Source organism: Ambystoma mexicanum, chromosome 9, assembly GCF_040938575.1.
Source record: "Ambystoma mexicanum isolate Mex_15411 chromosome 9, UKY_AmexF1_1, whole genome shotgun sequence".
Lineage (NCBI taxonomy): Eukaryota > Metazoa > Chordata > Amphibia > Caudata > Ambystomatidae > Ambystoma > Ambystoma mexicanum.
Genome location: NC_090931.1, coordinates 664,864,459 through 665,441,174, shown reverse-complemented (window position 1 = coordinate 665,441,174; position 576,716 = coordinate 664,864,459). Strand labels below are relative to the sequence as shown.

Sequence of the window (576,716 nt, the reverse complement as noted above, 5' to 3'; positions counted from 1 at the left end):
AGAAACTGGCCAGCTGCATCCTGTGGCCTTTTGGTCAAAAGAATTCTCACCCCCAGAAATTAATTACGCTATCACAGACAAAGAACTCCTAGCCATCAAGTCCGCTTTCAAGGCGTGGCGACACTATCTTCTGGGAGCTAGACACACCATTACAGTGATCACAGACCACCGGAACCTGCAATATCTCAAAACAGCCAAGGCCCAGTCTTCACGCCAGTTACGGCGGGCCCTCTTCTTCGCCGAATATGACTACGTGATCACCTTTTGACCAGGGGTCAAGAACGGGAAAGCTGACTACTTATCTCGAATGGGGATCGATGAAACGGTGTATACAACTCCAGACCCGGTACCCATCATACCTGAAGACATACTCTTGGGTATCGCAACAACTTTATCACAAGCCGAATTACGAAACAAAATTCGACAGTCAATGAACCGGGATGCTTTCCTCACATGGCAAACTCAAGGAGAACAATATTGCATCAAGGATCAGTTACCTTATTTTAGGGACCGGCTATATGTACCCGAGAAGGAGTTACAACAGCATATCATTTCAGGTTATCATGACTCTCTGATTGAAGGACACCCTGGAATCGCTAAAACTTTAGCTAAGGTGAAAAATAACTTTTGGTGGCCTACCTGGCGTAAGGACATTGTCCAGTATGTTCAGTCCTGCGGCGTCTGTGCACAAAATAAATCGCAGAAACCATCGGGTCTCCTACAACCACTGGACATCCCTCCCGCTCCATGGCACACTCTTTCCCTCGACTTTATCACTGATCTGCCACCGAGTCAAGGCTTTTACACCATTCTTGTAGTCGTGGATTTGTTCTCAAAGATGGCACATTTTATTCCTCTCAAGGGCCTCCCGGACGCATCCACCCTAGCAGAAGTATTTCTGGAAAACATTGTCAAGCTGCGTGGCTTTCCATCAGTTCTGGTCTCCGATCGAGGCAGCCAATTTGTATCCAACTTTTGGAGAAAATGTTGTGCAATGGCACAGATTGACGTCCGGCTATCCACTAGTCACCACCCCCAGACAGACGGCCAAACCGAGAGTACCAACCAGACCCTCGAGCAGTATTTACGGTGCATGCTGCACCATGAATTGAGAGATTGGAAGGACTTACTGTGGATAGCCGAGTACGCATATAACGACCCCGTACATTCTACCATGGGCCAAACACCTTTTTACACCTTGTATGGCAGACATCCACATACATCAGAACTTGACCTTCCTGCCAGCTTGGAAATGCCTGCAATAAAGACTCTTCATACAACCATCACTCAGGCGTTCAGAAAGGCGAAGGAACATCTTATTCATGCTAAAGAAAAACAAAAGCACTTCGCCAACCAGCGTCGGAAAAAGGCCCCAGGCTATCAAGTAGGAGACCAGGTTTGGTTAGCCGCCAAATACATACCCATCAAAGGGACCCGGACCTTCCGTCCTCGATATTTGGGACCCTATACCATCAAGGCAATTATCAACCCAGCAGCCATCAAATTGGACTTACCACCTAATCTACAAATCCATCTGGTATTCCATGTGTCCCTCTTAAAATCAATGCAACCCGGTACACGAATCAAGACACCACCTCAACCTATACTAATAGATGGAGAACCAGAATACAAAGTCAAGGGCATGCTGGACTCTAAGTACTCTAGAGCCAAGTTGTACTATCTCGTCGACTGGAAGGGAGTTGGGCCTCAAGATAGATCCTGGGAACCCAGTAAGAACATCCATGCACCACGTCTGATCAAGACGTTTCATCAGAACTTCCCAACTAAACCTGGACCAGGCAGGAGACACACCTTGGAAGGGGCCTTGGGGGGGGGGGGGGGGAAGAGTGCTGTCACGACCCTCAGCCCTGATCCCCACTGGCAAGCCCATTGGCCAGGTGGAATCCGAGCTTGGATCGCTAATAAGGCCCGACATCCACTCCTCAGGCCCTCTTGGGGCCAGTCCTGGCACCTTTGGCGCCAGACTCATAGGTAAGGAAAGACATCTGCTTGAGGAACTACTTTATTTAGGCTTTCAGCCAACATGGAGGCATCCACATAGCTTGATTCCTAGAACCAAGCTATGCGGTCTAGTGTTTTAAACCACACCCGAACAAGACAACACGCTTTGCGTTACTTTGCTTCTAGCAACGTGACGCTCGCCGTGTCCAGCTTTCTCACGAGCCTGGCGAATTCCGGACCTGCAGAAAAACCAAGAACATCGTTAGCCGCAGAATCTTACCTGCATTCATCATCCTTCACTGCTCGCAGCTCCTGGGCAGCTCTGTTGGAGGAGTTCACTGCCCTGATCAAAGGACCTGAGAAAAGGAGAAAGACATCATTTAAGGAGGTAGTGGAGACATTACAACCACAAAGCGCTTAAAGACTTACCTGGTTGGTTGCTTTTCGGCCGGCATAGCTCCGGAACTCCATCTGCACCGGGAACTCACTGCGACCTACGAAAAAGAGAAAAGCACAGGTCAGTGAGGACAAGACATCGCTGCGCTACGCAAAGCGCCTCCTTACCGCATCATAGCGCTATAGCGCGCCATCATCTACTGGTGAGAACAAGCCTACCCAGTTCTCCAAGCGGACACTTCGCGCTCCCAGAGAGATAAAAAGACATTTAGAACAGAGAAAAGGCATGCAAGAATAACAACGCCATCAATCGCAATAAGACCTACCTGAAAGACACTACAAGGGCCGCAGTCAGTGAAGTAACTGGACCGCCCGTGCCCACAAAAGACAACGCGCCCCTGCCCAGAGAGCAGGATGGAGAGCCCACTGATTCCGACAACCAGGTGAGAAGAGAACCTGGAGGGGCTGGAAGCACAAGGGAGGTGGGGGAAAACTTACCTTGGTCGCCCAGTTCTAATATAGTCTTAATTTCCAGGCGGAATCCCATCGACACCGAGAACCACGCCAGGGAATCATTGAGAAGGGCACCAACGACCAACTGGCTGGGTGGTGTCCCCGTGGATACCAGGTGAGCGTAACAAGTTTTGCGATGAGGTTAAAATGAATGAGAGAATAAAGATTCTTTGATTAATAAATGTACTCACTGAATTAGACATGCGAGAGATTGTATATCAGTGATCAGGGAGGAAATTTTGGATGCTTTCACAAGAAAACCGCGCAAATGCAATGCTTAGCACAATAGAACTTACAATGGGCATCTGGCAGGGGGTATGCCCGGCATAGACCTTTATAACTGTTCCCCCATCCTGTTCAAGCATTCAACAGAGATGCAACTTTTAATGGTCTATGTTGCAAGAACAACCTATTGTTAATAAGAAATTAAATGGAGAAAAGCAGCCTACCTTACTCCTAAACGTATTTCTAGATTTGCTTCCAACTTGACAACCTTATGCTGGTCTTGTAAAGAATGTACGGCTGATTTTAAACACTATTTTTTTTTTACTGTAAATTTGTTTTTTCATTCTGGGAAAGAATTTGGATAACTCTACAAAAAATGTTTAATTTGACAGCACAACTCAATCTTGACAATCTAATTATTGGATTGCATAGTTACTCTGATTTAACTAATATTTCCTCTCCCAGGTTATTTCACCTAATTGTCTTCATTGGTTTTCATCTAATGTCTTCTAAATGTAAATGTTTTGATCTTTTATCTTATGCTACTTGGTGGAATTATATATAATACATTCACAGAATAGAAAAGGGTTGCGCCACTTCTCTAATTGACGTACGTAAATATAATCAAAAGTGGAGTCCACTGATCGAATATCTTAATGCCTCCTCAGCAGTGTCCTTTTAATTTTGTTGCCTCAGTTTATTTTGTCTGTTCTTCCTTCTCCTATTGTGTCTTGTATTGTCCTGTCTGTTTTGTTCTCTTTTGTGTTTTTGTAGTCCTCTCAGATATATATTTCTCATATATTGCCTAAATAAATTCTGATGTTAGAGTTTTGCAAGGAACTTTTAGTGCATCTCTACATTTATTGTAACCTTGATGCACTACATTGTGCCTTTTAATTGTGAACAACTTAAATTTGTATCTTGGACTATTGGTTAGCAAGTATTATAATGGTTAATTGTTGATGATTATATCCTGTATTTATCCATTACAAAGCCTAATAAAAATTACTAAACAAAATAAAATGTAGAAAAGCTACTTTGTTTGACTCAAACAGTTGACTGCGATGGTGATTTGGTACAGAATACAATGTTAAATGCAACTTCTTCCCAGAACTAACATCCATCTCTTTCTGGCCAGGAGGACCCAGTAAGCTCTGCTTCCAATTCCACTACACTCAATCAGAACATTGTAACAGAGCACTCTAATTGTAAAAAAGAAAAAAAAACTTGAATTTAGTTTGCTGTCATGGAACTTTGCAGAGTTGTCAACTAAAATAGATCTTGATTGACAAGAGTTTATTAATTCTAAAATCATGTTTCCCAATTCCAAGGGCCGTGGACTTCAATTAACTAATTCAAATATGGCTATAAGAGTTTTATAGTCATGGCTGAGGAGAAGAGAGAGTCTGTGGGGGCTTGTTGATTTGGGTAGCTCACAAAATTAAAAGACCCATTTCTTCTATCGACAGAGGTAATCCTGATTTACAAATGCTTGAATGGGCCTATAACCCCAATATTGTACTATATATTGCTAATATCTATTTAAGGCCAAAGGAAAAATTATGTAATGTCTTAATTGATTTATTGAATACATCAGAAGGAAAAATAAACAATATATTTTAAAGAAGTTAATTTTATCCTTGTGGGAGATTTAAATTTGTATATTGTGTGAGAAAATGTAAGTTCGTGTATGAAGAAATTGATGAAACCTGAAACATACAAGGAGTTTTAATATAATAGACAGTAGTGCCGCTATCTAAACGGAAAGTTACCATGACTCTTATTCTTACTCCCAGAAGAACGATTCCTTATTTCAACTAATTCTACAAGTAATGTTGTGTTGGTTACCTCTTGAATAACAGTACAAGTGGCTAATACAATATCAAGTAATAAAACCCGAGTGGCGTATGAGGCTATTCTTCCTATATTTGAGCAAAGGTTTTGAACTGGCAAACCTTTCTTTTTTAACCAGATGAAATGGGGAAGTTACTAAGTTGAACCGTAAAACCGTTTTTACTACTAGTCTCACAGCCATACTAAAAGATAATGCATGCTCTGATAGCTTGTTTGATCATTAATGCTGATCTTGTAAAACTAGACTTCTAACCGCATTGAAGTTTGGATATACAAGAGATAGTGACAAAATTATATTGATACTTAATGATGCAAGCTTCTTATAGCAAAAACGAAAAAAAAAGCAAGAGAATAATAGGTGGAATACTTTGAAAAGTGTCTGTGCCAACAATCCCTCAACCATGGACTGACCACTATCTAATAAATTTCACTGCCACACTTGACTTCCTCAGCCCTAAAATTATCAAAATGATACCACCACTGCCCACTAGAAGTAAAAAAGACATTACTACAGAAAAACACATCCCCCTCCTCCTGCCTACTATCAATGGCCTGGAGAACAATACTGACCCAGACACCCTAGTAGACACCTTTAATAAAGCTATGTCTCATGCACTAGATACTATTGCACCACCCAAACTACGCAAAGCTAAACAAGAAGCCCACCTTAATGCTTGGTTCACACCCCAACTTAAGGACCTTAGAAAGCAGAAACGAAAACTCCAAACTATCTAGCGCAATTCGCCTACTGACGACAACAAAGTTAACTTAACCTAATACACCAAATATTACAAGACAGAAATTATCAATACAAAAAAAAATGTATTCAATGACAGAATTACTAATGCCAAATCTAACACCAAGGAACTTTTTTGCCATCCTCCGGAAAATGGAATCCCCCATCCAACCAACTGACACGGTCCCCAAGGACAAGATATGGTGCACTAACATACAGAACGCCCTATCGAATAAAATTTCCACCCTCCAGCTTAAAATAACTAATAAAAACGATGCCCTCTCTCCTACTGATCAACAAGCGCCTCTAGTGACTGAACCTAATACTATCCCCCCTTTTAGCTTCAAACCTATCTCCATCATCGACACTGAAAAGGTTATCCTCTCACTGAAGCCTTCCAACTGTAAGGGCGACAGTTGCCCAGCTCAAATAATAAAGGACGCAGCCAGATATTTAGCCCTGTTTATCTAGAAGCTCATTAACTCCTCTTTCAAATCCAACACAGTGCCAGCTAACCTAAAAGAATCCTGGGTCCTCCCCCTTCTTAAGAAACAAACCCTTGATCCATCCATCCCAACTAATTATAGGCCTATCACCACTGTACCTTTCCTACTAAAAATCATCAATAGAGTAGCCTATCTCCAATTTCAAGATTACTTAGAAGCTAACCATCTACTAGGCTCTCGCCAATCGGGCTTCCGCCCTCTCCATGGCACTGAAACAGCCTTGATAGATCTTAAAACTAAAATTCAGGAATTCAAGGATAGTGGGGAAAACAGCGCTGCTACTCCTACTGGACTTGTCAGCAGCTTTTGATTTGGTGGATCATGCAGTTTTATGCAACCACCTCAAGCTCGCTGCCAATTTCACAGGGGAAGCTATAACATGGGTCCAATTCTTTCTAGCCAACCGGACCATGAGTCTTTTCCACCCCTACCTGTGCCGATCCCATCCAAATTACATGTGGAGTCCCACAGGGCTCCTGTGTCTCACCCACTATGTACAACATTTTCACCAAGCCATTGTTAGACAAGTTGGACAGACTGGGTGTCACCTACACAAATTATGCAGATGACACCCAGATCCTCCTACCCCTTTCGGGCAACTATGAAGTGGACCTGGCCTTGGTGAATAAAATATACATCCTCATTCAGGCATGAATGGCCACCCATGGCCTCTGCTTGAACGACGATAAAACTGAAATCCTGCTCCTCGGATCAGACCATAACCGAACTAAACTCACCCCAGACTATGCCTCATTTAACATCGACAATAATACTATTAAGGTTATGCGAGAGGTTAAAACTCTAGGTTTTTACCTCGACTCAGCTCTCACCCTTAAAAAGCAAGTGAACTCCCTTGCCTCTACAACCACTTACACGTGTAAACTCATCCGTGCTGCCAGACCATTCCTGTCCAGTGCCAGCTGCCTCACCTTGGTCAATGCCCTTGTCATGTCCAGACTGGACTATTGCAACGCCCTATACTCCGGTGCAAATAAGTCGGTCATTGACAAACTCCAGAGATTACAAAATAATGCCCTAAGAGCAGCTTTGAATATCCCACGTAGAGAGCATACCTCCAAATACCGGACTGAGGCCCACTGGCTAAAGATAAAGGACAGAATCCTCCTTAAAACTATTTCTCTCACATCCAAATGCCTCAACAATCAAGCACCCCCCTACCTAGCTGAAAGAATCAACTGGAGACCCTCAAACCGACTGATGAGATCTGCCAACACCTTCCTACTTGAAGTCCCGAGATTCAAATTTACCACAGCGGGTGGATCTAGCTTCCCTGTTAGAGCTGCACAATCATGGAACATACTCCCACCTGACCTCAGACGCCCATTACCCTACACTAGATTTAGATGTAACGCTCTCAAATGGCTGCACAACAATGATATGTAACGATATTCACCCTTATTTAGCTGATCATGCTATACATATGTTAAGACGGTATTCTTCTATGCTTACCCATCTTCATCCTATATGTACTGTATCACTTGTATCATTTTTTGTAAGTTACCTCTGTTTTGTAATAACCTGTGTCAGGCACTGTAACTAAGTTTCGAGTCTACTTGTATTGTTGCGCCCAGCTGCCCAAGGGCTTGGAGCGCATTATCAAATAAATAAACAAACAAACAAGGACATGTGCTCCTTTTGGTCCATAGTCGCTATGGGTTTGGCATATTGTTAGTGAGTTTTACTTTAGTCCACCTGTGGTAGGACTGCAGAAGACTCACTTGTAGATGTACAGGACTCCAATTCATAGGTGTGGCCTGAACTACCCAAAAGGTTTGGTAGCGATGGTTGAGCAGACAGGTTTAATCTAGGAGGGAGGAAAGCTTTAGTTGAGTACAAAGACGTTTGAGTATACTTAAAGTCAAGGAAACACAAACTGTAGTTATATAAAAAATAGTAGACCTTTAGATGAGAAACGGGTAAGTATTGAGTAGAATTAGGTTACCAAATCAACCAACATTTACTAAATAGCAATACCTGCAAGTTAGATTGTGTAGGCCTAAACTTTAGAAGTCCAACCCTGTCTGAGGAATGAGAGTCTCAAAAGTCAGATGGAGGCACTTGGGGACCAGTGACCTGTGGACGGCAGAACAAAGGAAGGCAGATGCTGTCAAATTCACAGATGATGCTTTTCGTGGCAAGTAAGTAATGAAATTGGATTCAAAGGATTCAGGGGGGCTAGGTAGGCCACCTCAAGGATTTCTGCCTCTAGGTAATGTCCTTAGGCACGGGAGAACAAGGTTGGGTCGTCCACCCAAACGGGACCCAAGAAGCTCAAGAGGAGTGAACAGCAGCACAAAAACTGCCTAGGTCAGTTCACAGGAGTAAGACAATGCCTTCTTTGATGAAGAACAGCGATGTCACCCGTGGGTCCCCAAGGTGAGACTACAACAGATCTGGTTCGGGTCTCTGGCCTTGGTGGCTGGAGGAAGAACTTTTGGCAGGAGCAGGCAGTCAGACTCGGTCACAGGGATGCCCATCAGACTATCTACACAGCACTTGGTTGTGGAGGCTCGGCACAGGCTTTGTAGCAGCGACGGTTGTCACCCGGCAGGCTTTTTTTCTTTTCTCGGTCTACGACTTAGCTGAGGGTACTTCTGTGATGGGGATGGAGTCTCTATAGGCCCCAACAGATGGCCGCACATTTGCAGCCAGTACCCTGTGCTTGAGACTATGAACCGCAGTACCAGAGGTCCGAGAGAATTCGAATATTGCATGCCATGAAGGTTGCAGCTGGTCAGGGGATGGCTCAAACTGTAGCTGTCGCGACACTGGTTAGGCTCACTAGTTCAAGGGAGGACGTCGTCCGGTCTGGTACTTCCCTGTCGCACAGAGGAAAGGGCTGGAGCTACAGCAGTCACTCAGTTGGCTTTGGAGGTGGCTGCAGGCATCCTTCTTTCTTCTTCTGAATGGTTCCAGTGGTCGACTCATGCTTCAGCATCAAAAGACCCTTGCCTTTTATGCAGGAACCCAGCTAATCAGCATGTATGCTACATTCGAACTTTAGGTGGTGGCTGTCCACTTGGGCAACCAGTCAGAACTGGATCCAAACAGACACACTAAAGGGCAAAGACCTGAGGGGTTTCAGTGACCTACCAGGTTCCTGTCCTCCCAGACAAACTTGTGCCTTCGAGCGGGCTTCCCAATAGGTGCCGGGCAATGACGAAGGAATGAGCGGAACTTCCCCATCCCCCCCCCCCAACCCAGGTCGGCAGAAGAAGGTTCAAGAAAGGACAAGTTGCGAGTTGGCGAACAAAGATGACGGGCACAGTTTTGGAACAAGGGTGTCCCATGTGTCCTTACCACAGCTGCGAACATAGCCTTCGATGTAAGTTTGACAAAATCGGTAGAAAATTATCCACTGCCACCAGCCACTCGGTTAGACTTGTCACTGTAGTTAGAAAGTTACAAGAGAAGTGAGAAAAGTGATACTGTGTCTCCTCAGCACTCCACATACTGTGGTGTATGCGGAGCTCACAAAAGAAAAGCATAGGTAGGATAAAACATTTCCCCCATATCCTGGTAACCTAAAGCTAGCACAGAAAAATAAAGGAAAAACAAAGAGGTAAGCTCAAGGAGCTTCCAGCAACACTGCACAGACGGTGCTGTGTGCTGCAATAGTAAAATACAGAGATGCCATAAAAAGATGGAGGAAAGCATACTCCATCAAAAATAACCAAAAGGGTTCCCAGAGTCACAGAAAAAGAAAGAGTGTGAGAAAAAGGATTCCCACTCAGTCAGGAGAGACAGACAAAAATCAAAATAGTCCAGAAAACAATGCTGCAGAACTCACCCAAGTGAGAATTACACACAAGATGAACATTCTACCAAACACGTATGAACCAATAACTTAAGAAACACATATCGGATGGATAATATTCACTGCTTGTGTTCGGACTAATGGCATGAGCTCGGGCGTTTTTTGAGCTTGAGAGAGGCACGAGGCAAGGCTGTCCACTGTCGCCGATTTTATTTGTGATCGCCATGGAATTGCTGGCTGTGAGGATATGAGATGAGGATAGAATTGAGGGTGTACGCTATGGTGCAGCCTACCAGAAAGTTTGGTTACATGCAGATGACATGTTGTTGGTGGTTCAGAATGTGGAGAGCTCCATTCCGGTGCTGATTGAGTTGATCGGTGTGTTCAACAGGGTTTCCATATACAAGATCAATTGGGCCAAGTTGGAAGCGCTGCCGGCATCAACCGCTTGCACTGTTTTGAAGATGAGGAACTTTCCATTTAAGTGGTGTCCGAGTAGAATGAGATACCTTGAGATTTGGGGGAGAGTGAATGCCATCAAAATGACATCAACACCACGTATCGATTATGTGCTTAGTGTGCTTCCCCTGGACGTTAAAAAGGGCTATTGGAAGAAAATTGAGAGTTTAATCCAGTCTTTTCTCTGGGAGAACAAACAGCCACGCCTCGGATTGTGTAAATTGCAGCTGCCCCAAGACTGTGGGGGTTTGGGAGTTCCGGATTTTGAAAATTATCATTTGGCCTTTGGAGCCAGGCATCTGGTTCCATTTATTGAAAATTCGGAGGATGTCTGGATGCTGGCGGAATCAAGTCGTTCTACTCCGTTGCCGCCTAGGGCCATGCTGTCCACGGTGGATGGAACTGGGTATCAGTCATTTCCGCCGACAAAATTCCTGAGAACTTGTTGGAGGGCACTATGGAAGAAGAGTAAGCGCAAGGTATGTGGTAATGATTTCATCCCGATCTGGTTGAATCCAGGAATATTGCTGAATGGGAGGCCGCTATTGTGGTTGAACTGGCTCCTGAGTGGTGTACTATGGCTGAGTGATCTGATAGAAGACGGCAAAGGATCAGCTATAGAAGACTTGCACAAATTAAAGTTCTCAGAGACTGTACAATGGGAGAATACAGGAAATTGAGAAGTTTACTGCGGAACCAAGGAACAGTTAATGGCGGTGGTTGGCAGTTATGGCTGCCTGAAGATCAGGCAAAAGGTGGTTTGGCGTCCAAGGTGTATAGGACTCTGGGCCAACAGTATACGCCGGCAGAGGGATTATTATCTAGGTGGTCTGAGATCCTTGGCTCTGATATGACTGTGGAGAGATGGAGGTTTCTTTGTAAAAACGTGACCCTTACTTCCGTTAGTCTAGGTGAGCAATGCCGACAAATCAAAATTCTTAATAGTGTTTTGGACTCCCCAAAGACTACATGTGAGAGGGATGATTGACTCAGAGGCTTGTTGGAGGTGTAAGCATGAAGTTGGCTCCTTTGAGCACTTGATCTGGGATTGTTATGAACTGAGGACATTTTGGAGGAATGTTACTGAGAAGATTAATAAGGTTCTATTGTTGCAAGAGGATTTTGATTACAATACTATCATCTTGGGTGAAGATGATAAAGTGGAAGAACTCGCGTATCCACAGAAATGCTGGTTTTTCAGGGCTGCAAATTCAGCGAAAAAATCGTTTTGAGAAAATGGAAATGTGATGAGAGGCCGACCTGCTCGGAATGGGTGGAGGACTTGAGGCAGGTTGCCAGGATGGAGAAGGTTATCCTTCGCAGAAACAAAAAAATGAAATTGTTTGATCAAATGTGGGGTGGATTTTTGGAAGGCATGTAATAAGTTGGTCTGTTTTACATTTTTAATTTGGTGAAGGTTGGGGATGGTAGTGGGGGTGTAGATTATTTGCGATGAATTCTTCAGTTACAATGCTGATAAGCTTGATGTTCTTTAAGTTTTCTGTAAACTTCAATAAAATTAATTTAAAAAAAAAGAAACACATATCCCGAGTGACATGTGGGAATCACATTTCTCAAAATTGTATGTTAAACAGTTACTTCACAGAAATGATGCACAGGTTTGAGACACTACGATACTATTATCCCTCAATTAAAGTTTACTATGCCAGACATAGGATAGGCTATGAATGCAAAAACAAAGCTCCAGGCTTCGATGGTCTCTGCACTGAATTATTTCAGTCAGAAGCATTTATTTGGGTTCCTTTTTTTATATAACTATTTAATGATATTAAAACCAAAGAACAAATTCAATTCTCAAGGGACGATGCTAAAATAATTCCAGTTTTACATAAGGGCGATCGAAATGTTGCATCCAATTATCACCCCATCTCACTCACTGACATGTCCAGCCTTCAAGTGGTATTCGGTCCTGGCATTAGCACTATTGATGAAGCCTTTTGTTTCTTCTTGCTTCAGCAAAAATGTGTAACATTATTTGGCCAGTCTCTGTATGATTTTTGTTGACTTGCGCACTGCATTTGATGCAGTTCCAAGGCAGGAGCTGTGGAAGTGCCTAGGTGCCCTGGGTACACCGATCCATCTGCTATCAACTAGAGCAAACTCACATCAAGATAATTATGCACTGGTGAGATTCGGACATGGGGGAGGAAGCACACCTAGATTCACAGTTACCAGAGTCATTGGACTAATCTTGGCCCACTCCTGTTATGCTTGTACATTAATGCAATAACCAGTTTACTTTGCAATTCCAGCATGGATTCACCACAGATTGGCGGAGAGTAGAGCTGTGTTCTGCTTTTTGATGATGATGCAGTATTATTAGGTCTTCAGAATGCTCTCCGTGTATTTGATAATTCCAGTAAAATGGGCTTGGAGATTAACATCACCAAAAGTAAGTACTTAATTTGATCGACAAAGAAGTGAGGGGAATTAATATACGTCTGTCTAAGGGATTCCCCACTAGAAAGTGGATCACTGCAAATATCTCGGAGAATGCATTGATGAAAAGGGTTTGTGGCAGAAACAAATCAAAAGTGTTATCGCTTTTAAGATATGGTAGTGCAGTAAATAGGTTCTCAAAACAGTATGGTGGGAAAGCTGTTGTACAATCCCTAGAAGTTTTACCAGCCAACTGGGTCCCTCCCTCCAAGATCATCATATCCTTTGTTTTGTAATACATGGGACATAATTGTCTCTTTTCTGTGCTCTTCTCCATTTGTACACTTTCCAACATGGACCTACCATTTTAAATGTCTTCTCTCTCCTTGTCCCGATCTACATGTATGAGAACCCTGCAAAAGGGCCAACTTAAAAACTGTGCCCTCCATTTCCTTTCTGCATGGCAATTTTGAGGAGTTATGCAGAAATATAGCAGAGTTCCTGCTGGGTCTTGCACTGTTTCATGAATACATGTCTCCTTAACCGTGCTATAAGCAATGGGTTCACCTGTTCATATCCTTATGGCTGCTTTGCGATGTATTGAATGGTCTTGTGTTCACAGTAGGGTAGAGTTATTGAAGGGGTGGGAGAAGATGTTCAAAGAAGCCATCATAATGGTGACCCACCAGTGCCGACTAAATGAATATCTTAAAGTATGTAGAGTTGCCGAGAGTGTCCTTTACCAGTGCGTTGACTGCTATGTCAGAGTACTTGTTTTAAACACCTTCCATGGTGAAGCTCTTTGATACTGAGTGGGTCGTGACGTATGTCTGTTTTCCAATTTGATGCACCAGACACCTATAAAAGGGAGCATAGTTAATTCGGCAGGCACAGGAAGGCAATCGGGGACAGGGAGGCCTCTATCAACTCCACGGATACTCACACACACCTCCCACCACGCTGACTCTCTGCTCAGCGCCCAGAACCCTAGAAAGCAGCTATCTCCCACAAATAATTCTGCCTAGCTGCACACAATTATACACCACTGTACACACCAACAACCTTTAAAATGCAGCACAATAAATTTGGACAAACTGCACACAATTATATTCCACCTTACATGCTGCAACAACATTTAGAATGCAGCTATCCCCCACAATAAATTCGGCCTAGCTGCACACATGCTACCTGTCTCACATACCCCGCACACTATTTCCAGCATTAGAATACACCTATCCACAGGGGGCGCTTGAGAGCCCGATCAAAATGGCGGCAGGGTGATCAAGCCCCGGTGAAGACTGGTGAATCAACGGCAAAATAGACTGCACTTCCCGCGTGGTTTGTGAACCCTCAACTACGTATGGCAAGATCATGAGATGAGGAACAACAAGCATGTCTCCCTGCTTGAAATACTGAAAGTAAGGACTGGCTGACACAGAAGCGACATGACGGCCCACGCAGACTGGGAGGTGATTGAATCTCCTGAGCGTGCTGGAGGGATGGAAATAGACCGAACCCATGTATCATTGAATGCCCTGGAACAGTGGTGCTTCCTGATGCCTGCAACATGTAACCAGTGAACAGGACTACAAAGCGGGCCAGTGACTGCAGCAGCATTAAAGGAAAATAGCTACCCAGTACCTCGCCCCGCAACAGATTGGATTACAGCAAGAATGGGGGATGCGACAATAACAATGCCAACCAAAGGGGTCATGCCCGCCTGCTGAGCCAACCACCAAGCATCGCGGATCACACACCTGTGCTGCACCACTCGCCAGAGCGCGAGGCAGCAAAAAACAGATGGAAGCCTGCCTGCCCCCATAACCGGACACTGCCCAACTGCCACAATGGTCCCCAGACCACTTTCACAATAGGGAGCCAAGACTGATTCGTAACGCCCCAGAGTGCTGGATTGCACACAATGTGCCTATTATCCCACAGACACCAGCCCTATCTACACGGCATGGTCCCCCTGTAACTAGCCATGGGGTAGAGATCCGTAACCGCTCCTGCGGACGGCAATAATAAATAGACTGCTTATGATATATGCCATAGGAATGCGGTGAACTGGCCACCCTGAACACTAACAAATGTAAACTCAGGCTCTATCCCTGCCACGAAACACGATGCAGGGGAGGCAGAAGGCACACCCATTGAAATCAACACAACAAATACTGGGCTACATTTAATGAACTGGGACCGGCCACAGTGTGCTAATACCAGCCCCCCAGCAACTATCCACCCGAGTGGCATGGCAAAACCCTCACTGGAGGGCAACATTAGCAGAGACCTTGACCTAAGCTCAGAAGAAAAAAGTATGCCGCCCTTCACGCCATCAACTGAAGATGGATGTCCAAAATCATCTGCAAGCAATCCTCACTGAAATTAGGGCTATTGGCCAAAGACCCCAAGAGACTAATCCCAGTTCAGGAAATCAAAGTGATATACAGGATGTACAGACTCGCCTGAATGTCCAAGCAGCACGCACTACGGACAATGAACAACGTATCACTGCACTCGAAGACATTAGCGCAGTGGCCATTGCAGAACTTGGTAGTTTGATAAGAGTTTCAGCGCCTCAAGTCTAAAGTTGAGGACCAGGAGAAGCGCTCTCGGCGCAACAGCCTCCGCCTCATTGGTTTACCTGAACAGGTGGAGGGATCGGACCTTGATGCATACACTTATCGCTTCTTTCAAGAACATCTGCACATTCAAGGACCTATGTGATCGAAAGAATACACAGAGCCCCCATTCCAAGAAAGGTGGCAGGAGACCGACCACATCCCATCACTATGCGCCTCCTCAATTTCCAACACAAGGTGACCATCCGGCACACCTACCGAACACCAGGTACAATCTGTGGTGAAGGGGCAGATGTTCAACGATTACTCCGCCGAAATGTCTCGACGGAGAAAGAGATTTAGCCCCTTATTCGAGGCACTACAAGGCTCGAATCATAAATACTACTTAAAATTCTCAACCATTTGGTGCACCCACTTGGACAAAAAATGGCACTCCTTCGATGACCGAGAGGAAGCATGGCGCCTCTTCTGACAGCACAAGATAGTTTCCACTGACTTTCCCGCCGAAACGTAAGACGAAGGACCCACCAACCGTGCAGAATCTTCACAATGGCACCAACAACAGTAATCGAAGGGCAAAAGGCTGCAATCCGGCAGGTGACCAACTGGACCCGGCTGTAAATACACTCGACATCTGACCTGAAAGACTCTAACCCACAATATTCCTCTATCAGCAACCTCAATATACGATTCACCTATCACTTTATCCAACCCCCCCTGACTCAGATCATGATATACCCAATCGCAATTGTCTTACAACATCAGGGGCAGGATATGATGTCGGCACCTTTGCCATCAAGCAAACAAATTCCATTTGCGCGGACAATTCATCGATACCCTGCCCACCACCTTGGACCATCCCCTCCCCAAACCTCATTTGAGTTTTCTGAGGTACAGGTGATGCCGTGTAGGCTCACCGGCATGCTAGGGGCGTGGATGAGATGACCATTATCTCTCCTACCCCTCCCTGTGCATGTGCTTACACAATGTAGTATTGGGATACTGTTTGAGTGTCCCAATGTTTGTGTTACGGTTTTCATGTTTGAAGTTCTGCTTGATATATTAGTGATTCTTTTTACACACATGTATGCAACAAAACACTTCAGTATAACTTCACCACCCAACGCATGAACCTGTCCACGTACATGTTATGGCTACGAAGAGATTTCTGATCTAGGCTTAGTGACCTTTAATGTATACGGGATGGAACACCCTATTAAAAGACGTTGAGTACTCCATCTACGGGACTTAGAGTGACATTGCATTCCTCCAGGAAACGCACCTTGACATGTGTGAATAGGGGACATTATGTTGTGGGTGGGTCGGGACAACTGCACACTCCACATCAGGGAAAAAGAGGGGTGTCAATTCAAATCCATAAATGCATCCCATTCCACACCCTCCACTCTATGGCGGATAAAGAAGGGAGATATGTCCTGCTTCATGGCCACGTCCAACAACAACCCCTGACCCTCTTAAACATCCATGTGCCTACTACAGATAAACCTTCCTTCTTTACACATACATTCGCAAACTGCGCACATCATATGGGAAACCTTACCATCATTGGGGGCGATGGGAACACGACAACTGATTCGACGCTGCACAGACCGGATGCACTCCTGTCACAACCCTCAGCCTCACACAAACGCACATCCCTACAAACTCTCATGACGGAACTGGGACTAGTAGACTCATGGCGAGCCCTACATCCAGAACGTCAGGACTATACATTCTATTCAAACTGCCATAAATCCTACTCCAGACTAGATTTCTGGATTACCCGTGTGACTGCCCTATCATACATCTATCAATGTACGATACTCCCCACGTTGGTGTCGGACCATGCACCGGTACTTCCCACATAAAACTCACACGAACCCCACAAAATAGACTGTTGTGACGCCTAAATCTGAGAGCGCTGGACTACCTAGACTTTCTCGAACATCTTGGTGCGGACACAGACTTATATTGGCAGACCAATTTGACTCCAGAATACTCCACGAACACCTGCCGGGACACTTACAAGGCCTTCCTCAGAGGGCAATGTATTTCTAGATGGGCCCACAAACTGAAGGGATGGAGGGAACGAGGGACCCAGATTAACGCTGACATATTGCACAACGAAACCCAACATAAACGCACCCAAAATCCCCATGTATACGCCCAATTAAGAGTGTAGTGCAAACAAATCTCCACTCAGCGAGCGCAAAAGTAATTTACCAGTTGGTCATAGGCCTATTATCAAGACGGCAACCGACCCCTTTATCTGATGGCCCTTGCCCTTCGCACCAAACAAACCTTGCAAAATGACTCTATTAACGAATGAAGACGATATAAATAAAAGATTCGCAGAGTATTATGGCGAACTATATGCAAGCCCTGACCCAATATCACTGAACCGGATAGACTCCTCTCTCGCAGACCTCCGACTACGAACAATCAATGACACAGTTACACCCTATGCATTACCCACCGAGCATTGCACAAGACCGGCCCAACGTACCTACAAGAGAAGATTAAACCCTACCTCCCATCACACACCCTAAGATAAAGCACTGCCCTCTTACTAGTCATTCCAACCTTCAATTCAGCCAGGATTGGAAGATCCGCCTTCTCAACCTTGGCTCCAACTCTGTCGAACTCGCTCCCACCACACATTCGACACAACCAAGACTAAATGGCCTTTCCATAAAACTGATTAAGACCATCTAGGCCTGCTGACACCCTGCAACACCATGGACCACAACTTCAATGACATCACACTGGAAAGTTATCGCAACCTGCAGACAAATGTTCGAGGAGATACCGAGCAATGACACCACTGAAAGTGACTAATAAGTCACCAAGACAGAATTCGGCGCTATATATGACTGCTGACTACCCGCTTCCTGAGTCTACTACACATGCCTAGCTGCCTCGTGTGCCATCTCCCTCTGAGCGCAGCTATCACGAAATGCGTGAATGTAATCCGGAACAGTGGGCTCATAAGAATAAAACATTCACTGCAGACACTCACTTCTCCTATCACTATGTTCACTCTCTACTCTATACCAACACACAATAGAGCGCAGCTACACCCCTCGATCAATTTCGATTTAGCTGCTCACATACGAACAATACTCCATGAACACCTCAACATCCTGTTAGAACGCAGGAATACCCCACGAAACAAATCGGCCTAGCTGCACACATAAGCGTCCTACACAGGCCTACTGCCGCCAGAATACAGTCTCGGAGACTAACAAGCAGACTGCACACATTCAACTGATCGCTCAATACCACCACACCTAATGTTAGGATGCAGCTACAATCAGATAATCGCATCAGCTGCTCACATATTGAGTGCACCCAAGCACCCTATGAAACCCTACTCTCTCGACTGACTTGGACTACGGTCCCCGAGGGTTTCAACCCACAAGCGCTTTGAGGTCATACCAATGATATATAGAGCGCTATATAAATGCCAAATAACATGACAAAAAACGTTGATTTGGGAAAGCCGATTACGGCTGCAGAGATGACCCGAGCCAAAGGATCCCTGTCGGCGGGTAAGGCGTTCAGACCGGATGGACTACCCATTGACCGATTCAAAGCATTGGTGGACTGCCGCTCCCCATTGCTTGAAACAGTACTGGTCGTTTACCGAGATCAATGATGGCGGCCAACATAATTGTCTTTCACAAGAAGGGCCGTGACCCAGAGGATTGCGGATCCTACCTGCTGAGCTTGTTGATCAACGCAGACACCAAAATACTGGCCAAATGTCTAGCACAGTAAGTAGACAACGTGAGGCGTCTACTACACGTCTTAGCCGGATGAGGAGACCCGGACGAAATAATACTAACAATCGACACTGAAAAAGTGTTCAACAAAGTCCGATGGGACTTCTTATTCTGGGTGCTGACGGTATACGGCTTTCCAACAGCGCTCCTTGGGCTGATACAGCTACTATGTACAAACCCCACAGCCTTGGTGACCACCAATGGTATCTCAAATCTGTTCGACCTATACTCTGGCACCAGGCAACAATGCCCCCTCTCCCACTTTTGTATGCACTCTCAATCAAACCGCTTGCAGAAAAACTTGGCACCAACCCAGATTGGACCAGTGTAATGTGGGGGGATGAGGAGCATTGGGTCTCTCTTTATGCAGACAGTCTCCTGATATATGAAATCGGAGGTCCTCCCACTTACTCGACATTCCATGGGACCCGGGCGGGGTCGCCCTCCCCCTTCGCCTCCAGCTACAGTCTTTCAAATATCTTGGGGTTTACATTACCCAATCTATTCACGAAATCTCAGAACTGAATGACCCACCGACCCTCACAGAGATCAGAACTGACCTAGGTAGATGGAATACACTTCTATTGTCCCTGGTAGGCCACATCAATGCCTTTAAAAGGAATCATACACAAATATTGCCCTCATTTATGTGCCCCTGCAGTCACTGCAACTTTGGGGGCACACAAAATACTGACTCCCATTACTGCACCCAAGCAGAGCGGGGAGTCCGCAGCTCTCCTTGGGCACAGTAACAGGAGTCCGAGGTTTGGGGGGGTGTGCCCCGCTTACCATTGTGGTAAGCGAGGGACAAGAAAGTAAAAAAAATAAAGCATCCTGCAGCGTCAGTTCTGACCCACGTAAGTGGGAGTAACTGACGCCGCAGGGTTAGCAGGGAATTGGCGGCACACACAGAAGTGTGCGCTGCAAAGGTAAGTGAGGTGGGGGGCTCGGTTAAGGGAATGCGGGCCGGGGGGTGCGTATAAAGTGATCTATTTGATCACTGCGCCGCACCGTAATTGGCGTCGAGATTTTCGTCAGTGCAATTACGGGCGGCACAGTGATCACATAGATTCCCTTCAAGATTAACTCTCTACCCAAACTCATATCTGGCATGATTCTACTTTGCGCTCCATCGTGGCAAATGTACAGAGACTTGGATACACAGCTCACCAAATTTATCTGGAGGGGAAAAAAGCCAAGACTTCGACTGGAAGTACTACAGGCGATCAAAAATTATGGCAGAGTATTGGAACCAGCCTGGCAGACATACTACCAGTCGGCCCAAATATGCTGGGCCAAATGTTGGCTTGATACAACGGATACATTGAGCTGGAGTTCTGTGGAGTTATATCTGCTTGCGCCAAATTCCCCGGTGGAAATTCTGGCTATACCACTGAACAAACTGCCTAGCCATTTTAGGACTCACCCACTGGTAGGCCCAACACTGACACAATGGCACAGGATGAAAAAACTCCTGGGCTCGGACACTCGGGCGGCCATGGCATGGATCAGCATACAGGCAATCCTCTCGATTGGTCTACACCACACACTACAAGACACCAAGACTCTGACTGGTGAGAGATTAGTGTGAGGTACATGTATGACGGGGACACACCCATCGGCTTCCAAGAAGCTAGCCAAATACTGTGACTACAGCACACAGAGTGGCTTCAATTCTACACCTAACTCGCTGTAATCCACTCTAACACAACTAGGCAGATGCTACAGACAAACCCGACAAGAGATGGAACAGAACGTTACTGAGTTCCAGTGGCTGCGCTCATTGTACACCATATGTACCCCTAACAATACCAAACGTAATCAAACGCTTGCAACACAATGGTCTAACGATCTGAACATCCTAGTGGACGTAGGAGATATCTGATATCTTCGATAATATACCCGCAACATCACACAATATTCGTAATAGGGAGATTCAGTTTAAACTGATCCAAAGACTATATTACACGCCCAGCAAACTGTATAGGATGGGTCTTGCGCAATCATCCACGTGCCTGGTGACAGTGCAGAGAATTAAGCACAATGGGCCATATACTATGGACGTGCCCAGAGATCGGGGCATACTAGTGAGTGGTTCATACACACGCCACCCAGGCTCCCAGAGCCATAGTAGAACTGTCTCTCGGCCCAATGCTATTTGGCTCAGGTGGAGAAGACTTGCATACTGACCCTATGGGTAGGAAACTGGTACACATAGTACTCTTCTCAGCCCATAAACTCCAGATCACCCACTGGAGAGCAGACAAGCCCCCACCAAACGTACCTGGTTAACCCTGATTACCAAAATCTGCTCGATTGAATGCTCCGTCCTTAGACGGTGGGGCAGGACTGGGAAGGCAGGGCACTGATGGATACATATACCTGACTGGACACAGTTACCGAGATGTGTAATGGGTCCTTATAAGACAGTACAGCCTGTATAATGCAAATACATTCATAGCAAATCTGTGCAGACCCTCACGTTACCCGCTGGAAAAGCTTCTGTTATACTGGATGCAAACTAAAGCTGATTGAGCTTTGATTATGCACGAATTGCAACATGATCATACAACATGTGTGAATTTTTGGGGTGGGGGTCGGAACATAATATTTCAAGATGTTTATTGGGGAAGATTTGAGGGTAGGGGGGGAGGGGAGGATAGGAATTTGGAAACCAGCATTACTTATGCCCCACCTGTGTTCTGGGCTTGATGGGTGTACAATTCTGTCTATTTTATGCTTTGCAAATACCAAATAAAAAGAGTTTTTAAAAAAAAGAATGCAGCTATCCACCACGAAAAATTCAGTCTAGCTGCACACATACAGAGTGCACACATGCACGATTTACTGCTCTGACTGTCTCCACTTACCTGGACTCCGGTCCCTGATGGCATTCAACGTACAGCGTGTTGAGACCATACCAATGGTGAAAGGCGGTATACAAATGCCCATTAACATCCCATTTGGGGCCTTGGTATTTATGAATGCTCAGTTCCAGTGTGGCAGACACAGTTCTCCATGAATGCAGAGAATGGTTTTAACTTGGAGCTTTTAAGCATTTCCTGCTGTCAATTTTATTTAAAGTTATTTAAACTCAGTCTTTGGGGCAAAATGTACTTCAAGCCCAATATTGGTACTGAAATGGTTTAGTTTGTGACACTATCCCTACCTTTGTCGAATTATGTCTCTCAGGTGCGCAGCTAACGGTGTACCACAAGTGTGCTCTTTTCATAACCATGGTAGAACTATAACAAATGTGAAGCGAGAAAATGAACTGTTCCTGCACCTCTGTGTCAAATCATGCAGTCTTCATTTGCCTTTAATTCTCCCCAGAGATCCCCCAAAGACTCATGGGGAAAGACTGAGGAGATGGGACTGTTCCAACTGAGAATAGCATGAATCTTTCTTTGCTTTTGTCACCAGGAAGAAAACCGGTATGTTCTTCTACATTTTCATGCACATAGTCTTGACTCATTCTCGACTGTTGACGCTGTGGTTTCGCTTCATTCTCCATTTCTTTGGGTAAGGTTAATCTGATCCCCACTGACTCCCTGTTATTGGTTTGACAAGTTTACATCTTTCTTTCTGTTCCATCTCCCTTTTCCCAGAAGACTTTGGATGAATTACTATAACTGAGGGTAGAAGGGTAGGTTCAGTATAACATAATAGAATTTCAATGTTACATATTCGTTATGCATTCCCATCTCCTACTCTAATCTCTACACCTGACTAACATCTTTTTATTTCTATATTACACAAGCATTGAGCCTTTAATTCAAACATCCATACTCCTCATTTTACACAAGTTCGTTTTCATTCAAGGGTCATTTCATTGGCAGGAGGAACTGATTCCTTAATCCGTTTAAGAGCATTTCGGGGATGACAGATCTTCAGCTGGTTCACGTGGACCCAGCGTTCCTCTGTCTGTTCCCCTTTTTGTATTTGAACTTTGTAGGTAACGGGAGAGGTCTCATCTGAGATCTTTTAAAGGCCTGTGCCAAGATTGGAGGAATTTGCACTTATTGATTCCTTTGGAAATTATAGAGGTAAACTTGATCACCTATCTCATACTCCTTCTTGGAGGTCTTCAGGTCGTAATAGGTTTTCAAACTTATTGCAGCCTTCTTAAAGTTCCTTTGGGCATATGAAAAATTATGTTGGAGATACTTCCGTACATTTTCACATATTCATGAGTGGTAGAAGCATTGCTCAGCGTCTACCTTTGTTAGGTGCAACAGATGTTGTGGCAAGAGCATTTTTCTGCCAGTCATACGTTCAAACAGGGGCATCTTAGTTGCAGAAGTAGGAGAATACCTCGGTGCCATGAGGACTTGTGGTAATCGCATGTCCCAACTGAGTTGACAGTGACAGTGCACCAAAAGTGTCTTCCAAATTCCACTATAGTTTTATTATATTGCTTTGCCACCCTTCCACACTGGATGCTGGGTGGTAGGCGATATCTAACTTCCTTTTGATGCCTACCATTTCGCACATCTTAGTCATTACCTCACTTGTGAAATGACTACCCCGATCAGACTCAATCTTTTGAGGCGGCCAAAACAAGAAAAGATGTGTCAAAAAAGGCAGCATGCACTCCTCTTCAGAAAGAACATGGCACAATAACCTGTTCTGAGCTGAGAGTTTGCAGCACACACCTTTTGCTCAGATGGGAAATATCCATTTGAATATCAGTCTTTGTCCCACCCACATGAAAAGATGTGGTTGATCCATAACATAACTGCAATCCCCAACTTACGATTCAGCTGGGGAGACATTCTATCCACTTGGTGAAAAGACATATATTTGTTTCGGTATGCAAACGAGTCACTGGAGCAATAAAGTTGAACTGAAGATCTGACCATGGTAATATTATTCCTCTTTTGTAGACCAGCCTGGTGAGTGGGATAACTCGATTGGAATCGAGCACATACCAGAAATCTTTTTAAATATAGTTTTTGGTTGTGATGCATGTGTGCATCATGGGTATAATTTAGCACTACAAAAAGGTCTGAGAGCCCAGCTACCGAGAACGTACATGGCTATATAACCTGCACTATGGGTAGGTGCTCACTTGGGAGGGTCTAGACCATGTTTTAGTTTGCACACTTATTTAAATTAAAACCTGGGGTTTCATCCCAAGTAACCAAGTGTAATCAAAATGTGGACCACTTGCTTTACTGTGCCTTAGAGAAGCCAGCCTTCACCACACTGAGAATACCCAAAAAGGCTAAACGTGTGTCGCGGGTTGTTTTTGGTACTCTTTTTCAGAAGAGAATTGCCTAGCATTTTGGATCTTGGCTGCCCTTGTGGGTGGGACCAGACTGATATGCAAATGGCTATTTCTCCCTTGTGAAGGGTGCAGTGAGCTAAAACATGATTGTAGACCCTCTTGAGTGGAAGAAATTTCATAGAACAGGGTATTTGACCCAGGGTCCTTCTCAGTAGAGGGGCACCCACAATCTTGCTTAAATAATTTAGGATTATGCTTCGAAATGAATTAGGTACCACCCACCGATCATTACCAGATTGGGGTTTCCTAACCAGAAATCCGTCTGGAATTTTGAAAATTTTGAGATTTTATTAAGACACGAAAATCTTGCTTTCCCTCGGTCTGGTTCAGAAGAGTCTTCTAAGTATTTGTAAAAGTTTCCAATTATTGGGTCTTCTTTCGGTGCAGTTACTAGGTCTTGATCTGGAGCACCTATCCTCCATTGGAGTAGAAAGCTTGTTTGGATTGTGATGAAGTTACTGCTATTATTTGCATTTCTCCAAGGAGATAGAGCCACATTACAAGTATGGTGGTAAGTGGTAAAATTGGGGTTATTCCATTACCACAAACTTTACCACTACGCCAAATTATGACCACCCCATAATGTTGGTAATTCCTATGGCGGAATTACCTCTGGTAGAATTACCACCAGCGCGAAGTCCTCCAATCCTCAGAGGAATCAGCGTCTGGGCTAATTCTGCAGCCGGAATTACAGCCAAAAAAAGAAAACCCAATTCTGCCTAAATACAAGACCAAAATCAGTGAAAATACCTCAAAAGATTGGAGGAAATTCTACCAAAATCACAGCACAGTTACCTCCACCAAAGGGGTGGAGGTAAATGCATACGGGTGTTACCAATCAAGCCACAGGTGCACCAGAACCACTCATGAGGAGTACACAAGGGACACGCTGACCCCAAACGCACATCCAGCCACAAGTCGATGTCAACCATCGGCTCCACAACCTGCTACCCTACACCCAGCATGCTGGACCACAGCAGGAAAGGAGACTGACAACACAAATGGGCAGGGGAGTTATGCTGCAGAGGGCACCCATAACATGCATCCAGCCATCCCCATGGACACTGACGGATAGCCAGTCAATGACCCTATACTGATTGGACCGTCCCACCATCACCAAACTGCACACCCTGACACATGCAGAACTGCAAAGTGCCATTGCCATCAGAACTCCCGCCCCCCCCCTGCAGAAGCTTGTGGCACTCTTACGCTTCAGTGGCATGGGTGGATACAAAAACACAGTTGGGACGCTACATGGGATGTCAGAGCCTACCTGCCCCAAAGTGCAGGATCAAGTCCTGGATGCGCCCATGAGGCATGCCCATCTGCACATCCCCATGCACACCACCCAGGCGCATCTGCATGCAGCAAAGGTAAGTCTCAACAACATTACCCATTGCCCAAATACCACGGCGGAATTGGATTGTATTGGTATGTTCGGAGACGTGGGGAAGGGAGATCCAAGCTACTGCATCCTGACATATTATTTCAGAGCACTTCTTTCTTTCCTTGAAAACCATCACACACCCTTTTTGTATTAGTTGTAAGGTTTGGCAATAGGTTTCTTGGTATAGGCCCTTTTTATTTGACACGACGCCACAAGGACTTCCTTATTTTCATTTGATGGTCAACTCTTGCTCCCATCTTAGATTTAGGTTTAGATTAGGTGTTTTGTCAACCTGCATTCAGTTTACACCCTTGAACTGTGATCATTTGTGTCTGTCTTTACTGTTGCCACCATGAGTTCCTTACATGTCACAATGGCAGGGTGCCTTCTTTTGGGTGGCACGCTGCTGCTTCGTGCCCTATCCTGTCCAGTTTTGCTGGGGGCACCTGATGGTGCTGGTGTGGTTGACGGTGCGGGCTGATCAGATGCCTCCTGGGTGTCCTGAGTGCCTGTTTGGAGACATTGAAATGTGCATGAATACATTGGCTTAGTTTTGCATAGCAAGTCAACATTAACTGTCACTTGTATTTTGTCCTCAAAGTGTATTGCGCCGGCAGGGGGTGGTGAGTCGTTTTTTTTTTTTTTTTTATTTGTTTATTGGTTTAATAACCTGAGGTAACAAAAAAAGATATCATTAGAGATTGGTCAAGCATATCAAGGTAATAACCATTACCTTACCCCACCCTCCCCCCACCCCGAGACCACGGTTAGTTCACTGTTCCTCTCGAGTCCGTGCCCGGGTCTGGGCAACCCTCTCCACTAAGCTCACTATCATTCACCTCAGGGTGGAGCAAGGGCACGGCAGGGCCACCCAACGGTGTAGTTCCTCGCTGGAATCTAGTCTCTGCACATGGATAGCCGTTTCCCATGCCGCGGTTTCAGCTGTAATCCACTTCGTAAGGTCTCTCCACCATATGGACATATGTGGACCTCTGGGGCTTTTCCACCCCATGGCAATACGTCTTTTGACCGTTATGTATATAAGATCTGTGAGCTTGGTTAGGGGTTTGTTCTTCCTGTTTCGCCTATATCTGCCCAGGATACAGACCGTAGGCTTGTCCACCTCAACTTCGATGTCTGGCCCGGCCACTCTGTCCTTCACTTGTGACCAGAACTCCCTGATCACTGGGCAGCCCCAGAACATGTGAGTCATTCCTGCCCTGGGCTCACTGCATTTGGGGCATAATTGGGTTCCAGCACCTGTGAATCTTGATATGGCTTCAGGTGTGAGGTATGCTCTATTGGTGATGTACAGCTGGATAAGCTGCAAGCGGGCGTTTCTGGAAACTTTCTTATGGTAGTGGGTTATATCACCCCAAACTTTGTCTTAAAAAAACAAGGCCCAGTTCAGTTTCCCACTTACTCCTGCATTTAAGGTCGCCCCTGGGGGGGGAGGGGTCGTTAAACTGGCAGTGTTGGGGTAGCAGCCGTTGTATCAAGGCGTCCATGTGGTTGGTGTGGGGTGACTTGCATGCCCACTTACTCCACACCAGGGCATGATTGTCACACTGGGTACCTGTGCACAAGTACATCGGGACCTTTGTATGCATGTAGTGCTGTCAGCTTATTGGGTGATAATGAGTACTGTGAGGGTTATGTCGACTTGATGTCAGTCATCGTGTTGATGTGTGGTATGTTGCAGTTGCTGGGCTTGTAGGACTGACACACCTCTCCAGTGATGTTCAAGGTTGGACATATACGCGGTCATTGCTGTGATGACTGCATCAGTCGCCAGTGTGCGGGCAAGGGGTAGTTGTGTAGTGCATTGTGGATGTGCATTGTCTTTCCATCTTGCTGTGCCATGGTGGTGCTTTGCTGTCTTATACCTTCCCCATACTGCTTTGTTGACCTGTATAGGGTGTCATGGTTTCAGTGACTCATGTAATTGTGGCCTACTGTGTTACATGGATGCTTTATGCATTGTTGCGGTTGCTGTTATATGCATGCATGGCAGTCACTTCATTTGTGTGTGCCTACATGGTACGACACCTATGAGGGGGGGCCTCTTACCCTCATTCACTGAGGTACTCACCCTGGCTGCCGGCTCCAATTTCTGCAGTGCCTACGCCATCGATGCCAGCCACATGCAAAATCCTGCTCACCATCTCCTCACAGGGTGCGAGTTGAAGGGGTTTCATGCTGCTGCCACCAGTGACTGGCCGTATCCCTTCAGAGGGTGGAGATTAGACTCCTCACCCTGGCCTTTAGATTATTCTGTTTTTTTTCATTTCATCTGCCTCCCGTTGCACATACCCCGCGGCCATCACATTGTCCCTAATTTCGCCCCATATGGTGTTCTTCCTCTGCTGACTGTTTTTCTGGTGTTGCAACGCATATAGCTCTTTCGAGTGGGCCACCACCTGCTTAGCAAGTACAGTCAGTTTGTTCTCAGTGAATTTGAGCTTCTTAAGCCGCATATCGGAGACCCTGCTCTTCCCCTTTCCTTCTGACATGGTTTTGGTGGTTTTTGTGTTTGCATAGCACTCCTGTCGTGATATCCAAAAGATTGAGATTTCCACAATGGCTGCCGGGGTGCTTCCTTTTATAGCAGTGACATTTTTCCGCTGGTGGAATTTCTGTCTGTGGAAATTCCACCAGCCTATATGGCGGTAACAGTAATTCCACAGATTTGTGGTGGGAACTCTGCCACATCCACACCTTTTGGCAGTAATTCCACTCAGCAGAATTGCCGTTACAGCCAATGCAGTGCGCACGCTCCCACCAGGATGGTATACAGCGGTAATTCTTCTGCGTGCCACGGCGGTAACAGTAATACTGCCGATTCCTGGGCCAACTCATAATGAGGCCCATAATCCATGATAATGTATTCCACTCAGATTGCTCCAGTTTTGGCTTATTGATGAGCTAAATTGTTTCCTGTTTTATCCTTCAACCTTCAACTTTTCAGAGCCCTTTTTTTCTTCCAGAATAAAGTCATGTTGTTTGACATCACTAAATCATCAATTAACCTCGAGTTTTAGGGGTTTGTTGTTTGCACAAAGGATACCTCTGGCTTTCCATTTACAGGACTGTTTCTGGCATGCGATTAGCCACTATTGAAAGGGAGAAGGGACTACATGTACTGTACCCCGTTTCTCGACTTGAGAAAAAATACAAGAAAAAAAATGTCCACCAGGGATCGGGCTAAAGGGGCATGTAGTGCCTCCCCCCTTTCCATGGTGGTAATTTTGTTTGTTTACATTGCCCGCCATGGAAAGTCAGAAGGGACGACCAAAGCTGCTAAATTGCCTGGAGAGTTGAAACGCTTGGAGCCCATAAATCAGCTTGACAAATATTTATTCAGACCCTAAATGCGACGGCTCTTGGCTCCGCCCACTTTTCACTACAAATATAAAGGTGCCGGGCTTCCTGGGATCAGGGAGACGACCAAAGCTGCTGAATTGCCTAGAGAGTTGAAACGCTACACTTGGAGCCCATAAATCAGCTTGACAAATATTTTATTCAGAACCTGAACACGACGGCTCTTGGCTCTGCCCACTTTTCACTACAAGTATAAAAGCGCCAGGCTATTACCCTTGTGGTGTTAAGCCTGCAAGGTGAAAAGGGCGCAAATCAGCTGTTAAGCTGTTGGGCGTGGGGACCTGGTCTTGCTACACTCTGATAATCTCACCATCTTGGGCTCACACCTAAACCTCTCCTGGTCAGCAGAATCAGTTCAACACTTGGAATAAACACTGAAGTGGGTGAGATCATACTTCTTTATATTGTGAGGCTGACAGAAGTAACACCATCACAGCAAATCATCGATTTACTCAGGAAGTAACATTTTGCAGGCTGGGGGCGGGGGGGTGAGACAGACTCTGGCGGCTCCTCGGGCTGTCGGGCGTTCCTCGCCCTGTTAACATTTACTTACTTTTGTGGTGGAAAATAGCATTAGTCCTTATTAATGTACGCTTTGGTTTTGTGGATAATCTATAGTTAGTGGATAAGGCGGGGGGCTGCGAGGATTTCTCTCCCTCCTTATTTACAAACGACCTGAATAACAGACTTTTAATCTTTGATTGGATATTTATCAATTTGCATGGCACTGGCGACCCTTTTTTATTGAGGCATGTTTAGCGGATTATTGTCCTTCCTTTTTTTTAAATTTCTTTTTTAGGAGTTTTGATCAAGCAACTTTTGGATTGCCCTTTCCATTATTCTTGACTTTGGGAAAGTAACATCTTGCGCGTTACCACATATTACATTTAGCTATCAGCTCACCTGAAGAAGGCCCATAAATTGAAGTTGAATAAAAATGCAAGGAAGAAGGGCGATACAGAAAATTCCCGGCCCTCTAAAGCTTATTCTTTGGCACAGAAAGATAAGGGCAATAAGAAAAATACTGTCTTAGAGCAGCCCCAAATCTCAGACTTCTTGACAAGTCGATCTGGTTAAAGACTTCTCCAGGGGAAATATTATTCCTACGCCTGGGAACAGTTCAAGGATTGACAACAATTCTGTGCCATTATTTCCGCCGTCGCTCAATGGGCCTCCAAGTAGGCTCTTTACCCTGCCAGTTAGAGAAAAGTACTGAAGCAACCAGTAGTATGAATAATATTATTGGTACTAACTTATCTATGACACCCGATTTAGAAAAAATAGCACAGGAGGATATTGTTTCTCTGAATGAGGATGAGATAAGTGACGCTTGGAATGATTCTGAATTAATGGAGGGCAATTCTATTTCCATGAGGGGGGAAATGGAGTCACTAATTGTTACAGTTGCTATACTTCTAGGAATTTGTACAAGGTTGATAAATGAACAACAAATCATGAAGGACCTGGTAACTGCGGTTAATGAAAACACCAAAGACCTGCTAATTGTGATCCCTGTTGAGTGGCAAAAATGAAAAAATTGTATATGATCAAAAGGGCTCTAATGATGGAATAAGGGGTGATTAGAGTGAACTCTGCCTACTGGTCAATGAGGAAAAGGTCAAACTGAGCCATAATGCAGCAGGTATCGCAGCTAACATTGACATAGAGATGGTGCCACCAAGTGGGAATGTGGAGAAAATTGTTATTGAGAAGCTGGTCCAACAGTCTCAAGGTCACAGGCGCAGATTGCACCGCAAAAGAAATTATAAGAAAGGTCTAAAAATAACCATGGTAAAACGGTCAAAGCTAGAAAGAAAAACTCAATCAGAAAGAACAGGCTAGTTTTAGCAGAAACCACACTCAATGATATATTATGTATAGAAATTGCAAATAGGTTTGAATTAAATTAAAAGAGTGTGGCGAAGGATAGTATCGCTAATAAAAACTTACCTAAGGCAAAAATGTTGAATAACTGGCTGAATGGCAATAACAAAATGCCTACTAATGAGGAAACTATAGACCCCCGGTTAAAGGCTAACATTCTAGATGTTGAAGAAAATGGTGAACCAGCTGATCCCATTCCTCAGGCGGAAAATAAGGAATCAATAGTGAGATACTTAGATATCCTGGCTAATCCAGAAAGGGGAAGGCTTAAACTTGGAGATAGGGAGATTTATGATATGGAAATGGAAAGATTAGCCATGAGCAGAAATAGCAGGAGCAACGAGCAGATCATCGAGGAAACATGTGGAGATAAAATTACTGTCAATAAATAGAGGCAAAAGTATAAAAATTATAGAGAAAAATCCTACTGAGGATAGCCCTTACTTAAATAGAGAATGGTTGCTGGAATGCTTTGGGAGAATACCACATTTGCATAGTATAAAATCATCTGATATAGAAAGAGTTATATTACCGAAGGTAGGTAGCTGGAAAAATTGGGCAATTGTTCAGTTCGTCACAGCCGTAATTGTTGAATTACTCAGAGTATATTCAGGAGATATCTGGAACAACGAATATGAAATTGTACTGTGTAATAAATTAGAATTTCCTAGCAATACCAAACAATGTTTGATGGAAGGTAATACTCCACCTATTACCAGCTTAGGTAAACCTACTAAACCTATGACATGGATTCCTAACAAATTATAGATTGGAAAATTGAATAGAGGTACCCGTTATTATGGTAATTTCATGGAATAGCAGAGGCTTCCGCTCTATTTTACAGAAAGAAAGTGCGCTTCTATTAAAGAGTAGCAATATATTTGCACTCCAAGAAACATGGGTCCTCAGAGCAATAGTGATGGATGGCTACAATATTTTAATGAAGCCAGCATTAGCTGGGGATAGGGGGAGACCTATTTTGGGGGGTGGGGGGATCTATGCATTGGTGTGAAATCCTCTTTTAATATCAGGAATTATGAGCTATCCAATCCCTCTAACTGGATATTGTGTGCTATTATTGAAAAAATTATCTCGGGGGAAAGATCTACTACTCATTATTAATGTGTATTCTAGGCCAGGAGGGGAGGATTTTGAGAGTATAGAAAAAATCATCAGACACACAATTAACGGTTGGAAGGAGGAATCTCCCTATGGGCATGTAATGTTAGTGGGCGACTTAAATAGTTATTGTGATGTGGCCTTGGCAAAAACAGCGGATTGGACTGAAAAATGCGGCATCTATGATGCCATTCCTCCTACGAAAATTGGGAATTTGGGTTCTAAAACAATGCCACAAATCAATAATGGTATTGCTTGGCTGAATTTACTTCAGTACTGGGACTTAAATTTTGTAGATCTTAATAGGGGCCCCAAATACGATACATGGAGCAATGGATCTGTGAGTTGGATTACATGTTTATAGACCATGGATTGGAAAGCAGAATAAGGAGGTTTGAGCATGTCCCTACTCTTCTAAGCGATCATAGTGTGTTAAAATGTCCCTTAGGTCATAGGGTAAGTGAGGGGACTGCTGGAGAAAGCTTAAACATACAAATTAATGGGGCTTCAAATCGTATATGCTGGACGGAAGAAAAGTTTAAATAAATTTGATGAGCTGTTTGATTATTTACCTATAGCAGGCCAGGAGATTATTTTAAATGGTATTAAGGTGATTGGGGATCTTTTAAATATGGTGATGAAACCAAATAGCAGAATCACACTGTCTCAATTGAAGTGAAACAAACTAAAGAGACACAAAAATCTTTGATGGTCAGATCCAAGAAAAGAAAATGCTATTGAAGATGGATATAAACAAAATTAAAAAAGATGTGGGCATTCAGATCCTGCGAACAATATATATAAACATTGGATTAGGGCGCATAAGAGCTGTAGACAAAATGCTAATTGGAAAATGATCCTGTCCTTATGTCGTACACATGATTCTAAAAAGTTTTGGTACCTGTATAGACAATATCTCACTAAGGAAACTGACACTGATGTTAATACCATATCTTTGGATCTATGGATTAAGCATATTAACGACCTGTATTTTGTAGAAAATTTGCCGGATGTACGGCACGAAATGGAGTCGTCTGGAGAGGACAGACTCTTTCCGTTCAATTTGCGTAACATCCTGGCTGATGTAAGCGTCCAGGGCTCCTGGCCCGGATAAATTAGCTAACATTGTGATTAAGTGAAACCCTTTGAAATGGGATAGGAAAATGTTACTTTTGTTCACTCAAATTTTAAAAAGTTGAGAAATTCCAGCTAGCTGGAGAGAAGCTCTATTTATCTCCATCTTTAAAAAGGGGAATAGAAATTGCCCCAACAATTATCGCTTATTAGCGATGACTGACTCCAGCTGTAAGATCTTCTGCTCACTTTTACTGACTATTATTAATAGTTGGATCAAAGATAACAAGCTCTTATCTCCCTACCAAACCGGTTTTAGAGCGGGCTTTAGTACCTTGGATAATATGATAACTCTGAATTTCATCCTTGGAGAAACTAGTAAAAATAAAGAGTCAAGACTCTGTCTGCTTCATAGATTTCTCCAGAGCCTTTTATTGTATGAACAGGGATAGGCTATGATGCTATGGAGTAAGTTAGCTGGCTGGAATATGAATCCGTTGCTATTACATCTTTTGCGGGCGATGTATAGACACGGTTTATAGTTATAATTTCGACAACAAAAATGTCGAAAGTCAATTTCGAAAAAAAAATGTCGAAAAAAAAGTCGACTTTTTTTTTCAATGCATTTTTTTTTTAAATGGGGGGGTTCCCCCCAACCCCCTTTTTTAATTTTTTTTTTAATTTTTCCTTTTTTTAACTCCCGAACCCCTAAAATAAATATAGAATTAAAAAAAACGAAAGTCGACATTTTTTTGTCGACATTTTTGTCTGTCGAAATTTTTTTTTCGAAATTATGACTGCCCACCTATAGACACATCTGTTACCATCTGTCTGAATAAGGGCATCACTCAATCCTCTCCTATATCCACTAATCTGGGTTTAAAACAGGGATGTGCCACCTCTCCTGTGTTATATAACTTATATGTAGCTGATATGGGAGAGAGATTTAATAATGTAAGACATTTTCCACCACAAATTGAGGGGTTTCACATCTGCTCGTTGTCCTATGCAGACGATACTGTGCTGATGGACAGGACGCCGATCTGTCTGCAGAGGTCACTGGACGAACTTCAAAGGTATGTGGCAGAAAACAACCTTTAGATAAATGCCGGGAAAACTAAAATTATGATCTTTGGGGGAAGTAATGGCAAGTGTAAGAAATCGAAATATCAATGGAAAATTGATACACATACCATTGAAATTGTAGAGGCATACCCATATTTGGGCATGCCTATCTGTGAAAAACCTACCCCTAAATATTATCAGGAGATGATAGCAGATAAAGTCTCTAGGAAATGGAACGTGATTAGATCATAACTTTCTACTAAAAGGTGGTTACTCAGTTGAAGGCCTACTAGAAATTTACAAACGTTGCATAGTCCCGGGTGCTCTGTATGCCCTGGAATCTTTATCTTCTAGATTCTTGGTGGATCTGGACAAAATAGAAGGTAAATTGTGGAGACCAGCACTGAGACTTCCCGGAGCTACTACGATTGCTACAATTAGATGCGAACTGGACCATTATTGAAGATAAATTGCTGCAAGCTTTATATAAGAATGCTATCACAAAAGGAAGATGGTCTGTTGAAATTGCTTTGTAGTAGTATGAATAATAATAATTGTTTCATGAAAGATCTATTACATACGTCAACTAGCTTCCTAAAAGAAGTTAATCTTAAGCTCCCAGGTGAAATTGTTGAGACAGCCCACCTTATTAAAATTTTGAAAAAGAAAGCTATACAGTGGGACGTGTAATGATCTATATTCCCTTGGAAATAGGAAACGGTTTACGGAATATAGCCTACAAGGATTGGAAGCTTCTAAGCCTAGAAGCTATATTTTTAAAGTTGCAGCTATGGAACTGTCCAGGTTTATTATGTTACTAATATTTAACCTTCTTCCATGTTTTGAGTATGTGGGAGGATGGACCGGCATACCAGGAGAGAAAAGGATCTGCAGGATGTGTAAAGAGAAGGTGGAAACCATTAGACACCTGCTGACAAATTGAAACAAATTATCAGAGCTATACTATAAGGGGTATAAGGATCTGACCTGTGATTCTAGGATAGCAACTGATCAGTTCTAGTCAAGCATCTATATGGCCTCTTCTTTGATGCATGTTGGTGGCCTAATTCATATGGAAAGAGATTGTTAAAAAATGGGAGGCTGTAACCGCTAATTGAACAGCCACACCTTTGAATACGTAGCGAGGAAGGAGGCTTAGATGCTCAATTTGATCAGATGTGTAATTTATCAGATGTGCAATTTATTTTGGTGCTGGAATGCCTCAATGTCTTTTAATGTCTTTTTAATGTTTTTAATGCCTCTTACTTCAGGATTAGAATATATTTATGTGATGGGCTTGCTGACTATATAAAATGAATTTGTATTTGTATAATCTTGTCATATGATCAATTTATATCACAATTTATATGTTTAAATTATAATGCATTTGTAAAGATTGAATTTGTATAAGTGTTTAAGGTTTTTATCAACCAATTACACTATAAATAAAAAAGAAGGGATTACATGTAGTCCCTTTTCCCTTTCCATGTTGGCCATTTTCTTTGTTTATTTATTTTTCTATTTATTTCAATGGCCACCATGGAAAGGGAGAAGGGACTACATGCCCCTTCAGCCCAATCACTGGTGGCCATTTTTTGCTTTTTTTTCTCGAGTCAAGAAACGGGTTTAGAAATAAACGCTATTAATACCCTGGTACAACGTGCCGGGGTACTAATGGCAATAGAACCTTTGTAGGAGGGCATTACCGGTCTGGTAATGCCTGGGGCATGAGTTAAAGCCCACGCTTCGCCTGGGCTTGTAACTGATGCCCCAGGGCATTACCAATTCCTCTCCTCTGTTTCTATTTAAGTAGATGTTCAATGCCCATACCGTTGCCACATGGAATTTTCACATCCATTAAATTTGATCTCAATGGACAAAGTTTCTGCTTGTGTAATAGATCACTTTGTTAACCTGGTCATGCTTCTGATACAAGACTGTAGTTAAACAGGTGTCAGGATTTCTGTTTCCAGGAAACATTCCTTAATTTCTATGGGATAAGCCAAGCATGGAGTCTGGGATAGGCTTCTTTTCAGTTGTTTCACAGCCTCAGTTTCAGATTCATCCCACCTCCACTTGATCCCTGCCTTCTAAAGATGAACCAAGTCTAATTCTCTATGGTTTTCAACTGTAATTAGTCTAACCTAAGAGACTTTGTAATTCATATATATTTCTGGGGTTCTTCAATTTCAGTAGAGCCTCAATCTTCTTTTTCGGGCACTTTAAACCCTTGCTGCAATTTCATGGGCATGGGAAATGTACTTTAGTTTGGCCCCCCTCTGCTTTCTGAAGGGATAATTTTACACCTGGATTTGATAGTTGTGTCAACACATGGTCGGATCAGGACCAGGTGTTCTGCCACAGTTTTACTTTTGATTAATAGGTGATCTAAATAGACCAAATTCCCTCTTACCACATGGTCGGACATGGCTTAGTGTAGGAATATATGAAACTCATTTCCAATATGAATATACCCAAAGGGAGTTGTAGTCCAAGCGTATTGCGCCCAATTGTAGAGGCAAGTTTATATTGGTGTTCAGAGTCCAATACCCATTAGTCAAATTGAGGGCAGTATATACTTTAGAAACCTGGATCTGTGCAAGGTCCTGATGAAGATAAGAAGAGGCCACTGTGACATGTCTACCTTCTAATTCAATCCCCTTAGATCTGAGAGAGTCTCCATTGTCTATTGGATTTCAATATTACGACCACTGGAATATTAAAGGTACTGTAGATTGGTTGAATAATCCAACTGGATTCCAAGTTTTTTGATGATCTCTGCGAGTGATTCCATGGTTGCTAGAGGAAACATGCATTGTCTTACAAATATTGGCACCATATTAGGTTCGATATGTATGGTTGTATAAAGAAGGGACGGATCTCCCTACCATTTCATAGTTAACATCCTTCACTCGATAGGGGTACAGCGAGTACACCATAAAATACCCCCCTTGTCGGGTATAATGATTTTCTGGCCTTTCACTATTAGTATTGTTATAAGTGTTCCAGAATGGGACCACTGGTCTAGTCGGGGCCCCCGTAGCCTCCACAGTGCGGGTGCAGGGGGGCTGCCACACACCAGGTCTGGGGGCTCCAGCCCAGTCCTCACCCATAAGGGTGAAGGCTTGGCTGGGGCTTGCAGCGTGAGGTGGCACTCAGTATGGGTTCGAGCTGACCGTAACATTTGGCATGTGTCGCATGCCATGTTCAGCTCCAACCCCTTCTCCTCTGGCTTCCTCGCAGCTCATATACAGGAACCAGGGAGCTGTTTGTGAGCAGCACGGAGGAGCCAAGGTTGGCCTGGAGTGATGGACCGAAGCTGGAATAACAGGTAAGAAGTTTTATTTTTTTAAATTTTAAATGTGATATGTATTTTGCATGTGTGTAGTGCATGTCAGAATATGTGTGTGCTATGCGTCAGTGAGTGGTGGGTGAATGAGAAGAAGTGTGATATTGCGTGTTTAAATGTCCTGGTTGGGTGCCTATGTAGATAATGCAGTCAGAGGGGATTTAAGAGAAGGTGTATGAGCGAGTGACTGTTGGGTGAATGAGTAGGAATGTTATACTGTGTTTTTGAATGTTCTGTGAGTGTGACTGGTGGGGGAATGAGAAGAAATGTGATTAGTGTGTATTTGAATGTTCTTGGTGGGTGTGTGCCTGTGTGGAGGATGCAGTATGAGTGATGTGAGAGAAGGTTTATGGGTGAGAGACTAGAAGTTGAATAAGTAGGAATGTTATAGTGTGTGTTTGAATGTTCTGGACGGGTGCCTGTGTAGGTAATGCAGTGCGAGTGAATGCGAGAGAAGGTGTATTGGTCAGTGAGTGGTGGGTGAATGAGTAGGCATGTCATAGTGTGTGTGAATGTTCTGGGTGGGTGGGTGGGTGCATGCCTGTGTGGTGAAGGCATTGTGAATGAATTTGAGAGATGTAGTATAGGTGAGTGATCAGTGGGTGAAAGAGGATGTGTGTATGCTTAAGACTGGGGATCACTAGAGCCTTTTTGACACATCCTTTATTGACTCTGCATGTTTTACTGGTATTTTCGGGCAAAGCCAAGTTCACGTGTCATTGCCTGACTAGACTGGCATTTTAGCGCACCCAGTCTAGCCATTGCTTACTGTGGCATGACATTTATTACTCGGCATCTTTGATAAAGCAAGCAAGATAAGTAGTATTGCCTCGCTAGACTGACGTTTTGGTGTAGCGGCCTGTCAATTTCTTATTGTAGCATGACTTTTTATTTATTTATTTTTACATTTATAGCAGCGTACAAAAACCAGAGGCATTTAGGTGCTAGTTAAAGTATAAGTGTGATAGCAGAGTCCATAAAGTGCAGGACCATGCGTAAAAGGTCACAGCATAAAAGTAGACCGTGACAGTGCATACCAGGAAGACATCTATCATGAAGCAAGCGTGATAAGTGTTTTTGAGTCTAGACTGGCTTGCATTGGAACAAGTTTGGACATTTGTTGTGATATGTCACTTTTAATGGCCAAACCAACGGGAGTATGTTCTGACATAGGAGTACTGGCATCTATTGGCAGAGCCAGCTTTGTGCCTAGTGCCAGTAATGATACTATAAAAAACATCTAAAAGCGAACATCAGAATGTTCTTATATGGGAATACTAGCATATGTTGGTGGAGCCAGCATGGAAATGTATGGGCACAGCCAGATTGAAAATGTTTTTTTGGCATATATTGCAGGGACCAGCATGACAATGCATTAGGAAATGCAACTGCGCACTTTTGGTGACTTTCATCTATTGTACTATTTTAGTTACCCTACATCCTAAAGAAAACGGTTGCAAACTGTCTGGCCTTTTGCCCAAATTTTCACAGAAGTGTGCTGCGTAATGGACCATTTTAACCCATTATTCAAAACATTTTCTCTGGGGAGGGGTCAAGAATCCCCCCGACTGTCCCAAACCCATTTTCGTTAGTTCACATACTTGTGGCAAATATTTACACCCTCCAATAAAACAACTCACCTGCCACCATTGGTGGCTGGTATATTTGGGGACCAGGCACCGCCCCTTCTTGCTACGCTAGGTGAAATATTTAAGCTTTGATTAAAAAACATATTTACTTCTTTCACTTGGAGTAGTGCATGCCCCTGCAGCGGCATAATCATCATGAACATTGCACAGGCGTGGTGGTCCGGGCCGCCGGAGGTGTGGCATGCCCTGTGCTTTAAGGAGCTTGGGAGGTGGGGGCGGCCTCAGCATGGCTCGCAGGGCGGCCCCCAAAGTTTATGCTTCACCGCTGGAGCTATGACCCAATCAGCAGCCCAATATGTGATAGAGATATGGGGATATGGCACCCCCAACCTTTGGAGAGAAGGGAATCCCAACATTTTAAAAATGTACTCCCTAGAAGTACACCAAATGTCACTCTCCAATTAGAATTTGGGACCCACAGTATTGTTTATGGGGCAGAGCGTTGACCGTTGCTCCTTTTGTAAAAGCTATGGACTAGAGTGTGTCTGGAACTATACAGAGAGGCATGCAGGGACCCCTTGTCCTAAAATGGCACCAGAACTCTCCCTCAGTGTAAGTATATTTCGTAAATTAGCCATTGATCTGGACCTAGGTGACCTCTGGAATATTATCCAGACAACTGAAGAGGTGTGCCTTGCATCAAGACTGGTTATCAAGAGAGCTTGCGAAGAATGTCTTTACTCTTTTAATATGGCCATTGTTCCTGGTACTGGTATAGTGAACAGATACCAGCAGAATTAGACCCGTTTAGGTCAAGAATTGGACCTATCATCAATAGGGCATAGCGGCGCCTGTGTACTAGATTTAAAACTTCAGCCACAACTCTGCCCCTAGGGCGTTTCATGTGCAAATGGAAACATTAACGAACTGATAAGTGCAATTTTTATCTTACAATCCGTGATGATATGTCCCATTCCATCCACCCCCTTTATGCATCATTGCAGAGGAAATACCTTCTTCCTCTGCAGAGATTAGCCAATATCAAGCTGTTGACCACGCTCTATCCTTTAGCTTCCAAACTCTATTGAACCATCATTGTGGGGGAATCTCACAATTCCTAAAAAGAGCGTGGGGACTGAGAAGAGCAGGACAGAACTGGACATTTTTTTCCTCAGAGTAGTAGAGCAGGATAAGATTAAGAGAAAATGATGTCAATGAACTTGTTTTACTTAGGAGGAAATGTATTGTTTTAAATGTTTTCTCAAGTAACATTTATATGAATTATTCTATTGCCTGGTTGAAACATGTTATTACATGTTTTTCTTTTAGATAATGCATTCTTATCTATTGAATACAATTTTGTTGTTATATGTGATTTTATGGCATTGTACCGAAATAAAGCTGTTTTGACTGACTGTACCATCTTTCTGTGGTTTCCATTTGGGACTTTTGAAGTGCGTTGAATGTCAAGTAATGGACTCTCCGAGTGTCATGCATGGTAGACACATTACCTCTGGACCTGGAACACCGCCTTCACACAGAACGGGTTATGCTCATAGAACTGCTAAGCCTTTCTATTCTAAATGGAGGTTGTTTGACATCTTGCCTGGAAAACGACGTTTGCATTATTCACGTCGTTGAATTCACGTGATTCAGGGTAGTCGCGTGTATTACTGCATTACGTTCATAAGCAGCGTGGAGATGTCACTCCCTGCTTCTGATTGAACCAACATGGCGTTTGGTAGCTGAAACCTTGATCTGCGTCCTCGCATCTCTTCAGTTACATCTTTGGCTTACCCCTGCATGTTACTTCCATACGCGAATCCCTGGAGCTGCATTCAAGAAGTTGCAGCAGCTTATCCTGTTCACGTGTATCTTTCTACACGCTACCTTCGGCAGCCGTCCATTTCCTTCACACGTGAGTTCTGGCAGTCCTGTCTGCGTGTACTTCAGTTGCATGTATAAACACACACGGGTTCCTGATATCTTCACGTGCTGCTTTCCTCACTGCGTGTAAGTTTGTCGCATGTAAAACCCCACACGGTTTCTTGAACTCTTCAAGCACGGCTGTCCTGGCTGCGTGTACTTTGTCGCGCGTAAAAACACACGTGGATGTCTGAATTCTTCACGTGCTGCTTTCCTGGCTGTGTGTAAGTTTGTTGCGTGTAAAATCTCACGCGGTTTCCTGAACTCTTCAAGTGCGGCTGTCCTGGCTGCATGTACTTTAGTGCGTGTAAAAACACACGCTGGTTCTTTAACATTTAACGTGCGGCTTTCCTGGCTGCGTGGAAATTGGTCGCATGTAAAACTGCACGCAGTTTTCTGAACTCTTTAAACATGCAATTCAACACAAGTGGTGCTTCGCTTTGGATTTAATCCCTGCACCTGTGATGAGATAACAGGTGGACTTCAATTAATGATTTCTGTTCTACGTGGGAAAAGAAGTTTTGCCAACAACTGTTTATTTGAAGGTGATTGTGCACAGTACTTTGGACGCTATCCTGTGGTGCACCAACCCGGTATCTAGCGTGAGCCTCGTGCTGTTCGGGATAAGTTTCCCTTACTAACCTTCCCTCCTTTTGTCGTTTCAATTCCTGGATTTCTTCAGAGACTTTAGCGGAGCCTCCAGTTCTGCAGGTTAGTGTTGTACTAGGTTATTGCTGTGCTATTAGCAAGAGTTTAAGTTGGGACACTTTCTCATTCTACTTTATTGTATCCTAGGCTGACTTCCAATGATGTTCCCATTCCCTTTCCAGTGATCCCTCTCTCTGCCTGTTTTATTAGTCAGAGAGTTGTATCATTTGGAAGGTCTATTTTTGACTTCACTACTGTCAAACCGTGTGATTCATCAAGGATCCGGAAGAGCCCTACCAATTGTATCCTTTATGGTTACCTGTATCCTTTTTTCATAAGATACTTGGGTGATTTATGACACCGAGACCATTGGTTTCTCCATTGCTCCTTCATTTGTGTGATCACTTGAGCGGTTACAAAGGGGGGCTGGGCTTGCTTTCTCTTGGGCTTCATGTGCCACACAACCACCTGATCATCAGGGAAAATGGTTTCTTTGGCATGGTGCTTGGCAATCAATCAGATGTTTCTCTTCTGGCTGGTTTTTACAAACTGGTTTATCAGAACCTCCACTTCTAAAAGTAGCCCCTTATTTCTTGTTCACATAAGGAGAATTACTCCTAGACCAGAGCATTTTCAGCATCCTGAGCAGCATCTTCCAAAACTTGTACAGAGACAGAGTGGCAGATTTGACAACATTGTTTTGCTTCTCTAAAATTTCAGGACCTTCCCTCGTCCTTTTCAGTTTAGTTTTTGGGAAGCCAAGATCACTGAAAAAACTAATTTATCTGACACTTGAACTATTATAGGTTTAACAAGTGACCTGGAGGTGAGTATAACGATCCCCTAAGATGGCCACTGATATACGCAACCCATAAAGCGAGAGTGGGCAATTGAACCCATAGAGGCCTGCATTTGAGGCTCCCCCTCTTCCTATATGTGTTGACCACGTGATGCAGTCTGTCATGGTGCCAGAGCAGGATAGATAATGTGGGTGGCTGCAGCATTCTGCCATCTGATTCGGAGAGCCCCACCTCTGTACTGATGTATGCAGGGCAGAGAATCTGGGGTCAACTCTGTGCCCCTCAAGGGGCCTGGTGCCTGTTCCAGATCGAAGGTGCTTCTTTTGCTTGATATTGGACATGTGAGCTGGCACAGTAAAGCTCCTGTCCGGAAGAGCCATGATTGAGGCGCTGATGAATGGCAACTCTTGATAGAGTGAATGCCATCAGACGAAAGATGCAGACTTTAGCTCTCATAAGTAGTTTGAGTGTTGGGTGTTCCCAGAGGGTTACTACATGGCATAGCCAAGAGGTTAGTCCATTCTCACTATGTTCTGCCACTTGGCATGGGGTGGAAAAGAGTCACATACGCACTGATAAGAAAGTGGGGCTAGTGAAGTATTTTTACTGTCCTGTGGAAGAGCAACCGAAAGTGCAATCGAAAGTGTTTGGACCACTGTGCAGTCGAAAGTGGGTTCCAGATTTTTGCAGAAGCTTCGGAGAAGGACTGTTTTTTAAACTTTGTTTATTATAAATGGGAGTGATTCAAAGGTTAGACTACTCAGCCAACTTCTTCAATGTATTTTACCACTGAATAAAGGCTTAGATATGTGAATCTAAGGTTGGAGATTTAGACCTCTCGCGCATGGACTAGCGGAAGCCCAGGTTCTGACCATAATGGAAGTTACCTATTAATTAATACAGCAGTTTTTTTGTCTCAGACGTGAAGCGGTTCCTGTCTAATAGCTGATATATAGGAGCAGAAATCATATGCTAATTCCCAGTGCTCCAAATAAGATTTTGAGGTGGGAGTTTTTTTACTCCCTATTTTTAAAATTTGAGCATCAATGCGATTTCAAAGAAGTGAAAATGAGTTTTGTCCTCCACAAAAGAATAAAACTTATTTGAAAATCCAGACAATGCATCAAAAAAACTGTACGGAAATCTGTATGCAGCAGCGGTACACATGACAGAATAGCAGGTCTCTCTCAAATTAGCAGATAAATCATAGTGGTCAGTAGAACATACACCCTTTCACAAATTGAGCAGATGAGCATTAACACCATGAGCTTCCCCTGCATGTAAAAAACAGGTACAATGGCAACACAAGCTACTTAACGCTTCCCTCACAGAGAACGGAGTCAATCAATCGGACTTCCCTCAGACAACCAGAAAATGCAGATTGGCAACAGCAATGCAAGCTTCCATCATGTAAAACGGGTGGAAAGGATCTGTACAAGTTAAGCAAGGGTAGAAGATACCTACACTGAGAACATATATGGAAAGGGTCTATAGAGCAGGTGCTTAATATGCTTATGGAATGCACACTCCCCTCCTAATATAGAAAAAGATGTGCCATGAGCCTGAGAAGATCATTCTTTCCTCGCATGTAACAGGAACGTCATGGGTCTCAACAGTACAAGATGACCACAGTGAAGTCAGTCACAGCAGTAGAGGGTCGACTTCATAGAGAAGAAACTGCATGGGTTGGAGCATGCAAACATCCCCACACTGCATAGGCAAATGAAGGGCCTAACAAAATGCAAGCTACACTCTCATAGAATGGGAACAGCATAGACTTGGCAGTCCAAAACCACCTCACTAAGAGCTTGCCCAGCAAAGGGATAAGTGATCCAAGCTCTCCTCACTTACAATAGAAATAGCATAACAGCAGTGGTAGCACCACACACGTAGAAAGGTAACAGTTAATTGCCTCTGCAGTGCAAACTCTTCTCAGATAGAACTAATATAGCATTGATAGCGGCATAGGCTAACTCAGCTTCCGTAATCAGAAAAACTCCACACAGTAGGAATTTAGTAAACCGTATTTAGAAGGCATTCAACATAAGAACAACAAATAATTTGTGCAAATCACTCAATATGCCTTTTGTTTTTCCTCTACAAACGTCTGCACATTTGAACTCTTCCGAATATATTTTAATGTTTCACACAAACAGACCCAGCCACTTGCGCAGTAAAGCAAACATGACTTGTATTATGCGTTTTGAAGTTTGATGGCAGAATGGCCTGTTGATGATTAAGGAAAGTCCTCATTTACTGGAACGAGTAGTGCTTAATGGTTTGCCAGTGGTGTGATACAATAGCGCAGAGAGGCCAGTGATGAATACTAAAATCTACATATAATCTCATGGTCAAATGTTGGCTGTCCGAGTTAGCCGTATGTTCTTCTGAATTCAGTAAACTTAATCAACTGAGCTAATAATAATCGCAATGCTTAGAAGCTGGAGGTATCCTGCAAGAAGTGATGCATACAAAATTAAACACCTATCTGGATTACCACTACAGAGACATGTTTTGCGGAGTTTCTATTTCATTTGCAAATGCAGCCAAGTCATTGTTCTTTTGTAACAGTGCTTACACTGGCTGGAGAGTCCGATTTGTAATGTTTAAGTATAGTTTTGAAGATTTGAGAGGCACTGACCCCTATTATTGGAGTAATGACAATCACTCGCCCTTGAGCAAGGGCCCTGCTTGTGCTGACAATATATAGTACCATTTACCACATTGACTCAAAGCTAAGGTTTAATGGGTTGACAGACTCTTTTGTGCCCCAGATAAACTGTAAGGGTGTGGAGTATTTTACACACTGTGTTAACAAAATTTAATTCTAAGAGTAAACATTATTTGCCTCAGCAAGAGTGTAAATGGTATGCTACAAGCAACCAGAACTTTACTTGACTTAAAAATTAATACAACACATAACCAAAATAGTTGTGTAGCAAAGATGTCTTACTATAAAAAAATGATTACATTTGTGGAAAATGTTTTCCCACACATTAAAGTGTTGAACACACCACATAGATGCAACTTTATGATAAATGCACACAACACAGGAAGAGAAGCAACACATTTTTATTGAAAGCATACTCAAATTGTAACTAAGGTGTCCATCTTATTACTGCAACAATCCTAAAATGCTAGGAAAATAAATATGCATGCAAAATTCCCCTCTCCTCCAGACACAAAACACAGCGACAGTTGAACAGAAAGAAACCATTTCTCATCTCACTGTGTCCTCTAACAAGCTTGGAGTACACCACTCGGAGAAAGATGTCTGAACTGCTCCTTCGTGGCCTTCAGTTTCATCCATGCTGATAGGAATCGAAGCATGTGCTCTGGTTTCGGTCAAGACACCTGCCCTTTGCTGCTAACTGGTGCGTAAATGGTACGCATAGAAAGAAAAATGTGTCATATTTGCAAGACTTGAATACGTAAAAAGGAGCCTGCTCATTCCTTTTAATAGATAACCTTGGGTATTTACCCATTTTAATTGCTTTGTCTATGTGGGTGGTTATGAACATACTCATTGCTCAGAAATTACTGTTACTAAGTGGACAGAGGAAGTGTAGTGTTATGCAAAGCTGTAGCTGAACATCTCGAGCTGTGCATGGATGGCTGAGCAGAGTTCAAGATAATAATGGGCCCTTCAGAAGTTAGAATTTGGTTCAATTATAAAGGCATTGTTATTTTTGGGGCATAATCCTAATCGAATTTGCTTGTGAGCCTGTGTCACAGATGGCATAAGGAAAGTTTACCAGGGGGGGCCTGGGTCTGTCCCATCATTCCTTGGTGGTTTATGGGGTCAGCTTGTGTATGCAGGTGTCCTGCGATGATTCTGAGCAGCCCCGCTCTGTTTCCCTGAATGTTGCATAGGGCCATGGCTCTCTTTCCCTTGCTTGGCAACTTGCCATTGTCCTGGCTATGCTCTGGTCTATTCGGCACTGCGGCTGCCCCTGCTGTCCTACAGTACAGGTATGCATGGTAAGCAGTTGATCCTGGTGTTTGGAGTTTCTCCATTTCCTTCCATTTTGGTGATCTCTGCCAATGAAAGAAACACTGGCGATCACTTTGGCAATGAAGTATGGCATGAGAGAAAGGTTTACTAAAAGATATAAACTGGTATAAGGGTAAGTGTTTGGGTCCCTCCCAAATGCCTTGCCCCTCAAAGCCAGGACTGCCTCTGGACTGCTGTGTGGCAAGCCTCTTCCCTCCCCCTTCTTGATATACTCTCTCTAATTTACAGCTATTGCACAGATTATGTAGCCTGGTGTTCCATAAATGAGTCGGAAGGTGTGTTGGTGGTGATCTTAGTTGCAAATGGCTTCAATAGTTGAACCAGTAATCCTTAAGTTTCTGGAGTACTTGCACAGCATGTGGGGTAAGATAGACAACATTAAATCTCTTTCACAATTCCCATGAGTAGGTAGATGCTACATGGGAGCAGGCTTGGTGGTTTGTAATCGGGTCTATGAAAGAGTATCTCCACCTAAGATGTTATGAGCAAACCCTGGGCTACTCCTGTAAAGAAATATGTATGCAAGCTCCGGGCGCGTGGCTTGGACGGCCATGCTGTAGGAGGTGAGCCTCAGCAGCTCCTGCGACATCCTAGAGCAGATCCGTCCAAGCTGGCATAATCCACCAAAAGAGGTGGCAATACCCAGAGAACAACCTGGGGGACCGCTGAGGCGAATTGGAGGAAGGACAGTGAGGAAAACTGCTGCGGACTCTGCTGCCAAATCCAAGATGGCGGGTGTGCGACGAGGAGCCCACGAGGAAAGCAGCAAGGCTACTGTGGGCCACCGTGTGGCAGGGGCAGGACAGACCTGCGCTGATGAGACCGGGCGGCGCGGCCCCCTGGGGACCGGTGCGGAGGGCACGACCTTGCCAACAACGAACCCAGCGCCGCGGATGAGGTGCAGGACGGGGAGAGGACGAGCCCTGGAAGAAGCTTTGGACTCCTGACCGGAGCATTTTGCGCCCCGGCGGCAATCCTGTCTGGAGGACTCCTGGCAGGGGGCACAGCAGAGAGCGGAGATTTGTGCCCGCCCCCTCCCTCTGGTGTGTGGATCCCGATCGGGAGGCCCGGCGGGTGCCGAGGATGGAGAGGCGGCGCCGCGGGGTGATTACACTGTGAGAGGGACCCAGGAGAGCTCCGAGGAGCGGAACATCCCCATCCTTCACAAGGCGTCTGCAGGAGCCGGATCAGGACGAGCAGACAGTGAGAAACCAGTGGTGCACCGGCGAGATCTTTGAGACGACGGAGGAGGCACAGACATGGATGGACCAGCAAGGCATCCCGCAAGAAAGACCCAGAAATGCTAACAATAATGAGAATCGGCCCGAAGAACAATAGAAGGGAGTCAATCAAGGGAAGACAGTTCCGACACCATAGACGCTATGCAAGCCAGCATACATATAACTAATGGAGCAACGAGGTTCGAGATTCCCGCAGATGGTGACGAGACACGCAACCCCAAGACTTTTGATAGTTAGGATGCCAGTTTCAAGGCATCACGCTGCCGCGAGCCGGTCCCACCTTGGTGGGCCCAGCAAGAGAAGCAGCGAGGCCCGAGCAGGGGGAGGGAGGCTGGGCGCTTGGTTAATAGTTAAGGTTAGTGAGTGGATAGGTAGGAAGAATGAAGGCACATGTGGGGAAGGAAGCACCAGGCAACAGGAACAAAGCGCAAATGGCAGGCGAAAGCACACATCCCCCGATGAAGGCTACCAGAGCAGCACAACAAGGCGGCAAACCCGCAACAAAGCTATACAAGTGAGATACAGCATGTATAAGAGAGGAGAACCCCACCCCATGCGAGAGCACGCAGAAGAGGAAGGAACAAGAATGCCGACCGACAGATATAAGCAGACAGGCAGGCTTATGATGAAGAGGAGGCCACAAGACAACGCAACCCAATGGGCCAAGTCAAAGTGGTCATAGCCACCTGGAATGTTAGGGGGCTAAATGCGTACATTAAGAGACTGAGGATTTACGCCTGGCTGAACAGGGCAAAAGAGAACATTGCCATGCTACAAGAAGCACATCTGATGGCGGAGAAGCAAACTAAGATAACTAAGAAATGGGGAGGTCAAATGTACAGCTCAACATTCTCGAACTATGCTAGGGGTGTCCTAACGTGGATAGCCCCGGCAGTCCCCTTCAAACTAACAAGACAAGAAAAGGACAGCGAAGGCAGAATGCTGATTGTACACAGATTATTGGAGAACAAAGAGGTGTGCCTGATCAATTCGTATGCACCTAATCACGATGCGGCAGAGTTCTTCAGGGCGATCACACCCCGGCTAGCCCCCTACAGGGGAGCGATGCTCATATGGGCAGGAGATTTTAACTGCACGCTGAACCCGCAGTTGGATAGGTCCGACAACAAGCAGAAGAAACCGGCCCTGCCGGCCAGGGCCCTACAAAAAACCCTGGACCAACTGGAGCTGGATGATGTCTGGAGAAAGGCACACGCCTACACCAGGGGATATACCCACTATAGCGCCCCACACGGCACACACACCCGCATAGATTACCTATTTACGGGAAGGGAGTCCCTTGGGGAATTCACAGGGATACATATAAAAGCAAGGACATTATCCGACCACTTCTCTATCGTGGCAATGTGGACATAGACGTACAGAGAAGCCCCTATACCCACCTGGAGACTGAGGGGGGAGGCACTGCTAGATGAGGTCTTACAGGAATACATTAGAGAGAAGATAGAGGACTACTTTGAACATAATGAGGCGAGCGTAGACCGCTCCTGCACCGTCTGGGAAGCCTTCAAGGTGGTGGTCAGAGGAGCGGCAATAGGGAAGGTGGGCGGACTTCAGGGCGCCATTCAGGCTGAGCTACGAGAAAAAGAGTAAGAAATAGAACGAGCAGAAGCACAAGCAGGGGAGAGAGGGGAAGAACCAGAGGAGCTCACAGTGCTTCGATTGCAGTGTTGCGCAATCTGTGAAAGACTAGGTAGCTTAGACTATGGGAAATATATACAGAGGCTGCACGCAGAAGGGGATAAACCTGGTAGGCTCCTGGCCTGTCTTAGCAAACAGGAGAACAGGCACAAACCAATAACCACGATTATAGATAAGCAAGGAGAGGAAGTGAGGACCCAGGAGGAGATTAATGGAGTGTTCTCGCGGTTCTATGAGGAACTGTACTCCAAGAAACAGACAGCGGAAGCAAGTGACATAATCGATGCCTTAAAGGAAATCCCCCTCCCCAAGCTATCGGAGGAGCAAGCGCAGACACTGAATGCGCCCCTCACGTTAGATGAGCTGACCGCCGTAATAGCGGACCTGCCAACAGGCAAATCCCCGGGACCGGATGGGCTACCCAGGGAATTCTATAAGAAATACAAAGACATCTTGGCCCGCAACTTCTAGAGATGTTTCAGGAGGCATATGAGAAGGGTGGGTTGCCACACAGCCTATCGGATTCGGTCATTATACCCATATTGAAACCGGGGAGGTCGCCTCTGCAGTGTGGCTCCTACAGACCGATTTCTCTGATCAATCAGGACTCTAAAATCCTGACTGCAGCCCTAGCTAATCGACTTAAGCGGGTAATATCCACACTGGTACACCCCGACCAGACGGGATATGTACCAGGTAGAAACATGACATGGAATCTGCGCAGACTCCATCACGTTATAGAAAGCACGAACCAGAGACAAGAAGACTGCCTGGTGGCGTCCCTTGACGTAGTCAAAGCATTCGATTCAGTGAACTGGGAGTGGCTTCAGGGGACAATGGCCCACTTTGGGATAGGCAAGGGGTATCTCCGCTGGATACAGCTTCTTTATAAAGACCCTAGAGCAAGGGTGAAAACGGGTAGGCACATATCAGAGCAATGGAAGATTGGTAGGGGCACAAAGCAGGGATGCACGCTTTCCCTGATGTTATATATACTGGCCTTAGAGCCATTCGCAGTTTTTTAAGAGCAGAGTACGGGAATGCAGGAATAGAAATAGACTTGGTGGTACATCTAATCTCGATATATGCAGATGACATGCTCCTCTATGTCAGGAACCAGAGGGAAAGTGTGCCAGACCTACTAAAAGCATTGGGGGCATTTGCCAGATTGTCGGGTGTTACGATTAACAAGGAAAAATCCTTGCTCTTCCCACTGGCGAGACTGAGGATAGCCACCCCTGACCAGCTGCCGAGTCTGGGACTCACATTGACACCCACCACTTTCCGCTACCTGGGGGTCAATATATACCACAACACCACAGTAACACACACAGCTAATACACAGGCAGCACTAGCCAAGATAGAAAAAAACTATGAAGTTCTAGAAGACACTCCCATTGGGGATGATGGGGAGAGCGGTGCTGTTAAGATGACGGTCCTCCCCCGTCTACTGTACTACTTCACCAACATCCCGTACAACATCCCCAGGTCCTTCTTTAAAAGGCTACACGCAATAGCAAGAGAGTTCCTATGGGGCGGGGGGAGGAACAGGATAGCGCTGAACACACTGCAGAGAGATTACGAGTGGGGAGGAATTAGACTCCCAGACTTCGAACGCTACTACCTGGCAGGGCAACTCCAGTTCGTTGTAAAATGGATGGGAGATGACATGTCCATAGATGCACTGCTTTTTCAGCCAGCAAAACAACGCTATTACCTGAGAGAACTCCCATGGATTGATAAAACCCTAGCCAAACTACTCCCTGCCATGGTCCAGCTGGGCCTGACCCTGTGGTGGAGAGCCTGGAAGATGCAAGGAGTACAGGACACATACTCCGGACAAATTCCCCTATCGGGGCTAGTTGACGCACACAAGGTTTCCTTGGCTGCCTATCGCGCGCAGTGGGAAGACACGGGAGTGGCACAGACCGGGGGATCCATGGAAGGATGGGCAGTGGGTGGATTTTCAGACCTTAATGGAAGAACAGGGCATACACAGTGGCCAATTCCTAATGTACAACTGCTTGCTTCAGAGGATAAAGAGGAGGTGGAGGACATTGCCAGGGGATGGTGAGGGAGTCATGGACGTATGGCACGATGTGTCAGAGGGTGGTCAACGATATCCAGGCTTTACGAACAGCTCCTGCACAGCAACAACGAGAGGGAGCTGCATGTAAGAGCCAAATGGGAGGAGGAACTCCACAGGCCCTTCACGGACGAGGAATGGAGCAGGACACTTCCGTATGCTAAAAAAGTTTCCAGGAACGCGAGATTCAAACAAATGCAGCTGCACCTCACACATAGGGCATATCTCACGCCTAAGAGAATGTCACATATGGGAAGAGATGGGATCCGGTGCTGCCCGCGTTGTGCTACAGAAGAGGCAGATATAATACATATGTTCTGGTCCTGCCTGGCTCTATTTAATTTTTGGAACACTGTAAGGACGAGAGTAGAGGCAGGCGGGATCCAGATGCAAGCTTGGTCGCTGGAGTCTTACCTCCTGGGACTGTTTCCTAGGAAATTAAAGGACTTAATGTGTATCCTGGTGAAACGTCGCATAGCAACGATGTGGAACTCGAACACAGGGCCATCAGTAGAAATGTGGTGGGCAGACCTGAGAAAGTGGACAAGAACGGAAACATCAGTGTGGACCAGGGCGGCGCAGAGGGGTTAGGGGGAGAGTGGGGCCAAACTACTCTCTTGTCCAGGACCTGTTCCGCATTACAGATGGGTAGGACACGACAGGCCCTACGGGCCAGTGGAGGATTGAACCCCCGGCGGCAAAGGCAGTGAAGGAACTTGCTGGGGGACGAGGGCTGTATGAAGCCAAGCGGAGAAGCCAGAGGGGATTATGCACTAAATACTGTGGACAGACAAGCGGAGAGCAGTGCCGCCGCGCCAAGGAGGCAGATGATGGATTGCAGACTTCAACACATAGTGCCAGTTGTTAAGTAGTGTTTGATGTGGTTGTTGTTTGTTTGTTAAGTGTTTTATTAATAAAGATTTTTTTTTAAAGTATGCAAGCAGAGAAAGCATTTCTATCACATGCAGAAATAATCACAAATCCAGTGGATTGGCTTAATCACTTTAAGAAGTATCTCCGTTACTTAGGTTCACACACTGTTCCCTATATAGGTAAGTATGCCAGACCCATGAACCACCTCATTCTCCTGCTCATGTGCATGTGGTCCTTTGAAAGAGGCATACTGTATGGCAGTCTTATCCAATGCTTAACAGGGGTGTATCAAAATGGCTTTTAAGTCTCTCCTCTTAGTATCCCTCTTATTGCTCCCTTTCTCCTATTTGATAATACAACTGTCTAAGTATTGTAAAGGTCATCAAGTAATAACAGTTTAGTGCCTTTGACGCTGCAGCCCTCGTCTCCACCTTTGAGCAATGGAGCCCCTATATGACCCTCCAGGGATGTACTGGCCTACAGGGAACTTTGGCGATTTCCCAGTAGGCCTCTGCACCCTGGGCCTCTTTTGTGTGGTTACCCATTTTACTTACTAATGTTCTTGCGGGAGAACCCCTCACCCCCACCCTGCCGCCCCCACCAAACCCTTCTTTTATATATTTTTTTATTTTTTTAAACTCTTTATTTCACATTTTCAACAAGTTACAATAAACAACAGAATGAACATCCTAGGTCATTGAATTGCAAAATACATAACAGTGGAAAACAAAATAAAACAGAAGTCCAAACCATATATCTGTATTCCACCAAATGAAACTTAAGACTAACCTAAAACAACGCCAGATGCATCAAACAAATGACAACAGACAAGTAGGACCACACAAAACAACCACATAAACAACACAAATCCCCTCCCCAAATATTAATGTTAATAAACCAATGCACTCCACTCCAGAACCTAATCGAGCATCATCCATAAAGGTCAACAAAGCTCCCCCACATTTCTTCATAAAGGGTTTCCTTGTTTTGTTTACAATATATCGCTTTCTCAAATCTGGATAAAATCCTAACATCTAAAATCCATTCCTCCACCATCGGCTTCTTCCGTGTCTTCCAGACACTCAACACCTGTTTAGCCGCCACCAACAAAACTTTGATTACCTCACACGATATCACCCAACTCGCATCCCATCCACCCCTGTACAATAATAGGACCGCTAAGGGATTGCATGGATAAACAATGTCCCAAATTTGATCAACCCTGTCAATAACCTCCCTCCAAAAACTCACCACTCGTTCACAATACCACAACATATGTATCAAAGTACCTTGTTCTTTCCCACAACCCCAACAACGATCATCACCAACTAATCCCAATTTACACATACTTTATGGGGTCCAATATATTCTGCCCAATATCCTTTGATGTATATAGCGTAATTGCAAATCTACTTTGGCAGTCGTTGGCACTCTCCAAACCTTTTCCCACTCCCTCGGCGTAAGTTCTCTGCCCAACTCCTCTGTCCATGACAACCTCAGCTTGTCCCACGAATCCAACCATTGCCCATCAGGTTGCATAAACTGCATAAAAGTAGATACTTTTTGGAGTCCAATTTGCAAAATATTAAAATTCTACGGATCTTCAAAAATGGAGCGCCCAACATGTCTCTCCGTTCTCATAGTAGAGTTACCAAAATATTATACCTTCTTAATTCTCTGTTCCTCAACCCAAATTTCTCAACTAAACTTGCAAAAGGCACTACACCTGCAGCACTCCACACATCACCAATAGTCAAAACACCCCTCTGAACCCAACTTTTCCAATTCAGTACCTTATTATTAAACTGTAGACCAGGATTATGCCAAAGGGAAGCCTCTTCATAAAGATAAAGACCTTGTTCAGTTCCCACTATCCATGACGACAGAGCTTCTTTAGTGGGCAAAACCGACTTCAAACACTGCACCTTCTTAGGCAATTTCCCAAAAGAAAATAAACATTTAATATCATAAGGCAAAAACCGCTGTCTCTCAATTTGTACCTACCACGGCACCTTGTTCAGAACTTCATCAGTGTAATCAGACACTTTCTTTAACAAAAAAACACTACCATAATTTTTTAACACCGGGTACCCAAAACCCCCATCTTTAACTTTCCGGACCATAGTATACCTGGGAATCCTGGCCCTCTTCCCAAATCCCCACAAAAAATCCTGAAATAACCTGTCTATACGTGCAAACGCTCCCTTTGTAAAATGCACAGGCAGAGATTGAACAACATACCGAACCTTTGGCAGTAACAACATTTTGATAGCATTAACTTTACCCCAAAGAGTCAGATTGACACGTCCCCATCTCATAATATCCTGTCTAAGCACCTCAATGATTTTATCCACATTGTAACTTACCAGCTTTCTAAAATGTTGAGTAATATAGATACCCAGATATTTCACACTAGAATATTCCCATCTACAATGCCACCTCAGCAGATTCTCACATCCATGTGAAGCCGTCACCGGAAACACAACCGTTTTATCCCAATTGATCCGATACCCAGATAGCTTACCCACTTCCTCAAAGACCTCCTTCAATACATTACCCCTTACAACAGGATCATCCAAGATGACCACAACATCATCTGCATAAACCAGAGCTTTGATTTCCACATCTCCAAAAGCAAACCCTCTGATACACCTCATCTGACGATATAAGCTAACAAGGGCTCCAATACTAAATTAAATAACAGTGGCGACAAAGGGCAACCCTGGTGTGTGCCTCTAAACAACGGAAATGACATAGAGAACCCCTCATTCACCCACACCTTTTCCGATATGCCATTCTGAAGTGCTTGAATAGCTTTAATAAAGAGAGGACCAAGACCTAATTTCGACAGTGTATAATTCAGGAAGCCCCAATTCACCCTATCAAAGGCCTTCTCTGCGCCTAAAAAGATCAACAAAATATCCTTTATCTCTGAGTCTGGCTAACTCAATGTCTAACAGTGTTTGAATATTATCATATCCATATCTTCTCACCATGAATCCCGTCTGAGAGCGCTCCACTAACTCACCCATATATTTTTCGAGCCTCACCGTCAGTATTTTGGTAAAGATTTTGAGATCTACATTAAGCAAGGAGATAGGTCGATAATTACTGCACCTAGTTGCATCCTTTCCAAGTTTTGGGATCTCCATGATGATTGCCTCCTTCATAGAATCACACAACCTCCCTTCATTCAAAAAAACAGTTATATAATTCACATAAAACCGGTGACAACACTTCCCCATATTTTTGATAAAATTCCACTGTCAAACCATCCATCCCCGGAGATTTACCTTTATTCATTCCCTCAATTACCGACAAAACCTGTAGCATGGTAATCAGGGCTTCCATACAACATCTACATTCTTCATAAAGTACAGGAAGGACAATTTTCCCAAAACACCTATCAAAATTATCCATTTGCGGAGCAATGTCTTCCGTATACAATTTAGCATAAAATGAACGAAAACATTCACCAATTTTATCTTTCTTAAACTCCATGGGCCTCATTACACGGAAGGCGGTAACCATGGCGCTATTAGCGCCATGGTTGCTGCCGGTATTTTACTGAGTCCGCCATGGTCAATGGCGAAATTACCGCCCCATTCCAAGGTGTGCGGGGGTGGTAATTCCCCATTCACCATGGCACTTCCCCATTCCCATTTTTGCCCCCATAGGGCTCAATGGGAATGGGGAAGGCGGTAATTATGGTACCGCAAATTGCAGTACCGTAATTACCTTCAGAGTCCCTGTCACGATGCCTGCCCCCGGGAAACCAGGTTTGGCCCAGCTACCCTGGAAGCAGGCATCATGCCATTTAATGCAAGCCCATGAACCCCAATTAGGGGCTATTTGGGTGCAGTCCTGGCGCCTATGGCGCCAGGCTCATGGTCAAGGACTTACCTGAAGCAGACCATGCTGCTAACTTACCTGAGGCAGACCATGCTGCCAGTGACCAGAAGTCAAATGAGGCCTAGGAGGGACTATTTTTCCCTAGGAACAATTTTTTTACTCGGGTGGGGCCGCGGAAGGATACTTACCTGGAACTACTTCCAAGGCTATTTAAACCACGCCCTGACAGCAACCCATGCTTCGTGTTATTCTGCACCTGCAGCGTAACGCTCACAGTGCCTGCATCAGCTTCCAGTCTTCAGCCACGCCCGCCTGGATGTCGGAGCTCCTGAAAACTTGAAAGAAAGCAGAGGGAAGGTTAGAACCGGAGTTTTTACCTGCAATCCTTACCTGAATCCTGAATCTTCTTGGCTCTGACCTAGAAGGAAGGAATCATCAGACGCGCGCCGCTTCGCATCCTGCAGCGCCGCGCGGGAACTCACCTGAAGCAATCCTCCGCATTCCATCGCGCTTTTCAGCATCCAGCGCCCGCTCTCCAACACCTGTGGAAATAAAGACAATAAGGTGAGCTAGGGAGCATTCCCAGACAATAAAGGCAATCCCCAGGACTTACCTGATACCACAGGGGGTACTTACCTCATCTCAGGTCGGCGCAGCCTCCACAGCTTCTCCGCCGTACCCCGGCCCCAAAGGGGAAACAAAAGCAACACAAAAGCGCAAGTAGGGGAAAACCGAATTCCGCTACAGACTTACCTGGTTACTGCCTGAGGCCACAATCACCAGAACCTCCACCGATTCAGCGCCTGCAAAAGGAAAGGGTCAGAGGTTAGACCAGGTCCTCATTATCGAACTGAACAGAATCCATAAACACTTGCCTGCATCTTACTGGTTGCCACTTGGAACTCTTCTCAAGAACTATTAAGGCAACCTAGGGAATTTGGACAGAGTGAAGGCCAGACGTTTTTGAACTCTTTTTCAAACTATTTCCTTACGGAGTCAATACCGTTCTGCAACTCTCCAACATCCCACACCAGTGAAGTAACTGGTCATCTACGCGCCCCTGTGCTCGAGGCAGGATGGAGAGCTCATCTTTCCAAACTATCAGGTGAGAACATAGCAAGAGTTCGGAAGTAATTTGTGGGAAGAGATTGCAGGAGTGGGGGAAGGTGGGGTTGGCGCCCAGTCCCTGCAGGTGGCTAATTCCCTTTTCTCCATTACAGAAGAATATTCATACGGGCAAAACAAGCTAAGCTGGGTGGTCCGGTCCAGTCCATCATTTCGGCGCCCCGTGTGTCGCTGGAAGAGGTAACAACAGCCCAGTTCAGACCGACGCCCCGGTGGACACCAGGTGAGCGTAACAGTCCCTTTGCGGGTCCCGTACTAAACGGCTGGTAAAACCAGCCGTTAAGGTAGGGTCCCACAAAGGGACCTCGTAGTAAGGCGGTAAGGGATTACCGGTACCCTTACCGGTAATCCCTTACCGCCATCCGTGTAATGAGCCCCCATGTTTCCAGATGCATCAACAATTTTTTGAATATACACCCTCTCTGAATAACTCTTCAATCTATTTGTTAATAACTTCCCCGCCTTTTCCCCTTGCTCCCAGTACTTTTGCTTCATGTAATACAAACCCCTCTCAACTTGTGAGTTCACCTCATTTTTCAGTAATTCCTTAACATCAAATATCCTAAGCCTAATATTCTCCTCTCTGGATAAAGCATATTTTCTTTGCACATCTCCCAATTCTTTTTCAAGTTCTTCCAATCTGGCTTCTCCCACCCTACGCATTCTCGCAGTCCAGTTCATCAGTTCCCCTCTAACCGAGGCCTTGAAAGCATCCCACACCACCATAGTGTCTGCCGTTGCAACATTCACCTCAAAGAAATGTGGTATAAAACCCATTAATGCATCAGTAGCATCTTTATCATTTAACACACAAGGTTTCAACCTCCATCTGCTAGATGTCTGCCTCTCAGCAGCTAACCTCAGCATAGCCATAACCATTGAGTGGTCTGAAATATGCTGCTCCCCCATAGACACCTCTTTTACCTTCTCAATTAACCTATCTGATACTAACAAGTAATCAACCCTAGAATAAGAATTATGTACCGGTGAGAAAAACAAGTATTCCCCCCCCCCCCATGAAAAGTCCTCCATACATCAACCAAATCATATACTCCCAAAAAATCTCGAAAATCTCTACTTGGCTTCTGTCCGGTAAATTTACACGTGGAGGACCTATCCATTTTGAAGTCAATCACACAATTAAAATCCCCCCCAAAACAACCATTTCACCTCCCATATCACCAAGCATCGCCTTCAGTGAATCAAAAAAGTCCCCTCCTCCCGCACATGGGCCATATATGGATCCAACTGTTATCAACATACCCTCATATTTAAGATCAATTAATATTACACGCCCCTCATCATCCATACTCACTTTTTCAATACATGCATCCAAACCCTTCCTCAATAAGATTCCAACACCCCAGGAGTTGGAGGAGTAGCAATACAAGAAAACCTTTGTATATCTTGAATTAGTCAGAGGATCACCAGTACCATCAATTAGATGTGTTTCTTGCAAAACAGCCACATCAATCTTCTCCCCCCAAAGTTTAGACAGCACCTTCCTCTTTCTCATGCATTTCAACCCTTTCACATTCCAAGTACACACTGAAACAAGCCCCCTCAGAACACACTAATACACTCTATATACTTACAAGCACCCACAGTTTCCCAATCATTTACCATCTTCCATTTGAGCACAGTGATAAATGCCAAAACCTTCTTATAAAGTCGAGCAGCATATGTATCATCCCCCCCCACACCACACATACAACAAAAGACAACATACACACATACAAAACAGTATCGATTGTATGAAACCCAATAGATCCTGGGTTTTAACAAAACACCATTATATACATAACCTATTCCAACTATCTCCCCCAGAATCCTATGACTAACATTTACCATTAAAATATCATCCTCAAATAACCTTAATAAATGAGTCCATTTGCCAACCCCCGACCCAAAGTACCCAGAGTAATCTAAAAGCATAAATAAATACAAACATGCCCTCACAGAATTTTTAGTTCCCCCTTTCTTGAAAAATAAGCACCACACATTTCCACCAAACAGCTTCTCAATGGTAAAGTACAAAGGTTGTAATGAGATGCATTATGCATATCAATCACACCTGCCCTCCTTGTCTCACCCTGCCTCTTTTAAACTATTAGCCGAGCATAAAACCTCAAAGAAAAATTAGGCAAGAGAAAAAGTAATTTGGTGACTGCTAACAGACAATTTCCATCAACTGGCAATGCTTTTCGCACTCTTATAGGCTCTTTGGGACGGACACAGCTATGACAGACGGAATCGTGAAGTGCTGAAACTTGCTTCACCTGACACATAAGGACATTGTAAGTAAATGAACGGAACAATAATAATAGATAAGCCATTCAATCTTAAAGCTACCCGACATATTGTGACGGCCTGGAGAGAGTTTGCAGGTCTTTCAAGATGTGCGGCGATCCCCCCAAACGCAGTTCACAGCAATGGTCAGAAAAAAACAACTAATCGATCATAAAAGCTACAAACAAAAATACCAATAGTGAGCTTTCACTTTAGCATGTTAGAATTGAGAAATGGGCAAACAAACATGTAAACTTTGGCAGAACATATGGTAAATTGAAAAACACTTTTCACAGAATTGTGCCATTACAAACACCCTCATGCTCACAGGGATAACCTAAAACTGTCTTCATTTGGTGAATGGGCAGTCCACATGTCATTTAGAATATGTCCATGCATGATCATAAATACAAGAACTGCGGTCATGGCCAACAAGAACCGAGTTGGAAGCAGAAATGTGCCTACAGTTTATAAATCCTCTAATTGCTTTTTGATGTATGCATATGGAAGACGTACACACCTCGCCCTTACATAGAACCAGCAGTGCTTCATCCATTCTATGAACCCGCCTGAACTAGAATAGACCGCCCCCATTAAAATGCACTATTGTTGTAATGCAATATCAATATATGTCTGCTGTATGAGCACAGCCATAGTAAAGAGCGTTTTTGCCGAGCTTGATTCTACGTATACAGGGTGCTGCATGTTTTCCAGATGTTCGCCACCTCAACCAAATGATCCACTGGGGGAGGTCAGGACACATCAGACGCGTATCTCAAACTGCTACTGCCAACATGCCCGCCAATGGAATCGGATTGTCACTTCAGGAAATGTTCAAAATATCACCGGATCAGTCTCACCTTTTCAAACTCCTGTAAGCACTCAAACGGCAGGAGAATGCCCACATAAGCCAGTTCAGCTCGTGTACAGCAGTCAAAAATCAGTTCTCCATGACTGCATCGCCGGCGCGTATTAAGAAAAGTTATTCCTCACCTCCAGTAGGTCCACAGTTTAATATGGGGCCACTTTGAAAAACATTTGCAGGGCTGAAAGGGCCTATATGAAACTCTGGAGATGTCCCGGCGGGCCTCTGCATCATAGGCCTCTTTTATGTGGTTACCTATTTTAGGTCCACATTTTTTCATGGGAAAGAGGTTGAGTTTGTTCACACTGTGTAATATGGGATCACTTTGAAAAACATTTCCATTACCTCTTTTGGTTCCCAGCCCACCCCTTGGTGTGTGATACCAATACAGATGCTTGAATGCATTCCAAGACATGGAAGAGTCTATGCAGCCCGGCAAATCCAGTCTACCACGGCATTATCAGCAGAGGTGTATGCTGCCTGGAGTCTGTGCAGGTTGGGCGCTTTAAGGTATCCATCTGAGTTCCGGCCCCTGTCCTAGATGGCCTAGCCCTAATCTGAAGGCTCAGAATATGGTGATATATACCGGCTCCTCTTTCCCAGAAACCTAACCCCAATTCACATAGGGTTCACCTTCGCAGGAGTGCCTATCTTAAAAGGACATTGGGAATAGGGGATCTTTATATCTAATAGACACCTTAGGCAGCTGAGGGTGGTAGGGTTCCTCTCCATGCTGGGCCCTGCAGATTCAGTGGGATGCTTACAGAAATGGCACGTCGTAAGAAGCCACACCCAATTCAGAAAATTCAGACTGCGCAACAAATGCTGTGGAGTCCGATTTGGAAATTGGGATCCTTGTGGGGAAGTTCTTGACAAGTCCTTACTACAGATTTCAGAAAAAGAAATGAGGTAGAAGAATTGTTGCAGGGTACTGTACACCAGGAGATTACGGTGAACTCATGACTTATCAATATCTTCAGTGAATGCCCCAGTGCACATAGCTGCACACCGAGCAAGGCTGATAAGGTGCCATTGGTAAGTGGAGTGGAGAGAGATATGGGGGGCTTCCATCTGGAGTTCAAATATCCACCGAGCCTTATCCAGGATCGGTAAGCCGCTAGCCACACTAGCAGGTGCAAATTGCATACTCAAACCAGGAAATTGGGGAACCAATGGGAGAACACTTCAGAAAGAGCATGCAAACAGCGGCAGGTTGGCCTTCAGGGAACTATGTTGGTTTTCTGGCCGCCTCTGTACTATGGGCCTCTTTTATGTGACTACCCTGGTGTTCTGCTCCTCTACCCCTGTCTCCCATGCACCACATCCCCTTCCTTCCATTTGTCCTCAGCTCACACATTTCTTTGATGTAAAGCAATTGTTATAGATCTTCCAGTTAAGGGAATATTTATATATGCTGTTTCAAGACTTTTGAACTTTGTATGTTGAAGTTCTGTGGTTTGTTTTAATCTGGTATTGAACTTGCTTGTGGAAAGTTTATTCTGGAACTATAAAACAAATATACAAATAAAATAGTGAGACAAGAGGAGTTAGCATTTCTCTGGGAGCTAAACGGACACAAGAACGTGTCACATAAGATCCAGACTCCAGGGCTACAGCAGGGAACCCTGAATTTGGATTACAGGTGCAGAGAAAGAAGCATTTAGTGCAGTGCCCCAACTTGACAGGCAGGCCTAGCTGCTGAAGCTTAGTGCTGGAAGGACTGAGAAACTTAGAGGGACGGATACTTATTACCAGTGAAAGGATCACTATAGCCCTTGATTGTGCGAAGGGCACTATATCCCTTATAAGCGATGGAGGCAATGCTTTGTTGGATTTCTCACTGGCATTCACCATGGCGCACCGTGAGGCCCAGCTTTATGTTCTGGCTGTGCCCATATGTATTGTTGGTGTTGTTCTGCAGTGGTTTTATTTCTTTCTGTCTGGCAGATTTCAAGCTGTCCAGTTGGGTTCCTCTGGGTCATCACCTATGTGTGTTGCAGTGAGCTTGAGTGGTGCATCCTGTCACCCATGATTTGCAATCTACATATGACCTGCTGGATATCTCAAATCCACCATCATGTGTAAGACATGCAACTCTATCTTCAGGTGACATCGGATGGTGAGGATACCACATGGGGCATTGCTTTTGGTGATGGAGGTATGGATGGCTTCAGTCCATTTAAAATCTAATTATTCTTAAAAAGAGTTTTTGCTCTTTGGTTCAGAGAAGCTGATTAAACAAATACAACCTTGGCTACCCCTCCTAGCTAATGGCTCAATGGTTCCATCCCACACCTGAATCTGCAAAATCGTTGGTATTTCTTTTAGACACCAAATTATCCATGTAGTTACATGCTGCAAAAAAACTTGGTTTGGCCAGATATCAGAATTCGTTGCTTTGTCGGACGAGGTCTTCTTCGTGCTAATTTATTTGTACGGTAGTCTAGGCATTGGTTTATAGTAGGGGTAACAAACTACTGGCTGGGGTCCCAAGGGTTGCTCTTCGACCTTTTAAAGGCTGCTTTTCATAAGGTTGACCACCTTATTGTTGCGGCCAGGAAATGTGATCACATTTAACCAATCCTGGCTTCCTTGTATTGGCCCCCTTTTGAGGCAAGCATACTCCAAGCTTGGATACCTTGTCTGTATGGTGGAGTATTTACAGCATCCTCCATATATGGCTGCCAAACTACATCTTTGTGGGACAACCATGCCTCTGTATTTCAAGCCGCAAGTTTGCCTTGCTACCAACGAGTTTATAAAATCATGCTCTGAGGCAAGCTTGTCTGGTTCAGGGTTCTGGAATCGTTTTTCTCGATCCTTGTATTTGGCTTGGCCTCTTTTGGTAGTTGAACGCCCGTTAAAATATTTCATAAATAGTGTGTTTTGCATTAATTTGGTCAGACTTTGATGGTTGTAATGGCTTAATGTATGTTTTTTGTATTGTTTTTTTTCCTTCTTTCCTTTGTACCTTGGTGATGGGGTTCACATTGTCACCCATCATTATTGCGTGTTATTGTTTTAACCTGATGCCACAGTGCTCCACAATTTTTTTGGGATAAAGGTAATACTTAAAAAAATATATATATATTCAGTAAAAAAACATTGTTAAAAGGGACGTTATTGTTAAATTGCGCTACTAAAAACCTATGAAATGCAGTAAAAATTGTTTGTTAAACAGACCTTATGGTTCCATGTAAAACTGAAAAACCCTTGAAATTCGCCAGTTATGGTAAGCTAAGCAACCATAACTCGCGCCACCACCGTGCACTGCAAAGACTAACACCCAGGACATCAAAGATGACATCACAAATGTCATTGATGACATCACTGATGACATCACATGTGCATTTACTTTTCATGAAAACCCTGTACAAGGGATTCTGATTATAATGTTGACAGAAAAAGTGTCAAGGATCATTGGAATAGATAGCTTGAGCTATGTAGTGCATTAGGCAATATATTGATATACATAGCATTCTATTATGAAGTTCTTTACAGTATACTAAGCTACTCATGTATAAATATAAGCATTGTTTGCAGCATACATAATGGAGGTGCAATAATCATAATCTTACCATGTTAAATAGTGAAATGATCAATACTTTCTTAGTAGTGTTTTGTGTACTGTGCAACATGTAATAAGTAGCTAATAAAACCAATTACTACATAATTTCATTATTACATACAAAACGCAAAGACAACAACATATACAAATCTGAGTATATATAGAGAAAGTAAAGTATGCAAAAAACAATATAACAAACAATTTTTACTGAATTTCATAGGTTAGTCAACATCTGACTTCATTGCACACCTTCCAGAGAATGCCACATGACCAGATGCTGGCGCACAGCATGGTGACGTGTCCGAGAACCCGTACGCACTTCACAATAAGATCTGTGCTTCGTAGACAGTGTGGAACTACATTTTCTACTGATGTAGAAACTTGCGCATTTCCCTTGCACAACTCCAACACCTATTCATACTCGGCCATTAACAATCTCGTACACAGTACATACTTTTAGCAAAACTGCTATTTAGCTTAAAATGACATTAGCTAAGGCCATCCCTTCTTCCCAAAGAGACACCACCACTGCTGTAATCAAGGAGCATGATAAACACTGCGCCCTACCTTAGAAGTAACACACGCGCAACATTTCCCGTCCACCTGCCCCTCAATATTAGTGTTTGGTGCCTCTTCCCTCAGTTCCCTCCCCACCTTTCGTTCTTAGCTCTCCTGCCAAAAAAAAGCCATCCAAAAACAAAATAAATGTTCCTTTAGGAACCACCTTTCACAGTTAAAAAATAGAACTAAAAAAAACTGCATAGACTCCATCTACTTTATATTTCTCAGTAAAGTACATAGACGCAATAAGATTTTCCAACATTTCCATTTGCATTTTATGTTATGCTAATGGGAATATTGTGGCGTTCATCCTCCGTTCCAGGCACTGGAACAGTGGATGACGGCCCAGCAGCCCAAGTTATCAGCCCAATCGAAGCGAGAGTGGATAACAAAGTCTCTGGTCTCTGGACCATTATCCCCCATTCTAGCCTCTGAAATGATGGATGAAGGCCATTAGCAGCCTAGGTTTCCAAAGCGGTAACCTGTGCTACTAAAAAAGTGGATTTTTTGTCCTATACCGGGACGCCTTTGGCGTCCCAGTTTAGGAAGGAAAATCCTTTTCCAAGATGGCCACCAAGCAGGGTCGTTGCTAGGGGGGGGGGCTAAGGGGGCTATAGCCCCTGATCTTTTGGTTGTAGCCCCGGATAGAATCTCAGGATCTACAGCCAAAAGACTAGCTAGCCCCCAGTCCCAACAGTTCTGACATCAGTGTAGCCCCGGGTCTTTTCCAGACCTAGCAACTCCCCTGCCACCAAGGAAAGGGAAGGCGGCAGTTCCATACAGAGCCCCTCTTCGCTTTCCATGGCAGTCTGCAAAAGGCAAAAACAAAACCCTGTGACCATATTACCACAAGCACATTTTTCTTCCCTTTCTTTTTTTTTTAAATTCCATTTTTATTGTTTTTTTCGAGGCAACAAAGAGCTTATTCAAAACATAAACTTTGGGCACATACCCGTAACAATTCCAGCAAAAAGCCATAGATCTCTAATGTATTCACCCACCCTCCCCCCAAACCCATTTTCTCGGGACACAGGATCCGCTTGTCCATGATTATCCTCTTTGGGCAGCGCCGACAGGGCTTATGACCATCAGTGTTTAATCGACTCCCCTTAGCCAGGTGCAATGTGTTCTATGCTGAGGCCGGTTTCGGGCCGGGTCGAAGGCCCACGTTGCCCTCCGGGCGTGTCTTCCGTGTTGACAAACACCTCTGTGAATTGCAGCCAGTCGATCTCTATCTGCGCACTTGAGCCCTGTATCGCAGCCGTTAGTCTATCCATAAAGTAGATATCCTTGGCCACTGCCACCCATTCGTTCCTCGTAGGAAGGGCTGCTCTCTTCCATGTCCTAGCCCACGCGGCTCTGGCTGCCAACAGTAGTGAGTGTGTCAGATCAGGGAGTTACTCCCAGTGTTCATCCCTTTGCTGTAATCCAAATATTAGCAGAATTGGGTCTTGTGGGTAAACCCCCTCCCCCGCCTCCTTGAGCCAGCTAAGCACTTCCGACCAGTAAGCTTGGACTTTTTTACATGACCACATGTGCCAATAGTTGGCTTTTTCCCCACATCTGTGACAACACACAGGAACAACATCCGGGAACATCCTAGAGAGGGTGATCGGGTCATACTGCCACCTATGGAGAAGTTTGATGGCATGGGTCTTGTATTGGCATGAGATCGATGTCTTGAATGCCCTGCTACAGATTCGCCCCCAGAGACCATCCCCGATAGGACAGCCCAGGTCCCTTTCCCCATTTCCTTCTAAGGCTTTTGGTTGTTCCCTCCCGGGGGGTCAAGAGTGCTCCATAAAGGAGGGAGATGAGCCCTTTCATTTCTGTGTGGGAATCTAGGATTGTTTCGACCGGGGCAAGCTTTCTTTGTATGCATGGCTTTAGCCTCGGCTTCATAAGAATTCCCTTGAGTCAAAGGTACAGGAGCGGGGAGAGTCTGCCAATTCCCAGTGCCTCCTCGAGCTCCTGGATAGTTATGAAAGTGTCCTCCCTCACCAGCTGGCCGACCCTACTAAGTCCTGCGTCGAACCAGGACTGCTAATGTTCATGGCCTGGGATTTCCTCTAGCACTGGCGTGGACCAGATGTGGCTCAGTGGCGAAGACCATGTGGTCACTTTCTCCCTATTTCCCTTCCCTGCTAGTGATTTCCACATTGTTCCTAGTATTGGGTGGTCCCTAATTCTTTTTGGGAGCTTTTGCAATGGGACCCATAACCATTCGCCTACTGTGACTGGGCGTAGGTCAACGTTTTTGAGGTAGACCCATTGTTTGTTGGGGTCCTCTCTGAGGTGAGGGGCTAGCGCCCTGCGTTATGCCGCTCTGTGGTAGGTATGCAAATCTGGGAGGGCGACCCCCCCCCTCTTTCTTTGGGGAGGGTGAGGGTCTCGTATCCTATTCTGGGTCTCTTGCCCTGCCATATGAATTTCGTTATGCGCTTCTTGGCTTCTCTGAGGTACGTTTCTGGAGCCTCCAGAGGGAGCATCTGGAAGACATGCAACACCCTGGGGAGCAGATTCATTTTTATGGCATTTATTCTTCCCATCCATGAGATGTGCCCCTCCCCCCAGCCCTCCATGTGCCTGAATAGCTTATCGAACAGTGGGGGGTAGTTTGCCTGGCTCAAATCCTCATTGGGTCTAACAATATTCATCCCCAGGTATTTTATTCCATCCGTGCAGATTTGGAGGCCCAGGGGGGTCAGTTCTGCCACATTTCTATCCGTGTCTGGTGCAAAGGGAAAAATCATTGACTTGCCTATAGCCCGAGAAGCAACCAAACAGTTCAATAACCTGCAAGGCGGCTGGGACAGACATAGTGGGCTCCCTCAGATGCAGCAACATATCATCTGCATAAAGGCCGAGTTTGAAGGTACGGTCTCTCACGTCTATACCCCTTACCATCGGAGAACCTCTGAGGTATTCTGCGAGTATCTCCATGGTCATGGCGAAGAGGAGCGGGGAGAGGGGACAGCCCTGCCTCGTCCCTCTTTGGAGGCTAAAGATACGTGACAGGTGCCCATTAACCGTGACTCTAGCTGATGGGGATATATATAAGGGCTTGATGGCTTGCCTGATCCTCATTCCGAAGCCCAACTTCTCGAGTACCCCATGCAAGAACCCCCAGTCCACCCGGTCGAACTGCTTTTTCGGCATCAATGGACACCAGGACCGGGTTCTCCCCCCTCAGTGCTGCCTCCCTCATGACATGCAGAGTTTTACATAGGGTGTTCGCCCCCTGCCTCCCTTGTATAAAGCCCACCTGGTCAGAGTGGATTAACCCCGGCATATGGCCCTCCAGCCTCGTGGCGATGATCCTGGTGAATAGTTTTGCATCCACGTTCAGGAGCGAGATTGGTCTGTATGACCGGCAGTCTGCCGGATGCTTCCCTTCCTTCGTAATCACCGTGATTAGTGCTTTGCCAAAGGACGGGGGTGCCCTCCCTGTTGTCATTATGTTAGAGAATAGACCTACTAGGAACCCCACCAGTTCACCCGAGAAGCCTGCAGTAAACCCGTCCTCCCCTGGGGCCCTGCCCAGCTTCTGGCCCGATATTGCTTTTAGCACCTTCTCCTCTGTTATCGGAGCATCTAGGGCTGAAGCTTCTGGGGTTCCAAGGACTGGGAGGGTGACCCCACTAAGATATGCCTCGAGTGCTTCCTTCTCTACCTCCCCTACCCTCCAGTACAGGGTCCCATATAAGCTGGCAAATTCCTCTGCTATGCCTTCCGGGTCAGATCTTTCCCCCTCTTCACCACTCGCAATTCTTGCCACCCATCTGTCTGCCCTCAGGCCACGAAGTTTAGCTGCCAGCATGGCATCGGCCGTGTCCCCTTTTTCATATCTCTGACGCAGGTGTTGAAGTCCTTCTACAATTTTACCCATCTACAGTTCCCTCAGTTCTTGTCTCTTCCCTCTCGCTATGCCCAGATCCCTCTCCTTCTCTTTCTCCTCTTTCCCTTCCAACCTTTCCAGAGTAAGTATCTCTGACCTCAACCTGTGGGCCAGGAGGGTCCTAAGCCTCTTTCTGGAGGCCCCTTCACTAATCAGCCTACCCCTCCAGGTTGCCTTCGCTTGCTCCCATACAGTTTCCCAGTTCACTTCCCCAGTATCGTTTAACTCCAAATATTCTCTGATCGCCGTTGTCATCTCCTCCTTAAAAACTGCATCCCTTAGTAGGAAATCGTTACATCTCCATAGGGATTCCCTGGGTTTCAGGCCTGATAGGCTGATGTCTGACCAGACCAGGTCGTGGTCAGACCAGCTGACCGGGCGGATCTCACAGGCGTCTATTCTTCTCATGTACTGGTGCTCCGTGAATACATAATCTATTCTCGTCCTGGTGCCATGGACTGCGGAATAGAAGGTATATCCCTTTCCAATTGGGTGTAGCTCCCTCCAAATGTCCACCAACCCCTGCTCCCACGTTAGGTCCCAGAACCCCCGATGCGGTCGACCCCCTCTACTGCCTGTGGGGATGATCTTCCCACTATGGTCTAACTCCCGGTCCGCCCACATATTGAAATCCCCACCCAGGAGAAGGAGCCCTTCCGCTTTGGCCATCACCTCTTCCAAGGCTTCTTGAATGAATTCCATCTGACCCACGTTGGGGCAATATATGGCTGCTAATGTGATTCTGGAGTTATGCAACTTACCCGACACCACCATGCCTCTCCCATCCTCCCTTCCCCACTGGGTTACCTCTGTTAATTTTTGGTTCCTGTGAAGTAAGATACCAACTCCACCTCTCTTTGTATGGCCGGACGCCCAAAAGGTCTGGCCCACATGCGATCCTGGGATGACCCTCTCCTCCCCCCTCACTGTTCTGGTCTCTTCCACAAAAAGAACATCTACTCCCGCGTTCTTCATTTCCCTCCCCAGAAGAGAGCGCTTTGTTGGGGAGTTAAGCCCCTTGACATTGAGGGAGCCTATCTTGAGTGTCTCGACCCAGCCCTTTCTCTCATTGTCTGCCATTGATTCTTTGCCTCGTGTTTATTATGTTCCCGGTCCTGTAGGGGCTGCCCTGTTCCCTCTTGAAGCTGGATAAATACTGAGCCCGAGAACCCCTAACCCCAACTCCCTCCCACCCCCCCCTCCCTTCTCCCTCCCCTGTTCATGACGCCTGCCAACGGGCAAGCCACCAGGGTGAAAGCTTGACCATACACCGCAGATCTCTTGTTAGAATCTGAGTCCCCGGCCGGGGTTGCTTAACTACTGTCCTTGCACTCCCTGATAATTTGTCTGTATTTTCCTAGTCCTCTTCAGCCTCCAACGTCGGGGTGTTTGGTTTCTTGAATTTTCTTCTGCCCTTTTTCTTCTTAGTGGACCAGGGGCCCTCCGGTTCTCTCCCGATTTCTGACGATGCCAGGGTGCCCACCCTGTTTCCCTCCTCCGGGGCGTCTCCCATAAGCACTTGCAGCACTTGCGAGGCTTCTTTGCCGCCGATCACTCTGTAGCCTACCCGTGCTCGTTCAAAGGATAGGGCGAATGGGAAGGATCACCTATATCTTATGTCTTGGCTGGTGAGCCACTGGGTGAGCGGACGGCACTCTCTTCTGTGGGTGAGCGTGAGGGTTGATAGATCTTGGTAGATCCTGATTGTATCCCCTTCAAAGATGAAGCTCTCTAGCCTTTTTTCCTTCTCCAAAACCTCAATTTTCTCTCTATAGCGGAGGAAGCGCACTACGATGGTCCTTGGGCCTCCCCCAGCGCCCCCCTCCACCTCGATGCGCTCTTTCAAGCTGGACTTCCTTGCCCCCCTCCAACGTGAAGAGTTGGTTTATCAAACCTTGGACTTTACTCCCCACGTCGGCCGCTGTCTGCCGTCTCTCCTGGGTCACGCCCAAAATGCGCAAATTCTTTCAGCACTCTGTTTTCTAAGTCATCCATCTTCAAAATTATGTCCTCCTCTCTTATTTCTAGGTCTGTTAGCCTCGCCTCGTATTTCATATCCAGCAGGTCTGTCTGGGGGTGGTTATTTTCCATCCCTTCCATTTTTTCCTCCAGGGTATCCACTCTCCCCCTGAGATCTACTATTGAGGCCTGTATATCCGTGCAAATTGCTTTGATCTCCTGGAGGATGTCCTTGAGATCGTCCTTGGTAAGTGCTGCGGAGGGGAGGACGCTGCCTGCGGGCATGGTGGCTCTGGGGGCGTTACTCGAGGCTGTTTGTAGCCGGCAAAAGCGTTGGAGAGAGGAGATTGCCCTAGAGGCTGGGGTCTGCTCCAGGATTGTGTTCTTTTGATGGCCCTGGGGGTGGTGCCGCTATCAGGATTCCCCTGTGTGAGCCCCAATGTTCAACTCAGCCACCCGGTCCTACTTTGTTTCCGGGGTACTGTGTTCCTGGTTGCCGGGCTTGGTGTTAGCCTGAGGCCCTGTGGGGGTTACAATGCTTGGGGCTGGGGCCTGCTTTTCAAGTTAGGCCTCTGTTACAAGGTCTGGGGGAGGCGCAGCGTTTATCACGAGGCCGAGGCCTCCCTGTCCCTCTTTCTGGCTGAACTGGTCACCAGGATACAGTCCTGGAGGGGTCAAGAGGGAAGAGGGGGAGGAGGGGGGGTCGACCCTCACCACTGTGTCCTCACCATTCAGCTTCCCCCCCACAGCCTCCTCACCTCCTCTTGGTCGCTGTCTCTGGGTTGGGCCCTGCCGGGTGACCACTGCAGCCTGGTGTGCATCAATAGTGCCCGCGGGGCTGGTGCTCAGGGTTTGGGCTCCTCCGTGGGTGCTGCAGAGTGCAGGTCTCCGGTGGGGCTTCCACGCTCAGGGGATGGGTCGGGAGGCCCCTGCCACCATTCGAAGCGGCAGCTCCTGAAATCCTGCGGGGCGCTCCCCTCCACTCCCCCGCTCCGGTGTGCTGGTAAACGTTGGGGGCCCGGGCGATGCTCCTCTCAGCCCACGGGCCCGTGCGGCGCCTCGTCCTGGCAGGGACCACGTAGGAAGGTCCCCTGCCCAAGGCTGATGTGCTCTGCAGATGCGGGGTGGGGGGGAAATGGGGGGACCCCGACCCTTTGGGCCTCTGGCGCATGGGGCTAACTTCCTCCGGGGTCCCAGGCACGCACCAGGCTCTGCGGCGTCCTCCCAACAGCCCACCCTGGGGCCGCGCCCCGGTGGGTCCGTGGGCACACTCTTTGATTGGGGCCAACTGCACGGGGTGCAGGTCCTCCTCTTCTGCGGCACTCAGTACTCCTGGCCGGGGACTGAAAAATCGCACTAGGCCCTGCGGTGCTGGTGGAGCACGGGCCTTACACGTGCGACATGCTCCGCGCCCCCTGGTGGTCCCCTTTTTCTTCCCTTTCAAATCTATCCTAATTTCGAATAACTTTACCACAAAGCCAGTCCCAGGTGGACATGGCCACTTTAATCCTATGTTTTGTCCCTTCTGGTCATGGCCAGTAGCCACATTGTCCAGATCATGACCTTATACCATGACCCTGACATTCTGGCCACTGCCCATGGCTACAGCCTACCCCTCAGTCACTAAAGCTAGAAAACACTGCCACATTTGCAAAACCATGCTTTTCGATCGTTGCCAATGAGCCTTACGCAAAATTGCTGGAAATCCACCCACGTTTTATTTTTTCAAAACTGTCAAAAGAATGCACAAATGATTTGTCACATAAGGTGTTCACAAAATCCCAACAAACTTTGTAAACTCATTCGAAATCACGTCAGAAATATTCCACCCATTGTGTGTGGTCATTATGGGGAGGTGAAGTACTCAGGGGGGTTTTGGGGGAGGGGGGAGGGGAGGTCAAGAGGGATGGGAGGGAAGGGGTAATAGTTGAATAGTTTGATTCAAGTTGTTAATCGATATGGGGAGATTGCTGAGGGGTTTGGGGGGGGGAGTTTGTGAGAACTGTTTTGGTAAAATGTCAATAAAGAGAGTTAAAGAAATATTCCACCCATCAGCATTACCCCTCACCTCCCCAAACATTATTTCGTAAGTTTCACAAGTGCAACGCTCAGAAAATATTATTGTCCCGAGGGTTCGACCATGTATTTTTGTACATAGGTTGATCTATCGCAAACATTTCCAATTCACCTTACCTCATTTTTCCTCTTTTAGAAACATACAAAATATGGCAGCAGGGCGCATCCATCTATCTATTCTTATCCATTGCTGCATCTGCCTAAGGTAAAGTGCCCTGACATCACTTAATCATATGCCCCGCCCCTGACCCTCACATAACCAACCCTACTGATATTTAACACCTTTCTCGATGACGTTCCTCTTCAGCGTAGCCAAATGCGCCCATAATCACCTACGTGCCGTTACGCAGAGCCCGAAAATCAACACATATCGACTAACAACATAGCACGTCAAAATTCAAAATATTAAACCGGTCTTTAAAAGAAAACAATAACACTGTACAATTTGTAAAAGTACTTTTATTTCACAATAAACTATTCCCATATTCAATCAAATTGCAAATTTGTTTCTTTGCTTGTGATCAAAAATGTTAATCGTGAGGCACACGACGTTCTTTTCCCATACGCAAAGTGTTCGTTTTCGATAAATGAACCGCTTGGGTTGCAGAGTGAATTCCAGGGCGTTTGCATAAACATGAGCCTAGACCATCATAAAAGATGTTATGTTACTCCTAAGCGCTAGTGCAGCGTATGGGCACATAGGCCCTGGGCGTTCGTCCCACAAAACAGTCACAGTGATCCAGCCGTTGACGACTACGTGCACCTGGCGAATGAAGAAGCCATCAGTTGGCATCTGGAATCCATGGCAATCGCACTAAGTGTTACGCTCACCTGGCTCCCACAGGGGCATCGATCTGAACTGGACAGCTGCGGTCTACACCAATGTGACGCGTAGTGCCGAGATGGACTGGACTGGCTCACCTAGCTTCGTTTGCTTGGCCCGTAGGAATATTCTTCTGCAAATGGAGAAAGGGAATTAAGCACCCGTAGAGTTGAGCGTTAACCCCCCCCCCACTCCCGCTGTTCTCCCCACTGATCACCTTTGATGTCCCCTCTAATAGTCTCACCTGATGGTTTGGAAAGATGAGCTCTCCATCCTGCATTGAGCGCAGGGGCGCGTAGATAACCAGTTGCTTAACTGGCTCGAAGGAATTGGTGAGTTCCAGAACAATATTGACTCTGAGATTCCCGGCAAGACGCCGTAAGTATGTAGTTCGTAAGAGTTCAAATGTCTGACTTTCACTCTTGTCCGATTCCTTGCAGGTTGCAGCTTGACCCTAGCGAAGAGTTCCTAGTGGCAACCGGTAATATTGAGGTAAGGTTTTGTAACATCCAACACAGTTCGATAAAATAATTTCATTATGTAACCGCTTGCTTTCGCCCTTACTTAGGCGCTGAGAGAAAGTATGAAGTCTCGGGGAATAATGCCTCCGGCGGTAAAATCAGGTAAGTCTATTGTGGTGAGGAGGTTTCCCCTTGTTTGTCCCTTTGTTTCACCTTGCTGTCCTTTTGTTTCCCCTTAGGGGCTGGGGTTCGGCGAAGATACAGTGGAAGCTGCGCCGACCCGTGAAGAGGAATAGTACCCCCGGTGGTAAAATCAGGTAAGTCTATGGGGGGTAACTAATATTGCCTCTGTGTATTCCCTTGGCTCACCTTGCTGTTCTTGTCTTCCCCTTAGGTGCCGGAGTGCGTGGGGAACATGCAGAAGGATGTGGTGGAATGTGAAGATGCTGCGAAGGCCAGTGAGTTCAGTGCGGCGCTGCAGCAGGCAAGGCGACGCGCATAAAATAACTTCTTTCTTCCAGCTCGAAGGCGCGATGGATCAGGAATTCAGGTAAGGATCAAAGGTATTGTTCTCCTTCTTTCTTCTTTTTTCTAGGAGCTCCAGACTCGAGGCGGGCGTGGCAGAAGACTGGATGCAGACTTGCAGGCACGGTGAGCATTACGCTGCTGGATGCAGAATAACGCGAAGCATGTGCTGCTCTTCGGGCGTGGTTTAAATAGCCTCCAAAGTAGTCCCAGGTAAGTATTCCTCCACAGCCCCACCCGAGTAAAAAATAGTCCCTAGGTAAAGTAGTCCCCTCCAAGCCTCTTTTGGCTTGGAGCTCTTGCAGCATGGTCTGCATCAGGTAAGTTTGCAGCATGGTCTGCATCAGGTAAGTTTTAATCTATGAGCCTGGCGCCTATGGCGCTAGGACTGACTCTCCATATGAGCCTGGCGCCATAGACGCCAGGACTGCACCCAAATAGCCCCCAGCAGGGGTTGTTGGGCTTGCTTGGGATAACTTGATGCCTGCTTCCGGGGTTGCTGGACTTGGTCTGGGTCCCCGGGGGTAGGCATCATGACATCAAGGCAGCATGTAGCTATTTGGAAAACATAACAGAAAATATCTATCAGAACCCAACCTTTATTACAATACATCTATTGATTTTTTAATTCGGCATACAGTTTAAAATAACGATTAGCACACACATCAAAGAAGCTCAAAAAAGACAAAAAGAACGTGGAAACTGATACAAAACTCGATATGGTCATACATGACATTTTAAAGAAATATTAGCGTTGAACCTGGGTGAATCTAGTGATATTCTACATACACCTAAATTCTGCACTCCCCATAACCACATAAAAAAGACAACCACACAGAAAGATCGTACTTCAGTTACATTGCCAAAATTAATGTTCAGATAATAATAAATTAAAGCGCGTTCTGGTGTGCAGTCGTCAAAAGCAAACATATGATATTCACCGTCTCCATTCTCTTCGCGTAACTCAGACCGCAATGCTCAATGCGCTCGCACCAAAGAATCTTCACGAACTGATTTTACATGTTCCTTACAAACTTTTAGAATACATAACCTTATCAAATGTTCCTTATTCCAAAACTCCTCTCACTGCATTCTTACTGAATATTCCCTTCCCCTCAAGGTCAAAAAACAATTGATCCTTATAGTTTCTGTCCCATGCGTGGGCTTCCTTAGCTCGCAACCAAAAAATCAAAGCTGGTGACCTTCACTCAGAATCTAAATACATTCTCACTTTGCAACAACACGGCTCAACACAGTCATGAGAACTCGTACTTGCAAAAGCGTGCAGAGCAGCTGTTTCCATCAAACACTGCAGGTGGCTGCCTCAGATGCCAAACTCTAGGGGGCGCCAGTCTGACTCCAATATTATTTTAAATACATTGTAACACACACATTAGTCCTTCGCCTGTACTGTACGCACATTATATTGAGGAACACCTCCAAATGTACGGTATGACTTTCGTGAAAAAAAACACCACTTTTCAACCCTCACCTTCTGAGACAGTATTTGATAAGTTTAACAACTGCAATGGAGTTTTTTTTAAATATTTTTTTGATGCGATGTCCGCGGACACCAAAACACGAATGAAAGATGGCGGGCGCATCGGAACAATCTGACGCACTTCACGCTCTTCACCATCCAATGAGCGAACGCGTCACATGTCCGCGGACATGACGCGCCCGATTAGCCAATCGTTATCTTGTCCGCGGAGCGAACAGGGAAGTGTGTCCGCAGAGCGGACATAGCTATCACTAATTTTTGAGACCTACTTTTTGATCGTTTAAAAAAAAAACTACTGGACGGATTTTCACCAAATTTGCAAAAGCACGCTTTCGGGACCAAACCGCTGCTCCTGCCGCAAATTTGCTGAAAATCCATCCAGCAGTTTGATCTGTAGCCGTGCGCAAAGTTTTTCCCCCATTCAGTCTATGGGGAAAAAAAAAATGTTGGGACCCCCCTATAACTTTTCTCCCCCTGGACCAAACCTCACCAAACTTTGGAAAAGAATTCAGAGTGGGCCATGTACTTTTTTTTGCAAAGTTTGGTGAGGATTCGTCCAGGGGGAGCGAAGTTTTAAGCCGCCCAAAAGTGCTCTTCCTGTGGAAACACCAAATCAATAAACATGTAGAGCCTCCAAGAGTGGTCCAAATCGATATACATGTAGAGCCTCCAAGAGGCCCTGTGCTGTAGAGAAATTAATCCGCATTTGTGTCTGACTACCATGTTTAGGATTGATTTAGACAGGCCTAGTGTCTCCTTCTGAATGATGCCCTTTAGGGTGTTCAAGTACAAACCCAAATCTGCCAATGCCATGTTCAAGCTGTAAAGAATGATCAGTTGCACTTTAGCCAGCTAATATCAAATGAGTGAAAGGAGCAAATATTTACACAAACTGTTTAATCTTTTTAGCTGGGAGATCAGTGGGCGTGACCTCTTAATGATGGTTTCCACTCAGACATAGAACCACAATTTGTTAAGTTGTAGTCTAAGTATTGGATGAAGAGTACTCTTTCCATCCTCTGCTCTCCCACCTTCCAGCACATAATCTTGGGTTTAATTTTATTTTGAGAAGATTACTATTTTCTTTTTGTTCCCATTCACTTGGATATTGTTATCATGGGCATTTTGATAAAACCGGTTAAGCTTCCTCTGCAGGCCAATAGACGTCTGATCAAAAATATCAGATCATAGGCAAAAGCTAACCAATTGAGCTTTAAGTTCCATAACTTGACCGGATAAAAAGTACTGGTTGACCAGTGACTGTCAATATCAGGAATATAAGCATTAAATTGGGCACGTGCCAAGAAGCAGCCCTGCTTCAGGCTTACATGCGTCTTTACTGGCTCAGACACCATACCCTCCCTTGTCAGCCCCACTTTAATGCTGGTGTTGTTGTGCAATGCTGCTAGCAGTTGTATTCATTTCAGCAGCACCCCCCAAGCCAACAATGTGTTCCAAAGTATTTCTCGATTGATCGTGCCAAAGGCACTGCTCATGTCTATAGATGCCATGAAAATTGTTCCAGTGGAGTCTTTTTTCACAGCAGCATGAAGATGTGACATGATAGTTGCATTAAGGGCGGTGCCCATGCAGGTTCTGAAGCCCACGTGGAAATGGGTGATAATTCCTAGATAAGCCAGACAGTTGTTTAGGTCTCTCAGTAGGAGAGACACAACAATTTTACTTGCCGCATCCAGGTGGGCTATTGGCCTATAATTGTTGGGCTCAGAGGTGTCACCTTTTTTGAGTATAGGCAGAATGATTGACTCGCGCCATGTGAGAGGCAAACTATGGGTGGTAAAGATGGATTTAAACACCACTTCTAGGCACCAGTCCAGAGTTGAGGATCACTCTTGATGACAAATGGGGCCAAACCATCAGGGCCTGGTGCCCGAGACGCCTTGGCCTGGAGATAGGCCATAAAATATACTCTACATTCCAGGGGCAAATACCAGGAACCACTGGCCCAGTGGTCCTGTGATCCAAGTGCACATCCCTGTGAGGTGTAGTGCATTAAGCTGAATATTAATCAATCCAAGTCTGTTCTGGGATGGGACTTGCAATTGACACTTGAAAACCACCCACCTTGTTGTTAGTAAGTGCCCAAAACTCATCGGTGCTGCTATTTTTCAGTTTTACTAAAATAGACTGACTGTTGTTATTGTGCATTTGGGTCTTTAATGGCTGTAGTTTTCATATCGCTGCAAAATAAGCTTCTTTGTGCGCTGCAATGCTTCAGGCAGAGAGTGATCATGTTTGAGCGCTCATAAATATTTAGATTTAGATGCATGTGACCCTGTTTGCCTCTATAACCCACTTTTGCAAAGTTTTGAAACCCCTCCAGGTCAAAATGTTGTTGTGCAATCGTCTCGCGTAGCATTAGAAAGTTCTTATCCATAAAAAAAATGTGTTGACTGGGATGCCCTTAACAAATTGGTGTGGTCAGAAAGATAATTTAGGCCATCTCTGGATTTTGCAAACATTTAATCAGGACCAATCTTGCACTGGCTCTTTTTTTGAAGACATCAATGGTAATTTGCTGGCTTGTTTAGGAGTCGATCCTGAGGCCCCTTGATGTTTGTGTTGTAGTTTAGCAAATTTTAATGATTCCTTTGTCAGTGCCGAAGCAGTGAGAAAATTCCGAACCTCCTTGCGTCCCTCAAGCTCATTTAAATCAAACGCAGGAGTTCTTGAGGTGAGCCGCTCATCCAGAATTAGCCGGGCGGCAATGTTGGAATAAAAGTAGCAGACAGAGCGATCTATACCCTCGTCTGGAAAGGCCACATAATCAATGTCACAAGTGTTCAGTGCATGTAGTGCAGGAATAGCTTGATATTTTTCCAGCAATTTATCCCTGTTCAATCTCAAATCACCATTTATGTCAGTTATGTTTACCCAACTAACGGTTTTTGTGAGTTGGCAATTTTGCTTCGTTTGTTCAGATCGCTAGGAATTGAGATGCATGGCTGGAGCTCCTGTGTCAACTGTAATGCCCCCTGGCCGCTGTACAAAATCATTCTGAGGTTGATTGGCAGATGTAGTTGCCAAGAGCACCTGTAGAGTTGGTCATAGCAGGACCATCCACCGTAGGAATGTCGGGGCTATTTTCCATAAACTGTAAGGGTTCAGAAACATCAACGCTTGTCGATCTTAAAAAGGTAGTAATTTTGCTCTAGTGTCCTTTTTTGCCAACTGACCATCTGTCGCTGGACCTTTCGTGTTCTATAGACCCCTTGTAGCCATGGTCTCGTTACCCAGTGTTACCTGCGAATTAAGGTCGATTACCTCCCCCTCTGTCGGTAACGAATGTAAAAACTTGAGAGATAATTTCCGTTTGTTGGACAATGGTAGATATCTTCTCTTGGCCTGGTTTTTTTGTTTAGGAATTCTTGTGGACCCACCCAACAAGGAATCTTGTAAGCAGTCCGCTGTCCCCTCATTCGCTTGGCCATCCTCAACTCTTGGGATGTCAAGCACGGGTGATGCTCTCAGGCCTGTATAACAGTCCACTAATGTTGATGGACTGTTAGGTGTTTGGATGATGGTAATAGGTAGTTGAGTTGATGGGGACGCATCTGCAATCAGTGAATTAATCATGTTAAGATCAAGAACCAGAAATTTGGGTTGATTTTCCAACAACATGCCCTTAGATTTTGTAGCATGGTCCAACGAAAGCTGTACTTTATGGTCTGTAGCTGTAATTTTTGCAGCATTATCTTGTACAAAATCCTTCATATTTGCATACAATCTTAGCAAGAATTCAAGAACCAAATGCATAGCCGAGATGGAAACCAGCCCAAGGGAATCGACGTTTGGTAGTATAGTATGTTAGAATCGCGCTTCATTTGAGTGTTCCATGGGTTGAAGAAGTCAAACTTATGAAATGCTTTTAGGTAGGATTTCCTTATTGGAATTTGTGCGTCCCACCCCAAAAGACGATCCTGTTCTTGATTGACAGCCTGATGTAGGGTATTGTTAGGGGAACAGTGCAACCGAGACCTATTGCCTAGGTCACCTATTTCCCTACAGACGTAGAAAGGACTACTCCAAAACAATTTAAATGTGCTGATCTGTCTTTGTACTAATGTCCGCCCTAGTCACCGACATAGCTACAGCAGAAGAGTGCAGGGTTGTAGCATCTGTCTCAGCTGTTACTAGCTTGGTCCTGTTGGCAGAGCTGCTTTTGCCATCCAAGTTGTTTCCCTGAGGAGCGACAGTGGGTACCAAAACTTGTTTTAGTGGGCAAGGGGTTGGATTAGCGGTTGCCGGATCTTTGGAAGATGTTAGAGAGGTGTTCATTGTCTCACATACTGGTGTGAGCACTGATATTGTTTGGCAACGTGGCTTCAATTCAGTGTCGTAAATTTTGCTTGTTTGGATTATTTTGTTTTAAGGACCCCCCACCCCCTTGAACAAGCAGATCAATGTTTGCAGAAACCGGCAAAGGCGGTTTTTCGATACAATCAAGAATCAGATCATTAGGCGTTTGCTCCGTAAAGATGCAGCTATGACCTTTCCGTGGCAAATGTGTTTTAAATATGGCAAAGCACACAGGAGTAACCAAGCAAAGAGATCAATTAAGGAAAGTGATTGAGGGAGCCAAGTAAATTGCAGTTTGCCGCTTCAAACCAGGCTCAAATACATAAGGATCACGGTTTTACAGAGGCTTTACACAGTTGAAGCCCAAACGAGAGTACCAGTGAGTAGCTGTGAGCTGAACGTACTCTGAGCTGGGCCTCCCCTGGGACAACTCTTCCGCTGACTCGCCGCTCCGCCACACCACAACACTGCGCGCTCTGCAATTGTTGGATGTTTTGAAGGAAATGCACATCCCACTGGGGAAACAGCGTAGAAAGACTGCAAACTGCAGGACGCTCACTGGTGTATTTCCAGCAAACAAAAGGCAATGCCTCAGTAACACTAACACTCAGCACTATTTAATAACCAGATTATTATTACAAGATGCAGCTTTCCGGGTTCTGGAACTCCTGCACTACGTGATCTGTCTTCTTTGCCTGGAAAATGCTTTTGGGGCATGAGATGGATTTGTGCCAAAGATGAACCTTATGTATTGCCCATTACCACACTCTTCTCCTTTACTATCATTTTGCAGACATGCAAGACCACTCAGAACAGCTTTGACAGAATCCCACATTATGTTCACATTGGTATTTGACTGACTGACAATATTTAATGCACAGCAACTATTACAGATTAGCTCCCTTCATCCCGGGAGGCTTCTGAGAAATGTCCACTAAAGGCAGAGGGGCCAGGTTTGCAATGTTTATACTTCAATCAAGCAAATGCATACCTCTCTTTCATAAGAAAAGTAATCTTGATGGGTACCGGGTGCAAGACTTGTGTTTTGTAGATGAGAACTCTTTTCCGTTGGTGCTTAAATGTCTCGGGGATGGGGAGACCCAGGTTTTAGATTCACATGTGGCAATGTGAACCGAGGGTAAATGAAGAGGGGTAAATATTGGCTGTAGTATTTACATGTTTAATCAATTATGCAGATTTAATTACTTACCCATAGCAGACATAAAAACCTGATATTCTTCAACAAGTGTGGTAATTGTCTTAATATGGTTGTAGAACAGTAGCTGTTCTCATTGCCCTGTTTTTGGCTTCTTGAGAATATTGTCCTGACCACTCTAACAACCACACTGGACAATAGGTGTCTGCAGTAGTCATTAGTAGGGCATGTGGCTGACTGTGATGTGCCACCAGTAACCATTAGCAAGGCTTGTGAATGACTATACTATGTTCCCAGAAGGCATTAGCAAAGCATGTGACTGACTCTACCGTGGCCATAATGTACATATGAGGTTTCCTCACATTATTTTCACTGAATGCAACTTTGCGGAATTTCTTAGGCCGATCTTACCACAGAAAAAGCAGGGGAAGACCCATTGACTCCCACTATCTCTCCCCCACCTCTATATAAGAAATCGAAACACACAATCTGTAGTTTTGTGGTTAGAAAAGGGGCGGGAGAATAATCAGGCAAAAAATATTCGGCAAAGTTCTAGTCGGGTAAAGTGAGGAATACCATCATGGATCTATGCATAACTGCTTATGTGAGTTTGCACACCAAGGCAGAAATATCCTGCTTTACTTACAGACCATTCCACCTCCAAGCAGCCCCCATGATAGTGTTTGAGTCACAGCTCCTGTTGTTTGGGTGCCTTAGAGTGCAGCTGTTTGCAATTTGAGGCGTGGTAGAAGCTGTTCAGTTTCAGCAATCTACCTGTGCTTGTTTTGCCCTAGCCGTTTATGACAATTGGCCTCATTACGAGTCAGTCGGTCCCGAAAGAACGATGGTGGTAAATACTCCATCACCGTTCTTTCCGGACCGTCTGATCTCAAGTTCTGCAGGCGGGAGGTGTCACTCCCGCCAGGTCTGACCTGGCGGGTTTAACACCACCCGCCTGCAGGCGGACGTGGAAACACTGGCACCATTACAGCATGGTGCCGGTGTTTCCACTTCCTCATTCCCATGGAGTCCCATTGGACTCCATGGGAATGGGGATTTATTGAATTCCGCCTCTGGAATTACCGGGTCACTGGGGTTGTAATGCCCCGTGATTCCGGGAATCAAGGAGGCGGAATGGTAATACGAGTCCGGCGGTAACCTGCTGGTTTTTCCGGCTCGGTTCCCGCTGGTCTCGTAATGAGGCCCAATGTCTGCATGTATTTGACAGCCTTGGAGGAGTGTACATGAATGCCCTACCTTGCACCTGAAGCACACTTGGGAGTGCTGTGTGGCTGGATTCACCACAATTTTAAATATGCATTTGAAGTATTCGTTCCGCCCAGAGCAATGATGCATCATATACCACGCTAAAAGTGACTTCACGAAATATGCTGTCGATTGTTGGGTCATTTTATTGTGCACTACGTTTTTATATATTAACAAAAATTGTTTCTATCCCCAGGAGTGTACCGGAAGTATTTCAGTTCTGTACAGAAAGAGGGCAGTATAGTATTAACAAGGATGCAGAGCAGCGCTTACACTCTACAGGTCCATACGTGCTGTGCATCACATTACGGTAAAATGAATTGCAGGATTTTCAAAGGGCTCTTCAAACAGTCCTCTCATGAAAAAGTAATTTGTTTCTTTTTCCCTTAAGGGGACGAAGGTATACCCAAACCGGAGAGCATTTCATTGGTGCATGGAAAGGGTGTTACCAATGCAGGCAAGACTGGCCCCGACCTTCCTACTCTTCCGAAAGGACCTCAAAACAGTACTCGTCAAAGAACATCTCGTCAATCACTACACTCAACCTTAAAGGATAGTTCCAGGACTTTTTTTTTATTGTCCCTACGGTTCGGCCATGTGTTTTTAAGCATAAATCGGTAGATCGTAGAAAACTTTCCTATGGACCTTACCCGACTTTTCGTCCATTAACGCACTCGAAATCAGCCGCCGTTTTGTGATAATCCTATCATTTCCCCCCATCGACCTGGTTCACCTGCGTTTGCGGCACTAAATCATATCCCCCGCCCCTGAAACAGACTATCAAAACATTCATATTCCCCGCCTCTATCCGTGACGTGACTGTGCTGCGTAGGCAAACGCGCCCAGGCGTCTTCTACGCGACTCCACACAGAACCCGGAAACCAACACAGATCAGCTCACAACACAACGCGCCACAATTCGGAATATGAAACTGTACTTTTAAATCAAACCGCAAGATTGTAAATTTGGTAAAGTACATTTATTTGACAACAAATGTTTAGAGAATATTCAGCGATTTGCATTTTTATTTGCTCACGTTCCAAAAAGTTCGTTTTGAGGCACGCGATGTTCCTTTGCTGTACATAGGGTCTTAGATCATCTCACAATACAGCCCCTGAGCCTGACATCAGCAGACGCGTACCGCCCATTTCCCAACGCCAAAGCACGTTTCGTGTCAACAATCGCTGCGCCTCAGCTAATGAAGTGTCGCCATGGAAATGGCAGGACGCCTCTTTCCTCAATAAGTATAAACACACCGTTTCACAACACACAGCAGCAGATTTTCGATTCCATTACTCTCTCTGTGTTACTTTGAGTATTCTGTGACTCGTTTCTGTGCTCTGGTCAGCTACCTTCACCGCTTCTAGGCCTTGTGAAGACCTGTACCATCTCTGTAAATTATTTTACTTTCTTTACCACACAATGGCTACAATAATGCCGTATATGTACGAGCCCGAGTACACCGAGGAGGAACTACTGGAAAGGCAAGCACGCGAAAACGATGGGGATTCGGACGGCAGTTGGGAGGACCAGTCAACGGATGAAGAGCCTGGACCATGTCGCATGGACGGCGTCTCCACCTGGTGCACGTGCAATCGGTGCGAGCTAATGCCACCTGAGGAGGAGAACTGCTGCTGCCGTGAAAATTCCGGGTGCTTGGCCTACATTTCGGAAGGCGAGCCAAGTCCGCAATGCATCACCGAGCTGCCAGAGTTCAGGGAAGCCTGCCTCTCAAGGACCGTGTTGAGGATGATGATTATGCACGAACTTCGCGGCACTGTTCGTCCGCGTAATCCGAGTAACGAGTAAGTATACTCTGGTTGTGATGTCAGTGATGCCACTACTATTTCATGGTCGTCTCCCACATATAAAATTACATCTACATATCATTCGAACGCATGTAAATTGGTTCCATATTGTGCATTTTCTAGATAGAATTTTTTTCAAAGCAGAATGACATTTTTTACCTGAATCGACATTGATAAGAAAGTTTTGTCATTTTAATACAGTTTGCATCTTTCTTTTTCACAGGTGGTACAGGCTGGTGGCCTATCGTTGCTTCACTTGGTGGCTTCACGGGAGGCTCGGACACCGCGTTCGGAGAGTAATACCTTCCTGTGCGGTACTTGCCATTAGACAACATTTCCCCAGCGACAGTGGACAATACCGCGGATTTTCCCTGGATGTGATGCAACCGGAACTTTACAATGTGTAATGTTTATTATTTATGTTCAATTGAAATTAAGATCTAAAATAAAATATTTTAACAATGGTTGTTTTGATTTTTTAAATGAATCTAGTGTCTCCATTGAATAGTCTTCCTGTGCCTTGTCTGCACGACCACCGCCCCAATCCACCCCCCGCCCTATCAAAGGCAGTTCGCACCGGGGTACTTGCGCTGGCAAGTGGAGCTGTCAGGGAGCGATAAAGGCCAAGAGGTGCCAAAGACCATGTACACTTCAAAGTGGTCTATAGAGCATGGGTTGTTCCCATGTCTACCTCCAGACCCCGTGTCTCCTGCCAAGCATCCCCTCTCACGCTGGACGCCCCCCTGCAATCCACATAAGTGTGTCTCCATTCACGAGTCTTCCTGTGTCTTGTCTGCACGACCACCGCCCCAATCCACCCCCCGCCCTATCAAAGGCAGTTCGCACCGGGGTACTTGCGCTGGCAAGTGGAGCTGTCAGGGAGCGATAAAGGCCAAGAGGTGCCAAAGACCATGTACACTTCAAAGTGGTCTATAGAGCATGGGTTGTTGTTCCCATGTCTACCTCCAGACCCCGTGTCTCCTGCCAAGCATCCCCCCTCACGCTGGACGCCCCCCTGCAAACGGCATAATGCCACGACATATACACGTCATTCATTCACAAACACACCCCTGTTTCGAATTCTTTATAACCCACTTCATATTTCTAATGAGAACTTCTTTGCGCTTTGCTAGTCAACCCGTGAAGGTGCTGGTTATCTGCTCTTCGTCTCTGTGAACTTCCGTGACCACTTCGAGCAAACTCGTCAGTTTGCAACCTGTGAACTGCTCCCTGTTCTACGACAAGAAACTACTCTGATCCCTGCATCTAACTGTTTGTTCGTCAAGGTAAGGCCATGTACCATAATCATTTTGCGTACAATTTTTAAATTTATATCTATTTGCTAGTAGTCATCAAATTGCATTCATGTTTTCTTTTCGTTCAAGACAGTACATGCAAGGAACTAGTCACATGTTCTGAGTTTAGTCAAATTATTTTTCTATTTTTTTAAAGTTATTCAAATACTTATCCGCATGTGAATAACGTGTATAGTTCCAAGAACCAAAACGAACCTTGCATTGAACCTTTTATGTGTCATTTAATTTTTTAACACATTGGTATTCATAGAGAATTGTTGATCTTTACTTTTCAGAACTTTCCACAATGCCTGCCTGTTCCATTGGCGGTTGCCCTTCGAAGACCCATAATAAATCTGAAGGTACTATAATGCATGTTTTCCCTAAGACAATAGATCAGATAAGAGAATGGGTCCGATATTGCGGATATCCACCGTCTGAGCTTGAAAGTAGAGTCCTAGAAGTCTTTGCGGACAAGAGGGGTGATCGATACCGCATCTGCAGCAGGCACTTTAGCTCAGACATGTACTCCACATCATTGCTAATAAAGAAGAAAACACCGCGAGCGACGCGAAAATTGCTCTCAACCGCTATTCCCACTCTATTCGTCCACATCCCTCCACTGGTGAGTCAAGTTTACGGATTTAGCTCTCGGCCTTGCGGTAGTGTGTAGCATTAGCTAACAATAATTTCCCCATTTATGTATCCACTCAATATGAAGGCGGAAGATTCTCCATCCGTGTCGTTATTGCAGTCATCAGCCACTTCAAGCGCCTATCGGGTAATCTTACTTATCTATTCTGCCACTGACTTGTTTTAGGCATGTAAATCAATAGTTTTAATTTATCGTGTAATTATTTTACCTAATGGTACACCCTAGTACTCGTCCTCTAGTCTTTGTTTTCAGTTATAATTATTGTTATCCAAAATAATGCAAGTACTGTCTTTCAGGGAGATGCTGAGGAGTCCAACGCATTGACGACAACCGTTGATGTCACTCAGATGCTCGAGGTACGTTTCCGGACAGTTCCATCGATGGAGATCATCAGATCTTGCATTCTTGTAGCGTGATTGTTACACACAATGTTTCTTTCGTTTTTAGCCATTGATATGTCCTTCTGTCGTCGCCCTCCTATGTGTCTTCTTTTTTCAATATTGTGTTCATTACTAATGAAAGTCCTATGTTTCAGGGAGTCGATGGAGCATTAGTCCAAGAAGAAGGGGGAGCATGCAGTTACGGGTCGGCGCAACAGCTTGCAGAAGTGTGCACCGCAGTTACAGCGTCCCTTGATGATCTTATGCATTTCGAGGTATGGATACTGACAGTTCGATCAAGCGAGATCATATGACGTGATTACATCCGCTATACTTCCTTCTTTATTAACGCAAGTACTATGTTTCAGGGAGATGACGGAGCTTCTTCTACAAGAACATCACCCCTAGTAGTTGATGCAGATCTCTGGGTGGTGACACTTCCAACGATCGAGCAAATCGAATCATATTTAGATATCCATTATTTATTTTAGACAACTGATCATTTGTGCAGGTCTATTTAGATGAGCCGTTGACGCCTGCACAAAGTTTATGTTCTTTTTAACAAAATAGAAAACCATACTAATGCAATTACTGTGTTTCAGGGAGTTGCTGAAGCGTCATCTTCAACAATATCATCAATGGAAGTCTATGCGGAGCCCGAGGTATGGATCTTGACAGTTCCATCTAACTAGATCAACAATGCGTGAATAATTGTCGTTTGAATGTTCTACACAATGCGTTCATTCGTGTTTTGCTATTGAGATGTACGTGGGTATTGGTCCCCAAGTACATTTTGTGTTTTCAATATTATTATACATACTAATGAAAGTTCTATGTTTCAGGGAGTCGATGGAGCGTCAGTGCGTGATGGATGTGCTTATCATGAAAATATAGTCGTTGCAGCGCAAGAGGAAGTGGAGACATGCACACACGAGTCGGAGCAACAGCGTCCAGATGTTGAAGTTCGAGGCAAGAAAGTTTCAAAGAAAAGAAAGCAAAAGGTTAGTGTCCTGGTCACTATATTATGTTGTTTTTCACTGTTAATAGTTCAATACTGTAAGTTGTGTTTAAACTGAACATCCCTTTTCCAATCTGTCCTCTAGTTGCGAGTGGGTGTACGAACTAGATCTACACAGACAGTGAAGCGAACGAGAGATGTTGCTTGTCAAACCTTTTGGCAGGGACTTGAGACTGGAGATGCATTGTGCCAATGGGAAGAATATGAAGTGATTGACAACGGAGCTATACCACCACCAGCCATTGATAGTGAATGTCCTCCTGGTAGTTCGGATGCAGTCGGAGATCAATTCACAGAATCCACACCCGCAAAAACTAAGACCGCGAGAAAGTTGAAGAAATTGTTTTATTCTCCCATCGCCGGAGAAGGAACAGATGTTGCAATGGAAGAGAATGAAATGGACGACAATGAAACACCATCAATATCACTGAACATAGCGGAAGACGATATCAGAGATTGTACCTTTAATGTGAGTGACATGTCCTCAACGTTACAGGCCAAACCAGCTGGGATGCAGAGTGACAGTATAAGGAAAGAGGCCAAATTCATTGTATTCGATAGTTGTTTGATTGATATTATTATTAAGATGAAATGTGGGCATTCGGTTGGTGGGGAAGTATGTGGGGAGCCATTGATTAATGTGACTCGTGCAATTCGAGGCACTAACCTTAAAATACATGCCACATGTACACAATATCATCCGTTCTCATGGTCTGCACAACCCATGCTGGGGCAACTGCCAGCAGGCAATCTACTTTGTGCAGCGGCCGCACTTTTTAGTGGTTCAAGTTTTAAAAAGTTAGTCTTTCTTTCAGTTTGTGGGAATCCATTTCATTGCGAAAACTCAGTTCTACAAATACCAAACCGATTATCTATTTCCAGCCATTAGCGAAGCTTGGAGAATGGAAAAAATGTCTATTGAAAGTACATTCGCGGGCAAACGGTTCAGGCTAGCCGGTGATGGACAGTGCGACAGCCCAGGATTTTCAGCCAAGTACTGCACCTACCACTTTCAGGACATGGAAAGTAAGAAAATTGTGAGTTCGGTGGTCGTGCAGGTGTCACAAAGTACATCCTCAGTGGCCATGGAGAAAGTTGGTTTTGTAGCATCATTGCAAGAACTACAATCGCGGGGAATGGTGATCGACCTGATAGCCACGGACAGACACGTTTCAATTGCCAAGACAATGAGAGAAGAGTACAAAAATATAAATCACCAATTTGACGTATGGCATCTTGCAAAAACAATCAATAAAAAAATGTCGGCTGCAGGTAAAAAAAAAGATATGCAAGGTATTTCACAGTGGTCCAAGTCAATCAGCAACCATCTTTGGTGGAGCTCAAAAACATGTGAAGGGTCGTTGGAAATTCTACTGGAAAAATGGCGGTCAGTAATGCTACACTGTAGCAACGTTCACCGCTGGACCACAAACCAACATTTCCACAATTGTGAACATGGCCATTTGTCCACAGAGGAGGCACGGAAGAAGAAGTGGTTGATTCCTTCATCACCCACTCACAAAGCCATTGAAAAGATTGTATTTGATAAAACTATAACAAGAGATTCGAGGGGACTCACGGAATTCTGCCACACAGGAGATTTGGAGGTGTTCCACAATATGTGCCTAAAGTACAGGCCAAAACGATTGCATTTTGGCATGGAGGGCATGATAAATCGGACTCTTCTAGCGGTCTTGGCACATAACCATAATGTTGGCCGTCAACAAAGTAGGACGACCGGAACTTTAGGGACGCTTCGCTACAATAAGGCCTTCACTAAAAGAAGTAAACAATGGGTGATCAAACCAGTGTTTGAGGATATGCAATATGAGTTTATTGAGAGACTTATTGTTGATGTCCTAGATAGGCACATACATGGAGTTGTGAACGAACCTGTGCAGGGGACAACTGCATTGCCACCCAACATTGCCTCTGTTCCATGTCCACCTAAAGCAGAGCTCATTGAGAAATACACATCACGGTTTAAATGATTGTAATTTGATTGTCTGTTCTCTCGAGTCTCCTCATGTTGCAGGCCCATTGAATATGTGTATCTATGTAATGTGTAAATAAAAGTGATTGCTCAGTGTACATGCAATGTGTCTCTCCACCCTTGCCCCTCCCTTCACCGTGCAGTAGTGAGAACCACCCGGGTGACACCTGTGACTTTGCTCTCGAGTCTCCTCATGTTGCAGGCCCATTGAATATGTGTAGCTATGTATTGTGTAAATAAAAGTGATTGCTCAGTGTACATGCAATGTGTCTCTCCACCCTTGCCCCTCCCTTCACCGTGCAGTAGTGAGAACCACCCGGGTGTCACCTGTGACTTTGCTCTGGAGTCTCCTCATGTCGCAGGCCCATTGAATATGTGTAGCTATGTATTGTGTAAATAAAAGTGATTGCTCAGTGTACATGCAATGTGTCTATCCAACCTTGTTCATTTGCGCATTAAATTAAAGCAAACAGTAATATAAATCATTTTTCAAAAAATATAGAATGTCTCCGTATTTATGGTTCTCTGGGGCTGCAAAGCACGCAGACAAAATGCAAAGATGGAGTGTAAATGTCAAGTCCTGTGAGATGGCCTTACACTGAATGTAGCTAACTAGGAATGTGTGCTTGTTCAAAGTGAAGGTCAGCTGCTTTGATTTTTTGCTCGGGTGCCGGAATGGCCCACGACTCAGTATAAGGTTCTATTGTTATTTGACCTTGACAGGCCGGGACCATCCCGAAAGACTTCTTTTTGGGGGTGTGGTGCAATAACGTAAGAAACGATAATTAATAAAATTTCAGAAACGATAGCCATTTAATGTTCGTTCATTAGAAGAAATAACGTCGGCATAGAAGGAGTGGTATTTCGGGGCTGCCCTACGCACAGACACAATGGAAAATGCAAATATAATGTAAGTAACTCTTTAGATGAGTTTATACCGCAATTTAATTACTATACAGTAGCTTTAAAGACGGGTTAAGTTGTACTTGTTCGTTCTATGTGGCATATTGTTTTGTACCGCGCATCTTGAGGAGAACCATCTCCTTTTACGGAAGCACCTCAAAACCTTCCTCTTTGCTTCTGCTTTCTTTCTCCCTCTCCCCTGCTACAACTGGTCCACTGTCTGCGACCTCGGTCCTGGGCCCTTCCACTCTCCACCTGCACTGCCTCCCTGTCAACCCCTGCACTGGGGGACTGTCTCAGTATCCTACAGCCCCCCCTTCCCAGCACTTGTTCTGCACTTACCTTGCACTCGCCACCAGCTGGCCCTATGTATTTATTATTTTATGCTACTTACCTTGTACTCCACTTCCCCCCTCCCCTTGCACTTTTACCTTCCCCCTACCCCTGCACTTGCGCGATCTGAATGACACCTGGCCTAGTAGGATCGTTGTCTGTCTTCTCCTTGTTCCCCCCCCCTCCCTGCCTCGCCACGCCTTGAAACACTTGTGTATAGGCGCGTTGCAAATGCCATATTATATCATATCAGTGACGAAGTGGTCCACTGGCGCTCAGGCGGCTCTGAAAAAGGCGGAGGAGAGGGGGTGGGTTACTGGAAATGACGTATAATACCCAGTTGCACTGTCCTAGCTATGAAATAATTTCCCGACCTAATATATAAAATGAATAATTTTAATAAAGATCTGATGGTGAGACTAATTTCATTTTTTATGTTTTTAAAACAGGTACATCCTTCATTATTGTCTGTGTCACGAGTACCAGACACCGGCGGATGGCTTTTACAAACGCCAGTTGCTTCTCCGCGTGAACAACGTTACCACCCTGACCATTTTATGGGACGATCGCCAAGTACAAGTATGTTCTTACGCGGTACTAATGGCTAGATGCAACATACATACCGTTGTGGTGGCCTAGTGCCTCATTGTTGGAACAGCCATGCGATTATCAGTGCGACCGAAGAGCTTATTTTATCGTAAACCAACACCCTGTGTACTGCACACGAACATCGCTTGCCTCAAGACGAACTATTTTGGATCGAGAGCAAAGAAAAATGCAAATCGCTGAATATTCTCTAAACATTTGATGTCCAATAAATGTACTTTGCCAAATGTACAATCTTGCCGTTTGCTTTTAAACCACAGTTTCATATTCCGAATTGTGGCGCTGTATTGTGAGATGATCTAAGACCCTGTGTACAGCAAAGGAACATTGCGTGCCTCAAAACGAACTTTTTGGAACGTGAGCAAATAAAAATGCAAATCGCTGAATATTCTCTAAACATTTGATGTCAAATAAATGTACTTTACCAAATTTACAATCTTGCGGTTTGATTTAAAAGTACAGTTTTTCATATTCCGAATTGTGGCGCGCTGTGTTGTGAGCTGATCTGTGTTGGTTTCCGGGTTCTGTGTGGAGTCGCGTAGAAGACGCCTGGGCGCGTTTGCCTACGCAGCACAGTCACGTCACGGATAGAGGCGGGGAATATGAATGTTTTGATAAAGTCTGTTTCAGGGGCGGGAGATATGATTTAGTGCCGCAAACGCAGGTGAGCCAGGTCGATGGGGGGAAATGATAGGATTATCACAAAATGGCGGCTGATTTCGAGTGCGTTAATGGACGAAAAGTCGGGTAAGGTCCATAGGAAAGTTTTCTACGATCTACCGATTTATGCTTAAAAACACATGGCCGAACCGTAGGGACAATAAAAAAAAAGTCCCGGAACTATCCTTTAATTCTCCCTCTCTGGAGTTCCTCTGCTTCTCCTATCCATCTCAGCTCCTCTGCTACCCATGGACCTTTGTAAACCGTTTGCATCCCTTGTGTACAACGCTGTGTTGCTTCCAAGCTAGCTTTGAGACGCATAAATCCTATACTAACTGTAGCGAGTTGGCCTGCCATACAACTAGGTGGGGATACAAAGTGTGGCGGTCCAGAAGGAGTCTGACACACTGAAAACATTTTTAGGACTGTTATTAAATGAACAAAAAAGGCCTAACTCTCCCAATTGCTATGGGGATGTTCCCTAACTTCCAAAATTAAGATTAAGGGTGCTTGTCCGTCGTTAAAGTCCAAAGTAAATGTACTCTGTCCAAACCCTACTTTTAACTAATAACTAGATCACACTAGAATGTTCAGCTTCTTGAAACTCCCCTTTAGCCAGACTTTGTGGGTGTCTTTTATGGGTTTTTCCATGAAAACAAAATTCTTGAAATTGTGAAAAAGTGGGTAAAAGTCAATAAAGAAGGTTTCTCCAGTTTATTTGATTTTCTCTCATAAGACTCTGTGGCTCTTTATATAGGTTAAAGGGTTTGTTCGCCATGAGGCTATGGAACCATCTTGTATTATTCGTACATCCTATTTGGTGGTGATCTTTTAATCTTCTCCTCCTCGCTTCAGCTCCTCTGCACTTTTTAAGTTTCATGCTGTCTCTGATAGGGCGTTCTGAACCCCTTTTAGTTGATTAGCTCAACAACTCTTGTGGCCTCTCCAAAAGCTTGTACTCTGAGTTTCTCAGGTTTCCTTAACAGTTGTTCACACTTAATTCAATTGGTTTCTTAAAGTCTCTCACAGAGCACTGCCAGTGCTTGTCAACCGTTATATACAACAACTCTCTTGGCGCCTCCCAAGTCTTACATTTTGGATTTCTCAAGTTCCCATAACCAATATTATAACTTTCAGCTCATTCAGTCGCAGTTGCCTCCCCCTTTCCGGAACCACCCGGGTACCTTCTCTTGGGTTGGGCTGGTTACACAAGGCTTGGCATCTGGATATGGCGGCTTTGCCTTCTCTCGTTCTATGTTTTTTCGAGCCTGTCTTTCACTCTGTCTCAGCGTCTATTCTCTTCGGTAGGCTCTGCACATGTCAGCAGGTGGGAGGTTTCGTTCCTCCATATTTTACTGGTATTTGCGTTGTTTAGAGAACCCTGGGCTCACTGCGGCGTGGTCACGACACCAAGTGGGAGGGTCTCTGTGACTCTGTTCCGGCAGCGGTTGCTTCACTGCTTGCTACACCAGGCTTCTAGCGTTCTCCTTGGGTGTTCCCTAGCTTTCACGCTGCCGCTGGCTACGCGGCTTCAAGGCACTCTGCCCCTCAAGGACGTACCTACGTCAGAGGTCCTCCGCTGCGTAAGGTTCTCTCTCCTTGATTCAAAGTTTCTTTTGGGGTTTTGTACGTCATGCAAGACCAAAGGGATATGCCTTTCCTCTGACTATGGCATTCAGGCGAGATCCAGCATTACCTGAAACCAAAGAAATTAAGTAAATGTCACTACTTGGTGGATTCAGAACAGAAGTATTCAAAACACAAGTAAGAATGGTTTTTCCAATTCCCATATCTGCAGATAATATTCTCTGGAACAGGAGTTCCTTATTGGAATGGGAGTCCTTCTCCCCAAGAGTGGAGTCACTTCCAGTGAGGTCCCACTTGCCCAGACTCCTAACAGGGTCTTGCTTAGCTTGCTCGCTTCCATAGCCTCAAAGGTGAAAGGTAGCCCAACTTACATGGGTACCCATAATCACGCTCGCACTAGAATGAATGCTCACCTCTAGGGAAGCAAGGCCAAGTGTCTTATCTTGCAAGGATAACAAATGTAATCTTTTAGAGAAAAGAGGATGGGGCAAATAACTCTGCTCCCTGAACGGCCTTCTGTCCCTCTTCAGTTCCAAGCTCCTCCAGACTGATGTCAGGCAGGAGCTTTTATACTCTTAGCTTGCAGCAGTGGCATCTCTGGATATGGGAATGGCTCCATCTAAAAGTGTCCTTCTTCCCTACAAGGGATGCTCCGGTCTTCCTTCCTCCATGCCCGGCAATGTCTGTTTTAGGACATGCTACTTCAACATATTGCTAGCCTATGCAAGAATATGCTGCAGCTTCATTTTTCATGATTTTGTTACTCATGAATATTTATATGTAAACACATTTTCCCGTCACGCTCTCCTTACTTCACTCATTACACTCATATTTTTATCTGGTCCAGTAATTCCCCTTAAAACCTTTTTTTTTCCATAACTCTATATGTAGTGAATTGAGCATGTACAATCCCTATTCTTAGTCTGCATGGGCTTTTGACAGACAGCAGACACCTGATGAGCCACTTTGTGTGCTGTGCCAGAACTTGGCCCCAGTGATGCAACACGGCATGCTTTGCGATCCATTTTTAGCACAGGCCACATTCCTCCCGGCAGAGAGCTTGCCTGTACCGTGCTTTGAGATTTTTTAAACTAAATAGGATTTGACATTTACAAATGTATTCAACTAATGGTTATTTGCACCTTATATTTAAAGAACTGCCTTCCTTTAAAGCCCCTCTTCCCCCCCCCCCCTGGTCTCTTGTAGTGCCTGGAAGCAAGCAGAAGTCTTAGCTAATTCTAAAGCGCTTGGGAATGAAGGAAGGCGCTAGCCCCTTCCCAACAAAGGGAGTGGATCTCTTTGCGAAGAAAGGACGAATACACTTGATTCATCACAAAAGCCACTACGGACTGGGTTGGTCTGGCCGCTACCTGATGTGTCTCTCAAAGGGTGGTGATAAGAAGGGATCTTGCAGGCTCATTATACCCCTTGAGACATTGTAGATCTCTCCCCAAGAAAACCCTCAAGCTGTAGTACTCCCAGCTATTGGAGTACATGGTAGAGGGTTGGAACAGCCCAGAAAGGGAATAGATAACCTCTAATCGAGAGGTGAATCATGGGTGTGTTTAATGCAAGTTCAATAAACTCACAAGAGTAAGAATTCGAGACCAGAATGCATGAGCCAGAGTCAAACCTACTGCAAGGGTGCGGATCGCCAAGTTATGGCAAAGTGGGGGACCCTCAGACCCATACTGTGGCGATAGACACGATTGAAAATTGTATTTCTTACCAACCCAAATGGAGTTCCCGGAAAGATCCAAACACCTGCATCTTCGTGCAGTTTTTTGGCAGGTGGTCTGCAAATGGAAAAGCCAATGAGAAGCGGCAAACCACCTCTGTTTGAGGGAATAAAGACCTGTGTTGTGACTACTGTGAGATTAAAGGTCCAGAAGGACCCTGGTGGGAAGTCCGAACCCAAGGACCAGGAGGAAGGTCTTGGAGATCCAGGAGGGCCCAATAGTGAAGCCTGAACCCAAGGTCTAGGAGGGAGAAGTAGTGAAGCCTGAACCAAAGGTCCACACGGGACCAGTTATAAAGATTGAAGCTAAAGTCTAGGGGGGGGGCCTGTCCTGAAATCCTGAGAAAGATGCAGTCTGGAGAATAAAAAGTGCATCTCTTAACTGGTCTTGGGAGAGAGACTCCATGGGAATATGTTTATTATTAGGGTAGGGGAGCCAGAAGGCTAAGGACCTACAAAGATTAGGTTGCACTTTTCCGGTATATTTTTTTTTTTTGTAGACTTTGATGTCTGAGAAACAGCAAAGACTTTTAGATTTGGAGTCTGGAACTTTGATTTAGAATACCAGCCTGCTAATATACACCTTCCTGAAGCACATTTCACTTTGATCGATCCTTGACACTGTTTTTACTAGAAAACCCATCATCATAGTTTGATAATCTTTCATGTATAGACCTTATAGGCATTTAAACATCCCTTTCCTTCTGTGAAACATGACAGTAAACACCATCTTTGTAACTATCCTAATTTGGTGTCAATCATGTCTTTGCTCAGCTTATCAAAATACATATAAGGGTGTATGTTTTTGAGGGTTGCGGAGGAAGACGTTTTAGCTTTGGGACTAGGGCGCTTCGGGTGTCCGGAGCTCGGATTTGTGTGTTCCACGTTGGCAAATTTGCACATTTATATATTGTACCTACGTTTTTTTCCGTGCAGTCCATGTATTTGTCAAACCACTGCGAAGTGGCCGAAGCACAGTATAAGACATATTAAAAACAAAAAACAAAATTGGGCCCTTCCACTGTGAGCAATTGTAGATTCCTAAATACCACATTGGACAGGAGAGCTTTTCAAGGTTCTAGCAGTAGAAGCACCTTTGTGAGGAGGCCTAGTGCTATGGCTTAACTTCAATCTATGCGGGTTAGTACCAACGTTTGAAAAATATGCTGAAAAAGCAATGTATTGGGGAAAACGAGTGGATCTCGATTTTGAGGTAGGAGTACTTTATTTCCTAGTTTTTGAAGTTGGGGGAAAGAAATGGTATTTCCAGGGAGTAACACATTAATTTTCATTGTCAACAGGGTATTTTCATGCATCTAAATGTTATGTTACATTATTTGGCATTTATATAGCGCTCTATATATCATTAATATGACCTCAAAGCGCGTGTGGGTTGAACGCCCTCAGGGACCGCAGTCCAAGTCAGTCAAGAGAGTAGCGTCATAGAGTGCTTGGGTGCACTAAATATGCGAGCAGCTGATGTGATTGCTTGATGGTAGCTGCATCCTAGCCTTATGTGTGTTGGTATTAAGAGATCATTTGAATGTGTATAACCTGGTGGTTGGTCTCCGAGACTGCATTCTGGTGGCATTAGGCCTGTGTAGGACGCTTCTATGTGCGGCTAGGCTGATTTGCTTTGTGGGGTGTATCTACGTTCTAGCAGGATGATGAGGTGCTCATGGAGTTTGTTCCTATGTGAGCAGCTAGGCCGAAATTGATCGGAGTGTAGCTCCGCTCTAATGTGTGTTGGTGTAGAGAGTAAGCGTAGTGATAGGAGAGGTGAGTGTCTGGAATGGATGTTTTATTCTTACAAGCCCACTGTTCTGGATTACATTAACATGCTTCACGATAGCTGCATTCAGTGGGAGATGGGAAAGCGGGTAGATAGGCAAGTGTGGTGGACTCACAAAGCCACTAATTAGTGGTCCCAACGCTATGGTTGTCATCAATGGTCACTGTTTTCTGATTCTGTCTTGGTGACTTGTTAGTCGCTTTCAGTAGTGTCATTGTTTGGTATCTTCTCGAACATTTGTCCGCAGGTTGTATTTACATTCCAATGTGATGTTATTGAAGTCGTGGTCCATGCTGTTGTAGTGTTTTAGCGGCCCTAGATGGTCTTAATCATGTTTACGGAAAGAGACAGGTTTTTAGAGCTTTGTGGAAGCCATGTAGTCTTGGGTGTTTCGAATGTGTGGGGGGAGTGAGTTCCACAGTCTCAGAGCCAAGGTTGAGAAAGTGGATCCTCCAATCCTGGCTGAATTGGAAGTTGGAATCACTAGTAAGAGGGAAGTGCTTGATCTTAGGGTGCGTGACGGGAGGAAGGGTTTAATCTTCTCTTGTAGGTACGTTGGGCCGGTCTTGTGCACTTCTCTGTGTGTAATGCAAAGGGTTTTGAAGGTGGCCCTTCGTCCTACAGAGAGCCAGAGGAGGGTGCAGAGGGCGGGTGAGATGTGGTCTCTGTGTCCCAGGGCGAGAAGGAGTTTGGCAGCAGCGTTTTGCATTCTTGGAGTTTTAAGTTGATATGCCGGAGCTCCCAGGTATAAGGAGTTGGCATAATCTACTCTCGACATAACAATGAACATGAACAGCGGAGAGTCGGTTGGGGTAGGAGAGGTAATGGAAAATGCATCTAAGTTTGAGGTGGAAGTGACAGGATTTTGATACATTCTTGATGTGACAAGAGCGAGTTGGATGTGAGTGGTTGTGGGAGAAGGGCAGTATTGCTGCACACCATGATTTCAGTTTTATCTGGGTTCAGAGGATGTGGTTTTTTTGTCTTCCGTAGGTCAATATCATTAAGGCAAGCTTCAAGGTTGGGTGTGGTTGGGAATTCTCAGGATAATTTGGGTATCATCAGCGTAGTTGTAACAGGAGAGGTTGTGTGCAGGGATGATTCTTGCAAGCGTGGTCAGATAGAGGTTAAACAGGAGAGGCAGGCGCCTTGGGGTACTCCAGTGTTCACAGTGCGAACAGTTGAGACAAAAGTGGAGAGGAAAGCGATTTGTTTCCTGTTGCTGAGGAAGGCAGCAATCCACTTGAGTGCCCGAGCCACGGATTCCTAGGGAGTCGAGGCAGTCAAGTAGGATAGAATGGTTAACGGTGTCAAAGGCTGGTGACAGGTCAAGGAGAATCAGCGCTGCGCAACCCTCGGAGTCTGCCGAGACATTGAGATCCTCCCAGATGGAGATCAGAATGGTTTCTGTTCCATGGCACGGCCTGAAGCCTGATTGCGCAGGGTCGAGTAGTTTGTTGGATTCTACGAAGCAGTTGAGCTGGGAGTATGCAGCCCGATCAATGAGTTTTGCGAGAAATCTGGTGTTGGAGATCGGTCTGTAATTCTTAAGGTCAAGGGGGGTCGAGGGATGCCTTTTTTAGAAGGGGTTTGACATGTGCTATTTTAAAAGCCTCTGGAAAGGTGCCAGAGGTGAGGGAGTCGTTCAGTATGGACCTTGCATGTTCTCCTGCAAAAGTAGAGGAGAATATTTTTGGAGGAGTGGAGAGTTTGGTGTTAAGGGTTGCCGTCCTGTAAAGTACAGTGTTGTAGAAAGGGAATCGCATTGTGTTTGCGTGGGGGTGGTTTGGGTAGAGGCGCAAGTAGGTTTCTCAAATTCAGAGATTATCTTGTGGAGTTCTTTGATGCTGCTGCCATAGTTCAGAATTAGTTCATGGTAATTGGTCTTTTCGGCTTTTCAGATCTCGGATTTGTAGTTACAGGGATGGTGGGTGGACATAGATCTGCTGAGGGTGGTTTTGGATGCTCGCCATTTGCGCTTAAGAGAGTTATTTTGACTTTTGAAAGTCTTCAGGTGGGGTGTGAACCATTTAGGCGATGGTCCTTTGCGTGAGGCTGCGGGGCGTGAGGCGGTGAGAGGAATTAGTGATTCTTTAAGCCAGGAGTCAAAGGATCCGATGGTTATGGGTCTACCACAGGTCAGCGTCGCTGGTGGACGGAGTAGAAGGGCTTCGTCTAGGTCTGGAAGTACTTTGACTTTGTTCCAGCATTTGAGATCAAAAGTGAGGGCAGGGGGAGCCATGGGAGAAGGGCCTGGTGTGTGGATAGAGAAAGGGATGGCAGAGTGGTCTGTCCAGATGAGCGGTTTGGGACTGGATATATGTCAGGACTGGCTTGCTGGAATCCGCAGGAGCTGAGGCCGATCCCACAGACCCTCACCAGGAGTTCCCGTCTCAACCCTATGTTCACAGCTGAGTCGAGAACCCCAAGGAAGGGAAAGGGGTAGTGGAGAAAATAATAAACGAGATGGAGCAGACTATCAATTCTCTGGCTCGACTCTGGTATCTGTAGTGAAAACAAATAGGCCTGGTTACATGTATGCTGTAGAGAACACATGCATTTTAGTACAACTGTATTTACAACTCATTACCTGCTCTGCCTCCGCTTTTTGCTTAGAGGCGTGATATTGTCACGTTGAATATTCCCTGAGTTGTGACTGTAGGGTATCCTCAGAAAAGACTGATCATTGTACTATCAAAATATTTTGCTCAAAAACTATTGAGTTCATTAGCTTTGTTTTCTAGCACTATTTCCAATTGATCATTTTCTGCATTTCTCTTCTCTCTCTTAATTGCTCCTTAAATAATGCCTTTTTGAACTCAGAAAATAAATGAGGGACTTGTATTTTTGAGCTTCTATAACTGTCAATGTAGTCCTTTCTTCTGCTATGAATTCTGAAATGTTTATGTTGCAACAACAGTAAAACTCAACACTTGCTGCAGTTCCCTACTAAAGCTCACCGTGTTGTCTCCATGACTGTAAGGTATTGAATGTTGAATGTTCTATTTCATTCAAGAGCACGAAATGCCTTGTACTCTGCTTCGATCTCCAGGAAATGACACGCACGTTGTTACTACCCGCGCTTATAAACCGAAAGTCACTCTGCGTTTTTTTGGTCACGCGCTTCGTTTCAACGTTTGCCTGTGTGTAACCCTTTCACCATGCGTCAACCGATTTAAACACGCACATTGACTGTGAAGCTTCTGTGATACGTTTCACCTTTGCTCGCGCTATTTAATTCACTGCGCATGGAAGTACGAAAACGTGCGACACCTCCCCACGCTATATTTACAAATGATCTTGCGCCGGAATCAGGCAATTAGTCCCTCGCCTTTGATAATGCTACTTTTAAATACGATCTTGCGCTCGAAACAAAAGCTTTCCTTCACACACGTCTGAACCTTGCAGGTTAGTTTGGAAACAACATTGTTCTGAACTGAGTGACTTCCACAAAAGCGTTCAGCAATAAAATAGCATACGTAGGCTATGCTTTCTGTGGTTACTGACTGAGAAAGTACTATTGAATCAATCACTACAGTTATAACTCGCGCTGCCTCCACAACTGCTACCTGAAAGAAGGCTTTTGGCTGCATATACTTATGAAAGCTTTTACATAAACTTATTTACAGTTCAACAGATCTTCTGTTGATACATTACTTCTATTTCAGACTACTTCAATTAAACATGCTGAGTTTCACTTCTAATAACTTCTGAAAGGAATGATAACTTTTAACTTTAAAATGAAACTCTCCCACCTGTGATCTTCTAGGCAAGGACTTTCTCTGCTACCTATCATCTTCTTGATTGAATTCTCTGGACTCTGGAAAAGATCTTAAATTAAGGAGCTGTAAATTACATAGCCTGTCTCAATTTCTCTGGATGAAAGGCAGTTAAAAGAACCCTGTACTCCAGCCAAGTACCCAGGCCATTGTTCTCCCTACCAATCAGATAAGCCCAGCTTTCCTCCATCTTAAGTTGGGAAACCTGGAAGGTTTATTCTTAAAGAAACAGCCTCCAATACTAAAAACCACTAAAGGCATAGTCCAACTACCAGCCCACCTACTCCGGACAGCCCTGACAGTACCCCCTCCACAAAGCCCTGTCCCAGGGCCTGGCTTGGTAGGAAACCTATGAAATTTCCTCACCAAACGAGGTGCATGCAGGTGCTAAAGATCGCATCAATGGTGTGACCACCAGAGTGAGTTGGACCAGTGGTATGTCAGGAGAGGTTGAGTGCATCTAGACTAGTCGACCAGAGGATGGGTCATGGGGTTGTTGGTTGGGCATATCGAAACAGATATTGAAATCTCCCAATAGTGTGAGAGTTGGGCAATTTACCTGATGGTAGCTATTGAGTCACAGAGATTGTTGGCGAAATGTCTGTCTTATCCACGGGGTCTGTATGTGAGTAGGATACTGTGAATGAGTGTTGATGGTAGTGAGAGTTTTACTAGAAGGGATTTGCAGGTAGCGTTGCATGCCTGGGATTCGGCGAGTGAGATGGAGAAATTAGGTTTTTAGAGGATTGCCACCCCGCCACCTCTAGAAGGTCTGTTGTGAGCGATAAGGGAGTAGCCAGGGGGGAAAGGCCATGTGCGCGACTGGGGCGAAATCGGCAGAGATCCAAGTTTCAGTGATAAAAATGAGGTCAGGATCGTCAGCGGATAGGAGGTCAAAGATACTGGGCCTCATTACACGGTAGGTGATAAGGGTTTACCGGTATTTTACCGGTAAACCCTTACCGCCTTACTACGAGGTCCCTTTGCGGGTTGGTACATTAACGCATGCTTTTAGCAGGCGTTAAAAAACGAACCCGCAAAGGGACCGGGGTGCTAATTACGGTACCGCAATTTGCGGTACCGTAATTAGCACCTTCCCCATTCCCATTATGCCCTATGGGGCAAAAATGGGAATGGGGAAGGGCAATGGAGGAAGGAGGAATTACCGCCTTCCCAACCTTGGAATAGGGCGGTAATTCACCTTTCCTCCAAGGCGGTACCGGTAAATTACCGGCATGAACCATGGCGCTAATAGCGCCATGGTTTACCGCCTACCGTGTAATGAGGCCCACTGTGTCTGTTTCTCATCACGGAGCGGGCATTGAAAAGGAGGCATGTGACTGCATGGGGAAAGGTGATTTTCATGACACTCGTCGCGGGGTGTGCTCGGTGGACGTGTGCCCAATGAGATAGAAAGTGTGGTAGGATTAGTCAGTGTGGTTGAGCCAGACTGAGGGGGGCCGGGAGGTTGGAGGATCTGAGTGCATCTACTATTCGAGGGTTGGGTGAGTGGGTTAAGTTGCTGGTGTGCGGGAAGAGAAGGTGGGCGGTGGTAGGTATGCGTGGGACATGGTGGGAATGATTAGGGGGAGGGTGGTGAGTGGTGCATGTGTGGTGTGGGGGGTTAGGTGAGATTTTTGTGGTTCAAGTCTAGAAGGCGATAGGGGTATAGGCGTACAGATTGAGAAGTCGAGAGCCAGGGGGTGCAGATGGGGAGGAGAGCGACTGATGGTAGGGGTGGGAAAGGATGTGAGGTTGGAACGATGGATCTGTGGTGTGTTATGGAGTTGAGGGAGAGGGCTGGTCACCCTTTTGTGGGTTTATCTGCCAGAGGGGTGTAAGAGAGGGTAGGAGGATCACAGGGCGAAGCGGATGAGGCAACTGTTTTAGAAAGGGCGAGGCGTGCTACTTTCAGGGAAGGGAAAGGGTATGAAGGGGGAAGTCTGTGGGTGGGGGTCGAGTAGGAGCTGAGGGAACGGGAGAGGGTGGAATGGGGAGTAGGGTCTGAGTGTATCGTAGGTGAGGATCCAGGGGTGGCAGGCTGTGCAGAGTTTGCAGGCTGCGGTTGTCCTCGAGAGATGCAGTCAAGGGGTCACCAGGTTTTCGAGGGAGAGGTGTCAGGATTGAGGGAGTGTGGGACTGAGATAGGGGGCGTGGATGGGGAGTGTGTCGGTGGAGGGATGACAATGTTGGGGAGACGTGGAGCTTTGCAAGAGTGGATGTGCGGCTGTCAAAGGAGGATTGGCAGTGGCAAAGAGGGCTGAGGTGGGGGTATTGTTCTGGGGGAGGAGTTCCTTAGTGAGCGTAGAGAATCTGCATCAGTGGTGTGTGTCTCATGATGTTTGGAGCGCCAGAGAGCTCCTCTGGCTTGAGAGTTTGAGATCGTGTGGGATGTGTTGGCAGGGAGTAGGGGGTCGCTCTGAATATATGTGATGGGGTCGAGGGAGGACGATATATTCAGGTGGGCTGCAGTGAGTGAGTGGGTTTAGGGTTTTCGGCGTGCGGTGGTTGGGATGCCAGAGCGCTCCTCTGGTCATAGAGTTAGAGGCGGAAAGATGATTGGGTGGTGGGCGAGGGAGGTCAGAGTGTATCAGTGTCCGGGGGCAAGGAACGTGGGTGTCGACGAGATGTGGGATATAAGGGGGGGTTCATGAAGTTAGGTGCTAGAGCGGAGGTTATCCGCTGAGGGGGGAGAGTTCATTATGGTGCAGAAGGGACCGGGATAATTGGTGGCGAGGTGAGAGGACAGCGGGCAAGTGTGCGGCATCCGCAGCAGGACTTCTCTGAAGCGGCATCGGCCGCATGTGCAGAGGAGGCATGTCCTCCATTCAAGAGGAACCACTGGTGGCCTGTTTTGCGGCTGCAGACTTGTTTCTTTCTCCCCCCCTCTCGAGGAGCTGAGCAGGGCCAGGGAAGGAGAGCGATGTCGACCGTGAGGCCAAGGGGCCCAGGGGCATCGCCTGCGGCATCCGCTGCGGACGTGAAGGGGTGTGGCCGCAGGAATGCAGATGCCTGCCATCCGCCTCACTGCTGCTGTGGTTTCCCCCAAGAGGGGCGAGGCTGCGACCAACAGGTGAGTGGCGTTGGCCGCATAAAAACAAAACCAGGGTGAGCCGCATCGGCCGGGAAAAGAAAAGGGGGCGGGCCTAAATGTGCCAGGCCCACGGCAGAGTAAAGAGAGTCTGGATCGGCCTGCGGTCCCCGGAAGAGGAGCACCCCATGCAGGGGTAAGGTATGTCAGTGCCCATACGCCCCCACAGTCAAATATACACAGAATAGGTGGCAAGGACACCACAGGGGATGCAACCTAACGTACATGAAGAGTAGCGGCTCCGCACAGGAGTGTTTGTGCGCCCTAGTGTCAGTGGGTGACTCCCATCAGGGCCATCATGAGTACGGAGGACGATGACGCCCAGGGGTCTTTCCAACAAAATGGACAACTCGCCCCATTACGGATCTTTGACGTGGTGGGAGCACCAACCAGCCTGGGCCCTCGCTGGGCGGCATGTCGAAAACCTGGAACTATACTTTGAAGCCGTAGAGGTCAAGGACAAAGCAAAACGACCAAGCCTCCTATATTCAGCCGGCCCCGCAGTCCAAAGACTGTTTAAAACATTGCGGCCCAGAGACCCATCATACGAGGCAGCTATACAAGCCCTGAATGCGTACTTCATGCCCATGGTAAACAGGGACTACGAGAGATTCAGAATGCGCAGACTAGAAGAAGGGGAGAGCCTGGACACCTTCCACGGGAGACTTCGGGGCATTGCACTGTCGTGTGCTCTGGGAAACACTGAGGAAGATGAAGTGAGAGCACAAATAATATACGGGTGCGGCTCCATCAAGCTGCGCAGGCAAGTTCTCAGGGAACCTGGGCTGAGTCTGGACATCATTTTGGAGGTGGGCCGGGCCCAAGAGCTGGCAGCGGTGCGTGCCTCGGTCATGGACAACTCGAGGCAGTTCATCAAGCTCGAAGAGCCCTTCCAGTGAGTTAAGCTGGAGAAGGCGTGCGCGATAGGCCGATGGCAAGGCGGCAGAAGGGGGAATGGCAGCCAAAAGAGGTAGGTAACATGTGCCCCCAGAGTAGATGGGACCTGCTGCACGCCAATGAGTGTCCTGCAAAAGGGCACACATGCGGGAGGTGCGGGAAAGATGGACACTGCAAGGGTGTGCCTCACACCAGCACTCAAGGAGGAAGCAAGGCAAAGACAAACATCGGGAAGGAAGCCACCCAAGAACGATGTGGTCCATGTAGCGGAGAGCCAGGTGCATCAGTACATGCTTGAGGATGAGGAGGACGAAGAGGATGTATTCTTCCTATCATGGGGCGGCACCCATGGCCAACGACAGCCCGGGTGAAGGAGGTCTGCTAGGAAAGGACTTGTCCCGCCAGGACAGTTTGACCCTGGGATACAATGAGCAGACTACAAGGAGGCATTCGGGGAGGGGTGCCAAAATGTTCAGTATGAGTTATCGTTAATTACAAATGGTGCGGACTGGAAGACACCAAACATGTTGGCGGCTACCAAGCCTGTGTTAAATGTTAATGTTGTTTGTTTTGTTATAGTAAAGGAGGGATGTAATGTAGTAGCCCTTTAAGAGGGGTGTGGTCAGTAGACACGGGTTATCACTGCGTCACCAGGTTAATAAAAGGGGCCGCTGCAGGCACGTGCGGCACTGCAGTGGAAACCCAGTTAGTGGCAACTCCTGGCTCCTGTGGTCCTTGTGTCTGTCTTTACTGCCATGTGATCACGGCCCTGTAGTCTGCCTGGGCCTGTGTGACCACAGTGCCCAGGCGTTGTGTGCTGGGTGCCCCCAGTGTCTCATCCACAGCGGGTGATCCCGCACCCTGAGGGTGATCCCTCGTGTGTCCTGCACAGCGTGCCCGCTGTACACCCAGGTGATCCTGGTATCCTGTTTCCTGCTCCGGTGCCCGGAGCACCCCATTACACCCGTCACAGTCACCACTTGATGTCCACACATGCGCCCATCCACCGTCTGCTGACACCCCACAGCCGAATGCCAATGCACCCTACCAAACATGCTTACATCGATATAACTTACAGCGCCAGTGTTATATCAGTGGTATTGTTTTGCTATGTAAATACCATGGGGTGATGGGCTGTTCTCATGTTACAAAGGAGGGGGCGCAGGTGGTGGGGGACAGATGATCCCCCGCCACACACTAAACAACATAGCAATTCTCCAGCAGCACTGGTGCGTGCAAAGTTTTACAATGTTTAGATGCACCACAAGGAGCATTTTATGACTGGTCGTTTTGCACTTTTTATTTGGATGATAAATGTTTATTGCACATTTTATTGCATAGGTCAGAGGGGAACAACGTGATAGGATTTATTTGAACAAGCTTGAGCTCTGGGTATAGGAGAGGTTTACCAAAGGCTGCACAGAGTTTCCAACCAAACAGAGCTAGATGGGTGAACCCTTTTAGGACATCTTATTTTGATTGCTACAGACTTGAGGAGGGCAGTGGCAGTAAAGCACTAGATCAAACGAAAGAAAAGTAATGAACACGTTCTATATAGGAACACAATGGTAACAAGTAAATGAGCGGGTTACTCACCGGTAATCTTCACCGCTCCTAATCCTGCTCTTCCCCATCACAGTATTTGCACCTTACTGTTGTGTATGCCTCATGTCACCGCGTTGCGGGACGTGAGGCGCATTAAATAAAAGCTCTGCCCCCGCAGGAGGGGAGCAGTTCCGGGCAAGCCACAGTGTGTCTCTTTTCAATCGTGCTCCGCAGCAAGGCCTCGGCCCGCAGAGTGCCACGTGTGTTCTCCCTCACCGGCGCACCGGCGGGAGAAGCCATTACACTGGCGACGAGGAAACCAACCATGACACACCACGTGCGTGTGCCTCTACAATAAGCCCTCGACACGGACAACATTTTTGGAAACACGTTGTGGGGCCCATCCCCCACCGAAAAGAAAAAAGAAAAGATTTTTGTTTTCTTCAACAAAAAAAAAAGGAAGACAACTTTCTTTCTCTCCCTTACAAGAACACCACCATTGACGCATACCTGAGGCCACTGCATATTTGGAGCCCATGGTTAGATCCAGCCAACAGACCTCCAGGCAGTCCAGGTAACGCAGCACCACCAGCCACAATCCATCCCCCTGAGGTGAGGAAATTTCGGCGCACGCTCTCCGCTACAGACCTCATCTCGGCACACCATGGCGACAGGCCTATCTACATCCAGGCCTGGCACGCCATCGAGGATTGCAGCCAACCTAACGCCCACAGCACCATCCCCGCGACAGCAAGGGGGTACCACGATGGCATTCAGACCTTTTGACCCATACACAGACCCCTCATCTGTGGGCCCCCGATGGCTGCTGTGGGTCCAGAAGTTTGAAATGGCCATGGACTGCAAAGACGTCACAACACCCAGGAAAATTAGGTCACACCTCCTACTCAACGTGGGTGACGAAGTCCTGCGCATCTTCAACTCGCTCGTCATCGGAGATGGTTTAGACGTCTACCAGCTAGCAAAGGACGCTCTTGCATCCCATTTCATGCCTCAACTAAACCCAGACTACGAGACATTCATTTTCTACACCACCATCCAGCTAGAAGAGGAAACACGAGACTCAGAAAACTCGCGCTCTCATGTGAGTTTGACAACGTCGAAAAAGGGATCAGACGCCAAGTCATCAACAGAATGCACTCGGAAAAACTACGCAGGATGGTGTTGAGCGAAAAGGGCATCTCACTGGCCAGAATCCTTGAATATGGACGTCGGAGGGAACTATAACACGCAAGGGCGGCACACATGAGCACCACCCTGCAGAAGCTCCAGCTAACACCGACGGCAGCGACGATAGCGCAAATTGCCAGCCGCCAACAGTCAAGAGAAGACTCCAGCCATGCAAACGATCCATCTCGGTGGCAATCAAGGATCCCAGGGCCCGCCGAATGTGCTGGTGTGGAGGCGTACGTCATGGAAGGCTAAACTGTCCAGCACAGGGAACCAAGTGCAGTGCATGTGGCCGGAAGGACCACTACGCAAGAGCCTGCAGATCGTCGGGAGCCGCACAACGCCCCCCGCCCCAACAAGAAAAAGGGGCCCAGAGAAAAAAGAAACAGGCCAATGCCCGCCGTGTCGAGACGGCCAACTCATCCACCGACGAAGAAGGTGATGGTGACGGTGTCACAACAAAAGAGACAGATAGTGGACAACCGAGAAGAGGGAGGAAAGTCTACCTAGTCTCAGCTCTTGACCAGAGAGGCACAAAGTCGACAAAAAAGCAAAGAAGACAGAAATGCCTAGTGGCCATTCAAGGCCAAGAGCCTCTAATGACAAGCGACACCGGGGCATCAGTGAACGTCATGCCGGCTACCATGTTCATAAAAATACACCCCCCCCAGTCCTAAAGAAAACAGACACGCTTCTATTCGCCTAGGGGTGCGAAACTCCATTACCAGTGGTAGGACCTTTTCAGACAACTCTCAGCAGAGATGACCGAAAACTATAATCCAAGGTGTATGTCGTCGAGGCGGGCATCGAGTGCCTGCTGAGTGGTGATGCAGCGGAAGATCTAGAGTTGATACGTTTTGTCTGCAACATCACAGACCAATCGGACGTTGCCAGCCTCCTTGACAAGCACCCAGGCCTCCTCAAAGGTATCGGATGCCTGAAAGGCAAACTCATCAAACTCCATATCGACTAATCAGTGCAGCCCCGAGCTGTGCGCCACAGACCGACACCTTTTCACATGGGAGACCTAGTGAAAAAGGAGCTACGTGAACTTGAGAAAGCTGGTATCATAGAGGTCGTCACTGGGCCAACACTGTGGGTTTCACCCATGGTGGTGACTAAGAAGCCAAAACAACCGGCGAAGGTGAGGATCTGCATCGTCATGTGCCTCCCCAATGCACCCATCAAGCGGGAACGCCACATCACCCCCACACTGGACGAAATCATCACAGACCTCACTGTATCAACGGTGTTCTCCAAGATTGACCTCAATGCTGGGTACCATCAGCTAAAACTGCATCGGGACTCGAGGTACATTACGACGTTGTCCACGCACCTGGGTCTGCACCGATACAAAAGACTGAGCTTCGGCATATCATCAGCGGCCGAAGTCTTTCAGCAAGCCATCCAGGAAGTGATACAGGGCCTCCCGGGAGTACTCAGTGTCAGTGATGACACTCTCATCCACGCCAGTGACAAACAAGCACACATGCGTCGCCTCGAGATGGTACTTAGCAGGCTGGAGGCCGCAGGGTTAACCATTCACCGGGTAAGTGTGAGTTCATGAAGGATGAAATCATCTTCTTTGGATATGTGTTTAACGGCACAGGAGTCTCAGCCGACCCACAAAAAGTCACGGACATCAAGGAAGCCTCACCCCGAACAACACCTACTGAAGTATGCAGCTTCTTGAGGATGGCGACATACTGCGGGAGATTCATCCCCAACCTGGCAACGATGTCCGAGCCACTCAGGGAACTCACGAAATCGAACATTAAAGGGGCCTGGGGCCCCAAGTGTCAAGAGGCTTTCAAGCAGATCAAGACGTCCCTATCTGCTGACACCACAATGGCGTACTACGACCCCACATTGTCAACAGAACTATATGTTGACTCCAGCCCCATCGGCCTCGGGAAAATCCTAGTCCAAGTGGCCCCGACAGGCGAGACCAAGCCGATTGCCTACACGTCCCGTGTTTTGACTGCCACTGAACAAAGGTACTCCCACATTGAGAAAGAAGCCATTGCGGTACTGTGGGGCTGCCGCCACTTTCACATATACCTGTATAGACGGAAATTCAAAGCATACACGGACCACAAGCCTCTCATCCCCATATTCACAGGATCCTCCTCACACCCCCCGGCGAGGATAGCGAAATGGTTGCTACACATGCAACAGTACGAATTTGAACTGACATACCAACCCGGCATTAGCAACCCCGCAGACTTCCTATCCAGACACCCGAGAGCGGTCACGCCAAGGGAAGTGAATGTGGCAGAAGAAACTGAGGAACACATCTGCCAGTTCGTACACATGATGAAACCCAGAGCGATCAGCATCGAGGACATCATGCAAGCTACCCAGGCTGACCCTTGCTGCGACCTTGTCAAAGACTCCATCATCTCCGGCGAATGGAAATCGTTTCTGCGGAACATACACCATCGCACGCCCGAAGCCAGAGACTTCCTCACAGGCATATTCCCGGTACGACAAGACCTGTCCGTCACCAAGGAAGGCCTCATACTAAGAGGAGCTCGATCATCATACCCGCAGGGCTCCAAGACAGAGTCATTGCCCTGGCTCACGAAAGTCACCAAGGTATGGTCAGGACCAAAGCCAGGCTCAGACACCGAGTATGGTTCCCGCACATCGACACCAAGGTGGAACAACTCATAACAGCATGCCTACCGTGTCAGATCACAAGCGCACCACCGAATCCTGAACCCATACAAGCAGCAGAACGGGGGTCATCAAGAAGGGACGCGATAAGCGTTGACTTCTGCACGGTCCAGGAAGGCACATACCTGTTGGTAGCAATCGACGACTACTCAAGATATCCCGAGGTGGAAATCGTGTCATCCACCTCTGCAGACATGGTGATGCAGGCTCTGGAGAAGATCTTCGCCACCCATGACCTACCTCGCCGCATCTGGAGCGACAACGGGCCACCCTTCCAAGGGGCGGAAATCAAGAAATACCTGGATGATCTGAAAATTCAATATCACCACATCATGCCGAGATGGCCCCAAGCCAACAGAGACGTGGAGAGGTTCATGCGTACCCTCAACAAGGTGCTATACCTATCCCTGGCGCACTCTAGCCCCTAGAGGGTGGACCTGTATCGATTCCTAAGGAACTACAGAGTGACACCCAACAGCACCATGGGGTTACCACCGGCAGATGTCATGTATGGGACAGTGATAAAATCATCCATTCGACACCACCCAAGCCGGGGCACAGATGCCTACAATAGTGAGCACACTCACCAAAGAAGGATCACAGCGCATGAGCACCAAGAGACATGTAAAGGAATCCAGACACCAAGTCAGTGATCAAGTGTTAGTGAAGAGGAACCCCTCAAACGAAACTGGACACCCAATATGACGTGGCCCCCTGGACCATAACTCAAAGGCAAGGAACCATGATAACGGCCACACGAGGGCAACGACAGATCACCAGGAACGCATCATGGTTCGAGGGAGTGCCACGACAAATGTGGACTGATGGGGACCAGCAGCCCTCGGAGGAGGCAGGTCACCGCTGGAAGATGAGCACCAACAACCCGAGGAGGAGTTGACCGAGGAGCACGAGACAGACGCACTGCTAGAGGAACCGAGGGAGGCGTCTCCAAGTAAGGCAGGTGAGCCGCAACAGAGCACGATCGGGGGGACAGCCCCTAGATGTGGGCACTACACCCTAAGATCTGCACCGAGAGCCCCAGAAAAGTTAAGAGACTATGGCCCTCATTAGAACTCCGGCGGAAAACCACGGTGCTATTAGCACCATGGTCGATGCCGGAGTCCGCCATGGCGGAATGGGGAATTACCACCCCATTCCAAGGTTGGCGGGGTGGTAATTCCCCCTGCCACCATGGCCCTTCCCCATTCCCATTTTTGCCCCATAGGGCATAATGGGAACGGGGAAGGCGGTAAGTACGGTACCACAAATTGCGGTACCGTACTTACCACGAGAGTATCCCTCAATTTCCTGGTGCGTGGTCTAGACCAGCTGTTAAAGTAGGGGCCCGCAAAGGGACCTCGTAATCAGGCGTTAAGGGTTTAACGGAGCCGACACCTTTTACAGCGCCGTTAACCCCTTAACGCCAGGGTCCTAATGAGGGCCTATGAGTGGTAGGACTATTACGTGCGCTGGACTAGAATGCACAGTAGAGTTTAGTTGAATCAGTTGGACATGATTGTAGTTAGTGTTTTAAGTTATTGGGAAAAAGGAGGAATGTTGTGTACGCCTCACGACACCGCGTTGCGGGACGTGAGGCGCGTTAAATAAAAGCCCCGCCTCTGCAGGAGGGGAGCAGTTCCGGGCAAGCGGCAAGCCACAGTGTGTCTCTTTTCATTCGTGCTCCGCAGCAAGGCCTCGGCCCGCGGAGCCCCACGTGCGTTCTCCCTCGCCGGCGCACCCGCGGGAGAAGCCATTACACTTACCTCTTCCGCTGCAGTCGAAAACGCCCATGATGTGATAGCGTGTACTTCATGGACAGGTTGTAGGGGCTGGGAGTGTTATGCTCCCAGTGCAGAGGGGTGGATAATGGATTCCTGAAGTTGAGCCTGGGACCTTCCAAGAAAGTACCGGGACGAGGAAGAGGTATGTAGAGGTAATGTTTAGTGCTTAATCCTGTTTCTATGCTGCCAGACGAAAGAAAAGCATTTGTCCAGGATGCCAACACTTTTTGATCAGTCTCCAGGTTCCCCACCTGATGGCATACATGCAGTTTGCAGGTATTAGCAATCACAGCACTGCATTACAAACACAAACCACCATAATTTGGAAGAACATGTATATATTTTGAATTTTTCTTGAGGAGAGTGCTACACAGCTAGTGTAAGGCTCATTAGAAAACAAAACTCATATCTTGGGAAAAGAAACAAAAAATCGCTCTTCCAGCCAAACTGCGCCGTGCAGGGAGGAGGCCAGTGATTGGCTTGGCGCTGAAGAGAGGCGTTAGAATGGAGTTCATTAAGGGAGGCTAACTGCAGGCCGCTTCTGATGCGCCACCATGTGTCAATTGTCCTGCGAAACCATTTTGTAAAGTTGGCCACCCACCCTTTTTTAACAGCTAAATAAAACGGGTTTACTTACACCAGTTGAATGGTTGAGGCATATTTGATGTGCCTTGAGCATTGCCATGTTGTACTATTTCTCCTCCTGGTCTCCCACCGCTAGTGACGCAACTGACTGGCAGGGATTATTTGTGCACTGCTTCTTTAAGGCGTGTGCTTCGCGTCGCTAATATCGCAGTGTAATTTGGTGGGGTAGCCATGGTGACAATAAGAAGCCAGGCTGGGTTCTCACAGCCTGCTCTGCGGGCAGAAAGCCGGACCGTCAGACGCTGCCCGCAGAGACGGAAGGGCCCCGCACTTTCGACTTGCTGCCGCACTTTCGACTTGCTGGAGGGCCCCGTCCCACCCTCTCGTCCCTTCAGGGTCTGCATGTTCCTCAAAACTCTCCCTGCGGCTACTAGAGGGCGCTGCAACATCCATGTCTGACTCCTGCACTGCCCGTGCAGCTCAGTAGAAGCCTTCCGGTGGAGGGATTGACGGCAGGAGTACACACCTGATGGACCCCGCAGGGCAGAAATCGATTCTGTGAGTACCAGACCGTTGGTATATTTATTACCAATAATCCTGTGAGTCCAACCATTTCTTTTTTTTTTTAGTGTGTGTGTTCGTTTGTGGTCCCTTATTTGAAATCTCTCAAAATGAATTCTGCTGTGCCCCGTGCTGTGTTTTTATAAGTCCCGCACTGTTTTTTTGTGACAATAGGAAAGACTAGACATTGTATGAATAACTTTACATATTAACAGTATATTCAAACTGCAGCAGTGTAAATGCACAGTGACGTTCATTGTTATCCTGGGAGTTTACTGAATTAGTTCAGTGTTATCGTGGCGAGTAAAACTGCCGAAATTATCTGTGCAAGCAACCATTCCCCCACGTCGCTCTGTTACTTTTGAAGGGTCCTCACGACATGGATAGAAACTTCTATCTACCCTTTGATAATGTTTTTTTTGGTGATTTATTTAAGTGCATACAGTTGAATAAACAACTTTTTACACTAGCTTTCCAGCAGAATACAATGATGCAGATGTAATATATAAAAGAGAAAAAGAATGATTGATATTATTTAAAATACGTCATCAACAAGTCAATACACTTATTTCTATTAAAACAATGAACACAAGTCATATCAAAACCTAAAACAAAAAAACGCATCAAATGTGCAATCACAAAAACCATTACAGAGGTTCACTGGAAATGTCCACAGCCCTCAATAGTCAAGTATCTTTAGCTTCTGGGAGAATAGCACTAGCTCTAAGCCAAACATGATGGGCCGCAGAGGCCAGCAAGTACGATTCTGCTGCAAAGAGCGAGCTCTAAAATTAGTCCCTTTCAGACTTCTTCAACTATACATATGCCTTGTCATAGTAATCTCATAAAACAGGGTAATGTGTCAATATATGCTGGGCAGTTTTGATTTGTTTGCCACAGAGGTTCCTCTAGCAGGATGCCCCGCCAAGCTCCCCTATTGGCATAAACGGTAATCCTGGTAATCGTTGTGTTCGGTCTCATATTAGTTTCCAGTATGAGACATAATGAGACCGCACACAATGTTACACAACATAATGCAAACACCCCAGTATCTAATAATTTAATTCCATCGATGCACTTGCTCCATTTGCAATAAAGATTCTGTTATAATTATGTGACAGAATTTATACTCCACAGTACACCACAGTGAAATATTGGAAAATCTTGTGTCACATGTCCTCTTGTAATAACAAGGCTCTCAATCTTGTCGAGCAACAAGTTGTAGTAGGAGAGACATTGTAAATAAATCTGTGGTGATATTGGAGCAATTTGAACCGTTGTGCTCTATGGTTGGCTCACCCGTCATTTATTTGTCTCGAAAACAAGCAAAACTGAAAAAACTATTAGCTGACAAAATTCAAACTATGTCCTGTACAGAGGAAGTTCAAATCCCGCCGTACACAACCGCTCAACTCTACGGCTACTTTTGTGAGCGATCTTAAACGCAATACTAGGCGTTCACGGAAAAGAGCTACCTGACAAAGAAAGACAAAAGAAGTTAAGACCGGTATCCTTACTAGTTGGCTTCTACAAGAGAATAAAGCTAATGTGACCAACGAGAGCCCTCAGAACGGTGATAGGAGTAATTCCTTCTCAAGTGACACTGATAGCTCAATGGATAGTTCTTGTAACCATCATCGACCTGATAAAAATAAGGCTGCGGTGGCAAGGAACCATGTTGCTACTGTGCCTAATCACCCCGTTGGTTGAAGTTGATGCAAGAGTGGTGACATTAAATGAAAAATCTGAGCATAAAACCAAGAACCCTTTTAATAGATCCACAATTGTGTTGCTGTTCTCGAAGGTCCCAGCTTGGCATAATCTTAAATCTTGTGATTTCGAGTTTGTTGAACCACTGATGAGGAACTTTGGAGCAATTACACTTGTTCACTGCGTCTTACCTTCAACGGCAGCACTGATATGTTCTCAAGGAGAGTCATTGGACTTTCTGGGTTATGATTTGGACTATGTGATTCCTCAAGCTAATGATTCTAAAGTGTGTGAAAATTGTATGAAAGGTAAATCTGTAGCCAAGCCAGTGTGGGAAAGCAAATCGCTTACTGAGCGCCAAGTGGGTATTCGCTGGTTGCAGCAACTGGTGGACCAAAGGCAGAAATTACAACCATGAGCATGCTTGGTTACCTCCTGGAACACTCGGGGGAATTCACATTTCATTAACCTGGGAAAGTCTTTTTATGTGATTGTTGATAACCCCATATTTCGGTTACAGGAAACCTGGTTGGTGAATAATTTTCATGTGGTACTCATGTTTTGTTCCAGCATAATGTGCTCAAGGGTCCTAAGGGTAGACCATATGTGGGACTCATTTTGGGGGTTAGCCATGATTTTCATGCTGTTGAGGTTACGCCTTCCTCATATAATGAAAATGTACATGCAGCTGAAGTTTATGTAAAGAATGAGGTGGATCCTTATAAAATATTAATAACTAATATATACGATCCTCCCAGTGGAGAACATACTGATAGAAGCTTTGACACCATTGATGAGCTTTTGACCAGACGGCTCTTGAAAGATCATAATACAAAGATTATATTAAGCGGTGACCTCAATGCGCAATGTGGAATCATGCACATGCCTGCTTGCTATCCCCTCTTAGCAGAAACAAATGTGTTGATCAATTCAAAGACTAATGCACATGGCATTAAATGGAAGAACTTTCTGCGTGAGTGGGGTTTTAGCTCACTGAATGGTAGAACTCCCAGTGACAATCCGTGTAAGTGTACCTGGGTTAGTGGCAATAACCCAGCTACACTAGATTACCTATGGGGTAACTCTGAAGTTCTGGACCTCATTTGTGATTTTGAGGTACTGAACATTGGTCTGAGTGACCACTCTTTTTGATAAAGGCCAATTTAAATCTTCCATCAACTAGAATGAGCGTGTGTGGCACTAAAAACATTTCCACTAATTGTGGTGGAACTCGAAAAAAATTGGGATGTCACCAAATTTAGAAAAATGACCGGGAGAATTTTGCCTTTGCTTGAGGCTTTAAATACAGAATCCGCTATCATGAGTGGCAATGAAATTGAGAGTTCTATCAAAGCAATTGCATTTGAAGTAGTAACATTGTATGGAGTTTCACTTATTGGCTCATGTAAAGTTTCGGAACGGGAGTATGGGGAGCTGTTAGCGACCAAACGGGCATATATGAAAGATCTACGCAGCTTTGAAAAAAACAGAATCTTCCTTTGTCTGAATTTAAAGTAACGAAAAAGAAATTGACCAACGAATATCGCAATTGTTGCAAACGTAGAAGACACGCAAAACGACAACAAAATGATACCTCAGCAGTATGGAGGATGTTAAATAAGGCCAGAACCGGCTTGCTTTAATCGACTCTGAATCCATTGGGGGAGAACACATGGGTGTCTTATATAACGCAAACCCTGATGAGACTTTTGAGGTTTCTAATAAATGTGTTAACATCATAATGTGGCCCATAAAATTCTCCATCAAGAGTATATCCAAAATAATTGTGCATCTAAAGAATTCCCGAGCTCCGGGCCCCAAAGGCCTTGCCTCTATAGTTATTAAACAGGATCCCCAAATATGGGCTGAATTGATCTTCATTTTGTGCAGGAGAGTATGCAAAGAACAACGTATTCCTACTTCATGGAATACAGCCATACCCATACCTTTGTTTAAATCCAGAGACAGGAAAATGCCTCAAAATTACAGCCAATTGTCTATATTGGATTCTACCAGCAAAGTGTTTGCAGCGATTGTGTTAGAACACTTGCTGTGTTGGTTTAAGGCAGAATCGCTGTTGCACCCTTTTCAATTTGGGTTTAGAGCAGGGACTAGTACCTCCTACAATATTCGCCTATTGGACGCAATTATAACAAGAGCCAAACAGCATGGTCATCCTCCTGTCTGGACATTAAGGCCGCGTTTGACAGTGGTAACCGTATACAACTGTGGGAAATTTTGGCAAAACTGAACTGTCCTAACTGGTTACTTGACATTGATTAAATTGCACAGTAACAATAGCATTCTTATCCGTCTTGACAACGTTTTATTATCCCAACCAGTCATGGTTAATAAAGGGGTAAAGCTAGGATGCCTGTTAGCGGCTCATTTATTTAATCTATATTTAGCCGATTTGATTCATCGCCTGTCATCTAAGGCAAACTGTCCAGCTAAATTTGAAGATCTATTGGTCTCTGCGCTCTTGTACGCTGATGATCTTGTCATCATTGATAACACGTACAGTGGCATGAAATCCATGCTTGAAGAGTTGGGCTGTTTTGCCAAAGAACACTGTTTGACAATTTAATTTTAAAAAGACCCAAATAATGTTGGTTGCACCCAGGAAAACTGCCGATGAAATTGTCCTGAGGAACACTTGAATATACAGATAATTACAATTTACTTGCGGTCCTGCTTTATGGCAGGAGTGGGTATAACTCGCTGACCGTCTAAAAAATCTGACGTGCAAAGCAAATTACAATGCTTGTGAAAGGATTTGCTAATAAGTATGCAGGATACTCTGAAAGGGATCCTAACACTCTGTAGGCAATGGTTCACCCTGACTATAGCATATGGATTGGAAGCAATATCTATGGTAAACTTTCTTTGGTTGGACCGAATGGAGGCATATTTCTGACATAATGTCTTGGCCTTGCCTCCAACTTGCCCAATCCAGTACATTAGAATCCAGCTTGGTCTCCAATCCTTGAGATCAATTGTACTGCAACAGCGGTGCCTATTGTACCTCAAAGCCATTTGCCATCCTGAAAGACCTTTTTCACAATATTGGTACGAAAGTAATCCTACTTGATAAAAGGATCCTGGTTATGATAAATCTTGCCATTTGGTGTTCAAGGAACTTGATTGGGTTATTGAGCGTAGTCGATGCGGTAGCTTTGAATTTGTTAAACATGCCTTTGTCCAAGACGAAACGCAAAGGTTGGGAAAGCAATTTTCAACCAATGAGTGAACTTCACAACTATGGTTTTTTGGAGGGCACGATATATACTTACCTAAGCCCCCAATTTGATCTAATTTGTTGTCCTGATCCACTTGTTTGTAGATTTAGGCCCCTCATGAGTACAAATCAACTTCCAGTGAAAGCAACGCATGGTACGCAATGGAAATTATCCATAAATGATCGATACTGTTGAATGTGTAAGTTGGAGAATAATCTTGAAACTGTGAGGCATTTGTTGACTGGCTGTCCTAAAAGTATCAGTATCTGGTCAATTATGAGCGCTATGTCCATGAAGTGTCGATACAGTCTGATAATTTTTGGAATTGGTGTTTGAACTCTCAGACCGAATCAATGCATATTGCCTTATTGAGTTTGGTCCGCTGTACCTTCATCAATGGAAATTGGTAATTGAATGAATAACTTGGTAAATAGTGAAGAAGTGGATGAGTGAGAATGCTATGAAGATATACCATGGTAGTTGAGACCAAGTTTTATGAAGTTCGAAGAATTGATGAACTTTAGAGTGTAAAGTGATTGGATTGTTCTATAAGGAAAATGTAAATTGTGAAATGACCATTTTCATCCCTATGAAATGTCTTCTTATTGATAATTATGTCTTTTATGTAATAAATTGTAATAGTTCTGTGAACTAAAAAACGACTAAATAAAAAAAAAGGTAATAAATCAAGGCATAAATACATAATAAAACGAATCAGTGTGGGAAGCCGCCATTTAATTAAATACTGCCTCAGACCCAGGAGGAATCTCCCCTTATGTGTATACTGAATATATTTTCGCCTTTTCCCCAGAGAAGCTACTGTTCACAGACGGTCACACTCACGATTCCTTATGTCAAGTTTAGCCAAGAAGATGGGCACCTCCTTGTTCGGAAAAGCATTGTTAAAGAGCTATTCTGTCAGCGGGCAAGTTCCACACTCTCCAAATCACCAAATCATGCGCTGCGAGAGTAACGTTCAGCATGAGCCGTGGCAGAGAACAGCAAAGAAGGGCAGCTGCCCTCCCTAAACCTCATTTTGATGCGTAGTTTGCAGACTACAGTCGACCAGATAGACAGGAGTGATTGGAGGCCTAATTCCATTCTTAAAACTTGACTGGTACTTGGCCCGGCAGGCCCAGTGAAGATCGTAATATTTTGGCTACTAAATTGGGAAGCCAACTGATAGCCCTTGTAGGAAAAACCGCTAAGGCATATAGGATCCCTGGAACAATTGCCGTCCTATAGGTCAGGAGCTTTGCCTTTGTTTGATAATAAAAAAAAGACCCCACTCCTACTACTCAGCTTTTCTTCTGCCATGTGTACTAGACAGGAACGTGGAGAACTTGCCCAGCCGGTCCTAATTCTACACAAAATATTATCTGGCACCAATGGCCTTATTAACACGTATGCACGTTATTATTCCACATCTCAAAGAGGCAGAAAAATAAGCATGAAAGCCAGCTAGCAGAGCTTTCTAAGTAAGCCATCTGCTCGCTTTACCTGTCATCCATTTTATGATTTGAGGGCCTTCCCAGGGCTTGGGCGGTGTCATGTGGAGTTGACAAGTGGCACACCATGTGATGGTATCAGTAAAAGGGGCGCCGGCTGCCAATGCGCCAGTAAGAGTTCTTAGGAGCTGCACCAGCTCCGACTCACAGACAGAGGGCCTCCACCACACGACCCTGTCTACTGGATGCGGGCCTCCCTGGCATTCTAAAGCTGTGTCCCAGAGTATGTGTGGCACACTTAAAGGGGACACAAGAAGTCAAACTACCAACTGCACCTCCTCAGAGGTATTCTTCCTTTCCTCTCCTTCCCCCCGAAGCTTACTGTCTCTTGAGCTCTGGTTCTCTCAAGGCTTGACTATTGCAATAGCCTCTTTCTAAATCTGCCTGCTTCTACTCTCCGCTCTCTGCAACTCATCCAGAACAGGAGTGCAAGACTTGTCCTAGACCCTAAGCTCTGGGATCGTATCTCTCCAGCCCTAAAATCTCTTCATTGGCTCCCAGTGGCTGCAAGGAATAAATTCAAGACCCTTTGCATTGGCCACAAGGCATTCTGGGGCCTGGGTCCAAAATACCTTAAACTCTCCCTCCGTAAATATCTTCCCACTCAAGCTCTCCACTCCTCCAACTCCTTCAGGTTCAGTTGCTTCTCCAAGCAACGAGTTGGTGGTAGATCTCTTTCCTCGGCTGGGGCCTCCCTCCGGAACAGCCTCCCTGCCACTCTAAATCTTGAGGAGAACCATCTGCAGTTCCGGAAGCACCGCAAGACCTTCCTCTTTGCTTCTGCCTTCGCTCTTCCTCTCCCTTGCTGATCTGACTGCTTCGGTATCCTGCACTTGGTTACCCTCTGACTTCGGGCCCAGGTCCCTGCCGACCCATCCACTCACCCGCACTGCCTCCTGGCAACCCTTGCACTTGGGTCTGTATCTGTAACCCTACAGTCCCCTTACCTGCACTTATCAGAAACCCCTTGTCTGCACGTTAAACCCGGCACTTGCCTCCCTGCTAGCTGCACTACCAGTTGTTGTTTTTATCCCTTGCTTAGCACTTTCCACTTCTCCCCTCAGCCCCTGCACTTTCCCACTTCCCTCTCCCCTGCACTTGCAAGTTCTCAATGTCACTGGGCCTAGTAAGATCGTTGTTTTGTCCTCTCGTGCCTTGTCGCGCTCTGAAACACTTGTGTATGAGCGCAATGCAAATGAAATGTATCATAATTAAGTTCCCCCACGTACAATGTCCAGTGCCCATGGGCTGAATTGTAAATATGTGAAATTGTTGTGTGTGTAATGTCCAATGCCCCGATGGCTGAGTTCAAATGTATGTGGCAGTGTCTCCCAGCAAGGACTGATCATCAGCATGTGCAGTGATTTGTTTATGTAATGTTGATGGATGATGTTGCTCTGATCATTTTCCCTTGGCATGGCATGTTATGACGCAAGGCCCTTCCCAGGGCTTGTGCGGTGTGAAGTGAAGGTGACCCGTGGCACGCCATGTAATGGTATGAATAAAAGGGGCAAACAGCTACCCGTGCGTCAGTCAATGCTACCAGACTCCTGCCTGGAGTGTGTTCTTTGAGCTGCGACAGCGCCACCTCAAAGGCAGAGGGCCTCCACCACACAGCCCACTGAATGCTGGCCGCCCCGGCATTCAGTCAGTGGGACACTGACAATCGTTGCGGTGCACTTGGGTGGGTCCTGTACTGGGCCGTGCACAGTCCCAATAACACTGTTGCTGGTCCGCCGGCAACCCAACAATCCATAATCTCGGTTATCTAGCCCCAACACATTATCTGGCACTTTATTAGCACAAACGGTACTATCACCAGCAATGACAGATGCCATGCGCTAGGCCGTTCCGCTTAATGGAATGCTGGGTAATGGTTCTCTGCTGTATCTCTGAAATTGATTATTGGAACTGATGGGTGACTGGCAGGCTGAGGTCTGAGGTCTGTTTCTCCGAGTGCCTAGAGGCTATGTTAATTGATTGCTAAGGGAAAAAAGCTCCCCTCACTCATTTTCTTTCTTCCAGCCGACTAAGGTCTGGGTACTCTTGACTGGGTACAGTACGCCTCTCCATTGACAAGCCTAAGTGCTCTACTACAGTGGTGATTTGGCATAGTATAAAATTATATTAATATAACACAACATTTAATCAGGCCATAGAAGTGTGTGGTTATCTGCTGTAAGTTACAAGCAGGGATGCAGTGTGTGCTCTGGAAAAACCATTGTCTGAGCACGGACACGCGTGTGCGCAGAAGAAAGGTAGACATGTAGGTGTGCTGTGGTGTTGCCCCAGCGTTACTTTTGTTAGACCAATGCAACTATGTGGCTCTGTTTGTTTTTTGCAAGCTATTCAGGCTGTGGGTGAGAATGAGTGGTTACCATGAGGGAGGCAAGAGAGTGCACAAAGTAGGCACACTCGATGATTTCTCTCTTCTGAATCTGGTTCTCCTGGCTCAGGCGTCTGCAACAGGATCCCTCACTATTGACTATGCTGGCTAAGGCTGATGGGAGATGTAGGCTGAAACGCCCAGAGAGCTGGAGGTTGCAGACCCATTTCATAGTCCTAGACTAAGTAGAACTAGGAGGCATTGTTCTTCTTTACACAAATCTCCATCCTTCTTGGAGTGCAGGGTCTGAGCCACTATGAGAAAAACTCAGAAATATGCTTTGGGGATTAAGGGAAGAAAACAGTCAGGCGAAGGCACACATCTTCCTCTTCATCCTGCAGAGAGCCAGACTCCTCATCTTAGACTGAGAAGCTGGAGGATGAGACAAAAGCAAACTATCTAGACAGCAAATTCTTGAAATTTGTTGGCAGAGATGACTTGGAACTGTATTGTTATGTTTTAGCACTTGCATGTGTTGGATGCTGTGTGCTTTGCTATGCCAGTGTAATTGTTAACATGAGAACCAAATTTGGCATGTGGCTCAGTCAGCTAATGTGGGGGTGCTGCAAGGCGAAGGGAGCAGTAAAATTATATGTACATTTCTAGCTCTAGACCAACTGAATGCTTTTAAGGGCTCTACAATTACAGGCTAGACAGTCCATGACTTGCCTATATCGTAAAATTACATTTTAAATGGTACATTACATTTACTATTGCATTACATAGGGGTTGCATTAGGTACACATGAATTTATGTATAATTGTATACTGCTATAATGGTATTTGATTACACTTGATGTTACAGCTTTGTATACATCCATTCCACATAACCTTGGATTGGAAACAATGGACTTCAGCTTTAGAACCTTTTCAGCTTCTCACTACACACGTGCAATTGCTCAAAAACTTTCTGGAGTTCACTTTAACACACAACCAGTTAATTTTCAATGGCGATTACTACTCCCAGATTAAGGGTATTGCCACGGGGGCAAAATATGCCCCTTCTTTGGCAAACTTGTTCATGGCTTACTTCGAAGACAAATGCATTTTCACTAATAACCCTTTCAAACATCACATTATTACCTGGAAAAGGTATATTGATGATGTTTTAGCTATCTGGGAAGGAAGTAAGGAAGACTTTGAAACCTTTATTCTCTACCTTAACGATAATACCTTTGGCAACAGCACACATGTATGCAGAGGAAATACTGTTCCTGGATTTACAAATCAACATTGTGTCGAACACTATTCAGACCTGTATGTACACATAGAAAGGCCACTGCAGTCAACTCTGTTCTCCATGCTACCAGCAGCCATAGACAAAGTGTTATTCGAAACATACCAAGGGGTGAATTCCTCAGATCCAAAAGAAATTGGAGTCAAGAGGCTGTACATAATACAGAATGTAAGCTGATTGGAAACAGATTTCTGGAAAGAGGGTACTCTAAAAAACTTATCAAGCAAACTACTGAATCTTTGAAAACGGTAAATAGAACCAAGCTATTGGAAGACAAGGCTAAATTGGATCAAACCACCTATGCTACAAATGTTAGTTTTATTACTAAATATTCACAAAACAGTAAATTATTGTACTATATACTACAAAAACACTGGCACATGCTTCTGTCAGACCCAGACCTGTCTCCTTATCTTTCAGAGCGACCTAATATTGTATTTATGAAAGCTACTACTTTCAGGAACCGAGTCCCTCCTTTCTCAAACCTGAACCAATCAGACAGGATAATTGGCTCACTGCAACCAGTCAGCCTGTTGGTTTTCACAAATGTGGCTCATGTAATTTCTGCCAGTATGCATTGTCCCCTACCAAGGAATTTTTCTGCTATCGTGGCCTGAAAATTACAATTCGAGATTTTATCAACTGTCGATCTAAATATGTCATTTATGGTATCCAGTGTGTTTGTAAGAGAATGTACATTGGTAGTACAATCCGGGAGGTACGCTTCCGGATACGCGAACACCTGAGCAACCTCAACACCCAAGATATTCGACTACCGCTAGCCTCCCACTGGCAAAAGTATCACCAACTGGATGATGTCAAAGACATCACATTTTTTGGACTCAAACAGATAAAACCACATCTGAGAGGTGGTGACAGAGAGCTGATGCTACGACAACAGGAAGCCAGACTAATATGTAAATTACGCTGTCTTTCACTTGGCTTAACCCAGGAGCATGAGCTTAACGTCTTTCTATGAACACCAAGTATAATTTCCTGTATGTTGAAATATGGAAACCAGCTAAACTAATATATGTATCTATGGCTATTTCAGGAACACATACTGAGTACTTAGGATGTCTATCCAAAACTTCTGCAGCCAATTTAGTCTAAGCACAATATTTATGATTGACATTTTCTGTTCAATCAGATATTTTATATATCTTTTCCAACTACTTCCCATTGTTTTTAAAAAAAAATGTAGGAGTAACATTGGGATAAATACACACCCGCATGGTTTAAATGTGGTGAACAGTGGTGCTTTAAATACTAAGAAAGTGAAAATGTTTGGGTGTAACAAGCTTGTCATATGGAGACAGCAGCTTCGTGGTTCTAGTGAGAAGGCCTCTTACGACCTTAGGCATTGCATGAACTTGTTGCGTCCAAGCAGGATTGCTTTTATAATCTTTCCAATAAATTTGTGCTTACTCGCCCTGTTGGACGGGCGGACCCTTTCTACTAAAATAAATTGTTTCCATTTAATCGCGACACTTTCTGTATAAATAAAGCAGGCATGTATAAAATAAATCGTATCCATTTAATCACGACACGTCCTGTATAAATAAAGCAGGCATGTAGCTTTACACAAAGTATTTTTTAAAATGTGCAAAATTAATGTATCAACACTTGGATGTACTAATGCGCATCGCTATTTTAGCCATATGGATTGTAACACTTTGATAATATTAGGAATATCATCACACCATACACCCCTCCTCTCGGAGCCGCCAATGCATTTCCGGACAACTACTAGGTTGCCTAGCAACGCGAGTCACGTGCGGAGTCACCTGACAGGAGACTTGCACTCGTTGCCTGGCTACGAACATTGCCTGCCGATGCAGTCTCACTGCCTGACGGCGTTCGCCATTGTGCGTGTCATTTTCGAAAATCTGCCGGTAAGTGCTCAGCACATATAATCGTATCGCATACAATCCTAGCCTGTTAAGCGTGTATGTTGCTAAATTGAACAAGGGAACGAAAAGAACATTTCCAGGTTTTTATATTTACTCTTGTAGATTACGGCCACTTAATTCAAGAGGGAAACCTGCCTCAATACCCCTGTACCATTGAAGCGGACTGCTGAATACTGTTCAGGTAAAGCCCAAAATCATGTAAACTTCCATTAATACTTTGAGGGAATTACCAATTTATATTTTGCCAATCAGGATTAAAATCCAGGTCTCTTTCATTTTCAGCCGCAATCAATTCAATAGAAAACCTTGAGCCTAAAAGAGCTGTCTAGCACTTCGTGCTATAAACTAGCAGCAACAAGATATACCACAATCCACTAGTTCCATAGGTAATTAAAACTTGACTTACCTTCCTACTTCAACCAAGAACTGCTGTACTCCTAATGACAAACAGAATTACAAACAGAATTACTGGAAGAGTATTGTTATGATTTTTACGTGGCTAAAAGTAATTATCAGCCATGTTTTGACTAGCCTAAAGTGCAATTTTTCGGTATGCTATGTTGCTGAACTTAGTTTGAGTAGCGAAAAATTGAGAACCATCTAACAAAATTCTTTCATTCTTTTGTCTTTGTCTGTTTTCCCCATCCCCCTCTCCGGGTTTTTTGTCTCCCAGCCCCCCACCCTAGGAAAAAGAAATCTCCAATTGTTCTAAACAAAGCAAATGACGACTATTTTTTGTAATATAATTTGTTCTTATGTCACTTGGTTCTACGCCCTGAGGACGACCTTTGTTTAGGTCGAAACACGTGTTGGTGGGTCGTTGTGCTTTTTATATTGGCATGTCATTGTGCGCTTTATACTTTCCAAATTTGGAATGTTGAACCTCATTCTAAAACTCTTCTGGAATACACATTGTACACCTGTATGAATGCTAATACAGAAAAAAGTATAGTACCAAGCTGAATGAAACAATAATACAGAAGTGCATATATATATATATATACTTACCTTGACTCAAGCCTGGATTTTTTCACCAACCCTTTTTTCAGACAACTTACTATGAACCATTTTAATGATTAAATGTACAAAGATGACAGGATGATAGAGCGCAGTCTGTGAGGTCAGTACTTTCATCTACACATACTTATGGGAAGGTTTAATGTTAAATGGAAGTTGTTGTAGAGCCAGGTTTCTGTGATGGAGCAATTGGGTTTCTCTTGGCTGATTATGTTGTAGATATGGTGATGATTCTTGTAACCGATCCGGTATTGATTAATATGCAGTGGTAGATTTGTGCAGTACAATTCTTGGTTGGTGTGGGTATCCGAACAGCGCATTTAACAAGAGTGTGGGGTGAGATATTAAAATGGCTAGAGCCGAGGGGCACTAGAGGCGTGTTGTGGGAAGCAAGGTAAAGATGGAAGGAACCTTAGTCTGGAGATACATACTTGCACTTGGAAGCTTCGCAGTGGAAGGAGGAGTCGGGATAAATGTGCCATCGAACTAGACATGGGGTTGATTTAGTTAGTAAGCATAATGTGTGGATGGGATTTAGGTTTGTAGTGTTGATGAACTTGGAGCAAGAGGAGGTAGATTAGTGTGGGGCAGCAACAGGAAATGTCTGGCAATTATGATTGAGTGGGTGAGTAGTAGGGTGGAGGTGGAGGGGAAGCTGGGAAAGGGAGAATCAGGATGAGTATACTGTGCTTATATGAAAGGAGTAAAAATTATTGGAATGGGAAAAGATGAGCAAGTGGGGAAGTGTTGAGTAGCTGGGGATGGTTTACTTTGCACTTGGTGGGAGACTGGTGTAGGCGGGCATAATAAAAGAATTTTCTGCCTTGTACCTTTCCCAAAACCCCACCTGTACCACTCTCCGGCATCCCTTCTCATGCTGGGTCCTGTGATCACCCGTGGTGTGCCACATTGGGGCTATAGGTAGTCTAGGAAAGATGATGGGTTCACAGATACCCAAAAGCCATTTAAAAAAAAAAAAACAAGGATGGACAGACATAGGTATATCGGTGTACAGTCTCTTTAGTAATCGGGTGGTAGAGATATAGTTCTAGTTAGCCCAAGTACACCAGCAGTTTTATGTTTTTTATCAAAAGGATAGTCCCAATACACAATTTATTACAGGGCCTGCGGCAGCAGCCCTGTAGTTATGGTTAAGTTGCTTAACCCATAGGAAGAGCACATTTTGGGCGGTTTATAACTTTACCCCCCACTGGACGAATCCGCACCAAACTTTGCAAAAGACATATATAGCCCCCTTGAATTTATTCTGCAAAGTTTGGTGAGGTTTTTTCCAGGGGGGCAACGTTATAGGGGGGGGGGGGTCCCAAAATGTGTGGTTTCTCCCACAGATGCAGTGGAAACAAAATGTTGCTCATGCCTACATCCCTAACTGCTGGACGGATGTGCAACAAATTTGCGGCAGGAGCAGCGGCTTGGTCCCGAAAGCATGCTTTTGTAGATTTGGTGTAAATCGGTCGCTTAGTTTTCTTTGAAACTGCCAAAAAGTAGTTAAGAATTAGTGATATCAGGGTTAAGTCTACGGACTCACTTCGCTGTTCGGTCTGCGGACGGGCCTCCGATTGGTCCAGGGGCTGTCGTGATGTCCACGGACATCGGACGCCCCTGCCGATTGGTCAATAAGAAACATGAGGTGTGTCATATATTTTGGGAAATGCCCGCCATGTTGGATTCTCAGACAGCGGCTGGTGTCTGTGAACATTGCGGTAAAAACATTAAACACAACATTGCACTGGGGGCGCTGTTGAGCAGCCTAGAAAATGGCTGCCTAGCTTCAGAGCTCCGTGCAGGATCGACACAAATCCTGCTTCAACAGCGGTTTGCTTTATCGTTAGCTAACTGATCTCGCCACAGTGTGTAGCGGACACTTTGGGGTGTGTCTGCCCCCAATCCTGGGGAGAATCGGAGCCTCGGCGCCTTGCCGCGACTGGCGATCTCCAGACCGTGGGTGAGGCCTTGCCGCTGGCCTACCACATCTGAACTGCTTGGGATCCCTGCGCCGGAGCCACGGCTGCCGGCTCGACCCACCTCCCTGCCATCCTGCGTGATCGCCGTAGTAATCACCTCCAGCTCTCTCCCTCAGGTGAGTGGTGAGGAGAGACCGGGCCCTGCCGGTGCTGTGGCTGAGGAGTGGCGCCCCGATGCCGACGCGGCCCCGGACCTGACAGCCCGACTGGGATTGCGGGCTCGACCATTATGGCGCCCGCTGCGAAGTGGCACCCCGCACCTGGAGCGGAGCTGTGACTGAAGCGGCGGACCACCCATCCGGATCAGCCAACCCCAGGGCTTCAACGGACCCTCATCGCACACTCATTACCCCTGGGGACAAACTACACACCGCTCGGCCGCCCTGATATACCGTGGCTGAGCCCTCCCCAACCAGCATCGCTGAGTCCTGTGGTCGCTTTTCTAGGCTCCTGACAGAGGCTGGCTTGCCGTCAACGCAGGTGAGTTGCTGGGGGGGGAGGACTGCTCGCTCCTGGGTGCCCCAGCCCCTGATGGTGCCGGACTTGCACCGGTCCTTGTTGCTCCCTCCGGCGACTCCTCTGGTCCCCTTGCCAGGTTGCGCAGTGCCCTCAATCCATACACCGGCTACTGTGCTAACCTCGGCCGGCCTTGCCGGGCTGCTACGATTGGTCCTCCCACCTCCCATGCCATGACTGCCGCAGCTGCGTGATCTGGCCCACAAGTGGAATCTCCCTTGGCCTGGGATCTCCCAGACTTTCTATACACTGCTATCTCCATACACCTGCTGAACTCAATTGCTCCTTGTGCACCTATGAGAGACTGTCTGGACGCCCACCTACTGCACATCTCAGTGATCACGTGAGCTGGCTGCACATATATATTATTTTCGCTATTAACTAACTAAGGAATTTCTTATATAGCGCAATCACTCACCCAAAGGTCTCAGGGAGCTTACATGAACGAATACAAACGCATAACGCTAAGAATGCCAGAAAGGAGAGGAGAGTAGCCCCCATGGGTCATGGCGACTAACAAGTTCTGAGGGGTAGCCAGTGAACTTACGGCACCAGGTGGGGGATTTAAGCATCAAAAAGAAAGGTCTTAAGACGTTTTCTGAATTGTTGCAGTGTCGTGGACTGTTTAAGATGAAGAGGGATTGTGTTCCAGTTCTTAGGGCCCCAGGCCACAAAACTTGCTTCACCCCGTTTCTTCAAGAGGGTACGTGGTTGCGCTAATAGCAGAAGACTGTTTGAGCGTAGCGTACGCTTAGGAAGCGCTATCTGGAGCCTGGGTTTCAGATATTCCGGGGCTTTGCCTGAGAGGCATTTAAAGACTATTACTAATCCTTTGAATTTGAGCCGCTGCTCAATGGGGAGCCAGTGTAACTTTTTGCGGTGCTCTGTAATATGAGTTTGACGACTTAGGCCACATACAGCTCGAACAGCTCCATTCTGTATAGTTTGGAGGCTCTTAATATTTCTTTTTGAGGTGCCTATCAGGAGGCTATCGCAGTAGTCTATCTTGGTATTGACTATGGCTGCTTCAATGGATGCTCTATTGGCTTCGGACAAATATGGTCTTATTTGCCATAGGAGATGTGTGAAGAAGCTGCATGATGACTTGAGGTAAGATTCATGCTTCTGAAAGGTCATATAAGTATCAAAGTAAACTCCCAGTATCCCAGTAAACCACCTGCTCCACGCACACCTCTGCGGCCTGTCTCACTCATAACTTTCCCCACCTTGCGATTGATCTGCCACACTAAAGCTCCTACCTGTACATTGCCTGCCAGTCCAAGAAGCTGCATCGCTGTTGTCCTCCCCAACTTCCATCCCAGTCCCTCATCACCTCCTGCAGTACTTGCTGGGTGCCAACTGTCCTGGGCTGAGCTACTATCCTTCGTAAAAAAAAAAAAAAAAACAATCTCGACCAACGCGATCTGAACAACCTCAGACCTATAACAAACTGCAATTTCATCCTTAAAATCATGGATAAGATCGTCACCATGCAGCTCCAGGCACACGTGGAGGAATCAAACTCCCTCCAACCACAACAGTCGGGCTTCCGCCCTGCTCATAGCACTGAGACGGCCATGTTAGACCTACAGACCAAAATGCTCAGAATTATCGACAAGAGTAGGACAGGTCTCCTCATCCTACTCGACCTCAGCGCCACATTTGACCTCCTCGACCACAACCTACTTCAGAACGCACTAAAAAAGACCACCAACTGCTCTGATGAAGCCATCAGCTGGATAATGTATTTCCTAAAAAATAGGATATCTAGGGTGCACTGGGGGGACAAGTTCTCCTTGGAAAAAGAAATCCTTTGTGGAGTCCCCCAAGGGGCTAGCATGTCACCACTGCTATTTAACCTCTACTTGAGGTACCTATGCCTTGTTCTCGACCTTATCAACGCCTATTTCACAAACTATGCTGACAACACGCAGCTGGTGTTTGAACTAAGTGGCGACTATCTGAAAGCTAGTGAGCAACTAACCATGATATATAACAACGTTGAACAATGGATGGACTCCCATTGGATGTGCCTCAACGGGAAAAAAACGGAGCTCATGATATTCGGCTCATCCTCAGCCCGAGCAAAGCTATCTCCCTCCTACACATCCTTCCAGATTAAAGATACACCCATACCGGTCCTAGGTAAGGTTAAAAACCTTGGCATGCTGCTGGAAGCATCTCTGGGGGCAGACGCCCAAGTACAGTACATAAAAAAAAAAAACCTGTGCTTACCATCTCCGACTAATAAAAGCTATCAGACCCTTTATAACAGAGGACAACTGCGCGACCATAGCAAGAGCTACCATCATGTCGCGCCTTGACTATGGCAACGCCCTAGTCCTGGGTGCCTCCAAGCAGTGTCTACAAAGCTACCAAGTTGTACAGAACAACGCAGTAAGAATTGTCAAGCTCAAATCTAGAACCGAGCATATCAGCAGCTCCAGAAGGGAGCTCCATTGGCTGAAAATCGAAGCCCGGTAGCAATTCAAGTCCTTAACCATTGTACATAGATGTATTTATGGAAAAGCACCAACCTACCTTAAAACGAGGATTAAACCATATGTTCCAAATAGAACAATGAGATCGTCCCAACTTGGTAAAATCGCAGCGGCCCCACACAAACTCAAAAGTGGCTTAGGCAGAGCCTTTCTGACACTTGCAGCCAGTCTCTGGAATAGTCTTCCGGATCATTCAAGATTGGAAACCAACTACACCCGTTTTCGCAAACTGGTAAAAACCCACATCTTCGGGGGGCGTGGCTTGGAGCCATCGCGGACGGCATGGCTTCCTAAGAGCTCATGCCTGGCCCAATGCGCCGCACTGCACATCTTCGCTCCAAGATCCCGATTAAATTCACAAACTGCACAGATCATGTCGGAAGCCTTCCTGAGGGTATCGCTTGAAGGACGACTTCAGCCGTGCCTGATTTAGCATGGTTTCATCCTCTTTCTCGGACCGGGACCCGATCGAGGCCAAATGGCCGCCACACCGCGAGGCATTCGCTTCTAGGGTGAGGGCGAATGACCTGAGCACATCTCTGGCCGCCGAAGAATCTCAGCATACTTTCCTACCCAGCAGCATCGCCCAGAGAAAAGAAGGCATATATAAGTGAATCCGCGTCCAGCAATATAAACAGCGCCAGACCTGCCGGCATCATCGGATCGGAGTTCCGCCCGCCTGAGGGGCAGCCGGGTACAAGCCAACCGCCACGGGCAGTGGAGTCTTACCGGCCCGCCGCCCCTGAACTCCTTACTTCCGCTGCTGCTTCCCGGCGCTCTGTGCCGTGCCCGGCGAGCCGCTCACCGCAGGAGCTGATCGCGGGTGGCCTGCATGTCACCTTTCCTCCCGCGCCTGGCGGCGGCACTGCGCCCTGGTCCCGGCCATCCGGCTGGAATCCACCGGTGGGATTGGTGCGGGATCTGCATCCCCGAGCCCGCCAAGTCCAGAGAGATCCTCTGCGCGGCCAGCCGGAGGACACGGCCTCTCTCGCAGCTGTCTGCCTGCGGGGGCAGGTGCCGGCGGGCCCCATCCCAACAGAGCTGGTCCGTTGGATCGAGGGCCTTTTGGAATTCCGAGTGGACTTGGATCCCGCGGGGGTCCGCTCTTGACCCCGCGGTGTGAGGTGAGTTTGGGGGGGGGGAAGAGAGGGTTTTGCTTTGCCCAGAAGGGGGCCATAGTAGCGCCATCCACAAGCGTTCCTCTCCCACCCTCCGCTCCCCCGCACCGAGAGACTCTTACACCCGCCTGGCCTGGAACCTCGCTGGTGGCGCCTTCTCCCACCTAACCCTTCTAGGACCGGACTATCCCGGACCAACAGCAACCTATCCTCCAGATCTCCCGGCTACAACGAAACCCCAGGAGTGGGCTCCCCTCCTCACTGCCCTGAGTCCCCTGAGTCCCCTTGTCAAAAATCACAATAAAAAGAGATCCAGAGGGTCGCTTTCTCCTACTCAAAGGCCTGTTCAAAGAACTCCCCATCACAATAGTCACAGTCTACGGGCATAACACGTCCCAAGCCAGTTACATCGCGAACCTAATCCCGACAATTTTAGCTTTTCAAGTTGGGCACCTCATCATCGGCGGTGACTTTAACTCCATGCCAAATCCACAATTGGACAAACTCTTCCCCTCCACTAACGCAGACTACACACAAGCCCTATCCTTAGCCAAACTGCTCAGAGAAACTGAGACGGTCGACGCATGGAGAATATTCAATGGCACTTCGAGAGATTACACCCATTACTCCAATGTGCATAGAGGATACTCACAAATAGACTTGGTCCTTATATCCGGAATACTGTACCCATGCTTAAACACTGCCGGTATCCATACCTGCATGATTTCGGACCACGCCCCAGTTTCAATTAATCTAGCCATATCGGGCCAAAAAACCCCGACACAGAGGTATTGGAAGCTGAATGACTCCCTACTTCTAGATGATAGTATCAGATCCGAAGTGGAAACCACAATATCCAACTACTTCAAAGAAAATACCACGGAAAACTCCCCTATCAGCATCATTTGGGACGCAATGAAAACGGTAGTCAGAGGCTCCCTGATAAGAGCAGGGGCGGAAGAGAAGAGAGTATCAACCATTGCAACAACCAAACTGGAATCAGAAGTAAATCAACTAGAAAATGAACTAAAGGCAAGATGCTCCAGAAAGACGGAAAGGTCCCTGAGGAAAGCTAAAATAGCTTTAGAAATGCACTGTGCCGACCGAACTGCCAAATCCCTAGCATTTACCAGACAATTCTACTACAGTAAAGGAAACAAAGCGAGTCTTAGCACAGAAACTAAAAAAGATTCACAGCCAAAACAACATTCTCAAGCTGCGGGCTGAAGATGGGAAACTACACTACTCTGAGGCAGAGAAAATTGAGGAATTGGTTAGGCACCATAAATCTGTAATGTCTGGTGACCCCACAGTGCTAGATACCTTGCCTGAATACTTGAAAGACTTGGCTCCCCAAAACTCAACACAGCTAGAAGCCCTAGAAGACCCCATTGATGCCGAAGAAGTCATCAAAGCTATCAAATCTCTCAAATCCACTGCGCCTGGGCCAGATGGCTTCTCTGCAAACTTCTACAAAAAATATTCCAGAATCTTAGCACCTCAAATGGCAGCCTTGTTTAACTCCTTCTTAGCTGCAAAATCAGTCAGGGAATCCATGGCTGAGTCACTTACAATCCTACTTCACAAGCCGGGAAAGGATCCTAAATCACCTGACTCTTACCGCCTGATTTCGCTTATGAACAATGACGGCAAAATCTTCTCCAAAGTATTATCCAGGAGACTAGGCCTGATTCTCCCATCTATAATCAAACTGGATTTATCCCGGGAAGAGGCACTCACGACAACATCAGGAGGACAATAAACATAATTGAAAGCGCCCACAAACTGAAGATTGGAATGGCTGTTATCTCGCTGGATGCCCACAAAGCCTTTGATCGCGTGGACTGAGGATACATTCGAGCAGTTCTCGAGCATTTCGGCTTTGGTCCTAATTTAATTACATGGGTAATGGCCAACTATCAAGCTCCCAAAACACAACTGCGGGTTAACGGCACTGGGTCAGAAAGGATACGCACATCCAGGGGCACCAGACAAGGATGCCCACTCTCACCTCTCATTTTCGCCCTGTCTATGGAACCCTTTGCGGCTAAAATTAGGCAAAACAATAGCAAAATAGGGCTAATGGTGGGCAGTCAAGAATACAAAATCGCATTGTATGCAGATGATGTTCTAATTACAGCATCTAACCTAGCATTATCACTAGAAGCACTTTGGGCAGAAATTAAAGCTTTTGGCACCCTGTCAGGGTTCAAAGTAAATCTAGCCAAATCCGCTGCCTTCACCATTAATATCTCCTCACAAGAAAAAGATTTGTTGGCCCCTCTAACACTAATTCCATGGGCGTCAGGACCAATCGAATACCTCGGGGTACACATCACAAAAGACCCACTACGCCTATACTCCAGTAACATCCCTCGACTAATAAGTGACCTCCAAAACGATCTTAAAAGGTGGAAACGGCATGAAATCTCATGGTTTGGGAGAATAACGGCCTTTAAAATTAACTTAATCCCCAGGTGGCTATACTATTGTTCAGCCTTACCAATCCAGATCCCGGGTCCTGCTCTAAAAACCCTTCAGAAGAAAATAATAGAATTTGTCTGGGGGGGGGGGGAAGGCCTTGAATCGGCAAACGTATTATGCTGAGGGGAAAAGCACAGGGAGGGCTGGGAGTACCCGATCTGGCCAGATACACGTTAGCCGCCCAATTATCGCACGCATTCTCCTGGGTGCAAGAGATAGACCCCCCCCCCGAAGTGGACACTATTCGAAGAAGCTTTGTCCCTGATTGCACCCCCTAACTTACCACATTTACCAAACATAAAGCCACATACGCACAACGGTCCCCTCCTATCCACACTAACAACAGTACAATGCTGGAAAATGGCAGCCCGTAAATGGGGCACTCGTGGGTCGCTTGGTCGCCTGCCTCCAATTTGGAACAATCCCGACTTCTCGCCAGGGAATCTCCCGTCCGGTTTTCAGGCCTGGATAGAGGGAGGGCTAAGCACAACTAGTGAATTCTTAGAAGAGGGGGCCCCCATCTCGTTTGAGAGATGCAAAACAAAATTCGGGGTGGGGGAACGCGAAAGATTTCGATATACTCAAATTAGACAATGGATGTCCCATAGAGGAATCTGAGAAAACTGCTCCAGAGATCTGACCGCGTTGGAGCTCTCATTAACGTCTCCAACTAATATAGGTAGGATCTCTTCCCTCTACCGTCTACTGGATAAGGCAGACCCGGGGAAAAAAGAAAGATATATGCTAGAGTGGGAAAAGGACCTGGGTCGAGAGATTGAAGTTGAAGAGTGTGGGAAAATATGGGCAAGGTTGCACAAAAGCTCCCAGTGCATTTCAAATAGGGAGGGGGGATATAAACTTTGTTATAGGTACTATATCACCCCAGCTCAAATCCACAGAGCCATCCCGAAGATCTCCGGTACCTGTTGGCGTGGGTGCCCGGCCCCTGGCACACTGTTCCATATGGTCTGGGAATGCCCAAAAGCGGAGATATATTGGAAAGAAATATTAAAGCATATTAAAGAAATCTCCGGTCTTGCAATACCTTGGAACCCAGGAATCATTCTGCTGGGGGCGTGGCTAACCGCCATGTAGGAGAGATGTGTTCGGTGCAGCTCCGTGCGATACGTTTAACGATCCGCCGCCAACTACTGCATTTTTCGACTACAAACATCTGAAAACCGCACACAAGCCGTGCGAAAGCCTGATCCGCCCGCTGTCGAAGTTTGGAGGCCCTGCGTCCCTCCGTTGGCCCGCAACGTCGAAAAGAAAAGAACGCCATGCGGACACAGAAAATGGCGGCCATTGTGAGTCCCGGCCCGACGCTGTAAGCAGAGCGCTGCGACTGACCCCGAGGGAGCTCGCCGAGGATCTAGGCACCCGACCAACGGTGATCTGAAGAGGGCCGCCTGCACCCGCGGGGCCCGGACCTGCACGCCCGAGCCCCAGGCCGTCGGAGGGGGAGTCGGAACGGCCTCGGAGGAAAGCGGTGGCCTCCGCTGGGATCCGCACTCCCGGAACCACAAAGGAAAGCGGTAAGGAGTCGGAGGGGGGGAGCGCCTGGCGCGGCCCTTACTACACTCCCACTGGACCCGAGGCAGGGGCCTCGAAGCCAAACTGTACCCAGCCACCCTGCCAAGCAGCTGAGGCGCCCACACTCCGCTGACATTGCCCGGTGGGCCGATGACCCACATCTCATTGGCACCCTGAGCAAGGCTTGAGGAAAACCAGCGCACGAACACGTCCACCGGGAGACAGGCCCCTTGGAGCGTGAAAGCTTCCCCCCACACTAGCCGGCAGAACCGGCCCCGACGACACACGCAGGACTACCCATTCCGGGCATCCCTCGCACGACAGCAGACCATCGGTACAACCAGAGGCTACAGACCGCACAGTGCCTGCCGAGGACTGGGGGGCCTCGCGGCGGGGACATGACCACCAAGGGCGCCCGAAGCAAACACCGTCAAACCACCATGGAGTCCTTCGCGGCTGCCGGAGCGACTGGGCCCGAGGCGGCTCCCGCCCCTGGAGAGGCGCCAAGCGCCGAGACGCCTGAGCAGGCCAACTCGCAGCTACTAGAGGCCATCATGATCCTTCAGAAGACCATGGAGAACAAAATAGACGCGGTCGCCATTGACCTGAACTTACTGCGGCAGGATGTGCGCTCCATCGCCAGCAGAACGGACGCCCTGGAGATCCAAGTTCGAGACCACACTGAATCCAAAACACAGCTTTTAAAGGAAGTGGACATTTTGGCGCAAAAGGTGAAGAACCTGGAAGACAGGGCCGATGAGGCCGAAGGTCGGGCCCGCAGAAATAACATTAGAATCATCGGCCTGCCCGAGGGCAACGACCCCACTAATTACATCGAGGACCTCCTCATACATGAAATTGGAGCCGGAAAACTGTCACAGGGCTTCACCATAGAAAGAGCCCACCGCTCCCTAGCCAGGCGGCCGCCTCCGGGGAACCCACCCAGACCTATAATAGCCAAAGTCCTCAATTACAAGGACAGGGAAACCATCTTGGCCTTCTCCAGAATGGGTGGCTCTATACAGAGGGACGCTGCAAAGATCGCAATATACCCCAATTACACCCTGCAGGTTCAAAGGAGTAGGGCCCAGTTCCACCACACCAAAGCCAGACTCAAGAACGCAGGCCTGCGCTATTTACTCCTCTACCCGGCTAGACTGAAAGTCCTGCGCAACAACAAGGCACACTTATTCGATACCCCCGCAGAGGCCTGCGAATGGATGGACAGAGAACAGATCCCAGACATTGAACTGAAGCAACGCAGGCCCTAGCCGCCCGCAGCGATGGTCCCTTCCTCACTTCTCATGGGCAGCACCCACCAATCACACAGCAACACGCCAGCAAAGGCGGTGACACCGATGGTACCGGAGCGGTGCCAGACACGGCGTACCTCTTGATAATATCCCCAGAGGCAACCCCTCCCCTACCCCCAGACTAGTTTGGGTGAGTTCACCCGCCCGTAGGGCACCGGGAGACCCAGGTCCGATGGGGCAGAAACGGGAAAGTCAGAGCAAGGGTAACCTCGCTAGACGTGTTGTGTTTAAAGTTAAGTTAGACGTTATTATTCATGGGGGTCAGAACCCCAAGTTGGGATTTCAGTTTAAGTTCTCCACACGCCAGACCGGGACCACGCGCAACGGAATCGCCACCAGGCTGACCAAGTTTGTTAAAAACCTCAACCTCAGGCTGCCCACAGCCCCACGGCCACATCCAGACTATGGCTGACAAGATCAGAGTCATGTCCTGGAACGTCAGGGGACTAAATAGCTACATCAAACAGCGCCGCATCCACGCCTACATGAAACGCCACAGAGTTGGAATCGCCATCCTTCAGGAGACCCACCTAAGCGCCCCCAAGCTAGCAGCGCTGGCCAAAGTCTGGAGAGGTACCCTGGTGGGCTCCTCGTACTCCACATACTCCAGAGGAGTCTTGATATGGATTGCCCCCTCCGTCCCTGTCTCGCTGACCCACACCAAAACGGACAATGAAGGCAGAATGGCCCTGGTACAGGGCACCATAGAAGGGCGCGATATACGCCTGATCTGCACCTACGCCCCGAATCATGATGCAACTGTCGTCTTCCGCTCGCTGTACACCCGGCTGTCCCCGAGTAACGAATGCATAACAATATGGGGAGGCGATAACAACTGCACCTTAGACCCTCGCATAGACAGATCGGATAGTAAGCATGGCGACCCCTCCCCACCCGCCAGAATACTGAACGCCCTCATGCAGCAATACGCCCTGAAAGACCTGTGGAGAGCACAAAACCCCGAAACCAGAGGCTACTCCTTTTACTCCCCCCCCCCACATAAGGTTCACACCAGAATAGACTGTTTGTTCGTTAGTGAAGAGCATGCTGCCAGATTTGAGGACACGCAGTACCTGGCCAGAGTGCTATCGGACCACTCCCCCCTGATGACCTCATGGGCGATCACAGCCCCTAGACCCCCCATCCCGACATGGAAACTGAGAAGCGAAGCGCTACTAGACAAAGCCTTTAACGAACAAATCAGGGAGGGCACCACACACTACTTGCAAACCAACATTGATAGTGTCCAACACATAAGTACAGCATGGGAAGCCTATAAAGTGGTAACAAGGGGGGAAATGATAGCCGCCGCTGGAGGGGCCCTAAAACTCATCACGTCCCAACTAGCGCACACCGAAGCCGAACTCCAAGCCCTCGAAGCAACACCATCCCCTGACCCTGCCCATACGCACAAATTGATCGAACTCAAACAAACATGCCTGACACACTGGGAGACACTGGGGAAACTAAGCTATACCAAATACACTGAAAGGAACCACGCCCTAGGCGATAAACCCGGGAAACTACTCGCGTGGCTTTACAAGCGGGAAACTCCCAGGCACCCCATCTGCTCTATCCGTAACATAGATGGCCTGACCTTCCACACGCAAGTGGGGATCAATGCAGCGTTCAAGGAATAATATCAAACCCTCTATTCCGATCCCGCCCCGCCCCCAGACTCCGCAATTGAAGATGTCCTGGACATCATCAGGCCCCCTTACCTGGAAGACCACCTGGCAGATCCCCTCGGAAGCCCCGTCACCCCAGACGAGGTCATGGCCACCATCAGATCACTACCCTCTTGGAAAATGCCGGGACCAGACGGTCTCCCAGGCGAATTTTATAAAGCCTACGAGGACATACTAGCCCCCCTATTGTCCAAAGTATACAAAGAGGCGTACGAAAAAGGCCACCTCCCCGACTCCATGGCTGAAGCCACCATCATCCCTTTACTCAAACCCGACAAAGATAGCACTGACTGCGGCTCGTATCGTCCCTTGTCCATGCTAAACGTAGATAACAAAATCCTCACAGCACTACTGGCCAGAAGGCTTCAAGCAGCCATCCCACACCTCATACACCAGGATCAAACGGGTTACGTGCAGGGCCGTTCCATCTCAGAGAACCTGCGCAGGCTGCATCACGTCATACACAGCACAAATAGCATACCTCGCAAATACGCAGTTGCGTCCCTCGATGCCTCTAAGGCCTTTGATTCGGTCCGATGGAAATGGCTCTACGCTGCCCTATCCAAGATGGGGATCGGTCCGGCTTTCATGAATTGGGTCAAACTCATCTACACCAATCCCACCGCCACAGTGCGAACCAATAACACCTTTTCAGAAAAATGGAGCCTGGCCAGAGGCACCCGGCAAGGGTGCCCCCTATCCCCTTTGCTCTACATTTTAGCGATCGAACCAGTGGCGGCATACCTCAGGCAGGAGTACGGAACGGGGGTATAATGATAAATGGAGTGAACCACCTCGTTTCCATGTACGCGGACGACATGCTCCTCTACTTAAAAGATCCCGAACACATCCTCCCCTACATTCTTGAAACCCTAGATGGGTTCCACAGATGCACCGGGATCCAGATCAATCACAGTAAGTCTTGCCTATTCCCCCTGGCTGCCCTTAGCGAGACCAAGAAAGAACACCTCCCCCCTCTAGCCCTCAAATGGGAACCCACCACATTCAAATACCTGGGCGTTATGATCCACCGCGACCCCGTAGCCGAACACGCACTAAACACCGGCAGGGCAAAGGAGGGCCTGGCTAAATCAATTGACTTCTGGTGCAAGCTGCCCCTCTCGATGGCTGGTAGGGCGGGACTCCTTAAAATGGTGGCACTCCCGCGCCTCCTACACTTCTTCACCAATGTCCCTTACAATATCCCGCAACATTTCTTCAGAGACTTGAATAAACTTTGTAGGAAACTTCTATGGCGGGAAGGAAGGCACAGAGTCGCCCTAGACATAACACAGAGACCGTACGATAAAGGAGGCCTAAAAACCCCCAACTTTGAGCTCTACTATATAGCAGCCCAGCTCAGGCACGTGATTCAGTGGATGGCTGATGACGCCTCAACGGACACACGCCTCTTACAGCCCCCAGACGCACCCTGGTTGCTCAGGGACCTTCTCTGGATCAAACCAGCGCCAAAAACGCATAATACACACCTAATCCGCCTGGGCACCCAGATCTGGAATCGGGCCTGCAAATCGGTCAAGCTGACCGACCCTTACACCCCACAAATCCCAATAGCTGCCATTATGTCCACCAGACCAGAGGACCGAAAGGCGATCCGGAACATATGGGAACCCTCTGGTATCACCACCCTGGGTGACCTGGTGGATGACCAGGGCATCCACACATTTCCTGAGCTGCATGAGTTGACAGGGGTCCCGCTGGGTCAGTTCCTTCTACACGGGGCGGTGTTGGAAAAGCTTAAGAAGAGATGGCCAGATGCAGAATCCCTCTGCACCGGGCACGAGGCCATCGAAAACTTGCTGAGCGTTGCAGAAGTGGGGCACGAAACCTCGAGGCTCTATGAGATCCTAATTGACAACACCACACATAACGAACTCAAATGTAAAGGCAAATGGGAATCTGAACTAAACACGCAGTTTGGAGACACGGAATGGGAAACCATAACACATTACCACAAAAGAGTTTCTAGGAATGCCCGATTCCAGCTTATTCAATTCTACATCATCCACAGAGCCTACCTTACCCCAGCTGTCATTTCAAGATTCAGCGGCACCAGTGTAGTGACGTGCCCCAAGTGCCAAGAACCCGCAGCCACACTGACCCACATGTTCTGGGCCTGCCCGGCCATACAGACCTTCTGGTCCCAAATTCAAGCTAGGGTAGCAGAAGAGGACATAACACTGGGTGTGCAGTCCCCCAGGGCCTGCATATTGGGCTCATACCTGCGAGGCAAAAAGAACAAGCCCCTTAACCGACTCAAGGATTTAATGTACATCCTGGCAAAAAGACGTATCGCCATGGCCTGGATTCGCCCCAGAGCCCCTAGACTCATAACATGGTGTGAAGACCTCCGTAGATGGACTGTGGCCGAAACCGGGGCCTGGGAGCTGGCGCACCGACAACAAAAAATTGGCGACTCTGAGGACCTTTTGCAAGGGATAGCCCTCACAGCAGCTCTGTTCCGCCCTAAAGAGGACAGCTCCTCAGGCGAGGACCTGGACAGCCCAGGCTCACCTTAGCGCAAACAGTAGACAGCCCAACGTCCCGGTCTGGGTTTGCATTGGGGGGGAGGGAAGGGGGTGGGTTACTATTGACACATAACTGATTACTATGTTGATGATTCTGGTTGTATTGTATTTTGAAAAAACAATAAATATATTTTTTTTAAAAAAGGAATCATTCTGCTGGGCGGGACAGGAAACAGCACATTTCCAATCTCTGGCCAAATCCCCCGCCTTTGCACGCATCTTCTCCTTGCAGCAAAAATCACGATGGCCCGACTATGGAAACACGAAAGTGGCCCTTCCACAGCTCTATGGTGGTCTAAATGCTGGGACATAGCAGTCGCTGAAAAAATTACTGCAATAAGATCGGGCTCCTTGTGCAGAACCATAAACACATGGGACCCATTCATGGACTACGCAGCTAAATTCCCAGCTCTCACCATGAGACCTCCACTCACCAGATGGCTTCAATGTTCCCCACTTTATTAGACACTCAAACCCCTGACACAGCTCCTCAGGACTAGTTCCTGTCTCCACCAACCTAGAGTACAGACTATAGACATGGTCGTAAGAATACATTCAATCATCTGGTCCATCAAAGACTGCAATAGCGTGGCGGTCTCCTGTCGATGTTGTAATGAATAACTTGATAGTTTGCTGCATTTGTTCTACTGAATTATAAAACCCAATAAAATATTATTGTGAAAAAAAAAAACACATCTTCAAATAAATTGCCCCCCAGTCTATCCCCAGCCAGAGTAAACTTATGTAGCCGTCCCGTCCTCATTGTATGATTCCTGTTACTGTTTGTCCTTCGTGTCCGTGTTTCTGCGCCCCGAGGCTTGCGAGCTACTGGCGCAACTATTCCCCAGGCCTGTCATTGCTAGAATTGTCAACTATAGGGACAGGGATCTTATCCTCAGTTTATCGCGGGAAAAGGGTGACCTGCGCCTTGGCTCTCACACGATCAGGATCTTCCCCCGACTTCTCTGTAGGAGTGCAGCAGGAGAGGCGCCAGTTTCCTGGAGTCAAAAAACTGTTAAGCAATCGGAATATCTCCTACGCAATATTGTTTCTGGCACGACTTAAGTTTACCTTTAGGGAAAAACTATACTTTCTCACTGTCCCTGACGAAGCAGTGAAGTTCATAGAGGCACAGATATCGCTCCACAATCCAGCAGAGGACCTCATGGAAAACGACTGAGTAATTGCTTGACTGTCTCCGTATCACTCATGTTTGTCCATTGGTATCCGTTCATGATTGGGGATGATAGTAATATCGGCCATACTGGCTCTCCATAGCATATATGTACAGTTGGTTGAGTTGTGGCACACCTTGCCACTCAGTTCTGCTGTGTCACTTCCTGATTAATACTCTGTTTGGTTTATATGACACAAGCTGAGGCTTCCACCTGTGGCCAAGCCACTTGTTCTTATACTTTTGGGACTGATAGACTACTTTTACTTATGCTTTATTGTCGCTCTCCGTTAATGCATATGCTGTTGAGATGAAACTGTGTGAGAGCGATGTACACCGCCGACACATGTACCACTTGGGTACCTCATTGCTCCTGTTTAGTTGACTGCACGACAGCAGCGCACCCCACTGCAGTCGCAATGGTCACTCTAGGGGGGGTCTTTGATTGCTGGCCCCTGTTGGGCCTACAGAGCGGCTGGACCGAGTTGCGAGGCGGAGGGTTCCGCTGACGTCTGGTTGGGAGGAATCGTTGGTAATTGTGGGAGGGGGCTGGATAGGGGCACTGCCAGTTGTTTGGTGGTGAGGGGGGGATGTGTTTGGGTAGACTATATAAAGAAATGGCAGGGGTGGAACAACATTTCACGTCATGAAAGAACTACACAATGGCAATCATTCTAGTTGGAGATGCATACTTCCAAACTGCAAATACACGCGAAGATATAAAAGCCGAGATGTACCGTAGAACAATGAAATGCCCTCTACTATAATGTCCTGGAATATCCGGGGGTTGAGTAACTACACCAAGACACGCAAAATCGTGGCCCATGCCCATAGACACGGTAGTAAGACACTTATGCTGCAAGAAACGCACTCTCGGGGTCGCCTGGCAAAGAGCATTGCACCATCATGGGGACCCAACAGATGCTATACATCTTACTCCACACAGGCCAGAGTAGTGCCGACACTGATTCATAAATCTATTAAATTCATACTCCACAGGAGCTATATACAGCCTGAAGGCAGGTATGTTGTTTTATACTGCATAATAGTGAGCTGGGAGTACCTTCTTGTAAACTCCTATGGGCCCAATGTAGATACCCCAGATTTCGTTGATACTATCGCCTCTATACTATTGGGCTATGTGGGAATTCAGATCATCTGGGGGAGGTGACATGAACCTGATACTAGAAACCAGCTTGGATAGGACAGGAACTGCATCCAGGAACTTGTCATGCGCAGCACGCAGATTACACATGCACAGCGCAACACTCGACATCTGGGACGCTTGGAGGGCTCTCCACCCTCAACTGCGTGAATATACCTATTATTCCTCTGTTCACAGTAGCTCCTCAGAATAGATCTTTTCTTGGTATCCATTGACATGATGGGTAGGGTTGAGGGGGCACAGATACTCGCCCATACATTATCTGACCGGAATGCCCGTGCCGACTTTTAGCACATGGCGCTTCAAGTCCTTTGCCCTCCTGGATGTAGTATTTAAAGCTGACATATTAGCGGATATTGAGACTTTTTTTAATGCAATTCCCTTCAAGCTACCACCGCAGGTGTCCGCTGGGATGCTTTTAAAGCATATATCGGAGGGATGTCCATATCGAGGGAGGCGGGTGTACTAAACACTTTAAGAAATGACATCAGACGGTCTGAATCTGGGTTACGAGAGCTGGAGCAGGACTGCTCGATGGCAGCCGACCCTGCCAAACTTGCACAAATCAGCGAGGAACTCAAGACATTTTAGACGCACGCCACGAGAGAAGTTCGATACTTTAGCCACCCACAAGCTGCATGGAAGTATGGGGAGGGTGAAAGACCCGGGAAAACACTAGCAAATCTAACAAGAGGGGAATGGGCCCCAGCCCAGATTGCTTCCGTCAAGGACAAGCAAGGCGTTCCATGATGGTCAGACCGGTGTCCAGTCAATTGGTCGACAGCAAACTGGTCGACTGCAATTTGGTCGACACCATTTGGTCGAATGCCAAATGGTCGAATATTTTTTTTTTTTTATATATGTGTTTTGTGGGTTTTCGTGTGGGGGGTGTCTCTGGTGCGGTGCGTAAGAAATGGTCAGATATGGCGCTTCCATATGAAAGTGGGGTTTCCCAGCCCCTGACCTAACACTCTATTGGATAGCTGCACAGGCCCAATACGCCACTTGCTGGTACACTAGCTCTCGGACTAACCCACACGTCAAGCTGGAAACTCTGGCAGCACTGGAGTTAACATAATGACCCTCGTACTTCATCGGCACTACGTGCCAGATTCCCCCCTCGACCCAGTCAGAACTACCCTGCTTGCCTGGGACCGACTACTGAACGCGACTGGGGAATCCCACCCCTACTACAAATGGCCTCCCGTGTCAGAGTTCCCTGAGCTGAAACCCGCACACGACACAGCCTTGGCCTGACATTGGGGGACTCTAGGCTATCAAGCGTTAACAGATTTCTATCCCGATGGGAGGTTCATCGATCCACAGACATGGAAGCAGGGCCATTCAGGGTCTGCACTTGAGAAGCTACAATACTATAGGCTTTCGCGCTGCATTCCGCACCAGATGGCCCACCTTTCCTGATGAGCCCTCCGACACCCCAGAGGTTGCATACATTGCTAACTCGAGCGGTGCCTGTGGCATTGTCTCCTCTCTGTACAAAATGTTATTGGCGGTCACCCCAGCCCAGCCTTCCAAGGCATGCACCGAATGGGCGGACAAATTGGGCCTTGAGATCTCTGACCAATTATGGAAAAAGATGTGTTCACACACTAACAGAGTATCCCTCAATTTCCGTTACCGAGCTATGCAGTATAAATTACTGAACGGGCTGTATTACACTCCTCTCACAATCTCTACGTTTGCCCGCACCACCACACATTCCTGCGCTCGCTGCAAGGCGGAGAACGCAGACATCTACACATGTTCTGGACATGTCATAAGCTGGGGGATTTATGGAATAGTATCCTGACGGCACTCACTGATGTCACTAGTGCTGAAATTGATCCTAATCCACTCGGAGTTTTGTTTGGGGTGTGGAATACTGATGACACTAGACGCATGGCTAAATTCCTAAATATAAGCTGCATGGTAGCCAAGAAATGTGTACTTCAGGGTTGGAAGAATTTCTCCCCACCCCGACCTTTCAGAAGTGGCTTAACGCACTTTCCTGGTCCCGGAATTGCAGAGAAGAATACCTCACTATGCTCCCTACTCACTCTCGCCCCACGAACATATGGTCTGCTTTCAACAGTTACCTTAACAGTCAGGAGGAGAGTACATCTGAAAGTGACAACCCCCCCACTCCCGGTCCCGAATGTCATAGTGCCCCATAATTTACTAGCCTCCAGTTGTTGATGTACTATGCTCCCTGTAGACGCATTGCGTCCTCCGTGTGTATTGATTGTATCGATTACTCTGACATGTGTTTGTTGTAAACCTCTGCCAATAATAATTTTTAAAAAACACAACATTGCACTCGTCAAACTAATGAAACCATCTCTGGGGAGGTGAGGGGTGATGTGGATGGGATGGGATATGGACATAAAAAAACAGAAAACTGGCGGTTTTTCATCCCCGAGGTCTGCGAACAATTCGGGGACAGCCCTGTGATGTTTGCAAACATCTCAGATGTTCGGGGGCATCCATACATATTTTTGCATTATAGGGTTGGTGAAAAGCAGTTTTTGGATGGTGTATAACTTTGGCGCCACTCAATGAAACTGTATGAAATTTTTTGATATCATTCTATAGGTGACCTGGAATGGTTGTACAAAGCCTGGTGCTGTTCTTCCAAGAGGGAACACAATTAGAGGGGGGGGGTCCCAAAATATTTAAAATTGGACTTAACAAGAGATGCCAGAGATGTTCCTGTAAATTCTTTTGAGTTCTAACAAAGGTTTCAGAGAGAGGATGTAAACCATAGGAGTCAAAGGACCGCCCTGTCTAGTTCCTCTTCATAAAGGAAAGAAGGATGAGGATTGGCCATTTATACAAATGGACTATTTGGGACATGAATAAACAAGTTTAATAAGGGAGATGAAATTTTCACCACAGCCATGTCAACAGAGGGATTGAAACATGAAATCCCAGTTAACCCAATCAAATGCTTTCTCTGCATCAAGCTAAATAGCTGCTTAGCCCTGCTTATCTTTTTTTATCCTATGAAACAACATGGAGTGCATCAAGTAGTAATCTTGCGTTTGCAGATATGTTCTTGCCGTTGACATGGGGTTTAACCAGAGTAGGTAGAGAAGATTCAATTCTGTTCGTAAGAACCTTGGCAAAGATCTTGCTTTCAACGTTGATGAGCGAGATTGGCCTGTAATTATTGGGAAGAGCAAGATGTTTATCAGCTTTGGGGAATAGGTTGAGTAAAGCCTCGGAAAAGGAGCCAGAAGAGGAATTCTGCGAGTCAAAATAGGAGTATAACGATTTGAGTCTACGGTAAGGGAGCAGGCAAAACTATCCGAAAATTCAGTAGAAAAACCATCTGTGCCAGGGGCTTTCCCTTTACCCAGCCCTTTAATGGCACGAGTGATTTCATGAAATGTGATATCACCATTCAAATGAGTAAGATCAGTCTGTGGATATGAATGTGTCATGATGCCTACCCCCAGGCATCCGGATCGAGTCCATCAGCCCCGGGAGCAGGCATCCAGATACTCATTAAAACCCCAACAGCCCCGGCTGGGGGCTGTTTGGATTCAGTCCTGGCACCTTAGGCGCCAGGCTCATAGACTTTACTTACCTTATGCAGACAATGCTGCAAATGAGTCCAAGCCAACGTGAGGCCTGGATGGGACTATTTTATTACAGGGACTATTTTTTAATCGGGTGTGGTTCTGGGGAACTTCTTACCTGGGACTACTTTGCAGGCTATTTAAACCGCGCCCCAACAGCAGCTCATGCTTCGTGTTATTCTGCATCCAGCAGCGTAACGATAACCGTGTCTGCAAGTCAGCATCCAGCCTTCTGCCACGCCCGCCTCAAATCCGGAGCTCCTAGACAAAAGGAAAAGAAAGGAGAAGAGATTAGATCACGGACATTATTTGATTCCTTACCTGATTCCGGACCCAGCACATCTCCGAGCCTGGAAAGGACATTATTTCAGCATGCGTTGCTTCGCCAGCAGCAGCGCCGCGTTATACTCACCAGTCCACCGCATCTTTCAACTCGGCGCTACCTCCATCATTTTCTTCGTCGAAACCCAGCACCTGGGGGGGAAAACAAAAGGAATAAGAAGGTGAGCCGAGAAAACCGACAAAGACCATCTCTTTGCCACCATAGGCTTACCTGCTTTACCACCGGAGGTATTATCCTTTAATTCGCTGCATCTTTCTATGCCGCACCTATAAAGGGAGAGAAAACAGCAAGTTAAACTCATGCAACTTTTACCGGACAGTGTTTGGTAATACAGACTCTTACCTGAACGCCATCAGCTGCCTCCAGGCAATATTCTTTTGGACCCAGCTGCAACCTAACGAGGAAATGGAACAAGAGTGAACATCGGACATATTGAACTCTTTGAACTTTATAGATACTGGAGTCAATATTCCTTCGGAACTTCTCCAGTACCTTCAAACCAGTGAAGTAACTGGTATCTACGCGCCCCTGCATGCCATGCAGGATGGAGAGCTCATCATTTAAAAACATACAGTGAGGTTACCAAGAGGGGATATCAGAGGTGATTAGTGGGGAGAACGAGAACAGTTGGGGGGGGGGGGACATCACTAAAGTCCACGGGTGGCTAAATCCCTTTCTCCACTTGCAGGAGAATACTTCTACGAGTCCAGCAGACAAGATTAGGCGGGCCAGTCCAAACTGTCATCTCTTCACTACGCATCACGTTGGTGGAGACCGCAGCTGTCCGGGTCCGATCGACGCCCCTGTGGGAACCAGGTGAGCATAACAAAATGTCTATTGCTATTACTAAGAAAGGAGTCAATGTTAGCCATAGGTCAGAGGAGAATTGCTTGAAACATCAGGATGTGTGGGTGGTGCCAGATTTGTCTTTGATGTGTGAGATAAATGTTTTTTCCTTCTTGGTCTAAAGGTAAGCGGCAACCGATTTGCCAGCTTTATTGGAGGTCTGGTAAATCTTGGTTTTATATTTTAATAGAGTCCCAGAAGCCATCTCTGTAAGCTGATTATTAGTTAGAAAAAATAAGGCCAGGACTAAGCAGAGGTTTGTATCAGAGGGGGCTAGATAGAACTGTTTTTCAGCATCAGAAAGTTGGAGTTATAAGTAATCGAGATATTTTTTTATGCTGTTTCTTTTTCCTACCAGAGTAGGCAATTATGTGACCTCTGAGCGCAGCTTTAAAGGCATCCCAGTTAGTGACCACTGAGGTGTCACAATCACGATTTTCGGCAAAATACTGTTGTTGGAATAATTGAATGGACTGGATAAACTGCTGATCCTGCAGCAGACAGTTATTGAATCTCCACCTGCAAGACGTTTTTTTTTAATGTCGGCGAAATTAAAGGAAGTGCTAACTGGGGCCTGATCGGAAATTATGATATTAGAAATAGTGGAATCAATAATGGCACCTGTGAGGGATTTAGATGAGGTGTAATCCATGCGTGAGAGTGTGTCATGGGGAGGTGAGTGAAACGTATACTCTATTTGAGTCTGATGAGAGAGCCTCCATGTGTCAACCAGGTTGGTTTCAGTGAGACAACGCAGAAAGTATTTGAGTGCTAGAGTGCTTTTGAACATACACATAGATTTCCTATCTAAAAAGTGATCCAGTACCTGGTTGACATCACCACACATAATAAGGTTAGTGAGACCGGAGTTGAGAAAAATGTGCTTCATGGAAACCCAAAAATCTGGGTCAGGTAGGGCAGGGCCCTAAATGTTCATAATGAAAACAAGATCCGACCCAATTAAAAGTTTGACCCATGCCCAGTGCCATTAGTGTCCGCATCCTGGCACAACATTTTAAATGGCAGTTTTTTATTAAGTATAGCAACTCCATTTTTCTTACCCACTGCAGGACTAGCATTACCATCTTTTAACCAAAAGGATTTAAGTTTCATCCCTTCCGCAATTGATAGGAGAGTTTCATGTATGCACGCCACTGATGACTTAAGTTTGGTGAGGTATAATATTGTCATTTAATTGGATTATTGCACCCTTTATGTTCCAAGTCATGCATTTAAAGACCATAGCGGCAGATCGACCAAGTTATGAGCAACATATAGAACAGTAAGTAACAAAAAGAAAATTTGCAAACCAGAAGAATGTGTGCAATTCTTAAACCACCTGAATCAATGATGCATAGTCAAGAAAAGGATGATGCCAAACATAGAAGGAAATCACAAGAGGATGGAGGGATAGGGAGGGGAAGTCTGACCAAAAAACTGCATACTTTGAAAAATAAATTTGGAAAAAAACACAAATATGCATCAAAACATACAACGCTCAAAATTATCGGGCTGGGATGTGGTGAGGGAAAAGGAGAAAAAGCAATGGGAGTTGGTGACACCTAGAGAGCCGTCAAAAAGCAAAAGACGAACCACAGCAGGAGACCGACCCCACAACTGCTCCCGACCCACCAACCTTATAGCACAAAATTCAATGACCGCAATATATACAACTCCAGCAAGTGAACTGCCAACAGTATCAAGTTTCGGAAGAGGTGGAGGAATTCAAGGGTAGCGACATGTCCATGCCTTCAGACTTGATGGAGCGAATAAAGGACTACAGGTCAGCGGGATCATCAAAATAGCTGTTTATCCCTCATGAGTGACTTTGAAGGAGAAAGGATGGTATAATCCACATCTCACATTAAGCTGTTTCAAAGCAGGGCAGAAAGATGACCTTTATTTTCTACTTTGAGCAGTAATCTTCGCCACATCCTGTGAAATATGAAGTTTGCTTCTATGCCAACTGAGGGCGTTCTTCTCCTTGACCTTTGAAATTATGAGTTGAAGCTGAGCATATTCAAGTAGGTAAAAGATGAGTTTACAAGGAGGGTGGTGAGAGGAAGTGGGATTTCTCACAGAGCCAATGTGAGAAATGTCCTTCTGGCGCGCTGAATGTTAAATGATGAATCTAGCGGTAGGTGAAGCAAGGCAGGCAGCATCGTCTGTAGAAGCGCAATGGGGTCAGACCCTTCACATCCTTCTGGCAAGCCAAAGACGTGCAGATTATTGCGCCTTCTCCTGTTTTCCAACTCCTCGTTATGTTTCTGGCGATCCTTCACCGTTTTTTCTAGCAGCACAACCCTTGGAGAGACATCCTCGACAGAGCCAACCCTCCTCTCCATTTCATTCATTCTGTCTTCAGAACCCTTCCACCTATCATCCAATTGCTGCCATTTCTGATTTGTAGTTTCAATGAAAGTCTTTAATGCTCTTATCTCTTGCAAAATAGCTTAAATGGCAGGGTCAGCAGGGGAGAGCGGTTGAGGTGAGTCACTCTTTGGCCTTTTCAGGTTGGCCGAGGAAGGGGTTGATTTGTTATTGATAATTGGAATTTTTTGATTGCCCTTGCCAGTGGCCATAATAGCAAGCAGTACGAGGTAAGTATCTGAAGCAGAGGAAAAAAGGCTGCCAAAAATACACAAGGCCACATTGAAATATAGGAGAACCGGAATGCAGCCGAAACAATGACCATAAGTTGCAAGACTGAAGATAACTTTGAATAATACAAGCTATTAGTAGAGTCAATTAAGTTTTCCTTATATAGGTATGCGGACCCAGCCATGCACAGGACACAGTTAGGATTTACACAGCAGCAGATAACAAAACCCAAAGTATGTGAAAAATCCTTAAATAACAAATAGAGGAGAGGTTTAGCCTCTATACTCCAGGTTACGTTCACAATGAGTATTATAAACTGTTGGGAGTGTGCGCACCAAAAATGCAAAGGACAGCCTCAAGGGTAGACGAGAGTCAAGAGAAACGGGAGAAATCTGCCAAAAACATTGAATTGAGGAAGAACTTGGCTGAAGTTTATAATTTAACCAGCGTTGATGAAGTTGTTATTATAGCACATTTGGTGGCGCTGTGTATCCGAGAAGGGCCGAACTAGCCCGTTGTATCCCGAACAACGCCAGATGTTAGCTCATGAGAGGCTGCCATTGTCGGGAGCAGCAGGCGCTCAGAGAGCGAGGTCGACAGAGCTCTCTGAAGAACACACGCAGGACCAGCAAGACTCTGGTGGAAATCGGCTTCCACCCAGCGACAGTCAGGAGGTAAGTAATTGTAGCAGAAAAGGACAGGTAAGTGAGGAAATGCTGATTTAATTATGAAGGTGGGTCAGAGCAGCAGTATCAGGCGGCCATCGTCCACGGTGCCAAGCCACGCCCCCGGTTTAGCAATTTAATGTAGTCTCAATCTGCTTAAAGCATTTTCAGCGTGTGGCGAGAGACTGAGGATTCTTTGCAATAGGAGGCTTGGCATTAGCTCAATAAATACCACCTTTCGTCCAATGATGAATGCATGGGTGTCTGCTCTCAAACTAGGCTTGGAGAGTGGATTGAGTCAGTTTTCGAGGACCTGACAGGCTCCTTCAATCGCTCCTTCCAACTGGGATTATTGTGTGGAAATGTCTGTGGTGACCAGGACTTCCAGTTCTGACACAGAAAGCACCCGGTTGACAGGCACACAATGAGCCAGTAACTAATGCACTGCACCACCACTCCTGAGGATTGACTGTTTGTGCTGGTAGTAACAGCGCCAGAAAGCCCCCACCGCCAGGGGAGAAAATGGTTAGGGGTGGATAGTTCAGGGGAGTTGGTGAAACCAATTAGTGTTCAGCCCCAAACATGTAGTTAGCAATATCGTGACAATACTAAAAACAACCAGGAATTATTCACAATGGGTTTAGTCCCCTTCATTTTGCAAAAGAGTTGCCTTGTTGGTATTAACAGCAGCTTCTCATTAAATGCTTAGCTCTGTGTCCTGAGGCATGTTCATCAGGCTTCCTTTGTAGTAGCTAAGACTCTGTTCTCTCTGATCTGCCGCTCGGGCTTGCCTTTGTCGCTAAGACTCTTCGTTGCCTTTCATAGGCTTTTGTTTTTTCTGGCTTTGAAGTAAATGGGGGTACAATGAGCTTTCACATATACCCCATAGACATGATGCAACCCAAACACTTTATTTTCAACGCTGCCACTGCTTTAGCTTTGGATCAGACAAACTATAAGATTCAATTGCACTAATCTGCTTACCTGCACAAGACAGGAAACGTGTGGCCGTGCATCGCCCCCCCCACCCATAAGCCACCTGCGCAGCGACAAAATAAGTAGAAAGTACTTATCTCGTTTTGCTAGCATGGCTAGGTTAGATGCAGTGATACCCCGGAATTTTGCCCCGGCACAGCACATGCCCTAATGTGTCTCTGCACAAAAGTGCAGAGATGGTGCCCTGCTGTCGCCTGTGTTCTGAGACCAAACAGCAAGCCAGGGCTTGTCTCAGGCTTATGGGCTTAACTTCCAAATTGGTAGCTGCTCCAGGTTGATGAATGATGTAGTTCCTTCCTGTGCATGTTCTCACTGTTCTGTTATTTTCCCTACCCTCACCCCACAGAGCTGTAAAGGTTTCCCTGACCCCACATTGCACGGCCATGCATGCAAGTACTCTGGAGCCCCAGGCCGGAGGCCATCTTGCTGAGGTGCAATGAGGGCTGAAACGGCAGCGTGCCTGCGACCAAGCCTCTTCTGCTCAGAAGGGGTTGGCAGGCCAAGTCCTCTATGGGATATCCAGCCACAGCCAGCCAGCTCATTTATCGGCTACCATTTCAGGGTGCTCACGGTTATTTCTGTGTCTGGTGTGCCTAGCACCGGCACATCTCAGAGAAAACTTGCACCCTCGGACTCGAACCTGTAACAAGAATTCGAACTTCAACAGCGTGCAGCACAAAGGACTTATAAACATACAGATATCTGAACCCAAAGCAGTGACTTGTGGAAATCGTTGCCTCGTCCCAAATATGTACAGGTTATATTTCTTCTGAGTAAAGTCTACGCCTCCCTTAGTGAGGGTATACTCCCAGCATCCTAAAAACAGGACTTTTATGCCCACTCCTGAAAAAATGCACTCTTGATTTGGAAGAAGCAAACTACCGGCCAATCACGATCCTTCTGTTTTATCATTCAAAGTCATCAAGAAGAAATGTGCTAAAAAACTACTTACAAAACTTGAGCAACTCCTGCTCCAGTATTACCGATCTGGGTTGCAGCCCAAATGCAGCACTGAACGCCACCATCAATGTGGTCAACGGCTCTCTTCAAATAATTGATAAAGGGGACTTGCGCCTGCTAGTCCTTCTGGACTACTCGTCTGCAACTACTCGCCGTCCTTGCACACAGGATGCGCTTCTCTAGCACCATCCTGAAATGGTTTGAATCGTACCTATGTGGCAGACACCAGGCTCTTTAGATAGTCTCCCTTAGGTTTGAACACTGCCCCGTTACTGTGACATCCCTCAGAGTTCCATTCTCTCCCTGGTCTTTATCCTCTCTATGGAATCGCTGGGCTCTCTTCGGCAACTCCAACATTGTGATACATCAGTATGCAGACAAGGCCCACAAGATATTGTTCTCCTTCACTCATGCCTTGAAGCCATTCAAATTGGATGGCAAGTGTCTACTTAACCCCAACAAACCCGACTTTGTACTGCTGGGCCAACCCCTCCAAGCAGGAACCCACTCAAAGGTGACTTGATGAAATGCGCTTCAACTCTCCACTCGCTCACTCAGCAAAATTCCTAGGCTTCCTTGGGGATAGCAATATATTGTTCCAGCAACACATCATGAAAATGGCTCAAACAGCTTGATATATTTTCTCTGCATGTTCAAGCCCTTCCTCCTGCCACATGACTTTCGAGCAGTGGTGCAGGCCATATTGAGTTTGCATATCAATGAGGGGGTCATACCCTCCATACAGCACTCCTAGCTACTAGCCTCACCACCCCCCCTCAAAGTGTCACACCATGCTGTGGCTCACCTCTTCACCGCATAACCCCCAGCTTGCATGAATTACACTGTCTCGACAACCTGGCTAGGATCTGGTTCAAAACCGCGTGCTTTATCTACCCACCCTGGAACACTGGCCTTTCCGACGCCCAAACTAAAAGCATCTGGAAGCACACGGTCATCTTGCAGTAAGACCATCACCAGACTGGAAAGTAGACTGGCTAGCAAGGGGAAATCTAAGAAAAAGTCCTTTTTAGTATGCTGCTGTCTTGTGGAACTCTATCCCGGTGCATCTCATCACTTGCTCCAGAAAAATAAATTGGGAATCTGTCACTATATATTTTTTTGTAATGAACAAACTCTATTTTTAAAAGTCCTTGCTCAGGACACTGTCATCCATGAATAAGCAACATATGTTGGTTTTCCCTGTATGGGAACTCTTCCAAGCCATAACCAAACCTAAGATTTCAACAACACATTGTTAAAAAGGCTCGGTACCAGATCTCTCCACTCTGTAAGCGCAAGCCCTTCCACCCAACCCAGGATTTCAGAAGCGTTTTTCGTGCTTCCTTAAATTGCCATTTCAGCTGACCTAACATGGCAGATTCATGAAAAGATGGCTGCTTACCCCACATGGCATGCTTTCAAATTATTTGCTGTATCTCGAGTTCAGTATGCACTAGCTGAGAGGGTAAAAAGCATATTATTCTACAGACTATATCGCATCATCTGTTTCTACTCACTACATTTTATCCTAACATAGACTCTTTTTAATATACTTTTACGGGCTACAAGTGTTGGTCGCACAGACACCTGTTGTGTGCCAAGAGAGAGAGGAAGTGTTTCCTTCACCTGCTCCTGTTGAGCAACAATGCAAAAATATACACCCTCACAATATCGTGTCATTTTTAAAGCACTTTGATCATGCTAAATTTTCTTTTCGTCGTTTTGCTCTAATCAGTCTGAATAGTTTCTTCACACATTGTAAGGCCATGACAAATAATACAAACATTGTAAGATGCCATACAGAAAAACTAAATGACAGCGGTTTCCATGCTAGTAAAACCTATGTGCTCATGAAAGAAAATACCAGTGCGATTAACTAGGTAGCGGTAAAACCCCATTGTGCTTTTTCATGCAAAGTCTGTGCTTCAGACAACTACGCCTGTGCTTCATTGATAAGAGCTCTGTTTATTTTACACATCTTTGTGGTCATTAAGACAACTTCAAGTATTTCATCAGAGCTACTGATTCCGAATGCTTCCAGCAATGTGGACCCCTTTCTCCCAGACATAAGTTACTATGCCCCTTCTGGCCGCTCATAAATAACATTCTACCTGGAGCCTGCTTGCAGTGTCTGTGGTCACCACATCACTTTTAGGTGCAATGGTGATGTTCTTGTCATTAATCTTACTATCAGTAAAACCTGACACTATATTTTATTATCAATCTGTACTTCACTCTGGGGGATATTAATGGACAGTTGTCTAGCCACTCGTCATGCTCAGATAATGAGTAACTACACAAGTATGTATTATCTCCTCTCACAACCATCACCTGTCACTAATCTGCCAGACAGTTTACCTACCTTGACTGTTGAGGAGCGGTAACGCCATTATGAGGATGTATTATCCTGCCACGTCCCTAAGTGCCTGATTGTTGTCTCAAGCTCTCCTTTTTCCTCCCACATCTTCATCTCTACTGTCCCTTTTAGTACCTTTTAAAGGTGCAGCCTCTTGTGGTGTCAGTTCAACATGTGCACATTCCAATCTAGGTGGATTCAGGTAAAGTTTGCCGGGATCGATGGAATACAGCAGGTGACCAACAGAGAACTCAATATAAACTAAGAGTTAAACACAAACAAATAGATTTCCCTACAAGCAAAGTAATCTTCAAGCTATCGGTCAACTTAAAAAGGCTCTTTTTAATCAATTCAAGTAATGTTAAGCACAATTAGTTAAGAGCACAATCATTCTAAAAATGAGTTTTAGAAAAATAAACAAAGGTTCACACGGCACCCCACCATACAATTGCAGTCAGTGCCCATCAGAATATAAAGAAATGTCTCCTGGCATCCCCATGAACAAAGTTCTACTACTCTAAGGATCATAAAAAATATGTAGGACGTTGAATATTCTGTCCACCATCTGGAGATTGCTTTCATATGACCTGGAGTGTGGATGAACATATAAAGAATGAAAGTCTCCTGAGGGGGGGTGACAAAAATATGGATCCCAAAGAAGCCACAGGATGAAGGAGATTGAAGAGGAGAAGGTAGTGAGGACTCTACCAGAGGGGGGAATGTAGAGCAGGTAGACACGTTATCCATGGCTCGCGCCCCCTCACCTCCATCATATTGGAACAGCAGGAGAAGAGCCTTATGTGGGACACCAGGTATTATCCCAATGCCGCATTGGGTGTATGAGCGACGATATGCACTTGGGCAACCATACCGAATGTACCCTCACACTGAAAGGATGTCGACACGCACCATTGGACATCATGGAGCTATAAGTGAAATTTGACGAGGGCTGAATGACGTCATGAAGGAGGCATTCAACGCACCGAAACAATATAAAAATACTCAAGACCAAAGATATAACTGAAGTAACTTGAGAAAGATGTAATTAAAGATGAAGAAATCATATACACAAAGAAGAGTAACCTGCTGACTAATAAGTGTATATACACAGAAACGCAAGATCGATAAGACCTATAGAGGCTTGCTGCAGAAGAAAACATAACGTGGCTAAATCGCCCATGATGAAAAGATGGATGTCAAGACTATTATTAAAACCGATCTGTCAGATAGCACAGCACAGCAAGTAGAGCGCTCGCTTTGACATCAGTGTAGAGTCTGCTGACACAGGTTCGAATCCCGGCATGGCCAAACTCAGCCTTTCATCCTTCCGAGGTTGATGAATGAGCACCACACACGTGGGTAATAAGCGGCGCCCAGATACCTGAGCGTTTGTAGCGCTATATAAATGCAAATTATTATTAATAAAGCTACCTTAGAGCTAGACCAGGGTTGCAGAGTCAGGAGAGATTGGAAAAACAGCTTCATGTGAGAAATAAAGAGGAATCTATTTCAAGGAATAATTGCAATGCACAAGAGGAGTCAATCGGATAAGCCACATACGCAAGACATATTTCTCTTACATTAATGAAAGAAGAAAACATCTGCAAGAGCCAAGTATTGGACAATTAAGGATGTTCAAAGCCTATTCAAGGTGGAGTGAGTAAGTCTCCAGAGGCCAAGAGGAGTAATAACAACCAGTATAATTGAATCACATAGCGGTAAATAAAAGGTCAAAATTGACAAATTTGCGGCCTCCTCACACGTGATTCTGAAGTCAAAAACAAGGGTTATTCATTAAGCTTCAGGTGTAGATAATGGTGTGCCTACACTCCCTTAAAAGTCCCAGTACAGAGATCAGGCTGCAAGGTCAACTGCAAACGAGAAGCCTTGCCTTGGGGCCGGACTGATGAGAGACGATGGGTTAATTGGAAAAGTGGGGAGTAGTCTGATGCTACTCTAAGCACCTGTGGTCCATTCTGCTTACATGCTGCTAACAAGCTGAAAGTCCACGGTTGGGAAGTCCATGATTGGGAAGGCATGCCAACCGATCAGAGGGTCTACGAAGCAATATGCTTTACAATGTTGAATAGGCCAACCCGCTGCCATATTCTCCGCTATAATCAGTATTATATATTTGGAGGTGGTTCGAGGCATGCCTAACTGATAAGAGGCAGCCAATGGTGTCATTAACACTTATGCACACTATAGATATATATGTTCCCTTAATCAATCCCTCCCTTCAATAGGTTTTACAAGTTGCCACATAGGAGGATGTCCTAAATGACATACATTGAGGTGTAAAACCTCTGTATAAACAGGTTTGTGTGCGCGTGTGTGCACTACAGCCTGTTCGCCAGATTACCTTACTTTATTTCATGTTGATAATAAAGTAGTACTTTGCCATATTCTTTGAGTCTGGCCGGTTATTTGGGTTTGAGATCTTTATTGGTAATTCCATCTAGCACATGAGACGCTTCAAGGTGCCAGAGCACAATTCCGTGGTATCTTCTGCCCCCCCCGGAAGCGCTCTTCAATCTGTCATCATCTTCCATGGTGCCCCCGGACCAGGAGGGAAAGAAGCTTGATGCGGTGGGCAAGCGCATCATTTACACCGCAGCTTCCACCGTCAAGGCTGCCAATGCCCTGGCCATCCTGTCTCGCTACGACAGGGAGCTCTGGTATAAGCTTGGGCCCATTTTAGACTTTATGCTGGAGTACAAGATGCTCAAGGCTCTGGCCCTGTTCCAAGAAGTTGAGGTGGCCTCGGACCATACCATCACAGTGACACTGGGCATTGCGGATTCCGGGTTCCACCAGAGGGGCAATAGGGTGGCTCTCCAACACCAAGGCTGGCTGAAGGCCACTAACTTCAGGGTGGACGTCTGGTCCAAAGTAGTGCACATGCCCTTTGATGGGGACAATCTGTTTGGCAAGACTGTGCACAAGTCACTCCAGACAATTAGGACAGATACTGAGAACGTACTCTCTGGGGACGCTGCAGCAGAGGAGGTCGTTGTCTTTTCGGTCCTTGAGAGGGAAGTCCAGCAGGTCCTACAAGGGGTATACACCACCTATCGTCAGCCCTCCCGTTCCACAGCCCGAGAAGGGCTGTTCACAGGCCTACAGTAGCGGAAGACAGTGTCATCGTCGTCTACAGGCCAGGACGCAGACTCCATCAGTCCTGAACTGGCCGTGGGTCCGGGCTCCCACTTTCGCACTCCAATGGGCTGTCGGCTAGCGAACTTTGTCTTCAAATGGAATACCATAACAACAGACAAATGGGTGCTGGGCGTTCTTCATCAGGGGAACACCCTGGAATTCCAACAAAGGTGTCCTTGCATTCCTCCTGTGGCGTGTAAAAATAATTACACTTGGGAGCCACCAGGGGGCGCCGAGATGAGCTGAAGCTTCTCGGCGGTTCTCCTCCCCAGGGCGGCCTTTTTCCGAAATTGGGCCCCCCAGCCCCTTCGTAGCCGTGTGAGGACCCCCCCTTGGGCTGGCATGTAGCTTCGTGAGCAGGTTGAGCGAACGCCGGTGACGGGAGGTGCCGGGGGCGAGGAGTTCGGATCCTCCGGAGCGCTGTGCCGAGGGAGGCTAGGAGTCCTTCCCCGCCGAAGAGAACCGCGCGGCGCTGTCTCGCTGGCGGTGGGGGAGGGGCGGAGGCGCCCGCGCCCGGATCGGAGCCCTCGTGCGGCCTTGCTGCGGACAGGTGGCCCCCCGCTGGCGGCGTCCGTTGTGTGGCGGTTCCCGCGGGAGGGAGCCGTGGGCTCTCCCCTGAAGAGAAGAGAGTGCGGCAGCTCTGGGGGAGTGAGCTGCGGACTGGACTTTGCCTGCCGGAGTCCCGGGAGGAGCGGTGAGAGGCCGCGGAGCCTGCTTGGGGCACGGAGCGTGAAGCTGCCATCCCGAGGCGGGCCCCAGCAGAGGACCAGTGGGGAATGGAATGACTGGCTTGTGGAAGTGGGCCAGGAAGGTACCAAGCGGCCCAGTGACGGAGGCGGCGCCTCTTCCCCCCCCTCAACGGCTGCCTCCGGTACGGTGACCTGAGAGGGGTGGCGCTGGGTGCCGGAGTGCAGATTGAGTCCGCTTGGCTTGGTTCTGCGAGAGAGGGGTCTGCACCTTGCCTGGAGTGTGGCAGAGGAGTCGCGGGACGTGTGAGGCCTGATGAGGGGAAAAGAGGTGTGGTGATCAGGCCCCCCACGTTCCCCGTTGGAATTGCTGGCTGGGAGCTGGCAGCAGGGATGGTCCGGGAAGGGTGGTGAATGGACCCATAAACTGTTGCTGGCTGGAGGTCGCAGCGAGGAGGGAATCTACGCCGTTGTAGCAGCAGCGTCAGAAAGCACTGTGGAGCTTGGGGCCCCCACCTGGGTCCCGACGGTGTTTGTCTCTCTCTTGTGAAGTGCTGGAAGCAGGGGGGGGAGGAGTGGATTTTGCTTGCTGATTGAAGGGGAGCTCCGACTCCGATTCTGCTCTCTTCCCTACGCTTCAGGGGCAGCTACGTGGTCTCTGGATGTGCTGTGGGGGGCGCTCTCTTGGAGCTCGGTCGGGGCTCCCGTGCCCGGTGAGTGCTCCTCGTATGGTGAACTTGTCGGAACGCCGGCCTAGGGGAAGTTTGGAGTGCGGATGCAGGGAGTGAGGGCTCTCCAGCGATTCCGGAAGTCTCCCCAGGACTCAGAAGTGGTCATCAGTATGCAGGTCTCCGGCCAAAAAGAAGATGTAGATACCCAGGATATGGGCCGCAGTATGGCAGCTCTCCTCGAGGAGATCCGGGGGTTCAGGGCAGACATAGGGAAGAGACTTGACTCCCTGGATAAGAAGGTGGACGATGTGGAAGATAGGGTTCAGGCCCTCGAAGCCAATCAGTCCTCTGTGGATATCCTTGAGACCCAGTTTGACCTGCGGCTGGCGGAGCTTGAGAGAAAGGAGGAAAAGATTGCCCTCAAGCTTGACGACTTGGAAAATCGAGAGAGAGCTCTAATTTGAGGTTCCTCAACTTACCGGAGCAGGAGGGAGAGACGCAGGTTGACCTGGAGCGAAAGGTCAAAGAAGTTATAAGTCTTGTTCTTGAAAGGGAGATTACTACGGATCCTGCCATTGACAGAGCTCACAGAGCAGGAGGTCGGGTGGGAGGCCCTCGCTCCGTTCTAGTGAAGTTCCACTATTATAGAGAGAAAACTAAGATATTGGAACTTGCTCGCAAAAAAAGTGTGATTGAGTGGAATGGTGCCAAAATCTCCATTTATCAGGATCTTTCTGCACTCACTTTGGCGCGACGGAGACTCTGTGGACCATTAACGAGGTGGTTACAAGCGAAGGGAGTGCGGTATAGATGGGGGCACCCATTCTCTCTCACCTTCGAACTCGATGGAGAGAGACATGTGCTTACCTCGGAGTCTGACATCAGGAGAGCAATGGCAGAGCTATTGAGTGACTCTCTTCAGGAGCAGGTCAAGTTGGATGGTGGTCCCACTGAGTGTCCCCGTGGGGACTCACCGGCATCCCTGGGACGGCGGCGCGTCCGGGGGCATAGGAAATACAGGAAGATAGCGCCCCCGTCCCCGGGGCAAGTGCCGGCCTAACTGGAAGGGGGAGCCTCTGCTGTCCTCTGACTGCGTTTGTGCTTGTATTGGGTTGAGTATGGTTGGTTGGTCGCCGGTCTCTAAGCGGGATCGCTTCTTGCTCTGGCTGGTGGAGGGGGGAAGCCGGATACGTCCTTTGGGTCTGGGGGGGGCCCGGAAACTGTTGTGTTCTGTGTGTGGTTGTTCACCCTGATGGAGGCGAGCCTTGGTGGTCTGGAAGATTGACTGTAGGTAGATGCAGTCCTTTCAGACGCTCGGAAGTTGGGTGGGGGTTGAGGGGGGAGGTTTTGTGAGGCATAAGGGGGAGTTAAGAGCTACTATGAATATTGGGTTCAACACATATGTTTTGCTTCTTCTTTGGGGGTCTCCATGGTTGGGGGGGGTGCTTGCGTGTGGCTTTCCGTCTGCCCTTATTAATGATGTTTTTTACTCTCTTTCTGTGGGGTCTCTAAATGTGCGGGGTCTGAACTCCCCGACCAAGAGGTCGCTGGTGCTCAGAGAGTTCCGGCGGTTGAAGTTGCACTTTCTCTTTGTACAGGAGTCCCATTGGGTTAAGGGGAGAGAACCCGCTCTCAAATCTAGGGCTATTCAATACCTATTTCGATCATCATATGGGGTGAAAAGAAGGTGGGTTGTGCTCATGGTTTCCCCAGATGCGCAGTTTTCTCCAAAAGCGCATAAAGTGGATCCAGAGGGCCGTTTTATTATGGTCAAGGGGGAGATAAGGGGTAGGTTGTTCACCTTGGTGGGAGTTTACGGTCCGAACGAGGGTCAGGATGCGTTTTGGCAGGGGATGAGCAGGAAAATCGGGGATTTCGCAGAGGGTGCAATCATTGTAGGGGGGGATTTTAATATGGTGATGCAGTCGGATAAAGACAGGAAATCCTCAAACCCATGTCCTGATCTTAGATCCCAGAGGAAGATGGCAGAGTCTTTCGGGAGGTAAATATGGACCTACATCTCTTAGATGCCCACCCTGATGTTGGTAACCGTGATCCTCTATTTACCTATTACTCCTCAGTTCATCAGTCATTCTCTAGGATTGACTATGTGCTAGTTGATTCCGTAGTCCCTGAATATATCTCTGACTTCAAGGTGGAGTCCATCCCATGGTCCGATCATGATATGATCTGTGTTAGTTTAGGGATTCCCCCAAGGGTCGGGAGCAGTTCGCGTTGGATATGTAATGACTCGCTCCTGCAGGATAGGGCGCTAAGGCAGTCCCTGCTAGACTCGATAGTCGAGTTCTTCACCTTAAACGACAATGGAGAGGTGGGGATTGGAGGGGTGTGGGATGCATTTAAAGCTACGATCAGAGGCGTTTTGATGGAAATGGGAGCTAGGAGGAAGAGGGAGAGGGCGAGGGAAGAGAGTAAACTGAGGGAGCAGATTCTGGATATTCAGCCAGGGGGGAAGCTGAAGACGCAAATAGATCCGGACAAGTGGGCTAGGCTTCAACAGCTGAGAGCCAAACTGTCTGCCTTGCTCGTGGGGAAGACGGAGAAGAAGCTTGTGTTGCTAAAACAACGATATATGGAAAAGGCGGACAGGATATTGGCTTGGAGACTCAGGGCACTCCGTAACAATCGATGAGTCAAATCCATATCTGGTCCGGGGGGTGTAAGGTGGCTGGGGGATGACCAGATTGCTGAGCAATTCAAGTCATATTATGAAACCCTTTATACCTCTGAATATTCTGGTGATGGGTCAGATATTGATCGGTTCTTTGGGTCTCTCCCCATCCCCTGTCTGCCGTTGGAACGCTCGGCATCTTTGGAACTCCCGATATCGCCCCAAGAGGTTGTTGAGGCTATCGCGTCCTTGAAGAGCGGAACTGCGCCGGAAGACGACGGATTCACCGTCCGCTTTTATAAGACCTTTCGCTCCACATTGGCGCCGCATTTGTCTAAGGTGTATAATTTGGCCCTGGAAACGGGGTCTCTGCCTCCCTCTATGATGTCGGCTCTCATTGTGGTCATCCCGAAGGAGGGGAGGGATCCCTCCTTATGTCAATCTTATAGGCCTATTTCGCTTTTAAATGTTGACGTCAAGCTATTGGCCAGGATCTTGGCGAACAGGCTGTCTAGGCTGATTCCCTCTTTGGTTCACGGGGACCAGGTGGGCTTCATTCCAGGGCGGCAGGGATCTGACAATGTGCGGAAAACGCTGGATTTAATATATGAAGTGTCCAAGAATGAGTCTGAGGCTTATCTCCTTTCGTTAGACTCTGAAAAGGCCTTTGACCGCGTTGAATGGTCTTACATGATGAAGGTGCTTCGAAAGATGGGTATTGGGGATTGGTTCTGTGGATGGGTCTCTGCACTATATAATGCTCCATCTGCACGGGTTCTGGTCAATGGCTTCGCGTCCCCGAGCTTTTCACTCTTTAGAGGAACTCGCCAGGGCTGCCCTCTTTCTCCTCTTTTGTATGCTCTGGCTATGGAGCCCTTTGCCATTGCGGTCAGGCGGGAAGAGGCGATTACAGGTGTACGATGTGGGGAGCACAAATTTAAGCTGTCTCTCTTTGCAGACGACATCCTAGTTTATCTAACTGGGATTAACGACTCCCTGCCCCGGTTGTTAGAGTTGATAGGTGGATTTGGACAGTTCTCTGGTCTTAAAATTAATGTCTCTAAATCATGTATTATGCCCATGGGAGACCGGGACGTGGATATTGAGGGTAGAGTGGAGGTGTTCGGGCTGCGTATAGAGAAAATTAGTACCAGGTATCTTGGGGTGGTAATTCCGAGGGACCTAAGAAGGGTGTTTGAGCTGAACTTTCCGCCGTTGATGGCCAAGGTTGGTTCCGACCTGGATAGGTGGGCCCCACTGACGCTTTCTTGGTTTGGTCGAATATGAATGTGCTGCCTAGGCTGCTCTATCTCTTCTCCTCTCTGCCTTGTGCTATCCCGGATTCCTTCTTTCTCTCGCTTCGGGCGAGAATTCTGCGTTTTGTATGGGGCGGTAAGAGGGCTCGAATAAAGTTGAGTACTCTAACACTTCCTAAGGCGTTCGGGGGATTTGGTCTTCCCGACTTTAAGCTGTACTACAAAGCGGCCCAGTTGCGAATCATGTTAGAGCATCTGCGAGAGGACCTTAGGACATATTGGTCTTTTATTGAAGATGTGCATGTTCACCCCCACAAGGTTAGGGACTTGCTCTGGGCCCTTCCTCGCGCCCTACCAGTGGTAGCCCGGTCCCACCCAATTCTAGCGGTCCTGTGGCGATTGTGGGGACCTGGTGGGGATAACAAATTGTTGTCATCATGGCCTTCTCCCTTGTCTTCCCTGTGGGGACCTCCACTGGATCTGGGGGCTAGGGGGTTCCGTGGGACGCAGATGTGGTCTGACCAGGGGCTGGAGAGGGCTGCGCAGCTTTTTGACCAGGGAGGCTTTATTGAATTTCCCCAGCTGTTGGAGCTGCTTCCGGAGAGGCCTCCTTCCATTTTTGACTTTCTGCGACTCAAGGGCATTCTCACGCAAGCAAAGTGGGTGGCCTCCCTTTCTCGTAAGCTGACCGCCTTCGAAAAGATTTTTGTGGAGGCCAGCTCCAGGAAGGGATCCCTGTCGAAAATCTATAATGTGTTAATTACGGCGGACTTGGAGGGGAGACAGGCGTTCAGGAGTGTGTGGGAAGAGAGAATTGGCACGGCATTGGAGGAGCGGGATTGGGACTCCGTGCTTCGAGCCGTCTTTAAGGGGAGGCTTTATACGGCAGCAATGGAGCACAACTTCAAAATGCTCCACTCTTGGCACCATTCGCCCGCTTCTTTGTCGAAAATGTTTCCCGGTGTCTCCCCTAAATGTCCCCGATGTGCGGGTAAAGGAACTTGGTTCCATATGTGGTGGGAGTGTCCGGTCATCCAGGTCTACTGGGCAGAGTTACTAAGTTGGATTAAAGATATCCTGGGAAACTGCCCTGCCCTTCATCCCATGGAGATTTTACTTAGTGCCCCTGGGCCTGGGTGTGAGGGGGGACCCTTCCCCAGGGTAGTCAGTGCGATGTTGAGGGCAGGAAGAATGGCCCTGGCCCAGAGGTGGAAAGGATCTCAGGGCCCAACGAAGTCTGATTGGTTTCATAAACTGATAACAATTTTCACTTATGAGAAGCTTGCAGCTATTGTACATGATGACATGCCTTCCTTTTTGCAGGATTGGACTGTAGTGCTCTTGAATACAGACTGTGCTGCATTGAATCTCTGAGATCTGGGCCATGTGTGGAGTTGGACAATGGGGGGAGGGTGGATGCGGTTCGGCTGCTGAATAAAAGCTCCAGCAGGGTGAGTTTTGTCGGGGATCTTGCAGAGAGAGCTAATCGGTCAGACGGCCAGTAATTGTACAGAGTTGTGTTCCCAGCCTGGAGATGCCTCTTCTTCTTTTGTTTGTGAACCCTGTGTAGCTCATTGTTTTGGGGGGTGGGTTGGGGGTTCGGGGGGAGGAGGGTTGGGGTGTTTTTTATGGTTTGGTTTAGACTGGTGGTTGAGTTGAGTATCTATCGCCATTGTTAATGAATAAATCCAATAAATACAAAGTGAAAAAAAAAAATTACACTTGGCCCAACGGCTGCAGGAGGTTCAGGCCATGCTAAGAAAGGGGGTGATGGAACCCGTCCCTCAGCACCTCGGGGGCTCCAGACTGTACTACAGATATTTTCTGGTATGAAAAATGTCAGGAGGAGGGGCGGCCAATCCTGGACTTAAGGCGCCTCAACAAGTATTTGAAATTCCAAAAGTTCTGGATGGTCACGCTGCAGCACGTGTTCAACCAGATGGAAGAGAAGGATTTCCTGGCAACCTTGGACCTGGAGGATGCCTACTTTCACATCCCCTTTTATCCAAAGCATTGAAAGTTCCAGGGATTGCACTATCACTTCAAGGTCTTAAACTTTGGCCTTGAATCAGTACCAGGGATGTTGATGAAGTGCTTGGCTCCAGTGGCAAAGCATTTACGACCCAAGAGCATCCACATTCATCCTTCTCCTGACGACTGGCTCACCCACTCCCATGCACTGGCAATCCAGCACACTTTGGAGACCATTCGACTTCTGACGGAGCTTGGATTCTCCAACTATCCGAAGCCCTGCGTGGAGCCATTGCAGAACGTTCTGTTCCTGGGTGCCTGTCTCCACACCATTGCATGCGTAGCTACACCCTTGGAGAGGGTGACGGCTATCCTGGGGAAGGTGCACCACCTGTTGTTGGCGCAATCCATGACAGTGCGAGGCATCAAGTCGCTGTTGGACATGAGATCCTCCTGCATCCACCTCATTCCATTTTGCAGGCTCCAGATGAGACCTCTTCAAGAGTTCCTGGATGTGCAGTGGCTGCAGGTCAGACTCTTGGAAGGACAAGAGCGCCCTCGACCAGGAGTTCCGACAAGCTCTACGATGGTGTGGAGTGCTCCCACATCTGACGCAAGGAGCTCCTTTTCAGATCCCACTGTACCAGTCCATGGTCACCGAGCCTCACTAGAACGTTGGGGGTCCCACACCGGGCAGTCACACGCCAGAGGCCTCTGGCTCCCGGGGTAAAAGACCTTCACATCAATGTCCTGGAACTCCGGGCAGTCTTCTGGGGCCTCAAATCATTCCTGCCTCAATTGCGGGAGAAGGTTTAGAAGATCCTCCTGCATCCACCTCATTCCATTTTGCAGGCTCCAGATGAGACCTCTTCAAGAGTTCCTGGATATGCAGTGGCTGCAGGTCACAGACTCTTGGAAGGACAAGAGCGCCCTCAACCAGGAGTTCCGACAAGCTCTACGATGGTGTGGAGTGCTCCCACATCTGACACAAGTAGCTCCTTTTCAGATCCCACTGTACCAGTCCATGGTCACCGAGCCTCACTAGAACGTTGGGGGTCCCACACCGGGCAGTCACACACCAGAGGCCTCTGGCTCCCGGGGTAAAAGACCTTCACATCAATGTCCTGGAACTCCGGGCAGTCTTCTGGGGCCTCAAATCATTCCTGCCTCAACTGCGGGAGAAGGTTTAGAGGATCTATATAGAAAACACCATCACCATGTTCTACATCTGGAAGCAGGGCGGGACAAGCTCCCCGGCGTCCTCCCTGGAAGATCAGTCCATGTGGCACTGGGCCATTCTTCAGGACATGTTCCTTGTCCCATTTCACCTGGCAGGCACCAAGAACACCATTGCAGACTCGCTCAGCAGGGAGCTGCGGTCCTGCCACAAGTGGGAGCTTCATCAGGATCAAGTATCCTTTCTCTTCAGCAAGTGGGGTCAATCCCAAATCGACCTCTTGAGCGACAGCGGCCAACTCCAAGTGCCAGAGGTCCGCCAGCAGGTTCCCTCAGCCGAGGAGTCTGGGGGACGCCTTCTCATTCCTGTGGGAGGGGCTCTTCCTGTACGCCTTCCCTTCGATCCTGCTCCTGCTACGTGTGATCAACACACTCGGACAGTGTCATTGCAGGATGATACGCATCACTCCGGCACGGCCCCAGCAGATCTGGTACCCGGACCTGCTTCATCTGTCAGTGGCTCCGTCCATCCGGGTGGCTCCACTTCCCGATCTTCTCTACAGAGAAAATGGAACAATACTGTACCACGACCCAGCATCGCTGAGCCTCACGGCCTGGCTCCTGCAGCGCTAGAGTTTGGACATTATTCCCTGCCGCTGGAATGCAAGAAGATCCTGGCCAAGACCAGAGCTTCGTCTACGTTGTCATGCTACAGGCACAAGCGGAAAAAAACTCGGTGTGGTCCAGGACTCAGAAGATTGCGCCGCTGCGATTCACAGTTCTGCAGCTCCTTGCGTATATGCTCATAATATTAAAGTAAAACTAAAATCCTGGTAGCCAAAATGTAGGTATTAACACTTTTAAGAGGATATAGTGCCAGCAGAAGACTGTTACCGTGACATGAAGAATAAAGCAGTGCAGCTACTGCCCTATCAATAGAAGAGCTGGCCTACAGAGGAGGGCCCAGACTGTCATAGATTTCACCCTAGCAGCCTACCAGATGCTTGTTACCAAGACCCCTTAACCCGTCCCTACAACGACCACACACTCCCCCTTCAAACCTACGCCCACCAACCCTGCCTCCCAAGTGGTGATTTCCCACTGTACTGTTTTCCTATTCCCAGCACTGAGCTGGCTTATTGGAATGCCTTTTTCTGCACCTAGGAGGCAGCACTGGAATTGATTTAATTAATGTATTATTTATCATTCATGGAGGTCTAGGTAGAGGTCTTTTTCCAAGGAAAAATGGAGAGGCCTAGTTTATGGCACTTGTTAGCTGGTGATCCCATTCACTTCGGGATCAGTGGACCAGGCCAGGCTGGCAGCCTGGGAGGAAAAGGAGGATAAGCAAGGTTTGTTAAGGTTGGATCTCCAGATGTCTTGCACTACAACTCTCATCAGCCCTGTCAGCATAGTCAATGGTGAGGGTTCATGGGAGTCTTAGTCCAAAACATCTGTAGAGACGCAGGTTGCAGACCCAGAGTCTAGCTGAATATTCCTGTTAATGCCGAACACTCACTAAAACTAAGTCACCTCCATGGGACCGATGACTGCAAAACCTTTAAGCGATCTGTGTAGCACAGCTGCCCAATGAGGAAATCCTTTCCCCCAGGTTGGGGCAGCTCATCACAACCTCCCAGATGTTCACTGAAATAGTGTGAAATCCTGCGATCATCGTACATGCAGGTGCAGGGTAAGGTCGAGGGTGAGCAGTTGTTGGTGCTCATATTTCTGACTTCGGGATTGTTACTCGTGGGATATATTTGGTTCATGATTTAAAAAACGTTTTGGGTGGCTTCTGGCTCTTCCCCTTTAGGATTGCATTACTGTTTTGGTTTGCATGATTTCTTTCTCATCTCTTTCGGGGGGGGTTTTAAGTCCAGTTGCTAGAGGTGCTAGAGTTTTGCTTGCTTTTTTATACAGTTTCTCTGTTACAGGGGCGACGGGGGAGGCAGAGTGCCATGGTACCATTGGATGTGGAAATATATAAATTAAAAGGGACTTGCAGGGTGCATCACTTAACTTAAACCTGGTGTAATTCTGGTTGGGTTGCAGGGTGATGTGTCCGCACCAATGTCCCTAGGTTTCACCTTGTCGCCCTCAGAATGTTAGTGTTTCCTGTGCCCCTCAATAAGCGGGCACATCCTCGTAGGGGGGGGGAATGAGGATCTGCCATGAGTTGGGTCAGGATCAGTGTATGTATTGGCCACTGTGTAACGGACTCGTCCAAACTACGATACACATCTAGTGGAAGGGGCAGCTGATGGACTGCATACGTAATCTCTTAGGTGGATCGGTGGAGTCTCTTGCATGGGTCATTGGCCTGTGGAAAAGCAATGCATGTCTTGGAAACAGTTGTCATTTCGCAAAGCTTTGGTGATCACGTCAACAAGAATACTCCTATATCTGCAGGGTAGCAGTTTTGGATTGTGTCCCCTGGCTGGAGCAATTTCCTCCACTTTACCTCCAGAAAATGGGGAATTGTCAGCAGATTTACCACTGGCAGTACCACTGGCAGTAATTCCTCCGAACCCCAATGGATACCCACGCATAACACCTTCTCGGAATCGGAAGGATCCAAGGCGAGTCCTGAGGCGGTAATGCGTCAGTAACCGTATTCGAGTTTTGGTAATTTCACCATGCTCTTGATGAAGTCCTGTATCTTTTTATGTATTCTAGACCTGCATTTCACTTGACTCTTGAAGCAGTAGACTATGTGGTACTTTAGCCATATCAGTTTACTTGCCTTTCCAAGGATACAGTTTCATCTACACATTGGACAGATTTAATCAGACGGGCAGACCCCGCCGCATTATGGTACTTGGAAATTGAAGGGCTCACATCACCTTCAATTGGGACAATAAGCACCATTTTTCTGTTTAGCAATGATTAATCTGTCCCAATTCAAGCACCACCACACTGTAACAATTGACCATGTATGTGCTTGTTCTTTTTTTGTTTGTTAGTGTTTTTTTAGTTTTTTAGTGATGCAATTTGTTGGCACTGATGAAACTGCTCTCGCAGAGCATCACTTGCAACACCTTGATGTTTTATCCTGCCCTACATATTTATATTGACAAAAACAGCAAAAGTATTCTATTGATTGGTTATTTTGAAGTTGTTTAGTCCTTTATCCAAGTGAGGTCACAGTGTGAGATGGTGCTTTTAAGAAACCTGCTATAATTTATCAGCACATTGCCAAATTTTAATAACCACTGCCCATCCCATTAGCACAATCGGATTGCGGTCAATAACGTGCTGATTTAGACCACAAGCGCACTCATTTTAACTTGATATTTGCATATCTTGCAGTCAAGGACTATAAGTTAGGAACTGCTGTTATCCAAAGTGGCAATGGCCATTCCATTGTCTACAACTCTATTGCTGTATTGCCATCAACTCAAAAGGTAATAAGACGGTGCTTAATGGAAAAGAGCAGTTATCACGATCTCCCTGCACACAGTTGGACCTGCCCTTTCGCATGGCCAGCAATGAAGGGGAGTTAGAGAAGAGCAGGGTGACTTTGTGTAGGGACAGTGGTCTGCATGGAAGACATGAACAGTGCAGGGAAAACGCAGGGCCCGATGTATCTTGCTCTGTCAGTGCTCTGGCACTTCACTGCTGTCATGCTGATAAGCACTTTACCTCTCCAACATGGACCACTAAAGGGTGTGTTCGGTGACTGACCGTGATCACAAAAAAGCGATATACAGAATGTTTTATTAACACATGAGTTCAAGTTCGGCTCAATGTAAAAAACTAGTAGAGCACGAAATTAACTAAAAGTTGTCATGATGGTTCTTGTCCAGGGAGGGATACTACTTCTGGACAATTTAGCTCGAGAAAGTGACTCTCGGTGAAGGAAAAAGTGTTCAGAGAAAAGTTTTCCTAGTCTGAGGAGCTCTCCAGGCTGCTTAACACCTTTACCAGTTTACAGATAGTCTGGGGCTCCGGGATCTCTGGAGTAAGGCCAGGCAATGATGCGCATGAAACCGATATGTTTTGCGTAACTCCTTTTATTGAAGGTACTGTAAGTAAGGGTTGAATCAAAAGCCTACAGGGTCTTTGGGTGCAAACTACAAACGATAACGGGGAATGTCTGTAGTGCAACGTGATGGGATGCAGAAACACAGTGAGATCTACTCTAGGTGTGTAATGGCTTTGGCATGTAGTGTCCCAGAGAAAGTTCTAGCCCTATCTTTTAAGTTCTTGCCCCTCCTTGGGACACTTTATGCTACAAAATGAAATGTAGAAATGAAGAGGCCAACGGAAAGTCTTCAAACCTTGGGGGTCATTACAACTTTGCTGGTGCAGAATTAACGTGGCAGTATTATCGTATACCAGCACGTTTTTCGCACTGGCAAAGTATGAGTTTGCCGTGGGGTGGAGGAATTACCTCCAGCTAACAGCCACAGGTAATTCCAATACCCTACCAGCAAAAATTGCCGGTATTACCAGCACTGGTATAACCAGCACCGGTATTACTGGTGCCGGTAATACAGGCAAATCCCCTATGGAGTCCTATGGGACTCAGTGGAATGGGGATTTCCCACCCTTACTGGCACTCATAATCCAGCTGTAATTCCGCCAGATTGAGTGTCGGTAACAGTATTACCATTTGCCTGTATCCTGGTGGATTTTCCCGGCAGGATACCTTCAAAGTTGTAATGATCCTGCTTGTCTTAATAGTCCTCACCCTCAGGATAAGGCTGCCCTATGCTTCAACACAAAATATTCCAATGTTTGGCCAACACACAAGTTCCATAGACAGTCTACAAATGTCCAACCCTAAGCTATCGAAACCAAAAAAAACACTTTTTTCTTTCTGAGAAGGCTCTTCCAAGTGCACTCTATGGACATTTGTCTTTCCTCCGCTTTCACAGGTTCTCTGAGGAATCGCAGGTATCTGGGTTCTGTGGTTAGTTGTATAATGTTCTATGATTCCTTGAATCAGGAACAGGGTGGGGGGGGGGCTAATGTAGCCGTCCTATAAGCGGCCACCAGGGATGATTTTCTTACCAAGCCCTAGTCAGCCTTGCTTAAGTCTTCTAGCTATGGAGACAATTGCCCTGATACCCTTGATCTTAAGTAGGAACCAGTAGCACCTGTATGATATAGCATTTGTAACACACCTATACACAAGTGTTTCAAGGTGCGACGAGGCAAGGGAGGGGAACAAAGGGCGGACAGACAGCGATCCTACTAGGCCAGGTGTCCTTCAGATTGCGCAAGTGTGTGGGAAGGGGGCTGGGAAAGTGCAGTACATGGGAATAGATAATAACAATAGGTAAGTAATGGCCAGCATGTGTCAAGTGCATGGATAAGTGCAGACATCAGGTGTCGAGGGCTGGTAGGGGGACTGTAGGGATACAAAAACAGTTCCCAAGTGCGGGGGTTGCCAGGTGGCAGTGCAGGTGTGTGACGCCGGCGGGGCAGTGACCTGGGCCCGAGATCAGAGGGTGTCCAGGTAGCCAGTGCAGTTCTGGTTACAGCCAGGAGGTCAGCAGAGGAGAGAGGAGGAGAAAAAGCAGAAGCAAAGAGAAAGGTTTTGAGGGCTTCCGGAACCAGACATGGTTCTCCTCAAATTTAAGGGAGACAGGGAGGCTGCGCCAGAGGGAGGCACCAGCCGAAGAAAGCGATCTACCACAAACTAGTTGCTTGGAGAAGCGACTGACCCTGAGGGAGCTGGAGGCGGATGAGCGAAGAGTTCGAGAAGGAAGATATTTAGGAAGAGAGAGTCTCGAAGTCCTGTTCTGGATAAGTTGCAGAGGGCGGAGAGTAGAAGCAGGCAGATTTAGAAAGAGGCTATTGCAATAGTCCAGCCTAGAGAGAACCAGAGCTCTGGAGACCGTAAACCTCTGGGCGAAGGAGAGGAAAGGAAGAATACCTCTGAGGAGGTGCAGTTAGTAGTGTGACTTCTTAGAGACGTCAGAGATGTCAGGAGAAGGAGAGTGTGGCGTCGAAGATGACCCCGAGGCTTTTAGCCTTGCAGGTGGGAGCAGGAAGAGGGCCAAAGAGGCAGGCTAGAGAGATACAGGAAAGGTGGGAGCGGGTGTGCCGATGAGGAGAATCTCAGTCTTACTGGCATTAAGGCAGAGGTCATTGGCCGCACACCACTCCTGGATAGGAGACAGTCCGAGATGAGGTAAGTAGAGGAGGAGGCCGAGGGGAGCCTGAAAATGAGCTGGGTGTCATCCGCATAGCACTGAAAGTTGGGGGCAGAGAGCGGCGATGTGGTGGCCAAGGAGTGCCAGGTATTGGTTGAACAGCCAGGGAGAGAGCTTGGACCCTTTTAGTGCCTTTTCCGGTACTGAGCCTTAATAAGGTAGATGCCCTAAGTGATCCCACTACTTTCTTCCTCTGGGAGGCACACTTTGGGTAGTGGCCCTAGCGGCCTGCCACCCTCATACAAAAGGATGGATAGTTCTTGCTCCTCTTAGTGTAGGCCTCTAAGGGGTTCCTGAACTCTTCTTTTCACAGTTCTTCTTGTTTTCCATCCTGGATTTCAGCTCTGGGCTTGAAGCCTGTGGCTAGACTATGCAAGTGGGCACTGGGCTGGCTTACCTCCTTCCTAACCGATTGCTCTTCCAAAGTCATATTGGGTTCCTTCTCCTCCCCTACTTCCTCCTCCACCTGTAGCGTCCCCCAGGGCTCCATTCATTCACCTTGGCTCTTTCACAACTACCGTACACTGCTTGCATGCCTCATTTCAGCTTTCTCCCCTAATTTCCAGTGCTATGTGGATGACCCACAACTCTTCAAACTTCCTACAGACGCCCTTGCACCCTCTTTCATCCCTGACTCCCTCTGTGCCATCCAGGTCTGGTGTACTTCTAATGATCTCTGCCTCAATGCCTGCCAGTAAAACTGAGATCCTCCCTATTGGGACCCCTGCACCCTACTTCTCCCCTTCTCTCTGACCTTCCTGCATGGTTCCTCCCCCTGCTTCCTCCTCTGAAGCCAGGAATCTGAGTCCTCTTCGACTCCTCTCTCTCTCTCTCTCTCTCTCTCTCCCCTTCCTCCCTCATACACAGGACATTGACAAGCAGTCCCACTTTCAGCTCTTCCTTATGAAAGGAATTCTACCTGGCCTCACCTTCCCCCAGGGACTCAATGTTACCCGGGCTCTGGTTCTATCCAGGCTTGACTATTACAACATCCTCCTCCTTAATCTACCATCGTCCCCTCAGCAACCCCTCCAGTTTATCCAGAATAGAGCAGCAGGACTTAGCCTTGGTCTCAAGCCCAGGGTCTGCATCTCGCCTGCCCTACAAAGTCTCCACTGGCTCTCGATCGCAGTGCGGATTAAATTCAAATCCCTATACATCCACAAGTACAGGATCACTCAATCTGCAACTCTTTCTGACCAAATACTCCCCCTCTAGACACCTATGTTCCTCTGGCACCAACTCCTTGTGTATAAAACGGTTTGCGAAACAGAGTAGGTGGTTGTTCACTTTCCTCAGTGGACTCCCTTCTTTGGAATAGCCTCCCCCTTCCCCTTCCTCTTTCTCTTGAGCAGGACCTCCTCAAGTTTCGGAAAAGCCTCAACCTTCCTCTTCTCCTCTTCCTTTACTCCCTCTCTCCCCTGCTAATCGCACAGTAGCTTGACTGAAGTGCAGGGCCCTTATGCCTCCTCAGGCCCTGACCTCCCATTTCTTATTATATCAGCTGCTGTCCATCCTCTGCACTTGCTTCGGCTCACCCTCCCCTTGGAGGTTGCCCTTATCCTTTCTTCATAGCACTTCACCAGCTGCTAATCATGAGCACTGAAGCACCTATCCCATACCACTCTCCCCTCTGCACTTTCACGTTCTCAACACCAAGGCATAGTTTGGTTTATTTAATTAACTTCATTATTTATTTTTGTTGTAATTACATTTTCTATGATCCCCTGTCCCCTTCCTATTGCCCAGTATTTGCTTCCTGTGTAAGCGCCTAACAAGTGAATAATAAATAAAATGAGTGGGGGCCTAGAAGGAAGGATTGTCGCAAAGGATGACAGGAGGCTGCCCTAAAATCTGGACTATATTGTCACTATGCGACTCGTTTTCTTCCTTTCTCCCATGGTTCTTATTCTTGAGCCACTTGTCTCAATCTGTCTTTCCCAGTGTCTCGCATCAAGTCCAGTGCATCCACCACACCTAGGTATACCACTTTGTATCTTTGGGTCACCCACCTCTCCTTAATGATATTCAATTCCTTCTCCACACTTGCCCCTATCACCTTCTTCTTCACTATCTTGATGTTACATAACATTTCCCCTTAACTTCTTTCTATCACCTTCTCCTCCACCTTCCCAAAGTTTGTCAACTCCTGCAAATACTTCCATCAACTGTGCATCTCTTTCCTCTGCCTCTGCTTCTTGCACCAGCCGTCTACTGTTGAACAATCATGACCCTCTACCTCTCCACTACCTTTCCCACTGTGTGCACCTTGTGAGACAGGCATGGTATCAATAGAGGCACAGACTCAAAGGTGTTTGTTTTAAAACCTTTATTTACTAAGGTTCCTGGGTTGGTGCAATGCCTGACTGCCCCTAACTCTAAAGGGATGGTTCCCCTAACTGATGTTTCTAATGGCTGTCACTGTCTAATAGTCCAAAATAAAAGTCCACCTGTGTTTAAACCTATGCTAGCACTCACTCTTTACACAAATGTGATAGGAAGTCTTTTAAAAATGAAAATGGTGGTTCAACAGAAAATTGGAATCCAAAGTTGGTTTCAGGTGGTCTTCTCACCAGGTGCAGTTTGGTCAATTTCACAAAAATGAGGTCAATCAAAAAGAGATGTTCGTAAGACCTTCGCCACAGAGCCTTTACAGGGGTGTCAAATACCTTCAGTGTCTTTGGGTTCCTTGTGGTTCCCTTCCCCAACCTTCAACTTGTTCAACTTCCAAACACCACACACACAGTTCCTTTTTAAGCTTCTCAGGGTTCCCTTCCCCAAGCTTCAATCCTTTCAACACTACAGAAACAATAAGTCTCCAACTTGGTTGTGCTCCCTTCCTCAAGCTCGGTTCTTTCAGTTTCAAACACCAGTTCAACTTGTCAGGATGTTGTAGATGGGAGGCCAAATCTAACTACAGCCCCCCACACGATCCTCTACACGAAGGCAGAGAAACAACAGATGTGCCTCACTTCTAGGCTCATCACCACGAAATTCGATGTATCGCAGGTGTGAGAAACGCTATTCACTCAGACAACCATTTAGACCATAACCAATCGATGACTTGGACGATTTGGAAATAACATCAATCGAGCAAGTCAACTGACTGTAAAGTCAGAAATCAATGACTTCATCACTGACATCACAACGTAGCTGCATTATACATGAAGTATATATTCATCCATTCATGAATTTACACGAACATACATTAGTTCATTGCATATAGGCACAAAGCACATGCTTATGACCCATGTAGCTAAGAGGAGAGATACATGTACATATCGTTGTGTTCATATCTTTCACTTAAGCTGCAAGATACAAAGAGTTCATATATTTAGCTTACACATGCTTGACTGCTATTAACATGGAGATGTCATAGGGAATGATATAGAAGCTATAGGTCTCTGAAATGGATGGCAAAGGATAGACCGGTTTCAAGAACATGGAAAGGCTGACACGGTCGCCACAGGCAGAAGCGAGCAGAAACAAGGCACTCAGCCAAGGACAAGTGGAGATGGAAAAGTTCCAGTTACCAAGACAATAAGACACCTGTAGAAAGTCAGGCTAAATTCCTTAAGCGAGAGGGCTTCATTTCGTGGCCTCAGCACACGTGACCTAGCTGAACAAGACCATGCCCATTCAAACAAGGTGCACTAGGAGAGCCATTCCCATCGAACCAAGGGAGAAGAAGTTACAAGTGTTCCTTCTGGATGTTCAACTGAATGCACTCTTACAGGCTTGGGTGATCAGAAAATGACAACATTAGGGAGCACTTTGCACCTCCATGTTCATTCCCATTGCCTTATAAAGATACACTCAGCCTGGTAACTGTCCAGAGTCCCAGGGATAGGAGGACACATTTTGACCAATCCAGATTCTCCTTTCATGGGGGGATTGCAAGGGCCAATGGACTCTCTGCAACCCTGCCAAATTGTAGATTTTATACTAGTAGGGGTGGTCCTAGAAGGGGCTCCTAGAACTGGCCATCCAATCGTAGTACTAACCTATGCATTCTCTATATCTAACCTGCTCAAACTGACCAATTCAATTGGCTGATAGCTGTGGAGAATATTTGTTTTTGTGGTGTGATCCCTGTCATTTTTGTTCTGCTAATAAAAGACAGTAAAACTTTGCCCCATGGCCGAGTCTCCCGTTCTTGTGGCTGGGAGTCGTTGATGGGCCAGAGTGTTCTCTGCCAATAATCGGGCGACTGCTAGAGGGTCCCGGCCATGCTATACAATGTACCCATATAGTTTCTCTCACATGCAATCCTTTTAATGCGGTAGAATCCAAAGCTTTCTAAAATGCCAGGTTCTTTTCTCTTCCTAAGCGCGCCCATTCTGACCCTTTGCCCTCTTTATTTCTTAGACTTGCTTTGTACTTTTTATCTTCAGGTGCTTCCTGAACCCCTCTCATCTATCTGTGTTCCTCTCACTTTGTCGTGCACACTTACACTGTCTTTGTCTTTCTCTGTCTTCCTTTTCACTTTGTCATGCACACTTGCACCTTCCTTTCCTTTACTTTCTTGGTGTTGTGCCTCTTGCACGCTCACCCCCTTCTGCCATGCACACTTGCACACTTCTTTCACTCTTCCGTGCACACCTGCACTTGTTTCCTTCTTTCTGGGTCGTTTGCACCATTTTCTTTCACTCAGGATTTAGCTTTTTACTTCTGCACCGCTGTTGTGCCTTTTCCTTCTTTATGTGCCACTAGCATGCTTTCTTCTTCTTTCCTCTTTCACTGTTCCTTCTTTCTTCCATTCTATTTCTTCAAACTGTCCTTCTCGCTTTCCGCTCTGTGCTGCTATACAAATCTTTTCTTCATTTCCCGCTCCAGTCGCCCGCACTCTCTCGAGTTCCTCTCTCTCATGCGAAACTCACTGGGTAGCGTAGCGCTGGCGAGCGCTCTCTCCTGGAGGCTTTGGGCCGAGGTCAGGGTCTCACCACCTGCCCCTAACACACCCTTGTGTCTAGCACATGGCCCAAGGGAGCGAGCAATTACACAGACACCGCCAGCAGTATACCGGCTGCCTCGCTCCGGCTCTCTGAAGACACGACTACCTAGCCACTGAGCCAGCGTCGCAGCACGCCACTCTCCTCCGGATTCTTCTTTCTGCAGCTGCCAGCTCGTTGGCTTCTCTCGTTCAGTATGCCTCCCCAGCTCGCTCACTTACTTGTGTGAATCCACACATTTTATAGTTCCTAGTGGACTCAAGGGGAATCAGGTGTGAATGATTCAGGCAGAGTGTCTGACTCTGCCTAACTCTATTAGTGCGACACTTCAATGGTAGTTGGTAATAGTAGGCCTTTCCCTGTCTTCCCATGTTACCTATAGGGGAAATCTTCCTTGCTCTCGATCGCCTCTTCCTCGTCCCAGTACTGGTTGAAAATGGTGAGGGGAGTCGAGGCAAGATGGCAATTGATATTTACAGGCTATATTATCACAAGGTGATTGGTAAAGGATAGAGAGGGGATACCCAAGCCCTGGTTTTGCATGCAAAAGGTTATTGCCTCTTTCTATCAAATGACTCTCTGTTACGCACCCGGACATGCGAGCACAGGTCTGTATAACATTTCCCATGATTTAAACTAGAGAAAGACAAAGAAGTGATGGTATTGAGGTTATGTCTTTGTCTTACCTTTCTTTCCCCTTTTCTGGGGTTTGTTTTGAGATGACCTGTTTTGTCTCTCTTGGGTTAGCAACAATGGGACCTGCATAACCCATAAAGGCTTCTGGGATCTCTTCACGTATCGTCCTGTTGGAATACCGTGCCTCTCCTAGGGTACTCTACTGAGTGCAACCCCGGAATCCCCTAACCAGGTGATCCTCCCAGGCTTGTCCAGCCCCAGGGCTGGGATCCAAAAGTGATGACCCTCCCCATGCCACCTGAATAGAGGATTCCCGGGGTCTACATAGGAGAATACCCCTAGGTTTCTCACAACCTTCTTTCTCCCAGTCTTCCTTTTCTCCTCTGCCCTTTGGGCCAGCCTTCTCCCAACCTCTTTGGCTTTTTCTCTCTCCAGCACCCTGGGCCTTGCTCTTGCCGGGCCATCTCACTGGGTTTGTCATCACCTCCAGGGCCTACCCGCCCCCAGACTCCTGGTCATCCCCTTCAGCCTCCCATCTCCTCCTTACCCCAGCCTTCTATACCTCTGTTCCAGCCTCTTATCTCCAGCATCGCCCATGGTCACCCCAACCCTCAGAGCCTGTCATGGAATTTGTAACGCACTGAATCCTACCTGATGTCTGCTGTGCCGGCATGTGAGGGTGGTGGAGGCCGGTAATGGAAGCTGCCATGAAAGTACACTGCCATCACAGTGGATCTCTATGGACACCACCTGCTATTATTACATGCTAAAAATAAGTGGGACTGTGTAGGGTTCTTTGCATCTCTGCCGGCTTTAGAATACTGATACGGGCGGAGATGCATTTGGATACTCTGTGCAGAGCACCGTAGAGCAGAATTTCCACTGCTCCGTGTAGGGAGTCGAAATCACAAGGGTTTGGATGTGGCAAAACCAGTGGTAACATGGTTTCAATGGGGTTTCGCAGCTGCAGCAACCTCAGGAAAAAGAGAGTGCAAGTGATCTGATTTTTAGATTACATCTTGCGATGTAACAATGTTTGATGAACCACACAGTGTGTAATGGCTTGTTCTAAACAGAAGTTAGCCAAGTGAGTCAGCTGATGCCAGAAAATACTGTAATGACTATTCTACAGGGCATAGTGCCTAATCACAACTTTGGTGGTAATCTGCAGCAATTTCCACCAAGCGGAAATAGCGTTACTGCTAGTTCATGCAGCAGTATTAGCACTGCATCACAACCTCGCGTGAATTCGCCCCCAACTCTGGCGGTAACGATATTAGTGCCTGGCATAAACTGCACCGAAATATGGGTTGCAGGCACAGAACCACGGCTAATGGCGCTGCCGCCAGTAATCCTGGTGCTGTTAGCACCGGCGGAAATTGCGTCATCGCAGGAACGGGAAGCATTGTGGCACCCATTTTGAAAAACATAATCCATCAAATATCACTTCCTGCAGCCATCTGGTCCTGGAAAGAAGCAAGACTGTCTCAGGAGAGCATTAGAGGCAAGGTGGCAGAACATTGCTTGCACAAATCCCAATTTAGTGAGAGGGAGCTGGTGGTCCTCCCAGATGAGGTAATTGCCCACTGTGAGGAACTTTATGGCAATCGGCAGCGGAAGACCACTGGGCAGCGCATGACAGCCATCTCGAATGCCATCTGCCAGAAGGTAACAGTAGTGGCAAGTTTACTCCGTAATGGAGAGGACTGCCGCAAGTGGTGGAACGACCTGAGGGTCAGGGTGTAGGAACTGCTGTCCCAACACCACTAGGAGTCCCTGTCGGCTGGAGGAGGCACTTTGGAGCCACTGGTCCTCACCGCCTGGGAGGAGAAATGCAGTACTTTGCTTGACATCGAAGGGACAGAGGGAGTCAGCAGTGTGGAGGCGGGTGCCAGCAGCCAGGAGGCAGGAGGTGAGTCAACCCCCAACCCCCCACACAAGTGTTTGCAGAAATGACAGCCCAGCATAAAATGCCCCAATGGACAGGGACACATGTCAGCAGACCCAGAAGCTGGGCATTTCAACAGGGCAGAGTGATGGGGTGGCACATCAGCCACCCTCCATAGCAGCCATGGGACAGGGCACCAAGAGCACCCCTGTGTGTCACAGCAGCGGGAAGGGGTGGCAAATGACCCAAACAAATGCAATGCTCATCACACCCCTACTGGCACATTCTGTGCCAGCGGGATTGAGGTGCGTTAGCGACCACAACACTGTGCAGTAGTCACACCAGCATGTTGCTGGCATAGTTGGCCTGCCCCATGTTGGCATGGCAGACAAGCCACAACGAATCACAAGTTCCCCACACCGACCTGTGCTTAGCCTGCCAATCAATGTGCACCACAGTGCAGCCTTGCTGGCTTTACAGCAGGGACCCATAGAGCCATGACAGTGCTGTGAACTAAGCCACCACCCCCTCCATGTGAGTGCCACCCAGGAGGGGATGTCTGGACAAGAAGGACCAAAAGCATGCATGCCAGACGTCAGCTGCTCCAGCATGTACACCCTGCCCTCCCCACACACAGGCCAAAGACCAACTAGCCATGTGTCCCCCCACTCGTTGCTACAAGTAACCCAATGATGCTGGGCCCACATGCAATCTGCCCTAACCAACCATGCCCATTTGCACATGTGTGGGGTCCCACTCTGTACCATAGCAAATGTGTCTTGCATGCCGCCACACATGGGGCACCATACCTGACAACATTTCCTATGTCCCCTACAGGCACTCGCGCATCGCCAGAGGCATCAGAGGAGGACAGCATTGCAGGCCCTTCTGGGAGCGGCGCATCCAGGCCCTCAAGGTCTGACACCACCACCAACCCTCCCCCCGCAAAGGCCCATTCAAGCTACACTGAGGCGGATGTCCCACCGTGTAACACCGCAACACAGCAGGGCCAAGTCAACGCCCACACCACAGGCTACCAGGAGCAGTGCAAGGCACACTGCACCCACACCTGCAGCTGGAGGCACAGACACTGAGGCCACACCTGCTGGCAGTGTGACTGAGGAGTCACAGGAGGACACCAGCTTGGTGTCACTACCTGCCGAACGGCCACACTCTCCGGAGAGCCCTCCATGCCGCCAGCGTCCACACTCCCTGGAGAGCCCTCCATGCTGCCAGCGTGCACAGTCACCTGAGACTGACTTCAATAAACCCTCATATGGCTCCCCTGAATACAGCCCAGGGCCAGTGCACAGACCCTCACCCACACAGCACACACCAACACGTAGCATGCTGTTACAGAGGCTTGAGGGCATGGAGCGCAGACAGCGGAGATGGATGCAATTGGCCACACGCACCGTGAACACTTTTAAGCCATTAGGGACATCATTCAGGATTGTGTGGGCCATCGCGCGGAACAGGGACGAGACAAGAGCCAGCACGGCTGCCCTGACACTGTATGCCCAGAAGGTCAGGAACATGACTGAAGGCGTCTCTGCACTGGCAGAAGCCATCCGGCATAGCACATAGGTGCAACGCCAACAAAACCTGGGACAGGCTCCGTCCCTTCCACTTCAACCAGACCCACATAGGGGTCCCAAAAGGGCATGCTGAGGCGTCAGTCACAGCTCCTTCTGTGCCCAAAATCATTGGGGGGGGAGATGCCACGGTTGTGGAGGACTCAGTGATTGCAATGAGTGGCCATGCTGTGGAGTTGGTGGTGGGAGGGGGGGATAGTGTGATGGAGAGTTGGTGGTGGGAGGGGGGATAGTGTGATGGAGAGTTGGTGGTGGGAGGGGGGATAGTAGCGGCACTCAATTGCATAAAAACCATTGAACTTAATCAATGCAAGGACATTCCAGATTGTGTCATTGTCATGTTTATTGATTGAGGTGGTGGCATACAGTTGTGCATGGCTTGTGCCATGTGAATGTGTCAAAAGAAACTGTCTATCAGTCCCTGACGTGCCAAACTCCCACCCCTCACGTCATCTCTGGCAATGCGTGCAATTTGCCTCAGCTACAGGCACTGCATCCTCAACCTCTGGTGGTGGCATGCCCACGTCAGGGGGTAGTGGAATTGTGTTCAGGCAGATATTGTGCAGCATGGCACACACAAGCACAATTGTACCCACTTTCTCTGGAGCATAAATCAGGGCTCCAGGGGTACGGTTGAGGCTGTGGAAACGTGCCTTCAGGAGACAAAGGGTACGCTCGATGCGCATAGGTGTCCTGCTGTGAGCTTGGTTGTAGGCAGTGTACTGCAGTGTTTGTGGATCACACACAGGGGTCTTTAGCCAGGGCAGCTGTGGGTATCCGAGTCACTTGCATGGGGGAGGCACAGGCATTAGACATGGTGTAAGGTGTGGGGCTGGACTTACACTATATCAGGCCAATGCACTACTTGTGCATGCACATGGACCTTCATTTCACGGCACGTGTTTATCTGTGAATGCAGTGTCACTTGTGTCATGCATTGTTTGTGCTTCACATGCACCCTGTTCCCTTGCAGCATATTTTACGTAAGGTGTCTGTTGGTGACATGTGCAGCAGACATGGGGAATGTCATGTGGCAGTGTATTTCCACTGTGCATATGGCATCCTGGGTTCCCCGGGCATCTGGTGCCAAGGGGTGGGCATTGTGGGCTGACCTGCACATAGATGCATGGCCCTGGTACTGGCAGGGTTGTTGTGAGGCAATGTGGCCATTAGTCAGCATTGATTTGGTAAGTGCATGTTGCATTTTGGTACTTGTAGTCATGTGGGGTGTATATGGTTGCTACTGTATATGTACAACTGCTTCTCCATGCAGGTAAGCCTGACATGTGCATGCTCCCAGGCCTTTTCTGTGACGATGGTGCGGGAGGTGGTGAAGTACAGATTTCGCAATCGCTTGTAATGCCTTCCTTTGTGTAATCCTTTCCATCCCCCAACCCCCATTTGGGCATATAATTTGCAGCTCATGTGTGTTAGCTTTTCTACTCGCCCACTATCCAGGTCTGTTGTCCTCTGTGCCTCTCCATGTACCCTGACAGTGTGCTGTTCCATAAGACCATGGCATCGTGGGTGGAACCAGGGTAGTGGGCACAGCAGTGGGTGATGTACAGGTTTGGGTTGCAGGTCACCTGCAAATTCAGGGAGTGGTAGTGTTTGCGGTTTCGGTACACTGCTTCATGGGCCTCGGGGGCCACCAGCGCAACATGGGTACAGTCCAGGGCAGCAATCACATTTGGCCAATGCCATAGAACTGTGCCTGGGCTGGGGTGGTAGGCAGTGAGACGTGGTGTTGCACTTGCCGCAGGAGGGCTTCAAGCACCTGGCCCTACACTGCGCAGAATGTGGGCTGTGCCATGCCGTGCATCAATGGCCACAGAGTGCTAGAAGGTGCCAGTTCCAGGAAATTGTAGGTCAGACACTAGCCTCAGCAGTGGGAGCACAGCTGTCCGGATGTTGATCCTGCTTCCTATTTCTTCCTGTATTGTGGTGAGCAGCTCTGTTATGGTCTCCCTGTTGTGGCAGTACAGGGTGGCAATCTGGCTGTCAGTGAGGGTCCAGGGTGAGAGCCTAACCCTGGGGATCAGTGCAAGTTTTGCTTGGGCTCTCCTCCTCCTCCTCAACACCCAGTACTCCCTGTGCCCTGACCTGGTTGTCATACCTCTCTACTTCCAGGTGCAGGATGAGCAGCTGCCAGTCCCAGCTCACAGTGGCTAGTGGCAGCATGGTGTTGGAAACAGTGTTTACAGTAGGGGAGTGCCTTATGTAGCCCTCTCGGGTGGATTGGGATCACCTGTGGCTTATTTTCAGGCACCTGTGTTCATTTACCTCCAGCTGGAAGTAACTGCACTGTGTTTTCGGTGGTATTCGTGCCGGTTTTCGGCACTAAGCGCGCCGGACACGGACTTGTGATGCAGCTGTGTTTGTGCCTCGTGTGGCTGGGTGTAATAGCACTGACTGCTTTTACAGTCCGTGGTATTTGCGCCAGCTCATGATCTGGTGGAGCAGAATTTCGTTACCATCGCTTTCAAGGGTTACCACCCGACTTGTGATGAGGCCCATAAACGTGAGACAGATTCCCTTTATTCTCATTATGCGCCCTTGATGTGGGCTCGGATGCATCACTTGATTGGTGGGCATTCTTCTCATAGACTGCCTCGTAGAGTGGCCAGCATTAAAAAAAGTACATTTCCCACAGAAACCATGTTTTTATGACAACCTTTATTTTGGGTATTTTGGCTGTGGTTCTCACTTTTCTGACGTGTAAGAGATTTCAGAGAAGAAAATCATGACTTTATTGACATTGTCTTCTTTTTTTCTAAACCCACTACAGATGCCAGGAGCTGAAAGGGGATAGCAGCAAAATGGGACGCTTATCACCTTTGCCATTCTCAAAGACTCCGCCATGTAGCTGCTGGCAGGCAGGCAGGTTTCCAAGGGGCGGCTTTTCGAAGCCCAAATCATGCCCACCTTTGAGACAACGGTAAGGAAGGTACCTTTTAGTGACTGCTTATCTTTCCACTCCTTTGGCAGGCAAGCAGTTTGTGGGACTTGAGGATGCACGCAGAATTAGGTGTTTGGGTTCCAGCATACATTTTAAATGTGAACTAGAGGAATTGTTGAATAGAATTACCAGTGGTGGTTTTCGGGGTGTTGGCAATGGGATTACTGTTGGCATTTCAGTGGATTGTGGGTGGGTTGATGTGGAACCTGCTGTACTTGAGCCCCGTCCCAAACCTTGCTGTTGTTTCCAGACCCTTTATCCGCTGAGTGTCAAAGCAGCATAACGTTGTGTAACTCTTTGATAATTTACTTTGTTACAGTACACTGTGATATGTCCTCCATCTCTACAGTAGTGACTGAACCTTGAAGACTGTAGTGGCCTTCTGTATATTGGATCCTGAAGGGGTTAGGAGGTGTGGGGGCACATTAGGCTCCCATGCCCAGTAATATAACTGATATTCTCTTTCTCTACATTTCGTGACAGTGACTCTTCCTCGATCAGGCGTGGACAACGCAGTCTTTTTAGGAGAAATCTTTAGGTTTTTGTTATCAGTTCTTCAGCAGTTTCTTTAGCAACAATACTTTGTACCTCATAACTTTACCTGCTCCTTCCCTGCCAAACTCTCAGCTCTTCCGCTCACTCACATACCCTCTCTCCGACCGCATTCTTCATCCACGGTCTTCACTTGCCTATTTCTTTTAGCATCCATCATGCACCTTGACTTTGCTCTCTTCCCCCTTGTACTCCACTTTTCTGCTCCCTTTTTCCTCGTAGCCTTCAGCCATATCTCAGTTTAGCTTCTACTTTAGTCTTCCTCTTCCCTTTAACCTCCTCTCTTCCTGCACTCCTTAAACCTTATGCTTCTGTTCTTCCAGGCTCCCGAACCTCCTCTATTCCCCTCCCTGACCTCTTGCTCCTCTCATCTCCCATACCTCATCTCACTCTTTCACTTGTTTCCTGGAATGCACAAGCCCTCTGCAACAAATATAACTACATAATTGACCAGTTTGACTCTTAAGAGCCACAACTTTCATTTCTTGCTATCACAGGAAACAGGATCTCCAGTCATGACCCTGCTGCACTAGTAGCTTCAACACTCTCTCTGCTACCATCTCCCACTTTCCCCATATCTGTTCAGAAAGGCAGCAGTGTGGGGTTCCTTATCAATAAGGACCTCATCACTGCTCTCCTATCCCCGTTTGACATCACCCCTTCCTCATTTAAATATGTCAGTACGCAACTCCTCCTTTTTATTCCTCTCACTGTTCTGGCTCTCTTTCGACTCCATGGTCCTCTCCATGCCTTCTTTCCAGACATGAATCTTCTGCTCAAGTCACTTCCACTGGCATCCCCATTGTCATGCTGCAGGACTTTAATCTTCCCTAGTTATCAGCAGCCACCTGCCTTGAACTTAAATCTCTTGCATCTGCCCACTACCTCTACTCCCTTCCCAACCAGCCTAACCACTCTACTGGGAACTCTCTTGATCATGTCATCTCTCTACTGCACTCTTCGTCCCTGACCTCTCATTTGACCCCTCTCTTTCTGATCACTCCATTATTCAGTTTAATGTCTCAGTCCCCATTGGCGACAAGGAATTATGAGACTGACCAAGTGGTGCCATGATGGTTGCTATTGACTTTTATTTAACATAAAAAATAAACCTGTCTGTCTTTAACTCTAATGGGGTTTCCCTACCTAAATCAAATAAACTCATAAACTCGGGTGCTCGTCAGGAAGTCTGTGCAAGTCCAAATCAAAAGGCACTTTCCCAGTCAAAATGTCTCCTACCCTATCCCTGTTACTACAATACATCATATAAAGTTCTGCTTGTGTTGCACTATAAGCCAGGAGAATGACTCCCTTCTCTGGGATGTAAAGTTCACCAGAGATTCTCAGGTTGTTCAAAATAAAAGTTCCACAAAAGATCCTGTTTATGAAAAGCAAACAAAACCGTTCTACAGGATCCTTTTTGGGCTAGGAGAATGCCTTAACTTTCTTTATGTTCTTTATTCTGTCCCCACTGGGACGACAAAGAGGCTCCCTGAGTCCCTCTCGACTCTTCAGCACCACATTTGTGGAACTGCCCAGAGAATTGTGTTACAAAATGGTTCACTACTCCATTGACTTCTTTACTGTTTACAATCTAGCATTTTCCCAGCCACCTCCCGGACTGTTCCTGTTACCTTCTCCTGAGGAACTCTTCACCCGTTTTGCTAGGGGTTGCGGGTCCACTTTCTCTACTTCCACTTCTTTCTCTGCACTTTTTCAACTGCCGCCTTCTCTCCCCAGGTACTGCCGGCGGTTTTGGCGTAGTTGTCGGACCTCAAGTTCCAACCATGACAGGTCACGCCAACACGTCTCTTGTCCTGTCCACATATTCGCCTACCTGGCTCTGTTGTAGGTTACGGTAGGTCTCGGCACTGTTGTCGGACCCGATGGTCCACCCACTACAGGTCACGCCACCACTTCTTCGTCCCTCCAGGTGCACTAAGCTGGTTCCCAACCAACTCGCAAGATGATCCTTGGGCATCCCGCCGCTTCTCTCTAAAGCTTTGCATACTGTGTCTTGCTGCAGTCTCCCAAAACCCATGTCCAGTCTTACGGGCTTCGCTGAGGCTGCTTCGGTCGCCGGGTTCTCCTTCTGGACGTATCACAGCTTTCTGCATGCCAGAACGGCATGGGCCATCGCCGGACGGTCAGAGCATGACAAAGAACACAGTCCTTCTTTGCTGTTCAGTTTAAATAGCAGGGCCGGCCCAGAGTAATGTCAGTCCAACTGACAGCAGCTGATCGAGCCTTTGCCCTGCTCGATTGTAGCATTCTCAAGCTCGTCCCCGTCCCTGTATCTATGATATCAGGATGGTTTGACATTTCACAATTACACATAGTGCACCACCAGAAGCCAGGACTCTTGCAGACTTGAAATCTGCTGCTGCAAAAATGAAAGGACCAGAAAACAAGCCTTCTCTTCCTACGCCCCAAGACTATGGAACCTCCTCCCTGTTTGCATCAGACTCGCTCCCACAATTCAGAAAAGAACCCGACCCACCTCTTCAAGGAGTCTCTCTTCCACAACACCTACACCAGCACGTCGCCCGCGTGCCACCTGACTCACTAGACACTGTCCGCCCCTTTCCCCCTGTCACCCTATACAGCTGTACCCCTCCTCTGTGCTCCTCTGTTTTCATCCCTTCGCTGTAGATCTGTTCTGTTACATCTGAAAAGCACTCTGTAAGCATCTGTACTGTTATATACCTCTGTAAAGCGCTCTGTTGCTTCTCGAATACTATAATAATAATAATAATAATAGTAATAGTTTCAGATTTGAGCTTATGTGCGGAAGATTTGGGCATTAACATCAGCCTCCGGGGCTTGGGTTTAAAGGGGCCATGCCTCCCAATCACATCCTTATGAGATCCTCCCACGTATTACCAGCCCTAGGGGCACTATTGGTTAGCGACCTCCCCTCCCGAATCACATAGAATGGGGTTCCCCCCTGGGGAGAAGTGACGCCATCTGAATCATTGTCACCCCTCCACCCGTTACTACTCCTCTCCCCTCTTCAATGACCAAATGGAAATTCAATCAGGACCCTCATGCCCCTTACCTTGATGATGTTAGGATAACTCTCCTGTCTTTCTCCCCTATTTAGGTCTCTTCTATTGACCATGCTTTTTCTGACTTCCTTTGACCAACACTACCATGTGCGAACATTCACACCTTTCCTCGCCTGCTCTCAGTCCGGTATTACCCACTGTTCTCGACCAAACATGTGGCGGAGTTACATTTTGCCACATTTGTACTTATTTTTACCGCAAAATAGATGGTAGGTTTGGGTTAGTTATATAGAAATGGAGGGTGATGGGTAAGTCAAGGAGGGTCTGATGCATCGCCCCCTTCTTTTAGTGGTAATACAAAACATCAAAAATGGTAAAAGAAATTCAGCAAAATGTACTTCGGCCAAAAAAGCAGATGCAACTACATACATCCCTCAGTCATGGATTACCTCTGAGATACAGACCATCAAAACAGACATGCGCCGTGACCTACCACCCTGGTACAAATCAAACACCCCCTAATTCCTAGCTTAAAAAATTACCCTGCTGCCTTCACCTTCTCAGTGATTTCTACAAAATCCTCCTATTTACAAGCCTAATGTTCTCCCTTCGCAATCATCCCCTCAAACTTTCAACTTCCCTCCAAGTTTCACTCACACCTCCCAAGCCAGTTTCAATGGCTTGCTCTGTCTCTACTAATGACTTTGCTCACTACTTTTTGTATAAAATATTAAACATCTGTGACACTCACAGCCCTCCTCTTTCACCCTCCTCGGTCTCCCTTCTGTCCATCACCTTTTCCCACTGCCCCTTCGACTCTTGACTATTTTCCCCTAACTGATCCAAACATCCCAGCAAACTATCGCCTGGTTTCCCACCTACCTCATTATTCAAAGGTTATTCCGCAGATGGTCATTTTCCAGATCAGTAAGTACCTTGAGGTTAATGGCTTTGAAGATTTACTTGACTTTGGCTCCCGTAGTAAACACTCCACTGAGACAGCACTCGTGCATGTCCCCAACTTTTCCTCTAATGCTGACCGCTCGAAACCTGCTTCAATACGTTGGACCCTTTGGACCTCTCTGACACATTTGGCACTGACAACCACTCCTCTAACCTCCTCACTCTATTTATTACCTTGGGTTTTGCAAATCTGCTCTAGCCTGGATTATCTTCTATCTAAAAGGATGCACCTTTAACATTTCCTTGACCTCACAAACCTCTGATCCGACCCCTCTCTCTGTCCGTGTCTGCGAAGGATCTTTACTTTGACCTCTGCTGTTCATCCTCTATACCTCTGTCATGGGAAGACTTATCCTGTTTTTTGGCTTTCACTATCAACTCTTTGCTGAAAACACTCTTTATATCCTTTCCCTCCTTCACCTCTGCTGTCTCAGAATAGATTTATCAACTGTCTCACTGGAATGCGTTATTGTATGGCTCGTTTATGCCTTATGCAGAACTCTTTATAATGGGCATCATCTTTCTACCAGCTTCAAACACCATTCCCAACTTCTCCCACTCCTGTCTCCTCCCTGCCTGATCTTGATCCCTTGCACAAAGTTTGCAATCTTGGGGTCCTCATTGATGGCAATCTCTGACTGCAACAATTCATCACTTACAAAATGTGTCCATTCCCTACTCGCCACTCTACAAAAACGTACATCTCCACAGTCGTGCTCTGCAAACTAAAATAATGCTCATGCCCGCTAACACCTTCCTCTTTACTCTTCCCTCCCCCTAGACAAAGCCCTCAACTTCACTACCCACACTCACTACAACATACGCAAATTCTACACTACTTGTTCCTATCAAAACCTTGCAGGCTGACTTTTTACGCAAACCTATTTTACAAAGCTATCAGTGACCTTACTCCTCAGAACCTGCTTGACTGTATCTCTATCTACTCATTAACATGTTCCTTCCATCCTTCTACGCATTCTACCTCAGTGTCCATTTCCCCCTGGTGCCGCCTCTCACTTCCCTTCTTTCTCCCTACTCGCCCGCTCCACTGGAACCCACTGTCGGTAACAATCAAAGCCAGCCCAATTGTGGATCTCTTCAAAGCTCGGCCTAAACTTCACCTACTTGCTAAAGAGAGAGCACCCGCTACCCACTCTCCCATCCCTCTAACTAAACCCACACTTCCGCCAGTGCTGAGTAGCCTAATTTTGTATGTGTGTATACTGCTCCTCTTTAGTTGGAAGCACTTGCCACTGTAGGTTAATGTTACCTTTGTAAGTCCCCTGTTTCTGTAATCTTTTAGTTTTTTGTCATTGTCCCTCATCTATGCCCAACGTTGTTCACACCTTCATAAACTGGCTCAATACTTATTCACATCTTTGTGCTAGTGTAAAGACACCCAGAGTGTAGCAAGGATGCCTCAGCCATCTGCAAATGTGTTATTGTGAGTTATTTCTGATCGAAATTAACATTCCTCTTCTTCAATAAATAGAAATAGTTCTAGTTTGTGCAGTTCCTGCTGCTGACTGCTGGCCTGTGTGTTCAATTTATTTCAGATTAATTTGTTTCAATAAATGCATAAAACAAAACAATAACACAATAGATATATGCCAAACACATTTTTTTTTTTGTTGATAAAACATTTTTTATTATCATTTAATCATAACGTAGACGTAACAACCCAAAAGATAAGAAGAAAAAAAAAAGCCAGCTACAACAGATGAGGCCAACAAGGCCCATTCAGCAGTATTGAAATATCTTGCATTACCGTTCTCACGGGAAACACCTGCGGTTTACAGTATAGGTGTTCAAAGTGGAGTCTCCCAAGGCTATATGCTTCAAGGCCCTCCCTCCTCCCATGCCGCCCATATTTTAGAGGCTTTGTTGGGGCAACCTCTTGCATTATAAATCCGTCTTTCAAACATAGCACATGTGTCCATGTCCATCGCCCATTGCTCCATTGTCGGAGATTCGGGGACTCCCCATTTTTGTGCAATGTTCCGTTTCATTAGGGCTGCCGCCGTATGCAATAACAGTTCTTCCCACTTGTTCAGTTCGTACTCCCCTGGGACTCCCAGGATTAGGACCTTTGGGTCAAGTTCTATTGATTTGGAGAGTATCCGGGCCAGTTCCCGACAACAGGCCTCCCAGAAAATTCGGATGCGGGTACAGGACCATAGTATGTAAAAGAAGGTCCCCTCCTCATTCCCACATCTAAGACCGTTCGGGTTTGTTGCTCTCTTCCACCCGAACAGTGCGGTTCTAGGATAATACACTCTGTGCAGTATTTTAAGTTGCACTAGTCTGAGACTCGAGGAGATAGCATTTTCCCTGGGGTGCATTAGTACCCGTATCCAGTCCTCCGGGTCAATATCCCCTACATCTGTTTCCTACCTGGCCTTTAAGGTGGTCAATTCAGGAGTCGCGAAGGATGTAATGGCATTGTATAGAGTGGATGTGCATTTGGAGGGGATGTATTCAGGTAGAATGTTACGTTCTATAGGTGAGTACTCCGGGATGCTGTCGTCTGACGTTATGTGGATTCTTAGGGCATGGGTCATTTGCATATGATGGTATCTCTCGGTGTCAGGGAGTTGAAACCTGTGCTGCAGGTCCGCAAACGGGGCAAGATTCCCATCGCCCAGAACATCCCCCACTTTCTGAATCCCAGCTCTCACCCAGCACGGCCAAAGTTCGAACCTCGCCATTTCTCTCAGGTTGGCATTTCGCCATAGGGGTTGCGCCGCTGATATCTTGTTCTCCCATCCCACAAATTTGTGTACTTGCCTCCAAGAGGTAGTAATCTGTGCCCTTGTTGTTAGTGGGGAGTGCCTAGGGGGGGCTTGATACAACAACTGTATTGGATCGGTGTCATGCATGGCTGCCACATCGGCTTTAATGTGGGGTAGTTCCCGGTCCCCGTGGAGTAGGTCATTGACCACCACCAATTGTGAAGCCCAATAGTAGGTCTGAAGGCGGGGCACTCCGATCCCACCCTCCCAGACCGACCTCTGAATTGTAGCCAGGGCTATGCGCGCTTGTCCACCACCCCACAGGAGCTCCCTAAGGAGGGTTTCCACCCGACCAAATTCGGCCCCTGAGATCTGCAAAGGGGTGTTTTGGAGGACGTAGAGAAATCGCGGGAGAGCCAACATTTTAAAAAGCGCGGCTCTACCCATGAGGGTCGGGGGGCGAAGCTTCCAATGCTGTACGTCGTTAGAGAATCAATCCAGGATTGGCTTGAGATTATGCCTGCTATAACTAGTTAGGTCTGATGTGATACAGATCCCAAGGTATCGGAAACCAAGTTGTTCTATTTGGTAAGGGCATTCCCCTCCCTTCACCGGAAAGAAAACAGATTTCTTCCAGTTGATCCTTAAACCACTAGATTTCCCATATTGGACAAGAATCTGGGTCACTATGGGGCAAGCTTGGGCAGGTTCACCCAGGTATATCAGGAGGTCATCCGCATATAGAGATATCCGATCTTCGTGTCCCTCTGGCCATCTGAATCCCATCCAGGATGTGGTCTGGCGAAGCCATATGGCCAATGGTTCTATCGCCAGAGCGAAGAGAAGGGGGGAGAGAGGACACCCCTGCCGTGTGCCTCTGCCCATTCGTAAGGAGCGAGAGGTCCGCCCATTCACCTTGACCTCCGCCCATATGTTTGTGTACAGCAGTTTCACCCATCCCATAAACCCCTCCCCAAAGCCCATACGTGCCATGATCTCCCAGAGGCCATCCCATCGGACCGAGTCGAAAGCCTTCTCAAAGTCAATTGCCAGAAGGGCAAGCGGGTTATCAATGGTGGGAGCTCTCTCTAACGCTAAGTGCAGTCGACGCAGATTCATCCGCGTCCGGGTGTATTAGGGTATCGGCCACCGGTTGTAGCTTGGCGAGGACCTTAACCTCACCATTGATTAACGAGATTGGCCTGTAGGAGGCACAGTGCTCCTGGGGCTTGTCCGGCTTGGGGATGACCACAATGGTAGCTTTACACAGATCCTGTGGGAGAGCGCCTCGTTCCGGGGCTGACAATAACATTTTATGGATAGAAGACGCTATGTTGACCCCCCCCCCCCCCCCCCCCAGTTTCTGCCATGTCTCCACCGGGAACCCGTTCGGGCCCAGTGTTTTTCCGGTCTGCAGTTGGGCTAGTGCTTCAGCCACCTCGGTCTCCGAGAGATCAGAGTCCAGATTCGCCCTCTGCTGCACTGAGAGAGCCGGGAATATTATGTCATTTAGCGGGGATGGGTCCAGCCGCGAGGTCGGGGCCCGATAAAGTGTTTCATAAAATTGGGCGAAGGCCTCTGCTATTTCTGCATCCGATTGGAACCTTTCTCCCCGTGGGGTGACAATCTCATGAACACATCGTTGTCCCTCATCCCTCTTTTCCAACCAGGCTAGCATTCTGCCAGCTTTGTCTCCGTGCTCATAAATTCTGGCTCTGGAGTCCCAATGGGCCTGTTTAGCATTATCTAATAAGAGGTTTCAGAGCCCTCAGTGGCTCGTTTAAGGGAGAGCTGAGTCTGCGGGGATGGGTCAAGGGTGTGTTCGTTCTCGCATTGGGCCAGTTCGTCCTCCGCTTTCGTTATATCCTGGAGCCTCTCCCGCCTTTTATTTGCCACCCAGGAGATTAAGGCGCCCCGCAAAACGGTCTTGTAGGCCTCCCAAACCACCACTGGATCCTGTTCTCCATTGTCATTAATTCCGAAGTACTCGGTAGAGGCTTCGGTAAGGTGATCAACAAGCTTGGGGAAACCCAGATAGTAAGTATTCAATCTCCACGTCCTAGGGGGGGAAGCGCCTTGCGTGCGAATCTCCACAAGCAGAGGCGAGTGGTCTGAGATGCCCCGGGGAAGGAACCCCGCCGCTATTGCCATATAAAGATCTGTATGTGGGACAAAGAGATAATCAATCCTGGAGAGGGAGTCGTGGGCACCAGAGTGGAAGGAGTACCCCCTGGCGTCCGGGTGTAGCTCTCGCCATACATCACCCAGGCCCATGGCGGCCGCAAAGGTAGAGAGCTTCGTGGGGGTGTCCGGGTTGCGATGTCTGAGATGGGTACGATCGGTGGAGTTGCACATGACATCATTAAAATCTCCCCCCAGAAACAACTTATCAGGTCGGTGTTTACCTATCAGGGCAGTCAATTCGTCCAGTAACTCCCGCCCCAATCCGGGCGGGGAGTACACCGAGACGAAGGCGACCCTTTCATTCCAAAGTGTACCTAGGATCAGCACATAGTGGCCCCGTGGGTCTTGTTCCGAGCACTGGAGGGTGAAGGGGATGCGTTTATGTATGAGAACGAGAGTGCCTCTGGATTCCATTGTATATCCCGCATGGAAGGCAGCCCCGTAGTTTGTGCGTTGGAAATAACAACAGTTTGAATCCGCAAGGTGGGTTTCGGATAGCAGGGCCACGTCGGGGGATTGTCTACTGAGTGTTTGTTTAATCAAGCGCCTCTTGATCGCAGAGCCCATCCCATTTACATTCCAGGTAAGCACCTTGAGAGACTTGGGACGTTCAGTCAGGGTCGACTGGGGTTGTAAGGGTGCATCTAGAGACTCACACGAGGGGTTGACCAGGTGTATTAGGAGGAGGGCGTCCCCGTCATTGGTGATGTATTGCAGTATGTACCATGAATGCTGAGTATTGTGCTGCCTGAACCATCTGTAGCCTTGTCTTACCATGAACCTCAACAGACCTCGGAGCTTGCGGTGACGCGTTGCTCCCAGGGTAACACAGAACTTAATAAAACTATCCCTTCCCGCCCCCACCCCATACTCCACCCCAACTCGAAGTACCTGTCGCCCCAACATTCCTGACCCTCAACAACTGTAAGGTGGCAGCCTTACAAACCCTTATACAAATTAACACTAGAAGAAATTAGAAAATGAAGGGGGGGGGGCCCCGTTGCCTTTCCCACGTGCAATGGAAATATGCCCCCGCAAGCCGCTTTATTAACGACCTAGACGATTTGTAACAGTACTGCGGCACACCCCCATACCTTTTGTAGCAACAGTCTGGACATGCCCCCGCATGTGGGGGTAAACCTATCCGCAAGAAACAGTCCTTTTCAATCTCCGGCCACCGCCGGCTGGTTCGGTGAGGTTGGCTGGTCCGGATCCGGAGGATGTACTGGTGGTGGTCTAGGATTTCTGTCCCTTTTGGGTCGGGTAGCCGACCAGTCCCCTTCAATATGTTGTTCTGCCCAACGCCAGGCTTCCTTTGGGTCGTTGAAGTGAACTGTTGTACTCTTACAATATATTTTCATCTGGGCCGGGAAGAGCAGGCCATACTTGACTCCCATCGCTTGCAGCTGTCGTTTTAGCTTTTCAAAGGATTGCCTCGCCTTCTGTACCTCCCGGGTATAGTCCGGGAACAAGGCTATCTTGGACCCATTAAAGGTGGTCGTGCCCTTGGTTCGTGCAAGGTGCAGCAGCGTGTCTCGGTCTCAGTAGTTCAATAACTTTGCTATCACCGTTCGCGGCGGAGCACCAGGCACTGGCCTGCCAGTGGGCATTCGATGTGCCCTCTCTATAGAGAAGAATTTAGAAAAGGATCGTTGGTCGAACAGGTCTATCAGCCATTGCTCCAAGAAAAGCTCCATGCAGGGGCCTTCAGGTTTTTCGGGGATACAGAGGATGCAGATATTATTGCCCCTTCCTCGACTCTGGCTTCCAGAGTTTGAAGTTTGGCGGTAACTCCTTGAAGCTGTTGTTGCACTGTGTGCAACCCATCCTCCGTGTTGGAGATGCGCTGTTCCGCCTCACCTGTGCGTGCCGATAGTTTCTGCAGGTCGTGTCGGAGGAGGGACATGTCCAGGCTAATACCGTCCATCTTTTGCTCCATCGATGAGCGGGAGTCCGCTATAGCTGCCATAACGTCTCTTATGGAGAGCCCAGGTGCAGAGTCCTCTTTGACCGACGGCAGCGGTTGAGTATCCGGAGGTTGCGATGGGGGAATCGTGTATTGGTCGATTCTGTTTTGCATGGTGGGTCTTCTAGTTTTGTCTTTCCCCATGGTCGCTGCCAGGCCCCACGGGCGCCCTCTTGTATCTCGGATGTGGTCCTGCCACACACTGGCCCAGCCCCACCAGGACAAGTGCACAGGTCTATGAACGTTTCACACACCCTAAATGGGCGCAGGCAGCCTCCCCAACCAAAGCGGGTGGGGAAAAGGAGGGCACAGAGCCGGGTGGCGAGTCCGTGTCAGCGGGTGTGTTGGCCCGGCCACCGGCGCTAGGGATTTGTTATATTGTGCCTGGGGTGCTTGTGCGCTGCTGGAGTCAGTGTGCCGACATGTCCCCACCTCCTGATTCAGCCGCAGCAACAGACTCCAGCCAGCAGTCTGCCCCCACAGGACCAGCGGCAGGGGGAGGGGGGGGGGAACGTCGGCGCCCCTCCAGGCGCTGCCCCGTGGCACGCACCAGGGCCACCTCCACCTCGGTAGTATCGCCCAATATCTTCAGAGGGGAGGGGGGGAACAAAGCCTCCCGGAGGTGCGGGCCCCGTCGGATGGTCTAACCCACTGTTGCTCACTCAGCAGGCCCGCAGGTCCCAAAGTGTCCACGTACAGGGAGTTGTGCCGGCGCTCGTGCCGTCTACTCAGCCGGGGCCCGGATGGGGTCGGTTCGCAGGGTTCTCAGCTCCGGGTTTGGCGCCCTCCGAGCGAGCGGGACATGCCACGCGCGGGGGCCTCCAGCAACAGGCACTCACCAGCGGGACCGCCTCCAAAGTACGCGGGCCTCCTCCGCAGCTCTCCGCTGTTCGCGCCCGTCCTTCCCGAATCGGGCGGGGCGGAGCGGGCAGCTCCTCCCACAGGTTCCCTCGGGGCCTCGCCGGCGCTCTCAGCTCTCACAGGCACACCGGGGTCTCCATCTCCGCTGCTGTCACCGCTGGTTACAGTGATGTTTCGCTTCGTGCTCAGAGCGCGCCCTGTGCTCCAGCGGCCATCTTGATTCCTTTGCGGGCCGCCCGGCGTCTCTTTCTCTCGCTACTATCACCGCGGTTCCTGCGCGTTTCGGGCTGGAATTCGCTCCAGATGCGCTCCAGGGGTATCAAGCACTGGGGAGTTTATTTTGGGGGTTCACCAAGCACTGCAGATGGTCAATTGTTGCAGGATGTTAGGCCGCGGCCACGGGAGCTCCGAGGGCACACGTCTACTGCATCTCGCAGTTGGCCACGCCCCCAACACATTTTTAAACAACCAAATTAACTATAAGCATACACCTAATTTGATTCATTCACCTATTCAGAACTCCTTTCAACGGTATCGGGTAATATTATCCCCATATATATGGTCGCCGTATATAATATCGCCGGGAAAAGGTCGTGGCGATATTATATGGGTGACTATATATATAGGGACAGGGGCAGCCATGCAATAATGTCCCCACAAAAAACGGCCATTTTTCTGCGATATTTTTGCATGGTGATATTTTTGAGGGGACATTATTACATGGAACCCTTTCAACCTATTAGAACGTCAACAATTTTCTGCGTACCAGAGCAAGCCTAACAACATTTGCCATACTATACAGATGCTGCCTTTTTTCTAAATTCATGAGAAAAGCAAAAGCCACTCTGTAATTCACCATCTTCGTCCCAAATTTCGAGAGCATAGACAATAGAGTAGGAAGTGCATCATATCTTCTCACCTTCTCCTCCAACAAAGGCAGCAATCCGATTGCCACTTCTCTGGCCACTGCTTTATTAAAATGTGTCTAAGATGTAATGCCTCCAGTTTAGTCTTACCCTAATAACCACAACACAATGTGCTGAGTGAGCCACTAAATCTAAACATTTAGGAGAAACTTCTCAATGAATGCTGGCTTCTTCTTTAGAACCTCCTGTGTGTCATGGGGCAGTTACCCAGGATGCACCACAACAATGTACCGTCCCTCTTGCATGTCTTCCTCCAATATTCTTATGATTATTTCTGTTAGTGTTGACAGGCTGCCACTTGTATCTTTTGTTTTAAACTGCCGCACCATTGTCACGGCTGTTTCGACTCCTCCAGTGTCTGCTGCAGGTGATACGAGATATGTTGTGCAGCAGCTCCATTTTCTTGATACGCCATTCGTAGCAGCGGGTCGATGTGGCTGGCGGGTGGTGTAGAATTCCATTGAGATTTTGGACGCCACTTCTGTGCTGCCAAAAACTCCTAGGTATCCGTGACCTCTTCAGGGGACAGGTTCAGTCATGTGGTACTTGTGGCTTGTAAAACTATGAAGCTGCTCCTCTTATGCTGCATATGATACACAGCAGGTCCACGCCTGTGTCCTTTCTATTTATTTACCATTTGATTTGCTGTGTTTTAAGACACTTGGTACTTGTCCTCTCCCCTTAGGTGCTGGCAGTCCCCTCAAATGAGCCTCAGTCTGATGCAGGTGCTTATGTCAGGGTGGGTGGTGAAGAATTCTTGCATTGCTTGATGGAAACCCTTAGCCACTGTAGTCATTGTTGTGGCTTCATTTGGCATTGACAGCAGGCCCAGTGGCTCTAGCGAGCTGTAATTTCTGCCACTCCTATTTTTCTTTTTGGATACACATAGTGCTGAAGGTTAAAGGGCCCTATAACAGAGCACTTGCCCCATCCCCCCAGTCTCGTTCTCAAATCTCCCAAAGGTTTTATAGTGCCTGTAGTATCACTAACTGGGTCTATGAGCTGCAATAGTTATTTACTACAGAGGTCTAAAGGGAACCCTGCAGCAAAAAAGCACCCATTAGGATGTATCGCTTCTGCTCTGACCCAGTACCCAACATGTGACTTGTCCATTATGTCCGTGTAAAGAAATGTGGTTATCAAACAATTCTCTGAAAAGCAATTTGCAACCCAGTACGAAGGTCAGTATAGAAAACAGTATTTCTAGCAGTGTGTGAAATCGCTGATGCACATAGAAAATGAGCTAAGCAGTACCTCCAATCTAACCCCTTTCTCCCCTGGTTGCCACCCAGGAGCATACAGAAGTGCAGGACCTGCATGCAACAGAATTGGGGCAGGGCGTACACAAAGTTTACTAGCAGAGATGTTTCAGGTCATTCGCTTACCATTCAATACTAGGACCTGGGGACGACCCTGTGAAGCGTGCACAGCTCTGTGCAGGACATGAAATGCAACACATAAAAGATGAACACTGAAAACAACTTTATTCATTTCATGTACCTTAGAGAAAGTAGTCAAGGCAAAAGAAAAACAACAACCTAAAATATGTGCACAGTACTTTTTTCCTCAGATGACTAAAGGCCTGGGGTGAGCCCCCCATCCAATCTCTTCAAGCACTGACTGTTCAGTGCCCCAGAGCACAAGCCCCACAATGCAATATCCAGAGTTCTGGATGGTGAAAAAGGAGTCTGTCCCCAGCCCAAAGCAGATGCCTCCATCTATCACTCAGCTGCAGAATTTCTAGGGCTTTGAGAAATGTAAATCTGGGACTAAAAAGTGGGAGCACTTAGTACTGTTACGACCAGGGGATGAACCCACAAGTCAAAGCCAAGTTAAGTTCACAAAATTAATTATGTGACATTTAATAAGGGATTGGAGTTAACTGAAGCCATGTGGGTGAATTGTTAGACATGCTCAGCTGTGTCAGTTTTTTTTCTAGAACCATCATCCTTTGCCCTCCTCTCTCCCTAGATCAAAACCACATTTCAGGTGGGAAACAGTCATGCATAGTCTGACACTTCTTTATTAGCTTTGCCTTTTGGTCTTTCTTGGCTGCTTCTGACTTTACATGATGTTGTGTTGGTTGTCTAAGATCTGTAGATTACGTGGCACCACTCCCCCTGGTGGCTTGTGTTTTGCGGATAGGGGACGGGTGTCAGACTTTCAGATTTGTAGAACATAAAAGCTGTTAAGCTTTTCCTCCCATCTACGGTGGATGGCTTCCTCTAATAGACACCAACATGCACATTTTTCTATGCTCGTCCCTTGGGAAACCATCTCTTGCGCTTGTCTCCTCTGCCCTCTGCCATTGTCTTTCCACCCTGCTTTTTCTCCCTTCTAATTTTTTTTCTTTGGTTGCATTATCTCCTTCTTCTCCCCCACTTCTCCTTGCATCTGTCTTCTCTGTCTCCTCTCTCTTACTTTCTCCTCCATCCCTCCAACTCTTCGCCACTCTGAAATGCTTTCTCTTTCCCGGTCACTCCTTTTTTCACATTCTTTATTATCGCCTCTGTTATTCTCAGCCTTTTCCTACTTCTTCACTCTTCTTTCTCCCTTCACCTGCTTTTATGCTCTTCCTTCCCCCTTCACCACCTCCTCTGCACTGTGTGGGGGGAAAGTGTGGAATTGAACATTTTATGTACGCCCCTTGCACGTTACTACATTATAATATTGAGTAGATACTGCAAACTACCACGTTTAAACAACAGTTTCTTGCTTGGGGAAGGTGAGGCTTTAGGCTTAACTGCGCATTTTGTTTCAAGGAAGGCTCTACTCCTAGTGTGTCGGAATGCTCGCCTTCATATTCCTTGCTTCTGACGTCTTGCTCTTTTGGCATATGTAAGCGTGTTTTAGGCTCCTGCTTTCTTAGGAAAAGCGGATTTAGTAGACATAAGTAATCATACTGTAAGCGTTCCTTCTTGCCTCAGAGCTTGTGTGAATCTTTGAGGAGTATACTCTATTTAGCTAAATGTATTGGGGCATGCTGACCTCCCTGATAACACTGTCTAACATGTAAGAACGCAGCTGGTATGAAATGCTTGTACAGTGGGGCTTTGTTCCCGGCTAGCAACATTGTTTCAGTATGATTCCCTGCCCTGTCTGGACCACCCCTTCCATTGAAATGCATGTGTTCCTTTAGGTATAAGAGAACGGTGCACGGAGGGAAGGGGGTTCTCACTTGCGGCAAAATCTCCTACTGCCGTTGGTTTGTTTTGTCCCTGTTCGCTTTTTACTAATAAATTGTTCACCAATCCACCGGAATAGTCAGTGGTAATTCTTCCACGACAATCTCCATTTTCTCTTTTCACCTCCTCTACTCCCCTCGTCCTTTACCCCCTCCTCTGGTCTTTTGTTTTTCTTTTCTCCTCCTTATTTCCTTCACTTTCCCCCTCCTCTGCTCCTCTTTCCTCTTCATCTCCTCCTTCTCTCGCTCTCTCTCTCGCTCTCTCTCTCATCTGCTCTATTTTTGTCTGCTCCTCCCTCTCCCCTTGCCTCCTCCACTCCTTTCTCTTCCTCCTCAGTGCACTTCCTCGCTCTAATCTGCACTTTGGAGTACAAGCTCTGCCGTTGCTTGGGGACTCTTTTTATAGCTCTGGGATTGTCCAAATGGGAACAACCGAGCAGACAATGTGTGAGTGTAGTCTGCTTGCTTCAACTCTCCACAAATGATACTGCCCCAGCTGAGAGGGGTTGTCCTGTGGACCATCCCACAGCTCTATTTGGGAAGGTTGGAAATGCAGCATTTGTCATTTTGAATGTATTTCTCTGGTGCTGCCTGTTTCTGAAAACCTCTTTGCCGAGCTTCCCCCTCAGCCCCTATGTGATCGAGTAGATAAGTATTCTTAGTTTCATCTGTAAACTGGCAGAAACGGAACCCTGCAGCCAAGTCCACAGAGTGTGCAAACCTTTTTGCTCGCTGTGAGTGAAAACGTACGACTTGATAATATTTTGGGGTTCTCAATGCTGCTGTAGGGGTTATGGACACCTCTAGAGCAGAGCCTATGAAACCGATCTCTATTTCAGTTTCACCATATGCTCATGATACCCTTGTCTTCTGGGTATCTGTGGGTATCGCTTGTTCGTGATCTCAGGTCTGCACACCAGGCAGCGGATAGAGTGGTGGACATGGGTGGATACTCTGTGGATCGCCTTCATTACAGAGCGGGAGGTGGAGCTCCGAAGGTCAGCCCACACACATCCTCAAGCATGTGAGTTTCTCACAGTACCTAAACTCTTAACCCAGTAGGGACCATTTCCCAGAGCCGGACCACTGCATGACCTTCGAACAGATGCCAGAGAGTTTAGGGAGCCAATGTGGTAGTTTTTAGAAAAATAAAGAGGCCGAGCTAGTGCCTCCTCTTCATTTACATCAGAAAAACGTTTGAGAATCGCGTCATGGACTTTAATAGAGTCACACATCATGGAACCATTGTACTTGTGTTAATTAACATTTTCACAGAGCCTCACAACTTCCATCCTGCAGCCCTTTGGACTTTGTAGCCTCTGTGTTGTGGCTAACGCCATAGGGGAAGTTCTGTTGCTGCTCACAGAAGAACCAGATTGCTGTCCTGCAATTGGACTCCACCAACACCCCTAGTTTATTTCACTTTGATAATAGTTTGTTATTTTTGTTATTGTACACCAGTTATTCTTTTCTCCCAACTCTCTTCTACGAAATAGGAGACTGAGCTTTTTGCTGGATTACCATCCTCTGAATGATTGCTTCCTCCCGTTCTAATTTAAATCACAGCACGCACCATGCAAAGTACCTCAGATCTGTCCTCTCTATCATATAACCGCGACACATTGCACACCTCATCTGAGCCTTTGATGGGGATGGTTAAGAAAACTGATCTCCCCACCAATTTTCTTTGCCAATGCACTAACAAATGCCCACCACTGGATGCACAGTAACTAGATAATACCTTGAGACAAAATTGAGGCTCCAATTAGCAACTACATACAGTCCCCACACTAGTCTTCCACCATCTAGCCTGCCATCCACATCTCCCGTCGCAAGCCTGATCCTATAGTTAGAAACATGGGCATTCACCTTAATCCAAAACATTCTTTATCCCCTTAAATATACCCAATATAAATTATAGGTTCTCCGTGATATTTCTGCATTTTGAAGGCCGCACATTAAAAAGAATGATTTATTGTTGGCCTATTTTGTGCAGCCTTCAAATGCAGAACTATCACACCTCTGGTGGGTGGTGTACACCCCACCTACCGCCCTGGGAAACCAATCCTACCTCCACCCTCTCCATCACTGGTTGGATTTTTTAGAAACTGTGAGGTTTCACCAACTCCACCAATTCCCTTTTCCTCCCCGCCACCTCCCATTCCCGCCCACAGCATTCCCTCTCAACCCTCACCTCAGGCACACTGACGCACCCTCAACCTTTACCTGTTCCCCGTGCCCTGCCCCTCCCTTTCCCCACCACAAACATTCTCCCTCAGACACACAAATAGATAGACGCACATACTTGCACACTTACCTGGAACGTCCGTGACTTTGAGCCCCTTCACACACTTGTAGAGTAGTCTCCAAGTGGTTTTCTAAATCAATCTTTTTTTGTATTCGTTATAAATTAAACACAAATGTCACTGTGACCAATGTGCTTAGTTGGTATCTATGAAGTGTGTTTGAGTGTACAGGTCGGGAAGATTAGTGCGAGTAGGTTAGTGTAGGGTCTTGTAGGCAACTTGGAGCATCCATCTTAGATATGTTCATTCAGATGCCCTTCCCCCCCCCCCCCTTTAAGCATTGTTGCAAGTAAGACGGCGTTTCTGGGTATTTTAAAGTGCATCCTGAATTTCTGCAAGCAGTGTAAATGAAACGAGCACATCCTCTTCCCTCCTTTAATTTGCGCTGCTTTCTTCCCTCATTTAATTTGCGCTGCTTTATGAGAATTTGGCCATTTGTTTTTAATCTTTGCATCTGGTCTCGGGAGCCGTCTTTCACACCTTCTGAAGATCCCTGAAGACTTGGCTCTGACAAGAAATATATCTTCTATTGGCTTTCCGGTCCTCTCTTGGACATGGGATCAAGAATCGAACTTGATGAGGAACACTGCTCTAATGAATGCTTGTAATGATAACACTAATCCGTTCATGAGATGTTCAATAATATATTGGCAAATGCCCAAACCCTAAATGTAATGGTGTTCACTAAAGCTTCAATTTATTATTTGACATTAATATTATTATTTCATTCTGTCCAGATATCGGTCTCCCGGTATGCATTTTGATACCAGAGCTTCAAGCGCAGGAGCAGCGGCCCATGTAAGTAAGAGGTTGTCCCCCGTTTGTCTCTGGTGTGAACATGCTATACAAGCAGTTGTGCAACTTATGATGTGTGGTTGCTACATCTGATGGTTATTCTGCCGGACTTTCCCTAGTTCTGCAGAGGCAGTGGAACAGAGGAAAGTAAATGTTATTTCGGTAAATGCCAGCATTAAATCCAGAACTCTCAATTGTTTTAAGTCGGTGTGAGTAGTTCCTCTAGTCGTGTTGCTTTTTTTGTATTCAGGTAGATGAAGTGGAATTATACTTGCAAAAGGTGAGTACCACATCTCAAAGCAAAAACCAGGATTGATTTGACAGTGCAGAGATAACTGGCGGTAAATCTGTTACTTCCACTTTCCCGCACTTTTCCTGCATCACCAAATTCCCAGTTTGCATGTAAAGTAGAGGGAAAACCTCCAGCGGTTTGCTGGAGGTTTTTCCTCCACTTTAGCACCAACAAATGGAGGCTTTACCTTGGGTGGACTTGCTGCCCTGTGATCCTCCAAATACAGCGTCCTTAACCCGAACCCTTATCCTAACTGCACTGCATTTTTTGGCTACTTTGCATCTCCAATTATTGACTACTTTTTGCTTGGTGACGTTTTCACTCTCAAGGTATTATGACCATGATTTTTGCACTGGCTACATAAGACTTGACAACATCTTCAGTGGATACCCCTTTTTATTAGCCAGTTAGAATTCATAGGAACATTTTCAAACAGGAGACATTTGAAACTGTGAGTCTTTTTCGTACAAATTACCTTAAGCAGAAGACACGAGTTATTTTCTTAGCTTCCCTTGTGGCCTTTAAGATGATGCTGACTCATAACTTTTGTTGAGGGGAAAGCCCTATAACTAACCCCACCCCACACATTCTCGATGGAAACACTACAGAAGTAACAGCCATACAGGTGTCAGAGGTGGAGGGTGACACCCACATATCAGTATTGTAATATTGTTGGCAACCGCCTGGTCATTAATGGATTATTATTTTCATGCCTATTGTCTTTTCGTTAGTCTTCTTACTTTGTGCAATAGCTACTCTAATGACACAGGTGGCTACAAGTTTGTAAAAGTGCTCTTCAGTGTTTGTTCAGGTATAGAATTATTCGCCAAAATCAGTCCAAACATTCTTGATTATTACCTAGTGTAAGGAAAAGACTGTGGGCCTCATTATAACCCTGCCAGTATCCTGGCGGTCAACGCGCCAGGATACCGGCAAATGCTATCACCGTTTCTGGATTACGAGTGCCAGAGTGACAGTGTTAATCCCCATTCACGGAGTCCAATAGGACTCCGTGAATGGGGATTTGCTGTCATCACCGGCAATACCGGTGCCGGTAATGACGGCTTTGTTTGCCGGTAAGGCACTTGCCTTACCTCGAGCTTTTAGCTGGAGGTAACTCGAGTGCCCCACTGGCAAACTTGTATTCAAACTTGACAGGCCAACCTGGAATGAGGCCCAGTGTGCCTAACCTAGCTTTTCATTTCACTCTTGTCTAGCTGTAGTCCTAGATCGTGTCTGTATTTGCCGCTGTGTTTCTTCTTCTTCTTGTGTCAAATCGTAAACGTGTTGGGCCGAGGGGGTCTCACCTCTGCAGGGCTTGACATATCCAAGGTAGTTCCAGGCCTTTTACCGTAGAGCAAGCAACTGACAAGGTTGTGAAGCTAGTAGGGGAAAAAGGGCCATCGAACCTGGGTTTATACCAGACCCTAATGACATTTCTTAAGAGTACTCCGTCTCCCGGATAAAGAAGTGGTTGCCTAAGCAGTTCATATTGTTCTACTGGTGCGTTATCATCATCATCCTTCTTCGACCTCGCCCGCCGGGACTTGAACGGTTGAGAGTTAAAAGAAGCACTAGCCATCATTGAAGCAAGATATTCGAGCATTTCATCACCAAGGACAATGGCTGTACTCTGGGCATCTGTTAACGCTCTAGTGGGAGGAGCAAGCGGGAGGTGCATGCGTCCTGTCATCACCTCATGAGGGGTTAAATGGTGGTCCGACCCAAGTTGATTCCGCAATGCGAAAAAAGGCTAAGGGCAGGCAATGAAGCCATCTCTTTTTTAGCGTAACATTTTTATTTTGGCAATCTTTTCTTTGAGCTAGCTATTGAGGCCTTCACAAATCATTCAGTTCGGTATTCCATATTGCTCATCCTGACAGTCACCAACTCTCCACGTCTCCCCAGCAGCGGTTCCTGTGACCTCAAGCTCACCTTCTCTGTAGCGGGTAAGCAGACTGCTACGTTCGTCGGGCACATGCCGATTTTCCTTCTTGGCTTCTCGCTTCGCAGTAGACGTGGCTCCAGCTGCCTCTGGGTCTCCGCACGGACAGTCTCTCTTTCTCTCTTTCTCTTTCTCTCTCATCAGTATTTCGGCAGCCCCAGCTTCCTGCCTTCCAGTTTGAAGGCCCCTGGTCCTGCACCCACCAGCTGTAGGTCCTCTCGGATCCATGCCGGCGTTCAGACGTCTCAGTCGCTTCCCAAAACCGCGGTTCTCCTCTCTGTTCATGTTTGGGCTTCTTCCTTTTATACACCTGAGCCCTATTAAGGGGCCTCACGTGAGTCTTGGGCTTGTCTTGCCTGACCTTCAGTATTCGATGCGTTCATACTGCTCTTTTTCGTCCCAGTACTAGAGTGGTGTTTGTAGTAGGAAGTGTGTATTGCTCCTAGTCGCTTCTTCCTCTTCTCAGTACTCACTGGGAAAATTAGGGTCTGAATGAAAGTAGCCCATAAAGCCTGAGAGAACGGACGGTAAATCTGTGTTAGCAAAGGGGGGGGCATTCTCCCTTGCTATGCGGATGTCTTCATAGTGTTCTATGTATGTGATACAGTCATGTACATAGTCTCCCTCTGCCTCGGTTCTGCCATGAATGTCGTCAGGTTTACAACTCTGCATCTTACTGTTTTTATTACAGGATTTGAGATGATTAACTCATATCCAGATGCTCGCTGAGTGGTTAATGTGCTCTTGGGCTTTTCAAGCATAGCAAAAAGGGCATACTCCATGTACAGTGTGGTACTACAGCCCATTGTGACATTTGCTGATTTTTCCACTGCGAAGGTAGCAGCAGCCAATACTTGTTTGCATGGGTACTGTTCTCTCATTACTGGATCTAAGTGCCCACTCTAGTAAGCTATTAATTTATGCTCTAAGGTCGTTTTTTGTGTGCGCACCCCCGTCATCACCACTCCATTTGAGTGGAAGAACAAGCAAAATTCTTCACTGTAGTCAGGAATCTCTAACACTGGGGCTGTGCATATTGCTGCTTTCAGTTCTTCAAATGTTTCTGTTATCCCCTTTGTCCATGTCAGTTTACCGTCCCCGTGCTTGGGTCTCCCATAGCGCCCGCTTAGAAGGGGTCTAGTGTATGTGCTGTAATCGAGCATCCAGGCCCTACAATAATTACAAAGACGAAAACATTGCTGCATTTCCCTCACTGTACATGTTGGTGGCATTCTAAAGATGGCTTCTGCTCTTTCTGGGGTTACCTTCCGGTGATATTAACTTTCCAATGTACAAAATCTCGCTTTGGCAATATTGTAGCTTTGCCTTGTACACCTTGTAACCCTTATCTGCTAGCATTGTCAACAGCTGTACTGAGTCATTCCGGCACTGTTTTTCTGACCTGCTGCATACTAAAATGTCCTCCACGTACTGAATGACTGCTGTCCACATGTATGTTGCCTAGGTCCATTTGAAGGACCATGTTGAATATAGGTGATTCCCAGTACCCTTGTGGGAGTCTTGTATGTTTCCACGTTTTATTTCTATATAGAAACGACGTCCGATCCTGGGACTCCTCATGAAGTGGGATAGAGAAAAAAGCGTTTTTCAAATCTATCACCGCGAAATGAGTAGCTTCTGACGGAATGCTGCATAATATTGTCGCTGGATTGGGAACTAACGGGAACTTGCTTCAGCGATATTTGTCAAAGTCTTGAATAAAATGCCACAACCCCCCTGTTGCCTTCTTCACTGGGTACACGATTGTATTACACTGTGACTCTGATGTTACCAAAATCTCTTGCTGCACTATTGCAGAAATTGTCTCAAAAATGCCTTTGTCTGCTTCCCTGGAGAAAGGATATTGTTTTGGCCTTGGTAAGATCGCCCCGGCTTGAGCTTCATTTTGACAGCTCTCACTCCTTTCAAAAGGTCAACGTCATACGGGCTGTTGGTCCATAAAATGCTTGCCACTTGTGCTAGATCTTCCTCAAGAAATGCTGCTGTCGCCTTTTGTCAGTAGGGCCATTCTCTGTGGTACCTCCCTATAATTAATTCTCACCCATGAAGTAATGCTCATAAAAAAACCACTGTCTCCAAATCTGAATAGTCCTCTCCGAACAACTCTTCGTCTGTCAAGTCAGTCAGTCTGTGCCCTTCTCCTACCGCAATAACTGCTCTCCATGCCCGTCCTGTATCATCAGTCCCGTGTAGTACTATCCTCTTGTGCCTCACTATAACCCTCTCTACTTCTAGTGGGAACACCTGCCCCTCCTTCTCGTCTAAAGGGATCTCCGATCTAAACAAAAACTCATTGGCCAAACCAAGCAGTTTGCCCTGTATTCCTGGAAGCCATGCTACTGGTACTTCCACTCCATATTGAAATAACTCTGGGTCTACAGGCATCCCCTTCTGTACGGTCTGACCTAAAAAGGCATGAATTAATTCTCGTGCGTTCATATAGTGAATTCCTGGGGTAGCACAAACTATCCCTTGCTCAGTAAACAAAATGCTCATGTTAAGTCTGCTCATCATATCCCTTCCCATTATGTTAACTGGTGTCTGCTGAGAGTATAACAGTGACCTGCTAAGGTCATTCTCTTATAGAAATTGGAAGTTCGTTAGTAAATGGAACCAAATCTGTGGCCCCAGAGAATCCCTGTGCATTCATGGCAATGCCTGAAATTGGGTATCTCCTTCCCTAATACAGGATCTAGTCGCCCCTGTATTCATGAGAAAGGAGAATGTCTTGTCACCTATGGTCAACCATACACGTGGGTCCTTGTTCGGGTCAGGTGTAACAGATAGGACTGAACACATCTGGTCCGTCTGTGGGCTTTCGTATTGTTGATATAAAGTCATCCCCGTCCCCGGAAAGGGGTTGCCCCCACCACAGTTGTTTCCCCCTAGTCTCTGTATGGGAGTCTCCATTGTGGAGTTTGCATGTCTTGTGGCTACAACGTTCTGCTGTACCGGTACTTGCTGTGCTTGTTATGGTGGCTGTGTGTACCTTTGTGTCTGTGGTGCATATACTATGGGCTGTTGTGACTGTCCTGGTGCCTGTTGTGCTGGCGCCATTTAGCAGTGCTTGGGTCCTGTGCCTGCATGTACATAGTAACAGAAAAGCATATTCATGAATGTAGTGGAAGATTATTTCGCTCCTATCAACCATCATATACTTCATTATTTGAAAGACATTGAAAAACAAAGATATAGTCCGCACGTGTAGAGTACATAGAACCAGTGTTTAAGCATGAAGAGACCTAAAGAAATCCTGTTTCTAGTAGATGCATAATCACATAGACAACAATACTTCATTTTACATAAATGTACATATTGGTGACCCAAAAACTATAGTTTGGTCCATGTGTCCATATTCTAAGCTATGGTCATCATTTGTACTTATTGATCTGTGGTTATGTTCCTTGATTGATACGTCCTAGGTAAGGCAGAGGTTGTATTTGTCCAAGTCACAATTCTTCCATGTGCTCCTCGAGCCCTTCTCAAACGGTGCAATGCTCTTTTACGATTTCAACATCACCTTGTCAAGTTAAAAACCAGTTTTCTCCCAAATGTGTTTCTATTTTCTCTCAGCAGCACGTCTGTGCCCCACTACGGGCCTTCACCCCCACATCAACACGCCATGTACTATTAACTTTTTATGTGATGTCATAAGCCTAAGGGAAAGATCCCAATACTTCGAGTGCACTCTCAAATCCCACATTTTTATTTATGTGTGTTTTTAGTACAAAACTGAACTTTTCACACATTTATGTACATGTATCACAACAGCAAATTAAGAACCTCTACAAACTAAAGATAAGACATTCTAATAAATACAAATTCCTTAAAATTCAAATACAATCCTTCAAAATCTTTTTCACATAAGATTTAAAAAAAAAAAAATCACAAAACCAAGTTCATTCCCTTTATGAGTCTTTAAAAACAACTTCTAGAAACTCCAATAACCCTATTGACAGTGAGAGCTCATTAGTATTAAAATTCTGACCGACAGAGCCTCTTTAGTTAGTCTAGAACACAACTCAGTTTTTTCCACCCACACAGAACGCAAGTCTGGGCATGGAACGCACAGATGTTTTAAGGTCTCATTCTCTAGGGCACAGTAGCGACACAACCGTTTACCTTTAGGAACCTTGCTCCCTCTCCCTAACACTTCACTAGTTGGGCATAGATTTAACTTTGCTCTCAACATTTTTAATCTAAATTCTCTCGACTGATGTTTCCTCAAGTATGGGGCTAATATATTGTAATTCTTTATTGACCAATTGAAATGATCATCAAAGGTTTGATATTCCATTAATGCAGCACTAAGCTGAATCCACACATTTGAATAGTTTCTGTTTTATCTTATTAGGATTCAGCGTAAGTTCCTTTGTCGAGGATTCAATTTTTGAGTGTCAGCATGCCCACTCAACCCATTCCACTAGGACCTTGCAGTTCCCCTTTACTCACATTTCATTGAGATGTGTAAAAAAGGAAGCCTTCAGAGGACTGACAATACTGGCAAAAATGTGCAGCTTTCCCCAGTCAATTCCTGTCTCGATTGGGAGCTCACCTAGTTCAAGTAAAATACCAACCACTGGGACAGAGGCCGGAAGGTGCAGGACTTTGCGCCATAGTTTGGCCTCCAGCTTAGCCCAGGGTGTACAATCTCCTCTCATCTGTGTCCCAAAAGTTAGTTTAGGCACAATATACTGTCTGAATAGTTTCATTACCATCAGCAAAGAGCACCTTCCAAACTTAAAATCGAATTGAATTAACTGGGTAGCAGTGACTGCCAAGAATGTTTAGTTTATATCTGCATCAGGCGTGCTCCTACTTGTACCATTATAAATATACGATCCCAGATGATTAAATTTGTCAACCACTTCCAGCAATTGGCCTTTGATATTCCAACTAAATGTTTTCCACTTACACTTCCTCCTGTTCAGAACCAGAATTTGTGATTTTATGTTGTTAATTTTAAGATCCTGCTGGTTAAGAAACTCTTCCACCGCCAGTAATGCTCTTTGCAGCTCTATAGGGGTCGTATCGCAGATTACAATGTCATCAGCGTATGTCAACGGTTGCACATTTTTGATCCCCTAATTTAGGCGGGTTAGTCCTGATAGAATTCCACCAAATGGTCATATCCTTTTATATAAAAACAAAAGAGAAACTGACGGGGACACCCCCCTCCCCCACCCCAGACGGAGTCCCAGATTAGTCTCTATCCAATTGGAATATGATCCCTGCGAGTCTAATCTTTTATTTTTGTTCCTGAGTGCAAAGCCTCCAGAATTCCAACTAATGGTTTAGGGCAACCTCTATCGTACATACTTTTCCACAAAATTGCCCTGTTTACATGATCGAAAGTCTTGCTAACATCCAGGAGCGCCAAATATACCGATCTCCCCTGTTCCTTAGCTTGACCAGATAACAATGAATAGACAAAACTATTCAAAGTTGTCACTACTCCTCTCTTGAAATACGCCTGGCATAGGTCTAAGCAATTGGCTCTTCTTGGCCATAATTGCAGTTCTCTCAGGACTATTTTAGCAAAGAATGTATTGGACGCATCCAATAAAGAAATCGGCCTATACTATGTTGGGGACGATCGGTCACCTCCCTTAAATATCAAGACTATCATGGCCGCACAGCATGTCTCCGGAAGCCTTCTCGTTAACAGTATATTCTTAAACAATTGTGACAATAATTGGGCCCATAGTAAAACATTTGATTTAAGGGTAAAATTTGTCTTTACTTGATTTTATCAACAGGGCAATGTCATCCAGACCCCAACTGAAAGCCCCTTGCCAACTAGCATCTAAAAATCGCCGCTTCCAGCATTGCCTGGAACAACCTACACCTCTGTGAAGTACTTTACCCATCCTCCTCTGATATTGCTTGGGTTTGCAAATATCAGTCAGTTCCCCCAGGCTTTATTAACTGCCAGAATCTGTAGTATCTTTTCCCAGCATACAACTCAACATTTTCATCAACTCAACATCGTTGATCCCCATCAGGAATTCATGGCCATTTAGCCAAATTTTATAATTTTGCTTTATGGTGCGGGTTTCAAAGTGCTCTCCTAAATGTCTCTTCCTCCCTGCATATCTCAACTCTTGGTGCACCTGCCTTTTGCGCGCCCTTACCAGATAGTCGAAGGCATGATTCAACAACCGCCCCCTACTAACTTCCTTTTCTAACTGCTTAGCTGGCACTAGGCCCCCCAGGACCATCGAGATGCAGGGGGCGAAACCATCAGGAGAGCATAGAACATCTGCCACTGATCAAAAGAGACTCCTGATCTTTCCATCAAAAGCCTCCAATATTTTTGGGCAATACTTCACTGTGTGGTTTCTAGGATTAATCTCCACATTCAGGGCTTTATCCTCCAATTTGTTTCAACCCGGAAATCATACGTTCACAATAGACCATAGAATGACCACTTAAGTCTGTATAGTTAACCTTCAGAGTTCCCCCTTTCTTAGACAGATCAGCAGACATGAAGATGTAGTCTAAGGTAGAATTATGCAGACCGTTCTGCCACGTGAAACTGGGGGGGGAGACGTCACCAGAAGAATATCCATTTAATGGCAACAGATCTCATGCATCTAACTCCTGTCGTATCATTTTCCCATGCATCTAACTACTTTCGTATTATTTGTCCCCCCCTACAAGCTTCACCTGACGTTTTTTTCCTGATCGATGATTGATACCAGGCGTCATCGAAGCATTCTGCGTTAAAATCCCCTACAATAACAACATAGGCACCCTCTTCTGGTGTTCCCCTAGTGTTACGTTGACCTGGTCTCTGCGGAGGTGTTGGGGCACGGTTGCAGCCCTCTTAGTGGTTAGATCACCCACTTCAGGTTTCTCCCCCTACGGACAAGCTGCGTGCGGCGACAATTGGTGGCATTGCTCCTACGTGGATATGAGAAAACGTGAGTGCACCGATTGGTGACTGTTGTACCTCCCAAACCCTTCGGCCCATAAGGCTCACCTGGTAAGTATGGAGGATGAGCTCTCTGTCCTGCTACTTCTGGCAGAGGCGCTTGTAGATGGGATCTAGTTGCGTCACTGATCCCTGATGGGTATAGTCCAGGCCAGCTGCGACTATGCTCCTCCTGGTTGGTGGTAAGTGCCTCTTAATGTCCCTTGTCTTTTCTTCTTTCTATTTTCTGTCTTGGTATTATTGCTTATTCCTGAATAACGTTTTCTTTTATGCTTTCTTCCAGACAGGTGGAATGCAGCCGGGATGAAGATGAACATGCAATGTCCGACAACAGGTAAGTGATGTTTTAAGGGAAAGCGCGAGGTTTGATGCTAGCGCGACCTTAGACTTAATGTCTGTTAAGTGTCTAACCATGCCTTTCGTTTTTATTTGCAGGTCGCGGGTGGAGCGCGTCGTGCTGTGGTATCAGGATGAAGATTCCAGCGTCCATGAAGAATGGAAGATGAGCCGCTGTGCCAGATGAAGATGCCTGCACTCCGGGAGATGTTTGAAGGTGAGCCACGATGCCCAAATGAAGATGCCTCCGCTCCGGGAGATGAAGGTGAGCCGCGATGCCAAGAAGAAGATGTGCAGAGATGACCACGAAAACGTGCACAGGTGAGAGCAGGATCCCCCAGGTAGTAAGTATGGAGGCAGATGACTGGACTTCTAAAGGTAAGTGTAATCCCAGGCGGCGGTGTGCGTTATGCTGCATGTAAATGCAGAATAACACGAAGCGTCTGCCTCAGGGATCAGAGCTACTTATATAGCTGTGATCGTGGGCACGCCCACTCTGCTTGCCTGCCACTCCTAGTGAGTCACCACGTGTCAGGTAACCCAATAGCAGTAGCCCCACCCAAGTGTGCACGTAGGGACTGCTTTAAAGAGGAAAGTTCCAATGTTAAATATACGGTGCACCCAAAATGAGGTGCTATGTCCTTAATAAAGGTATTTTTGACCCAAATGAATGTCTTGTTTATTGTTCTTTGTGAGCCTGGCGCCAAAGGCGCCAGTACTGTGTCCATCCAGGCCCCCTGTTTGTGTGACCCTGCAAGGTCTGTGTCCTTGGCCCGATGACCATGACACCTAGAAGTAAAACGAAAAGTGCATTCAAAGCTCCCTCCATCTTAATAGGGTCTGGATTCAAGTACACGTTCAACAGCAGACACTTGTTGAATTCCCCCGCTCCCTGATCCGTTCATTTAAGCAGGACTGCTAGCATATCTCTTCTTTCAAAATCTATTTTTAATACTGTGAATCCCTGATTTCGCCTTATGGCCGTTAGTATTCACCAGAAGGGCGACCCCCCTTAGACCTTGTTCTGCCCTGGTATATGCAACATCAAAACCTTCAGTAATCCAAGTGTCCATCAGCAGTCTCTTGCAAACATACAATATTATATGAGATAAACAGATCTTGATTATTTACATTGTTTACGAAACCCCTAGAATTCCAAGATACCATAGCTACCCTAAAATTTCAGGTTACCTGGCCTATAATGTTCTCCCCAGTAGTCCCATGGTACTGCCCATCATTAGCCTTATTTTGTCAAAAATGCACCTGATGCCACAAAGGCTCATGTCTACCCGCATTGCGTATTGGTGCCCTGCCTCCCTTTGTCCTATCCAAAGTTGCGGAGGAGCACATCTGGATATAGTAGAAGCATCTGCTACTTCAAATCCTAAAGTTAGAAAACATTCATTTTCAGCCAAAATCGCATTTTTGATTATCTGTGAGCGAAGGAGTAGTTTGGCAATATCAAGGCAAACCTTGTGGACAAACTCCACTAAACTGATGTCACCGGCAGTTGCCAGCCTTAAACTATGGATTGCAAACATCAGAGACAGAATATAATGTCTAAGTGGAATTCTATTAGAACTTTCAAAAAGGCGGCTTAAATGGAGCCATGTCACATCTTCCCCCATCAACTTTTTAGCACTGCCTCCCGTTGGCATTTGAATGTCACCTCTAACTTGCCCGCCTTTCAATTGAGGATTGGGAGCAGAACTGATACCTGCTGGTAACATCTTACTCTTGGGTGCGCCAGACCCCCTTTCTTCAATCCATTGTTACAGTGGCACAGGCATTTTGCACTGTGTACCCACATCTGGTAATTTCGGCATGCACAATCATTGGTCTAGCAAATAGAGTACAGCTTCTGCTACTTCACTGGCGCTAATTCATCCGCCACCTTGTTCATCTCCACCTCTGGCGTGAAGAGCCTAGAACCTAGTAGAGGTTTAGGGATTGAATCCCTCAAGACACAAACTTTACCACCTCCCCTACCAACTATCGGCTCAGCCTTGATTGAATCCTTAGGCTCACCACCCCATTCCATCCTGTCCACTTCATTCTCCTCAACTGAATAAGTTGAAATTGAAATATTACTTAAATCAAATGAAGGACGGTCTTCTACTTGAATAACTTTCTTAGGAGAATTCAGACCAATCCCCAACCCCTCACCTTGTAGTGGACTATTAGGCCCTGCGTTCCCACTGTAATCACTTCTAGTGCATTCCCAGCATCGGTGGGCCTCAAAGGTGGGTCAACCCTCTCCCCTCAAACATTTGGCCCCAACTCAGGCCCATAGACCCTTGATGAGGCAACTATAAACCCTTCTAAGAAGCTAACTTTACCGGCAAGCTCCTTCAGGGTCTGCCTTACCTCCATGTAGTATGAAATTCAATGAGTCATACCCCTATCCATAGAGTTCAAAATTTGTGACAATATTGGGAAGGACAATTCGTCAACCAGGCAGGATTTATCCCCCCCTGCCCTGATTTGAAGCCCCCCCCTCAGGTGGCTGGTTCTCGCATGGGGACCCCGCTCTGTCCATAGTATCCAAGCAACCCCCTCCCCCCGGGCTGCCATCTGGGACCCCCAATCTCCCACACACACAACATAATGGCAGGGGTGAACAAGAAGCGCCCACTCTGCCTGGGATCACATCTTCCGATTGATGCAACATTTTTTCATCCAATCCTTGAGCTCTAGCTGCCTACTCCGGAATAGCCCAATGATTCGTCTTAAAGTCCAGGGACAATCTTACGTGTTTGCCTAGTTCATGTGATATCACTGGCGCCAAAATGGACACATCAGACACCAGATCCTTATTTGAACCAAAATCCTCTTCCACCATATTGTTTGTCGGTTTCAATACTCGTTCAAACTTCCTACGCCTTCAGAGAATTGTGCGGAATGTTTAATACCCTGTTCTGCTGTCTATCTCCAGCTACTACCAGGCCAGTGCTATTACTTGGAGCTTCATATAGCCTTGGGACCCAGAATTGGTGTGTTTGAGCAAGTCCAGGCTATGCCTTCTTGGTCTCCCCTCCCCCCCCCCCACACCCCCTGCCTCCTGATGCAGCATTACCGTGATTATATTACCTCCTCCCCTCCCCCCCCATGATGACTCTGCTGTCAACTCCATGCTTCCAAGGGTTGCCACCGTTCTGTGAGGGCTTGTGGGGGTTCGGCCTCTGCTCCCCAAATACCTGTGATGTTCTACAATGGTCTTTCTGTAGACAATTTGATTTAAAGATGGAGCAGTTCTGGGCCGAGTCACCTCGGATCCTTCTTTCTGTGGCAACATTTAAAAACTTAAGGCGGGGTAAGGCAAAACTGTTAACTGTTCGCTGAGCGTGCTACTGCGTGTTACATGAACATGTAGCGGCCGAAATCTTCACCGCCGCAGCCTCAGCCCGCACACCCCCGATCACACTGCTGTGCTCTGCACAGTGTGATAGGTTTTATATTCTCCTCCTCTTTCACCAGCAGTGTAGAAAGTATAGACAGATTCGTTTTGCTGCAAAATATAAACCAGTAGATCCTCTCACAAGGCACACCAAACACACTGCTTCACACTGCACTGTCAAATCCCACAATACCTCAAGACACAACAACACATGTGACATACAGTCATCTTCCTGTATGTGGGCCTTCTTCTATACCGGAGCACAGGGATGCATCTATAAAGATAGACTAAGAAACCACCTTCCACGTCCCAAGCTAGCGCCTAGACACAAGGATCCATACATAAGTAATCCGTAAACTAAGATCACTGCCCAGAAACAAGTATCCATGCATAAGTCATCCGTAAACTGAGCTCACTGCCTAGAAACAGGTATCCATATATAATTCATCCATAAACTAAGCTAGTGCCTAGAAACCAGTGAAGGCACGCCCCTGTACACTCACACCAGAAAAAATACAACCCGCTAGCGAAAAAGGTCCAAGACACCGCTGCAAGGATAACAAGTTTTTATTCCTACAAAACAGGAGTGCATCAGCAAAGAACTCTGCTGCCGCCAAGCGTTCTGACAAAATCTGCAAGAGCAGAACCATATGAAGATACAAATCCTCATCAATGACGTCATTACATACAGTAAAAACCAACGTGGCTGGTTGGCGAGACCTTATACATAGGCGGCCCACTCCATAGGGATTCTAGACCACCTTCTTGTCCATCTCCGTCCACATGGTTGCTGCTGGGCTCGTCATCTGCAGTAGAACACGGATTAATAAGCAATTAGTTACTTCGAAAACAATGCTACTCTATCACTGTAATGGACACCTGGCAGACACAGATATGGGCCCAGGAGGAGAGCCGAGGTCATACCAACTTGCATACTTCACTTATTCCCAGATGCGCCAGCAACCTCCCAAGGTCTTCCACCCTCGTTTTGGACAATAACTTCATCCCTACCTGGCACATCGTAGCACAAATCACGTGACCCAAATGTGAAGGCGAGAGAGCCTTGCTTTCTGATCTAATTGGTCAATCGGAGGTCTGACAGCTTTATGGTTGGTGTTCTGGGCCTGGCTGACACCGTGGTATGTGGGGTTCTTGGGATCAAAGCACAGGCGGGCTGCAGCTTCGATGCAGGGGGGGCGGTGGGTTTTTTGGGGTGAGGACCATTCTATCTGTTTTGTGGGATGGAAACTGTCAAGAGTTGCTCTGCCCCCTTCTCGTGGCCTTGCAGAGCACATTCTTCCCAGGGCGCAAAGGCCTACAGCCTCTAAGACCATTAAAGACTCGTTATTCCCTACTCCCTGAAGCTCACTAGTGGTGTGGGTTATGTCTGTGCTAATAATGCAGGCCTACTACTAACACGTTTGATGCGTTTGCTGCCCTGGAGCCTATGTTCCAAAATAGCTGCCAATAACTAAGATGGTGTTTACACTTGCCTCTACTATATAGCTCCTAATGCATGCACTATGCAATCGGGCACTCCCATGCATGCAGCCCCCCTCCCCCTGCTCTCTTGAAGTGCAGTCTATCGTTTGTCTCTCATTTGGAATCGCCTAGGGGGTGGGAAGACCCTCTCTCCTTCCCAACATTCCCCCTTTTTTGTTAATTCTACATTCACAAACTCCCCCCGCATTGTCACCCATGCTTATCTTCCAACAATGGTCCTCTTCCGATCTCTGGACCTCTTCTAACCTTTCAGCTGCCAGATATGGTGGCGATCCCTCATTGGGAAGCCATGCTCCACACACCATGTGCAAACTTGCTCCAGATCAGGTATACTCCTTGGGGGTGCAAGTCATATGTATATACATATCCCATCCTCAGCTAAATCAACCCAATGTTCTCTATAGTTTTCAGGTTCGGGTGGTGGTGTAGTAACAGTACCATGGGGGTGTAATCGCTGCTCGGGTTGGACCATGCAGAGCTTAGCTGGGTCATATGTCTGGGTACTGTGGTACCACAAGGTGCATTGAATACCCCAATTGAGATCATCATGATAGCGCTATTAGGGACTGCTTTGGCACAGCATCTGAGTCCCATTTGGAAGGTGCACAAGATGACCAATACGAACATGATCACGGTTACCAACATCTTCACTATTGCTCCCATCCAGGACGGAGCCCAGGCGAAAATACTATCAAACCAGTTCTCACTTTGTATTCCAGCTTTTTTCTTCATGCGCACTCCCAGTGTGTGTACGGCTCCTATTATTTGCAATAGGGAGCCATTTTCTGCATCATTAGGAGGCACAAATGTGCAACAGGAATCCTTGGGTTTTTGTTTTTTTATTTGCACACGCCTCCTTCCATTGTCGTGAGGAGGTCAAGAATGAAGCGGTTCTGCATCGTTATCAGTCGGAAGGCCCACAACTCTACTTTTATGGCGTTGAACCCTTGTTCCATGTCATTTGCCAGCTTTGAGTTCCCAGTAGACGATCTGGAGCCATTTAGCGTTAGCAGCTGCTTGGACCACAGGCAGTAACAGTGATGCAAAGAATGTTTCCGCCCTACTGAATAGCCTGAACTCATTGGGTGTCTCATTGAGAAGTTGGGATCAATACAGAGATAAGTAGTTTGCTCTTTTTGTCCTCTGCAACTTTTCTTTTTTTTCGCTTTCAGGGAGGAAGTGAAACTTCGAGGCCTGCAATGGGTTTCTGGTAGGCCCTTCTGAGGTGGGAACTGTCATTGGGGGTGAGGAGTTTGCTGGTCCCCCTTGGAGATGCTCTTCCAGTGTTACAAGCAGCGCCAAGTGCAAGGTAGATAGCGCCCCTCCATGATGGTGGGAGGCGCAAGTACCCCCGCTGACCACTGTAAGGAACTCATGGTGACAACAGTAAAGACAGACACAAGTGATCACAGTCCAAGGGTGTTTATTAAACTGTAAGTGCATGGTGGATAAACGCCTAACCTAAACCTAAATCTAAGATGGGAACAAGCGTCGACCATCAGATGAAAAATAAGGCAGTCCTTTTGGCGTCTTGTCAAAGTAAATGGCCTATACTAAAAAATTAAATATTTAATTAAATACGGCCCAGGTGAACCTAGTTGTATCACAAACTGACCTGAGGCCGCAGGAGGAGGGAGGCGGCCACAGGGAGGTTATGAACAACGGGAGACCCAGAGCACAGATGGAGGTGGCACGCAGAAAATTTGCTGCAATAAGCACAGCAGGATTCGAGTAGCAGTAGGAAGCAACCATTGAGGTGAATGGGGATTCCGCCCTAACACTGGAGGAAACTAGACTGTGGGCTGCTACGGAAGGCAGAGGAGATGGAATGATATAGGAGCGGGCACACGCAACGTGTACCTGGGGAAGACACACTGTCCCACCTGTACCAGAAGACAAGCTTACTCCGGTGCAACCAATGACCGAACATTGCACCAGAACGTGAGTGGACAATCTGGTTATTGCGGCATAAGGGAGGACAAGGGACACACAGCTGCAGCAACAAAGAGCCAGACCCATGCTGAGGTGCAGATGACTGCTTTACCACGCTGAAGGGGGAACACCCGAACAGACACTCTGGCCATCACTAGAGCAACTACTTGCCCCTCGGCACAAAGCCAAGAGGCGCTGAGCTAGCGGAGCTAGTACAACAGACACCCAGCCCCCATTGGACCAGAGCAGAACACGACAGCAGTCGCCGAAATGGCATCTAAATTTCCCAAAATGAAAGGGAAGCAACCCACCATGGATGAATTCGCCTGGTCATCCCAATTGACGGAGGGCACCAGCAACAAAGAAAAGAGCCCACAGACGGAAACCGGACCGACGAGAAGCGAAAGGCAGATCCTAGAGGCAATAGCAGACTTAAAGGTCACGTGGGAAACTAAACTGGAAGCAGCTATGGCAAATCTCAAGACCTCACTTGAATTCAAAATAGACGCTGTACAAGTGGACGTCAACCTATTGCGACAAGACTTCCAAGCGATAGCCGAACGCACAAATGTGTTAGAAAAAGAAGTCCAGTCAAACACCACTACCTGCAAGGCGAACGGCACAGAGATTCACATATTGCGCCATCAAGTGGATAACTTGGAAAGCGGAGCTGAGGAGGTCGATGGCCGGGCCCGAAGGAACAATGTACGCATCGTAGGGCTTCTGGAAGGCGAGGAAGCTTCAAACCCCACAGACTATATAGAAACCATGTTGCTGCAAGAGATCGAGGGAGGGTTGCTTTCCCAAGGATTTGCGGTAGAGAGAGCCCACCGTGCACTGTCGAGAAGACCGGCCTCGAGCGCACCGCCGAGGCCAATCATCGCCAAAATATTGAATTACCAGGATAGGGAAAGAATCCTGGAGTATTTTCGCAAAGGGTGCACTATAAAGAGCATCTGCGGCAATAACAGCATACCCGGACTACACACTCCAGGTGCAAAGACGCCGACTAAACTTGGGAGCAGTTAAGAGAAGGCTGCAGGGAGGCGGGCCTCAGATACATGCTGATGTATCCTGCGAAACTGAAAGTGTTTCATAAAAACAAGGCATTGTTCTTCAAGACCCCAGAAGAAGCCATGAACTGGCTGGACGCACAACATTGCCCGCAGGAGGCGGAGGAGCAATGCGGGAGCAAAGACGAGAAGTGAGAAACCGGCCTGGAACTGGCGGTGCTGTAAACATAATGACAATGGGACTTGAATATAGCTCTGCATAGTTTTGGGAAAAGTTAGGATGTACACGTGGTGGGCAGAAAATACTGAAGCTACATGCAGGAGGCACGGAGGACCCATTTTACACCCCAGACAGACTAGTTAGGTTGCCAGTAGTGCGGCAACCTCCTGCTGGGTCCTAGCACCATTATACAGGGTAGGACCAGATGCGGGAAGGCCTGAGATCCAGGGATGGAGCTGGGCTACAGTTGGGGATTGGGAGGGAGGGGGTAGTGTTGGGGGGGGCAGGTTTGCAGTGTATATAGTTATTTATGTTAAAATTAGAGCTTACAACCATGGCAAGGTATTCAAAGGGAAGGACACGGAGAGAGGAAGAAGGGGATAAATGTCAATGGGAGATCTTAGAATAGTCACTTGGAACGTCAGAGGCCTCAACAGCTATCTGAAGAGAAACAAGATGATGATGTACCTAAGAAGGCAAAAAATAGACATAGCCCTATTGCAAGAGACCCACTTCACAAAAGAAAAACTAGAGGGGGTGAAGAAAAAGTGGAGGGGGATTACCAGAGGAGCAACGTATTTGGCATATGCCAGGGGGGTGATCACCTGGGTGGCGCCACATGTCCCCTTCCAATTGCGTAAAAATAAGGGCGCCTGGCGGAGTCCTGATATACCCAGGGGGGCACATATATAATAATCAAAAAAATCAGGATGTAACAGATCAAAGGGGTCAGCATGGGTGCCACATTCGCTCCAGACGTGGCCAACCTGTATATGGCCCAGTATGAAGACGACCATATCTACCGAGACAACAACCCTTACAGAGCCAATATTAAGGTATGGCCCAGATACATTGACGACGTCCTTGTCATATGGGAAGGCAACAAAGAATCACTCCCGGACTTCCACCAGGGGCTCAACCTGCAAAACACCCACATAAAGTTCACCATAGAGTGGGATTTCCAGTCCATAAATTTCCTAGACCTTCACATCTACCGTTCTGGGAACTTACTAAAAACGGAATTATTTCAGAAACCAACGGATAGAAACAGTCTCCTGCATTTCTTGAGCTATCATCCACAGGGCCTGAAGTACAATCTCCCATACGGACAATTCTTGCGCATCCGTAGAAATTGCACGGACAAAGAAAAATTCAACCCACACGCCAAACAACTACAAACTCGCCTAGGACAAAGAGGCTATCCGAAAAAATCTATAAGAATGGCTAAAAAGAGAGCAGCAAACACAGACCGTTCCATCTGTCTCACCACCAAAACCAAGGATCCCGTAGACAGGACTGTCTGTGTCACAACGTTCACAGACAATCTTGGGTGCTACCGCTTCTCAAGAAGCAGACCCTAGACCCCCTCGTCCCCACCAACTACCGCCTATCACTACGGTATCTTTCTTACTGAAAATACTAGACAAGGTTGCCTACACACAAATTCAAAGACACCTTGAATTACATAATCTATTGGGTGCTAGACAATCTGCTTTCCGTCCACTCCACAGAACTGAAACTGCCCTCATTGATTTAAAGACCCAAATAGACGAACTGAGAGATCAAGGCAAGACAGCACTCCTCCTTCTACTTGATCTCTCAGCCGCTTTCGATCTAGTGGACCACAAGGTCCTCTGCAAAGGTGTCCAGTCAACTCGTCGAAAAAAAACTGGTCGACTGCAATTTGGTCGACGCAATTTGTTCGAAAACCAAATGGTCGAATTTTTTTTTTATTTATATATTTATTTTTTGGGTTTTCGTTTAGTTAAAAAAGGGGTTTTTAGAGAAAAAAAGGGGGTTGGGGGGGGGACCCCCCCCAAAAAAAAAAAAGGGTTAAAATAAAAAAAAAAATTTTTCGACCAATTTTTTTCGACCAAATGTCTGGCAACCTCTGCAAACACTTAGACGCTGCTGCACACTTCTCTACCCATGCCACCAATTGGATTGAATCATTCTTGAGCGAGAGAACAATGAGAGTCTTCTCCCCTTCTGCAGCAGCCGACCCTACACCTATCGCTTGTGGAGTCCCTCAAGGCTCTTGTGTTTCACCGACTTTATACAACATATTCACTAAACCCCTCTTCGATGATCTGGACCTTCTAGGTATTACCTACACTAATTATGCAGATGATACACAGATTCTCCTCCCGCTTTCTGGGGATCACAGCAAGGATAGGGAGTTGGTGAATAGGGTGTACCTCATTATTCAGGCATGGATGGCCTCCCACGGCCTCTGCCTGAACGATGATAAGACCAAATTGATTATCTTGGGTATGCAGGCCAACATCAACAAGTTAGGTAAGGACTACTCTGTTCAACATAGATGGCAATAGCATCAAGGTCTCGAGAGAAGTGAAAACACTAGGTTTCTATCTTGATTCTACTATGTCCTTCACCAAACAAGTCAACTCCTTAGCTTCCACCACAGCATATACCTGCAAATGAATAAGAGCAGGTAAACCCTTCTTATCTAACGATAGCTGCATGATCCTAGCGAGAGCCCTAATATCCCGACTTGATTACTGTAATGCCATTTATAGTGGTGCGAACAAAACTATCACCAAAAGGTTACAAATCCTACAAAATAATGCCTTAAGAGCTGCTTTAGGCATAAACAAAAGGGAACATATTTCCTCTTTCAGACACCAATACAAAAATCCATCTGAAAATGATCTCCCTGACGTACAGAGCCCTTAATAATGCTGCTCCCAGTTACCTGATGGATAAAATAAAAAGAAAAAGCTCTAGCAGGCCTACAAGAACCCCCAATTCCAACTGCTTGGTAACCCCTAGATTTAAACTCGCTAAAATTGGTGGTACCAGTTTTCCCGTACTAGCTGCTAAATGGTGGAATGCCCTGCCACACAATCTGAGATCAGACCAACCATCTTTTTCACACTTCAGATCGAATCTTATTAAACACCTCAATGACAAAAATATGTAATGTACTGCTAGATACTTGTATCACGTTACTTCATCTGAAGGCATGTATGCATTACTAAGATATACCACATGTGTAAATATTCATACTAACACTGTATATAACTGACTGCCTCACTGTATAGCAATTCCTCAATCTCCTGATCTGATCTACCTCCTGTTAAGACTGTACATATTTATCCCTCTACCACTGTATATTTTGTAACACTGTAATTTTATATAACATTGTAAGCTTTGCATATTCTCCTCACTGCGCCCGGTTACCTTTGGGTCTGGCGCGCATTACAAATAAAACGAACAAAAAAACGAACAAACAAACCTGATAAGCAACCTCATAAAAACCACCATCAGGAAACGCTGGCACCTCATCAAAAATGAAGGGAGTCTAGCAAAGAAACCACTATTTGCTTTCAGAAAGAACAAAAATCTAAGGGACACGTTGGTCCATACTTTTTTGGAAACCTCAAAAACCCCAGCAACATTATGGAACCTGCCACCAGTCATGGGACACTACAGCTGCGGACACTATGTGGCTTGCCGCCACACGACTAACAGCAAGACTTTCACCTACAAAGATTTTACATGGAACATGACGAACCACACTAACTGCGAAAGTAGATATGTCATCTACGTCATCAAATGTCTGTGTGACATGATATACATCGGAAAGACCATCAGACCTGTCAAACAAAGGATCAACGAACATAGATCCTGCATTAAGAACAAAGTACAGGATACACCCCTGGTTGAGCACTTCAACAAAAAAGGCCATAGGCATGAACAATTCACCTGGACTGTGCTGCAACAACTGCAGCCCCAGAAACGCGGAGGCAACATTGACCTGGCGCTCACAAAACTGGAACAAAAGTGGGTCCACAGACTAGACACAGTCCGCCACGGCCTCAACATAACCGTAGAGTGGAAACATTTTTGGGTCTAACCCCACCCACCACACACAATAATGCCATATTGTGCTCGTTGGACCCTCGTAATTTTACCCAGATGTCAGACGTTTGAACTGAGTACATGCATGTCACTAAACTGTATGAACCTATTGAGTACGGAATAGAACTGTGGTCACATGTTGTGTCTAGCACTTGATATGTATTCAACATTATTGACTCTCGTTGTGCACCACATGTCCCATGCTCCATAGCGCCTCTCACTAGTTTCCGTCCATCACCATGGGCTCCTCAGCGCCTCCATTAGACCGGGCACTACATGTCCCAGCATGCTTAGCAGTTCCAGTAGTTTCAGTTCTCCACCGAGACCGTCGTCCATTCGCGGAACGGCGAGGACCACTCCCATTGGTCCTAGCACCTCCCACACCCGTGCCATTGGCCCAGACACCACTCTGAGACTGGCTTATTAGCCAAGCGGGTTGCATCTGTATGCTACAGCTACCATTACAGCAACATATCGCCCGACGATGCACGTTGCTCTCACGGCTCGCGGTAAGTGCCTAAATCTAGCTCTCACGCCTATAGAGACAGTACCCTCTACACTGATCTGTTTACCCACTCACAGGGAGTCCACAATAGCGGTACCACCTCCATCCCCGTGTGGGCCCAAGTTAACATTTAAGGTAGGATATGCACAGTAACCATGGGTTGCTTTTTCGGCCCTTCCTGCGCACTGTGACCCATCTGTAGAACACAGACGCACCACCATTTCGGACGCACTTCTCAACATAGACACCACTTTTGCGCTCATTTTTATTTTACTTGACTAGGTCAATAATACCCTCCACGCCCTAGATCACTTAAGGCAATAGTTGACACCATGTTGCCGACACGCCCTGGAGCGTTCATGCATCTGTGGTATCCACCGCATCCTTTAGTGTCCACCGAAACAGGGACGCCCTCACCCTAGTCCTAGGCGCTGGTACCGACGCTTCATACTCATGTCCATCTTTGGCTTTTTTCAGACAAGGGATCTTCTTGGGCCCTCCTCTAGCCGACTGGATCCTGACCAAATCGTTACCTCAGGAACCCACGGCTCCCCCAGTGCATTCCCTGCACCTACCATCAAGCATTTTCCCCTGGATGATTCTGTACAGCATCACCACTGCTAACACAGCAGCAGGTAAGCTGTCCTTCGATATGGAAACACTAGGCCACAGTTATGAAACATTAAATAACACAATTAGACCCCGAGATCCTTACAAATCCTTCTCTAGTCACAGACAAAACGGACTACACCACATTTGGTGCTCATCCTGAAGAAGGCCAACAATACCATCCAGGCAACAATTCTGCCTTCCTGGCCGAAACACACCCGTGTCGATCCTCAGTGACACAACTGCAAATGCCCTTTTTCGTGTATGTCTTGTAGATTATGTTGTGTACACCCCGTGTTTACGGTACCCTGGACCACCCTATGTCCCGGGTGCACTATTGTATAAGTACATGTTCCTCTAACTGTTGTATACCACTGTGCCTTTAGGTGGAACTCTGCGTATTTACCTCTTTTGTGTTGAGGTACAATCTGTATTTCCACCAAACTCAATCACTATTGTCCGTTCCTTTTTGAGCCTTTCGTGCTTATCGAAAGCTATGTAAACTAATTGAACTATAACACTTGTGGTTTTCTGAAATAAACTCTTCTGTTCAGAACCATAGCCTGCTGATTTGTAGGATCTCCCTTCCAATTGCTACAGGCCACGACAGAACCAGATGGGAGGAATGGCAGTGATCCGGGGGTTACTAGAGAACAGGGAACTGTGCATCATAAATACGTATGCCCCTAACCAGAACACAGTGGCCTATTTCAAGACACTATATAGCAAAATCAGCCCCCACATCGGAGGCGCGGTCATATGGGGTGGGGACTTCAATTGTACGCTGAACCCTAAAATAGACAGATCAGACACTAAACTAGATAAGCCCACCCCTGCGGCGAAAACGCTACAAACCCTGCTGAAAGATTTCGGGCTGGAGGACATATGGAGGCAGCAACATCCGAATGGTAGGCAGTACTCACACTACGCTGCCCCACACGATTTATACACTTGACTGGATTATATGTTCGCCGCAGCAGAACTTGTAGGGGAAATGACGGGCTCAGAATACAAGGCGAGAATATTATTGGACCATTCCCCCCAGTTCTGAAGTGGCAACATCATCCCCCTAGAGCCAGGATCCCAACATGTAGGCTCAGGGCCGAGGCACTAAAAGACACAGCATTCCGAGAGGACCTAAGGGAGGAGATAATCGGGTACTTTGAAAATAATACAGGAAGTGTGGCGTCAGAGGGAACCCTATAGGAAGACTTTAAGGTGGTAGTGAGGGGTGCGGCCATATAAAAATCTAAAGGGCTCCAGGGAGGCATAGAGCGGGAGCTACAAGAGACAGAAAAGAAACTAGAAATAATTCTGAAAAGAGAGGGTACCTCACGGGAAGATGCCGAACAGAGGAGCCAATTGCAACAGGCGTGTAGAGGGCTCTGGGAGAGGCTATGCAACCTGAACTACAAAAAATATATTGAAAGACAGCACGCAGGGGGTGATAAACTCAGAAGGCTGCTCGCATGGCTATACAAGAATGAGACACCAAGATTAGCGGTCAGGGAGATAACGGGAGAAGGGGGCCAAGTCTGGAACACCCAGGAGGGAGTGAATGAGGGATTCCTTAGATTCTATAAACGCCTCTATGAAGACGCAGGGGAAATTGCAGTGCAAGAGATCCAAGAAACGCTAGAAGATATAGAACTATCTAAATTGAACGAGGAAGACAGAGAGCACCTGGATGCCCCAATCATAATAGAAGAATTAAAGACGGTGGTAATACACCTGCCCACGAATAAAGCCCTGGGGACAGATGGGCTCCCTAGTGAATTGTGCAAAACCTTTAGACAAGAAGTGCTCCACCCACTGCAAGCAATGCTAAACAAAGCCTTCGAGAAACGGAGACTGCCAGAATCCCTGAGGGAGGCGATGATTATTCCACTCCTCAAACCTGAAAAGCCAAGCACAGAATGCGGGTCGTATAGACCTCTATCCATGCTAAACCAGGATAGTAAAATCCTCACGGCTGTACTGGCGAACAGGCTGAAGAGGGTAATAAGTAAACTCATAGACCCCGACCAAACTGGATATGTCCCAGGCAGAAGCATTTCCGAAAATCATAGGAGGCTCCACTACATAATGGAGCAGGTGGAGGGAGACCCCAGTGAGATAGCAATAGTCTCCTTAGATGCAGTGAAGGCCTTGGATTCTGTAAGGTGGCCCTGGATGATGGCGGTATTGAGATAATACGGGATGGGACCGGGATACTTGCGGTGGGTAAAAATGGTGTACAGCTCCCCGACCGCTAGGGTCAAAACGGGAGCGATCATCTCAGATAAATGGCAACTTAGCAGAGGCACGAGACGGGGCTGCCCATGGTCCCTGATGCTATACATCCTTGCGCTAGAATCATTAGCAATTTACTTAAGACGGCAATACGGAGAAATAGGGGTCTATACGAAGGGGGGGCCGCACTTGATATCAATGTACGCAGATGACATGCTGTTATATGTGCGGTACCCGGAAGAGAACTTGCAATACATCCTGGAAGTGATTGGGCGTTATACGACCTTGTCGGGTATAGCAGTGAACCCCAAAAAATCATGCCTGTTCCCCTTGGGGAGGTCTAAGGGGGTCCAACGGGAGAATTTACCTAATTTGCAGATAGCCTGGGAGACTAAGACATTCAGGTATGTGGGATTAATGTATATCGTAGGATTGAAGACGAGCACAAATATAATACGGAGAGAGCTGTGGAGGGAATCGAGAATAGCATGGGATTCTGGGCTAAGCTCCCCCCTAGCTATGGTGGGTAGGGCGGCCCTGCTCAAGATGGTAGTCCTACCTAAGCTACTACACTTTTTTGTAAACATTCCATACATGTTACCCAAACCCATTGGGCTGGATAGGATGATCTCATAGGCAGACGCTAATTGTGTTGTTAGAGTGGACTTCGATCCTTCCAAGATAGCAAACACTGCGTGTTCTACATATAAAGTGACCAAGCACCCCATTACTATAGTGGAGCTCTTTTCAATTGCAAATGCTGCAGCAGCAAGTGCCTGTTTGCATGCAAATTGTCCCTGCATTACTGAGTCTTACATGCCTCTGTAGTAGGCCAATGGTTTGTGGCCGTCGTGCTCTTTTGTGTTAAAACTGCAGTCATAAGTTGGCCGTAGGAGTGAGAGAATATGTAAAACTCCTATGTGAAGTCTCGGGTGGCTAACACTGGGGCGGTAGCTATTCATTCTTTAGGGGCATCGAAATTGGTGAGCATGTTTTCTGTCCATACAATCTTTTTTATCAGTCTTTTCAGCCTCCTTTAGGCCCTTCAGAAGGGGCCTGGTGTAGGCTGCATAGTCTAGTATCCAGGCCCTGAAATAGTTACACAAACCTAATAATTTTTGCATCTCCTTCACTGTGTTGGGCCGTGGAGTGGTGCGCACGGATGCAATGCGATCAGGTATTATCCTTTTTCCGTATACAGATGTTAGTTGCCCCAGGCACAGTACTTCCTGTAGGCAATACTGTAATTTGGCCTTGTCAACCTTGTACCCCTTTCGGGCCAAGAGCTGTAAGAGTGTTTGAATCTTTCCTGCACTGGTGGTAGCTGTCGCTGCACACCAGCGGATCATCCGCGTACTGGATGATCGTGCTGGACACCTGGATATTTCCTAAGTCTGCATGGAGAATTCTGTTAAAAATACTCAGGGACTCGCAGTACCCTTGATGCGGTCTTGTATGTTCAAATCTCCCCCGCCGTATGTAAACGCAGTGAGGTAATGTGAGTCAGGGCGCAGTGGAATGGAAAAGAAAGCCTTTCTGAGATCCACCACAGTAAAGTGGGTTGCTTCCTTGGGGACATTACAAAGTATTGTCACAGGGTTTGGAAGCACAGGAGATTTGGCCCGTACAATGTCATTTAGAGGTGCAAATCCTGGATCATCCGCCGACTGCCCCCCTTTACCTTTTTTATAGGATAGATAGCTGTGTTGCATGGGGAGGTGGATGGCACTATTATTCCCTGGTTTAATAGGGCAGTGATGGTGTCCCTAATCCCTTCCTCCGCCTCTCTTGATTGAGAGTACTGTCTCACTTGGGTTAGCACGGCACCTGGCTTCAGTGTTATTCGCACTGGGGTCACTCCTTGTAACAGCCCTACATCATGGGCATTTGTGGCCCAAAGCCTTTTGGGTACCTGTTGTAGGTCTCTGTCAATGAAGTGGGGCGGGGCTGCAACGGCCATGAGAGGACACTGAACCTTCCGGTACTGTACCTTAATCTCACAGGGGATACAAATAGCCAATACAATTTCACCATTGTCTGGTTTGTCTTCAAACAACTCTGCATCAGTTACCTCCCTAAGAGGCACTGCAGGATCAATACAGAGCACTGTGCGCCACTCACACCCATCAGAGTCAATCCCTATGACAATTTGCTTGGCTGAAACCACCAGACCATGCAAATCTAGGCACAATATCGTTCCTGCCACTAACTCGGGGGTCACCACAGGGCGAAAAATAAAATCAGCTGGCACTCACCAGCAACCTTTGCCAATTTTGGTCACTGCCTCAAGAAGCACTGTAATCACGTATATGAACATGTCTGGGTCCACGGGAATCCCACAAACCACTACTTCACCCCCTCTTGCATATGTGATGAACATTGCTCTCATTGCGCACATTCCTGGAGTGGCACATACTATCCCACTGTCTGTAAAGGAGATAGCCATGTTCAGTTTGCTAAGCAGGTCGCGGTCCAACAAGTTTATCAGTGAATTTTCAGAATACAACAGGGGAGCCCACACCACCCCCCCCCCCCTATTTTAATGTCAACCACTTTAGTGTATGTAACCGTGACCGCCACTGAGATTCCCCTGCATGTCAAGAGTTTCACCTGATAGTGGGGGGAAGTTTCCCTCACTGATGCATGATTTAGTGGCACCTGCTTCAAACATATGAAGTGTTTGTTTCCTATCTCAGCACCCACCAAGGGTTCCTTATCGGGGTGGACTGTCGTGGATAGTACTGGGCACGCAAGAGCCTTCTGTGGGCTGTCCTAGTCCGGGTAGGTGTTTGTACTAGGGAACGAAAAAGGGTTACCGCCCATGGCGCTGACCCCCCGCTAAGGTACAATGGTGCCATTAGGTACAGTATCATTTGCAAGCATGTGTAAAGTATTAGGCGGGGGTATATGATGTTGGGCAGCTTGTGGGTTTTGCATTTGTGCACCCTGGGGCCGATGGGGCAACTTGGGTCTATGCCTGATGGATTTCAAAAGTTATAGAAGTTGGTATTTGGAGCTGTCCTTGTGGCTGGGCTGTGGGCAATATGGGTTATACTCCGCCACCAGCCTGCTCCAACATTCTCTTGCAAAGTGCCCCCACTTCCCGCAGCTCCAACATTGTGATGGCCCCATGCCACCACCTCGGGACCCATACCTCCAAACCCTCCAATTCCCCCCCTTCCTTCTCTGAACCCACCTCTTCCCGGCTGCTGACCTCCTTGCTGCCGCTCAGGCCGGGGGTGCTGATGCCCCACTGTCCTTGTCCTCCTCCTCCAGGCCAAACCGCAGCTATGCTCGTGTCTACGGGCGCCTGTGTGCTCCCTGTTGTTTTCTATCAGTGGAGATGCGGGCACCACCCCTTCTACATCCATTTAAGCTAACCTTTTCTGTACCTGTTATGCTTCTTCTGCCTGTATCCGCTGCACTGCTTCCTTTTTCGTGCTCCTTAATTCTTTTGCAATGGCGTATTATCGTCTGAATCTCTGCACACCCTTTCGCTTCAATGCCCACTATTTTGTTGCATGCCTTCTGCATCTCTTTGGGTAAACCCCTTTTTATAACGAAATAAAAAAGAGGAACTGATCGTTCTCACCGGTTTACCTCCCCGCCCTCCACATCTTTTGAATTTTAATAATGTACTGTGCATGGTCCTCATCTCCCATACTGTACTCCATTATGGACTGTAAGTATGGGGTGTCGGGATATGTCCGCCATAAACCGTGCCACATGTGGCCTAATGTTATTGAAAGGTGCTCTGTTGTGTGTATCGTCGTCCAATTTCACTCCCAGATATCCCGCCTTGACCCATATGTCCCCGGCCTGATCACCAACAATAGCCACTAGCAAACTTTATGTGCCCCACAGCAATAGTAATGCCTGCCATCTGCTTTTCGAATGCGTAAATCCACTTCCCTGCCCTAGCAGTGAGCGGCGGGAGCACATTGATCAAATTATTTGTATCCATTTGTGCCCAGGGCACATAGTGTGCTCTTCCTGGACCTTTGTGTAATAGTGGCATCCACGTGCCCATCCCCTTCCCTTCCTTCCATCCAACACTTCCTTTTTTCCTTGCAACTGCCACTCAGCCACATCTATTCCTCAATCGCGGCCCCCACAAGCTCGTCAATTGTGGTGTTACCTCTGGTGCCCGTTGTCCCTCCTCTTCATCTTCCTCGACAAAGTCTATTGTGTCCCATTCCTCTTCCCTCAACTCTGTCTGTTTCTCTATCAGACCTTACTGTCCCATATCCTGTGCTCCCTGCTCGCCCGCCCTCACTCTCTGTTGTCTCGACATGCATATTGCAAGGAACTCATGGTCGAAACAGTAAAGACAGGCACAAGTGATCACAGTTAAAGGGTGTTTATTAAACTGTATAAATGGGTGAGAAAAACGCCTAATCTAATCCTAAATCTAAGATAGGAGCAAGCTATGACCATCAAATAATAAGGCAGTCGTAGTGGCGTCTTGTCAAATAAAAACGGGCTATACTAAAAAGAAAACGATTGCCAATCCTTACCGCTAAGTTACAAAATAGTGTGGGATAATGTTCATCAGAAAAGAAAGAAGGGTTCACAGAATGATAAGTCAGGATGGTATAACTGGGGTCTTCCTTCCCCACATTTTTAACACGGGACAAGGTATGACTCTCGAGCACAGCATACTCCCGGGCTTCTCCAGCCCAAGCTTACAGTTAGTTTCCAAAATTACAGGGCTTTCTGTGGCCATCTCTCTTTCACACCACCTCTCTTGCCTCAGAGGGCCTGATGTACTATAAACAACAAACAAAAAGTTCCTTTCAGTAATCTTCCCGTCGGGTGATTTCCTTTCACCCGTGGATCCCCCTCAACCGGGCTCCGATCCTTTTTTGTAACCTTGGCTTCCCTCAGTCGGGTTCACATTTGGCAGTTTGACACAGTTCACTTTTGTAATACCTTGCGGGATTCACATCCCTTAGCTTTTTCTAGCCCCCAGTCAGGCTTTCTTTTAAGCCCCCAGTCAGGCTTTCCATATTTATCGCTTGTACAGCGTTTCCCTCAGCTGGGCGCGCACGCCTGTTTCACAATGTCAAAACATTGGTAATGGGTTAAGGACTTTCGATTGTACAAGGGATTTTTACTTGACCTTTGTATGACCTCCTTAACTCAATGTGCTGGCCTTTCCTACGGCCTCTTGTTACTATAATGTTCACAAGAAAAGGGGATCAGCCAGAGTCTTTTGAATGGTAGCCACGTGGTGCCGGACCACTCTGCAGTTGGTCTTTCCCTGGGTTTTAAAAGTTCACTATCACACAAGTTCTTTGTTCATAAAAAGTTGCCGTTTGTAATCTTCGCTCAACACCGTCCAGTTTACTATCGGTTCTTGCTCAGACTGAGCGGTGGTGCTGACTTCCTTGTTGATTCTTTTCTCTGGAGTCAAGGATAGTACCACAGTAACAAGTGTGCCTCCCCGCCTTGGTTATCACTGCTGGAGGGTCCTGTGCCCCGTTGACATATGTCACACCACACACCAGCTGTAGTTCCCAGTCTTATGATTCCTTTCACGGAGGCTTTGTGGGTTTCGGTTGAAAAGGGCAAAGGCACTTTCCTCCATGTTATCCTTTCTGCTCTCGCCGCCTTTTTTCTCATTTTGAACTGCCATCCTGTTATAGCTGCTTCCTTGTGCATTTGTCCTTGCTCAAGGTGTGCTCTCGTGCTCTGCCTTTTATCCCTGTGGGGAAGGGAATGGGCCGTCAGGTGTGTGTAGTTATTACCATTTGTCTGACTCTTGTGTTCGGACACGTCAGGTAAACAGCTCTGGTGTTAGTCGGTTGTCTTTCACGGTGTGCAAGTGTTAATGTCGGAAAAGGGGGCGAGGTAGCCTACGGGGTAGGATGGGGAAAAGGTATTATAAGGAAGATGGTACCACTTCACACCCATCAGTGTCCCATTTCCACTCCCCGAATACCCCCCCATCCAGGTGATCCCCCCCCACTGGTCAACCCACAGGAAGTTGATCCAATAGCTATGGCCGAGTCCTAGCCACCGGGATGACAGATCTCCGGGGACTAGCGGCTGAGACACATTCAGGTTTCCCACAATATCCTTTTTGGCAGTACTATCCAACCTAAATAAATTGTCTCCCGCCCTCCATTTATCTAGTCCGCTCCCCTTCACCCTTCCCTCACTCTCAATCGTGCCAACTCTACTTGTGCTGCTTCCAGTGCTTCCAACTCCTTCTACCCCTTACAGTCTTGAGGTGGGGCAGTACTTTGGGTAGTGAGGTATGGTGGTAGCGGTGGCTGGGATGGGCACATAGGTTGGGTTAGTGTATCCCGTTGCTGGGTGAGCAGCTAATAGATATAATCCCTTATGCTCTGTTGAAGTTCCGCCCCCCCCTCTATAACTGTGGCCCCTCCATAGGTATTCCACACCCCTCCCTCATTGGGGTCCTCCAGGTCCTCAATCATCTTCCAAAGATCTCTTTCCTCTTCTGCAGCTGCTTGCCTTTATATTTTGTTGCTATGATTGTGCCCATGTGTTCTAGCACTCGCCTATTGTGGGTACCCTACTCTGGCCAGGAGCGGGGCATCCCCCCTCGTGTCTCTACCACCCATTGCTTGTGGTACTTTTTGATCTTGTCCCTGTACAATGGTAGCGCACGATACATGTATTTTAAAGGTGTCCCTCCCCCCATTTTAGTGATAACCCGCTCAGGTCTCGCAAAATTATGCTTGCGCGCTGCAGTGGTCGACGTAAAGACCAGTCTTCTGTCCCCTCCTCCCCGTCGCCCCCAGCCAAAGTTCCCTTCCCTACCGTTCACGCACACTCAATACCACACTAAAAAAACTCGATACACTTAAAATGGCATACCAACAACAACCCACTTTAGGCCTCCACTTCTTGCAAATAAAAAATCACAATACACTAAAACAACAGGCTAAAATAACAAACTAAAACAACGAATAGTACTATATCCGAGCCCACTGATTATGCAGAGCTCCTACTTGTTTACCTCTGTGTCAAAAAACAAATGGTACCATCATCTCCCCTCACTCGGAAAGGCTCCCTACACTCCTTTATTTTCCTTCCTTATTATTCCTCTTAAAAGATTCATAATTAAAAACCTAAAACATTCTCCTTTACTGCACAATCATTCATTCTGTCATTCACACAGTTCTAAATTTTCACACACATACACACCCCGTTCCCCTACTTGCAAGGGTATACTCACATATGCGTGTTCACCTGAACTCCTCCATCATGGGGTCCCAAACATGGCCTGCACTCTCTGCGGAAGCTCCCCGCTTCAAAGAGCAGACAGGAATTCTGTCAAAATGGCTCCTGCACACCTCTGGGAATAACGCGTCTGGGACTGGTCGCAGCACGTGGGCGCAGCCCCTTAGGAGAAGCAGCCTGGAAGCCCCCGTTGGGACGGGGGCCGCTGGGATCACATCGGGGTCACCAAATGGTAATATTTTGAAGCACAAAAAAAGTAAAGGTAATAAAGAGGTAGTGAAAAAAGTTCATTCAGCACTTAAGCAGAGACTGGGGGATGGCAGGGTGTTTAAAGCACTAGCATAGGCTAACTCCTTAAAAGTAACATGTAGTATCAATCCTCCTATCCCCCTTCTTTACTGGAGTTTTGGGACTTTCAGAGCTCCACAGTGCGTATTTCTCTTACGTCCTGCTCTCTCTGATTCCCAACTTGTTGGGTTACGGCAGGCAGATCGGAAAAAGCTGACTAATTAGTGACCTGCCGCTTTAAGAACATTAAGTTGGTCAGACTACCTCGCACGCACGTTTATCCGGACTCTAGCCCCACCCCCACCCCTCACCCCTACGTCTTCAACTGCCCAAACCCAGTTCCTGTTTTTTCCACCTACTGGCCAGGTCGGAATTGCTGCTCTCTGTGACATCCCTCTTTTTGGGGTTTTTTATTTTTATGCTGTTCCTCCCTTGTTTCATTTCCATTGGTGTGTTATTTAATTTTGTTTTCATTCTGTTGCGGTGCCTCCCTCCGACGCATGCTGTTTACTGCAGGATTCAAGTAGTGCATCCATTGTCGGAAGTGATTCTCAGCGGCCAATCCACATCATGCCTGTGTCCGATACCTGGGGATCCATCAGCCGGTTAGTTTGTGTGACTTCTGTTGTGGAATTCACCTGAGATCTCCTCGTAATCGTCTTTCCATGTGACAGCTGGGACTGGTTCCTAAGACTTCATAAGGACCAGGAAGGAGGCCTATATTGGTAAGAAGGACACGTACCTGCAGGTGGGGTATGTGTTTTGGCACCAGCCTTCGGTACCCAAGTGGAGACCGCCTCCCCAGTTCTGGGGTCTTCAGTGTACCGATCAGGGGGACACCCCAGGCTTTTACACCTGTGAGTACCTCTGGGTGGGAAAACGCTAGTAACTCCAGGCGGGAAAGGATCTGGAAAGATCTGCCCGGTACAAAAACGTTTGTTCCCCTCTGAGAAAATCATTGCGGTACCATAAAGGAGCTCTTCTGCCTCAGACAATCGTACAGGCAAGATTAGCCATAAAGCGGTGACATTGGTACTGACTGGTTCGCCTTTGATGGCACCAGTACTTATCCCTATGGATAAGACTAGCCGTGAGGAGCTGAAGACTCCAAAGGTTGAATAGGTACCGACTGGTTCATCTATTACTGGATCGGTACCCTGTACAGCTGCCGCAGTTCATTTTTTTAATGCTCTGGTACCAAAGAAAGGTGAGACCAAGTATCATAAACATTCTAATTTAGGTACAGACTCTGTACCCACTTCACTAAAGAGCTATAAACAAACGAAATATAAGGATAAACATGCTGTTGTTGCTCCGGTACCGGCAGTGCAAGAAGCGAGGAATATTAGTTTAATCAGAGCCTGAAGACTTGGAATCTTCAAAGTACTTTACAGTGCCATCTAAAGGGCTTTTTGGCACTCCAGTGAGTTCAAAGACTACTGATTTTATTCCTCCGTTCTCTTGTGATTCAGAGGAATTTCCTAAGGATCCTGCTAGGCCTACTTCTAATTTAGTTTTGACTAACAGTCAGGTTCCTAGACCTGTTGTGTTCAACATTTTCAATCCTGCTCACCAATATTCCAGGGTTGACTCCTCTACTACCACGTTGAGATTAAAAGAAATTCACACGCCCTCAAATATGGCCAAAGACATCACTAATACGTCTTAGAAACTATGTTGTCTGTCCCTTCTGAAGGAGCAGCTCCTAATGAGGGAGCTCCAGTTATAACATCAGTTCCAGTTGAAGTAGAGGAAAAAAAAGAAAAAACATAAGCAGTCCAAGGATACTGATACAGAGTCAAACGATGATGTTTCTCCTAATAAAATCTTTCATGACATTGTGGCTAAGGCTCTGCAAGCTCTGTAGATTGTGCCAAAGGACAAACCAGAGACTGCAAGTGTTTTCGGGAAACTGCCTTCTCAGCAGTCAAAGTCTCTTCTACCTATGGAATTGTCAGTCATGGAACAGGCCTTGACTCATTGGGGTAAACCCCGTTCTAGGCCTCATATTTCAAAATCTTTGAATATAATAAGGAGGAACCTTTTGTGCGAATGGGAAATCTTCCAGCACAATCTACTGTGGTTGCAGCAGCTTTGGATACTAAGGGGAAGGCTCCTGCACCTTCTCCCTCTACTGTGCTGGATACAAATTCTATAGCCTGGGAGTCGCAGGGTAAAGTCCTTTACCAATGCAGTTTTGGCAGTTTTTAATATTGTAAATTGGGAAAGCCTGGAACGCTTCACAGAAATGGTTCCTCAAGAGGCAGCAGATGAGTTCTCTTTCTGGGTCTCAAAGAGAGGCGGCCATTCAACAACTTCAGGTTGTTAAAGATTTGACAAACACTACGGAATGGGCAGTTACGGGCGCTGTCTGCATTCGTAGACATGTTTATCTGGCGGTCATGTCCCTGCACCAAGATATTCAGGACAAGGAAGTTCACTACAAGTTTCGTGTATGCCGCTGGTAATACCGACGGGATACCAGCAATCTGACCTACCGTTTCCGACGCCTGATATCCTGGTATTACTGAGATATTACAGGCAGCGGAAAGGGTGGTAAATCCCCATTCCATGGAGTCCTATTTGATGGAGGGCATTGCCAGTATAACCAGTACCAGTGCATTCTTTTGCCGGTGGGGGCCTGATTTACCTCCAGCTCTTGGCTGTAGTTTGGCAGTGTGGTAAAAGTGCCAGTAACTGATTTACTGGCACTTTTACTGCATCGCCAAACTGATCATGACCACCAAGGGCTTAGACCTTCCTTTTTGATGTTAAAATGTTGTTTGACCATTCTACTGATCAGATTCTTAAAAATTGCCAAGCAAGCGTCACTGGCAAAATCATTCAGTTCCATCTCACAATTTGAAATCTTCTAAGCTGCGTTGTCAAGAAAATAAATGTACTTCCGCGGCCACTAAATCCTATAATTCCTCGTTTGAGAAGAGGAGGTACAGGACGAAGGCAAAGTCAGGGGTCACTTCCACTTCTCAAGATCAAAAGAAGTCTGACTTCCATCCGGGGAGGTATGTTCCAGCTGCTCCGATTGGTATCAAGGAGCCTACATCCCCAGTAGCAGGAAGGATTTAGAGTTTTCTACATCAATGGGAAGCCATCGCTCAGAAAGAATGGGTTTTAAATATAATTTGCCACGGTTACTCCCTGGCCCTTCCTGCTAGACTTCTGTCTTCTCCTCCAAAGCTCAAAAAATCCTCTACGGAAATGTTTAAAAGAGATTAAAAACTTCCAGTTACAGAAGAATTGGGTCGGGGTTTTTACTCCTGCTATTTTATAATTTCAAAAAAGACAGGTGAAATTGGCCCAAATCTGGATCTTTCCGATCTGAACTAATTTCCTGCTAGTCGAGGCTTTCCACATGGTTACTGAGCCTCAGATTCTCGCAGCTCTTCAGCACAATGACTGGATGGCTTACATAGACTTTCAAGATGCACACTTTCAGATTCAAGAAACTGTCATGGCCATCGGGCCAAGAACACAGACAGGGCCCGAATGGACACAGTCCTGGCGCCTTTGGCGCCAGGCTCAAAAATAACAGTCAACAAGAACATTTGGGACAAAATGCTTTTATTGTAAGCATAGCACCTAATTTCGGGTGCAAGGTGCATTTAACATGGGAACTTCCATCGCTTAAAGCAGCCCTATATGTACTCTTGGGTGGGGCTGCTATTACTGGGTTGCCTTGCACATGCTGACTCACTAGGAGTGGCAGGCAAGCAAGGCCTAGTGGGCGTGCCCACGATCACAGCTATATAAGCTGCTCCAATCCATGAGGCAGACGCTTCGTGTTATTCTGCACATCCATGCAGCGTAACGCTCACCACTGCCTGGGATTGAATTTACCTTGGAAATCCTGCTTCCTGCCCCTATACTTACCACCTGGGGAATCTGCTCTCACCTGTGCGCGTCTTGTTCAAATCTTCCAGAGCACCAACATCTTCATCTTGGTACCGCAGATCACCTTCAAGACTTCAGGGACGTTGAAATCTTCTTCTTGGCACCGCAGCACTACGCGCTTCGTCCGTGACCGCAGCACCTGCAAGTACAAGTGAAAGGCAAGGTTAGACATTAAGTTTAAGGTCACGCTCCCACCGCACCTCACGCTTTTCCTTAAACCATCACTCGCCTGTTGTCGGCCATTGTAGTTTCATCTGTCTTCCTCCCGGGCGTGTTCCGCACCTCCACAGCTGCTGTTGAGCCACAATTCCATCTATTGGGAAGAAAACAGAAGAGAAAACGTTATTCAGGAATTAACAACAAAATCGAGACGAATAATACAAGACAGAAAGCGAGAAGGGGAAAGCAGAAAGAGGAAAAGACAAGAGACATTGAGAAACACCAAGAAAGAATAGTCGCAGCTGGACTGGACTATTACTCACCAGGGATCAGTGAAGGAACTAGATCCCATTAACAAGCGCCCCTGCCAGAAGTAGCAGGACGGAGAGCTCACCATCAATAATTAACAGCTGAGCCTTATGGGCCGGTACATGCCCACAGAAATCGCACCTTGGATAGAATGGTTTGAGAGGTACCATAGTCACCGATCAGCGCGCTCACGTTTTCTCATATCTGCGCAGGAGCAGAGTCACCAATTGTCGCAGTCCACAGCCTATCAGCAGGGGGAGAGATCCGACGGGGGTGATCAAGTTCCTGGGAGGGCTGCAACCGTGCCCCAACGTCTCCGCAGAGACCAGGTGAGCGTAAAGGACTGCCACCAGTATTTGAGGTTCACTATAGGGAAGTCAAATGACCAGTTCACTTGCCTTCCGTTTGGGCTCAGTTCAGTCCCCAGAGTGTTAACAGGTCCTGGGGGCTGTTGCAGCTCACCTTCGGTTGAAGATGGTGCATCTTTATTCGTACCCGGACGATTGGCTTTTTAAAGCACTATCTACAGAGGAATTGTTACAGAAGATGCAACCAACATGCAACATGCTTTATGAATTCGGCTTTTCACTAAACGTGGCAAAGTCAAAGCGCATATCTTCTCAAAGGATTCAGGTTATTGGAGTGGTATTGGATACTAGTCTTGAAAAGGCCTTCCCACCATCAGAAAGGGTGTCAGCAATTCAGCAGGTTATCTTGGTGTTCAGGACTCCTCATTTTCTTTCGGCATGGTGGTTCCAAAGACTTTGGGGCTGATGGCTTTTTGCATCAACCTAGTCCACTACGCAAGGCTTCGAATGAGGACCATTCAATGGCATCTTGCCAGCAATTGGAACCACCTGTGGATTCTCAGGATATGAAGATTCCGGTTCCGAGTTACATTCAGGATTCCTGGTATAGTGGAACAATCTGGAGAAACTGCTGATCGGAACTCCCTTTTCGAGCCTCTCATCAACAGATGGTGATAACAGACTCTTCAGAGTCCGCGTGTGGAGCCCACTGTCAAGATCTGACGGCTCATGGTCTTTGGTCAGTCCAAGAAAAGAAAGATCACATAAATGACTTGGAACTAAGAGCAATCTTTTATGCTCTAAAATCCTTTCTTCCCTCCCTTCAGGGAAAGTTGGTCAAAATACTTACGGACAATAGCACAGCAATGTTTTATGTCAACAAACGGGGTAGGGGGGCAGGGGAGGGACTCGTTCCTTTCCTTTGTGTCTCCTCGCAGAGGAAGTATGGTATTGGGCCATGGAGAACCACATTTTCCTGTTGGTGTCCCATCTGGAGGGAAAGAATAACGTCATAGCGGACAAGGTGAGCATGCTAGAATCCACTCCACACAGGTGGAAACTGAAAATGTCAGTCGTGAAGATCTTTCAAAAGTGGGGTCATGCAGCGGTGGATCTCTTTGCCACACAGTACAATGCTCTTTGTCCTCTGTTTGCTTCGAGGGAGGGCCTGGGTTGTCATTTCTTAGGAGACCCCCTACAGCTTGACTGCTCAAACAAAATACTTTATGCGTTCCCTTCACTTCCCTTGATACAGATGATGTTAATGAAGTTCAGGTTATTTTGGAATTTGACAATGATTCTTGTAGCACTCTTCTGGCCACGCCTTATTTTGGTTTCCAGACCTGCTGACACTAGCAGGGGCATCGACGTTAGATCTACCGATCCCAGAAGATCTTCTGACTCAATAGAAGAGGCAGATGCTTCACCCCTCCCCTCAATTGCTGAACTTGAAGGCTTGGTTCCTGAGGAATTAGCCTTGGCCCATCTTCAATTATCAGAACAAAATCTGAAGATGACAGCTTCCAAGAAAACTTCGACAAGAAAGCAATATCAGAGCAAATGGTTGTGTTTCTGCCATTGGGCTCTAGACTGAAGTCTGAACCGCTACAAGTGTCAATTGATGACGTTATGTCTTTTGTGTCCTATTTGGTATCTAAAGGAGTTAAAGTTGATACTTGCAAATATTATTTGTATGCTGTTGGTGCATATTTGAATAGAGCAAAAATATTTTTCTCTGGCAAATGAGGCTATTCGAAGGCCTTCTTCGTTTGCATCCTCCTTTTTGCTAGCCACCACCACAATGGGATCTGAATACAGTGCTTTCATCTCTAATGCACAAACCTTTCAAACCAATGGAAGACTCCTGTTTTCAGTGGCCATTACATCGGCTACATTGGCTAGGAGGATTGGAGATCTCCAGGCTCTGTCATCAAAGGAACCTGATTTGATTTTTCACAAGGATAAGGTAGTACATTGTACAGTACCCTCCTTTTTTACCTAAGGTGGTTTCAGAATTCCATCTGAATCAAGAAATCTTCCTTCTGATTTTTCATCCCTTACTGCATACTTCGGCTGCTGATGAAATCTTACATAATCTGGATTTATCGAGAACTCGCAAATTCTATTTAGAGAGAACGAAACCATATAGGAAATCGGACCAGGTTTTCTTTTTTTTTTACTTTGGTGGTCTTTCCCCTTGTAATAAGGATGCTAAAGCTTCTATTGACAGGTGGATCGTTTCATGTATCGCAAAGACTTAAGACATGAAGGAGCACCTCTGTTCCGCAGAGACTTTGGGCTTATTCTACAAAAGCCAAGGGAGCATCAGTAGCCTTTATTAGGCACGTCCCCATAGCAGAAATTTGCAGGGCTGCTACTTGGGCTGCGCTGCTTGGTTTTTGTAAGTACTACACTATGGATGCATCCTCCAGGAAAGATGCCAAATTTGGCCAAGAGGTGCTCCGCAATTTGTTTGCTTGAATCGCATATATGCTGTCTCCTCGACCCTTACTAATATTGAGGCTTTATAGTCTGGTCCCAACCAGTTGGGAAGTAGGGCGAGCAGGATGTAAGAGAAATGAAAAAAATTACTTTTTGGTGGTTCAGGTTTTCTTAGTCCATGCTAGCCCTCCTTTACAACACCAACCCAGCCCTCCCATTAAACCATATACTTGTTTACAACCACCAGTAGGCGAAATCAGGAACTCGGTGTGGGCATTTGGTGATGGAGGGGAGGGCATGCAGAGGGACGCACACGCGCAAGGTAGTCGCACCAATAAAGTTCTTAAAGGGGCAGCTATCTTTTTTGAGTCTGCTTTTTCCGACCCGTCTGCGGATGCATGTGTACCCCAACCAGTTGTGAAGGAAGGAGAGCATGGACTTAGAGAAGCTTAATCACGATGAAGGTAATCTTTTCATATTTCTCGGACCAGCGTTTAGCTCACACACATGAAACGCACCAAAAGCTTAAGAGACTCACCTAATCGCCTTGCACGCTGGAAACATATATTGAATGCCAGATGCAGAGTTGACAGGACCCAGAAAAACAAAGCGTCTATCTGGAGTCTTTCCTGCACATCCTATTTGGAAACGGAGGCTCAGATCTGTTTCCCTCTGTTAAGGGGGCTCTATGCTCTACAACTCGTTCCAGTGCTAGTGGCTCCAAAAAACTTTTGCAGATCCACAATAGCTCCAGCACCTGTGCCTCCGACTCTGGTGACAGCAGTAAGAAGCTAAGAGGAAAATACTTCTCTCTGGCAACATATGAGTCTCAATCCGCACCACGAAAGTGGCCGGCCCTGACAGCTCAGTTCAAAATAAGTGTTAAACTTTTTTGTGGAACCACAGATTTATGCATAAAAATAGATGGCATGCCAAAACATGAATACAATCATGTTCCTTTATCACTTACACTCTTGGGTATGTGCAAGTCTTGAAAGTAGAGGAACTCATTGGAACTCGGGTTGTCCCATGCCAGTTGTGAAATGGTTGACCAGTTTTGGCTTTTTAAACTCATATCATTTAGAATTCTGGTACTTGTAGTCCATGTATTTTTAAACATTACAGTAATGCAAAATGCCCTTTGCTAACAAAGCCAGGATTTGGAGAAAATATTTTGAGAGCTCTCATGCTGCATAGAAACAAGCATGTGAATGAAGTAATTGGGCCACACATTTGGTAGTGGCTTATCTTTTTAATTTTAGAATTTTCACACTTCAGTTATTTTGCATGCAAATGAGTATTGCGAGACTGAAGAGAAAATATGTGCCTATATATGTGTTGATGTGTGTCTGCATGTGACTCATATAGTGCAAACCCAGGTACTAAGTTACTGAGAGTTGTACAAAAAATGGGGGAATACAGAGAGCGAGAATGCTATGGAAAGTCTGGGGACAAGGGATCCATCCAGGAGGGTTCACCCAGTGAGGCCACTTTCACATATTTGTAGATCTCCAGAGAGCTTTGTGTAAACTACAAGTATATGTTCCAGTTCTGGAAGGGTCCCTTTTGCATTACCTCCTTACACAGTTGCTAAAATGAGTACCATTCACTTGGGTATTTGTGCCATCTATTATTTATAATGCAAGAGTTGCGAGAGTGTGCTGAAGAAAACAATTCAATTGCATTGAATCTCCCTTGAATAATGGTGACTCCCCTCCCCTAGGCTCACATGTATACAGTGCCTGGCCCACCCTGAAGTGTACTTCATTCTAGACCACTCAATCACACACTTCGAAAGCTGGAGTAGATGTCCATAAATCTAAGTGCCTATCAGACCCATAATGAACCTGGCAATAAAGAAGTGTTAGGTCATTCCAAATGGGAACTGCTCGGTCTCTTCCTTTCAACCTTGCACTCTACTACTATTGCAAATGCACTTTCAGAAAGCACTGCCAGTGTTGAAAGAGGCCCCAACCATATATTTTGAAGAAAACTAGCCATTGGGGTCATTACATGCTGGTAAAAGTGGCAGTAATTCTGTTACCGGCACCTTTCCCGCCCCGCCAAACTACAGGTTTGCCGGTGGGGGTTGCCTGATTTACCTCCTGTCGAGAGCTGGTAAATCAAGCCCCCACCAGCAAAAAACTGCCGGTATTACCGGCACTGGTATTGCTGGTGCTGGTAATAACGGCAATCTCCTCTGTGGAGTTCTGTGGAGTTCTATGGAACTCCATGGAATGGGGATTTCTCCAGCATTGGATCTTTCATGGATTCACATGCTTAGAATATTCCCCGTCGCCAGGCTGGGAACCCTTGGTATATTTATAAAGACGTTTCCATAGGAAAAATTTCAACACTTCTGTGTCCTATGTACGTCGTTTTGGGCTGCTTACGCCTGCCCCAATAGAACGTGGCGGTATAAATAGCCCTGGCCCCGCGGCTCCCTTCAGATTTCAACCGTCTCCAAAGTAGTAGGATCACCTCGTGTTATCTTCTATTTTACAAGATTGATTTTGTATTCTTTCCGAATGTCTGGGAAGGCGTTGTTCTGTCCGTGTGCTACATGCGGATTGAAAAAGGTTTACGAAGGAGATGGGCACATGGATTGCCTGTATTATCTTCATCCTCATCATTCTGCGGACAGTTGTGAGATTTGTAAAGGCTTCTCACAGAAGACTCTGAAGGACCGTAATAGACGTCTGGTGACGTGGCTGAATGACGGCACGGGAGCGTACCCTCCCTCTGAGGTGGGCTCTACACATAGTTTGGCCTCGAGATCTAAATCTCCGGTAGCTCCCCCGCCGCTCTGTATCTGCAGAGCCGCCGGCGAAGAAGCCACGTTCGACGGAGAAGCGTCCCTCTGAGAAACATTCTACGAGGGAATCGTCATCAAAAGGAAAAGCTTCATCTTCTTCCTCCTTGTCAAAAAGGATAGAAAAGATCTGTTAAAGACCTCCTCAGGAGACCATCACAGGTCATCGTCGAGTCGAGATTTGTCGAAGCATAAATCAAGCTCAAAAAAGACAGGAACGCCTCAGGAGCCTGCGCCTCAACCACTGCTGTCGTTGACGGGAGTTCGGTCATCGACGCCTTCATTACCATCAGCGCAGATTATTCCTACAATCGCTTCGTCGATTCAGACGACAACGATTGAGAAGTTGGCATCGTCAACGGTGGCCCCTCCGGAGGGCTGGCAACCGGAGGTGTACGATCCGATCTTAACAGAGGCCCCGTTACAATAGGAAGCCGTCTTCTCAATATCATCTGTGGAAGATGACCGTGAACCGGTGGTTGGCCCAACGGATCTGGGATTACAGGGTGTCAATTTGTTGAGTCTCGAGTGGGCGAAGTATCCCAGTTACATCGTCTTTACTGAATCCCCAGGCGATGTTGTCCTTGGAAGTGTTGTCCACATTACAGACTCTATTGAGCCGTTTGGACGCGAAGTTGCCTCACATTGGTACACCTGCAGTGGTACCTACTACACTGGCCGACGATGAACCAGGTCCGGCCCCGCGGTCAACGACCAGGGTATCAGCAGCCTGTTCGGTTAGTGACGATCCTCCACGCTCACACCCAGAGGAAGGAGAGTTACCAGATTCCGAGTCAGAACATGGAGTCTTTTTCGGACATATCATCATCCCCTTCAAGAGATCCAACATGGGAATCGGAGGCTGAGGTGAAAGCTCCAAGAAGTCTGGCGCAACCATCACCGCCGGATGACATCGGTTCCTTCCACGCAATGATGGGTAAGGCATGTGTATTGAGTTTGGCCTGGCCCCAGAGAAGGAAAAGAGACTGCTTCTTGTTTGATCATATGGAGAAGAGGAGGAAGTCTGTTTTCTCGGTCCCCATTCTAGATTCTAGACCACGTCTGGCAAGAAGGGTTACGAACCATGCGCCATCCGTTTTCGGAGCCTGTGGTTCAAGGCAGGCTGGAAAAGAAGTTTAAAGCTCCGGAGTGTACTCCAAAATGTTTGTCTGCACAGCCCTCCCCGGAATCGGTATTATCGTCAGCTGCTGCAAGAAAGGCGAGGTCACAGCATAAATGCACAACCCTCACCCCCCCCGGACAACGAGGCCAGGAGGCAGGATGCCTTTGGCAAGAAAGTTTTGTCGGTAGGAGCGACGACGGTAAAGGCAGCTAACTCACTGGCTATTATGGGGCGATACGACGGGGAGATGTGGCACCGTTTAGCCCCCATCCTGGAACATCTACCGGATGAGCACAGAAAATCTGCTATGTTGCTGGTGCATGAGGGGGAAGAGGTGTCAAACCACTCAATTAACATCGCCGTAGACCTGGCAGAATCAGGTTTCAAACGAAAAACAACGGCTTAGCCTGGCTTAGGTGTACAAACTTTAGGCCAGAGGTACAGTACAAAGTGCTCGATATGCTGTGTGAAGGGGAATAATTGTTTGGGGAGAAGGTGGACGAGGCCTTAAAAAGCATGAAAGAAGACTCGGACACAGCATGCTCTCTTGGAGCCCTACAGAGCGGCAGAACTTTTCGATCTTTTCGCCCCTTCCGAGGAGCATCAGGAAATTCCCGATTTGTGTCATCCAGGGACAGGGGTTTCAGCAGGCCATCGTACTCCTCTCAAGGCTATAGGCGAGCTGCCCAAGTGACTCGAAGAGGCCCAGACTATCAGGCTTCGAGAAGAAGAGGTTGTTATTCATCGTCCACGAAAGAGAAGCAGTCAAAGACCCAACAATGACGAGCTTCAGGACGTCCTGGGAGGCAGTGTGTCTCGCCACGTCGACGAGTGGGAGAAAATAACATCGGACCGTTGGGTGTTAGACAAAGTGAAACTAGGCCATTATTTGCAGTTCAAAAACGTGCCACCGCACATTCCACCTGTGTTTTCAGCGCAACCTCATCTTCAAATATTCCAACAAGAAGTGGTGCTTATGCTGCAAAAAGGGGCTATAGAATTGGTCTCGGTGGACGAGAGAGGTCAGGGAGTTTACTCCCGTTAATTCGTTGTCAAAAAAACCAACGGCAAGTGCCGACCCATTCTAGATCTCTGAGATCTCAACAAGGAACTGAAAAGTCTGAAGTTCAAAATGCTTACGCTTCAGGAGGTTATCCGATCTATACAGCCGGGGGATTTTCTGGCGTCGTTAGACCTGCAAGACGCATATTTTCATATACCAATGTGTCGACGACACAGAAGATTTCTGAGGTTCGTAGTTGGACGAACCCACTATCAGTTCAAAGTACTCCCATTCGGACTAAAGTCATCTCCCAGGACGTTCACAAAGTGCTTGTCTCCAGTAGTAGCTTGGCTAAGAAGAAAAGATCATGTTTACCCTTATCTGGACGATTGGTTGGTAAGGGGATCGTCGCCGATAATGGCACAAGCAAATCTAAAAGCCACAATGCAACTTCTGCAGCAGTTAGGCTTTGTGATCAACTTCGAGAAGTCCTCCTTAACTCCCTCAAGGAACTTGGTGTTTTTGGGTGCGTAGTTCCAGACGCAGTCAGGACTGGTAAAACCATCCTTGGAGAGAGTTCACAAACTCAGGCACAAGGCAAAGCAGTGGAAAGCCAACACCAGAGTGTCGGTAAGAAAATACATGTCACTACTAGGGACCATGGCGTTGTGTATCCCATTAGTAAACAACTGTCGTCTCTTCATGAGACCAATACAAGAATTTCTAGCAGACCGATGGTCCCAAAGTCGGGGATTGTGGTCAGACAAATTGACTATCAGCAACAAGCTTCTGCAAGCGCTTCAGTGGTGGCAACTCTTAGACAATCTAACGAGAGGGATGCCCCTGCAGGAACCGGAGTTTCAGATGACGGTGGTGACGGATGCATCTCTGACAGGATGGGGAGCCCATCTGGAGTCCCTGCAAGTGCAAGGTCAGTGGTCACTGGAAGAGTCGACCCTTCATATCAAAGTACTGGAGTTGAGGGCGGTACGTTGGGCCCTAAATCATTTTTACCATGCATAAAGGGATTGGTCGTAAGAATATTGACGGACAATACAACGACAATGTTCTACCTGAGGAAGCAGGGAGGTACTCGTTCCAGAACTCTCTCGACCAAAGCTCAAGAAATATGGCATTGGGCTCTCGAACAGAAGATAAATATATTGGCTTACCACCTGCCAGGAGTAAAAAATGTACAGGCGGACTCTCCCAGCAGAGAGATGAATCAACTGCACGAGTGGGAGTTGAACGACCAACAACTGGCGAATATTTTCAGAAAATGGGGCCATCCTTCCCTGGATCTCTTTGCAACGAGAGAGAACAAGAAGTGCACACAGTATGCGAGCAGATGGCCACAACCCGACTCACTGGGGGAAGCATTCTCCTTCCCTTGGACAGACAAGTTTGTGTATGCGTTTCCTCCGTTTCCACTCATCCGACGAACTCTACAATGGATTCACAAATACCCATGTCGTGTGATCCTAGTGGCCCCTTACTGGGCGAGACAATCGTGGTTCTCCGACCTACTCCAGCTGTCGATAACGCAACCAGTGAGGTTCCAGAAGATTCCGAACCTTCTATCTCAGGACAAGGGAGCAGTTTGGCATCACGACCCGGACGTCCTCAGCCTGACAGCCTGGCTCCTGACTTCTCCGAATTTGGGGCTCTGACCATTTCCTCGGACTGTCGTCGAATTTTACAAGCAGCACGGGCTCCATCCACGAATACTTTGTATGCATGTAAGTGGAGGAGATTCTGCATGTGGTGCAAGGATCAACCAGAATTAGAACCCCTGAACATCGCGGCAGAACAACTTCTTCCATACTTGCTGCACTTGGCAGAAAGGGGTTTATCTTTTTCTTCGATAAAGGTTCATCTGGCTGCCATTTCGAGATTCACTCATAAAAGACATTCAACACCACTGTTTAGTGATCGATTAGTTAAACATTTCCTAAAATGTTTATTTTGAACTTTTCCTCCAACCAAAAAGTTTCCTCCGAACTGGAGTCTCAACCTGGTACTGGCAGGGCTAATGAAGGCGCCTTTCGAACCTATGTCGTCGTCATCTTTAAAATTCTTCTCGTGGAAATTAGCCTTTTTGGTGGCTATTACTTCAGCAAGACGACTTTCGGAACTACAGGCGTTCGTTTTTGATCCGCCATACTTGAGGTTTTTCAAAGACAAAGTGGTATTGGCAACTAACCCTCATTTCATACCAAAAGTTCCAACTATATTCCACAAGCATTCTTCTATTGTACTGCATTCTTCGCAACACCCTCGTCTTTCGCGGAAAAAGCTCCCCATACATTGGATGTAAAAAGAGCTCTAAAGTTTTACCTCAATCGTACTCAAGATTTTAGAGGTACAAGACAACTATTTATGGCTTATGGCCCTTCGGCAAAGGGAAAAGCAATCTCAAAGCAAGGTCTTGCCTGCTGAGTATCGTCGACAATTGCTTTTTGCCACTCGAAAGCAGGGAAGCCTCTGGAAAAGCGTCCAAAGGCCCATTCAACGAGATTCACTTCGTCATTGGCGGCATTGTGGTCTGGAATCCCGCTGGGGGATATCTGTCAAGCGGCATCCTGGTCGGTGCCGCATACATTTACCCGGCATTATTGCCTCGAGCAGCAACATGCAGAGGATATGCAGATGGGACGAGCAGTCCTACGACACCGGTTTCAGTAAGGTAAGCCCCATAGAGGGGTGTATCCTTCTATCAATGTATCTTAATTGGTTCTTACTGTTAATGTACCATGACTGGAAGTTTTTTCCATTGCTAAATGCATGTGTGGCTATGATGATATTGGTTTGCATTACACACTTCCAGATTAGAGGTACTGCTATACAATTTATTCTAAGCATGTGAATCCATGAAAGATACAATGCTGGAGAAGGGAGTAGTTTCTTACCTGTAACTCCATTTCGAGTGGATTGTGTCCTCCAACGTATTCCTCATCTTAGATGTATTCCATCCAGCTTTGCTGCTGTTCGGAATTTTTTTCGGCAGAGGGTGCCGTGCGTCGATGTCTTCGAGTCGATGGTCCCTCGAAGGCCTCTGTCGAGGGTGACGTCATCGGGTGTATAAGTAGCACGCGCGGTGCCCGTTGGCCTCAGCTCCGTTTTTCCACATTATACTTTGCTTCGGACATTCGGCGCGCCTCGAGTTCTGTGAGAATATATAATAACGAAATATGTCCGCGTCATCGACCACGACCCCGAAATCGGGATCCAAAAATTGCAAATCGTGCGGGTCAAAAATGTCGATCGCGGACCCGCATCGAGAGTGTTTGTGGTGCCTCGGAGAAGGCCACGACATGGAGGCCTGTACGAAGTGTCAGGCGATGACGGGGAAGGCCTTGCGAGAGGAGAGGAAAGCTACATGTAGGTCGAAAAACCGACCGAAAAACCTCTAGCATCGAGTCGAGATCCCATGAGGAGAATTCCCCTCGAAGCGAAAGGCATCGATCGAGGTCCCGTAGCGATTCCCATCGCTTGTTGTCTTCGTCAAAAAGATCGAAGAAACGACGCCACAGGTCTCCCTCCACCTCGTCGTCAGACGAGTCTCCAAAAAAGATGAAATGCCCCACGAAACATTTGTCTACCGAAGAGTGTGAAGCATTCAGGGTCAAAATGATGGAGGTGTTTGAAAAAGCAAAGCCTCTGTCCGCGCCTTCTTCGGAAGCTGGCCGGGAGCGTCATCACTCCGACACTCGCGCGCCCTAGAGCCCGGGTGATCGAAAAAGGAAGGATAGGGAACCTTCCAGGACGCCGAGTGAAAAACGCTTGAGTCGAGTCGACCGCTCGAGGTCATCGACGCTGTCTGAGACCCATCATACCTCGAAGGGAAAATCTTCGAAGGTCGCCTCGACGCCCTCGAAGCAGACCCTGTCGTCGACCACGATGTCGTCGACGCCGAAACCCTCGGCGCCAAAGGCTCCAGCCAAGCCAGGGAAGCCAGAAAAAGAGAAGGATGAGGTTACAAAACCTGTATTGTCCTCAGAGCCAGGTACTAGACCTCTTCCTCCTCCTCTCCCAGAGAAGGTTTTCAAGCCTCTCCCCAGAAAGGAGTTTTTCAAATCCCTGACCTCAATTTTTGAGGAACAGGCGAGATCTGATGAGGAGAATGTACCTTTTGGTCTGGAATATGGCACCCCAAATGTCCCAGAATGCTTGATTTCAGAAGAAAGCAGAATGAGGGACTTGGTGGAATCATAACACAATGCAAGTGGCACTGACACATCTCCTGAAAATGACTTTGGCAGACCAGAACCAGGAGAGCATGCCGGTCCATCATACTGTCAATGATAAAGGTAGTAGATTACTAAGGATGGGCTAAACCATCAGCCCAATTAATCCAGGATGATTTAACAGATATATTGGACCATGGTCCCACGAAGACCCAGGACTACCCTTTCATGTAGCCCTGCAAAATAGGGCGGCCAAGAATTGGGAAACTCCGGTTTCTATTCCTCCGGTAAATAAATCCCTCACCTCAAAATACCGCCCGGCCAGTAGCGACCCCGGCTATCTGTCCAAACACCCAACTCCCGAGAGTCTGGTCATACAGGCAGCCACAGCTTCTAACAAACTTGCATACCCGTCTATCCCTCCAGACAGGGACGATAAGCGTGTGGATAGTTGGGCACGGAAGGTATTTTCAGCTGGGAGCATGGCATTAAAATCTGCCAACTCCACATGTGCCTTGGCAAAATTTTTGTACACTCTTTGGGAGTGCATTGCAATGGCGGCGGAGCACATACCAGAAGGGGAAGAAAGGGAAGTTAGAGATGGAAAGGAAGCCATGCAGGAATCCCTTCAATCTGGATTGGACACTGCAGATAGTGTAAGCAGGTCCATGGGCATTAGCACGTTAATGCGCAGATTTGCGTGGTTACGGAAGTCGGGTTTCGCACCGGACGTACAGAACCACCTTCTGAACATGCCTTTTGACGGGTCTCACCTTTTTGGCAACAAGGCTGATGAGAGCCTTGAGAGGTTGCAGACCTCAAAAGCAGCTGCCAAATCTTTAGGAGTTGCTATTAGGCAACCTCAGCCTTTTCGTGCGCATGGACAGTCATGGAGGGGACAATCCTATCGTTACTATACCTCATATGGAAAGGCGAGAGGAATGGCCAGTCAAAGGGGCCAGAAAAAGGCCACTCGTGGTGGACGAGGAAAACGTGCTAAACCAGCTCCAGCTGCAGCCTCTCTGCCATCAGCGGCTGCAACATCCGCCACAAAACCGCTTTGAGGACTTGCATCACAAAACACCTGTAGGGGGCAGGCTGTCACAGCATTTGCAAGAATGGCGAGCCATTACTTCAGATGTTTGGGCTCTAGAAATAATAGCCCAAGGTTACTGCCTGAGGTTAACGCAACCTCAAAGCAATCCACCAGGGAGACACCCGTTGAAGTCTTCAAACCCGCTCCTACAGCAGGAAGTTTTAACCCTGCTGGAGAAGGTGCTATAGAACCAGTACCTGCAGCGAGAGGAACAAGGAATGGTACTCCCTGTATTTTTTGATCCCCAAAAAGGACGGAGGACTGAGACCCATCTTGGACTTAAGAAACTTGAACACGTTCCTCAGAAAGGACAAGTTCAAGATGGTTACCCTTTCTCAGATCCTTCAGGCCCTTCAACTTCTGGACTGGTTGGTGTCATTGGACCTCCAGGATCCCTATTTTCATGTGCCGATTCATCTGAAACACAGAAAATACGTGAGGTTCATAGTTGGCGACTCACATTATCAGTTTCGAGTCCTGCCTTTCGAGTTGACCTCCGCCCGAGGGTCTTCACCGAGTTAATAGTAGTGGTGGCAGCGCACCTCAGGAGAGGGGGGATTCATGTCTACCCCTACCTGGACGATTGGTTGATCAGAGTGCGTTCTGCCGAGCAAGCACTGGATCATCTGAAAGTTACCTGCCACTTCCTCCACAAACTGGGCTTCTCCCTCAATTTCAAGAAGTCACAGATGACACCTTCCCAACAGCTTCAGTACATAGGAGCTGTATTAGACACGTCCTTGGGAAAGAGCTCGCCTCCCAAGTCGAGGGCTCGAGAAATTCTTCAGATGGTTTCCAAATTCCAAAATCTCCAGGCTTACGACTTTTTAAGGTTGCTCGGCCTCATTGCATCCTGCATCTTTCTGGTGCCAGAGGCACGCTTGAGGGATGAGATCCCTTCAGTGGCCACTAAAGACTCAGTGGTCCCAGTTCTCGGGTCAAATGACAGATCTTCTTCAGATTCCGAACAAGGTCAGACAAGACCTTCTATGGTGGACCTGTACAGAGAACATCCTAAAAGGAGAACCTTTTTGGCAACCATGGCCGGAGATCACAGTAGTGACGGACGCCTCACTCCTGGGGTGAGGAGTTCATGCCAACAATTTGACAATCAACGGTCGTTGGTCTCCATCGGAGTCCAAACTACATATCAACCTTTTATAGCTGAGGGCAATCAGAGTAGCGCTGAATGCCTTCCTGCCATCTGTCAGGGGAAAGAATGTCCTGATATTGATGGACAACACAGTGGCCATGCACTACCTAAACAAAAGAGGAGGTGTGGGGTCACTACCCCTATGCAGAGAGGCAATGCAGCTCTGGTATTGGGTGATTCAGGAAGGAATCTCTTTAATGGCAATTCATCCAGCCGGGGAAGAGAATATGACGGCAGATGCTCTGAGCAGGCAGAGCACGGTATCCCACGAATGGGAACTGGCTCAGGAAGTAATTCAAGAGATCTTCGCCCTTTGGGGAACCCCTCAAGTAGACCTGCTTGCAACCGGAATCAACCAAAAATGCGAAAGGTATTGCTCAAGGGAATTTCCCCCGAGAGGAGCCCTGGGGGACGCGTTTGTGGTGGAGTGGAATTTCCCACTATTGTACGCGTTCCCTCCGATTCCCGTCATTCCTCAGGTCATCAGGAGGCTGAGAAGGTTTCGGAGCCGCATGATCCTAATTGCCACGGATTGGGCCAGGAGAACGTGGTACCCAGACCTTCTAGACATGTCCATCTGTCCTCCAGTACGTCTTCCTCAGAGAGAGAGAACCTTCTCTCTCAAATGGAGGGTCAGGTTCTCCATCCAGAGGTCAAAACGCTCAACCTTCATGCTTGGTATCTGAAAGGCTGAGATACAGGGATTGGAACCTTCCAGATGACGTTATGGAGGTGTTGCTTTCGGCAAGAAGGCCAGCAACAAAGTCTCTATACCGTTGCTGTTGGAAAAAGTTTTGCAACTGGTTTAGAGAAAAGAATGTCGATCCTTTCCTATGTTCTATTTCAGAAGTATTATCTTTCCTTCTGACCCTAGCACATAAAGGTCTGAATATCGGAACAATAAAAGGTTACCTTGAGGCACTTTCCATTTTCAAGCGCTCACCGGAACAATGCTCCTACTTCAAAATTCCTTTGATAATACAATTCTTAAAAGGACTCACTAATGCGTTTCCTGCTCACCCATTTCAAGTACCGATCTGAGATCTAAATTTAGTCCTAAAATTCTTAATGTGTGCTCCTTTTGAGCCTATGCACACGTGTCCATTAAGATTACTAACGTGGAAAACGGCCTTCTTGTTTGCTCTAACATCAGCAAGAAGAGTGAGCGAATTGTAGTCACTGTCTTCTGGGCCACCCTATACTGTGTTTCATAAGGACAGAGTTGTGTTGAGGGTAAAACCATAATTTTTACCGAAAGTAATATCTGATTTTCATTTAAGTCAGAAAATTGTCTTACCCGCATTCTATCCTCCACCCCATCCTTCGAAGGAGGAGGAAGGATTACACAGGTTGGATCCGAAAAGAGCTTTAAGCTTTTACATCTCTAGACTTTCCAGACTTAGAGTGGACAACCAGCTGTTTATAGGTTATACAGGAAGGAAACTGGGTCAATCGGTGACAAAAAGACAATTTCACGCTGGATTGTGCTTTGCATTTCAGAATGCTATAGAGTAGCTCAAAAAGACCCTCAGGAAGGGTTAAGAGCTCATTCCACCAGAGGCATCGCCTCCTCCACGGCCCTTCAAAGTGGTGTTCCAATAAGATCCATTTGCGAAGCAGCAACTTGGTCTTCGCTACACACCTTCTTAAAATTCTATAACCTGGATGCTTCCCAGTCTAGGGGGCTAACTTTTGGAAAAGCAGTACTATACTCAGCCATCTAAGAGTATCGAAAAATCTACCCCCTCCTCCAGAGGAATTGTCCATACTGCTTTGGGAGTCTATCTAAGATGAGGAATAGGTTGGAGGACACAATCCACCGAAGAACAAGTTACTTACCAACTGGTAACGTTCTTTCGATTTGGATTTTCCTCCAACGTATTCCTCATCGCCCTCCCAGCCTACACCTCTGTAGATTTTTCCGGGTCCTTGCCATCTCAAATCTCGCAAGGCTCATACCTGTCTGCCGGCACAATCTACACAGTACAAGATCAAAGATAAAAAGGGGAAAAACAGAACTGAGGCCAACGGGAGCCGCGCGTGCTACTTATACACCCGATGACATCACCCTCGACGGAGGCCTTCGAGGGACCATCGACTCAACGACATCGACGCACAGCGCCCTCTGGCGAAAAAAATTCCGAAGAGCAGCAAAGCTGGATGGAATACATCTAAGATGAGAAATACGTTGGAGGAACATCCAATCGAAAGAACGTTACCAGTTGGTAAGTAACTTGTTCTTCTCCAGCATTGGTATCTTTCATGGATTCACATGTGCCCGCCGGCCTCCCCTGCATGCAAACCTTATATACCCCATACTACTTTGGGGGTTAAAATCTGATGGGAGCCGCGGAAGCGGGGCTATTTATACCGCTACGTCCTATTGGGGCAGGCGTAAGCGGCCCAAAACGACGTAGATAGGACACAGAAGTGTCCAAATTTTTCCTATGGAAAACGTCTTTAGAAATATACAGAGGGTTCCCAGCCTAACGACGGGGAATATTCTAAGCATGTGAATCCATGAAAGATATCAATGCTGGAGAAATGGAGTTACAGGAAAGAAACTACTCCCTTACCGCCCTTCCCGCCACCTGTAGTATCCCAGTAATTCTGGGATATCAAGCAGCGGGAATGTTCATACCATTTGCCGATATCCCGCTGGAATTACCATTGGGATACCGGCAAACCCATAATGGCTGCCATAGAGTGAATGATTGTCCTTCCCTTATAACTTTACCTAATATGAGAATGATTGACAAATCAAATGGCAAGGAATGCTACAGTTATCCTTGTTATCCCCCCCTCTACCTAGATAATGCTTGAGAGACTGGGCCAGCTTATTGAAAACCGACTGCTCTGAGCACTCATCTAGTTAGCCGTTCACTGTTTCAGCCATGGCCTAAGACCTAAGAGTTGCTGCACATGGTTTGAGGTGATCCATCGTGTGTCCATCACTTTCACTCATCATTCATCTATTAACATCAACATAGTTTACAAATCCTGCTCAATCCTTGTGTTTCTTCTCCCAGACACCCATTATGTTTTCTGTCATCACCAATTTTGCTGTTATGTGCCCTTATTTATAATAAAATAATTACCATTCAGCATTTATTAAAAAAATAACATTATTTTTATGTGACCTTTTGCTAAAATGTTATGTGCGGTCCTTCATCCTTTCTGATAAAGATTTGTATCATATTTATTGCATAGCATATTATATTCCGTCCATAGCAGCATAGCTACCAATAATCCTGATTGCATATGTCCGAGACTAGTCACGTGATGGCCCTCTTTTCCTTCTGCAGAGTGAGAAGGAACATCTACTTATCTCCCCCGGGTACTGCATGACACGTAGCAAGGACCAGATCTCTGTCACACTGGATGAACAGTTCTTTGGCTGTCTGTCAGAAGAAGACCTAAAGCCCACAACTTCAAACAGGTACGTGCTTATAATGTTTGTAATTACACAGTTCTATGTGGGGGACGGGGATAGGATGGGCGCAGGAGATTTGAGTCTCATTAAGAGTACAGCCGTGTGGCAAAAAGTGGATGTAAAGTAGCAGCAATTCCATTACCGCACCTCCATTCTATGAGTTTTGGCAGTAAAGTGGATGAGGTACCTAAAGCAAAAAGCTGGAGTTAAATCATCCAATTTACAGCAAAAATCATCAAGTTTACTGCAGTCACAGTAAATCAGCAAAAAATCAGACAGGAGCCCTATGGACTCCAAAAATGTGGATTAACACCGCTGTGCTGGCAGTAGTAAACCTGTGGTAAATACATGGGACCAAGTGGCAGTAACGGTACTTAGTTTCCCGCCAAACTCGTAATGAAGCCCAATGTCCACAGTTTTATAACATTCATGGGTGTTTCCAGTCAAAGTTTGCAGATGCCCAGGGCACTGCACTTGTCAGAGTTTTCCAAATGTCAAGCAAACAGCAACAGGTTGGAGCATGAATGTATTTGTGCTTCTCTTCCTGAGCCCTGCCTCTGCATGGTCCATGGAAGCATATAAGTGTCTACTCAGGTTTACTCATTATATAGCTTGCCTGTTTTGGACTACAATCCTTCACCATTCACTATGCTGGCTAGGGATCATGGGAGTTGGAAGTCCAACACATCTGAACAGCCACATAATGAGTAACCATTGCTACATAGACTACCCTCATGGACTCCTTTGCACTGTGCTCCTTTGTTGCCATTAGTGCCTGCAGGGAAGAAGGCTCTACAGGCCCCCATCTGGGACAGCATCCCAAATGAGGGTCTGCAAGACCCCTGTCCCTGCAGGCAGTAGGGGATTATTCTGTAATAGCTCTCCAGGAAAAAAGCAATAAATGCCAGCTCCATTAAAAGCTACTGTGTTCTCCTACTAATTATGATTTTTTTTTCCAATCCCAGGTTTGAGATCCGTACTGAGCTGTAAGTACTTTTCCATACAAGTATTTAATATTTTTGAGATGACTGCGGATGTTGTTTCTTGATATCAGTGTGAACTCGCCATTGGTGGGATTTAGGAAGATTCTGTGATGCATTAGTGTCCCTGAAGGGTCAGAAAGACTTGGCATATCCTCTTATATGCCAGGGGCAACTGATGCATAACTCATCCTTTCCGAAGCTTACCGGCCATCTAAAGGCACAGTCATGTTTGGAAATTCCCCCCAGTTTCCTTGTGTAAGCCAGTTCACCTCTGGATCTCCATTGAATGGTATGCAGGTGGTAGTCATCTATTATTTTCTTGTAGGGAGGACACTGTAAATGATTTGCAGGAACAAATTTCCAAGCTAATAGCAATGTTGGAGCAGGAGCGACGGGATCATCGGGAAACACAGAAAAACGTGAGTACTAGGTATATTAATGAACATGTGGGATCTGACCCAAAGAAAAGGAGTTGGATAAAACTGGCTCCACTGAGAGAGCAGTTGGTCCTCTGTGATTTGCTGCAAAGTGTACTTCTTATGACAAAGCCCATTGAGCACTTCAAGTTGGTCTCATTGATGGCATTGGGGCAGAGTTGGCGGCATGTGAAGCTCAGTCTTACACAGCCATACAGAGCTATCCTGTATGTTGATTTCCAATGCCCTTGACCAGGGGCCTGCTGCTCCGACACCTTTAGTAGGGGCTCACAAATCACAGATTACTGATTTGCCCACAGGTTAGTGTTATGCAACAGAAGATAAACCATTACTAGGGCCAGTTGCTACATCTTGCGGGGCCAGGTACACACAGAGGCCTACTTCAGAAGTGGGCATCTGAGATTCGCAGTTCAATGAAAATGTCTAGGTTGCCTCCAAAGGTGGCCTGCTCATCTGGGGAAGGAAGGCTGCACTAGGCAACAATATGCATTTTGGACCAGTGAATTATTGCATCCCTCTGGGCAGAGTGATGGAGCAGCTGAGTACATTTCATAAAGGTACGCTTTAAAGGGCCAGTGACACCAAATTGCAGAGATGTATTTGGAACAGCAGAAGTCCTGAGTGTAGGCACTGCACAGAATGGTCTGGACCATTCTTCAAGTTACACATTGACCCGTGTCTGTCCCGGACTAGCAGAGGAGGAAATCCTGGCTATTTGCTCATATTTGTGGGTACATCCGATTCGGGAGTACAGAATGTTCTGTCTCTGCATGGGCAGCCCATCCCCTCCAAACTACACAGGGAGAAAAGGGACAACTGCTTATGTGCTTAAAATGTGTGCTTTTGCACCAATACATTTTTGTGGCCACAGCTTGTAAAAAAGCTTTGCATTATATATAGTGCTTTTTCTTTGTACAGTGCCGAATCACTAAGTCAGTCAAGGCTGACTTGCCCTTTCACCCTTTTAGTTTTGATGAAATAAGTACCAGTTAGTTGGGCAATATTTAGGAAACAAAGTTATGGTAGAAGTCGTGAGAGCGATGGGGTCACATTGATTGAGAAGAAGGGACAGAGGTAGGACTTTAAAATATGTAATGAGGCAGGTATACCACCACATTTCCTTTACTGGCCGGTGGCAGCTAGAGATTTTATTTTTTATTGGAGGAGCATAAACATTTGCCCCAATCATGGGGCATTGCCCAAGCACACCGAGGAAGCTGAACCAAACAAGGAGCCTTGATCCCCTTGAGAACATTTTTTAAATAATGGCTCCAAATAGTGATTTTTGCAGCATACATCCTGTGAAAATTGGATCAGAGTTTGCAATTGTTTTTATAGGGTACCCAATGAAAATAAATCGATAGATGCAAGCCACAAATAGTGCACAGGAGCATTTCCAATGCATTTCCATGATGCCTTTACCCACAATATATGCCAGCATAAAAACATTTTCATGCTGGCTGTGTCCATTTCATGCTGGCTGTGTCAATCCATGTCCATGCTGGCTGCACCAATATATACCAGTATTCACCTACAAGAACATACTCATGTTTGCTTTGCCCATAATACCAGTAACGATAATATAAGCCAACATGTCCATGCTGACTCTGCCAATATATGCTAGTATTCCTAGGTTAGAACATGCTCCTGCTGGCAAAATGCCACGCCACAGTAAGAAAACATAATGCCAGTAAACAATGTCATGTCACAGTAAGAAAACACGTCAAGACTAGTTCCACCAATGTAGTCCATTCTGACCAACATGTTGTATTTAACCTTGTTATCAGTAAGAAATCCCATCTCATGCCAGAGTAAGAAGATATGTCAAGGCTGGCTGCACAAATGTAGGTGTGTACAGCCACATAAGAGCACTCATAATGCAGGCTTTACCCATGAGGCAAGTAAAAAATGCCAAGCCGCAGGACAAAATCACATCTAGACTAGCAGCACTAATGTTGACCAGTAAGGCCATGCAAGAATACTCATGTTGGCTTTACCCTTGATGCCCCCCCACCTGCCATAATGTCCCTCTAGCTCGCATGCAACAGTAAGAGCTTCCTTGTTCCTGCACATGCCTGGTGGAGCCGGAGTACTCCATCATACCGCCCTTGGATCTCTGTGGAGGAAGGCGCAGGAGCACCCATATGCACATTTGGCCTTGTAGTACCCCGCTCTGCATATCTAATGGGCCATGTAAAATCAGGGAAGCCAAACACCCCCAACCTTGCATGGCCCAGTGGGCATGCACACAGGGGTACTAGTATTGTAAAAGCCGCCCACAAATGTGTCCTCCACTTCAAGAAATGGCTGGGGATGTGTTTGTTTACAATGGGCTGGATTGGCTTATGCATAAGCTGATGGGTCTGTGCTCCTTCGCCCATTATGGACATGTCGCTCCTGTCCCTGAAAAACAGATGGTGACCCTAAAAGCCATGCCAGACTACATGTTGGGGAGTCTAATTTATGCAAACCTGCCTCTTCCTGAATACTTTGCAGGGCAACAGCACAAACCAGCTGCAACTGTCTGTGCTTCTTCTCTAGCTGGATGACAGCAGTGATGGATTCATACAGGTGGTTGCAATTTTATTAATGACTCACAGCACTGGGATGGGTTGCACATATGTACAGCCACCTCTTCCAGACTGGAATTGTGCCAGCAGCCCATTCTTTACCCAAAAGTGTCATTAAGACAGTAGCTTATTTCCTCCTTTTTTATTAAATTTCCAGATGAAAGCAGCAAACGATGAAAAGGTGGAGGAGCTTCAGACGAAGCGTGCGCAAGAGGTCAGGTACTGCCAATGTGGGAAAAAGAGAAGGGAAGTGTGCACTCCCCAGTTCTTGTTGCTTGTTTTGGCTCTAATGGCGTTCTATGGAAATGTTTTTAAGCAGCAACTTTGTTTGATATCTGCCGATCCATCGAAAATGCTCCTTGAAGACTTCACGTTAAAAAATGGGCATCTCTTCTCCTTCTTTTAATGAACATTCTTAGACCACCCTATTGGCTTCCAGTATCCACCCCAGCTGCCTAGACCAAACCACGTGTACTGCTGCATTTCTTGTTGGATTTTACATTACTTTTAGTAAAATGGCAAGTCGGGAATGTTCAATTTGGGAGAAAGGTACCACTGTTTTAGGATCTCTGCTGATGCATCAAAAATGGAAGGCCGAAGTACACTCCCAGATGAGGTTTCCACTGGTATGGCCACAGGCTGTGCCCATTGGGCACATTGGTTTTCTAGGATGTCCCTTGGACACAGCTGCAAGTGTTTACAATGGGCCTTCGAGAGGAGTCCAGGGCATGTCCCTGGGCAAAGTGGCCAATGAGCATGGCTGAAGCCACTGACTCAGGGAGCCAAGAAATGTCAGGTAGGTGAGCATAGTGTTCCGGGGATGAACCAAGTTACAGCAAAATTATGTTTTATCAACTTTGGGCATATTTACTAGACACCTCTGGAAGGATTTGCCTCAAACCACATAAGGATCACGGGTCAGAACAGACACAAGGTCCTTACAAAGGTTAAGCATGAATCCATTCAGAGATTTTGTTCGTAGGTGTACGAAAATTAATGGAAAAACAAAAGTTTTGGATCCTCCTCTTGACAAGTGTGTATACATTCTTTGGATATTTTTGGAAGATATGTGAAACTGCACCCAAGTTATAAGGCACACAAAGTTATGAGGAGGAAGGAACAGAGCCCTCTCAATGAAGTATACCCAGTTTTATTCTATAGAAAATAACATCGGGTGAGGGTAGTAGGAAAAAAAGATATAGCATAAACAGGCTAGGCTGAGTTGGTTGATTTTAGTATCTGCATCAACTGAAAAAGGAGGTCTGGGGGTCTCCCTTGACCACCGGCTTGACCAACATTCAGGTGCCTAGGAGATGATGTGGGAAATTCAGTCTCTGTGGGGTAGTTCCTTCCTCCTCCTTCCTCCTGTCCTAGAATAGTGAAGTATCTCTAGCTTGGGTTTACCCAGATCTTCAATTTTCCTCTTACACTATCCTGACCCTGAGGTAAGTGATACAAACATTCCAACACGGTGTAGGGTGAGAGCTAAACAACCAAAAGTAGGACTATTTCACAAGACAAAATGCCAAGCTGAATTATCAACATAAACCAGTGAAGGGCCTATTCTAATAGGAACTTGTGTCAAGTCCACCGACCAGTCCCTATACTATGTCACAAGCTACTAAGACAACGACATGCAGGAGAGCATCCATAAAGTCACTCACAGCTTCGGGGTAGTTTTAAGTGTCCCAGCACACATTTTCGTCTTGTCTTTGATCCCAATCTTTAGTGATCCTCCAAGATTCTGTAGTCTTGATATAAAGTAACCCTTCATGGAAAAGGAGGAGGACAGAAGTGTGACCAGGAACGAAATTGTCCAGCCACGTTTGTCAAGAAGTATATGGTTGTCAAAAATGATATTATGAAGAAATATATACCGAGCTTGAGGAGGGATGGGAACTTGTAACGCCCCAACTGCCATCTTCCCCCCTCTATAATAGGAATGGCAATCGCTTCAACCCTGGTAGGCTTCCAATGGGAGGAGTCCCCATCCTTTCATGACGAGGTCAGATTACTGACCTTGTCACACACATTGCAACCTACTTGAGTTAAGCAAAGGAAATGCTTGGTTCATTTCTACAGTTTGTGTACCTGTTCCAGCCAGCAGGTCAACTGCTGTTATGTAGTGGTGCAGCGACTGTAGCGTTTGTATGGCCCAGTAAGTGTAAATTCATAGATGGATATTTAATTCTGAATGCAGCAGCGATTTTGTGGTCTTCACTGGGATGGTCGGGTCGGCCTTATTTCTGGGCCTAATGTACTCCTCAATCGCTGCCTCTCTAGGTCTATTTGCATCACATGCGCTCATGGGCCAAGCAGTGCAGGGGCACCATTAGATTGTTGCTACTTCTGCCTTCAACAGCACTAATGTGGTTGATATGGGACTCCTCTAACCTGCAGCCTTAAGAATCCTCTCTGCAGCTTCATTCAGGCTCCTTCTACACTTTAAACCTATTTGACCCTCTTGACCCCCTAGACCACAATATACCATTAGTTGTGGACTCATCAGCAGAGGGAGTTTGTCTGCCAGAGCAGGTGGTCTGGCTAGCTTTCCTGCATAGTCCTGACTCAGGCTACAATGCCAATGCTCTCTCATCTGAACGGTGCCTCGTTCTTGGCTCCCGCACCATGTCCAGCAGCAAGCTACACGTTGGGGATCACTGCTTTATGGGAAGGAAAACATCCCTCACACTCCACACATACCCACTACACATTCGGCTGTCCCAGTGTCTCTACCTCCTGCCAGAGCCTCTGGGGCTTAGAGGCTCATCACCCACCTCGTCTGAGATGTCTGCTTTGGGCAATTCCATTTGCTGATCTGGTTCAAGCATTCTTAGAATTTGACAGTGATTAAGTGTGCACTCTCCAGAAAAAGGAGAAGCTGGGCATCCTTCTTCCCAAGCTGTAATCAAGTCTAGGGTCTGGAAACCGCTAATGACATTTTGAAAGGATGTTTTGTGCCACAATACACTGTAAGGTTAGGAGTAAAACACTCTGTGGATGTTATCAGTTTTGCAAAAGTGAAGGGAGCCACTGATCCAAGCTCAATGGCTCCTTTGTGATGAGACTTGATTAAATATCCAACAATTGTTCTTTATCTTCATGCCTTTTTAATGCCGGCGGTAATCGCCAATGCTACTTGTGGTATACCTCCTTGCAGGGAGGTATTGTGGAGGAGTATAGATTTTGGGAGGAAAGTGGGACAATGGGGCATGCCGGGTGGGTTACCTTTTGTGAAAAAATGGGAATGCTGCTAGTATTCTTTCATTGGTACGAAAAAATGCTGCCTAATCGCATAAAATATCTACAATTGGCCTTAATATAACCTGGCAAATGGCTTACGCAGCCAGCATTTTCAATAATCTGGCCAGCGTCTCAAAATGGGGTACGTCCCAACTAGTAACCTGAGCATGTTATAGAGACGAGACTAAGAAAAAATAATGCAGTTTATTCTTTAAATATGTTTGTTACTTTTGCTCCTCTGATGGGCCATGCAGGGACCTGCAAGAAGCTCATGCTGCGGAACTCCAGTCCTTGGAAGCACGGTGCAAATGCCTTTGGGAGGAACAAAAAGCAGAAATGGAGAAGAGTTTTGGTACGTCTCATTGGACTCACTCGTGCCTTACTTCAAATGATGATGATGATTTCATGAATTCTACCATTCTCACAATGCTGATGCAGCAAGTGAGCAGAAGGGAGCTCTACTCCCCGTGCAAATGTAATTCATTTATTGGTGTTTTGTGATGTAACACATGCCGTTTGTAGCCACTCCAGTGTAGTTCTGCTAGTGTCTACACTGGAAAATCCTCAGAATTCAAAGTAATTGAGGCTTAAAGCTAAGGATGTGCAATCCTCGAAGACTAGCAAAGCCACAGAGGTTTGACTCGGATGGAATGATTCAAAACATTTGGAGCCGAACCTCAAAAGATTCAAACTTGGGGAGATCAAATCGACCGGAGAGCGTATGAATTTTAGCTGGATTAGAATTCTGTCAGCTAGTATGTTTTCCCTTCGTCCCTTCAGGTTTTATTCCAATATCAGACTTTAGTTCAGGTTGAAGACAATTTGAGCAGAACTGATGCAATAGTTGCATGGGGTGCATGGTTTTGAGCAGATTCCATTCACAAATGAAGCAGAAAAGGCCTACTTGGTTAGACTGGGTTTGAATCCCTCGCTAGGCAGCTCTATACGCGTTTAACCGATTCAAAGCGTTAGTCCAATTATTCCAACCATAATTCCAGGTGAGCATTTATGGCACCCTCCACCCTTAGTTAAAAAGATCTGGCTGTAGAAGCAACGGCTGGTGGCAAGGTGGGTCTTGTCCTTCTGAACGTGAGGGTTTCTCCGGAGATGTACCACACTCATTTTGGGATACAGATGATCTAAATCGGTGAAACTCGAGTGAAAAATGCAGACTCCAAAGTACATTCCATTGAAGACCTGAAATGGAGAGTGAGAGAGCTGCGTTAGACACTCATGTCAAGGCCATATTCTTTAGCTGTTGCTGTGCTCCTTTTTAAGCCAGCAGGCAGGAACATGGTTATGATTACTCCGTTCATAGGATCAGTCTGGCTGTTACATTTTAGTTTTTATTGCCAAAGATTAATCTGTCTTTACTCATTGGCTTTCTGTAAACATATTCAGGAAAATGGCAATATGACTTAAATTCACACAAGCTTTGTATCAGAAACCAATTTCAAGGTATGTTACAATTTAAAGTGCTAATGTCATTATAAGGCACCACATATTTTGGCTGATGCATATCATTCTCTGGTTTTTATTAATGTATTTTTCAACATAGCTAGCATTTAATTAGCAGTTTTCATTATGCCTAGTTGCCACATCATGACCGTATTCCGGTATACTTACTTGCGGTAATGGCCAAGGCCATAGGTTATAGGTCTAACTGAAGCAAGACCTTAACGGCGGGCCCTGCCACCATTACTGGCTGGTGAACCCTGTGGAACAAGACATTATTCATATTAGCACTCCTTGGCAAATGCTCGGGAGCTAATAGCAATTCAACCAATAACAAATGCGGGCCGCGGCGAGCTTTCAGACTGTAGAGAGAAGAGGTAGGCATGGCATCCATGTCAATGGGAGGGAGGCTAGAGGGGGAGGCTCCATCGGCGCAACTCTTCCATTTCCATGCTGGGTGAGAGGGCCGGTGGCTGTGGAGAGCTGTAGGAAGGGAAGGGGTCAGGGTGGTGACTGTGGAGAGCTGCAGAAAGGTAAGTAGGAAGGGAGGGGGATGTTCAGGTTTAGAAGGGCAGGTCAAGGGAGGGCAAAGGAGTGAGGTGGGAGCTGGGGGGCAATGGGTGGGTGGGCCTGACACGAGGGTGGGTACATGCAGCTTGCTCTGAAACCGGACTTGGATAATGAGATTTCGCCTGGGTTTGAAGCAACCTGTGAGACCGTCACACCTGCCGAGGGTGCTAATTTACATTTGCCCACCTTGCAAATAATGTCCACTTTTAGCTATGCCCACATCATGGCTGGTTACTAATATGTTCACTTAAGCAATCAAGGCGTGACTTTGAGTGCCATCTCTCAGCAGCTTTTACCTGTTGAAGTACAGGAGTGTTTGGCGTTCATTACAAGTTGGCCGGTGTGGAATAACGTGCTGGTATTAACGTATAACAAGTTTCCCGGCGAGGTGCCTGAATTACCTCCAGCTGTGCCCTTGAGGTAATTCAGGCACCTTACTGGTAAAATTCCCCGGTATTACTAGCACTGGTATTGCCGGTAGTACCAGCAAAATCCCCCATATAGTCCAATAGGACTCCATGGAATGAAGATTTACAGCCAACACCGGCATTTGTAATCTGGCAGTAATACCGTTGGTATGAGTGCTGGTATGGGTATTTCCGTTTGCCGGTATCCTTGTGGATTTACCACCAGGATACCGGCAAACTCGTAATTTGCCCCTTGACTGCACTTCCACAAAGGGAACTTCTTTATAGCACATTTTTCACAAGTCTTATTGCTGGAGCGATGATTGAGTTTCCACTTGTTGTAGTGCCAGTACAATTACTAAATATGGCTGATGTTTTCTCTGCGACTGTCGGGATCTGCAAGTGGGACGCACTAGCACAGTGACTGTATATGCCCTGGTATTAGCACTGGCACGAACAGCAGCACAAATGTGGTCATTGGAATTGTATGGGGGATACGGCCAGCACAATCTTCATGCCTGCTCTAAGACAGAATTTCATGTCATTTTGTGTCATATTTTGATAGGTCCTGATGTATGTAATCTCATGATCTATCGTAACATATCAAGCTAAACATGTTATGCCATACAAAACCATGAAACGTCATAACATGATATATCATGACACAACATGACATATTATAACAAGACAGTGCTTCATCATGACATGACTGACGACATAGCATGATATAACAATCACAGTAATATCCCAGTTTAACTAAGTAAGCTTCCAGTCGGACAAACAGAATATGTAGTCAACTATAGTAAACTCACAGTTTACTGTTACATGATTCCAATATTGATGTGTGTGCAGTTTCCCTATCTGGAATTTTCTCCGCGTGCACCCATATTAACAATCTCCGTATTTTCTCAATCTGAAATTCAGTTTTCACAATCTCTGTATATTCTTAGTTTGGCAAACCTAGTTTACTCCAGTTTGACAATCTTCATATATGCCTAGTTTGACAAACCCACTATGGTATCAATGTGCCCAATCCCATTATATTCCCAGTTTTACAATCCAACTATACATAGAGTTTGCAAAATCCCAGTTTTGAAATACTACTATATTCCCAGTGTGACTAACCAATGTCAAGTAAAAGTTAATTTTGGATTATGTAAATGTATAAACACACAAATTTTTTTATATAAATATTGTTTCATACAGCGAAACACAATATAGGAATAAAGCTTAATGGGTAACAACTACAGGCAAGTGACAACCAATGGAACATCATTTTTAACTAGCCCATTATACACAGTTATTCTAACGTAGCATTGGTCCAGTCAGATCTAGCATAATCCCAGTTGGACAACACAATGTATTTCTATTTTGCACAATTAGAGTATATAGACTGTCTCCATAATCCCAGTATGGTCTAACCCAGTATTCTCCAATTTTTCACAATCCCAGTATATTCCCAGTTTTCACAATCCCAGTATACTTTGTTTGATATTCCCAGTATAATGCACTAAAAATCCCAAATCAGTCAGAAATATGTTGAGCAAAAGTGTTTGCTTGTGTTGTGAAAAGACAAAACGCATATCGACCCTTGGAATATTATGGGAAACCTTGGGATGAGGTTCATGGTCACTCACACTGGCTTTGCACCTTCCGCTGGGGACAAAGCGGACCCATGACCACATAAGGGGTTTCATGCTTCACCGTTTGCTCCTAATCAATCGAAATAACCGTCCTAAACACACTTTCACATGTTAGTCCAGTATGGATTGAAACAAATGTATTGATTTGGATGTTTTGTATGCCACTTACTTTACTTAATGGTCACATCAGAGTGCTCAGATAGACGGAGAAAGGAACCTCACAGTAGGTGTCCAAGAAAGAGTCCAACCAAATGCAAGGAGGGACTCCGCAGCCCGGTATTCTTCTCTGATAACGAACCTCTTTCAATTTGGTTCTCATGCGAATGCTACTTTGAACCATTTAACAGTTTCCAAAGCCTCAGGCAATTGGCTTCAGCCATCAAGTTAGGCTGAAGTGCATGCCACAATCCGGGGCTATGGACTCCCAAATGGCCTGACACATTAAGTTATGTTATGTTTAGCACCTTAAATCCAGAACTAAGCAAAGAACGGTGCAGGCACTCATTTAATCCTGTAACTGAGCAAATTGAAATCCGCATTCCTCAGTTCTCTTCTCACATATCTCAACAACATTGACTTTGGTTCCAAATTAACCTGTAGGCAGTAAATCAGAAATATTTTTTCTTGATTCACATACTTTCATTGAAGACCACTACATCAACACCAAACTTTATAGTAAACCAAAAGAAGTGTATTCCTTACTTCGTGCTAATAATTGTCACCAGGTCCATGTAATCAAAAATATACCAACGGGGGAATTCATTAGATCAAAGAGAATTAAGCAATAAACCCTGATGGAATGGGGGCATTGCCTAGTCAGGAAATGCTGCAGGGCCGAGTTACAGGCCTCAACAATTTCCCTGGGGCACTACCAGGCATGGCAATGCCCCCGCCTGGAGTGGTTTATTGCTATTAGAATCCTGGAAAGCTTTTCTATTATCTCAAAAACCGGGACACTTTGATCAATCCCACACCCAAAGGAACATACAAACCTTGGAAAGTCAGATTTGCCACACAATCATACTCTAACAGACACGTCATCAGGAATCTGTTACGAAAACACTGGTATTTACTAATCAGTGATCCTATTATTTCCTAATATATACTAATTACAATCAACTCACAGATATGAGTATGGCATGAGATTTTCACTAGCGTTTTGTAAGATTCCAGCCACAGATGTTTTGACAACAACCTCCTGATGCGAAGGATTAGTCCAAACTCAATTATTGTTCACCTTAGAATTACCACAAGTTAGCAATAAGAACTAAAATGTACGTTTCCAACTTTAATATCTTCATTGTTCCAGCACAACATGCAGACAGGCATACATTACATATTCATTAATTTTCAAATTCGACAAACCGTTTAAGCAAACAAGCCTCACAATTTATCTAATATGTTTTATTTCAATCATACTGTACCATGTTTAAATATTTGTTAGGAGCTTTAAAAATCCTTTGTTGTAACATCAGAAGTCACTCACTTACTAAAAAGTGAGTTTATAGTGAAACAGTTATCACTTGCAAACAGTACTCTGTGCCATATATGTTCATTACTGCAGGACACCACACCATTCCAACATGGCGACCTCGAACAACATTAACCAATACGCGTCACAATATCACGTGACAATGTCACATGCATCCAAAAAGGCGCTGCCACTTTAGATATAGAATGCCAGTGCACCATCACGCTTAGCAGTTCCTAAACCAATTTAGAGATGATTACAATCGTGTCAAGCAGCAAAGGATTTACAAGCAAGTGCATTTCTTTAATGTTAATTACCACACAGTATACAGTTATAATTCTTACAGGATTAACTATTTCTAATATACTATTCCAATGTTTTCTAGGTAGCCCGCACAAATAAATATGGGGTACCTTAAATTAATAACACAATAAAAAGAAGAATAAATGACATACAAAGTAAAAGATATGGATGCACCTTTTTTTCAATATGATCAAGGTCAACTGTGGACCACTTAGCATATACTAGATTGTTGTCATAGTTAATTTTATTTCCAAGACTAAACATTGCAAACGTTGGATTTGCAGATACCTAACATGGAACATGGGCAAGGAGGTTAAGTGTACATGGATATCATGTATATCATGGAACATGGATATCATGGATACATATCATATCCTTATTAACAAGAGCGCTTACATCTTCTATGATGGAAGAGGACTTTACTCATAGAATCATATCCTAACTAGCAAAAGGAACGGTAATATTGGTGAGTCGATTGCTTTTTAATTCCTACCACATTGTTATCAATCCAAACAATAATCACAATCAATGGAGCCAACTTGAGACAAATTAATAACGAACTACGAACTACTATTTTAATAAGACACGTTCTACTCAATTATAACTATATCCCAGTTAACAGTTCTTTTAATTTCTGTACCAACTACGTATATGGTATCAATCATAAAATCTCATTGTAATGACCAAACTCTCAAATGATTGTTTTGTAATGATATTAAAAATCTTTGATGCTCTTTGCCTTTTATGTTACCAAACCTACACTCTGTTAATTTTGTTGAATTTTATGATTCATTGTTTCATGTGGTTAGTGGAAGAATGACAAACTAATTTTGATGTACCATGAACAATTCATGTTTATATTTAACTGCTAATAACAGCCTTGAAAAATACTGAGGTTGAAACTTGTGTTGGCTAAGCTAGGATACAATATCAATCTGTTAATACTGGACACACACATTTCTATGGATTGATTGTGTACATCACAATACATATTTGTTGTTGGGATCTGCGCACTGAAGTTTGGTGTCAACATAAACCTTTACATCATTATAACCAAAGAGGATAGGGCATTACCTCGTGTACACTGAAACAGGCTGTGATCCCCAAATCCATTATTATTTTTTTGCATTTTTAAAGCGTGCTCACAACTCCGGGGCATTGAGGCGCTGTTACAGGAATATGTCTTTGTTGCGTATTTATAACGCACATAATACCCAGAGGTTTCTAAGCGCGGGCTGCGGACCCGGGGATCGAACCTGTGTTTAAAGGAAGATAACCAGCTATTCTAATCGATAACTCTGCCACGTAGGCGCGTAAAGCATTTAGCTTGCACTAATTAATATCCGTGTTTTCTGTATACTTGGCATCTATATGGTCAGGTCTTTGATGTATTGCAGCCTAGGTTTGTGATTGCCTCAACCACCATAACAAAATACATTGGAGCAAAGTAGTAATGTTCCTCCTGTGATTGTTTTGGTATCAACCCGTTATTTATAGCCCAGAACCTAAGTGTAGTTGGCAATGGTTGGGGGACCAGGGCTCTAGCGAGAGCTACTTTTATGTGCATGAGATGTTTTTCTTGGTGATGCTGGCAATAAAGGGACGGTAGTGCTAATTATGCATCTCCACTGTTTTAATTGCTACTGATTATACAGTACTTATTTTGCAAAAATTACTAGACGATATATTTTCATGGTCTGTATTAATTTATTGAAAATGGAAAGTACTTTGCCAAAGAGCACTGGGCATGGGCATATGGATGGCTTGGGCAGATCCATTGCTCGGTGCTTTACAAACCTTGACCTATAAGTTTGGCAGGAATGGTAAAAAATATGATCGTTGGAAAGACTATGTTTTACTGCTCCGCCAAACTACAGGTTTCGTTACCAAAGTTCTTCAATTCCACCTGCTTTTGTGTGGTGGTAATTATCACCATACAAAAGAATTACAATAGGTGGTATTGTCACGTGCAGTAATCTTGTATGCATGCAGTAATATGGCATTTCCCCATAGAGTCTGACTCCTAAATGGGTAATAGCAGAAGGGTCTACATGACTCATAAGGACCATTCAAATTACTACATTCTTACCGCACGCAGTAATAGTAATTCAGTTTTGTAATCTGGCCCACAATCATTAGTCAGGAAGGAGCTGGAAACAGTCAAGTGGGAAAACACAAGACAGACTATATATATATTTCTGAGGCTTGTGGAATCTGATTGGATCACATGCTATGCATAGGCCGACATCTAGTGGAAGCTGCAGAGTATTACAGTTTTTTCGAAATTTGAAAAGGGAATTCGACAGGGGGTGCCAGTAATACTATCCCTAGTGTGACGTCTACTGTACCCATAGTGCTTCACGCGTTGAGATACCTCAGATTGTTTTTTTCCGCCATCATAGTCGTCGCATATCGTGGAGTTCCTTCTTGGCTATCGCCATTGCTTAGAAAAGTTAATCTTGGTATATTCTTTCTGTCTTTTTGATATCTGTCTACCGCGAGATCTTCTGCGAAGGCATCAAGGACGCATTACCATTGCCGACGACTACAACAACTCGTCTTGAAAAACCTTTGCCACAGCCTTGGAAGGCCTCAACGGGTCTCGCCCCTCACAATAGGGAGAGTGGGGGGGTGGTTCATTCTTTAGTCTCATTAAGAGAATGCATATTCCCCTCTCCACCCACTTATTTCACCAGGCTGCCTTCCCCATACATAATGGAGAATACACGCTTCATGTTTTGCCCCTCCTGTAATAGAATGTTCCCTTGGAAAGACTTGCACCGGGTTTGTCATCTGCCTCCCAAGGGATCACGCTGAAGGACAGTGCAAGTCGTGCAAACTGTTCAGGCCCAAAACGCTCAAGGACCGCAAAACAAAATGCTGGGCCCACCAAGCCATGCAGGCCGAGGCTACCATGGACGTTGAGGGAGCCTCCAGCGACGGCAGCATTGACATCTACAGTGATGCTGAGGGCGATCGGGGTCCGTCGGATACCCGCGTTCAAATCCCTGACCCCAACAGGCAGGCCGGTGGTTCTGCTATGGGGACGACACCCAGCGGGACTAGCACGACCAAGTCGTATCCTGCAAAACACACCTCCCACGGCTGAAAGTCGACCACGACGCCGACCGGAAAGCCACACACAGCGTCAAGGGGGGAGGTCCGAAATGCAACTGTCCTCTGGGCCATCGCTGTCACCACACAACAGGCCCCGAAATAGACAGGCAAGTCAATTTCTGACACTGTCTAAAGCCAAAGTCCTCACATGCCGACGACTGGGCGTCGAAAGATGCACCGACGGTACCCCTCGCATGTCGACTACCAACGGTTTAAGGACGTGTCGAAAGCCTCTTCGAAGACTACACCAAGCTCAAAAATGAGCAAGCTCATTTTGAAAAACACGTTCCAGATACACTGTTAATAAATCTGACGTCGAAAAAACATAAGTCTTCTGAGACACAGGGAGAGGGCTCTTTTTCGGGGACTATGTCCCAGGGAGAGGGCACCATTTTGGGGGCTATGTACCATAAAAGACCCCCTTCACCAGAACCAACACCCAACCCCACTGCCTCTGTTCCCCCAGCAATCCCAAGTTCTTCATAATGAATAGCAGAACAGATTGATAAGGTCAAGAGTCCTCTCTAGCTAATTTCTTTGATTACCACCCCGAGGTCTTGCAAAACCTTCAGGTTGCTCCACACAGCGGGCCAGTAACTACTGAAAGCGAGGCAGTAGTTACCCAGCCTTCCACCAAAAGAGCCTGCGCAGACCTCACACAAGCTTCCACCTCGCAGCAGAATTTAGGGCAGCATGCTTATTGTTACACCATGCAAGGCTCTCAGGATCCTGGAACTTACACAGACCCAGACGACCAAGGGGACATGGATGACGTCGACCAATATTATGACGACGAGGATGTCTGCGTCATCCAGTCACCAGATCACTCAGACCCACCAGTTGCAGACTCAACAGTGGATAACCAAATACAGTATAATGACCTGCTCCTAAAGGTGGCAGAGCATTTCAAAATCGATACACAAGAGTCACAAGTTGATAAGGACTTTGTTGAAGATATACTAGGGGATAAGAAGTCAGCAACCCAATTTATCCCCCTACTACAATCAGTACAGAGACGCATCCAACCCTCTCTGCTTACTCCTAATTTAACACGGGCAGTCAACCCGCGCATTGAGAAAGTATTCTGGCCAGCCCCCTCATACTTCCTTTACATCAGGGGACAGTTAAAACCTGACTCCTTAGTGGTAACAAAAACTAGAAAGTGAGCAGGAACACTTCTGGCCTCTTCCGAAGCCCCTCCTGATATGGAGAGTAAAAAGATTTACACTTTTGGAAGAAAGGTAGCCTCTTCGGCAGCTTACCAGACTAGAATTGCTAATAACACAACTTTATTAGCTAGTTACAACTACCACAAGTGGGATGAGTTGGCCGAACAAATGGCATCAGTTGCAGAGCCCCTTAAAACACAACTGTTGCTCTCCATTGCAGAGGGTAAGCAGATAGCAAACTGCATCCTCAAGAACAACTTGGATGCAGCAGACAATGCAGAAAGAATAATTGCAGAGGGTATGTTGATGGGCACTTTGATCAAATGCCACGAGTGGTTACGCCAGTCAGGCTTCAAACTTGAAACTCAGGCTACCCTCCTTAATGTGCCCATAGAACCCAATGTGTTTGGCAAAGCGGTGTGAGATGCTCTAAAGGGCGCGAAAGAAGAATATGACACCCTCAAATCATTAGGTCAGTTCACCAATAAGCCCTCCAGACAAAGAGGAGGCTATAATCTTCGCCGTTTTATAGGGCTAAACTCTCAACGAGCATCAGGTTACAACCCAAGTCAAATCTCATCCTGGGGTTCATCACAGTGACAGTCCTCTCAAGAGGGATTTCAAAGAGGCCAAAGAAGGTCTCAAAGTAGGGGTAGATGCTCCTTCTCCAGAGGCGGCTCAACACCCCCCAAGCAATGACCACTCGCTACAGGTTCCCTCGCGTTCTACTCAAGTAGGAGGCCACATTTCATACTTTACCCACGTATGGGAGGGAATCGCCTCGGACAAGTGGGTACTTTCAACCATGGCGAACGGTTATTGCATAGAACTGATACAGTAACCAACCACCCACCAAGACAAAGGAACACCTCCCGGACGAATAACGTATCCTGTTGGAAGAGGTGACAGCGGTTTATAGTCAAAATCTCAAAAACAAAATCTGGAAAAAAAAAGCACGAATTTAAAATCTCGAAAAAAAAAATATCGAATTTTTTTTCAATGCGTTTTTTTTCAAAATGGGGGGGTTCCCCCCAACCCCCCTTTTTTTCATTTTTTTTTATTTTACCCCTTTTTTTTACTTACCTGACCCCAAAAACATATATAAATAAATAAATAAAAAATTCGATATTTTTTTTTTTGAGATTTTTGTTTCGTGCTTTTTGTCATTCGAGATTTTGTTTTCGAGATTTTGACTGACCACCGGTGACAGCGCTGCTCTTAAAGGACGCCATAGAAATAGTCCCGGTGAACCAGGTAAACAAGGGTATTTATTCAATGTACTTCCTTGTGCCAAAAAAAAGACCTCACAATGTGCCCTGTCTTAGACCTCCGCCCTGCAAACACCTATGTCAAGCCACAGAAATTTCCCATGACAACGCTACTGGGACTATCCCACTGCTAAAGCGGGAGGACTACATGGCAACCTTGGATATGAAAGATGCATACTTTCAAATTTCAATGGTCCCAGCGCACAGCAGCTTCTTGCGTTTCAAAATAGTGAACCAGCACTACCAATTCAAGATGCTACCCTTCAGCATAGCATCCGCTCCAAGGGTATTCACCAAGGTACTGGTGGTAGTGGCAGCGCATCTACGCAGGGAATCCATCCCAGTGTACCATTACCTGGACGACTGGTTGATCACAGGGGAGAACCCCCAAATTTCAAGCAAAATACCCAAAGAACAATCCATCTACTTTTTCAATTTGGTCTCTCAATCAACAAAAAAAGTCAAGATTTGTACCAAACAAGACCAAACGGTTCCTGGGAGCTGTCATAAAAACAGAAGGGGGTCTAGTCTTTCCGTCAAACGAAATAGTAAAAAACCTACTGTTGCAAATACCTCCGTATCTAGCCGGTCGCCAGATAACTGTACGCAAAGTAATGCGCCTGCTCGAGATGATGGCATCATGCATTTACCTGGTTCCACATGCCCAATTGCGCATGCGCCCAATGCAAGAGTGGGCAGCGAACAGTGGTCTCGGGCAAGCGGTCAGTGGTACGATCTAGTGGTCATTTCACCAACCCTAGTACAAGCTCTCGCTGGAGGACAAAGGAGAATCTGTTAAAGTGAAAACCCTTTCACGACCCGGCGCTGCAAGCGGTTTTGACAACAGACACATCACTCACCGAGTGCGGGACCCTTTACCTTTATCTCGCAGCGCATGGTCTGTGGACTCTGATCACAGCCCAGAATCACATCAACCTTCTGGAACTTCTAGCAGTGCTCAAGGCATTACAAGCCTTCCAAGCACACTTGACAGATCAGACAGTACAAATACTCACAGACAGCACCACTGCTATGTTTTACATAAACGAGCAGGGCGGGGGCACACACTCTCCAAGTCTGTCCAGGATAGCACAAAAAATATGGAAGTGGGCACACGCGGGGCATGTTCCTAACATCGCAACATGTTCCAGGGGATCTCAATTCTCTAGCAGACTCTCTAAGCAGAGATCCAACCACAAGAGCATGAGCGGCAAGTCGACAAAGATATCGTAGACTGCATCTTCACACAATGGGGCTACCCCCCTCTAGACTTGTTCGCAAGAAGACAAAACAAACATTGCCCAGACTTTGTATCCAGGTTCCCCCAACATGACTCCAGGGGGAACGCCCTGTGGAAGAACTGGTCAGGGAAATGTGCCTATGCTCCCCCCCCCCCCCCCAACTCCTTTGATGAGCAGTAAAGTGGTGAACAGAATGCACAAAGAACAAGTGACATTAATCCTAGTTGCTCCTATGTGGGCAAGACAACCTTGGTATCCACATCTGCGCAAACTGGCGATGTGCGACCCGCTCAAACTCCCGTACCCCTTCAACATGCTCAGACAGCACAGGGGGACAACATTGCACCCTCAACCTCAGTCTATGAACTTGGCAGCTTGGCTCCTGAAGTCATAGTTTGGTCGTTTAAATCTACCTCAAAGTTGTATGGAGATCCTCAAAGAGGCACGTAAACCAAACACTAGACACTGTTACTTTAACAAGTGGAAACAATTTGTTTAGTGGTGCCAGACAAAACAAATAAGCCCAAAATAATGTACTCTATCTCACATTCTTCATTACATGCTCCACTTACTAGACTAAGGGCTAGTATTTAATTCAATTAAGGTTCACCTAGCGGCTCTATCCGCTTACGCCACGTAACAGAGTAAGGTTTCCTGGTGGAAAATCCCACTCATTAAGGCTTTCAAGGAGGGAGTAAAGGGACTCCGCCCCCCATTTCAAAGCCTCCGCCAGGGTGGGACCTAAACGTAGTACTTGCAAAACTCATGGGACACCCCTCATAGGTTCATGGGAGCCTATACGTATGTCCAGCCTAAACATCTCCCTTTATAAAACAGCTTTTCTATCACCTCCATAAGGAGAGTCAGTGAATTCCAAGCTTTGTCATTGCAAGACCCTTTCTTTGTTTTCCACAAAGAAAAATTGATCTTAAGAACGCACCCTAGGTTTTCACCTAAGTTCATTTCAAAGTTCGTTGTCAATCAGGCCATCGAACTACCAGCTTTCTTCCAAAATACATCAAGCGCAGCTGAGAAAAATCTTCATACACTTGATGTAAGGAGGGAGATCCTTTACTTTGTAAATAAGACCAGACTGCTAAGGAAAACAGACCAACTGTTTGTCTCCATGAAACATTACCAGGAGCCTGCGGCGGACTGAGTGAGGCGACGCTCTTCCCCAGGAACCGAGGTTGTAAGACACACAGTGACACCCACACAATGGCCCAGAAGGGAAGCAAAAGTAAAGTGAAGCATCCGACCATGGACATATTCACCAAAGCACAGCAGCCCCCAACCACGCCATCACAGGCCGAGGCCACGATGCAAGAAAAATCGAGCTCCCCAAGAGACGATCAACGGATCCTCGCAGCCATAACGGAACTAAAAACCTCATGGGGGACGGCTATGGCTGAGCTGAAAGAGGCACTGGAAGCCAAAATAGAGGCTGTGGGAATTGACGTCAATCTACTAAGGCAAGATGTGAGGGCGCTGGCAGACCGAACAAGTGGCTTGGGGAGTGCTGTTAAGACAAATACAGAGGCAAGCGCCGCCAACACGAGAGAGGTCCATATGCTGAAACAGGTGGCCAACCTGGAAAACCGAGCAAAAGAAGCGGAAGGCGGTGCGAGACGCAGCAACATACAAGTGGTAGGCTTACCGGAGGGTGAAGAAGGCACGGACCCCACAGATTATGTCGAGAACATGTTACTCCAGGACATAGGAGCTTGCAAACTTTCACAGGGGTTCGCAGTTGAACGGGCACACAGGGCCCAGACGAGAAGACCTCAATCAGGGGCTCTGCCCCGTGCCATCATTGCCAAAATATTGAACTATAGAGTCCGGGAAAAGATCCTTGAATTCTTCAGAAAAGGCGGAACCATAACTCGAGCGTCAGCGACGATCACGGCTTACCCGGATTACACCATGCTAGTACAGAGACAGCGATTCAACTATGTGGCTGTTAAAAGAAGACTATGCAAAGCTGGGTTGAAATACATGCTCCTCTACCCTGCGAAATTGAAAGTCTTGCATAAAGGTAAAGCCCACTTTTTCAAGACCCCCGAGGAGGCAGCAAACTGGCTGGACATGCAAGGGTGCCCAGAGACGGAAGAAGACCGGGACCAAGAGACACAGGCTAAGTGATCCGACAACATGGGTGCGGAAGGGGGAGGGAGAGACATTGCAGGGGGTAAAAAAAGTAGAGATGGCGAAGGCGGGGGGAGTCACCTGTATATACGTACTTGCCGAGTGAACAAGGTGGACTGGATTGTAGAGGCGAGTAGATTAAACATGTGATGCACAGTGCGGCGACTTATAGATACTTCAGAACTACAGGACAAATACGTTCTATCCCCCTTAGGTGTATTAGAAGGTGCGCTGATAGGGCAGCATCTCCCCGCTTGGTTCCTAGTACTGGCAGTGCCGAGAAAGGAGCCAGATTATGGGGAGCCTGAGATCCAGGGATGGAGCTGGGCAACAGTTGGGAGTGGAAAGGGGGGGAGGGAAGTTGGGGGTTCAGTTGGGGTTGGGAGTGGGGAAGGGAGAGAGTGTGGTGGGGGAAAATGTAGTAGGACGGGAGGGGGGAGGTGAGGGAGTTGGGAAGTTTGAAGTGATGGTGGTAAGGGATCGAGCATGCACCAGCGCGCTTCTGCGCATAACCCAGATTACGCATTCTCGGGCTGATGATTATGGAGAGATAGTCGGGGGCAAGGACCGGAAGGGTGATGGGTGACCTCAGAGTGATAACCTGGAATGTCAAGGGCCACAATTCCTACTTAAAGAGAAATAAAGTGATGATGTACTTGAGGAGGCACAAAATAGATATAGCCCTGTTACAAGAGAAGTCCTCACTAAGGAGAAACTGGAGGCTATCAGAAAGAGGTGCAAAGGCACCACTACAGGTTCAACATATTCAGCATATGCTGGGGGGGGGGGGTGATCATCTGGGTAGCACCACAAGTGCCTCTCCAGATATTACAGACCACGTTGGAACCTGATGGGAGGATGGTAGCGCTCCGAAGGCTGTTGGAGAATAGGGAACTGAGTATTATAAACACAAATGCCCCCAACCAAGATACGGTGACCTACTATATATATAGGAAAATCAGCCCCCTTACAGGCGGAGCGATCATATGGGGGGGACTTTAATTGTACGCTAGACCCCACAATGGATAGATTGGACACAAAACTAGTCAAACCTACCCCCGCAGCAAGAGCGTTACGAGCCCTACTGAGAGACTTTGGGCTCGATGACATCTGGAGGAGACAGCACCCAACAGCAAGACACTACTCAGGCTATGCGGCCCCACCTAATTTGTATACGAGGTTGGACTATGTGTTGTTCACCACCCCCGGAATAGTGGGAGAAATTGTGAGCTCAGAATACAAAGTCAGGATATTATCGGACAACTCCCCTTTGGTCCTGGAATGGCTTCCCCAGCCCCCAAGAGCCAGAATCCCAACATGGAGACTCAGAGCTGAGGCACTGAGGGACATCACATTCCGAGAAGATCTACGGGAAGAGATAAACTATTTTGAGCACAATTCGGGTAGTGTGATTCGGAGGGAACCCTATGGGAGGCCTTCAAGGTGGTAATTAGGGGAGCTGCCATATCCAAATCTAAAGGGTTTCAGGGGGGCATAGAGCGGGAGCTGCAGGATATAGAAAAGAGGCTGGAAATAATGATGGAAAAAGAGGGGACTTCGCAGGAGGATGGGGTGCGCCAGCTGCAATTGGCTGGCGGGGAATTATGGCAGAGTCTAAGCAACCTGAATTACAAGAAATACATTGAACGTCGGCATGCTGGAGGGGACAAACCGGGAAGGCTCTTAGCATGGCTATATAAAAATGAGGCACCGAGGCCCGCCATTAGAGAGATAGTGGGAGAGGCGGGACAAGTCTGGAATACCCAGGAAACGGTGAACGAGGGCTTCCTTAGATTTTATAAACACCTCTATGCAGACAAAGGGGAGAACATGGAGAGAGAAACGCAGGAGATCCTGGAAGACATGGGCCTGCCCAAACTAAGCGCGTAGGAAAGGGAGAACTTGGATGCCCCAGTCACACTGGAAGAACTTGAAGCAGTGGTGATGCATCTGCCTACTTGCAAGGCTCCAAGAATGGGTGGGCTTCCCAGTGAGTTTTATAAAACATATAAACAGGAGATCCTTCCCCCGCTACTGGCAATGCTCAATGAGGCATATGAGAAAGAGAGTCTGCCAGAATCTCTGAGAGAGGCGGTAATCATCCCTCTCCTTAAACCAGACAAGCCTAGCATAGATCGTGGGTCGTATAGACCACTATCCATGCTGAACCAAGACAGTAAAATTCTTACGGCAGTACTCACAAATAGACTTAAGCTGGTGATAAATAAGCTAATACACCCTGACCAAACTGGGTATGTCCCGGGTAGGAGCATATCTGACAACCACAGGAGGCTCCACCATATCATAGAGCAGACAGAGGGTGACCCAAATGAAATAGCAGTAGTCTCGCTAGATGCAGTCAAGGCCTTTGATTCGGTTCGGTGGCCTTGGCTGATGGCAGCCTTAAAGGAATATGGGATGGGATCTGGGTACCTGCGGTGGGCAAAAATGCTATATAGCTCCCCCACAGCTAGAGTAAAAACGGGAGTGATCATCTCAGAGAAGTGGCAACTAAGTAGAGGCACGAGACAGGGGTGCCCATGGTCCCCGATGCTGTATATTCTTGTGCTTGAGCCGCTCGCAATCTATCTAAGACAGCAATACAGTGAGGTAGGGGTGCGCACCAAAAGGCGACCGCACCTAATATCATTATATGCAGATGATATGCTCCTGTATCTCGATACCCGAAGGAGAATTTACAATACATCTTAGAAGTGATCGAGCGCTATGCGGCTCTATCGGGAATTACAGTCAAAATGTTTTAGTCCTTTTTTTTTTTTTTAACAGAATTAGTCGGGCATGTTCCCCCTGTGCAGATACAGAGGCACACCACAGACAACCCTGCCCACACTGCAGATAGATTGGCAGACCAATACGTTCAGATACCTGGGGATTAACATTTACCACACGGTGGCGGCGGAGCACAAGCACAATACAGAGAGAGCGGTGGAAGGTGTCAAGAACAGCATGGAGTTCTGGGCGAAGCTTCCCCTGCCATGGTAGGGAGGGCGGCCCTGCTGAAAATGGTGGTCCTGCCTAGACTACTGCATTTCTTCACAAACATCCCACACATGGTGCCCAGGCGCTTCTTCATTAAATTACACAGCATGTGCAGAGGTTTCTTGTGGCATAACACGAGAAACAGAGTGGTCCTGTGGAAAATACAGAATACGTATGACAGAGGGGGGATTAATCTACCGAATTTTGAGGTATACTACCTAGCGGCCCAATTACAATACATAGCTAGGTGGCTGGCGAAGAACGAGACAGCAGAATCCAGGCTGCTGAAGGACAAGAGCGCCCCATACTTCCTACGAGAACCAATCTGGCTACCCAAGCCAGAGATACGGGGTAGGCCGAGATTGATAACATTGGGCTGGGAAATCTGGCACAAGGTGTGCCGGACCATAGGAAGCCTGATCCCATGTTCCCGTAGGCACCACTCGTGGCGCTATGTGGAGCAGATGACCAATTAAAAAAAGCGATCCGGATATACTGGGAGCCAGTGGGCCTCACCACCCTAGGTGATATCTGGCAGGAGGGGGAGGCTACGGATTTTCCTAACAATAATGGATGAAACCGGGATACAGGTGGGACAGCATATCACATATAGAAGAATAGTCAAAAGGGTGAAAGAAACGTGGTCCGAGATAGTGCTAGCAGAGCCACCGGATACTGCCATTGAAACGATATGGCATCTCAGAGGGAGGGCATGAAATATCCAGAATATACAAACTAATAATGTCCAGAGTGGAAAGAGAGCTGCTCAAATTGTGGCGGGACTGGGAGGAGGAGGCGGAAGAGGCCATGCAAGATGGGCAATGGGAGAGGGCCCAAAGATACCACAAGAAAGTGTCCAGAAATGGCAGGTTGCAACAGATCCAACTATATGTTACCCACAGAGCGTATATGACCCCCCAAATGATGGCAACATTTGGAAACGCAGAGGCACAAAAATGCCCCAAGTGTGGAGAGGAGGGAGCGGGGATGATCCATATGTTCTGGGCATGCCCTGAGGTCGGGAAGTTCTGGGGGGAAATCAAACACAAGCTATCTAAGGGGATTAAACTAGATGTGGAATCTATATGGGCATGCATGCTGGGGGGCTTCTCCAGGCCGCGTAACTTTAGACATGTATGCAAACTCAAAGACCTAGCATAAATCCTGGGCAAGAGGAGGATTGCCATGAGCTAGAAGGCCGCTCATAGACCCAGACTAGAGCTGTGGTGGAGGGACCTCTTAAAGTGGGCAGCTGCGGAGACCGTGGCATGGTACGAGGCGGCTACCAGGAGGAGGGAGAAGGAGTAGGACCACTGATGGAATGGAGACAAATGATAGCCTCATTGCATGGGAACACCCAAAGAGACCCCAGCGATGATGACCAGCCCGAGAACCAGGAAGAGAACCAGGAAGAGAATTAACCCCGAGCAGCGGGGGCCAGAGGTACAAGGTAGAGAGATCAAGTTAACGGGGAAGGGAGGGGGGAAGACATTAAGGAGAATACAGATAAGGAATGCCATGATTCTTGTAGCCAAAAATGTCGGGTGTGTAAGTTATACTTTGTTGGTTTTGGTTGTTATAAAATAACAAAATTATTTTAAAAAAAAAACTGTCTCCATAACTCCAGGCAGGGAAGGAGACCGCGTTTCCAAGAACGCCATCTCCAGATGGAGAGTCAGATACTGCTACTCTGTCAAACAAAACGCTGCCTTTCACACCAAGAGCTCACTCCGCCAGAGGTACAGGAGCTACCTTGGCCTTTATTGCAAACGTCCCGCTGGACGCCATTTGCAAAGCAGCTACAGGGAGCTCTATCCACACGTTTACTCTGCACTACTGCATTGACACTCACTCTTAAGCAGATTCCCAGGTGGGACAAGCAGTACTAAAACATATATTTGCCGCTGTACCTTCTCACAACCCTCCACGTTCTCCAAACACTGCTGTAATCTAAGTAGATTCCACAAGCCTCAGAAGGGATACGTTGCTCACCGTAATCGTATTTCAGATGCTTGTATCTGCTTAGATTCACATGTGCCCATCCTTCCTCCCCTTGGAGTAGAAGGTGCATAGATGTTTTCCGGGTTTTATCTGATATGTAATCTGCTTTACCTTCACCCAGACATGAACATTCTGCACATGTCCTCCATTGCAAAATGATTTGAACTGTATACTCCACAGCTGATTCAAAGGGAGACCTACTAACGCTTGGCCCTAGAAGAAGGCTCTCAACCAGACAAGCCGAAACTTCAGTGTTCGCTGCTTCACCCGCAGGGGTCGCCCTGATTATGGACCACACAGCGTTTTTAAACTTCAATCTAGACGTCAACCAGTTTCTCGGTCCACCCCAATTTTGTTGCCAGGCTCTGGTAGACCTTGCCTAGAGGTCTCCATCTTACCCCTAGAGGGGGTACACATCAAACTCCTGGCACTCTGCACTTAGTCAAGTAGAAAGTGCATAAAGTCTTCCACCCTGTTTTTGACATGTGCTACATTTAGTCAAGAGTATACCAGGCTCCTAATGTTAATTAGCATAAAGTATATGCACTCTTTGCGCATGATATTTTAGCTCATTATATTTGGAAATTTGAATTAAAGACACTTGATGTAATGTTTACACTTTGCAGTAAAGTACCTAGTGAATTCTTAATAATTTCACGTGATTGACCAGTGTTTGTGAATTAGTATACATGCCAACCATTTGTGGGTACTGCAATGTACATATGACTTAATTTGTGTTAATTTGATCATATGCTTTGTAAATTCTCTCACACACTCTTAAACCTACATCTACAGCCAAATAAAGTAGGCAGATGCAACTAGTTTCTGTGTATGAATGGATTCTTCTCAGTGACACAATTGATTTTTGATCCACTGTTATCTTTAGAAGGTTTGAATAAATGCTGCAAGAAATTGCTACTGCAATTTGGAGGGTAGGATGCCCCCTTGTGTATGTTCATATCTGCTTTACTACACCTGTACTCGCGCTACACTTCATGCAACCTAATGTCAGAAACCAAACCATCTGAGGGACCTCGACGCGTGATGCACCATGGGTACAGTAGACGTCACACTAGGGATAGTATTACTGGCACGCCCTGTCGACGTCCCTTTTCGAGTTTCGAAAACAACAACTGTAATACTCTGTAGCTTCCACTAGATGTCAGCCTATGCATAGCATGGGAATTTAAGCCGATACAAGCATCAGAAATACTATTAAGGTGAGTAATGTATCATATATATATATTACACGGCCTGCGGTAGCGGCCATGTAGTTATAATCCGACCAGTACCTTTGTTGCTAAGAACTGAAATGTACAACCCGAAAAATTCTCAGCGGACCCATTTCCCTGTTCGCTGCGCAGACAAAAGTGTCATTGGCTTGCAGTGCGGCGTGCTGTCGGAGAACTTTGGGCACGGCCAGTGGTTGGCTGGAGGGAAGCGTGCTCTGTGTCCACATTTTTAGGCAAACGCTGCCGGCAAACGCTGCCATGGTGTATTGGAGGGCAGTGCGGTCTGCAAAATATACCGTACGACATGTGTTTGTGGCAGGAAGGGAGGGAAAGGGTGCAGCAGTGAAAAGTGGTTAATGTGACTTATGTAAGTAGGTGGAAGAAGACAGAGGAGTGGCTGTAGTTTTAGTGCGTATTGCACCAATTCATGGGTACGTAGACAGGCAAGTACTTTGTGTGGTGATTGGAGGTAGCTGTTGTAATGGGCCGATAGCTTGTGGCGCGACATGTTTGTGGCAAACTCTTTCCGTGGTGAGTGGTGGCAGGTGCATTTGAGAAGTGGAGTGAATTGCATATGACATAGGGTGGGTGGTAGCACGGGTATTTGTGCTGTGCGGATGGATTTTGGTAGTTGGGCACATGGGGGCATGAAGTTGTGGTGGGTCTGTTGAAGGATTAGAATATTGGGTGCATGACCGAAGGGCGTAGGCTGTAGTGAATGGACTGAAGAGCGTAGGGATTACGCATATCCACCCCAGCAATGCATGTCTGATTGTGCAGTCGGTAGAAGGTGTTGCTTGCATTGTGTAGTGTGTGCAGATTGGTTGGAGTAGGGCAATTTTGAGAAGAGCATGTGGCTAGGTTGCAAGTAACACAATACTTTGTGAATGGAAGTGGGTACGGGCATAGTAAGTGAATGAAAGTGCACAGGGGTGCAGGAGACAGTGTTGTCTTTCTACATTATGTTAACAGTTGATATTGTTTACTGAATAGTTCCATGGCGGTACGCAGGTCGGGTAGGAGTGCTAGAGGCAGTGGTGTGTATGTGGATAGTCGGTGACATGTATGGTGCAATGACGTTGCAGTGGATGTGTTGAAGGCCTAGACTATTCGGTTCATGGCCAAAGGGCGTAGGGCGTAGTCCATGCTCTGACAAGTGTACAACTTGAGCATACCGATGGAAGGAATGTTTATTTTTTTTACTCTGCATCAGTTGGAGGGTTGTGACCTGTAAAGGATGGTTGAGAAGCACATTTCAGACGCCATAGAGCAGGAGAAGTGAGCTGCCATGCATGCATGTTGGTTTTGCAGGTGATGTGACTGTTGGCAGTGACACAAGTTTCTGAATGGCAGTGGGTAGGGGTGGTGCAGGCAATGGTATGTTTGTGGATTCTGCTAATTGTGATGTGCTTTGGTGAAAGGGTGTTTTATGGTGTGGGGGAGGTGGGTAGAAGTGACGGTACGTATGTTACTTGTGTTTATAATGTTAGCTTGGCACATGGTGGCAGGCATGCATGCACAGTGATGTGCTGGGTGTGGGCAAGGGCTGCACAGTGTTTCATTGCACTGCATTGGTAGCTGTTGTAATGTTTTGCTGCATACCTCCATGGCGGTGTGCAGGTTGGGTAGGAGTGAAGTGGTGTGTTTCTGGAATGGCGTAGTTGGTGAAATGGTGACCTGGATGGTGGCATTACGTTGCAGTGGGTGTGTTGAAGGCCTAGACTATTGGGTGCCGGGCAAAGGCCATGCACTTTAGAGCCTAGGACTTCAGTACACCCACGGCAGTAATGTATTTTTGACTGTGCATTAGGTAGAGGCTCATGAATTGTAAAGAATGGTTGTGGAGCACATTGTAGATGCCATAGAGCAACAGAAGTGAGCTGGAGTGCGTGTATGTTTGGTTTTGCAGGTGAGTTCACTGTTCGAACATGGAAAAGTTTTTGATGTGTGGTTGGAGATGCTGCACTGAAAAGGCACGCACTGTGTGCAGTGTTTCCATACTGTTAGTATGGAAGAGGGCATTCTTGAAGTGCACCTTATATGTGCTTGGTTACTCTGCAGTGTGCAGACATGGCGAAATACGTGAAATGTTGTGGTTAGGTTGGCAGTGACACAACACTTTGTGAATGGTAGTGTGTAGGGGTGGTGGAGGCTCTGTTATGTTTGTGGAATGTGCCGATTGTGACCTGTTGGCATGAGTGGGTGTTTTATGGTGTGGGGGGGGGGAGTTGGGCAGAAGTGCCGGTACGTATGACACCTTTGTGCATAATGTTAGCTGCCCACATGGTAGCATGCATGGATCCATAATATGCTGCTGGGTGTAGGCAAGGGCTGGACTGTTGTGTGCATGGGCAAAGGTGTGCTGGGTGGCGATTAGGATCTTTGTGCATGCTGAAATAGTGAACCCTGTAGCTGAAGTGTCTGGTGGAGGGGCTTTGGAAGCAAATGGAACGTGCAATCAGAGTGTGTAATGGTAAATATGGAGTGGTGTACAGAAATGATAGTGTGCAATGCAGAGGTTTAGTATGTGATTGATGCATGCCTGTTAGAAAATTTGACCGCAGCCAATCAGGGAGTGTTGGAGAAATGTGTGCTTTACAGGGCCGTGGCCCTCGCTGTAGCTGGGAAAGCGCACGTGCCACATCCGGCCCTTTTGAGCATGGTACCTTTGCAAATGGAACTTTGGGGATTGTCCAATGAGGTGTGGAGGGTGTGGTTCACAGGAAGGGGTGGTAATTTTGTCACCCAAAACTGGATGCTGTGACGTTGGCAGAGATGGCGAGACGCAGAGTGCTAATTGTGGGTGATACCTTTGTGCATGATCTCTGCATGTATGCCGTGGAAAAAGGCTTTGCTGCCAACTTGCAGTTGGAAGGGGCAGAGGCTTTTTGGGGCACAGTCTGAGTGGGGTTTCAGGTGCATGGATCTCCTTTGCAAATGTGTGGCACCTGTTGTAACTGTTGTGGTCGTGCATTGTGGAGCACTACATTTGGGCTACATGTTGTGCTCCCATTTGCTCGCTAACTGAAAGAACTTGATGACCGGAGTGATGCACATGTTTCCCACTGCCAACGTGATTTTCTCATCGCAGAGCTTGGGACTATGGCGGTGTAAATTGTCCAGAGCAGAGGTCGGGAGATGTTGGATAAACAGAAGCATGTGTGACTTTATGTGCAGTGCTGGGATATTTTGTACCGACTACGAAAGCATTAAGAACCAGCAAGATTTCTAGTGGTTGCAAAGGAATGGTATTTTCTTTTACCTGCATTGGCAATGGTGTTTTGTTTGCCAGAATCCTGTAGAAACGTAAGAGAAGCGTTCACTTTCAGTCGATAGAAATGTCAGGAGGAGAAGCAAACAGACAGTAAGCAAAAGAGAGAAAGAAAAAATGTAAGCACACACATACATACCAAAATGACCACAATTAAAAAAAAAAGTATTTTCAGAGAAAGTACTGAACAGACAATCCCCTAGCCTATTTTACCTTGTGTCAGTCCCCCCGTCCCGACCCCTTCCCCCTCATGTTGGGCACAGGGACTGCGCAGAATATGCGGTACTTTGAGGATTACACGTGTCGCATGCGGCTGTTTTCAGGGTGGCAGTTGTTTCATTGCCATTGTGGAGGCTAAGCCATTGGGCATTGTGGTGTGTACACAAATACTGTGGCAGAAGGTCAGTTTGTCTTCTGAAATGTAGGAGGCTATGGTGAAGTGTGCAAGGTAAAGGGCATGGCATCCTCTTTGTATGCATGCACTGCACAGACTCGCTTAATGTTGCTAACATACATTCAGTGCTGCTTTTAGTGGGATGACTTTTCCGACATTTGCAGTACATGCATTACAATGGAAAGACCATTCTGTGAAGTGTAGAAGGAACGTGGCCGCCATCCTGTTATGAACGCAGTGTGTGTATCATATGATATGATGTGGCATGGTATTCTGTGGCATTTGTACAGCGCATACACACAAGTGTGTGAAGGCGCGATCAGGAAAGGGAGCCGGCACAGAGGCCAAACAGAGACATTGATTCCACTAGGCCAGGTGACACTGAGTGCGCAAGTGAATGGGAAGGGGGAGGCCAAAGCGGAGTAAAGGGGAAGAAGAAGAAGAAATAGCAGTAAGTGCAACTACGACCGGTGCTTGCAAGTGGTAGGATAAGTGTAGCCATCAAGTGATGGCTGAACTGTTAGGGTTACAGAAAACAGTCCCAAAGTGTGGGGGTTGGCAGAAAGCCAGTGCAGGGGTGGAAGTGTTGGGAGAGAGGTGGCTTGCGGCACAGCTTACAGAGTGGGTAGGAAAGCCATGCACAGTCATTTGTAGGCAGCAAAAGAGCAGGGGAGAGGAGGGGGAGAAGAAGTTTCACATGGTAGACTTTACAGGAGCTTCCAGACCCTAAGATGGTTGTGCTGAAGGTTCAGGGAGGCAGGGATCTTGTTCCAGAGGGAGGCCCCAGCAGAAGAAAGACATCTAACACCAACTGATTGTGAGCAGAAGGAAGTAACCATGAGGGAGTAAGAGGCGGATGCGGAAGGAGCTTGAGGAAGCACATATTTAGGAAGTTGGAGTGGAAGGTATTCAGGGTCCAGGCACCAGAATGTCTTCTGCATAATTCACAGGGCTTTCATTGTATTCCTTGCAGGCACTGGGAGCTTATGCATATATTTTAGTTGAACAGACATACCATCCTTGGTGTTCAGAGAAAGGACAAGTTGCACAGTCCTCTCATGGATGAGTTCTTGAGGGCGCACAATGAAAGCTGGCACATTTAAAAAAGGGCTGTGGCAATAGTGCAGGGCACAAGAACCACACCCGTGCACACACTGACATTCTGAGAACTGCCTTTAGGTTGGTAAGACACATAGAGTGGTGGCTTTGATGCCATCTTTTAAGGATGTGTGTAGGAGATGGGTTACTGGGGAATACATTTCGTAGCATTGTCGGAACGAAAGAGACTTCATGTTTCGCTAATACACTGTATGATATGGGTAAATGAAAACGTTGGAAGGATATGCCATTAATTTGCTACTTCATTGTAGTATATGGGCGGACAGCAGTGTGCTTTTGAAGAACTTAATGGACGTTTAGGGGCAGATATCGTGCGCAGACAGACTTACAACAGAGTACAACATATACTGCCACTAAAAACCTTCAAACCTTTATTTTGTGATGATGGCTGCTCATGTGTATGAATGTGTATGCAGAAATCCTGCAATGTTACACTGAAGTTTGAACTGGACGTGCTTTCGAAGAAGAGCTCACTTGTAGGCAGAATTTGTAATGGTAGATAGGAAGTTTTGTGGCGAACTGACAGTGTTAGATGGTGAGGTCTTGGACAGCATTGCTGAATGCGTGTGTCGCTACTTAAAAACACTCAATAAGGGTGTGGTGGGAAGAGGATGGTCGACGGGGAAGAAGGACTGGTGGTGCTTTACTGAGGCACGGTCCTCATGGTAGTTTGGGAAGCGCACGTGTCACATTCTGCGCTTCTCAGCATGCTGGCCAATGGAATTGGCACAGTGGGGATTATCGAATCAGGTACTGAGGGTGTGGGTGACAGGAAGGGGCGGTAATACTGGTATTCAGTACTGTGCGTTGTGAGGATGGCTGACATGGAGAAATGCATTGTGTTACCTTTGGGTGAGGGGTTTGTGATAGATCTGCACAAGTATGTCCAGGAAATAAACTTTAATGGCAATTTCGGTTTGGAAGCAGTGGACGTATTGTGGCGTGTTGTGGATGACCTCAGTTTAGCGGACATGCATGCACTTTGCAGAGAAGTGGCCAATTCTGTAACTCTGCACGTTGGCGTCATGCGCTATGGCGGGTTGCATTTGTGTTACGTGTGATGTTTACGTTTGCTCCGTCGACTGAAGAGGCTGATGAATGCAGTGAAGAGGCTTTTAACCACTGCCTTATCACCAAGAACAGTATGGACTACATATATTGGCTGTTGTACCCAGCCAGTGGCTGGAAGGTGTCTGATTAACACATGCATGTCTGATTGTATGTACGCTCGTGGCATGTTTTTCTGTAACAATGACATAATTAGTTCTGCAAATGGGGAGTTCGTCCAATGAAATGGCATTTCGTTGTCCATTGGTAATATTGATTTGTTTGCTCATCTTAAGGATGCACTCAAAAGGTTTCTGTAAGAATGTGAGGACGAAAAGGAAACCCAGAATGTGAGGTCGAAAAGGAAACCCACAACTGTACGAAACCGAAAACCAGCTATTTGTGTGGAACCAGATAATTAAAAAAAAAACATTTTAAAAAAAACAGAACGGCTCTTTTCAGAGCCATCCGTACAGGCGAATGCCCTTACCCTATTTGACATTACTTCCCCCACGCATGCATGCAGCACGAAAGTGTCATCTGGGAATTTTGAGGCCGGTGGCCATCGAAAATGGGACTGTGGAGGCTGAGGTATTGTGCAACAACGTTTGTGGGTGTGGTGTGTACGCAGGAAACTGTTCTACCGAATCGCTAATGTTAAATGGAGAGAGCACGTGCCACAATCTGCGCTTCTTACCATACTGGCCAATGGGATTGCGACTGTGGAAATTGTCCAATCAGGTGCTCAGGGTGTGCGTGAGGGAAAGGGCGGCCATATTTAGTTAGATTACTCTATGTAGTGAGACTGTTAGAGATGGCGAGCCGCACAGTTTTCATAGTGGGGGATCCTGTTGTGCAAGATCTGCTCCAGTATGCCGGCGAAAGAGGCTTTACTGGCAGTTTGAATTTGGAGGAAGTGGAGGCTTTGTGGTGCTTTGGGGGTGTGTACTTTGGCCCATTTTCTTGCAGAATGTCGACGGGTGGCCACTTTCGGCACTGTACACGTAGTGGTCGTGCACAATGGAGCCTTGCTTTTGGGTTCCATAGCTTGTTTACGTGTGTGCCGTCACCTCAAAAAGATGATGAAAGCAGTGAAGCGCATTTTTCCCACTGCAAAGGGGATTTTCTCATGTATACCACCAAGTCCACTATATAAGTATTCCAATGAATGTTGTAGTCAGCCAGAGGTCGAAAGGCGTCTTATCAACAGAAGCATGTGTAAGTTCTTGCGTGCTGCTGGGATGTACTTCTGTGACGATGACAACATTGGTGATCGATATGTGCACCTTCTGAATGGAAATGGGCTTTCATTGTCCCCCAGTGGCAATGACATTTTGTTGTCTAATCTACATACTGCACTGAAAATGCCATTGTAAGACTGTGAGGCAAAGTGCGAACAAACATAAACATAAAAACCGGATAAAGAAATTGTTTCTATGGAACCACCTTCAAGAAAAAAATTACAAAACGGCTCTATTCAGAGCCACCACTACAAATGGAATCCCCTACACTGGGTGGCATTTTTTTTACCCCACTCCCGCACGCACAGCATGATAGGTCCGTGGACATCGTGATACATGCAAAGTTGCACTACCACATCGGACCCTTTAGCAGAAGGGAATAGCAATGTCCCGGTGCACGCTACAACACTGCTGCATAACATTTCTGGGTTTGGTTTTTACGCACAAAGTGTTATAGACGGTGTATTTGTCGATACAAATGCCGAAGTTGCGGTTATGGCTGTGCGCGTCACGAGGCACAGTGCACGGTTTTGGGGGGAATATGGGATATATTGCTTGAAAGTCATTGGAACACACTGTGCATTGGCTGCACATTTTGCATTGTACTATGTGGATTTCTACTGGTATGGAGTACCTGTACAGCAGTGACAGCTTTTGGTTTCTGTTTCTGAGACTTTGGTGATGGGCGATCGTGCTGCCATTATTGTTCTTCATTGTGGAGGGAAAAGTGGACAATATGTTACTTGCGTTTCTGTACTATTTGCGATGGAGGCACTTGGCCAGGGCATGCACATGCTTCCAAATGGAAGGATAATTTTTTATGCCATTACGCAGACACAGATGTGGCAGCGTTATTTTTGTTTTCGTCTGGAAATGGAGGAAGCATAGTACATTGTGAAGACGTCTATTTGTGCTTTTGAAACTCTGAAAGCAGCTTTTTTCATTCATTCTTTCCTCTTCCTATTGCTTTCCATTTATTTTGCTCTTGTAACATACCACACAGAAGGAAAGGAAGCCAAGGCCAGGTATGAAAGAGGCACCACCTACAGGCCTAATATAGGGGACATGCACAAACGGGGGGAAATGTTGGGTTGCCCTCACTTACGTAGGCGTCAGTTATTGTCATGCTCCTGTATAAACCCTTTCCAAGCACTTTGCAGTACGTTCCCTTTATACAGTTGAGCGTCACAGTACATGCACAATATAATGGCCTTTGGTAGGTAAGGGTCTGCAGCACAGCATATGGTGTGCAAGGATGTTTTACGGATTCGTTGCCATACACAACTATTCCTGTTGGTGGCCGGAGCAGCTGTGCAGAATGCTGTACATGCATTTATCGAATTGCACTGCTGGTAGGGCAGTACGCTGCCCACTGGTGCCTTGTGCTTCGATTTCAGTTCTCACCACATGCAGTATGGACACTTCATGGTACACCATTAGCCGTAGGAGCAACATTCACGGACATGAATACATTGTGCAATAAAGGAATGCTTACAACAAGTTGAAAAGCAGCTTCATTGCGTGCAGCCGGAAGAGAACTATTCAGCGACACCCATGAGCCTACACTACTTTTGTAAGCATGACTGATATTGTTTGTGCTGCAAACAATCTGCTGTTTCTTTATTTCTGTTTACATGCACTTGTATGTAACTGACCAAGGTGCACCAGCTTTGCCATTGTGTAGACTCACAGCACACAGTTACACCTGCAATTAAATGTTTGCTGCAACTGTGCGACCTGCCGGCGACCCCTTCACACTTTCCGTCACACTCCTCACTGCAGAGACGGTGTTTCATGGGTCATGGGAAGGCAAGCAGTACATCAATGAAAATAATGCAACTTTTAACACGGCCACCATACATTGGAGGTTGCTGTTCCTTGTTTTCCAGTGGGCCTCATAGAGCCAGGCGTGCGGCAGCCATCTATAGGTAGGTTTCCACAGCAACCCATGTAGTCGCCATGACTGTTTCAAATGTGGTAGGCTACCGTATTAATCCGTAGGCCTGGTGACAGGGGCGGTGTTAGCAGCGCACAGAGCATGTCCTACACATGTGCATACCTGTGCACCAGACAGACGTGTGCACCCACTACTATTTAAACGTGCATTAGAAGATGCGCCCAGTACTGGAGTCCAACGGCAACTTGCATTGTGATTGCACATACGGCAGCCAGGTGCGGTCTCCCTAGGAAACCTCCCTATTACTCCCCTGGAGCCATCTGATGCAGTACTCTGTGCCACAGACTCACCATGCATTCTAAACAGAAAAAGAACCACTCACACACTCCCCAACATTTAACATGTACAACTTCAATTTCTGAAATACAGAGACACTATTAGCACAGCGAAGGGGTAGCAATAATGGATACATACACATCAGCATTTGCACTTTGCACTTTTTTTCGTCATGAGGGCAGCCAAGGATTCCATAAACAAATGTTGATAACGGCACGTTATGGTTCAGTGGCGCTACCACAAACCTTTCACGTTCACAGACAACAATATTCTAAAGCAATGCTCTGGTTACAGTGCCCTACTAAAAACCTATGAGATTCACTAACACAAAACAGTGCTAACGGGACATTATGGTTACGTTACACTACTAAAAACGTATCCCCTGCACTGAAAAAACTATGGTACAGGAATTTTCTGGATACACTGCCCTACTAAAAACCTATGAAATTAACCCACAAAAAAACATTCTTTACGAGATGTTATGGTTAAGTTGCGCTACAAAAAACTATCACCTCCACTGAAAAATCTATACTGAAGGAACTTTGTGGATCCACTGCCCTACTAAAAACCTATGAAATACACCAACAAAGAACTTTGTTAAAAGGACTTGGTTGTGGTTAAATTGCACTACTAAAAAACCTATGCAATTCAATGGAAAAACGTTGCTACACGGGTGTTATGGTTACAGGTAAAACCGAAAAACACCAGAAATTCGCCAGTTATGGTAAGGTACGCAACTATAATTTGCGCTACCACTGTGCACTGCAAGGACTAACACCCATGACCTCAAAGATGACATCACAGATGTCCCATCGCGTCCCTTTAACGTTTTTTGTCATCTCAGATATATCCTTACCTTCAGCTTTGCTGCTTCGGAAAAATAATTCTCTCCACCAGAGGGCACTCCACTTGACGCTGCGGCGTCGATGTCCCTCGGCAGCATCCATCGAGTGCTGATGTCATCAGCTGTATAAATGCCTCGAGCGCACCCGTTGGCCTCAGTGCTGTTTTTCCATTAGCTTCGCTTCAGATCGATATAAACAGCGCTTCAGTTCGAACTATAATGTTGTCTTCATCTAATCCTTCCACACCGAAGACTGGATTTAAGAAATGCCAGAAATGTGGGAGAAAGATGTCACTGACTGACCCCCATCGGAATTGCCTCTGGTGCCTCGGTTCCGACCACCGTATAGAAGACTGCGGTTCTTGTCAGTCGATGACCCATAAGGCCTTAAAAGAGCGAAGAGGTAGACTGGCGGTGGGGGAGGAATCCTCAAAGTCTTCTTCGAGGGGGAGAAAAGACTTGGCTGAGTCTTTGGTAAAACATCATAAAAAATCTAGGTTGAGGAGTAGATCCAGGAAGTCCTTTTCTTCGTCTTCTAAAAAGGCGAAGAATAGACGACACCGGTCTCCCTCTTCCTCCTCCTCAACGTCGTCTGAGGAAGTTATAACATGTCAGTCGAGACATGACTCTCCAAGAAAGTGGGAAGCTTTCAGAGAATCTATGTTAAAAAATGTTGAGAATGCGGCTCAGACCCCCTAAAAAAAGTCTAACGAAGACCATGGCCCCGCTCCAAAAAAAGTGACAGGGGAAGATCCAAGACGAGAAAATCCGACAAAAAATTGTCAAGGGTGTCATCCAGGGAGTCTTCCCAGACACCTCATAGAAAAGATATACCTGTGCATAAATCGGAGGTAGAACTCAAGAAAATGGCATCAGACTCATACGTCATCAAAGTCCTCGTCTAGGACGTCCTCGAAGCCTCTATCGAAGGCGGTCGAGCACAAGGTGTTGATGACCCAACCTAAAAAGGTTACCTTGAGTGCACAATTGACTGTATCGAAGGCTGCTTCGATGGTCTCGACAGCTCCTTTGACAGCATCAACGATTCCTTCAAAGGCATTGAAAACTACCTCGACAATATTGAAGGTAGTGGCTACAACATCGTCGCCATCGACGCTTTTGTCGACGACCATTCCAATGTGAAAATCGATACGAATGTTAAAACCTATACCACCTGAAAAGGTGTTTCATTCAGAAGGTAGACATGATTTTTTTAGGACCATGTCATCTATATATGAAGGAGAGTCTTCGGCAGAAGAAGAGGTTTCACCTGCTGGTGTTAAATTTGGTACAAGACAAGTCCCTGAGGAATTAGTTGATCCTCAATCTAAGATGCAAGATCTATAGGAGTGCCTCCAATCAGCAAGTGGTCTGGATACTTCTCCAGAATATGAATTTTGAAAAACCTGACCCAGCAGAACATTCTGATGCAGGTTATAGAAAATGGATGGTAACTGAATTCATGGGATGGGGCAGAAATTCATCGGTCTATCAAGATGATGACAATGCTGACATCCGTTCAGGAGGACCTCAGCAAGACCCCATAATTCCTTTTCATGTAGCCTTATAAAGGAAAGTTAATACTGCATGGGAAAACCCTGAAACTATTCTGGCAGTAAATAAGAAATATGTATCAAAATTAGGGCTGTACCGAATAGCATATTTAGTATTCGGCCGAATACTGAATAGTTTGTCAACTATTTGGCCGAAGCTGAATATGAAGCCGAATCATATAGTTGCTTTATTTAATAAATCATGTTCCAAACTTCAAAAAACACACTTATTAAAAAAAACAAAGCACCAATTTAAATGCATTTGATACTTTTATTTCTCTTCATTTTAATTAATGTAGTATCTTTATTTAAAGTATAAAAGCCAGAAAAAAGCTGATTTAAACAAAATGAAGGGACCAAATGTACAGAAGATTGTTGCATATTCAGTGCGAGTTAAAGTAGGAGGCTTTACACATGCAAAAGGACTGCCGTTGTGAATCAGATGCATTGCATTCTCTATCCACTTGCAAAGTCGATGCGGTCTAGATTCGAAACTTCTTTGCAGCTCACACAGAAATGTATAAAATGGTTCATGTCGGCTCATGCAGGATACAAGTCGAGAGGAAATCTAAAATGTGTGAACTCCATCTCACACCTATTCACCACACCCAAACAAATGCTGCTCACTTTTCACTGGTCCTAGCCACTCCTTCTCGCCAATACACAAACATATGCAACTTATAATTCCTGATAAAATAATCGGATAATGTTGAACTCAGGACTCAGGTCCTTCAAAAAATAAAAGGGGGGACTATGACATATGTAATGGGAAGTGACATGACAGGAACTGAAAGTATCTATGCACATTTCTTTGTTTGTCTTTTCCAACTAAAAAAAAGTGCACATTGCCAAAAGAAAAGATTTTCCTGTATTGTTGCAGGCTAAGTATAAAAGATGAGCACCTTGTATGTCTAAGAATCTGTAACAAAACATGTCCTAAAGAGCAGATTACAATATAAGATATTTTTCAGCTGTGTGATAGCAATTTGTCTGGTCTAATTCTATTCAGTTTTGCAAACTGAGTTTCATGTTGTATTGTATTCAAATGAGAATGTCAAAGTATTCGGCCGGAGCCGAATAGCTTTTTTTCAGCCGGAATTCGGCCGAATACTTACTGGAAGCCGAAGTTCGGTACACCCCTAATCAAAATATAGACCCTATCCTTCAGATCCAGAATATTTAAGTAAGCATCCAACTCCAGAAAGATTGGTAGTTCAAGCAGCTACCTCTACTAGGAATGCTGCATACCCTACAATTCCCCCTGATAGGGATGATAAAAAGGTTGATGCATGGTCCATAAAGATTTTTAAATCAGGGAGCATGGCTTTAAAATCCACAAATGTGACTTACACCCTTGCAAGATTTACATATACTCTTCGGGACTGCATATCAGCGGCAGCTCAACACATCCCGGAAGGTGAGGAGCGTAATGGGTTCCTGTCTATAGTAAGGGATGGAAAGGAGGCTTCGGGGGAATGCCTTTAATCAGGTTTGGACACAGCTGAACATCAGTAGGTCCATGGCGTCTAGCACGGTGCTACACAGATTTGCGTGGCTAAGAAAGTCAGGTTTTGCACTGGATGTGCAATCCAGGCTTCTTAATATGCCATTTGATGGCTCGAAGTTGTTTGACAGCAAGGGGGATGAAAGTTTGGAGAAGCTGCAGACCTCCAAAGCGGCGGCAAAATCACTCAGTGCCGCTATACGACAACCTCAACAACGCTCCTACACAGGCTCATCTTCCTCGAGGGGTCATCCCTTTTGATTTTATTCCTCATTTGGGAAAGGAAGGGGACAGGCCAGTCAGAGAGGGCAAAGGAAATTTCCTCGGGGGTGAGGAAAAGGTGCTAGATCTGCCCCAGCAGCGGCATCTGTCCCTTCAGCCGCTGCTGCAGCTGCCACAAAACCACTCTGAGGTTTTGCCCCACAGGACCCCAGTGGGAGGCAAGATCTCACATCATCTGGAAGAATGGCAGGGCATTACTTCAGATGCTTGGGCACTGGAACAGTATCCCAAGGTTACTGCCTTCCTTTTCAAAAGAAACCTCAGTATCACCCACCGGGATACAACTCTGTAAAAAATCCAGATCCGCTCCTGTTGCAGGAAGTTTTAACTCTGCTACAGAAAGGTGCAATAGAACATGTACCTGTAGCGGAGAACAACAAGGGTTGGTATTCCCGATATGTCTCTTGCCAAAGAAGGACGGAGGACTGAGACCCATCTTGGACTTGAGAAGGTTGAACAAGTTCCTCAAAGGATAAGTTCGAGATGGTTACACTTTCCCAGATCCTTCAGGCTCCCCAACTCCAGGATTGGTTGGTATCATTGGACCTTCAGGATGCTTACTTTCATGTGCCAATCCATCTCAAGCACAGAAAGTACCGGAGGTTCACGATTGGCAATTCTCACTATCAGTTTCGAGTTCTGCCATTCGGGTTGACCTCTGCCCGAGAGTTTTCACCAAGTTGATGGCAGTGGTGGCAGCGAGTCTGAAGAGAGGGGGCATTGACGTCTACCCCTATCTGGACGATTGGAACAAGCCCAGGAACATCTGTCCAAAACTTGCCACTTCCTTCACAAACTAGGGTTTTCTCTGAATTTAAAAAAGTCAAACATGATACCATCACAGAAACTCCAGTTTATCGGAGCAGTCCTGGATACTTGGTCGGGCAAAGCCTCGCCTCCCAAAGAGAGAGCTCACCACATTCTGCAGATGGTAATATATTTCCAGAATGCCCATTGTCTACTGGCCTTCGATTTTCTCAGGTTGCTCGGTCTCATGGCTTCCTGCATTTTCCTGGTGCCAGAAGCCAGATTGAGGATGAGATCCCTTCAATGGGCCCTCAGGACTCAATGGTCCCAATTTTCTATTGCAAGTTCCAACCAGAGTAGCACAGGATCTGCAATGGTGGGCTTGCAGGGAACATATCCTCCTGGGAGAATCTTTTTGGCAACCATGGCCGGAGATAACAGTAGTAACGGACGCCTCACTCACAGGGTGGGGAGCTCACACCAACGAGTTGACAATCAGCGTTTTTTTGTCTCCATCGGAGTCCAAACTACACATCAACCTATTGGAGCTGAGGACAATCAGACTAGCGCTGAAGGTCTTCTTGCCCTCCATACGGGGAAAGAATGTCCTGATAATGACGGACAACACGGTGGCCATGTACTACCTCAACAAGAGAGGAGGAGTAGGGTCACTGCTACTGTGCAGAGAAGCAATGCAGCTCTGGTTCTGGGCAATACAAGAAGGGATCTCTCAAGCAGTTCACCTAGCCGGAGAGCAAAACACAGCGGCGGACGCTCTGAGCAGGCAGAGCACAGTCTCCTACGAGTGGGAACTAGCTCAGGAAGTCCTTCAAGAGATCTTCGCCCTTTGGGGAACCCCACAAGTGGATCCGTTCGCGACCAGTGTCAACAGACAGTGCAAACTGTACTGCTCAACGGAATTTCCCCTGAGAAGGAGCTCTAAGAGACGCATTTGTGGTGGAATGGGAGTTTCCACTTCTGGATGCGTTTCCTCCAGTCCCTGTGATCCCTCAGGTAATCGGAGATTGAGAAAGTTCAGGAAAACCATGGTCCTAATTGCCCCGGATTGGGCCAGGAGAATGTGGTACCCGGACCTTCTGGACATGTCCATCTGCCCTCCAGTACGTCTTCCAAAAAGAGAGGCTCTTTCCTCGCAAGAGGAAGGTCACGTTCTCCATCCAGAGGTCAAGACTTTCAACCTTCATGCATGGCTTCTGAGAGGTTGTGATACAAGGATTGGGAGTTTCCGGATGACATTATGGAGATCTTGCTAAGCAAACATTATCTAGATGGATAATTTTGGCTATAACTGAATGTTATAAATTGGCTGGGAAATATCCTCCAGATGGGCTGAGGGCTCATTCAACCAGGGGCATGGCAACTTTAAAAGCATTTCAAAGGGGTGTCCCTGTGCAAGATATATGCGCAGCAGCCACATGGTCATCCATGCACACTTTTATAAAACATTATGCTCTAGATTCGACCTCTTCTTAAGGAGCTCTATTTGCTAAATCAGTATTTCATTCTGTACATGACTAAAATTTCTGTACTCCCACATCCAATACAAAACTGCTTTGGGAGTCTATCTAAGATGAGGAATACGTGGGAGGACACAATCCATTCGAAGAACAAGTTACTTACCAACTGTAACGTTCTTTCGATTGGATGTTCCTCCCACGTATTCCTCATCAACCCTCCCAGCCTACCCCACAGTACAGTTTACGTGATTTACACTCTAAATTCTTTTAAGGCTTGGGTCATAAGAGGCACACCATTAACTACAATCCGTTGGTTATAATATACGAAAAAACAGAACTGAGGCCAATGGGCGCACTCGAGGCATTTATACAGCGGATGACGTCGGCACTCGACGGATGCCACTGAGGGACATCAACGCCGCAGCCTCGAGTGGAGCTCCCTCTGGTGGAGAGAGAAAAATGTACGAAGCAGCAAAGCAGAAGGTAAGGATATATCGAAGATGAGGAATATGTGGGAGGAACATCCAATCAAAAGAACGTTACAGTTGGTAAGTAACTTGTTAATATATATATATATATATATATATATATATATATATGCATATATATATATAGTGCTCGGGGAAGCGTGAAACGCGTCGTATTACAGGATCCCCCTATGGCTTCCTGCCTCTGTCTGTATGTGTATGCTGTGTGTCATTTTTGAAAATAAATGTGTCTCTAACTTTTGGACACAAGTTTACTTGACTTCAGCTTTTTAAGCATTGAAGATGTCATATGCCTCTTCCAGAGTGTGGTTTTTTTCTTCCTCTGTTTGTTTGGATATATATATATTGAATAAAAAATGACTTTTACAGAATATGAGCAAAGATGCAAATAAATGATCTGCCACAATTGACACTGAAGTTATTCTCTGTGTTCCTCTCGTTCCTCTCTGTGCAATGTTGTTTATAATTAAAACATCTTTTGTCTTGCAGCGAAATTAAAGGAGGAGTATGAGTATTTGGAGAGCGCATTCAGGACATACAAGGTTAGACCAGCAGAATAAGAAAAATTGATAAAAATTTGAAAAAAAGGCCATCAACAAGTTATTTCCCCCCCTTAACTCTGCTGTCTCATCTGGATCCCACCAACTCAAATAATTCTCCTTCTTGGAAAGGAGATCCCGGTGGATAGTTCCAAAGTAACGTTACTCCCTATAGCCATCATCCTATCCCACAACCTCACTGATTCAACTGCGCCCCCTCCCAAATGGTAGAAAACGGTCAGTGCATCTAGACATTTTTGCCATGTTTAGAGCATGGGTGTATGGTTTCTCCTGCATTTTCTTTTTACCTTTTTCTGAATTTTTTTTTTTTTATTTTCATTTTGCCTCTACTGTTTATTGCTATTCATGAAAGGTACAGAAAGTAGGTCAGCACCGCAGGCTCCTCACCAAAGTAATTGTGTGGCAATACCTGCATTTTTTGCCAAGGATTTTTCAGACACCATGCTATTCCACTTCTATCATTAGTGTTTTTTATGGTTTGTGACTTTGTTTATGTTTCACAGACGAGATGGTATTTTGTTGTCAGTTCTCTGTAAGCACCAAGTAATGGGGAGCAGGGTATTGTTGGCTGCCATAACTGCCCCGTGTCTACTGCTTATTTTAAATGTGTTTGTCAAATGTGATGATCCAGCGGCAGTTCTTTGTTTTCCTTGTATCTGCTCAACAACAAAGCGGTTGCCAATTCTGTGACTTTCAGTCATAGATGCATAGACTAGCTGTTGTTGACATGATGCTTATCAGGAAGATCAAAGATATGTTATGCACACCCTTCCACGATTCCCATCACTGCCCTGATGTTGACACCTTGGATCCCAATCCACAGGAGCATTCCCCCAAAGGTACAGCTGTGGGCATTTTTATCTCCATGTCTGCCATGCACCTACACTCCCCTCCAGCTAGCAGAGACCCTTGACATTGGACATGACCCTTTGTAAACCTAGTGCAAGTTGTTTAGCTATGGTTTTATTGTGGGCAGGTCATTTAGCTTGTCATTTGTGATAGGCTCCATCATGGTCTTGGTTTCTTTGTGCTTGGGTGTTATGCTGCAGGAGAGGTGTCCTCTACAGTGCTTGGAACACACACAGTTCTGGGACTCTGTCTTGCATCTCTGCCTTTGGGCTAACAGATTCTCTTGTTGCTGTCTTGGGAGCGTTCATTTGCCTTTGAACTCATAGTTGCACCTGGTTCTGGTGTGTTTGTGGCCAGTGTCACCTGTCAAGCTGCAGTGGGTCTGGTGAAGTGTTTTTCAGTTTGCAGGTGAGGGTTCGGTTAGTGGATGTAGACCCATAGTCTGAGTTCGTTGTTCGGAAAGAAGCAGATATTTAGAGTTTAGAAGAATAGTGTTTAGCCGATGAGTGTCTGAGATATGGCTCAAGATGATCTGTGTGCCCCCCTTTTCCTTCTCTGCACTCCCATGTTTGTCTTGTCATGTTTTATCTCCCCTTAAAAATAAGAGCAGCTTGTAGTAGCTTAGATGTACATATATGTGAATCTTTGTATTATACATCAATGAATTGACTATACTTTTGGTGGACATGCGTTATACTGTAATTTCAATGAAATGTGAATAAAAAAGACAATGTTTGTCCTGATTAGGGCACCTCTGATGGCTTGCTTGCCTGTGATCATGGAGATTTTCAGCATGCATTCGGGAGAGTGATTTGGTTTGTCTTTACCTTTGGAAGAGGTGATTTTGACATGCCTGGACCTTTCAGGTAGCAAAGTGCTCTTTCAGTGGGTTGATGACCGGTCTCCCTTGGGTCTTCATCCGATTTCGGGCTGCTTTCACTAAGGTCTGTTCATGTATTTGGAGGGTATTGTTCTTAAGCATGCTTTGATTTCAGCATTCTCTCACAGGTGGCAGAGAGTCATCTTCAAATTCTGCGAAAACTGGGACAATGTTCCCAGGAGCATGAGGTAGAAATGAGGAGCCTGGCCCACCCTTCTCTCTGACTACTAGAAGACCACCCTAGGGCTGATACCTGTCCTCTTGGGTGCCCCCCTAGGCTGGCCTACAAGTTATTGATCCCTCTGCCCTCCCCTCCCCATGATCTCTGATTCTTCTTTTCTTTACTGGTCTTCCCCACCCTTTTCCTGTCCTGATCCTCTTTCTCCTCCTTCTCTTTTCTAGACAGTTTTTATTTAGCTGTTCACAAACCTCTTCTTGGGGTTTACCTCCATCTGTCCTACATGCTTTTGTTAGCCCTATTTGGCTTTCACCAACATCTTCCTGACATCTCGTTCCCCAGCTCCTGAGGGTTCCAACTTCCACCTCCACTGCTCATTTTCCCCTTCTCCGATGTTGACATTGCACCCCTCTGATCCCACCTTTAACCTTCTTCTCAGATTTATTTAATAGAAACTATCCAAAAGCAGAGAGGGTGTGTCCTTCAAACTATTGGCCGGTAAAGTAGTATTTGCCTTATTTTGACAAATTGATGACAAATGCTATCATGTGATACTGGGCCATTTTTGAATGGAGCACAGCTACTTTACCTCAATGCCAGAAAACCTTATAGAGTACTATGCACTCCTAAACATTGAAAATGACCTCCACATGTGATCCCATGCTAAACCCCCGGGACCAAGTGGTGGTAACGGTAATCGAGTTTGCCGGTAATTCGCCAGATAATTGACACCAAATTTGTGATTAGGCTTATGTATTTTAGGTGAAAGAACATTCCTTTTTGTATTGTGTGGATCTTAACCATAAATCCATCTTACTTTTTAGTAGTGTTTGTTTCAATTCTTCAAATCAAAAATTCTATCTTCTGACACCAAGAATGTGTGTATTGTTTGATCTATTCACATTCTATTGCTTTATAGGTGAAGCATGGCTTATTCGTGGTGCTTTAAAATCCTTTCCTTTAAACAGTTTCCACAATACCAGAGTTCTTGCAAGGCTTGCCCATTTGGTAAAGTTTTATATTCTCCTTATTATGGCCTTGTGATTAATCTCCAAAATTCACAAAGTAATTATTGCTCCTGCCATGCTTAAAAAAACAAGCGACTGTCAGCTGTTATCAAGTTTTTGCTTATAATGAAAATGGGGGAAGGATTGAATCTACTGTCTCTCTGATTTGTGCCAGTCGGTTCAAGATGCTTTTCTGTGTAAAATCATGGAAAATCATGCAAAGGGAGAAATAACAATGATTGTTTTAAAATGTCAGTAATCAAAGACCTCCCCTCTGCAACTTTGTTATGAGAAACCAATAACATTTAGTTGTCTTCCCAAAAGGACCTAGCATCCATGGACATTATATCAGTTCCTTATCTTTTCATTGAATGCAAAAAAGGGCCAAACTAAAAATACAACGTATCTGAGAAATAATCTTGTTTAGTTTAGTAGAAGCCTATCATCTCAAGGATGGCTTTGGCTGTAACTAGCCTATACATGTCTAGCACTTACCTCTATAGATAATTATTAGAATGCACTTTTCCACTTGGCCAGTGGAATCCGCGGATTGTCTCTGTTCAGCATAAAGTAGATTTAAAAAAAACTGTTGTCTCACCATACTAAAGACGCTTACTCTGCTCATCCTACCTTATCCAATTGGCTACCGGTATCTCCTATGGACAGCCTCCATTTCAAATCCCTGTGGCTCATTCATCGAGTTAAGGAGGGTAAAGGCTGCCAAGCTCTGCAGGAGAAGATTAAGCCAGATTATCCTTATAGGTCTTTACGATCGGCCTCCCTGGCCCAGTTAGTTTTTCAATGCTGTGAAGGTCAGGCTTTTTCCGTGGCAGGCCCGAAGCTGTGGAATTTATTGGTGGTGGCACTTCCCCAGACTCAGGATTTCAGCAGATTCAAGCAAAATCTTAAGAGTTTTTCATCTTTGCTACCTTCCCTCAGTCTTCTTTCTCTGTACACTGATGCCCTTGTTGAATTTTGTTCTTTCTAAAGGCTCTACCGCAATAATAGAAAGGAGTGACATGGAACAACCTTACTTTGTCCAATCTCCTAATTGGTCTATATCTTTAGGCTACTGCATTAGTTATTACATAAGCCCTGGCAAGGGAAGTCATTTCACCAAAAGGCCTGGGGTAGCGGAAGTGACATCACACAACCCTTGACCTCTGATGGCATCACAGGAAGTGATTTCATTTGACCCCACCCCAAAGTGACATCACAGGAAGTGGCGGAACACGACCTTTCACCCCTTGACAAAACAGGAAGTGGCATCACATAGCACTGTTCCAAAGTACACTATGAAACATGTGGTTACGATCTCACTGTAATGTGATATACATTTCATACAAGAATGATGGATCACCATATATATTGTTAATATCAGTGTGTATAGGCCCATATTACCGAATTACTGTGAATGCAAGCAGATGTTCAAGGCCAAATGATAATTATTTGTTAGTATATAGCACTTATGCTTAAACGCTTTATATAGAAAACACATACATACAATATCGCCCAACCTGTGTTGGTACTCATTTGTCACTTCTTAAGGATGAAAGGCTGAGTTGGCCATGGCGGGATTTGAACCTGCAACCTGCAGATCACACACACACATCGCAGCAGCGAGCGCTCAACCCACTGAGATATCTTACCGTCTATAGCTATCTTACTGGCTATAGTAGAATGAGCAATTACATGGCTGAATGTTCTCACAGTTAGAAAGCAAATTACACTCTGTAGTGCATACAATAAAACTGGTAACTGAGATTTAACAGGCCGGTTCATCTGCAGGTCTGGTGCAAAGTTGGCCCCATGTCAAGCCTGCGTGGATCTACTTTTCAGGCTTCAGAGGTTGGCAAAATATATACCATTGGGAGGGTTTATAACTGTGTATTAAAGAATTTAGAGTAGTGCAGGGAAAGCAACCCACTCACATGGCATCCCGTACTCTGGGCACTTGTTACCACATAAATGCAAACAAACATCCTGAACAGCATGCCATGGAGATAGGAAAGATATACACATTACAACAAAGCATTAATTTTGGCACAATGAAATCGAGGGCCACTTTATATGCCATGGTCAAACATGTCTACACTGTACACAAGCTTTTAGACACAAGGATTTTGTCAAGTGAACGAGGACACCGAGATGGAATGTCTTGTGATGGATCGTAACGGAGACAACGCCAGAAAGAAACATGCTATAACTGCAACTTGCGAAAAGCAAAATACATAGGGCCTCATTACGACCCTGGCGGAAATCGAAAAACGATGGCGGAAATGCAATACCGCCATCGAATAGCGCTCGGTGCGATTATTACCCGTCACCGCAAAGTACGATGCCATTAGCGACACCGTAGTGAACGCCAACGCTAACTGCACCAAGTACGCGCGCGCGCGCCATGCCAAACCGTAATTACCACCATGGCGCAACGGTACGCGAATTCTGACCCTAGCGGACATGCACCTAACGCCATCAAGCACGGCGGAAAGTACCATTCCGCCATGGTGAGAAGTACGGCATCGCGAACCAACCGTAAACGGCCCCACTGAGTGCCTGTACACCGCTCCCTGGCCACATTGTACAACTCCCCGTAGGTGCAATGAAGGCACACAATGCAACCAGTGAAATGTACTAGTCATCCATGCCTGCCAACGAACAAATGAATATCAAGAGGGGCCAATGGGAGCTGCAGGGCACAGATGGCACGAATACAGAAGCCATACAAATGGACATGACCTCAGTCTCCCACCAAGAAACGCACGCAAACACAGGCACCTGTGACCAGCAATATTCCGATAATCACATCATTCCACCAATCCAACTGGCTGACTGGCATCTGTTACACAAAAGCTAATCCCCCGCCCCTGAGCATGACATCATCAAAACAGCCATATTGGCAGCCCTTATCCCTGACCTCACTGGGCTTCGTAGGCAAACGCGCCCAGCACAGTACCACGCAACTATACTCCGAAGCTGGAACCCAATGCAGATCTCCTCACAATACATCGCTCCCCAAATAGGAATATGCCACATCACTTGCAAAGAAGAACGCTACACGGTCCATATCAGAATAGAAATTTAATGCACAACAAATTCACCAAGTCCATACAGCCATTAGGCCATGAACTCCAAAACACATTTCACCATTGTGGGCTGCATCCGCAATAAATGACCAGCTACTTTTTGTGTGACGCCCTGTTCCTTCATGGTACACAGGGGCTACATTCTCGTACGAAAAGGCAACATGGAAGCGCCTAGAACCGCAGGGCCGTCCCAATAGGGAGGCACTAGTCCAGCTGAAAGGCCGAAATGTTGCTCCTAGCCACTAGTACTGCGTAAGGGCATGTGGCCCATTGGCGATCGTCCCATAAGATCGTAATGCTGCTCCACTGATTAACACGAAGCAGCAGGTGTCGGGAGTAAAATCCATCTGCAGGAGTGGCATACAGATGGCAGTGGCAAAAGGGGAGGAGATACCTGTCAACCAAATGAAATGAAAAAGAATAGTATGGCCATCAGAACTACATTTGAATTACTCACTTCAATGATCACACCAAATCCACAGCCATATGCATGCTAGCCCACTCCAAAGGATCATCACCACCCAAAAACCACTTGCGAATCATAACTATCTATATCGAGGTGAAAACACCATCACAAACGAGTGTACCTGTGCATGCGTCTGTTAAAACAGAATCCATCAGATGGGATTGGTAACGTGCATAGACACAAGTGTCTGAAGGCGCGTCGAGACAGGGAGGGCTCAACAAGGCCAGATAGACGATGGTCCCACTATGGCAGCCCTGCATCACATAGCGCAGGGGAGGCGGATAGATTCCAAGAAGCCCTGTACATGGCAAACTCTGTATCAAATCATCTGTCCATGCATCCATTCATCATTCCCTCATCCCGTAATGAAAACGCCTGTTTCCATACTCACATAACATGTGAAATTTCCATTGAGTCTGTGCGTTATGCAGCCTGCAAAATCCACTGTGCCCCAGCCCGTAATTCCAGTGTTGTGAAGTAACATGTATTTGGGAACGTCCGGCCTCATCGTCCACTTCGCTATTGCGCATCCCAAACTATTCATACCAATCATTGCATCCTCGCCATGGCCCCTGTCCCAAGGACATTGAACAATAGAACGTTATATTTGCAGTCAGACCTGTGGGCATCTCCTCGCCGCTAGCTGAAAACCGAAAGCGCCGCCCTTCGAATTCCTCATTTGCAACATCACGTCGAAAAGGCATCTGTGGCCGCTTGAAATCACAAATTAATCCATCTAGTGCGGCTGTGTGTGAAAATGGCAACTGCCTTCACTCACAAATGGGACGCCCCGCCCGTCGTTGAACCTCGGTACAGTGTTGCATGAGGGTCCACCGTTACTCGAGTACTACGTTCCACTGACCCTTCACAAGTCTGTTCGCGACTGCAAAGATAGTATGTGAAACAATGGGACCATAGCCGAATGAACATATCAACCAATGTTACACTGCCATCGGGTACAAATACATGATTGTAATAGCAAGATGCCATTCGTCAAATTGCAGCGTTGTGTGCGGGACGTGCTCGCCCAAAGGGGAGAGCAGCTTGCACAGGTGGAATGAATCACCACAGGTGGAGGCCATACAGCCTGAAAACACATAAATTGCACACCCAGTCTCCTCCCACAACCACACCCACTCCGAAATGCTACCGGCAGGACTAGCTATGTTGGCCCTGGGGGACCTGATAGCACTGCAAGTACTCCAACTTCAAGAAGAAGACGAACACCAACTACAACCGGCCGCACGGAGGAGACGCAGGAGGAGGAGGAGGGCAAGGCAGGGCCAGCAAGGGCCGCCAGCACAGCCACTACCACCACGCAGGCAGCCCGCAATCCCACGCCTCCGAGCACATCCGTTCAACCTCACTGATGAGCAGATCCACACCCTCTACCGTTTGGACCGGGACACCATAACCGCCATTGTGGACATGACACAGGCTGACCTTGTCAGCATGATAGCCCAACCGCCATCCCACCCCTACTGAAGGTGGTGTCTGTACTCCACTTCCTGGCCACAGGCACCTACCAGCACACAGTCGGACAGTTGCATGGCATATCACAGCCACTGTTCTCACGGACACTATTGCAAGTGCTCGATGCCCTCCTGCAGCACGCAGACGACTACATCTCTCTACCACGCTCGGAGCAGGAGATTACCAACACAAAAGTGGGATTCCATGCACTTGCCGGCATACCGGGTTGCATTGGTGCCATCGACTGCACCCATGTGGAATTGGTCGTCCCACATGCCATGGAGGCCCAGTACCGCAACCGTAAACAATTTAATTCTCTGAATGTACAAATGGTGTGTGACTCCAACAGGATCATTACACATTGTTGTGCCCGATTCCCTGGATCAACCCATGATTCTATGGTCTTGAGGAACTCTACAGTACCACGCTACATGGAGCGACACGCAGGGAACAGATCCTGGCTACTCGGTGAGTCTCATTTCATGCATGATGATGTGGGGTATGTGATGCGGCAATGACCTGGCAGGAAGGGGGGGGGGTGCGTACGTAGCAATGGCATTCCACATAATTCGTTTATCGTCCACATACAGGTGATGCCGGGTATCCACTGAAGAGATGGCTCCTCACACCAGTCCGGAACCCACGGGACCAGCATGAGGAGGACTACAACCATGCCCACTCACGTACCCGTGTAGTCATAGAACAGGCATTCGGCCTACTGAAGACTTGTTTCCGATGCCTCAGCAGGTCTGGCGGGGCACTCCTGTACCGCCATGTGAAGGTTGCAAAGATGGTGATGGCATGTGTCATGCTACACAACATGTGCGTACGTAGAAATGTGCCCATGCCCCCTGACGCAGAACTGCAAGCACCTGAAGATGGTCATGATGAGGGTGGGGATGTGGCAGCACCTCAAGGAGTCTGCGAGGCACAGGAGGGCCGTGACATTCGTCAGCATCTCATAGATGCATGCTTCTAGCACTCACGCCTGGTGGCTGATACATGGACACGGGACTCGTGGCACTGTGTGTGTCTGGTACATGCACAATATGGACTGTACGCCTATAATGGCCTCGTACACAAAGATCAATGTCCACACATCTCATTGGATTATCGTGCATTGTTTATGGCATATGTGATATCATGTTAAACACCCTATCGACCCGCCACCCAAGTGAGCCCAACACACCCCCTCCACCCTCCTACCTCCCCCCGAACACCAGTGTCCAAAGATGCTCATTGTCAGTGGGCAGTCGCTATTGCAAGCCCCCTCTGCGGGTATCAGGGGCACCCCTGCCTGTGGAGCGCAGGTTCCTCCCAGATCTACGTTGGGGGCTGCCCTGGACGGAACTTGCAACGGATGATGTCTCTGCCTGCTCACGTCCATGCATGTCCCTAAGGGTTTGTGAGAGCTCAGTGAGCACACGGCGCACTGCGGCAAGTTCGGCACATACGTCTTTGGACGTCGCATGCAGTTCCCCCCTCAGGCTCTCGGTGCTTCTCTCCATTTGTACTCTCAGGCTCTCGGTGCTACTCTCCATTTGTACTCTCAGGCTCTCGGTGCCACTCTCCATTTGTGCCCTTAGTGTCTCTGTACTTCTCTCCATTTCTGCCCTAAGTGTCTCAGTTGATGTTTCTATGTCTGCCTTAGTGCCCCCACATTCATCGGCATGGTCCTTGAGGAGCGTGGCCAGTTGCTGCTGTTGCACGATTAACTGGTCGAGGGACTGTTGCCTCTGCTGGGCCATGGCCATTTGCGGTGGTGTCACAGAGTGGCTGTTCACCTCATGTTGCCTTGCCACAGGGCTTGTGGGGGATGGCCAGTCGTCGTCTTGTGAGTGCCCCTGCGTGGTATCCTCATGGTGTACGGGATGGAACAGACAGGGGGATTGGGACAGGTCATGGATGGATCTGACTTCGACATCCCCGTTTTCTGTGTCGGAGCATGCTGCCATTAATGCAGTGTCACCTATGGTGCTGCTGCCACCAGAAGCAGTGCCTACTGTGGCATCCATTGGGGGGACCTGTGGTGGTGGTGTTGTGGGCATGCTGGCTGCTGGGGTGCCTGTTGGAGTTCCCTCCTCTGTGCTGCCACTTGATTTGTGCTGCTTCCGTGTCTTGATGCGTGCAGCTGAGGTGGAGGGTCTTTGGCCGTTGGTCTTGGCCCTCTTTGCAGGTGTGCTGGTAGGGGTGTCCTGGAGCTCGTCGTTTGGATCGGACCCTGTGGTGGAGTAAGGGAGGGCGAGCGTTATTAATGGGTCTGTGGGAATTGGAATGGCAATGTATCACATGCATTGGGGTGGTACCTGAGGGTGATTTGGGTCGGGGCCTTGGAGGTGGTTTCATTTGTGTGTGGAGTGAGGGTGCAGTTGTTTGGCAGCCTGCAGTTAGGGTGTGCCTGCTGCACGTGTAGAGGGTGTTTTTAGGATTTTTAATTATTTATGTATTTGATGTGAGTTTTAAAGTGTGCTATCAGGCCTATGTATGTGGACGTTCTCCTGGACATGTGTTACTGTTGCACTATGTGGGCACGTGGTACTTCACATGATTGGACATTGTGGTTTTGGCATTGTTTTATTTGGGACACCTACCTGATTCTTCGGATGTCTGCACTCCTTTCTCCATCCCTCCGACTCCCTCTATGCTCTCCATTCCAATGGTGGAGGCACAGATTTCTTCCCAGGGGGTCAACTTGATGGGTGATTCCGATCCTCCCCCGGTGGCTGTGGCAATGTTGCGGTTGGCAGAAGGTATGCTACGGACGCGTATCCGCAGGTCGTCCCATCACTTTCTGCATTGCTGTGGGTTGCGGGGTGCGGTCCCCACCGCACTTACCCGCTGTGCCACCAGGGACCATATGGCCTTCTTGTTCGCAAGTGCCGTCCTGGTCATTTGCGTGGAGAAGACGGCGGCAGCATTCTCCTGGAGTGTCTCTGTGAGCACGGTGAGTTCCTCACGGGAGAAGTGGGCCTGCCGCTTGCGGTCGCACGCTTTCTTCGCTACTTTTCCCATTTTTCTTGGTTTCACTAGGGTGGATGACGGATTGGGATGTGTCTCAGGGTAGTATTTTTGATGGTTGTGTGGAATTTGTGGTTTTATAGGTGTACGGCGTGATGTTTCCCGTTCCGGGACCATGCTTTTACTTCCGTTTCCGTATATTTACGGTCACCGTACTTTCCGGTTGGCGCTCACTGCGGTGTCCGCTGAGATGGGTGGCGGTATTGCACCTAGGGCGCCGTACGGCGGCGGTGTGGGCTGTTTTGGGGTCATTTCCGCCATCGCGGACTTTGCACTTCCGCCATGGCGTGGTGCTCGTGCCCGATGGGTCGGAATGAGCCGCACTTTGCTCCATCGTGCAATGGCGGAAACGCTATTTACGCTGTGGCGGTCCGGTCAGTCACTTTCCGCCAGGGTCGTAATGAGGGCCATAGTCTGAAATGGATGCTTATTCTACTCTAAATGCTTTTTGGACGTTTTTGTCTGCATTGTGAATTTGAGGTGTTTAAGAACAGACTAAATCAGTGATTCACCCCCTGAAGTGTGTCTGAAATAAACCTTTAATGAGTCTCACAATTATTGTATAGAATTCCAGAAAGACAAATTATTTGTTATTCCTCTTCTTTCTTATTTCGAGTCACTGCTCAAAGTGTTAAACTTGTGGAACCCCTGTTTTTTTTAATAAGAGGCCAGAACAAGAAAGCCAACCATTCCAGAAACCAAGAGCCACATGGCACTGGCCAAAGACCAGGAGTTTCAATTTTAAAAAAACTTTTTTTCTTTCTTCCTTTTTTAGGGGTAGCAAGGTAGACCATGGGGTAGCAAGGGAGAAGTTAGGGTCACAGGTGCGACCCCTGGCAACACCCAAATGACATCCCTGCCACTCGAATGAAGTGTCCTGAACAAGTGAATTTCTCTCCAATGACCAGGTTCCCAAGAATATCATCTAAGAGTCAAAATAAGCCTATCAAATGCTTTTCAGAGTCAACTTTTTAAGGCAAATGAAATCAATATAATCCCTTAAATTATAAGAGCCATACTTATTATAGAGCTTTGCATGTTTTTTTAACCAAGTTCTCTAAACTACAGAAAACGTTTTGTCAACATTTGAATAATGACTTTTAATATATCAAAATAGAAATATAGTACGTGCATTTCACTAGATCTTTATTAGGTTTTTGAAGTGAGCATTATTATTCACCGTAGCGGTCAAGGTTCCCTCTAATTATTTTTCTCCATGTGCGGAACCAGATGGCTGTTGTGCGCACATTATTTTCCATGTGCGCAACTGACTAATGAGATGTCACTTTGTGAGCTACCGTCGCAGAAGAGTTTGGAAAGGAATTTCTTCTTCCCATCAAGTGCCACTTTAATAAAGTAATTCAAGGGCCAGGAGAACATACTTCTAATAATTTGTGTAAGGATGATAATTGTATCACAATAACTGCACCTTAGAATATAATGATCGAAAATTCCTCTGCCTCTGCTTACTATCCACATTACGTTCTCATGTGGGTAGTAATAACACCAGCCTTAGAGCTAATCTGCTTTTTTACTCCCTAAAAAGGGAAAATATGCCTAACAAAAACGAAAACAATGAACATATTATTGCTTCACTGATATGTTTTCGAATTAGTGACCAGTAGAGCAATGCCATAGGAAGGAACTCTAATAATATTAATGCCCGATCTCAAAAGGAGTTTTATGGGGAAAGAACATCTTTTAATAAGCAGAAAGTATCCCTATTGGCAAAGCTAATTACCTTTTTACTCCCTGAAAAAATCATTTGACTCCAAGTAGGGAGCAAAATCTGATTAGAGCCCTGCTTGCACCCCTGACATAGCAAGTGAAATGACAGGGCACATTATAAAGTGTATAGTTTTGCACACCCTTCCGCACCACAGACTAGATAAAATTAAACAAGAGACTTGCAGAGGTTTATTATGGAGCCCTGTTGAAGAAAATCACACATATAGGTCTTTTAAGTTAATTGCATCAATTCATCGAGATACAAATGATTTAGTGGCTTCTTCTGTAACTATGGATCCCTCTTCTGAAATTCTTTGTGATGAGTTAAATAAGATGCAGGGAGATGCTAGAGACTGTACACACAGAACACATGGTTATATTGAAAAACCCTCAGCAGTTGAGCAGTTGAACATAGAAAGAAAAAGAAGGTGCTGTTGTCTGATGGGTACTAGAATTTCCCATCCTTTAGCAAACGTGCAACACATTTCCTTCAGTGTACTGCCGAAACGTCTGACTTGGCCTTTGAAATGTGCCGCTTTGTTCATCACCCGCAAGGAGTGATGCTTCCACCCATACCCTTCCCTGGCCCCTGTGCTAGCCTCCAACACTAGTTAATAGAGCACTGTAAAAAGTGAGGGATTGTAGCAGTAAACACTCAGTAGGATATATGCATGCCCTCAATACTTTGCAAGCAAAGGCATATTTAAATGCCTCAACATATGATGTGCATTTTAAGAATGTCATGACTCTGCATGCACACAATTCTTTTGCAGTGCATACAAGATTGATTGCAACATACCCCCCCCCCCCCTTATATCATTGTGTAGGATTACACAAGTGCTCAGTGAAACTGTTTTTGTATAGAAGTGAGTTACCATATAATGTGTGAAGGTCTATGCCCACGGAACTCTGAACGCTTGGAAACAATGCAGATTGTGTGAAAAGGATTCTGTCTGAATATCCGGTGCTCTGATCCTATGGATGAGTAATCCCAGGCATAGTCCATACCCATTATCCCTTGTAGGCTAAGTAAATGATATTGCAATGTTGCTCTCTACTTATAGGGTAATGTTAGTAATGCTAAAGTAGGAGGCACTGAGCATCACATTTGTCTTTTGAAATTCTTTAGAGGGCAAATTAATATTTGAGTTTTATAATGCGTTAAATTACAAGGGGCCGCTTCAAAGCACTTGCGTGACATGTATAAAGAAGAGGAAGTAAGGGATTTGGTTACACATCCAAATAGCCTGCTTACTTACAGTCAGTATCCGATATTTGAGCTGGTAGTTAGATTAGGTTATATAGTGTGGGTGATGCTTTTGGTAAGGCGCAATCAATAACAGAAATTCTGGCACGTGAATGTTATTCATGTTACAACAAACATAGAACAAGTGCATCTAGGTACACGTCTGCTAACCTTTCGCATAGCCAAGAGAGGAAGAGTCAAGGTTGTCCGGTAGTATCTTAATGTACTGTGGGGCAGAAGTTAGTCATAAAGTAAAAGTGGGGTTGGGGCAGGTTTAGGAGTCATGGGTGGGGAGGGATCATTTTTGGCAGTGTGTGCAGGCAAATCTTTGTTAGATTCTTCTGTTCATGGAGCCAGTTTTTCATATTCGTTTTTAACCTCTTGTGTTGTATTTTGCCATTCGGGATTTTAGGTGCATAGTAGTGTAATGCAAATTAGCAGAATATCAAGACTAGTTGCTTATTTTAAGAGAAAGAAAAGTTCATGTAATTTCTGTGGCTTGTGTCTTATAAAATATTTTTGAATATGTGAGAATTGTCTGTGTGCCCTGCTAAAAATATTCTGAGCGACACCCAGAAGGAAGCTGGGCAAGCGCACATGCGCACAGCTTGGATGAAACATTGGTAGCGGTTCAAAAACAATATTCCTTTTATTTATTGAGGATGCAGGGTGTTAAAACAGTCGTTGGTTGAAGCCTGGGACAGGTGTAGTACAGCAGTGGAGGAGTTAGTGAGCACATCACTGGTGGCTGTTAGGAAAGACATGGTACAGAAACCAGGGAAAAGACAAACAGATAAGACCGTAGTCAGAGGGACTAAATATATTCAGGGTAGTATGTACAGTATGGCTAGGAGTGGTCTTGTCAAGGGGGAAAGAAATGTGGGAGTAAGTAGAGGGTGCTCCTTCTTGATTAAGAAGACTGGGGGATAAAATTGTCTCGGGCACCAATGAAAAAGTGACCCACAGTTTGAAATGGCAAATCATTCCTTTTGTGACAGACTGTTTGAATAGTGTCCAAGGAGGAGTTTTTTGATAAAAGGTGATGTAAATTGTGCAATTTAAGGAATATGTATTCAGCAACATTGGTCAAAACTACTAGCCACATGGTGAAGTGCCTCATCCAACTGACCCACATTGGCCAAAAAAGTGGCCCATTTTGACCCAAAAAACTGACCCACAATAGCATTGACAGTTTTTCATTTTTTTATTCAACTTTATTGATATTTTCCAAATATTATAAAACACCATACGGCCAAATAGAAAACGTAAGCAAGCATAAATCCACCACTTAACAATGGCCCCCAATAACTACCCCCGTGTGTCCTCTACCCCCTCCCCCCCAATGATTGCTAACGCTACCACTTGACCCGGGTTAAACCAAAGATATTGAGGTTCGTCTCGCCCTCCCCACATGAACCACTGATTTTTCTCTCCCACCCCTGTACAGTGGATAATTCCCCCCTTTGCAGAAATACCGTCTCCCCATTACTTCCTCCCCTTATTCCTAGTCACCCGACAGACCCCAATATCCTCCATTTTCAATCACATCAGCATGTACCTGGTCCGAAATTCAGCCCATTCCATCTGAAGGTTTGGACCTCTCCTGTGTTTCGCCGCTGTGATCCTCTCATCACATATATATTCCTACCAACATTTATCCATTCCTTCCTACATGGGAGCCATGACCTTTTCCAGTGCATCGCTAAACATGCCCTTCCCACCAAAAACAAAAAGTGGGGCAAGTGCGGCAAACTGGTATACTCCCGCTCATTACCTTACAGACCGAACAAAACCAAAAACGGGGTCTTTGTTCTGGAGACCTCTTCCAACTCTTTAATCCACCCAAGCACCTCGTCTCAGTAAATATGAACCCTCACACCCCCAACACATGTGCTAATAGTCGCATGCTCCCCGCATCAATGCCAGCACAGGGGGCTCACCTCCGGGAACATACTGGAGAGACGGACTGGGTCATATTGCCATCTGTAAAGCAGTTTGATTGCGTGAAGTTTATACTGGCATGCTAACAAGACCCTTTATGCCCTGCAACACATTCTATGCCATAGCGCATCATCCAATTCCATACCGAGTTGTCCTTGCCACTTGTGCCAGAGCTTTTCCGTGCTTCCCCTACCAGCTTCCACCAAAGCCCCATATAGAGAGATCAGACCTTTCATTTCTATACTCTAATCCAAGACCTTCTCCAGGGGGTAAGCTTTCTTTGCAACAATTCCCTCCAGAACTCGGCCGTAACTACCCCTTTCAACTGAAAATATGAGAACACGGACAATTTCTCTATTCCCGGCACCTCTCCAAATCCACCAATGAGATAAACTGCGCATCCTTCCACAATTGACCAACCCGCGACAGGCCCGCCTCAAACCAGGTCTGGAACCTATCCGAATTTGGGATCCGGTCCCACACTCCCGGGGCCCACAGGTGGCTGAGCGTGGATGGCCATGTCGTGACGCTGCTTATTTCTGAGCCCTTCTTCCATATATTCCAAATAACCCCAAGAGAGGGTGCTCCCTGATCCTCCTCGGGAGCCCGTCTCTCTGTACCCATATCCATTCACCTACTGTTGCTGGACTCAGATGAAAGTTATCCAGCCCCACCCATTGACAATCATCTCTCTCCCTTCGATGCGGGATCAAGACTCTGAGTTGTGACGCCTTGTAATACAGATAGCCGTCCGGAATGCCCACTCCACCTCTTTCCTTTGGGAGCACCAAGACCTCATATGCCACCCTTGCTTTCTTAACCTGCCAGAGGAACCTGAGGAGGCGGCCCTTAAACTCATGGAACATAGAGTCTGGGATATGAATAGGAAGCATCTGAAATAAATACAGGAGTCTGGGGAGGATGTTCATCTTAATAGAATTCAGACGCCCAGCCAAGACATTGTCTATTTTCCCCATTTCTCCAGATCATCGAATAGCCTCACTAGAGGGGGTGGAAAGTTTGCTTCATATAAACTGCCTATGTCCTTTGTGACATTTATACCCAGATAACGCAGCTGATCCTCTTAGATCCTCATCCCAAGTATATCCAGATTCGGTCGATCCTCAACCTCCATTTGGTTCAGTGGAAACAGGATAGATTTCCCTGTATTAATTTTAAAACCCAAAAGGACCCCATACCGCTGTATTATCTCAACCACCGCCAGGACCGAAGAGGTTGGGTACCTAAGAGGTAACAGGATGTCGTCCGTGTATAAGCCCAGTTTATATTCTACACCTCCCATGGTGATCCCTTCCACCCGGGGGTCATCGCGGCCCCTGCCCTACAAAGTTTTCACTGGCTCCCGATTGCAGCACGGATTAAATTAAAATCCCTCTGCATCATCCACAAGGCTGTTTGGGGCCGGTGACCACTCAATCTGCAAGTCTTTCTGACCAAATACTCTCCCTTTAGAGCCCACCATTCCTCTGGCACCAGCTCCTTGCGTGTGAAGGGGTTTGCTAAACAGAGAGCAGGTGGACAATCGCTTTCCTCAGCGAGCTCCCGTCTTTGGAACTGCATCCCCTTCCCTCTTCGTCTTGAGCAGGACCTCCTAAAGTTCTGGAAAAGCCTCAAGACCTACCTCCTTCCCTCTTCCTTCACTCCCTCTCCCCTGCTAATCGCACAGTAGCTTGACTGGTGTGCAGAGCCCTTATGCATCCTCGGGGCCCTGATCTCCCACATCTTATCCCAGCTGCTGTCTATCCTCTGCACTTGCTTCAGCCCACCCTCCACCACTTTAGGTTGCACTTAACTTTCTTCATAGCACTTCACCTGCTGCTCCTCATGAGCACCACAGCACCTATCCCATACACCTCTCCCCTCTGCACTTGCACATTCTGAAGAACTCACAAAGCATAGTAGGCTCGTCTTCCCCTCCCCATTGTCTTTTTATTTGTTGTATCTTATTATTTAACATTGTTGTAATTACATTGTCTATCATCCCATGTCCCCTCCCTGTTTCCCTGTGGACGCTTTGAAACAGTATTTGCTTCTTTTAGAAGTGCCTAACAAGTGATATATAAAATGTCTGTCCCAGAGGTTCCAAGGAGAGAGCAAAAAGAATCGGTGAGAGGGGACAACCCTGTCTCGTCCCCCGACCCAACCCAAACCATTGTGAGAAATTCCCATTTGCAGATACACATCCCACCGGCTCTGAGTACAATGCCAGGAAACCCAGGAAAAACCTAGATCCGAATCCAAAGTTGACGAGCGATGCCTTCAAGAATGCGCAGTCAACCCTGTCGATGGCCTTTTCCGCATGGACAGACAAAAGCGTGGGGTGACCCCCCCACCTCCCGCCGGGCCCCCTCAATCAAGTGCAGGGACTTACGCATCGTGTCCGGCCCTTGTGTACCCCTTATGGCATATGCGGATCAAGTCTCTATGCCAGCACCCAAGCAAATAACTTTGCATCAAAGTTGAGAAGCGAGATCGGACGGTACGAACCACAGACCTGAGGGTCTCTGCCCTCTTTGTCTGTCACCGAGATAAGAGCCCACACAAAGGTCTTAAGTTTCCAGGATAGTATTAAATAATTTGACCAAGGGAGGGGCCAAAGGTGGCTGCAATGCTTTTATAAAAAGCAGCTGTATACACGTCCTCCCCCGGCACCTTTTTCCGAATTGCAAGTGGCGGATTGCAGCCAAAACCTCACCTATAATAGGGGTGTCCATTTCCTCTGCCTCCTCCAGGGTCAGCGTCGGTAACAAGATACCTCCCGGGTAGGCCCCTATCCTGTCCCCTCTGGTAGGTCATCGCCCTTGTATAATTCCTCATAAAAGTCTGCAAAAGTTTCAACCACTCCCCTCGTTGACGTCTCACACGTGCCCCCAGAACCCTCCACCCCCGATATCCATCTATCAGCATGCTGGCCATGCAACCGCGCTGCCAACAGGGCATCTGCCTAATCCCTTTTTCCATAATATTTCTGCTTCAGGAACTGGAGTTTCCAAATGATCCTGCCTTTCTCCAGCAACCTGAGTTTCTCTTACCCCTGACTTCCTCTATACAGTCCCCGCCCCCTCCTCCGTTGCCTGTATCCGCCTTTCCAAAGCCCTGATCTCCTTCCGCAGCTTATTCTCCAGCAGGGTCCTCTCTCTCTTCCTACGCGCCCCCGCTCTAATCAGCAGACCCCTCCATGTCGCCTTCCCTGTGTTCCACCTCCCTGTGTCCTTGAAAACAAAGTACTGCTGTATTGCCTCTCAAGTTCCTCACGAAAGACTAGGTCCTTCCACAGGGACTCATTGCATCTCCATTTTGAGTTATTGGGACCTAAATCTTCCCAAGGCAAGTCTAGGGATACCATGTCGTGGTCGGACCACGTAGTCGGATGGATCTCTGCTCCTAGGGCCCCCGCCATAAGCTCTCTCGAGATGCAAAGGTAGTCTATACGAGTAGGGCGTGGAGTTGAAAGTGAACCCCCTTTCCTCGGGTGGAAGAAGCGCCACACATCACATAAGCCATGTACGTCCAAACACGCCTGGAGTACCTGCCCACCCACTGAGGGGGACCCTGCCCCGGCCGGCATCATGGCTCTTCTATCCAGTTGCCAGTTTGCCCACATATTAAAATCTCTGCCCACTATAAAATGACCTGCACCTTCATTCAATACTTTCGCCAGCGTGGGTTTGGACCCCGTTCAAGAGACCCGAGAGCAGAATTGTTCCCCCCACCCCCCACCACCCCCGACACCTTCAGACTTCCTCCACTTCCATTTTCAATCTCTTCTGTATCTGAATAGCAACGCCCCTTTTACTCGCTGTACTCAACCCCTAGTACATCTGGCCCAAGAGACCACATGGAATCTTTCTTTCCTCTTCCCTTGAGAACCTGGTTTCCTGAAGGAAGAGAACAACCATCCACATTCTGCGGAAGTCTCTGGCAACTAAGGACCATTTAGTCTGAATTTAGGCCCTTCACATTTAGTGTGCAAACTTGAAGACGATCACCCCTATTCACCTTGTTTAGGTCCACTGTTGTCTGTCTTCAAACATCTCCACCAGGACAGACCACCTCTGGTACCAAATATTTTCTCCCGGGTCATAAAAACATGAATAGAACACTCTCCTTCCCCAACTACACCCCAACCATAGCCCCCCTTTACCCTCCCCCACTTCCGCTCCCCCTCCCCTCCTGTTGTGCTAGGCTCCCTCCAGTTAACCTCACTGGACGAACACCAGATCACCAATAGGATCTGGTCCAACGTGTCACCTCCCCAAACTCGAGCCTCCCCCACCTTTCAACTCCCTACTACCCCCCCAAGATTCCCCCTTAATCCCCCAAAACACACCCATTCACATACCATTTCCCTCCTCCAGTACGACCCCTGAGAATAGGCCGCAAACCTAATGATAGATTTCCCTCCAAATCCCACCCACAAAACATTAATGTCCCTCCTTTAGAAAACTCAGAACCTATCCCTGAGCAAGAATCTGAGAACCTCTGGTACGTGCGACATTGAACTATGTACCCACGCTAAGGAGCAGAGTCCCCAGAGTCAAGTAGGCCCAACTGGAGGAGTGTTCAATTTCCTTGAGCCAGGCATTTTGCGCCTGTTGGTCCTTTTTATACACCATTGTCTGTCCTCAGGGTCCTATGATCCTTCCTCTGGCATGGACCCCCCGCTTCCCATGAGCTCTCCCGTGACCCTCTGTATGTCATGCTCTGTGACCAGTTTGTAGCCGTATCCATCCACCTCAAAGGAGATGGAGAAAGGGAAACCCCACCTGTATCTGACACCCTTTGCATTAAGCAATTTTGTGAGGGGCATACATAGGTGCCTCTTTGCCTACATGAGGGAGGACAGGTCCTGAAAAATCATAATCTTTGCATTACCCAGCATCACCGTACCAGCCCCCTTCACTCTTTCCAAGATATTCTGCTTGTCTAGATCATTATGAAAGTGAGCCCAGACTGACAGTGTACCTCTATCAGCTCCACTTGCTCTGTGTACCCTACCAATCTTGGGCTCATCAATGGTGTCATCTCCAAACAAGACTTCTGCAGCTTCATGTATGACCTCTGCAGATCTCTGTCCGTCTCGTCCTCTCTCTCCAGTACTCTGAATAATCTCAGGTTGTTCCTCCTTTCTCAATTCTCAAAATCGTCCATTTTAAGAGTGATACCCCCCTCTTGTCTCAGTTCTGCCATCCTTATGTTTATCTGAGTTTCCAGAGTATCGAGGGAAGACTGGTTATGTTCAACTGCCTGCCACCTCTCATCCATCTTGTCTATTCTGCGATTAATCGTGTCCACTTTTCCATCAATGTCGGCCCTCCTTCTTTGAATCTCTTCCAGTAATGAGGCAATATCTCTCTTAGTGGACACTGGGTCGTCTCCTCCCTTCAGCATGATTCCATCTGGGGTAGCACTTCTCGATCTCGAGGTCTGAGTACTCAAACCGCTAAAATGTCCGCTTCCAGTCCATGTGGAATACAAGGACCCTAACCCAGGCAGGGGGAACCTCCCCCCAACCCCCAGAGCAGAGCTCCCTGCCCTCTCCACAGCCGGGGACCCCCTCGCAACTCTCCAATACCTCGTCAGCACGCAACCAAGGCTTTACCCTTTCTGGGAACTTCCCCCCTACACACAGGGTCTGGACCACGCCCCACTGGCACAAGCCGGCATTGACCTCTCCAGCGAACACCACCGAAAATGTCTTGTCCTGACCACGCTCCTCCAAGCTAGGGTGCGCAGTACTGTCAATGCAACTTGCGCCTACAATGTGGACACCCCGCCGTCTTCCAACGTCCAGCACTGCCACGGGGTCCTGCACCCTACGGTGTCAAGGCAGCCCAGACCTCATGAAAAGGATCACTCCAGGCCTCACCGTTGGCCTCCAATCCGACTTTGGCTCAAAACCCCTAATCCTTTATAAGGCCCCGGTGTAAGGGGCAGGTATATGCCCCGGCTGTGGGCTGGGGGCCCACGCCTCTCCGTTAGATATCAGGTCCTAGACCCTCTCCCTGCCGCGAACCGGCTGGAGGGCTTGCTGGTCCACCCCCACAGTGAGCACTCCACCGCAATTCAGCACTGTTTCCCGTCACACCTCCAGGGTCTTCCCACAGTTCACCCTTCTGCTCCCTCGGATCACTCCCTGCGAGTTCAACGTGGGGGAGGCCACAAACTCCAGCAGCGCCTGAGAGCCCGTCTCTTCAAGGGGTCGAGAGCACTCTTTCATCGGCCCGTCCTTCCCGTTCTCCCAGTTACTCTGCGGCTTAAGATGGGTTCCCCCCTCAGGCAAGAGAGTCAGGGGGGCCCAATCCCCAGAGAAGTGGCTCCACGTCGGGTCCTTCCCCTATCTTCACTTCCACAAGGGTACACCAATACTCTCCACTGGGGGATGCCAGAGCGCTGCAGGCCACACAGCACTCCTAGACCAATGGGGCCACACTCGCTCACACACTGGTCCCCTATGAAGGTTCCTAGGACAGGGTGGGCTTGCACCCTGTGTCCTCACCACCGGGCCCAAGTTGCTTGTCCGGTAAGCCTTCCACTGGGAGCCCCACATCGCAACTCCCCTTCTGGCCTCTGCATGAGATACTTCTGCAGGAGTCACCAGGCCCCTTCCTTCTGAGGGCTCATACACTACACGGGCCCCACACACCTGTCAGTTCCTTGGGGGCCCGTGTGCCCCGCTCCCAGTTCGACCTCACCTCTGTGACCAGTTCCGAGACTCCGCAGGCCGCCTGCCCGCGTTTCCCCGTGCCTGGCATGCCTCCAAGTGACACCAAGTGACACAGGCCGCAACAGGCTCTCACTCCGAGAAGCGAAGGTGGGGGCGGCCCTCCATAGATCGGCCCTTCAATGAGCTCACCGGGCCTGCGAGTCTTGCCCAGTGCTCCTTAACCTCCTGCAGGGACACCGCCGTTCAGTGCCAGTCTGTCTGCAACCCTGGGCCCATGATATGAGCGTGCCTCCAGTCCCGGCAAAATACTTTGCTTTCCCGCTCACACAGCGATCTCCGTCTCAGCCACAGTGATCCAGCTGATGTTTCAGATGGTCTCCTAACCACTGGGTGACAGCAATTTTCGGTGTTGGGAGTTAGGGGGGGGGTCTAAGTGGGGGCTCTCACCACTTCTGGACCTTGGGAACCGCCATCAACGCGCCTAAGCAAACCATCCTAAGTGTGCCGCCGCCCCCCACCACCTCTCCGCATTTTGAGTTTTTGGTTGGGGCATTGCCCTATAGGCCAGTCCAAGCCTGGGTGGAGCTTTATAGTGGTTTTTAATGAGTGAATAATATTAGCGTGTTCAGCATGGAGAGGAAGGGAGTTCTAGTGGAGCAGGGCAATTGGAGAAAAGGAGCGCAAGCGAGAAAAGGCACAGATTGATCAGGGGATGGAGGGATTAAGTATTGTACTAGACCAGAGGATACGAGGAGGAGAATGGTGACAGATGGGGTTAGCACTTACATGCATTTGAACACAGGCAGTAGGAATTCAACGTAGGACCAGTTTTTCACAGAGAGCCAACTAGCATGGTAGCAATGTTTTGACATTGGGTAAAAGTGAAGAAGCTTGTCGAGGGCATTGGAGGCCAAGTTGATCACTTTCTCTGGTAAGTAGAAGGGGTACATTGGGAGACCAATATGGAGGAAATCTCAGATTTCCTCTGTATTCTGGGTTTCTTCATCCCTAGTTTTGGTGATGTGCTGACTGTCAAAAAGGAGAGAAAATGTCCCAAATGTGAAAACCTGTCTTCTCACCTTAAAGGTGCATGCGAATCCCAGACCATCTCTGTATGATCTGAAAAGGTTAAAATGTTAGTCATAATCACTTTAGGCCTGTATTCCTTTTTTAATTTGTACTCGTTCACTATGTAAATTAAAAAATAAAGCGTTGAAAGGTTTGTATGAGATGTCTGATGACATCATTGTCAGAAATACGCACTCTGAACGTGGGTTTAAGGTTTTTAAGACCACAAGTAAGGCTCACAAAATCTGCTAGCCCACTTGCATTCGCAAGGAAATTTCATGAAGGGGGCGAGTACCATTTGCATGTTATTCAACCTAGCTGGCGAGTATGTGGATGTCTGAAACTTTTGACCTTTAGTGCAAACAAATTTTGTTTACAGTAAATGGCAAATACGTTTCACTGTCGCATGGCTGGCCTCTGTGTAGCAGCAATGCATCAAATATGAACTGTGCTTTTGGTGACATGCACCATTTTACAGAAAGCACTGGTAACTATTGTGTCACCCGTCATGGAGAGAGTGCATATGTATCTGTTAGGTTGAGTATGTAAAATAAGGAACTTGCCCTGCCGGCCTAGTGGGATTTTTAAGAATTTGCAAGGGCTGACAAGTGAAATTGGGGGCATGGCCGCTTTTTTAGAAGAATGGAAAAGGAGTACCAGGCAACTAAATAACTGGCAACCCCAGAACATGCCAGCCTTGACTGGAGTCCTGATGAATGTTTTAATTCTTGACTATTTTGGGATAAAAACCCCCCTTTCATGAGGGAAAGCTAGGATTTCTCTCCTTATTCGTTGAGCATCCTTGCTGGCTTAGCCATATTTCGTGTGCAAACACATAATATCAAGAAAAGAAGGCTTACATATTTGATTAATCTCTTGTGGAATACATGATGGAACGCCCTCCCACGGCATATCCAAGACAAACCTGCTTAAGCACTCTTCCGTAAGAAAGTAAAAACTTCACTGTTCAACAAATATCTGTAATTCCTAAAGCTTGATGTCCTCGCTGTATATGACAAATTATCTCTATTGAAAAGTAATCTTCAAACCATCTTGTAACCCAACATGTACTGCCTTCTTAGTGCTGTGATACCTTCGGGTCTGGGCGCTACCAACAAATACAATAAAATAAATAAATGCTCTCGACCATTTAACACTGCATTAAACAAACACAGAAACTATAGGCAAGCAAATCACTGTATTTACTTTTATAAATCGTGCCAGTATAATCTCCTTGACTATAATATTAGGGTAAAAAAAATATGCGCTTAGTTTTCATCAAATGTACAGAGATTGATTATTTTGAAAAAGCTGTTAAATGAATCTGCTCTCTGAAATTAGATCTCTGAATATATATTTTTGCAAAAAGCTTTAAAAGCATGAATTATATTACTGCAAGCTAATTAGCTCTTTGTTTAGTTCTAAGGGAAGAGCAAATCGAGAACTCTCTGGTGCCTGTCAACAGCCCATTTTGTAGTTCTGTTTTTCCTTCGTAGGCTCTCATTATTGTTCATCATAGTAGATTTACAAGTTTCTCAAGTCATGCCTTTATCCTGGCTGAACACTGTTTTTTCAAATGATTTGACTTCATTACAAAGGTAACCCCCAAATTGCCCAATGCAAATGAGCCCCGTGTTTAATCTCCAGCAGGCGGACTTTGACCCGGAAGCCCCTTGGATGGAGTGTTATGGAACCCATAGGTCTTTCCTCTGTAGCTGTGCTGTGTTTCACAAGGGTTTGTGGATTATGTATTGGAGAGAGCAGGGTTGCTGGTGGGTGCTCTAGAGTAAACGGATTCCTGTGGTTGTCACTGAGGCCTGGCAGATGCAGGACTAGGTTCCGAAGTTGGCTTTTCAGAGCTCCTGCTAAGGAGACCTGGCCCATACTTAATAGGCGATCGGGGAACTCATTTTGCTTCTGGCTTGGACTCCTCAGAGGGGTTTTAGTCCATAAGTCTTCCCAGTAAGATCCTGGTATATTCAGGGTGCCAGCCAGTATGCTGCCCTTCTACTTCAGTGCCATCCAAACCAATAAGGGTCTGGGGGCCCGTTGTATGCCCCTTCATGCAGAGTTCCTTTTAAACCGTCTCTCTCCTCCCTGGCACAATACCCAGGCAGATGTGCTTGCCCTCTTGCAATAGCATCACAGGACACCGCCTATAAATGGCATTTCTGTGGAAGCTTCTCCAACCACTTAGGATGCCAGTTTCACTATGCTTTATTAATAATGCACACATTGCCACATGCAAGGATTTAAACATTTTGACTGTCCATTGTGGTGGAAAATATGTAGGCAGGTATTTTGTCTAGTTCCCCTGTTTGGGGTGGGGATGGCTGTTGTAATACCCAGAGTTTCTCTCTCTGTAGGTCCTGCCTGCAACACATTTGTTTGTGTGTAGGCAGCATGGGAAGGGCACTGCTGTAGTATTAACTGGCTATTGATGTTAGTAGGTGCAAAATGGTGCGAGTAGATGGGTATCTAATAGCAGTGGCTGGCAAATGCCTAATGCTTATACACAAGCCAAAACCGTTGACTTTTCCAATGCTTGTTTTTAACATGAATTCAGACAAGCACACACAATGCTTATAAATAGTGTGGTTAAAGCCAGACCTGGTTAAGACATTTTATCACACCAGTAGCGCATTTACAACTCCAGTTAAGTCATTAACTCTCAGAAGACGGCTTCAAAAAAACACAGGCAGGCCCTACAGTGAAAGGTTTAATGGTAAGGCTTGATTAAAGCAAGCTCAAAGAGTTCCCATGAGGAGGTGTTTTGGGCAGGAGGGGCAGGAACTGGGTGGCAATGGCCATAGGGATTAGCATGGCCATGGGCAGTCATTGGGTGGGCAAATAGTCAAACACCTACAAGCTGTGTCCCTCCTCATATGTCATTTCTCCCTATCTGTGCTGTAATGCAATATTTTTGACATATAGGTGGTACTCAAGCACCACCTAATAGCCCAAACTAAAAAGTCAAAGCACACGCATTTGCCTACCTACTAGCAAATCGGCGCCAATGGTTTGATCCTGGCATGTCTTGGTGGTTTTCAGACATACCATCAATTGTTTCTGGGATGGGAGTGTTGGCCATGGAACCCCCCGTTTTTTTAAACAAGGGAAAAACATGAATTGTCAAAAACGCAAAAGGAAATGGAGGGCCAATGTAGTCAATTCTCAATAAGGAGCCATTTGAATGTGTAACCCAAACCCACTCCTTGTACGCGTTGTGTTGCCATAGTAATATGTGAGCTATGCCATCTCTCAGAAATGTATCTTCCGTTCCAGTCCCTATGGTATTAGTATAATAATCAGGTTTCTGACCATGCCGCAGGACACTTTGCTGGAGGAGATGGAGGACAAGTGGCAGAGGAGGGAAGCGAAGTGGAGAGATGCCCAGCAAGAGGAGAAGAGAAAAGCCTTGAAAGAGCAAAGTGAGTAGCGTCCCGTTTCATGTTTTGGCGAGAGATGGTGCTGACTACCTGTAAAACACTTTTTTTATTCAAAGAATAGATGAGCTTGGCGCATTTTTCTGTTATTTGTGGAGGGGTGCATATACACCAGTACCATGACCAGTTACAGATTCTTTATACTTAATGTATTATTGTCACATGATGCTGATTAAGAACGGCTGTGTTCGCCTAACAAAACATGTATGTGAAAGGCATCGGGATGAGGGCAGCAATTTCATCCTAGCAGTAATCCTACCAGCCCAGTGCATTGAGTGCATACAAAATGACAGAACCGTATTTTCATAGACTAGGCAACCTCATTTTCAGTAGGTCTCTAGGTCCTCTTTATTTATTTTTCACTTGTTAGGCGCTTATGCAGGAAGCAAATACTGTTTCAAAGCAACCACAGGACAACAGGGAGGGGGACGGGGGATGTTAGATAATGTATTACAACAACAATAATAAATAATCAAGTTAATTAAATAAACCAAAAGAAGATAAGGGGGAGGGTATAACGAACCTACTATGCCTTGTGATTGTTCAGAACGTGCAAGTGCAGAGGGAAGAGGGGTATGGGATAGGTGCTGTGGTGCAACACGTGTATTGTTATACCTCCATCCAGGACCCTTAAACAAAGCTGTGACCCTCTTGCGTTCTTGTTCCAACCCCCATATTCCCTGTAAGCAGGTCATCAACTCATGCCTTCCAAGCACATGTGGTGTGTAACCCATCGGGCCAGCACATGAACCCTGGCTGGGGCAGCTCAAATTTGATCCGGAGGCTTTGGCACACATTTGTTCCTCCCCCTCCTGTTCACTGTTCCCATTGGGATCATTCTGTTATAGTCACATTGCTTCCCCTAGGCCTTTATCATGCCTATCCTGAAGTGTTGAAGTACATTCTTGGGTGATGGGTCTTCTGTTCTTCCCACACCATGACATCCCACAAACACGTGGTTATTTTTGTGGGGAGAAACACCATGTCCCTCTGCTTTTCAGTGTGATGTTCATTTTGGTAGGCCACCTGGTCAGGATATTTTCTGTGCCAGAAACTGATCATAAAAATCCTGCATACTGGCGTAAAGTAAGAGACAGGCTTGCAGTTCAATGTGATTGGTCTCTGCATTAAACCAAAACAAGTAACTGCTGGATGATGCCAGTAATGTACATGGGTGTAGTTCGCATAAAGAACTAGCGATCTTGCACCCTTTTGGAGGTAACTGAAACAATCATTGTCAAGGCCAATAGAATTTGACTGCTAAATATCAAGTGTAGCCCAAATAAACTGCATGCTAGCAGTTACCAATACACTCAACAATTTACAAGTGCTAAAAATCGTTAAAACTATTAAACAACTTAATACCAACAGGCACACGCTTCAAACTAAAAAGTAGAACAAAGAAAAAACGGTTTTGTGAAGACTCGGACATCTGGGACTGTTTCAATTCAATTGCCAGCCGAGGCAACTCATTGCAACTAGGGTGCACACAGAATGTTCATCTTTTAGCAAATCGCAATGTCAAAGACATACGAAAGAGAATAGCGTCACATCACTAAGGCAGATATGTATTCATACACATTTTCCACCTACCACTATGCATACCAATAGTGTTTGCTCCACCACAAGTCGTGAACACGATACCTAGGAGCACAAGCCTAGAAATTGCGTTATCCGTGGACACCAGCCTGGCATTTCCTATGGTGCGGGCTGCCAGAAATAAATTGCCTAACTATGAGGTTGAGCAGTACTTTATTAATGCTATTTCAGTGCTGTTTCAAATATTTCAGTGAATTGGCCTTTTTATACACTCCTGTGGGTGCCAAAAGTCTGATTCACATAGAAACATGACCATCCACTAGTTAGCAAGCCCCACATAACAATGGCCACCATTGCTTTTCTACCTGTGTCTTTGTTTGAAATATTACAGGGAGGGGAACTTTATAGTCTGTTATAGGAGCTGATGTGTCATGTGTATTGTGTCCTTACCCTATGTAATGACACAATACCATTACATAGGGTAAAATAATGTTGCACAATAATTACATTTTATTCAGGATTTTAAAATACAGCCCAGCAGTTGAGGGCTTAGGATATCAAATGAAATAAGGTAACGCCCCAGGATGGCAGGGGTACAGATCAGAAGGCTTCTAATACAGTGACTAAGCCAACACTGAAGCGAGAATTTGTTATGTTTTAATATGCTTTTATACTATTGCCAAATCTCACCCGTATTCGTTTCAGAGCTCCCGGTTTTGTCCGTAGCGAGACGTGCTATGCCCTTGCCGGACCTTCGTCAGCTGGAGGAAATAAAATGCGCAAGGGGATGGGAAAGCTTGACTCGGGAGAATAGCTCAGGGGCAACGTGCTCGCCTTGGAAGCAAGACGACACGGAGCAGGAGCAACAGGTTCGATCCCCGGTCTGCGCTTAGAAACCCCTGGGTATTAATCGCATTATAAATAACTTATCATATCATAAGATGCTACAAATATGAAGGGTATGATGCAGTGGACAGAGGGGGAATGGAATGATGATAGTATGGGTGCAGATCAGTCCTGGTAGGTGGACCATAGTTTTAGAAAAGAGAGAAGAGGAGTCTTTAAGTGCTGTGGTAAATGGGTTGTGTTTCCAACGCAGAGTTGGAGAGTTGTGAGAACACGGTGTAATGTCAGATGCTTGAGGGGCTCAAATGCATACACAGACAATCTTTGAAGTTTGGGGGCTTATTTTCCTGGCCATCTTTATACGTTGCACTCCAGGCCAAATTCCAGAATGTTGGTTTGGGACAGGCCAACCCGGGCCTAGCTTAGAGTAGGCTGGATAGAAGGTACATAAAGGTGAATGTTGTTCGTAACAGAAGGTAAGGAAATGGAGTGGTCAGACTTACAGTACAATTTGAAAAAGCCTGGCACCTTGATGTCAAAAAGGTTCTTATTAAGAGTTTGTTCCATGTCATGTCTTGCTACATTGTATTTTAGTTAAGTCAGACATTGTGGCACCTTATTTAGGAGTAGGTATCAAAGTACAGCTATAGTGAGAGAACATACCCTGAGCCACCTCTTCAGGTTGTGTTCATTGGCCTGGGCCTCATTACGAGGCTGGCGGTAGCCGTGTCTGTATTCATTTTTTTCCTGCACCCGCGAATGGGCAATTACCGGGAAAGGCCAGTTTGGCGGACCCAGTAATTGCCCATTCGCGGGTGCCATTAATAAGGGACTCCTCATCCCCATTTGGCCCCATAGGGCTCAATGGGAATGTGGAGGGTGGTAGCACCGGTACCATTAATAACGGTACCGGTATTACAATCAAGTTCTGCTTGCGGGTGCCGGTACGGCCACCTGGTCAGACCAGGTGGCTGCAAGGGCACCCTCGAGTAGAACTCAAAGTATGGTGGTATGGTAAACACGGTGCCGGTAGCGATACCGGCGCCGTTGTTGCCTTACCGCCATACTCGTAATGAGGCCCATAGTATTGATATGGAGAGAATGGCCAGATGTCCACCTTTCTGTAATCGGTAACAGTCTGGTAGCCTTTTGTGTCCAGTGATTCTGGATGACTGTCTTGGGCACAGGGGCAGCCAGGCTTTTAAACATTCCTCAATGCCAGGGTGCCATTGTGAGCATGGATGTGTTGAAACTATGCACAAGGGAACAAGTAAGCAAACTCCCTATTTGCCCGCTAGGTCCCGACAGAACAGCCATGTTCTACGGACATGAAAGCTGGGAGGAACATCAGGCATTTTTAAATGTAAGGTTTTTTGAACTATGGCTCTAAAGAGAGCAAAACCCTCGACTGGGCGGTTCCATGTAATAATCTCGCCATGCAAAAATATCGCCGAAAAATGGCAGTTTTTTGTGGCGACATTATTGCATGGAACATGCGGGGGACACCCCCACAACCCCCAAACTTTTTATTTATTTTTTTAATGCCCTGTCCCCATATATATGGTCACCCAAATAATATCGTCACGACATTTTCCCGGCGATATTATTTACGGCGACCATATATATGGCGATATTATTACCTGATACCGACTGGGCTTCTTGTAGTGTAATGATTAAACTTACCCGGAAGCATGCCACATTTGCTTTTACTTTTGGAAGTTGATCTCCGAAGCATTGCAGACGACATGGAAACCAAGCCAATACTTTATTGGACACGATTGTGGGCATCCCCCACACATGCAAAATGTAAGGAGGCCCTCGTGGACCTGCTAAGGCAGGAAAGGGTGGATGCTCCCTTGGTGCAGAGCTTTAGGTCATACGCAAACATGGCCGAATCCTGAGGCCATTTACAGAAGGAGGTGCATAATATTCACTTGCTATATAGTGCCAAAGCGGCTTGCGAACATTTCCATTTATGCTGCACATATTGGGATACAAAAAGGGGATGGAATATGAGAATTAACTTGCTAGTGAATCCTCCTCTTGCTCACTCACTTTACATAAGGTTTTGACTCAACACGCCCCCCGCCCCCGGCTCAAGTCAAACTCTCATGGAGTGAATTGAATGAATACCTTTGCCCCTGTTGTGAGGGAAGGGGGAGAACGTGTTGTACTTCCTTTTGTTCTGCCCTTGCTATGAGCCATTGCATGGCTTATATTTGAGACCTATGCTGAAAAGTAATCATATAGATACAGTAAACGACATATTATCATTTTGTAAATCAACCAAAGATATGAATGTGTTTCATTTGGTATCCAAATGTATTTTCAGGGCTTGGTTGATAAGAGAGGGGATGATACAACAGGAAAATGGTTTATAGTGAATAAGTCAAATGCAAAAATGTTGAGAAAAAAAATTCGAATGTTTTTTTAAAAAATAATTTTTAATTGGGGGGGGTTCCCCTCCACCCCCCCCCGTTTATTTTTACTAGCTAAAGCCAAAAAAAATACAAATAAAAAAAACACATTCAAAGTTTTTTTTTTGACATTTTTGCATTCAACTTTTTGCATTCGACATTGAATGGCTACCGGATTATTTGTGAGGGGTCAGAAACATGAAGCGGACCACGTGGTCAAGTTTTCTCAACAAATGCCATTTTATAATACTTAAAGGTTGGATGAACGCCTCACTATCCTTTCCCAGACGAGGATTTCCCTGCCTAAAATAAACTAAAGGAAACACTCTAACAAAGGATATTTGTCCCTCACCCTTACACATATAACAAATGAATAAGAAAATGCATGACCGTTTAAAATAACAAATTATTAATTTCACAATGCAATCAGTTTCTCATCACATTTTGGGTGAGTTCCCCTTTCCCAGATTTAACTAGATTCTGTGCCACGGTTCAAGAAAAGAACATGGGGAAATCCTGTGTTTCAACAAAAGTTCCAACAGTCTTATACTGCTTCCCTGTGTAAGGGGAAAGTTCCAACACCAAAGTATAGAGTTTCTCTCCCTTCTTAAACAAGTTCTCAGTTCGTAAATAGCAGCAATAATTGTCTTGGTTGCGATGATTTTTGCCACAACAATACATTTCAAAGAAATATAGTTCCATTGCTACTGTTTTTTTTAATTTTTTTTTTTCTTTGGTTTATTTACAAACCTTTACAATATCACAAAATACAATATCACAAGATTTATCAAACATTGATTGTACAGAAAAAAGTTTAAAAAGAATGCATAAAAGTACCAAACTTTGAATACAAGTTAATCCTTTTTGTATCAAAATGTTTGTGTCGTAGTAAACTTACATTATATTTTCAGAATAAAAGAAAAACACAGATGAGAACATTTTCCTCAGATCCAGATCTGCGTAAATCAAAACAAATAAAATCTTTTACACAGGTTAACTCAAGTCACAAACATTTCTCAAAAAAGTTGTCACTGATATTTTTAAACTCATGCAATTATCGTGCAGCATTCTGTACCATATGAAGTCTCTTTGCACTTCATGTATAGAAAATACAAATTTTGAGAAGTACTTTATCCTCTGAGTCTTTAAAAAGGGGCAAACCAATAAAATGTGCTGGAGAGTTTCAACAACATCAACAGTCTTGCAGTACTTGCACCATGGATCACCTTCAATTGTACAATTTCTAATGCATTGTACTTGTTTAGTAGACAAGACATTAAAGCGAAAGCGCATGAAGTCACTACGCAACCTCTTGCTCGGGTATTTAATCAGATAACCTTCCATATCAGCTTGCCATTTCCAGGTAGAACAGGCAGATTTGTACAATTTTGAATCTAGAATTGTGGTTTTCGTTGTTTGCCAATCAAAGCCCATTATACTGAATTTCACTTTGCCCGGCTTGTTGCATAGTGAGATCATAGATAAACCTAGCTCTTTCAGACAGGTCTCACTTTCAACTTTTAGTACATTCATGAAAGGATTCAATGGTTCACAATAAGCACATTTATACAATGTTTCGCCCTTACTATTTTTATATTTTTTTCCAAAGGCATAGTCTCTTCCAGACTGCATAAGAACAAAGTGAGTGCAGACCCAGTTCGTATCTTATTAAAGCTAGAGGTATGCATTTAGGCAGAAACCATAACGCAGCTCTCCGGATTTTTCCTTAATAATGGTCAAATATGTATGTAGTTCATTAGTAAATAGTTTGTTTCCATAGGTTAAACGTGGTATGACCTTTTGAATGTAAAATTCCCTCAGCGGAACCATCGTAAATTTTCCAAATTTGTTGTCAATAGCCCTCAGCTGTCTAATGGCTATGTCTGATTTCAGGCTCAACTGACTTTTTATCAGGCCGGAGGAATCCTGACCAGAAAAAAAAACCCAAGTACTTAAATGAGGGTTGTGCCTTAATAACTGTTTTTGCAGGGTTTATTTTCAGCTTGAGATCATCTATAAATATTTCAAATGCTCGAAGTAGCCTTTGCAGACCAATTCTGGTTTTGTCCAGAAGAAGAAAGTCGTCAGCATAAGCCATCCAGTCAATGCACACGTTATTCAATTTGGGACTTACCAAACCTTTACCACCAAGTGCATTTTGGGCACCGCTTACATATAAATCAAAAACCGTAGGGGCCAGCATACAACCCTGTCTTAAGCCGTTCGGAATACTAATAACCTTGGAAAGTAAGCCCTCTGACGTCAAGCGAACCTTCAGACTAGTGTCAGTATACAAAGCAATGATAATTTGGAGTAAATGGACAGGAATCTCAAGTTCTTGTAGCTTTAGCCAGAGGAGTTGCCTATCAACGAGATCAACGGCTGAACTGAGGCCACAAACAGGGGTCTCGTCCCCTTCTTCATGGAATTAGCTATTAAAGTTTTCAACACTAGACCTCCACAGTCTGTTCCGATATGTTTTTTGAAACCTATTTGTTTTAGATCAAGAATGGATTTTTCCGTAATCCATTCTTGCATTTCCTTTAAGACCAAAGAGCCGAATATTTTTGACTCTGGGTCGGCAATCGCTATCGGCCTATAGCTAGTAGGACACATATGTGCACCCTTCTTGAAAACCGGAATAACTATAGAAACCTTCCATGAAAGTGGTATAACCTTGGTCTCTAAGATGTTGGTATACAGCTTGAACATAATTTTTCCCCAGATTTCCGGGTCCATTTTTAATAGTTTATTAGACAAATTGTTTGGTCCCATTGCTCCTGAGTTTTTAGATTTCTTGATCATTTCTGTAACGTCATAAATTGAGAAATTCAAAGACCAAGACTGGCTATCGGCTATTATCAATTTACGTTTCACCTTATTAACAGTATATAACTTCGAAAAGTGTCCCTGCCATACATCCTCATTAATCACATTCACCGCCATATCCTGTTGAGGTTTTTCAATTTCATTTATCAGATGCCAAAATTTGTGCAGCCATACCCACGCAGAGCTTTTAGCATAAGCTCACCATCGTGCTGCATTCGCAACGCTCTGTATTGGATATGCCAATTTTTATACGTTTGTTTGATTTTGTTTTTCCTTGTATTGTATTCAGTTGGTAGTAAAGCTTCCTTTTTTAATTTTCTAAGTTCTCTTCTGTGGAAAGTTTTTTACGTGCATGGACAACTATATCCATTGGGTGTCTATTTTTTATCTTCACTTTAGTCCTCATCGCGGACCGAGGGGCCAGATTATCAATGGTATCTTTAATGTAATTAGAAAAGTTTAAGGAAGAATAACAGTCATCACGGTGTATGTAACTCAGTAATGGAGAAATAATAATTTATCATTGTCGACGTAAACTTCACTTTTTTTTGTGACACCATTTTATTCTGTTTCCCTGCTGATTTATCATCACCCCATGAGTATACTTTTCATTAGTTGGAGTAAGGAAATTAAAGGCCATTTTACAGGTGAGAAAACAATGATCACTCGTGCTCGAGTCGATAACCTCAAAGTCAAACACACTCCTAAAAATACCAGAAGAGACAAAAATATAATCTAGAGTAGATTCCAGGCCTCTGGCTTTCCAAGTATGGTGGCTCCCTCTGAGATCTAACCCCAAGGATTCCGCAAAATGCATCCACAGTCTTCCACGTAAAATACCAGAGCCACCTACCCGCAAACGCTGCTCTGCGTTTGCCATCATTTCATCGCCCACTAGCTGTTCACACAGACAGTTAGCGTTCATATCACCAGCCAAAACAATTTGACCTCCCTGGTTTGTCTCACGCCAGGTTTCAATTATTACTCCCAGTTTGGTAAGTTCCTTTCCGAGTTGTAGATCAGTCAGTTCACTGGGATTCCAATAAATGTTAATAAAAAGAACAAAAAGAGACTGTTTATTTCTAATTTAAATGCAGCAACAAGAAAATGATGTTCTAGACACCGTTCCCCTGTTTTGGAGAACGGATTTGTTTGTTTGATGGCTATCAGTAATTCGCCTTTAGGACGACCCTTGTTGGAGCCCTAAGCACAAGTGTTAACCACACTAAATCCTTCCCAACACAGCTGCTCCCTTGACCAAGTTTCCTGAAGAAAAACAAAATCGTATTGCGACAGAAAACTCGTACATTTTTCATTATTCAAAAGGTTCACACAACCCCATTGCTACTGTTTTACTCAGCTTTTCTCTTAGCACCATGAATAACATAAATTGGGCCTCATCAGGAGTCTGGTGGTAAACGGGCGCTAGTTCCACTGAGCGGAAATGGCATTACTGCCGTGACCCCTGGCACAAATAGTGCTGAATCATGACATGGCAAGCACACGCATCAGTCCCCGGTGGTAATACTATTTCTGCCTGGCGGAAATAGCTCTGAAACACGGTCTACCGCAAAAGCATTCAGCGCTAATAGTGCTATCGCCCATTCCTGGCGCTATTAGCGCTGGTGGGAAACGTGTTACCACTGGATGGGAAGCAACGCATTGGCCATTTTAAAAATCTCAATCCATTAAATATCAGCGTTTCTTGTAGCCATCCAGACCAGCAAACCTGACCGAATGTCGCAGGAGAGGGTTAGGGGCAAGACTGCCCAAGATCAGATCAGAAAACCTACATTTAGTGAGGGGGACCTGGGGGTGCTAGCCGATGAGGTGTTAGCACAACACAATGAGCTACATGGGTCAAGGCAGCGGAAAACATCTGCACAGCGCCGGACAGCCATCTGGCACATGGTCAGTGAGAAGGTGTCAGCGGTGTTTAGCATCCCCCCAGATGGCGAAGACTGCCACAAACGATGGAATGACATGCAGGTCTGGGTCCGGGGACTGCTGTCCCAGCACCGGAGGGGGGGGCATGGACACTGGCGGAGGGACTGTACCGCCACTTGCACTAACTGCATGGGAGGGGAAGTTCAGCTCTGTGGTGGACGTGGAGGCAGACAGTGAGTGAACCCCCACCCCCAACACATGTGCATGCAACAATGACAGCCTAGCACAGGATGCCCCAGTGGACAGACCCATGAGCCAGGCCTTACGACGGGGTGCAGTGAGTGGGTCCCACATCCTCCACCTACCGAAGCATCCATGTGCCAGTGAACCAAGGCTACCCCTGTGAGTCAAAGCAGTAGGGAGGGCAGCCAAGGGACCCATCCAACTGCCATGCAACATGCACCCATGGCGGGAGTGCAGCAGTGCCCTATAGGGACCTGCCAGTGCCATGTACCCTGCCACCCCCCTCTAAATCCCACCCATGGAGTTGATGTGGGTGCATGGGGATCAGAAGCATGCATGCCCGACAACAGCTCGCCCAGCATCACATCTTGCCATCCCCACACTGGCTAAATGCAAGCACCCTATGTCACCCCCCTAAATTTGCACCCATCTCCATCATTGTGAAACCACATGCAAACACCCCTGAGTCCATTGGCACAATTGCCATTGTCTCTACTCCTCACCATGTATTGAATGCCACGCATGCTGAAATACGTGGGGGATTGAGACCTAACGCCATCACATATGTCTCCTACAGACATACAAGCAACGCCTGAGGCATCTGAGGATGAAGAGGCGGCCGTCACACAGACACCACCACCACCCCGCAAAGAAGCAGACACGCCACACATAGGTGTAAGTTACAGCAACCCACACCTCATTGCAGCAGAAGCATGCCCACCACCCCCGACGAGCCCACTAGGGGCATGACAACCACAGCCGACAACAACTCTGTAGCTGTGGTAACCTCCACAGAAGACACACCACTGAGTCCAGTGACATTCAAGACACAGGGCGACAGCAGCCCTGATTTTGATCATGCGGCAGTGCCAACAACCCCTGGGCGCAGTCTCCACAAGCAGTCCACCACCACACTCGATACACACAGTCTTCCTACCTGCTCATCAGGCATCCTCGGTTATGTCTATAGACTCTGAAAACTTTCTTGATCCCTAAACTAATTTCTATGTGCTCTAGGCGAATATTGATTTGATTCAAATTGCCTGAACCTGTTCTGTTTACGGTGGCTAGATTTGGCTGGTGTTTCCCCCTAAACTCCTGTGATAATGGAGGGGGTGAGTGGGGTTTAGTTCCTTGTCCGTAACCCCCTTGTCCTATGACTGGAGTATAAGAGTGTTGGCTATATGCCACATTGGGTCTTTCAGTAGGCTGATACTGTTCTTTGTTGAGCCCCCGTTTCAAAGAATCTGTCTACATACCTTGGTTTCATTTGATTACTTGCCCATATGTCATTGTCGTAGGTTTAAACCTGCTTTGAGTTCCCAGTGCCTGATACAGTCTATGAGGTGATTGACCCTTGGGGCTATTTCGTTCTCTTAGACTGTGCTGAAAGCCTATCCGGGGAGATTTTCCTAAGAATCTTGGAGTCACGTGCGTCGATTCATCTCTTAGGTTGGTAGACTGAAACACTGGCAACAGTGATACTACAACTTCTGCCTGGACCTTTCCTTGCATTGGCTGTTCCTTCTGATTCTGCGACATGCCATTCTTTGACTTTCTGGTCTCCAATGTCATACTCTTCCCTGATTTAATTTCTGCAAATTTAGGGCAAAATAACGCCTCTTTCCCTTTGTTTGTCTGTTCCTTACCTCTAATCTCTGTGTGAACCATGACTTCCCATACTAACATGGCTTGGTCCAGCACACAATGAAAAGTTTTCTCATTGGACATAAGTATAAACAAAGGTTTTTGTGAAGTCATTCTATTTAATATTGCACTCTGTATCAAATCTTAAAAATGCCCATTTTAATGTCTGTAGAAATTGCCTGGGGGACTCATCTGTGCCTGCTGACAACGCATAAGCCGCCTGCCTTGCTTCTTGTATTGACCTGTATTGTGAGAAAGACTTCCTAACTTCCTCTTGGCATTTCTCCCAAGACATAACATTTTGTTCAGTAAGACTACGCAAAAAAAACAAGCATGTTTTGTGTCATCTGTCCAATGGAAAAATCTTATACAATTTTTTTTGGAACATTCAGGGTTTGAAAAATCTGTATTACCTGGTCAAAATGTTCCTTCTACCCATCAGAATCCTTCATAAATGGCTTTATAATCTCTTTAAGCGATTTCATAATTTGAACTGGATCTACATGCAATGTTTTTCCTCGCTTATAGCTGTTGGTTTCTTGTGAGGTTCTCCCTATTTCTTTTTTACCAGTCTCCTTTTTCCCTGCACTCCACAATTAGGGCCGATCAAGTCTGGGTCCATGCCTTCAGTTGGAGAACTAATCACAGCTGATGTTGCGACAACTTCAGCGAACACTCCGCAAACGCTCCACTTCCGGAAGTGTGTTTTTATTGCTGAGTTCGCCGAATTCGCTGAAACTGAAGACAAACTGTGGGCCAGTTCCAAAGCAGAGTTCAAAGCAGTGTCCAAAGCAGGGTCTGGAGTGAATTTCCAAACTGATATTTAACAAGCAGCTGAATAGTACAAAGTAGCTCCAAGAGCAGCAAGGACAGGGGGTCAGTCCTACAGTCCAGTACACTCAACAAACACTCCGAGCACCCAAATATGACTTGTGCAGTTGTCGGTGTTCTTCCTGCTGGGGAAAGATAATTTGTTACCACTTGTCTAAAAATCCAACTCCCAGAAAGGATATAAAGTGCATTGTGCCTTGGTCTGGACTGGCTACTAATGATGTCAACGGTTTTGGAGCTGGGTTGATAGACAGAGATTTAAGGCGGGAGGTGATGGTCCTCCACATACACCATTCCACAGCTCCTATCCCAGTCCAAGTTGGGGACCAGATTGCCTAGACCATATGCAAAGTTATCTCCCTTCCAGAGATCGAAGAAGTAAATTAATTGTCTCCAATTCAAAGTGGCACTACCAGTCCACCCATTAAAAAAGACCATATCCACGAGATGGGGACCTTGCCCTTTTTCCAGAATTTGCGGCAACTCAATGCAACAGCACAACCCTGCAGAATGGTCTCAATCAAGAGGTTCCAGTGGAAAACGAGGAAGGGGCTTTGCAAGAGGGATGGCAAGCAAGAGACCTTTTGTGTGGGAATATTGGGACTATTGGACTATTTGACAGGAGAGAGAACAATGAGAAGAGGCTGGAATCAACCACTACCTGCCATTTGTCCCCACACTTCTCAGACAAGCTGTATTGGAATTGGAATTAGCGAGTCACCAGGACATACCTAAAAGAGCATGTATTTAGCCTGTTCCTTCGGCAAAACATATTCCAGCACCTTACATGCTTTTCTGACACTTCTCAGATCTGCTGACAGACCTCTAAGGCAGCTATAGGTCAAGCCACTCTCCAGCCCCTACCCATTATTGATGTTCCACTCTCCAGGATAGCGCTGGCCATCATGGGTTCCCCGGCTCCTTCTATGGCCGGGAAATGCTACATTTTGGTTGTAGTACTACAGATAACTGTACAATAAAAGCTTCCACTTAAAGAATAGCACAGCAGATTTGTATTCACCTGGTTCCTTTCTTTTCAGCGATAGTCTTCCCAAAAGAGACTGCCCAATGGTCTACATTTATATTGCATCCCTATGGGGAGGTACAAGCTCTACTGAACATTCATACTTTGTGCGCTTTAGTATATTGGTGTTACAAAGTTGCCGGTCGTGCAGATATGAATACCTCCGTCCCCAAGTACCACACAGGCAATTATATGAACACTGCCTGTGCAATCCTTGAAGCCACAGGTGTGGTAGTTCGTCGAAGCTGGAGTCAGGAACTGCCGGAAGGACCCTTTGAGCGCTGCAAGGCAAGGAGGGATTAGTACAGGGCGAAATGCAATTCACAGGGTATCTAGAAATAGAAACTAAACGTTCTTACCTATGTGTACTGTATGTGTACTGTGGGCCCACCCGGAAAGGAAGGAGAGTGATTGGACCTGAGCTCAGGCTCGGATAGGTTTCCACACCCTCTGGTATGATGACGGTAAGCACTGGGATTTGAAGTGCTTGATCAGGCGAACGCCTAGTGAGAGGCCATAAGAATCGTGGTTCGTGGAGAAAATCTGTTAATCAGGCCGTGGTCGAGTAAACCAAGAGTTCCAGAGCTAATCAAGGCAAGTTCAGGGTTAAGAGAAAGCAATCCGTTAGGCAGACCGTTGTCGAGTAACCAAAAGTTCCGATGGTGTTCAAGGCAAGTTCAGGGCGTAGAGAAAGCAATCCGTTAAGCAGACCGTTGTTGAGTAACCAAAAGTTCCGATGGTGTTCAAGGCAAGTTCAGGGCGTAGATAAAGCAATCCGTTAAGCAGACCGTTGTCGAGTGACCAAAAATTTCCTGGTAGATTCGAAGAGTAGCAATGTCCAAGAGAAAGACCAGCTGTGAAGCACCGTTTCAGTGTTTCTGTATGCATTTAAACCATTGGGGAAAATCATGTGATGCTCAACAAGGAAACGTTGAGGCGTGGGGGTCGTCACGTGATACCGATTGCGTTTGGTTTCCTCACGTGACAATCAGGTCCACATGGGCAACGGTGATTGCGGCCAAATGGGAACCTCCAATTACATTGCCAACGGAGAGAAGGGCGATAGACACAAAGTCTGCCATGGACCCCCCTGACATGATGAGTGCAGTGGTTTCGCCTTGTCTGCGCTCCCCGAGGTAAGCATCGAGGGCTACGTAATGTGTGTGGAAACGTGAGTCTGTGGGAAACATAGGAGTTCGTAAGGTAGAGGACGTGGACGTGGAAGATGTAACAGAGTCCCCCTCAAAGGCCCACGACCTCGTGGGCCGGAGGGATGGTCCTTATGGAACCGCGCAACAAGAAGCGGGGCCTGGACGTCCCGAGATGGAACCCAAGAGCGCTCCTCCGGACCATAGCCCAACCAGTCCACGAGGTATTGGAGCCGACCTCTGTGCAGACGGGAACCCAAAATGGCACTGACCTCAAAGACATCGGGTGTGGAGACTGAAACAGGAGCAGGTGGAGTATGAACCCGGGTAGGGGCAAGGTATGGTTTAAGGAGGGAAGTATGAAAAACCGGGTGTATACGCCAAGCAGATGGAATAGCAAGGCGCAAGGCTACAGGGTTCAGGACTTTAGCAATTCTGTAAGGGCCGACAAAGCAGGGCAAAAGTTTGCGACAGTCCGGGATGTGTAAATGGCGAGTTGACAACCAAACCCGGTCCCCTACATGATACACAGGTGCTACTTCTCGTTTCCTGTCCGCCTTCTTCTTCATAGCTGTCTGTGCCTCACAGAGATGGATCATGGTTTGGGCATGAACCTTAGTTAGATCGCAGGCACAAGCAGTAGCAGCAGGGGTGGCAGAAGGAAAGTCCGAAGTGGAAGGGTGCGTGGGTGTTGGCCATACATGGAATAGAAAGGAGAAAAGCCGGTTGCCGAGTGCCATGCATTATTGTAGGCAAATTCAGCGAGATGGAGCAGATCGAACCAGGAATCTTGATACTGAAGGGTCAGGCAGCGCAAAAACTGTTCTAGAGCCTGATTCACCCTTTCCGTCTGTCCATCACTTTCCGGGTGATAGGCCGAGGAGAAGCGGGCATCAATACCCAGGAGCTTGGTCAGAGAACGCCAAAAACAGGACGTGAATTGTGCTCCACGGTCTGATATGATGACTTGTGGGAGGCCGAAAAGACAAAAGACAGACCTAAAAAACAAACGGGCCAAGGTCGGGGCTGATGGCACGCCAGTGCAGGGAATGAAACGGGCCATTTTATATAAGAATCAACGATGACCCAGATGGTATCATACCCCTGTCTGCGGGGTAGGTCTGTGATAAGGTCCATAGAGACCGTGTGCCATGGTTTGGGGGGGAACGGGTAGAGGTTGGAGCAAACCCAAAGGACATCCACTGCGTGATTTACATTGGGCACAGATCGCACAGGTATTTACATAGTTTCCTACATCCCTTCTCATTGACGGCCACCAACACCAATGTCGTAATAACTCCAAGGTACGTTGTTGCCCTGGATGTCCGTTGATGGCAGCATCATGAGACCAGGCAAGTGCCTGATTGCGTACATCGCTAGTGGGGAGGAATACTTTCCCTTGAATGAATGGCAGTCCCTTCTGAACTGAAGTGTAATGTCCCATTCAGTGAGTATTTGCGGGTGTTGGCAGGTCCAATCTTTAATCGTGGTAAGCATGGTTGGGGTCGGTGTACATAGGCAGATGACATGGCCCTTTCCCAATAATGTATCCGGAAATGTGGAAAGCGATACTCCCCCAGGAGAACGTGAAAGTGCATCCGCTTTACCATGAGCGAGAGCTGGCCTATGCTTTACCACAAAATCGAATGCGGCGAAGAATAAATGCCAACACACCTGCCTACTGTTCACACATTTCAGAGAGGCAAGATCCTGCAGGTTTTTAAAGATCTGTGTACACCACCGTTTGATGCTTTGCCCCCATGAGATGGTGACGCCAGGTTTGAAGTGCATCCTTAATGGCTAACAGTTCCTTTTCTGTTACGGTATAATGGGACTCGGCTGTCGAGAATTTCCTTGAATGATAAGCCATAGGATGCAAAAGCCCAGTAGCAGAACAAGGTTGAGAAAGTATAGTGCCTAACGCGAAAGAGGAGGCATCCGCCTCTACAACAAACGGCATCTCCGGGTCAGGGTGTTGTAGCACAGGGGCAGAAACAAACCTGGACTTGAGTGCCTCGAAGGCCTCTTGGTGGTCAGGTGTCCAGATGAAGGGGACATGAGGGCGGTCAGGGGAGAAACGATGGCAGAAAAGCCGGCGATGAATCGCCTGTAAAAGTTGGCAAAACCGAGAAACGATTGGAGTTGTTTGAGGTTGACGGGGGTAGGCCACTCCGTGATTGCACTTACTTTTGTCTGATTCATGATCAACCCACCGGGTGTAATGTGAAAACCCAGGAACTCTACTTATTGAGAATGAAACAAACACTTTTCGGGTTTGGCGAACAAGGCGTTTCATTTGAGGTGAGAGAGGACTTCTCTTACATGCCCAATATGATCTTCCAGAGAGGATGAGAAGATCAAGATATCATCTAAATAGACCACCACAAATACATCAAGAATGTCAGATAATACATCATTGATGAAGCGTTGGAATGTGGCAGGAGCGTTACAGAGCCCAAAGGGCATCACAGTGTACTCAAACAACCCCTGTTGAGAACAAAAGGCCGTTTTCCACTCGTCCCCACGCCACATACGGATCAGATTGTACGCCCCTCTCAGGTCCAACTTGGTAAAGATAGAGGCGGCTGTTAACTTATCTAACAGCGTAGAAATGAGTGGAATAGGATACCTGTTTTTAATGGTGATGGCATTCAACCGTCTATAGTCCACGCACGGGCGTAGATCACCTTCCTTCTTTGGCACAAAGAAAATGGGGCTAGCAGCCGGGGAACAGGAGGGACGGATATGACCTAAACGCAGAGCCTGCTGTATGTAATCCTTCATGGCTTGTTCCTCGGAAGGTGACAACGAGTAGATCCTCCCTTTTGGTATGGGGGCATCTGGAATGAGATCAATAGGACAATCGTAGGCCCTATTCGGGGGCAAACCCTCTGCGGATGCCTTATCAAAAACCATGTGGAAATCTTGGTATTCAACAGGGATGCTAACCGAGATGGCCCCTACGGTATGTAATGTGGTAACCTCTGCTGTGTCATCAGTGAGTCGGGAGGAGGCCATGGCGCCAAGAATCGTGGCAGGAGAAACCAGGGAGTCTGATTCTATCAGGCAAAAATGTTGACATAACTCTGACTCAAACGATACGTGACCTGTTCCCCAATTGATCAAAGGGTTATGTTGCCTCAACCAGGGGATACCTAGAATGATACCGAACTGCGGTGTAGTGATGAGATCGAATGACAGGGTCTCTTTATGTGTGCCTTGTATTACCACCTCAAGAGGGGCAGTTTGATGTCTGATCGGGCCAGAAGTCAGGGACGTGCCATCGACTGCTTGTACGGGCTCAGGATGCTCCTTATTGATTAGCAGTAAGTTAAGACTATGGGCTAAAGCGATGTCCATGAAGCAGCCAGTGGCCCCTGAATCGATCACAGGATAGACAGTATGTGTGATCTCCCTGGTTGGTTTTAATAAGGCCTGCACTACTATGGGTCTGATTGGACCAAAGGCGGGTTCAGTGGGGGTCAATGAAGGGCTCGCCGGTGCCCCCTCTCTGATGGGCGAGCCTTCTGAAAAAGCAGAGTCTTGTTTCTGGGACGTCGAGGGCATTCTTTCACTTAGTGCCCGTTGAGTCCGCAATAAAAGCAGGCGTTATCTGTCCTCCGACGTTCCCTTTCAGTCGGTGTTATTGGACTGCGGACCCTGCCTATTTGCATGGGTTCGGGACTGGTAGGTGGAGGGGCCGGGGAAGAGTGACAAGCAAATGACGCTTCTGCCTTCCGCTCGGATCTGCGGGCGTCTAACTGCAGTGTGAGATCAACTAGATCCGAAAAAACAGAAGGCAGAGCAGGAACCACCGACAGAGCATCCTTCATGGCATTGGACAAGCCCCGGTAGAAAACGATCGCCTTTTTTTCCTCTGGCCAAGAAGTTTCTGCGGCCAATTGGTTAAAACAGGTGATAGTCTATCAATGTTTGCCTACCCTGTGTGAGATCAAGCAATTCCAGGTCCCGTGCCTGGGCCTTGTAATGGGTATCGAATACCTTTGCCATTTCTGCGACCAGCAGATCGAAATCGTATAAGGCAGGGTGATCGTTTTCCAACAATGGATTTGCCCAAGTGGCAGCTACCCCGGACAAATGAGACAGAAGGAAGGCGGCCTTAGTGACAGAGTCGGGAAAAGCCTGAGGTTTGCATAAGAAATGTAATTTACACTGATTTATGAAGGTGCGATATTTCCGGGGTTCACCTTGGAAGCGTTCTGGAGCAGCAAGAGGGGGAGTCAACGGTAGCAACGCTGGAGTGGGAATGGGAACGGGGGCTGAAGTCGGGGCAGGCTGGGCTGGAGAGGCAGGACCGGATTCATCGTCATCACCAGGCAAGGGAAAACGTGTACTCTGGAGGGCATCAAGGCGGTGGTGAATGGCGGTCGTGGCAGTGGCCATGTCGGTCCTAAGGGCCTCTAGGGCCTGCATTAACGCGGTCACAGGGTCCCCGGCGGAGGGATTCATAGTCTGAACGAACCGGGAAGGCTTCACAGTCTGTTACAAAGTTGCCGGTCGTGCAGATATGAATACCTCCGTCCCCAAGTACCACACAGGCAATTATATGAACACTGCCTGTGCAATCCTTGAAGCCACAGGTGTGGTAGTTCGTCGAGGCTGGAGTCGGGAACTGCCGGAAGGACCCTTTGAGCGCTGTAAGGCAAGGAGGGATTAGTACAGGGCGAAATGCAATTCAAAGGGTATCTAGAAATAGAAACTAAACGTTCTTACCTATGTGTACTGTATGTGTACTGTGGGCCCACCCCGAAAGGAAGGAGAGTGATTGGACCTGAGCTCAGGCTCGGATAGGTTTCCACACCCTCTGGTATGATGACGGTAAGCACTGGGATTTGAAGTGCTTGATCAGGCGAACGCCTAGTGAGAGGCCATAAGAATCGTGGTTCGTGGAGAAAATCTGTTAATCAGGCCGTGGTCGAGTAAACCAAGAGTTCCAGAGCTAATCAAGGCAAGTTCAGGGTTAAGAGAAAGCAATCCGTTAGGCAGACCGTTGTCGAGTAACCAAAAGTTCCGATGGTGTTCAAGGCAAGTTCAGAGCATAGAGAAAGCAATCCGTTAAGCAGACCGTTGTTGAGTAACCAAAAGTTCCGATGGTGTTCAAGGCAAGTTCAGGGCGTAGATAAAGCAATCCGTTAAGCAGACCGTTGTCGAGTGACCAAAAATTTCCTGGTAGATTCGAAGCGTAGCAATGTCCAAGAGAAAGACCAGCTGTGAAGCACCGTTTCAGTGTTTCTGAATGCATTTAAACCATTGGGGAAAATCACGTGATGCTCAACAAGGAAACGTTGAGGCGTGGGGGTCGTCACGTGATACCGATTGCGTTTGGTTTCCTCACGTGACAATCAGGTCCACATGGGCAACGGTGATTGCGGCCAAATGGGAACCTCCAATTACATTGCCAACGGAGAGAAGGGCGATAGACACCAAGTCTGCCATGGACCCCCCTGACATGACAAGTGCAGTGGTGTCGCCTTGTCTGCGCGCCCCTAGGTAAGCATCGGTGGCTACGTAATGTGGGTGTGTGGAAACGTGAGTCTGTGGGAAACATAGGAGTTTGTAAGGTAGAGGACGTGGACGTGGAAGATGTAACAATTGGCCCCAGATGCATGATCTACTTGAATGATTTAATCAAAACTTGAAGAACCTCCTAAGGGAGCTGGTGGACAAAGATGGGAGAAACCTGTTGATCCTGTGGACCCTATTCGTGGACCAGAAGACTCTGGGTTCTCTCCCTTTGAAATGGTCTATCGGACGGAAATCCAAAGAAGTCTCAGATATGCTGATGGGGGGGGGTTGGGAGAGCCAAGATTATCCGGCTTTAAATTCCACAGAATTTGTTCAAAGAACGTGAGAAAGAATGATTCAGATATGAGAGCTAGTGAAGCAGCGCACGCGCTAGGTTCAGGACAAGCAGAAATAGTTGTAAAATTGACAGACAAGACTACACAAGTTCAAGCAGACTGATAAGGTCCTTGTCTTACTTCCAAAATGTCTTCTGCAATGCATAGGCCCTACTTTGTCATTGATGTCACAAGTGACCTAAACTACAGGATCCAGCAAACAGACCACAGGAAGCCCTCCCAGGTGTATCACATCAACTGGTTGAAAGAGTGGAAGGACCCAGAAGACCCGACAGTGGTGGCCATTGCGAGCTGTGTTCTACCAGAGGAGCCATTCATATCACCTCTTTAAATGATGATACTGGAAGTCCTTCATACTTTGCAATCCTAAAACCTTTGGGACTTCATTGATAATTGTATTGATGTTTTCTCTGACAGATCAAAATGAGTGATGGATTTACTCCATCACATAAACAATCTTTCTGGGAAGTCAGTATAGCTGAGACTCTACCACTTAGATACGGAAAATATTGGTGGGTCGCCTCGGAACTTACCAGTAACAAAATACAAAAGTAGTAAAAAAGGAGTGCATGCCAGACAAGAAGAAACGCAGTTTTATTTCGAATCCCAGGATCAAACCGAACTGCATGAAAAGGTGCTGTCAAAGAAACGCCTCTAAATTGAAAGCTTTTATAGACATCTAAAGTAATTAACACTAGGCATTTAGCAGCAAGAAAAGGTTCCCCACAAGTAGCTAATTGGTTACTGCATATTAGACCCCTGTAAATGGACATACAATACTTTCAGTGATTGGGTCCCGCAGACCTTGCTACACTATCCCTGGCTACCACTGTGACGTGGCGAACCCCCAGTTCCCACATTGTAATGCCAATTTATCGAAACATTTGAAATGACCAGAACTTTATTAATCTGTCCTGGTCATCTCAGCTCCGTTCTCATGAGAAAGAACCTTCCACTATGACACTGCTAGAGCCTTGAACCAAAAACAAGTCACTGTATAAATGTATCACATTAACAATTCTTTGACGTTCTTCCCAGGCAGAAATGTGTTCAGGGGCAATTTGAAACCGCCATGGGCTTTTTGAAACCGCCAGTAGATCAGGCTTAGTAAATTAAATATGCTGAATTCTAAAATAGTTGTGTATTCATTGCCTTTCGGCAGGACTCTAAGCTTTGCAACCTCGGAAGTAACAAACACTGTTTGCTTCCTACCATGCCATCCTGAAATGGTGGGATTCGTGATGAGCTAACAGTCGCTGCGGCTTTTAAGCAAATTAATGAAACAAACACGTTTCTGCCAAGGCATGCTTTGGGGCCTATTATACGCGCCTCAGCCTAATACTTATGTTTGGTTAATGGACCCAGTCCTACAATCTCACCAAGCCTGTGCAGGAGCCTATTTGGATGACATACCAATTTACAGCAATACAGAGTGAGTACAAAAGACATCTGTACTTGGTAACCCAAGCATTGCTGAGGGTGTGGCCCGATTCGGCCAATTGTCATTGGCCCAGACTACTGTTAAGCAGTTTTTGGATTGATCAATCATAGGCCAGACACACAAATAAATATTTTCTAAACAATCTCTTATGGGCTTCTTATTCACGAAGTGGGGGGAGAATGCTTTGTCCCGAGAAAAGTAAACTTAGTTAGGAAATGGTGTGCTCAGTTGCCCATGGTCAGCTCAGGGTGATCTGTTCCTTCAATGGCTGTAGATGAGTGTCCACGAAAGTCAAAATCAAAGCCGGCCTAGTTATTTAAAATTGTTAATCTTCTCTCCGAAAGCCTTTTACACAACCAACCAAATGGGAAGGAATTGGTTGTGCAGGTTGGCCGACAAAAACGAAAAGAAAAACTCAGAGGCTCATGTTGAATAGAGCAGTAACGTGAATGCATTCACACCATGACTAATTTTCAAGCATTCGTCTGGCAGAGAGGGTGTGTGGAAAACATCTTGCGTTTCCTTTTCTCCCATCCTCTCTGCCATAGAAATGCTCCAGCATCTGCGCTGGTATGGATCTTTAAGCTGGCGCAAAGGCTGACGATCCCTCTGGGCACAGCCGGTGCTACCTTGACCGGGTCAGCCTCTTTGGCCTTCGAGAGAGCTGCCGCTACCATCTCGATCACCGACAATTTTTCCTGCGCCGCCTGGGCCTTCATAGGCAGGTCGGTCACCTTTTCTTGCACCATGGGCTTCTCTGGCTTCTCCTGCAGCTTAGCAGGGTTGGCCGATTTCCTCTTTGAGGAGGAGCTGGATCGATGGCTGGAGACGGAGGCAGATGGTGAGGTTGATCGTGCCCTGCCCATTGCGGGACCCGCTTGCGCAGCGACCCCAATGGAAACAGACTTGCGGTGCTTGCACTTGTGTTGGGCCTGCACAGTTGGGGCACCCTCAAAGGACTTAGAAGGCCGCTCCTCAGACTGGCCTGTCCTGGGTGAAGCATGCTCCTGCCTAGAGCACAGTGTAGAGGCCTTGGCGCTGAGCCATGCCGCAAGTCTACTGTGATGATATTTCATGGTTCTCTTGCTGAACCCGAGGCAGGTCTCACAATCTCCTTCTCGGTGGTCCGGGTGGAGACAGTAGAGGCACTGAAGGTGTTTGTCCTGTACAAACACGTTCTGCAGTCCAGAGCTTGAAAAGGGAGCTTCCCTCTGTCTTCTCTTCCGGCATGGTCCCGAGTGTGGAGTAGGCCTGATGGCCTTCTGGAACTTTCCACAAAAACTCGATGATCCTTGCCTTTGAGGATGCCAAAATTCACAGACACATGGATCCGTGCTTGTTGGCCGATGGAGAGAAAGAACACACAGGCTCTGACAAAAATAGGACTTTTTTGAAAAAGCGCGATAAAAACATAGAATAGCTCATGGAGCAAAACTCAAGGACTCCCGACACTTGAACGTGCGGTAAAAATATGAAGATGGCTGCCAGAGGAGGGGCTTAGGGAGAGGGCAGTCATTGGCTGGGGGCAGTATGACCAAGAGTGCAGTGATTGGCTTAGAGGAGAAAGACTGTAAGTGAAGTGAAACAGTTTTTTCTTTTAGAGAGGATTCACGGCCTGACAGGGAATATTCATGAGCATGTGAATCCATGCCAGACCCATGCTGGAGAACAATAGGTACCGGTAAGTAACTTGCTCCTTTTCTTTCCTTGTACTTCATGTATTAACTACACCTCAATGCTTTGCCGCATACTCGTTCCACCATTTGTCCTAGGCTTACCCCTGGTAGTCTCAAGTTTTGCCTATTTTCCCACTACCATGTCGAGTTTGCCTGGGTCTAACATGTCCCCTTTCTCCACATTTCTCTTCTCTCCTTCCTCCTCCTCTCAAACATCTCGTGTGTGTTCTCTTATTATCCTCCTCCTTCTCTCTTAGCTGCTGATGTTCCTCCTCGCTCCTCTTACCACCCTCTCCTCCTCTCTCCAACTCTTGATGTTTCACTTCTACTATATGCATACTCCTCCCACCAACTGTTGATGTTAAACCTATCCTCCACCCCTTTCTTACCGCCGTCCTGCTCTCTCCGAGTACTGATGTTACACATCTATCCCTCATATTTCTTCTCACCCTTTCTCCTCTTGTCAACCCCCTGATATTACACTTCTCTCTCTCCTGTCTTCTTATCCATTGTATTCCCCTGCTCTCAAACTCTTGATATTGCACCTTCTCTTCGCCATTTCATCTATCGAACTGTCCTTGCCTCCTGTTCCTGTTCTGTCTCCTTTCTCCTCTAGGTTCCTGCAAGTGAATGCCTTCTCCCAACCCCCTCACTGCGTTGATTCAGCTTTCTGCCTTTATAGTCCTCAAGGTACTGGTAACCTAATGTAGGAAGTGTGTTCATATGTTGGGACTTTGGTGTAGGAACTTTGGATTAACAAAGCAATAGCATTGCTCAAGTCTCCCCGAGTGTGCGCAGCTCCACGAATTTTGATGATTCTCGCCCCAGAGTCAAGGAATGAAGTATGGGGGTTAACGTCTTGATTTTTTCTCTCCTGGTTTCACTGCATGGAGCAGTTCTCCTGCACTGGCTCTCCACTGCTTCTACCCCTTCTGCACTGGCATGGCTCGTTGCAAGCATTCTTGACATGTCAGCTCCCTCTGGGGTGAAAACATGAGCAGTAATTTGCGCTCCGTCATGATTTCTTTCTACCTTCTGTGGGTTAACTACTGGGCAAGCCTTATTACGAGTTAGTGTTTGTGTTGTGAGTTTTATTTCCTGTGAAGGAATTGACAGATTTTCTACTGGATTTACTCTTTTATACTTTAAAGGACAGCGGCCCAAGGTGTCTTCTTGTAACAATCAACTCTTGTTTCTGGCATCCTGGGGACAGCCAGGTAATTATCCCCATGCCAGCCTGGATCCAGTTTCATGCTGCTGAGGGCACCACCTGCCCACCTTGGCGACCCCACCATCCTCTGCTAGGGTCAGGCAGAGAACATTGATGCAGTTTACAGGTTGGAAAAGGCCTTTGTACCACCACAAGAAGAAAGGTTGAAGTGGTATCAGAGAGTTTGCTGCTGATCAACAAAAGGGAACTTGGGGCCTTCCTGGGCCTCATCTGATGCAACAGAAGGTTTGTCCCCCCAGTTCTATAGTATCACTGGACCATTGGGCAATCACCGGAAAGCTCTGCAGTCTTATCAGCTTTGAGGAACCAGCCAGAGTCAGGAGGCCTTTAAGAAATTGAAGGGTTCACTGTGCCAACCACTCCCTTCCCATTATGCCATACTTCTCCCAGCCATTTACATTCCAAACGAAGGCCTCACAGATAGGACTAGGGAAATGTTCTCTCAGTGGAATGAAAGAGAATTAAGCGTCCAATCGCTTACATTAGCTAGAAGCTATTTACCTGGGAGAGCAACTATGCAACACTTGAATTGAAGTGTCTGGCTATACAATAGGCAGTCAAGCCAATTGATAACTGTTCCTGGCGAGGAACGAAGACTAATCACCTCATTATGCTGTGGTTATTGACCTTCAAATCAAATGCCTTAACTGTTGCATACCAACACGGATGTCTACAGACCATTGTCAACTTCCTGAGCCGTCACCTATTGGAAAGCCCAAGGGGCAGCACCATGAAACTCTTGCAGCCTATCAAGTGTTATTTCCATGGGTGTAACATAGGCTAATGTAGATGGAGCCAACCTTTAATACAACTATGGGAGATAAGCTCACTATGAGGCAGACATTTGTAAGTGTCTCTTACAACAGTATCCACAGGTCCCACACACTATCACTCACTGGGCCACACACATATTAAAGCAAGAAAAGTGTACAGAACAGTAAAGTAAGGGAGGTACCATTCTCTTGAAAATTATTGGAATGGAAGCTGCTTGCACACTTATTCCAAGATGATGGCCGCATATCTTGATTCCTCCTCTAGTTGTGTCATGGGTCGGTTCGCTAGCAAATTGTTTACCTGGGGTTTCTGTAATTCACATAGTGGGCACCCAATTCTGACATACGCATACTCGGTGTTAGGGGGAATTCTCTGTTAAGGCTAATTTCCCAAACCTAGTGCGTCCCCCAGCAGCTTTGCTGGATTTTTGGGGTTTATTTTTTTTCTCCTGCTAAGAGTGAGGCTCTTTTTCTCCACTCTTAGACATGATTTGAGATATGCTTTGACTTTGTAATGTGTTTTATGCGCTATGGGGTCTTTTACTCCATAGGATTTCATGTGGTTTTTGGTAAGTGTGTTACACAGCACCCTGAGTGCAGTAACACAGGGGTGTCATAGTGACCCCCAAACATAGACTCCATACCCTGGGACTGACTACTGTCTCCCAGGGCAAGTAAAGTCACCATTGACTTTACTAGTCTTAAATTGTGACCAGAACCAGTACCAACCATCATATTGTGGAAGTACTGGTAGGGGTAATTAGATTGCCCCTGGGTCTGTTTTTCGAGAGGGCACTGTGCAGTCCCCCCTCGTCGAGTTTCTGGCTGGTGGCAGTGATTACCACGCAAAATATTCCACCGGAATATTTCCTGTGGGATTTTCCTAAACGCACCACTTTTTGGTGCAATGTTAAAGATACCGCTGGGTTATTTATTTAATATTTATTCCCTGGTTGGGTCTTTTTGCCAGGACTCGGTTTTAAAATGGCGTTTGTGTTCGCCTCTGTAACTCCAACCCAAGTCGAGCCCTCTGTTCCACTTTTTGGCGGGCTTCTCCACAGAAGCCTCCAAAAGTGGTTCCACTCTGTCTGAGTCTACAGGATGTGTGGGAGGGGGGTTTAGGCACCCTGGACTGAGTTCCCTTGGCAACTCACGTTGCACTCTTGTGTGATTGGCCCAGTGGTGAGCCGCCCGGCTCACCACTTAGCATGTTTGAGTGACAGCTAGGACTGATGAATGGGTTTTTTTTTGCATGAAAGCGGGGCTTTGGGGACTGGAACTTCAGAAGTCGCCACAGGACCAAAGAATCCGAAGAGGGAGAAGCTGAGCCGACCTGCAACGACTACTAAGTAACTTCTCCTAACTTGAGCCAACCCTTTTTGAACTCTTTGCAATAACTCTTTAAAAGTAGTATTCAACTGTGTGATCTTGGACACATTCCGCCTTGCTCTCTTCAAGAGTGGGCCTGGCCTATGACTTTCTTGCTCCTCAGTAGACTCTGCCTTTTCTGACTTGCTCTGGTTCTCCTAAAGTGTTGGTATTGTGAATGTTCCTAATTCTGCCTTTTTCCCCTCCCTTTTTAATTAACTTATTGGAGTGCCATCTTAGGTTAAGTGCTCACCTCTGTCTGAAAATAAGTGGTGTTTTTAACTAAGACTTGTTCAATAAGTGATCAGGGATGTATATATATTAAGCGACTGTGTTTTGAACTTGCTTGCCATATTAGTGTTAGTGTATATAACAAGGTGTGTTTTTAAATAAATAATTATATACTTTTATACCCAAGCTCTGGTCAGTGTTTGCTTGTGCTACTGTATCTTGGTACCTATCTTGTATACTCTATATACTGTCTAACTCTTCTTGAGCGATGTCTGGCTGCTCAGCCACAGCTACCAGGTAATCTGGGTGGTACAGACTGCTACCAATTGGGTTTACTGCAAACACCTGTGGTTTTAAGCTTTTTGCAGTGGTCCCTAAGGACTAAGACTCGGCAGACACGACTAGTTCCTATTGAGCAATTGCCTGCTGCAGGCCACACCACACTGGGAGATTAAAAGGGAGCAGGCAAATGGGAAGTGTGGGGTTCAGGAGTACCAAGAGCAAGAGGGAGGTTAAAGCATGGCAGTTTATTGAGGAACAATAGAAGGGAGAGACAAGCTGAGGTGGAGGAGGAGCGGCGAGAGAGCAAAGTAGAGAAGAGAGGGGAAGGAGAAGAACTGAAGTGTAGGAGAGAGGAGGTCACAGAGAACAAACTGGACTGGGTAGAGGGGTCAGGGAGAAAAGCTGGTGAGGCAGAGAGAAGAGAGAGAAGTGTCCTGGAGGTGCAGAGGAGATGGAGGAGATCGGATGAGGTGGGGACAAGAGAGAAGTTGAGAACTAAGGAAGGGGAGCCAAGAGCATGAGGAAAAGGTGAGGGGAAAGGGAGTGAAGGAGGAGGGAAGAGCGAAAGAAAGATGAGATCCTTTACTCTGGGTGTCCTCCTTTTGCCCTTCTTCTCTTGGCCCTCTTCCTGCTCCGGCGGTGAAGGTGAAAAACCTGGGTGTTGTCCTATCGGCATCCCTGTCTATGGATGCCCAAGTTGCCCCTGTTTTCCAAGCTGGTCATTTTCAGCTTAAACTTCTGAAAAAAGCTCTCCCCATGATTCCTGCCCCCCTTCGTCCTCTGGTGGTGGCCGCTATGTTGCTTAGTCGGCTTGACTATTGCAACTCCCTCTATCTGGCCCTGCCTAAGGGGCTGATCCGGCGACTTCACCGCCTACAAAATTTAGCAGCGTGTGTCGCTACAGGTACGCCTTATGGAGCCCATATTTCACTGGTGGTGCTGGCCCTGCATTGGCTCCCGGCGGCCCAGCGCATTAGGTTCAAGTCTTTATGCATTGTCCATCGGGCACTGCATAGCCTTGGTGCGGAATATCTCAGCTCAGCACGAAGTTCACTCTGTACTGCCCTCAGCGCTGTCTGCGTTCCGCTTCTGCTAACCTGCTCTGTGTTCCTTCCTTCCGCAGTGTGCGGACTGGGGTCGAGCCTTCTCTTTTGCAGCGGCTCAGCTATGGAATGAGCTCCCTTTTGCCATAAAAAGTCTATCTAACCATCTGGCCTTTAGAAAGGCAGTCAAAACATATCGGTTTTAAATGGCAGGGATGCTTTGGTTATAGATGAATGCCTTGTATCTCTAGTGCCATGATACCTTTGGGTGGCCGTGCGCTGTAGAAGTTTTTCTAACATAACATAACAAAATAGGAGGGAAAATTGCCAAAGTGAACGGCCAGAGACAGACGGAACATGTGGTAGAAGTGGAGGCCAGGCGGTGCGAGACCGCCTAAGTGAGGCCGGGGGAGAAGGCTAATATCCTAGGGTCCAACAATTGCAACAGTCTGGAACCCAACCTCTGTATAGATGACCCAGGGCGCCAGAGGGGGTGGTGCCATGTATCCACCAAGTCCAGGAGGACCAATGCAGCATGCTAAGAGTCTACGACAAGCCAAGAATTAAGTGCAGGCAACTACAAACCCCACATTTCGTTGGCAGGTGTTAAGAATGTTTAAATAACCCACCTACACTACTAAAGGTAAAGCAAACGGTAGACGTTTACTTTAAAAACAAACAGGTCTGGATTGTCAGTGCCTGAAGTACAGAAAATGCAGTCATATCTTCCTGGCTCCATCTTTATAGCTCCTTTTCTCTTATCTGCTTATGCCGTGAAATGCTTTCCTCAGACAGGTGGATGTTAAATCGCAGTGCATACGGTGAAAGATGCCTGTATGTGTTTTCCCTGAAATAAAACGGTTGAAGGGACATTTTTAGTTATGACCCAAAAGTCAGGAAAAGCTGAAATTCACTCGCTTTGAAGCAAATGCCACCCAGCCATACATTGCTTAAGACATTTCACACACATCATCATAATTTGCATTTATATAGCGCTACGAACCGTCAGGCATCTGAGCGCTGTTTATTATTACCCAAGGTGTGTGTGGTGCTCATTTATCGACCTCGGAAAGAATAAAAGGCTGAGTTTGGAGGTGACGACGTGAATAAAATGGAGGAGGCGTCCTGGTAACATGGGCAGCGTCCTCTCCTCCCTCCCCCCTGGGTAAGGGGGGGAGGTGTGTAGAAATCAGCTGGAGGGGCAGAGAGCCTGAGAAACCGGGCAAAATGCCTGTGAAAGGAGGCAACAGGAAGGGGCGGGCCAGGTGGCATATAAGCCGCCGGGTCTCCGTCTTCAGGACATTCCATCTCAAGCAGAAGGACAGAGGGCATTTTTCGTCATCGGGGATGGATCTGTTCTACTGGAATATGTGCACAAAGCTGCTGGAATTATAAAAAGAGGAAAGGGGGGAGCCACGGTGGCCGTGGACCCACCTTTGGCGTGGCAGTGTTTTGGTGACCAGTGGCAAGATACAGACTACTAAAGAGCCGTGGGAAAGCAGGAAGGGTTTTTTCACTCTTCTCCGGACCAGCGCTCCTTGGGGGCCTAAGCAGCAGGGGCACTGGAGGCAGCAATGAGGGCTCAGCTTCCCCCGACTAAACGGCACTCCCCCAGCCCAGGAACACCTGCAAGGGCAGGCGGGGCTCAGACAAGGATGGGTGGGGGAACTTTGGCCTACAGTGGACTTGGTTGGGAAAGGGTGAAGCAAGGTTTTGACATGGAGCAGTCGGCGGGTCGCTGCACCCTCAGAACTATTTTCACTAAGTGTGTTTGCAGTGTTTTGAGTTATGTTGTGAAAATAAATCTGCAACCTTTTTATGCCAACAAAGAAAGCATGTCTCATTCTGCACCTTTCCTGAGTGGGGTATAGCAAGGGGGAATAGAATGAGCAAGTGTGTTGGTACAGGTTGGACAAATGCCCAGGTTATGGAGGTGACGATGTGAATAAAATGGAGGAGGTGCTCTGATAACATGGGCAGCGTCCTCTCCTCCCTCCCCCCTGGGTACGGGGAACGTGTGTAGAAAGCAACTGGAGGGGCAAATATCCCGCGAAACGGGACAAAATGTCAGCGAAAGGAGACAACGGGAAGGGGCGTGCCAGGCAGCATATAAGCCGCCAGGTCTCCGTCTGCAGGAGATTCCATCTCGAGCAGAGGGATGCGCGTGCCCTCTAAGGACTTGCTGTTTTGTCACCTTTCCTGACTGGGGTATAGAAAGGGGGAATAGAATGAGCAAGTGTGTTGGTACAGGTTGGCCAAATGCCCAGGATATGGCCCTGTCGGGATTCAAACCTGCATCGGCAGGCTCTGCATAGATGTCGGAGCACGCGTTCTACTCGCAGTGCTATCTGACCGGCTATCATGGTATCACTGCAGCCATACCCTGTGGGTACTGTGCACATTGGATTCCAAACTCCACACAGGGCATGCCTGTAGCCATAGCCGTGTGCAGTACCACTCTACCCAGGACCAGTCCTACCGCCATGTCCTCTGGGAGGGGTAGAGCAGGGTACAACCTGTGGAGAGGACATGGCCTGTGGACACTACCGCTAGCTACCATACTTGCATTTCTTAGACGACACCATTCCCGGCAAGTACTGCCCACAATGCAGGACTAACAACCATGGCTGACAACAATGACCCCTACCCATAGTAGCGACATATTATTCACCCTGTGGCTACTGCACTCCGTGCATTGCTTGTAGCAATACGCAGAGCTCAGTGCCCCCTTCCCAGCAGTACCGATAAGGGATAGCATAGGGGTGGTCGCTTTGATACTGTACTATTATGATATTTACATCTGGCCAGAGAGAGTTTTGTCCAGAGCTCTCTGAGATGCATTAAAACAGAACCCTGGTGCCAGTCAGCAGCTCTGTGGTGCAAATTAAGTGGATCCTGCTAAAAGCTCTGTTATTTCAGCAGACATTTTTAGGCCCAAGTGAAGTTGTTTTAGTTGGGGAGAGATGTGTAAATGATGCTATTAAAACCATGTTTCGTTTGCCTCCTGTCTGATACTGTGATGAGATTGGTTTGACTTTTGTGTTGCATGACTTTTGTGTTCGTTTCCAAGCTGCTATGTGATGTGGAATGAGTGCATCATAATGAACGATCTGAAAGCACAGAAAGGGCAGAAAACAAAAGCAGGCTTACATCATTGCTGGGCCTGTCCAGTGTGGTTGTCCTCCTTTTTCTTTCCACTATTTTTCCACAGACAAGACAAAGAAGTGAACACAAATGTAGGACTGCAACAAGGCAATGTGCTCCATGATGATGACTCCCAGGGCATCGTATAGACATGTTTTATGTTCAGGCTAAGAACTAAAGTAATAATTTTCTTCTCCAGTCCAGACTGCCCAATATGCCCACCTGGCTTGGAATGTTCTAATTATAAAATGGAAGCAGCTCATCGGAAACTCAGTAATCAATGCACGGCTGAATCACATTTCACAAGAGGGATTTTAGAAAGATATCTAAGAACATTCCTTTCAAAACATATGAAAAGTCACCAATCCATCCCCTCAGTCATCTGCATAAAGACACATATATAGTCGCCCATCTACACAACTATACACTCATGAATACAGCCACCCATTTATTGTCACAATCGGACACAGAAACGTACCCTTCCACAACCCATTCGCAAACCATTCACCTATTACCCAAAACAAGCCAGATCTATTAGCTTTGCCAACACTGGTTTAAATAGGCTCCATGGCACAAAACCTGCCCAAAAGAGAGCAGCGCAAAAACTTGTTAAACGCAATAAAATCCACTTCTGCATGTGAGCGTATTTGTGACATTCAAGGCCGAAGGATTTGGTAGAGCCCCAGCTTACTGCATTCCGCACCAATGGACTTTCACAGATCCTAAATTGCCCCTTTATTATCCCTACATTCCAGACATTTAAAAAAAGTTAAGGTTTGGCGCCCCCAGACCACTGTTTTCCTCTGCTTTTGCCGCATTTTATTTTTAAAAAAGTATAGGTTTTGAGCCCCCAGGTCCCCTTTTCCTCCAGTTGCACTTCCCTTCCTGATTCCCGCCTGCACGCCCGCCCACCGCCCCTGATTGGCTCTCTGTGCAGCCCCTATGACTAAGGGCCCGAGGCAAAGGACGGCTCTGACTGAGGCAGCTCCAGATCGTGTCTGCAGGTGTCAGCAGGGGAAGCCAGCGGCCAGCCGTCAAATAGCACCTACTAGGACGAGTACGGTAGGAGCGGCCTGGATGGGGAGTAGAGCAATTACTCTATCCTGGAAGCCTAGCCACTTGCAAACCTGTTGCCTAGCCGATTGTTCAATTGACCTTCAAATCTAGCTGTGTTTAGTACTGCACTCAAATGTTCAATTGACCCTCAAATCTAGCTGTGTTTAGTATTGCACTCCATTGTTCTGTTAGGCGTAGGCCTCTCTCCCATTATACTGGACTCTCAAATCTAGCTGTGTTTAGTATTGGACGCCATTTTTCTGTTAGGCGTAGGCCTCCCTCGCAATATACAGGACTCTCAAGTCTAGCTGTGTTTGGTACTGCACCCAGGTGTTCGGTTGACTCTCAGATCCAGCTGTGTTTGGTATTGGACTGTGCTGTTCTGTTGGGCGTGGGCATCTCTCCCACTGTGCAGGACTCTCAAATCTAGCTGTGTTTAGCATTCTAATCATTGGTTCACTTGTGTCTCAAACCTAACTGTGTTTAGTATAGTAATCATTTGGTCACCTGTGTCTCAAACCTAACTCTTTTTAGCACTGCACCCATTTGATCTGTCAGGCATAGGCCGCTTCCCCCACTATGCAGGACACTCAAATCTAGTGGTGCCCTATTTCAAATTGCATTGATTGTAGGCCTCTCTCCCACTATACAGGACGCTCAAATCTAGCTGTGCCCTATGTAAATTGCAATGCTGATTGTAGGCCTCTCTCCCACTACAAAGGCCGCTCATATGTGACTGGCCAACTCTCATCTAGAGAGCATCATTATGGAGTGAGACAGAGATCACTGGCTAATTATTTGGAGTGATACTGTGATTAGGGGCTTGCGCCTCATGAGATGACACTGTGTTTGTCACTTATGCCCATTAGGACAATTCTGTAGTTACTAGCTATCCTTCCTAACCCCACATAGTTGGCTCACCGCAGTGAACCTCGTCCAGGGAGACGCACGTTAAGGACAGCCACTGGTAACACCCAACGATATAACCTTAACAAACCCCCCCAACTTACTCAAGACAGCAACTGAACAAATCGGCAACACCAGCTGACAAGACCACCTACAGACAGAACCCAAACTTGTAGCGGATAATCCTCTACACCCAGTACTACACCACAAGACCGCCGGGCCAAAGCAAAAAAATTAAAAAATCATCTTGGCATCATCAAACAAAATAAAGACCAAAACAACTCTCACGATCAAAATGCTGCGCAAACGACCTGGATCGAGGGAAAGAAAAAGAGCAGAAAGAACAAACACACCGGAACAGCACCAAAGACTCACAACTGCAGAACACACTCCCACAGACAGGAACAACAACAGAGCCAACGCAGAGACAAGAGACAAATCGCTATACTTAACTCCATACCTCGCAAACAACCGGTCACCAGAACAAACCAACCCAACACGTGAATCTGCAACAGCAGACAACCAAACACAACCACGTAGAAGAACGGACAACCCTAGAAATAACAAAAACATAACCGACGCAATAACACCTTACATCACCAAAACAAGAGGAACTTCCACTCGACACCCACAACTCCTGGAAGAAGAACCTGATGAAAAGAAAAACCCACGACTGAACCTAGAAGAACTTTCAACGACCCACACGCACCGGTACCAAAACCTCAGCTAGCCATCGACCTGAATGGAAACCTCAACACTGATCAGAAGACGACCACCACAAACTCCACTGCAACCTAATAAACGCAAGATCCATGTCAAAACACTCAACAGAGATCTTTGACCTTCTCTATGACAATGGCATCAGCATCCTATTCATCACAGAAACATGGCTGGAGGACAACTACAAAATCACACTCCAAACCTGCCTCCCAACCAACTTCAAGTGCCTTCAAGTAATCATAAAAAAGAAGGAGGCCTCGCAATAGCATTCAAAGGACACCTGAAAATAAAAACAGACAAACTGCTCAACCTCATCAACTGCGAAACCATAGTCATACACCGATCAACAAACCCAAGAACCAATATCACATTCATCCTGGTGTACAGACCACCGACATACGATGCAACCTTCGGCGATAACTTCATAGAAGCCATCACCAACATAGCCATCAAGCACGAACATCGAATTGTCCTAGGCGACTTCAACGTCTGGTTTGAAGAAAGTCACGCCAACTCCCAAAACTCACTGATTGGACAACTTACAACCATGAAACTACAACAGCTGGTCAAAGGGGCAACACACTCTGCAGGACACACCCTCAACGCAATCTTCGCCAAGGAAAAACTTATCACCATGGCACCACTGATACAAATACTGTGGAGCGACCATCTCATCATCCCATTCATGATCAAACTACCAAGTCCGCATCCAGCCCCCCAAACTCACAACCACCACAAAAAGAAGCTGGAAAATCGTCAAAGCAAGCAACCTGTTCGAACAACTAGAGATGACCAAACCCTCAACTACAGAACTAGAGCTGGCTGACCTAGACGGGAAAGCGGAGCTACTTCAGAAATGGATTGCTGATGTAATTGACATCATTGCCCTGGAAAAAGCATTCACCCCATCAAAAAAAAGGGCAATGGCAAAATGGTTCACCGCACTACTAAGCACCATGAAAAAGGAAAACAAGAAGATGGAGCTGGAATGGAGGAAAGAATACAACCTAGACAAGAAAATACGGTTCCAGAAACAAATCCGCGCATACAAGAAGGAAATACAAAAGGCGAAGAGAAGGCAGTATAATGACAGAATCACCAATGCCACCAACACACCAAAAGAAATGTTCAATGTCATTAAAGAAATGAGAAACCCACCAGGCTGTGACAACACCCCAACCCCCTCAGAGAAACTTTGCAACAACTTAGCAGACCACTGCAAGAACAAAGTCAACGACATATGACAAATCATACAAAACAGACCAACCATCCATAACATTCAACCAACTGGACCCAACACAGAGCCACAGCACAAACTCCAAAACGTTCCTGAAATATCAGCAGAGGCATTCGTCTTGCTGGTAAAAGAAATAAGGATCACCCATGGATCCCTGCTCCCCTGACATCCACAAATCAATCTTCGCACAAGGAACGCCATCAGAATACTACAGACACCTCCTAAATCTCTCACTAGCAACAGGAACTGTACCAAAAACCTTCAAATCAGCATATATCAAGCTGCTTTTAAAAAACACAAGTGCCGACTACAGGCCAATTTCAAACATTCCCTGCCCAGCAAAACTCCTTGAAACCAATGTATACAAATGAACCCAAGAACATGTAGAAAAACACCACCTGCTAGACCAAGCACAAGTTGGTTTCAGACCCGCAAGAGGAACAGAAACGGCACTACTATCCATCTGGGATGATCTAAAAACAAACACGGACTCCGACACAACCTCAGCCCAGATTCTGCTCGACCTCTACGCAGCCTTCGACACAGTTAGCCATGACACCCTAACCAAAAAGACTAGAAGACATGGGCATTACAGACATGGCACTACTCTGTATTAAATCATTCCTAACAGACAGAACAAAAACCGTATGGATGAAACCCTTCCAATCCACCCCACGAGTTAACGACTGTGGAGTACCACAGGGGTCCTCACTATCACCACTGTACTTCTACTTCTACCAAACTCCAGTAATCGGAATCTTCAAAAAATACAAAATGACATGCTACAACTACGCAGATGACACTCAAATCATCTACAAAATCGAAGACACTCAAGCTGATCACTCAACCCTAATCGAGCGTCTAAAAGAAGTCTTTAACTGGATGAACGCCAACAACTTGAAAACCAACACAGGAAAGACAGAAATCATGATTATATCCAAAAACCAAGAGAGCAACACCTACATTCCATGGCCAACGGAAATGGGAACCGCACCAACACCATGTAAGGTAGTAAATAATCTGAGAGTCCTGGTGGACAATGCCCTAACCTTAGAACCGCAAAAATAAATGCAAAAATCAAGAAATGCTTCTTCCTCCTTCACACGACAAGAAGAATCTTACCTTTCCTCTCCTTCACCCACAAAACGCTCACAATCGTCGCCCTCATCATGTCAAGAATCGACTATGCAAACAGCCTCTATCTTGTGATGCCAGAATACCTCCTCAAGAAACTACAACTGATCCAAAATACAGCAGCCAGACTGCTCCTCAAACTATCCAGAAGAGACCACATCACTCCAGCACTAAAAACACTTCATTGGCTCCCAGTCAAACATTGCATCACCTTCAAAACAATGTGCATAACACACGGTAATCAGCGGACAAGGAGCTGAATTCCTACAAAAGAAAAAAACAAGCTATCAAGACTCCTCAGATCAAGCAACGAAATCCTCCTGGAACAAAAACCATACCTTAAGAAAAAACTTGGGGACTCCTCCTTCTCCCACTTAGCTGCAAAAACCTGGAACAACATACCGAAAGAAATAAAACACCAAAGACCACCTACAGTTCAGAAAATTACTAAAAACCTGGCTCTTCAACATCACAGATTCAAACTGAAAAAACAAAACAATCGAACGGGAAACACAAAGAAAAGGATGACAAAATTTAGGAAGACACTGACAATATCCAGAACCGACTAAAGGAAACTCCTACTACAACAAGAGAGACGATGTTAGGTCAACTGGGACACAAGCGACACCCATGAGGACAGAAATCAACATCCCTAGCCAACTCCAGCCAACCACCTCACCCGCTCCATAATTGCTACCAGGTATCATACTTGTATAGAATGTTAGCACTTGCCACACTTGAACTAAGTTGTGGACATTGGCATGTGCATTGACCGGATGGAGTTTTGAATGAAGGCAGGTGCCACCCCTGGACGTAATTGCATGCGTTGGCATGTGCCACGTTTCGAATGGGCTGGGAGCGGTAGCTTCCATGAGCAACTGAATAAAATGATGAATGCCGACAAGCCACCACATATGGATGGAGTAGCCTTCACTGACCGATTCCGCGCACCGACTGGATTGGAAATGCTCTCTGGGCCAGATTTGAAGGGATGCCCAAACGCCTGCCTGCCCCGCACACAGGCAGGTATCACGTAGGTGGCCGGGGCCGAACTTGGGTGAGGTTATGAATGTGAGTGTATACCATGTGTGAAAGGGTCTGTGAGTGTCGGACGGTCCCAGATCTGGACGGAGACGCAGAAATGCTCGCACACCCCACCTGGAGTGAATACGGATGATTAGGGCCTCGCTTCCAGAAAGCAATACCAATTAACCAATCCACTAACAATTTCACCCCTTTGCATACACCTCTCAAACTCTAACCAAACACAACCACAAGCCTACAACACAACAATCCGCACAAACTTCACTGCAACTGCAAAACAAACCACACATAGACTCGCACAACAGCAAACGACGACTACTGACCGGAAAACACCCCAAGCCCAGCCAACGGAGTTACCGGGCTGAGGCAGCCAACAGTTCATCACTGCTCTCTTGCACTTTTCCAGAGCGCCAGGGGACCACTCCGGTGGTGATAGTGCACGGTACAAATTTCCTTTAACATTAACATTGCTCTAAACTATACACTTACATGAACAGGCCACTAGAATGGTGAGTCTGCTGCGCTGGGTGCAAAGTTAAGAGCATAGTATGATGAGAATTAATTATGACACTGTCATCCCTGCTGTGTATGTCGGGGTGGGGAAAGGTGGCGCCCAACTAACCTCTATATATATTCATACAACATAAAACAGTATACCTCTGACAAGGTTGCGCTGGGTCATAGGAAGTGAGAGAATGCGCTGTTTGGAAAAATATCAGTTGAAATCTTGAGCAATTGGTGGGTCCGAAAAAAGAATGGGTTGCATGGGCTCAGTGGGTATTGATGCAGGCTGTGTCGTACCTGCTAATTGGCAGCCTTTTGGCGTTCCAGCGTATCCAATGTGCTATTTGAATTGATATTTTTCCAATCGGCGCATTTACCGCTGATTCGTATCTCCAGAATAGACATTGGCTCCGTTGACTCTAAAAGATATTCAGTATAATTTTACAAGAACTCGCCTTGAAAAAGACCTAGTTAGGGTGACCAGATACCAGAACTTCTCAGTTCTCTCACTTCCTGTGACCCAGCACAACCTTGTCAGGGGTATACTGTTTTATGTTGTATCTACTGTATACACTGTTAGAATGGATGTATGATTCCCCACTGCATTATATCGTAGTGAAGTCGGGGTGTTGCCCTCTTTGAGTAGGAGTATTATAGCGTAATATAATGAAAAATCCTTATTTGAGATCACTTGTAATATTTACCGCACCAGGTAACTGAAAAATACTGTCTGGATAAATTACCCATATGTATCCCCTGGTCTAACTATCTCATGAGATCTCACCTCATAATTGGGGGGGAGGGAGTATTTTAAAAATAGGATTATATAAAATATAACATTTAAAAATTACCACCATAATCACGAGACCCTATGTTGAAACAAGCACCCTGCATGGAAATCCCACTGTGCGTTCATCAGAATTCTACTGAAAATGTGTCAAGCCATCAATTGCTTTTTGCTCTTCTGCATAATGTGATTGTATTCTGTATTTATTGAAAAAACAACGGTGAAATTCTTATAAAATGTCACAAGAGTGAATGCTGCATCGGACAGTAGTGTTGGGTTACCTACTCATTTTAGTTAAATTGTAACCATGGAGGATAATGTTATTGTGGCGGCTGCTTGTTTTAGCTGCTGTCTAATATATAGTATGACCAGTAACCCAAGCAACATTTCTGCCCCTATAGATGAGCTCAACCTGAAGTCATTTGAGAAGGAGAAGAATGATGTGTGGATGAACGCTCAGAAAGCAGTATCTGCGATGCACCTTAAGCACGTGGCCGAGTTAGAGGTAAGGAGGGAAGCTTGAAATAGCAGACCTTGGGTCTAGTTTAATAGTTAATGCTTCCTTCTGAGACTCTGGCCTGAATTTGCAAAACCTTGTCACCCGTGATATGTACAAGCACATGGCCACCAATCCTGCCCAACTAACTCATTGGTGCGTATATTCCCACCTAAAGCTCGATGTCTAACTACCTTCATTTACTCTTCTGTATGGCATAAAGGATTAGTAATCAAGAGATCAAGGGAAGACTCAAGCGAAGTCAGCATTAGCACACAAGCTTCCACCCAGTTATTACTACCGCCCTATTACCAAGGTCCCTTTTTTACTAAAACGTTTTACTGAAAATGTTGGCCACGGCGGCATAACTGCAGCTTCAGGATAAATATGGTCTTTTGCGCACCTGACAGTCTGGTTTCCATGCTATGCAAGGTAGGGGAACTGCCATGCTCAATTTAAGAACTAATCTAGCCAATATTGTGGTTCTGGCCATGTTTCTCGACCTCTCGCTGGCATTTAAACGTGTTGAACATGCCTTGCTGCTCGAGAGGTTGGAGAAGATTGTAAATTGCTCTGAACCTGCCTTATCCTGGATGGCTTCCTTCTCGGTCCACGGATGGCCAGAGTGGCCACTGATGGCTTCCAAACGCCTCCTGAATTGCTATCCTGCGAAATTCATCAAGGGGCTTCTCTCTCCCCCCTCCCCGTTTAACATATACACCTGTCCGCTCTTTGACCTCTTAGATAGCGTTGGCATTAAATACACCACTTATGCCAATGACACCTAGGTGGTCTTCGAGTTGACAGGCGATTATCAGAGGGACACAAACATAATTACCCAGACATACCACATGATTCAGGAATGGATGATTACCGACTCGTTGGCTCTAAACAAAAACAAGACCGCACTGATGTTGGTAGGCTCCAGCCAACGTATACAAATGTTAGAGGCTAAGTGCAGCCTATTTAAAATTGTGGACTGCATAATTCAGGTGAGCCCCTGGGTGAAAATGCTCAGTCCACCTTGATATGAGCCTAAATATGAAAAATCACGTTATGCAAATTAAAGCTTCATGCACATATGCAACCAAATTGATTAGGCAGATTAAACCATACTTATCAATCGCTAATATATCGACATTGGCCACAGCACTCATAAATTCCAGAATCGATTATTGCAACAGTCTTCTTGCAGGCACTTCCAAAAGTAATATAAAAACAATACAGGTGGCTCAAAATGGAGCTGTTAGAGCTGTGTGTGGACTGGCCAGAAAAGATCACGTTACCCAGGCAAGGAGATCCTTGCACTGGCTGCCGGTCCACCACTGCATCTCCCATAAAATCGTATCTTGACACACAAATGTCTTATAGGGAAAGCACCTGTACCAGATTCATAGGCTACAGAAGGCCTCAACTACACATCTCCTCCGCTCTAACAGACTTCAACTACATCTGCCCAGACACAAGCTAAAGAACTTCAGGGGCACCAGTGCTGAAATGTATGCCCCTGGTCTTTGGAACTCCATCCCGCCTGAATTGAGAAAAATCTCAGGCCTCCATAATTTTAAAAGGGCCATTAAGACCTTTCTTTTCAATTCCAAAGACTAGACGTCCTTAGATTGATTATTTTGATGGCACACTCCTCTGACTCTGGCTTCCCACTTTCATGTATTGTGTGTACTGTCTTTTGTTACTAGTGCACACTCAGGCCGTTGGGCATTATACAAATTATTTAATAATAATACGATTCGGCAGGTGTCTACCATTAACTACTTGGAGCACACAATGGAATAACGAAGTCTCACAAGCAATAATGATTTTTCTCAGTAGCGACAAAACATTCCACATAACCATGGCCTTAATGGATGGTAAACCAAGCTCAAAGCGAACCAAGGTAAGTGGGCGTCCCCAAAGGTAAGAACAACACCTGTTCCCAAAATTAACCTTCACAAATACGGCAAGGATCTCTATCCCAGCTTAAAATAGTCTCTGATACATATGTAAGCAGTGGAATGACTTTGGAATTATAGAATATTAGTATACGTAGGCAAGAAAATCTGCCAAAACGCCTATCAACCACTTTCACTTGAGCAACCAGTACCTTGAGTTGTCTCTTTCTGCATCTGCAAATTATCAGATATCAAAAAGCCTAAATACACAAACTCAGATTATTTCGAAATTCACATTAGCCATCTAAATAGTGGAGTTTGTTTATTCTTATGTGGTCTCATAACCATCACTTTGGTTTTATTTGTGTTTACAATTAACTCATTTTCCAGTGCACACTGTGGTAGAGCTGACATCTGGTTTTGCAGACCGACGGGCGTTATCAAATAAGACAAGGTTGTCTGCGTATAGCAGCCAATGAATCCATGGAGAGTCCAGCCTGGGAAGGAAGGAATGGGAAAAGGGTGCTAAACTCCAACAGATTCAAACCCCCCGCATCCCCATGTGTATTTGGTCAACTGGGAAGAGTACTTGGGAAGCTCCTAGACGATCTGGCCTGGTACAATATCTGGACACGAGCTAGTAAATCTTTCAAGTTGGTTCAGCTCGAGGAGAACAGTTTAAAAAAAATAAAAATTGATGTGTAAATGGTACCTTACACCCAGAACGTCTGAATAAGATGAATCCTACTCTTCCCCCCATCCGCTGGAGGTGTACAAGCACTCTAGGTACCTTTTTCCACATGTGGTGGACATGTCCCATTATTCAAGTGTTTTGGAAGGAGGTGTTGGCCCAGATAAAGAGGATTTGTGGGGTGGATTTGGTACTAGACCCCCAAGTTGTGCTGCTGGGTGATGAGGACCCACAGGGGCAATACAAGTTGAGAGCTAATACCTCTAAGCTAATAACCCACTTTTTGGTAACGGCACAACGGCAAAATACTGGAAGTCCTCAATTGTGCCAGACATGAAGGAATGATGGGTAAGAGTGTGGTTTGTGGTCACAATGTGTAAAATTGATGCAGCACTGAAAGGGGAGATGACACAATTCCTAGCGGAATGAGAACCCCTAATTTCATTTGTGAGTCAGCACGATAACCCTGGTATCCATCATAAGCCCTGTGAGATGGCGTCCTTCTCGATGTTATAACATCTATACCCTGTATTTTGTGTTTGACCTTGTTTTGAACTTTTCTTACTTTTATTTATTATACATCTGGATTCATGTAACAACGGCTATATGAGAAGTCTTCAAGTTTTGAATAAAAGTTGCTGTAACACACTGCTGTCCACAGAGATTGTAAGCGGCAGTAAGGATTATGGTACTATGTTTTATGCTTTAATACAATTTGAATGATAAAAAAAATGGGAATGATTCTAGCTTCATTGTCTCCATCATCCAGGAAAGTATTTAAGTACCAGTTGTGATGAATCGAGGGAATTTGTCCCTTCTCCCCAAGGGGGACAGCCCACCTCCTGTGAGGCTATGGCAGTGAGCCTGCTCCGCAGCACCCTCCCCTCGGGTCGAGGAAAATGGGACCTCACCTGGAGAGACTCCTCTTTGGCGACAAGAACTCCTGTTCCCCATGGTGGCATATATGTGACTATCAGATATACAGAACACTATTGAAGCCTGAGATTGGGCAAGGGCCAAAACTGTTAAGGAGAGAAATTCATATAACTGAGATGAGTAGAATGGTGATAGAGTAGGAGGAGCAGCATTCACTGAGACGTAGCGAAGTCCAGAGAGGGTTATATAGTACCCATATTTGGGGCTTGATATGAGCCAGAGTCCGTCTTATATACATATTATGGAGTCCAAGACAGTAAAATGCTGAGGGCTGACAAGTCCGATAAACAAGTTCACCCAGAATACGGCAGGCTACTCATTGAAGGGCATATTGACCCTATATCGCCAAAGTATTTGTCTATTGATATTATATGGCTTGGAGGCCCTCCAAATGACCAACCTGAGCTGGTTAGACGGATTTGAGGGTTACTTTTGGAGCCGTTTCCCAAACCTCTCAAACACAGTACCAGTAGAATATCTGAGACTGGAGATGGGGTTGGTCTCCTTGAGGGGCCAACTGCTACTTAGACAAGGAGGGCACCATCTGAAGGCTAATTCACAGCCTGGATGTAAATTACTGGCACATGTGGGATCAGACAAGGGGTGTGAATGGAAATGTAGAGGAGGGGATTTTTCCCCGTTTGATTTACCAGCTGTATGAGAGTCTCAACTGAACCCCCGACTTTAAGCGGGGTACTAATTATGTAATTCTAAAAAGCATTGTGTAAAGGAGAGCTGGAACGTTGAGACTAGTGTAACAATTGTACTCAATTATCAACTCTGCAAACATATCAATGGGCCTCATTACGAGTCTGGCGGTAACCGTGCCGGAAAAACCAGCAGATAGGCGCCGGACCACCCGGTAACACCAGGGTATTATAACCCTGGTTGCCGGTCATTCCGGTGGCGGTAACTGTGTTGTTCCCCGTTCCCATAGAGTCCCATAGGATTCTATGGGAATGGGGACCATGCTAACACCGGTTCCGTCTATGACACAGCCTGTGTTTCCATTTCCGCCTGCAGGCGGGTGGCGTTACTCCCGCCAGGTCACACCTGGCGGGAGTGACACCACCCGCCAGCAGAACTCGTAATCTGCCGGTCCGGAAACAACGGTGGCGGCAGGTTTACCGCCACCGTGGTTTCCGGACTGGCAGACTCGTAATGAGGCCCAATGTGTCCCATAGCTACTTATGAAGCAAAATGAGTACGTTACATATTGACTACCCCTCTCTAGAGGTCCTGTATGTAACACAGGGTAGGGTGATAATAGCACTTGTGTTACAAAACAAAGTACGACCATCCTCTGCTCACCTCCCATGTACCTTGCACTCCCTCTTGTTTCTGCTCTCTCCTCACTCCCTTACTCTGGAATGCTCTTTCTCTCTGCACTAGTCCCACCCTAGCTCTATTTGAATCCAACCTTCTAGCTCTCCTCCTTTCTGAAGAGACCCACTTAGATAGCATTCTATGCCACCACATCTCCATGTTCTCCTCTCCCCATACCACTCTGCAACAACCAGCACTTATCCCTCACCCCTTCATCCTAGAACTTAGCACTTCCTCCACTATCCCATTTCTATATCATGCTCTACTGTCCTGTTCCCTGGTTCATGTTTCTACCTCCACTGCATCATCTTGCATCCTATCCACACCTCTCACACATTGTTAAGGACACTGGTCCTCGGCTCTGTAAATCAATGTTAAAGTGTTGTAAGCATTATTTTTGCATCAAAAATGCATTGTTTTTCCTGTCATTTTCATTAAATAAATAAAACTTATACATGCAAGTTTATCAACTTAAGACATGGGAAAGGCTGGGTCGACCTTGCTGGAATTTGGTACTGTAATTTTGCATATGAACATAGATCTCTTCATTGAGTGCTTTAACACGCTGAGCTATCTTCTGAACCATCGTGGCACTCAAATGTGTCAACATGCATTTCATTTTTGGCTATTGCACATGATCAATATAATTCCCACAGAAAAGTGTGAATGCTACAGGAGCTGTGTGCATAGTGAACGCACAAACTATGTACACCACAGTGAACACAGAAAACAGTACATAATTGATCAGAGCAGAATGTGCATGTCAACCAAGTGGCAATAGGTTTAAAGCCTCAGCAGCACGTCATAAAATACCCTGATGTGTGCTAGTTAAGCTTGGTAAGCAATGGGAAACTGACTTCTTTAGATCAGGCAGCCTTGTGAGTCCCCCCCCCCCTTCAAGGTGGGGGCCCAGGGCAAGCGTCCCCTTTGACCTCCCATAAAAACGTCTCTGGTTGCAATGAGCAATAGCCAAACCAATGTCCCAGCTATTTTGTTTTCTTTCTGCTTTTTATTTTATTTGGTCCACTCCATTCCATCTCCTCTCTGGCATCTTTCGATCTTTTGTTGAGTCCACTCATAACAATTCTCTCCACAGTTAACACCAGCCCCTGCAGGGTATTGTAGTTTCTCCATAAAGGTCCCTTTCTCTACCAGGACCTCGTCAACTGCATGGTTTTCTTTGTGATCAGGGACGTCATTTGGAGGTCGCCAGGGGTCGCAACTGTGACCTCTGGGGGCCACAGTTGCAACACCTGGGACTCCCTCGCGAGGCCAGGTCTGTTGGGTCCCCGGCTCAGGCTTCACCCATCAGGGTGAAGGCTGGGCTGGAGAGGCACTCAGTAGGGGTTGGGGGGGGGGGGGGGGGGAGAGAGAGAGAGAGAGAGAGAGAGAGAGAGAGAGAGAGAGTGTGTGTGTGTGTGTGTGTGTGTGTGTGTGTGTGTGTGTGTGTGTGTGTGTGTGTGTGTGTGTGTGTGTGTGTGTGTGTGTGTGTGTGTGTGTGTGTGTGTGTGTGTGTGTGTGTGTGTGTGTGTGTGTGTGTGTGTGTGTGTGTGTGTGTGTGTGTGTGTGTGTGTGTGTGTGTGTGTGTGTGTGTGTGTGTGTGTGTGTGTGTGTGTGTGTGTGTGTGTGTGTGTGTGTGTGTGTGTGTGTGTGTGTGTGTGTGTGTGTGTGTGTGTGTGTGTGTGTGTGAGAGAGAGAGAGAGAGAGAGAGAGAGAGACTGGTAGGTGAATGAGTATGAATGTGATGGTGTGTTTTTGAATGTTCTGTGTGGTGAATCCAGTGTGTGCGAGAGGAGATGTATGTGTGTTTAAGGCCCTGGCAGACTGGAGATCACTGGAGCATTTTTGCCACATCCTTTATTAACTTGGCATGTTTTACTGGTATTTTTGGGCAAAGGCATGTTCATGTGTGCCGTTCCCTGGCTAGACTGGCATTTTGGTGCAGTCAGTCTAGCCATTGCTTACTGTGGCATGGCATTTATTACTCTGCATCTTTAAAAAAGCAAGCATGATAAGTAGTGTTACCTCACCAGACTAATGTTTTGGCGTAGCGGCCTGTATATTCTTCACTGTAGCATGACTTTTTAGTAGCTTCGCATCTATGATGAATTATGCAAGATAAGTGTTCTTATGGGGCTAGACTGGCTTATATTGGGACCAGTTTGGACAGGTTTCCTACTTTGACATGTCACATTTAATGGCCAAACCAACAGGAGTATGTACTTACATAGGAGTACTGGCATATATTGGCAGAGCCAGTTTTGTGCCCAATGCCAGTAATGATACTATCGAAAAACATCTTAAAGCAAACATAAGTATGGTTTTATATGGGAATACTAGCATATGTTAGTGCAGCTAGCATGGAAATGTATGGGCACAGCCAGCATACAAATGTTTTATATTGGCATATATTGCAGGGTTCAGCATGATATTACATTGGGAAATGCCCTGTGCACTTTTGGTGACTTGCATCTATTGTACTTTTTCCACGATTTACCCTACAGCCTACAAAACCAATTGTTGGCCTTTTACCCACATTTTTGGCCTTTTGCCCAAATTGTCCCAGATAGTGTGCTTTGTAATACACCATTTAACCCATTATTCAAAACGTTTACTCTGTGGAGGGAGAAGAATCCACCAGGGCCTCCCTTCCCCCAACTGATTTTATAAGTTCGGGCTCCCTCGCTAGGCTCAGTCGCAATCACATACTTGTGGCAACTCACCAGCCATCACTATTTGTGAACCAGGCTCTGCCCCCTTCTCTCTGTTACGTTAAAGATTTAAGCTTTGATTGAAAAGCATATTTCTCCAGCATGGGGTCTGGCATGGATTCACATGCTCATGAATATTCCCCGTCGTCAGGCTGGGAATCCTCGGTAAAGAAAAATCAGTATCAGTTTCGTTTCTGATCTGTCTTTCGTAGTAGTACCCAATCACTGATCTCTGCGTCATACTGACCACAGCCAATGACTGCCATCTCCCTAAGCCCCGCCTCTGGCAGCCATCTTCAGATTTTTACCGCACGTTCAAGTGTTGGGATCCTCGTGCTATTGCTCTCGAGCTTTAGTGCGTTTTCGCGCTTTTTCTTAGGAAAATTCTCTATTTTTTCGGTCAAAAGAGCATCACGCTCCACCGTTTCTTTATCCGATCAAGGGGGACCCGTGTCGGATTCTTCTACGCCCCTCAAGGGTGAAGATTTCGTCGAGCCACGCTTTTGGAAGACTCCAGAAGTTTCTCAGGCCCATCTCGGACATGGCCCAGGAGGAGAAGGGAAGCTCGACGCCCGGAAAGCTGTTCAGGGTCTGCCCTGGATGCCAGCTTCAGAATGTCTTTAAGGAGGATGAACACTCCCTTTGCCTCTACTGCCTGCATGAGGACAAGACGCACGTGGAGAAGGACTGTGCGTTTTGCGGCAATATGTCAGAGCGGACCATGAAGGACCGCCATCTGCGTCTCGCCAACTGGCTGGAAGGGAAGAGCCCGTCAGGCGAGAAAAAGAAGAAGTCCGAGCGGTCTTCTAAGACCTTTGAGGGCGCCCCGGGACGGGGGCCCAACAGAAGGCCAAGCACCGCGAGTCCGCTGGCACCGGGAGCGCCGAACGGCGGGCTCTACGGGTGACAGACAGGGCGCATCCTCCCCGCGCCATCAACTACGAGCCAATGCTCTGGCTCGGGTAAGAGGAAGGCCGAGCACCCGGCGAAGTTCCTGGAGAGACCCCGGTCGAGCTCAAAGGCCCCATCGGAGGGGGAGCGAGGCGGTGACCCTCCCCCCAAGGAGAAGGCAGTGAGCGCACCTAAGGTGGTGAAAGCCTTGAACCACCCGGCCAAGGCCTCTATCGAGACAGTCACGGCGGCCCTGGCTCAGCCTGTGGAGGCTACACCAGTGGTGGCGACCTCGGGGCCCAGAGTCTCCCTGCCACCGCGAAGGGAGTCCTCTTTCATGCCCATCGACAGGACCCCCGTGAAACCTCCGACGGAGAAGAAAAAGGGGGGGCAGGAGGTCATCGTGGATTTGGCCTCTACCTCTGAAGAGGAGCTGATCGAAGTCTTAAGCCACGGCGTTGGCGTGGAAGACGACCAGCCCGTCGGGAGGGACCCCGACGTCGGAGACGACGATAACGTCGAGGGTGCCGACGGGGCTCCTGACCGCCCGTCGGAATCCCCTCAACCAGTGCTGCAAGACAACTCGGCGGCCATTTTTTTGGCTATACAGTCCTTATGCTCGGAGATAAAGACGAGATTGCCGTTACCACCAACGGAGGAACCGCTCCCGACAGGGGACCCGGAGCCAGGCCCTTCTGGGAGCCCTCGTCCTAAGAGAAGGATTCATCCTCCACCCCCTTTTCAACCATCGTGCCCTGCTCAGCCCTCCTCCCCGTCCACAACCCATGGGGATGATATGGGGACGGACACGGCCGTGACGGGTACAGACAACGAGGTTAACGACGAGGTTCTCCCGTCGTCGCCTCCTCCCTGGGCTTCCCCGCCCGACGAGATTGGATCGTTTCATGCCATGATCGCCAGGGCATCCGAGCTATTCCAGCTCTGCCCGGAAGAGAAGAAGGAAGGTTTCCTTTATCAACGGCGCGAGACCAAGAGGAAGACGGTCCTCGCTGTACCTCTACCGGACGATATCTGGGATGAGGGTCTCGCCCTCCTCAAGAACCCATCCACAACGCCTGCAAGACGGGATTGGTACGAGAAGAAGTACCGGACGCGGCCCCCTTGTGCCTTTGGGCAGAGCCGACCCTGGACTCGGTCGTCTCCGCGGCGGCCAGGAAGAAAGCGGGGGGGGGTCCTCGGCCTCTACGTCAACCTCCCCGCCGGACGGCGAGGGAAAGAAATTGGACACGATGGGACGCAGAGTCATCTCATCGGCAGCGACGACAATTAAGGCTGCCAACGCCTTAGCTATCGTAGCCTGCTACGACAGGGAGTTGTGGTACAAAATCGCCCCCCTGCTGGACTTGCTACCAGACGACAAGAGGGCGGAGGCCCTAGAGATCTTGCAGGAAGGAGAAGTGGCGTCGGACCACGCCATTACGATAGCGACGGACATCGCTGACACTGGATTTCGCCAGTTGGGCAACGGTGTGTGCCTTAGACGGCGTGGATGGCTCAAGGCAACGGACTTCCGGCAGGACGTGCAGACCAGAGTCTTGGACATGCCGTTCGACGGGAGCAACCTGTTTGGGAAAACAGTGGACGATTCCCTACAAGCCGTCAAGACGGACACGGAGACAGCCCGGGCTCTTGGTGTTCTCCAGCAACGACGGCCGCCCTTTCGGAGCACCCGAGGCAAGCAGGGTGCCTCCAAAGGTTCCGGCGGCGGATATTCAACCTACCGTCAAGCGGCCCGTTCGTCGTCACAGGAAGCCTACAGGGGACGAGGCAAGTCGGGCGGACCCCGCCGTCGTCGCCAGGGAGGACAAGGCAGCAAAGCCTCGTAGAAGCAGGATGGAACCGGCCGTGGGGTCGGGCCCCCACCGAAGCATCCCGGTGGGAGGCCGGCTGGCGAACTTCGTCAGCGTGTGGGAGTCCATCTCCACCGACCGTTGGGTGCTGGACGCCCTGGCCCAGGGTCACGCGCTCGAGTTTCTAAAGAAGTGCCCGCGCGTCCCCCCCGTGGCCAGGAAGGAACATCACGTCCCTCAACTTCTCTTGGAGGTAAAGGCGATGCTCAAGAAAGGCACCATCGAGCTCGTCCCAAAGAGGCTTCGGGGCTCCGGAGTTTACTCAAGATACTTCCTCGTAAAGAAGACAGGAGGATGGCGTCCCATCCTGGACCTACGATGACTGAACAAATTCATCAAGGCACAGAAGTTCCGGATGGTCACCCTCCAGCACGTCCTGAGTCAGCTGGAGGAGGGCGATTTCCTGTCGTCGTTGGATTTGGAGGATGCTTACTTCCATATCCCCATCCTAAAGGGACACCGAAAGTTTCTCAGATTCGTGGTCCAAGGGCGTCACTTCCCTTCGGATTGAGGACGGCACCCAGGGTGTTCACCAAGTGCTTTGCACTGGTGGCGGCGCGGCTGCGCCTGGAGGGGATCCACGTCTACCCCTACCTGGACGACTGGCTCATCCGAGCAAAGACAAGGGAGCTTGCCGCGGAGCACACGGCAAGGACCGTCCAACTACTCATGGACCTGGGATTCTCCATAAACTACGCCAAGTCCCACCTGGTGCCCGTGCAAGACGCACTGTTTCTGGGAGCGAAACTCGACACAGTGGCGCTTCTGGCCTCTCCGTCGGAGGAAAGGACGAGGGCCATCTTGGGCAAGGTGCAGCGGATGCTGGTTGCGGACGCAGCCAGGGTGGGGTCCATCAAATCCCTCCTCGGAATGATGTCTTCTTGCATTTATCTCATCCGCCTGTGCAGGCTTCGGATGTGCCCGTTACAGGAGTTCCTGGACGCTCGCTGGATCCAGACGACGGGCAGCTTCGAAGACAGGATCACACTCGACGAGAGCTTCCGACAAGCGATCCGGTGGTGGGGCACCCGCGCGCATCTGACGGCGGGCATGGACTTCCAGACCCCGGGCCACCAGAAGACAGTGACCACGGATGCCTCCCTGGAAGGGTGGGGAGCGCACACCGAAAATCTGCACGCGAGAGGCCTTTGGCTTCCGACAGAGAAGTCCCTCCATATCAACGTCCTGGAGCTCCGTGCAGTGTTTTGGGCCCTCAGGTCCTTTCTTCCGTCCCTCAAGGGCAAGGTGGTGAGGATCTTCACCAACAACACCACCATCATGTTCTACATCAGGAAGCAGGGCGGTACCAGATCCCCAGCCCTGTCCAAGGAGGTGCAGGATCTGTGGCATTGCGCCGTCGCCCAAGGGATGTTTCTGGTGCCGTTTCATCTGGCAGGAATAAAAAACACCATCGCCGACTCGCTCAGCAGAGAGCTGCGCTCGTGCCTCGAGTGGGAACTACGACAGGATCTAGTGGACCGCCTCTTCCAATGGTGGGGCACACCCCAGATCGATCAGTTCGCGACGGCGACAAACTCCAAGTGCCGGAGGTTCGCCAGCAGGTTTCCCCAGCCGAGGAGCATGGGCGATGCTTTCTCGTTCCCCTGGGAGGGCCTGTTTCTATACGCGTTCCCTCCATTGCCGTTGCTGATCCGGCTCATCAACCAGCTCAAGAGGTCACGGTGCAGGTTGCGTGGCCGAGGCAGATATGGTTCCCGGACCTTCTGGACTTGTCAGCGTCCCCGTCAATCAAGCTGCCAGTGGACACGGATCTTCTCTCCAGGGAAGGAGGCGCCATCCTCCATCACGACCCGAAGTCGCTGAACTTGCAGGCCTGGCTCCTGCAGCGTTAGAGTTTGGAGGTTACGACATACCGGCCGACTGCAGAGAGGTTCTTGCAAAGGCCAGGGCGTCCTCAACACTTAAATGCTACGGACACAAATGGAAGAGGTTCTCTGTCTGGTGCCACGCACAGAAGATTAACCCTCTACGGATTACGGCTCCTCATGTACTGCCGTACCTACTGACGCTGGCCAAGGCTGGACTGGCGCACGCTTCCATCAAGATTCATCTTGCTGCGATCTCCCGATACACCAGAACCACGGGACGGACGTCTTTGTGGTCTCATCGTCTGGTGAAAGAATTCATGATGGGACTGTTCAGATCGTTCCCGCCGGTGAAGGCTCCGGCCCCGGCGTGGGAGCTCAACGTGGTGCTGACCAAGCTCATGGGACCTCCGTTCGAGCCTCTGCACTCAGCTCCGTTGAAGTTCTTGTCGTGGAAAACAGCGTTTCTTGTGGCCATCACCTCCGCACAACGGGTGGGAGAGATCCAGGCCCTTTCCTGCAAGCCCCCGTACTTGATTTTTCACGACACGAGGGTAGTGCTCAGGACGCACCCCTCCTTCATGCCCAAGGTGCCGTCGGACTTCCACCTCAATGAACCCTTGGTGTTGCCTGTTTTCTTCCCGTCGCCTTCGTCGCCGGCTGAAAGGACTTTGCACTCACTGGATGTGGCTAGAGCGCTGAAGTTCTACGTGGACCGCACGAAGAGTTTTCGGAAGATATCACAACTTTTTGTGAACTTTGGACCTGTCAATCAGGGGAAGGCTCTCTCAAAGGCTTCCCTTTCCAGATGGCTCTTCGGCTGTATCATCATGTACTGTCATCGGTTGGCAAACCGACCACTGCCCGGCCGTCCGAGAGCCCATTCCACCAGAGCGATCGCAGCTACCACAGCGTTCCTATCTGGTGTGCCCCTGCTGGTCATCTGCAGGGCTGCTACGTGGAGGTCGACACACACCTTCAAGAAATTCTACTACATCGACCGGGATTCCAGGGAGGAGTCCAGGGTCGGCCAAGCAGTGCTGCGCAACCTGTTCGCCTAAGGTGGGCCTGGTGAGAAGGTAAGAGATGCTTAATGTTGAGTTGTTGTACTGCTTAATGTTGAACCTGTTGCCACCTCCCGTGGTTGTGCATGTGTGTACTGCTATGTATTCTTTTATTCATGAGCATGTGAATCCATGCCAGACCCCATGCTGGAAAAGGAACAAGTTACTTACCTGTAACTGTTGTTCTCCAGCGTGGGTCTGGCATGGATTCACATGCGAACCCTCCCGCCTACCCCTCTGCGGCTCTTCACTTGGTCATACTGCCACTTCACGTAGGCTACCAAATCTGAAGATGGCTGCTAGAGGCGGGGCTTAGGGAGATGGCAGTCATTGGCTGTGGTCAGTATGACGCAGAGATCAGTGATTGGTTACTACTACGAAAGACAGATCAGAAACTAAACTAATACTGATTTTTCTTTACCGAGGATTCCCAACCTGACGACGGGGAATATTTATGAGCATGTGAATCCATGCCAGACCCACGCTGGAGAACAACAGTTACAGGTAAGTAACTTGTTCCTTACTTCTTTCACTTGCTGTAGTGCATGCCCCTACAGTGGCATAATCATCATGGACATTCTGCATACGTCGTGGTCCGGACCGACCCGGGGTGTGGCGTGCCCTGTGCTTTAAGGAGCTTGGGTGGGGCCCACAGCATGGCTCGCAGGTGAGCTGCCAAATTTTGTGCTACACCATTGGGCACCACTGGGTCGAAATGCGCGCCTTGAAGTCTGCTAGTGAGTCCCTGGGTGAGAAGCAACTCGTGGGTGTTTTCAATTTTAAATAACTGTGTGGTGCTATGAAGTTATGTGTGCAGCAATGATATTACATTAAATAGTGTTTTTTTTTAAAGTCCTCTGGCATTCAGTATTACGCCTAGACAATAAAAACACTATGTGGGGCTCTTGGGTATATTGAAAGAAACTTTCCCAGGTATTGTACTGAGCAAAGATAACATTATCAGGTGCACTCCCCTCTGTGCACGTAGACCAGTCTAATAGGTTTCTTCTTTCGTAGTGGTAGCTGAATCATATATACATTTATAACCAGGGAATTTTTTTGATACTAAATCTTGGTCAATGATTTAATTTTCAGGCCATGCTCGTGCAGCATTTTTCGCCTGGTTAAACATCAGTGCACGCCTCCTCAGGTCAGTGCTTTTTTGTCTTGTTTAACACAGCAATGCCACAGATAACACGTACTTCTGTGTCTATTGATCTATAGATGTTTCATACACTACCTGTAGCCTGCGTTACAGATTTCAGTTACCCTGTTATAAATTCTGTATTATGTATGTTTTACATATAGACCCCATGTCGAATCTGGAAAATGGCATTCCCCAAATGTGTAATCATAGACCAATCATGCTTCCCTCTGTGGCTCGGTTCTTATATCTGGCTGAAACGAGAGGGTGCTAGATGCATCTAAAAAATCTGAAGGTTGTTTGCCATCACTTCCTGTGATGTCACTTGGGGGGTGGGGTCAAATTCCATCACTTCCTGTGATGTCATCAGAGGTCAAGGGTCGTGTGATATCACTTCCGCTACCCCTAGCATTTTGGTGAAATGACATCCCTGTTTGTGCTCATATTCGCTATTGATTTAACCAGACCCCTTGACCAGTTCCTCCGTGATGGCTCAAGAGGGACTTTCAATTCATCATTATTCCTGGGGATTGCCATCAGCAGACGTATACCCTTAACCCCCCACCATGTCTCAACCCGCTCTGTTGTCATTGCTCCCTAAGCTCTGAAATGGTGTGTTTCTCCAAACCATGTGCAAGAAATTACCCTTTTCTTCGGCACACCGGCAGTATTACCATTGGATCTTACTATCGATTTGCATAGCACTTGGGTTCTCAGATGAACACTGCAAAAGTAATTTTCTTGTGTCAGTCTGACTCGTGCATATCTTGATGCTGTTATAGTATGTTTGCACAGCCTACACCATATTGTATCCTCAATGTCTAGGACACGTCACCATTTCCTTTGGATTGTGAGGACATCTACTGCCTATTGATCTCGAAGGGCTATATACAGAAGTGACACTGTGCTCTCTTCCACTGCCAAATACTGCCTGGCAAATAGCTCAGGCTAGCAATGTGTCCAGTATGAAATCCCAGATCTCCTGGCCACCATGAATTTTTTGCCATGTCATTGGTATTGGCTCGGACATACACCAACACTTATCTCTCCCATTTTCTAATATCACTTGCTTTCAAGGCTCTCGTATTTGCCCCTCCCCGATTTAGTGAATTTGTCCCCCACAGTGTGGCTGTTACACCAATAAGATCACCCAGTTTAAATCTTTCTGCACTTTTTCCAAGCTGCGTTGGCCCCTCTCTCTATCACTGTTAACCCCTCTGCCTTTCAGTCATCTTTGAATGTTAGCAAGTGCTCTGTTGTTGTGTGGACTCTCCCATTTGCCAGGAGGTCCTTTTCAGATGCCCTCACTTACATCGACTGCGCTGTGTGCTGCAGCTGTTCTGCCAAATCGGTTATTTTCAGTTCCGGAACCTCAAGTCTACCTTTTTCTTTTTTTTAGGGAGTTTTAATGTCTATTTTACCACACTTGCTATGCCCATTTCCTCAGATCATGCTATCCAGAGTTTTTTGAGGATTTGCTTTAGGAGGCACAACATCTCCTGATGCTCTACAGACCTTGGAGGTGGTTATTATCGTGGGATAATTGCATCCCCTACAAGTTGCAATGTTTCAGTTGTCGCAAGCTTTAACAACCCCTGCAAAGGGCTGAGAGAATATCAGTACTTTGTGGTCAAATAAACTACAATTGTTATACAATGCCCCTTTCCTTGTGGATATATTTATTTTATTTTGTGTGTTCTGTCATTGTTCTTCTCTGAAATTCCCAAACATTTGTCAGGAAAGGCACTTTCCATTGTTGTGAACATACTTCTGCAGAAAAGATAAAGGCAATTGTTCTATGTTAGTGTCTACTCAGTTGCCGAAGTCTGAATATTTAGAATCCTGTGATTAGAAGAAGTCGTTGACTGCATTTTAAGCTTTCTTATTAGTTAGGTGGAAGCCAATAATGTAAGGCATGAGGTCCAAAAGTAGACCTCCAAAAATGAGACTGGAAAAGGTTGACCTATCCAAAGATCAGCCTTTTAAATGTTATCCCAGCCCTGTGGAAGACATAAATATTAAAGAAAAATGGTTGGGTTTGGGGATAGGGAGCAGGCTTTGGTTAGGAGAACAGCGTTAAAAAAAACCTTTTCCAAAGGAGACAAACATGAGAAACAGGACATAAGCTGGGAGCACTCGATTAGAGTGAGAAGTTGGAGTGAGATAAGCTACAGATGGGAAAGTGGGAGTGGAAAACTGGGGATAAGGAGATTATTTCCACCACCCCATAAATGAAGGAAAAGAAGTATCAACAGGACAGAATCAGGGACAACACTGGTTAGAGCACTAAGTAGAACAAATATGAGTAGGGATGGCGGAGAAAAGAAGGGCGACAAGTGATACCCCCATGAAAAAAGAACAAAGGCACAGAACAGAGCATGCATTTTGTTTTACAAGTTTGACTGTAAAGAGTTGTTCCTTAAAGCCAAATAATGATATAAGTAGGAAGTTGTTCTTTGGAGGCTAACATTTGCAAATCTCACATAAGGGAGTATCACAAAAGAAATTAACAGCTTTGTAAAATGGAACAGTTTAGAACACCGAGCCCCACCACAGATAAAGGAATGTCTTTAGTGATATACTCTGGGAGGATCTGCGGCACACTTCATAAGATAGGTCTGTACACTCCAAGCAGGTAAGTCCACTAGCCTTAATTAGGGGATGGTAACCCCCGATCGGCCAGGTGCATGTCCCTCCTCCCAAGGCAAGAAGGTTCACAGTGGCAAGTGCATGTCGTGTGGATGGCACGCCCAAGATGATATATTTATACCACACCGGGCCAGCAAGTAATAGCATGCCATATGCTGCCAAGATCCATTGGTCATTGGCGTGCAGCCAGAGCAAGAAGTGGCACAACCAACCTCCATTAGATGGATCCCTGTCTCAGCAGTGTGTTTTATTGTGTTGTAAACAAGGTAGGGGGTTATATAGGGTGGTATCAGTTGATTTGTTTAAGCTAATTCTGGGCATCTAATATGATTTAACCAAGGAGAAGAACAGAACCGAGAAGTGAAGTAAACACTATCCTACCCAGAATCGGTTATGCTTAGCTTTGTCCACATATTTCGTTAAATTTAGAATCCATAGGCAGGCCTGACTGGATAAATCTAGTCCACAATCATGGCCTCTAACAAGGAAACTGCCCTGAGAAGATAAACCGCCATGGATCCCTTTTGAGGTAGCCACCAACTTGATGACAAGCAAAAGCAGGTGCTTCTGTCTGTCTTTGTGAGGTTTTCCTTTTATTTATTTATCCTCCAAAGTTGAATAATAATCGGCCGGTTGAGGCTTTCACCCTCAAGCAAAGCTGTGATATCTTTTTTTTAACATACATGTGCACTCATTTCTGTGTGTTTCTGTGTGTGCGCTTATGCTGATCTGGGACTTGCATTGTGGGGTGGGACAGCCAGGGCACGGGTGCCTCCCAAATCCCTCCACAAATTAACAAAGACATGCGTGGTCTCACCTTTTCTCTGTTATTTACATGCAGAGCCTTCAGCAGAAGTATGAAGAAGAATGTCGGAAACACCAGCTCCAAGAAAGGCAGCAGGAGGTAATTATAAAGTGGCAAAGGTAATAATCAGGTTGCCATGGTGCCGAAACAAAATGGCCAGATTTGAGAAGAGTGGGTGACCAGTGTGAGAGTGTTGTAATAGGCAATGCTTGTAGGCGGCTCGGTAAGCAAAACATGGAATTGCCAACATTCAAAGTTTCCCTGAATTTCAATCTCCCTGATTTAAATGTTCCTAAGCCACCTGCTTTGGTGAATGGGCCTTAAAATCAGAACTTTCTTTACTATATTCATTGACTGCACTGATGGACTCATTACATAAGTTACTTTATCTCATATTCCATGACCCTCCCAAATCAACTTATGCTGCCTGGCATTGATTGGTTTGAACGTTGCAAGACCGCCCCCATAAATCAAGCTGCACATATTGCAGAATATTGCAGAAAAAGATGTTGGCAGAATGTTACAAAAATCTAGAACATTCTCAGTCTTAACAGCAACGTTGTGGCTTACCTGGTCCCTGCAAACGTACAGGGACACTGACCTATTGGAAAAACAAGAGGATGGTCTGTTTTATGACTACCCCAGCCCTAACCATATTTCAGAGGTCCTCATCTGTATAGGAAAGAAGGAAGTGTATCCAATCTAGTATTGTCGGAATCTCTAGTAGTGGCTGAAATGATCCCGGCATGACAGATATTTCAGCCATTTTGGAAATCCAGAGGTTGATACTCAACTCATTTTCAGGCTGCCCTCAGCCACCTCCTCTCCCTCTCTGATTCCCTAACTGCCATTCAAGATTGGTGTGCCGCCAATGATCTTTGTCTGAAGGCCAGTAAGACAGAGATCCTCCTCATTGGCACACCTTCATCATCCTTTGCCCTCACTCTCTGGCCGGCCTCCCTTGGCCCTCCTACTCCCCCCACCTGCGAGGCTAAGAATCTCGAGGTCATCTTTGACTCCACACTTTCCTTCTCCGCTCACATCTCTGATGTCTCTAAAAAGTCAAACTTGCTACTGCACCTCCTGAGAGGTACTCTGCCTTTTCTCTCCTTCCCCCAGAAGCTCATGGTCTCCCAATCTGTGGTTCTCTCTAGGTTGGACTATTGTAACAGCCTCTTTCTAAATCTACCTGCCTCTACTCTCTGCAACTAATCCAGAACAGATCTGCAAGACTTGTCCTTGGCCTCAAGCCCTGGGATTGTATCTCTCCAGCTCTGAAATCTCTCCATTGGCTTCTAGTGGATGCAAGGGTTAAATTCAAAACCCTGTGCATTGCCCACAAGGCTTTCTGGGGCCTTGGTTCAAAATACCTTCAGCTATCCCTCCGCAAATCCCTCCCCTCTCGAGCTCTTCGCTCCTCTACATCCAAATCCCTCAGGGTCAGTTGTTTTTCAAAGAAACGAGCTGGGGGTAGATCTGTCTTCGGCTGGGGCCTCCCTCTGGAAGAGCCTCCCTGCCACTCTAAAACTTGAGAACCATCTCCAGTTCCGGAAGCACCTCAAGACCGTCCTCTTTTTTTTCTGCCTTCGCTCCACCTCTCCCCTGCTAGTCTGTTCTCTCGTAGCACTATGCACCTGCCCACCCTCTGTCCTCCGGGCCAGGTACCTGCTCACCCTGCCAGCCTCCCGCACTGCCTCCGGCCCACCCCATGCACTGGGGTCTGTATCTGTACCCATACAGTCCCCACCCCCCTTTTCTTCCTGCACTTATCAGACCTCCCTGTCGGCTGCCTTACACCCAGCACTTGCCAATTGCTGGCTGCACTACCACTGTTTGTTGCCTTTATTATTTATTTAGTATTTATCTTTCTCCTTTACTCCGCACTTTCCACTGCTCCCCCCTTCATGCACTTTTCCCCTCCCCCTCTCACAAGCACTTGCGCGTTCTCAATGTCACTGGGCCTAGTAATATCGTTGTTTTGTTCTCCCCTGTTCCCCTCCCTTGGCTTGTCGCGCTCTGAAACACTTGTGTGCGAGTGCAATAGAAATAAAATATCAATATCAATGTCATTTTCTCTACTAGTTGGGCAATCTGGTTCTGCAAAGGCATGTTCTTGTCAAGCATGAGGTTGTCTCCTGCATGTCCCTGCCCCAGTTCTTTCTCACCCTGATTCTGACCAATTTTGATGTGATTAAATGTAAAAATGCTGAACAGGAAAGAAGCTTAACTAAGGAAACAAGTAAGAAAGCATGGAAAAAGAAGTATATTTAACTTCGTCCAAATGGATTTCTATTTTGTTTTTATTTCCGGATGCAGGAAGCACACTTAGGATTTGCTAAGAAACAGGAGGAGGTGGATGCGTTGAACGAGTCTGTAAGAGCAGCCCAACTCGAGATTGAAAAACTGGTGAGTGGGTTCAGGCGAGTGTACAGAGGTCCAGTGGAAGGAAGGATTTAGGTGGTCCACGGGCAGGTTTCATAACATATATAAGCCTGCTTCCTGTTATGAAAGCTAACAAAAATTCCAGAATACCGTGGGCTGGATTGCGTGAGTCCAGCATTATCGAACACTAGGAACCTTCTGCATAAGCAGATACTTTTGTTTTGTATAACTGATATGTAGTTTAAACACTGTTTTAAAAATGGTTGTTTAGCCAGTCACTGTTAAAATGTCCGATATTCTCAATGGTCCATTGTCGATCATATTTGTGTCAAAACGCAAAGCTATGTAAACTAAACAACAGTAAGGCATTTGCAGTGCTAATGAGATATTTTGCATAGCATTATAGGGCAAGGTAATGGGCAAAAGCCAGTGCTGCTTGCCAAAAAGGGAAAAAGTGGTACAATTCGCAGATGAGATCACCATGTAATTGCCCTGTGCCAAGTGTCTGTTTTTCCTTTTTTTCTGTTTAACCACGGAGCGTTTTTATTGATAAACATTTATTTTCATTGTGAGAAACCAGAAGGTGTCTCACCCACTAGTCCCCGGGAATCTGTCATCCAGGTGGCCAGGACACGGTCATTGCATTTGAATCTAGTTCCTGGGAGTGGACCAGTGCGGGAGGATCACCTGCCTGAGGGGTCTTCAGAGAGTGGGAGTGGGACACTGGATTGTGAGACACGGTATCCCCTTCCCTGTAACACCTTTAGCACATCCTACCAGGTTGGACACTTAGGAATTCAACCCCCCTAAACCCTGCCTTTCACAACATGAACACTTTCTCACTGACAGCTTGCTATGAGAGAAAACAGACTAACACCCGAGCCGTATACCTGACGTGTCCCAATACAATGGTCAGGCAGGGTCAGCCAATTACAGACCATCACACACACCTGACTTCCATTACACTTCCCCACGCGGATAAAAGGCGTAGCACGAGAGCACACTCTGAGCGAGGCAAAGCACATGACGAAATAGCAGTTCCAAGATGGCAGTTTAACACAAGGAGAAAGACCGCAAAACCGAAGGGGACCACAAGGAGGGAAGCTCCCTTGACCTTTTCGACAAGGCACCGTTACTTTCATGAAGCCGTGAGAATAGAAAGCGTAAGACCAAGAAACCAGGCTGAGGAATCCTGCATTGTGTGTCAGCAGTACCCGGGGTCCTCCCACGTCGATAATCAAGGCAGGGAGAGTCGCTAGCTATTTGTATTTGTTTTATTTGTAGTGCGCACCTTGCCCCGGGGCATCTGGGCGCATGTTTAAACAGGCAGTTACAAGTTACAGAAATAGTACAATATAACTTTTACACATATATACATAAAGTTCAAAACATCGTATAGAGAGGAACGGAATGAATCTAAGTATACAGTATAAACAGCGAACAGTCGGTAAGGGGATAAACCGCTGTAAAGGGATTATAGAGCGCAGGCTAGGGCATCCCGTTCATGTAGCCATTGTTTGGTTTTAGCTTTGAAGGAATGGATATATGGAACATTTCTATGAGCATTGGGTAGGGTGTTGCAAAGCTTAGCAGCAGGGACTGGGAAGCTCGAGCCTCTGGCTGTTTGTAGCTTGAAACTGGGAATAGTCGGTGTGTGAGCCTGAGCAGATCTCAGGGGTCTGATTGCTGTATGTTGTGTATTTTATTTTTAAATTTCTTTATTGGCATTTGTTAGAAGTACAACAGCAGTGTGACAGTAGTTGCCACCTGCAGCATAGTATGGGCACATCAATGTGAAGATAGCCGTAACATTAAACCATATACAACTTTAACATAAAACGTTTAACGGTAACAGTGATTGGCTCCTTGTGGTTGATGGGTAGTTCAGCTTGGGAGAGTGAGCAGGGGGTGGAGTGGGGAGGGCTGGTGCCAGGAGGGGGCGGGGGAGCATGAAGATAAGGGATCAGTTCTGTTTCTGGTGATGGTCTGTTTAGGTGGCTTTGTGGTGGTCGATTCAATTGGCGTCGGCGTAGATCACTCATGGGGGGCTTCTCGTCGTTGGAAGGGTGGGACAGTGCCCATGTCAGGGCCTTCCAAGCGTCCAGTGCCTGACTTGCATCATCTGGGGATTTAGCAACGCTGTCCTCCCAGGCAGAGGTTTCCGCCCCGACCCAGCATTCCAGTTCACTATGCCATGCTTGGAATCGTGGGCCACCTGATCGCTTCCATGTCATTGAGATGGTCCTCTTGGCCAGGATACATGCCATGTCCATGAGCTTTACAGTGTGGTTAATTTTGGGTACGTTCCCAGGAGGCACTCGCTAGTGGTCCATTCGTACCTGGTCATGCCTGCCCTCCTGCAGGTTTGCGCCACCTCGGCCCAGAGCTGCTGGGTCTTGGTGCATTCCCAGAACATGTGTAGTAGATCCGCTTTGTCCCTGTTGCACCATGGGCAGTTGTGATGGGGTTGCTTGCTGAACTTCGCTATTCTATGCGGTATTAGAGCGGTACAGTACGTTTAGTTGAATCAATCTGAATCTGGAGTTCCTGGATACATCTTTGGGGAACGCCAGAGCTCTTTCCCATTCTCCATTAGTCATTTCTCGCCCGAGATCCCTTTACCATTTGAGTTTTAGCTCAGGGCTACGGCGATTAGGCCTTTCTATTAGGTGGCTGTATATTTGAGACACCGGTCTCCAGCCCTCTCCCAAATTATAAAGTAATGTTACGAAGGGGTTGGGCTCGGGCTCCTCAGGCCATGTGTCCCACTTAGCGCGTGCTAGCTTTCGAATCTTCTGATACCACAGGAACTGAACGCTGGGTATGTCTTCCTCGGATTGTAGTGAGGAGAAGTCTCGGAAGGAGCCCTCGTTGTATAAGTCTCCTCACGTGCACACTCCCTTCCTCTCCAGTATCTGATGGTTGCTAGGTCGACGCTGTTCTGGCAAAGGTCCGCGCGGAGCAGGATGTCCGGATTATATGCATGCTTCAAGTGGAGAAGTGACTTTGACCTGTGCCACACCTGCCTTCCCAGGGTAGCCAGTAAGGATGTTTCGTCTGAGAGGGGTTGGGGTGCCCAAATGAGTTCCTTCAGCCAGATTGGAGCGATTGGGTGCTGCAGTAGTGCTGTTTCCGAAGAGACATTATCAGCCAACCATTTGGCTACGAAGCTGAGCTGGGCTGCCAGATAGTATTTCTCCAGGTGTCTGCCTTTACCCCATAGGAAGTCCTTAAGTATCGTCTCTAGTAGGCGAAAGAAGGGGGCTTTGATATAGCAGTACACATTTTGGAATCCGTAGAGGAACCTGGGGAGGACGATCATTTTGATAATGGACGCTCTTCCCATCATGGACAGGGGGAGTCGTGACCAGAACCTCATCGATTTGCGTAGGGGGGGCAGCGCCGCCACAGTGTTATTTTCGTGCATGAGCTCAGGTGTGTGCAGTATGTTGACTCCGAGATAGCGAAATTAAGTCAGTTGCCATTGCACACCCAATGAAGGTAGGTCATCAATGTGTTTGTCTTTGAGGCCATCTAATGGAAAGCGGCGGGATTTGTCTGCTGAATCGTATCCCCGAAACTTTGGCAAAATTGCTGAGGACCTCCAGCATAGTCGGGATGTTCTGGTGCGGATCTCTTACATAGAGGAGGACATTGTCTGCATACAGGGAGATTATGTGATCTACTCCGTTCAATTGTATGCCTGCATTGAAGAATTGTTTTCTGTAGTAGATGGCAATGAGTTTGAGCCCAAGTATGTAAAGCATGGGGGAAAGCGGGCAGCCCTGCCTAGTGCCCCTCTGTGTGGCCCACGCCGCGGAGACAAGCCGTCCAGATTTTACTCATGCCTTTGGTTTGGTGTATGTTAGGCAGAAACCTGTGCAGTTCCCTTAGGGACCATTGCAAAAGATTTAAGACTACAGGTGTTTGGCAGTAAACCCACTTGGTAGCAGTCTGCACCACACAGATTCACTTGGTAGCTGTGGCTGAGCAGTCAGACTTCCCTTAAGAAGAGTTGGTCAGTATACAGAGCATACAAAATAGGTACAGAAATACAGTAGTACAAGCAAACACTGACCAGAGCTTGGGTGTAAAAGTATATAAATATTTATTTAACACACACTTATAAAACACACTAGCACTAAATTGGTAAGATAAGTTCAAAACACAATCACTATTATCATGTACATCCCTGATTACTTGTTGGACAAGTCTTAGTTAACACCACTTATTTCCAGACAGAGGTGAGCGCTTAACGTTCGATGGCACTCCAACAAGTTAAATAAAAAGGGAGGGAAAAGCAGAATTATGGAAGCCTACACACTAAACACTTTTTAAAGAACCACAGCAAGTTAGGAAGGCACAGTCTACTGGTGAGCAAGGAAGTTTAGGTGCCAGGCCCACTTTCAAGGGAACCAGGCGGAAGATGCCCAAGATCAGACAGTTACACAAAGTCTTCAAAGTTTGTGGAGGTAGTTCGAAACAGGTTTAGTTCAGTGCAGGAAAGTTAGCTAAGGTGTCCCAGGCTAACCCAGGTTTGAGAGACGAGGATTTAATGCATCCAGTTCAAACGGTTGCAAGGGAAGCCAGGCGGAACACGGTACCTTAAATGGAGAGGATCCTCCAGCGGGGGCAGTTGTTCCTGGCAGCGGGTGCAAGTCGCAGCGTCGTCCAGAGGAAGAGAAGATCTCGTCGTGGAGGAAGGATGAAGGTCGTTGCACTGCCAGGGAAGAAACCAGCCGCAGAGTTCTCCGATACAAAGGTACTATCCTTTCGGTTCGCGATAGTGGTGAAAACGTGGTATCCCAGTTGCCGGGGTGCTTGGCACAGGCAAGGCGGCCGCAAGATGCTCCAGGAAGGCGAAAAGAAGGTAGACTGGTTATCCCCACCAGTCGAAGGAAGAAGACTCCGGGCTGGAGATCTCCTCTGTCGTTGGGAAAAGTGGTGAGACGGTTCAGCAGGGCTCCACCAGTGGTGTCGTCGTTGCAGGCCGGCTCAGCTTCTCCCTCCTCGGATTCTAAGGTCCTGTGGCGACTTCTGAAGTTCCAGTCCCCAAAGCCCTGCTTTTATGCAGCATACCCCCATTCACTCAGCCTAGCTGTCAATCAAACATGCTAAGTGGTGAGCCGGCCGGCTCACCACTTGGGCCAATCACACAAGAGTGCGACTTGAGTTACCAAGGTAACTCAGACCAGGGTGCCTAAACCCCCTCCCACACCCTCTGTGGTACCCAGACAGAGTGGCACCACTTTTGGAGGATTCTGTGGAGAAGCCTGCCAAAAGTGGAACAAAAGGCTCGACTTGGGTTGGAGTCACAGAAGAGAACACAAACGCCATTTTAGAATCGAGTTCTTGCAAAAAATACCAACCAGTGAATTAATATTAAATAAATAAACCGGCGGTATGTTCGAGGCTATAGGAATTAAATAATTAAAGTTGGTAGCCTCGAACAATGGGAAAATCCCATAGAGATATATTCGCGGTCGAATATAAAAAGTAGTATCCACTGCCACCAGCCAAAACTCGATCAGGGGGGATGGAGACGTGCCCCCTCGAACAACAGACCCCGGGGCAATCGAATTTCCCCGACCAGTACGTCCACAATATGATGGTTTGTACTGGTTTCTGTTCATAATTTGGGACTAGCAAAGCCAATGGTGACTTTACATGCCCTGGGAGACAGTAGTCAGTCCCAGGGTATGGAGTCTATGTTGGGGGGTCGCTACGACACCCCTGGGTTACGGCACGGAGGGTGCTTTGTAACCCACATCAAAAAACACATGAGACCCTATGGAGTCTCCATAGCCCATAAAACACATGGAAAGTTAAAGGAACACCTCAAATCATGTCTAAGAGTGGGAGTAAAAAGAATCTCACTCTTAGCAGGAGAGAAAAAAATAAACCCCAAAAATCCAGCAAAGCTGCTGGGGCACTCACTAGGTTTGGGAAATTAGCCTTACAGAGAATTCTCCCTAACAGTGTAGAGTACTTTGACCCATCTGATGAATTTCTCCCCAAAGCCAAATTCGCGGAGGACCGCTATTAGCCATTCCCAGAAGATGGAATCGAACGCCTTGATGGCATCCAAGGATAGCAGGGCATAGGATCCTCCGTCTCGATTAGCCTGGGACATGACGTGCTGGAGTCTGCGAAGGTTGAGGTGGTGTTACGGCCTGGCACAAAGCCATTTTCATCTGGGTGCACTATTTCTCCTATTACCTTAGAGAGCCGTTTGGCTAGGATCGTGGTCAATATTTTGACGTCATAGTTAAGCATTGCAAGTGAGCGGTAGGAATCACATTCTTCTGCAGGTTTGTTGGGTTTAAGCATTGGGATCGCCAGCGTTTCACACATGCTCTCAGACAAAATCCCCAATTTGTACGCCTCCTGAAAGACCTTGTGCAGTAGCAGGGTTAGATTTGGTTCGTAAGTCTTGTAAAATTCAGAGGGTAGCCCATCGCTAGCCGGGGACTTTCACGTGGCCAGGGACTTAATTGCTTCCGATATGTCTTCCGTGGTGATGTCTGCATCTAAGGCTTCGCTGTGCACGGGTGATAGCCTCTATCTCCTCTAGGGTGTTCGAGATCTCGTCCGGGGGTATCTGGGCTTTGTGGGAATACAGCTGGGCATAGAATTGTTTAAAAGCGTCATTGATGCCTTGTTGGATTTGATGCAGCGTGCCATCTGTGCTTTTCAGGGTTGTGGTCAGGTGCTTGGGGTGTTCTTTTTTGCATAGCCAGGCTAGTAGTCTGCTTCGGTGTGCGATCTATTGTTTCTGCTGGTGTAGTCAAACTTGGCTAGTCTGTCCCAAGCTTTTTTGTATTCGGTTCTGATTTGTTTGAGTTTATCCTCCTCCTGCTGGGTGCTCTGGGTGTCGGAAACCAGCTGTTCGATTTCGTTTTCCCACTGCTCAGTTCGTAGATGTTTCCTGATGCCTCCAGCCTTTGCTATGATTTCTCCTCGTATAACTACCTTCAGGGCCTCCCATAGTGTGCTTTGGTGATCCACACTGCCCATGTTCTCTGCTATATAGTTCTCCAGGGGAATCTCTGAGGTCGTCCCTGAATGCTGGGTCTTTTAACGCTTCTGTGGGCATTCTCCACGTGGGTATTGGGGATCTAGGGCCTATGATGCTCCATTCTACAATTAATGGTAAGTGATCAGAGATGGCCTGAACCAGGTATTGCGCCGTGTCGATCTGGGGCAGGTTTTCGCTACCAGTGAAGACGTAGTCGATCCTAGTGTGGAGGTTATGTGGAGATGAGTAAAAGGAGTAGCCCCGGTCATCTGGGTGTAGCTCTCGCCAGACGTCCACTTGGTCTAGGCGGTTCAGCATGGTATTCAGCGCCATGGTGGATGCTGGCGGACCACCGGGGAGAGGTGTGGACCTGTCAAGTTCTGGGTCGCTGACGCAGTTGAAATCGCCTCCCCAGATGAAGAATCCGTGCCTGTATTGTGTGACCTTGGCATACATCAGGTTTAAGTGTGCTGGTATGTTGTGTTGGGGAGGTATGAGTTCACAATGCATACTTCAGTTTGCTCAATATGGCCCCACAATATCACATACCTTCCCTCTGGATCTGATTCAGTCCTGGTCAGCTGGAAGGGGATTTGAGGGTTGATCCATGTGAACACCCCTCTGGCGTATTTGGAGTAGATGGCACTGAATCCCTGCCCGCCCCAGTGTGTTTGTAGCGTCGCGGTGGATTCCTTTGTTAGATGGGTTTCCTGCAATAGGGCCAGTCCAATCGTCTTCCTATGCAGGTAGGATTTGATCCTATTTCGACGAAGGTAGGTACCCAGTCCCCTCACGTTCCAGGTTAAGACCTTGATGCGTGTGGCCATGGCAGTTTGGGGAAGGATTCAAGTGTTTGTTCCTTGCTGACTCTCTTATTTTGCTTAGTATTCAGGGAGCTCTGACGCCTCCCCTCTAGGTTGTCCAGTGCCGATTCACCCTCCTCTCTCCCTCGTGTCCTCGCTAAAGGCATTGCTGTAGATCTCGGAGACATTTTAACTGTTTTAACTTCCACTCTGATGAGTGGTTTAACAAAGTAAAACAACTGTGAAACAAGACTGAACAACATAGAACTGCCTCTAGCAGTTGCTTGTAACTGGCAATGCTCAGAGGTTCCCGCGTCGTCTGGACCATTCCAGGTCTTTAGGCACGAGTGTTGTGCCGGATCTGGCCTGCGCAGGTTCTGGGGGGGTGGTTTGTAGTGAGCAGCATGTGTGAATCCCAGAGCTCCGTCCGGAATAGTTAACAGCAGTGTCGCAGCAGGTTGCTTATGTGTTACCTTGTGTTCTCATCTTGTGTTTCAGTTGCAGCTGACATTGTTGTAGCAGTAATCAGTTTTGATTAACTTGGGTCATGCACTCATGTGTCATCGTATGTGGGTTTGGGTGCATTTTGCTTCTCTTTCAACTGGGATCTCTCCGCAGCATGGGTTCCTCTTGTCCAGCTAAGTTGTTATGCTCAAGCCACATATTCGCAGCCGCTGGGGTCTCTAGAAATATCGCCTTTCCATTGTAAATGACCTTCAGGCAGGAAGGGTGTAAAGCAACATATATTTATTTATTTATTTATTTACATTTATAGAGCGCACTGCAGCCCATAGACATCGAGGCGCTATTACATGAAGGCGTAAGCAGCAAGATTGTGTAAACATAGGAAACAAAAGGTACTTAGTTACAGAGAGAGGAGCGGAACATAGTTACAAATGACGTTCGTAAGCCTGTAGATATAAAGGCAGGAAGGTTTAGACAAACAGCCTGGTTTTTAAGGCTTTTCGGAAGGCTAGGTGAGAGTCAATCCCCCTGAGGAGCGAAGGTAGGGCGTTCCAATGTGAGGCTGCTAGGGCTGAGAAGCTCGAACCGCCCGCACGTACTCTACAAGTCTTGGGAGTAGAAATCAGGTTGGTGTAGGCAGATCTGGTGGGCCTGGCCGAGGTGGGTCGTGAAATTCTCTGGGCAAGGTAGGGGGGAGCAAGGTCATGGAGGCATTTATGGGTGAGGGAGAGGATTTTAAAGATGATCCTCTGCCTAATGGGCAGCCAGTGGACCTGCCTCCTAAGGTCAGAAATGTGGTCTTTCCTGGAAAAACCTGTAGCGGCCCTGAGGGCGTTGTTCTGGGCAAGCTGGAGTTTGGCGATGTTTTTTCCGGAGGTCCCACCAAGGAGTGCGTTGCAGTAGTCCAACCTAGATCCTATGATGGCCCTAGCAATAGTGAGGCCATTTTGTGAGGATAGGAAGGGTCTTGCTGCGTAGATGAGTTTGGAGTAGTATGCTGAAGAGGAGGCTATGGCATTAACATGCTTATCCATGGTGAGATTAGAGTCGAGGTAGACTCCTAGAGTCTTGACTGATTGGGATACCGCAATCGGTATGTTGTCGATGGTAAATGAGGTGTATTGTTTGTCAAGGTTGCCTAAAATGGTTGGTGACCCAATAAGTAAAAGCTCGGTCTTCTCGCTATTGAGACAAAGCCAATTGTCAGCCATCCAGGCTTGGATGGTGGCGTAGATGGAGTTGAGGGTGTTTTTGTCCAGCTCATAGTCACCTGTAAGCGGGATGAGTACTTGGGTGTCATCCGCATAATTCGTGTATGAGATGCCCATAGAATCAAGGAGATTGAAGAGAGGACGTGTGAACAGGTTGTAGAGGGTGGGTGCTATGCAGGAACCCTGGGGCACCCCACATTTGATGTGACTAGGAGATGCACATGCTGAGTCCGAGAAGACTTTCATGGCCCTTTCCTGTAGGAATGAGGTGATCCATGCGCATGCTTTTGGGGAGAAGTTGGCTGCTATAGAGAGATGGTGGCAGAGTGTGTTGTGATCAACGAGGTCGAATGCTGCTGATAGATCGAGGAGGAGCAGGAGCGCTGGTTTGCCTGCGTCACGAATGTCATCCATTTGATTTTTTAGGTCAAGTAGGGCTGTTTCCGTCCCATGACGAGGTCTGAAACCAGACTGTCGAAGGCCGAGAAGGCGGTGCTCTTCGATGAATTTTTGGACTTGATGGTAGGCCGCTTTGTCCAAAATTTTCAATAGAAAGGGGACAGTAGTGATGGGTCTGTAGTTCCCTGGTACTGATGGGTCAAGTGAGGGCTTTTTGAGGAGCGGACGGACCCAGGCTTCCTTAAGGTCAGTTGGAACATGGCCAGACTGAAAGGATGCATTTATGAAGGCTGTGAGGAAGGGGGCCAGGGTGGGACCGCAGTCTTTGACTAGCTGTGCAGGGCATACATCGCCTTTACAGTTAGATGGTATGATGGTCTTTAAGAGCGTGATGACCTCAGATTCAGTGATGTCTTTGAAGTCGAAAGGCGGGCAGGAGTGGGCTTTGGTCTCTATGCTGGTGTTAGTGTTCTGGTTGGCGATAAGGAGGGTCATAGCTTTTTGGTGTGCCTGAATTTTAGTTTGCAGGGTATTTAGTTTATTAAACATGGCGGTTTGGATGTCATTACACCATTTTTCATCTTTCAGGATGGTGGATGGTGGGGTGGATGGAGTTTCAAGTTCCCTGAAGATGGTGAAGATTTCTTTGGTAGTAGATTTGGCGTTGGCAATCCTATTGTTGAAGGAGTTAGCTTTAGCGAAGATAATAGCTGTTTTGTAGTCCTTGGAAATAGTCTTAAAGGAGGATTTGGTAGCGTCGTTAGGTTTATTTCTCCAGGCTGAGAGGGCAGCTCGTTTCTTGGACCGAAGCTGAAGAAGTTCTTGGGAGAACCATGTGTTGGTATGCTTGGCTTTCTTAGATTTTCTGAGAGTGAGAGGGGCGACGGCGTCAACCGCATTGGTGATTGTCAGTTTGAAGGCGTTGGCAAGGGTGTCAGGGTCAGTTGAAAAGGGGGCTTGGAGAGCCGGTACCTCAAGGAAGGGCGTGATCCTTTCTACAGTTAGTAAGCGGGAGCTTCTTGCGAGAGCTGCGGGAAGTGGGATGGTGGGTTTAGGGGGCCCTTTAGAAGTGTCCAGGTCAAATTGGATGTGATGGTGGTCTGTCCACGGGACAGGAGAGTTACCAGTGATTAGCACTGGGCAGTTGTGGTGGCCAACCCAATCCAGAGTGCGCCCTTTGAGGTGGGTAGGATTCGAGATCGTTTGTGAGAACCCGAGAGTGGCGAGGGCTTTATTAAGGCCGGCCGCGTGGGCGTCATTGGGGTCGTTGAGGCCTAGGTTAAGGTCACCTGTGAGAAGGACTTTGGAATTTTTCTTCAGGTTGGCAGAGAGTGCTTGGATGAGGGATTCCAGGAATTCGGCAATGGGACCTGGAGGTCGATAAACAATATGAAGGGTCAGGGTGAGGTTGGGGGAAAGATAGATTCTAAGGGGAAGGTAGTCACAGCTGCCAAGTTCCCCTTCGATCCTCCTAATGGTGAGGTTGTCTTTGGCGATGAGGGCTACTCCCCCGCCTCTAAGAAGGTGTCGGTCTTGCCTGTAGATGCAGTATCCGTCTGGGATGGCCAGGGAGAGGGCAGGCCCTGATGAGTCATTCAACCAGGTTTCGGTGATAATAAGGAGGTCAGTGTTGTTTTTGAGAATTAAGTCATGAATGCCTAGAGCATGTGCTGGAACAGAGCGGGCATTAATTAGGGCACACTTAAGGGTGGAGGTAGGAAAGGCTGTGGCTGAGATGGCCATGGGGTCATGCGTAGGCAGGATAGTTGTGTCAAGGGCATCAGGCACCGGTGTGTTCAATACAGTGGGGGCAGCAGACCCAGCGGGCAGGTTCAATACAGTGGGGGCAGCAGACCCAGCGGGCAGGTTCAATACAGTGGGGGCAGCAGGCGCGGCAGGCAAATTCAGTACAGGCAGGTTCAATACAGTGGGGGCAGCAGGCGCGGCAGGCAAATTCAGTACAGGCAGGTTCAATACAGTGGGGGCAGCAGGCACGGCAGGCAAATTCAATACAGGCAGGTTCAATACAGTGGGGGCAGCAGGCGCGGCAGGCAAATTCAGTACAGGCAGGTTCAATACAGTGGGGGCAGCAGGCACGGCAGGCAAATTCAATACAGGCAGGTTCAATACAGTGGGGGCAGCAGGCACGGCAGGCAAATTCAATACAGGCAGGTTCAATACAGTGGGGGCAGCAGGCACAGCGGGCCAGTGTGCAACATTGGGTCCTCGTGTGGGAGCTAGTGGGTGGTTAGATTCATGGCAAGCAGTGCCAGTGAGGCAGAGGGTGGTATTGGCCGGAGAGGTATCACACCAGCATCTACTGCCGAGACGCTTATTGCGAGAGGTTGTACTTTGAGTGCGAGTCCGTTGGGTAATTATAGTACGTGTGTTAAGTCGTGCATTACGGGCAGTGCAAGTTAGGGTGTAGAGGAATGTGGATTGGAGGCAGCTGGATGGCTTACCTAGATGAAGGAGTCTGGGAGCTCCGTCCCGCGACGTCGAGCAGCGGAGAGCTGCAGAGAGAGGCAAAGGCCTTTTCCATAGGCCTTTGCCAAGTGGCGGCTTTGCCTGGCGTCGGGTCTCCTCTCCCTTTAAAGCGGGAGAGGAGGGGCTGCAGGCCGCGGCGCGCGAGTCAGCTGACTCCGCTCCTCCTTTGTTGTGCTCTGTTCCCATGGAGCCCAGACACGGCTCCAGTTGGATGTTGATTGCGGCGGAGGCCGCGTGGGTGGTGATGGCGGCGAGGACCGGGCTGGTTCCTGCTGTTGGGGGCAGTGGTCCTGGATTCGTAGCTCGCAGCGGAGCTGCAGAGAGAGGCAAAGGCCTTTTCCATAGGCCTTTGCCAAGTGGCGGCTTTGCCTGGCGGCGGGTCTCCTCTCCCTTTAAAGCGGGAGAGGAGGGGCTGCAGGCCGCGGTGCGCGAGTCAGCTGACTCCGCTCCTCCTTTGTTGTGCTCCGTTCCCATGGAGCCCAGACACGGCTCCAGTTGGATGTTGATTGCGGCGGAGGCCGCGTGGGTGGTGATGGCGGCGAGGACCGGGCTGGTTCCTGCTGTTGGGGGCAGTGGTCCTGGATTCGTAGCTCGCAGCGGAGCTGCAGAGAGAGGCAAAGGCCTTTTCCATAGGCCTTTGCCAAGTGGCGGCTTTGCCTGGCGGCGGGTCTCCTCTCCCTTTAAAGCGGGAGAGGAGGGGCTGCAGGCCGCGGCGCGCGAGTCAGCTGACTCCGCTCCTCCTTTGTTGTGCTCCGTTCCCATGGAGCCCAGACACGGCTCCAGTTGGATGTTGATTGCGGCGGAGGCCGCGTGGGTGGTGATGGCGGCGAGGACCGGGCTGGTTCCTGCTGTTGGGGGCAGTGGTCCTGGATTCGTAGCTCGCAGCGGAGCTGCAGAGAGAGGCAAAGGCCTTTTCCATAGGCCTTTGCCAAGTGGCGGCTTTGCCTGGCGGCGGGTCTCCTCTCCCTTTAAAGCGGGAGAGGAGGGGCTGCAGGCCGCGGCGCGCGAGTCAGCTGACTCCGCTCCTCCTTTGTTGTGCTCCGTTCCCATGGAGCCCAGACACGGCTCCAGTTGGATGTTGATTGCGGCGGAGGCCGCGTGGGTGGTGATGGCGGCGAGGACCGGGCTGGTTCCTGCTGTTGGGGGCAGTGGTCCTGGATTCGTAGCTCGCAGCGGAGCTGCAGAGAGAGGCAAAGGCCTTTTCCATAGGCCTTTGCCAAGTGGCGGCTTTGCCTGGCGGCGGGTCTCCTCTCCCTTTAAAGCGGGAGAGGAGGGGCTGCAGGCCGCGGCGCGCGAGTCAGCTGACTCCGCTCCTCCTTTGTTGTGCTCCGTTCCCACGGAGCCCAGACACGGCTCCAGTTGGATGTTGATTGCGGCGGAGGCCGCGTGGGTGGTGATGGCGGCGAGGACCGGGCTGGTTCCTGCTGTTGGGGGCAGTGGTCCTGGATTCGTAGCTCGCAGCGGAGATGCAGAGAGAGGCAAAGGCCTTTTCCATAGGCCTTTGCCAAGTGGCGGCTTTGCCTGGCGGCGGGTCTCCTCTCCCTTTAAAGCGGGAGAGGAGGGGCTGCAGGCCGCGGCGCGCGAGTCAGCTGACTCCGCTCCTCCTTTGTTGTGCTCCGTTCCCATGGAGCCCAGACACGGCTCCAGTTGGATGTTGATTGCGGCGGAGGCCGCGTGGGTGGTGATGGCGGCGAGGACCGGGCTGGTTCCTGCTGTTGGGGGCAGTGGTCCTGGATTCGTAGCTCGCAGCGGAGCTGCAGAGAGAGGCAAAGGCCTTTTCCATAGGCCTTTGCCAAGTGGCGGCTTTGCCTGGCGGCGGGTCTCCTCTCCCTTTAAAGCGGGAGAGGAGGGGCTGCAGGCCGCGGCGCGCGAGTCAGCTGACTCCGCTCCTCCTTTGTTGTGCTCCGTTCCCATGGAGCCCAGACACGGCTCCAGTTGGATGTTGATTGCGGCGGAGGCCGCGTGGGTGGTGATGGCGGCGAGGACCGGGCTGGTTCCTGCTGTTGGGGGCAGTGGTCCTGGATTCGTAGCTCGCAGCGGAGCTGCAGAGAGAGGCAAAGGCCTTTTCCATAGGCCTTTGCCAAGTGGCGGCTTTGCCTGGCGGCGGGTCTCCTCTCCCTTTAAAGCGGGAGAGGAGGGGCTGCAGGCCGCGGCGCGCGAGTCAGCTGACTCCGCTCCTCCTTTGTTGTGCTCCATTCCCATGGAGCCCAGACACGGCTCCAGTTGGATGTTGATTGCGGCGGAGGCCGCGTGGGTGGTGATGGCGGCGAGGACCGGGCTGGTTCCTGCTGTTGGGGGCAGTGGTCCTGGATTCGTAGCTCGCAGCGGAGCTGCAGAGAGAGGCAAAGGCCTTTTCCATAGGCCTTTGCCAAGTGGCGGCTTTGCCTGGCGGTGGGTCTCCTCTCCCTTTAAAGCGGGAGAGGAGGGGCTGCAGGCCGCGGCGCGCGAGTCAGCTGACTCCGCTCCTCCTTTGTTGTGCTCCGTTCCCATGGAGCCCAGACACGGCTCCAGTTGGATGTTGATTGCGGCGGAGGCCGCGTGGGTGGTGATGGCGGCGAGGACCGGGCTGGTTCCTGCTGTTGGGGGCAGTGGTCCTGGATTCGTAGCTCGCAGCGGAGCTGCAGAGAGAGGCAAAGGCCTTTTCCATAGGCCTTTGCCAAGTGGCGGCTTTGCCTGGCGGCGGGTCTCCTCTCCCTTTAAAGCGGGAGAGGAGGGGCTGCAGGCCGCGGCGCGCGAGTCAGCTGACTCCGCTCCTCCTTTGTTGTGCTCCGTTCCCATGGAGCCCAGACACGGCTCCAGTTGGATGTTGATTGCGGCGGAGGCCGCGTGGGTGGTGATGGCGGCGAGGACCGGGCTGGTTCCTGCTGTTGGGGGCAGTGGTCCTGGATTCGTAGCTCGCAGCGGAGCTGCAGAGAGAGGCAAAGGCCTTTTCCATAGGCCTTTGCCAAGTGGCGGCTTTGCCTGGCGGCGGGTCTCCTCTCCCTTTAAAGCGGGAGAGGAGGGGTTGCAGGCCGCGGCGCGCGAGTCAGCTGACTCCGCTCCTCCTTTGTTGTGCTCCGTTCCCACGGAGCCCAGACACGGCTCCAGTTGGATGTTGATTGCGGCGGAGGCCGCGTGGGTGGTGATGGCGGCGAGGACCGGGCTGGTTCCTGCTGTTGGGGGCAGTGGTCCTGGATTCGTAGCTCGCAGCGGAGCTGCAGAGAGAGGCAAAGGCCTTTTCCATAGGCCTTTGCCAAGTGGCGGCTTTGCCTGGCGGCGGGTCTCCTCTCCCTTTAAAGCGGGAGAGGAGGGGCTGCAGGCCGCGGCGCGCGAGTCAGCTGACTCCGCTCCTCCTTTGTTGTGCTCCGTTCCCATGGAGCCCAGACACGGCTCCAGTTGGATGTTGATTGCGGCGGAGGCCGCGTGGGTGGTGATGGCGGCGAGGACCGGGCTGGTTCCTGCTGTTGGGGGCAGTGGTCCTGGATTCGTAGCTCGCAGCGGAGCTGCAGAGAGAGGCAAAGGCCTTTTCCATAGGCCTTTGCCAAGTGGCGGCTTTGCCTGGCGGCGGGTCTCCTCTCCCTTTAAAGCGGGAGAGGAGGGGCTGCAGGCCGCGGCGCGCGAGTCAGCTGACTCCGCTCCTCCTTTGTTGTGCTCCGTTCCCATGGAGCCCAGACACGGCTCCAGTTGGATGTTGATTGCGGCGGAGGCCGCGTGGGTGGTGATGGCGGCGAGGACCGGGCTGGTTCCTGCTGTTGGGGGCAGTGGTCCTGGATTCGTAGCTCGCAGCGGAGCTGCAGAGAGAGGCAAAGGCCTTTTCCATAGGCCTTTGCCAAGTGGCGGCTTTGCCTGGCGGTGGGTCTCCTCTCCCTTTAAAGCGGGAGAGGAGGGGCTGCAGGCCGCGGCGCGCGAGTCAGCTGACTCCGCTCCTCCTTTGTTGTGCTCCGTTCCCATGGAGCCCAGACACGGCTCCAGTTGGATGTTGATTGCGGCGGAGGCCGCGTGGGTGGTGATGGCGGCGAGGACCGGGCTGGTTCCTGCTGTTGGGGGCAGTGGTCCTGGATTCGTAGCTCGCAGCGGAGCTGCAGAGAGAGGCAAAGGCCTTTTCCATAGGCCTTTGCCAAGTGGCGGCTTTGCCTGGCGGCGGGTCTCCTCTCCCTTTAAAGCGGGAGAGGAGGGGCTGCAGGCCGCGGCGCGCGAGTCAGCTGACTCCGCTCCTCCTTTGTTGTGCTCCGTTCCCATGGAGCCCAGACACGGCTCCAGTTGGATGTTGATTGCGGCGGAGGCCGCGTGGGTGGTGATGGCGGCGAGGACCGGGCTGGTTCCTGCTGTTGGGGGCAGTGGTCCTGGATTCGTAGCTCGCAGCGGAGCTGCAGAGAGAGGCAAAGGCCTTTTCCATAGGCCTTTGCCAAGTGGCGGCTTTGCCTGGCGGCGGGTCTCCTCTCCCTTTAAAGCGGGAGAGGAGGGGTTGCAGGCCGCGGCGCGCGAGTCAGCTGACTCCGCTCCTCCTTTGTTGTGCTCCGTTCCCATGGAGCCCAGACACGGCTCCAGTTGGATGTTGATTGCGGCGGAGGCCGCGTGGGTGGTGATGGCGGCGAGGACCGGGCTGGTTCCTGCTGTTGGGGGCAGTGGTCCTGGATTCGTAGCTCGCAGCGGAGCTGCAGAGAGAGGCAAAGGCCTTTTCCATAGGCCTTTGCCAAGTGGCGGCTTTGATGAGTTTTCGTACTCGCACAAAATAATCCCTTGCTCGTTGTACCGTAGGGGTGTAATCCGGATACATTACTATCTTGGAGTTGTTTCATGTGATCTCCCCTCCCTCCCTTGAGTACAATATTGTTTCGCGAAAGTTTAGGATATTCGCAATTATTGGGCGTGGGTGTGATCCTGGCGGGGGCCGTTTTTGCAGAGATCTATGAGCCCGTTCCACGGAGAATCCCTGAGTGAGTTTTCCGGCCCCAATTTCCTGTAGGAGCAAGGTCTCCACGAAGTCTGTCGGGTTTGTTCCTTCCATATCTTCTGGTATTCCAAGTATTCTTATATTACTGCGGCAGGCGGTCCCTCCGCTTCTTTGGATCGTGCTTCTAGTTGTGCCACCTTCATCTCAAGCTTTTGGACCTTCGCTTGCAGGTCGGAGGTGGTCTCAACGTTGCTCTGCAGGCCAGCTTCTGCTGTGGTTACCCTCTCTGTCAGGTTGCAGGCAGCCTGACGCATCAGCTGCATGTCTGTCTTGACCTCCTCAATTTTGGTATCGATGAATGACCTGAGCGTTGCTATGGCTAAGAGTACCTGTGTATCCTTGGGGTCTTCATCTGGAGCAGTTGGTTCTTCGTCCATGGCATCTTCGTGCTGTGATTGTTGCTCGGGCCTTGCTGCTGCAAATGAATCCATTATAGACGATGTAGGCTTGTTTCTGGAGGGGGACATCATTATTGTGGTTCCCCGAGTTGTTGTTGTGGTGGTGTTGTCCTGGGCGAGGGACCGCCGCTATTTGATAGTGTGTAATCGTTGTACGGGGCCCAGGCGGGGCTTCTTCCAGTCTCAGGCAAGCTTTGGCGCTTACTTGCGGAATTGTGGTGCTTTTCGTAGTGGTGTAATGGTAGTGGTGTTGGCTTGGGTGCACGTCCTGGGGCCGTGTGGTGTGTTGCCGTCTTAGGCGTGTTTCAGTTCCGCTAGTGCGCTTAAGGATTTTATGCAGCAGTGTTCCTGCAGGCTGTGTGGGTCCTTCCCTTCTCTCTCAGGGTCTGGGGCTTTGGTGAGGTCCAGGCGCCAGGGCCTCGTATCCAATGCTAGTGTTATGTGGTGGAGGGGCCCTGCGGTGCTCCGCTCCGTGCTGTCTGTTGGTACTTGTAGATGGGCATGAGTATGGACCGAGCTGTGGTCCTGCGCCCGCTCCAGGGTCGGGATTTTCGTTAAGTGTTGTGCCCTCTTAGGCCGTGTTACGGCGTGCCTGGTCGTGAGTGTAAATAGGACTTCGAGCTGTCAGTGTCTCCCAAATACCCTCCTTGATCGCCTCTGTGCAGGCAGGTTGTTTCCCCTCCTGTCAGGTTTTCTCTGGTCCCCTGGATGGGTCCCAGCAGCCCACCACTTTCCCAGGTCTGTTCTGGATTGTTCGCTGCTAAATTGTCTCTGGCCGGTGTGGAAGTGGGTCACAACGTGGGCCGGGGCTCCTGCTTGCTGTTGGTTGTCCCACCTGTGTTCGAGTTTGCTTCCCTGTCGGTGCCCCTCGGTCCCTGCGCTCCCAGGTACTCGGTGTGCCTCTTATCGCTGAGCGTGTCCTCACCTTTGATCGCCGCTCAGGCTCCTGCTGTCCTCGAGCAGCTGCACCCGTCCTGGCTGGCGTCGCGGGCGTATCAGGGTTTCGTGCTCCTTCCGGCCCAATGTCTTTTAGGTTTCAGATGGGGTGGCCGCTCACTCCTCAAGCTGGATCGTGGCTCCTCTTGCCCTCCGGCAGCCAGTCTCGCCGGGTGCTCCTGCAGCTAGTTGTTTTCGCTGTGCCGGCCCCAGAGTTCTTCGTCGCTGCGGTCGGGGCCTCTGTGTGGTGTCCTCCAGGAGCGCGGCAGGCAGTCAAAACGGGAGCCACAGAGATTGGCGGCGCTGCCGTCTGCTCTCGGCGTCCGCTGGTGCGGTCCGATTCCGATGCGCCCTTCGCTCTTCAAGCTGCCGCTCTGGTCGCCATATTGCGTGCCTGGGGGTGCCTGGGGGACCTCTTACTGGGGCTTCGCCTCGCGTGAAATCAGCTCCAATTTTCTTCGTTTCTGCAGTCGTGGTGTGCAGAAACGCTTCAGCTTCTGTCTGATAGCCTTTGTAGGGCTCAATGTTAGAAAACGCTGCAATTATCAAGGATCGTAGTAGGGTCCGGACGGTGCTCCTCTGAGGCTTGGCTTCACTCCATGAGCTCAGGCCACGCCCCCCTGCTGTATGTTGTGTAAAGCGCGTGGATAGATAGGCAGGGGCTGCGTTGTTCAAGGCCTTGTGGGTTACAACGAGTGCTTTTGAGGGATATGCGATGAGTGATGGGTAACCAGTGCAAGTTGCGTCAAGTGTTGGAGATATGAGAACGCCTGGGTACGTTGAGAGCTGCCCTTATGGTGTTGTTGCTGCGTGACCTGGAGTTTATCGAGGTTTCTTTGACTGGTCCCTAAGTAGAGGGCGTTGCAATAGTCAAGTGTAGACATGATCAGGGTTCTGGCGAGAATCAGGCAATTCCCTGTTGCTGCTGTGGTACTCTCTGTGGCTCCAACAAAAAAATCAACGTCAGTGAAATCAACACAGCCGGTGAGTTGGGCAGACCGACACAAGACCAGTCTGTGTTGAAGCCAAGGTTGCAAGTGGCAACATTGTATGGCGAGCGTTGGAACGAACATTGTATGAAATGCGTCTGCTAACCAACTCCAGTAAAGTTGAACTGCAGATGAGTGATTGAACTTTGAAACTAAGATATATAATACCTTTGACAGAGTGGTCTGGCACTGCGTGCATGCTCAATCGAAATTCTCTAAGGTGTCCAGCTGAGAGTTGACAAAAGTGAAAGAGTGGCAAAGGATTGTGAATCGAAGTGGTCCTGCAACGGGTCAAGTCTTCGATGTTGATACAGTAAAGAAAGTTGATGGCAAAGTAGATAAAGTTGGTCTGGGCCCAGCAGAGGAAGATAAATTGAAAATGTTGTGTTAAAGAAAGTTTGATACAATAGATAAATTGGTCTGAGCCCGGCAGAGGGGGACTCATTGAAGATTTTGTGTTAGAACGGATCAGAGCACGGCACAGGGGGATCCAGGGTGAACCATGAAACACCTGAGAAATTGGATACGTGGAAATTCTAAGAAAATTGTATATATGTGAAAATACAAACTTTGTTTAAAATGGATCTGAGCCCGGCGGAGGGGGATCCAAGCTGAACTGTAAATCACCTGAGAAAAGTGTGCATAGGAGAATCCTGAAAGGAAAGGAACTTTATTATTTGTTTGTTGCATCAGGCCCTCTGAAAAAAGAGACTTTGAACGACAGAGACTTTGGCACAGAAGACCATGATGTTGATGTTTTCACTGCACACTCATGCTAGAGAAGCCAGAGACTGTACTAAACTCTAGTGTGCCGCCTTGTCCCGTGCTTAAAACGTGGGGAAGGGAAGCCTACCACTTGAATATCCTGACATGTGATTTCTTGAACACTTTTCTTTTGCATAACATTGTTTCCCACACTATTTTTATTTAGAGGTAAGGATTGGCAATAGGTTTATTAGTATAGGCCCTTTTATTTTGACAAGACACCACTAGGACTGTGTGATTATTATTTGATGGGCGTTTTTCAAACCCTATTGGAGTTCAATAAACACCCTTGAACTCTGGTCACTTGTGTCTGTCCTACTGTTGAAGCATGCCTTCCTTACACTATTAATTATTTATGATGGTCTGATTTATACATGGACTAGGATGGAGGGAGGTCACTGTGACCTGTGTTTATCTCACTTTCCATCTCTCCCTATACACTTTCACAGCTTGGCTCTTCTCTCTCTGACCCCTGCCGGTCCTGCTCTCTCCCTCTTCCGGCCCTATGATTGTTCTGCTCCTATCCTAGCCTAGCCTATCCTATCCACTTCCCTCCTCGCCACTTGCATTATTGTTCCACCCCATCTTCTCATGTCCACTTGGCAGCCCTTCCCCACTCACTTTTGCCATTGAATAGTCTCCCCGCTCTTTAAATATTTATTTCAAGATCAGTGAATGTAGTGGACGATGGAATTTACACACAATTACCAGAAAATTCTTATTTGCACAATACTCCACTAGCACCAATACCATCACTAGTCCTTTAAAATCATTCATCATAATCTGGGAGGAATCGGCTAACATTGGTGAGGAACTCAAAGTGCTTCTAAACACTGTGAAGGCGCTAGAAATTCAGGTATTCTTTTACATTGCAGAGATTGGATTGGATGCTGGAACAAGGTGTCCCATGGGTCCATTTTGGCTGCTTTTCAGGGTGGGATTTAAGATGAAACTGAGAAGCTCAATACTGCAGAAGTGAAGATTGAGGGCCCCTATTTCCTATGGCACACTTAACCAACATATTATCTTGGAATACATCTGATGGCCTTATGGACAGTGTCCGTAAGAGACATGGTTGCTGAGCAGGTCGCTTGGTTTTTTAAGGATAGGAAGTAGAACGTTTTTTAAAGCCTTTCTCATTCTTAAGGAAAAGTGAAAGAAGTTCACATACAAAACAAACCATTCCTGCCCTATCCACATCTCGGGCTCCTTCTCAAGTCTTCTTCCAGACCTCTCTCTTCTATTGCATTGGTTTCTGAGCCCCAAATGGATTGTATTCCTTTCTGAGTCTAGTCAACTAAAATATGCACCTGCTTGTGTAGTTTATCTGCTTTGTTTGAGAGGGATTTCTCGGCAGTGCAACGAATCCAGGAAATGTGTCCCTTCTCCCCAGGAGGAGCCACCCGCTTTGGGACAAGGGAGTTGATCCCACTAAGCTGAACGCCCCCATACGGGACAAGGCAAGTGGGATCCGGTATCCAAACCCCAGGTGCGATGAGTGACTAAACCCCAAGGCGGGGTAAGAGAAATCAGACTGCAGGATGGGGTGACACAAACCAAATCTCAGGGAGGGGTGAGAGCAAACAAACCCCAAGCAGGGGTAATAGGAATCTGACTCCAAGGTGGGGAAAGAACAATCAGACCCACAAGCGGGGTGAAAAGAACCAGGCCCCAAGGTGGGCTGAGAGAAACTATAAATGCTATCACCTCATCATTTTGCGGCCGAAAATTCCTGAATTTCGAACTGCGTATTTCAATGCATTTTTATGTGTGGGGTGGGTTAGGCTAATAAATATTTTAAGGGGAGAATAGGGAGGATGCGGCGGGTGTCCTCCTGCATATAAGTGTGTTGAAATGTGCGGGGGGAAGAAAACCGGAATTTTTTGGCTGCAGGATTATTTTTCCCAAAAAAATCACATACATCTCTATAGACTCGAGACTCTAGGGAGGGGTAAAAACCAGGAAGTAGCTGTGTGGCGAAAAAGCAATGAGATTCCCTGGTGCGGAGCCCAAAGAGAGTACGTGGTCTGGACCTACGAACCAGGGGGTTACCATAGGTGAACGATGACCAGAGATTGAGACAAAGTAACTGGAAATCCAGGAACTATATCTAACACAAGGCGGTGAAGGTGGAAGAGACATTTGGAGCCTCCATCTTAAGAAGCACTGTTAAGATGAAGAGACCTCGTGGTGGGCTCAGAAACCAGCCACCATTCCTTTGTTTGGGTAAAGGCCCTTATTGTACTATTTGTTAAAGTTAGGTTTGTTTTAGTTTACAGTGGTAGGGTAGGCCATCCCGACGAGCACTCTTTGAGACACTTTCTCCTTATCTTTAAGAGTAGGGTGGGGAAACATATGGACAGTGTGGGTTTTGGTGTCCAAATAAAGAACATCTTTACCCAAAATGCCACCTTGTCTGGCTCCTAATTTGATTTACCACAGTAGGTAATATATTTAGTTCAGAAAAATAAATGCACATTCCTTAACAACGTTACAATACAATAAAACCATTAAAAATCATTAAAAACGGCATAAAAAATTGACAAGTTATAAAACTATTAATTCATATACATTCCGCAATAATACATTCAGATCCCAAATTTAATGTTAGTCTTCCTTATGCGAAGAGATCCATCTCCATCTTTGTATAATTTCAGGGACCAAGCAGTAAAAGCATCCTTAATGACCAAAAGGCATGTAAAATCAGTCCAGCATTCAAGTTACACATGAGTGGTATGAAAAATCTCTTCCATAAGTGCATATATTTAGGACACAAAAGCATAAGGCATTAGTGATTCAAGAGAAACTGATCAGAAAAGAGACATTACTTCATTTCAATGCCATCCTCTATTTAAAGAATCATTCTAAGTCTGACATTTAAAACAAACTTTTTTTAACACTGCCCTATCCTTAAAGTGTGCTTTCCAGGAAAGATGAGCCTTTATTTACCCCATCCCAGCAGAGGAGTTAATGAAAACAATTTGTCAACATCACAGGTTTGGCTATTTATCTCCTCTCAATCAAGCTTGTCACATTATAACATTGCTATCATTTTTAATATGGCTCTCTTACAAGAATATAAACCAATTGGGATGATCTGGGTTATATTGAAGATTGATGCTGGCCAAGCTTTTCATCACATAAGAAATCCATGGCACCTGGCATGCTCTTTCCGTTTCATTTTTGATTGTTTACTTTATTTCGGCGTTGATCCATAAAAGTATTTTACAGCAAATACAAATCATTACACATAATTCAACAAAACATTTAATTCATAATGGAATTAAATAAGGCTGGGTACAATTCTCTTTCCCTCGACCAAATAATATTAATGACACACTTTCTTCAAGACAGCTTTTCCATTGCTAACAGCTTTTAAGAATAAAACCATAGGGTTCACATATAGTAAATCATTGATGTAAAATAAGCCTAATTCCCTCTTGGAAACCCAACTGGGAGCAGATGGGGCCATACCAAGCCCTTGTTTACAAAATAGGTTCTGGGCTCACTAAATTACATCACTATGATAAAAGCCCCACACACCAGCACCAATTAATCCCACAGAACGTGCTTTCGTTCCTTAGACCTTAAGCATTGGTTTACCTAGCTGAGCCTTGAAGACAGCTGCAAATTTAAAATCCCACCTACAGGCTGGATCCTCCTACAACTTTGTGCCTACACATTTTTTCCCAAGTCATCAAACTCCTTTAACCATTGGGATAGGGCCTACAAATAAGCGTGGACACCTAATGGCCAAGTGGAGGAAATAAAACATAACTGCTGATTTTAATACATTGGTTTCTAATCCCTGCTTTTCCACATAGGCTGAATACACATTTGAAAGGTTTTGGAGGGATCTCGGGGTTCGTTTTAGCAATAATATTTATAACCTTTCTATTCTGGCTTTCCTTTAAAGTGATTGTTATGCCATTAAGACTTTCTTGCATTAGTTCAATATTCAAACTCCTTGTTCGACTACAGAGCGTTCCAGGGTTACCCAAGACAGGCCAACTCACCAGTCTCTCTACATGCGTCCGCTCGAACTGCTGCTTCTGATTCTTCTGATGCTCTTCAAACGTTCGACAGCTTTGATTATGTTCCCGCGGCCTGTGCCGCTCGGGAAAGGAGCCTGCCTTGCTCCTCTAGCACTCCATTGCTAGCCAGCCACCTTGATCAGTCACGAAACAGGGAGAGCTCCTCTCTCCCAAGGCACAGCCTGTACAAACACTGCTTCCCGCTGCTCGGACTCTGAACGTCATATTAAAGAGACACGGCTCAGCATCTTCATTTCCCTGCTTCATCTGCTGCAACTGCGGCTCAACTCCTACTACTGCTCCACTTTCTTGTTCTTATGGTCTGCACCTGAGGGGGCCTTAAATATCTAAAACGCTCGCTCAGGTGATGGTCATTAGGATCATTTAACTGCACACTGCAGTTACGTGCCTCTGAGCCCCTCTTCCTTGTCCCAGTACTTGGGGCATTGTGGGACTTGAATTCCCCAACCGTTTGTTTACTTTTTTCATCAAAGGCCTCAATTCTACAATAGCCCATCAAAACTGTAGGGTCTCTAGGGAAGTTAGGTAGGGGGTTCTCCCAGTTCTCCTGACCCGATTTCCCCCCTCATGTGATCCTCCCACAGAACACCACCCCAGTGTCAGGATCGGGAAGCGTTTGCCTTTCCCATGAGAAGGGTCTCAGGCCAGGGTTCTTGGGATAATCACCTCTGATTCATCACAGGGAGGAGCAGCTCAAACGGCTCTACCCTGGTATATGCACTTGGTATATCACCTTTTGTCCTACCATTGATCATATTAAGATTCATACTTTAATTAAACCATCTATGCCTTTGTGATTATGTGCAGCTTGTAGTACTGTCACCCAGGAAATAACCCAGAAGGTTTCTTGCTCATTGGGTGCAGAGGATGGAATTCTTGCATTAAAATCACCCATTACTATGATGGGGATATCTACATCGAAGACTATTAGATCACAAACCTAAGCACTGCCATTTTTCCAAGACCAGGGGGATTGTAACAATTTATAAGCAACAGCTTCTTCGTTGGGCCCAGTCAATTGCCAGTGATAAATACCTACTAACAGCCAATCACAATCCGCCTCAATATTGACTATTTCCAGGGTGTTATTGTTACGCTCACCTGGTTCCACGGGGACGCCACCCAGCAGTTGGGACTCGGGTATCCTTCTCTGCGGTTCCCAGGTGTGACCAGCGGGAGGGTTCTGCCTTGTTTGTAATGCAGGTGTGTTCTCCGTCCTGCCATCTGGGCAGGGGCGCGTTGTGCTTGGTGGGTGATTGCGATTGAGTTACTTCACTGATGCCGGACCACTTTGAGTCTTTCAGGTAAGTCTTATTGCTGTGGTATATTGTTGTCCTTCCATGTCTTTTTGGTTTAACTAATGTCTTTTCTCTTAGGTGCGCGGAAGTCCAATATGTGGCATAGACTGAATTGGGTCTCGCCGGTAAGTAATGGCTTTTTAGAGTGCCTTGATGCAGTGAGTATGCGCTAAGCGCAGCGCTATGATGCCTTGCCTTTTGCTAACCTGTTGTCTTGTCTTCCTACAGGTCGCAGTGCTCACCCGGTGCATGGAATTCCTCAGGCGATGCTGTTCGAGGAGCGGCTTGCGAGGTAAGCTTTTCGGGACCGTTCATTAAATTGTAAAAATGTCTAATGCCTTGTTTCTTCCTTTTTTGCAGATCCGTCGGTTCGGGAGGAGCGCTGGTTCTGGGATGCTGATCGCAAGAGCCGTGGACGGCTAACGATGAAATTACTGGTAAGCTGCTGCTGCTAATGATGTCCTTTTCCTCCTTAACAGATGCTGTTCTTCCGAGGTTCGCGAGTGCAGCTGAACACGGTGAGCGTCAAGTTGCAAAATTGCAAAGTAACGCAAAGCGTGTCATCCCAGTCGGGTGTGGTTTAAATAGCTTCAAGAAAGTAGTCCAGGTAAAATAGTTCCTATGGTACCACACCCAAAAACACTATACCGCATAGCTTGGTTCCAAGGAGCCAAGCTATGTGGATGCCTCCATGTTGATTGGCACTGAAATAAAGTAGTTCCCAATACAAGTCCTTTATCAAGTATGAGCTTGGCCCCAAGAAGGCCTAGGCCAAGGATGCCTGGGTTTAGTGGAGACCCGAATCAAGACCCTTCCGGGCCCATGGGCTTGCCAGGAGGTCTTCTGGATGTGGGTCGTGACAGCGCTCCCTCCCCTCCACCCCCCTCCAAGGCCCCTCTCAAGATGTTCCTCCTGTCCGGCCCAGGTTTAGTTGGGAAGTTTTGATGATAGTTTTTGATCAAACGTGGCGCATGAAGGTTTTCACAGGGTTCCCTGGATCTATCTTAGGGTCCAAATCCTTTCCAATCAATTAGATAGTATAGTTTCCCCCTTGAGTACTTAGAATCCAGTATGCCTTTAACTTCGAAATCTGTTTCTCCGTCAACAAGTATGGGTTTCGGTGGTATTCCAATCCGTGTACCAGGCTGCATTGGTTTTAAAAGGGACACATGAAATACCGGGTGGATGTGTAGATTGGATGGTAAATCTAATTTGACGGCCGCTGGATTAATAATCGCCTTGATGGTGTAGGGCCCTAAGTACCTGGGTTGAAAGGTTCGGGTTTTTTTGATGGGTATAAACCTGGCGGCAAGCCAAACCTTGTCCCCTACTTGATAGTCTGGGGTCTTTTTCCTGTGTTGTTCGGCAAATTGCTTTTGCTTGTCTTTGACGCGAATTAGATGTTCTTTGGCCTTTTTGAAAGCCTGAGTTGGCACAAAGACTTCGACTATTGATTATATTGTAATCTCAGGGGCCTTAGCAAACACATCATCAATGTGTAATATCATACCTACCCACCTAAGCGATCACTGCATTTTGCAGTGTAGGCTGGATTGTAACCTCCCTGTTTACAATTCTGTACCTGCATTGTCATTATTGGAATTAGATCGCAAAGCCATCTCTATTAGATGGAACCCAGGATTATATAGGCACTTAAACTATTTGGTAAATAGGGACATAGTTAAAACAAATACTCAAACGATGTCCAAAAAAGAATTGAACTTATGTGAAAAGAAGAACGAACTCATGATACACAGTCACATGGAATCATTAGCAGCCCAAAGAAAAAGTGAAAAACATATAAACTCTGCAAGTGCTTTCAATGTTGCAATTGCAGCAAGGAAAAAACAGAAAAACTTTGACGTACGTAAATTATCTGATAACTATAAATCTATAAAGTCCTATGCTAATGAAAAAAAGGCAATCTTGATCAGTTATAAAAACGATCTTAAACAACTTAAGTTTAATAAATATATTAAATCAAATCAGAAAATGATCCAAGATTTGATTAAGAAAAATTCAAGGGAAGTATGGAGGGCTCTAAAAGATCCATTGTTGAAGGGTACCTCGTCGTTATGTTCAGCGGTGAGTGGAGAGGTCTGGATTGAAATATATCGGAAGAAATATGCCATGCCCCTAAAATTTAGCAAAATTCAATGTCCAGACTTCATGATAGATCTCCCCTGCCATTGCCCCTGGAGCATAGGTGAGATCGAACAGGTAATAGGGAAGCTGAAATCTTCCAAAGCTGCTGGTCCGGATGGGATCCCTCCCTGTGTTATAAAAGATGACCCGAGGCTTTGGTCAGAAATTATATTAAGGCGATTGGAATGGGTATTCCGAACTAAAACTGTACCAGAATCATGGCTATCGGCAATTGTGATACCCTTACATAAAAAAGGAGTGTTGAATGATCCCAACAATTTTAGGCCGATAGCACTCATAGATGTCACAGCGAAGATCTTTGCTGCCTTAATTCTGAAGGATTTAAATGCATTAATTGAAAAACATAAGATCCTGTCTCGATACCAAACAGGTTTCCGGAAGGGAATGGGCACTCACCTCAATGCTACCATGATGACGCATTTACTGAAGCTCTCTAGGCAGAAAAACCAAGGCCCGATCTATATGGCTCTGCTGGATATATCTGGGGCTTTTGACTCGGTAATAAGAGAAATACTGTGGCAAAAAATGGGAGAGTTACATATACCATCTGAACTTATAGCCATGATAGCACTCTTATATACTAATACCTCCTATAGGATAAAGATCGACAATACCGGCCTATTGACTCCTCCGATTGCCACACACATAGGAGTGAAACAAGGATGTAACCTTGCTGCCACGCTCTTTAACTTATATCTTACAGAGATTGATAATATATGGGCCACTTGTAATTCATTTGCGGTTAAACTGGGCGATTTACGTCTTGAATGGCTGGCTTTTGCGGATGATCTGATTTTGTTCGACTTAACCCCTTTTGGTCTCCAAAATAAACTGGAATCTCTAGTCAAATTCTGTGATACCCATAATTTGATCTTAAATTCAAAGAAATCTAATATTTTGATCTTTACAAACAAGAGAAAGATCATTAGGTATAAATGGAGCATTAAAGGGTTGCTCATACCCCGTGCTTTGGGTATGATATATTTAGGTTACAACTTAAATAACTCAGATTCAATTGCTAAATGGCAGGTCAAAATTGTCGTTAAAACAGCCCCATTAATCGCACAGATGAAATTAATATTCTTAAAGATCTGTCAATTTTCTCTACTTCCATTGATTGAGTTCTATACACTTAAAGTTGAAGCAATAATCATCTATGGCTTAGACCTATGTTCATTAGAAATTGGGAATATCCTGAATAAAATTCAAGGTAAAATTTGGAAAGAAGTTTTGCACTTACCCTCATCTCTTCCAAATGTAATAATTATCCATGAACTTGGACTTAAGTCTCTTGCATATAGGTACTTATGGCGAAAACTTGATAGCTATGCTAAAATGTTGGACCCTGTGTCAAACTCTTTATATGAAGATTTAGGAAAAATGCTCAAGCATGGCATGCCGAAATCTGTTTATGCTGCTGGTCAATACTGTCAAGAAAATCTGATAGCGTTAGCAATGGATACAGAAGATCTAATTAAACGGCCCCAAATTGTGAAGAGTAAACTATTTCAGCATGATTGGGCAATGATAGCCGATAAAATCGGCAATTATCCAGCATACAAGGAATATGCGAACTTTCGCCATAAGCAGAAACCGTTAATCCCTTATATCAGGCAGGCTCCATGCCATAAGATACGAACAACATACATGCGTTTCAGATTTAATCTGTTCCTAACAAAAGAGCGAACAAAATGCTGGCGGAACATTGAATCATCACATGTAGATACTTGTAGATTCTGTAAGGCTCAATCGATTGAAACTTTGAAGCATCTTGTGATTTATTGCTCATATTTCGCAAAGGAGCGCCTAAGATACTTAGGTAATTATGTGGATACATCATCAAATCATAAATCTGAACTACTGTGGTTACAATGTATGTGGGGGTAAAGGCAGCCATTGATTGTCGACTTATATTTTTTCTTGTCTGTGATAGAGCAGAAGCTGGCAAATATCAAAGTTACGTATGAATGAAGATCTAAGTTTTGATAATAAATTGCTGATACAAATTGCTAATAGTAATATCACTCTGGAAGGCTCAGGGTTGATCCGATATATTTCAGCTATATGTTCTAATGGCTGAATTGAACTTACTCTTATCAAGTTCTTAGTATGCTGCTATTTATATTGTCTTGTATTTTGCATTATATTTTTTTAGTGGATTCAAGTTCTTAGTATGCTCTATCTTTATTGTCTTGTATTTTGTATTATATATATTTTTTTTTTTTTTTTTGCTTGTTATGTTTGAACTTGATTTTTATATGATAGAATAAGATTTTAAACCGTTGTTGTAAAGATTTTGATATCGAAAAACAACAAGTAATAAAATTAAAAAAAAAAAAAAGCCTGAGTTGTGTTGGTGTGGAGGGTTTTTACTGCTGGCATTTCCAAGCTGGTTGGGAGATCCAGTTCTGAGGTACATGGGTGTCTACCATATAGGTTGTAAAAGGGTGTTTGTCCGGTACTGGTATGCAAGGAGTTGTTATATGCGTACTCGGCTATCCAGTACGTCCTTCCAGTCTCTTAGTTCATGGTGCAACATGCATCGTAGGTATTGCTCAAGGGTCTGGTTGGTCCTCTCGGTCTGACCGTCCGTTTGGGGGTGATGGCTAGTGGATAGCCGGACGTCAATTTGCGCCATTGCACAACACTTTCTCCAAAAGTTAGAGATGAACTGGCTACCTTGATCGGAGATCAGGACTGATGGGAAGCCATGTAGTTTAACAATACCGTCCAGAAATACCTTGGCTAGAGTGGATGAGTCGGGGAGGCCTTTGAGCGGAATAAAGTGCGCCATCTTTGAGAATAGGTCTACGACTACAAGAATGGTGTTAAACCCTTGACTGGAAGGTAGGTCAGTGATGAAGTCGAGGGAAAGAGTGTGCCATGGTGGAGGAGGAATGTTCAAAGGTTTCAGAAGGCAAGATGGTTTTTGTTTTTGCGACTTGTTTTGTGCGCAGACTCCACAAGACTGAATGTATTGGATGACATCGCTACGCCAGGTAGGCCACCAGAAGTTCTGCTTTACCTTGGCTAAGGTCTTGGTAATTCCAGGGTGCCCTTCGATCAAAAAATCGTGATAACCTGAAATGATTTGTTGTTGTAAGTCTTTGGTGGGTATGTACAGACGACCCTTAAAAAAGGGTAAGTGATCTTTGATGGAATATTGTTCCCCCTGCGCTTGCCATGTAAGGAGGGTATCCGGATTCAGGGTTTGTTGAATTTCTTTTCCTAGTTCCAATTGGGTTAAGGCCGTAGTGAGGCCTAAGAGTTTGTCCTCGGGTATGATGGGGACTGGGCCTGGGGCCGTATAAACTATGTCATCAGTGCCAGTACGAGAGAGTGCGTCAGCTTTTCCATTCTCGACTCCTGGTCGAAATGTAATGACATAATCATATTCGGCGAAGACAAGAGCCCACCGCAACTGGCGTGAAGACTGGGCTTTATCTGTTTTAAGATATTGCAGGTTTCGGTGGTCTGTGATAACTGTAATGGTGTGTCTGGCCCCCAGAAGGTAGTGTCGCCAAGCTTTAAAGGCGGATTTGATTGCCAAGAGTTTTTTGTCCGTGATGGCGTAATTTACTTCTGGAGGTGAGAACTTCTTCGACCAGAAGGCCACTGGATGTAGCTGGCCGGTTTCGGGATCTCTTTGTGAGAGGACAGCTCGCATTGCTATACTGGAAGCGTCTGTTTCCACGATATAAGAAAGATCTGGACGTGGATGTCGTAGGATTGGCGCTGAGGTGAACATTTTATTAAGTTCCTGAAAAGCTTTTTCTGCTTCTTCGGTCCAGGAACATTTTTTGTTATTTTTTCGTAGCAATACAGTGATCGGGTGTACAATTTGGGAGAAGTCTGGTATGAACCAGCGATAGAAATTCGCAAAGCCCAACATACTTTGCACTCCTTTTACTGACGTTGGTGATGGCCACTTCAGAACGGCGTCAACTTTGTGCAGGTTCATCCAGATGCCTCCGGGAGTAAGGATAAAGCATAGAAACTCTACTTCGGTTGCGTGAAAGAAACACTTTTCAAGCTTTGCATATAAACGATGTTCACGGAACTTGGCGAGGACTGAACGGACGTGCTTGATATGATCCTTTTTTGAGGTTGAGTACACTAGGATATCATCTATGTACACTAGGGCGCAGACATCAATTAACTCTCTTAAGACGTCATTCATGAAATATTGGAATGCTGCTGGAGCGTTGCATAACCCAAAGGGCATGACTTGATATTCGAATAAACCATATTTGGTACGGAAAGCAGTTTTCCATTCGTCTCCGCTTCTGACCCGGACCAGGTGGGTACGCTCCCCGAAGATCCAATTTGGTGTAAATCTGAGCATCTTTGACCTGGTCCAGCATTTCCGGGATAAGTGGCAAGGGATAACGGTTTTTTACAGTGATCTAGTTTAATGCGCGGTAGTCAATACAGGTCCTTAAGTCCCCTTCTTTTTCCGGCACGAAGAACAAAGGACTGGCTGCAGGGGACTTCGATGGACGGATGAATCCGTTTGCAAGGTGTTGGTCTAAGTAAGACTTCAGATGAAGATTTTCAGGTTCTGTAAGAGCATAGATTCTACCACAAGGGACTGGAGCACCAGGAATAAGGTCGATTTGACAGTCATAAGGCCTGTGCGGCGGCAGGGTGTTTGCTTGGTCCTTCTGGAATACATCCTGGAAATCGCAGTATTCCTCTGGCAAGCTATAAGTTACACCCACGGTTGATGTTGTTGCTCCGAGAGTTGTAGAAATACTTAAAGCTGGTTTCTGTTCTTGATAATAACAGACTGGAGAGCAGTCACCGCCAGTCGATCAAAGGGTTGTGAGCGACTAACCATGGCATCCCTAGTATAAGCCGGAATTGAGGTGCCTTGATGAGATCGAACGAAATGAGTTCCCGATGCCCGTCCTGTCACAGCAAGGTTATCTTGGCTGTGCATTGGGTTATGGGTCCGGAAGCGATTTCTGTCCCATCTACCGTAGTCACCTTGTCTGTAGTCGGGTTAGAACATAAGGTAAGCCCCATCTCTGCAGCCAGGTCTTGATCTATATAATTCCTGACTGCCCTGCTGTCGATGTATGCCTCAACGGCATGCATTCTTGACGACCGTTGGTTATTGATTAAGATCACTGGTATTGCAAAGTGTGAGGTCGGTGGCTCTTTCCTCTCACTCGACAAACTGACCTCTACGTTTGCCGAGCTGGGTAGTTTTCCGATTTAGATTCCTTCTCTTCATCTTTTTCCATGGCCCCGACGATCTTCCTTGGAGGTTTCACTGGGCAGTCCTTCAGGAAATGCCCAGATTTTCCGCAGTACAGACATAACTGTTGTTGCCTTCTTTTATCTCGCTCTTGTTTTGTTAATGGAGGTCGCACACCCCCCAATTTGCACGGGCTCCACAGGGCTTTCTTGTGCTTGAGTTACAATGTCTCTAGGCCGAACATACACAGCCCGAGGATCCATTTTGGAATGATCTGCTTTTCGGTCTTGCAACCGGTGGTCGAGTTGTACGACCAGATTTATGAACTCAGAACAGTATCGAGGAGGATCAACTACTTGAGCTAGAACGTCTTTTAATTCGCCTCGTAAGCCCTGATGAAACAAGGTGGTTCTTTTGTTTTCAGGCCACCTGGCTTCAGCAACCAATCTGTTGAAAGTAGCAATGTACGTTAACAAGTCCTGATTCCCCTGTCGGAGGGAAAGGAGTTCATTGTCCACTGCTTATTCTCGGGTATGGCGAGCAAAACGTTTCTCCATTTCCCTCTGAAATCCCCCAAAGTCATGTAATAAAGGATCATCATGGGCCACCAATGGTACAGACCAATCTGCTGCGCTACTGCTCAGGTATGATAAAACAAAGGCTACCCGAGCTTGGTCGTTTGGGAATGTTCCTGGCCTGCAAAGAAAGTGAAGGCGACACTGATTCATGAAAGCTGCGTATTTCCGTGGATCACCTGTAAACCGCTCCGGCGGTGCCAAAGGAGCTGTTCCTGGTAGCATAATTTGTACCGGAGTAGAGGAAGTGGATGGCAGGGTAGGATTCTGCATCATTGGGTTGCTTCCAGGCAGAGGTGTCTGTCCTGCTTGTGATTGCAAGTATTGTCTGCTAATGTCTTCAGTGCGCTCCTTAGTCACTATTAAATCTCTTCGGAGAGCTTTAGTCTCCTGTCGGGCAGAATGAACCTTGGCGTGCAGTTCTCCTATTAATTGGGCCAATTGGTCTAATTCCGAGGTTTCCATGGCGCCCATGTGGATTGGTTTGGCAGGCTTTGCGTTCTGTTACGCTCACCTGGTTCCATGGGGACGCCACCCAGCAGTTGGGACTCGGGTATCCCTCTCTGCGGTTCCCAGGTGTGACCAGTGGGAGGGTTCTGCCTTGTTTTTAATGCAGGTGTGTTCTCTGTCCTGCCTTCTGGGCAGGGGCGCGTTGTGCTTGGTGGGCGATTGCGATCGAGTTACTTCACTGATGCCGGCCCACTTTGAGTCTTTCAGGTAGGTCTTATTGCGGTGGTATATTCTTGTCCTTGCATGCCTTTTTGGTTTAACTAATGTCTTTTCTCTTCCTTAGGTGCGCGGAAGTCCAATATGTGGCATAGACTGAATTGGGTCTCGCCGGAAAGTAATGGCGTTTTAAAGCGCCTTGATGCGGTGAGTAGGCGCTAAGCGCAGCACTATGATGCCTTGCCTTTTGCTAACCTGTTGTCTTGTCTTCCCACAGGTCGCGGTGCTCTCCCGGTGCATGGAATTCCTGAGGCGATGCTGGTCGAGGAGCGGCTTGCGAGGTAAGCTTTTCGGCACCGTTCTTTAAATTGTAAAAATGTCTAATGCCTTGTTTCTTCCTTTTTTGCAGATCCGTCGGTTCGGGAGGAGCGCTGGTTGCAGGATGCTGATCGCAAGAGCCGTGGACGGCTAACGATGAAATTACAGGTAAGCTGCTGCTGCTAATGATGTCCTTTTCCTCCTTAACAGATGCTGTTCTTCCGAGGTTCGCGGTTGCAGCTGAACACGGTGAGCGTCACGTTGCAAAATTACAAAGTAATGCGAAGCGTGTTATCCCAGTCGGGTGTGGTTTAAATAGCTTCAAGAAAGTAGTCCAGGTAAAATAGTTCCTATGGTACCACACCCAAAAACACTATACCGCATAGCTTGGTTCCAAGGAGCCAAGCTATGTGGATGCCTATATGTTGATTGGCACTGAAATAAAGTAGTTCCCAATACAAGTCCTTTATCAAGTATGAACCAAAGGCGCCAGGACTGGCCCCAAGAAGGCATAGGCCAAGGATGCCTGGGTTTAGTGGAGACCCAAGTCTAGACCCTTCCTGGCCTATGGGCTTGCACTGGATGTGGGTCGAGACAGTTATGTTCACTAATGATGATGCTACCCCTAGGCCTTCACCTAACTCTCTGAATGGCAAGAAAATGTATTGTTTCGACCATCAAATATGATGGGCTACGTGCTCCAGGTTTCCGGGAGTGCCACCACAGCATAACCATCCATCCTTGCTCCAAACCCTATTCCTCCCCATAATGTGAGTTTCCTCAGTGTTTCAGGATATAACCGCTAAATTAATGTTAGGATCTGCATAAAATGTGTGGTTGTAAGGTACCTGCTAGCCAGGACCAATCATCCTCCCTGACATTGCTTGAACTGTCATGGTCCTCACTGCTTTGTACGTATGGTCTCCCGGTGCCTTACTGCGATATAGCAATCACCAATTCATTCTCATTACGATTGGCATTTGCTCTGACCCAGATCTATATACACTTACTATATCCCTCTGCAACTCTAGTCATTTCATATCCAACTCTCATAAAGCTATGCGGGTGGGTCATTACCATAGAAGTCCTGGTCTGTGATTTGAAATGTACGAATGCAGTAGCCCTGAATACCTCCTCAGGCTGTTCTACAATCCGTAGATCTTCTGAAATGGAGTCTAAGTAGCACAATCAGATGAAACAGATGTAAAATAGTTTGCCTATTTAACATGCACTAAAATGGAGTACAAAATAAACTTTCAATTTTAATTGACATAACCAACGTGTCATCACCCCCCAACTTTGATATGCCTTTAGAATTGTCAAGAAGCCCCTCATTATTTCCACTGCCACGCAACAACCTCCCACCACCACAGTTCGTAGCTTCAGCCTCCTCAGTATTATGTGAATTTATGGAGAATTGGTGGCCTCAACCCCCACTTTCAACATGCCTGGTTTTATATGTGAAGTCCTTTGGCTCTATAAAAACGGTATCAATATCCTCCATATCAATAGTATCCTTAGATTTGATAGCATTGGTCCCAACACTGATTTTCTGCCTGTCTTCTCTATTGATTATCAGATTCCTAACGTGCCGAGGAACGCCTAATGCCTCACCTCAGGATTCAAACCTCACCACCCTTTTTTGGCTTATTTTGTCACTTTGTATTTGGGGTAGTAACCATGTTCATTTTGACTTTTTAGATGTATCCGTTTTGTTTCTGTTATTGTTGTTAGGGGCCCTACTTGAAAATGTACACCCTCTTCTTCCTCATCAGTAGGTTCTTTATACACCAACTTTGCGAGTTAGTTCATTTGTAGACATCCACCTGAAAGTGTATTCCTCCTTTGCTTTTCGATTTTTCCCCCTTAGCCTTTTTTTCCCCATTCGCCCCCCTCCCATCCCCTTCAAACGCTTGTCATATTCAATTAGCCAGCAAGCTCCATTGCTCCTCACGTTGTCAAGTTTACAATTGGATTTTATTATAGTTTGAACCAATGGGGATTTTCCCGAATTATTATTGCACTCCATAAATTCCTCACTCCCCTTTTATTAATTCTAATGGCATCCGATATGTTGCAGGAGTCATTTGAGATTAGTGATTTTATTCCCATGTGTCTTCAAATTGCCTGCAAAATAAGTGTGTGCTCATTTCAAACCTTGAAGGCCCTATCATTATGATTGACTAAGGATGGATGTAAAAGGTCAAGTGCCTGTAGTTTAGTTGTTGAAGAAATAATTATTTGCCCGTAATCGGTCATCAGATTGATTTAGCTCTACTACTCTGGTTTAGTGAGTTAAGCAAGAGACAGCTTTCGTTACCCCGCTCAGCTGTTTTATCATTTTCTCCTCGATGTACATTACTTCCTTCCCCCACAACATTAGATCGTGAGGATAACTCGATTCTTATTCTCTGTGTATAATTAATTTGTGGTAGTTTCTGGGTGCTTAGCAAGCTATTATTTGCCAGCGTATCCGCATCATTATGTATCATAGCACTTGACAACTGTGCTTTGCTAGGATCTCTAAGTAGCTCTTGCTTACTACTTATAATGGCAACAGAACATCCCCTGTGGCCAGTGAAGCCCTGGTACTGGACACGTTAAATGTATATTAAACTGCTTGTGTCAAAGATGTACCAGCCAGTTCATCAATGTCTATATTAAGTGCCATGATAATGGATTCAGTATGTTTTGTACCGAAACAAGCTATGGAGGCACTTAATTGATCTCCAATGCTTACTTCCATGATATCCTGTGTTGTATTCTGGATATAATTAGTAATTTTTCTGCAACTGTAGATTGTTTCTTGTTCTATTCACATTAGGGAGCCGTGTGGGCATGGGCCCCTTATTTGGGTTCCTCAGATCATACATATGGTTGTTGGTCTATGCCGTAGCTCCCACCAAGGTAGTATAACTCATCCCAAATTGCTGCCTTTGTGCTGCGTCCTTTTGTTGCTCCTCCATGGTTCACCGACTATTTTCCGTGCTCCTGTACCCTCCGGCGTCCGCCATCCTGCAGAATGACAGCGATGCACTTTGCATGAACCATGTGCGTCGCTGTCATGCATCTCGCGTGCCGTTGCAGCGTCCCACAGCGTCTTTTATGAGCACCAATAGGCAGTTCAAAGGGCTTCAATCGCCTGACAGTCACTGCAGGAAGTGCTTGGATCCTGTAGTTCTTGCAGTAAAAGTCATGGTAAGTGAAACAGCAGCAGGCAATCAGTCAGAAATGAGACCTGTTTTTGCCGTGGAAGAGGTGCCACCCAAGCAGAGAGGATCAGGCTAGTACTAGTGCAACTTTTTGGTACCCAAGAAAGGAGGAGGACTCTGTCCCATCCTGGACCCTCAGGGCCTTGAACACGTTTCTGAGGAAAGACGAGTTCAAGATGGTGATCTTGAAAGAAATTCTCCAGGCTCTGCAGCTTCTGGACTGGCTGATGTAGCTGAATCTTTAGGACACTTATTTTGATGTGCCGATCTATGGGAAGCAAAGGTTCAATTATCCTTTGCCTACTTTTCATTCAACAGTTTTTTTTTTTTTGTAATTTTATTTATTAATTTTCATAACATACAATCAATTAAGTACCAACACCCACCCAAACCCCCCCCACCCTTGACACACCCTACGATACTGTCTATCAACAAGTCTACAAGTGTAAATCGTCCAGTTATCATCACTGCCACCATTGATCAGTCTATGTAAGCCTCCAAGACCGACCCATTATAGACGGCTTCATACATGGACTCATGTGCAACAGCCAAATTGTCCATCTATACCCCCCTTCATCTTCGACCGCCGTTGTCCCACCATCATCAGTGATGGATCCTCGGAGCAAGTAGTGTGTATATGCATCCCACATGCCAGTATCACAACTTCGTTGCCTATTCAGCGATCCCCACCCACATTCCATGTCATTACAATACAAAATGTCATTTTCCCATTGTGAAACCTTCGGAGCATGTCCCGCCCCCCACAGTATAGCCACTCTCCGCTTAGCCAAAATTAGGAGCAGCGTCACCAATCTCCTCATTCCTCTGGGAACCTCCTTAGTGTAGCCCAGCAAGCCCATCATAGGATCAGGGTCTATTCGTTGGCCTATAATCCCCCCAATTATTCCAAACACTCCCTCCCAGAACGATTGTATACCCGGGCAGCTCCAAGCGACATGGAGAAAGTCTGCCATTTCTGAGCGGCACCTATTACATCTCCCAGAGGTCTCCGGATAGAGTTCCCTGAGCTTGGCAGGGGTATAATAGAATTGGTGAATGTACTTAAAATGGATTAGCTTATACCCAGCATTGATGGCCCCCTTTCCAGTACCTACAAAGCAGTATTTCCAGGCGTCCTCTGAGATATCTCTACCCAATGTTTTCTCCCATCTTTCCCGCAGGTTAGACATTTCCCTGCTCCTAGACCGAATAGCCAGTGAGTACAATCCCGTAGTTAGACGTCTACCTAGCAGGCCCTGAAGTGCTTTATCTAACATGGGGAATATCAACGGCTCATCACGGAAGGTGTCAAATAAGACTCACCTTGAGCCTAAAGTACAAAAACACATCTAGGGCGGAAAGAGACCCCCTCTCTCTCTCAATTCCCCCAGAGATACAAACCTACCCTCAGGGACCAAAGCATGCGATACCCAGTTTTTTGACCATGTCTACAAAACTTCTTTCTTTAGTAATGGGTATCCCCGGTGTATGTTTTACCGGGCGCCGGGGTGAATAGAGAACCCCACCCCCCTGCTTCTGTTCCAATTTAATCCATGCTCTACACATCACCTCCACCAAATTCTTTGGGCATCGCACCCGACTCTGAGCCAACAGGATAACTGACCGAAGCAGATTGGGCGCAGCCACTGCTCTCTCCACCTCTGTATGACTCATATCACGCTGTAATCCGTCCCAGTAAACCAGGAACCCAACCTGCACCACCTCATAATACGTTTCAAAATCCGGCAGCGCCAAGCTTCCCTCTGACACCGGGGCCACCAACTTATCCCACGAAACCCTGGCCGGTTCATCTGCCCATATAAATCGCGTTATCTCGGCTTCCAGACTACGAAAATACTCCCCGGGCGCCCTTACTGGGGCGTTCAAGAAAATATAAAGAAATCTCGGGAGCAGTGCCATTTTAACAACGGATATCCGCCCATATAAGTTCAGTGGGAGCCTCCTCCACCCGCTCAGGGCCGACCTAGCTTTATGCAGGATCCTAAGATAGTTATTATGGTACACCACCTGCGGATCCCTCGCGATAGAGATGCCCAGGTAACTTGTATAGACCATGTGCCATTGGAATCCCCATGTATCATGGAATTGGGACGTCGCCTCCGTCAGAAGAAATAACACCGATTTGGACGTATTCACCTTTAGCCCGGACACCACCCCGAATCCCTCAACTTCCTCCATCACCGGGTCTAGGTTCACGTCAGGATCTTTAATAAACACCATATCGTCAGCATACAGCAAGATTATTAACTTGTGATTGTACAGTTGAATCGTGCATATGCACATCTCTAATCCTTTCCGCCAGCACCTCGATCACCAGGGCAAAGATTAGGGGTGACAGGGCACAACCCTGTCTGGTCCCCCTCTCAAGAGGGATGGCCGGCGTTAGCTGGCTGTTCACCCTCACCCTCGCTATCGGCTGTGTATACAATAGCTTCACCATGCTGATGTAGTGGGCGCCCATACCCATACACTGAACAACTGAAAGCAAAAACGGCCATTCTATCGAATCGAATGCCTTGGTGGCATCCAAAAGGGCGGCCACCGAGTCCCATGTAGCCACTGCTGACATCAACCCGAAAATTCTCGTAAGGCCATATGAGGTAGACCGACCCGGGATGAAGCCTGCCTGGTCTGCTAGCACCATCTTCGACTTAAAGGGCGCCAACCTCGAGGCAAGAATCTTTGCCAGAATCTTGTTGTCGACATTGATTAAGGAGATTGGGAGATATGAAGAGCAGTCACACCAGGCTTATCGGGCTTCAATAGGACCACCACTATCGCCTCTCGCAGCGAGTCCGGCAGGGTCCCTGATTCCAAGCTATGCCAGTACATCTCCTGCAGATGAGGTGCCAAAGAGTCCGCAAAGTGTTTATAAAACACCGCCGTAAATCCATCGGGTCCCAGCGATTTCCCATTCGGCAGAGCTTTAATCGCACCTATGCCCTCCTCAAGCGACAGTGGACGGTTCAGGTGCTCCCTCTGGGCCTCCGTACACCAATGCAGCGCGACCCCGTCCAAATATTTCACAATATCCCCCTGTGATACCTGTGAACTTGGGGAATACAAACGACTATAGAACCGAAGAAACTGCTGGAAAATTTCAGTATCTTCGAACTTGCTGTTCCCCTGCTCGACTGTGATCACCTGGACTCTACCTGCAGAGCTATCCGTTTTTATCATCCCTGCGAGAGTACGGCCGGGTTTGTTGCCTTCCCCATACTGCCTTATAGCAGATGCGTTTCTCATAAACTTGACTTCCCTAAGAAACTCCTGCCAGTGCTTAAGAATCTCTGCTCGAACATGATCGGGAGGAGTTGGGTTTGTCACCTGCAGCTTCCGCAGGGTCTCCTCCTTGGCCGCTAATTCCCTCCTAATTTACCTAAAAATGCCTGCCTCCCTGGATATGCATTCCCCTCGCATCACACATTTCAAACTCTCCCAAAGTACACCCGGGGACTGCACTGACCCGATGTTCAGTTCAAGAAAGGTGTCAATTGCAGTCTGCAAGCCATCCCTAAATACCGCATCGGACAGCCCTTCGCTCTTGAATCGCCACGTAAACTCACCCTGAACCCGCCCTTCTACGCCCAGATCTAGAAGCACAGGTGCGTGATCCGAGAGGGTGCGGGCAAGGATCTCAACCCTTCTGACCTTGCCCAGCAAAGATTGCGAAAACAAGAAAAAGGTCATGCCTTGAGGCAGACCCATGAGTGTCGGAGTGACATGTATATTGTCGTAATCCTGGGTGTCGCACCCTCCACACATCTGCAACTCCCCACAGAAGTGACACCTCCCGCAGGCGATGCGCCCCTTTGTTCCCTCCACATTGCACTCCCCTGGATCTGCCCAATTCAGGTTGCATTACAGTGTTCAAATCCCTGGCCCATATCACCACCCCAGCCAGTGAGGCTATAAAGCTGTTTACCTATCCAATCAAGGGTCTCTACCATATCATTGTTAGGCCCATAGTAGTTAATGAGTGTATACAACTTCCCCTTTATGGTGCCCCGCACTATAAGGCCTCTACCCCCCTCATCTTTCACCACTGAGACCAACTGAAACCCAACCCCATGATGAATCAATATGCAGACCCCCTGGCACATGCAGAATACGATGAGAAATACCTATGACAGCCCCATGATTTCCCAAAGGTGGATTCATTATCCCTCGTTAAATGTGTCTCTTGGAGAAATGCTATTGCGATCTTGTGTCTGTGCATATACAACAGTACCTTGCGGCGTTTTATGGGGCACTTCAACCCTCTGACATTCCATGTACAGAATTTAATTGACGCCATACTCCCAGCATGTAGCTATGTAGCCCTCAGATTGACCCACCACTCTAGTACACTGCAGCAGGACAACTTAAAAAAAACCCACAAACAAGTGTGCCAATCCCCTCCCCCACCAGCAACCCCAACTTGCCAGTGAACAAATGCCCCACCCCCCTCCTTTTTGAACACCCCAATACCCAAACTGGGACTTAACCATCAAACCTCGTTAGAGCTTCCGCCTGAGGAACCGCTCTGAGCCCAGCCAACCCCACTCACTCGTGAAGAACAATGCTCCCCGTCAGCCAAGTCTACATGAACCAGTGTCCACCGGAAAGAATATAATGCCATGAGGACCTTATTATTCAGTATTCCCCCTTTGCCTGGGCTGTCTCGATAGCCGCTCCAAGAAGCTAGAGGCCTCTTCCGGAGTGTGACAGAACTTCACTTTGCCATCGTGCTCAACCCGAAGCTTTGCCGGGAACATCATAGCATAGCGAATCCCTCGATCCCTCAGATGTTTCTTCACTTCCAAAAATGATTTCCTGGATGCCTGGACCTTGTCTAAAAAGTCGGGGAAGAGTCTGTCATCTCCCTTGTAAGACACCGACCCCTACTCCTGCGCTTTGCGGAGAGCGGTATCCCGATCCTGATAATTTAGCATCCTTGCTATGACCGGCCTCTTTCCCGAGGGCACACGGTGCGCTCTTTCCACTTTATACATATCAGAGAAGCCCTCCGGACCCAGGGCCTCCTTAAGCATGACTTCCACTTGCTGCTCCATATTGCTCTAATCCATCGATTCCGGTGCCCCAACAATCCGCAGGTTATTCCTCCGAGAGCGCGACTCCAAATCATCCTGTTTATCCGTCAGTTCTTTCAATGCCCTCTTCACCAATGTCATGTCTCTAACGAGGGAGCTGGACGCATCCTCCACCGTCAACACCCTGCCCTCCACTTCATCCAGTCGGTCGCCATGCTTGTCTAGTCTGACCTGCATATGGTCTACCTTGCAGGTGAGTGTGTCCATTTTCCCATCCAGGGCTTGAATACTAGTCTGCAGTGTCATGATGCCTACCCGCGGGCATCCGGATCGAGTCCATCAGCCCCGGGAGCACGCATCCAGATACTCATTAAAACGCCAACAGCCCCGGCTGGGGGCTGTTTGGTGTCAGTCCTGGCGCCTTAGGCGCCAGGCTCATCATACAAATCAGTCCTGGCGCCATAGGCGCCAGGCTCATAGACTTTACTTACCTTATGCAGACCATGCTGCAAATGAGTCCAAGCCAACGTGAGGCCTGGATGGGACTATTTTATTACAGGGACTATTTTTTACTCGGGTGTGGTTCTGGGGAACTTCTTACCTGGGAATACTTTGCAGGCTATTTAAACCACGCCCGAAAAGCAGCTCATGCTTCGTGTTGTTCTGCATCCAGCAGCGTAACGCTCACCGTGTCTGCAAGTCAGCATCCAGTCTTCTGCCACGCCCTCGTCGAATCCGGAGCTCCTAGACGAAAGGAAAAGAAAGGAGAAGAGGTTGGATCATGGACATTATTTGATTCCTTACCTGATTCCGGACCCAGCACATCTCCGAGCCTGGAAAGGACATTATTTCAGCACGCGTCGCTTCGCCAGCAGCAGCGCCGCGTTATACTCACCAGTCCACCGCATCTTTCAACTCGGCGCTGCCTCCATCATTTTCTTCGTCGAAACCCAGCACCGGGGGGGGGGGGGGGGGAAACAAAAGGAATAACAAGGTGAGCCGAGAAAACCAACAAAGACAATCTCTTTGCCACCATAGGCTTACCTGCTTTACCACCGGAGGTATTATCCTTTAATTCGCTGCATATTTCTATGCCACACCTATAAAGGGAGAGAAAACAGCAAGTTAAACTCATGCAACTTTTACCGGACAGTGTTTGGTAATGCAGACTCTTACCTGAACGCCATCAGCTGCCTCCAGGCAATATTCTTTTGGACCCAGCTGCAACCTAACAAGGGAATGGAACAAGAGTGAACATCGGACATATTGAACTTCCATGCAGGATGGAGAGCTCATCATTTAAAAACATAAGGTGAGGTTACCAAGAGGGGATATCGGAGGTGATTAGTGGGGAGAACCAGAACAGTTGGGGGGGGGGGCATCACTAAAGTCCACGGGTGGCTAAATCCCTTTCTCCACTTGCAGGAAAATACTTCTACGAGTCCAGCAGACAAGATTAGGCGGGCCAGTCCAGACTGTCATCTCTTCACTATGCATCACGTTGGTGGAGACCGCAGCTGTCCGGGTCCGATCGACGCCCCTGTGGGAACCAGGTGAGCGTAACAGCAGTTTGTTAAACATTACTTTAATATCCTGGAGGGCCCCCAGAGGGTCGACCACTGGCGGGGACCGCGTCTCCCGGGACTGCTGTTGTTTGCTTTGCCAGGTTTAGACATCCCCCTCTGCCCAGGAGGGGTCGAAACTCTGACCGGCCCCCCACGAGTCCGCCCCTCAGGGTACCCGACAGGGATTTCAACCGTGCCCAACTCACTGCAGTTGTTTTATGCAGTCACGGTATGTCACCAGCCGTGGAGAGCCCCCTCCTACCATCCACTGCAGGGCTCTCCAGTGAACAAGGCCCACAGATTGTAGGATGCTTGTGATTTGAGATATTGCAGTATTCTATATGGACTGCCCTCAGCCACACACAGCTTATGCTGCACGTCCACCCCGCGCCATGTTCCACTGCAATGTCCAAATGTTTATCTGGCCCCCCCCTCCTTGGTGATCACCCCCAGTGCTGGCCGCGGCTGATCAAAAGATTACGTCCCAGAGCCCAAGCGCTCCAACTCGGGTTGCATCCAGCCCCCACCCGGCCCGCCGTATTTTCAATCCTGGGCTCTGCGGGGCCGCCCCTCGGCAGATCCGAGTTACCAGCCTCCACCTCCTCCAGCAACCGAGACCTCACAGTGCAGCCGCAAGCCAGGGGAGCCGGGCAGGGGTCCACCACACCCCCAAGGTCCGCTCGGGCGATGCCCCGCCACGGCATCGGTCTCCTCAGGTGCGCCCCGTTGAGCATAGACGCGTGCAGTCCCAAGGAGCAGAGTCCTCACCTCCTCCTCAACCTCCCGGGCTCGGCTTGCAGCGCGCACTCCCCGCAAGCCTGGGGGTGCTTCCCCTCCACTGCTCGGAAGCCGGCAAGCAGACCGTGTGTCCCCCGCCGGACAGGCAGCTCCAAAGGGCCTCCGATCTGTCAACTCCGTCCTCGCCCATCACCAGTCCTCCGGCCGGGCGGTTATCCAGGGGTCGTCCTCTCAGTACCAACGCATCTGACCACACTCGCGCCCGGGACTCCCGTCAAAGTCACCCTCAGGAGAGGGCCAGACCTCCAAGGACAGCCCCACCAGTCTGCCGCGCCACTGCAGACCCCGCCAACCCGAGGCCGGGACTTCACAAAAACTTGCCCCGCGTGTGGAGACAAAACGCTGCCAGGGAAGCACTGAATTCTTTCCGGATTTTTCGGGGTAGCTGGGAGCTCAAGGTCTCGTTGCCATTTTGGCTGTGCTCACGAGCGCCTCCCACTGCAGTTTGGATTCTTATCGACACTCCCCTCGACTCACCGGCTGTGATTAACTGCTTGGCTTTCTGATGTCTTGGAGTCAAGATTTGTACCACTGTCATGATCACAGGACCGTTCCATAGGACTTCCCCCCAACCCCCAAAAGGTCTTGGGCTGCTGTGTATCATTCCTGGGCTATGAGTAGGGAGAACCCAGTGGCCAATTGTGATTCAGTCTATCCCGCTTTACTCAACATGGCCGCCAGGCGGCCGTCCCTGAATCCTGCGGAGCATTCCAATAGTACAGGCTCCGCAAGTATTTAAGCCCCTCCCCTCGGTGGAGCTGCGCTTCGGGTCCTCTTGCTGTTAGCGGACGCTTACCTCAGCTCATTCCTGACAGGAATTTCTTGCCCTTAGTTTTCCCTTTTGTCATTGAAAATTCCTGTGCCTGTGTCACTCTCAGTTCACATTTGTCGTAGATTCCTAGTTCCCACTTGAATTACGTCAGTTCACAGTTTCCGAGTGTCCGCTGAGGAGGAGCGTTCTTCTGTGAGGAATTAACAGGAGAAGCTGTCCGTGTTGTTTCTTCTCACTGCAAGTACAGTTTCTTGTGAAGCATTATTTTGGCATCTAGCTTTCTCGTTAGCCTGTTTGGTTAGTAAGCAAGCTTTTAGTCGCTCGTGTCACTAGGAATTTTACTGTGGCTGTGGTATTGCACATTAATTGTTTATTCTGTAGTTGGGCAGTCTAGTCACAGCAGCTCATTTGTTTTACATGGTTTGTTCACATACACGGAGGAATATACAGTGGCCCTCATTACGACCCTTGCGGAATCCGAAAAACGATGGCGGAAATGCAATACCGCCATCGAATACCGCTCGGTGCGACTATGACCCGTCACCGCAAAGTACGAAGCCATTAGCGACACCGTAGTGAACGCCAACGCTAACTGCACCAAGTACGCGCGCGCCATGCCAAACCGTAAATACCACCATGGCGCAAGGGTACGCGAATTCCGACCCTAGCGGACATGTACCTAACGCCATCAAGCATGGCGGAAAGCACCAATCCGCCATGGTGAGAAGTACGGCATCGCGAATCAACCGTAAACGGCCCCACTGAGTGCCTGTACACCGCTCCCTGCACACAAAGTACAACTCCCCGTAGCTGCAATGAAGTCACAATGCAACCAGTGAAATGTACAAGTCACCCATGCATGCCAACGAACAAAAGAAACACAAGAGGGGCCAATGGGAGCTGCAGGGCACAGATGGCACGAATACAGAAGCCATTCCAATGGACATGACCACAGTCCCCCCCCCAGAAACGCACGCAAACACAGGCACCTGTGATCAGCAATATTCCGAAAATCACAACATTCCACCAGTCCACCTGGCTGACCGGCATCTGTTACACAAAACCCATTCCCCCGCCCCTGAGCATGACAACATTCAAACAGTCATATTGGCAGCCCCCATCCCTGACCTCACTGGGCTCCGTAGGCAAACGCGCCCAGCACAGTACCACGCGACTAAACTCCGAAGCTGGAACCCAATGCAGATCTCCTCACAATACATCGCTCCCCAAATAGGAATATGCCACATCACTCGCAAAGAAGAACGCTACACGGCCCATATCAGAATAGAAATTTAATGCACAACTAAATCACCAAGCCCATACAGCCATTAGTCCATGAACTCCAAAACACATATCACCATTGTGGGCTGCATCCGCAAGGAATGACCAGCTACTACTTGTGTGACGCCCTGTTCCATCATGGTACACAGAGCCACATTCACGTACGAAAAGGCAACATGGAAGCGCACAGAACCGCAGGCCCGTCCCAATGGGGAGGCACTAGTCCAGCTGAAAGGCCGAAATGTTGCTCCGAGCCACTAGTACTGCGTAAGGGCATGTGGCCCATTGGCGATCGTCCCATAAGATCGTAATGCTGCTCCACTGATTAACACGAAGCAGCAGGTGGCGGGAGTAAACGCCATCTGCAGGAGTGGCATACAGATGGCAGTGGCAAAAGGGGAGGAGATACCTGTCAACCAAAAGAAAAGAAAAAGAACAGAATGGCCATCAGAACTACATTCGAACAACTCACTTCAATGATCACACTAAATCCACAGTCATATGCATGCTAGCCCACTCGAAAGGATCATCACCACCCCGAAACCACTTGCGACTCATAACTATCTATATCGAGGTGTAAACACCATCACAAACGAGTGTACCTGTGCATGCGTCTGTCAAAACAGATTCCATCAGATGGGAATGTTAACGTGCATGGACACAAGTGTCTGAAGGCGCGTCGAGACAGGGAGGGCACAACAAGGCCAGATAGACGATGGTCCCACTATGGCAGCCCTGCATCACATAGCGCAGGGGAGGCGGATAGATTCCTACAAGCCCTGTACATGGCAAACCCTGTATCAAATCACCTGCCCATGCATCCATTCATCATTCCCTCATCCTGTTATAAAAACGCCTGAATATTTACTCACAAAACATTCGAAATTTCCATTGAGTCTGTGCGTTATGCAGCCTGCAAAATCCACAGTGCCCCAGCCCGTAATTCCAGTGTTGTGAAGTTACATGTATTTGGGAACGTCCGGCCTCATCGCCCACGTCACTATTGCGCATCCCAAACTATTCATATCAATCATTGCTTCCTCGCCATGGCCCCTGTCTCAAGGACATCGAACAAAAGAACGTTATATTTGCAGTCAGACCTGTGGGCATCTCCCCGGCGCTAGCTGGAAACCGAAAGCGCCGCCCTTCGAATTCCTCATTTGCAACATCACGTCGAAAAGGCATCTGTGGCCGTTTGAAATCACAAATTAATCCATCTAGTGCGGCTGTGTGTGAAAATGGCAACTGCCTTCACCCACGAATGGGACGCCCCGCCCGTCGGTGCAACTCGGTACAGTGATGCATGAGGGCCCACCGTTACTCGAGTACTACGTTCCACTGACCCATCACAAGTCTGTTCGCGACTGCAAAGATTGTATGTGAAACAATGGGACCATAGCCGAATGTACATATCAACAAATGTTACACGGCCATCGGGTACAAATACATGATTGCAATAGCAAGATGCCATTCCTCGAATTGCAGCGTTGTGTGCGGGACGTGCTCGGCCAAAGGGGAGAGCAGCTTGCACAGGTGGAATGAATCACCACAGGTGGAGGCCATACAGCCTGAAAACACATAAATTGCACACCCAGTCTCCTCGCACAACCACACCCACTCCGAAATGCTACCGGCAGGACTCGCGATGTTGGCCCTGGGGGACCTGATAGCACTGCAAGTACTCCAACTCCAAGAAGAAGACGAACACCAACTACAACCGGCCGCACGGAGGAGACGCAGGAGGAGGAGGAGGCCAAGGCAGGGCCAGCAAGGGCCGCCAGCACAGCCACTACCACCACGCAGGCAGCCCGCAATCCCACGCCTCCGAGCACATCCGTTCAACCTCACTGATGAGCAGATCCACACCCTCTACCGTTTGGACCGGGACACCATAGCCGCAATAGTGGACATGACACACGTTGACCTTGTCAGCATGATAGATAGCCCAACCGCCATCCCACCCCTACTGAAGGTGGTGTCTGTACTCCACTTCCTGGCCACAGGCACCTACCAGCACACAGTGGGACAGTTGCATGGCATTTCTCAGCCACTGTTCTCACGGACACTATTGCAAGTGCTCGATGCCCTCCTGCAGCACGCAGACGACTACATCTCTCTACCACGCTCCGAGCAGGAAATTACCAACACAAAAGTGGGATTCCATGCACTTGCCGGCATACCGGGTTGCATTGGTGCCATCGACTGCACCCATGTGGAATTGGTCGTCCCACATGCCATGGAGGCCCAGTACCGCAACCGAAAACAATTTCATTCCCTGAATGTACAAATGGTGTGTGACTCCAACAGGATCATTACACATTGTTGTGCCAGATTCCCTGGATCAACCCATGATTCTATGGTCTTGAGGAACTCTACTATACCACGCTACATGGAGCGACACGCAGGGAACAGATCCTGGCTACTCGGTGAGTCTCATTTCATGCATGATGATGTGGGGTATGTGATGCGGCAATGAACTGGCAGGAAGGGGGGGGGTTTGCGTACGTAGCAATGGCATTCCACATCATACGTTTATCGTCCACATACAGGTGATGCTGGGTATCCACTGAAGAGATGGCTCCTCACACCAGTCCGGAACCCACGGGACCAGCATGAGGAGGACTACAACCATGCCCACTCACGTACCCGTGTAGTCATTGAACAGGCATTCGGCCTACTGAAGACTCGTTTCCGCTGCCTCAGCAGGTCTGGCGGGGGACACTCCTGTACCGCCATGAGAAGGCTGCAAAGATGGTCATGGCATGTGTCATGCTCCACAACATGTGCGTACGTAGAAATGTGCCCATGCCCCCTGACGCAGAACTGCAAGCACCTGATGATGGTCATGATGAGGGTGGGGATGTGGCAGCACCTCAAGGAGTCTGCGAGGCACCGGAGGGCCGTGACATTCGTCAGCATCTCATTGATGCATGCTTCTAGCACTCACGCCTGGTGGCTGATACATGGACACGGGACTCGTGGCACTGTGTGTGTCTGGTACATGCACAATATGGACTATACGCCTATGATGGCCTAGTACACAAAGATCATTGTCCACACATCTCATTGGTTGATCGTGCACTGTTTATGGCATATGTGATATCATGTTGAACACCCTATCGACCCGCCACCCCAGTGAGCCCAACACACCCCCTCCACCCTCCTACCTCCCCCCCCGAACACCAGTGTCCAAAGATGCTCATTGTCAGTGGGCTGTCGCTATTGCAAGCCGCCTCTGCGGGTGTCAGGGGCACCCCTGCCTGTGGAGCGCAGGTTCCTCCCAGATCTACGTTGGGGGCTGCCCTGGACGGAACTTGCTACGGATGATGTGTCTGCCTGCTCACGTCCATGCATGTCCCTAAGGGTTTGTGAGAGCTCAGTGAGCACACGGCGCACTGCGGCAAGTTCGGCACATACGTCTTTGGACGTCGCATGCAGTTCCCCCCTCAGGCTCTCGGTGCTTCTCTCCATCTGGACTCTCAGGCTCTCGGTGCTACTCTCCATCTGGACTCTCAGGCTCTCGGTGCTACTCTCCATTTGTGCCCTTAGTGTCTCTGTACTTCTCTCCATTTCTGCCCTGAGTGTCTCAGTTGATGTTTCTTTGTCTGACTTAGTGCGCCCACATTCATCGGCATGGTCCTTGAGGAGCGTGGCCAGTTGCTGCTGTTGCTCGATTAACTGGTCGAGGGACTGTTGCCTCTGCTGGGCCATGGCCATTTGCGGGGGTGTCACAGAGGGGCTGTTGACCTCATGTTGCCTTGCCACAGGGCTTGGGGGGGATGGCCAGTCGTCGTCTTGTGGGTGCCCCTGCGTGGTATCCTCATGTTGTACGGGATGGGACAGACAGGGGGAATGGGACAGGTCATGGATGGATCTGACTTCGACATCCCCGTCTTCTGTGTCGGAGCATGCTGCCATCAATGGGGTGTCACCTATGGTGCTGCTGCCACCAGAGGCAGTGCCTTCTGTGGCATCCGTTGGGGGGACCTGTGGTGGTGGTGTTGTGGGCATGCTGGCTGCTGGGGTGCCTGTTGATGTTCCCTCCTCTGTGCTGCCACCTGATTTGTGCTGCTGCTGTGTCTTGATGCGTGCAGCTGAGGTGGAGGGTCTTTGGCCGTTGGTCTTGGCCCTCTTTGCAGGTGTGCTGGTAGGGGTGTCCTGATGCTCGTCGTTTGGATCGGAGCCTGTGGTGGAGTAAAGGAGGGCGAGGGTTATTAATGGGTCTGTGGGTATTGGAATGGCATTGTATCACATGCATTGGGGTGGTACATGAGGGTGATTTGGGTCGGTGCCTTGGAGGTGCTTTTATTTGTGTGTGGGGTGAGGGTGCAGTTGTTTGGCAGCCTGCAGTTAGGGTGTGCCTGCTGGACGTGTGGTGGGTGTTTTAGGGGTTTTTAATTATTTATGTATTTATTGTGGTTTTAAGGTGCGCTATCAGGGCGATGTGTGTGGACGTTCTCCTGGACATGTGTTTCTGTTGCACTATGTGGACACATGGTACTTCACATGATTGGACATTGTGGATTTTGCATTGTTTTATCTGGCCCACCTACCTGATTCTTCTGATGTCTGCACTCCTTTCTCCATCCCTCCGACTCCCTCTATGCTCTCCATTCCGATGGTGGAGGCACAGATTTCTTCCCAGGGGGTCAACTTGATGGGTGATTCAGGACCTCCCCCGGTGGCTGTGGCAATGTTGCGGTTGGCAGAGAGTATGCTGCGGACGCGTACCCGCAGGTCGTCCCACCGCTTTCTGCATTGCTGTGGGTTGCGGGGTGCGGTCCCCACCGCGCTTACCCGCTGTGCCACCAGAGCCCATATGGCCTTCTTGTTCGCAAGTGCCGTCCTGGTCATTTGCGTGGAGAAGACGACGGCAGCATTCTCCTAGAGGGTCTCTGTTAGCACGGTGAGTTCCTCACGGGAGAAGTGGACCTGCCGCTTGCGGTCGCACGCTTTCTTCGCTACTTTTCCCATTTTTCTTGGTTTCGCTAGGGTGGATGACGGGTTGGGGTGTGTCTCGGGGTAGTGTTTTTAGTGGTTGTGTGGTTTTTGTGGTTTTATAGGTGTACGGCGGGATGTTTCCCGTTCCGGGACCATGTTTTAACTTCCGTTTCCGTATATTTCCGGTCACCGTACTTTCCGGTAGGCGCACTCTGCGGTGCCCACTGTGATGGGTGGCGGTATTGCACCTAGGGCGCCGTAAGGCGGCGGTGTGGGCCGTTTTGGGGTCATTTCCGCCATCGCGGACTTTGCACTTCCGCCATGCCGTGGTGCTCGTGCCCGATGGGTCGGAATGGGCCGCACTTTGCTCCTTCGTGCAATGGCGGAAACGCTATTTACGCTGTTGCGGTCCGGTCAGTCACTTTCCGCCAGGGTCGTAATGAGGGCCAGTATGTTTAGAGTCCCATCTGGCTGGTTCCCTGAGTCCCTCTGGTGTTATTGGAGGAAAATAATTTGCTTGGTGCATTGCCTGACAGAGGTGTCTGTTTAACATTGTGTGTATGAGCAACGCACTCTCTAGTAAATGTTTCAGTGACATTCCCTTCAGATTAGGAGTGATTTTCTCCTCATGTTCTTGGCACCCAGCGTCTCTGTCATTGAACCTTTTCTAGCATACAACTTACCTCCTGAGGCATTAGTACTCCCGTAGCCCTTCCATTCGAGTTGGTTCCTTTCCTGCTCGCATTCAATCCCATCTTCAGGACTTGCGCCCCTGCACAGATGCTGGACGGATAGCTCATCAAAACATAAAAAGAGGTGAGCAGGGCGAACTCGGTGTGAAAGGAGTGTTGGTTGGTGAGTAGATAATTCTCAGTTATCTTAGATTCATTTTTGACTGGTTGTTCAATTCCACAGATTCTCAACTCATAGAACTCTAAACAGGGAAGTAGTGAGAGAACCACGCACCCCGAGAAGAGTAGTAGAGGTGTTCCTGCGGAGCCTAAGGTAAGCGTTACAACCACGGAGACCAACGTCTCTCCCCGGCTTGGTAATCAGCAGAGGAGGGTCTCGCGCACCAGGCCCATCTGTTGCAATACATGTTGGCTATTGTTTGTGGACTTATCGTTCCCTATGCGGAGGTTCCATAGGCCTTGGCCGGAAAGGGCAAGGTCAACTCTCTCCTTGTCTCCCTCTTGGTCTGCACCGTCTTTCTCCTCCTCTTGAACTGCCGTGTTGAGTTAGCTCCTATGTCGTGCGGTCTGCCCTGCTCGTCCTGTGCTCTTGTGCTCCACCTTTTATCCCTGTGGCGAAGGGAAAGGGCTGTCAGGTATGTGTGGTTCTGGCCAATTGCCTGACTTTGCCTGACCCTGGTATTGGGACATGTCAGGTAAACGGCTCTGGCGTGGCGTTAGTCCCATGTCTTTGGTGTTGTGAGAAAGTGTTTGTGTGGAAAGGGGGGGGCAGTATTTTGGAATATCTTACGTGGTAGGATGGGGTAAATGGTGTTGAAGGAAGGGGGATACAGCGTCTTCACGGTACGTGTCCCACTCTCCAAGGACCCCTCCCATCCTGGTGATCCTCTCTCACTGGTGCACCCCGAGGAGCTGGAACCAATAGCGATGGCCACCTGGATGACAGATCTCCAGGGACTAGCTAGGGATACACCGTCCGGTTTCTCACAATTCATGGTGTAAGAATGCATAGTGTAAGAGTGTCTGTCATATGGGTGCATGGTGCAAATGTGCATGGTATAAGAGTGCATGGTATGAAATTGTATGTCATATGGGTGCGTGGCATAAGAGTATATTTCAAATGGGAACATGGTGTAAGAGTGCAAGACACAAAAGTGCATTTCATATGTGCCTGGCGTAACAGTGAGTGGCATAAAAGAGTATTATGTATGGGTGTGTTGCATGACAGTGTTTATCATATGGGTGCGTGGCATGACAGTGTTTATCATATGGGTGCGTGAGATAAGAGTATGTCATATGGTTGCATGGTGTACGTGCATGCCAAATGGGTGTGTGGTGTAAGAATGTGTGGCATAAATGTGTACGTCATATTGGGTCCATTGCATAAGAGTGTGTGGCATAAGGAGCTATGGTGTATGGGCATGCGGCATGTACGTGTGTGGTGTATTTGCATTGCATAAGTATCTGTCATGTCATAATTGCCTGTGACGTAAGAGTGTCGTATCGATGCCTGGCATGTGTGTGGCATAAGAGTATGTAATATCGGTATGGAGCACAAGAGTGTGTAGCATAACAGGGTTTGTTGTATAGGTATGTGGCATAAGAGTGCATGGCGTAAGAGTCTGTCATGTGGGCGTATGTAGTAATAGTGCATGGTGTAAGAATGCAAGCTGCACAAGTGTACGTCATATGGTTGTGGGGTGTATAACTGTATAGTGTAGGAGTGGCATAAGAGGGCATGGTGTGAAGTTGTATGTCAGATGGGTGCATGATGTAAGAGGATGTAAGGTATAAGCGTGTGGCACAAGGGTGTATGTCATATGGGTGTGTTGCATGAGAGTGCATGGCATAAGAGCACATGTTTCGAGGGGATTGGGTCCCCGACTGTGATGCTGGAAATGCATCGGACGGACAGGGCCTCCGTATCCTTGTCCTTTACTGCTTTTTATCGTGTGTTCTGTCATGTTTTCCGCACAGGAGTTCGTGTGGGACTCCTGGTGGTGCAGCTCTTTCTTTTGGTTTGGTGAACAGACCCGTGGGATACCTTTATGGCACCCATGGGTGGGGGTACAACCCTGTGCCCATAGTGTATGTTTTTGGGCACCTGTGGGTGGCCCGCAGAGCAGGGTATGGGCTGGTGGCAGCTCCATGCTGAATTTGACAGGTGCGCGGAGTATCCTCCATTTTGGGATACCCTCGGCCCTGCCATTGGGATAAGTTGATTCCTGATGAAAAACAAGATGGCCCCTGTGGCCTCTTGCTTTCTATTACCCATTACCTTGTTTTCCCAAAGTCCTGGGAAGCCCTGACTCTGTCCCTTCCCCCCTGACTGGCTGTTGGTTGGAAATGCCATATATGGTGTTGTGAAGGGCCGGCCAGACTAGCTGGAGCCTTCCCGGTGATGTATGTTGTGGGTACCTCCTGTGGGTGGGACCTGGGTGAATAGAGTGTGTGACGAATATGCATTCTGTGTTGTGGGTGTCTATTATCTGGTGGTTGACACAATGACTGAGACAACCCTGCCCGAAACCGGTATGAATGCAGCTTGGAGTGTTGAATGGCTCGGTACTTGTCCCAATACACATAACTTGTTGTGAATGTCTGGAGAGAAGTGAATGCCCTGAATACCTCGTGTGCCTGATTGGCTGCCTGCCTGCATGAATGCCCATAGTCGTGATTGGATGCTTGAGTGTGACCCAGCGGAATGAATGGGAGATCAACAGTATATCTGGGGACCTCTCACTGCTAGGAATCGTGGTCAGAAGCTGAAGTCCACTACGACGAGTAACTGGAGTAACTGTTGCTTGACCTTGAAACCCCCGCTGGACGATAAGGAGTGCTGTGGCTCTCCCTCGCAATCTGAAGGCTGCTGTGTTTCCAAGGACTGACCCAGAGAGGACCTGTTAAGGCGCCCTCGTCCCAAGCTACGAGGGACCATTGTGCACAGCTGATCTTTGCCAACGCTCCCTGGTAGACAGACCTTCGACAGGCTGGCGACCCGATACTGGGACTGCTGCGGAACTCCAAGGAGAAGCACCCGGACTGTTGTCCGCCACTGTCGCCGACTGCCGTCGCTGACCGGAGCCGCCGTGCTCCCGTTTGCCTAAGAACTTCAATTGATCATCGGACGCTCTCGTCTGCATCGGCATCCGCTTGTCTCCCGCTGGAGAAGGCCCGAACGTCGACGCGCCGAGGAGCATCCACCGCTGGGTTTCCCGCCACCTACAGACCGCAGAGACGCCGACGACTCGACGCCCTTGCTGGGACACAGTTCTTCATCATCTCTTTGCGGTCCAGAACTATCGTCACTGAGGTGCCCCGCACGCCTCTTCCTTGCAGGACGCTGAAGCTCTGTCATCGACGAGCACCGCTAGGAACGAAGCTGTCACTTCCCTGCCGTAGTTCACCCTGTTCACCGTCGGACGTTCGACAACCCGTGACTCCTGCCTTAAAGGGAGGCCACTCAAGAAGGGCCGTCGATTCCCTGACACTGAACGCCAAGTTCCCCGACACCTCTCGACAATCCGTGGCTCCCGTCTGAAAGGGAGGCACTCAAGAAGGATCCGGTCGGCGCATCGTCGGAGAACTCTACTCCACCAGGTACATTGGGGGGGGGTAAAACCTTAATAGGAAGAAGTAAGACTATCGAACATTATATGGACTGGGCTTGTGCTATATATCTTTATTTACAGGTTGCCCAGGTGGGGGGGGATCTCCACTCAGAACTGCACCTAGCGGTAGGGGTCAGTGTTCTGCCTATTGTTCCAACCATCTTACGTTCCTGCCTATCTCTATTGCTGGTTTCCTCGTTATTAATCTGTGTGACATTTTAACCGTACAGTTGATGCACTTTAATGAGATTCGATAACACTAGTGCTACCACTTTAGAATTGTATATATTTATTATTATTGACTTCCAAGTACAAAGTGCGTTATTGTGATCGTGTACATTCCTTTGAATATTAATTATATAAAGACTGTTTTCAGTAATACAGTGTGTGGACATTCCTTTGTGTGGGTTCGGGGACTACACTGTACTTAAGAACCAGCCTGCATCACCTCCTGAGAAGCTAGGCCTTGATTGCTCGACCACGTACCAATAATAGAGAATCTTGGCTGGGGTCCTCTGTGCCTCTCCTCAACCATATAGAGAGCGGAAGTACAGACACCCCCTACCAGTCTTTACACCGACGTATTACATATCTATGACAGTAATCACCACAGCTGTGCTGCTTCGGAAAATCTTTCGGCATCCTGCGTTGATGACGTCGATACGCCGCCCTCGAGGACCTCCGACGGCCGACGTCACTGGATGTTATAAGTAGGACGCACGACGCCCGTAGCCTCAGTTCTGTTTTTTCTGCGAATGTGTTCGCTTCGGAGATCTCGGCGCGCCTCGACTCTTTGGAGTTTCTGTTCTTTCGGTTCTTCGAACCTGTTCGTTTGTAAGAAGTTTTCGAGATGTCTTCCTCTTCTTCCACCCCGCGTCCGGGCTTCAAGAAATGCGGGGACTGCGGGTCCAAGATGTCTGTGAAGGACTCGCACAACGCCTGCCTCTGGTGCCTCGGGGAGGCCCACGACACGGATGATTGTGTCGACTGCCAGTCGCTTACGTCCAAAGCCTTGCGGTAGCGCAAGAAGAAACTGTTGGTCGGTAAGGTGTCTAAGCCCCGGAAGTCGAGGTCCACTGGGCTTTCAACGGACGATTCGAGGGGCGACTCTCCGCATCGTCGTCGTAAGTCTAGGGGGTCTCGGTCCCGGAGTGGGTCCCGTCACTCCTCTGCCTCTTCGAGGCACTCCCGGAAGCACCGTCATCGGTCGCCTGTCGGCGGGTAGTTTATCCCACCAAGCATGCGACTCCGGAGGAATGGGCTTCCTTCGGTAAGAAAATGCTGGCGATTCTTGAATCGCAGGGCACCAGTCCGTCCGCGCCACCGAGTGGGGTCGGGCGGAACCGTACTAGAGACACCGCTCGTACGCATTAGGGCTTGGGTGGTCGGCACGATTCGCGGGATAGGTCCCGCTCGGACAAGGGGAATCGTTCTAGTCATGCCCGTTCCAGGTCCCGGTCCTCGACGCCCTCGAGACCGTGTGCTCCTGTGAAGTCTGCGAAGAAGACGTCGACGCCGGTGGCGCCGAGGTCATCGACGGACTCTCTCGAGGTTCCACCTCCGAGGAAGTCGTCGACGCCATCGGCGCCCAGGCTGTCGAAGGACACGCTTGGGGCTCCGCCCTCGAGGCCTGTGTCGAAGCCGTCGATGCTGTCAGCGCCGTGCTCAATGCCGATTCACTCGATGCCTTTCGAGGCTGTTTTGTCAGAGGTTCCCCGTGGCACGGTGGAAACCCCTAGAAAGGCTTTGGCCAAGGCCAGGCATGGCTTTGTTCCCCATTCTGTGCCCACTTTCCACCATCTTGATTACATTTCGGAGGTGGATGAGGGCTCTGATGATGGCATGGTTCCTGATACGGTGCCAGATGAGATTCTCTTGGCACATAGTCAGATTGAGGACCTGCGTCAGTCACTGCACGACGCAAGTGGTCTGGACACCTCTCTGGAGGTGGAGTTTTGTAGGCCTGAGCCTGGCACCCATGCCGACTCCTCGTACCGGCGCCTTATGTCAAGGGTCACTGAGTACTTGGGGTGGTCTGCTCCCCCAGGGGATTTTCTTCAGGATGACCTTGCAGATATACTCGACTAAGGTCCACCAACTGACCCGGTACTGCTGTTCCATATGGCTCTACAGAGAAGGGTGGCGGCGGCTTGGACTGCTCCGGAGAGTCTCCCAGCAGTGGGCAAGTCTTTGCCGCGAAAATACCGCCCAGCCAGTAGCGACCCCTGCTACTTGACCAAGCACCCCACTCTGGAGAGTTTGGTGGTGCTGGCGGCTACGCCCCCAGCAAAGCAGGCGTCGTATCCTACCATCCCTCCTGATGGGGACGACAAGCGTTTTGATGGTTGGGCAAAGAAAGTGTTTTCTTCAGGGGGGTATGGCTGTTCAGGATGCCAACTCCATATGTGCCTTGTCACGTTTCACGCACTGTGTTTCCTTAGCGGCTGAACATATTCCCGAAGGGGACGAACGGGATGGTTTTCTTGCTATGGTCCAGGATGGCAAGGATGCCATGTGTGAGGCCGTTCAGTCGGGTTTGGACATGGCAGATTGCGTCAGCCGGTCCATGGCGGCGAGCACCGTAATGCGCAGGTTTGTGTGGTTGCAGAAGTCAGGGTTTGCTCCTGATGTGCAAGCCCGGCTCCTCAACATGCCCTTTGATGGTGTCCATCTTTTTGGCAGCAAGGCTGACGAGAGCCTTGAGAGGTTGCAGACCTCAAAAGCTGCAGCGAAGTCGTTGGGCGCTGCAGTTCGCCAACCTCCGCCTTTTCGTCCTAGGGGACAGCAATGGAGGGGAGGTTCCTTTTGTTATTACTCATCCTTTGGTAAAGCGAAAGGTGCTGCTAGTCAAAGGGGCTACCGTAGGAGTGCCAGAGGTGGAAAACAAGGTACTCGAGGTGCCAAGGCCGCTCGGGCTGTTGTCTCTTTGCCCTCAGGCAACGCCGCAGCCGCTTCAGCTCAGTCATGAGGCCATGTCCCATAGTTCGCCGGTTGGGGGAAGGCTGGCGCAGCATCTTGTCGAATGGCATGCCATTACTTCAGATTTGTGGGTTCTGGAGATCATAGCCCACGGCTACTGTCTTCCTTGCCAGCAGAGGCCTCATGACAATCCACCAGGGAACCTCTCTTTGAAGAGTCCAGATCCACTCCTTGCGCAGGAAATTCAATCCCTGCTGGAGAAGGGTGCCATATAACTGGTGCCTGTAGCGGAGAGGAACAAGGGATGGTATTCCCCTTATTTTTTGATTTCGAAGAAAGACGGGGGATTGAGACCCATCATGGACTTGCACGGTTAGAACAAACTCCTCAGGAAAGACAAGTTCAAGATGGTTACTCTTTCTCAAGTCCTCCAGGCCCTTCATCTTCAGGACTGGTTGGTGTCTCTCGACCTCAAGGACGCTTATTTTCATGTGCCGATCCATCCAAAGCACAAGAAGTACCTGAGGTTCGCGGTTGGCGACTCGCACTTTCAGTTTCGGGTCCTGCCGTTCGGATTGACCTCCGCCCGAGGTCTTCACCAAGTTCATGATAGTGCTGGCAGCACATCTCAGGAAAGGGGGGATTCACGTCTACCCCTACCTGGACGATTGGTTGATCAGGGTGCGCTCTCCTGAGCAAGTCCTTGGTCATCTGTCCGTCACCTGCCACTCCCTCCACAAGCTGGGCTTCTCCCTCAACTTAAAGAAGTCCCACTTGACGCCAACTCAGCGGCTCCAGTACACGGAGCAGTGGTCGACACGTCCCTGGGGCAGTGTTTTCCTTCCCAGGGGAGGGCTCATCACATTCAGCAGATGGTGCAAAAGTTCCAACATGCCCAGAGTCTCCCTGCGTTCGAGTTCTTGAGATTGCTCGGCCTCATGGCATCCTGCATTCTTCTGGTGCCAGAGGCCAGGTTGCGGATGAGATCTTTGCAATGGGCACTCAAGCTCCAGTGGTCTCAGTCCTCCGGCAAGATGTCGGACCCCGTTCAGGTGCCACCCTCTGTCACCCAGGACCTTCTGTGGTGGGCCATCGAAGGCAATTTGATGAAGGGGGATCCATTTTGGCTACCCTGGCAGGAGGTGACGATCGTGACGGACGCATCCCTCACGGGATGGGGAGCTCATGCCAACGAGTTGACAGTCAGCGGTCGTTGGTTTCTGTCGGATTCCAGACTCCATATTAATCTGTTGGAGCTGCGGGCCGTCAGGCTTGCCCTGAAGGCTTTTCTGCCGACTGTGTGAGGAAAGAATGTCCTGATTCTGACGGACAACACAGTGGCCATGCACTACCTCAACAAAAAGGGGGGCAGGGTCACTTCCTCTGTGAAGGGAGGCGATGCAGCTCTGGTTCTGGGCAATCCAGCAGGAAATGTCGGTCTCGGCAGTTCATCTGGCCAGAGAAGAAAACGAGACCGCGGACGCTCTGAGCAGGCAGAGCGCGATCTCTCACGAGTGGGAGTTGGCTCAGGAGATTCTCCTGGAGATCTTCGCCCTTTGGGGGACCCCTCAAGTGGATCTCTTCGCCTCCAGTGTCAACCGGAAGTGCGAAAGGTTCTGCTCACGGGAATTTGCTCCAAGAGGAGCCTTCGGAGACGCGTTCGTGGTGGAGTGGTCATTCCCACTGCTGTACGCGTTTCCTCCAGTCCCCGTCATTCCGCAAGTGCTGCAGAGGTTACGGAGGTTCGGTTCCCGGATGATGCTCATTGCTCCGGCATGGGCCAGGAGGATGTGGTACCCGGACCTTCTCGACTTGTCCATCTGCCCTCCACGTCGTCTTCCCTACCGAGATGATCTGCTCTCACGGGAGGGGGGTCAGGTTCTCCATCCAGAGGTCAGATCCCTCAATCTTCACGCTTGGCTTCTGAAAGGTTTAGGTATAAGGATTGGGACCTCCCTGAAGACGTGATGGAGGTGTTGCTTTCGGCCAGACGGCCGGCAACAAAGTCCCTGTACTGTTGCCGTTGGAGAAAGTTCTACGACTGGTGCAGGGTTAAGAATGTGTATCCTTTTTCATGTGTCATTCCTGTGGTTCTGTCTTTTTTGCTTTCTTTGGCCCACAAGAGCCTGCAAGTGGGTACCGTTAAAGGTTACCTGGCGGCGCTGTCCATATTTAAGCGCTCATCTGAAGAGTGTTCTTATTTTAAAATTCCTTTAATTTCTCAGTTTCTAAAAGGGCTCACTAATGTGTTCCCTCTGTCACCTTTCCAGGTGCCCGGTTGGGATTTGAACCTTGTTCTCAAGTTTCTAATGGGTGCTCCGTTTGAGCCTTTGCATTCCTGCCCTTTGAGACTGTTTACTCTTAAAACTGTATTTTTAGTTGTGGTCACAGGCACTTTCAGTTAAGCCACCCTTCACTGTCTTTCACAAGGACAGGGTTGTCCTTAGAGTTCGTCCTTCCTTTCTTCCGAAGGTGGTGTCGGAATTTCATTTAAGCCAGAAGGTTATTCTTCCGGCATTTTATCCTCCTCCGCATCCTGGTAAGGAAGAGGAGAGGCTCCATAGGCTGGATCCTAGGAGAGCTTTAAGCTTTTATATTTCACGCATGTCCCGGGTCAGAGTGGACGATCAACTCTTTATTGAATACGCTGGAAGGCATTTGGGACAAGCTGTTACTAAGCAGACTTTGTCTCGATGGATTATCCTGGAAATTTCTGATTGTTACCGCTTGGCGGGTAAGGACCCTCCAATAGGCTTGCGGGCCCATTCTACCAGGGGTATGGCTGCCTCTACTGCCCTGCAGAGGGGTGCTCCTATTCGTAACATCTGTGATGCAGCCACCTGGGCTTCGGTCCATACTTTTGTACGTCACTACTCCCTCGATTGTATCTGTGGGCAGGATCTGGCCTTCGCAAGGCGGTCCTTTACTCTGCAATTTGATTGGGCATTCTAAATTTCTATCTTATAAATTCTTTTTCCCACCTCCTTACGTTGGTACTGCTTTGGGAGTCTGTCATATATATGGAATACGTCGGAGGACCCAATCCCTTCAAAGAACAAGTTACTCTCTTACCTAGTAACGTTCTTTCAATAGGATGGGCCAACGACGTAGTCCATATCGCTCCCTCCTTGCCTTCCCCGCTACAGAATTTCTTATGCGATTGCAGCTTACGTTTCTGCAAGGCTTTGTGTGGTCAGACAGGCAGAAGACTGGTGTCACACGTTCTGGGAAAAAACCACAACTGAGGCTACGGGCGTCGTGCGTCCTACTTATAACATCCAGTGACGTCGGCCGTCGGAGGAGGTCCTCGAGGGCGGCGTATCGACGCAGACGCCGAAAGATTTCCCGAAGCAGCACAGCTGTGGTGATTACGTCATAGATATGGAATATGTAGTCGGACCATCCCATCGAAAGAACGTTACCAGGTAAGAGAGTAACTTGTTCGTTGGATGCATGGCGTAAGAGTGTGTAGTGTAAGGATGTATGCCATATGGGCATGTGGCATGTAAGTGTGTTGCATTGCATAATAGTGGCTGGAGTGCATAGCATAAGTAAATGATGTAATTGTCAGTGACATAAGCATGTCATATGGGTGCATGGCATAATGGTGCCTATTGTAAGAATGTGTGATACAAGAGTGTATGTTGTATGGGTGCCTGGTATAAAAGTGCATGGCGTGAGAGTGTATGGTATAAGAGTAAACATTATATGGGTGCATGGCTTGAGAGTGTATTTTGTATGGGTGCATGGCGTAAGAATGTATGTGATATGGGGGCATGGCATAAGAGTGCATGGTGTAAGTGTGTGGCATAAGAGTGTGTGTTGTAAGGGTGCCATGTCATATTGGTGTGTGGCATACGAGAGTATGTTGTATGGGTATGTGGCATAAGAGTAGCTGGCACAAGTGTGTTTAAGGTATGGTTGTGTGGTGTAAGAGTATATGTCGTATGGGTGCATTGCATAGAAGTGCATAGTGCAAGAGAGCATGGCATAAGAGTGTATGTCATGTGGGTGCATGGCCTAAGAGTGAATGTCGTATGGGTGCTTGTCCTAATAGTGTGTAGCATAAAAGAGTGTGATGTGTGCATGGCCAGAGAACATCTGGTGTGTGGTATAAGAGTGTATGTTGTATAGATGAGTGCGGTAAGTGTATGCCATATGGGTGCATGGTGAAAGAGTGAATGTGCCTCATTACGGGTCCGGCGGTAACTGTGCCGGTGACACCGGCGGGTCGCCGCCAGACCCGTACATTTTTACCGGCGCCTGACTTCCAGGTAACACCGGGGAATTACAACCCTGGCGGACCGGAAAGTCAGGCGCCGGTACATTGTGTCTCCATTCCCATAGTCACATAGGACTCTATGGGAGTGGGGACCACGGAAGCACCGGCACCATTGTTAACGGTACCGGTGCTACCGTGACAGTCTGCCTACCATGGCCGCTGTGCCCGGCAGGGTCAGACCTGTCGAGCACAGCGGCTCCGGCAGGCGAACCTGTAATATTTCGGTCCAGAAACAATGGTGCCGGTAAGCTTACCAGCACCGTTGTTTCCGGACCGGCAGGCTCTGAATGAGCCCCAATGTCTTATTAGTGCATAGCATAAAAGTGTGTGCCTTTTAAAGGTGTATTTCATATAGATGCTTGGCGTACAAGTGTATGCTGGATGGGTGCATTGTGTAAGATCGGATGTCATAAGTGTGTGCGCTGTAATTTTGTAAGTCGTAGGAGTGCATGATGTAAGAGTGTTGCCATATGGGTGCGTGGCATAAGAGTGTGTGGTGTGTAAGTGTCTAGCATTTGAGCATCAGGTGCATATTTTTATGGAAGATCAGTCTTGAGTAGGGTATACGTGTTTGTTGTAAACTCATGAAATATCTATACACATCTCATACGTTGAAAACTCACAACTAAGTGAATGTTGAAATAGAATTTAATGTGACTTTTTATGGTTTATAGTCATAACATCGAAAAACAAAAAATCGAAAGTCAAAACCTTGAAAAAAAACGTATCAAATTTTTGTTTATGACGTTTTTTATTCGAAATGGGGGGTTGCCCCCCATACTCCCACCTTTTTTTTACCTTTTTTTTTTACCTTTTTTTTTTTTACATGCTAGAGCCAAAAAATAAATGTAAATAAAAAAATTAATTATGCGACTTTTTTTTCTCGAGATTATGACTTTCGACTTTTTTTTCCCGATATTATGACTGCACACCACTTTTTATACGTATAGGAGCCGTTTAGGTACACATTTCACACATGTACAAAATGTACAACTCTTATCCGTCTCCTTTACAAATGGAAATTCACACCAGTCAGCCCAGAAATGTACATTTCATACATGTAAACGCAGGGTCGGACTGGGACAAGAAATAGGCCCGGTCACCCAAAAGAAAGTGGCCCACCCCTCGTCTCAAAAAGTGGCCCACCCCTCGCCTAAAAAAAAGTGGCCCTCAAACCATCATCCGTGAATCACACCAATTCACAACTTTACAGAAAATGCTACTTATTGAGGGTTCATGATATGATATGATAGGTTATTTATAACACGCTTAATACCCAGAGGTTTCTAAGTGCGGACCAGGGGATGGAACCTGTGGTGCTCCGTGTCGTCTTGTTGCCAAGGCGAGCATGTTGCCTCTGAGCTATCCTCCCGGGACATGTGTCTGTTAAATTACAGCACAACTCATAAAATAACTTAACTTTGCATACATTTCTGTGACGGGGTCCACAGCTGCGAGGCACATTTCTTTCTCTTCGATATTAGGACCATGTGCCACCCAAACTTTATTTTGAACTTGCCTGAAAAGGTAAGTCAATCTGGTTGCCACTTTGCCACTTTCTAAATCGAACTGACATAAATCAAATATGAAATGGCCGCAAATATGCACATTCATATACAGGTGCTGCACAAAAGTAAATAAACATCTTTAGTGCTCACCTTTCATATGTCTTCTTCAGTCCCTGCTACACCCGTATTCCACAACCTATGGCTCCTACTTCCTCCATCTCTCCTCGCCCATACCCCTCCCTTTCTCCCTCTATCCAGCTCACCAGGCTCGCTGGAGGAGTCATAATCTGCCATTCTTATATAGCAGATTAGCCATTTTACCTTTATCTAGATTTCTATTATCACTTTAAATACTGTTACTCGTGTTATCATAATTCCGGGGCTACTCAAAGAATCCCTTCCATACGTCACACTCGGTGTTATTTGAGACAGCCTGTGCACACTAGAAACATGAGGTTCAACATTTGTAAAGACTATAAGACACGGCACACAGCAGTTGGCAGAGCCTTATTTACAATCTCCTAGGCTGCAATGTCCACTTACAGGCATAACAATGTTCCACGGACCAACCAATGCAGGCACCGGCCCACGCCATTACATGGGACATACTCCTCCCTAGGACTCTCGCTTTCACATCTGCCCGAGTGCCTGAGACCGTGCACATGACAGTGGTGCGTAGTCATGGGTCGTGCAAGCGGGCAGCCTGGAAGTTCCAGAACACAATGTTTCCGTATTGGTGCAGCGGCCATTGGAGAGGGAATCGTCGCGTGCAAGGACAGAGCATGGATTAGAAGAGAAACAAAGGATCCGAGTTCAAGGTGAATCCACAGCAAAGGCATAAGGGTTTATTCATTATGCAAGCACTTATACAATTATCTATGTGCAATCGCTTGCATGTGCAACAATTCAATCGTATGCACGTGAGCATCTTTACTATTTCATTTGTATGCTGCAGAGCCGTGTTGTGCAGCATTGCAATCCATGTGCACGAGTCACTTGGTTGCATTGGATTGTGTGTGTGTGTGCTTGCGCTTCTGTGCGCAGCACAGAAGTGTCATTTACTCGAGGCTCGCTGTGCTGCAGTCTTGTGCAGGACTCGCACTAGAGGGGCAATCAAATTAAGGTTTGTTGAGGTCTATTATTATCCCTCACTGTGCAACCCTTCATTCATGAGTCTCTATGTACAATCTTCCATTCATGAACCTCGGTGTGCAGCACGCAATTGAATTATATCATTGCCCAGCAGTGGGAACGTATAGGTGACATCGCTCAAGAGTGCACAAATACAATTGACCATGTATGACCTCGAGTATGCCGAAATATTTTCTTTTGCAGCACCTGCATTGGGCAAAATGCACGTGCCTGGTGAAACATTACAATTCCGCCTACACGAGCCTCATTCTGCAAGAACACCAATGCACAACAGATTCGTGAACCTGTGTGCAACAGGTGTGTTCTGTTCTCGTATATAGCGCACTGTTACCATTTCACATGGGTGAGTGTGGAGTGGACGTGCAGCAGTATAATTAGATTTACTTCCTCAGTGTGCGGCAATGTAATTAGCTATTCATGTGCCCTGTGGTGCAAAGAAGCAGTCGCCAAATGCACCTCTCCCCCTCAGTATGCTGCGCTGCAATCCTAGTGTCTGCGTGATCTTGTGGTGTCGGTTAACACATGTTAACGCGCATCTGTGTGCTCTGTTTGAGTGGAATGGTGCGCTCGAGATTTGAGCTGTGGACCGTAGTGCCATACTTTGCACTGTACAAATGAGTAATAGCGACCAGTGTTTCTAAGTAAGGGGCATACCTGGTGGTGTTGCTGTGCGGCAGGCACGGCCCCTGGCATCTCGTGCCTCCTTCCGTACCAGCTCCTCTGTCACCTGCAGCAGCTGTCTGTCTCCTGAGCCCAGTGACGTGTTGCTCAACTCAGGAGCTGCCACACAGCCCGGAACCTCCCCTAGCATGGGTTGTATGGCGTGCTCGGGAAATTCTCCCGCCCTGCCCTCCCCCGGCGCCAAAGCGGAGCAATTTGCAACTTAAGTTGCAAATGCGCACCACGGTCAGCCACTTACAATTGAATTTACTGGGAGCGGGCCAGGCTGAGGCAGATGCCAACCCCGGCCCTGCCCAGCTCGCCCGCTCCCAGTGTTTTGTAAAATAAACACTGCTGGCGCCGCCGCCATGGTGTCGTGCGCGGCAGTTTGCTCAGGGGCTGCCTGCAGCACTGCAGGCACCCTAAAACCGGCCCAGGCATATGATTTAAAAACCGGCCCATGCGTGGGCTTATGATTTCTCGTTGGCCACGGGCCGATTGGCCGACGGCCCAATCCAACCCTGTGTAAACGTATGTTTAGTATAGGAGATGTACATTTATTCTGCGCATGCATGAAAGCTGGATAAATCTTACAACTTGAATATCTCTGTTTTTTTTAGGATACCATATCCAGGTGACATCTAGGAGCATTGCAAAAATCTCAAAACCCAAAGTAGGCAATTTTTAGATATTTGAGCGGAGTTCTTTTTTTTTTTACTATGTTAAAATCCCATATTTTGCCATCTATGAAAAACTCTGAAATTATCCATGTAGGGGCAGATGCCTCCAAAATAGAATGCGACAGTTCTTCAGAATGTTCCATGGAAGGGTTAAATGGGAAATGTTATTTTCTCAAACCCTATGGACCATTTCGCCTTAACTTGACTATGTGCTAGCATGATGGCATAATATATCTGAACCATGCCAGAGTGCGAATCAGACTTGAGCCATCTTGATGAAGCAAAAAATGTGTGTGCATATTTATAAGAAAACATAACCTCAAGGTTTGTAATAACTTGATTATTATAAAGAAAGTCAATTTTAATTGCCAGAGTGTTTCGTTTTCAAATTATTTCCAACTTGAAATCATTTTCTCAAAAATTTATGGAGACATACTTTGACACCCCACGAAGTGAATACCTACTAAAGCGTACTCATTCTCTGTAACTCATTGAACCAGACTTAAAAGATACTGGGCCTCATTACAAGTATGGCGGTACAGGCAAAAATGGCAGTATTGGATTTATCACCACTTTCATGCTATTTTAACACACCACTGTGGTATGGGTTTACACCCCATCGATCAACTGTAGCATAATTACCACCAACGATAAATACAAACAAAATCTCCATGCAGTCTTATAGATCCAGAAATTGGGTTTTACATCACGTTTTCGCCACTCATAATCCCATGGTGATCCTGCAGTATGGAATGGCAGTAATTGTAAATTGTTGTGGCAATAATTCCACGGATTTACCGCTAAACGTGCATTGAAACCCACAGTATTAACATTAGTAAGTTCAGAGGATGATCAGTGTAATAACATTACCTGTTTCTCAGCGTCCACAGCCTGTTGCAGCTCATGTCTGAGTTTGGTCTTTGGGCATCCTAACATAGGGTCTTATTACGAGTACAGTGGTGCTGGAAACAACAGAGGTATTTTCAATGGTAACTCCAATACCACTGCATTATTGCCGCATTTCCGTACTACAACTTTAGAGGTAAGGTGGAACAGGTAGATGCTCCTTACCGCTAAATGAAATTGCTGTTACTGTCACTTGGTGCTGCAGATTTACTACAGGATTACAAGTGGTGGTAGGAGGTGTAAGTCCCCATTTTTTGAGTCCATGAAAACTCCATGGGGATTTCGGCTGAATTACTGCCAAAATACTGTCAAACCTGTAATGAGGCCCATAGTAATTAATTGGGGATCTTGCTTGATCTCCCACCTCAATGTCAAAGGTGTCTCCTGAATATAATGCTTAGGTGTGCACAATAGTACATTGTTTTATCTGGCTTCTTATTTATTTTATTTGTTTATATTCGCGCCAGCAGCTCGCAAGCATCAGGACGGTGACATATACACAAAGGGGCAAAACATATAAAATCACAGGACAAAGCGCTCAAAAAGTCATTTGGGGTAGGTCTTGTTGGTAGGCAGAGAGTGCAACTAAAATAATGGTAACCACTGTGCTCTCATTCTTCTGTTTCCAGAAAAAGGACCTGATGAATGCGCAAAAGGACTGTTCAGCTAAAATTAAAAAGGAAGAAGAAAAACACAAGCTGGCCCTACAGTCCATGACCCAAGCAAACACAGAGCTGAGGTATCAACAGGGCTTTACCTGGGAAACCAGCCATGCGTTTAAAGGTGTACTCCTTACTTTTAAACCCAAGCGCCTGCCCATTTGTCTGGTCATTATTATGTTCCCCTGCCATATAAATCACCCCTACTTCAGACTGTCCAAATAGTGTGATGAAGTTGAAGGACATATCATTTGAGAGCTCCAGTCCATATCAATCCTTAATCGTGCCACGTTGGGATATTATTTTGGGCTGCATTGGTTGTTCTGTCTTCACAGGTATATTTTAGACTCATAGATGTGGAACTTTGAATACGGAGACAGCCGGGTCATACAGCAGGAAAATTGCTGAGGGGTTTGCCCCCAAAGCTAGGGTGACCAGTTTTTCCAAAACAAAAAAGGGAACTGTTTTCCAAAGTTAAAATTAGAAAAAGGACATAAAAGGCAGAGCTCTAAAATGTGACCGATCGACAGATCAGAAGAGCTAAGCCTACAGAATAATTGGGACATCAGGGATTTCTTAATTTCAATGATTTTGTAGGTATCTTTAGCTTCTTTATTTTATCATTTTAGGGTCATTACCACCACTACAGGAGCCTGCTGGGTAGTGTCAGCCTTTTCAGTGAAAATTCGGGGTTGTTTTCTGCAAAGTACAGTAATCCATTATTGATGATGAACCCCAGTGGAACACTAACTGGGCATTCCTTCCTCTCCATGAACCCATCCCTCATTTCATTACCTTTTATTAAAGAGGAGGTTGGGAACGTGGATGTGTATATCCAATTACTGCCTGCATTCTCTCTGGACCTCTGGCACCTCCCCACTGCGACTGCTGCTTTTTCTGGTACCCCGAGGGCCTGCCTTCTTCTCTCCCCAGGTCAACCATCCTCCCCCACATAGTCCCGATGATTTCTGTGACCTCACCTCCACTCCCCATCCAACCCCACTTAACTCCTCTCCACACAGCCAAGTTGTCTCTGCAATGTGTGCATAGCCCACCTCTAGTGCAAACAATTATATATTTTAAAACTATTAGCACCCCAGAGGTACACATGCAGTTCTACTAGTGATAAAACCTGCAATTTTTGCTGCCCTTTTCTGACCCCCACACCCTATCCCATGGCAGGGTTTATCACTACATTTCTTTCCTCTTTCCATCATGCACTATATGCTATTGTTTCTCAATACTTTCCCTCACTGTCCTTCATCCCCGTTTTTATTACTCTCTTAGAGCCTTCTGCCTTTCTTCCAGCAACCAGAACTGCATATGTTCTCCAGCATGGGGTCTAGGATGGATTCACATGCTCATGAATATTCCCCGTGGTCAGGCTGGGAATCCTCGGTAAAGAAAAATCAGTATCAGTTTCGTTTCTGATCTGTCTTTCGTAGTAGTAACCAATCACTGATCTCTGCGTCATACTGACCACAGCTAATGACTGCCATCTCCCTAAGCCCCGCCTCTGGCAGCCATCTTCAGATTTTTACCGCACGTTCATGTGTTGGGATCCTCATGCTATTGCTCTCGAGCTGTAGTGCGTTTTCGTGCTTTTTCATAGGAAAATTCTCTTTTTTCGGTCAAAAGAGCCTCAAGCTCCACCGTTTCTTGATCCGATCAACGGGGACCCGTGTCGGATTCCTCTACGCCCCTCAAGGGTGAAGATTTCGTCGAGTCACGCTTTTGGAGGACTGCAGAAGTTTCTCAGGCCCATCTCGGTCATGGCCCAGGAGAAGGGAAGCTCGACGCCCGGAAAGCTGTTCAGGGTCTGCCCTGGATGCCAGCTTCAGAATGTCTTTAAGGAGGACGAACACTCCCTTTGCCTCTACTGCATGCATGAGGACAAGACGCACGTGGAGAAGGACTGTGTGTTTTGCGGTAATATGTCGGAGCGGACCATGAAGGACCGCCATCTGCGTCTCGCCAACTGGCTGGAAGGTAAAAGCCCGTCAGGCGAGAAGAAGAAGAAGTCCGAGCGGTCTTCTAAGACCTTTGAGGGCGCCCCGGCGACGGGGGTCCAACAGAAGGCCAAGCACCGCAAGTCTGCTGGCACCGGGAGCGCCGAACGGTCAGGCTCTACGGCTGCCAGGCAGGGCGCATCCTCCCCGGCGCCATTAACCACAAGCCAACGCTCTGGCAAGAGGAAGGCCGAGCACCCGGCGAAGCTCCTGGAGAGACCCTGGTCGAGCTTGAAGGCCCCATCGGAGGGGGAGCGAGGCGGTGACCCTCCCCCCAAGGAGAAGGCGGTGAGCACACCTAAGGTGGTGAAAGCCTTGATCCACTCTGCCAAGGCCTCTATCGAGACAGTCGCGGCGGCCCTGGCTCAGCCTGTGGAGGCTACACCAGTGGAGGCGACTTCGGGGCTCAGCCTCCCTGCCACCGCGGAGGGAGTCCTCTTTCAAGCCCATCGACAGGACCCCCGTGAAACCTCCGAGGGAGAAGAAAAAGGGGGGGCAGGAGGTTGTCGTGGATTCGGCCTCAACCTCTGAAGAGGAGCTGATCGAAGTCTTAAGCCACTGCATTGGCGTGGAAGAAGACCAGCCCGTCGGGAGGGATCCCGACGAAGGAGAGGACGAGAACGTCGAGGGTGCCGACGAGGCTCCTGACCGCCCGTCGGAATCCCCTCAACCAGTGCCGCAAGACAACTCGGCAGCCATTTTGTTGGCTATACAGTCCTTATGCTCGGAGATAAGGACAAGATTGCCGTTACCACCAACGGAGGAACCGCTTCCGACGGGGGACCCGGAGCCAGGCCCTTCTGGGAGCCCTCCTCCTAAGAGAAGAAGGATTCATCCTCCACCTCCTTTTCAACCATCGTGCCCTGCTCAGCCCTCCTCCCCGTCCACGACCCGTGGGGATGGTACGGGGACGGACACGGCCGCGACGGGTACAGACGACGAGGTTTACGACGAGGATCTTCCGTCGTCACCTCCTCCCCGCCCGACGAGATTGGATCGTTTCATGCCATGATCGCCAGGGCATCCGAGCTTTTCCAGCTCTGCTCGGAAGAGAAGAAGGAAGGTTTCCTTTATCAACGGCGCGAGACCAAGAGGAAGAAGGTCCTCGCTGTACCTCTACTGGACGATATCTGGGATGAGGGTCTCGCCCTCCTCAAGAACCCATCCACAACGCCTGCGAGAAGAGATCGGTACGAGAAGAAGTACCGGGTCCCGGACGCGGCCCCCTTGTGCCTTCGGGCACAGCCGACCCCGGACTCGGTCGTCTCTGCGGCGGCCAGGAAGAAAGCGGGGGGGGGCTTCGGTCTCTACGTCGACCTCCCCACCCGACGGCGAGGGAAAGAAATTGGACACGATGGGACGCAGAGTCATCTCATCGGCAGCGACGACGATTAAGGCTGCAAACGCCTTAGCCATCGTAGCCCGCTACGACAGGGAGTTGTGGTACAAGATCGCCCCCCCTGCTGGACTTCCTACCGGATGACAAGAGGGCGGAGGCCCTAGAGATCTTGCAGGAAGGAGAAGTGGCGTCGGACCACGCCATTACGATAGCGACGGACATCGCTGGCACTGGATTTCGCCAGTTGGGCAACGGTGTGTGCCTTAGACGGCGTGGATGGCTCAAGGCAACGGACTTCCGGCAGGACGTGCAGACCAGAGTTTTGGACATGCCATTCGACGGGAGCAACCTGTTTGGGAAAACAGTGGACGATTCCCTACAAGCCATCAAGACGGACACGGAGACGGCCCGAGCTCTTGGTGTTCTCCAGCAACGACGGCCGCCCTTTCGGAGTGCCGGAGGCAAGCAGGGTGCCTCCAAAGGTTCCGTCGGCGGGTATTCCACCTACCGTCAAGCAGCCCGTTCGTCGTCACAGGAAGCCTACAGGGGTCGAGGCAAGTTGGGCGGACCTCGCCGTCGTCGCCAGGGAGGACAAGGCGGCAAAGCCTCGTCGAAGCAGGACTGAACCGGCCGTGGGGTCGGGCCCCCACCAAAGCATCCCGGTGGGAGGCCGGCTGGCGAACTTCGTCAGCGTGTGGGAGTCCATCTCCACCGACCTTTGGGTGCTGGACGCCCTGGGCCAGGGTCATGAGCTCGAGTTTCTAAAGAAGTGCCCGCGCGTCCCCCCCGTGGAACATCACGTCCCTCAACTTCTCTTGGAGGTAAAGGCGATGCTCAAGAAAGGCACCATCGAGCTCGTCCCAAAGAGGCTTCGGGGCTCCGGAGTTTACTCAAGATACTTCCTCGTGAAGAAGAAGACAGGAGGATGGCGTCCCATCCTGGACCTACGACGACTGAACAAATTCATCAAGGCACAGAAGTTCCGGATGGTCACCCTCCAGCACGTCCTGGGTCAGCTGGAGGAGGGCGAATTCCTGTCGTCGTCGGATTTGGAGGATGCCTACTTCCATATCCCCATCCTAAAGGGACACCGAAAGTTTCTCAGATTCGTGGTCCAAGGGCGTCACTACCAGTTCAGAGCCCTTCCCTTCGGATTGAGGTCGGCACCCAGGGTGTTCACCAAGTGCCTCGCACCGGTGGCGGCGCGACTGCGCCTGGAGGGGATCCACGTCTACCCCTACCTGGACGACTAGCTCATCCGAGCAAAGACAAAGGAACTCGCCGCGGAGCACACGGCGAAGACCGTCCAATTACTCACGGACCTGGGATTCTCCATAAACTACGCCAAGTCCCACCTGGTGCCCGCTCAAGACGCACTGTTTCTGGGAGCGAAGCTCGGCACAGTGGCGCTTCTGGCCTCTCCGTCGGAGGAAAGGACGAGGGCCATGTTGGGCAAGGTGCAGCGGATGCTGGTTGCGGACGCGGCCAGGGTGAGGTCCATCAAGTCCCTCCTCGGAATGATGTCTTCTTGCATTTATCTCATCCCCCTGTGCAGGCTTCGGATGCGCCCGTTACAGGAGTTCCTGGACGCTCGCTGCATCCAGACGACCCGCAGCTTCGAGGACAGGATCACACTCAACGAGAGCTTTCGACGAGCGATCCAGTGGTGGGGCACCTGCGCGCATCTGACGGCGGGCATGGACTTCCAGACCCCAGGCCACCAGAAGACAGTGACCACGGATGCCTCCCTGGAAGGGTGGGGAGCGCACACCGAAAATCTGCACGCGAGGGGCCTTTGGCTGCCGACGGAGAAGTCCCTCCATATCAACGTCCTGGAACTCCGTGCAGTGTTTTGGGCCCTCAGGTCCTTTCTTCCGTCCCTCAAGGGCAAGGTGGTGAGGATCTTCACCGACAACACCACCACCATGTTCTACATCAGGAAGCAGGGTGGTACCAGATCCCCAGCCCTGTCCAAGGAGGCGCAGGATCTGTGGCATTGGGCCGTCGCCCAAGGGATGTTTCTGGTGCCGTTTCATCTGGCAGGAATAAAAAACACCATCGCCGACTCGCTCAGCAGAGAGCTGCGCTCGTGCCACGAGTGGGAACTATGACAGGATCTAGTGGACCGCCTCTTCCAAGTGCCGGAGGTTCCCCAGCAGGTTTCCCCAGCCAAGGAGCATGGGCGATGCTTTCTCGTTCCCCTGGGAGGGCCTGTTCCTATATGCGTTCCCTCCATTGCCGCTGCTGATCCGGCTCATCAACCAGCTCAAGAGGTCACGGTGCAGGATGATCCTCGTCGCACCTGCGTGGCCGAGGCAGATATGGTTCCCAGACCTTCTGGACTTGTCAGCGTCCCCGTCAATCAAGCTGCCAGTGGACGCGGATCTTCTCTCCAGGGAAGGAGGCGCCATCCTCCATCACGACCCGAAGTCGCTGAACTTGCAGGCCTGGCTCCTGCAGCGTTAGAGTTTGGAGGTTACGACATACCGTCCGACTGCAGAGAGGTTCTTGCAAAGGCCAGGGCGCCCTCAACTCTTAAATGCTACGGACACAAATGGAATAGGTTCTCTGTCTGGTGCCACACACAGAAGATTAACCCTCTATGGATTACGGCTCCTCAAGTACGGCCGTACCTGCTGACGCTGGCCAAGGCTGGACTGGCGCACGCTTCCATCAAGATTCATCTTGCTGCGATCTCCCGATACACCAGAACCATGGGTCAGACGTCTTTGTGGTCTCATCGTCTGGTGAAAGAATTCATGAAGGGACTGTTCAGATCGTTATCGCCGGTGAAGGCCCCGGCCCCGGCGTGGGAGCTCAACGTGGTGCTGACCAAGCTCATGGGACCTCCGTTCGAGCCTCTGCACTCAGCTCCATTGAAGTTCTTGTCGTGGAAAACAGCGTTTCTTGTGGCCATCACCTCCGCACGACGGGTGGGAGAGATCCAGGCCCTTTCCTGAAAGCCCCCGTACTTGACTTTTCACGACACAAGGGTAGTGCTCAGGATGCACCCCTCCTTCATGCCCAAGGTGCCGTCGGACTTCCACCTCAACGAACACTTGGTGTTGCCTGTTTTCTTCCCGTCGCCTTCGTCGCCGGCTGAAAGGACTTTGCACTCGCTGGATGTGGCTAGAGCGCTGAAGTTCGCACGAAGAGTTTTCGGAAGACGTCAGAACTTTTTGTGAACTTTGGACCTGTCAATCAGGTTAAGGCTCTCTCGAAGGCTTCCATTTCCAGATGGCTCTCCGGCTGTATCATGTACTGTCATCGGTTGGCAAACCGACTTCTGCCTGGCCGTCCGAGAGCTCATTCCACCAGAGCGATTGCAGCTACCACGGCGTTCCTATCTGGTGTGCCCTTGCTGGACAACTGCAGGGCTGCTACGTGGAGGTCGACGCACACCTTCACGAAATTCTACTGCGTCGATCGGGATTCCAGGGAGGAGTCCAGGGTCGGCCAAGCAGTGCTGCGCAACCTGTTCGCCTAAGGTGAGCCTGGTGAGGAGGTAAGAATTGCTTAATGTTGAGTTTTGGATGTAATGCTTAATGTTGAGCCTTTACCACCTCCCGTGGTTGTGCATGTGTGTACTGCTATGTATTCTTTTATTCATGAGCATGTGAATCCATGCCAGACCCCATGCTGGAGAAGGAACAAGTTACTTACCTGTAACTGTTGTTCTCCAGCATGGGTCTGGCATGGATTCACATGCGAACCCTCCCGCCTACCCCTCTGCGGCTCTTCACTTGGTCATACTGCCACTTCACGTGCTACCAAATCTGAAGATGGCTGCCAGAGGCGGGGCTTAGGGAGATGGCAGTCATTGGCTGTGGTCAGTATGACGCAGAGATCAGTGATTGGTTACTACTACGAAAGACAGATCAGAAACAAAACTGATACTGATTTTTCTTTACCGAGGATTCCCAGCCTGACGACGGGGAATATTCATGAGCATGTGAATCCATGCCAGACCCATGCTGGAGAACAACAGTTACAGGTAAGTAACTTGTTCCTTACACACTCTCTCCCAGATAGGTGACTCTCCATGCACTGGAATCCGACCAGTTATCAGAGAAGTCCCGGATACACGTTTAGCTTCAAAGGCGTTTTGTAACACTGGACATTTTTCTGTTTTGAAGACATTGTTTTGAGACAGGGGGACATGGTAGGAAATAACAAGGACATCTGATCACCCTAGCCAAAGGGTTGTATACGAATTGTTCGAGTCACAATTGCTCGAATGACAATTGACCTTTTCACAATTGACCGAATTGTGAAGGTCAATTGTTACATATGTGCAGGGGGGAAATCCCCTGCAACCCCCCAACCAACGCAAAACCCCCACCGAAACCCCTTATATATATATATATATATATATATATATATATATATAATCACCAAACTGATATATATATATATATATATATATATATATATATATTCGGTCAATTGTGAAAAGGTCAATTCGGACCCTTGAAATTAGGTCAATTGTTAATTCGAACAATTGTGTTCGAACAATTTGGGTAATACCAGCCAAAGCCCTTGTTGACCTTATTTTTGTGCTGGGTCTAATAATTAATCAATTGGGGCAATCTGAGTAACACCACCAACATGTGTGAAGAATGGTCCTTTCTGACATCATGATGTAGAGGTACCTACACGATTAATGATAAAGGGTGGGCTTAGATCATATGGGCATGACTATAGCTAAGAGGGATGGAAGGGTGACATTCTCTGCTTTCCTATCATTAATGCTACTTCTCATTTCCCAGGCGTAAATTGACTGGGAGGAAAGAAGATTCCTGCAGTGAAAAAATGACAGCGAAACACCAAACGCCTTCTTCAAAGATTGATAAGGAGCCATGCTAGGAGGAGAACAGAATTGCATAGCCTGCAGCCACAGTCACTGCCCATGTGGTGTTTTAAGACTGTTTTCTTACTTTGCACTCGGGAATCATCTGCAATCTATAAGAGGGTGGTAAAAGATTTTTTCACATCAATGCATCTTTGTTATTTTTATTTGGATTGCTGTCTCATGAATCATTCCTTTTCAAACTTTTTGTCTTGTTTTTGGGGGGGTAATTGGGTGCTGTGTACGTGTAGTGTGATTTGAATGACAGACAACCTCATCCATGAAATGCATCATGATGTTTTTCGCCCATGCACTTGGTGGTAGTGAACATCCAGGCAGACAACCCTGTTAATGATGGACATTTGTCACCAGCCCAAACATCCACTACCCTGGAGCAACTCAAAGACAAATGGCCATGACTCTCCCAGTAGTTGAGGAGAGTGAATCTAAAAATGGCAAGAGGCAGAAAAGTATATTGAAAATGTAACTATATTTATTGGCCAGAGCACTTGGGAGTACACTAATGGCAGAGTCTAATTGTTAAAACGGAAGCATTAGTGGTTGTTAAAGGTGTAGCAAAGCAGCTGTGTTTGAGCCCGCAAGCTGGAAAGGGCTGGCGAAGACCACAGGAAGATTGTGGTACAGTTTTGCAGCTCTGTAAGACCTCTTGACCAGCTGATTGTGCCTTAGAGAACTGTTTGAATAGCAGGCGGATCCAGATCCACGGGTGTGGCTTGCCTTGGAAAGACTGACACACTATGGGGAGTATTGGTGTGGACGGCCAGGCTGTCTCCTTATGTTATGAAACATGCCTCTGCGTCTTCCTTTTCAGCTCTGCTGGCTATACCCACCTCTGTTCTAGAACAATGAATCTAGATCTTGTCCCAGTAGTGGAGATGGGAAAGGTGTTGGTTTTCAGCTACAACCGCGTGGATGAAATGTGTGGTATTCTGACTTTGTTTCCCTGCCATATTTCCCATTTATGTGTCAGTGGATGCTACATGGTTCCGATATCAACCGAACATTATGGGAACAAAGGGAGTGTGGGAGAGGTTACAGCCTCAGTGCTATAAATCTGCAACACATAGCAAGCGTACCTCAGGGAGCATGCAAGTGTCCTATCTTATAAAGAACATGATTGGAACCAGCCTCTCATCTGTGATCTTAATAACCAACAACAGGTCAGTCTTAGAATCTTAATAACCAACAACAGGTCAGTCTTAGAAGGGGTTCAGCACAGCAGTTGAGCTAAAGGAAGGACTCTATAATCGTAGCTCCTCTGTGGAGCCAAGAGAAAGTGTTTAGAGAGTCTCAATTGACTTATATAAAAATACTCTGGGGTTATATGTGTCACCATAGCCACATTCCAGCTGTGTCTTTGGGTCCAATCACAATATTGGTACTGTGTAAACAGATTTTATTTACACAAAGGCTGCTATAAACACAGACAGTAATTGATGTGTTCTCCCCCACCTGTGCAGATACTAATACTATCCCAGCCCACAGTCAGCATTACCTGCTCCAACTGAGAACATCTGTGACACATAGCCAGTCTAAAGTGAGGTCTGGAACAGGAAACCCCTCACTTTCTTAGTTCAGACCCCCTACACAAACCTTAACATTTGTAAATCAGCCCTTCACCATAAGGGAAACCTATTACCAGAGCAACAAGGCAAACACATGGAAGTTTGAAGGTGTTGTGGAAATCAGACATGGTACTCAACCGCAGATGATGTTAGTTCATCAATTCTTTAATAGCTGCACTGTGGGTAAACACAGAACAGAAGAACATATAGCTGCCCATGCAATCCCAGTCTCTGTTCCACTGCCAAATCTATCCCCTTTTTTGCACTTTTGATTCCATTGGTTTCCTGCTCCCCCTCAATTATTTCCATCTCCAATGCTATCTAGGTGTGGATGTCCTCCCACCATCTCTGGCTTAATGATGAAAATAGGGAGCTCCTCCTCGTCGGATCACACACCTCGCTCAAGAAACTTTGCACAGCCTACAAATCCTTTACCATTGAGGGTAACTGTTTTCAGGTCTCTAGCAGTGTTAAGACACCGGATGTCTTTTTGGATGCCACACTCTCCCTCACAAGACAGGTTAATGCGATTGCCTCCTGCAGCACACACCTCCAACTAATCAATGCATGTAGACCATTCCTGTCTGCAACAAACTGTGTCACGATCGCCAGAGCGTTGATTGGATCGAGGCTTGATTACTGCAATGCCCTTTTTGCAGGGACTTCCTCTCACAACATCAAAAAACTACAAATCATTCAGAATAATGCTCTTAGAGCGGCACTTAACATTGTTAAGTGTGTACATATCTTGTCAGTGAGAAGAGATGCACACTGGCTTCCCATCAGGGAGTGCATTATCTTCAAGTCACTAGCCATCAAGCACAAGTGTCTTTCCAATTCAACTCCGAAGTACCTTTCGTTAAAATGTTCTTAATCAAAATCATCTAGACCCACTCACTCAGTATATGCCAATCTGTTGAACGTCTCGAGATTCAGAAGAATTAGAGTAAACACCTCAAGACATTGCTATTCACCACTTAAAAGGGACTGCCTTTTTGTCCCATAATCTGTCATGTCTGTAAACATCTATCTTAAACCTGTAAACGGAGCCTTGATGCCTGCGGGTGTAGTGTGCTTAACAAATGCAAAAATAAATAAATACTTCCAGGGTAATTGGAAGAATGAAGGAGGTCAAGGAAAGCAAAGTTCAAAGAAGCCTCATCTCACTAGCTTGCATATTGAATAGTCAGCTGTTTCACTGTGCTGTTTTCTATGATGAATGATGGGGGAAGGAGGGAGAGAATAGCCTGTCAACTGACTACAAATTCAGCAGAGGAAGCATGGGGTATTCAAATCAGCGAAGATGAGAACTTTTGGCCATCATGGAGCAGATAAAAGAGGATTGTGGGGGCCGCATGGACCCCGATTATTTTTTTTTACCTTGCCAATCCCTCTGCTCAATCTATAGATGAGGTGGTAGCAACAGCTCCATGAAAGAGGGGAAAAGGGAAGTCAGAAGGGTGTGATTGGGGCGTCCTTGACTTTCTATACTTGGGCCCTCATTATAAGCTCAGAAGATTTTTGCCAGGATTCCTGCATTCAGTAATTACCTTTACCACATGCATAAAGGTATTTACAGGAACCTTGTCTAATGGTAGGTTTACTGCACTACCTAGGGTGATGCATGTGGAGTTTCATAAATACCATCTGCGCTATTCCTGAAAATCTGCATGTTCAGTTTGAGCACTCAGAAATCCAATGTCTCTGTTGGGGAGATGAAAATGTGTAAGGCAGATCACCTCTACTTTACCATGTATTGTAATGGACAGGGTCATTTTCTTGGCAATTCAAGCTCTTACTCAAAAGGCCATTGCTTCTGCAGTCAGGATATGTCATGGCAGTTTAGTAGTGCTTCTAAGAGTTGCTATAGTATGGATGATAGTTATTGTCTCCCCTTCCATCGGATCACTCTCGACTAAGTGCATTTGGCTGGACAAAAATCAGACCAGCACTTCCACAGTGGAAAATTAAGAGCCAAAGTTTCTGGAAGGGCTGGCGTTCTGCAAGGCTATTCATGATGATATAATACAATAATTCCAGGCGAATCAATGGTCTGATAAATCAAAGGGAATATCATGAGATGCGTTCAAGTTGACTGCCTGGGTATAAGCCAGGGAGGAGGCATTAGGAAGGTACTACGTGATCCGCTTCAGCGCGCGGAAGATGTTATTTAAATGATACATAATTTCACTGCCCCATCAATAATGCAGAAAGCGAATTTGGCTGCTGCACGCAAATGTCACATGGAAGTAGTAGATGAGGTCCAGAATGTTGCTCCTGGTGTACAAATCGACATGTGTCGGTCAGAATTTAGCTTGGCTGGTGGGTGGTCAGGATTCTCAACATACCATCATGTCAATTAAAGACGACCATGGTGAGTTGACAGCATTATTTTAAAAAGTACTTCCAACACCCACAAGCTAGTCGAGAGCAAACATTAGATGTGATTCGTACTGATTAGCGTCCCAAACTAATTGAAGCTCAAAGAGACTCCCTTGAGAGGCCTATTACTCTTCAGGATGTTAAAAGTGCTATCATTTGGTTAAACAGAGACAAGTCTCCTGGACCAAAGGGTCTTCCACTCGAAATATATGCAAAAGTTGACGACATTTTGGCACTCCATTTGCAGGGAGAGGCACTTCTAATTCATCAACTCGTTCCATTTATGAGGGAAGCAATTATAACAGTAAAGGGCAAGCTGGGCAAAAAACCTCTCTCCTGTTCTTCTTATAGGCCTTTCTCGCTACTTAATGTTTGCACTAAAATTGTAAGAAAGATCCTAACAATGAGATTGCTCACCCTATATGTCAGGACTAGTGCATAGTAATCAATCCGGCTTTATTCCAGGCATAAATATGCTATCTAATTTAAGGCAAATGTCTCATGTCATCCTGCAGTCACCAGAAGCCGATGAAGACCTTGCCATGCCATCGCTCAACTCTGAAAAGGCTTTTGACATTGTGGGATCGGATTTCCTCTTCCTAGTACTAGAAGCCATGATCTTCAGCCCACAGTTTTTGGAAACTTGTTTGCCTATTGTATACATACCCACTTGCTAGAATTCATAGAGGAGAATCCTGTCTAAGAGTTGGGGAAGTGAACATGTACAAGGCAGGGTTGGCCACCCCCTCCCTTACATTTTGGTTTGGTAGTGGAGCCCCTTACTACCTGGCCTGAGGTGGAACTTCCCAGGTAAGGTATACAAGTATCTGTGATTGATTGAACATGTATCTATATAAGCAGATGGTATGCTGCTCTGTAGCAAAGACCTTGTGAGGGTGGCAGAGAGATGCTGGAGCTTATTGAGGATTATATCTGCTCTGGACAGAACATGAATTGTACCAAATCATGAATATTTCCCTTGCAAAGGCTTGCAAAACCATATGGGTGATGGAATGACTGACCACTACTCTGCAGGAGTACAGGGATGAATAAACCGCCTACCACAGTGATATTAATCATAAATGTGAAACAGCGTAGCCCAAAATGGTATACCCGCTTTACCTCTTTTGGAAGTGCTGACTGCGGGTAGGCTACATCTTCAGAAGGGCTTTGAACTGATAACAGTTGCAACCCAAGCAGCATCAGTTCAATGGCTCCAAAATAAAGAATGTCCAATTAAGGTTCTGTAAAAATATAGGAACTTTACTGAAGCAATCAATCCAACAATCTAACTATAAAAACCCTACAAAATCATACATGTAAAAGGAAAACTGAGAATGCAGAACTTGGGGTGAAAGGGCACTATGGGGTGATCAGCAAGATTGTTCAGGCAAGGGAATAAGCAACAATTTCAATAGTTGAAGGATATGTCGTTGTAGAAAAAAAGTAATGAAGGGGGATGTAAAAGTCGCTATGGTCCGAAAAAGAGGACCAATGGCACATGGCCTCTTCACAGTATTTTTTGTTTCTTGTCTTTGAGGGCTCAACAGCATTGAGCCAGGCTTCTAAGAGATATATGAGGCAAGGATTTGGTGTCTGGTTGGTGAACCAACGTGCAGTGTGGTCAAAGCAAGAATTGCACATGACACGAAGATGCTTCAGACAGGCAGCCAATGTCTGAGTCAGTGTAGCATAAGGGGTTTCAATTTAGGAATCAGGTTGCAGAGCGGTTTCTTGAATGTAGGGTTGCTGGGAGGCTCAATCCAGATTCAGGGTCTCCGGGGACAAGTCATTATTCCTAAGTGAGTCCTTAGTTCTACACTTCTACTACAGGAAGGTGACTGGCACCTGCAGGGGTCCTTCACCACCAGTGAGCAGGTTTCTGGTCCCAGTGCACAGCTAGCAGAGAGTCCTTAGTCCAACAGCAGTGTCACGCCCACTGTTCCCTGAGGATGGTTAGGAGTCAGAGCCCTCCTCTATCATGGATGCCTTTTGTCTTCCCCTCCCTGGCAGAGGACTTTGGGATAGGCTGTTTCCTCAACAGAGATCCAGTGAAACCTTCTTTTTATCTTGAGTGTCCAAAGATTAATTGATGAAAGAGGATTCCCTCTCCTTATAAAGGGAAAATGTCATAGCAGATTGGTCAAAAGCAAGCCTCCTGTAAGTGGTACAATCCAGGTTGATGTAACAAGTGCCCTTTGCCTTCTGATATTCTACCCTGAGTGCCTTGTCTTGCAGGAAATGGAGGGACAGGATGTGGTAGAGTGCCCTAACAGAAACCAAGATGGCAGAACCCCATCTGCATTCTGGCAACTTTACCTCCATGCCTGTTAACGTGAAAGTGACCCCAGTGGTCAGCACCCTTGTGCGATTGTGGCTTTGTTATGTCAGTACCGATTCCCAGGGGGTCTGCTTGTGAGATTTTCTGTTCTCTTGGAGGAAGGTGTGGCCCTTCGTGCACCAGATTCAAAAGGCAGCAGCCCTTCTGTGTTGTCCCACATGGCAGCAGTGCAGACAGTCAGACAAGGCACCAATGTAAATTAGCCGTGCCATAGCTGGGCCCTGCTCCCAGAGCTGCCACTAGTGTGATAGCAAATTGCTGTGGCTGTATAATTTTGTGCTCTTAGTAGTCACCATGCCCCAACCAGAAATGGCTTATATTTACGTGCCACCAGACCAAGGCATGCAATTATTAAATGTATAAACAGGGGCAACCTCTACATACAGGAACTTTGCTTTCTAGGAGCTATCAGGAAGGTACATGTGACCTTTGAACCTGCCCTGTGCCACTGCAGGGTGGGTGCTGAAGGTACCAGGAGGCTGTCTCAACAAAGGCACATGTTTGCAATATAATTTTGGCCTGGAGCATTTATGAAAGGGGGTGTTTGATTAGCAGACCTCCTTTTCAGAAACCGAATAACCCACATCATTGTATATCCCCCCAAAAACGTTTTAAAGCCAGGGCTTTCACATCCTTGCAGGTGGTAATCCGTCACAGTCTGACAAGTACTTTTCAAAATTACTATTGCTTTGGGCACGCAAAGTCTTAACATATCGTGGCATTAACCACGTGGGGGAGCCTGAGGCATTCTTTGAGGGCAATGTGCAGAGCAGTTGCTACCCTGCATAAATCGCTGGAGTTCTGAATCTCTCTACCACTATCAATGATTGGCAGAGTAGCCTTAAGCAAAATATTAATCGTTCCGTTTGCGTTTGCAGGTCCCCTGTATTTGTGCCGGATCAGGTGTTTAAAAATGGATAAGTTACAAGTGAAATTGGATTGGGCAAATAGCAAGAGCTGGGTGTCTTTACCTATACTTCACAAAGGATACCAGAATGGTGGTATAGGCGGCCTGAACTTTGAGAACTATATTTGGTTGTACAGTTACAAATTGCAACATAATGGTTTGCTGAAACCAAAAAAAGTAACTATATGAGTAGTGAGAGCCCCTCCTTCGATTGGGGCTAATCATGCCCGGAGCACTGCAATAGCATAGGGAAGCATAGTCTAGTATTTGAGTTGGGTTGTAAGGTATGGTCTAAAGCCAATGAAAAGCTGATATTTACTATTCCATTTGCCAGGAAGTTCAAAGACTGCCAGCTGCCTCAATTTGCAAAACTGGAAGAAGCACCTGATGAATGAGTGGATTGTTTGAATTATGCTGATTTATATGCAGGTGACCTCTTCACCCCAATTCGATGACATGTGCAAATAATACGATATAAGCAAAGGGCACTTGTTACAATTTGCATGGCTTACCAGAGCAGCCAGGAAAAGCTGGTTGTATTTTCCCAATAAAACCGCAGTCTCTCACTCTCCATTATGGTGGGTTTGGGAAGAAGAAATCAATTGATGGTAATGCTCTTTAAAGCGCTGTCAAGATTTAGCTCTTCCCTGGTTGAGGGTAAGAGAAATATTCTTTACTTACAATGGGAATACATTTGCTTCCACATCAAGCTGCTATCCAGAACTGCCCAATTCACACAACTACAATTCAATACATTTCAGTCACAAAGACTGTTATGAACAGAGCAGTGGTCCCCGATTGCCATAAGTGTAAAGATTGTTATAAGCGTGTAGGCCAAGTAGTACCTTCTTTCATTTGCCCCATGTTTTAGGAGCTAGTCACTTCAGAATTGGAAAGACTATGTAGGAAATCTGGCCCAAATAGCCCTGAAATGTTCGTAAGGATAAGGATTGACTCACAACAAACAACTAGAGAGGTGAACTTATACATTTATTCATCTGGGCTGCTGTGCCACTGGCAACAGCCTTCCGGTAGTCTGGTCATGGATTGATGGCTTTGGTGGTCCCTTCCTTTGCAGTTTGGTCTTCAAGTTTTGCCCCATGGGTAACAGCTGAGCTTAAAGCATTGAGGAAAGTACAGAGCATCAATGGTGGAGAAGAGGATGTTAGTATGGAGTGGAATGTATTGTTGCATAGTCTACTGTCTACTATTACACCATCCCTCCCACCCGGAAACACTTACCTGACATAATTTCCTCTAGACACAGCCTTGACATATGTATAAGATAAAGTGATTCACTTACCTATTGAAGTCCCTTGTTGATGTTTGCAACTGGCACCTAACGAGTGAGCTTAAAACATTGTTATCTCTAAAGTATTACCCTCTGAAATTGAGTGGTTAGTTTAGCAGGTTTTTATGCCTGTCTGATATCGATACAACTCTCGCATGCATTACAATGGTCCTTGAATGAGCACAACTTCTGTTCATGGGTCGGAATTGTCATGCTTTCAGGCAAATCTGAGTCCATCCACTCTCCTTTAAATATCTGAACTTGATTTAATGCCAGAAATGTGTTGCCTATCTTGTAATGATCAAATACTTGGCCTATTCTTCAGATTGTGCTCATTTTTTTAATTTTAATATAGCCAAGTACTTGAAATGTAAGCTGCATCTTTCACCGCTGTGTTTGATATTTAATACAGAATTTGGACAAATTAAATCCTATTCAACCTGGAGTACTACTTCATCTGGTCGTTATCATCTTTATTGACATACATGCATGTAGTAAAATGGTTTGACAAAAGAAACCTGAAATTGTCTTTTTCTCGGAGGCCAACTAACTGAAAATGGGAGTCATTTTGGACTACTTCCTATACAATCGAGAATGTCACTTAGAATTTACCAGGGATCTCGGAGGATAAGCGCTCATGCTCAGGAAAACCATCACCTTCCCAAGCCTTAACACCATACACAGATAATCAGGGAGTGAACAAAGTAGGTACACAACACCAGAGAAGGATTTGAAGTGTAACAAGAGTTTTATAAAAGAACATGTATGCTGGTGAGCACAGAAGTGAAGAATGTAAGGGTCTATTGGTGCTCTCCTGAAGGGATGCTTTAGTTCAAGGGGTAACGTTTCAGACCTTCTCCGTTTCCTTCCCAAACAGGCCAAAAGGAACTTAAACTGAATAAAGTAGTCTCTCTCAGTTGTAGACTAAAAGCAAAAGGCCACTGTATCCAAAGGCGATGGTACACAAAAGAAAGGAAAAGTCAGACACAGTTCATGAGTTGGGTTGTTACTGGGCCTAATCCATAGTCTTCTCTATTGCCTTGCTCTTTGGGCTGTGGGTTTCCAGGATTCCTAAATCTTCTTCCTCTCTGTCCGGGGTGCAGGCTATCTCTGCTTGGTAGTTGGTAGTAGCAGTTTGAGGTTTCATTGGATCTTTCTCTGGATAGCGTTGCTCTCCCAAGGTCTGGGGAGTAGGCTCAGTGGTGCAGTTCATGCCTCACCACCTCCCTGCTCTGCGGTCCAGGTCCCCAGGAAACCCAACTTCTCATGGTCTCCATCATAAGCTCCCTGCCCCTCCCTCAGTGAGGCTGCACCATTGTGTACCTCTTGCCACCACTAAAATCTGCTCTGGGCCGACCCAGTCCACTGTAACCTCCCTGCTATGTGTCTCTGTCTGTCTCTCCAGCACCTTCTTAGGTCGAATGGAGCTACCTCCCACTATAGCTTTCTTCCATCCTCCTTCCTGCCGGGTTGTAGCTCTATGTTCTTCCCACCCTCTCCCTCACCAGGTGACTCTCCTCCTTTCACCCACCCCTTAGGGTCTCTGTCTTCAACCTCCACAATACTCTTCCTCCAACTTTCTCCTGTAGATGTCATCACCTCCTCCCCCAGTCACAATACTCACCTCATCCAATCTCCAACTGTCTCCTCCAGATGGGATGACGTTATATTCTAATCTCCACAGTGCTCTCCCCTTTAAACCACCAACTCTCTCCCACCTCTGCTCTCAAACATTCTCGTGCTTACCAACCTCCACTAAATACCTTCTTCCAGCTTCTTCTCAAGCTCCCCACACTGAACTGGCTGCGTTTTATAAGCTCATCTCCACTCTCCCATGAGGTGCTTAGAACATTGGTTGCACCTGGGTTGTGTGGACTGAGCTGGTCTGTGAGTAAGTAATGTTTATAGTGTTAGGGTGGCCTAAGATTACATTAAGGTCTTCCGCCAGCTTGGATTTTAGAGTTGCTCTGGACATTTTGTGTGATCCCATTCCTTCCCCCTAGGACATATGTCTTCATTTGCTGCTTCACCCTGAGTACATCTGGCTTCTTAGCCTGTGAATTACAAGTCCGAAAACCCTCTGGTAACCCAGTGAATGTGCCTGGTTACAGTTTTGTAACTCCTGTTACATTCACAGGGCCAGGATAATGGGCTTTGCTTCCTTTTCTTCTCTCATGTAGGACGCAAGCCAGTAGTTTTTCTGTGTCTGTTGGCAAGCTTGTATTCATGGGGCTTCCCTGGACTGAGTGTGTATAACTCACAGTATCGAAGGTTTCCTGTGGCATCAGTGCCGAAGGGAGAAATGTATTTCTTTGCTCGTGCAAATGTAGGAACTTGGCTGCCTTAAAGGAAAAGGCTCAATTTCCTATGCTGCGTTTTTGGGACTGGCCAGGAAGCACACTTTTATGGAGAATGGTATCGTTTAGCATCTATCTCTCCTCCTTTTCACCTTGGTGGCTGCTTGTCTCTGCGGGGATAGTGAGGACGTGACTGCTCCTGTGACAGTACCTTGGTAGTCATGGGTATCTGTAGTGGTGGCAGGAGTATACATGTTCCTGTGACTGCCCTCTGTCTTATTGCAGGGTCCTATTTGGGGTGGACTGGGGATCCCCAATAAACCTCCTGGGGGAGCAGAACCACTTGCCCGGGGTGGCCCGTGGCCCTTTGACCACCCCAATGTCGCCCCCCATGTTTAGGCAGGTGTTTTTGCCAAGGGTTACCTAACGTTGACATGACAGAAAGTCTTTCAATTTGCTACAATTGTCTCTCCCCCCTACTTTACAGAGGTGGTAAATGTGGTGGTAAATAGATCGGAGGACACCTTTCTGATCAGAAGGTATTTCAATGATGTAATGGAGTAAAAGCTGGACAGATAATTACGGAACACATTTCCTGAAATTGATGTGGAAGTTATTCTTATTGCACAGGCACCAAGACTGATGGATTTATAGAGAGGCTCACTCTTGGATTTTCTAGATTTGATTACTTCCTAGCTCCAAACATAGGGGTATATAGGAAGACAAAGATCCTGTACTTTGCAAGGGGATTTTTGACCATTTACAATTGCTCAACAATTGCTGAGCAACACACTCGCACAACAGGTGATATGGAGGTTGAACTCCCCCTACCTACAAGACCATCTGATCACTGACCATCTAGAGACCTAAGCAGATGAATGCTTTGCGCTGAATAGGCCTTCAGTGCAGAGTAAAGACATGATCTGGGAAGCCTACAAGTAAATAGAGGCAAGTTCATCAGCTATATTAATTCAAAGAAACATACTACGTGGGAAGAAATAAAGCTGGAGGACTACATGATAAACCTAGAAAATGAATATTTAACTAGTGAAGCACCAGTGTCAGGGACTTGAGGGGGGGGTCCAGCACCCCAAAGCTGAAGATGGAACAGAATAAAAGGCGGAAGGAAAAGAGTCCTGCAAACACAAAGGATAGGCTATAAGTATAGATTAGCAACAATAGCAGTGAACAGAAAAGGGGAGGAAGTCCAAGTTAGACAAACACGTTTGGTTCCCACCTATGGTGTACACAGAATATCCACGGGGTCATGAGGGAATCTATCCTTCTGAGCAGGTTGCTACTATAGTGTCTCACTTTGAATGCTCATAGAAAGAAGCAACAGGGGTAAACTTTTGTGTCTGGACCTAAAGGCATGAACAGCAAAAGAACACTCACAAGACTGAAGCCTATACGGGTACAGCAGAAGCAGAACAGTGACTGCCTACGGAAACAGGATCAGCACACTTACTAAATATGGCACATGGGACAATATTGAGGTGTCATAAAGGCAAGGGACAGTGATTGTCTACTGCAAAAACGAGCAGCCAAACTCTGGACAAAGAAATTACACACGCACAAGTGAGGACAGTAACAGAAACTTTCACAGAAATGCTGGGACAGAACACAGGGATGCACGGCACAGTGCACTAAGACCGGGGTACAGAAACGAACTGAAGCAGGACCAGTAAACAGGAGCAATAGATAACAGCGGAAAACCATAGTTCAAAGCAAGAGAGGCAGAGCGGGAACTCAATGCAAGAAAAATTTGCTCCTGCAGGTATCTTTTTAAATACTGACACCCCCTGTGCTGATGTAGGCTTGTTAGCACCAACTGGAGCTCCACATCTGAAGGTATCCTGCCTCCTCCCTCTCTACACCTGGTAAATTGAAAGCACTACTGCTCTATAAGGCTTCGGAGGGTTGCAGTTCTCAGACTGCTGCATAGAAATATCCAGGTTTCAAGAACAATGTGTAATCAAAAAATAACATCAAGATAAAATCACTGTTGTCACGATCCCCATAAAGTGATCAAATGCAAAGGCATACATACATACATACATGTAATCATTAGAAGGTTAAATGCATAAACTGTAAAGAGAAGATTTGAGCCTAGATTGGGTGTCTTTTTAGCCAGGCCCAGTGGATGTCTTTGGCCACAAAAAACACATTATCCATCTCGGAGGTGCTTTTACAAAGTTTGATTGCCTCCGATAAGGTGTGGATCTTATGTAATAAAAACAGAAGTTTAAGATACATAACTCTTAGGGATTTCAGCCTTTCGCATAAGTACATAAAATGGAAGATATCTTCTTTGCACGCACCACATAATGGACAAATTGCACCCATGGACTGCTTCCAATGGCTAGTGTAATCGCGGACCTTTAAGCTGCCAGTTCGATATTCAATATAAAAAGTGCCCTTGCATAATTTGTGGGTAATTATGACCAGGTATGGTTCGTAGCCGAATGAATCCTTAGAAGACAAGAAGCCCATACCACAGCATAGAGGAAAACATGCACTTAGCACCAACCTTGCCCTGAAGTCGACCCATGCTTTTTTCACCCTGGGAAGGCTACTTTTGAAATGAAATTTGGGTGGTACGATAACAAGCAAGGACCAATGCTATTCAAAGATTTTTTGGGGGTGTGGCCCAGAGCGCCGACGATGCAGACGCTCTTCTAATGGCCTCCGTGGGATGCCCACTGTTTCCAGACTTAAATGCGGCTGTAGCTCTCGGCCGCACGACGAAAACCTGTGGTGATGCATAACACCTAGGGGCATCTGCCAACCAACTTTCATGCGCCTCTGACCTGGTTGGAGCAAGAGTCAGGTGAGTTTCCCTCCCGCGGCCCCTCTGCCCGCCATCCCGAGGGTTTCAAGGTGGCGGTCGGGACCGCAGCGTCGGAGAACATTCGGAAAGGGAGAGAGGTGAGGAGAGGTGGCCGCCTGTTTTGAGCCCCTCGGGGGCAACCTGCTGTCGGGGGCTTCCCATCCTCAGCTGCGGACACCCATACTGATGGACTGCTCTGCACCCTTACCTGGGGGAAGTGCCACGGAGCTCCTCTGCTCCGCCCGCTGAGCTCTGCCCTCGCTTGCGGAGTTCCCGCCCGCACCACAGGAGCGGGGGGCCCGCCTGCATGGGGACGCGCCTGCCGGCGCAAGAAGGAAGAAGTGGAACCAAGGCCGGTGCGGGGAGGCCTGACCCCGGCGCCCCCCCCATCCAAGCATTCTTCCGCTCTTACGGAGATCCTGGCTGGCCTTTGCCGTGTCCCTGCGGAGGACACAGATGCGACCTGTAGCAGTTGGGCTGCCGACGACTTCTTCCACACGTGAGGCCGTTCCTGACTCCTGCAGGGGGGCGCTGAGGTGGGCACCCTCTGCCTCTGGCCTTCTCTCAGTGGGCGAAACGGTGGGAGCCGGTGCTGCGCCTGGGCCTGGTCCCTCCGCGAGTGACGCAGCTGGCCTCCCCCTCTGTCCCCCACATCCATCTGGGGACTTCACAACTTAAGTCCTCGTAGTCTTGCCAATCCTGGTGGCCCGTGGGACCCCCTTGGCAACCAAACCTGACGGGGGGAGAACTGGAGGCTGCGCTGGAGTGGGGGCGAGGAAAGCCCCCCTCCCACCCTTATTCAACGATCTCAACATAAGCTCTGCTTCAAGGATGGCCCGGTGAGCTCCTCGCCCCATGGTGTGACGCAGCCAGAATCCCATCAAGGGACCCTACTCCTCCCCAATGGGACTCCTAGCCTGAGACAAGAAGTGGTAAGCCCCAGCTGGCATTCATATCGCTCCCCAGCTTACCTACGCAGCTCCTCTGTCCCCTCTCTCTGAACATTTCCTGGGGCGCCCCTGCCCACATCTTGACCTCTCTTCTGTACCCCTGCAGGCCCGAAAAGATCCTCTTACTGATGCCTATCTCTTGGGGGAACGGAGAACCCTCTTTCACAAGTAACCTCAGCATTCACACCGGCATGATGCCTCCAACCATTTCTGTGCAGCCCCAAATTATCCTACCAGTGACTGAGGGGTCGATTTGCTCACATCTTTTCCTCCAAGGGGTGCAGATCCCTCCCTCTGCCCACGAACGACACGATGGTCAAACAAAGTCCGGCAAGACCCAGACATCGTGGCAATGTTAATGTTGTCCGATAAACCGAAGAAACAGGACCCCTTCTCTGCAGGGATCTCTAGATAACAAGGGGGTCTCTTTGCGACTAAGGACGACATCTGAGCATTCATGGCCGACATCAAATCTGAATTCAGATCCTGCATGGTTGAACTTACCACTAAACTAGAAAGCACCAACCAAAGGGTGACAGAGGCTGAACAAAGGCTGGGAGAAGTCGAAGATCGGACCCAAGATCATACATCCACCCTGATGGAAGTGCAACGCTCAATCAGACTCCTCCAAGACAATTGCGAAATCTTGGAATTCAAACAGGAAGACTTGGAAAATAGGGCCCGACGTAATAATCTCCCAATTCGAGGAATCCCAGCCTCAGTCCCAGACAAAAACCTGGCAGAGTATGTGGGTGAATTTTTTCAATCCCTCCTTCCACAACTAGAGAAGCCACAACCCCTCCTAGACCGCACCCATAGGTTGCGCCCTCGCCGCGGGGTGGAATCAGACGCTCCACCGGACGTTATCACCAGGGTACATTTCTTCACTACAAAGAAAGCCATCTCAGCAATTGGCCACACCAGAGACGAAATTACCTTTCAGGGCTCTTCGCTTCAGATCTATCAAGACCTATCTCTCCTCCCTCCGTCCGCCAACTATCTTCCTTCAGGAGCAACAAGTACGCTACAGATGGCTCTTCCCCACGGCCCTACAGTTCTCCTACAAGGGCACCCTGAGGAGGATCAGCCACCTGGAGGACGCCGAGAAGATTATGCACCCAGACTCACCTAAATGCCTGTCGCCCCAAAACCACAGAAACCATCACTGACTCGGACCTCACAGCCTCCCCAAAAACTAAGCAAAATTCATGGTCAAAGGTCCCGAGGTATAGGAGGAAAAAATGATCGGACACAGAGACGCAACAGATTTACCAAAATGTCGAAGCTCCGAGCACCCGGAACCCAGTACGTGGCCCTTGGGATGCTGGGCTCGGCTTTTACCCGGCCTAGACTGGCTCGCCTCATTTACTTTTCCGGAACAACTCCTCTGTTTCCCCGAGGGAGTTTCGCCACCTACGTAAACACAGATGAACCCGGACAGCCGGAGCAGCGGGCCCCACCCCACGTCCCGTGCCCATTTCAAAGGCACAATCCACCTATGAGTCCTTGGAATGATCCACTAAGCTTGTTCTTAGATATAGCCATGTTGGCTGAAAACTGTTATCTGGCCCTGTTGGCCAGGGGGGGTGCCGGTTCTACAAAAGGCCCCCCCCTCAGTTAAACCTTAGCCCTCCCGTTGGAGGTCCGAGCAAAAACTTCAGAGGCAGGTTAATGAGTGGCTGCAGACCCTATGGCATGCTGACTGACCCATCCACATCCCCCCCCCCCCCCGAGCCCATCATCAACGTCACATCCTATCCCAGATCACCAAACCCTGAGGTTTGTCTCCCTAAATGTTAAAGGACTAAACTCTCCTGCCAAACGCAAATCAATTCTGCAAAAACTCCAAGATGATAATGCGGCAATGGCCATGCTTCAGGTGGCACAGCGATCCTCTTCAGGAGAGGGTTAAACCTCCAGATATTGGACACCATACTTTGCCCGGATGGCCGATTTACAGTTGTAAAGTGCCTACTGCTGGGACAGCTGTACTCCTTCGTTTCAGTTTACGCCCACGCCCAAGCTGCCTTCTCTGAGTCTTTAAGCTCCACGCTCTCCCCCTTCCTAGAGGGCCAGATAGTAATCGGAGGCAACTTTAATGGAGTTCCGGATCCCACAAAGGATAAAAATCGCATCCACCCTCCTCTGCGGACTTCGCTTCAGTGCTGGCACTCTTACAGACAGCTATTCAGGACCTTTACGGTGGTGGACTCATGGAGGATACTTCATCCCTTGGAAAGAGATTTCTCCTTTTACTCCTATGTTCATAGGACATTTTCTAGAATAGTCCTCCTCCTGGTATCCCCGCAAATACTCACATTCGCCAATGACGTTACCATAGGCCCAAGGATCCTGTCTGACCTTAGAAATTCGAGTACACAAGCCATCCCCAACCGTGCAACGCAGATGGACGCTGCACGACCCAATACTTAATGAGATGCCGCTTAGGGACTCAATAGCGACCGCAATTAAGAACTTCTTTAAGGAAAACCCCAGCGAAGACACCTCCCCGCGAACAATTGGGACGCTATGAAAGTGCTAATACGTGGGGAGCTGATCGCTCAGGGAGTGGCCTTCCATAAGAAAAGGCGACAAACCCGCCTGATCCTTGAGGAGGACCTCCGGAAAGCAGAGAAGGCCCATGAGGAAAAAGGTTGGTCCCCAAAAACACAACAAGCTATTCACATGGCACAAAAAAAGGTTGAGGCCCACTACGCGGAACTCACTGCACATCAACTGGCGAAGGCTAAGCAATTTTATTATGCTAAGAATAATAAGGCAAACAAACTATTGGTGGCCAAACTCGCTAAAGCGAAAAGAAACAATGCAATCATTGGTTTGCGGGACTCGCAAGGCAGAATACAATATGCCGATCAGGACAAACAACGCCTGGCAGCAGACCACCTGACACAGGTGATGACTGGCCCAATACGAGATTTGGAGGAACAGAAGGAATATCTACAGAAAGCCGCTCTTCCCCGACTGAAAGACCTATCTTGAGACACCCTGGACGCTCCAATCTCAATGAGGAGGTAGACGAGGCGATAAAATCTCTCAAATCCTGAGCACCTGGTCCTGATGGCTACTCAATCAGATTCTATAAGATCTTCAAGCCCCAGCTACTCGCACCATTGGTACAATTATTCAATTCTTTCAGAACCACAGGAGTCATAACCTCCTCCATGCAAGAATCAATCACAGTCCTGCTACCTAAGCCCGGAGGCGATCCGAGAAACCCTGCCTCCTATAGACCGATTGCCTTGCTCAACATCGATGCTAACATCTACTCTAAGATCCTAGCGACACGCCTATCCCATATTTTGCTGGGCATAATTAATCCCGATCAGAACGGATTCCTCAAGTATCGATCCACGGCCGACAACATTCGCAGAGCCCTTGACCTAGTAGATCTGGCTTCCCGGGACTCCCAAGGACTAGCACTCGTGGCGCTTGATGCGACCAAAGCATTTGATAAGGTGGACTGGACTTTCATGAGGCTTACCCTAGAGGCATTTGGGTTTTGGCCGGAATTTCGCACCATGGTCTTGGCTAACTATAAATCGCCCAAAACCCTTCTTAGAATCAATGGCACCTGCTCCACCCCCATCGCCTTGACTTGTGGAACCAGGCAGGGATGTTGTAACACTCACCTGGTATCCACGGGGACGTCACTCAGCCTGTTCTGACCTCTTACGACCTCAAACCCTTCCCTGGAGGCTATTCGACTGGAGACTGGGCCTGAAACACAAGATTGGTAGAGTTTAACTCCCTATTGTCTCTGTGTACTTGAACCCCTTCTTACCCGGGGTCCAACCCTTCCCTTTGATCCACAGCTCACCTTGTTTTCTTGGATAGTGTGCTCTCCGTCCTGCCTTCAGCGCAGGGGCACTTTGATTGATACGGGCTCGTTGCTGCCTAGTTACTTCACTGGCAAGAGTCCAACAGGTAAGTATAATGAGTCTTTTGAACAGTTCTCTAACTTCGTTCCTTTCCTTCCTTAGATGATGGCCGGCGTCCAGGGATGGCAGCGTGCTGCTGAGATGAGTAGCGCCGAAGGTGAGTGAGACCGCGATGCACGATGCACCCCTTTCGTATTTGCATTGAACTGAGTTCTTTTTCTGTGTCTTTTAGGTGCCGCGACATTTTCAGCGTGGATGCCGATTATGAAGAACAAATGCGGTGGGTAAGCGCAGTATGCAGCGCCTCTAGATATTTCCATGCTAACCTGGAGTGTCTTTTCCCTCTTGCAGATGGATGAGAAGTTCCGGAGACAGAGTTCCCCCAGAGCGGCTGCGATTCAGGTAAGCGTTTGAAGCTCGTACAGTATTTAAAAATAAGCGAAGATTTGCAGAATGCTTACTAATGCCTTTTTTTCTGTTCTTTTCCCTTTTCCTTAGGAAGCGGCGTGCCGGGATGGGAATTACACCGCCGAAGATGCCCGCAGAACAGAAGGAGCGATGACTGATGGGCAGAAGCGCCGCAAGGTAAGGCTGTTCCTAACAGTGTTCTTGTTCTTGCAGGAGCTGAGCGCAGAAGAAAGATGCAGGCCTACTGGAGACCGATCCGAACACGGCGAGTGTCACGCTGCAGGTGCAGAAAACACAAAGCATGTTTCTCAGCCTGGGTGTGACTTAAATAGTCTCTGGGTATCCCAGGTGCCTCTGGGCTGAACCACACCCAAACGACTAGACCGCACATGCAGTTCTGGGAACCAAAATATGTGGGGCCATCCATCTTGTCCCCATCAATGCACTACACGTCCAATCCCCAATGTTATCCTATGGGAGTGAGTGAGTCTGGTGCCACAAGCGCCAAGTCTGACTCCAAGTGGGTCTTTGTAGGGATGGAGAGGCCCTTGAGGGCCATGTAGGTGATCGTGGCCTGGCTCCAGCCTGACATCTTGGAGGGCTGGGGACATGAGGGGCAGGAATCCTGACAGATGTCCACTGTCCTCACTCCTACTCGCGCTGATTATGGAGCCATTTGCCCAAAGGATTAGGCTGAATACCTTGGCCAAGGGCTTCCGGGTTGGTACCTCACATCACAAACTAGCTCTCTACGCGGACGATGTCGTACTGACCATCAAAGAGCCCCGCTCCTCCTTGACACACGCTTTGGCTGAAATAAATAGCTATGGTAGGGTCACAGGATTCTCAATTAACTTTAAGAAATCAGCGGCACTGGGAATAGGGATACCGCCTGGGGAGGGAGAAGTCTTGATTCCAATGTGCCCAATCCAATGGAAGACGAAAGCTATTAACTATCTAGAGGTTCAAATTCCGGCCACCCCAAAAGATGTTTACCATGCAAACTTTCCCCCACTATTCAAGGAACTGGAAACCGATCTAAAACGCTGGGTGACCCAAGAAATATCGTTAATGGGCCGGATTAACGGCCTGCAAAATGAATCTGCCACCAAAATTTCTATACGCATGCTCGTCCCTTCCAGTTGCGATCCCAGCACCAGCCCTCCGAAACCTACAGAGGAAAATGCTCCAATTCATTTGGATGGGGAAAAAAGCTAGGATTCCCAAAGAGACAATGCTAGGTAATGCAAAGCTCTGCGGCCTAGTGGTGCCGGACCTACTGAGATACCAGATGGCAGCTCAGCTGGCATGCACCCAGGCGTGGCAAACTCTTACTAATCGCCCCAGGTGGGTGGACCTCGAACAATCACGATTATCTCTCCCACTACGCTTCCTTCCGCACATACCACCACCGATGCGGCGGCAATGCCAAGGACTGCTGGCGGCTACCAAACACACCATCTCTGTCTGGGATAAAACCTTAAAACAAAAGGGGATCCCAACAGGACTTGGCCCCTCCTCCCCAGTGTTCTTGAACCCAGCTTTCTCACCCGGGGCATCCCCCCAAAACTTCAAAACCTGGATCACAGGGGGATTAGAGACCTTGGGACAGCTCTACAAAGGAGGACAAACCTGTACTTTTGAATGATGTAAAGAAATCTTTCAGCTCCAGGAAAAGGATAGATTTACATACATCCAGCTACGTCACCGGTGTTCTCACCCACAGACTCGCCAAGCAGCTACTCGCCCCCCCCCCAACAGCAATAGAACTGACTCTCAAGTAGCTCCCGACCCGGAGCAAGATTTCCACTCTATATCAAGGCCTCCAGAAGGACTTTCTAACCTCAAAAACCTGATCCATGCCGCAATGGGAGGTAGACCTGGGCCACCCTATAGAGGACCAAGCTTGGGTAGACATCTGGACCCACGCCCAGTCGTCATCGGCATGCATCACGAATAGAGAAAGCGCATACAAATTTTTTTTGCGCTGGTACTACCCACCCCTAAGGCTCCACCATATGAACCATACATTCGACCCGACCTGCTGGAGACAATGCGGCTAAATAGGGTCCTTCTTCCATATGTGGTGGACTTGCCCAAAGCTTTTGGAAACAGTGTTTAGCGACCATCGCAGAAATTACCCAGATAAGGCTTCCCCTACACCCCGAACCCATTCTCTTGGGTGTCCCAGTCCCCGGAATCTATCCTATATCCGGAGCCAAAGCCAAACTGCTGTCCCAATGCCTTCTTGCGGGTAGAATTGTGGTAGCCCGCTCATGGAAATCTGTGGAGGGTCCTCTCTTGTCCTTTTGGTGGGTGAAAATATGGGATGTACTAATTGCAGAAAAGGTGACGGCAGCCAGGGCAGGTCTCCTTCATCGCTTTTGGAACATTTGGGGCCCAATCCTTGACTTTGACCAAGACTTCCCAACCCTGACCTATACGCCCCAGCTGGCCCGAAGGATCCTAGACTATGGCGATGCCCCGCAGGAACAGGAATAAAAAGAGCGGCTTTGGGCGGCCCAACAACCGCAGGTAAGGGGGGGGAGAGTAATAAGAGATGTTGCTATTGTAATGCATGCCATGCTTTAATAAAAATTCTGTATTGTTACCACCCTGCCTTGTTCAAAAATAAACATATTTAAAAAAATAAAATAAAAAAAAAGATTTTTGACATGTAAGAACCACCTTATTTTCCGCCCCCCTTCCATGCTCAATAAACAGGTCACAGCTCCACGGTACTTGCCAATGGCAACATTGCCCCATAATCTAATCCAATGTTCTCCAATTCACTGGTTGTTCGCTCACCTCGATGCTCAATTACATCTGTGATTTGGCAGCTGTATTCAAAATTGCCCTTACACGTGGCAGGAGAGATACATGCCTGGAGGAGGGTATTACCCTCTAGCCCTCTATCAGAAACGAGGCGCCAGAACCCAGGTGAATTACCTGATTCTGCAGCCTCTACCAGTGCTGTCCACTTATTGGTCAAAACATTTTCTATGTGCTTTTTTTAGATTTTTTTTTTACAGAAAAGCAGTTTTTACCGAAGCTATAATACTGAAAGAAATCACTGATTCTTTTTTCATTTATATTTGGGGGATCCCCTTAACTCCCCATTTCCCTATGTTTTTAATCCCACCCCAACCCCCTTGCTACTCGTTTCAACCCCTTTCCCCACCCCATACATATTTAATTTAAAATTCAGTATTTTTTCGGTGATATAGTTTCGTAAAAAATGCCTCTCTGTAAATGTTTTCGAAAAAAATCACTGGATACCGTCAAAAATGCATTCTTTTTTTTGCCTTCAACCAGATTCCTGTAGGATGCTCTCAAAGCTTGCAGTAGAGTCCTATCTAGTGGAAGCTGTAAATTAAGATAGGAAATTAAGATGCGTTTGGTCTCCTGACACTTCCTGTCAAACCATGCATCCCTGCTCTTTGCGTGCTTTTTAATGGGTTTCTTGGTACTCATTACAAGGAACAAGTTACTTACCTGTAACTGTTGTTCTCCAGCATGGGTCTGGCATGGATTCACATGCTCATGAATATTCCCCGTCGTCAGGCTGGGAATCCTCGGTAAAGAAAAAATCAGTATCAGTTTCGTTTCTGATCTGTCTTTCCTAGTAGTAACCAATCACTGATCTCTGCGTCATAATGACCACAGCCAATGACTGCCCTCTACCTAAGCCCCGCCTCTGGCAGCCATCCTCAGATTTGGTAGCACGTGAAGTGGCAGTATGACCAAGTGAAGAGCCGCAGAGGGGTAGGCGGGAGGGTTCGCATGTGAATCCATGCCAGACCCATGCTGGAGAACAACAGTTACAGGTAAGTAACTTGTTCCTTCTCCAGCATGGGGTCCGGCATGGATTCACATGCTCATGAATATAAGATTAAATAGCAGTACACACATGCACAACCACGGGAGGTGGTAAAAGGCTCAACATTAAGCAATACAAAAAACTCAACATTAAGCATCTCTTACCTCTTCACCAGGCTCACCTTAAGCGAACAGGTTGCGCAGCACTGCTTGGCCGACCCTGGACTCCTCCCTGGAATCCCGATCGACGCAGTAGAATCTCGTGAAGGTGTGCGTCGACCTCCACGTAGCAGCCCTGCAGATGTCCAGCAGGGGCACACCAGATAAGAACGCCATAGTAGCAGCGATCGCTCTAGTCGAATGGGCTCTCGGACGGCCTGGCAGCGGTCGGTTAGCCAACCGGTGACAGTGCATGATGCAGCCGGAGAGCCATCTGGAAATAGAAGACTTCGAGAGAGCCTTTCCTTGATTCACAGGTCCAAAGTTCACAAACAGCTGTGATGTCCTCCGGAAACTCTTTGTCCGGTCGACGTAGAACTTGAGCGCTCTAGCCACATCCAGCGAGTGCAAAGTCCTCTCGGCCGGCGACGAAGGAGACGGGAAGAAAACAGGTAACACCAAGGGCTCGTTAAGATGGAAGTCCGACGGCACCTTGGGCATAAAGGAGGGGTGCATCCTAAGCACCACCCTCGAGGCATGGAAAGTCAAGTACGGTGCTTTGCAGGATAGGGCCTGGATCTCTCCCACTCGTCGTGCGGAGGTAATGGCCACCAGGAACGCAGTCTTCCACGACACAAACTTCATAGGTGCGGAGTGCATCGGCAAGTTCCCACGCCGGGGCCGGGGCCTTCACCGGCGGGAACGACCGGAACAGTCCTTTCATAAACTCTTTTACCAGTCGATGGGACCACAGGGACGTCCGTCCTGTGGTTCTGGTATATCTGGAGATCGCCGCCAGATGAATCTTAATGGAGGCATGGGCTAGCCCAGCCTTTCCCAGCGATAGAAGGTACGGCAGCACTTGAGGGGCCGTAATCCGTAGGGGGTTGATCTTCTGTGCACGGCACCAGATAGAGAACCTCTTCCACTTATGACCGTAGCATTTGAGAGTCGAGGACGCCCTGGCCTTTGCAAGAACCTCTCTGCAATCGGCCGGTATATCGTAGCCTCCAAACTCTAGCGCTGCAGGAGCGAAGCCTGCAGGTTCAGCGACGCCGGGTCGTGGTGGAAGATGGCGCCTCCTTCTCTGGAGAGAAGGTCCGCGTCCGCCGACAGCTTGATGGGAGGGGACGTTGACAAGTCCAGAAGGTCCGGGAACCAGATCTGCCTGGGCCACGCCGGTGCGACGAGGATCATCCTGCACCGGGACCTCTTGAGCTGGTTGATGAGTCGAAGCAGCAACGGCAACGGAGGGAACGCATACAGGTATAGACCGTCCCAGGGGAACGAGAACGCATCGCCCATGCTTCTCGGCTGGGGAAACCTGCTGGCGAACCTCTTGCACTTCGAGTTCGTCGCTGTTGCGAACAGGTTGATTTGGGGTTTGCCCCATCGTCGAAAGAGTTGATCCACCTGATCCTGGCGCAGTTCCCACTCGTGACACGCGCGCAGCTCCCTGCTGAGCGAGTCGGCCGATGGTGTTGCTTTCTCCTGCCAGGTGGAAGGGAACCAGGAACATCCCCTGGGCGACCGCCCAGTGCCACAGGTCCTGTGCCTCCTTAGATAGGGCTGGGGATCTGGTGCCTCCCTGCTTCCGTATGTAAAACATTGTCGTGGTGTTGTCCGTGAAGATCCGCACCACCTTGCCTTTGAGCGACGGGAGGAACGATTTGAGAGCCCAGAACACGGCTCGGAGTTCCAGGACGTTGATGTGCAGGGGCCTCTCCTCCGGGAGCCAGAGGCCTCTTGCGTGGAGATCTCCGGTGTGGGCGCCCCAACCTTCCCGAGAGGCGTCCGTCGTCACCGTCTCCTGGTACGCCGGCGTCTGAAAGTCCTTGCCCGCCGTGAGGTGCGCTCAAACGCCCCACCACTGAATCGCCCGCCGGAACACCTCGTTGAGGGGGACCCTGTCTTCGAAGGTGCCCGTCGTCTGTATCCAACGGGCGTCGAGAAATTCTTGAAGAGGGCGCATCCGTAGTCTGCAGAGGTGCACCAGGTAGATGCAAGAGGACATCATCCCCAGGAGGGACTTGATGGACCTCACCCTGGCCACGTCCGTGGCTAGCAGGCGCTGCACTTTGCCTAGAATGGTCTTCGTCCGTTCTTCCGACGGGGCCGCCAGGCGCCTCACTGTATCGAGCTTCGCTCCCAGAAACAGGGCCACCTGCGATGGCACCAGGTGGGACTTCGGGTAGTTTATGGCGAATCCCAGGTTTGTGAGTAGCTGGACGGTCCTCGCAGTGTGTTCGACGGCGAGTTCCCTCGTCCTTGAGCGGATGAGCCAGTCGTCCAGGTAGGGGTAGACGTGAATCCCTTGTAGGCGCAGCTGCGCCGCCACTGGTGCTAGGCACTTGGTAAAGACCCTGGGGGCCGACTTCAATCCGAACGGCAGTGCTCTGAATTGGTAGTGGCGTCCCTGGACGACAAACCTGAGGAACTTTTCGGTGACTTTTGAGGATGGGAACGTGGAAGTAAGCATCCTCCAGGTCCAACGACGATAGAAAGTCGCCCTCCTCCAGCTGTCCCAGTACGTGCTGGAGGGTGACCATCCTGAACTTTTGTGATCTGATGTATTTGTTCGAACGACAAAGGTCCAGGATGGGGCGCCAGCCGCCCGTCTTCTTCCTGATAAGGAAGTACCTTGAGTACACCCCGGAGCCCCGGAGCCTCTTCGGGACAAGCTCGATGGCGCCTTTCCTGAGCATCGGCCGTACTTCCAACAGCAGTTGCGGGACGTGATTTTCCTTCCTGGCCACAGGAGGAACGTGAGGGCACTTCCTCAGGAATTCGATAGAGTGTCCTCTCGCCAGGGTATCCAGCACCCAACGGTCGGTGGAGATGGACTTCCACACGCCGACGAAATTCGTCAGCCGGCCTCCCACCGGGGTGCTTCGGTGGGGGCCCGAGACCATGGCCGGTTCAGTCCTGCTTGGAGGTGGAGGCCTTGCCGCCCTGGCCACCTTGCCGACGGCGGCGAGGCGCTCCCTGCTTGCCGCGACCATTATAGGCCTTGTGAGACGAGGAGCGTGCCGCCTGGCGGTAGGACGACGAGCCACCGCTGGATCCCTTGGAGGCACCTTGTCTGCCTCCGGAGCTCCGAAAGGGCCGTCGTTGCTGAAGGGCTCCTAGGGCGCGGGCCGTCTCCGTGTCCGTTTTTATGGCTTGGAGGGACTCGTCCACTGCCTTCCCGAACAGGTTGCTGCCGTCGAACGGCATGTCCAACACCCTGGTCTGGACGTCCTGACGGAAGTCGGTCGCCCGGAGCCAACCCCGTCGTCGTAGGCAAACACCGTTGCCCAGCTGGCGGAACCCGGTATCGGCAATATCGGTTGCCACCGTTATGGCGTGGTCCGACGCCACCTCGCCCTCTTGCAGTATTTCCAGGGCCTCGGACCTCTTGTCGTCCGGCAGGAAGTCCAATATGGGGGCCAGCTTAAACCAGAGCTCCCTGTCGTAACGGGCCACGATCGCCAGGGCATTGGCCGCTTTGATCGTCGTCGCCGCTGACGAAATGACCCGCCGCCCCATGGCGTCCAACTTCTTTCCGTCGCCGTCCGGCAGGGAATTCGACGTCGAGGCTCCTGACCCCACCGCTTTCTTCTTCGCCACCGCCGAGACGACCGAGTCTGGCGTTGGCTGGGCCCTGAGGCACAGGGGAGTGGTTTCGGGGACCCGGTACTTCTTCTCGTACTGGTCCCGTTTGGCTGGTGCCGTGGAGGGGTTTTAGAGGACCGACAGGCCCTCCTCCCAGATGTCATCGATTAGGGGCACCGCGATGACCGTCTTCCTCTTGGCCTCCCGGCGCTGATAGAGGAAACCTTCCTTTCTCTGCTCCTCCGGGCAGAGCTGGAACAATTCGGACGCCCTGGCGATCATGGCGTAGAATGAGCCAATCTCGTCGGGCGGCGAGGCCCGCGCGACGGGAGACGGGACCCGTTCCGTCGTCGTCGCCGTCGCCCTCCGAACCCGTCGTCAAGCCCAACGCACCGTCATCTCCCGACTCGTGGGAGGATGAGGAGGGAACTGTAGGCCTTACGGGGGCGAGCGGAGGAGAGGGTTGGGTCCTCCGTCGTTTGTTCTGAGGACTTCCCGACGGGCCAGGTTGCGCGTCCTCCGGCCTGGGCGGTGGGAATCTCGTCCTTATCTCAGAACATAAGGACTGGATGGCAGACAAAATGGCCGCCGAGCCATCCTGAGGCCTAGGATCCGGCTGCGCCGGAAGGGAAGGCCGCTCTTACTCACCATCGTCGTCTTCCTCGGTTATCTCCCGAGGATCTTCCTAACGGGATCGAACCTTCTCGAATTGGACTTCGAGGTTCCTCACGGCCTCGGTCAGTTCCTCCTCCGAGGCTGACTCTGAGCTCGAGGAGGGCACCGTGCCCCCCCTCGCTTCTTCCATCATGGCGGCTACGACGATGGGCTGAAAAGAGGATTCCCTCCTTGGCGGCAGGGAAACTCTAGTCCCGGAGGCAGTCTCCGCTGGCGGTGTCTCTGCCGGCTTGGCAAGAGTCGCCGCGATAGCCTTGATAGAGGCCTTCGCCTGCTGGGTAGGGGCCCTCACCACCTTAGGTGCGTCCCGGGCCTTCTCCTTGGGGGGAGGGGCGACGCCTCGCTCCCCCCTCTTCTGAGATCGGACGGGGCTTCTCCCGAAGCTTACCCGGGGTCTCGGACTTTCTCTTCCCCGAACCGGAGCGTTGGCTCATGGTTGACGGTGCCGGGGAAGGTGCGCCCAGCCTGGCGACCGAAGAGCCCGACCTTTCGGCGCTCCCGGAGCCAGCGGACTCGCAGCGCTTGGCCTGGTGTTGGGCCCCCGTCGCCGGGTCGCCCGCACAGGACTTAGAAGCCCGCTCGGACCCTTTCTTCTTCTTCTCACCCGTCGAGCCCTTCTCCAACCAGCTTGCGAGACGGGATCGACGGTCCCTCATGGTCCGCTCCGACAAGTTCTTGCAGAACTGGCAGTCCTTCTCTACATGAGTCTTGTCCGCATGAAGACAGTAGAGGCATCGCGAATGTTCGTCTTCCTTAAACACATTCTGCAGCCCGCATCCAGGGCAGCTGCGAAACAGCTTGGGTCCGGGCGACGAACTCGCATCCTGGGCCATCTCGAAGTAGGCCGCGAATCTTCTGGAATCCTCCAAGAAGTTGATTCGACGAAATCTTCACCCTTGAGGGGCGTAGGAAAATCCCGCCACGGATAGCCGTTAACGGGAGTAGAAACGGTGGAGCTTGAGGCTCGATTAACCGAAAAAATGTGAAAATTCACCTGAAAAAGCACAAAACACGCAGTAAAAGCTCGAGAGCTAAGCACGAGGACTCCCAACACTTGAACGTGCGGTAAAAATCTGAAGATGGCTGCCAGAGGCGGGGCTTAGGTAGAGGGCAGTCATTGGCTGTGGTCAGTATGACGCAGAGATCAGTGATTGGTTACTACTAGGAAAGACAGATCAGAAACGAAACTGATACTGATTTTTTCTTTACCGAGGATTCCCAGCCTGACGACGGGGAATATTCATGAGCATGTGAATCCATGCCAGACCCCATGCTGGAGAAATGGCTGTAGCCTAGTCAGGATGTCCTCAAATGTTGAGACTACCACCTAGTCCCAGAATTGCCTGGGATCAGAGATGCTGAATGTGATTCAAAATGGCAGCATAGATAGTGGAAATTAGCTCATTGCTCATTAGGTTAGACCATTTTACTGAGCGTCTGGCGTGTCCCACCAAGATTACATCTGTGGTCGGACAAGTAGGTAACATTGTCTAAGAGCTGAAGACTTTCAATGCCATTGCTATGCGGTAGTGATTGCTATCACACCGAGTTAATACTTAAAAGTCACTAACCAAGGGCCAATCTGAGACGAGGATAAGAGTAATTGTTTATTTATACTGCGCTTATACACAGGTGGAGTGCTTCAAAGCGGGAGGTGAACAAGGGAATACAGTAATCATTCTTAGGCCTTGTTTCCGAATTAATCTAAACCGAGAACTAGCATGCTAGACCTGACGGCATTTCTCCTAGTGCAAGTGCATGAAGTGTTACAGTTGGGGGGGAGGGTGGGGGAGATGGGACAGACGAACATTACTAGTCCTAGTACATTTAAGTCATGCATGTGTACAGACGGAGGTGCGAAGAAGAGTGGGTGGGGGGGCAACAAATACATCCAGTCCAATAGGTCCTGGGTTAAGTGCAGAGGTTGCCTCACTCGTGCAGCGTAAGATAAAAGTGTAGAAATGCTAAAAATAGTGCACTTGCCCGGAGGTAAGTGCAAAGACTGGCGGTGGGGGGGACCTGGGACCTGTAAGGCTCTGAGGTGAACCATGCAACCAGTCAGCAAAACTGAACAGAGTTAGGGAGGAGAAGAAGGAAGGAGAATGGAGAGAAAAAAAAGAAACCGAGGTTAGCAGGGGAGAGGGAGAGAGAGAAAGAAAGAGAGAAGAGGAAGGTCTTAAGAAGCTTCCGGAATTTAAGGTGCTCTGGCTCAAGATGAAGTGCGGCACGGAGGCTGTTTCAGAGGGAGGGACCTGCAGAGGATAAAGATCTTCCCCCAAATCTCTGTTTGTGAAAGTGGCTCACCCGCAGAGAGTTGGAGGACGAGCAAAGGATTCTAGAGGGAGAGTATTTAGGAAGAGAGCGTTGTAGATAGTGCGGGCCCTGGCCTGAGAAAGCCTTGTGGATTATGCAGAGGGTCTTGAATTTGATCTTTGCAGCCACTGTGAGCCAGTGGAGGGATTTCAGCACTGGAAAGATGCGGTCCCTGCGCTTGAGGTCTCACTGTGAGCCAGTGGAGGGATTTCAGCGCTGGAAGTCTTGCGGTTCTGTTCTGGATGAGTTGTAGAGGCCGAAGAGTAGAAGTAGGAAGTTTGAGAAAGAGGCTGTTGCAATAGTCCAGCCTAGAGAGAACCAGGGCTCTCGAGGTGGTGAGCCTCTGAGGGAAAGTGAGAAAATGTAGAATACCTCTGAGGAGGTGCAGTTGGCAGTGGGACTTTATGGAGATGTCTGAGATGTTAGAAGAGAAAGAGTGGAGCCAAAGATGACCCCAAGATTGTTTGCCTCATTGGTAGGTGAGGGTGCAGGGCTAAGGGAGGCCGGCCACTGTGAAAGTGGGAAAGCGGGAGCAGGGGTCCCAACCATAACTATCTCCGTCTTGCTGGCATTCAGGCAAAGATCCTTCGCAACACACTAGGACTGTCGGGGATGAGCGAGGAGGAGGCTGAGGGTCGCCTGAAAGACAGCTGCGTGTCATCCCATAACACTGAAAGTTAGAGGTAAAGGTAGAGATCCTGTGGGCCAAGGGGGCCATGTAGGTATTGAAGAACCAGGGGGACAGGTTAGATACCTGGGGGACACCACAAGCAGAGTGATAGAGGAGAGAAAGGACACAAGTTTCACCTGGGAGGGCCGGTCAGAGATAAAGGAGGAGAGCCACGTCAGGGCCTGATCTGTGATGTCCAGGGCATCATGGAGACGGGTGATCAGGATGCTGTGGTTAACCATATCGAAATCAGAGAGGTCAAGGAGAATGAGGACAGAGGGAGAGTTAGAGTCAAGAGTTAAGAGCAGGTCTTCACAGGTGTTCAGAAGAGCAGTTTCCGTGCCACTGGAGGCTCTAAAGCCAGACTGATGGTCATGGAGACAACCAACAGATTCAATGTGGATGGTAAATTGAGCGATAGCCAGCTTCTCCAGGAGTTTTCCCAAGAAAGGGGTGATAGAGATCGGGCAATAGTTTGCCGGAACAGACGGGTTGGCAGAGTTTTATTTTAGTAGAGGGTGCACAAGAGTGCTTGAGGGGAGAGAGGAAAGCTTCAGTGGCGAAAAGAGAGGATGCAGAGGTCGGCCATGGCTGGAGCCAGAATGCCAATCTTGTCCTTGATGGTTTTGGAGGGCATGGGGTCCACCTGTTTGGAGGAGGCTTTCATAGACCGGTCTAGTCTAGAGACCTAATCAGGTGTGACAGGGGAGGGGGAGGGGAGCTGGTGGCCGAAAAGGGCCCAAGAGATGTTGGTGCAGGAGGGGGAACGAAAGAGAGGGGGGACAGGATGTCCTGTGTTTTGGTGGTGAAATGCGTGGCCAGGTTTGAGCAATGGGCCTGGGTGGGTACAGTAGAAGATAAGGGTGCAGTAAAGTTGGCCAGCTCCTTGCAGACTTTAAAAAGTTTGGCTGTGTTGTTTGATGCCGCAGAGATGCAGGCTTAAATCTAGACTCTTTTCTTGGAGCAGTTGCAGAGTCTATATTGCCTTTGAAGAAGGCGGCAGGCCAGCTTGTCAGAGGGTGAACCTGAAGATCCCCATTTCTGTTGTGTAATCGATCCGAGACCTGCCATTCGGGCCATGGTATGTATCCTTTGCATGTTGGTCCAATGGAAAACGACCAAAGCATGGTCGTAACCCTAGGTTGTATAGGGAACGAACTGTATCAACACCACTAGCATGGGGCCTTTTTAACAGAGGAGCATCAAGCATACCTACACACCAAGCCTCATCCTCATCTTCCCCTAGGCCTTGCAGTTCTCTGATCGGTTCCAAATGCAGGTTGAAATCCCCCACTACTATAAGCCCACATCGTCCACCATCAGTCAACTCCCATTTAGTTACCCATTACTGTAAATTTAAAATAGTGCTAGAAACCTTTTGGCTATCAGGGGGGTTAAACACATTGAATAAGGGCACAGGTAAACAACCAGGGTTGCCAATGATCAAGTTTTGCAAACCTGCAGAACCTGTTTCTATTTTCTCAACCTCCCAATTGAGCCTGGCATCCAGCCAGGTCGAAAGACAGCTGAAAGCTTTCCCCATCTGTCCTTTCTGAGCCGTTATATTAAAAGGCTGCTAGCCCCGTATAGCTAGGGCTTCCAAGGCCCATGTTATCTGGAGGCAGATGACAAGAAATCCCTCCAGGACAAGTGCCAATCACTATCTGTAAGACATCTAGAGACCCGAGACCCCTGCGATGTTCCATGAGAGGACCCTTCATGATGCACTCGACTGTTGCATTTGCGTGGGTTTCTAGTCAGACTTGCTCGCACTTTGGATCCCCGTTGTACTTTCACTAGTCAACTGGTTAGTTAAAGCAGGCTTTGCCTGCATATTTTGGCGTACACGCCAGGCTGGGCCCATATACCCCCCGGAATTGGCATGAGAGGGAGTCGATCTGTGCTCCAAGAATGATTTTTGAACCATGGAGGGGCTAAATTCTCAATTCAATTGAGAGTAATCCCTGTACCAGCCATGCTTCTGTTAGAAAGACTTGAATGGTGTCAGAGCCCTCCCCCCCCCCCCGGCGTGTGCTAGGGTCTACAGCTAACAATTTCTTCCCTTATGAGGGATAGGCAACCTTTATTGTGGCAGATCCAGTGGGTCACCTTATTAAGCACTGACTCCTGGTCCTCAAAACGTCCCTGCAATAGCCCTGGGACATTACACATTACCACAAAGTGTCCATCAGGCCCCTTACCCTTAGTTCCCTTGAAGAAGGGAAGAAGGACTAAGCCCATCAAAACAGCTTTTTCGCAAAGGCCCTTGATAGTGGTCCTTGTTGAGTTTCGGCCTGCCACCTCAGGGGGGGGGGGGGTCCTGAGCGTGTGTGTTTTCTAATGGCATCACTAATAGGTTATGACTAATCTCCCATTCCCTCAACTCTAGCGTTTTGGGCAGTTTCTGTGATTTGCCGCTTGTAACCACTCTGTCGCTAGTCACAGGTAAGATACCCAATCTATTCCCAGTAGACGACTGTCGGGAATCTGGTTCTCCCACTCTCGAGCTTGCAAGGTTTACTTTGCTCTGGCTGATTTCACAAAGGGCTTCCAATTTGGCCCGAAGCTGTTTGGTCTTACTCATTAGTTCATGGACACTCTCTTTCAGGTTCTGGATCTCTGAAATGAAATCAAGAGAGGACGTCCCTGTTGTAGATCTCCCTCTAACTGCTTGCCAATTTAGCTTGGAGGTGATATAAGTATTTTTGCAGGCACCCTTACTCCCGGCCAATTTTTTAGCCGGGTTTCTTAATGCACTTATCAACAGGTAAAGGCCTATTTACCCCTTCCTTCACTTCTCTTAATCCACTCCCCATCCCTTCTCTAGTGCCCTTGCCCCTTCTGCCTTAACCAATGCCTTCAATGCTGCCGCCACTTCTCTCCACATCTAGAGTTAGCCTCGCGAGAGGCCTACATCCAGTGAGGGTTGGGATGGCTGGGGATATCGCCACTCTTCTACTTTCTGGAGTGTCTTGGTACAAGACATTGGGTGGGGGAGCTGGGGGGCCTAGGGATAGCGCCCTATCTATGTAGCGCTGGGCGCTCAATAACACATGGTAACATTGAGCTATCCGAATTTGCTTCACCAGCAGGGAGTATGTCATTTATCCATCCCACCTGGTCTGATCTTTTGCCAGTCAAAAAGTTATCCAATTATTTTTTAGGAAGGCCTTGGCCCTTTCTTTGCCATTTAATGGATGGTTGCTGCAATGGGAACTATGTGAAACGGATCTGTTTGAGTCAGTCTCAATAAGATTTATCTTGGTGCTCTGTAGTGTGCAATTCCAGTTAAAATGCCTTTAGGCTGCTGGGTTGGTATTACTTTCTATATCACACAATAGGTCGCTAATTTCAGAGATAAGTACATTGACTTCCCTAATTGGTTTAAACATATTGTAACCCTTTTTTTTTTTTAGGTTCCCTTGGGGGGGCCTCTTTGACTTACTTGCTAAAAAAAGACAGCAGCAGAGTAAGAACAGTGGATTCAATATGGTCTAAAATAAACCTATTTAGGCAATAATAAGATAAAAGCACAAAGGGTTAAATAATATAGAAATATGATATGGTATGAAATGCTAAAATACAAAGCCTGTAGCAAACTTAATAACTAATAAACAATAGTAAATATTAAGAATAAAAGAAAACCCTAGATCACTAGGAATGCGTAAATTGCAAGTACTAATTAGCGGTTTTCCCACAGGTCCAAGGGAACAGTGGAAGAGCTAAGCAACAAGCGCAGTGGTGTGCCAGAGAGCAAGTCGCACAGGAGCAGGGAACACCCGAGTGATTTAAGAGGCAAACCAGAGTCCGACTCCTCCCCCCGACCCCCTGTGATCAGCGGGCAACTGTACTTTAGCAATCCTCGTGTTGACTTAACAAAAGTGGCAGACTTTCGTTTCAACAATGGTCTGAAATAAGGCAAAAGACACTCTACTTTTCTGCAGTTATGCCGTGGGGCAAACAAACATGCAAGATTAGTCAGAAACACACAAGGGGCCGTAAATAGCCCATCAAAAAGTGGCAGAGACTGCACAGTGCACAAAATGAGGTGGCAGAGTTTATGAGGAACAGGTTTTTAAAGCTCTCAGGGAAGAGCGAACTCACAGGCTTCAGGGCTCACAAGAATACTATCATGTCATGTGCTCTCCGGAACCTCTCTCTTCTCAATACACACCTGGTGCAAAGAACGGCTCCTCCCCCGGTCCTTCTGCCAAGCCGTTAACAATATCTGTGACCACAACCGTTCACAGGCGCTGCCAGCATCAGGGAACAGCCTGCCCCACTTGTCGCTCCACGGGAGTATGGTCATTTTTATGGGAAATATAGATTGTGCAATTTCATAGGGAAGTTACAAAGCCCTGCAAAGGGAATGTTTAGTCACAAATATAAATGAGTATGGTTCTTGGTGGATTATGACGCTAAATTGTTAGTGCCAGTTAGTCCACAAAGGACACCCCTTGGTGTTGGAGTGGCATGGATGGTCGTGACAACCAGACATATTGAGGATCCTTTCAGGATTGTTTTCCTAGACAGTGTGTGGGGAATCCATCCTGTGAGAGCTCTGCCTCTGGAGTCTCGCGAGATCACACACGGGAAGCGCAGAGGAGAGGCGACACGCAGTCAGAGCGGACCAGAGCAGAGTGCAGACGTGCCCTGGCGCTCCTCCTCCCGTGAGGCCTGCTGCCTCCATTCACAAGTTGCCACCTGGAACATAAGAACTAGGTGTAAGCTGCGTAATCCCATGGGCCAGTCCCCAAAGGCTGTTGGTTGTTCAAAGACAATATCATGAGAGGCCACTGGAGTAGACATAATCCCAGGCATTGAGCACAACTGTGTTGGTTGTTTTAGGACTCTGTGTTCCACCTTGTGAGTACCCTACAGGGTGATTGCGGTGAATTAAACCCACTATACAAAATTACATGTGTCCTGTGATAATTAAGCCACCACATAATTTGGCGACGCTCTGTCCAAAGACCCACCTATGCGGCCACCATGCAATGTGCTACGCCACCCATTGCTTTCCTCCAGTCCCCAGGCAGGCCTGCCATCCCGTGGCAATAATGGGAGATGTTATTCACAACCAATCTGGAGGCACTAAGAGGTACGGGCTATTCAGCAGACAGGAAGAAGGCCATGCTGCTCAATGCCAAGGGCGTAGAATGTCAACAGATTTTTGCGGGCCTCAGACCAGCGCCTGCCATCGGTGAAGGCGATGATGTGTGCAAAGAGGTGGTTCACTGCATCATAAGAGGCTTCTCCAACAAGGAAAGTGTGGTGCTGCACAGGTTAAGGTTGTGCACTAGGAAGCAGGAGAGAAGCAAACCTGTTGACTACATCAGATGCATGAGAGAATTAGCAGCCTCATGCAGGTTCGGGGACAACGTAGAGCAAGTTATGTGACATGTTGTTGGTACATACCAATTGCAGGAAGGTCCAGGACAAATTCATACAAGAGAAGGAGCTAGACCTTGACAAAGCCATCCAAATAGCGAGGGCAGAAAAGGAGACTTCAAGCAGATGCAAGTAAATAGCGGCAACCACGCCCGCCCCAGAAATGGCAGTGGTTCAATGGAAGGGTCGCAGTGACAAATCAATGAGAGATGCGGCCAAAGAGGGGAGCTCCAGAAGAAGTGAGCCCCAGAAATGCTACAGGTGCACCAGACATTTAGCCAATGACAAGGACTACCCTGCACAGAACAAGGAGTGCTCTAAATGTAGGAGATTTGGATACATTGCAGCTGCCTGCACATGGAGAGGAAAAAACATGGCGCTCATCAAGGGCGACAGGAGCACGAGTGATGAAGAGGATGCTGATGACAGACCCACAGTGGTTATGGTGAGTTCGACCCATGCCAGAAGAGAAAAACCTGTTTGCATCGTGAAAGTTGATGGCAATGAGATCCATGTTATGGCTGACTCAGGGTCTGATTTAACATTTCTCCCCATGTAGACGTACAAAAGCATGGTCAGGCGTGATGATGTGAAGTTCAAAAGCACCAAGCACATGCTGACAGTCTTTGGAGGAGCTGCCGTAGAGCTATTAGGATACATCAAGGCCAGACTTGAGTTCAAAGGCAGGCAGACCACGACAAAAGTGTATTTCTCAGCAGAAGGTCCTGCAGTATTGAGGTGGGATGATCAGCACAAATTGTGCATTCGACTAGACCCCAGCGCCGATGACCAGCAGGAGGGCCGGCGAGCCTGGGTGATGAATTCCCTGTGTTATTTTCTGCAGTGCCAGGGAAAATGAGGAACTACATACATAAAATTCACCTGAAGCCGCACGCAATACCAGTGAAGCACAAAGTCAGGCCACTCCCGGCAAACGCAAGAGCGGCGCTAGAGTCCAAACTGCGCAAGATAGTCAGTCAAGGCACGATAGATACTGTAGAATCCTCCGAATGGCTGAGTCCGGTGGAGTTAATCAAGAAACGGTCATCAAACGACATAAGAGTGTACATTGACCTGCGCAGTCTCAACAACATGGAGGTCATTACGGACAGCTATCTAATGCCAAGCATAAATGAGTAGATTTTAATGATGAAAGAGGCTAAGGTATTCTCCAAGCTGGACATGCGCGACGTATATCACCAAATCCGTTTACACAAGGAGAGTCACGTCTCCCTTACAGCCTTCATCACACCCATCAGCACGTATCAATAAGCCTGCATGCCATTTGGGTTGTCATCAGCTGCTTCGGCTTTTCAGAGGATGATGAACTCCCTGCTCCATGGAATCAACACCGTATCGTATTTCCAGGATGACATTCTGGTGTATGCTGAGGACGCAGAGACACACGATAAAATGCTAAGGTAGGTTCTCAACAAACTCCAGAGCGCAGGGGTCCACCTGCACTATGAAAATTGCGTGCTAGGAGCACATGACGTGGAATACCTGGACTACCGGATCTCCAAGGAAGGTGTGAGCCCTAAAAAGGACCTCTTACAAGCCATTGTAGAAGCCCCAGCCCTGACACCTAAAGAAGAGTTGCAATCATTTTTAGGGCTCACAAAGTACTATGTTAAATTTGTACCCAGATTCTCAGAAACTACATCCCCATTGATGGACTTGCCGAGGAAGGGCACAGTGTATGGATGGGAAACGCAGCAAGTGATGGCGTTCAATGAGGTCAAGTCAAGGATCTTGCATGCCCTGTGTCTCAAACTATTCAACCCGACGTAGGAAACACAATATGATATAATATAGCATCTATAACGCGCCTATATGCAAGTGTTTCAAGGCGCGACAAGGCAAGGGAGGGGAACAGAGGGAAGACAGAGACAACAATCTTACTAGGCCAGGTGACATTGAGTTTGCACAAGTGCAGGGGAGGAGGGGAAGGGGAAAAGTCCAAGGGAGAAGGGGGGGGGGAGTGCAGTACATAGGATAAACAGTAAATAAATAGAAACAATAAATAGGAACAATAAATAAGAGCAATAAATAAGAGGTTGGGCCTGCTGGTGGCAGGTGCATGGGTAAGTGCAGGCATCAGGTGTCAAGTGCTGGTAGAGGGCTGGAGATACAGAACCAGCCCCATAGTGCAAAGGTTGCCAGGGGGGGCAGTGCAGGTGTGCAACTGGTGGGGACATGGGCCCTAGACCAGAGGGTAGCCAGGTGACCAGTGCAGTTTTGGTTTCCGCCAGGTGTACAGCAGGGGAGAGGAGGAGAGAAAGCAGAGGCAACGAAGAAGGTCTTGAGGGGCTTCCGGAACAGGAGATGGTTCTCAATTTTTAGAGAGGCAGGGAGGCTGTCCCAGAGGGAGGCCCCAGCCGAAGAAAGAGATCTACCACCCACTCGTTGCTTGGAACAGTGACAAACCCTGAGTGAGTTGGAGGCAGATGAGCGAAGAGCTCGAGAAGGAAGATATTTAGGAAGAGAGAGTTGAAGGTATTGAGACCCTAGGCCCCAGAAGGCGCATGTGGAGATTGCAGAGGGATTCAAACTTTATCCTCACAGCCACTGGGAGTCAGTGCAGAGATTTCAGTCTTGGAGAGATACGATCCCTGGGCTTGATGCCAAGGACAAGTCTTCTGAATCAGTTACAGAGGGCGGAGAGTAGAGGCAGGCAGATTTAGAAAGAGGCTGTTGCTGTAGTCCACCTAGAGAGAACCAGAGCTCTGGAGACAGTGAGCTTCTAGGGGAAGGAGAGTAAAGGAAGAATACCTCCAAGGAGGTGCAGCTGGCAGTATGACTTCTTAGAGACGTCAGAAATGTGAGGCGAGAAGGAGAGTGTGGAGTCGAAGATGACCCCTAAGGATTTTAGCCTCACAGGTGGGAGCCGGAAGAGGGCCAAGAGAGGCCATCCAGAGAGGGACCGGAAAGGAGGGAGTGTGTGTGCCGATGAGGAGAATCTCAGTCTTACTGGCAAAAAAAAACATATGTGACAATGGACGCCAGTGCCTATAGACTGGGTGCCGCACTCACCCAAAAGAAGGGAGACACTGAAAACCTAGTTGCCTTTGCGTCCAAGGTGCTCTCTGAAGCCGTGAAAAACGACTCCACAGTTGAGAAAGAGATGCTCGCATGCGCCTGGTCTGTGAAGTACTTCAGGACATATGTGTGGGGCACCAAGTTTTGCCTGCTCACCGACCACAAGCCTTTAGTACATATGTTTAGCCCGGGAGGGACGAAAAAGGCAACACCGAGACTAGCAAGGATAGCGGCAAAACTAACTACAGGAATACACTTATGAGATCATGCACGTTGCAGGGTGGAATAAGGCTCAGGCAGACTGCATGTCCACGTTGCTAGACCGCAGAACCCCAGACATCACCTTCCTCAAAAGCGAATGCATCGTAGCGTCCATCAAGGATCTAAGGAGACATGAGTTCATGGAAATGAGCCAGTCTAATTGGAGGGAGAAACTTCAGCAAGACGGAGCCCTGAGCAAAGTGTCGGACTGGGCTAGGAAGGGGTGGCCCAGTGAAAAGGCAATTCTAGAAGGATTAAGCCCATACTGGAAAGTCAATGAAGATATCATGGAGATGGACGGACTGGTGATGAGGGGAGATCAGGTCATTCCTCCCAGAGGCATGCAGAAAGGCATATTGTGCAGAGCCCATGCTGGACACTTAGGCAGCAACATGACAAGACGGAGAGTGCAGGATGTGTACTAGTGGCCAGGCATGAACCGGGACGTCAGAACCATGATTGAGAGATGTCATGAGTGTGCCAACAGTGACAAGAGAATACAAGCAAGGCAGGCACCTATGATTCCCACGGAAATTCCCACTGTTGTGTGGCACAAAATAGGGTTACATTTCATTGGCCGCGTGGATGCCATGTCACTCAAGCATAGGTATGGGGTAGTCATGGTGGACAACCTGTCCAAATGGGAGGAGGTAGAATTTGTACCAGACATCACAACTGCCACGGTCATCAAACTGCTCAATACAGTGTCCAGAGGGGAGGGCTTCCCAAAGAAATCGTGACAGACAAAAGGGTCCAGCTAGTCTACAGAGAGATGGAAAGCTTCCTCAAGAAACACAACATTCAGCAGTTGAAAGCAAGTCTCTACCACCCACAGGCAAATGGTCTGGTAGAAAGAGCAAGCCGTTTTGTTACAGGGGCCTTACAACTTGCCAGAGCAGCAGGAATGAACCCATATAAAACAGTCAAAGAAGCTGTGGCCACGCATCGGCTCACCCCCAATGCGGTCACAGGGGTGTCATCTTTCCAATTGGTGAGAGGGAGAAGGGCTGCATCCACGCTAGTACCCCAGTGGCTACACAGTCAGGCAGGTTGATACCATAGACATGAGAGAAATAGTGTAGAGGATACAGAAAAGCAAGGACGTAATGAAGGCACAAAGTGATGTGCACAGGGCAGTCTCGCACACAGAAGTTAATGAAGGGGACTTGGTGAAAATACAAATGTCCCATAAAGACTTTGCAACATGCTCAAAGTACAGTCCACCCATAGAAGTTACCCAGAAAGGCACCAACCACATTTACACGAGTGATGGCAAAAGGTGGAACCTAGAAAGAGTGGCCATGTACAAGAGGAACGTGCCCGAGAGAAGAGAATCCGCAGGAACAGTAGATAACGAGGTACAGTCAGATCCATATGACAGTCCCGAGACTATGGGAACAGGGGACACAAGGCATAAGGGCCAGCATGAGAGAGCCATAAGGAGCCCCACTCATACAGCAAGCGAACACCACAAGGAAAAGGCTTTAGCTTATCAAGGGTCAGGAGAAACACAGGATGCTGACACCACAGAGCCCAGAGCAGTATCCAGTGAGAACAGACCTCGAGAGAAGGCCAACCAAGTACAATCACTTTGTTATGGAGTAGGACCAAGCTGCTCTAACAAAGGAGGTGTGTGGGGAATCCATCCCGCCAGATCTCTGCCGCCGAAGTCTCACGAGAACACACGCAGGAAGCGCGGAGGAGAGGCAACACGCAGGGAGTCGGACCGGAGCAAAGTGCAGACGTGCCCCTGCGCTAATCCTGCTGTGAAGCCTGCTGCCTCCATTTACCAGTTGGAACACACAAAGTATGTGTAAGCAGCGTAATCCCATGGCTCACTTCCCAAGGGCTCTTGGTTGCTCAGAGACAATATCATGAGAGACAATTGGAGTAGACATAATCACAGGCAGCAGGGGTGTTGCTGGGTCTGGAAAAGACCCAGGGCTACACTTATGTCGGAACTGTCGGGACTCGGGGCTAGCTAGCCTTTTGGTTGTAGCTCCTGAGATTCTATCTGGGGTTACAACCAAAAGACCAGGGTCTATAGCCCCCTTAGCCCCCCCCCTAGCAACGGCTTTGACAGGCAGTGAGCACACCTGCGTTGGTTGTCTTAGGACTTTGTGTTCCACCTTGCAAGTACCCTGCTGTGTGATTGCGGTGAATTAAACCCACTATACCCACTATATAACCCACCTGTGTCCTGTGATCATTAGGCCACCACACAGAGCCAGGCATTCAGGATGCCTGAAGCAAAGAAGGCTACACAAGTATGGCGGCAAGGCAGGTATGGCCATGTCGAGGCACAGTTGGTTTAAAGTAGTAGGCTGGATGCTGCCAGCGGATTGATGCTCTTCCAGAGTTCCTTCAGGCATAGGATACAGGAACTCCACACCATCTGCAATTGCTTTGATGAACGTCACTTATTATTTTAGGGGTGGGATTTTAAAAGGAGGGGTACAAGGCCACGGTGACTTCAAGAGGACCTCACCTATGAAATCACAGTTGTGTGTATGCTAAACCTTTAAATAATTCGTTGTATTTGTCACTCATACCAATCACAACAAGCTTTACTGAAAATGCAAATGAGTTGAATGCCAAAATGCATATATTATTCGGTTCGACGTGTTTTAAAAGACTTTCTTTTGAAAGTCTGCAGTTTGGATGTGTACTTTTGGTCGACCTGAATTAGAGAAAATGTTTTGTTGTTGCTATGGGTGTATTCCCCATAGCCCCCTTCCCATCCCTAAAACGATCCAGTCCCCCATCCCCCACATGCATATATACATGTACATGTAGTGAACAAACAGAGGGCTGTCAGAACCTTAGCTGCGCCAATCAAGAGACTTGTTAATGGTGGTTAAGATCAGAGCAGCACACAACCTAGTGCTGCGCAAATATGAACAGGAACAAACAACCACCGTTACTGCAAGCGCTCTGAAAATCTGATTTATTACCGAATTAAATGCAGTCGGTCAGAAGTGCTATAACTTGAGGCATTGTATGTTATATTTTCTTTTTAGAGTTTGTCGGCAACAAGATTGCAAATCATTTGTCATCATGAATATTGAAATCCTTTTGTCGGCCTAATAATCACCCTGTAACTAAATATGAGTGATTGCCACACACCAGTATTCATTAAAGCTCCTTATTTTGATTATGACTTGCTGCCTATTAATGGTTGATTCTAAACTTGGCTCCTTTGTTCTCTCATTTTAAACTTGTCTCCTGTGTACCTGTTCCTTCACCTACATGAGGACAGCTGCCTAAATTGTGTAGAAGTCTTATATACACTTGCAAATAGTTTAGGTTATTATGAGTGGAAATTGTTAGCTTTGACAAAGCCCTTTGGATGAAACAAGTGCCCGCTTAGTCGGCATCTATGCATAAAAATGCTTCCATGTGATATGCTATTCTAATTCTGAGCTATTATTTGGTAATCACGCACTTACTAACCAATTCATGTCAAAAATGGAATGTAATTAGTTATATTTGAGCAGAAATTCTATTCTCATTATGTACTATGACAGATTGCATTCAATTTGATAATAAATCAGATTTTCGGAATGCTTGGTTGTTTGTTCCTGTACATGTAGGATATGTGATTGGCCGAAAGGACCAAACGTGCACAGTGTTAATGTTGATAATATTATAGGATATTTGCACTGCGCACTATCACCACCGGAGTGATCCCCGGGCGCTCTACCAAACTGTAGCGTTTCAAAAGAAATCCATTTACCAATGTTTTATGATATTATATACATTTTTGGGAAATCATGAAATATCATTGGCTGGTAAACAAAGTGGTAAAAACGTTTATAGAGTTCATTGTAAAAAAACACATGGCATAATTATTCTCTCCAATAGCACATTGAAAAAACAGTGGCCACGTTAATAGGAATTCTAGTTGTTACAAAGGGGCCTGTTTTCGAATTGACATCATGAGGTATGCCGGTCTCTTGCCACAAATACCGAGATGCAGTGTCAACGTTGAATCCAGATCCAGTCCCTCCTGGTAACGCAGGAAGGAATGCGGATGATCCAGACTTGCGCTAGTTCACAGGAAATATGAGTTTTTTTCTGAGTGTGAAGGTCGGCTGTGGCATCTGTTTCCCCTGGTTCTTCTGGTCATACTTGGCACTGACCTCTTGATTGACTCTCGTCAGTATGGTCAGGATGTCATCCCCTCTAGGAAAGAAAGAAAGCATTAAAAGTCCCATTCATTGCAATGGATTCCCCTTATTCCTTCACCTGCCCTCTTGAGCATAGACCCAACACAACAGACCCGGTTACAAGTTTGCCAGTATTAGCTCCGGTTCCATTGCCTTGATTAAAGCACGCAGTAACTTGAAGCCTCAGCAACATATGAGTGTATGATGCAATGGTGTTACTCATGATTATAGGTACATCTCCAATTGTGGTAGCCTAGCGGTGTCCACAATATTTCGGATGTGGACGATGGGTCTCGGGTGAATCTCAAGATAACTGTGATTTATGCTGACTGCATTATTTTTCTGCACGGTCGGATTGGCCCCTCAGCCTTTAAATCGTCCCTGGGGAGTGAGGGCCGGGTTCTGGCCATGCCTGGGCCGGTTTGGAAGAAGAAAATAAAATGGAAAAAAAACCGAAAACATTTTTTCCACTTTTTTTTTTCTTCAAAAAGCCTTTCATCCTTCTTAGGTCGAAAAATGAGTACCAACAGAGGTTGGGTGATATTGTATGCATATTTTTATATATACAAAAGAGCTCAAGCGTAAGTGCTATACAATAACATATTATAATTTGGCCTTAGACGTCTGCTTGGATTCACAGGGCCTCATTACACGGATGGCGGTAAGGATTTACCGGTATTGGTAAAATACCGGTACCGGTAAATCCTTACCGCCTTACTACGAGGTCCCTTTGCGGGCTGGGGGATTTAACGCCTGCTTTTTGCAGGCGTTAAAAACCAACCCACAAAGGGATCCAGGGAGCTAATTACGGTACCGCAATTTGGGGTACCGCAATTAGCGCCTTCCCCATTCCCATTATGCCCTATGGGGCAAAAATGGGAATGGGGAAGGGCAATGGTGGAAGGGGGAATTACCGCCCCGCCAACCTTGGAATGGGGCGGTAATTCCCCTTTCCGCCAAGGCGGTGCCGGTATTTTACCGGCATGAACCATGGCGCTAATGGCGCCATGGTTCTCCGCCATCCGTGTAATGAGGCCCACAGTAATTTAGTGTACTTATGAACACTGCTATTTGATGCCACTTCCTGTTTTGTCAAGGGGTGAAAGTTCGTCCCGGAATGTCACTTTGGGGTGGGGTCAAATGACATCACTTCCGGTGATGTCATCAGAGGTCAAGGGTCGTGAGGCGAGGGGTGGGCCACATTTTTGAGGCAAGGGGTGGGCCACTTTTTTTTGGGTGACCGGGCCTATTTCTTGTCCCAGTCCGACCCTGTTTTTCTGTCAATGTGGCGTCAATGCATGTATCTATTCTTTGTTATTTTGAATTTGTTTGAATGACTTACTGCATATGTGTATGCTAGATTTTTTTTACTATGAATTCATTGATCAGTTTTAAACTAATGGGATGTAAGTTCTTGTGGTTTTATGTTTTGTAATTTTTCAGTAAATTCTTCATCATTTTGTTACATCGCTGGTTTGTCTATCGGGTTGGTTCATTGGTGCACCCCGCGACTACACATACTTGGGACGATGTGCAACAGATACACAGACAGTAATAGGCGTGTGCAGAAGTGTTACTAAGTAATTTCCTATACTGGCTAGCTCAGGGGAAAACCTGTTCTATATATTGCAGCTTGAGGAGTCTGCATGGTTCTGGGAAATTCCCTGCACACAAAAGCAGGTATAAGTAAAGAGTTTCAGTAACTCGATGGTTGACGCAGCGGTAAATCATGAGACTTTGGTAACAACTGCACCTTGTGCCACTACCGCCAAACATGTACTCTGCCCCAAAATGTTTCTGTAATTAACGAGTAATTCGCTGCTGAATGTTCGAAAGAGCAGCTGCCAAAAACCTTCACTCTGGCAGTCAAAACATGCTTGCAATTTCATAAGGAAAATGTACATCTTCGCTAAAGCCCCACCTACTGTTTGACTAAGATACTCATTACGAGGTCTGCGGTAACCTGACCAGCGGGTAGCCGCCAACCTCGTAACACTGTTTCCGGCACCTTCCCGGTGCCAGAAAGTGTTAGTCCCCATTCACATGGAGTCCAAAAGGACTCCATGGAATGGGTTCATGGAAGCACCGTCACTAACAGTGCCGGCGCTTCCGTGATGAGTCTGCCTACCGGTGCCGCTGCGCCCGCCAGGAACTATGGAGTCCTCCTGCTCTATGCTGGCACATAAAGCCAGCAGGCTCCATAGGGAACACCAGCATTTGCGCCAGCATAATACTGCGTGCGGGTGGAAATACTGGGAAATGTGTATGGCAGAGAGGAAGGGGGGCGGGGCAGGGGGCGGCAGAAACGCAAGTTGCGTTTCACCCCCCACATCTCCACCATGCAAATGAATGAAAATGGGGCATGGCCTTAAAGGAAGGCGTAAAAGCTTTACGCAAGGCTTTTCAAATGAGCTCCTATGTGTTTAAGGACTATGTACCCATGCCCTTCTCTGTGACCATTGTCTTTGCCTGTGTCCTGTGATTCTAGGGGTAGGGAGAAGGAAGTCTTTACATCTATGGAACTGACTAAGGAAATGCTTTCCCCTCTTGCATGCGCTCTGCACATGGGCTTATTCACAAAAGTGTATTTATCTATGCAAAATGCCTTTGCATAGACAGAGTAATTTCTGCGAATCGGCCCAAATGTGGGCAAGGGCATTTCAAGGGAGGGTCTGTACAGATCAAGGTGCATTGCCCCTTTTGTCTGGGAATGCGTTTGGATCTGCAGTAAATGCAGCCTGGGGGCTGAAAAGACCCTTTAAGGCATTGATCTGCAAAAATAGAAACACTCGCGCTTTACATCAGCGTTTCTTTTTTTGTTTCACGTTTGCACCATCCAAACGTACAAGGAAATGTAAAATATGCATTTGCATTGACATGTCCTTCAAAGCCCATCCCTGCAAATGCGCACACTGACCCCCGGCATCTGCGGGCAGCCCCTCATTCACCTAGTGAGTCTGTTACATGGATTGGGAACTTTTGAGTTGGAAAATGCAGGTGCAAAAGTCCAAGGGCAAAGTTCCCTTATACTGTTCCAGCCACAGATGCTTTGTGAAGCTGCCTCCATAGATATAGTGAAAAGTTAAATAGTGTGTACACAACACGCGTGAAATGCAAAGATATACTGAACTGGTGGAGCATCAGAAAACACATCACTGTCATAAGGAAGTAGAGTGCATACACGATTTTGGCATGGAATGTTAAATAGTAAAATAACCCCGCCAATTAGAAAAGGCAAGTGAGTTCAATAATTTGAACCAAGGTTCCTTTGCATGAAACCCATTTACTTGGAAAATGCACTCGGCGCATATTAAAGGAATAGCACAATAGTACTGTTTAAGCAGGATTCAAGGAATTAGATATGAAATAGAGAAGTCTATAACAGATATTGGACAAGATGGAATGTTAGACAAAATAAATTAAGGAAGGCTGATAATATTGGCTACTTTTTATGCACCACATTGGCTGTAAATTAAATTATTCAAACCACTTAACCAATATAGACTTGCAACAGCCTTGACAGGCCCGTACTAGTGTACTCACCCTAAAAAGGCTTGGAGAAGACAGCGAGACCCGCAACCCACAGCTAAGGTAGAGGGCTATCAATTGGACTTGCAAGCAGGAGTTGAAGGCTTCCACAATGGCAACTATTATAATAAAAGTTAATTTTACTTCTTGAATAAAGACAAAGCCCCTCATTACAAGTTAGCCGGTCCGGATATAACGGTGCCGGTAAAACCATACCGGCACTGTTTTCCGGACCGGCTAACTAGAAGTTCTGTGGCCGTGTGGTGTTAGCCCCGCCAGGTCTGACCCGGCGGCCGTAACGCCACCGGCCGCAGACAGACGCAGAAACACCGGCACCATTACCACATGGTGCCTGTGTTTCCACTTCCCCATTCCCGTGGAGCCCCAATGGACTCCACGGGAATGGGGATTTACAGAATGCTGGCTCTGGAATTACCGGATCACCGGGGCTGTAATGCCCAGGTAATTCCGGCAAGTCCGGAGCCAGTAAATACCCACGAGTCCGGCGGCAGCCTGCTGGTTTTATCGGCATGGCTAACGCCGGACTCGTAATGACGCACAAGGTCTGCCTATTTTCTTGTTGTTGTGAACCAAATAGGTACATTTCAGTTACTTCTGGGGTTGCGCTGTTGCGTGGCAACCAAGAGGGTTGCTCATCACTAGAGCTTCCGCATCCCTGCTTGCTAAAATCCTGGATGACCCATCATAGCCCCACTACTGAGCGACAAAGACAGAGATAAAATCCTGCCATTAGCCAGCGAGAAGGGCACGCTACAGTATGGATTCAGCAGGGTGCGCATTTACCATGATTATTGGACCACAGTCCAAGCGGAGCGCAAGCAATTCATAGGCTTAAAAAACGATTGCCTTAGAGGTCTATACATTACACCACGCATTTCCCCGACAGGCTGGGATTGCAATATAAAAAGGAGTCCTACTTCTTCACAATAGCTGAAGAGTCTACAAATTCACTGAAGACATCGCCTGATACTATGAAACGGCCACAGGACGCAGTCAGCCGAAGACAACAATGCGCTCCCTGGCATAGCCAATAACGGATACCCATCGCCTCTGAGCTGATACTACGTGGTAGCACTCATGCACGACATAAGCCCAAACCCCCTGGCCACCCTTAGAGTTCATGCATTAGTACAAATCGGCCCATGCACAAGCAGCTAATAAGCTAAGGAGCACCACCAGCAACTACCCGCATTGTAAATTGCAATTTGTTGTGTATTGTTTGGTAGGGTATGCCTACTGGGGTTAGCAGTGCCCACATTGGGTGGGAGGGGGGCTGAGTTTAAACAAAAATGTGCTTGGATGCTTGGAGGACACATCGCACCTAGTTGGATCTGATTGCAGTTAGAGTAATGCCCTAGGAATTTGGTGGACTTATAAACACCTACTAAGATGCTAGGGCTACGAATAATTCTTGAAATATTAGGGGTATGGGTAACCCCATAAAACACGTGAAAGCTCCAGACGTACATTGTCAATATTTTATTACTTCAAGAAATGTGTGAAACTGATGAGATCATTAATAGCTTTACTAGAACAATACATTTGTTAACTCCTACTTGTCCCAGGCCTGCAGAGTCTCCATAGTCATACATAAGCTGGTTCAAATCACTTGCATCAAAAAACACAAAGATTTGTGGCAATACACAGGAGGTTGGTTGTGGTAGAAATACTACTGATGAACACATACGGTCCCACCATGATGACCCGTAATTTTACGCTCAAAACCTAAACATATGTGAGACTTACCCGCTGGCCTTAACAATATGGCAGGTGACATGAACACCATACTCGACGTAAATACTGATCGCACAAGTAACAGTGTCAGACCGCTCTCTAGAGTTGCGCGCACCATCTTGCCGGGAATGGATAATAATGCATGGCGGTCCTTTGACCCGTTCAAGTGAGAATTTACCTACTATTCTGCAGTTCACAATATGGCCTCCAGAATAGACCTCGTCCTAGTGTCGCAAGCACTACTGCACTGCATACACCTGGTCAGAATACTCCCACGTACGTACTCTGACCACTCGCCCGTTACTAGACATGGACCTGAGCGAACACAACACATGCTATCTGACATGGAAATATAAACCTGCAACTCTGCAGGATGGGGTGTTTCAGCAGGAACATATACAACAGTGCTTCACATTAAATACAGGGTCCATCAGGTCGGCGGGGATACAATGGCAGGCCTACAAGGACTATATAAGAGATGTGTCCATGGTAACTGAACTAGGTGTATTGAAAACTATCAGGAGCGACCTCGCGGCTTGCAAAATGGAACTACACAGGTTGGAAAATGCATATGCTTACTCCCCTAAGGAAGGTAACCTGCATCAAATCAAAGTTGCTCTGGACAAATTCAGGGAAAACACAGATAGGGAAGCACAATATTTTTTATACCACAAGTAGCAAGGGCTGATGGAGGAGATCCACCGGGCAGGGACCTATCTCGCTTAGCGTGCCAGGAAACCTGGACTGGGTATAGAACATCAAGTCAGTAACACCTGCTGTGCTGACAGGGAAATAAATGAAGTCTTCTCAGACTTGTGTGCCACGCTATATCGAGCACAGAAGACATTAATGCTCTACTAGAGGAAGTCCTGCTTATTGAGCTCTACGATGAGACTAAGAGAAAGCTAGATCAACCATTCTGACCACAGAAATCCTCTGAGCAATCGATTAGCTGCCTAGAAGCAAGGGTGAACAGGCAATTATCTGAGCCCCTATCACCCTTGCTATTTTCGATAGTGATAGAGCCCCTTGCAGAACTAATTAGGGAGCCTGAAATTATATTGCTTTGCGTGGATGACATAATATACATGAAAATCCTCAACGAAAATCTGTACCCAGTCATGTCTGACCTGGCCCGACACTGAAATGCTACCCCTGACAGAGAAAACAGAGAAACTGCAAAACAATTGCAATCTTCAATGGGCCCAGGATAATGTCAGATACCTAGAGATTGGAATATCAAGGCCCAGCTTATCCATCTACAATAGTAATTACGCTGCATATGTTACTCAACTGGAGGTGAAGCTCCAAAAATGGAAACATAGCCCACTGTCGCTGGCGGGTAGACTTGCACTAATCAAAATGATTAAACTGCCAAAACTACTATACCTAGTCCAAAACATACCGGCCTGGCCTCGCCAAATGTTTTTCACTAAATGCACAAAAGATTATCACCATTCCTATGGCACGCGCGACCGGTACGGAAAAAAATGGGAGGACATTGCTAAACCTTACGATAGAGGGGGACTGAAAAATACTGGTACTGTAAAGATCTTCTTTGAAAGCATGCATGGTTAGTTAGAAGGCTGATGTGAAGACAAATTATTCACAACCGATGCAAAACAAAACCAGGAACCTCGTGCCAGGGACACAGGTTAAGCGTGTGTTTTTTTCATGGGGACTTCATCTGTGCCCTTTTGGAGGCTGCTAGACAGAGCAGCACCAAACAGATCGTTTGTTTCCTCTCAGGTTGATTGGCTGTTTCGGAATACACCTATTGCCAAATGACTTAAGTGTGCTTGCATAAATACACAAGCTGTCAAATTCAAATCAAAGGGAATTGGAGTTTACATGTTACAAATGGTTTCTGCTGGTTCCAGTTGTGGCATATGGGGTTTTGAACATATAACTAGGTGTACCCTAAAATATAAATACCATACCAATTGAAACCAGTTGACACCATCAGCATTTAAAACCTTATTGTCAGGTGTTTATGCAGCACTATGTACCAGATTCTTTACACTTACAAGACAGAAATGATGACAAATTCGCACACTGGCTTTTGATCTCTAGCAAGAAGGTTGAATTATCTAATTTGGGATGCTTTAGTGTAATTGCCTGCATGGTTTATTTAGGTGTTTGCTCAGTTTGAGGATCAGATCACTCCTGTGCTAGCGAAGCCATCATGATGCAGACAAATAAATATATTCAATAGCTTACAAATGTTCGAATTTCAACCCAGCCATTCTTGCTTCAGTTTTGTTGGAATGTAGTTGCTGTCCGATTATGTGCTCTCCAGGTCTGTAATATAGAGGTTCGGCGTTTGTGCAGAGTTCCTTCACCACCCTCGAAAAACAGGTATATCCTGGTTGAAATGTTTATCATGATTTTGATTTTATTATTTCTGTTTGCATGTGACAGAAGGTGAATTTAAATAGTGCACTAGCAGTCTGTAGCTGTTTAGTGCTTGGTCAAGTGTTTTTTCGTAGTGAGTGTGAGGGCTCAGAAATGAAAATCGGACACAAAGTTGTCATATTCTCAAAATCAGACATTTTATTAAACAAAAAGGGAGGTTGGGATAATACCACTCTAGGCCAATTCTAAAGAGAAATTTCCCTACCTAGAAACTAAATCTAAAGGTCTGTCTGCGTCAGGATGTCGGTTATTAAAGAAAACTGTCCTTGTGTCCAAAACGTCCTATTCTGACCCTCACACTAAAACAAAACAACAAAAGGTGCAACGAAGTGTCTTGATGTTGGTAAAAAGTGTTCAAAAGCATAAAGGATGACTCCAATAAAAAAGTTCTCCAAGGTAAAGAATCTTGAATCCAAAGGTTTTTCACCTTCCTCTGGATTCTTAGATTGGCAAACATGTATCTTTAGCCAATAGTTCCTTTGTGTCTATGAACTCAAAGTCCTTGTTTAAACAATAGGTTCTGTAACAGTTTTTCTGTAGTATTTCTGATAACTTTTTAGACCACCTGGTATACTAGCCTGCAAGGAATCTTCATACAATATCAGCTGCCTGGTGTACTCACCTGCCAGGACTGCTTTACGTGTTTCAAAATTCTTTAGTTATCACAGTTCCTTGATTATACCACAACAGGATATACCAGTCTATGGTAACTTTTATTCATCTTCTACTCACATTTGTATTTCTTTATTTATATAGCACACCTGGCCCAAAGGCATCTTAGCACATATCTTAGGTTACAATCACAGCATCAATATACATAAACATGTTTTAGGTTACATTTGCAGCATAAGTATACAATTACAAACATACTACACAAAGATGAGATATATATAAAATAATGACGTATTTAAGGTATAACAATCGGCTAAGGCAGTTGCAGTGAATAAGCTAGGTCCTGGTATTAGAGGTTACCGTAGAGGATTGTGAGAGTCGTGGGCCATGAGCCATGATTTGGCTTTGTTCTTGAAGGCAAAGAACGAGGGTTCTAGTCTAAGTGAGGTGGGCATAGAGTTCCATAGTTTGGAAGCAAGGACCGGGAAACTGGCTCCATCAGATTTTTGAAGTTTGAATCTGGGTATAGATAGGCAGTGGGTTTGGGCTGCTCTTTGTGGCTGGCTTGAAGTTTGCAGAGAGAACCGGGTGGCCAAGTATGGGGGCGCTTTGTCAGCCAAGAATTTGTGTGAGGGCCAGAGATTTAAGGGAAACTCTTTGAGCAACAGCGAGCCAGTTCAGGTTACGTTGGGTGTCAGATATGTGTTGGTTCCTAGGGATGTTCAAGGCAGCTCTAATAGCCTTATTTTGGATGACCTGAAGCTTGCTGATGTTGCGTTGGCTGGTCCCAAGATAAAGGGTGTTGCAATAGTCTAACTTAGACATAATTAGAGTTCTAGCAAGCGTAATGCAGTTAGCTGTGGTGATGAATGGGCGGCAGGCAGTGATGAGTTTGAAGGTGTATGTAGATGCTGAGATCACAGCGTTAGTTTATCTCGAGAGAGATATGGTGGAGTCGAGAAAGATACCTAAAGTTTTGGTGTCGTTAGTCACCTTGATAGTGTTGCCATCGATAACAAAGGATTTGAATGTAGGGTCTAATCTGCTCAGACGGGTGGGGGAACCCAGGATGAGGAGCTCTGTCTTATCATCATTAAGACAGAGCTCATGTTGGGCCATCCAAGCCTGGCTGATCATATAAACATAGTTTAAGGCTTTGGTGTCAGCTGTATGGTTGCCCGAGATAGGGATGAGTATCTGGGTGTCATCCGCATAATTGGTGTAGGTGACACCCAGATAGTCAAGTATACCAAAGAGCGGTTTTGTGAACACATTGTAAAGCGTAGGTGAAACACAGGATCCTTGAGGGACACTGCAGAGAACTAGAGCAGGTTCAGCTGAGGCAGACGGAGAGAAGACACTCATGGATCTGTTGGCCAAGAAGGAGGTGGTAGCTTTATCTGAGAAGGGGGCTGCCAGTTTGAGGTGACGACACAGGATTTGGTGGTTCACCAAATCGAAAGCGGCCGATAGATCCAGTAGTAAGAGGAGGGCGATCTTGCCGTTGTCTTTCAGGTCCTCAATCTGAGTTTTTAGGTCTTGCAAGGCAGTTTACGTTCCATGCTTGGCGCAGAAGCCCGACTGTCTGAGACCAAGGAGATTATTCCGTTCCAAGTAGTCCTGGATCTGTAGGTAAGCTGCTCGGTCTTGGATTTTTAGAAGGAACGGCACATTTGTGATAGGCCTGTAATTAGTGGGTAAATTTGGGTCTAGCGAAGGTTTTTTGAGAAGGGGGATGACCGAAGCATTCTTCAGGTTATCTGGCACAGTGCCTGTGCTGAATGAAGTGTTAATTAGCACTGTGATGAAAGGAGCAAGCTCGTGAGAGGCCGCCTTTATAATGGGAGCTGGACAGGTGTCGCCCTGGCAATTAGAAGGTTTGAATTTACTAATGATGTTCTCTACCTTAGGGACGGTTAGAGGTGAAAAACTGAAAGGTATAAGGGTGTGTGAAGTAAGGTTCGTTTTGTCCAAGGGGGGGTTGTGCGGAGTGTTGAGCTGGAGGCTGCTTTTTTTGGCATTGATTTTGGCCTGGAGTGTAGAGATTTTGTCTAGGAGCACTTTTTGTATGTTTGAGCGCCAAGAGGTGTCTTTGCTGCATGTATCAGGTGGTGTGGAAGGTGTTTCGAGTTCTTTAAGGATCTTGAAGAGCTCTTTGGTATTATATTCAGCTTGCAAGATACATTTGTTGTAGGTCTCCTTTTTGGCTAGGAAGATTGCCTCTTTATAGTTAAGTGATGCTATGATAAGGCTATCCTTATTGGCAACAGTAGGGTGACTTTTCCAACGGGCTTCCGTGTTTCTTTTTTCTTTACGCAAGGCCCTCGGATGTGGTGTGAAGCATGAATTGAGGTGGTTTGGCTTTCCTAGATTTAATAGGGGCAATGGTGTCTATTGCTTTAAGAATGGTGACATTGTAGGTATCAACTAGGACTGTGGGGTCTTCACAGGATAATACGTTGTTCAAGGTGGGCAAGATGTGCGGGAGAAGATTATCTCTGGTTAAGTCTCTTTTATTTCTAGTACAAATTGGGGGTGCGAAGTCTGGACTGGAGCGTTGATAGTTAGCCGAGATGTTGAAAGTAATAGTGTGATGATCGGACCAGGTGCAAGATGCGTTAACTACTGAGGTGATGGTACAGTTTAGATCTGCTAGCCAGTCAAGGATTCTTCCCTTTTTGTTAGTGGGTTCAAGGATACGATGAGTGAAGCATGCATCGGTAAGAGAGTTAGCAAGGTCAATAGCTTTGGATTCGTTGGGGTCTTTGAGGCCCAAAACTGAGGTCGCCTAATAATATTATTTGCGTGTTGACCTTATTTTTGTCTGCGAGGGTAGATGTGATATCGTCTGCAAAGGTGGTGATGGGTCCTAGTGGCCTGTAGATGAGATGCAAGATAGCGGTTTGATTTTGTAAGATAGGAAGTTTGAACGAATGGAGTTCTGCTGACGGGATCTGTTGATCAGGTATGATTCGCATGGCGATCGATTTTTTATGGATGAAGGCAACACCACCTCCTTTTGAGTGATTGGCGTTGCGATCACATCTAATGATAGTATAATCATTAGGGATGGCTAGTGAGAGGAGGGGACCTGATTCTGCATGCAGCCAGGTCTCCGTGACAGCAAGGAAGTCTAGGTCTTGGATGGTAATGAAATCCGCAATATCGAGTGCTTGGGCGATAAGGGACCTGGTGTTGATAAGGGAACCCTTAATGGTGGTGTCTTTAGGAAAGTGAAGCGTGCTTGTGTTATGATAAGGTATGGAATCGTATGTAGTGATGTGTGTATCTGTGAGGGTAGTGCTGTTTTGTGAGGTGATAGGCGGAAGTGGAGATATTAATGAGGTGGTGCGATGGATAGAATGACGAGCAGTATGGGTAAATCTGGATCCTAGTCTGGAATTCCTGGTGTGTATGGAGCATGATTGATTGGGCTGCAAAATGCTCAAGCCAGAGAGCAGGGGCGTTCAGATACGGTTGAAGGGTGGTGAGGTAGGTGTAGTTGTGGTCTTGGTACTATGCTGTGGGCCCGGACGGGGGCAGGAGATGGGCAGGCAAGATGACAGTGTAGGGCTATAGGGCCCGGAATCTAGCATGGTGAGGTTAAAATGCTGGCCTGAGGTTAAACAACCAAGGTAGGTGTGTGCCAAGATCGGAGCCAAGTAATAATGGGTAGCAGCGTGTTTGGGTAGGAGTAAGCATATTAGTATCTCAACATTAGTATTTCATGTATCTATACTTTATAAAGACAAACCCCAATCCTGTGCCTTGTCTGCATTCAAACAGTCTTCTTACTGGGTATTGAAATTCATACTTTGTCTTGTCTGCATTGAAACAAACTTGGCCTTTGAACTTTGTCTTCTCTACATTGAAACGTATTGAATTTGTGCATTGCCTTGACTAAATTTAAACAAACTGTATTTACGGTGTCGGCAATATTGAAGCAGTCAAACTCTTGTTGGTGCGCTTCCAGGGGCCCCCAGTTGCTTTGGGCAGACTCACTGGTTCCTTCCAGCGTCGCCGATGATGCTCGCACCTCTGCAATATGACTCCTTCACCCATTTTCCAGTTCAGAGTGTGCGGATGTTCTCCCTGTGTCCTGAGCGGCCAGAAATCTTCATACAATGTCAGATGCCTGGTGTACTCACCTGTGTATGAAAGAGGGTGAGTCCCAATTTTTTGTTAAAGTGGGATTGAGCTAACAACGGGACTTGGTTCTAAATAGAAACAAAGTAACAAAAGCTCAATTACCCCTCTTTTCGCCCGCCTTGCAAGGGGATCAGGGACAAAGGGATTTTTTGATAGATATGTTTCTTATCTATCTAGAAGTCGCATAGAAGCATTTCATTGTCTAGAGAGCGGTCAAAGTAAAAACACAAATTTTAATAGATTAAGTTATAAACTTTTGTAAGTAGTCGGTGCTTTCCACAAGACACCTCCAGACTTAGAAAGAAATACATGAAATTAAAAAGTCCAGAAAAAACACACATATTCTGCTCGTGGTGTCTAGGGTTAGTAAAGTGTGTGTGTGACATCCTGACACAAAAATAAATGTGTGTTTTTGCAGCGTTAAAATTTCTATGCTGTACATTGAATGTCTTGGTTTCCCCAAACTGAACAAGGAATTTAACAATTGAATTGGCAAAGTGTCTTATCAGAATTGTCACTTTACTAACCCTAGACACCACGAGCAGAATATGTGTGTGTTTTTTCTGGACTTTTTAATTTCATGTATTTCTTTCGACTACTTACAAAAATGTATAACTTAATCTATTCAAATGTGTGTTTTTACTTTGACCGCTCTCTGGACAATGAAATGCTTCTATGCGACTTCTAGATAGATAAGAAACATATCTATCAAAAAATCCCTTTGTCCCTGATCCCCTTGCAAGGCGGACGAAGAGAGGGGTAATTGAGCTTTTGTTACTTTGTTTCTCTGGTGTACTCACCTGCCAGTACTTTTTAATTTGTTTCAAAATTCTATCACAGTTCCTTGATTATACCACAACAGGATATACCATGAGGTATTTGGTAGATCAATCTATGGTAACTTTTATTCAATCTTCTACTCACATTAGTATCTCATGGGGTTTGTCTTTATACTTTGCCTTGTCTGCATTCAAACATTCTTCTTATTGGGTAGTGAAATTCATACTTTGTGTTGTCTGCATTCAAACAAACGTGGCCTTTGAACTTTGTCTTGTCTACATTTAAACGTGTTGAATTTGTGCTTTGCCTTGACTGCATTTAAACAAACTGTGTATTTACAGTGTTGGCAATATTGAAGCATTCAAACTCTTGGTGCGCTTGTCGGAAAGCCCAGGGGTCCCCAATCGCTTTGAGCAGACTCACTGGTTCCTTCCAGCATTTCCGATGCCGCTTGCTCCTCTGCAATATGACTCCTTCACCCACTTTCCAGTTCAGAGTGTGCAGATGTTCTCCATGCATTCTGTGCGGCTCTGCGGTCACGCGCCAGCTTTCTTCCTCTGACCTGGTTGGAGAATGCTGTCACATTGAACAGCCCAACCTCCAGGAGTTCCTGTGTGGTTCCGAGCATCTCCACAGACCTTCTTGCTTGCATGCAGTACTTCTCTCCGGTTCGCAAGCTCCGGTGTGTCTAGCGTTCGGGAGCCTCAGCATGGGCGGCAACGTCTACTCCTGCACTGATCGACTTGACAGTGCGGTTGCTAGCTTTAAATGCCCTGCACACTGCAGGTTTGGAAAAACAACTAGTCTGCATGTTGAACTTCGAGCACCTGTCACTTTGCACAAACTCCCTGGTCCTCCTCCTTGTCTCAGTACCTGGGTGGTTATAGGAGTTGGAGTCCATAGGTATCTTGGGACTTTTAACTGTTAGATGTTTTTTCTTATGGATTTCACATAAAGGCATATCAGAAACAAGAGATATTATGTATGAGTTGTGGGTGTTTGGGTCAAAGGTAAAGGCCTGACTGGAATAACAATAGGCCATTAAGAACTCTGGTATCAGAGGGTCTTCCTCATGGGAAAGGGGGGGATACCGAGTCTTGGCCAATGGAGTCAAAACATCTCCCCGGTAGTTGTCTCCTCCCATGTGATCCTCCCTCATAAAACCACCCACAGGGTCAGGATCAGGTACTGGCTGCCATTCCCTTGCCACATGTGAGGAGGTCCCCGCTGGGGAATCTGTGACAATTACATTCAATTCATCACATGGGGGCAAATCCTATTGTTTCTGTTGGCAGGGGTTATTCCATTACACCTATTGGTCTTGATCCTGATCAAGGAATCAAGAGGTGCGACAAAGAGAAGTTTAAAAATGCCTTAACCAGCTTGATGTGTCTCATTTTTGGCTCAGCTCTGATGTACTAAAACCAGGAAGCATGACCCAAGTGAAAGTAAAAAACAATTGGGACTGACAGGCATCCTTTCCCTTGAGAATATGCTCGAAATGTGGTTGCCGAGGAGGCATGGCCAAGTGGCAGGAGCATTGGATGTGAAGCTCTGAGCTCTGCTCCAGCGACCCTTTAATATCCTGTTTATATTCTGTAAGATCCCCCTGTTAGGACCCCCCCGGCCTTTATTGACAAAGGTGAAAGCGGCGGGCTGTGGTGTCTCCTGTGGCTTCGGGAAAGCAGTGGAGATGAGAGAACGTGTCTCTGTGGCTTCTGCCACACGGCTGCCATCTTGATATCGGAGGGCAAGCTGCCTGGCCTCGGCGACAAAGATAAGCCACCACAGAGGGCTACCGTGACACAACTGCCCTACCACTATAACTTCAGCAATCAGAGGTTGCTGGGCCCTGGCCCACAGTGCGGCACTAAAGACACGTCTAGATCGCAGCCACTTGGTGTTTGGTGCAACTGTAGTTTGGAAAAAGGGATGGTCCACACCGTTGCAGCTAGTGAGACCCTGGCCCTGGGAAAGAAGTGGTGACTGGGCAGAGGTGATCGGACTCTCCATGTGGGGGGAGACATTGAGGTTTCTTGAGGTTGGACTGTGGGGTTCTCCCCCCCCCCCATATTGAACCCTGCATCTGTGGCACACTGTGGAGTGGCTGTGCTGTGAAGGGGTGACAGTGAAGGACTCTACGGCCCAACGTGTTGTGGTCCCGATGTCCCGAGATGTCCCAACTTGAAGGGTGCAGACTGCTTGGCCCTCAGGGGTAATTTAGTGGAGAGAGGTGTTACAGGCAACAAGGGTCAAATGTGTAGTGGCAATTGGGGAAATTAACCGCACAGGTAGGGTGAGGTGTGTGGTGTGACAATGCCCCCACACCCCTTTCCCCTGCAATGTGGTACATACTGTGTGAAAGTATGTGGTACATACTTTCGCCCTCCAAAGGAGGAGGGCGAAGTTCTTCAAGTGGAGGCTCAACAACATGGTGAAGGGGCAACAGCAAAGTCTGGACCGCTTCATGGGGGGCAAGAACAAAGCTGCGACATCCCCACAACCTCAGGGCGAGCTAGTGATGGATCCACCAGACGCCACTTTTTGACACTGGCTGTCACGTCTCCTCCCACTGTCTCACCACCTCCCAGGCCCACATTAGCCATGCCTCCCAGACCCGCATCCAACACCTTTTCCCCTAGTCCCACACATGTCACCCCTCAAGTTCCCCACAGCCCTCGCCACCATGCACACACTCTGCGGCAGCCAATATCTAGGCTACAGCCTTTTTTACATTGGCATTTACCTTGGCGCTTACATCCCAAGCAGCGCTGGTCTACGAGCGCACGGAGACATACTACGAACATACGCCGGCGACTGTCTCCCTTCACGAGGGTCACGTGACGCGATTCCATGTTCCCTTGTGACTCCTGTCATGTGACCATTTCACACAGTCAAAGGGGCAAGGGAAACGCAAAGTGAACGCTTCACAGCTGCTTCATTGGAGTGCTGCACGGCGTTTTTGATCACTGGAATTTTGGATTTCATGACTACGGAACGTTCTACGGATTGGATTGCTCTTCCCTGCTGTTAAGTTGAACTGTTGTCCTCCGGTACTATGACCTTTGGCTTTGCTATTTGGATTTTGGACTTTGGTGTATTTCTTCTGGCTACCGACCTTGGATTGTTAATTGGATTGCTCAAGGATCATCCACTGTATTGCCTGTTTTGGCTCAGGTGTTTTTCCATCCAGAGTGCTGCCATCGGCCCCTCCTACTCTCCCTATCCCTTCAAGGCTTTCTGGCCAGCTCATTTGGGTAAGCCTTTAACACATTGTTTTGGTATGTTGAACTGCCATCTTTGCTACTGTTTGACCTAATCATTCATTGCTTTACAGTGGTCAGGGGGTCCTTCCAGTGTTCCTGGTTCCAGCTTTTCGGCACTCTACACCTGTGGCCTCAAAGATTGCATTGGTAGTGAATTATTTTCTATCAGTGTGGTACTTGGGGACGGAGGTATCTTAATCTGCAAGACCATCAAGAACAGAATACTGGCGCAAAACACGGCTGCCATACAGGACTCACGCTCCTCGCTGGAGTCCAAGGTACAATCCGTTGGGGTGGAAGTATCCCTGGTGCATGCTGACCTTCAAAAGGTCAATGAGAGGGTGATGGTAGTTGAACATCGGGCCAGTGATGCCGAAGATGCCGTGACTATCCTTCAAGCACACTGATGGCAGCAAAGAGAGCCCTGGAGGTACGAGCAGAGGACGCAGAGCGCCGCTCCAGAAGGTGCAATATTCGAATCCTGTGGGTTGCTGAAGGGAAGGAGGGGCACAGCATAGCGCACTACCTATACAAGCTCATATTGGGCTTCTTGGGTGTTATAGGCCTGTCTAAGTGGTTCACGATTGAGAGGGCACATTGCGTTCAAGGCAGGCCAACTCCAGTAGAGGCCCCTGCATGGGCAGTAATTGCTAAGCTCCTCAATTTTTGTGATCGGGCACCATAGTTCAAGATGCCAGGAGGAAAGGGCTTACGAGATTGATGGTTACAAACTCTTAGTCTTTCTGGACTTCACTCAAGATGTACAGAGGCAAAAGAAATCCTACGATGCAGCGAAAAGAAGATTGAGAGACGTGAATCTCAGATACATGATGTTTTACCCAGCCAAACTCACGGTTATCATGGATGACGAATCTTTCTTTTTCTGTAATCCCGAGGAAGTGTGGGACTGGTTAGACAATGTGGGCGACCATTGTGGTGAAGATGGCAGGCAGAGGGAACGGGGAGGGCCAACCAGGAGATAGGTGGATTATGGTCAGTGGCTAAGGCCCAGAGGAAGGACAGAACTGGCATGGTCCTTGTTTAAATAAACGGAACACTGGCGCTTCGGCAGGAGGTGACAGGTGGTGAAGATACTATGAAGACACAGCTCACCAGCGGGCTGGAACTGCTGGGTGGCTCTGGAGGCTCCTGAGGGAACTGGAACGGTGTAAAGGGTTTGAATTGCCAGTGCAGGCCCTGGTGCTTGTAGTGGTGAGGTACCCTTCAGAGGGGCTTGATATGGGACCTCATGCTAGGCTGGCAAGGTGTCAGGTGATATAAGGTAGAATGGGTGGTGGTGTTGGGGGCTTTTGGGTGGTGGGGGAGCAGATGGGGTGGTTTGGGGGCATTGGGAGTCTGAGTGTTTCATGATTTGGGCGACATATGCATCTAGTTTAAGGGTTGTATGGGGTGGGGGGCGTTTTCTGGGCTGGTTGGGGTGCAGGTGGGAGGGGTGTTGTGTGGGTGTGTTGGTTGTTTTGGGGGGGGGCAGGGAGTTTGTTTTACCACAGGATAGTTTATTGTTTAGGGGTAGAGTCACAACTTTCTCGTCGACACATCCCATTGATGGTCACGCTCTGAGTGGGGGTTATCACTGGCAAGACAATGGCCGGCAGGCAGGATCGGAATGTGACTGATGTCCTGGAACATCAATGGCTTGTGTGACAAATTCAAGAGAGGGATTGTCATGCAGCTGCTGTATGAACAAACCCACATTTGCGTTTTTACAGGAAACACATTTATCGGGCACGGATTGCATATGTTTTATGTGATCAAACTATCCTCTGTGTATCAATGCTGGGTTTAATAGGGGGGCGCGCAGAGTGATGGTGCTTGTACATAAGCACATACCATTTGAATTCCAGGGTCACTTAGAGGAGTAACCTCTGGGTTACTGAATGTGTATGCCCCGCAACCCAACCAGAGAGAGCTTTTATATGACATCCAAGGTCTATTTGTTCAGTATCATGTTGACAGATGGTTGGTCGGCGGAGACCTTAACGACGTAATGGATGGTGGCAGGGATAGATTTCCGGGCAATGCCAATGGGTTGGTCAAGATATGCCATCACAAGCACCCTCTTGAGTCGGGCTTCTCCTTCAACTTGGCGTGCTTTTCTCTCTCTCGCGCGTGCGGATTGACGACCTGCTTGCGCCCCACTCGGATATCCACAGAGTGTCTGACGCACAGCTCCTGGCAAGGGGCATCTCTGACCATTCACCCCTGCTGATTTCAATGTGGTCAAACGCAGGAGTTTTAAGGATTCTAATGGGGTGACAAACACCAGACCAGGACTCTTGATACTGGCCTAGACTGCAGCGTACAATTAAAACAATTTTACTTTATTTTACTAAGGATTCAGATTGAGATGGCATCCAACCCATCTCACAACCCCTGTTACAAATACCCCAGGCCACAAATGACCATGATCCAGGCCGGTGGGTGGTAATACAATATTTCTTTATTTTGAAATGCCACTGAAAATCACACAAATTTAAAATAGGGCAGCAATCACCAGTGCAGTGATAATAACACTGTGAAATGATAGAATACACTTATTTTGACCGTCTAAAATAACATACACAAAGCACAAGTGAATGCAAGCAAAATTGCTTTTTGGGTAGATAGCTACCCAGTTATGATTTCCCCCTGCAATACCCGCTCAAACCCCTATTAACTGAATATTGGGCGGATAGAAAGGAGTAGCAAAGAGTCAGGTATACTAGGCAGCAAAGAGAATTAAAATCTGACCTTCCCCCATGAAATGGGAGGCAAAATAAAAAACCTTTGCATTTGCACAAAATAGCACTCAGAATTAGCAAATATTTGTTTTACAGGTGCGGTTGAATGAATGAGGTAGCAATGAGTATGACAGTATCAGAGATGCAAGAACACATGCAAACTACAAAGCAATGTCCTAACAACGGGCATACAGGTCAGAAAATCGACTTGGGAAGGAAAACAGTGCAGCCAAATCACGCGTGGAGAAATTGCATTTTCTTACTTTCACAGGTTTAAATGTTAAAACGGCTTGAAAAATGGGTTGAATATACCAAATCGGAATGTGGTTTTTATGCAAAGGGACAGATACACATCACAGGAATCATAAGAAAGTGAAAGGGTGACTCTAAATTAATGACAGGATGAGATTCTCAATGGGAAGGGAAATTCGGTTTTAAAAATAAAAGCAGTGTACAAGGAAATCAGTTTGGAAAGGAAAGGACCAGCTTCACTTTAACTAGATTTAACTAGATTTTAACGGCTAGAAAAGAGAAATGCCACCCGTGAATAAAAAGGCTAAGCTACAGTTTTAACCCCTTGATGCTGTGTGCCTCTTTTAGGGAGAATTCATTTATTTAATCAAAATATTACTATGAACTTAACAGAAATGAGTTGAAAGAATGGCGCTAACACTTGGAGATGAAGGACAGGATGCAAAGAGGATTCTGACAGTTTTAAAGACTTCTGCTAAGGCAGTTATGGGATTTCTATGGGATGGGACCTAATACAAGGCAACAGAGCAAGGGTTGCAGATTGTGGTTGTTAGGGAAGGGAAATACTCACAACAAACACTTCAATGGGGTATTTTGGACCGCGGACCAGGTTTCTGGACGGCAAGGCAATATCTGGTCACTGGTCACAGCGGCAGGCTCTCCTAGAAGAAAGCAGCTGGGCAAGGGTCTGGTCACGGCACACCGGTACATCAGCTGGATAAAGCAGGCAGCAGGGCAAGCAGGTAGCACTGGATAATCCCAATGAGGATTCAGCCACCTTTCCCCTTTCTCCCTGAGTTATGGGGATTTTAGTGGGTTTTTTCTGGATCAGTGGTCCTGCCTGGATAGGGTCAGCTATGCTCTGGCCTGGAGGTGGAATCTGGGATCTTGCAGAGTGAATATGGAATATCTGGATGCAGGGATGTCATTTCACCAAAATGCCAGGGGTAGTGCATGTGACATCATACGACCCTTGGCCCCCTGATGACATCACAGAAAGTGATGTCATTTGACCCCACCCCGAAGTGATATCGCGGGAAGCGATGGAACACGACCTTTCACCCGTTGACAAAACAGGAAGTGGCATCACATAGCATTGTACACTACGAAATATATGGTTACGATATCACTATAATGTGAAGTACATTTCATACAAGAATGGATCGTCATATGTATCATTAAGATCAGTGTGTATAGGCCCATATTACCAAATTACTGTGAATGCAAGCAGACATCCATGACCAAATGGTAATGATGTGTTATATAGTACTTACACTTAAGCACTTTATATAGAAAAAATATACACCCAATATCCACTCCAGAAGTAAAGAGTCACATGGTGCTGGCCACAGCCCACGAGCTTGCATTACAAAATAAAAAAAAAATATTTTTTAAAAAATTTGTTTTTAGAAGTCACAAGGGAGACCTCAGAGGTCGCAGTTGCGACCTCTGGTGACCCCTAAATGACATCCCTGTCTGGATGCACAGGAGCTGGAAATTCAGAAAAGAGTCTAGAGAGTCAGTTTGTCAGTCCTTTGTCTCTCTGACACTCTACCTTATATAAGGCGAATGACATCACAGGATTTATTATGGGGGCATACATTTGGCTTGACATGCCTCTAACAACGTGATTGGTCAGGGGTGACTGTTACCACCTTCCTGTCAGCCGGTTGGATTTCAGGGACATGACATCAGTTTTTATGGTGTGTGCTTAAAATACCGGTCAGATAGCACAGCGAGTAGAGCGCTCGCTTTGACATCCGTGCAGAGCTTGCTGATGCAGGTTCGAATCCCGACAGAGCCAAACTCAGCCTTTCATCCTTCCGAGGTCGATAAATGAGCACCACACACCGTGGGAAATAAGCAGTGCTCAGGTACCTGAGGGTTCGTAGTGCTATATAAATGCACAAACAAACAAAAAACAAACAAACAACTAAAATACCCTTCCCTTCCCACAGTTAATTTTGCCAAAAATCAGCTATGACATTAATTGCACATTTTTACAGTTGTGGCACTTTTGAAAATCACATAGGCAGATAACAAATCATTATCATTATTATCATTACATATTTCACACAGAGCATAAAATTCCAACTCCCAAGTTTGTATGACATTGTTTCATCCTTCTAATAATCTTTTGCAGTTTTTAGTGGGAACCGTTTCACCTACAATTCTACAATTTTATACATGTATACATATTAACATAGAGCATGTTTGCATTGATTTCCAAAGTTGCACCATGCATACTTTTCCGATAAATTACATTTTTTTGCCGTTTGTGTCCCCTACATAGTTGGGAAAGCTACAATGTCTTGTTCGAATGACACAAAAATTACATTTAAACTGTTAAACTTTCGCATTCCTATGTTTTCCGGTTGCAGAAATAAAAGTCTTAAAGTTTATTAATTAAGAACAGTCCTTTGCCCCAGATGGGCCAGCTTTGTCTTCCAAATAAGGGCATTTTTTTTTCAACCCACAGCCAACTGTCAGGCACTAGCACTGTGTTGCCATGGATTTGTCTTTGAAGCTCCTCAGTTTGAGGGGAGGGGAGGTGCCATCCTAAAGTCGCACCTATGTGTCCTGGAAATCCTTTGTCCAAGGCTGGAGCACTGCCACTCCGTCTGACTGACGAGGGTGCGAGATACTTCCTCTTGGTCCATTCATAGTTGCCAAGAGACTGGCCGTTTGGGGGGGCAGTAAATTCTGTTCCCAGGAAACAAATGTCCTTTAAGGCCAGGGAGCAAAAAACTGTTCTGCTGGCCTCACAGAAAATGTATTATTATTATTTTTTTCTTTTTCCTGAATCAGAAAGCAAGGCTGTTGGAATAAAACATCCCATATATGTTTTCAAACAAATACCCGCATCACATTTCTATGCAAAGACAGGGCTTTAATTAAACCTTTCACTTTTGAACACATATTGGTTAATTTTCCATGGCTGTCACTTTACAATGCGGCCTTCCTCACATTCATTTTCTGAACCTTTCCAAAGCCCCAGTCATGTTTCTAATGCAAAGGCAGCTGTACAAATAAAGGTCCTTTAAACTGACGTGCTAGGAGAGAGAGAGAGGGCTTTTTAGAAAAGTTTGCCAGTGATATTTTGTTGCAAGATAGTAAAAGGTTTGCAGCACGGCTTGGAGTGAAGTTCTTTGTTATTTCACAGATCCTGCCTGACACAGCCTGTCATTCAATGAGGCGTGCCCCTTTTTGCTGGAGCACAACTTAAATGTGGATGAACATAGATGGGTCTTACTGGAACCAAATTGTGTACAGTTGAAAGGATGGACAGTGCGCAGTCATTTTAAAATGCAGACACTTTCTTTTTCAATGGGAAATTCTGAACTGGCAGCCTAGCAGCACTGCCCTTGACTTCTTTTCTCTGGTGCAAATGAAGAAATTACTGGCAGCAATTCTCTGGGTTTTCTTTGTTTCATCTCGCCCCATATGTGCCTTGTAAAACAGCACAGTCATCATTTTTGTAGCTGCAAAATGCAGTTTTTATGCCAGGGAAGAGTGCTCAACAGAGCCAGCACATCCATTCTGCTGGTGACTGCTGAGATGTAGTTTGGTGAGGTAGGGGAGTTCTGCTGGGCTGGTCAATGTACCCAACAGGAGTGAGTCACTCACCCTGGCGCTTGAATGCATTTCATTTGTGGTTCCTGGACACGGTTGAGAAACTCAAAGACAAAACGGAGTAATATTTTGAAATAAATACTCAGTCCGTTGAGAGCCCTGTGACACTTTGGGCTGGATATACGGCAGTCATACTGGGGGGAGATCATCTTGGTTTTGGTGGCTAAAAGAAAAAGAGCCGAGCAAAGGAAACCGAGGAGAAACGGTCAGCTTTGCACCTGGAGCGCTCGTTCATGGAAGATTGCTCTAGGGATACTCAAGGCTTGCTTTTGCAAGCTAGGGACTTTTATCACACCATCATTACTAATACGGCAAAACATGACTACTTGGCATCCCGGGCCAGACTATATGAGGTGGGGAACAAGGCAGGGAAGTTAATAGTATGGCTAGAATGGAGGGACGAACCCTGGGGAATTATTAATTAATCGAGCGAAAGGGTAGAAGGGGACAGTCAGATTTCTAAGGTTTTCGTGGCTTACTATAAGAAGTTCTATGCCGCTCTGGCAAACTGGGGCCCACCAGTATACTCCATTCCCCTGGAAGAGATTCCTCTGCCAAAAATCACAACTCTGCAAATGGAGAAGCTAGAGAGAGAGAGAGAGAGAGAGAGATCACACGTGAGGAAGTGTCAGTGGCAGAGTCAGCACTCCAGTCAGGGAAGACATTGGGACCCAATGGGATCCCGCCAGAATTTTGGAAGCGCCTCAGTGCTGCAGTGACGGGACCCATGCTGGCAATGTTCCGAGACAGCCTGAGGGCGGGTGAATTACCATCAAACCTGCGTCATGCAGTGGTCATTGTTATCCACAAAAAAGATAAACCGACGGAGGAGTGCACATTTTACAGACCCATATCAAGTGTGTATCTCAAGATTGAGTCCAAGATATTGGCAAAAATCCTGGCGACCATACTGCTTGCAGTATTGCCGGCACTAGTTCACCCGGATCAGAATGGTTTCCTACCCAATAGGGCGACGCACCTGAACATTAGGCCTCTACACATGGCCCTGGACATGGGTGATACTGGTGGCCATAGATTTTGAAAAGGCTTTCGACACAGTTTATTGGGGCTTTGTCTGGGAAACTATGGTACACATGGGCTTTGGACTAACCTTTCTAACATGGGTGAAGCTGTTATACGTAGGCCCCAGTGCGACGGTTCAGGTTAACAGGGTACTGTCTTAACACTTTCAGCTGCAGAGGCGCACGCACTAGGACTGTCCCATCTCCCCGGCTCTGTCCATCCTGGCCATAGAAGCCCTTATGATCTGGCTCAGATCGGATTCTCTTGTCAGGGGTTTTGTGTGGCCATCGGGTTGGGAAGACTGACTATCCTTATATGCAGACGATATGCTCTTGTATGTTGGGAGAACTACAAAAGTCGAACCCGAGGATAACTGAAATCCTTGCGATTTATGGGAGACAGTGGCCTTTGGACAAACTGGTCTAAATCGGTCCTGCTCCATGCGAAAGGTGGCCCGGAGATGGTCCCAGAATGTGGCAGCTTTTGGGTAGTGTGAGGGTCCTTCAAATACTTGGGAGTGCTTGTGAACCTGGATCCTGCAGCCTTTCTTGAATGTAACCAGAAATCAGTAACTGCAAGTTTTATGGCAGATGCCGGATTCTGGTGGGCCCTACCCCTGTCTATGCTGGGGAGAGCTGCAATGTTTTAGATGAGGACACTGCACAGATTTCTCTATATTTTGCACAACACCCTGGTTAGACTCCGGACCAGAAATTTCAGGTAATTGAAATGGCACTCTGGGAGCTGTTAAGGAGGGATTCACAGCCAAGGATAGCCTTGCGTAATGTGTGTAACTCAGTGTGGGCCATACCATACAGGCTTAAATTGCTCCAATTAAAAATTCTGTACAGAACATCATTTACGAGGGAAGCACTGTTCAGTTGGGGCGGAACGGTCGATCCTAACTGTTAGCGTTGTTGCAGGGCACAGGGGTCGTTTTTACCACACTATATGGGTATGTCTGCAAATCCAGTCTTTCTGGCGGAGGATTACTGAAACGGTGTCAGCCGTGCTATCTGAACCTGTCCCGATGGACCAGAAATGGTTGCTCCTTGGAATCTGAAATGCCTTTATAACTGCAAAAAACTGAATATTGCCATGAAATGGGGGGGTGGTGGGGGCAAAGGAGACTCGTAAAGTGTCCAGATGGGTCCTGGATGTGGACAGCTGTATAGCTATGGAGGAATTAGTGTATAAGGTCTGGGGTTGCCTGATAAATTTGGGAATATCTGGGATAAATGGGCAAATGCTCATTGATTATATCACCACGATGTTCGGCGATCTCAATGCGACCACAAGAAGAGAAGTGTGCCACCTCGGAAGTTTAGCCTTGTTAACATGGTGACATTTGCCCTAGCCTCTTTAGTCATGATGGTATGTCGAGATGTGACTTTGTGCTGATTTGTCTATTTTTATAAAAACAATAAAAAAAATGTTGACAAAAAAATATGGTTGGCCATTGATTTTCTTAGTTTGAAAATGTTCTCTGGCTTCGAACAACATTTGGACAGGATGTACTGCATCTCTCATTGCACTCTCAATTTCAAGTTATCTTCGCAGATTCTCACATTTTAATCCTTATGGGATGGATAAAAGAGCTTAGAAATCTCCTCTTTGCTATGTTCATCACCTGGGTGAAGCGGAAACAGTGATTCACGTTGCGTCCTCACTAAAAAGCAGCCAGGTGCTTTTGGCTAAAGAATTTGTTAAATAACAAAGTTGGGGAAGTAAAGGTGGCCTGTGATTTGTGTAGGTCTACTGAAATATTGCCAGTGTGTTTATCAATCAGCCACGCCTATGGCGGGCCTGATCACATAGAAAGTAGGCTGTACGGGCCTCCTATTTAGAATCACATTTTGCTGGTTGTAACACATTCTTGTGCTTTATGCACAAAATACATCTATTGTTTTCACAGTAAAGGTTGTATTTTATTGTGTCTTCTGGAGCTTTTAATGCTTTTAAGAATTTCTTGATATTTTGTTCTAAAAATATTTGTTACGGAATTAAATGTATTAAATGTTTCAAAAGTATTAGTACCAATAGGTAACCAATAAAGTGATTATAAGATAGAACTCAAACATGCAGCATAAAATATCAAAATAATGATTGCCTTTGCCCTGCTGTCTGACCATTGTCCTTCTCACAGGTTTCACTGCGAGCAGGGCTGGGCCAGACACCACAATGGATCCAAAAATAGGCAATCTTGAGGAAGAGTCAGTGTGCTGGGAAATGTGTGAGTGGATGAGGACCTAAGACAAGACCACTGGGATAGCCTCCTCGTTCCTTCTTACACTCACAGCTGTGGTAGCCACATCCACTTGGCATGTGTAGTAAGGGACACTGTGCCCCTGATCAGCCTCTGTGCCCAGGAGATGCTACTTTTGCATACCATGGATGCCGACAGAGATCCGAGGCTTGATTGTCTGTGTGCCCTGGGGTGCTGGTCAAACTTGTACCTCAGTGGTTTTCAGTTGTTCTGCCTCCCTGTGGGGACATGGATCACACACAATACGATGGCCCTGGTCTGTGGCAAAATACTAGGCCCCATGAAAATTGGGAAGCACAACTGCAGTGATGTGAGTGCTGGGGCCGTTCTCTGGCCTTGGCCAAAAGGAAAACCAGCAGTATAATTAATCCGCATATAGTGCACTTGATTTGTTTTTGTTCTACCGTTCAATCTTTCCTCCCATTTTGACGCGGACGACTCACAAATCTTCTCTTTTTCTACTTGCTCTGACGCTCTTCATGCCTCCGTGTCATCCTGCCTCTCCACTGTCCAGGGTTGAATGCACTTTTTCTTCCTCCATCTCAATCCCAAAAAAACAGAAATTCTATACTTTCCTCCTGCCTCCCCCCTCCTCTCCTCCTCCCTCCGGTCTTGTTCTTTCCCATCCAAAATCCTGATATTATTTTTGACCCATCCTTAAACTTTGCCTCTCATATATCTCTTACCGGGTGCAATTGCTGCTTTCTTCTTTTCAATATCTGCAAAATACATCCTTACCTTTCCTTTCATGCAGCTAAACTTCTCATAAATTCTTCTATTCTTTCTTGCCTCGACAACTGCCCTGCTCTTTGGACTTCGTTTCTCCCGCGTTACTCCCCTACACTCAGTCTTCAATTCTGCAATTCATCTTCTTTTCCCATTCCTCCTCCTCCTTCTAGTACCCAGTCTCTTCTCTCCATCTCTTTCCTTCCCCACAACTCCCATCTTTTCTTTCACTGTATTGTTTTTAAATGCTATCATCGCCTGGCTTCCCACTATCTTGCATCTCTTGTCTCCCTCTTTTCACCTTCACGCTCTCTCCGCTCCCAACACCTTTATCTTCTCTCCTCTCCCAAACAGCCTTATGCGCCTTCACGCTTCTGCGCCCTCTCTTCTAGCCCCCAAATATATTGGAACACACTGCCACCTGACATCCGCGCGTCCCCCCTCCTTTAACATATTTTGCTCACGCCTCAAGCCTCATGTTCTCTCTTCCCTGTCATCTTCCTAAACTCTTTCTCATTTTGATTGTCATTATTTTGCACCGTTTTTTTACTCTTTGTATAGCGCCTTCGTGAAGGCGCTTAATAAATATAAATACAACAGAGTTGGATGCGTTGATTCCGGCTTTCATGCTATCAACTGGGCTGATGATATGGTTTTCTATGCCAATGTATCATGACAACACAAGAAAGAGAAGGTTGTGCAAATGTCCTTGCACTTTGCTGGGCAGCCATACATTGGACTGCATATATGATCCTCACATGTGAGAGGAGATCCACCCCCATGTCTTTATATGTTTCTGTTCCAGTGCTGAAAGCCTGAAACGGTGTCCAGTCAACTCGTCGAAAAAAAACTGGTCGACTGCAATTTGGTCGACGCAATTTGGTCGAAAACCATTTCGTCGGAAAATTTTTTTTATTTATATATTTATTTTTGGGTTTTCGTTTTGTTAAAAAATGGGTTTTTAGAGAAAAAAGGGGGTTGGGGGGGGACCCCCCCCAAAAAAAAAAAAAAAAGGGTTAAAATAGAAAAAAAAAAAATTCGACGAAATGGTTTTCGACCAATTTGATTCGACCATTTGTCTGGTCGACCAATTTATTTCGACGAATTCACTGGCAACCTCCTGAAACGTCCAATGAAATCGACATCACTCCTACTTTGCCCGCCACCAGTCTCGGGAGGATAGCTCAGGGGCAACGTGCTCAGCTTGGAAGCAAGATGACACAGAGCAACACAGGTTTGATCCGCAGGTCTGCGCTTAGAAACCTCTGGGTAAGCCCACTATAAATAACCTATCATGTCATATCACCTACAATGCTGTCTGGCACACCAGGTTCCACCCCTGGATAGCACTGGGGGGCTATTGAATCAGACAGACAGTGGAAAGCTCTAACCCCCCTGATGACAATGTTAACCTTGTGGCATGCACCACACCTGCATGAACGATATGAGCGGTCAGAAAGGGGGGCCATGAATCAGAAAGTGTTTTCAGACACTCCAACTGAAGCCGGCCTATGCAAGAGGCCAGTGAAAGACACCGGACTAAAAGGAGAGCATGGGTGAGAGCACAGACAGTCACCAGCCGTGGTCCCTTGAACTCGGACATGAAGCTTCTCATAAATGAGGGTGAGGAGCAGATTGCCGACACGCCATCATGCAAATCAAGCAGGACATGTGTGACCTAGCGGGCAGACCACCGTGGTGGATCAGAGTGTTGACTCTCGAACCATCGCGTCAGGAATCTAATATCTTGGACGAGATAAGCAAAGAAGTACAGGGGTATACGTTGAATCTAAGTGACTTAGAAGATAGATCCTAGAGAAACAATCATTTTCGTCTGGGTCATATAGAGGGCATGAAACGAAAGAACATGGAGACCTTCTTTGAAGAGCTCATTCTGCCATTTCTGAGAATGTACTGGATTTATGGGGCCTGCAAGTTGAACACGTTCACAGAACCAGCATTCCGGGAGACCCTCTGGGCTTGCAACCAGGATGAATATCCTCCAAAAGACCAGTACTTCTGAGTGATCCTTGACAGGGATGCCCTGCTCCTAACCATCTGGGAGTCATATACATGGAAAACACATGTATGGTCTTTGAGAAGTCCTGTCAGACAGTAGTTGGGAAAGGGTCCATTTCTGGCATATAAGCGTGTTGCAGCCACATTTAGCATATTATGGAAAAGGTTGCCATATGGAAAAGAGGCACACATAGCCAACTGAGCTATTTGTTAATGGCACAGGGTGGTACATTTGTTTCAGGCTTATTGCAGGTGTGCTGGCTGCAAAAGAATAGGACTGCTGCTAAAGCGCATGCAAAGTGGGAACGAGAGCTCGGTGACCGATTGAACGAGGCAGAACGGTGTCGGGCATTTTATAGCACCAAATCCATTTCTGGAATTGTGTTTACATTGATATACTTCAAATTCATTCATCATGCTTACTTTAAGCCTAGCTCCCTCCCCCTTAGGATCAGCCCAGAACTGCCTAGCAAAAGTGGTGCATGTAGACACGACACCCCTACTTTCTTACACAAGTGGTGTGGTTGCTAATAGGTCCAAGAACCTTAGGACAGGGTGGCTGCTGCACCTGCGCAAGTTACCGACTGAACACTCAAGCCGGGCGCTACATTATGCCTACTCAACCTCACTCCTGTGAAAATTAGAAGCAAGTTGACAAATACATTTGTGCCACAGGGACTGATGTTAGCCAAAGGCCCGTTTTTTTTATAAATCGGAAGACATTCAATTCACGGACTCTAGAAACACGGTCAAGGCTCATGCGGAGGTGGGCTGCTGCAGAGGGGAATTTGAGGAGTTTGGAGAGAGAAGGGGCAGGTGAAATTAATTTGGGATGTTTATCTGAATTGTCAGTGACCTAGAATCAGCTATTAGGCCACCGTGCATGTTATGCAGTGGCACAAGTTCATTGGAGTTTGACAGAGCTGTGGGCTGGAGCCGTAGAGAGAAGAATCACCGGTGCTTGACTCAGAAGACCAAGAACTAAAACACGAGCAGTCAAGTGTTTAAACACGGGGGTGAGTAATATGGGGTGAGAGTAGGGGAAGACACTTGCACTCTTGATGCTGGCATTAAAATTAAGAAATCACTTTACTGAGGAGCACATGTGTTAGTAATAAACATATGTTTTGAATGTTGGAGTGAAGATACCTCCAGGGATCAGATCACTCTGGCTGTGACATCAAGGCATTTTGCTCATTTTCATTTAAGGGAGGCCAGTGTTGGATAGTCCGGTTCCTCGCTGTATTATTTGCATTAAAAAAAGGGAAATTGCAGCCACACACGCCTGAAATAAACGCTGGTTCAAAGTGAATAACACAACGTGTTTCGCTCTATTCTGGAGGAAATTGGTCAATATTGCAATGCTGAATTGTTTCCCTGTGTATCACGACACACTTGTCGGCTCTTTTCTACTTAATGCAAATAATAAAAGCAGGAAAGATCTGAAAGGAATCCGTCTGAAATGGCGCAGCCGAAAACGGTTACAACCTCTTGATGGCCTTTTCAGGCCTGGCTGGGAACCACCGGTTCACAGAGTAAACATTCTTGCTACAGAGCAGGAATTCATGGCAGGTTTGAGGGGCAGGGGGAGATGAGAGGTTTAAACATTCTTAACCTTGTTATTTTGATGCATCATCAACTTTTGCGTATTCGGATTCCCATGACCCTTTTATGGAGCCAAAATGGCTGAGATGTGGACGTCCTAGAGGCAAAAGAGTTGCGGTGGATTTAAATAGGTTGAACTACAATATAGCGCAGGTAAGACTGCAATCTATGCATACAAAAACTGCACATCACAACCATCCTGCAATAAGACGGGTACATCACACTTGTCTTGAAAGAAGACAGCCATCTCTTATGTGCGATGCAGTAAAAACATCAATGACATAGTAACTTTTCTGCAATAACATTGAGAGATAGTTAAGAATCTGTTAAAGCTATAAGGACAAGCTTGGCGGGCCATATTGGGTGGTAAGGTCCACACCACCACCAATAATACATTCAGGCATTTAACAAAGGCAGCGGGACGTACAGATGACACACATTTCATTATGGCTACTACCAACACCCACCCCCAACGTACACAACTGCAAAAAAAGATGGCTGCACTTTGTGGTGGTATCTTCCACTTCAAAGGTGGGCGAGGATGCAGAGAGGAGCATGCCATCCCAGCAAGGCTCGATCAGGGAGGACTGTTTGGTATGCACTGGTGCCTGGTGAAGGGGCAAGCAGAGGGATGGTTGAGAGCATTGTTCAAGGGCAGAAGGGTCATCCAGTTTCTAGGTGAAGGGCAGAGCAGCAACTCTGGCTGCTCAGAAAGCCTGCATGTACCAGTCTGCAATGCCTGCTAGCAAAGCAACCTGGTTGGCTACCCAGCCAAAGGTGGGCACCTTACCCGAGTCTCTGATCTGCTCCCCACTGTCTACTCCCCTGGTGGCTTGTAGATCCCTTGCGCATCCTCGCCCTGCCCTGTTAGCCCCCGCTCCCTTTTCTCTGCTTCCCTGTTCTTCGCCCTATGTTTGTAAAGGGATCTGTTGCTTCCCGAAGCTAGGTCTGCGCTCAATAAACAACACCCTAAGAATAATAATAGTTGTGCCACTACTCTAATGGTTATATTTACAAATCCAAATTCAACACACAATGCCATAGTGTGTCGTACAAGAATGTTTTAAATGGAGGCACGTAAAGGGCACTAATGTTTTATATGTACGGGTAATGTCAGAACATCACTTACTATATGGAATGCATTTATGAACAATGCATTAAACAGAATATGGCAAGCCACCTCAGAGTTCTTTGACTTCATACACACATAGCTAGCGGCTTTGACAAAGCCAAAAAACGTGCAATGTTCTGATTATGTAAGGTTGGAGCAACCTGTGGTAGGTCAGAAGGAGGCAGACCAAATGGTGGCATTCTTACAAATTATTTTCATTTAAATGAAATAAAAAAGGCCGTCTTTCCTATCCAAAGGGTTTGTCCTTCCTAACACAAAACTAACTAGGGTGCTCGTTGTCAGTAGTGTAGTCCAAAACCATGAGCTGTCCTCGGTCCAATGAGCTAATCTGTGCTGACCCTACCACTAATCAAATATCCAAAATGAAAAAAGAGGTCCAGGAGAATGACGCCCTGCTGCAGGACAGACTTTTCTAGCCTCAACGTTCTTCAAATAGTTCTTTGCGATTACGTGAATTGTTTCCTTTAGTTCTTCTAGAGGGCTTTTCCACCTTTTGAGTCTCCCCTGTCGTTCTTTAAATACAGTTGCTTGGTTTATCAAGATAGTGTCTTGACCCTTATTCCTTTGGGATTCTTGCAGTGTCTCTTTCTTACTTTCTACCCTTGGTTTGGGTTTCAACCACTTCCTGGGCTGAATGAATTGTATTTCAAAGGGTCCTTCACTTTCCTTAAAATATTCACAACCACTGGGACGAATATGAAGAGTCCCCTGGTACACTTCACTTTCTTCAAGGTATTCACAACCACTGGGATGAGCATGATGAGTCCTGTTGTGCTCTTCCTGCCCTGTTTTCCTCCCAGGTCTCCCCCCGCTCCCGTTACCGTTGTTCTGTTGGATTGGCGTCACTGGTTCTTCCTGTGGGGTTGGGTTCTCTCTTGTAGCTCAAACTCTGCTAGCAGCTTTTCTTTCTTCCTACTCCAGTGCACAGCTATGCGGAGCCACTTCTACTGCGGCATCTGCGTCGTTTGAGGACCAGCCGGTCCAGCTCCTTTGGGTCATGCTACCACCTCGACATTCCTTCTTGGGCATACATGGATTGCAACCTGCTCTCTCCAAGTCTCCTTCCCATCTCAGTTGCAAGTGTCCTCTCGACCAATTACCTCCCGGACTCTCTTGGTTTCTCTCTCTTCAGTTTTGAAGCTACTGAGCTCCACCAACATTGTATCTTGGTCCTTTTTTCCTTTTTTTGGGGAAGTGTTGGATCCTCCCCCGCATATACCTGCAGTCCTTTGTCTCTCTTCCCTAAGATTCTTTGTAACTCCCTCAATCTTCTTTGTCCCAGTATGGTTGGCTTCCAACCACTGAGTAATCTTCATTTCTGGCCTACTCTTCTTCTCAGTATGTGTGTCTTTCTGTTAGTTATTTTGTATGATGTTACAGTAATAAACACTGACTTATTTAGAATTTATTTTATTTTGCATTTTTAAAGCGCTCATACAACACGCAGGCATCGAGGCGCTGTTACAGGTATTGTTTTATTTTTTGTTTTTTTTAGTTGCGTAATTGTTTTTGTCTTAGTTGCGTATTTATAATGCGCTTAAATACCCAGAGGTTTCTAAGCGCGGACCCGGGGATCCAACCTGTGTTGCTTCGTGTCGTCTTGCTTCCAAGGCGAGCACGTTGCTGCTGAGATATCCTCCCGGGACGTTCCACAGAAGTTCTGATGGTCTTAGTGGGTCCTCATAGAGGGGTTTAGGGAGTTCCTTGACGAAACGGGAGTTCTTGTCCCTAAGACGGGAGTCTCTCCCTGCGAGACCCCACTTACTGCCACTCCTAGGGGGAATGTTGCATAGCGTGCTCACCTCCTTAGCCTCAAAGGGAAGGGGACCCTTCTGGGGAGAAGTGACCTGATCAGGTGAATCATCACAAACAGTATAGCAGATCTAAATAAGGGATACAACTTGGGTATGGTCAGAGACTAATATGGGAAACTGACTTCTTTCACCAAACTCAAAAACAGGTGTGCCAATCTGTCCCTTTTCCAAACGATCTGCTCCCTCAGGACCAGCAAGTCAAATTCAGGAATCCAACCCTGAAAGTTCTTGTCTGGAAAGTGTTCATTTGGGAGGAGCTGTGTGCCAGTTAGAAGACTGGTCGGGATGTCCGATTCAGCATTTAAAATGATTTACCAGATTAGCTCTTCCAGGTAAGCATCATGCATTTGTTCCTGAATAGCGGCTTCTGCACAAATATCATACGTTTCCATCCTGGCCGTTTATTTATTTATTGTTTTCTCTTTAGTTATAATAATATACTGTTTCAAAGCGTCCAAAGGGCAAGGGAGGGAGCAGGAGTGGGAAACACATTAAAACATAATACATAGCAGTGGGGGGGAGAGGAAAACAGGAGGAACCTACCATGCCTTATGAGTATTCAGAACGTGCAAGTGCAGCAAGGATGAAGGCAGGGAGTTAGTGTTGTGGAGTCTGAGTTCATGGGCGAGCCACAGATGAAGTGCTAGGAATGTTGAGTGGCCCCGAGGATGCAGAAGGGCCCAGGACACCAATCGCAGCAACTGTGGGATTAGCAGGGGAAAGAAGAAGGGAAGGAGGAGGTAAAGAGGAGAGTCTTAAGGAGCTTCCGGAATTTAAGAGGATCCTGCTCAAGGCGCAGAGGGAGGGGGAGGTTGTTCCATAGGAGGGAGCTAGCTGAGAAAATCGAACAACCACCTGCCCTCTGTTTAGCAAAACACTTTACACGCAGAGAGTTAGAGACAGAGGAGTGTAGTGGTCTAGAGGGGGAGTATTTAGTAAGATAAACTTGAAGATAGTATGGTCCCCGGGCCAAGACTGCCTTGTGGATGATATTGAGGGGTTTGAATTTAATCCGTGCAGCAACCAGGAGTCAGTGAAGACTTTTTAGTGCAGAAGAGATGCGGTCCTGGGCTTAAGGCCAAGAATAAGCCTTGCTGCCCTATTATGGATTAGCTCGGGCGGTCGCAGAGTGGAAGATGGTTGATTCAGGAGGAGGCTATTGCAATAGTCAAGCCTAGAGAGAACCAGGGCTTGGGTCACATTGAATCTCTGGGGAAAGTGAGAAAAGGGAGAATTCCTTTGAGAAGGAAAAGCTGAAAGTGGGACTTCTTGGCAATGTCATAAGTGTGAGGGAGGGAGGAGAGAGAGGAGTCAAAGATAACTCCAAGCTTTCTGGCTTGAGAAGAGGGCGCAGGGGCAGAGCCCAAAGAGGAAGGATGGAGTGAAGGGAAGAAGGAGGGAGCAGGGGTCCTGATGGGAAGGATCTCAGTTTTACAGGCATTGAGGCATAGATCATTGACGGTGCACCAGGACTGGATGGCAGATAGGCAGTCAGAGATGATGGAGGGTGCAATATGGTCGGCAGGGAGTGTGAAAAAGAGCTGAATGTCATCTGCGTTACACTGGGAGTTGGAAGAGAAGGAGGAGATGAGGCATGCAAGCAGAGCAGGTGAGATGTTAAAGAGCCAGGGGGAGAGGATAGAACCCTGGGGGACACCACAGGTGGAGGGGGAAGTTGGAGAGGGGAAGGTGCTCAGGATGATTCTGGAAGAGCGGTCAGTAATGAAGGATGTCAACCAGTCCAGAGCCTGTTCCGAGATACAAAGGGTATCATGGAGCCTTTCTATGAGGATGGAATGGTTGACTGTGTCAAAGCCAGAGGAGAGTTTGAGAAGGATAAGGGCAGCAGGGGAGCTGGAGTCTAGAGATGCGAGCAGTTCTTCACGGGTGTTCAGAAGAGCAGTTCCGTGCCTCTAGATGCTTAGAATCCAGATTGGTGGTTGTGGAGACCACCAACAAGTTCAGTGTGTGAGTTGAGTTGGGGCAAAACCAACTCCTCCAGCAGTTTCCCCAGGAAGGAGGAGATGGAAATAGGGTGGTAGTTGGCAGGGTAGGTAGGAACGGATATTTATTTCAGGAGTGGGCACACAAGAGAGTGCTTAAGGGATGAGGGGAAAGATCCCGGGATGAAAGAGTGATTGCAGAAATCAGCGAGAGTAGGGGCAAGAAAGCCAATGTTAGTCTTGATGGTCCTGGATGAGCAGGGGCAAACCTGATTAGAAGAGGCCTTCATGGAGTGGACAACTCTGGTATCTTCTTCAGGTGCGACAGGGGTGAAGGAAGAGAAGGAAGACGGAGGAGAGAAGAGGGATGGAGATGAGGGGGTGTGGGATCAGTTGTGAGGGAGTGTAGTGAAGAGGAAAAATGGGAGTGTCCCTTCGCTCAAGCCACGCCTAAACTTTGGAAGATGATGTCACGGCCAAAGAACAACCGGCCACATGAGTTTTCACCTCTGCCCACTGCCCCGAATGCCAACACACACCGTGACCATGCTCCACCTGCCCGCCACCGCTGTGACTATCTGAAGCAAAAAACAAATGAAACCTTTGTAATTCTACCTCAGCCACGGTCTCCCAACATGTGACCAGGCCGACCTGATACAATGCCAATTCCCGAAGACTGAAGAAGCACTGGTGTCCCATGTCTGGGACCCCTCCTGCAACAAAGCCGTAACAACTCAGACTCAGGCGGCAATGGGAAAGAAGCACTCTAATGGCAGTAGCAGAACCTGTCCATTGTTTCTCACTGACACATAGTCATACATTGTTGCCAGCACCAGGTACATCGCGGGCTGGGAATGACGATGGTCTCAGGCTTGGGGGCTCCTGATGGACCAATCAGGACACGGGGGCTAACCACTGACGACAATACCACATAACCAATCACTAACCCTCTCCATGTATAATTTTCGGAGTAACAATTTCTAGGGACGAACCAAGCGTACCACCTGACCTCTGATGAAGGTGGAAGCAATGGCAGCTGCAGACACTCGTGTCATCGGGCAGATGCTAGCGAACAGGGTTGGTGGGATTTTCAGGGGGGCAGTCAGGGGGCCAAGGGGACTCAAGTGGGAGGAGAGGGGAGAATGGTCAGACCAGGAGAGAGGGGTGACTAGTGGGGGGAGAGAGAGGTCAGAGTGTATGAGGGCATCCAGAGTGTGTCCAGCTGATTGGCAAGAAGGGAGAATGGAGAGGGAAAGTGAGGTGCTGAGATCAGTGAAGAGCATGGATGCAGAGCCTGGGGAGTCCAATTGGATGTTGAAGTCACCCAGTAGGAGGAGGTTGGATATGGCTGAAAGTAAGGATGAGCAGAAGTCAACCCATTGAGAGAGGAACAGGGTGGTGACACCTGGAGGCCGGTAAATGGTGGCAATGGTCAGGGTGGAGATGGGAGAGATGACCAACTTGCAAACCAGGCTTTCAAAGGAAGAGTAGAGCTGGCTAGCTAAGATGGAAGCAGGAACCCACTCAGGGAAGATTACGGCACCCCCACCACACCCCATTAAGGCTATTCACTCCTGGACTGGTAATCCCAGGGTGTGACTCTTGGGCTGTTTGGGCCTGTCACCACAAAAGTAGCAGATCAAAAGGACCACTATTGAGTTGATGAAAGGGATCCATTCCCCCATCCTGTCAATTTAAATGTATTCACCTCTTTTGATCAATGCAAATAAATGCCATATATTTTTACATGAAATGCACTGAGGCAGTCAATAAAAAAGGCCTTGCTACTCAGTATGTGCACTAGTATAATAATCAGATCCATACCTCTGGCAGCTCTCCATCAGATGTTTGCAAAGGGACTGTATGTACCAGGTTCCAGAACTTGTGTTCCTGTAGGAAACATAATGCTTGATGGTTGCCATGCCGAGCAAGAAATCGGCTTCATCAGGAATACACTCATCTTGGGAGTTTGAGTCTGTCTCGTAGGAAGGCATTGTCTGCAGGCTATCTGCCTCCAGTGTGACTCCAGGGTGGAAGGAATCTCCTTGACAGGCCTGGATGAAGAAGACCTTGGGCTTACCGGCCAGTGAGGGGCATTTCAAGCCAGTAAAGTAGGAGGTCAGTTTACGGATGCCAATTGCACGCCCATCGGTTCCTTGGATGGTGCCTTTGTCTCCATGAGAGAGCACGCAGCAGACAAAGCAGTCGCTATCCTTGTGACTCATAGCACCGTAGTCCTTCACGGTCTTCTTGATTGCCTCTGCAGTCAGATCTTTGCATTCCTCGATCTTGAAGTGAAGCATTGAAAAGGCTTTAGAAAGAGCACCTGCAAAGCCAAAGAAAAAATAGAAGGGTGCATTAGTACGATGAGTGTGTTTTACTGTACAGTGATACTGCAAACTGAATGGCACTCAAATACACGTAGTTTGTGGATTTGCTTTTCAGGAAAGGTGTCAGACAGCTCTGGAGCATGATGTACTCCTCAGAAATATGAGTTTCTTACACTGACCCGAGAAAATTGTATATTTTGCCCAGGAGCAGTAAGGAATGTGAAAAGTGTGCACATTTCCCATCCAATACCTACACAACCCAAGTGAGTATCCCACTTATTTAGGTTTGACTTAATGGAACCTCGCATCTCTCTAAACCTCTTGCAATAGCACAGGCCTTTGGAATTGTAGGCATCCGGAATGCATTCTATCAGGCATTCCGTTCACCTGTTGGCGAATGGCTATGCCGAAAAAAGCACTGCATGTACTATTGTGTGCGTCTGGATGTTGTGCAATGGCATCAACAAGGACACAAAAGGCGCATGAAGGAAATAATGTATGTTCTTCTGAGATAGATGTCCAGTCATCCTGTAGCTTCATCGGTCTCAGGAAGACCAGGATCAGGGATACGAGCAGCAGAATCATTATTTGAAGCTGATGTTGGTATCTGCACGGGGTCACGACCAATGCAACCTACAAGTGCGAGCTGCATTTTGATGGGCTGAAGCACACCACATTTGACAGTCATAATGGTTTAAAGAATGTAAACATTACTTTGAGAGGTGCTGAGACCTGTGACTTGCTGGAGGTGTCTGCTTTGGGTATTGTGGTGTCATGCTGCAAGTGGGTTGCTATTAGCAACAGGGGAGGTGAAATTCTGCTGCCGACCCCTTTCTCCCCAGGCCTAGTATATAAACTCAGCCTAGGCAGGTGGAAGTTGGCCTGAGCCCAATGTGTTGTGATGAAGCATCCAGTCTTACCTTTGGGGCAAGTAGTGGGGTAGCCACAGAGGCTGTGCCCGCTGCCTGCTAAACGATGATGGTCCTTGAGGCGGTCCAGGAGGACGTCCTGGCTAACCCCCTCAATGTTTCCAGTCATGGAGCAGGAGCTCCCCAAAGAAAAGGGCCCTAACACTATTGCTCATGTAGCCAGCAGGCAAGCACACTTGGGGCCTCATGCGAACCCCCACATGTGTGCAGCAACTAACCTGCAAGCACCTTCCCTGTGAGAGGCTAATCAGGGTAAGTGTAGGACTTATAAGGTTTGTGCATTCTCACCGTGTGAGCAGTGTCAGAGCCTGCAGTTGTCTCCCTGCAGATGAGGTGTACGTTGCAGCTAAGGGAAAGCAGATGCAGAATCCCAGGAGAGTGTGGGTGTACTGATTGAGGGAATTCGTCCCTTCTCCCCAAGGGGGAGTCACCCCTTTTGGGACTAGGGAGGTGGGCCCGCTACACTTAAACCCCTCCCACCCAGGGGACAGGGCAAGCAGTATTCGACTGCGGCAACCCCCCCTTTGAGGACAAGAAATCTCAAGTAGGGTTTTTCATCACCTCCCTGCAACATGGATTCACATGCGTTTGGTGGTTATGTGAGAACTGATCCATACCGTAAGGTACAGGGCCCTTTAAAGGTAGATGGTTTGCTTCTGACACTTGATAACACTTTTGCACAAGGAGTGGAACCAACAGAGCCTATCCTCTCATTTTGGCGAGGAACATAAAGGACCCATGATCCCTGCCCAGGAGCAGCTAAAATGTATAATAACCCGCAAGGGTTGAGACACCTAGTAGAGGAGAGCAAGAGACAGATTCCAGGCGTATCAAAATACCAGAGACCCCCAAACTGGGGCAAAAGACATCCCCAGGGGAACAAATAGAAACGATACTGCTTGTGTGCGTGTGAAAGTTTAAGCTCTCTGTCAGACTGCTAGTTCGTTTTTGTCTGTGTGGGTTATATTCCTTTCGTAGTGAACAAGTTTATCCCTAGACATTGTGATCCATAGAACAATGAGATTTGAAAAATATCTATTGTACATTGTTCGTGTGGATCGTGCGCTCTGTATAGTTTTGTGAAAACTACTTTCCCCAGGAGCGTAGCTGAAATTTGGATTCCTCGTTGGTGTGTCAACTTGTACCCCTTCCTGCATTGATCATGCCCAAATCCCTTCAAATATTCCCCTTAAGGAGCAATCGAGTGGCCGCAATACTGCGTAAATATGAAATCCTAGCTTTACGCCCTGCCAGTGACTTTGAAGTTGTGGGAAGCGTGTTCTCCACGTTAGTCACACTTGAGGACAGACAGGTTAGTCCTCCTCTCCTTCAGGTCATACTAATCAGACCTTCCAGAATTTTGCGGCATGAAATGGCAAATTTTGCGGCATGAAATGGCAAATTTTGCGGCACAAACCTTTATTTATTGCGGCATTTTTGTGGGACATTTTGTATTAACTGGAGGGTGTAAGATTGCCACATTGCAGGAAATAGGTAGAGTGCAAGGCTAGAAGAGAGCCAGGGTATCATTATTATGTGTCTTTTGTATTAATTTAATAGGAAGAGTCCCAGATGTCTCTGGCTTGGCAGAACAGTGTTTGATTTGGCTACATTTCTGGTTTAATGTTCATGCCTATAATGGGCAGACCGCAATTGCACTGTCTACCAAGGTTGTTCACGTAAAGATTATATCTGAGTGCCTAGTACTACCAGCGGCGTCGGTAGACAATGGCAAGGCGCCTAACCTTCCCCCTCTTAAAACCACTTGAGCCAACGGGCAGGCCTCAGCATCAGATGTAGGCATACCTCCTGTTGTGCATTGCCCTTTGAGTTATCCTCAGATAGTACCTCAACCTCGAAGCTGCAAGGACAGCATGGAATCTCAAGGTGTCCATAGTGCGCCACTAGAGATCCCAGTCTCCCAAGGCCTCTGTACTATCTCTCCTTCATTCTATGGGCTTAGTCAATCAGACCCTGGGAATACAAGCCTCAATCCATCTCCTTTATCTGCCACTCCTGAAGAATTGAATGCTAGTACTATCAGAAGCACTAAGGTACCTAGCCCCGGGATAAAAGACCTTAAAGCAGTGCTATTGAATACAAGATCTCTATTAAAGTAATTTTGATAGTACATGACTGGCGTGACACGCTCTGCCTATTGATATTAATAGATCCAAATTACTGGTTGTATATAATATGAAAGTACATATGCAACTTGTATACATATATTGTAATGTCTTTAATAGAAAAGGATGTCAGCCGACACGTGTTTCGACAAAAGTCGTTTTCAAGGCAATCGTCCAGTGCTGTACACTCTGCATCAGTAAGCTTGTTTGTTCATACGCAAAGTGTATCCTAGTTATATATTCGCCACAATGATGTCACATATAGGATTGTTCCAATATCAAGGAGATTCAATCCTCTTCGTGTATGCCCCTAACCGGTATTAAGGTAAGGTTTTATTTAAATTAATCTTCTTGGTAAATTGCAGACCAGCCGATAGATATTCGTTATATATTAACCTGCTGATGGTTACGGAGTCTTGCAAAGGCTCGATCCCTGTATGCGCATGTGTGTGAAAAGCACTCCACTGAGGTGGCGGCCCTTATATGTGGTCTTTCAATTGAATGTTTGTGCTGTAAGGAAGGCATGGTATCAAACAGTGAAGACAGACAAGTGATCACAGTTCAAGGGTGTTTATTGAACTTCAATGGGTTGGTACAACGCCTATCTAAACCTAAATCTAAATATGGGAGCAAGCTACAACCATCAAATAATAATAACGCAGTCCTAGTGGAGTCTGTCAAAATAAAAGCGCTTATACTAATACACCTATTGCCAATCCTTACAACTAAATACAAAATGGTGTGGGATAACAATGTATGCAAAAGAAAAGTGTTCAAGAAATATGTCAGGATAGTTGAGCAGTTGGCTTCTCTTCCCCACGTTTTTCAGCACGGGGCAAGGCGGCACGTGCGGGCTTCGCACACACTCTGGCTTCTTGGCCACAAGGTAATAACTGTTCAACACATAGGCATGAGGGCCTTCCACCAAAGTCTCTCTCGCAATGACAGAGTTTTCACTTTAACAAGTTCATGACTGGTCTCCCTCCTTTGGGCGGAGACCACAGGTCTCCCTCGTCCGGGCTCAGACCACTTTTCTACAATGTTCACAATATGGTATCCCTCGTTCGGGCTCGGACCATGGATCCCCCTCGTCCGGGCTCAGATCCCTTTTGATACCAGAATCGAAGACTTTCGAATGTGCAATGGGTTTCGCTTAAACCGTCACAGGACCACTTCGATCCACTTCACACAATGTACACTTCACATTGCAATTGTAATTGTTTATTTGTAGAGCGCTAATACACAAGTGACGTGCTTCAAAGCGATTTAAGGCGAGAAGGGGATCAAGGGAATAAAGTAGTCATTTTAAGGCCTTGAAGTTTCCAAATGATCTAACAAGACTAGCATACTTGGCCTGGCAGCATTTCAACTAGTGCAGGTGCATGACAAAGAGGAAGGAGAGAGTGGGTGGGGGAGGGGAGGGAAAGGAACATACAAACACAAAAACTACCGTCCTAGACCTGTTGCCAATTCCGATTGATTGCTTGACTGGTCATTTTTGATGCACCAAGCACAAGTGTTACAGGCGCAACCAAGTTAGGTAGGGGAGACAAAGGAATGACGGGACAAGCAGACTTAAAAGGAGTGGTACCTCCAGGTCATGCACGTGCACAGAAAAGAAGTCCAAGGGAGTGGGAAGGGGGAACAAGTGCACCCAGTCCAGCAGGGTCTTGGGTTAAGTGCAGAGAACGTATACCAAAAGTGCAATAGTGCTGAGCTAGTGTATAGGCCCGAAGGCAAGTGAAAAGACTGGCGGGGGAGCCTAGGTCCTGTGTGGCTCCGGAGGAACACCAGGCGACCAGTCAACAAAACTGAAGCAGAGTTAGGAAAGAGAGGGGGAAAAGAAAAGAGGTTAGCAGAAGAGATGGAGAGAGAAAAAAGAAGAGAAGAGGAAGGTCTTGAGGAGTTTCCGGAACTTAAGGGGCTCAGGCTCAAGAAGCAGGGAGGCTGTTCCAGAGGGAAGCCCCTGCAGGGGATAAGGATCTACCCCCAAATCTCTCTTTGGAAAAGCGGCTCACCGGTAGAGAGTTGGAGGAGGACCAGCGGAGAGCTCTAGATGGAGAGTATTTCATAAGAGAGCGTTGTAGGTGTAGGGGACCGTGTCCCCAGAAAGCCTTGTGGACTATGCAGAGCGTCTTGAAATTGATTCTTGCAGCCATGGGGAGCCATTGGAGAGATTTCAATGCCAGAGAGATGCAGTCCCTGAGCTACATCAATCTTCTACTTTCGTTTCTCTTGTCATGATACCGTACAGAGAACTTCGACTGAGCACATTCACAGTGCCGGACCACTCTGTCAGCGATATCGTATCTTTCCTTTTAATGTTGAAATATTCACCAGCAATTCAGCTTCACTCGTGTCTTTCATCACGCCCATTTAACAATGTTCGTTTTCACAAAGTTGCCGTTTGCAACCTTGACTCAACACAGGCCGGTCTGGCATCGCTCTCCCAAACTCACCGGCTGTATTGTTCTCGGTCACTTCTTTGTTCTTGGAGCCAAGTACGATACCGCAGCGTCTGCTGCTCCTCCCTGCCTTGGTCAGTTACGCAGGAGGACACACGGTATCTCCACCACAACATTGCAGGATTCTTCAGCCTGGTTTCCTGGTCTTACGCTTTCTGCCTTGAAGGTTTCTTGACAGTAATAGCTTCCTGCCAAAAAGGTCAAGGGTGTTGCCCCTCTCATGAACCTCTCGTGCCTGGCCGTCTTTCTCCCTTCATTCAACTGCTGACTCGAAACTGCTGTACCTTCGTGTGTTTTGCCCCACTCAGAGTGTGCATTCGTGCTCCGCATTTTATCTGTGTGGGGAAGTGCAATTGAAGTCAGGTGTGAGTGATTGTCAATAATTGCCCGACCTTGCCTGACCATAATACTGGGAAATGTCAGGTACATGGCTAAGGTCTGTTTTCTACCAGAGGGGGCTGTCCGTGTAAAAGTGTTCATGCAGGAAAGGAGGGGGGCGAGTTTCTAAATATCCCATTGAGCAATATCTATGATAACAGGACTGGCATTCTTGGTAAACAAGGAGACATCCACCCTGACCCCGAGCAAGAGAGCAGAATTCTTAGGCTTCACAATAGATACAAAGAAGGCCACACTAGAGCTACTGGTGCCCAAGATGAGATCCATAAAGAAGGATCTGAGAGTAGCTCTCAAGAATATGATTATATCGCTTCAGAATCTAGCCAGAATAGTGGGCTCTACCCAAGCAATATTCCCACGCCCCTACACTATCGAGCCCTACAGAGGCTCAAGATAAAATACCTACAGAAAGGATGGAGATACCATCAACTAGTACCACTAGACAAGGACAGCCAGACAGAGCTGCTCTGGTGGCTCCACAATATGTAAGCATGGAACGGCAGAGCCATCTTGGGAGACGTTCCAGAGCTCATCATAGAATCAGACGCCAGCAGATCAGGCTGGGGAGCCAGATGTGGCAGACAGAATCAGGAGGAAAATGGTCCCAAGGGGAACTTGAACTGCATATCAACTGCCTAGAGCTTTTGGCAGGCTTTTTCGCTGTGAAAGCCTTTTCCAAAAACAAAGCGCAGTACCGTATCCTGTTGCGGATGGACATCTCTGCAGTAAGGTACATAAACAAGCTAGGTGGCACGAAATCGAAAATGCTAGCAGAATTAGCAAAGAACTTCTGGCATTTCTGCCTAGAGAAAAATATCTCAGTTACAGCAGAGTATCTTCCGGGAGCTCAGAATTCAGTAGCAGACTGCAACTCCCGATATTTAGTAGACTTGAGCAACTGGAAGCTACACAAGTCAGTCTTCGAGAAGTTACAACAGAAATGGGGACCTTTCCATACAGACCTATTTGCCTCGAGGCTTAACACCCAGCTAACAAAGTACTTCAGCTGAAGGCTAGACCCGGAAGCTCTGGGGAGTAATGCCTTTCTTTACAGCTGGGGGATCAAATCATTATGCATTTCCCCCTTTTGCGATGCTGGCGAGGGAAGTAGCAAAGGTACGAAGAGACAAAGCAGAATTGGTGATAGTGACACCAGAATGGAAATTGCAAGCTTGGTTTCCAGTTCTGATGGAACTTTCCTCGGATTTTCCCCAGAGGATTTCTCACAGAGCGGATCTCCTAGCAGATCCGTTGAGAGCCCCGCATCCGCTAGTGCAAGACCAGACTCTAACGTTATTAGCTTGCAGAGTTTCAGGCACAGATGGTGTTTGCCAGGACTTTCAGAGGAAGCTATAGAGCTTATCAATGTATCGTGGGTCCCTTCCACAGTTCGGAGCTATAGTTCTGTTTGGCAAGCCTGGGAGCTATGGTGCAGGGGGAGGGTTATTCCTCCCATTTCAGCCCCTATAGTGCAAGTGATACATTTTCTAGCGAGTCTGCCCAGTCAGGGCAGAGCCTTCAGGACAGTAGGGGTATATAGAACAGCTATCTCAGCCGGTCACAAGCTAGTAGACGGAGCTCCAGTGGGGGAACATCCAGCAGTAGCTAGGCTCATAAAGGGAGTAAAAGTGAGCAAACCTCTGCAGCCAAGATATTCTTCCTTATCGGATGTTAACAGAGTGTTAGATTTGTTCGAACAATGGCCAAGAAACGGCCTTCTGCCGGGAAGACAATTATCAGGGAAATTAGCCTTGTTACTTTGCCTAGTATCTTGTAGAAGGCTTAAGAGATCGACAGAAAGGTCTTCTACTTGGAGGGCATAGCGTTTAATATTGCGCAGCGTACGAAGACTAACTCCAAGGTGATCGCATATCCATATTTCCCAAACAATAGCAAATTATGCATAGCACAGTGCATAAAGTGTTATGAGGCAGCGGCAGTAAGACCACAGAGCGCCAAGCAACTATTGATAGCATGCAGAAAGCCATATCACGCAGTAGCGCCAGCCACCATAGCAAGATGGGTGAAGGAGATAATGGCCCTAGTAGGCATCAACATTTTCATCTTTGTAGCTCACTCGATCAGAGGAGCTATGGCTTCCAGAGCTTTTGCAGCAGGAGTTCCATTGCAGGAGAACATTAAGGCCGCCGACTGGTCAAGCGACTCAGCATTCAGGACCTTCTATTTTAAGCCAGTTGCTAATATTGCCACAGCTGTAGTAGAGAGCTTTGAACAAGCATAATGCTTGCCTCCGGTCTTGACATAGAATGAAGATTGCCCAAGTGCACAGCGCAGGTAGACTTGATTCTATTAAAGACACAGAGGCAAGCATTATCCCTCCCACTTGGAAGCCACTGAATAATGATTGAACAATATGCTGTGTTAAGATGACGATAACAGCAATTCCCCTCCGTAACAATATGCATCTCTTTTCACATAAGAGAAGATCAGAAGAATAATCGAGAGTAGTCGATCGCTGGGTTGGCAGGAGAATGTTGGGACAATGGCTTCTTGGGTTGTTGGAGTGCAGGACAGCTCTATGCAGAGGAGTTCAGAGGAAGCTACCCAAGACTGTTTGCTAGACTGTTACAGAGTTTAAAGGAATAGTGCGCTCAGAAATATTATTGTCCCGAGGGTTCGGGCATGTGTTTTTAAGTATACGTTGATCGATCGCACAAACATTTCCAATGCACCTTACCGTAGTTTTCCTCTTTTGTACACATGCAAAATCAGGCAGCAGGGCACGGCCATCTTGTGATAATCTGATCAGTTGCTGCATTGCCCAGGGTGGACTGCTCTGGGAGCAGTAAATCATATCCCCCGCCCCTGAGCCTGACATCACTAGACGCGTACCACCCATTTCACAACGCCAAAGCACGTCTCGTGTCAACATTCTCTGCGTCTCAGCTAATGACGTGTCGCCATGGAAATGGCAGGACGCCTCTTTCCTCAATAAGTATAAACAGATCGCTTCACAACAGACAACATCAGATTTTCTTTTCCATTCCTCTCACTGTATTTCTTTGAGTATTCTGTGCCTCGTTTCTGTGCTCTGGTCAGCTACCTTCGTTGCTTGTAGCCCGTGCAAACAGATACCAGTACCATTACTATAAATTATTTTCATTTGTTTCCCCCACAATGGCAACAATACAGCCCTACCAGTACGAGCCAGAGTATTCCAAGGCGGAATTACTCGAAAGAGAAAGTTGCGGAAACGATGGGGCTTCGGACGACAATTGGGAGGATGATTCAACAGATGAAGAGCCTGGTCCTAGTTGCAAGGACGGTGTTTCCACCTGGTGTACCTGCAATTGGTTCGCGCTAATGCCAACTGAGGAGGAGAACTGCTGCAGCCGAGCAAACTCTGGATGCTTGTCCTACATATCGCAAGGCGAGCTATAGCCGCAATGCGTTACTGAGCTGCCAGACTTCAGGGCTGCCTGCCTCACACGTTCCGTGTTGAGGATTTTGATGGTGCTTATGCACAAACTTCACGCAACAGTTTGCCCTCGGAATCCAAGTAACAAGTAAATATACTCTGGTTGTGATTTCACTTAGGCCAGTACTATTTCAAGGTTGTCTCCTATATTGTCGTAACTTCAATATATCATTGTCAAACCAATTTAGTCTTGCAATTCTCTAGTAATATTCGTATAGTAGTTGTTCAATATTGTACAGTATCTAGGTAGCATTTGCACTGGCAACAATGCCATTGGATACAAGAATTGTCATTGGCAACTAAGGTTTAATACACTTATCTTGATCATTTAAAAACAGTTTGTATCTTTCTCTTTCACAGGTAGTACAGGCTGGTGACCTATCGTTCATACACATGGTGGCTTCATGGGAGGCTTGGACACTGCGTTCGACGAGTAATACCCACCTGTGCCGTTGATGCCATTAGAGACACATTCCCCAGTGACAGCGGTCAATACAGGGGATTTTCCCTCACTGTGCTGCAACCTGAACTTTATAATGTGTAGTACATTTGTGCCATAAAATTAAGAAACAAAATAAAGCACTACAGAATTTTTATCAATGGTTGTTTCAGTTTTTCAGTGAATCAAGTGTGTCTCCATTCAGCAGTGTTCCGGCCCTTGTCTGTACGCCTCAGGCCCATCCATCCCCATCCATCCCCCCTCCATTATCAAAGGCAATTGGCACCAGTGGATGTGCGCTGCCAAAGGGGGCTGGCAGGGGCGGGAACGGCCAAGGTGCCAAACACCATGTACACTTCAAAGGTATCTTCTGCACAGGGGCCATTCTACACATGGCCTATACAGACCCTGTATCTCCAGGCAGGATCCCCTGAAGCAGGCCGCGCCCCTGCAATCCACATTTTATGCATGGAATTTGAGATAATCTGATCATATTTACATACCGTGTCATTCGTTTACACAATGTTTCATTTGTGGATTGCTATTGATATGTACCAATGTCTGTGTCACAATGTCTGTGTTCAATTTCAATTGTTTCGTCCATACTAATACAAGTACTGTGTTTCAGGGAGATGCTGAAGCTTCGACTACAATTACATCATCCCTTGTAGTTGATCCAGAGCTAGGTGTATGTGTACTGACAGTTCCATCGAATTAGATAATCTCATCATATTTACATATCGTGTTGTTCGTTTACACAATATTTCATTTGGTTTTTTTTTATAGATATGTACCATTGTCTCTGTCACATTGTGTGTGTTAAATTTCAAATTTTGTCAACCATACTAATACAAGTACTGTGTTTCAGGGAGATGCTGAAGCTTCGACTACAATTACATCATCCCTTGTAGTTCATCCATAGCCAGAGGTATGTATACTGACATTTCCCTCGAATGATAGAAAGTCGGTCCTAGATCTGATACTATTAGACAGTGACAGTATTAGAAACAAGCAGTTTTTGCAAATTGGTTGAGTGCAACATTTGGAAGAGTGTGCTTCGGACATTCAACTTTGATCGAGTAAACTAGCCATCAATCAGTTGAAATCCCAAATGTATATTTTGACTAAATGACGTACACGATGTACGGGTTTATCTGTGTAAGCCATGTGTGCGAAGGAATAATTTGAATTTGAATACAAATTACTTAACAAATGACTTATTTTAAATGGATACTCTTTTCTAGGGATGTATACAAGATCCAGATATACAAGAGGAGGCACGTGGATCCGAGTCGGTGGACCAGCTTGCTGTTGCTGATGTTACTGTAAAGAAGGTTTCAACGAAAAGCAAGAAAAATAAGGTAATTTATAAACAATTTCAATTTTTAACCAGTGTTTTGTGCTGGGGCCTTCATAAAATGCTTTTTTTAAAAAATGTAAACTGCCCAATACTGTATGTTGGATTTACATTGAACATCTTTTTCCAACCTGTCTTCTAGTTGCCCGATGGTGCACAGACTATGCAGACACAGACAGTGACACAAATGAGAGATGCTGCTTGCCAAACTGATTTCACCATGGAGCAACTATCAATTGAGGTGCGGCATGTTCAGACTCGAGATGCATTTGCCCAATGGCAAGAAAATGAGTTTAATGTGACCGGCGAAGCCAGCAAAGTGTTTTTGGAACATTGCTACAATGCGTCTGCTCCACCAGATGAAGATGAAACTGAATGTATTGAAGATGCTTTTGAATTAGCCGCAGAACACTTGACACAATCCACACCCGCCAAAAAAGGTCCAACCAAAAACCAGTCGACATTGATGTCTTCTCTGATTCAGGTTCAAGTAACAGACGCTGAAATGACAGAGACTGAAGCATCAGTACAATTGACCGAGGAACTAGACAAATATCTTGACTACAGTATGTCTAGTTTGGCTGATATGTCAACCAAAGTTCAGTCAGAAACAACATTAATGCAGGATGACAGTCTAATAAAGGAGGCCAAATACATAGTATTCGACAGCAGCTTGATGGAGATTATAAAGATGCTGAAATGTGTACATTCAGTGAGAGGGGAAATATGTGGGAAGCCATTGGTGAATGTGACTCGTGTATCACAAGGTAGTAACCTCAAAATACATGCCACCTGTGAAATGTTCCATGAAAAATGTTCATGATCTGCTCAACCAATATTGGGGAAACTGCCAGCTGGCAATCTACTGTGTGCAGCAGCTTTACTTTTCAGTGCCTCCAGTTTCATTAAGCTGTCCAGTTTCTGTCAATTTATGGGACTCCATTTCATTTCTAAAACGCGGTACTACAAATATCAACGTCAATATCTATTACCTGCCATTAGTGAAGCTTGTAAAATTGAACAATTGTCTATTCAAAGTACATTCTCCGAAAAACGGTTCAGGCTAGCTGGCAATGGACAGTGTGACAGCCCGGGATTTTCAGCGAAGTACTGCACATACCACTTTCAGGACATGGAAAGTAAAATAATTGTGAGTTTGGTGGTCATGCAGGTGTCCGAATGTAAATCCTCAGTGGCCATGGAGAAACTTGGTTTTCTGAAATCACTGGAAGATCTACAATCGAGGGGAATGCAAATCAACCTCATAGCCACGGATAGACATGTTTCAATAGCCAAGACAATGAGAGAGCAGTTTCCAAATATTCACCATCAATTTGATGTATGCCACGTTGCCAAATCCATCAATAAAAGAATCTCAGCTGCAGGAAAAAAAAAGGTTCTGAAAGTATTTCACAGTGGTCCCAGTCTTTCAGAAACCATCTTTGGTGGAGCTCCAAAACTTGTGATGGGTCTGTGGAAATTGTACTAGAAAAATGGTGGTCACTGATGCACCACTGTTCCAACGTTCAATCTTGGACAGAAAACCAACATTTCCACCAATGTGAACATGGCCCTTTGTTGGCAGAGCAGGAACGGAAGAAGTGGTTGATTCCATCTTCGCCTCCACACAAAGCCCTTGAGAAGATTGTGTTTGATAAAACTATCAAGAGATCTGAAGGGACTCACAGCATTCTGTCACACGAGAGATTTGGAGGTGTTCCACAATATGTGCCTAAAGTACAGGCCAAAGAGATTGCATTTCGGCATTCAAGAGAGGAAATATAGGACATCACTAGCGGTATTAGCGCATAACGAGAATGTAGGCCGTGAACAATCGAGGACTACGGGAAACCTTGGGATGCTTCGCTACACTATGGCCTTTACAAAAAGAAGCAAAAAATGCGTGGTCAAGCCAGTATATGAGGAAATGGAATTTGATTTTGTGAAAGATCTTATTATTAATGTTTTGGAGATGCATAATCATGGAATTGCGCACAATTTTGTTCCGAGTACATATACATTGCCACAAAACATTGCCAACATGCCCTGTCCGCCTAAAGCAGAGCTCGTGAAACAGTTCAAATCCAGGTACAAATGATTACCATCTGTTTTTTTGATGAACAATGTTTTTATGAAGTGTCCAAATAAAGCATCCAATTTGTCTGTTAAAATGTATCCTCTTTGTTAATTTTTTTTTCAACTAGTGCAGTTTTTACAATTGTATTACACTGTAACGCTGTGCTTTCACAGTTCACAGTTTCGTCGAGCTACTGTGGGACCTTCACTGATCGTGGGAGGGACAGATAGATAATAGTGTGAAAGAAACTTTGCGGTTCAACAGTTGCCTTACCATACAGTTGCCCAAATACCTGATTAACTGCTCATCCCACAAAAGGGATGAGACCTAGGCTACATAAGGGAAGGAGGCTGTGACATAAGTAGAGGTGGGATTATTGCTAGACACACTTTGACTCCATTTTGTGTACCCTCGACTCCAATTTCTGTTGCATTTCGTCATTGCCAAGTTTCCCCTTACCCTCAGCATCGCCACGAACATCAAGCAAGGACAGCCCCCGCATTTTTCCTCCTGTGCCCGTGCTTTACAATTCCAGTTCTCATGGATGCGGTGAGCCAAGATGTTGCAAACTAAGAATGTATCTTCATTCTGAGTGAAGGTCACCAGCTTTGAATTTTTGCTTGTGAGCCGAGGAAGCCCACGTATCACACACACCGTATAAGGTTCAATTGTTTTTTGACCTTGAGAGAAAGGGACCATTCCGAAAGGAATTGAATTAAAGGAGGGGTGTAATAACGTAAGATATGATAAGGTTCTCCATTCCAAAACTGGACTAAGGAACAAGTAAGTTCAGTTTATGAAAAACCATTGATGCGAACAGAGTCTGAGCTTACGCCAAGAGAATGGAAATGCTGAATATAATGTAAGTTTGACTTTCGACGATTTTATACCAGAACGAGCATCAACTTATCATTAGCTGACCATTATTGCTGGGTTACATTGTACTTGTTTGTTCTGTGTGGCATATTGCAATGACACGCAAGTACAACCTTTGTGTGTACTGGTCTTTCTACCGGGCACATGGGCAGTCCAGCATCGAGATGCATGTAGACCACCACTCGGTTCCCCCAGGTTCAACGCTAATATTTCATTAAAATGCCATCTATGTGCACCTCGAATTATAGCATCAGCTTCCGCATCCCGTTTAGAGCTGAACATACTCCATAGCACTATCCTCGGAAGCAAATTGTGTAGTACTTTCCACGTTGTTTTCTCTCTGTTCACATTGTTTCACATCTGTGCTAATCGTTAGTTTTAACTCGATGCCGAATTAATAAGTAAAATGATAAATTGTAATAAAGATTGGCTACTGAGACACATTTCTATTATGTTTTCCAAACAGGTACATCCTGCCATTCTGCGATTGCCATCGATTCCAAATACCAACTGATGGGTTCTTCAACCGGCAGCTGCAGATACATGTCAATAACTGGATATATTTGACTCTTTTTTGGGACGATCGCCAAGGGCTCTTATGCGGTAACAGCCATTAGGAGCAACATAACATCATTTACAGTGGTCTAGCCTCAAGTTGATGCACAAGCCCTGCAATTCACTGTGTGATGAAAACGCTTCTTTTACCCAAAACGAACACCTTGTGTACCCAAAAGAAACACTGCGTGACTCACGATAAACATTTTCGGATCGAGAGCAAAGAAAAAAAATTCCAATTTGATTGAATATGGCAATAGCCAGATGTTCTCGGAGCGTTTATTGTGAAATAAAAGTACTTTACTAATTGTACAGTCTTGCTGTTTCCTTTTAAAGTACAGTTTTATATTCCGAATTGTGACGCGTTGTGTTGTGAGACGATGTGTGTTGATTTCCGGGTTCTGCGTCACGTCAAGTAGGTGATGACTGGGCGCGTTTGCCTACGCTGCCCAGTAACGTCACAGAGAAAGGCAGAGAATATCACTAGGTTTGGTGATGTCAGGCCCAGGGGCGGGGGATATGATTTAGTGCCTCAAGGGCAGTCCTGCTTGGGCGATGCGGCAACTGATCAGATTATCACAAGATGGCCACGCCCTGGCTGCCTGATTTTGCATGTGTACAAAAGAGGATAACTACGGTAAGGTGCATTGGAAATGTTTGTGCGATCGATCAACGTATGCTTAAAAACACATATCCGAACCCTCGGGACAATAATATTTCTGAGCGCACTATTCCTTTAAGGCACACCTAGAAAAAGGAGAGGAAGAAAGGACCTAGGGCAACAGGGATTTTTACCTAAGGAGGAGCCCCGATTGGACAGTGAGACAGAGGCTCGGGACTACCATGTTGCAGGGACTCATGGAGCTCATGGTTTTTTGTTGCCATTTCTCTCTTTTGTTGTTTCTTGTTTGCAGCTTCAAGCTGACATAAAAAAGAGAAAAGGTGAAGATGTAAAATGCTGTTGGATGCAGTAATAAAGAAGTAAAAGCATAATGCTCACCTCTGTGTCTTTAATAGAATCAAGACTACCTGTGCTGTGCACTTGGGCAATCTTCATTCTACTGCTCACTGTCTTTTCTCCACGGGTGGAGGTACCTTTGTTCAGACATGTGGTCAGGCTTGGTGGCAATGGGGGATGTGAAGCACCCGTAGCTTGTGCTGCAGTAAACTGACTACTGGGTCTTCATGGACTTAGGCTCTCCAACCAGCTAGGAGAGCGACACTTCAAGAGGGCCGAGACGGCTGAGTATGGGACAGCCACGCTGAAGGAAAAGCAGCAGAATTTAACCCTCACACTGCACTTCCTTCCAATACGAAGACATGGGAACAGCAGCAGCCAATGGACTCCAGAAGGCTTCATGGTGCCCTGGAGGAGCAGAGTGTGTCTGTGTGGGGAAGGGAAGGGGGAGGAGGGATGGTAGCGATGCATATTTTGGGGAAAAATTGTATCATTACTTACTGGTAATCTATATTGAACAGAGTCTACTCTTTTTCTTCACAGTCCTTCATAGACTATGAGTGGGAATTGTGTCCGGGAAGCAATCTTTCCATTTACATACAGAAAATGGTAAGCCCTCCCCGAACCAGGGCACTTGATCAATCACCCATAATCGTGTCAGTAATACCCACACGGAGTCCTGACATTTTAAGACATCTGACAAACATCTGGGTGGGAGAGGAGTATCTAGAACTGTGTTGAGGAAGAGTAGAACACTGAAATTAGTTACCTGCAAGTAATTGGAGCATTGCCACTTCAACCATCTTCCTTATCATAGTCTTTAATCTGAGAGGCTATACCAAGCAGTGCCCACTCTTTGATCAACACCCCATGTCATCTAAACATGAGTCACGCAGCAAAACTCTGTATCCATACATTTCACTGAATCCAATTTCACCTAATCAGAAATCCTCTAATTTCTTTTTTTCCTCGAATTGGTTAGGTAAGTAGGTACATTTTATAACATAGGTGAGAGATGGGGTAAGGGGATAGGATAAGGTGGGGGGCAAAGGGTAGGCATTTGAAGAAAAATAAATTCAAAGATTTCTCCTTTAGGTGAAGTCAATTTGGTGAAATCACGGATATCTGTAACACTCACCCATAAGGAAATGCAGGTTTAAACATGATACAAAGGAAGGCTGTCAATAGTGACAGAAGAGCTTCTATCAAACTCTAATTGTGAAACTAGAACACTGCTGCCAGCAAAGGATCAGTGTCTCCAAAAGATGCCCGGAATCCAGCTGTCGAACAAACATGGAAAGAACTGAAGGATAACGAAGCAATCAATGAAGACAGTGGGCCTCATTATGGGTCCGGCGGTAACCCAGCCGGTGCTACCGGCGGGTTGTCAACGGACCTGTAAATAATTACCGGCGCCTAACTTCCCGGTGCCACTGGGCTATTCCAAGTCCGGCAGCCGGGAAGTCAGGCGCCAGCAATTTTGTTAGTCCCCATTCCAATACGACTCCATGGGAATGGGGACACAGGAACACCGGCACCGTTACAACAGTGCCAGTGCTCCCGTGAAAACTCTGTAGGCGGGTGCTGTCCCGCCCAAAAGGTCTGACCATGGCGGCACCCGCCCGCAGAGTTGCAGTGTGCTGGTCCGGAAACAACGGTGCCGGTAGGATTACCAGCACCATTGTTTCTGGACCGGCACAATTGTAATGAGGCCCAACGTCTCAATTATGGCCGCGTGACCAAGAGATTACTTTCCAACCAGAGTCTCTCCAACGGAAGCTCAGGGAAGGTAAACACTCATACAGAAAAACACCAAGGTTGATAAGAAAAAGGGGATGTCCCCAGAATAAAATACTGCAGAAAACATTGATCCTTGGCGAACCCCTGGATACACAGATCTGATACCTCATAAAGAAACCTAGGTTAGACAAGGGTACACTGGGCAGCTTCAACAAAGCAATCTACACCAATACACAAAGTAAAAAGTTAGACTCAAGAATACACAACAGCACATCAGAGCACATAAAGATTGGGCTAAAAGTGATTAATGGGAAGTAATTACAGAACAACTGAGATGAGAAGGCCCTGCGAGGAGGTGAGGAATGAGCAGGAGATCCACATTCCACAGTCTAGTTGTCCTTTAAGATATGAAAGCACTCGAAGGATAAAAAGGGGAAAAAGGACAAAGACATTTTGAAAGTAGTAGCAGCAGCAGCATCAGTAGGAGCAGGAGACATGGTGGAACTGCAATAACGAAAGGAAGAGTAAAGAAACTGAGGACGTTTAAGCAATCTGAGAGATGGCTATCAGACCCCTGGGAAGAACAAAAGAGGCATAATGAAAAGAGTAGCCCCGCGCAAGCCTGCCACCTCTTTGGTGGGTGTAGTATCAGTGTCAGAATGCAGACAGCATCCCAAGGCACATGGAGACAGAGAGCGGGTTCCGATACGTTGAGTCCCAACTTGCAGCTCTCGTGCGTGGTAGGAGGAAAAGCCCAGAGGCAGCAGTTTCTTCAGCTGGTGCCAGCTACGTCAAACAAAGGAAGAGCAGCAAAATCCCTGGAAGCCCGATGGGACATATTAAACTGCTTTGAGATGAACCGTACGTGGCATCATATTACAGGGTACTGTGTGTTTAGAGTGGGCTCTGGCATTTTGAATGGGCGATAACAAGGCTAACAAGGGGATAAAGATAATCCCAAAGAATGTGATAACCACAAAGAATGCTAGAAGCCCAAGGAAACAACACCCCCCGCACCCCTTTAAAGAGAAAACCCAAACTACCGGAGGAAACAAACGGCAGCAAACTTTAAGACATACATAAAAGGAAATACTTGGCAGGTTAGTGAACCAAGTATATTGGACAACGTGAAGAGATGCATAGACCTTGGCAGTAGAGTACACCAGGGCTATGAGTCAAAGTGAAGCCCGGTAGAGGATCTAGTCTACAAAAGGTGCTACAATACTCGCAGGAGAGTAAACCAAGACTGTGAATTGACCTAAGTTGGATAAAGAGGAGCGACAATCTTAAAAACCATAGAGACTGTCAAAAGGGAAGGGAGATAACCCCTTTTGAACAGCATGGAACTTTAATTTTGGAGCACATCATTTGTTATTAGAACTTTTCATTTGGGAAACCACAAACAAAGGTTGCAGGAGATCAGGCAAGAGACACTTATTCCAGTTTTGCACATTTTGTTCAGTTTTGTCATGATCTCTGCTTCCAAAAGGTCAGGGTTTTCCCAACTCCCTTGGAAGCAGATCCATAACCCAGGTTCCGAGTGCCAACCAGTCCCAATTGGGACCTTTTGGACCCAGTCCTGGCGCCAGTGGCACCAGGCTCATAAATATGCCCAGTCCCAGCGCTGGAAGCGCCGGGCTCATAATGCTTGGGTGGACTTACCTGCAGCAGACCATGCTGCTTACTTGCCTGCCAGTTGAGCCTCTGATCCTCTTCTGTTTGGAACTACTTTTCCTGTTGGGTGGGGCAGGAGCCACTCCCAAGATTCAGAACACTGGAACTCTTCTGGAAAGCAGGAACTCTTTTCTTACCTAGGCGTGGCTGTGGAAGGAGACACCTAAGCACTACAGGAGGCTATTTAAACCACACCCGATGGATGAATCTTGCTTTGCGTTATTCTGCATCCTCTGCAGCAGAACGCTCATCGTGTCTTCTGCATCTGATCCTGGGCCTAAGGAAAAAGGCTTACCATCCTGAATCCAGCCTTCAGCAACACCTATAAAGACAAGAAAGAACAGGTTAGCATGTGTGCTCCGGAGGTCTTCACACTGCATTCCGGCATCTGAAAGACAAAAGCTTACCAACTCTTCGCACGCTCCGGAGGCCTTCGGCGCTGCATCCCGCATCTGAAAGACAAAACAAGGTGCGTTTAAAGACATTGGGGAACTTTAATACTCACGTGCCATTACTCCTTTCCACATCTAACCCAGTGGGTATTCCGGCACCCTGCAGCCGCTCCGAACTTGTACCTGCAAAATAAAAAGACAGTTAGAGCGCATCGTGAAGCAGGCAACGGTTGCCAGTCATTTGGTCGAAAAAAATTGGTCGACCAGACAAATGGTCGAACCAATTTGATCGAAAACCAAATGGTCGAATTTTTTTTTTTTTTTATTTTAACCCTTTTTTTTTTTTTTTGGGGGGGGTCCCCCCCCAACCCCCTTTTTTTCTCTAAAAACCCCTTTTTATATTAAACGAAAACCCGAAAAATAAATATATAAATAAAAAAAAAAATTCGACCATTTGGTTTTCGACCAAATTGCGTCGACCAAAATGCAGTCGACCAGTTTTTTTTCGACCAGTTGACTGGACATCGCAGGCAACAAGCGCTTACTTACTTACTACGTGCTTCCAGGCGCTTCTATTCATCACACGGGCTCCATCTTCAACTCACTTCAGCCCGTCAACCGCCATCGCCGGAACCCTGCAAAACAAGAAACATCATTACTAAAGACTTTAAAGACATTAGAATTACTCGAAACTTACCGTTCGTGCAGTAAACGACGGACAGCAGTCCTCTGAAGTCAAGAGGCCTGCTCCCCTTATCCAGTGAAGAAACTGGTTACAGCACCCTGCCCCAAGGCAGATGGAGAGCACGGCGTTCACTTACCTAAGACATCTTACCCTTCGAGTCAGACATACAGTGCACAGAGGTCCAGCCCAAAGAGCCAGCCGTGTGTTACACATCACCTTTGAAGATACGGTATACGCCCAGTCAAGACCGGCACCTCTACGGGAATCAGGTGAGCGTTACAGAACGCAAAGCCTACCACAAAACTCCCGTCCAGGCGCTATGGAAACCTCGGATACCGACCAGCTAGCCCAGTTACTTGGGGAACTAAGGGCAGAAGTGCATGCAGCCCGTCAGGAAACGAACGCTCTAAGAAGGGAACTGATTATTTCCAAGGAGCGAACAGATGATCTCGCTAGACAATTGCTACAGTCACAAGCCGGACAGACCCCGTTACCCGCATCTGGGGGAAATCTTCCTTCTACATCCTCTATGAATCCAGTGCAGATCAACCTACCTGGGAATGTACCTCTGGCTCCGCCCGAACGATTTTCTGGTGACCCAAAGAGGTTTGCAGTATTTATCAATCAGTGCCGGTTGCATTTCTTATGCCGGCCAGCAGCCTTTCCAACTGATCAAGCTAAAGTAGCTTTCGTGCTTTCGTACCTTAGTGGCAATGTGGCAGACTGGTCGATCCCTCTAGTAAATCAAGATGATCCGGTCCTCCATGATTTTCAAGCTTTTCAGCTCAGTATGGAAAAACTGTTCGCAAGACATTCACAGGGGCAGGCCTTGGACAATGAGCTTCTTTCGTTGCGACAAGGTAATCAAGACCTTTTGGCTTATATTGCGTCTTTCAACAGACTGATAGTGGAAACTCAATGGCCTGAGGACAAAAGGATTACGCTGTTTTATAGAGGTCTACGTGGAGAGCTCAAAGATGTGTTAGCCCAAGTAGTGAATCCCCCACAAGATTGTTCGGACTATATAGACTTAGTCGTTCAAATCGATCACAGACTGCAGAACAGGAAGGCCGATCATTCCAAGTTTGATGCTCGAGTATTTTCCAAACCGCCAACTCCTTCCAAAGGAGTAGACTCCGGGGAACCCATGCAAATAGGGGGTCTGAAAGGTCCTCTAACACAAAAGGAGCGGGAAAGGAGAAAACAGTTGCAATTATGCCTCTATTGCGGAAACTCAGGGCACTTTCTTCGAGACTGTCCGGTGAAACCTGCCAAGAAGGCAGTAGGAGCTGCAGTTACCAAAGTTACAAACTCTGAGCAGGGAAACGACCTCGCCCGACAAGAATAGAGGTCCTCTTGCCGAGCGTGAAAACCAGTTCCGTGACCTCGCATTTAGTGATACCTATGGTCCTCATTAGCCCTGATAATCCGGATCGATTACATGCAATTGAAGCTTACGTCGACAGCGGTGCCATCGGCAATTATGTGGATCATGAAATGGTTTTGAGGATGAATCTAACTCTTTGTCCCAAGGCTGTAAAGGACGTCATTACTACGGTGGATGGTACGGAGATAGCCTCCGGGCCAGTAACGCATACCACTCAAGAGGTGACGCTAGTAAGTCAAGATGGACACCATGAGAAGATCGTGTTCGATGTGATCAAGGCCCCTCAGTTTCAGATTATTCTAGGAATACCTTGGTTAGAGAAACACAATCCTCTGATCGATTGGCAAGCAAGAACAGTCCAGTTTCCAGAATGTGTCTCTACTTGTCACCCTCCACCTGGTGTTGCACTGGCAGCAATTTCTTCAGAGACTCCCCAGTTACCTCCCGAATACCTAGAATACCAAGATGTTTTCCGGAAGGATCAGGCTAACTCTCTACCTCCTCATAGGTCTTATGACTGCCAGATAGACCTGATACCTGGATCTACTCCTCCTTGTAGTAGAATTTATGCCCTCACCGAGCCTGAGAACCTTCACCTTCGACAATACCTGGATCAATACCTGGCAAATGGGTTTATTCGTCCTTCCAAGTCCCCTGCTTCTTCAGCTTTGTTCTTCGTTCCAAAAAAGGAAGGAGACCTTAGAACTTGTATAGATTATCGCTCCCTGAACCAGATTACCGTTAAGAATAGATATCCGTTACCTTTGATCCCTGAACTCCTGGACCAAGTCAGAAAAGCATGCATATATACAAAGCTGGATCTTAGAGGAGCTTACCACTTGGTACGAGTAAAAGAGGGCGATGAATGGAAGACGGCCTTCCGCACCAAGTATGGGCTATTTGAATATCAGGTCATGCCCTTCGGACTTTGCAATGCCCCGGCCGCCTTTCAATATTTTATGAAAGATGTCCTCAGAGAGCTCATAGATGTGTGTGTTGTTGTTTACATTGACGACATCCTCGTTTATTCTTCATCGGAATCTGAACATCGGAAACACGTGAAAATGGTCCTCGAAAGATTGCGTCAACACAAACTTTTCGCTAAGTTGGAAAAATGTGTTTTCAACGTGACTGAAGTTGAATTCTTGGGATTCATATTATCACCTGGCGGAGTGCGTATGGATTCAAAGAAGGTCGATGCAGTTCTCAAATGGCCATCACCATCCTCCGTAAAAGGTGTGCAAAGCATGTTAGGCTTCGCTAACTTTTACCGCAGGTTTATCCCCGAATTCTCTCGAATAGTCCAGCCCATCACTGCCTTGTTAAAGAAAAACAAACGTTTTGAATGGTCTACCGAGGCGGAACAAGCTTTCCAGGATTTGAAGGCTAAATTTATCTCTGCACCAATCTTAAAACACCCTCGCCCCGAACTCCCCTACATCGTGGAAACTGATGCTTCAAGCCTTGCCATGGGGGCAGTTCTATCACAAAAGGACCCGGTAACCAATCAGTTGCATCCCGTGGCATTTTGGTCCCGCAAATTCTCGCCTCCTGAAATCAATTACACGATTACTGACAAGGAACTTCTGGCTATCAAGTCTGCCTTTAAGGCTTGGCGGCCCGACACACCGTTACTGTGATTACGGATCACCGAAACCTGCAATATTTGAAAACCGCAAAAGCCCAATCCTCTAGACAACTCCGTTGGGCATTATTCTTTGCCGAGTTTGACTTCATAATTACCTATCGACCTGGTACAAAGAACGGTAAAGCTGATGCCCTTTCTCGGATGGGAGTGGAAGAACACTTGATCAACCCTAAACCTGTACCAATCATTCCCGAACAAAGAATTCTGGGTGTAATCGCCACAGAATCCATAGAGGAAGTTAAGGATAAAGCCAGGCAACTTGTAACTCCAGCAGACATACAGAATTGGCATCTGCAGGGAAAGGACTTTGCAGTAAAGGACAACTTTTTGTATTTCCAAGAACGATTATACCTACCCAGCACAGATTTACAGAAAAAAGTAATCTCTTGTTATCACGATTCTTTAATGGAAGGACATCCCGGTATGGCCAAGACCTCAGAAAAGATCAAGCGCTACTTCTGGTGGCCGTCTTGGAAAAAAGATATCAGAGACTTTATAATGTCCTGTGGAGTATGCGCCCAAAACAAGAGTCAAAAGGAAAGACCAGCAGGCCTCTTACGCCCTATTGACATCCCACCTCGCCCTTGGCATACGCTTTCTATGGACTTCATCACCGATCTACCTCCATGCTCCGGATACAATACGATTCTAGTAATCGTGGACTTATTCTCCAAGATGGCGCATTTCATTCCGCTCAAAGGCTTGCCAACAGCAGCAACTCTGGCCCGAGAATTTCTCGAAAACATCGTCCGACTGCACGGTTTTCCTTCGGTTCTAATTTCGGATCGAGGTAGTCAATTTATTTCTCATTTTTGGCGAAGTTGCTGTCGGTCGGCTCAAATTGATGTGAGACTATCGACCAGTCACCACCCTCAGACCGACGGACAAACCGAGAGGACCAATCAAACTCTGGAACAGTATTTACGCTGCATGCTGCAACAAACTGAACAAACTTGGAAAGACATCCTTTGGATAGCCGAATATGCCTACAATAACTCTGTCCATTCGGGAACTGGGAAAACCCCGTTTTTTCTTTTGTACGGCAGTCACCCTCGAACCTCGGAGTTGGATCCCCTCCAAGATCTTGAAACACCAGCAGTAGACTACCTGCATTCTACAATCACACAAGCCTTTAAGGAAGCTGTTTCTCACCTTCAAAGGGCTAAAGAACAATACAAGAAAGGAGCAGATCAACATCAGAAGGAAGCCCCTCAATATCAAGTAGGGGATCAAGTCTGGTTATCCACCAAATATCTACCTCTAAAAGGGCCACGCACATTCAACCCAAGATACCTTGGTCCCTATTCCATCACTACCATAGTAAACCCAGTAGCGGTCAAGTTGGACTTGCCCCCGCACATGAAGATACATCGGGTCTTCCACGTCTCTCTATTAAAACCCGTGCAACCTCAAACCCGACTAACTAAATCTCCAAAACCTATCCTAGTTGATGGAGAACTCGAGTTTGAAGTCAAAAGCATTCTGGACTCCAAGATCTCCAAATCTAAACTATTTTACCTAATTGACTGGAAAGGCTAAGGCCCCCAAGAGAGATCCTGGGAACCTGCTGAATATGTCCACGCTCCTCGCCTAATCAAAAGATTTCAGCGAACATTTCCTGACAAGCCAAAACCCCCAGAGAAGCCCTGTTTGGGAGGGGCCTTGAGGGGGGGTACTGTCATGATCTCTGCTTCCAAAAGGTCAGGGTTTTCCCAACTCCCTTGGAAGCAGATCCATAACCCAGGTTCCGAGTGCCAACCAGTCCCAATTGGGACCTTTTGGACCCAGTCCTGGCGCCAGTGGCACCAGGCTCATAAATATGCCCAGTCCCAGCGCTGGAAGCGCCGGGCTCATAATGCTTGGGTGGACTTACCTGCAGCAGACCATGCTGCTTACTTGCCTGCCAGTTGAGCCTCTGATCCTCTTCTGTTTGGAACTACTTTTCCTGTTGGGTGGGGCAGGAGCCACTCCCTAGATTCAGAACACTGGAACTCTTCTGGAAAGCAGGAACTCTTTTCTTACCTAGGCGTGGCTGTGGAAGGAGACACCTAAGCACTACAGGAGGCTATTTAAACCACACCCGATGGATGAATCTTGCTTTGCGTTATTCTGCATCCTCTGCAGCAGAACGCTCATCGTGTCTTCTGCATCTGATCCTGGGCCTAAGGAAAAAGGCTAACCATCCTGAATCCAGTCTTCAGCAACACCTATAAAGACAAGAAAGAACAGGTTAGTATTACGGTCTTCAGTGACAGCTCTTCACTTACCTGGTCCATCGGCTGTCACCAACGCCTCGCGCTGCATTCCGGCATCTGAAAGACAAAGGCTTACCTACTCTTCGTGTGCTCCGGAGGTCTTCACACTGCATTCCGGCATCTGAAAGACAAAAGCTTACCAACTCTTCGCACGCTCCGGAGGCCTTCGGCGCTGCATCCCGCATCTGAAAGACAAAACAAGGTGCGTTTAAAGACATTGGGGAACTTTAATACTCACGTGCCATTACTCCTTTCCACATCTAACCCAGTGGGTATTCCGGCACCCTGCAGCCACTCCGAACTTGTACCTGCAAAATAAAAAGACAGTTAGAGCGCATCGTGAAGCAGGCAACAAGCGCTTACTTACGTGCTTCCAGGCGCTTCTATTCATCACACGGGCTCCATCTTCAACTCACTTCAGCCCGTCATCCGCCATCGCCGGAACCCTGCAAAACAAGAAACATCATTACTAAAGACTTTAAAGACATTAGAATTACTCGAAACTTACCGTTCGTGCAGTAAACGACGGACAGCAGTCCTCTGAAGTCAAG

The 576,716-nt window shown here is 47.2% G+C and overlaps 2 protein-coding genes across 7 annotated transcripts in view; one reads left to right on the top strand and one right to left on the bottom strand.

Moving 5' to 3' along the window:
• The first annotated feature begins 113,382 nt into the window (after nt 1-113,382).
• FLACC1 (flagellum associated containing coiled-coil domains 1) lies at nt 113,383-469,942 on the top strand. Its single transcript, XM_069615462.1, has 15 exons — nt 113,383-113,701; nt 186,665-186,814; nt 206,255-206,315; nt 260,452-260,585; nt 261,545-261,565; nt 261,888-261,981; nt 264,727-264,788; nt 268,067-268,164; nt 305,525-305,577; nt 332,555-332,654; nt 371,941-372,044; nt 389,875-389,937; nt 392,155-392,244; nt 461,568-461,677; nt 469,715-469,942. Exons 1-15 carry the CDS (start codon nt 113,673-113,675, stop codon nt 469,809-469,811), a joined length of 1,266 nt encoding a protein of 421 aa, XP_069471563.1. The 5' UTR covers nt 113,383-113,672; the 3' UTR covers nt 469,812-469,942.
• A 42,453-nt stretch (nt 469,943-512,395) lies between these two features.
• CASP8 (caspase 8) overlaps nt 512,396-576,716 on the bottom strand; it is a 159,747-nt gene continuing 95,426 nt past the window's right edge. For 3 of the 6 annotated variants that reach the window (XM_069615463.1, XM_069615465.1, XM_069615468.1), the window contains 2 exons: nt 550,259-550,760; nt 512,396-512,791 (listed from right to left, as the gene is read on the bottom strand). In XM_069615463.1, coding sequence (XP_069471564.1) covers nt 512,656-512,791; nt 550,259-550,760 — 638 coding nt within the window. In that variant the 3' untranslated portion in view covers nt 512,396-512,655. The remainder of the gene's footprint in view (nt 512,792-550,258; nt 550,761-576,716) is intronic. The other 3 variants (XM_069615464.1, XM_069615466.1, XM_069615467.1) reach the window with 1 other exon arrangement.

Excerpts from the sequence above, each read along its gene's own strand:
- FLACC1 (XM_069615462.1), top strand. The coding sequence starts at position 113,673 with ATGGACCCCGCAGGGCAGAAATCGATTCT. Across the intron at positions 186,815-206,254 it reads TGCCCACCTTTGAGACAACG|ATATCGGTCTCCCGGTATGC; the intron begins GTAAGGAAGGTA and ends CATTCTGTCCAG. Across the intron at positions 305,578-332,554 it reads GCGCATTCAGGACATACAAG|GACACTTTGCTGGAGGAGAT; the intron begins GTTAGACCAGCA and ends ACCATGCCGCAG.